Below are 474,246 nucleotides of genomic sequence, written 5' to 3'. Positions count from 1 at the left end.
CGACTATTGTACAAAACTTTGCACTGGACTAGCAATGAAACTTGGCATTACAGAAGTGTCCGATTTCATTACGTGGTATCACTCGCTAATCCCAGTACATATAAGGGACCTGAACTCTTAAAAGCCAAATAGGGAACTAGGGATACTAACTACTGCTTCCGAATATATTTATTCCTTAATGAAATTTGTCATTAAAAATATATCACTTTTTCAAACCAACAGCTCAATTCATGGAATCAATACCAGAAATAAGAATAATCTTCACAAGGATTTAAAGTCACTTACCCTTGTACAAAAAGGTATGCATTATTCAGGAACACACATTTTCAATAACTTGCCAGCAGCCATAAAAAGCTTAACAACCAATGAAATGCAGTTTAAGAGAAGCCTAAAGGATTTATTGCTGGACAACTCCTTCTACTCAATTGATAAATTTCTCAGTAGAACCAACTGATTTGTGAGTATATATATATATATATATATATATATATATATATATATATATATATATATATATATATATATATATATAAACTTCTGCACAATATCAGTCATGTGTTTATTGTAAATAAGTGTGTGTGTGTGTGTGTGTGTGTGTGTGTGTGTGTGTGTGTGTGTGTGTGTAATCTAACTTCTGCGCCATTTCAGTGCAGTAATGTGTTCATTGCAAACAAGTATTATAGTAGTTCTATTACATGTTTATTACCTTATAAAAAAACATTTTTATTTTAAATTCAGTGTAATAGTGCATGCAAAATGATTCTAACATATAGTATTTACTTTAAAAAAATGACGATCATTCCACTTGGGACCTGTGGAAGGTATATTAGCTTATTTGTTTCAGTAGTAAATATTTGTCATGTATTATTGGTTTTCTGACATGTTCTACATCCTGGGGGACCTCATCACTATGGATCAATTGGAATGAAAGCAAATCTAATCTAATCCAATCTAATACAAGATGCAAAGAAAATCTATAAATCTGACGGGAAAGGTACTGAGGAGATATGGCAATCGCACAAAAATTTGCACTGGACTAGCAACTGAACTTAATCTCTAACTAACCAGTTTTTCACGGGATGTGATGGCAGCAAGTAACACTGCATTCCTTTTAGTAACGATTGGTGTAATTTGATGTAACAAATGAAAAACCTAATGTTTCGACTTTCTAATATATAAAATGAAGATTCCTCTTCCTCAAGCTCCTTCTATTGTCGAATTCCATTTCGGTACCACGTAATGAGATTTTTCGGACCCATACTCTTTTTTTGGTTGTTTTGCATTTCTGACTTCCTTCTCTAATATACAAGCTATCGCTGCATCTCAAAACCATTTGACTCCAATAAATTTCATTTTCGTACAAATGAGGACACCAACATCCACACATATAAGCTGCGACACTGTATATGGGCAGTCTGTGTCTAGAAACAGTTGAAAATCACCTAGCGAAAATCGCAATTCCCGTGAAAAACAGCTGAGGGCAACCATGCAAGTTGAGATCACATGACTTTGACAATATGCACTGTGATGTGATGAACAGTGTGAATACACCTTGACATGATGGTGCCGTGACATGATGGTGCCTTGACGGCCAGTACGAATTGGCCTTTATATAGCCAGTCCTCCTGGAAAGTAAACCTCAACCCAAAAAAATGATGGTATAATTCAGAAGTTTTTGTCAAAGCAATGTCCTTAATTTCTTTTGTACCATATGCAGACAAAAACTGGGAGACTGTATACCACCCACAAACAGTTGATGAAAGATTTAAATTTTTTTAAACATTTTCTGTTAGTTTATCACTTGCCATTTCGCTTTAAAAATGAAACAGAAAAAAATATATGTAACAAAAGAGCATCGTCCAACTGGATCACAACAGGTATCATAACCTCAGCGAAGAAGAAGAGAGAGCATTTCTCCCTCAGCAAGATTAAATTTGGCTAAAGTGAACAATTTGACAAGTACTTCACTGCATACAATAGAAATATGGCGAATGCCACTAAAAAAAAACTACAAAGTGAAGCTCTTCTAAAGTCTTCATATAATAAAAACAAATGCATGTGGCAAATAATTAATGCAAAATAGGTAGGAATAGGAATAGTGTTTATAAAAGTAAACTTTAAGTAAATGCAATGTTCATTACTGACCAAGGGCAAGTAGCTCAGGAATATAATCCCTACCTTAGGGAAACTGACCATTTCAAAAGTTCTCAATAACTTCATCAATACGATTTTTTTTATCACCAACATAGGGAGCAGAGACAGAAAATATAATTCAGAAAAAATTAAGAAAAATCATATGCAGGGAAAGACATGAATCCTTTCTTCCTTCTCCACAGATGCAGCAAACTTATCAGTCAGCTGCTGTCTCTTGTAATAAATGTTTCATTTTTAGATGTAACATTACCAAGAAAACTTAAAATAGCAAAAATGGATCTAAAGAAGGTCCCAGCAACTACTGTCCAAGGGTAGTGTTGTCTGTATTTATCAAAATATTTGAATATTAAATGGCTGCCAGACTGAAATAAATTCTGAGAAAAAATAGCATTCTTTCTTCTGCTCAGTATGGTTTCTGAGAAAATAAAACCACTGCTGACGCAATATATATGAATTTCTCAATACTACTCTACATGTTGTCGACAAGAAAAGCCCAGCTATATGTGTATTTTTGAGCTCACAAAGGCTTTTGACATGGTACATCACAGCTTAGTTTTGCAAAAGTTGGATTCTTATGGGATAAGGAGAACTGCCCATGGCTGGCTCAGCAATTCTGCCAAAGACTGAGCACAGTACTTTCACATAAATAAAGTAAATCAATAAGGAATCTTCAGTGGGGTGCGCTTGTCTACACAAGTCGTTCAAACATTGTGTGCCACAGGGCTCAGTTTTAGGTCCCTTGTTTCTTCTACTTTATACACTAGTGGCCATTAAAATTGCTACACCACGAACATGACATGCTACAGACGCGAAATTTAACCAACAGGAAGAAGATGCTGTGATATGCAAATGATTAGCTTTTCAGAGCATTCACATAAGGTTGGCGCCAGTGGCGACACCTACAACATGCTGACACGAGGAAAATTTCCAATCGATTTCTCATACACAAACAGCAGTTGACCGGCATTTCCTGGTGAAACGTTGCTGTGATGCCTCGTGTAAGGAGGAGAAATGCGTACCATCACGTTTCCGACTTTGATAAAGGTCGGATTGTAGCCTATCGCGATTGCGGTTTATCGTATCGCAACATTGCTGCTCGCGTTGGTCGAGATCCAATGACTGTTAGCAGAATATGGAATCGGTGGGTTCAGGAGGGTAATACGGAACGCCGTGCTGGATCCCAACGGCCTCGTATCACTAGCAGTCGAGATCACAGGCATCTTATCCACATGGCTGTAACAAATCGTGCAGCCACGTCTCGATCCCTGAGTCAAAAGACGGGGACGTTTGCAAGACAACAACCATCTGCATGAACAGTTCGACGACATTTGCAGCAGCATGGACTAACAGCTCGGAGACCATGGCTGCGGTTACCTTTGACGCTGCATCACAGACAGGAGTGCCTGCGATGGTGTACTCAATGACGAGCCTGGGTGCACGAATGGCAAAACGTCATTTTTTTCGGATGAATCCTGGTTCTGTTTACAGCATCATGATTGTTGCATCCGTGTTTGGTGACATCATGGTGAACGCACATTGGAAGCGTGTATTTGTCATCGCCATACTGGCGTATAACCCAGCACGATGGTATGGGGTGCCATTGGTTACACGTCTCGGTCACCTCTTGTTCACATTGACGGCACTTTGAACAGTGGACGTTACATTTCAGATGTGTTACGACCCGTGGCTCTACCCTTCATTCGATCCCTGCGAAACCCTACATTAGAGCAGGATAATGCATGACCGCATGTTGCAGGTCCTGTACGGGGCTTTCTGGATACAGAAAATATTCGACTGCTGCCCTGGACAGCAGATTCTCCAGATCTCTCAGCAATTGAAAACACATGGTCAATGGTGGCCGAGCAACTGGCTCATCACAATACGCCAGCCACTATTCTTGATGAACTGTGGTATTGTGTTGAAACTACATGGGCATCTGTACCTGTACACGCCATCCAAGCTCTGTTTGACTCAACGCCCAGGCATATGAAGGCCATTATTTCGGCCAGAGGTGGTGGTTCTGGGTACTGATTTCTCAGGATCTATGCACCCAAATTGCGTGAAAATATAATCACATGTCAGTTCTAGTATAATATATTTGTCCAATGAATACCCGTTTATCATCTGCATTTCTTCTTGGTGTAGCAATTTTAATGGCCAGTAGTGTATAAATTGATCTCCCCTCCACCCTACCGACCAGCAAGACATTTCTCTTTGCAGATGGTACTAATGTCCTTATCTCAAATACAGACGAATCTCGTCTGTCAGCAATTAATAGAAATACAGTCTAACTAGACTCATGACTTGGATCAAACACACTTATCGTCAGCCAAAAAGCAATGTAGAAATTGTCCGTGAGGCAACATTCTTAGGGATTCATATCACTGACACATTCAAATGGAAAAACCACATCAACGTGATTAGTTCCAGGCTAAAGAAAGTTTCTTTTGTGTTCCACTCAGTGAGTATGTATTACGCTCTTTTCCATTCAGGACCATGCTATGATATTATTTTTTGGGTCATAGAACTGAATCAGTGAAATTATTTATACTACAAGAAAGCAGTTTGAATAATCCCTTACAAAAGTAAAGGGAAACATGCAAGCCCCTCTTTAAAAAATTAAACATTTGCCTCTCCCTAGTCAATACATATTTGAACTGCTCTTTTTCATTAAACAAAACATCAGCAGACTTAACAGGATCCATGATGGCGTCGAATGAACATTTTTCGTGTAGTGATGTCTCAGTTTCTTTAAAAAGTGATAGTGAGGTTTGTAAAATTTGCGTGAAGAAAGCCAAATGAGGTATCCTGTGTGTTGACTGCAAGTACTGGTACCATGATAAATGTTTCGAAGTCAATTTGAAATATATAAAAGACGAATATGTCTGGACATACCGACAGTGCTTTGTAAGTGCCGCGGAAAACGAAATAATGAACACGCTAAAGACAAAAGAAAAAATAATAAGCGTGTTAACAGATGATTTAATGTCAATCAATACAAAATATCAAGAACCTCTGAGGAAATATCAAAAGCTGGAAACGAAATATAAAGCAGTGGATCGGAATTGTCGCCTAACTCATGACAGGTTTAGATTAGATTAGATTTACTTTCATTCCAATTGATCCGTAGTGAGGAGGTCCTCCTGGATGTGGAACATGTCAGAAAAACAACAATACATGACAAATATTTACAACTAAAACAAATAAGCTAATGTACCATTCCACAGGTCCCAAGTGGAATGATCGTCATTTTTAATGAACACTAAGAGTCATTTTACAAATACTAATGCACTGAATTTAAAATAAAAAACGTTTTTTATTTATTTATAAGGTAATAAACATGTAATACAACTACTGTAATACTTATTTACAATGAACACATTACTGCACTGAAATGGTGCAGAAGTTAGATTATACTTACACACACACACAAATTTTCAGTGAACACATTACTGCACTGAAATTGTGCAGAAGTTATGTTGTACTTATATACAAATCAGTTGGTTTTACTAAGAAATTCATCAATTGAGTAGAAGGAGTTGGCCACCAATAAATCCTTTAGGCTTCTCTTAAACTGAATTTCATTGGTTGTTAAGCTTTTTATGGCTGCTGGCAAGTTATTGAAAATGTGTGTTCCTGAATAATGCACACCTTTTTGTACAAGACTAAGTGACTTTAAATTCTTGTGAAGATTATTCTTATTTCTAGTATTGATTCCATGAATTGAGCTGTTGGTTTGAAAAAGTGATATATTTTTAATGACAAATTTCATTAAGGAATAAATATACTGGGAAGCTGTAGTTCATATCCCTAGTTCCCTAAACAGGCTTCTGCAGGATGTTCTTGAGTTCACACCACATATAATTCTTACTGCACGTTTTTGTGCCCGGAAAACTTTAGCTTGGCTTGATGAATTACCCCAAAAAATAATCCCATATGACATTATGGAATGAAAGTAAGCATAGTATGCCAGCTTTTTCATTTTTATATCCCCTACGTCTGACAAAATTCGCATTGCAAACAGAGATTTGTTAAGACGCTTCAGCAGTTCTGTGGTGTGCTCCTCCCAATTGAATTTATTATCAAGCTGTAATCCCAAGAATTTAACACTGTCCACTTCTTCTATCTTCTTGTCATCATATGTTAGACATATACTCTTGGGACACCCCTTACAAGTTGTGAACTGCATGTAGTGTGTTTTTTCAAAGTTTAGTGACAAAGAATTGGCTAGGAACCAGTGATTAATGTCCACAAATATTTTATTGGCTGATCTTTCTAAGACTACACTTGATTTGCTATTTATTGCAATGTTTGTATCATCGGCAAACAAAACAAACTTGGCATCTGGTAATGTTACTGATGAAAGGTCATTGATATACACAAGAAAAAGTAAGGGGCCCAAAATGGAACCTTGTGGGACCCCACATGTAATTAGTTTCCAGTTGGATGATGCCTGATAGACATGTATCAAGCTCTTTCCTAATAACACCCTTTGTTTCCTGCCAGAGATATAAGATTTGAACCATTTTGCAGCATTTCCTGTTACACTATAATATTCTAGTTTACTTAAAAGGATATTGTGATTTACACAGTCAAATGCCTTTGATAGATCACAAAATATACCAGTTGCCTGCAATTTTTTGTCTAATGAATTAAGCACATTTTCACTGTAAGTGAAGATAGCCTTCTCAATATCAGAACCTTTTAGAAATCCAAACTGTGACTTTGACAGTATGTTATTTGAGATAAGATGGTTATAAAGACGACGGTACATTACTTTTTCGAAAATTTTTGAGAATGCTGGTAAGAGTGAAATTGGACGGAAATTTGATGCTATTTCTTTATCTCCCTTCTTAAACAGTGGCTTAACTTCAGCATATTTCAGCCATTCAGGAAATATTCCACTGATAAGCGACTGGTTACACAGATAGCTTAATATGTTACTTAGCTCAGAATCACATTCTTTAATTAACTTTGTTGATATTTCATCATACCCACTAGATGTTTTTGATTTTAAAGATTTTATGATGGACATTATTTCTGTTGGGGTAGTGAGGGTCAAATTCATATTATGGAAATTACTTGAAATGTCTGGTCTAAGGTAATCCATAGCAGCATCTACCGAACCTGACAACCCCATCTTTTCAGTAACAGTTATAATGTTTGTTAAAAAGTTCTGCAACACTATACACATCTGTCACCAATGTATCATTTACTCTTAATGCTATTTGTTCTTCTTCATGTCTGGTCCTACCGGTCTCCTCCTTCACTATATCCCATATTGTCTTTATTTTGTTATCTGATATGACTATCTTTTCCTTGTAATATATTTGCTTTGACATCCATATTACAGTCTTTAATATTTTGCAGTATTTCTTATAATGTGCTATAGCATCAACATTGGAAATGTTTCGGATTGACAGATACAGTTTTCTTTTTGTTTTACAAGATACCCTTATTCCTCGAGTAATCCATGGCTTCTTTGTAGATTTTCCTCTAACCTTGGTAAGTTTTGGGGGAAAGCAGTGTTCAAATAAGGTAAGCACTTTATTAGCAAAAATGTTATATTTTTCATTCATGCCATGAGCACTGTAAACATCAGTCCAGTGAATGTCTCTGAGGAGTGTCCTAAAATAATCAATTTTTGGCTTACTGATTACCCTCTTGAGCTCAGATTTAACAGATTTTATATCCTGTTCAGTACTAACATGTAACAGAAGGAACTGCATGTCATGGTCTGAGAGGCCATTGGCTATTGGTTTTGTAATATAATTTTGTTCATTGGTCTTTTCTATAAAGATATTATCAATGGCTGTTTGTGAGCAAGTGGCTATCCTAGTGGGGAACTTTACTGTGGGAATTAAGTTGAATGATAGTGTTACTAACTCAAATAAGTTCTTATTCGGAGAGTCTTTAAGGAAATCTACATTGAAATCACCAGCAACCACTATTTCTTTGTTTTTGGTTATTAAATGGGCCAGTACAGCTTCAAGGTGGTTTACAAACAGATTAAAGTTATCTGCAGGTGCTCGATATACACTTAATATTATGAAAGATTTTTTGTGAAAATCTAATTCTGTTGCACATGCTTCCATATGCTGTTCTAGGCAAAATTTATGAATGTCTATGTTCTTAAATTTATGACAGTTCCTGATGAATGTGGCAACTCCTCCTTTCTCCATTTCTGATCTACAAAAGTGAGATGCTAACCTAAACCCTGTAACACTTAAAAGTTCTATACCAGTGGTCACAGGGCCGTTGTTAAAGGTCATTCCGCGCGGAAAATATGGTGTGTGCCGAAAAAAACAAACATGCAAGAACTACATGCAAGTACAGCCCCAGTGATACCATTATCAAACAAATTCTCAGCACTAATATCGGACTGTGGTAACACAACAGACATAAACGAACCAGAAAGTAATCACAAAACTCCCACTAAAGAACCAAAAAAGAACGTGCCAACTTTAAGATGCACCAAAGGGCTCCTTCCGTATGCCGACAGTCATGGAAAAGATCTATCAAAAAGTTTTCGCGAAAGTGTGAGTTCAAAGCTTTCCGTTTTAGCGAAAATCAAGCCTGATGCAATGTTAAATGCAGTGGTGGAGAATATTACAACAGAAACAAGCCAGTTGAACAAAGACGGTCACATTGTGATTCTTGGTGGTGACAACGACGTATACAAAAACGAAAGCAAGACACCCTATCATGTTTCCGTAACATATTACCAAAACTATTTCAAACGAACATTGTCATCACAAACGTACCCGGGCGACATGATTTACCACTGTGGTCGTGGGTAAACAAAGATATTCGACACTACATGTACATCTGATAGACTTAAGTAAGATGAGTCATGATGAACACGCAAAACACGGATTCCACTTAAACAGGAAAGGGAAGGCCAAGCTAGTTTCCCACATAAGCAAACTATGCGAGAAAGACAGTGTGGACAAAGCTCCAATTGCTCTGGACTACAACCAAGAGACTTTTTTAGAATAAAGGATCATAGTAATAGTTTTCAGAGATGTATTTCGGATATAGCTGAGTCCCGTTCAAAAAAAGAAAAGCCAGGCTGTGAAATAAGTGATCAGTCATTGCAGGACAGTTCTAAAAAACCAGTGTATGCAAAATATCGTAAAAAGTGCAACTCAGATAATTTTGATTCGTGCAGGATGGCAAATAAACAAGAAGGGATAATACCTTAAAGCTAATGCACTTAAATGTGCAATATCTCGGAAACAAATTAGACATACTACAAATATTCATAAAGGAACACTTTCCACATGTATTAGTAATAACGGAACATGGGCTAAAATGCAGTAAAATAATATATTATGGATTAGAAGGTTACATACTAGCAAATAGTTATTGTAGGCAAAACCAAAAAGGTGGTGGTGTGGCAATTTATGTTAATAAGGATATAGAAGCTAAAAAGATTTCCTTTCTTGAACACCACACTGAAGAAGGATCAATTTAAATGACAGGTATTGTACTACACAGTAATGAACTAAGTTACCAAAACATAAAGTGATTGGAGTATATAGGCCACCAAATGCTGATGTAATGATGTTTATGGATAAACTTAGTAGTGTTGTTGGTCAGGCCGGTTCTGATGACCTTACTAAACTAGGTGACTTTAATATAGATGCAAACTCAAATAGTAAAGTAAACTTGAAACTCAGTGACGTGCTAACCTCATACAATCTTGTAAATGTAGTGAACTCTGACACCAGAGTAACAGACACATGTTCCACTAGAATAGATTATGCTATAATCAATAAAGATGTTATGGATAAGGTAAATTACAGTAACTTAGATTTTTTTATTGTGATCACTTCTGTCAGATTATAGAATCTATAAATTCAGTTGTGCCTAAAATAACAAAAATTGTGCTACAGAAACGAATGCTGAATACCTCAAATATTAATGCTCTTGAAGACAAACTAGCGAATGATAAATGGGATTCTGTGTGCCAGGTAAAAGGGTCGGATAAGAAATGGAATGAATACTACTCAACTCTACTGCATCATTAGGCCTATGAATAAGGTTGTCCAGTCAGAGAAATCCAGAAGGTAGTTAAACACTGTCAAAATGGAAGTAATCCTAGACTAAAACTCCCACAAAATCTGATAAGGTGCAGGCAGCAAGTACATGATCTAAACCAGCTTTATATCTACTACTATGCAGGTCTTCAAGGAAAAATACAATAGGGCCAAGCAAACTTTTAAAACTGAAACTGTTAACCTAAGGAAGCAGATTAACAGCAAAACAATAGAACAGTCTGACAACATAAGCAAAGCATCTTGGAAGTTGATTGATAAATACCGAAAAGGTCCCTGCAAGATGAACATGGAACCACACAGCGTAAGACATGCTGGTAATATTAGAAAAAAACCAGATACTGTATGTAATATTTTTAATAACCACTACATTTCTGGCGAACAATCAACCCATATTATAGATTCACAGGTAGAGACCCAATGCCATCTCACCCAGTGTACCGAATTTGAATTTGTGGAAGTGAATGAGCAGGGCGCTTGCAGGGCAATTTACATGCTAAAGACAAATTTTTCATCTGGATGAGATGGCGTATCCAGTGCTATTATTAAAGCGTGCTTAAAAGAAATATCTAAACCTCTTACTCACCTGATTAATTGCAGCATTAGAGCAAACACGTATCCAACAGTTCAAAAAATGAGTGTAGTGAAACCAGTGTATAAAAAGGGAAGTAAGGAAGATGTTTCCAACTATAGACCAACATCATTAATTCCCACTTTTAGTAAGATCAGGGTGTATACAACCCGGGACAACTGGGAGATTTGGGAAAAACCAGGGAAATTTTTCATCCGAGAGAAAACCGAGAAAAACCCGGCAATTTTTTAGAATTCCTGGAATTTTTCATTGTTTTAGTTTTCACTTAAATTTTTGTGATTTTTAAAGTTAAGAACCAATACTCTAACATAGGATATCACTGTATCCCGTTTCTGCATAATAATAATGCAGCAACAAAACGTGAACGACAGGAAAAAAAACGAAAATAAAACTTAAGTCGCAAAGGAAATACGCCATATACAACAATAAAACACAGTGCCCATACAAGCGTTTGCCAACAGCAAAGTGTGTCAAAGGCTTTGGAAAGACTATGCAATGCTTCCTAACAAGAAATTGCCTCCAATGAGCGTGACGTGACAGCTGTTTACACTACATTCATTTGAGCAGCTGCAGGGCGGCACTTGTGCATGCGCAGTTGAGTCGCGTATGAGTTGACTAGACTCTAGCGACAGCGAAACACGGGAAGGGACGTAGTTCACAGAAGTTACAACATCCAGTTGAAAGCGTTGCGAGTATTAACTTTGAAGATGAGATTTTTGGTAGGCGGAAAAATCTGTGTTTGTTTTTCGCGCCGTCAGAGCCTCAGAGGTGACACACCAAGTCGCTACAGCCGTTTAGCGACGCGTCAACTTTGCAGCGATATAAAACATACTTAGAATTCACTTAGAAGGGTGAATCTTGATTTGTTTCATTCAGAAAACTCCAAATAATTTTATAATGAAAAAAACGAAAAAACGTTAATTTTGTCATTTTCATCGTTCCGGCTCCTGTAGTGTAACGACTTAAGTTTTGTAAAAATGATTTCCTTTTGACGTATGACCATGTGCAGACTTCGTCACCTACGTCAGTTACAAAACACTTCAAAATTATTTAAATTCTTTTAAAGTGGTCTCTGAATGGTTCTTGAACGAAACTGTAATTAAAACATCATCATTTGAGTCGTATGCGCAGAATTACGTCACTCAGTCCAATTGGTTTGCGCAAACTTTTTCAATTTAGATGTCGTTTGTTTCTCCTCAGAAATTATATTAATGCAGGTTATCTGATTTAATAAATATTAGAACCACATTGAAAAAACTATCGAGATTCAAACTCGCGATGAACGTTGTCAAAAATTAATAATCTTGTCAAATAACACTTCTTCCTTAACATAATTCTTCATAAATAAATTCTCGGAACACGTATTTAAACTTTTGTAGTATACACTAGTTTATTATCTTCCTATGTACTACATATAGACGTGAACCTGAGCCTTGACAAGATAGGATTGAACATTTACAACATGATTAACTTTCTATGACGTCATTGTTGTACAAACATTACAAATTCTTATTTTTTTCCATTTTTTAGAAGCACGACGCAACAACTCGGTTTCAGGATCTTCTGTTGCTCTTTGGCTGTCGACCCGCGACGTATAGTGGCCAGCAATTTTCTCTCTGGTCCCGGCAGTGAAGATGCTGTCTCCGTTCGTTGCGCCGCCCTCTCCGTACATGAAACATAAAAAAATAAATACAAAAACTTTAGACAGTTCACAACCATTACAAATATTACAAAAATAATAAACAAAAACAAAATTAAACTTATATTCACCTGCAAACTGGGCTGACACTGGTGGATGGGTGACGCTTCAATTTCACATCCCACTACACTCCCCGTAAACAATCTGTGTGCACTTACACTCTAAACAAATATACGGTGTCGTAATTACCTTACTTTTTCCTACTTCGAATGAGTAGTAGGTTTCCCATTTGATCCCATACTGTTTTCTGTATTACAGAGAACAGCCGGATAATTTTTGCCAAGTTGGTGCAACAATTCGTTGCAGCACACCATCATATTTCAAAATTTTCACGCCCAAAACTCATTCTCTGACGAAACACAACTGCCCTACACCGTCATTAAGTCTATGCAAAGGATCATGGGAGCGTTTTCTGACTTCTGCTATGTTGCCATCTGTGAGCATCCCCTATCAAGAAATTTTAGTTACAAACTCAGCCGTTAGAGAGCAGAAACCTAAAATGATTTTGATTTGTATTTTGTAGTGTCATGGAAAAGAAATGTAAAAGAAACAGTAGCCAAGGCTATATTAAAAACATGTTTGTGTATTATTCTTCTTATTATTATTATTATCAAAGTTGCTATAAGTCTTAGCGTCTTTGCATTTGTTTCATACTCACTTCACCTGCCTGTTATGTATCGTATTTATATCGCTGAATGGAATTTTAATTAACCATGCTCTGCTACCAATTGTAGCTAATTTTTGGAAGGTTCGGGTCTTCAGTGATTCCGCGCCTTCGTAGTGCTATCAGAGTTACTTACATTTTAGAGCACTAGGTTGTTAAGCGATAGTGCGCGTCCCCAACACACTCGAATTCTGATGAAGACGGGGAAATGGCTCACATATGCAATGTTGGAATGCGGTGTAAATAGTTCATATCTATGAAAGAATAACATCTCTTACGTTTATTATGCCTTTGCGACCATAAGGAATAGGTGCTAAAAAGCGGGTTATCAAAAACCAGAGCCAATTCTTGGACGGCTCGGATCTTAAGTGATCTCGCGCAGTCATAACGTTGATTCTGTGTCTGCGATCTCTTGGAATCGCTGCAGACTTGGGGGTAATCGAAAATCAGGGCCAATTCTTGGAGTACTTGGATTTTAGGTGATCTCGCGCTGTCATAACGTAATCGAAATACGTGGAGGAAGTTTAAATGGGTGGTATATTTAATGTAGGAGTGTGTTGCAAAAAGTTCATATTTTATGAAATTTAGTATGTAGAACATTTGTTACATTGATTCCGTGTTTGCGATCTCTAGGAATCGGTGTTAACTTGGGGGTAATCGAAAATCAGATAAATTTTGGTACAGTGATCAGTTTTTTTTCCCTATAACATTTTCCTCTTACATCGCACGATAAATGGCACTTTGACATTTCTTCTAGAGCGTTAAAATTCCTGCAGTATGCATTGGTTGAACGTATTTCTCACCAACAGCTACTTTTTTTATGCTTTCTACAGGTGGTACACGTACAGTAGTTACTCAAAATATTCAGATTCGTTTTTAAGCATAGGTTATCAAAATTTTATTATTCACTGTGTAGTTTCTTGATCAGTGAAAAGATTAATATAATTATTTCATTGTATTGTCTTTAAAGAAATATTAGTGATCTTTCATAAGTAAAAATCATATGAAGGTGAAATTTTCAGTGAACAAATAGCTGTATTCTGATTTTTCTGAATTCATATAGTTCATCTGAAAGCCTTCATCCTTCTCTTTTCAACAAATGTTTTATTATTTTTTTTTACCAATAGCTCTTCATACTCCGATTTAAAAAAAAAAAGTGTTTCAAAATGTTCAAATTTGAATTTGTTATTATTTCCAAAATTCAGTGCATAGTTTCGTAGCCTAATTTTATCTAATTCCAAAAATACCCACTTTCATAAAAAGTACTTCGGGGTTACAGAAGAGTCTGATTCCACCCGTCTGCTTTGCCACTTGACGCCATCAATATGGCGGAAATGACCATTCTCAGCGCCTCCAATATGGCGCCTACTTAAACACGACAACAAACACGGAAACGGCGAAAAACAACACAGAATTCCCACATTCTGTTACACCCAAAAAAATCCACACGATACGGTCACTTCCCTTCACCTACATAGCTCAATGGCAAGTGTCGATACCACAAAAACCTACAACAAAAACAAATCGGACCGCAACGATCGATACCAAAACCTAAAACAACAAAAATTGGAATCAGACACTATATGGGTAAATCATAGCTGACGATATCAAAACACACACAGTTACAACTTCAATAAGTAAAACCAAACCCACAATACGTTAAAACCCCCACAAAACATCACAACTCGCGACCAACAGAGCCAAAAAAAAACGACTACTTACCACCAACAAATTCCGGCACTACACATTAGGTTGGCCACACCAATCTCTCTCTCACTCACTCACACACACACACACACACACACACACACACACACACACACACACACAAGAAAAACACAAACAAACAATAAACCCCGAAACCACCCACAACCTGAACACCTTCCCCCCGTCCCCCCCCCCCCCCCCCCCCCGGCCTCAATCTTCACCCGAAAACGAAAGACCTTAAACAAAACAAATAAAAATGACAAAATAAACTAAACTCAATCACACATTACAATTAAAAAACAACTGCAACAAGAAAGATTCTCTGCAACATAATCGTAAAACAACCCCCCCTTCAACCCACCCACCTATATCCACAACCATTACCCCCCCTCCCTTCCCCTCCCCCCCCCCACACACACACATACCAAAACCCTCAACTAACCATCCTCGGCCAGAACTTCTTACTCACCACCCTCAGAAAAACACAAAAAAATACAATAATGCCCAGGGACGCTCTTGCACCAGCAATACTCATCTAAATGAGATTGCAGGTTAGAAGAGAGTCTCTCCCCCTTCCCTATGACTGATGTAACCGCCCCCCCCCCTCCAAAAAAACCCTTCTATTGTGTTAGTTCATGCACCAGTTTCGTAATTTTTAAACCCTAGACTATGGTTTACAACTAGATGATTATAATCCCTCTTCCCCAAACCAGTGTATGACAAAAAGGCATCTGAAATGACAGTACTCTCCTCCTCAATATACTCTTCGATCAACCCCACCAATTCCCTCTTAGTACTCCTCTCCAAAATGCTGAAAACACAATCAGCCTACCCACCCTTCGAAATAACAGTCCCCCACACTTATAAACCTACCAGAGACTTACCTCTCCCATACTTTCTCTTCCCTAACTGTTGTTCACCTATCTCAACCACCACCCCTGGCCCACCCAACTTACCCCCTATACTTCACATACTCAGAACACACTTCCCTGCAAAAAGAAAACCAATCTAACACTGTCCTCTCACTCACTCCAGTCATATGCGCATAAAAATTAATAGAGGACCTATAACAAAAATAATAAGTCATCAAAATAATCTCTCTTGGCCAACCTAGATTTCTAGAACCAGGTACCACATCTAATGGAGTGCAAAAGTTGTCCTTTCAACACCGCCACATGTACCCATCCCTGGTCCGAAATGCTGGGCCTCTCACCAACCTCTTATTTTCTTGGCAGACACTACATCCGACAATTTCTACTATCAATCCAAACATCTGCAGAAACTTAATCAAGGACATCATGTCCTCCCCCATGTCTACCTGCAGCCTCGCACTATTGAACCTGACTGTCATATCCATACATAACAACAGAAGCCAGACAATAAATTAAACTCCTTACTGCACCACAAACAGCAAACCAATAACACCTATCAAAAATGCAAATCCATAGACAAAAAAAATTAATTGATAGCTCACTGAAAACAATTTCAATCCTTCAGTTACAGACTCTGCCAACACCAAAGCTCAACTGAACTCAATACAAAACACACACACACACACACACACACACACACCACCACCACCACCACCACCAGAGGGCACCATCAAACGCAACATGATGACATCTACAAACACAACCAACTCATAAACTAAACTCCGCACCGTAACACAACAAGATGACATCTACAAACACAACCAACTCATAAACTAAACTCTGCAAAGTAATGAGGTCACACACTACAACACCCCTACATCATGGGTCAAAGGAGACAGATAGAATCGGACTCCTCCGTTGACTCAGAAGTTGTTAGTTTGATAATTATTCGATTTGTAAAACTTAACCTTCTCAAAACATTTTGATGAGCTTTGGGAATATCCACATAAATTATCTTCATAAAATAGTACCTATAATTTTGTCATTTTCTAGTTACCCAGCTCATAGTTAAACTGACTTGTAACATTGCCTATTATATCTTTGTGTCCTCCAGTTTGTCTACCTTTTATTTTATTATTTTAAAGATAATAACAAATTTTGAGTTTCAATCTTACACATGCCTATAAGTACACATGTTGTACACAAACTTGTAACATTCCTGGTCTTGTTATCTGCCTTCAGTTTGTCCCATTTTTTATATTATTGAATCTTGGTCTTCGGCTTTCCGAGCGGGAAGGAACGCCTGGTCCCGGGCATGAATCCACCCGGCCGATTTGTGCCGAGGACCATTGAACCGGCCAGTCTATGGATGGTTTTTAGGCAGATTTCCATCTGCCTCGGCGAATGCGGGCTGGTTCCCCTTATTCCGCCTCAGTTACACAATGTCGGCGATTGCTGCGCAAACAAGTTCTCCATGTATGCGTACACCACCATTACTCGACCACACAAACATAGGGGTTATACTTGTCTGGTGTGAGACGTTCCCTGGGGGTTCCACCGGGGGTTAAACTGCACATAACCCTGGGTTCGGTGTGGGGCGGTGGAGGGGTGAAATGGACTGCAGTGGTTGTTGTGGGGTTGTGGACCATTGCGGCTGCGACGGGGATGGAGCCTCTCCGCCGTTTCTAGGTCCCCGGTTAACATAACATAACATCTTGGTCTTGCTATTAAATGAGTAGGGTGCCTTTTGTTAAAAAATATACACTACCTTGCAGCACACAGTTTTCAACATTTTTGGGCTATTGCAACACAATTCTATTTTGGGCCTTTATTGCATTGGGATGCCACAGCAGCTCTCTGGTCTGCCTCTATAAGATGACAGAGGAATTTCTTCTGCACTCAGTATCAAAATTAATGTAGAAGAACAAGTAGTTTTGAAAAACAGAATGCAGAAAAATGAGATGTTTTGGGGTACATCCCTTCATTATTGAACGTGCAATAAACATGTTATTTCACACACAGGACAAGGATTCAAGAAATTACAGTGTTAATTCTTCAGTATTGTGAAAATGTCAGTACATTCAATTGACAAGTTAGTGGGTACCTCCCAAGATGAATCAAAGAAAAATGACACTATTTTAAGGGAAATCATCTTGCCAGAAAAAAAATTTTGGTGACCTGTGTAATTAGTATTTATTTATTTAGCCATCTGCAGACATTTTAAAATGTATGGGTGTTGTCAGTTTGTGTACATTCTCATATTTACACAGTTTTTCGTACATGTAGTTAAACATTGTGAGACAAAAGTTACTTACAATCATTTTTACTAACAAATTAACTTACAGTGGAAAAATACTGTTCCTGCAAATACATTTTAAGACTTTTCTTAAAGCAGTGCAAGTTAATTGTTTCTTTTATTTTCTGTGGCAGTTTATTATACATTTCTTCACCCTCTTACAAGAAATTATTTTGAGTCTTATGTTTATTTTTCCTGTCTAGGTGAAGATAGTGACTTGTTCTTGTACTATAGTTATAAGAACTGCTATTTGTGCTTTAATTTTCTATATTTTTCTTGATATTCTCTATGGTTTGGAACGTAAATTCACAAGGAACAGTTAGTATTTCTAACATTTTGAAAAGTTCTCTGCAGTGGGTCCACTTATTGCTTTTTGTTATAATTCTTACTGCTCTCTTTTGAATTTTAAATATTGTTTGTAAATTCTGTGCACTATTTCCCCAGAAAATTATACCACAACTAATCACTGAATGTGTATAACTAATGTGTAATGTTCTCAGAAATTCATCATTGAATGCAGATGCAAGGAGTCTCAGTGCACAACATGTTGTGGATATCTTTTTTGAGTGTTTCGTAACACGTTCATTCTACTTCATTTGGCTGTCAGTGTGCAACCCTGTTGTTGTAGGGACATCATCTATGGAGATGTTATCTAGTTTTAAATTTAAGGGACTCTTTTTGCCATTCATTCTAAAGCATATTGTATTTGTTTTCTTTATGTTGAGGGTTGCTTTGTTTTCCTGCGACCATTTGTAGACATCCCTCAGCACTTCAGTGAAATTTTCTAGCATTTGTGCTGGTGCCTTACTGATGATTAATATGTTGCTGTCATCAGCAAATAATATCTTCTCTTCATGGCTGATATGTTGTGGGAAATCATTTATATATACCAGAAACACTACTGGGCCCAGTACACTTCCTTGAGGGATCTCAATGTTGATATATTGTCGAACCGATATATATTACAAGAAGTTTAAATGTGATTGTAATGTGGATTGGGGGGGGGGGGGGGGGGGGAATTGTTTGAACTGGTCTTCATTTATCCATTTGCTACTCTCACGAGCACAAAACCTTCACCTTCACCTTCTTCTTCTTCTTCTTCTTCTTCTCTCTCTCTCTCTCTCTCTCTCTCTCTCTCTCACTCTCGCTCTCTAATTTTTATTTTTTTTCATTTACTTTTCGTGGTTGGAATAGTCTTGAGATGAATTGACCCAAATTGCCAGTCTCACTTGAATCCAGCAGATAAAAGGGTCAGGTGTGAAAGCTATCCGTGTGGAATTTGAAGAGGTGAGTGGCATGTACTGCATGGCAGCTCTGCTGGCGTACTAGTGGGGGGCTGACAGTAAACCACCATGCATTCTACTGGCAGGCAGAATATCACAGTACCACTTCTGCAGGCAGAACTGCCACACTCAGTTAGATGACAGGTGCAGAGCTCCATTGTATCTCATACATTGTGTCACTGGCAGCAGAGCCACTGTGGCATTCTAGTGTAGCGTGGTCCTTTCTGACAGTCAGCTTTTTAACAGTCAGGAGTCTCAATATTCACACAAGATTGGTGCACTGCAATCTTCAACAAACAATCCCACACTTCCTTGGTGGCAGATTACATCACAGAGGCTGTACCAGTATCAAAATTTGAATGTATACAGTTTGTTAGTGAAATCTGTGGAAGCCTTGTTAGGTGTCATGAAACTATTGGCTCTCTTAAAATGTCACAATGTAAACTATACATTGAAAGATACATTTTCTTCCTCAGATGTAATGCCAGATGTTGTTTTACATATAGGAAATAACTTTAGGCTCTCTGATATTGTAGATATATATGATATTTCTATTAACAAAAAGTTGTATAGTATTTCCCATTACTTACTGTATTAACAAATTTTTAACTGAAGGTGTAGTTCCAGAGGTGTTAAAATTATCTAGAGTTGTGCCCATTTATAAGAAGGGAGAGGGAAACTGCCCCTGTAGTTATCACCCAGTATCTCTGACACCAGTTTTATTTAAAGTACCACAATCCATTATTTATTACCTGTTATGTTATTATTTGGAATGTAATAACAGTCTTTCTGCTGCACAGTTTGGCTTTAGGAAGGGCAAATCTGCTGTTCATGCTACTGAATCTTTGCCGAAAAAGATGTTTAGTGCTTATGAGGAGAAAAACTTCACTCAGGCTACTTTTTGCAACTGTAGCAAGACCTTCAACCATCTAGAGTGTGGTTTGGTTCTCAACAAATTGGTTTATTATGGAATCAAAAATAACAAAGTTGGTAAGAATTTTTAATTGTTTCTTAATAGCCATTAACAACTTGGGTGCAATGAAAAGGAGAGAGCCCAGACAGCTGAATTTAAGTGTGTTAAGTTCTGGGACATTTGTTATTTATCCTAATGATAAATGATTTGCCATTTTATATAAATATTCACCCCATTCTCGACACTGATGATATAACTTTTCTGAATGTCAGTTCAACCTTAAATAATCTTCAAACTATGGTTAAAGACACCCTATTGCAAGTGTCAGTCCAGTTTCAAACTTATCGATTTTTGCCCATTGAGAGTAAAACTCAACAAATTGTATTTTGTCTAAGAGATTTGCCAATAAAAGACTGTTTAGTTAGTGTTAAGCTTTTAGATATATTTAAAGATAGTAAATTGTCTTGAGATCCACACATTACATACCATAGTGAAAAGTTATTTTTATTTTGAAGCAATTGCATGCATGTTCATGACACAAAGTTATTAGGATTATTACAAACACACAAAAACTTGCCCACTGCACACCATTCTTTATTGATATGTATTTCTTCAGATGTACATTACTTACCGAAGTACACCACCATTCTCACCTCAGCTTCACTGGATGTAATTACCCCACTGGCCTCATTCAATAGCAGATTTCCTGGGCCATCACATCCAGTCCTGGTACTGCTGATCCCTCCAACAAACAGCTTCAGATCACACCACTGGTCACTCAGTATTATCTGGTCTGGAGTGTATTAATCAGCCTCTTCGACAAGGCCATGACTTCCTAAAATCATGCCCTGAAATGAGATCCATTCTGTATGAGATTTTGCTCACCACACCTAGATAGCTTTTTGCCACCCTCCTAATCTCTGCAATATTCTTGTCAGACCCTATGCTCGTTCTGCACCTATCTCGCTACCGTATGGCTCCTACCTCTGTGACCATCCCCACTGCAAGACTTGCCTTATGCAGACTCTTACCACAACCTATACCAGCCCTGTAAGTGGCGAAACATATACTATCAAAGAAAGAACCACCTGTGAGATGACACATCATATACCAGCTGTTACGTAAACACTGTTTGGCCTTTAACATCGGCATGACTACCACCAAATAATAAGTTAGGATGAATGGGGCATAGGCAGAGGGTGTATACAGGCAACATACAATGTCTCGTTGCAGAGCATGCACTACAATGTGACAATCATGATCTTGGTGCCTGTTTCACTGCATGCACCATCTGGATTCTCTCCCCAGACACTAGTATCTCAGAACCCTGCAGGTGGGAACTAGCACTACAACATGTCCTTGGTTCTCACCACCCACCTGGCCTTAATTTACATTAATTTTTTACATCTCAGCATTTCTTCACAGTAACTGCTCCTTTCTTCACTCCATTGTAGTTTTCTTCACCTTTCATTTTCTTACCTAACTACACACATCAAAAAAAGTTTTCCATCAACCCAGTTCCCAGAACTCCTGAAGATAGGCATTGACTGTGGATATTGTATCACAGACACAATCCCTTTGACTATTCAGAGATGTCACTAAGCCTGCCCAAAGATATGAACAACTATGCATGAGCAGTGCCTTCAAGACGGAGGGGGTCCAACAGCTGATCAGTTCCAGTCATTCTACCAGGAAGGAGGTACACGGCTCGTGTTGTCTGTATTTCAACCATGCCTAGATGGTCAGTACCACAATTTGATCATATCTGCATTGTTACTTCATGCCAGGAAGGGCTCTCAACAAGGGAAGTGTCCAAGCGTCTCGGAGTGAACCAAATCGATGTTGTTCAGACATGAAGGACATACTGAGAGACAGGAACTGTTGATGACATGCCTCGCTCAGGCCGCCCAAGAGTTACTACTACAGTGGATGACCACTACATATGGATTATGGCTTGGAGGAACCCTGACAGCAACGCCACCATGTTGAATAATGCTTTTAGTGCAGCCACAGGATGTCAAGTTAAGATTCAAAATGTGCACAATAGGCTGCATCATGCGCAACTTCACTCCCGACATCCATGGCGAGGTCCACCTTTGCAACCATGACACCATGCAGCACAGCACAGATGTGCCCAACAACATGCCAAATGGACCGCTCAGGATTGGCATCACATCCTCTTCACCTATGAGTGTAGCATATGCCTTCAACCAGACAATCATCGGAGACGTATTTGGAGGCAAGCCAGTCAGGCTGAATGCCTTTGATATACTGTCCAGTGAGTGCAGCAAGGTGGAGGTTCCCTGCTATTTTGAGGTGGCAATATGTGGGGCCAATGTACACCACTGGTGGTCATGGAAGGTGCCGTAACGGCAGTACGATACGCGGATGCCATCCTCTAACTGATAGTGCAACCATATTGGCAGCATATTGGAGAGGCATTCATCTTCATGGACAACAATTTGCACCCCTATCATGCACATCTTGTGAATGACTTCCTTCAGGATAATGACATCACTCAACTAAAGTGGCTAGCATGTTCTCCAGACATGAACCCTATCGAACATGCCTGGGATAGACTGAAAAGGGCTGTTTATGGACAATGTGACCCACCAACCACTCTGAGGGATGTACGCTGAATCGCCCTTGAGTAGTGGGACAATCTGGACCAACAGTGCCTTGATGAACTTGTGGATAGTATGCCATGATAAATACAGGCATGCATCAATGCAAGAGGATGTGCTACTGGGTGTTAGAGATACTGGTGTGTACAGCAATCTGGACCTCCAGATCTGAAGGTCTCACTGAATGTTGGTACAACATGCAAGTGTAGTTTTCATGAGAAATAAAAAGGGTGGAAATGATGTTTATGTTGATCTCTATTCTAACTTTCTGTACAGGTTCCAGAACTCTTGGAACCAAGGTGATGCAATACTTTTTTTGATGTGTGTATTTTTCGCTGCCCCCTCCCACCTCTGTTACATACAATGCCCTCAGAACTTTCCACTCTTATTAACTCATGCACAATGTTTAAGGAGTAATCTCTATCTTACATATTATCCTGTCTTTCACGTTTAAGCATACAGGTTTTCAAATATTGTCCAGTGCAGTCCCAGCAATCAGTCTTTTCTTCACATCCCGTCTGGTAAGCCTCTCCTGGCCCACGGTCCTGGGTGACTTTCCTGAAATCTACCCCTTCCCCTAGACCTCTCCAGTCCTTTTCCTTCATCCTTCTTCCTTTCTCTTCAACCCTTCTGCCTGAAGAAGAAGCTAATGGCTCCAAAAGCTTGTCTAATTATAACCTTCTTTATTGTATGTGTTCTGTCATCGCTTGGTGAGTGGAGTTTTTATCTATCCAATTATAAAAATATTGACTGTAATAATTTGTACATTTACACTGTTCTATTGTATACAAAGAATAACTTATCAAAAGGCCAGCTTAGAGAGGATTTACACTCTCATGGTACTAGAAAAATTACGTAGGCATATTGACATACATTACTCTAGACTGCTTAAAACAGTGGTAGTCAACCCAGCTCTTAACACCCACTAGTGAGTGTTTCAGCATTCCCGACGGGCAGTATGTGGTAGGGCTTTTAAAAATATTTTCATGAAATGTCATAAAATTTTGATGTAAAGTGTTTGGTAAATGATTATTACTATAAGCTTGTCTTGCTGTAACTCTGCTTCACAAATTTTGAGAAGTAAAGTTACTTTCCTGCTTTCTAAATCACAGTTACTGAAGAACCTATGGGCAGTAGAAAATTTTATTACTAGCAGAGATACAAAAGTGGGCAGTAAGTAAAAAAGATTGACTACCACTTATTTAAACCATTGAACAGTTATGAAGTGGTGGCTATGAAAAATGTTTGACAAACTGCCTCTAGATTGGGTAGAAGCTCCACTCCATTTATTAAAGTACACATTGCACAGTTGGTTATCTATTAATCCTTTTTTACTCAGGCAATGAATTTTATGAATCTGAAAATGTGACATCATAGTGGTTTTGTTTTGAGAGTGTTCAGTAAATTCTTTAACATTGTCAATGTACAGTGATTTATTCAAATTGTTTTAGCCTAAATATCATACTTTGTTGAAACTTTATTGTAATTTATTGCAACTTTAACTTTCATAAACTCATCTTTCTTGTGTACATACTTTTTATTTATACACATCCGTAACTTGATGTTGTCTATTGCTGTAATAGTTGAACAACAATAAAATTTTATTTATTCATCTATTTACACACATCAAAAAAGTTTTGAGTCACCCCAGTTCCCAGAACTCCTGAGGACAGATGTTGACTATGGATATTGTATCACAGACACCATCCCTTTGACTGTTCAGAGACATCACTAAACCTGCCCAAAGATGTAAACAACCATGCATGAGTTCAAATGGTTCAAAAGGCTCTAAACACTATGGGACTTAACATCTGAGGTCATCAGTCCACTAGACTTAGAACTACATAAACCTAACTAACCTAAGGACCTCACACACATCCAAGCCCAAGGCAGGATTTGAACCTGTGACTGTAGCAGCAGCGTGGTTCCATACTGAAGTGTCTAGAACCACTCGGCTACAGTGGCCGGTGTCCATGCATGAGCAGTGCCTATTAGATGGAGGGGGTCCGACAGCTGATCAGTTCCAGTCATCCCACCAGGAAGCAGACATACATGGCTCATGCTGTCTGTAGTTCAACCATGGCTAGATGGTCAACAGCGCAGTTTGATTGTGTCCGCATTGTTACTTTGTGCCAGGAAGGGCTCTCAACAAGGGAAGTGTCCAAGCGTCTCGGAGTGAACCAAATCGATGTTGTTCAGACATGAAGGACATACTGAGAGACAGGAACTGTTGATGACATGCCTCGCTCAGGCCGCCCAAGAGTTACTACTACAGTGGATGACCACTACTTATGGATTATGGCTTGGAGGAACCCTGACAGCAACGCCACCATGTTGAATAATGCTTTTAGTGCAGCCACAGGATGTCAAGTTATGATTCAAAATGTGCACAATAGGCTGCATCATGCGCAACTTCACTCCCGACATCCATGGCGAGGTCCATCTTTGCAATCATGACACCAAGCAGTGCAGTACAGATGGGTCCAACAACATGCCAATTGGAATGCTCAGGATTGGCATTACGTTTTCATCACTGATAAGTGTCACATATGCCGTCATCCAGACAATCGTCAGAGACATGTTTGGAGGCAATGCAGTCAAGTTGAACACCTTAGACATACTGTCCAGCGAGTGAAGCAAGGTGTAGGTTACCTCGTATTTTGGGGTGCCATTATGTGGGGCTGATGTACGATGCCAGTGGTCATGGAAGGTGCCATAACGGCTGTACAGTAGGTGAATGCCATCCTCCAACTGATAGTGCAACCATATCAGCAGCATGTTGGCGAGGCATTTGTCTTCATGGATGACAATTTGTGCCCCCATCATGCACATCTTGTGAATGACTTCCTTCAGGACAACAACATCACTTGACTACAATGGCCAGCATGTTCCCCAGATATGAACCCTATCAAATATGCCTGGGATAGATTGAAAAGGGCTGTTTAATGATGAGGTGCCCCATCAACCCCTCTGAGGGATCTACGCTGAATCGCCCTCGAGGAGTGGGACAATCTGGACCAACAGTGCCTTGTTGAACTTGTGGATAGTATGCCATGACAAATACAGGCATGCATCAATGCAAGAGGACATGCTTCTAGGTATTAGAGGTACCGGTGTTTACTGCAGTCTGGACCACCATCTCTGAAGGTCGCATTGTATGGTGGTACAACATGCAATGTGTGGTTTTCATGAGCAATAAAAAGAACAGAAATGAAGTTTATGTTGATCTCAATTCAAATTTTCTGTACAGGTTCCAGAACTCTTGGAACCGAGGTGATGCAATACTTCTTTTGATGTGTGTATTCTATTTAAGTGGTATGCTGCATTTAGGAAGTTCTCTTCTACATACTGAGTCATAAATATATCATGTGAACATAGTCCAACAATAAATGGTTCAGGGTGAAATACTGACAATATTGTGAAAAGGGTAAATTGCTACTCACTGTAAAGATGCCACGTTGAATTGCAGACAGGCATAATGAAAAGATTGCTACATATTGAGCTTTCAGCCAAAGCCTTCTTCAGAAAGGAAACACATACACATTCACACAAGCAAGCACACATCATCACTATTTCTGATTGCTCTGCCCAGAATACAATTGTCATGTTGAATGGAAGCAGAATTCAAGGTGGAAAGGGAAAGAGGGGGGCGGGGGGGGGGGGGGGGGGGGGGAGAGAGAGTTGTATAGCAGGGTGTGGGTGAGGAGGAGAGGTCAGCACTGTCTGCCAGAGTTTGCAGAGACTAGATAGCAGCAGGACAAGGATCCCAAGTGCAGCTTCAGGAGGCCTTATGGGGAGAGCGGTGGGGAGGGGGGAGAGATAGGGAGTTGAAAAGGAGTTGAACAGAGTGGGGCCAGAGAGCAGTGGGTGCCTTGGCAGAGAGCTGTGCACATTGATGGTGTGGGGGCATGAACTGTTTGTGGGTGGAGCGTGTGGGGTCAGTAGGTTACTGTAACTTGAGACCAGGATAATTTTGGGAATGGGGAATGTATTGTATGGCTAATCCCCATCTGCACAGTTCAGGAAAGCTGGTGGTGGATGGCAGGATCCATATGGACCAGGTTGTGAAGCAGGCATTGAAATCAACCACATTATATTCAGCTGCATATTGGCCACAGGGTGGTCCATTTTCCTCTTCGCCACAATTTGGTGGTTGCTATTCATCCTGGTGAACAGCTGGTTGGTTATCATGCAGATATGAAAAGCTGTGCATTGATGGGCAGAGCTGGTATATGACATGGTTGCTTTCATGGATGGATTGCCTTCTGATGGGGTAGGATAAGCCTGTGACACTCCTGGAGTAAGATGTACTGGGTGGGTGGATTGTGCAGGTCTGGTACCTATGTGTTCCATAGGGTTATCATCCACTTGGCAAGGGGTTGGGAGTGGGAGTATCATAATGATGGACTGGGATGTTGTGGATGTTGGATGGGTGACAGAGCACCACTTTAGGAGGGGTGGGAAGGATCTTGGGTAGGATGTCCCTTATTTCGGGGCATGATGATAGATAATCAAAGCCCTGATGAACGATGTGTTTCAGTTGTTCCAGTTCAGCATGGAATTGGGTGATGAAGGGAACAATCCTTTTTACCTGGTTTTTGGGAGCTCTGGGAGGACTGGGGATGTGTGGTGACATGACACAGGAAATCTGTTTGTGACCTAGGTCTGGGGGACAGTGCATGTCTATGTAGGCCTTCGTGAGAACTTCAGCAGACTGCACAAGGGAGTTCTTGCCACTGCAGATACACCATCCTCATGTGGCCAGGCTATATGGGAGAGATTTGTTATGTGAAAGATATGGCAGCTGTCAAAATGTGGGTTCTGTTGCTTGTTGGTGGGTTTAATGTAGACAGACAGTGAATGGAGTAATCAGAGAGGAGGAGATCAATGTTCATGAGGGTGGCACACTGGGTTGAGGAGGGCCAGGTGAAGCAGACGGGAGAGAATGTGTTAATGTTGTGAAGGAATGAAGATAAGATGTCTTGGCCCTAGTCCAGATCATGAACATATTATCAATGAACCTAATACAGGCCAGGGATTTGGGGTTTTGAGAGGCTAGGAATGATTCCATCAGATGGCCCATAAAGAAGTTGGCTTACTAACGTGCCATATGGGTGTCCATGACTGTGCTGCAGATTTGTTTGTATACCTCCCCTGCAAAGGAGAGGTAATTATGTACTAGGATAAAGTTAGCATGGTGTATGAGGAATCAGGTAAAGTGTTTGGAGTCTGAAGCACTTTGGGAGAGGTAGCTTTCAGTAGTAGCAAAACCTTGGCCATGAAGGATGTTGTTGCAAAGGGAAGTGGCATCAACAATGATGATAAAGGATCCAGAAGGTAAAGGGGTCTGGGTGGTTGAGAGTCAGTGAAGGAAGTGGTTGGTATCTTTGATGTAGGGAGCTAGATTTTGGGCAATTGCTTGGAGGTGTTCATCAAAGAGAGTGAAAATTCTTTCGGTGGGCGGCACAATTATCAGCTACAGTTGGATATCCAGGATTGTTAGGTTTGTAGATTTTGGGGAGCATATAGAAGGTGGGGGTGTGGGTTGTCATAGTGATGAAGAAGGAGATTGGTTCAGGGGAGAGGGTCTGGGATGGACGTAAGGCTCTAAACAAGGATTGGAGATTATGTTGGATTTTTAGTAGCAGGTAGGATGATTAGGTGAGGGTCCATTTCGAGGCTGTGTATAGCTGTCCTTTCTTCTGCTGAAAGACGGTGTTCTTAGGAAGGGTCCTGGGGAAGGATGGGGGGCCCAAGGTGGAGAAGAGGAATTCCCTGAAATGTAACCAGGGGGTGGTTAGGTGGGAAGGGGGTTGGGGAGGATCATGATTTGCTGGCAGTATGAACTGTGAGAGGCAAGGTTCAATGTTGTGCTTAAGGTGGCTTTGTTTGGAGGGATTGGTGGCAAAGAAGTGTCTATATTGCAGGGAATGGCAGAAAGAGAGACAAGTCCAACATGATTAAATTTGGGTTTAGAGCTGAAAATGAGGCCTTTGGATAGCACTGAAACTCCTGTGGAGCTAAGAATTTTGTTGAAAAGGTTAACAGCAGTGTTGGGGGATTGTTTTGGATTTGTATTAGTGGAGTGTTGGCAGGGAGTTTTGGGGTACGTGGCAAGTTGCAAAGGTCAGCTAGACAGGGTGCTATGAGGGGTTGATGAGGAGGAACAGTGAGGGCAGAAATGGATTGGATTGTGGTGCTCCAAGGTGGCAGTGGGATGTCAACTGGCTGGGTAACTTATGGATGTGGTGTCTGGAATGCTCTACTGGGTGCTGCAGAGCAAGTGAGTCAATTCCAGCGATGTGATACATGCAGTAGGGACTGAACAGTTGCAAGATCTTGTCCAGGGAGAAAAGTTGGAGATGCCTGTGCCATGGAGATGTGTTTTTGCATTACCAGGTTTGTGAGGGACAGGGACCGGCGGAATATGAAAATGTGAAGGTCATTGTGAAAGGAGGGGCAGGTTCATGTGAAAGGAATTTTTAAGTTAGGCCATTGGGGGTGCCAGAGCATGGGAGGAGGGAGGGGGATTACATGGTTTAGGCAGCATTTAAGGAACAATATATGTAACTGGGATTTGAAGTGATGTAAAATGATGGAGCATGGATCCATTGTCACAGGGATGGCATTAGGGAAACAGGAAGTTACAGAGGAAATGGGCAAATGAAGGCATTAAATGGTTGTAAAAATATGTGCAGACCTGCATAAATATGCACAAATATGTAAAAATACACGTAACAATATTATGAAAAGGAAAGTTGCTACTTACCACACAGCAGAGATGCTGAGTTGCAGATAGGCACAACAAAAAGATTGTTCCAAATAAAGCTTTTGGCTTGTGAGTCCTTCATAAAAATAGATCACACACACACATACACACACACACACACACACACACACACACACACACACACACACAAACACAACTCACACTCACATGACTGCAGACCGTGCAGGGTAGCCGTGCGGTCTGAGATACCTTGCCACAGTTCATGCAGCTCTCCCCATCGGAGGTTCTAGTCCTCCCTCGGGCATGGGTGTGTCTATTGTCCTTACTGTAAGTTAGATTAAGTAGTGCGTAAGCCTAGGGAACCATGATGTCAGCAGTTTTGTCCCACAGGAACTTACCACAAATTTCCATGAGTGCAGTCTACGGCAACTGTAGCCACACTACAGAGGTTACAGTTGCCTTAGACTGCAGTCATGTGTGTGTGTGTGTGTGTGTGTGTGTGTGTGTGTGTGTGTGTGTGTGTGTGTGTGTGTATTTTTGACGAAGGCTTTATTTGGAACAGTCTTATCGTTGCACCTAGCTGCAACTCAGCATCTCCACTACATGGTGAGTAGCAACTTTCCTTTTCATAATATTGTTATATTCCATGCTGGATTTTCCATTGTTTAAAAATACACATAAATACATGACAATGCATAAAATATATACAAACATGCAAAAAACATATAAAAACATGAGAGAAAAGCATTAAATGGATGAGTTGTGGGGGCATGCATATGTTGGGAAAAGGGAAGACAGAGAGGGGGAGGGGAGATTGGTCAATTCATGGTTCACAAGTTTATGTGACACATTGATCAATAGCAATAATTATTATCATCAGCATGAAGAATTTTGAGCATGAGATGCGGCACAGTTACATAGCTGTGTGCACTTCGATACGCTTCTAGCGCCGAGCTGTACACACATATAGAATGCACCAGCCGGCCACCACGTTCACACTGTATGGGCTGCGGCTATGTCAGTAGAAATGCACAGGGCATGTGCTGCAGTGACGGGGCTGTCTGAGCCTGAGGGAACCAGCCACATGAGCCGAACATCGTTGCTGCCGCCTGCCGTCGTGCCAGGGGCTGCGGCCGCGTACTGGCCAAAACACTGCCACCCACCACCAACCCATCTGCTGCCACCCAAGGGTCCAGTAGCCACCCGCCCGCATCTATGACGGCCGCCGCCGATCCTGCCGACCGCCGCTCCACCACACTGTCGCCATACCAACACATCGCACCAGCTCGACCTTCACGTAAGTCGCAACGTCACTTCAAACTTTAACATCACGATCCGTCTGTCACTGGATTAGGTTATTTTGTGACCTCTCTTTACGTAACATTCACTTTTGTGTCACTAGCGACCCCTGATTTTGTAAGCATGCTGATGGTAACTCGAGCAACAGAACGGGATATGCCCGAAGAGGCAGCTGCCTTGCAAGACCCGCTCGATGCTATTAATACTAGAATGAACCAATTGTTCATCCAAAATCGAGAGTTAATCGAGCAAAACCATGTCTTGAAACAGACGCTGGAAGCCAGTGTGCGAACTTCTGTACTTGTGGCTAGCTCTACACCTGTAACAAATGTACAACTCGTGACAACTAATACTAATTCTTTCACTAATACAACTGCCACGATCTCAGCTAACATGATAACTGTAAGTAATTTTCCTGTGGCTTCTTTCATTTCCACTTTTTCTGGAAATTCCCATTAAAATATGGCTATGTTCATACAGAATATTCATGATGTGGGTTGCAAATGTGTCTGGCTGGATGATCTATTGGTCAACATAGCCAGATTGAAGGTGACAGAGGAAGGCAAGAAAGAAAGCCGTATAACCACCTAGTGTGCAACCTAGGAATGCTCTAATGTCAAAATTTCCCTATGGGTTATGGTCCAGAGTCTAGGTCCAGCATGCCGTGTATTCAATTTGAAAATTCTTTAGTGAAGTAAGAAAATTAATTGATGGGAAACCACCGTCATTACTATGTATTCATTTAAGTTGTGCATGTTATTTGTAAGTACTCATAAGTGTTGGTAACCATTTGTAATAGAATTTAGGATGTCACATGCTAATGGAAGGGGTTGGAGTTTTTGTAATCATTCTGTCTTACATCATTTAATGTCTCCAGTAATGTTGTCGTAGCAGTAGAGAACTGGAAACACAAACACTCATTAGTAATGGAATTAAGGGGAAAAGTTGTCCTTATCAATGGAACAAGCAGAGTTAAGAATCAATTAATTTTTTGTATGTCGAATAGAATGACACTTCACCTGTTGATTTAGTGAACAGTGAACAGAAACAGCTGTTAAAGCTTTACCATGAAAATATGTTAGTAAAACGTATTTGTAGCTGCCATTAGCATAGAATCAGTGACAATATGCTGCCCTCTACCTACCATTTGAAATACACTACACTAAGTGTATGTTTACGCTAAACGTTCAAACACCAATAATAACACTGATACAAGGAAAAGAACAATTCAAACACTGGGCTAGAGAGACAGTAGTTTCAATTAACAAGAATACATATGCCTAAGCTAACCAGCCAAAATGTTACTTTGAAAGTAAAAGGAGTTCTCCGTAGGTGCTATTTTATTGTTTTCTTAATACGCCACTGGAGAGACAACAAGGTAAGTTTTCATGATACTATGTCATTCTGCACATTAAATGCAAAAGAGAAAGTCGCATGGTTAATGCCAGGCAAGACTGCCACCCACAGTTTGTTTACAAATCGCAAGCCACGCCCCTTCCTGCAGTCTGGTGACGCAACAACCCTCACGCCCCTCCCTTCTCCCTGTAGGCTTCTCCGCCAAGTGAGCAGCCATTAGAGTTCCACCTCCCGCCCCCCCCCCCCACCCCCACTGCCTTGTGATGCGTACCCAGCTCCCACCTCTGCCGCTGGCGGAAGCAGCATCTGCAACTCTCCCCACCACCGCGTCTTAGCTGCTCAGACCAACCTCTTGTCTTCCTCCTGCACAGAGACACTCCAGCCCCCACCTCCTTGCTTCCCCTCTTCCTCCCCGTGGACCACACAGCTCTGCTGTGTGACTCAAGCTCCCACGCTATGCTTTCACACATTCATACGTCTGCAGCATAACCATCAAATCCAAGAAGATAGTTATGAAAATAAATCCACCAGCCTAATATTGCCCCACAGATTGCACTAGTTTTACCCGGGGATAGAAATCTATTTGTGTAACCTATATAATTTCTCAGTAAGAAACAAGAAAGAGGAAAAAAGGAAGTTTTTTTTAAATAAACACTGCCTGGTCCACAAAGATAGGAGATGTTGGGATCTCAAATTTGTTTCCAACTATGTTGTATTGCCACCCTTGCAGTTAATAAACATATCTATATGGCGTGATATTTATTCTGTAAGTGACTGCTGTGTGGGAAACATGTCAGCCAAAAGGATCGAGTTTGAAATGCCGTCATAAAATAAAGTAGAGTAAAAAGCAACTTAATACCAGTCCAGAGTAACAGTTCTAACTGCATACCCCACTGTCAATATCAGAAGTTATTACCCCTGAGTTTCAAGTAAGTGATATTTGAGAGAGCCAAGTCGTCATCACAACTCATGCAGAAGTATAAAAATTTATAAATTACATTCATTTTAGAAGAACAGAGTATCTAAGTGAGTAAATGAATCATGATAGTTCCATGAACTTTAATGATTGAGTTACCTGAGTCCCTTGAAAAGAAAATCCTTCATGAATAATGTACTAATCAGGAGTTGTAAAGAAGGGAAAAATAAAAGCCGCAATTGAACACATGCAAGTAACCTTAAACAGAGTAATAGTCAGAGTAAAATATAGAACTATCATATACTTCAGTTTGGAAAGAGACAGCCCCTACTAGCATTGAACCCACGACCTGCAAAGAGTTAGTTGAGAAGTCATCTATGCCTCTATCTGTGACATTAGGTATATGAGTTACATTGACAGTCACCATTAGTACTATAAAATAATCACTGAACCCTCCTTTCTCAGAGAATTATTCTAGAGTTATTTAGCGCTCGGCACTCTGCCTGTAGGACAGATCCCGTGGTCACGGCTACCAGCACTGCTCTCGCACTGGTTAGAGCTGGTCATATCTGTAATGTCAGCACTCTGCAATCATATGAATGCGTCACCTGCTGCATCTCCAGTGCCCCAAGTAACACTGATTCTCAACACAGAACTCATAACCACTATACGACAAATATTTTGAATAACTTTATGCACAATTTCAACGCCAAGGGAATTACCTTCCTTCCTATACACTCTACACATGGCTAATGGACTCTAATTTTATTCAAAAACCAAAATGCTGACAGGTAAGTTTTGTCGATGTCATCGAGAGGCAACCAGTATCATCAAACCAGCATTAACAAGTATTAGGAAGCAGGTAGGTGAGAGAGTTAATAAAAGGAACAACAACAATAACTCAGCACAATTGGTTAGGAGGCTGCCAACAACCCACATTACATAGTTACAGGACAAGGAGTACAAAATAATGCAGGAAATATCATACAAAATGTTTAATAATATCAAGGAGGCTAATGGCAATTATTGGTCTGAAGACTAAAGGAGACATGAAACTACCTTAAACTGAAACCTTGCTAAAGGGAGTATTAGCGTGACACTGTACTATTACACCACATTACTCATAACATTGGCACAACTTAATGACAGCACACCTGCAGGTAGACATACCAAAGACATGTCAATCATATGGAGATACAAACAAGATCATAACAAGGATAACAGAGAATACTTACACTTATTTTGATACAAAAGGTAATTGGAGAATAAGGGAGTTTTGTGTAAGGGAAATGGTATTTTGTACTTTAGCTTGTATTACAGTTTTGCCACCGCTCGTGTCACTGCGATGGGTTGCCAGTTACTTATGTACTATTTTAATTATTCATTTTGTCTATGTTTTATTATCAATTATTTCAAGAGTTTTGTTAGAGTTCTGCCAGCACAAGTAATTTAGTATTTGTGTTGATGAACCTAGTGTATCCATGTGTTAATTTGTTGCTCATTATTTAAGTGTTTACTAATAATGTTCTAGTTAAGAAACTATTTTGGAAGGGTAACTTAAGATGTAATCATGCCTTATTTCATTTGTGTCTGAATGCTTATTTGGAGGGACATGCCACGTGCTTTCCCACTGTAGATAATGTAAACGGAGTGACTAACTATCACAGGGCAGGAGACTTTGGCCGTACGTCTTGTTTGTTAGGCAAACCAGAGCACAACCCGCAATCACGCGGATCCCTAACTGCCTATGTCGTTCCTTAACTTTTCAATTTCGCAGCATAGTCTGTCCTACCCACTTTCATCTTTCAACTTTCCATAGAACAACATCTTTTGGAGTTTATTATCTGGGCGTATTCTAACACAAAATTATTCAGTCCATGTGGACTAACACAGCTACACTTAATCTTTCATGCTGCAGAAGGGTCCAAGAGAACAGTGTTCTGTCCTCTCTGACAATAGCTGTTCGAGCACTATCGGACGTGAACTGCATCTAGCCTGCAGCTTAACCACCAGTAAGCGGAAATCTCAGTTCAAAATCTGTGCTTTCTTTGACATCGTTCTTCCACTGTATTTTCTGAAGGATCATCGACTACTGAAGCTGTAGTATTTAACTGTATGACGTGCCTCAGGACACCGCAATATACCTAAGGATAGATGTGAGTTTTAAGCAACTTTTCAATTTTGTGGCATAGTCCTACCCACTTTCATCTTTCAACATTCCATAGAACAACACCTTTTGGAGTTTATTATGTGGGTGTATTCTAACACAAAATTATTCAGTAGATATGGACTAACACAGCTAGACTTTAATCTTTCATGTCATAGAAGGGCCCAGAAGAACAGTGTTCCGTCCTCTCTGATATAGTTGTTCGAGCACTATCAGATGTGAATCATATCTAGCCCGCAGCTTAACCGCCAGTAAGTGGAAATCTCAGTTCAAAACCTGTGCTTTCTTTGACATTGTTCTTCCATTGTATTTTCGAAAGGATCATCTACTACTGAAGCAGTAGTATTTAACAGTATGACATGTCTCAGGACACTGTGATATACCCAAGGATAGACGTGAGTTTGAAGCAACTAGCTGGGGCCAATGAGGATGAAGACGGTGAATTTGGTCGCACAGCAAAGTTTTCTTTTGTGAGAGATGTCGACTTTTAAGAAGAAGTACATAGCAGCTATCTTGGAATCGCAATATTGTCATATAAACAGTTAAGTAGGTGATATTGTCATGTCAACAATATGCTGTACATTCTACCTTCATAAAGGACAAGCTCATCAGAAATTTATGTTCAACTTTTCTAACCCAATCCCTTACGCTTTCTGTTTCCACTGTGGAAGTTTCTAGATTCTCATCAAGTGTTGTTTTTCTCCTCTCGTTTTCAACAGTGTTGACATTCAATGACAGAATTTTTGTGTCCGAGAACAGGAACCCGAACCTAGCAGATGAACTTATCTATGCACTGGGTGCGTGAACCCATAATTACATGCCTTATAATTATTGATTTGTTGGCCATCATTGAATGAACCACATCGATTGTGCTCATCTATCCTTCTTATTCAGTAATATTATACCCCTTCTGTGACATTTATATTTGTCACTTCTCACTCTGAACCACATAAATACATTCATCAGGTGCAGGAGCCCAAAAACATGCGGAGTTTGTGTTCTGCAAGTAATCAAGAGTACAAAGTACAGTCATCCCAGTAAACAGCACCAGTATGCCTTATTGCCCTCTTGTTCTTAGATCTGCCACTTACTTCATGTGAAGTGCAGCAATGTAGCGCAAGAAGCGGCCTTGAAGTCATATGCCACGAGCCATTCTGATATAGCTGTCGCACTGACCCTGAAGTCATCTGCCGTGCACCGCTCTGACGTAGCTGCTGCACTGACCCCCGCCCGCATTATTAGTGCTACGAAAATATTAACACTTTGTTTCTATGAACACAATTTCTGGTCGCACACATATGAGATAGAAATCTCGAACAGTGGATTTTTAGAAACAGTTCCTATTGTGATGTTATTATGCCACTTGTAACTTTTCATGCCAGTATGGCTTACTCTATCAGTATCCGCACCCATTTACCTATGATTTTTCTACCTGAAAGTTCATTTGTGATTCCTTTGTCAACTGAATTACCTGCTTTATCTAATATACCAAATGATCATCTATTAACATCAATTGATGACCTCTTAAAACATGAGGAAGGACAAATTTCTTATGATTGCCTGTTAGCACACTTAAGTGAATGGCAGACAGCCACTAAACTACATACAACCTTTATACCCAGTGCCCCGGTAACCCCAGTCACTGCTATTGTTATTATTGTACTGATATGGATCTTGTATAAAAAGAGGTTTTCCAAACGGCTACAACCATCCCCTCCAATAGTCCCAGAACCTCAACTCCATGGTGAATATCGCCCATGATTTGAAAGAAAAAACTTATCAAGGCATGTGCTCTCCTTTAGTTTTAAGAGTTCAGCTGTGTTATCTACCAATGTGAAAACTTGTGCAGCATAGTGAAGTGCTCTCCCAGTGTTAACCCCTTTTTAAAACATGTTAACCTCCCCTCATACTCCACTGCACTGAGTTCCAGTGAACAGACCAGGCCACTGCCCTGCCCCCTTCCAGCCGGCAGCTTGTGCGCTGTTCACTGAGGATGACACAACACGCCGCATTGTGCCGCTCAGTCCTGCGTGTAGCTTTGGTGGTTATATGTAAACTCATTTAAAAACAAAGACACTTGGCGTGTATGCCTGATTCAAATTATTACTTTCTAAGATGTTTTATTCACACTAGTTAACTTATGTAATTTTGTTTTGATGTTTTATGCTATTTATTCCTTGTCCTTGTGAAAACATAATATTGTTCAAGTGTGTAAACCCCTTTGTGACCCCTAGAAGGTCTTCAAAGTCTCTACACTCATCCCTAGTTTAAGGCCCCTGCCATCTTCAGTGGGAACCCTTAAATTTAATGTCTACTTTGTTTTGCAAACTAAAATTGTCTACATTTAAATAACAATTACATTGAGCGAATTCACATACGTTCTCCGGTCCCACAGAAGGGGAAGGAGTGTAAGGTTGAGCCAGATAGCAGGGGATTCTATCATTAATTTATTTCAAAAGGTTAATTTCATTCTCTCGTTACAGTCCAGCATTAGCCGGCAGCTTCGGCTGTCTGTAATTTTCTCGTCCCACAGTCTGGCAACAGCAAGTCAGCACCAGAGTGGCTATCTTGATCACAGGCCTCCATTGTGTGCTGATGAGGTAACACCACCTAGGTGACGCTGACCAGGCCACACTTTGGAACTTTCCATGGCGCCCACGCAGGTTTCTCAGCTTCTGACCAATCAGGGCAAAGGAAGCTGCGTAGTCAAGCTGGATGTACCCTCCCACCCATCAGCGAGATGCTCTCTCTGCCGTGCACCCTGTAGCTGTGAACACCACATGCCTCTCCCGGTGCTGCGATGCCATGGACTTTGTATGTGTAGCCGCCATGCCAATTGGACTTGTCCGAATGGCAGACACCACTATTAATTAACTTCGCCCAGGTTTGATGCGAATTGTGCATCGCCTACCACTACGCTCTGGCTGACCCTCGCCTCCCTAGGCCTGACTCATGTTGCCCATTTTAATGCATTTTCTGCCAATAAATGGCCTTGTCACACAAAAATTGTCCAAATGATTTATTTCCGCCCACCACCTTAGCCGCTCCGGTGACCCTGAACAAAATTTTACTAGCAGCTATTTCTAAATTTTTACTTGACTTGCTACTTATAGCAATGTTTGTATCATCTGTAAACAAAACAAATTTAGCATCTGGCAATGTAACAGATGAACACACAAGAAAAAGCAATGGACCCAAGATAGAACCTTGAGGAATACCACATGTAATTAATTCCTAATCTGGTGAAGACTGACTGCTTACTGCACATGTATTTTGCAACAACACCCTTGGTTTCCTGTTAGATAGATAAGACTCAAACCATTTTGCAGCATTGCTGGTGACACAGTAATATACTAATTTACTTAAGAGAATGCTATGGTTCACACAGTCAAAGACATTTGACAGGTTACAGAAAATGACAGTAGCCTCTAATTTATTAACTAATGAATTAAGTACATTCTCAGTGTACGTGTAAATAGCTTTCTCTATATCAGAACCCTTAATAAAGCCAAACTGTGACTTGGACAAAATACTATTTGCAGTCAGATGCTTAAGGAGATGCTTGAACACAACCTCTGCAAATATTTTTGAGAAAGCTGGCAAAAGTGAAATTGGTCAATTGTCTGAGGGTATCTCTTTATCCCCTTCTTGTAAAGAGGCTTAATTTCAGCATATTTTAACCATTCTGGAAATGTTCTGCTTATAAGAGATTGATTACACAAATAACTTAAGATAGAACTCAAAGTGCATGAGCATGCTTTGATTAACTTTGTTGATATGTTATCATACCCACTGGAATACTTAGATTTTAAGGATTTTATGATGGATGCTACTTATGTGGGAGACATAAGTGTCATTTCCATTTTACTGAAGTTATTTTTAAAGACTGGTCTCAGATACTCCATTGCACTGTTCACCGAACGCGATAACCCCAAGTTGTCAGTAACAGAAATGAAGTACCGGTTTAAGAGGTTTGAAACACTACATGCATTTGTTACCAAAGTTTCATCTATTTTTAGAGCTATCTGTTCCTCTTCCTTTTTGGCTCCACCTGCCTCTTTCTTCACTATATCCCATAAAGTTTTTATTTTGTGGCCCGATGTAATTATCTTTTTCTCATAATAAAGCTGCTTTGATTTCTGGATTACATGCTTCAATATTTTGCAGTATTCTTTGTAATGCATTACAATACTAACATCAGAGTTGTTCCCAGATAGTAGATACAGTCTCCTTTTTGACCCACATAATATATTTATTCCTTATGTAACCTTTATTGGTTTTATATGTGAACAGGTCTCCTGCAAATCTAAATACAAATTATTTGTAAAACAGTGAGTAAAAGAGAGTGGTTGGACAATGTTATGGATCTTAGCTTGCAAGCTATTTAATTCTCCTGTCAGAAAGGAAGCACCATTGCAGATGTGGATCACCAGTTTGTTCAACGTATCATAATTCTCAAACATGCCACTCAGCACAGTAAATAAAGCTGCAGCAATTGTAGCTTGGTTAATGTTATGAAATCCAATAAAATGTTCTTGAATGTCACTGTTGCAGTCCAGCAGTTTCACAAGTGAGCATTGTGGCTTGTCTGAAACATCTGTTACTTTGTCCATAATGCAGGCACAAAATGTGGTTCTGTATTCATGAATCTCCTCATTTATACATTCAATTAGTTGGTTCTGTATAGTTTTTGAAAATTCCCAGAAACAGATCATTTTCTTCCAGGGCACTTTAAAATCTTCATTTCTGTTAAGCACAAGTTTAAAAATGGCTCTGAAATTTCTGGAATTCAGGAAATCCTCTGTCCTCTGAAAGATCCTGCTTACACAAAAGACTTGTTTGTGATTTCAATTAGTATCTTCATAATCAGTCTGTTAGTCCTCACTTCATTGCTGTGCCTGATTTTCATCTGTTTGTGAAGCTCATTAAGTAGCTCAAAAATACTAAGCACGTATTTAGATAGTTCCTTAAATGAAATAAAATTATTTAAAACAATCTTCAGAAGAAGCATGACACGCTAAAACTATAGACAGAAACCCTTATTGGACCATAAACTACTTCTTGTGCTTAAGAAGAAACTTGGCAAGCAGAATAATTTTCCTTGGGCTAACATATAACCACTTTTGATGCTCATACTATAAAGTTTGGAAGGTATGTGTTTTGAACTTAACTCCCTGAAGAAGGGTGTCCTCAAATTTTTCATGTCGTTCAGTTTCCCATCTGCTCGAACATGAAAACTCCTGCAAGAAAGTAATGACGTCCTCACTCAAAAACGTTACATCAGTACTTGTACCTGGTTGGGCTTCATTCATATTCGCTGTGCATGGGTCAACTAACATAAGAGGAATCTAGAGAGGCAGTGCCACAGTAACTAGCCTCCTGTAGAATGGTAGCAAATGGTAGCATGGTTAAGACAGTCTGTACTCCTCTTCTGTTTCCAACAGTGACATAATGGTACCATAGCAACCGACCATTTATAACTAGCCTGGCATGTGTGTGGCCTCCTGCCATATAGAGAATGGTTCACATCTCCATCTGATTTAGGTTAAGGCTAAGCTTTTGCACTTTTACTTGCACTCTAGAGGGCAGTTTAGAAAAAATAACACAAGCTAATATCCTTCATGCTCATTGACAAATTTTATTGTAAAAGTAATCACTGCTACTGCTACTACTACTACTACTACTACATCACTGTGAGGTGCATTCAAGTTCTAAGGCCTCCAATTTAGTCACAAAATATTTTTAAAAAAATTATTGTTTATTATTTTAAAATGGCAACCATATTTGTTCTAGGCTGCATGTGTTTTTTTCGTATTTGCAAGCATCTACAGTTTTTTTTACACTTGTTCGGTAGTGGATTGTCCTAAGCCTTTCAGATAAAATGCATTTAGTTTAACACACTCTGGGCTACAAATTCACATCATTATCACTTAGCTGAATGTATTCTTTATATATTTTTAATAGTTCAAAGTTATCAGCCACAATATAAAAAAACTCAATTTTTGAACAGTAGTTTTCCAAAGAAAGATTAACTTATCAGATTTAGTATTTTTTCTGCTATTACATTATATAGTATAGTTACTTTTTATAGAGTATCAGTGATGAGGAGCTTACACTGAAAAAAATACACTGTTTTAAAAAATGGGCTTTTTTAATTTTTTCATTTTGTGGCCAGCAATATCTTTGTTGGGGGACCAGATAAAAATCTGAAAATTTCACAGTTAATAGACCTTTATGATATCAAACTTCAGTATAAATTTCAACATTGAGATTCAATTTGAAGTTATGGAAAAAAATTACAAACACGAGTCAAAAATATGTCTTTTAACATCCACGATATCTAGGCTTATGGAATAAAATATATCAGTTAAAGTATATAATTTAATCATTTCTATGATTACTTACTTTTTTTATTGCAAATAAGCCTACTAATTACATTATATTGTTCTCTTGTTATCGGTTTTCGGTACATCGCTCATTGAACATTTGAGAAATTTATTCACTCTGTTTGGGTGTTAGATTATAAATTCACCAAGTCACAGTTGTAAATTCCATGGGAGACAGCTTCCTTAGTACATTTTAAGTGGCATCAAAACTTGATCCTTCTCAATTTTTTAAAAAGATGTCCTTGGTCCTGGAAGGTGATAAAATACAACACGTACATCTCGGTTTTGACAGTCAATATTATCAACTTCACCAATCCACCACTGTTCATCGTAAACACAAGCTACTATGTCTTTATTTTGAAGAACCAGTTGTACAAGTTTTCCACACTGATGAAGTTGACTCTCAGATGAAGTTGATGTGGTCTTACACTTCAGTAATTTGTGTGAATGGGGTACAAAACAATGAAAAGATCGAGTGCCTTTAATCTTCTGACAAGTGTTGTACCTTTCCTTCAAGACACTATCATAGATTTCTTGTATTTCCTCACATTGTACAAAAACATAGGTATTTCCTTTTCTATGTTTTTTACAGAATTCAAACATTTCTTGAGGTATTATGATATGATTGTCATCGGTCTGCTGCAGACTTGCTTTTGTGAAGCTCGCTTTGTTGTACCCCCGACACCATCACAAGCATTCTTCCCATGGCATTAAGTGAAAAAGTGCCATTCTACACCAAGCCAAAATCTTCTTTATGAAAGGAGAAAAGAGGGAAACATTCCACGTAGGAAATATATATCTATATATCTAAAAACAAAGATGATGTGACTTACCAAATGAAAGTGCTGGCAGGTCGACAGACACACAAACATACACACAAAATTCAAGCTTTCGCAACAAACTGTTGCCTCATCAGGAAAGAGGGAAGGAGAGGGAAAGACTAAAGGAAGTGGGTTTTAAGGGAGAGGGTAAGGAGTCATTCCAATCCCGGGAGCGGAAAGACTTACCTTAGGGGGAAAAAGGACGGATATACACTCGCACACACACACATATCCATCCACACATACAGACACAAGCAGACATAGTTCGGCAAGAACTAAGCATTCATCAGCTGCCAAGGTTTGCTTTTTGTCTTTCAAAAATTTACTTTGAGCTTTTGCAATAAAATGATGCATTTTCAGATTTTCAAGGTTAGCCACCAACACTTCAAAAAACTCTTCTCATTATTTTATGACTGTCACCATTTCAGTTCTGTCTTGTGTCACCCATTGTTTATATTTTATATTGTCAGGCATCAAATCGTTTTCTTCGGATTCTTCAAACATGTCAAGTAAGGCTTGTTTGCCTGGACAATCTTCACATTTTCCCTTGATCATACAATTGTAACTGTCAATATTGCATACCATAACTTCCAAAAGGTCTTTATAGTCAACTCTAATGGCCCCACCTATCATCAACTTTACATTCTAATGATACAAACAAACAAAAACATTATGGGTGCCAAATGCCCTTGCAACAATACACCATCTTGGTCTCAATTCGCAATTTTAATGTCAGGATTTTCTTTTTTAAATTCAGTGAATAGTTCATTTAAATTACACAAAGTTAACCTTTTTTGTATTTGAATCTTGGAACAATTTTCTTTCACAGAAACACAGTCTTTTTTGCCAGACATGAAATGGCTGTTTTGTCATCATCATAATATTTAATAAGTTTATTGATTGTGTTTACATCTACCAAATTATATGCAGTTTTCATTTGTAATGCTGGTAAATTTCCCTGTTCTTTTACTAATTGCCTTGTTAACTTAACAAGACGTTCTGACACATTAAAATCATCACTAGCTTTTGCTCGACTCCAAGAATTCAGCAGTAAACTGATAATCTTAATTTTATCCTCTTTGTTTGAAGTACTGCATTTAGTTTTTAGTTTTTCTATCAGATAATCATATTTGGTTGGTGAAGTTTTAGAACTTCCATCTGTTTTAGTACAAATTGTATTTTGAAATGAAACTTCAAAATTCTTTTTGACTGTAGCTGCCACTTTCTCAATTTTTGTATTCACGGCACTTGGTCTTTTATCTTGACTTAGTTTACTAATTTTACTTTCAAGCAATATACCCAGGATTTCACAAGCTGTATCTACCTTTTTAATGCTTGCTGATAAGTTACAAAATTCTGTATCCTTTCTCTTGTTAATTACAAATATCTTAGACACAATATCTTGGACACAATGAGTTTCCTGGTATGAGATTGACAAAAGGGCTTTTATTTTTAGAATAATGAACAAATGTTATTTCTCGCAGACCTTTAGCGTTTCTGAAGAAGAGAAATTTGTTAACATCGAGTATAGATTTAAGTGTCAGGAAGTTATTTCTGAAAGTATTTGTATGGAGTGTAGCCATGTATGGAAGTGAAACATGGACGGTAAATAGTTTGGACAAGAAGAGAATAGAAGCTTTCGAAATGTGGTGCTACAGAAGAATGCTGAAGATTAGATGGGTAGATCACATAACTAATGAGGAAGTATTGAATAGGATTGGGGAGAAGAGAAGTTTGTGGCACAACTTGACCAGAAGAAGGGATCGGTTGGTAGGACATGTTCTGAGGCATCAAGGGATCACCAATTTAGTATTGGAGGGCAGCGTGGAGGGTAAAAATCATAGGGGGAGACCAAGAGATGAATACACTAAGCAGATTCAGAAGGATATAGGTTGCAGTAGGTACTGGGAGATGAAGAAGCTTGCACAGGATAGAGTAGCATGGAGAGCTGCATCAAACCAGTCTCAGGACTGAAGACCACAACAACAACAACAACATGTAAATAGCTGTCAGTGGCACCAAAGTTAGTGCCCATTCCATAGTAAATGAGGCAGGAACTGACTTTATCAAATCAAAAGCTGAAATGCTTAATTCCATTTTCAAATGTTCCTTTACGAAGAAAAACCTAAAAGAATTGCTCCAATTTAATGCTCATGCCATTGAAAAGATGAATGAAATAAGTATTAGTGTCAGTGATGTTGAGAAACAGCTGAAATCGTTAAAATTGAACAAAGCTCCAAGGCCTGATGAAATCCCTTTCATATTTTATACTGAATTTGTGGTTAAGTTAGCCCCTCTTCTAACTATAATCTATCATAGATCCCTTGAACAAAACTTGTGCCCAGTTCTGGAAAAAAAAGCACAGGTCACATCAATCTACAAGAATAGTAGAAGCAAGCCACAAAACCATCATCCACTGCCCTTAACATAAATTTGTTGTTGAATCTTAGAACATATTCGGAGCTCAAACAAAATGAGGTATTTTGAACAGAATGGCCTCTTCAATGCTAACCAGCATGGATCCTGAAAACATCCTTCATCTGAAATCCAACCCGTACTTTTCTCACATGACATACTGAAAGCTATGGATCAAGGCAGTCAGGTAGATGTAGTATTTCTTCATTTCTGAAAAGCATTTGACTCAGAACCACACCTACACTTATTGTCAACAGTACGATCATATGGGGTATGAAATGAAATTTGTGACTGGACTGAAGACTTTTCTGATAGGGAGGACACACCATGTTTGTTATCCTGGATGGAGAGTCAGAAGTAACTTCAGCTGTGCCTCAGGGAAGTGTGTTGACACCCTTGTTGTTCATGTTGTTTATTAATGACCTTTCAGACAATGTTAATAGTAATCTCAGACTTCTTGCAGATGACACAGTTGTCTATAATGAAGCACTATCTGAAACAAGCTGCATAAATATTCAATCAGATCTTGATAAAATTTCAAAGTGGGTCAAAGACTGGGAACTTGCTTTAAATGTTCAGAAATGTAGAACTGTGCACATTACAAAATGAAAAAATGTAGTATCCTATGGCTATAACATCAATGGGTCAGCCAACGCACGCAAACTCCTGGGTGTAACACTGTGCAAGGATATGAAATGTAATGATCACATGGGCTCAGTAGTGGATAAAGCAGGTGGTATACATCAGTTTATTGGTATAATACTGGGGAAGTGCAATCAGTTTACAAAAGAAATTGCTGACAAATCACTCGTGCAACAACTTCTAGAACACTGCAAGTGTGTGGGACTGATACCAAATAGGACTAACATGAGATATTGCACATATACAGAAAAGGGCAGTGTGGACAGTCACAGGTTTGCTTAAACCATGGAAGAGTGTCACAGAGGTACTGAAGGAATTGAAGTGGAGGACTCTTGAAGTTAAATGTAAACTGTCATTGAGAAAGTCAATTAACAAAGTTTCATGAACCAGCTTTAAATGACAACTCTAGCAATAGAGTACAATCCCCTATGTATCATTCACATAGGAATTGTGAAGATGAGAGTAGAATAATTGCTGCATGCACAAAGGCATTCAAACAATCATTCTTCCTGTGTTCCATAAGTTAATGGAATGGGGAGAAACCCTAATAACTGGTACAATGGGGAGTACCCTCTGCCGTGCTCCTCACAGTGGTTTGCAGAGTGTAGATGTACATGTTTTAATTTATTACTGGTTTAATACTAACTGTATTTGCAACACATTTTGCAGAAAGTGTCCACATATATCACTGAACATACCTGCAACATTATATCATTGTACAACACACAGTTCAGGATATATAATGTCACAAACACTGAGATCCACGAAAAACTACCACATTGTGTATGATTTTTAACTTTATTATTACTAAACTGCTGAACTGATTTTGATGAAATTTGGTAAGGAGATTGAGGAAGAACATAGGCTACATTAGAAAGTGTGTAGTACAAGATACTTATTAATTTGAAGGATATTTCATGAATTTGTGCAAATGCTTGTATATGTTCATATCTGGTACACAATACAATTCAGAGTAACGAATACAATGCTTAGATAATCTTCAGTGTATTTAATCCATACCTGCACAATATTTGTTGCATAATTTCCACATCATGTAATGTATAGTTACTTCAGTAGCTGGATGCATAAATGCATGCTCCTGCTCATGCCTCTCTGTATGCACTGGTCAGCAGTGACACATCATGCATTGGGGCAGCTTGGGAAAGGGGAGAGTGGGGAGCACATCACTAGCTATGCTTACCCAAACAGGCAGACACAAGAGGGCAGCTGATATTATTGTAAGGACAGCAGATTACTTACTCACCATCACTCATCATAACAAAACTACTGACATACGAGTGCAGCTGCAGGTAGCAGCTCATCTAATCATAAATTCTTTCACTCTGTATAACATCTGCAGAGCTATAGTTGGAGTCACAAGTGATGAGTTTAGGCCTTTTCTATGCACCTATGTTATGAATTCTCTGACAGCCAGTAAGTGTTCAGTAGTGTTCTGAGCACTCTGCTCTGAATGCCATAGCTAATGTGAGCATTAAAAGTGATCACAGCAGATTGTGTAGTGATTTTTTATGCCTTTTTTTGCGAGTTGTCATCGTTAATGGTGGTGGTAAGTGATACATTCCGCTTAAGCTATGGAAAGACATAACTTGCAGGATACAGACTTTCTTCAAGCGCAAAGGATGCGCATGTGCGTACCACAACTGTCACTTGGAATCAACAACAATGCAATCCTTATCCGTGCCTCTACAAGCGCGAACTGCCATCCTTCATGGATTGGACTATAGTAGGCAAATAAACTTGTCCAACTGTGTTGGGTGTTGGTTTTGTGTGTCTGTCTTGGTTATGATGATGCCTGTCTGCCTCTGCAGCTGAGGGGTCAGCGCAGCTGACTGACGCACTGAGAATCTAAGTTCAATTCCCGGCTGGGTTGGGTATTTTATCCACTTGTGGACTGGATGTTGTGTTGTCCTCACCATCATTGATGCGCAGGTTGCTGAAGTCGCGTCAAATGAAAAGACACACTAGGTGGCCAAAAAGTCACAGATGGGTTCTCCCTGCTCATAATGCCAAATTATCATTTCATTCCATGAGAATGCAGTCACTATGCTCCCATAGTAACTCACCTGCTTTCCTACTTTCATACTCATAATTAGACCTAGTCTTGCATTACCCTATTTGATTGTGTGTTGATCATCCTGTTCAACTTAACATAAGACCTGTTCATCTAGTGACAGCACTTCACTGTTTCACACTGTATCTAGCTTAAACCGCTACATTTCTTTTTTTAAATTCTGTAACCTATCTGCCTGCTCAAGTGTCTAACATTCCACACATGGATCCATAGAATACCAGTATTTTTTTACCTAATAACAACGTCTTAGTATTTCCTGCCTGAACATCTGAATAGGCAACTATTTTACCTCTGGAATATTTTACCCAATGGGATGTCGTCATCATTAAACCATAATGTAGAGCCACATGTTGTTGGGAAATATAATGGCTAGAATTTGTGATGTAACTTTTCACGTATGGAAAAGTGATGTGTTATTGCCAGAATGACGATCACCTCAGTGAAAGTATTTGTTATTAGTTAATTTGTTTGGAATTGTAAACTATTGGGAAGTTGTGTTGTTCATGCATGTACATTGGCTCTGATGAACAAGTGCATCTCTAAGGCAGGACAACAATGGCAGTTCTGCTATGTATTCACGATACCTACTGGTAGGGCAGTTGCTCCATGCGACCACATTCCAGCTTGGAGAAGCCATGGAATGCCACACACCATGACAACAGAAGTGATGTCATGGAAGGGAGAGAAAGCTTATGGAACAATTCTACACAGAGCTGTAATATGTGAACACGTTACAGAATCAGTGTCAAATTAATGTACTGTTTGATATCTTACTGTAAATTACAGAGCAATATTAGTGTATTTATGAAGAAGTGCATTATATTCCTTAGTACAAACCTAAAATTTGAGAAAAGTTTAAAACTTACAGTATAGGAGAAGTTACAATGGTGAAGAAGTCTGTGTCAAAGAAGAACTACATGGTTTGTATGAATGTTGAGTTAAGAAACAACAGTTCAGAATTTCAAAGTTTCAGAATTTCACTTAACTTATGAAACAAAAACATTACAAGCTTCCCCTTGCTTTATCTGTGTGCAGCACCAAAACTGCAAAGCCATATTTCTTAATGTTGCAAGGCTGGGTCAGTTAATCATCTAAGACTGATGGCTCTGCAATTTCTGAAAAGGCTGTAGTACCAAGGAAGTGGCTACTTGTATCGTTAGGGCACACAAGCAACCCCACGACTGCTATGTCCACGGCTTGGAGGCAGGTGGGGGGTGTCTACTTCACTATGCATTCCACAAAATCATAAGTAAATCTGTTGATATTTAAATGCTATCAGCAGCGTCAAAGTTTCTGTTCACCCATGACACAAGAACTGAGATTGAGAATAGGCAGGGAAAAGCAACAATGCTGAAATTCTTTTTTGAATGTTCCTTTACAAGTGAGAATCCAGAAACACTACCAAAGTTTTAATTATTACAGGTGAGTGATACAGATACTGGTGTTAGTGGTGCAGACAAACAGCTGGAATCACTAAATCTGAACAAGGCCCCAAAGAATGAAAGAATCAATTTTGAATTTGTGACTAAATTAACCACTCTCTAATCATAATGTACAATAGATCCCTCAAACAAAAACCTGAACACAGCAGTTGGAAGAAAGTACAGGTCGCATTTGTCTATAAGAATGGTACCATAAGAGATCCACAATTCTGTTGCCCACTGTCCCTGATATCCACCGGTTGTATAATCTTATAACATATTCTGAGCTGATACATAATGAGGTATCTTGTCAATGACAACCAACATACTTTTTGAAATGTTGGTCATGTGAAATCCATCACATGCTTTCTTCACATAGCATCCTAATGCCCTGAAAACTATAGACAATGCAGATCAGGCAAATACAGTAGTTAGTTTCCTTGGTGTTTGGTAATCACTTTGATTTAGTAACACATCACTACTTATTAACTCAAGTATGGTCAGTAATGGGGGATGGAGGGGGAGGCTATCAAATCAAGTTTATGACGGGATGGGAGATTTCTTAGTAGTTACGATACAGCATGTTATGTTGGATGATGAGTCATCAACAGACATTCTGGTGTATACCAGGGAAGTGTGTTGGAACTCTTGCTTTTCACATCGTATGTTAATGACCTGGTAAACTGTATTAACAGTGCCCTCAGATGTTTTTCAGAACATGCTGTTATGTATAATAAAGCACTTCATGAAGAAAGCTGCATAAATATTCTCCCAGTTCTTTATAAGAGTTCAAAGTGGTCTAACTTTCATTCATTCATTCATTCACACATTATATTCCATGAACCCCAGCATGAATAAGAGCCTTCAGGAATGTGGAATGTCTTAAGTTATACATTACAGGCAGAAGCAACCACTGCTGGCTACCTCTGTAAAGTGTACTAATAACAACTTTTAACTAACAATGATCTTCTCAAACTGATAAAGAGGCAATTACTTCTAGAATAGTTTACCTGTGTGTATTAGGAGAAAGACAGCTATTTTTAAAAATGTCACTACTCCTCCTCCTTTACTACCTGGCTGCTGTTGTTATCTAATACCTCAAAGAAAACATTCTACACAGACCATTAGTAGCTGTCTACCTGCTGGCAAAATTATGCTATGCTTTATACAAATATTAGAGCTGGGCATAATTTACACTCCTTATACCAAGTATAGTGTCACATCACAACCACAATCAAGACAAAATCTTAAAGCAGGATCATCAGTAAAGTACAACATTCACCACTGAAAGTGTTTATGAACACCAACATACAGGCACAACAGAACTACAATGAAATTCTAGACAGTGTGTGCTGCTATTGATACAAACACAGAATTTTTTCAGAATACACAAACATTAAAAATGTAACAAATAGCGGCTGGTGGTCAGGTCTGAACTGGTAATCCGCAGTACGCTACCCAGTGATGCTGATAGCTACATCACTCTGCACGCAGCATAGCTAATGGATGTACTGTGAAATGAGTAGCTAATGAGTTATTATTACACTTCAGTGTTTAAATATTTGGGAATTTTCAATTTCCTGCCTTAAGTCCACTGCCAACAAGTTTTGTCCCAAAATATAATCTCCAGTCTAAATCCTAGAGGGAGAATCATAATCTATATGGAAATTATTGCCATCTCCAACATTGTGATTATGCTTTGCCGAATTCACCTTAAATTCAAAAAAACATACGCGTGCGCGCGCGCGCCCACACACCCGCGCCCACACACACGCGCGCACACACACACACACACACACACACACACACACACACACACACACTTACCATCAGAGAGCATACATAGTGCCACACAAGTGTAAGTGACCCTACATCCCCTTCATACAATACCCTCACGGCAAACTTCTGTAAAACAAACACTTTTTTATCCTTGTCTGAAATACCTCAAAAGTAAGCCATAGGACAGAACTGAGTGAAAGTTTGGCAACTATGCTGACAAACCTGTCTGCAGGTATAGATAAGAGAGATTTCAGAGCACAAAGCAGGCAGAACTGAGGCTACTGGTTAACTTATCCAGATGTTGATGCAATCCCAATTCATCATCAATTTGTATACCGGGAACTACATATATGAAGTTTTATCCAGTATATCCCCGATGATCTCCACTTCTGGTACCTTTTACTTGTCACTTTTACTTGTTTGAAAGTGCATAATACGTGTTCCTGACAAATCAAGGGTTAAAGCACCAGCCAAGGATCAGCTATAACCCTTCTCCTGGCCGTGCCCACCAGGTATGGTTTGGAACCTTCATCAATATGACTGTATCTTCAGCATCTTTCTTTAAATGTTCCAAAATGTAAAACAGAATGTTTCACAAACACAAATGGGATGATCTTATAGGCTCAATAATAGATAAAGCAGGTGATAAGCTTCAGTTCATTGGCAGCATACTAGTAAAATGTACTCTAGTGTCCAAAATTAAGGCAACAAACCACTATTTCCCCTTTTTGTATCTAATTCACAATATAATCATACGAACTGTCAAGTGATGTCTGTACGATCAGGGAAGATGGCATCTGGTCACCAGAAAACCACACCAGCAATGGCATCAGGGCACCTATCAAATGGGATAGTGTTTGCCAGGTAGTCCTACTTCCACAACTGCTGTGTAGACAGTCACAGATGGTGCAGTATGGCACAGAGAAAATGGCTACCAGGCTCTGTGTGGTGGATGGCCATCAGAAGAATGAAAGCAGGATAGTTGCAAACTGATGTGGCCCGATGGCTTAATGCGAACCATTTTGTTGCTTTAGGGATGTGGCGACAGTTTAGAGAGATCAAAACTATCCCAAAGACCAAGGTGGGGCTGACCACTTATAACATCCGAAAGAGAGAACTGTTATTTTGCTGTCAGGGCACGACGGTATCACCTTAGTACTGCATGGCAACTGTCAACTGACCTTGCAGCATCCAATGCACTTCTTGTAGTGAGGCAAATGGTTACAGAAAGCATCGGCACAGTGGCCTTTATTGTTGGAGACCTGCGGTATGTGTTTCTCCGATGCATCGTCACAGAAGGGTGTCTAAATTGCAGCTGTCAACATGCCACCTGGATGTCAAACAGTGGGCCAATGTTTGTTTCACAGATAAGTCCTGATTTGGTCTGGACAGTGATTCTGTGTGTGTGGCTCTGAGCACTATGGGACTCAACTGCTGAGGTCATTAGTCCCCTAGAACTTAGAACTAGTTAAACCTAACTAACCTAAGGACATCACAAACATCCATGCCCGAGGCAGGATTCGAACCTGCGACCGTAGCGGTCTTGCGGTTCCAGACTGCAGCGCCTTTAACCGCACGGCCACTTCGGCCGGCCAGTGATTCTCAACAGATTCACATCTGGAGGGAATGTGGAACAAAATTTAGGGACCCAATCACTGTGGAAAGAGACTGATGTCAAGGATGATCCCTAATGTTGTGAGCAGGGATTATGTTGGCCACTCGAACACCTCTTCATGAAACTGTACGGTTAAATCAGCAAGGTTTAACTGCTGTCAGGTATCATAACAATATCTTGGGACCTCATGTGCAGTTGTTGCGAGGTGCTATAGGCCCAGACTTCATATTGTTGTACGATAATACTCGAGCTCATAGAGCACGGGTGGTTGATGTTTTCCTGGAAATGGAAGAGATTGCATGCACGCCTTGGCCTGCTCACTCTCTCAATCTGAATCCCATAGAGGATGTTGAGGACGCACTAGGGACACTGGTTGCATCATGTCAGCATCCACCAACCACTCTCCAAGACTTGCGAGCAGCACTGCAGGAAGAATGGGTGTTATTACCTCAACATGAGATTGATGAGATCATTCACAGCATGCCCTGTCATTTGTCAGGCCTGTATTGCTGCTTGAGGTGATCACACCCCATACTGAGCTCACTAACCAGTTGTCGGAATGTGTGTGTAAATCCGTTAAGCTGGGAAAAACGAAGATCATTTTTGTTGCAGTTATTAATGTTGTATATTCTTTACTTTGTTTCTACTTTACTATCACCTGATTACACTTTTGTGGCAAAATAAACGCAACCTTGCAAAATTTCAGTTTGTTGCTTTAATTTTGGACACCAGTGTAGTTAAGTATTCCAAGGAGATTGCTCACAAAACAGTCAAATGACCCATCCTAGAATATTTCTCAAGTATGTGGCACCTGTGTCTCTAGAAATGATGAAAGGCTCAAAATGGAAAACACCTGAAGAAAGATGCCAACTATTCCTCAAAAGCCTACTTACAAAGTTCCATGAATGAACATTAAGTGAGGAATCTAGAAATATAATACTGTCCCCTACATATTGCACCTAATGGACTGTGAACACAAGACGAGAGTAATTACAGCATGTACAAAGTCATTTAGGCAGCCATTCCTCCCAGACTCCACAGCTGAATGGAATGAGAAGAAATCCGAATATGTGGTACAATGAGAGAACCCTCTGCAATTTACGTCACAGTGGTTTGCAGAGTATGGATGCACGTAGGTGTAGATATGATGTATAATCGTAAGTCATACATGGGGTGTCAATGACTGATATCAACTGACCTTATTCAGTACAAATACTAATTAATATGCACTGCCTTGATGTTAAGACAGGTTGGAACCTTGTGCGTTGATGAGCAAGTGATAATGACTATAATATTTAATAAACAAATTTACTAAAAAACATTTAAGTGGTGTAAAATGGGTAGAGACTGTGGTTAAGGAAAAGTTGAGGGGGCGAAAGAAAGGCTGGAGATGACACACAATATTACCCACTAGTAATAGTTCCGTGATCAGGTACTTTGTGCAGTCAATAGATCTTAGAGCACATTACAAAAATCTTACATATTTAGTAAACTATTGTTTTAATTGCCTTTGGTGGCTGTATTTCATACATGTGCAAGATGCATGAGGTTATGCACAATGGTCTGGCTGTGAATGCTATTCAAATTTAGTTGGTGTGCTAATGCATTAATGATCACAATGGTACACACTTTGTTGAAATCACAACTCTTCTTTCTAGGTTCAATTTTATATTTTTTTACATGACAGAAAGCTTCTTAATCTTGTTGCAGTGTGGAAGAACAGGTCTCTGCTCTGCTAGAGGAATCTGATATTGAAGATCTTGAAATGGCCAATTTGTTGGGTCTCTGCTTTGCCCCTCTGATGTCATTGACAACATGGAAAAAGACAGTGCAGATGAGGATTTAGGTGGCAACATCAATAATTTGAATTGCTGTCAACTGACAGCAGGATGTGAAGCAATTGTAACAAAGGCTACTTAGACCACCTCTGAAACTGTTTTCTTGAGTATGCTCTATGGGAGACAGAAAGCAGTGGAGCTGAAACTATGATACTCTACTTTGGACAGCATGACCTCGAGCAATTCATTAGGTACAAACCTATGCATTTTTTGATACAAAGTTTGGTGTCATAATTTCAGATTTGGTTATCTTCTAAATCTTGACATTCATCAAGGATTTAATGGACAAAAGTTCATTGAATCTCTGTCTAAGGGTAATTGTGATGACATTTTGCACCACCTTAGTTTGCAGACAACTACTTCATGTCTGTGAAAATAGTCAATAAATGTACTGAAATTGGTATTGGTAAAAGTGGAACTGTTAGAAGCAACAAAACTGAAAATTGCCCATTATAATGTATAGCTGCCATCAAGAAGGAACACAGAGGCTCTTACAAAATTATGTGTGATAAGAATTCACAGTTACTTGTGTGTCGCTGGAATGAAAACTGTGCATTCACGACAGTGTCAAACTGTGAATGTGTAAATCCCATTTGCAAAGTTCAAAGATATTCTGCCGCCATGAAAAATAAACTTATTGCTACTCAACTTCATCTAATCAAGTCTTTCAATGACAATATGAGTGTAACAGACAGTATGGACCAAAATGTGAGCTATTACAAGACAAATATCAGATCCAAGAAATGGTGGTGGCCAATTTTTTGTGGGGTTTAAATTAGCAATTTAGAATTTATGTCTATTGTACAGACATTCTGAGAATGAAGAAATCAATTTTCTCACATTTAAAAGAAGAGTCGTGAGCAATCTCTTACAAAAATATGGGAAACAAAAATGTAAGGAAGAGCAAAGTGTCACCCCACCTGCAGTTGCTAAGTGTGTCTGCGGCATTTTGTTTCAATAAAACAAGGCACTTTATTGTTCCTCAACAGAAGAATGAGATGTGCTCTCTGTAAGTCACACACAACTCACATGTGCACAAAATGTAATGTACCCTTACATGAAAAATGGCATGTGGCAATTATATGCATAGAGCTACTTCTAGTTCTAAATCGCATGGTGTTATTGCATCAGATAAAGATTAACAACTCTGAAAAACACAGTAGTCCTACACCTGATGCCAGTTACATGCAAAAAAAATTGCACTCATAAAACCAGTTCATTCTTAAGGAGTAAAGAAAACACAAAATTGACAAAGTTGATTAACACAATACTTCTGTGTACCTGCAAATTGCATCAGATGACTTAATCATCTTTCACACTGCAATATCCCTTTAAATACGTACTGGGAAAAGTTTTGTTTGAAATAAAGAAAAAATTACATGAGAGAAATTATTTTATTGTGTGTACATTACATTTTAAAATGCATTACAGTGTTTATTAGATAATTTCAGATCAAATAAGTTAAATTATAAGTGAATTCAGATAAATATTAATCATAACTGAGACCAATAACATTCAGCATTACATATTTTTTCACCTCCTCGTAAAAAATGATAAATGTACAATACTATTCGACATATACATTTTATACTGTGAAAGATTTGCTGTTTTGTCACACACATTACTTTCTGTCTTGGTAAAAACCATTGAGCAACATTGTCAAGTCATATCCTGACATGTTTGTCTCTAAACATCACACGTCAATCAAAACACATCTCGTACAATTGTATCAGTTCAGTAACATGAAGTATATAGAAATTTTTAGACTAGCATTATCAACAACAACATTGTTAATTTCTACTTCTACTGACACAGAAGAATGTAAACTGCTGTATAAAAAAAGAAGTACAGTTCATGCAGTCTGGGCAAAACTGTTCAGTCTCAAGAATCAACAATTATGCAGTGCAATACCTCCATAAAAATTTTGTCTAACAACAGGGAAGCAGTAGCTTTTGTCTTCAGTATACCAGTTCTTCTCTTGGGGAAGGAATGTAAAACATCATTGGACAGATAGAAATTCAACAAAGGACAATAATTTAACCTTGTTAAAGCTTCTTCTTACAAATCTATTCGTAGTATCTGACAGCAGAGTCAAGCTATAATCAACAGCAATATACAACAAATTTAGAATATAAAATCAGGAACAACATATTTTAATTTTAAAGTGTGCATTTTATTTTTCCATTCGGAATAAAGCTTTCCTGGTGAACATTAGCTCCTAGCTGCCAAAAAGAAGTCTAATTTTTTTTTAGTACCACATGTTCCAGCTCAATCACAGTATGTACATAAACAACATAGTCATTACTTCCAATGAAATCAGAAATTGAATTTCTGTTGCCCTGTCACGGCAGTGGAATTTCACTGAATGACTAGCAGGATCAAAGACAGCAGGAACATCTAACAGCATTCTATGACTTTGGAGTGTAATACTCTTGTTGGCTGCTCAACCTCCTCATTGGACAAAATCATCTTGAGATGCCTATTGTGGAGAACCTAAGTTCACTGTAGTTTTCTTTTTCCAGTTTTCTTGCTCCGAGGAAGAGTAGCAGAGCCCGATACTTGCTGTGGACAAAAGTAAACTGTTGTTATAAGCAGTGAAAGTGTTTTTGTACACTACAGTATGACAATATCTAAATCAGCTCACCCTAAAGTCTTTTAGTAGGGAAATATTAAAAAAATGAATTACTCATTAAATTCCTTAGAAGACAATTTCCCTGACACACAAGAATTAACTGCAGGTTATATTTTTAATGGACTGTGTAAAATAGGGTGTCCATTTCATTTCTTTAAAGAAAAGGACATTTTAAAAAGTTTATAAAAATATCTCCCCCCTTTCCCATGAACCTTGGAATTAATGGGGAGGCTTGCATGCCTGAGCAATACAGATACCGTAGGTGTAACCACAATGGAGGGGTATCTGTTGAGAGGCCAGTCAAACATGTGGCTCCTGAAGAGGGGCAGCAGCCTTTTCAGTAGTTGCAGGGGCAACAGTCTGGATGATTAACTGATCTGGCCTTGTAACATTAACCAAAACGGCCTTGCTGTCCTGGTATTGCAAATGGCTGAAAGCAAGGGGAAACTACAGCCATAATTTTTCCCAAGGGCATGCAGCCTTACTGTACGGTTAAATGATGATGGCGTCCTCTTGGTTAAAATATTCCAGAGGTAAATTAGCCCCCATTTGGATCTCTGGGCGGAGACTACTCAGAAGGACATCGTTATCAGGAGAAAGAAAACTGGCATTCTACGGATTGGAGTGGGGAATGTCAGATCCCTTAATCAGGCAGGTAGGTTAGAAAATTTAAAAATGGAAATGAGTAGTTTAAAGCTGGATATAGTGGGAATTAGTGAAGTTTGGTGGCAGGAGGACCAAGACTTCTAGGTCCGGTTAATACAGGGCTATAAATACAAAATCAAATAACGGTAAGGCAGGAGTAGGTTTAATAATGAATGAAAAAACAGGAGTGCAAGTATGCTACTACAAACAGCATAGAGAACATATTATTACAGCCAAGATAGACACGAAACCAATGCCTACCACAGTAGTACAAGTTTATGTGCCAACTAGCTCTGCAGGTGACGAAGAGATTGAAGAAATGTATAATGAGATAAAAGAAATTTTCAGATAGTGAAGGGAGATGAAAATTTAATAGTCATGGGTGACTGGAATTCGATAGTAGGAAAAGGAAGAGAAAGAAACATAGTAGGTCAATATGGAAGGGGGTAAGGAATGAGAGAGGAAGCCGTCTGGCAGAATTTTGCACAGAGCATAGCTAAAACTTGGATTAAGAATCATGCATGAAGGTTGTATATGTGGAAGAGACCTGGATACATTGGAAGGTTTCAGATAGATTATATAATCAGAAGACAGAGATTTAGGAACCAGGTTTTAAATTGTAAGACATTTTCATGGGTAGATGTGGACTCTGACCACTATCTATTGATTATGAACTGTAGATTAAAACTGAAGAAACTGCAAAAAGGTAGGAATTTAAGGAGATGGGACCTGGATAAACTGAAAGAACCAGAGATTGTACAGAGTTTCACAGAGAGCATTAGGAAACAATTGACAAGAACAGGGGAAAAAATCCAGTAGAAGAGGAATGGGTAGCTTTGAGAGAGAAATAGTGAAGGCAGTGGAGGATCGAGTAGGTAAAAAGACGAGGGCTAGTAGAAATCCTTGGGTAACAGAAGAGATACTGAATTTAATTGATGAAAGGAGAAAATATAAAAATGCAGCAAATGAAGCAGGCAAAAAGGAATACAAATGTCTCAAAAATGAGATCGATAGGAAGTGCAAAATGGATAAGCATGGACGGGTAGAGGACAAATGTAAGAATGCAGAGGCATATATCACAAGGGGTAAGATAGATACTGCCTACAGGAAAACTAAAGAGACCTTTGGAGAAAAAGAGAACCACTTGTATGAATATCAAGAGCTCAGATGGGAAAACCAGTTCCAAGCAAAGGGAAAGCAGAAAGGTGGATCTAACAAAACTCTACCATCTAGTGAGTAAGATGTATGAGACAAGCGAAACTCTCTCAGACTTCAAGAAGAAGAAGAATTCCAATCCCAAAGAAAGCAGGGGTTGACAGATGTGAAAATTACCGAACTATCATTTTAATAAGCCACGGCTGCAAAATACTAATGCGAATTCTTTACAGGCAAATGGAAAAACTGGTAGAAGCTGACCTCCGGGGAAGATCAGTTAGGGTTGGAACACATTAGGCAATATTGACCCTACGACTTGTCTTAGAAGATAGATTAATAAAAGGCAAACCTACGTTTCTAGAATTAGTAGACTTAGAGAAAGCTTTTGACAATGTTGACTGGAATACTCTCATTCACATTCTAAAGGTGGCAGGGGTAAAATACAGGGAGCGAAAGGCTATTTACAATTTGTACAGAAACCAGACTGCAGTTATAAGAGTTGAGGCGCATGAAAGGGAAGAAGTGATTGGGTAGGAGTGAGACAAGGTTGTACCCTATCCCCAATCTATATATTGAGCAAGCAGTAAAGTAAACACAAGAAAAATTTGGATTAGGAATTAAAATCCATGGTGAAGAAATTAAAACTTTGTTTGTCACTGACATTGTAATTCTGGCAGAGACTGCAAAGGACCTGGAAGAGCAGTTGAACAGAATGGACAGTGTCTTCCAAGAAGGATATAAGATGAACATCAACAAAAGCAAAATGAGGATAATGGAATGTAGACTAATTAAATCCGGTGGTGATGAGGGAATTAGGTTATGAAATGAGACACTTAAAGTGGAAGCTGAGTTCTGCTATTTGGGAAGCAAAATAACTGGTGATGCTCGAAGTAGAGAAGATATAAAATGTAGACTGGCAAAGGCAAGGAAAGCGTTTCTGAAGAAGAGAAATTTGTTGACATTGAGTATAGAGTTAAGCGTCAGGAAGTCTTTTTCTAAAAGTATTAATATGGAGTGTAACCATGTATGGACGTGAAACATGGATGATAAGTAGTTTAGACAAGAAGAGAAAAGAAGATTTTGAAATGTGGTGCTACAGAAGAATGCTGAAGATTAGATGGGTAGATCACATAACTAAGGAGGAAGTATTGAATAGAATTGGGGAGAAGAGCAGTTTGTGGCACAACTTGACTAGAAGAAGGGATCGGTTGGTAGGACATGTTCTGAGGCATCAATTCATCACCAATTTACTACTGGAGGGCAGAGTGGAGGGTAAAAATCATAGAGGGGGACCAAGAGATGAATACACTAAGCAGTTTCAGGAGGATGTAGGGTGCAGTAGTTACTTGTAGATGAAGAAGCCTACACAGGGTGCAGTAGCATGGCGAGCTGCATCAAACCAGTCTCTGCACATAAGACCACAACAACAACAACAACAACATAAAAAATCTACGACAATTGAAGAAAGATATAGGACAAAAATATTGTGTGGACAAAATTTAATGGACATAGAAGTTTACCTTTACATCATGGATTCAGATGATCCAGAATGATTTTTTAAAATTATTCTGCTTTGTGATTCACAATGTCAGACCTTCAATCATATCAATAGCAAATAACATACATATCACAGTGTTCCCGTCACCAGTGATAAACTCACTGTTGTGGCTCTTCCTAGCGTATACACTGGCATAATGCGCAGTAGTTAACTGTGTATCAAACATCTGGTAGCACAAAACACTTCTGCCATGGGAAATTAAAAAAAGTGGGACTCTGAGAATCACTGAAAAAACTTTCAGGACAGTGGATTTTTTCTTTTGTGTGTGTGTGTGTGTGTGTGTGTGTGGGGGGGGGGGGGGGGGGGCGCCTCAGGACTGTTATGGGAAACATGGGACAAATGGACACCCTCCTAGTGTAAACCTACATTAAACTTTACCAAATGGTGGTGACTGGCATTACAAACTTTCAAAATGCGGTTTTTCTAACATTAAGTAAGACAGTTGTTGTCTGCCACAAAAACCCCAAGGAGATGTCACAGATCCCTAATATTATATGGTATATGGTTTGGGAACTAATGGCATCAACCATCCACACATTTTCAGATCAAGGAACCACAAGTTTCACAATTGGAAAGAAAGGAGTGGCGGTTTCCAATTAGTATTCCTGTAGAATGTTTCGATACAATTTCATTCATCATATATTGTGTTTTTAAAAGCTAACATATCAAAATAAATTATTTCCCATTTTAATTATAACCCAACAAAATTTAGCTGAATTAATCCAGTTTGCTTTTTTGAATAAAGTTCAACAAAAATAAAATATGTAGTATTAACAGTGTGTCTGTTGTATAGAAAAGAAAATTATATAGCATAATTTCTTTGCTTTTGTACCAGCATTTTGCAGGAGGGTAAGGTCAAATTAAGTTGCGATTGATTACTAAAGTTCACCATCTTTACAGTGAACAAGTGTAGTACCATCACAGAAAGACTCAATGCAATATGTGCTATTAAGAAGTCACAACATGGTTTAAAAGAACTTACTTAAATCTACCACACATATAAAGCACTAGTTCCACATGACACAGGCCACATCTCTTTGCTTACATATCTTGTTCATAAGTGCACACAATGAAGCTAGAAAGAGAAAGAATGAGACATGTGGGCAACAACTAATCACACAGGTGCATGATATGAGAAACAGAGGAAGAATATCCCTACACTTTTCAATAAAGTTTCAAGCAACAGCAAAATGTTCTGAACAGAATGTGCCTAAACAATATTTCATTAAAACAGACTTTTTGCCACAATAATACTGTCTGTAATAGTTTTTCAGAAACAATTTGGAGGTTGAAATAGTAATTCACTCCTTTTTGTGTAGTCTTTTCATTTTTCTCAAATCTTTATCAGCAACATGAGTGATACTGCAGAATCCATACAATATTCAGTTTCTCATTCAGGCTCACATCAAAATGAGATAAACTGCACAGAAACCAAGCATAATATAAGCAATATACGGCATAAAACTGTAGCCAACTTTGTTGTTTACAGTTTCTCATGCAGAAATGTTTAGGCAGTTCAAAAACAGATTCAACACAAACTTAAAATATGCAATCAGCATCATAGTTTTATCAACAACATTAGAAAAGAAAGCAAAAACAATATTTTTAGTAGTCTTCAAATCACACAAACCAAGCAAATTAAAAACATTATGTTAATGTACTTGCTATCACATGCTTTGAGTATGAGTTTACTTTCATGAGACTGCTGCACATATGAATTTCACACCCAGCAAGATTCGATAGCAGAAAAGAAGCGGTTTGGAATATTACAAAATTACAAAAGATTACAACTCTGCACTGGAATTAGGACATCAAGTTTGTGAAAAGGAATAAATTCATATTGATTTTGTTTCTTACCACAGTAACAAGTGATGTTTGACCCAATATAGTGTACAGAAACATACAAACCTGGTCCAAACTCTAATACATATGCCTTCATTTACCAAAATTGTACATCAACTCATGGGTACTTCTTTTTAATTTCCTTACTTTGAAAAAGCTAATTATCTTTGTGAGCCAATTTGCAACTTTAATTACCAGATAAAATATGAATTTTAATGGTATTATAAAAACTACACATATATTTAGTGCAGCAGCATTTAGTAATAACAATGGAAAGAAAATCTGAAATCAGTTTGTTAGTTGTGGCATGGTACGTCAATAATTCGTATCTCTCATCAAATGTAGGTGTAGTCAGGTAGTGCATTGATAGTTTCTTCTCTCAGAAACAACAAATTTATTCAAAATGAGTTGCAGTTTTAATACACATATTTAAGAACATTGCTTCTTACTTTGATTGTCCAATGAATGTGTCTCATTCTTTTTAGTAATCTGAAAAGTAACAAACTTCAAGGTAAAATCAACTAGCAATAACATTTCTTCCTGTGTTATGTCTTTAAACGACATCTAAATGTTAGATAGCTAAGGACCCACACACAAACAAGAAATGTTGAAGTACATCCCTGTAAATGTGTCCACAGGTCGGCTTCTTCCATAACGAGGGAAAAAGATATAGGATAGGATAAGATGGGGCCAAGGTAGAGAACCAGTAATCTTCCTACATTGTCAAAAGCAGTGTTTCCTTGTGAGAGCCTCTCATCATCGGTGACGTGGAGAGATCTTTCTGCCAAAGCCCAAATCGTATATGGCCACTGATGTACCTCCCAAACTTAATTCCACACTACTCTTTCAATTCCCATCAATAGCAAAATTTTATCAAAGATATAAAGCAAAGTAGATACACATTCCTTCCACAAAACTGAAATACTTAACCTTTAGCATTGCACAATGTTTCCACAACAGTGCACTAAACATACTTTCAAGACATACTTTGTCTGTGGGAGATCACTAAGTTTCATTCTGTCAAAAACGTAAAATCTGTAAGAAACAATTCAAGCCCCTGGCCAGCTTTGTTCTAGGAGTGAGCAAGAAAACTATGTGCTGAACAGATTTAAATTTCTGTGGCTGCAAAATAAACATCAGTTTAAAAAAAGAAGCCTAACACTTTAAAGGATGTGATAAGAATATCTGTCTTGAGTTTCCATACTATATAACTTCAGAACCTACAAGACTGTGTATTATTGCTCAAATTTATTTCATTTCCCAATGGCAATATTTCCCCAAATCTATTCAATTATCCATGGCAGTGACGGAAAAATGCATGCACATAAGCACAGCAAATACTCTGAGTGAAAGACATAAGCAGTTGAAGCAGAGTAAACTCACCTCTACTGTTACCATTTCATTCCCACGTGGGGAGCTGCTTAAGAAAGTAAACAAAGTGTGTAACATTTACCTTTTTTGCTCTGCTTTGTATTGCATTAGTGCTCTGTTATGATTATCCAAAGCTCAAAAAATTATTAAAAACTCTAACAAAGTTGATCTGTTTCATGTCATTTGTCCAGTCTTTCTACAGAATACATGTTTTTTGAGTTTGTCACCAGATCAAATTGCATAAATTCTACAATATTTCTTCATTAATGTGATTAGATTAGTCTTTCTACAGAATACATGGCTCTCAGATCAGCCACTGGATAACATCATGTACATTCCACAATGTTTCTTTGAAGCAGTTGTTCAACATCAACATCAAGGGGTTTCCACTGGCAACTGCTGGCGAGTAGTGAGTGCCACAGCATCAAAGAGATCTTGTGGATGCAGCAGCAAATCCGAGTGCCACATATCCAATAGATGCATGGGAAAGCCTGGAGATTCACAGTCTTTTTACAGTTCTCAGAATGTGTCACACCTAATTGTTAATGACATTTCTGACAGTTGCATTCTTCTTCTAGTTTCAGAATAAAATGATACCAGCAAAAACTGTGATCCTATAGACATTGTAAAGAAGAGAGACACTAACATGTGCCAAATATAACTTACAGATTAAATCATAATTCTTTGTTGTCTGAACTGTTAAAATTCACCCCAAGTTATGTTCTCAGATTATATCCAACAAGATATTTTGTTGCAAACATATGATGTATTTGAAAGTGCCAGTGAGAGAGGTTCCACACTTGTTTTCCTCCCTTTTTTTACTTGACTATCTTAATAATATATCTTCATTTTATAATCAATAGTTAAATGATTTGATAAAAGAACACACACTTTCCCAGGAAACAGGACAACTCTTCAAAACTATTTTACATCAACTACTGAAACTATTCAAACAAAAATTATTTAACAAATTCATAGTTTCTGATTCATTATGGCATACTGTCAAGTCTCTTCCAACAATGCCCCTTGAGTTCAAATTGTGGCATCGATACTAATGACTTCTACTTCTCAGATTATTTACTGCGCCATGTGCAACATTTTGACTAATTGCCACAGTGTAGTAATACTATTGGTATGAACTTATGATTACTGGATCAAATAATTATATGATTGCATGAGTAAAGTATGAGAAACTTTTATGTCAGCTATCAGATGGTTGATGATCTATTATTTTCTTAAGGGACTCCCAGAGGAAGTTAAAATATAGACCACTATAATCTATAGAAAAATATGAAACAAAGATAAAAAATACAAAAAGCATATTTCAGACAGTGAGAACACAGAACCACAAATTAAGCCAACTGGGCACTTGACTCATAACCAGGAGAGTAGCACACTGAAGGAGATAACTTACGTATTTTGATAGAACCATCGATGTCAAAAACACACAACTGAGGATGAAATACAAGGTACATGGGATGTTAGATTGAGTCTATATTTTTAGATTTCCAGAAACTTTTGACAAAACTCCTCACAAGAAATTTCTAATCAAATTCTGTGCCTATAGAGTATCATCTCAGTTGTGCAACTGAATTTGCAAGTTCAAGTCATACGCCTCACAGTTCATAGTAATTGACAGAGAGCCATCGAGTAAAACAGAAGTAATATCTGGCATTCCCCAAGGAAACTTTATAGGCCCTCTGCTGTTCCTGATCTACATAAATGATTTAGGAGACAATCTGAACAACCCTCTTAGATTCTTTACAGATGATGCAATCACTTATCATCTTCTAAAGTCATCAGAAGATCAAAACTAATTGCAAAATTATTTAGAAAAGATATCTGTATGGTGCAAAAAGTGGAATTTCACTCTAAATAATCAAAAGTGTCAAGTCATCCACATTTCTGCATGGAAACTACAAAATGTAGGCTACACAAAATATCACACAAATCTAATGGCTACAAATTCAACTAAATACTTAAGGATTACAGTTAGAAATAACTTAAATTGGAATTATGACATAGATTTTGTTGTGGGGAAAGTAAACCAGACTGCAATTTATATGCAAAAAAACTTAAAAAATACAACAGGTCTACTAAAGTGACTGCTTACACGATGCTTGTCCACCCTCTTTTGGAGTACTGCTATGTGGTGTGGGATCCACACCAGATAGGATTGGCAGAGGACATCAAAAAAGTTCAGAGAAGGGCAGCTCGTACTGTATTATAATGAAACAGGTGAGAGAGTGCCATGGATATGATAAGTGGCCTGGGGTGGCAATCATTAACTCAAAGGCATTTCTAATTGTGGCAGGATCTTCTCATAAAATTTAATTTGACAACTGTCTCCTCAGAGTGTGAAAATATTGTGTTAGTGCTCACCTACATATGGAGAAATGACCATCGCAATAAAACATGAGAAATCAAAGCTTGCACAGAAAGGAAATTACTTGAAGGTGATTTGATGAACACTCTGGCAGGCTCCCAATTGTGAACTAACATGTATATTCTGTTCAGAATTTTGTAATGTTATCAATCATACTAGATGACTGACAAGAAAGATCTGCACCAAAAGCATGAGATGTCACTTTTTATGCATACTACAGAAAGCAACAGAAAGGACATTGAACTTTAACAGCCCCCGCCCCCTTCCCCAATCCTAACCTCTCGCAACTCTTAACCTCCCCCACCCCAATACAGACAAACTGTTTTTCTAGTTTCTCCATTCCATGCATCTTTCCACTACTTTTCTATTCAAATCCTGGATTGCTGCCTCTCAACCTCTATATCGATGTCCATATTCTCTTATGACATTATCTGTTTATTATTTTGTATATTTATTATTGCGACTATTATTATTATTATTATTATTATTATTATTATTATTTGCTTTTGCAGTGACCTTCCATATTTTTTTTACTTTACCAGCTTCATTAATCTTTAATTACCGCCTGCACCTTATCACCTCTAATGGCTCTCATCTTTAATGTATTGTTTACCAGATGCTCACTATCAGGATGGTCTGCAATTTTAACCTTAGATGTTAGCCCATTGTTACTCCTAAATAATTTTCTGCAACACATTTTTGCCTTGATTATGTGTGTAAAGCAACTTTACCTTCACATCAGTATCTATATATTTTACTCACTCTTTCTTTCCTCTCAAGGCAGATTAAAAAAGAGGGTTGGAGATTTAATGATTACGAAAAGTTTGGAGATCCCATGATGTGTTAGTTCACTGCATTTACTTTAGTGCTTTTATCATGACCTTGCATATTTATTTCGTGGAAAGTAGCTGTTGAAACATCTGTTTTCAGTAGTGTGATTTATTTTTGTTATAAAACAAGAGCAGGTCTTTAGTGCTACTTTAGTCATCCCAATGTTGTTAGTAGTCCTGACTGCCTCCCCCTCCTGTGTACTCCCCCTCTCCAGACACACAGTATGATCTGGATAGTGTGTCTGCTTGTTGTGTGCAGACAGACTTAACAAATATTGGGCACTCTCTGTAAACAACTGAAAGCTGGGTTGGCCATGGCTGACAGGCTTCAGGTCACAGCTAAAGGCTGCAACAATATTGAGGCACCAGACACAAGACTTGTGATACCTCTGGAGGATCTGGAATCCCCTAGTAACCCTGTTGTCACTGCACTGTCTGATACACAGCCTCTGACTGGTCTGTCTTCACTTAAGAGTGAGGGGTGGACAGTGGTGATTTCACATATCTTTGGGTAGAGGGAGACAGTGAGAGCTGGATGCACAGGCAGCTTCTTATGCCTAGCAACAGGTACAAGATGCTACCCAGTGTTGGGTCAGGAAGGGATGCCTCTCGCTTTGGGTCAGTGATTGATTTTTCTGCCCACTTTTGGACAAATGTAGAGTGTGGATGTGCTAGACATTGGGAGCACCAACATTAGGTGTCTTCTCAGGGAAATAGCAGGCGGGATGGGTAAGAATTCCAGTGTGTACTGGTATGCTTCCAGGGAGATCTCACTCAGACGTGAGACATGGAAGCAGCTATCCAACACACTGGGTGCAACCGGCTACAAATTGTGACCATCCTCAGTAATCTTTTGGCAGTTGGCTGCTTTGGTGGAGGCACCTAGCATCACATACAGGATGCAGACTAAATTCACTATTTGCAGCATCAATCCCAGAGTCAATCATAGTCCTCTGGTTTGGAGCTGAATGGAATGTCTAAACTAGAGGCTCAGATGATTCTGTGACAACATCAGATGTGAATTTCTCAATCTTCACCACTGAGTGGAGAACTGTAGGGTCTCCCTCAATATGTCAGGTATGTATTACATGCAGAAGGTGGCTACTGGGGTACTGGACTGCAAGAGAAGGGTACTTGCGAATTTTTCAGCTTAGAAGAACATCCCCCTGGGTACAGTGATAAACTGCCTGCTGATATTGAAGACAGATCAGCTGCATTGTTCTCAGAGAATATTTATCGTCACAGATTGGAAACAGAAGAGATTAATGTGATGTTAATAAAGTGCAAGAGCATCCATGATAAGGTCCCAGAATGGATAACAATAGAAACATTAAATTGGTTGCAATGATAAGTGAATAGCAACAAAATTGTAAATATAGATGGGAATATTTACCATAGGGATATATTAGATGCCAATATCAGTCGCATTTTTACTGTAGTAAATAATTCAATACTATCTAATGAAGTTGTTATTGATTCTAAAAGTGAGATAATCTGAGTGAAGTTAAGCATCAAATAGATCTTATAATTAAATATCTCCTTGAGACATTTAAGTCTCTTTTTAATTCATTTCATCTGCTTCGATCATGAAGCATCAAAGATAAGAAAAAAGGTGCATCAGGCACTTTTCTAGACCACTTGCATCAGGAGTGTAGTTGCAGAGCATTTCACAGACAATTTGCACCTGTAGAATGTGAGAGTCATGTGATCAAAACTGGTGCCAGAGACAGGGATTCATGTGACATTATTCTGAATGTCAACAATCTTATGGAAAGGATAGATTGCTACTCACCACAAAGGTGACATAATTAGTTGCAAATATGCACAATGGAAAGACTGTTACATATTGAGTTTTCAGCCAAAGCCTTCTTCAGAAAGGAAAATACACACACATTCATACAAGCAAGCTCACCTCTTGCACACAACAAGCCCCATCTCCAGAACACAACACAAACCTCTCTTTTTTAGCTTCCACAAATCAACAATGTGCACATCAGAGGTAAGAATCAGTTGAATACTTCATGCTATCAGACTTGAGATTGCAGTTTGTATTAACATGTAAAATAATTGCCTCCCCACTCGTTTCAAAACAATCACAATCAAAATAGTGGAAAAATACACATCACAGTGATAGAATGGGTGAGTGACAAATACAGTCAACACCAGCAAATAAGATGCTACACAGTTGGTGACAAATTTCTATAAAAACACTACAGCATGAAGTCTCCCAACCACTGCCAAGTACTACCAGTCAGAAGCAGGGAGTCCACGTCCCACATTACAGTTCTCACTTAGTAACGTGTTTGTGAAAATTGAGTCCAGCTAAACACAGGAAAACATACTGCTTCCCGAGTGGGTAGGAAGAATAGTTTTTGTTTCAATGTTTAAAGTTGGTGTACATGTTTGATACGTAATGCTACTTTAGCCATACCTTTTCAAGATGCATACTGAACGTCATTTTAAAACAATTCATGAAAACTTAGAATCAGAAGCAGCTGTTTGTAGTGAGGTGTGGAGGAAGAAACTTTCTAATCTTAACTGTAAATCACAATCATAGCAGTGGTTTTTTGTAAAACCTGTACAAAAAAGTCTTTCATGAAACACAGCATATTTTGTGTCTGGTAAGTACTGATGAAACATGCAAAACCATTTGATGACATCACATTTGTTGAGGAGTGCATTCTGACAGCTAGTGAGTCCTTGTCTTGCACATTTAAAAACAAATTAGAGATAATATCAGCTATCAGAGACATGCTTCTGTCAATGCCTACTATAACAAGAAAAGTGGAATTAATGGTGGAAAATATAAAAGGTCAGCTGATAACAGATTTGCAATCCTGCTTGTGTTTCTCATTACAGTTAAATGGGTTAGTTAGATGGGAGTTGATTTGTCTCAAGTTATGATTTTTGTAATATTGATATTTTTGGATTTCAGTGTAAAGGTACACTTGCTTACAGTTTTGATCTCAAGGAGAATATTTTTACAAAGCATTCAAATCTTTCACTTCTGAATATGATTTGCCAATTCAGAAACTTGTGTCTATTACTACTGATGGAGTGCCTTGCATGGTAGGCAAACACAAATAATTTGTTACCTCATGTGCGAATGACAAATCTTTCCCACTTCCATTAAGTGTCATTATATCATGCATCGGCATGTGCTCTGGACACATTTTCAAAATGACATGTTATAATACGTCACAAAAACTGCAAATTAAATTCACACACAATCACTACTGAGAAGAAAGTTTAGAGTGCAAGTTAGAAGAATTGGACAGCCAGTTTGGAGGCTTGCTGTTGCACATCAAAGTTTGATGTCTGAGTACACATATGTTTCTCAATGGATTTAGGGAACTTCCGCCAGTGATAAAATCTTATGTGTCTAAAAGAGAGGAAGATTACTCAGAACTGTAGGATTTGAGCTGGTGGTTGTATCTAGAATTTTTAACTGACATGACAGTTAAATTAAATGAGTGAAAGAACTTCAAGGAAAAATCCAAACTGTCATAACTCTTACGTCTTGCAGAAAGTGTTTAATGCAAAATTGATCTTTTGATAGCACAGTTCCAGAAATTAAATGTGAAATACTTTCCTCAAACACAGACAGAACTGTCAGATCCACAAGCTACAAAGTCAGCCTGACAACATTGAAGACAGACTTTGAAAACCAGTTTTCAGATTTCAAGGCACTGGAACCTGTTCTAGCTTTCACAGCTCAACATTTCCAAACAACGGATGTGAAAAGGAGTACTCTTTTATCTTGTGGTGAGACTGAACTTGAATAAGAAACAATTTGATCTGAAAATAATGTTTCTGTAAGTCAGAATATGAAGAAGATTACTTTTGGAAATTAGTGAGTGTAAAAACCTATCCTAATATTATAAAAGTGGCATGTTATGTTTTATCATTTCTTGGAACAACTTACCTACATGAGACAGCATGAACACCGTGAAATCAAAGTGTAAAAATATATTGATTGATCCTTTCAGACTGCATATGGTTGTCTCTAGCAAATTATTCACCAGATTATAGTAAACTTGTCAATGATACGCCAAGCCAAGTATGCCGCTAAACATTTTCAACATTTATGGTAGCATATATTTTAATTTTGTTCAAAATTGGGTGCCAGACCTACGACTTTGGCTGTAGAGAGAATTACCTTTGATATGTTTTAAGTAATTAAAATGGTTAATTTTGGCTATAGTGTTACTTTGTACTTAAATCTTTATGAATTTTTCAGTCAGTAGATCTCCAAATAAACTAAATAGCATGTAGTAGACCTCATGTCTAAAAAGGTTGAGCACCGTGTATGTAGAGGATGCTACAGCGACTGTAAGGCTGTGATAGCATCAGTGACTACGGGTTTGTTAGACCTGTTAAGAAAGTTAGATAATATTCTCACTTAGAAAGAATTAAAGGGCACAAACTTCAGAGTATGTGGAAACTCAACATCAAAAATTCAGTATTGAGACTGAACATGGGGAGCACAAATGGGTAAAATTCAAAAGTATTGCTCAATATGCTACAGACAATTATGTTCTGAGTAAGGTTAGTAGCCAAGTCAGAAAGTTGTTATGTAAACAAATAGTGCTCCCGCATAGATTTGTGAGAAGCCACAATCTAACTGACAAACAAAAGCTGAACAAAGTGAATATGAGAGTAAGGAGAGCAATGACAGAAGTATTCAGAGATTTGCAAAGTAAAATTTTGTCTACTTATCTGACTAATAACTCTAAGAAGTTTTGGTCTTACATAAGACCAGTAAGATCTAAATAATCTATTCACTCATTCAGTGACTGCGCTGGCACCAGAATGGAAGATGACAAAGAGAAGGCCAAAATACTGGCAGATATTGAGATAAATGAGAAACATGGATTCTGCAAATAAGAGATCTTGCGAAACTCAGCTCACTCTGTATGCCCATGAGATCCCCACCATTATGGACACTGGTGTCTAGGGTGACGCCATATCACTCTACTTCAGGGAGGCTTTTGATACAGTACTGCACTGTCCTTTAGTGAAAAACTACAAGCTTACCAGATTTGTGACTGGATTCAAGATTTCCTTGCAGATTAAACTCAACATGTCACTCTTAACAGAACAAAATCAATAGATGTATAACTAATTGCAGGAGTATCTCAAAGAAATGTGATAGGACCTTTACTGTATAAAATACATAATGTGTGCAAAACTTAAGTATGAAAGTAACTTTCGCATGATGTATCACTGCCAAGTAACATAACATGATAAAGCCTGGACCATACGTAGAAAAAACTGCTGCAGTATAGTGCAGAAGGTAGCTGAAAGAAACACACAATAAAACAAACAGAAATGACATTTTTATTCAAAGACAATAATTACACTGAGGTCACAATGTTCCCAGGTGCATAATGTGTTTCCACCTCTCGCCATACGAGTATACGCCTAGCACTGTCAAATACAATAATTTTGGTGGCCCAGGTGTTATTGTGCGAGGACACGCAAAGTTGCATGGGTACACTGACCTTCAACTCTTTGAAAACAGTACTCTCACTGGTCAACGTTATTGTGACACTATACTCCTTTCCCATAAGCATCTTTTCAGTGGTGCTTTTGGCCTTGACTTCATTTTTGTGGATGATAATGCAAGACCATGTGGGAATGCACAGATGGAGGAGCACTTGGAATGAGAGGATATTCAGGAAATGGAGGGACCTGGCCATACTCATGAGTTAAATCCCACACCATGCAATGCATTGGGAGACGTATTGCAGCATGTCCACATACACCATCAATCATCCAGCATTTGTCAACTGTGCGGGTGGAGGAATCGAATGCCCTACCACCAGATCTCCTTACCAACTTAATGGCCAGCATGGGAGTGCATAACAGAGTGTGTTCCCGCATCCATGGCGATCACGTTTTGTAATATTCAGCTCACCATCGTGAATCATGGTGACTTCAGTGTAATTATTATTGTTCAATAAAAGTGACATTTTTGTTCACCTAATTGGGTATTTCTTTCAGTTACCTTCTTTACTATACTGTAGCAGTTCTTTCTCTGTGTCGACCAAGTGTGATCGAGCTATGTTGCTTGGCAGTGACACATCAAGTGAAAGTTACTTTTGCCCTTAAGTTTTGCACACCAGTACTTATATTTAAATGATCTAGTGGATAATGGTGGAAACTCCACAGGCTGTCTGAACATGATGGAGCTGTCTATAAGAAAGTGGGAACTTCAGAAGACTTCAACCAACTTCAAGAAGATCTGATGAAGATTGATGAAAGGCGTAGGAACTGGCAATTGTCCCTAAATGTAAATAAAAATTGTGCATATACAGAACAAGAAATCCACTACTGTACACTAATACTATTGGTGACAAATTGCTGGAAATAATAATTACCATAAAATATCTAGGAGTAACAATCCACAGCAACTTTCAAACCTTTAGTGGAATACTCATTAAAACAAATAGTAGGGAAAGCAGATCTCAGACAGAGATTCATAGAAAGAACCTTAAGGAAATGCAATTCATCCTTGAAAGCAGTCGCTTACAAAACTATTGGTCAACCAATTCTTCAGTACTGCTCATCAGTCTGAGACCCTGACCAGGTTGGATTAGTAGAAGAGATGAACAAGATCCAACAAAGAGTGGCACGTTTCATAATGGAATTGTTTACGCACCTCATAGTCAGTGTGAGAGCATTACAGAGATGCTAAACAAACTCCAGTGGCAGGCAATACAAGAGAGGTGTTATGCATCACAGAGAGGTTTATTACCGAAATTTTGCGAGTGTACATTTCGGGAAGTGTCTGACAACAAATCACTTTCTCCCAAATATATCTCGTGATACAACCACAATGAGAAAATTTGAGAAACCAGAGGCAATATCGAGGTCTGACACTCATTCTTCACATGTGTTATTTAGAAGTGGAATAGGGAAAGGGGGGGAGGCTTCATATAGTGGTACCAGAAGTACCCTCCACCATACACCGTAAGATAGTTTGTGGAGTACGGATGTAGACATGGATGTTTCTGTAACCTGTATGTTTTAGTCAGAGAAGATTTTCAACATTCCTGTTTTTTTATAAAATATGCTGGATGTGGCTTCATTCATTGCTATTTTATGATATAATATGATGATTCCCTCTTTTCCTGTCATGTCCTATACTCTGGTTTTCCTTTTTACCCAGGGTCTGGGATTCTTTACTATTTAGGCCTTGAATAGTATTACTCCTTTCCCTCCACTCTATTTGCTGGGTGATGGAACATTTGGTTCTAAAGCTAGCATTTTTGTTTCATTATGATCATGTGTGTATCTGCAACACCTGTAAGTAGAAGCTGTAAATTAAATTTGGATATCATTAATTACGGGTACTAAAAATGACTTGATAGGTGATATTGTGAACTAATATTGTGTGTTGCTTAATGATGCTTTCTCGTGTAACTCAAATACAATAAAAGACAAAGCCCGTCTTATGTTTTCACAAGTAGTAATTTTATTTACACAGACTCAAACAAAATGTGGAATAGTGTTGTACATCTGCTATCACAAAATATGTCTCACTGATGGCTGGTGTTGTCCGGGTCTTCTATTTATATCATGGATTATATCATAATTTGTTAACAATCTGAAAAATAAATATTTAACCTGTTCAAATCTAACAAATTTTCAAAATTTAAACATGATGTCACATACACAGGCTTCCCTCAGGAGATATGATACAGAGAGGACACAGCATGAAGATGTGAAAACAAAAGTATTTGCAAATAGACAGAACATATAAGAAACAAGAGCATTTCTGCCTAAATATAAGAAACAAGAGCATTTCTGCCTAAAGCTAAGATTTCTGAATAAGATGTGATTAACAGAATTAACCAAAGTATCTTCTTAGCTTATTGAATGATGAGGGCATTAACTATGAATATAGCCAGTCAGTCCCTGGATGTAAGGTAATAATCATAACATTAACTATACTGATATTTTCAGCCACGAATTCACCACTGTCTTTTTTCTCTCTCTTTTAAGATGGTAACTGCCAAATTGGCAGGAGTGCGTTGCCAGCCTGAGGGACAGACTGTGAAATGGAAACAAACTGATAAAGCCCAGTTGTTTCATGAACCACTTTTCTGTCTCTGCACAGCAATTATTTTAGGAGTGCACTCGATTTAACATTCTTCTTGTTTCTCTAAATACATCATGTAAGTTCCACAGCTTTCCACTGAACATCTTTTTATGTTCTTGGTCATATGTTATTGAATACAAATTATACAGTGATTGAATTTATTTATAGTAAATACATACATTTTACTCAGGAAAGTCTCATAAAAAAGTATCAAAAATAGTTCACAATTAGCGTGTGTCCCATAAATAAAGTCAGTCCTGCTAGAGTTTTGGAAAAGTGATGTTTCTCTCAGTGAGCTTCACAGACAGGTGCTACACTGATTTATATTGCTTGCTATTTTGATTCATCTTCGGATGATCTCTCTGAACACAGTACAGGAGGATGAATACATGTTCAAAAAATAGAATTACCTCACCAAAATGTTTTAGTTTCAGTCACCATGATATCTTCACCTTCACTGTCAGAAGAAACTTTGAAGTCACTTTTATGAACATAGCAAGCATCTCCCCATCTCTACATCTCATTTTCTCATTATGAAAAGGATATCATGAACTGAGAGCAGTAACTTTACGAAAAACAATGTTCCACTCTCTCATATTCAACTGCACTCTTCCAGGTTATTCATACACTATAATGGTTATGTAATATTCCCAATCACCTTCAGTGTGCATGGAACATACATAGTATTAGACAATCACAACATATCAGCAGTTAAGGAAGAGTTTATCCCTTATCTCTGTTAGTATATCACAAGTCTGAATGGAGCTCCTGGCCTAAACAATTAGTTAATACATTAGGTGCAGTGAAAGGGTTCGTAGTAACTCATTAGTAGTTTCTTATAATACTGCACTTAGGAAACTGAGTAGACCAACATTATACTGTAGCTAAAGATGCCCAAATGCACAACTAATTCTTCCTCGTACCATAGACAAGACTCCTACAACAAAGTGGCAAGGCATGGCAAATGGGTAATACGTAACACAAAAATATAAAAAATAGGCTTCAGATGTCAATAATCCCCTAAATACAGTTCAGTTCCTAACTTTCTGAATGGGTCTATTATTGGGGTGCTTGACGACCAATACGTCGACTGGGCGAGCGTGACATCTCACGTATGCGAATGCCATCTTCTGCTGTACCAACTTCCTTTCCACGGGATCTTTTGCCACTATGCCAGAATGGAAGCATTGATGCAAGGTTTTCTATCTGTCCATGCAGCTTTGCAACTGGTGATTCTGCCATTTTTTTCGGTGAACGTGACCTGTGTTCTGATTTCTTTTCACTTTCCTCAGAAATAGAGCCTTTTGATGATGACCTTTTAGATCTTGGAGGTGGCTCTGGTGCTTGAAGTTTGTGATATCTTCCTGACCGAACATCTTTCTTTGGATCTTGGAGTGAGTTTGAATTTGTTGGAATTTGAGAGTCATAATTTAGTGGGGTCTGAGAATCAAAAATGCTGTCACTTTTGTTTGAAACTGTCTCTGCATCAACAATTTTTTCAGCGCTGTCAGTGTTTAGAGATGGATTGTCAGCTGAGGAAATTGTTGCATTCTGAGCATTATCAAGAGCAGCATACGGCGTAGCTTGCAGACTTGGCTGATTATGGTCAGAATTATCATGAGAAATGCTGTTTTCCGCTTTCAAGTCTTTGTCATCATCTGAATCAACTCTTAATGATGGCTTTTCAGCTATAGAAATTATGGCTTGCTGGGTATTATCAGGAACTCCATGTGATACACCTGGTAGACTCAGCTGCTTATTGTTAAGCATATCACTGAAGATACTGTTTTCTGTCTTCCTGCCTTCAATATCACTTGCATCTTGAAAATCATCACCCATGATCTCTTGATCCTCTTCTGCACCTACAACGTTACTTGGACAGTTCATTTCAGCCTTTGCACTTGATGAAATTTGCTCACAAGTATAGCTACCATCTTTTGTTTGAGAAAAAACATTACTTTCTTCTAAAGCCTTTCCATCATTACAAGCAGTTTTATCTGCATCTCCAGGACTCCGATTTGACTCAGAAATACAGTCATGGCATTTCTCTTCCCTCCGCAAGGAATTATTTATTTCCTCTAACTGTTTTAATGGCTCTGTTGAGTTCATAACTAACACTTTATCACTTGCATTACCTCCTTTAAGGGCTTCAGACATAGCGGGTGCAAAACTTTCTGCACACAACTGAGGATTTACATCCACTGGAAGCAAAGTAGTTTCAGTTTTCACATTTTCTTGAGGAATGGTTATCAAACTTTGCATGTCTTTGCTTTCATCAACATTTGAAGTTCCTACAGAATCAACCAGTGGATCATCAACATTATTTTCTGTACTAGTTTTACATTGCTCAGAGATGTTTGGAAGCATGTTGGAAGATGATGATAATGACGTGAATGTAGCTGCAGAACCATTGTCAATTATTTCTTGACCCAAACAAATATTTACCTTTTCTGGCTCATTCACCATTTCAGAATAAGAATCAATAAACTCTTCTTTTGAATCTTTAAACTGGCACTCATTTAGCACATTTGGGGGAGGTACAGAAACAGAATCATAAAAATCATCATCAGATTCTATTGCTGAATTAATATCCGACTGATTTGGATGGAAGGATTCACTCACTTTGATATCTGACATTTCCTTAGTTCCAGCCAATTCTAAAATGGAAGATGACTCAGTTCTGTGTATAGACTCCATTATTTCTCCTTCAGCTAAGTGAAAAGAATCTTCTGGTTTTTCATTTTGTTTTACCGCTTCTGAAACTTTAATCTCTGACAGTTTGCTCATGGAAACTTTCTGCTCAAGTTCAGCATTTAATGCTTGTAGGAGGGCGACTAACTCAGGTCGTAGGAGGTCAGCTGACATTGGCAGGGAATTGGAACGGGAACGAGAATGGGAAGGAGAAAGAGAACTCATTTCTAGGTCGTCGTTTTCTCCGAGGCTACATTCTTCACTGGCCTTTAAACAGAAATAACAAAATCTAAATGTGGATTCTCGACTGCTAAAATAAACAACAGTGAAATTATATGTAAATAAAACATAAGTTTGATACAGTTTCCAGAGATTAAATATGATAAGAGGCTTGAAAATTAATTACAAAATAAACAATACACTACATCTAAAAAAATAAAGAATAAAAATAAGAAAATAAGCAAGCACACTATTAAGAAGAGGTCTTCAATAACAATGAGCACGTATTCTTTGCTTCACCAAGCCAATGTTTGTGGCAGAAATGTTTCCACTGTACTTCACTTTGAGTGTTTCAAACGAGGTGGAAAAATCAGACACTTAGTTAGTTTGTTTTCTCCCCCCCCCCTCCCACTATGAGCTGCACAAAAATACACCTATCCAGTTAAAAAGCTATATCTAAGTAAACAAAAACAAAGATAGGAAACCATTATCTGTAGATGAAAGATGCTAGGCACGTAAACATACATTAACACACACAATTTCACTAGATTCACCCCCCCTCCCAACCACCCTATACACACACACACACACACACACACACACACACACACACACACACAGTTATACAAATGCAGGCAATATATCCTATTGTGTGGTAGCATTGTAGAGGGACAGGGGAAGGAATAGCACAATTATAGCAATACGGAGATGTAAAATGGATGGGACAGTAACGGAGAATGTGTGTGTGTGTGTGTGTGTGTGTGTGTGTGTGTGTGTGTGTGTGTGTGTGTGCGCGCGTGTGTGTGTGTGTGTGTGTGCGTGCGCGCATGCGGCGCATGCGCGTGCTGGGGGGTGGGGGGATGCAAGGAAAGGAAAGAAGATTAATGTCATTTACTATATGGGACTTGCGGAAATTGAGCAAACGTCTGAGAAACAGTTTGTTGTTACACACATATAGAAATCTTCACAGAATTGTAGCACAGTTGCCATACAATGTGGCTGCATTCACTAATGACCCTACATTCAGGTGGGTTTGCGTGTGTGTGTGTGTGTGTGTGTGTGTGTGTGTGTGTGTGTGTGTGTGAGTGAGTGAGTGAGAGTGAGAGTGAGAGAGAGTGAGAGAGAGAGAGAGAGAGAGAGAGAGAGAGAGAGAGAGAGAGAGAGAGAATAGCAAAAACAATGGCAGACCAGAAACTGTAATTCTCTATACTACTACATGTTTGTAAGTGCCACACACCAATCAGCTATAAATGTGTGGTTACTATCATTATTTTTTTCATGGTTCCCATTTTACAACTTTCACTATTGTAATATCTAAATAAAATTATTTTTGATAGAATGAAATTAAGCACCACACTCCTAATGTGCTACATCAGGCAGCCAATATTATATTAGACAAAGTTAAAAATATAGGTAATATACTATAAACAATTATTCCTTTTTATTTCAAGAAAAGTTCATAGTAGTCTATATCCAAATTGGCATCAGATGACCCAGATAACAACAGAGTCACCTTCACTTGAAAATGAACTTCATGAAAAAAACTGGATGATGATGACACAAAAAACATGATAGAGTGCAGAACATTTTCATGGTAGAAGCACTGGTTCACAAAAAAATTACTATCACTTTGCATCATGTAAGACTGTTGACATGGTAAGCATAATTTCAAATGCATATTATGAGTTGAAAGTGTAAAAAAAGAAGTACACTTAACAGCACAAAAATTGGCCAGTATGAATCAGGGCTAGAGTTCAGGTTCTGTACAGCACTGATACAAATAAAACACATTAAGCCTGTTTCAAACACTAGAAAGTTCAGGATGGAATAACAGCAGTATTAAGCAGAGGATAAATTGCTACTTACCGTATAGAGGAGATATCGAGTCACAGTCATGCACAATGAAAGACTGCTCTCTGTAATCCAAAGTCTCCTCTACATGGTGAGTAGCTATCTACCCTTTTCATAATATTTTTATTTATTTTTATTTACATGTCAAGTTTCGTAGATCCAAATTGAGGAGCAACTCTCCAAGGTCATGGAATGTGTCAGTACATGAAATTACAATATAAAAGTAATAACAGACAAAAATAAACGTTTATGAAACTGAAAAAGTCAGTCCATAAGTGTAAGTAAACACAATCAACAATACAATAAGAATCAGCTTAATTTTTCAAGGAACTCCTCGACAGACTAGGAGGAGTGACGCATGAGGAAACTCTTCAGTTTCGATTTGAGAGCACGTAGATTACTGCTAAGATTTTTGAATTGGAGTGGTAGCTTACTGAAAATGGATGCAGCAGTATACTGCACACCTTTTTGCACAAGAGTTAAGGAAGTCCAATCCAAATGCAGATTTGATTTCTGCCGAGTATTAACCAAGGGAAAGCTGCTTATTCTTAGGAATAAGCTAATATTATTAACAACAAATGACAGTAAGGAATATATATATATTGAGAGGCCAATGTCAAAATACCCAGACTTGTGAACAGGGATTGACAAGAGGTTCGTGAACTTACACCACATATTGGCCGAAGCACCCTTTCTGAGCCAAAAATATCATTTTAGAATGGGAAGAGTTACCACAAAATGTAATAGCATATGACATAAGTGAATGAAAATAAGCAAAGTAGACTAATTTTCATGTCAAACGATCACTCACTTCTGATACCGTTCAAATAGTAAAAATGGCAGTATTAAGTCTATGACCAAGATCCTGAATGTGGGCTTTCCACAACAGCTTACTATCTATCTGAACACCCAGAAATTGGTACTGTTCAGTTCCACTAATCATATGTCCATTCTGTGAAATTAAAATGTCAGGTTTTGTTGAATTGTGTGTTAGAAACTGTAAAAACTGAGTCTTACTGTGATTAAGCATTAGTTTATTTTCTACAAGCCATGAACTTAGGTCATGTACTGCACTATTTGAAACCGAGCCAATGTTGCACACAACATCCTTTACCACCAAGCTAGTGTCATCAGCAAAACAGAAATATTTAGAGTTACCCGTAATACTAGAGGGCACATCATTTATATAAATAAGGAACAGGAGCAGCCCCAACACTGATCCCTGGGGCATCCTCCACTTGACAGTACCCCACTCAGACCCCACATCACAGCCGTTATCAACATTATGAATAATGACCTTTTGCTCCCTCTTGCTAAAGTAAGAGGTGAACCAGTTGTGAGCTACTCCCTGCATTCCGTAACGGTCCAACTTCTGGAGCAATATTTTGTGATCAACACAATCAAAAAAATATGCCAGGCATTCGAAACCTTTTGTTTAGCCCATCCAGTACCTCACAGAGAAGAGAGAATATAGAATTTTCAATTGTTAAATGACTTCTAAAGCCAAACTGTACATTTGATAGCAAATCGTGTGACATAAAATGATCAATTATCCTTACATACACAGCCTTTTCAATAACTTTTGCAAACACTGAAGGCATAGAAATAGGTCTAAAATTATCTACATTATCCCTTTCTCCCTTTTTATAATGCGGCTTTGCTATTGAGTACTTAATCACTCAGGAAATTGACCATTCCTAAAGGAAAAATTACAAATATGACTAAATACAGGGCTAACATGTGCAGCATAGCACTTTAATATTCTGCTAGACACTCCATCATAACCATGGTAGTCCTTAGTCTTCAGTGAATTAATTATTGACTCAATGTCCCTCTTGTCTGTATGATAGAGGAGTATTTCAGACATCAATCTCGGAAAGGAGTTTGCCAAGGAAGTTATATGATTTCCTGTAGAAACTAAATTTTTATTTAATTCACCAGCAATGCTCAGAAAATGATTGTTAAATACTGTACATATATCTGATTTATCAGTAACAGAAATATTTTTACTGTGAACTGACTTTATATCGTCGACCTTGTACTGCTAACCAGACATTCCTTCACAACTGACCATATGGTTTTAATTTTATCCTGTGAATTAGCTATTCTATTTGCATACCACGTACTCTTTGCCTTCCTAATAACATTTTAAGCACCTTACAATACTGTTTGTAATGAACTACTGTAGCTCGATTATGACTACTTCTAACATTTTGATATAATTCCCGCTTTGTTCTACAAGATATCCTTATCCCACTAGCCAGCCACTCGGGCTGCCTATTAGTGCTAGTACCCCGTTTAGAACGTTGTAATAGAAAGCAACTTTCAAAGAGCATGAGAAATGTGTTAAGGAAAGCATTGTATTTATCATCTATGTTATCGGCACTATAAACATCCTGTCACTCTTGTTCCTTGACAAGGTTTAAAAAACTCTCTACTGCTGTTGGATTAATTTTCCTACATAGTTTGTAATTAAATATGACACTGGTTTGAGTACAAAAGCCTTTTAGTCTTAAAATTTGTGCATCATGGTCTGAAAGGCCATTCATGATTTTGCTAATAGAATGCCCATCTAGTAATGAAGAATGAATAAAAATATTGTTTATGGCTGTGCTACTGTTGCCCGGCACACTAGTTGGAAAAAACCAGTCTACATCAGATCATATGAATTTAGGAGATATACCAACATCATTTTTCTTGCACCATCATATAAAAAATTAATATTGAAGTCACCACATATAACTAATTTATGGTACTTCCTAGAAAGTGAATCAAGAACCCTCTCTAGCTTGAGCAGAAATTCTCTGAAGTTGGAGTTAGGGGACCTATAAACAGCAAAAATTAGATTTTTAGTTTCACTAAATTCAATTGCCCTTGCACAACATTCAAATATCTGTTCAGTGTAGTGTCGTGATACATCTATGGACTCAAATGGAATACTTTTTTTTTACATACATAGTCACTCCTCCAACCTGCAAGGATCTCCTTCAGAAACAGCCAGCTAATCTGTACCCTGGTAAAGGAAGCCTCTGAATTGTCAAATTATTTAAGTGGTGCTCTGATATACCAATAATTTCAGAGTCAACATCTTATATTTTGATGAAATATGCTAATTCCTTCTGTACTTGGAAACATTACATCCTCGGAAGGTGAGCCTTTAGTTAGAGGGACTTCCTTTAAGCAGGTATACCTATCAGCTGACTTCAATCTAAAAAAGGTGCAGCTCTAACACCAACTATTACAGGAATTTTTCCATGAGTGACCCCCCACCACCACCCACTACACTGTCACCTATAAGCTTAGCCAGCCTCCCCTTCCCATATTGTTGACATTATGTCCATTTTTCAGTCTATATTCAGCACTGCACAAAAAGAAGCATTTCTTGAAATTCTATATGAAAATGGCCCTGTCAGCATTCTAGATTTACGCAAAGAACTGAACATATTATCAAAAGATGAAATGCATAATTCCACTGGTTGTCTTTGTAGCTGGATGATCAGTGTCCTAACTCTCCCTACAGAGAATCAGGCTCAACTCCAGGATTTGTTAGTTGTTTAATTTTTGTCCCTCCCCCCCTCCTGTACAAGGGACTACTTCTGGCTCAGCAATTGGGTGAATATAATGCTCCCCACTATGCTTCAGAGGAAAACATTGCTCAGTTATAGTAACATGCAGTTAAATTCTCATATTAGAGGAAATATAGTGTTGGTCATAAGTCAAATAGCATTGCTTTCAGTTACATGCAGAATAAAACTGATGGCAACCTACAAATTCAGTCAGCAACTTCTGATGTCAGCACACATATATGAGAGGAACTGACCTTTGCAAAAAGTAATGATCCTAATAGACTAAAAAATTGGAAGACAGAACAGACAGTACTTACTCTCATTATTGTCAATAGGCGCACACAAAAATACACAACCCTATCCTAGCTTTTAGAACTAACAGTTCCTTCCTCAGGGAGGAGATATGGAGAGGTTGGGGAAGGTTACAAAGGGAGAACACGTCACTCAGGCCACAGGATTAAATGGAAGGGAATTAAATATTGCTCTAATGAACTAGAAAAATTGAATGAATTAGAGATAAAGAGAAAGGGTGGAAGGGAGAGAGGAGTAATGAATATAAAATTTAAAATCATAGAACAAGAAGGAAACAAAGAAAAAAAAGGAATACAAAGTATATAAAAGTATGATGAAAAGGTTGTTGTTGTTGTTGTTGTTGTTGTTGTTGCTGCTGCTGTGGTCTTCAATCCAAAGGCTTGTTTGATGCAGCTCTTTATGCTACTCTATCCTGTGCAAGCCTCCTCACCTTCAAGTAACTACTGCAACCTACACCCTTCTGAATCTGCTTAGTGTATTCACCTCTCGGTCTCCCTCTACGATTTTTACCCCACACCCTTCCTTCCACGACTAAATTGATGATACCCTGATGCCTCTGAATGTGTTCTACCAACTGATCTCTTCTACTGGTCAGGTTGTACCACAAATTTCTCTTTTCCCCAATGCTATTCAGTATCTTCTCATTAGTTACGTAATCTACCCTCTCATCTTCAGTATTCTTCTGTAGAACCACATCTCAGAAGTTTCTATTCTCTTCTTGTCTAAACTGTTTATCATCCGTGTGTTACTTCAATACATGGGACACTCCATACAAACACTTTCAGAAAGGACTTCCTGCACTCAAATCTATACTCTATGTTAGCAATTTTCTCGTCTTCAGAAATGCTTTCCTTGCCGTTGCCAGTCTACATTTTATGGCGTCCTTACTTTGACCTTCCCAAATAGCAAAACATATCTAGTACTTTGAGTGTCTCATTTTCTAATCTAATTTCCTCAGCATCACCTGATTTAATTCAATTACATTCCACTATTGTTGTTCTACTTATGTTGATGTTCACCTTTCATCCTCCTTTCAAGACACTGTACATTCCATTCAACTGCTCCTCCAAGTCCTTTGCTGTCTCTGACATATTTACAATGTCATCGGCAAACCTCAAGGTTTCTATTGTATTTCTTCTACATGGATTTTAATTCCTAATCCAAATTTTTCTTTTGTTTCCTTTACCGCTTGCTCAATATACAGATTGAATAACATTGGGGATAGGCTACAACCCTGTTTCACTCCCCTCTCAACCACTGCTTTCTGTTTGTGCCTGTTGACTCTCATAACTACCATCTGGTATCTGTAAAAATTGTAAATAGCCTTTCAATCCCTGTATTTACCCCTGCCACCTTTAGAATTTGAAAGAGAGTATTCTAGTCAACATTGTCAAAAGCTTTCTCTAAGTCTACAAATGTTATAAACGTAGGTTTATCTTTCATTAACACATCTTCTATGAGAAGTTGTAGGGTCCGTATTGACTTGCGTGATCCTACATTTCTCCAGAATTCAAACTGATCATCCCCGAGGTTTCCTTCTATCAGTTTTTCCAAAAAAGGATTCATGCTAATATTTTGCAACTGTGACTACTTAAATTGATAGTTCAATAATTTTCACATCTGTCAGCACCTGCTTTCTTAGGAATTGGAATTACTATATTGTTCTTGAAGTCTGCGGGTATTTCACCTGTCTCATGCATCTTGCTCAGCAGGTGGAAGAGTTTTGTTATGGCTGACTCTCCCAAAGCTATCAGTAGCTCTAACGGAATGTTGTCTACTCCCAGGGCCTTGTTTTGACTTAAGTCTTTCAGTGCTTTGTCATATTATTCACACAGTATCATATCCTCCTCCTCATTCCCCTCTACATTCTCTTCCATTTCCACAATATTGCCCTCAATACATCTCCCTTGTATAGACCCCCTATATACTGCTTCCACCTTTCTGCTTTCCCTTCATTACTTAGGACTGGTTTACCATCTGAGCGCTTGATATTAATATAGCTGCTTCTTTTAATAGCTTAGCCATTTTGCACTCTGTTGATATTATTTTTTAGACATTTGTATTCCTTTTGCCTGCATTTTTATATTTTCTCCTTTCATCGATTAAATTCAATATCTCTTGTGTTACCCAAGCATTTCTACTAGTCCTCATCTTTTTACCTAGATGGTTATCTGTTGCCTTCACTATTTAATCTCTCAAACTTCCCATTATCCGTCAACTGTATTCCTTTCACCTGTTCTTGTCAGTCATTCCCTAATGCTGCCTCTGTAACTCTCTACAACCTCTGGTTCTTTCAGATTATCCAGGTCCCATCTCCTTAAATTCCTACCTTTCTTCCTTGTCCCTCTAAAATAGAGAGAATAATAATAATAATAATAATAATAATAATAATAATAATAATAAAGAATAGGCCTCCGGTATATTCTGCCAGTCGTAAAAGGCGACGAAAAGAACAAACCACTAATAGGGCTAACCCCCCTTTTAGTGTGATTAGTTGGTTCAGGACAGAACTAAAGAAGCCTCGGACAAAGCGCCGTCATGGTCAGGGACGACGCTTGAACCCTATGCCCGCCCACAATGGTAACGACACTGCTAGCCAACTGGAAAATGATTCAGATCGAAATAGAGGTGTTTTGCAGGATATGCTTCCTGCAACCACCCTAGAAGGAAAACAGACAGAGGATGAGATGGTCAGATGAAGTTAATCGACACCTCATGTTCTGTTATTACCAAGCAACAAACCTAGGAACCAACACAACTGGATACAGATCACAAGTATACACAACATTTATTACCAGATACCCAGAATTAAAATTTTTAACAGAACAATGACTAGCTGATCAGATCCGTGTAATAATCAAAAATAACAGGATACCCCAGTCAGAATTAGAAAACATCAAACAACAAGTACAACAAATACTGGAACAAAATAATGTGCAATCAGAAGAAGAAGAAAATACAGTAATGGACTCAAACATCCCAGAGCAAACAAACAAAGAACAACACGCATCAATTAAACAGTCAGAGGAAAACAAAATCTAAAGACAGCCACCAGAACAAGCACAAATAGAACACGAAGTGACACACATGTTAGATATAGAAGAAAAATTTCAGCTGACATATATAGAATACAAAGACACAAATACAGACATTAGACCATTCTTGCATAGACCGCCAAATAACCCACAAGTCGAAACAACAATAAAAACAATAAAAACTATCAACACAATCATACACAACAAAATAAATGAAAACACAACTATGGATGAGTTACAACTACTGGTTTATATAGGAGCACTCACTACACTAAATATACACACTAGGCAGAGATCAGAACCAACCAACACACACAAGAAAACCACAAAACCAGCATGGCAACACAGGCTACAGATCAGAACAGAAAAACTGAGAAAAGACATCGGACAGCTAACACAATTTATAAGAAATGAAATATCTGACAAAAAACGAAAAAGGTTAGGCAAAATATCACAACAAGAAGCGATAGAGCAATTAGATGAAAAGAAGCAGAAATTACAAGCATTGGCCAAATGACTCAGAAGATTAAAAAAAAAAAAAAAAAAAAAAAAAAAGTGAAAGTAGAAGAAAACAAAATCAAACATTCAACACAAACCAAAAGAAATTTTATCAGACAATAGATAACACACACATTAAGATAGACAACCCACCAAACATAACAGACATGGAACACTTCTGGAGCACGGTGGATACAAGCAGAAACAGATATGTACAAGATGATACCACAAATGCCTGAAGTGATAATTTTGCAACACGAAGTCACCCAAGCAATTAATTCTACTCACAATTGGAAAGCCCCTGGAAAAGATAAAATAGCAAATTTCTGGCTAAAGAAATTCACCTCAACACATTCACATCCAACTAAATTATTTAAGTTACATTGCAGACCCATACACATTCCCTGATACACTTACACATGGAATAACTTATCTGAAACCTAAAGATCAAGCAGACACAGCAAACCCAGCTAAATATCGCTCCATAACATGCCTACCAACAATATACAAAATATTAACTTCAGTCGTTACACAGAAATTAATGACACATACAACACAGAACAAAATTATAAATGAAGAACAAAAAGGCTGTTGCAAAGGAGCACGAGGATGTAAAGAGCAACTGATAATAGATGCAGAGGTGACATATCAAGCTAAAACTAAACAAAGGTCGCTACACTATGCATACATTGATTACCAAAAAGCTTTTGATAGTGTACCCCACTCATGGTTACTACAAATATTGGAAATGTACAAAGTAGATCCTAAATTGATACAGTTCCTAAACATAGTAATGAAAAATTGGAAAACCACACTTAATATCCAAACAAATTCAAATAATATCACATCACAGCCAATACAGATTAAGTGTGGAATATACCAAGGAGACTCATTAAGTCCTTTCTGGTTCTGCCTTGCTCTGAACCCACTATCCAACATGCTAAATAATACAAATTATGGATATAATATTACTGGAACATACCAACACAAAATCACACATTTGCTGTACATGGATGATCTAAAACTACTGGCAGCAACAAATCAACAACTCAACCAATTACTAAAGATAACAGAAGTATTCAGCAATGATATAAATATGGCTTTTGGAACAGACAAATGTAAGAAAAATAGCATAGTCAAGGGAAAACAGACTAAACAAGAAGATTACATATTGGATAACCACAGCGACTGCATAGAAGCGATGGAGAAAACAGATGCCTATAAATATCTAGGATACAGACAAAAAATAGGAATAGATAATACAAATATACATATTGGATAACCACAGCGACTGCATAGAAGCGATGGAGAAAACAGATGCCTATAAATATCTAGGATACAGACAAAAAATAGGAATAGATAATACAAATATTAAAGAAGAACTAAAAGAAAAATATAGACAAAGACTAACAAAAATACTGAAAACAGAATTTACAGCAAGAAACAAGACAAAAGCTATAAATACTTATGCTATACCAATATTGACCCACTCATTTGGAGTAGTGAAATGGAGTAACACAGACCTAGAAGCACTCAATACACTTACACGATCACAATGCCACAAATATAGAATACATCACATACATTCAGCAACTGAAAGATTCACATTAAGCAGAAAGGAAGGAGGAAGGGGATTCATCGACATAAAAAACCTACATTATGGACAGGTAGACAATTTAAGAAAATTCTTTCTAGAACGAGCAGAAACTAGCAAAATACACAAAGCAATCACTCATATAAATACATCGGCTACACCACTGCAATTTCATAACCACTTCTACAACCCTTTAGATCACATAACATCAACAGATACGAAGAAAGTAAATTGGAAAAAGAAAACACTACATGGCAAGCACCCGTATCATCTAACACAGCCACCCATCGATCAAGACGCATCCAACACATGGCTAAGAAAAGGCAATATATACAGTGAGACGGAAGGATTCATGATTGCAATACAGGATCAAACAATAAACACCAGATATTACAGCAAGCATATTATTAAAGGCCCAAATACCACAACAGATAAATGCAGACTTTGCAAACAACAAATAGAAACAGTAGATCACATCACAAGTGGATGTACAATACTAGCAAATACAGAATACCCCAGAAGACATGACAATGTAGCAAAAATAATACATCAACAGCTTGCCTTACAACATAAACTTATAAAACGACATGTTCCCACATACAAGTATGCACCACAAAATGTACTGGAGAACGATGAATACAAATTATACTGGAACAGAACCATTATAACAGATAAAACAACACCACATAACAAACCTGACATCATACTCACCAATAAAAAGAAGAAATTAACACAACTAATCGAAATATCCATACCCAATACAACAAATATACAAAAGAAAACAGGAGAAAAAATTGAAAAATACATCCAACTGGCTGAGGAAGTCAAGGACAGGTGGCATCAGGATAAAGTTGACATTATACCAATTATACTATCAACTACAGGAGTCATACCACACAATATCCACCAGTACATCAATGCAATACAGCTACATCCAAACTTATATATACAACTACAGAAATCTGTAATTATTGACACTTGTTCAATTACCTGAAAGTTCCTAAATGCAATGTAACATATACCGTACAGTTAAAAGGAAGTCACGCTTGATCAAGGTCCGCGTCACCTTCCATTTTTAACCAGACATAATGTCTGAGACAAGAAAGAAATAACAATAATAATAATAAAAACAAACAATCATCATAAAGGAATTCAAGTTCAAACGCTCTCTTAAATGGGAGTAATCGAAAATAGTAACACTAAGAAGAAAAGGAAGAAGGTGAAAACAAAAAGTAAGTCTCTGAACAGATTCCGAAGTATCATCAATGACACAGATTTGGATTTCATCGATAAAGCAGGATCAAATACGAAAAAAATTACAGAACCAATTGAAAGATCTATTCGCATAATTTTTCTATGGTAGATAAGGTTATAAAAATGTGAAACACATAGAACTGTGAAATTTCTTATACCCACACTTTTTATTCCTTATCAGTGGACTTGATTTTCAGTTAGGATTTTTCAAAATGTGCAGTGTGATTGGTTACAGAGCACTGCCACTTTCTTTTCCCTGGGGTTCTATAAAAATTGACTCCCATCACAATTTTCGTATGCCTGTGACAGCCATGAAACCCTAACTCCATGTGGGTACACAGTAGTCAACTTTGTGTCAGCATTTAATTAATCTGAACTTTCAGAATAATTTTAATCATGATACCACATTACACATTGATGTTTCTCATGCTGCATTTTGCATAAGTGATTGTCACATCATTAACTATGTCATGTCGAAACATTAGCACTGCACAAGCTCTCACATCCTTTATGTACTGGAAAACTCCCAAAATAGGAAATCATTAATAAAATTTAGCAAAATACCTATTATATCATTTTCAGTCAGCTTAAAATTTCCACCAACCCAATCACAGATTGCAAAATACAACGTTGTCGTCATCATTGTCGTCGTCGTCGACGACGAAGTACCAAATTATGATTTGATTCAGCAAATACTTCTGGTGTACAGACTTAAGTTGGAAAAAACGAAACTGCAGAAAGAGTTGATTTCTTCATCTGTTGTACACTAAATGACTGGTGTGTAATGGAATAGGCTTCATAAGCAGCAGAGCATTTCCTTCCACTCTCAAACTATTGCAGCATACAGTGCTATTGCATCGTGTAGTTTGTCGAATTCAGAATCAGGCTAGCAGTCAAGTTTATTCTTGCATTAATACTTGGTTTGAACTTAAGTCACTGAGACAGATGGCTGGCAGCCAGTTGTATGTCAAAGATTGTACAACTGGAGACAAAATGGGTGATCTGACAAAATTCACCAACACCCTACGGTGATCTAAGGAACATCGCTCTTGCTGTCAGTGATGAAGTGGCAGGTAATGAACAATGTATGGTTCACAGGGTCCCTTTCTCACTGGATGTGATTGTCACTGAAGTCAAATAACTTTGGACAAGTTATAAAAAGTGAAAAAAATCCCATGTTGTGCCATTCTTAATAACTACTGTAGTCTTTTCACTCCCTTAATTTTGTTTCATCCAGAGATGCAATATATTAAAGCAGTAACAAAAATGTGATCCATGATTCAATATACTGCAATGTTTAGAAACATACAACCTTTTGATAGACCCATTGAACTACCTGCTTGTTAAACAAGTTTCCTGAACACAGAGGTCAGTCTTGCTACTGTTCAATCTGTTGCTGCAATTTTACCACACGGAATGCTTTTTCAGATTTATAATACAATATATTACATGTCACAGATTGTATTGTGTTTCTTTAGTGTGTGTCCCCTTATGCTAAGTGTCAACAAGTTATGATTTCTTCAGTTGTACTCACAATTACAAGTGTTCTGTTCTTTTTATTAGTATCACTGTACAGCTTGAACTGTGCCACATTGTGGGTAGCTTGAATGTTGTCTCCAGCCATTTTTGTGCTGCCAAGTGTAGACAGAAAGTTATGAAGAAACTATAATCAGAGTGGCATTATGTACTTGCCTCAGGAACCCCAGGTGAAGATCCCTTTTTTGTAACAGTTCCACCACCACCACGAGAAGATCGTGTGCGGGCAGACCGTGAAGATCCACCCACGGAAGCAGTCCGAACAAGTGGCTCACGACTACTCGCTAAGCTATCAGGACGACTTTCACCATGCTGCCCTCCACTGATGCTGCCGTGCTGGTACAGGGGTTCAGCAGATGAATAGCCTGAGCTAACATCCTCCGACGATCGGATATGGCTGCAAAGCAATAATACAAGTAGTCTTTGCATAATTACAAAAACAGAGACTTATATTCCGCCACATGGCTTACAGTAACCATTTACCACAGAATTTAGGTTTGAAAATTTAGATAGGAGATAGTATATAATTCTTAAAGAACTACCACCACATGGCTTACAGTAACCATTTACCACAGAATTTAGGCTTGAAAATTTAGATAGGAGATAGTACATAATTCTTAAAGAACAACCATTCCAAAACGAGCTTTAATGAAATTCAAATACAACCTACACTACCAAGGCCTATATGCTGTTTCTTGAAATATCGAAATATTTTTCGGTACTGAATGTCCGAAATTTTATATTGGCCAAACAGGAAGAGCCTTATTAACAAGGTACAAGGAGCATATTCCTACTAAAACTGGAGATTGCACATGTGGTTAAACATTTGCTGAACATTTAGTGCAATGGGCTCATGCACCCAACCCCTCCCACAATACTCAGCTCTTGCATAGTGAAGTAAAAGGTACAAGGTACAAGGTTAGACATTTTAGAGCAAATGCAAATATTTAAACATTTACTGCATAACAAAAACAAGCTTCTTAACGACCAACTGCAGCTGCAAAGGTTGAACAGCTAGGTATATTAGTTTGACACCATAAAAAAATTTTGGAGCCATCTATGAAGGTGTCTATTAGTTATATAGGAATATTCAGTTACCTAATTAATATTTCATTATTATATAGGGTATCATCGTAAATGGTTAATATTTGTCGTATTGAAAACCTTGAACACGCACACAGATGGTCAACCGATATTTGGTATGCACGTTCTAGAGTTAAGAACGGTTTCAACACTTGATTTAATTAATGGATAATAACTTCGTCGGTCAATAGCATGTACGTGTAGTAACCGGAATGACAATCACCAAGTCACTACCCCATTACAGAATATAGGTGCTACCACATAATCCTTCAATATGACCGATTGTTGTCAATACTATGTGCGTATGATAGCAGTGATGCCATCACCTAGTCATACACAACTTTTTATTAACATAATTAATGGCAGTCATATCCATATACATATCGCAGCGTTGCTCGCCAAATCACATCATAATTTAACCATTTTCCCATCATCCTCCCATAGTTTAGACTAATTCTTTAAGTACATATTGACCTATGTCAATCAATTATTTTAAATGTGTTGACCGGAGCAGTATTCGCCAAGTCACATTTTAGCTTCAAACATAATTCTGCTGTCATTCCTTAAGTTCAATGGCAGTGGTCACCAGGTCCGAATTATGATGGCAGTGTTCGACACACAGTTTTTAGAGTATGTGTGTGGATCACCTCCTTGAAGGCAAATTGAGTACCCCATTGCCGCCACATTATCCCCTACTTTAGTGTTTTCTGTAACTCATAAACATAACTTCGTCAAGAAGCTCAATCAGACACGTGCATTAGTTTTTGGCTTGATTCTAGACCATTTCAGGTCAAATATACTCATCTTGAATAATGACCATCTATTTTATATGGCCTGTATTGCCAGACGTTACAGATTCGTTATAGAATTGTTCATAAGTTCAATAACAACCATTTGTGTGCTAGGTCAATAGGATGATCATATGTTGTAACCATAGCTAAGCAAGTGCTTAACATTTACACCTAAAAAATTTCTAGACGTAGTCATAATGATGACAATGTTGGCGTTATATTATCCTTCCCACTCCTAAGTTCTTTTTAGGTGATTAAACTTCGTGCTTAAGCACAAAATTTTCCTAGGCAGGCCATACCTTGTAAGCACATGATGTCTTCCTCATATCATGACCAACGAATACTTCATAAATGTTAAGACAGTCGATCTAAGCACATTCTGCATAGGATAACATATATGCCCTTTTCCTCAGCTATACCTTTTATTTCACTTTACTAGTACATTCAAGGTCAGGAGTCAGGTTCGCGTCTTGTCCCAACAAGTAACTATCACACAATTTATGTGCAGGTGCAAGGTATTGTATCACTTTTGAATACATTATGGAAGTGACAGTGATCAATGTGTTACAAATATTTACTATTAAAAACAGTCTTGATGACGATTTATTTATTAAGGTCACTTAATAAATAAATTGTGATCAAGACTGTTTTTAATATTAAGGTCACCTTAATAAATAAAACGTGATCAAGACTGTTTTTAATAATAAATATTTGTAACACATTGATCACTGTCATGCCCATAATGTATTCAAAAGTAATACAATACCTTGATCACAATTTATTTATTAAGGTGACCGGTTTCAACCACAGTAGTGGTCATCTTAATAAATAAATCGTGATCAAGATGGTTTTTAATAGTAAATATTTGCAAGGTATTTTGTCCACCTAGGCGGGCCTCATGACGCTACAGTCAGTTCCAGTACAGCACTCGTGGCTGCCGCATCACAGTCGCAAAGTGGGGCCGAGGCAGTTTTAGATAAGCTTTAATTTATGGATTTGTAGTTTTAGCTTGACAATGTCCACTATGGACAAATGGTAGTTCTGAAAAAGGTTGGGTTATCCTAACTGAAACCAAGGTAAATTCCAGGCAAACGTTGCAACTGAGGCTGTTGGTTATAAAAATTTAAATTAACTTTCATGTGGACACCATACCATGGTGAAACTTGGCATTTTTCACATTAACATACTTTTAGCCACTAATCAGTAATTCTAAGTACACTGGTCAGCTCTACTTCTGTTAAATAACTGTTTTGTCTCTTTGTTCTGGTCAGCCTTAGATTTGCTTGTCACCTACTATAGCAGTACCAGAAGTAGCATACAAGTTGGAAACTCAAAGTTACCATCCAGTTAACCAAATCTGTTAACCAGGTGTAGTAAGTTGCTTCAGGTCACATTAACATCCAGTCAAGTTTGATAAACTCTTTTAAACTACAACAACAGTAAGAGTAAAGGTAATCCCTCAGAATATAATTGACGAACTGGATGGTAGACAAACTTGTGTTATTCTTTTTATTATTTGTCTATAGAGGTAGCGGCAGTAAATACTGCTGTGTATAAATGTAATTGAACTGCACCAAGCTTATTCAATAGGAGGCATATGTATTTGTAAGTCACCATGGAGAGAGCTCATCAAAATGGTTTGCAAATTTTTGGAACCAAATGCTATACACCTGTTTCAAAAGAGTGCTGCAAAATTTGGAATGCAAAGCAACAACTAACAGTTTTGTTAGTCCTGCTGAAAATGTTGATGGTTTATGCTCCAGCATGAAAACTGGGCATAAACTCGTTCACAGCAGCGGTATTGTGTCTAGCTAGAAGTTACTGAAAAAAATTTCACAATATTGCCACATGAGAGAAGTAACTCAGTATCAAAACTGATAAACTGCTTTTAATAATGCCCTTAAGTTGAGATGTGCCAAGAAATTAATATGATAAATGTGAATCAGCAGTTTCTTCAGTGGGAGGTACACCTGAAGCAGAAGGGTGTGGAAGAGCACAGGTTCGACTTGAAAACATGGAGCAAGTTCGACAATCAAAACCTTTGATCAAATGCACATTAGTGGAAGTGGGTGAGCCGAGGAAGTATTTTGAAACAATTGAGACCTGAGTGACTGCAAATCAAAAATGAAAGAAGAAATTTCATAACTGGATAATAATTCTATACAGACTTCAAATGAATTAATGTACGAGTACAAAATAAATGCCCAGTTTTTGGAAGTGGTAACATCCGTCAAGTATCTGGGTGTAACTATTTGAAATGATCTCAAATGGAACAATCAGATCACACAAGTAATGGGTAAGGTGAACTCTAGATTGCAGTTTATTGGTAGAATCCTGAAGCAATGCAATCCTTCAACAAAAGAAATTGCTTACAATACTTTAGTTCGTCCAGTCTTAAGAGTATTGTTCATCTGTATGGGACCCTTACCTGTTGGGTCTGATTCAAAAGATTGAGAAGGTCCAAAGACGAGTGGCATGATTCATGACTGGTACATTTAGCCATCGCAAGAGCATTACAAATCTCATAGAAAGTTTGAAGTGGGACACACTTGCAGATAGACGCCGCACTAAACGGAAGATGCTGCTGACAAAATTCCAAAATCCGATCTTCACCATGGATGTAAAGCATATATTATTATCACCAACTTTCAAATTGCACAATGATCACCATTCAAAGATAAGGGAAATTAGAGCTCGTACTGAGGTGTTCAGACAGTCATTTTTCCCTCGCAAGTTCCGCGAGTGGAACAGAGGGAGGGGAAATATGACTGGCGTGAATAGTGCCCTCTCCCACACACCGCTCGGTGGCTAGCGGCGTATATATATGTAGATGTAGAATTAGTAGTATGGCACACGGCTGACTCTAATCACCGAGTTTTTCATACATAACAGAACATCAATGGGAAAATCTCATCATCAGAAAGATGAACAGGTTTTTTTGGGGCTACAGTCAGTAGCAACACACTGAATATCATGAAATATTCAGTCCAAATGCTCAATACAACAAAATAATAGCAAACGCTCATGAATTTCATGATGGTACTAGAAAACTATACAAACTTTTTCTACATCTTTGTAACTTAAAACAATGTCTAAGACGCTGGAATGATCATGCATGTGCCATTCTATTTTCAGTTATTCGAAAGCAGTAGAAATCCACTGCCTGTGCTATCACATTTCTAGTGATAACAGACTCATATCCTGTTTTATACACCATTGGACTCTCTGTTGCAACCAACAAGAGCATTATCAATGACTTTCTAAACAAACTGCAGATGGAAATCACGACTACATTGGAAGCTTATGGACACTTCTGGAATTTTCAATCAAAAATTATGTCCACTATTCATTCTGGTCTGTCAGAAAGCTTCCATTAAAACACAGCAGAAGCTAAAACCACCTCTAAAGCAACTGAAAAAGAATTAACATATGTGATGATTAAAAACTTCCCACGAAGAAAAGATGGACTGTTTAATATATCTGTCAGCAGCGACACTTCTGACATTTGTTTACCTACTAAGTATCACATTTTTTAAGAGAAAATAAAGAAAAAAGTAGTAAGCTGGGCTATCAAACAAAAAGCCAATGTCTCAGTGTCAACAAAAGAAGCTGAGTTTTTGAAACTGCAAACGAAGACCTGTAATTGATTCGTCTCTTCAGTGACATTGCATAGGTTATACCCTCTACAAATGAACACTGCAATATCAGTCCAACTGACTGACCTATTTTCAAGATGGTTGATGAGCGAGGCAAGTAAGTATTTGTTGCACAAAGCTAGAAGTTATTCAAGAGTTTCTTGTTCTGGATGTGGATACATTCTGTAGCAAAAACATGCATTAATATATATCTATATATCTATTATTATTATTATTATTATTATTATTATTATAACACAAGTAAACTGTTTACAGTATGTTTTTAGGAAATATCTCTTGTTATTTTGAAACTCCAATATTCAATATCTACACCCAAATTTTCTAAGTGTTAAATTATATAAAAGCTAGTCAATAGTCTTAGATCTGACTATATTCCATAATGAATAGATACCTTAGTGCATACTATTGTCAGACAAATGAACAGTTCATATTTTACAGTGCATTTTGCAAAATATATCACGTTTACATTGAATTTCCAACACTTGCAACATTGGATTAATTTTCCAAGCAAAAAATTCAAAATAATCTTGTTAAAAATTGTACATCAAATCCCTTTTAATATAAGTAACTGCTAATTCATTCTACTGTCAACTAAATAAAACTTGCAAAGAAAAGGTGACAAGGGAATTTTTTATTTTATTATTTATTTGTTTGTTTAGCTGCTTGCTGAACTCACAAATGTTATACTCGCATATTTACATAATCTAGTGTATGCACCATTTCTCATTTCATTGATTTTTTTTGTTTCAAAATCTTTGACCATGAGTGGATCTGTCATAGGGTAGCGCAAAATGGGGTTTGTTGTGAATCTCGTGGCAAATGGTCTTGTGGGGAGGACCGCAGTTGGAGGTCACTGCAATTCTTGAATATATTCTCTGTTCGAACATAATAAATAAATTTCCTTGAGATGGAAAAGCTTCTGTCCACAAATGAGAATGATTATAGAAAGCATCACTCATGCAAAACTCAGCTTGCCTTTTTCTCACAAGATATCTTGAGAATAATGGATAAAGGTCAGCAAGCACATTCCATATTCCCAGATTTCCAAAAAATATTTGACACAGTACCCCAATGCAGACTGCTAATGAAGGTACAAGCATACAGAATAGGTTCCCAGATATGTGAGTAGCTTGAAGACTTATTAAGTTTTAGGTTGATGCGGAAGTTCATAGTGTTTTTGTTTAGCATGTTGATACTCCGGTTACTATGGGTTTATTTATTGACTGTAATTTTTTATTTGTAGTTCATTGTTGCTGTTTTAGTTTACATATTATCATTTTGTGTTTTGGAGATAGTGAGTGAACTGTGGACACTAGACAATGGAGTGGTAAGTGGAGAAATTGGAACATTTTCAACATACTTCTTCTGTTTTGAGTTCAACAGAGGGGTGATAACAATGGAGGCAGCCAGAAACATTTATGCTTTGTATGGGGATAAGGCCACTGAATAGAGCATGGCAAGGAAACGGTTTCCTCATTTTAAGGAGGATCATTTTGGTATTAGTGACTCTCCATATTCAGGAAAATCTTCAGGGTCTGATGAAAATCATTTAAATGAATTAATCCATAACGATACATGTCAGTGTACTCAAGAACTGTCAAATGTAATGAACTGTTATCATTCCACCATCATGCGACATTTGCATGCAATGGGGATGGTTCAAAAATCAAGTGTATGGGTACCACACACTCTAAGCCAAATTAAAAAATAATAAGCAAGTGACCATATGTGCATTTCTGCTTGTTCATCTTCAACAGTTCATGAACAACACCAACCCTTCCTGTCCTGTATTGTTACTGGTGAAGAGAAATAGTGTCTCTATTGCAACATTACGAAAACAAAGGAATGGCCAGCCTAAACAAAGCAGCAACTCCTTGTACAAAGACCTGCATGCATCCACCAAAGATGATGTTATACATGAGGTGGAACAGTAATTGTGTGGTGTGCTGTGAACTGCTTCCCCGAGGTGTAACCAACCACCACTGCTGACGTTTACTGTCAACAACTTAGATGTCTTGCAGAAACAGTTCAAGAACAACAACCAGGAAGACTGTGAAGTGAAACTACTTCATGATAATGTCTGTTGTTGTTGTTGTGGTCTTCAGTCCTGAGATTGGTTTGATGCAGCTCTCCATGCTACTCTATCCTGTGCAAGCTCCTTCATCTCCCAGTACTTACTGCAACCTACATCCTTCTGAATCTGCTTAGTGTATTCATCTCTTGGTCTCCCTCTACGATTTTTACCCTCCACGCTGCCCTCCAATGCTAAATTTGTGATTCCTTGATGCCTCAAAACATGTCCTACCAACCGATCCCTTCTTCTAGTCAAGTTGTGCCACAAACTTCTCTTCTCCCCAATCCTATTCAATACCTCCTCATTAGTTTCAATACCTCCTCATTAGTTACGTTAACTACCCACCTTATCTTCAGCATTCTTCTGTAGCACCACATTTCGAAAGCTTCTATTCTCTTCTTGTCCAAACTAGTTATCGTCCATGTTTCACTTCCATACATGGCTACACTCCATACAAATACTTTCAGAAACGACTTCCTGACACTTAAATCTATACTCGATGTTAACAAATTTTTCTTCTTCAGAAACGATTTCCTTGCCATTGCCAGTCTACATTTTATATCCTCTCTACTTCGACCATCATCAGTTATTTTACTCCCTAAATAGCAAAACTCCTTTACTACTTTAAGTGTCTCATTTCCTAATCTAATTCCCTCAGCATCAACCGATTTAATTTGACTACATTCCATTATCCTCGTTTTGCTTTTGTTGATGTTCATCTTATATCCTCCTTTCAATACACTGTCCATTCCGTTCAACAGCTCTTCCAAGTCCTTTGCTGTCTCTGACAGAATTACAATGTCACAGGCGAACCTCAAAGTTTTTACTTCTTCTCCATGAATTTTAATACCTACTCCAAATTTTTCTTTTGTTTCCTTTACTGCTTTCTCAATATACAGATTGAATAACATCGGGGAGAGGCTACAACCCTGTCTCACTCCCTTCCCAACCGCTGCTTCCCTTTCATGCCCCTTAACTCTTATAACTGCCATCTGGTTTCTGTACAAATTGTAAATAGCCTTTCGCTCCCTGTATTTTACCCCTGCCACCTTCAGAATTTGAAAGAGAGTATTCCAGTTAACATTGTCAAAAGCTTTCTCTAAGTCTACAAATTCTAGAAACGTAGATTTGCCTTTTCTTAATCTTTCTTCTAAGATAAGTCGTAAGGTTAGTATTGCCTCACGTGTTCCAACATTTCTATGGAATCCAAACTGATCTTCCCCGAGATCCGCTTCTACCAGTTTTTCCATTCGTCTGTAAAGAATTCGCGTTAGTATTTTGCAGCTGTGACATATTAAACTGATAGTTCGGTAATTTTCATATCTGTCAACACCTGCTTTCTTTGGGATTGGAATTATTATATTCTTCTTGAAGTCTGAGGGTATTTCGCCTGTCTCATACATCTTGCTCACCAGATGGTAGAGTTTTGACATGACTGGCTCTCCCAAGGCCATCAGTAGTTCTAATGGAATGTTGTCTATTCCCGGGGCCTTGTTTCAACTCAGGTCTTTCAGTGCTCTGTCAAACTCTTCACGCAGTATCTTATCTCCCATTTCGTCTTCATCTACATCCTCTTCCATTTCCATAATATTGTCCTCAAGTACACTGCCCTTGTATAAACCCTCTATATACTCTTTCCACCTTTCTGCCTTCCCTTCCTTGCTTAGAACTGGGTTGCCATCTGAGCTCTTGATATTCGTACAAGTGGTTCTCTTCTCTCCAAAGGTCTCTTTAATTTTCCTGTAGGCAGTATCTATCTTACCCATAGTGAGACAAGCCTCTACATCCTTACATTTGTCCTCTAGCCATCCCTGCTTAGCCTTTTTGCACTTCCTGTCGACCTCATTTTTGAGACGTTTGTATTCCTTTTTGCCTGCTTCATTTACTGCATTTTTATATTTTCTCCTTTCATCAATTAAATTCAATATTTCTTCTGTTACCCAAGGATTTCTACTAGCCCTCGTCTTTTTACCTACTTGATCGTCTGCTGTCTTCACTACTTCATCCCTCAGAGCTACCCATTCTTCTTCTACTGTATTTCTTTCCCCAATTCCTGTCAATTGTTCCCTTATGCTCTCCCTGAAACTCTCTACAACCTCTGGTACTTTCAGTTTATCCAGGTCCCATCCCCTTAAATTCCCACCTTTTTGCAGTTTCTTCAGTTTCAATCTGCAGTTCATAACCAATAGATTGTGGTCAGAATCCACATCTGCCCCTGGAAATGTCTTACAATTTAAAACCTGGTTCCTAAATCTCTGTCTTACCATTATATAATCTATCTGATACCTTTTAGTATCTCCAGGGTTCTTCCAGGTATACAACCTTCTTTTATGATTCTTGAACCAAGTGTTAGTTATGATTAAGTTATGCTCTGTGCAAAATTCTACAAGGCGGCTTCCTCTTTCATTTCTTCCCCCCCAGTCCATATTCACCTACTATGTTTCCTTCTCTCCCTTTTCCTACTGATGAATTCCAGTCACCCATGACTATTAAATTTTCGTCTCCCTTCACTACCTGAATAATTTCTTTTATCTCGTCATACATTTCATCTATTTATTCATCATCTGCTGATGTCTACCCACATCAAACAAACAAACAAACACTGCACAGGAGTTGGGTTGGAAAGTTGTTCCACATCCACCTTATTCACCTGGTCTTGCATCTTCAGTTTTTCACCTTTTCTGTTCTCTGGAATAAACTTCAAGAAACTTTCTTTCCAGTTGAAAATGCAATATGAACATAGCTCAACGAGTTCTTAACCTCAAAACCATATGATTGCTACATGTACAGAATCGAAAGTTATCCCAGCATTGGCAGACTAGTGTAAACAGTGAAGGAAAATATACTGTTGATGACTAAAGTCTCTGTTGTGTGTGTCTGTTGTGTTTATTAAACTTATGGAAAAATACTAAGGGCTTATGCACCAACCCAATAATACGATCCAATATGTTGTCCTCTATGGTGAGTGCTCATCTCATCAGAGATATGCGGGTATTGTCAAGAGTGTGATAGGACTACTATTATTCTCTATATACATAAATAATCTGATAGATAGAGTGAGCAGCAAACAGTGACCATTTACTGATGAAGCTGGGGTGTACAGGAAGATGTCATCATAGAATGACTGTAGGAGGATAAAAGAGGACTTAGATAAAATTTCTAGTTGGCGTGATGAATGGCAAACTAACTCTAAATGTAGAAAAATGTACACTAGTGCAGATGAGTAGGAAAAACAATCCCATAATGTTTGAATACAGCATTAGTAGTGTGCTGCTTGACACAGTCATGTTGATTAAATATTTAGGCATAACACTGCAAAGCAATTTGAAATGGAACGAGCATGTAAGGATTATAGTAGTGAAGGCAAATGGTCAACCTTGGTTTATTGGGAGAAGTTTTGGAAAGTGTGGTTCATGTGTAGAGGAGAACAGCAGTGCAGCCCATTCTTGAGTACAATTTGAGTGTTTGGTATCTACATTTGGTCAGATTAAAGGAAAGCATTGAAGCAATTCAGAGACAGGCTGCTAGATTTTTTATCAGTAGATTCAATAACCTTTCAAGTATTACAGACATTCTTTGGGAACTCAAAAGGGGAATCCTTGGAGAGAATGCAGCATTCTTTTTGAGGAACGCTACTGAGAAAATGTAGGGAACTAGAATTTGAAGCTGACTGCAGTACAATTCTACTGCTGCCAATATACATCTCACATAAGGACCGTGTAGACAAAATAAGAGAAATTATGGCTTGTACAGGGCCTTATTTTTCCCATCACTATTTGTGAGTGGAGCAAGAAAGGAAATTACTAGTAGTGGTACAAGGTACTCTCTACCATGCACCATAAGGTGCCTTGTGGACTATGTATGTAGAGGTAGATGTAGATGGAGACTGGGAATGCCAGAAGGCCCTCTCATGGAACTTCATGTAGTAGAAATAATTTGATTAAAAAACAGGTAGGAAAAATCTATGGCTTTCAGGCACAGTTGGAGACAGAGACGAAAGAATTGTTAAGGACATCAGAACACAGGGGGAAAGGTGGTTGGAAACTGACAGGTGGCCAAAAGGTGGAAAAGAAGAGGGCATTATCAGACTGTTTTGTTGTGCACACAACAATCAGTTTTAAACTGAACTATGAACAGTAATTTCCAGAAGTATCGTCGTCAATAACAAAGTTCAATATAAACAAGTGGATAACAGCCGGTATAAGAAAGTCCTCCCACACCATGAAATACCTCAGTTTCATAAGAAAAATCCATAGAGTGCCAGAGTTCCTAAGCTATAATCAAAGATACAAAGATATTTAAAGGAAGGTACTGCTTGCTACAAACAAACTCAGCAAATGACACAGCAATACTTAAAGCTGAAAATAAAAGCAAAGTAACTTGGAGACAGAAACAGGAGATCAGAAACAGAGTCATGGTAACTTGCAGATAAAAGATACATGCACCATCAGTAAATGATTTATAGAATGAGCAAAAGAATACTTTTCATGTAGAGCAGAGAAATTAAACCAAAAATGCCCCAAATGAAATGATGTTGCAGTAAAAAATTATGAGGCAAGTACAATGATGTTAACTGCCACAGAGTATGAAGTTAGGAAAACCATGCTAAAACCAAGAAATAAGATAGATATTCAAAGAATTCATAGGCAGTATAAAAGCCCTGTTAACTAAACTTAATATATGAGCTCTCAGTTCAGGTAACTTTCCAGAATATCTGAAACAAATGAAAATTTTGCCTCTACTAAAGAAAGGTGATGCAGAATAAGCATAGTACTGCACGAGATGTGGAAGTGATAGATGCACTCACTGACCTCACTCATTAACAGTATACTTCGTTTTGCAATCATAAGAATTGAGTAACAGGAAAAGAGCAAATGGTAAAAACTGCATAATGATCAGAATTATGGATCACAATAGATTTTGAATTTAATTAAGTACTGAAATCAAAATTTGTGGTAGCATGCAGAGGCCGAAGGCAAGCACTGTTGCAAAGTGAGGTGGCAGAGTGCCAGAGGATGCCAAGTACTCATAGCAGAATTTAGAGAGTAACATTGAGAAGTTTTTGTGAAGCTGGGATAAAAGTACGAAGAGCAAAAGGTGAAAGTCAGACGTGATTTGTGAGGACAAATACACCTTGGCAACAAGGTGGTAAACAACTCCAAACCTTGGATGGCTGGTAAAAAAAATAATCCATCCAAAAAACATATTTCATAAGAGTAAAAATTAAGTGAGAATTATTTCAGATAGTGTTCTGGAAAAGTTGTCACTGGAGAAACAGATGTGGGACACTACAATTTTGATAGAAAAATTATTAGTAAAGTGGCTTGGCTGATATCACAAAAGCCAAAAAAGTTTTAAGACGGGATGTCAGGATGTTGCGTAGAGGAGAACACGTTGATGCGCGGCTGATGTTGCACGTGTGTCAAATAGCGGTCCACCTTAATTGCATTACAAGCTTTGTATTGTTCATTTGATGTTGACTAAGTCACTGGAGGAAATGGTTGGCATCTTTTATATAGGAAGATAGGTTGCAGGTAATATGCTGAATGTGTTGGTCTACGAGAGCAGAGATTCTCTCAGTGGGAGCACAGTAACCGGCCTAAGGATTTGGCCCATCCCAGAACCTCTCCCCGAAGTCTATCTCTCTCCTCACCCCTACCACTCTCCACACTCCTACCTTCTACATCCTTCCTAAAGTCCATAAACCCAACCCCACAGGTCGCCCACTGTGACCAGTTACTGTGCCCCCACTGAGAGAATCTCTGCTCTTGTAGACCAGCATCTTCAGCCTATTACCCAAAACCTACCTTCCTACATAAAATATACCTACTATTTCCTCCAACAACTCTCCACAGTTCCTGTTCCTTTTTCGTATGGTGCCCTCCTCATCACTATTGATGCCAGCTTCCTGTACACTAAGGTACCTAATGCCCATTGCCTTGTCACTATTTAACACTATCTTTCCCAACAACTGACAGATTCCAAACCTACAACCTCCTTCCTGGTCTAAAGACCAACAATATCTGCACGCACAATTACTTCTCCTTTGAAGGTAGTGCCTACAAACAAATCTGGGGTATGGCAATGGGCACCTGCATGGCACCATCCTATGCCAATCTATTCATGAGGCACCCAGAAACCCAAACCCCTCACCTGGTTCACATTCACTGATGACATCTTCATGACCTGAATTGAGGGTGAGGACACCCTATCCACTTTCCTCCAGATCTCAACACCTGCTCCCTCATTTGCTTCACCTGGTTCTCCTTAACCCAACAAGCCACCTTCCTCAATGTTGACCTTCACCTAAAAGATGGCTACATCAGTACCTCCATCCATATCAAACCTACCAACTGCCAGCAATACCTCCACTTTAACAGCTGTCACCCATTCCATATTATACAGCCTATTCATCCATGGCTGTTGCATCCGTAGTGATAAGTAACCCCTCTCGAAATATATCCAGGGCCTCACTGAGGTTTCCATAGACCAAAATTACCCTCCCAACCTTGTACAGAAACAGTTATCCTGTACCTTCTCTCTTCAGTCACCAAATGCCTCCCAAAGCCCCACCATCAGGCCACAAAGGAGCATTCCCCTCGTGACTCAGAACAACCAAGGACTGGAGCAACTGAATCACATTCTCTGCCAGGGTTTCGACTTCCTCTCGTCATGCCCTGAAATGAGGAATGTCCCACCCTCTATCCTTTCCATCCCTCCCACAGTGGTGTTCTGCCACCCACATAAGCTACACAATACCCTTGTCCATCCCTACACAATCTCTGTTCCCAGCCCCTTGCCTCATGGCTCACATCCTTGTAACACACCTACATGTAAACTTGTCCCACACATCCTGCCGCTGCCACCTACTCCAGTCCTGTCACAAGCATTTCCTGTACCATCAAAGGTAGGGCTACCTGTGAAAACAGTCATGTGACCTACAAGCTCTGCTGTTACCACTGGGCTGCATTCTATGTGTGCATGACAATCAACAAGCTGTCTGTTCACATAAGCGGCCACCGAAAAACTGTGGCCAAGAAACAACTGGACCACCCAGCTGCTGAGCACACTGCCCAACACAATGTCCTTCATTTCAATGACTGCATCACAGCCTAGGCCATCTGGGTTCCTCCTACCAATACCTACGCACCTATCCCACTCCTTGTTCCCATTACAGCACTACATAGCTACACAGCCTTCTATTCCACCGACACTCCCACAGTCTTTTTACTTATCTCTTCTTCTTCTTCTTCTTCTTCTTCTTTTTTACCCCTCCCCCCCTCCCCCCAAATCCTGCCCTCTAGCTAACCTCCCAACTGCATCTAGCTGCCCTACTCTCTCTGCACCTCGTCCCTGTATGCTTGCAAACTGACCTGGGCTGCCAGAGACAGTGGCATGGCATGGCATGAATGTGAGTGTTGAATGTGAATGTTTGAGTGTGAGTGTGTGTTGTCTTAGTCAGAAGAAGACTTTTGGCTGAAAACTTATTTGTCTAGCAGTCTTTTTGTTGTGCTTATCTGCAACTCAATATTTCCACTATATGGAGAGTAGCAATCCATCCTTTCTTATAATACTGCCATTATTCATCCTGGATTTCTAATTAGTGTCAGCCAATAATAGATACAATCCAAAAACGGGAGGAATGCCTTTTTCTGACATATTCAGATTACAACAAACCGGAGTAGTGGCCCTATTCAATTACTTTTGGGAAAAATAAAACCAAGAATAACTGGTTCAGAGATTTCCTTGATAGTTTAGAAGCAATACAAGACATTGTAAACAGAAAAACATTATTCTGAGTAACAGACACATAAGACTTTAACAAAAACAGTACAATCTAACTGATGAAGAAAGAGCAGGTATGCTGGAAAGAACAAAAAAAAATTGGTAAGAGAAGATACTTTAGTGTACATAGACTGAATAAAGCATGCCAATGTGGGTGTAAACTGTATAAAAAAATTTTAACAGATATGAGTCCCACAGGGCATCATCTTAGGACCAATATTGATTTTGATACACCTCAGTGACTTTCCAGACAATGTTAGACAAGTGGAAAAATTATTTTTTTGTAATGGCAGTAACATTGTAACAATACCTAAAACACTGGAACTTCTAACAGAAAAGGCAAATTAACCCTAAAGGGTGAAATATCATAAGAAAATTACAATGAATGTAAGGAAAATAAACAGCAAGTATTCCTACTTAAAGAGGGAAAATAATTCTACAAAATTAAACATTAATGAAAATTTCACCTATTCCAAGGCAACATAAAAATTTTAGCAATTAATATTTACTGTCATTCATGGTGTGCTGAACATACAAATGTACTAGCAAAGAAGAGTCATCAGCATGCTATCCCCTTAGAGGCCTGTGATCAGTGTGTTAGCATAGTTACATACTATTTCTATATGCACTCTTCTTTACATATGGAATCATTCTTTGTGGGTCTCATGCAGATCCACAAAATATGAGCACAGTTTTCAAACTACAGAAATGGGCCATTAGAATAATAACTAAACAGAGTAACTGAGCTTCCTGTAAAGACCTGTTTAACTGTAGCACGTGATAATGTCTATCAATCTGTTATGTACACTGGGAACATCATCAGCAATGATCTCACAAACAGCAGTATTCATGACAATGGACAAGAGCCACACCAAACTCACGTTACATTTACCACAAATAAGCAAACAAAAGCTACTGAACAGAATTTTCTGAAAGGGAATAAAGCTATATAATAAATTGCCAAAGATCAAAAAACAACTAAAAGTCATATTCAATATGACTTTCTTGACATTTATTTATAACCCACGATTCACTTGTGTAGCTAAGCACTGGAACTGTCTTTGCCTTATAAAATTTCAATCTTGTTCCTTTCCTCATTGTATTTTTCAAAAATCTGTTTATTGTTCCACATATATTACCAAACATAGCTAATTTCTTCTCTGCATCTTCATCATACTCATATGTGAAGTCACAAGCTAAATAACTAAAATGTTTGAGCTGTTCTATTGTAGGCCAAAATTTTTGTTCATCCATGATAATTCCATTTGAAAGCCATACCTGTTAAATAATTCTTACTGCAAAGTCAAGGATTATTAGATAACACAGACCAAGGAATGATAAAAAAATTGATGTTATTTAACAATAAACATCTATCATTCTACAGTAAACTGCTACAGCAGAACAGAACAGAACAGAACAGAACAGGTTTCATAAATCTTACTGCAAAATACTATCTCCAGGACTTGTGATGACTCTCTCATACAAAGTGAAAGTTTCATTTTCTTGAGCTCAGCATTTTATTCATTGTGATGAGTCGTTAACTTGGCTTTTTCATAAAGGCCAAGGGAACAACACAAAAAAATTCATTAGAATGCGGAGAGTATTATCAAAGTCCTGATGCCAGCCAAAAGAACGTGTGTGTGTGTGTGTGTGTGTGTGTGTGTGTGTGTGTGTGTGTGCGCGCACGCCTGGATATTTGTAACTGTAAGCTGGTTTGCGAATACGTATGATAAAAAACACTGGACACAATGTATCAAAGTTATCAACACAACATGTTAATCTATACCTACACGAAATGATATTACAGGATGCATGAATTAGTTATTTTTTTTTTAAAAAAAAACTTGTCTTTACAGTTAAAATGATATCTCTGATATTATCCCATAAATGATCTGTGGAACTAGCTAACTAACTGTGAGTTTCACAAACACACAAAGCAAGCTGACGTCAACTTTCACTTTGTACGAGAGAGAGTTCTGGAAGGTAAAGTGCATAGTGAACATACACTAAGTGAATGTAAATGGCACACATTTTTACAAAGCTCAAACAATTAACTTACAAACTTCTGCATTATTTGTTTGGCATGAACTAAAAGTCATATTTTCATGGTGCCAGTAACAGAAAGTTTTTGGGCAAGATATAGAGAAAAATTTTGATTTATTTATTATTAATTAAATTTTCATATGTTTATTAAGTGGAGAAGTGTCATTTTTAATGAACCACTATGTTTGTGTCTACAGTGGGTCATGTAAATATTTTAACTCTGAACTGTGTACTCCTTGATTTTGGCAATGTCAGTAGGCTCTTCGAATTGTTGTTGGAAGTAAATGTGACCCTTGTTCTTTATTCTGCATGTCTAGTTTTGCTATCAGTTTGTGTGTTTTGTTGTATAAAAACTTTACAATGCTAATTAAAGCTTTTTAATCCTTCACAATGTCTCCACAAATCATTACTATTTAGTAATTACAAAATCAGATCTTGATATGGTGTTACCTCAGCGGCACACTTGGTTCTCTAACAGATGCTCCTCTCACATCAACATCCACTTCTGGAAAATACATTTCAACCCTTCCTGACCCAGATGCAGAACGTCGAGGGCTATGGCCTCTAGGTCGATGATGTCTACCATCTGAAAATATAAGAGTATCAAATTTCTTGGTGCAGTTATTTAGAAATTTGAGATCTAAAACAATATAGTTCTATGATCTTAATTTCTAGCTTAGTTAACTTTTCCTAAGTACTTGGAATTTTTTTTTTATTTTGTTTTTGTAAGTACTACAAATGCCTTTTCTAGAAGTCAAGCTTACAGTACAACTTTCAGCTGTTTAGTACATATTATGTCCTAATCCACACAAAACCATAAATGCTAGACAAAAATAGTGCCACAATTGCTGGAGATATATACTTTATTTGTGAAATGTCTGAATTTCCTTTTGAATCTGCCTATTGCTATCAAATACCAATAAACTGTTCCTCTTTCCTGAGGCTAACTTTTATTGACATGGTATTTTAAATTCTGGCTGTAGGATTACATTATTAAACTATTACATACGTATTTGAATTTTTTCAGTTAAACTTAGCCCACAAGTTTATGTTTCAGCAGCAGATGCGACTTATCGCAATGGATGTCATATTTAGTCGCAGATAGGCACAACAAAAAGATTGTTACAAATATAGCTTTCGGCCAGTACAGCCTTCATCAAGATTAGACCACACACACACACACACACACACACACACAGAGAGAGAGAGAGAGAGAGAGAGAGAGAGAGAGAGAGAGAGAGAGAGAGAGAGAGAGAGACAATTTGGGCCTCAACAGCCTGAGACTACACACGTGTGTGTGTGCAAGTTGCGTTTGCATTAGTATGTATGTGTGAGTTTGTCATCTAATTTTGATGAAGGCCATACTGGCCCAAAGCTATATTTGTGACAGTCTTTTTGTTGTGCCTATCTGCGACTCAGCATCTCCACTATATGGTGAGTAACAACGTTCCTTTCCACAACACTGTTACATCCCATCCTGGATTTTCCATTGTTTGAATGTCATATTCCATATTTTCAGATTTAGGGCACTACTTATACATCAAAATCTCTTTAAAAAGTATATTGTGAGTAAAAGTCCATAGTAATTAGTGATGTGTTTTAAAAAGAATTTTTTGTGGTGGTCACAAAATACACCCTCCTTTGTAATACATGTTATTGAAAGTTTCTTGGTATTTCTAAGAGTATACTCAAAGATATTTCCAAGTTCTAGGTGCTATTTACAAATCAGTACCTCTTTAAAAAAAGTCTGTTGTTAATATAAGCCAACAATAATCAATAAATTCTGTTTCTTTTTAATTTACTTTTTTGTGGGCATAAAATGACCCCTTGTTACATTACTGAAAATACATTGGTATTGCAAGGGTTAAGTAAGTTATACTGGAAATATTAGAGCAGGTCACTACAATAGTTAATAGTGGGCTCTTGTGCAGCAAAACCAGAGTAATGTTTTGCTACATGAAGCTATGAGTTAATTAATTAGACATGTTCAAATGGTCCATTTAATAACAGCAATGCCTACGGTTTCAATCCTGTATGGCGTATGGCAGTAGATACAGTACCTTTTATCTATATATGCTTCCTTGTGATGGAAGTAAGCAAAGACCATTGGTAGAATGACATTGGAGACAACAGGAATCACTGCATTAAGAAATTAAAAATATATTCATAGCCGACACGACATTGGGAGATCTTAACTGGTTTCTCCTTAACAAAAAATCGCTAGGCAAATGCTGCTTGCACAACTGGGTCTGTTGGATACTGAAGCTGTCACAAGAAAAGTATCAAAATGAATACCCTATAAATCACAATATGTAATAAAAATACAAGGTGCAATAAAAAAAACTAATGAGAATTCTGGAATTTTGAGGACTTCACACAACCAATATTCATTATTTTTTTAATCTTGTTAGTACGTATGTTCCTGATATATGTTTGGATTTTCAGCAGTTTTGAATATTTAGTTTATTGTTAACAGTCAAAAAGTTTATACGTGTTTCTGAGTGCTAAGCAAAAGAGATGGATCAAAGAATTTACATTAAATTTTGCTTAAAAAAATGAACTTCAGTGAAGCACCACATTCAAAAGGTTGAGTGTGGCTTTTAGCAAATCTGTTATGAGTAAAACAAGAGTTCCAAATAGTATAAATGTTGCAAGAGGGTCAAGAAGACACTGAAGACAATAGCCACCCTGGACACCCTAGCATATCAATTATGGACCACAAGTAGAGAAAATGATCATCGAATCACCATCAGAGAGGTTGCTTAAGATTCTAGCATATCCTTTGGCTGAGGCCAAGCAATTGTTTTGTATGTTTTGGGCATGAAATGTGTAGCAGTAAAGTTTATTCCAAAATTCTTGAATTTCAACCAAAAACGAAGTCACACAGGCATCACTCAGGAAATGCTGAGTGAAGCTGACAATGATCCAGAACATCTGAAAGAGGTTATAACAGCTGCCGAAACATGGATATGATGTCGAAACCATGGCCCAATCGTCCCAATGAACACTGCCTGAAAAAGGAAATAAACAGATTCGAACACATGTGAGGTTCTTTTCACACTTTTCTTTGATTAAAAGGGATAGGGTCCACGAGTTCCTGCCTCACGGTCATACGGTCAATAAGGAGTACTACCTGGGAGTTACACATCGGTTGCGTGAAGTGATCTGAAGAAAAGTACCAAAATTGTGGCGAAAGGACTCGTGGAAATTGCATCACGATAATGCTCCCATGTACACCCCAATGCCTGTTTGTGATTTTTGACAAACAACAAAACTGTTACTTTGCCTCAGCCACCGTATTCATAGGACATGACCCCAGTGACTTTTTTCTTTCCCCGAGGGTGAAGAGAATCACGAAAGGATATCATTTTCCCTCCACTGATGAGATAAAAACAGAATTGCTGAAGGAGCTGAACACCATAACAAAAATTAAGTTTCAGAAGTGTTTACTAGATTGGAAAAAGTGCTGGCATAAGTGCATTGTATCCGAGGGGGATTACTCTGAAGGGGACAAAGTTGAAGTTGATGATGGTGCTGATGAATAAATAAATAAATAAACAAACATCCTTTATGAAAAATAGGATTTCCCTCACTGTTTGACCACATCTCGTATTTGAATTCAGTCATCAAACAGGAAATTAAGATGAAAACTCGCTGACTAAGTTAAATTTGGAGGGAAAAGTCAAGTAAAATAGAAGAGCAAGGAGAGGTACAACATCCACAAAGGCTAACAACTGCTGCGTCTGAAATATGATTATCAGTTATTGGATCAATCTGAGGTGTCGTATTCTCTGCAGAGAACACATTGTGTTGAACATTTGTGATGAATTAAGAAAAACTGGTAGACTGGGACTCAAATCCATACATCTGCTTTTAATAGGAAGTGTTCTTCTAAGAGAACCAGCTTGCATGCCTCAGTTATTCTGATTCAGTTCTCAGTTCAGCATATAGTATCACCTTCTGACAAATGTTCAACACAGTTGTCATAATGGCAATACAAAGAATGATGCCACAACAATACCAGGAACAAACAATTGCTCTACATGTGCCTCAGATGATCCAAAAATCTTATTTTTGAGAAGCCAAAGTTCTGACATAATATAGTTTAAGGAAAAACAAATTTACATAAATACCGTAAGTGAAACGTGAGTAAGATTTTATGAATCACTGAGTTTTCAGCTAATACAGTACAAATTTTATTGTCATCATAAAGCAGAATTATAAGCTTGTAAGAATTATAATAAGTATTAACTACACTATTTCATAATCTTCCACAGATATAAAAATCAAGTTCTGGATTTTAGGTAGAGCTAGTGAAGTATTCAGGAAGAATAAACTGATCTCTTGAGAAATTACAAGTAAAATACTACTATTATAACTAAAAACAGGAGAGAGAAAGAGAGAATTAGCTATAGGAATGGAAAAGTAAAGCATGATAAATCTGTGACATTAAAATTTTATTCGGCAGATTTCTTTGATAAAAACCTATCAGTTGGTGAGCCACATCAGTTTTGTTACTGGCGCTGGTCTTTTGATGACTTACACCACCAGGACACGCTGATGATCCCTATACATGTAACGTATGGAAAGCTTCTAGAACGTTTTGGACTTGGACCTGGTAAAATTCAATGTTATTTTATCTATTATGGTTAGAGAACACCACAGCTGTTTTTGTAAATGACACTGTAGGAAATACTGCAACCAGCTACAAGTTTTTTTTAGAAATGATTTTATCGTATCATTACTAGTTTCAGGCCTGAGCCCATCGTCAGACAGTAGTGTTGATTTCTTGGCACATTATACATTTGTGTCCTAAAGTATAATAAAGTTTTTGTGATTACATAGTTCACAAAAGATTTTACAGTGTATGTAAGCTATATACATTGCACTTACTTCAAAAAATAATGCTATTTAGTTTAGCTCATGAATCAGTATGGATCAGAAAACAGAATCCAACCTCTCTCTTGTAACACATAAGGAGAGCATTTCATGAAATAACTACAATGTGTAGAGCTTGTACAGAATGTAAAACATTTTGTAAGCTACGTAATCACAAAAATTTTGTTATATTTTATGATGAAAATGTAAAATTTTCCAGGAAATCCACACTACCTTCTGACGATGGGCTCAGGTATAATAAAATCATTTCTAAAAAACTTGTGGCTTGTTGCAGTATTTCCTAACATGTCAAATTCAATATCTATGGACATTATTGGTTGGAAGACAGAGCCACATGCATCATCAGATCAACTGAATAGGAGTGATGGTGATGTGGGCACTGATCCCCATGCCGTCATGGCCATATCTGTGGCAATTGTTTATTTCCGGTCTGCCTGACCTTTCCATGCACACTGTCCGGTAACCACAGTCTCTGTTACAGTTGTTGCCACCAAGCTGATGTTTTCTGTACCTGACTGATGAATGCAACAAATTCCACGTAAAACACTGATAATTAAACTAGGTGCAACAACGCACATCTTTGAAATTTTTCACTAAATAAGGTTCCAAGAAACAAATATCCTGGCCCATAAAGCACCATACTGGGACTTCATTATGAAAGGTGCAGCAGAATTTCAACTTGGCAACAACAACTTTAAAACAAACTGTGGTTATTCTCTGGGTGCAGTGTGTACTGAACTTGAAGTGAGAAGTTACAATGGCCATAAACAGTGGTAACAAAAATGAACACAATGGCACTGGTTACAATGACCACATCACATTCACACATGCACTCACCCACTCCAGTATGACTAGTCCAATGGGGAGTGTTGCACGGTGGTCAGTATGTATCAAATTTTACCAAGCCAACCTCTGCAACATTCCAGGAGCTTCACATTTTCTATTTATATACACAGAATTTTGACACACACAGATTTTTACCACTGATGATGGGAGTCATCAAAAGCTCTAGATGCAGCTTAGCAACTGAGGAGTTTTCGCTGAAGATTAATATTGATTCTATAGTAGGATTATTAGAAAAACAGCACCACTTTAGTCAGAGGAGGATGCGACAAAGACTCACCCATGGTTTTGTCAGAATAAACTATCATAGCAATCTACATCTACATGTATACTCTGCAAACCACTGTAAAGTGCAGGGCAGAGTGTACTTAGTAGCACTTCTCATTCCAATCACAAAGTGGGCAGGAAGTGACTGATTGCTTAAATGCCTCTGTGCATGATGTAACTAATCTAGTCTTATCTTTTTGGTCCCCATGGGAGCATTACACAGGAGACTGAAGTACATTTCTAGATTTTTCACTTAATACTGGTTGTTAAAACTTTGGAAATAGGCTATCACAGGATAAATGGCACCTAACTTTGAGCATCGGCCCATTCAGGTTATCAACATTTCTGTGACACTCTCCCTTGAGCAAAACGAACCTTAGATCACTCAAACTGCCTTCTTTGAATATGTTACATATTCTGTGTTAGTCCTATTTGGTATGGCTCCCACACACTTCAGTAATTTTGTAAGATGAGCACTCAGAGCAATTCTGGATAACAGTGAAAAAAAAAAAAAAATTATTGAGACTGACTAAAATCAGGCAAAAATCAAACCTGAGGCTAGAGTCGTGTGTGTGTGCGTGTGTGTGTGTGTGTGTGTGTGTGTGTGTGTGTGTGTGTGTGTATTGTTCACAAAGGCCTTAATGGCCAAAAGCTATAATTGTGTGAATCTTTTTGTTGTGCCTATCTGCGACTCAGCATCTCCGCTATATAGTAAGCAGCAACTTTCCTTCTCTAATATTGAGACTGACTAAAATATATTTGAACTTAGCATTTTCCAGATATACTCCGACACTTAGCCAATGCCTCACCTTGCTTAGTAGAAGATGACTATGGTCCACTTCAAAAGAAGGTACTGTACATCTGCACAACTAACATGAAGTATCTATGACAGCCATTATTGTAACTAAATCACTCACATCAAACACGGCAGTCTGATGAACACCCTGAGAATTAGTAAAATGTGAGAGAAGCTAAAATCCAGATTACTGAATTCAGAAAATGTCATATGACTGGCCTGACTTTCCTAGCATTTAAACTGTAATCACACTGATAGGATACACAAACATTGAAGGCTGTCTGACATCTTAAGAACTGTCATGGATACTGTCAATATACGAAAACAAGTCTGAAACTAAAATAATGCACCTCCACCTGACGCAACCCTTTCTCGATCTCTGTTCCTATCCTGAGCCTCTGGTAGTGCCTTTCTTCCACTGTTGCTGTCACCATCAACATCTGAGCTCAGATCACCCAGACTGTAACTGCGTCTCAATTGCTGCACAAGACCACCGCCACCCTGCAAGATTAAAAATTGCAACACAGTTTCAGGTAGTGATATAATCAGCATACCTCAACAAAAATTTATACAACATATTGCTGCAACATTATGGCATATTCCTTGAAAACAGACACACACAAATACACACACAGAATGAGGCAATGAAAACAAGCCACCGAAAATATATCCAGAATGAGTAAATATATCAAGGAGTGGTTTTTAATACGTAGTTGTGAATAGTGTAATATGGTAAATCCTCTGACACATGCAAGTAATTTTTAGCATTTATAGCTTCTGAATTATGACACCACTGTTGTTTTTGTTTTTATGGAGCTATGTATTTTTTTCTGCGGCATAGGAAAGGTCCTTCCAGGAGAAATTTGGTGGCATAATGTGTGGAACTTGATCAGATAGTAACAAAATAACATAATTACAAACCACTGTGTTGCTGTCTGCACAGTTGTCTACTCTGCTGTACCAAATAAAAGCACAGATACAACCTATGTACAATTTGCGTGTTTATTCTACATCTATATCTAAAGCTACATTCACAGAAATGCTTCACAAGCCACTACACAGTGCTTGGCAGAGGTTAAATCATACCAGTGTCACGAGTTTTCTGTTTTATTCCATTCTAATATTGAGCAAAAGAAAATTGAGTGCCTGTACACCTCTGTAAGCACCCAAATCTCTCTTATCTTTTTCTCATGGTTCCTACAAAAGATATTCATTGGCCGCAGCATAATGGCTGCACAGAAAACTTTGGATATAGGTTCTCTAAATTTATCCAATAGGGTTTCATGAAAACTATGTAATCTTTCTTCCATGAAATTCCTGTTTACATTCTCCAAGTGTTATTATGACTATCATACCAAGCACTAAAAAAAGGTTGACCCAAAGCACACATATATACAATTCTGGACAGATACTACTTCACACTGAATTGTACCTGCATTTATCACAGCACAGGCCCATGTTATAAGGTATTTCACATCTTAATGACTTGTTAGTTTTCCTAGTTTACATTGTGTTTTAATTTTTCCTACAGTCAAGAGGTTTTCAGTCTCATGAGCATGCAGGCCACTTTATTTTTCCTGGCCAACTTATCCAACAATCTCCAAATGTTCTGTTAAGATACTTTGCAATTATCTGTGCAGGACGGGTAGGATTCCCAATATGTTGCTGCAACATAGAGAACTTTATGGCCAATGGGATGTCTTCCAATAGCCACAGCAGCATATCTGTTAGGAATTGTAGACACATTTGTAGCTATTTGGAACCCGATCAATAAAATATAGACGAATCGCGCAATTCTAGAAAAGCCTACACCACGCATTGACAGACCAAGGTAGTTTTTTATCCACTTCTCTCAGCTGACACGGATTTTGATATAACTAGTAGTGCATTTTGCAAAGAATGATATTTTGTATCTAACACTTCCAAACTCTTGTGTTTTTTTACACTTTCAAAGACAGGTCATAATGGTTTGGCATAATAAAACTGCACAAGTTCTCTCCAGAATCAGTGGTATGCCAATCAGGCAAAATCATCATGAGCACTGAGGCAATCATCCTACCAACATACCAGGATGAAAATACCCATTTGTAAAACACTGTGTCTGTAACTGCCTGCTGCATACCCTCATCCGGCAGGAATCATCAACCCTTCAAGGCATGTGATAATTCTGCAACAGTGGTTCTTCAACAGACATGCTGCCCTGCACACTCTCCATTCTCCGATGGATGTGTACTGGTTTTTGTCCTTTGGCAGCCATGAAAAGGATAACAGTACATTGGTCCTGTCTGGATGGATCTGATGATAATGTTGCCATAGTTCACATTTCCTCATTTATCATACACACGTTGGAAAGACATGAATGCCACACTAATGCCATGCCTAGATGTTGGTGCTTATACACTCGCATCAGAATTTTACTACATTGCTTATAAGCTGCTGCAACTCCCTCAGCTGGAAAGGTTTTGATCAACAACACTCACCATGAACTAAAACTACATCCACTTTTTCCAATGTCACATACATTGTGTAACTCTGAAGAACTTCATGAGCAACTTGTCCAACTGCTAAAACAGCAGAGCACAAGCCGATGGACATGAAGTACTGAGGTACACATACAAACAGTCCCTGAGTCATGTGTGTTTATTTTGGTACTGTAGGGCAGAGGTTTGTCACCTGATCAGGGACAGTGGTTTACCACACACTTATTTTGTTACTATTTGATAAAATTCTATAAGTTTACTTCAAAGGCTCTGTCCACCCAAAAGATAAAAGTATACAGTCCCATTTTAAACAAACTAAGCTGTTGTCATAATTCAGCAGTTATCAACATTAAAAATTACTTCCACAGGTCAGAAAATTCACCACACAATCCACCGTAACTTAGCAAAGCTACATCGCAACACATTTACTCGTTTTGGATGTAGTTGGGGTCTTAGCTGCTTCACCCTATACATATAACATTCCGTCTTGCAGACTTTTTTCCTAATTTATTTTTACCTGTAAACAATATATTTTGGCATCTCAGCACAGCCCTTAAAACTTATAATTTCCTATCAAGCATGACTCAGGGTGTGAGGCACAATTAACCAGTTTTTGAGTTTAATGGGGTGAAGCATTCTTGTACGAATGACTTTAAGACTAGGCCAATGAAAAAGTCATGTGGAAAGAAAAGACTCTCCTTGCTATGGAGCAGTCATGAGAGAAGTGTAGGCCAATTGCTACAGGAAAAGCCAGTCTTAGAATACCAGGCCACAAGCATCGTGAATTCTAGTGCGAAGCATAGCCAGATGGCAGACAACACAGGGGCCTTTATGGAGAGATTCTGATGCTGAGGATAAGGTACTTACAGTACAAGAACCAGGAAACAGCCTGGCTAGCAACACAGTAAAGGGTCTTGGAGGAAATAGGAGCAGCAATAGTTAACAACAGTGTGGGGTTTGTTGAGGTTTTGCAGTGATATGATCAGCCCTGGGTTAACACAGCTGTTAGCCACATGAACAAAGAGCTAAGTGAATTGCTTTTGACTGAAACAAAGTCTCATATCTGTGCTGGGGCTGTTGCTGCAATTGGGAGATCGGGTACACTAATCATGGCCTGCAACTGAATACAAGGGGGAAGCAAAGAGTAGCTGAGCACATTGCACAGAGACAAGATAACAACCCTGTGATTAATGGAATCAAAGGGCCACAGTTTTTTAGCTTAGAGTCAGGTTACAGACAGAGAGTAGCAAAAGAAATTTGGGGGGGGGGGGGGGGGGGGGGAGCAGTACAAGACAACAGTATATGTAACAGTTTCCAGAAAAATAAAATTAATTTGTTTCATCAGAACATCAGAGGGTTGAAAAACAAGATAGATGAGCTTATTGTATGCCTAAATGATGTGAAAAATTCTGAAGTAATAGATCTTCTGTGAATACCACGTAAGCACATGGACGGAGAAGTTACGTATCAGGGAGTATAGACTTGCACCATTTTTGTGTAGAGTTTAACATAGAAAAAGGAGTTGCAACATATGTAAAGGTTGGACGCAAAGTCAAAAGTATTGAAAGAAATAGTTTTTGTGTTGATCAGAACCTAGAAGCATGTGCTTCTGAGCTGTTACTGAAGAATACTTCTCTGATAATTGTAATAGTCTACATATCCCTCTAGGAAACTTTCAGCTATTTATGAGAAATCTAGATGCATTATCAAGCTACCTGTCAGACAAGAAGAAACAGTTAGAAGCTTGTGGAGATTTCAATGTAGAGTTCTTAAAAGATACTGACAGGAAAAATGAACTAAATTTATTATCTAGGTGTTTCAATCTAATTTCAGTAGTCAGTTTTCCAATTCATGTGCAGAAAAATAGTTGGACAATGACAGGTAACCTTTTTATAGACAGTGTTCATGTGGAAGCAATTTATGGGTACCCCGCTGCTACTGGACATCTGATCATGATGCACAATTAATTAAAGTAAATGTTATGGAAGCTTAAAAACCTAATGCTGGTTCACACAAAGCAGTTAGTATTATTAATGAGAACAGGATACAATGTTTTGAGAGTAAGTTAAAATGGGTGGTATGGGACAAGGTACATGTACAAAAAGATGCTAATGTCAAATTCAGTTTATTCCACAGTAAATTTGTGTCAATATTTCAAAGTCACATCCCTAAACAAATATCCAAAACATCCAACACGGGTGACTAAGGGAATTAAAATCTCTTGTAAGATGAAGAGGAAAATTTATGTAAAGCCCAGAGTAAGTCAAGATCTGACATTACTTGCAAACTACAAAAATTACTGTAGCATTTTAAGCAAAGTCATTGAAATGCCCAGGTGTATGCACGTCCTGAAAGAAATAAATAATGCTGATAATAAGATTAAAATTATGTGGGTCATTGTCAAATAGAAGACAGAAGAGCCAGTCAGTGTACAAGATTCTATAACAATTAAACTAAATGACAATGTTGTGACATAATTCGCAAGTTGGAAGTACTTTTAACAACCACCAACCAAACATAGCAGGAAATATGGGATTAAATGGTTAAGTTCAAGAAGTAAGAGAACATATTTAAAATGTCATTCCACAAAACTTTAAGCACGTAGAAGTAGCACCAACATAATTGAGTGAAATTAATACAATAATAAAAATTCTAGAAAACAAAAACTCATGTGATGTTGATGGACTTTCAAACAGACTTCTGAAAAGTTGACCCAGCTTAATAGGCAATGTCCTTAGCTATACATGCAATGCATCACTTGTGCAGGCAATTTTTTCAGACAGGTTAAAATATGCAATTATTAAACCACTTCATAAAAAAAAAGTGACAAGACAGACTTAAACAATTATCATCCAGTTTTCTTACTGACATCCTTCTTGAAAATATTCAAACAGGTAATGTAATTAAGAGTAGTCACACACTTAAGCGGAAACAATTTACGAAGCATACCACAGTTCAGATTCCAGAAGGGTTGCTCAACTGAGAGTGCCATTTATATATTCACTCATTAAATAGTTCAAGCCTTAAAGAATAAAATATTGCTAGCTGGTATTATTTATGATCTTTCCAAGGCATTTGATTGTGTAATCATGAAACTCTCTTGGAAAAACTCAAGTTTTATGTTATTGATTGCTTTACATACGAGGTGCATTCAAGTTCTAAGGCCTCCGATTTTCTTTCTCCGGACTGGAAAGAGATAGAAACATGCGCATTGATTTAAAATGAGGCCGCGTTCATTGTCAATACATCCCAGAGATGACAGCACCGTATGGCAGATGGAATTTTACCGCCAGCAGCGAGAATGAGAACTGTTTTAAATACTTAAAATGGCGACGTTTTCCTTACTTGAACAGCGTGCAATCATTCGTTTTCTGAATTTGCGTGGTGTGAAACCAATTGAAATTCATCGACAGTTGAAGGAGACATGTGGTGATGGAGTTATGGGTGTGTCGAAAGTGCGTTCGTGGGTGCGACTGTTTAATGAAGGCAGAACATCGTGTGACAACAAACCTAAACAAACTCAGGCTCGCACAAGCCGGTCTGACGACATGATCGAGAAGGTGGAGAGAATTGTTTTGGGGGATCGCCGAATGACTGTTGAACAGATCGCCTCCAGAGTTGGCATTTCTGTGGGTTCTGTGCACACAATCCTGCATGACGACCTGAAAATGCGAAAAGTGTCATCCAGGTGGGTGCCACAAATGCTGACGGACGACCACATGGCTGCCCGTGTGGCATGTTGCCAAGCAATGTTGACGCGCAACGATAGCATGAATGGGACTTTCTTTTCGTCGGTTGTGACAATGGACGAGATGTGGAAGCCATTTTTCAATCCAGAAACAAAGCGCCAGTCAGCTCAATGGAAGCACACAGATTCACCGCCACCAAAAAAATCTCGAGTAACCGCCAGTGCTGAAAAAATGATGGTGTCCATGTTCTGGGACAGCGAGGGAATAATCCTTACCCATTGCATTCCAAAGGGCACTACGGTAGCAGGTGCATCCTACGAAAATGTTTTGAAGAACAAATTCCTTCCTGCACTGCTACAAAAACGTCCGGGAAGGGCTGCGCATGTGCTGTTTCACCAAGACAACGCACCCGCACATCGAGCTAACGTTACGCAACAGTTTCTTCATGATAACAACTTTGAAGTGATTCCTCATGCTCCTTACTCACCTGACCTGGCTCCTAGTGACTTTTGGCTTTTTCCAACAATGAAAGACACTCTACGTGGCCGCACATTCACCAGCCGTGCTGCTATTGCCTCAGCGATTTTCCAGTGGTGAAAACAGACTCCTAAAGAAGCCTTCGCCGCTGCCATGGAATCATGGCGTCAGCGTTGTGAAAAATGTGTACGTCTGCAGGGCGATTACGTCGAGAAGTAACGCCAGTTTCATCGATTTCGGGTGAGTAGTTAATTAGAAAAAAAATCGGAGGCCTTAGAACTTGAATGCACCTCGTACAACTGTTTTGAATCATACTTAACAAACAGAATGCAAAAAGTTGGGCTGAATAATTCAGACACTTTGAGAAAGGTAGAATATTTTAGTGACTGGAAAAAACACAACTGGAATCCCACAATGTTCAATTTTGGGTCCATTCCTATTCCTTATTTATGTGAATGACCTTCCACTTATCATTCAACAAGCAAAATAGGTACTTCTTGCAGACGATATATTATGCTAAATCTATTTAGAAAGTAAGCAACAGAAAAGTTGGTAAATGATGTTTTCTAAAGAATTATTAAGTGGTTCTCATAAAAATTGATTCTCCCCAAACTTTGAAAAAATACATTATATTCAGTTCTGTACAACAAATAGAGTCATACAAACAATTGATGCAGCTCATGATCAGGAGTTAGTAAACAGTGTAGATTAAAACTCAATTGGGAAGAAGCATGTCACTGAGCTTGTCAAAAAATTAAGTTCAGCAATTTTGGCTCCTTGCATAATTACACTCAATAACATAGTACAGAATAATTTTTGGGGGTAATTCAACACTTAGAAAGAAAGTATTGATTCCAGAAAAGTGGGCAGTAAGAGTATTGTGCATGTTCACCCATGGACATCATGTAGATACCTCTCCAAGGAGCTAGGCATTTTAACTGTGCCATCACATTAAGTATATTCACTAACGAAATTCATCATAAATAATCCATCACAATTTGAGAACAGTGATGTACGTAGCTGCAACACTAGAGGGGAAAATAACCTTTATTGTTCATTGTTAAAGATGTCAGTGGCTCAGAAAGGCATTGAATATACAGCAACAAAAATTTTTGATCATTTGTCAAGTAACATAAAATTTCTGACAGTTAGCAAAGCAAGTTTTAAATCTAACTCAAAATCATTTCTCCTGGACAACTCCTGAATTTTTACTTAAAAACTAATTGTTAATTTAAAAAAAGGAAAGACAGAAAAAAAAACCTAATCATGAATATACATACTGCAAACTGACATGTTCCGCATCATTTCGATGAAAGAATCATTCATATAGCCTATGGAACATGTAACTAACTAAATGACTAACTAGGAGCAGTGGGGAAAAAACAGTTTGACACCGTACAGGACACATCGTTTGGTTCACTGATGGGTTGAAAATAGACCAAGGCATTGGGGCAGGGGTGTATGGGGTTCAGGCAAGACTGGAGGGCATCATCCCTCTAGGAAAACTGGCCTCTGTATTCCAAGCTGAAATTACTGCAATCAGGGCAAGTGTGGAGGAGAATATGCGTAGGTGCTACAAGTATTGTAGCATCTACATCTATTCAGAGAGCCAGGCAGCCCTGAAACATTGGCAACTCCTGCAACAAGGTCTAAGATAGTTGCAGAATGCCACAGGGCTCTGGTGGAGCTAGGGGGAAGCAATAGGGTAAACCTAGTGTGGGTCCCTGGCCGCTCAGGGCTCTGTGGCAATGAACAAGCCAAGCCAACAGATAGGCTAGTGCAGTAGCCACCAGAAAGATCGCGGGTGGCGCACATCGGCACGGCACGTCACGGACGGTAGTTGCCACAAGTAAAGTCCCGTCCACCAGAGGGCACACGAGAATTCGGCCGCACCCTCTGCCGGCGGAACAACAACAACTCAGGCAGCACGGGCTGTGCCCAGTCAGTTTTTACATCGGGCATGCCTAGCAGACAGTTCCCAGTCTACACTATGTGAAGTGCGACAGACAACATGAATCGTGTTAATACAGCTAGGATGCGGGAAACAACTCAATTTATTGGATCGTAACCTGTCCTGACAATCACCAAGGCTATGATCAAATTAGAGCTACGGAACTGACTTGGGAAACAGCACGTAGGATATTGGACCAAGGACCATAAACAAAAACATGGTAAGGTAATGATGCCCAAGCCATGTTTTAAAAGAAGCTCTATAATCCTGGGATTGAACAGGAAAGAGATCATGACTGGACTGATGACTGGCCATGGGAATTTAAAAAAAAAACTACACACAATGGGTATAACAGAAGAGGACCCTAAATGTAGGATCTGTGATGAGGGTGAAGAAACTGCATCACACCTAATCTTCGAATGCATGGCACTGGAGAGTAAAAGATACAGAATCTTCGGGACAACTAGACCTGAAGAAATTGTGCTTAACAAAAAACTGGTAGAGGGACTCCTTGCACTCTTTAAGGGCGTTGGTTGGCTTTACTAGATATACAGGGAGCAATACCGCACAATAAACTTAATTTCGGTGCGGGCAGTGGCGGGTTGGACCTAAGCTGTTTTAGCTTCCCTGTTAAAATCAAATCAAATCATCAAATCAACTGACTAATTAACTGATCGTAAGTGATAACAAACAACCCAACCTACAGTTTCAACAAACTTAGCACACTCCCAAGTCTGTTACATTTATTTATGTATGTATGTATTTATTTATTATTTTGCACACCTAGTTCCGTAGGACCGAACTGAGGGCAAATCTCCATGGTCATAGAATGTGTCAGTACATGAAGTTACAAGAGAAAAGTAATAGTAGATAAAATAAAGTGTTTATTAATCTTAAAAAGACAATATAACACAGGGATCAGCTTAATTTCTCAAGGAACTCCTCGACAGACAGACAAAAATCTGTCTCAAATAATAATCCTGAATTCAGTTATTTTCTGTTTGTTACTCTACTTTAACAAATGATGATAAAGAAAAAAAGAAAGAAAATATGAGCCTCTTATACAGGAAAAGGAAGGCTAGAGCTTTTTGTATCTTAATATAGCAGGTATATCAGTATAAAATTCTGACAGCCACATACTCATATCCCAACAAATCAGCATTGGTGACAAGAACCTCTTTAAACAGCGAGCTCCATTTCAGGTATTTTTCTCATTTTTATTGACAAATAATCTATAATACACCAACAGGCATTAATTTCAAAAATACAATGTTCAAGCAAATCACAAGTTCATGATTTCACCAAAACTAATAATTCTGATGATGTTTCTAGCAGTGTATTAAAATCTTGTTCTGACTTAATAGGACCATCATTCAGTTATCTTTGTAATCAGTCCATTACTTGGACCACATTTCTTGTCAGACTTTACTACCTGTAGTAACACACCTACCTAAAACTGGAGCTAAGCAAAGCACCTGTAATTACAGACCCACTTCACTCCTCTCAATCACTTTTGTAAAGGATCCTTCTGACAAAATAAATACAACACCTAAAAAATGCAATCCTGGCATAAATGAACAGGAAAAATTATCCTGGTGTTAGTGACCTTACTGTAATCTTTGACTGCGCAGACCATAAAAATTGTACGTGCAAATTGAAATGTTATGGAATTAATGCCATCCCTCTTACACAGTTGGCATCTTTCTTTCATAAAAAAAAGCAGAAGGTCTCAGACTGTGTCATAGGCATGAAAATAACCTCATAATGGGGGAAATAACAAGTGGAGCACTGCAAGGATCAATATTAGGCCTACTATTGTTCTTAACTTACATAAATTATTTTCAAATGACTTTAAAGAGCAAGTAAAAAACCGTAATGTTTCCTCATGACACGAGCACAATAACCAAGGGTCCAAACTGAGTGTTACCAGGCACAATCCAGATGATAGCCGAACACGCCTAGAAATAGTTCACAGCTAATAGTTACGTCTTAATTTCACAGAAACTCTTATTGTGAAATTTCAAGCCATCTAGCACTAGAGGTATACATTAACAGCCACATACTAAATGAAAATCTCTCTGTACAATTCCTTGGGAATAATAAGTTAAAATAAAGTTAATGTATAAACTAATTACAAAGTGCAGTTGTGTGTGTGTTATGTCATTAGAAGCAACTCTCATTGAGTTGACCTGACGAAAAGAGTGCAGGTCAACTTTGCAAATTCTCACTCCCCATTGTCGTACGGCATTATCTTCTGGGAAAATGCCCCTAGAATAAATAAAGTGTTTATTCAGGAGAAACAAACAGTGTGAATGTTGCCTAAAGTAGAAATCTGTACATCTCATACAACCCTTTTTAAGGACATTAGAATTCTACATTTACTCATTAATGGTTTTTGTAGCCAACAATAAAGGTCAGTTTCTGCCAAACAGTGATCTACTCAATCACAACAAAAGACACAAAGATAATCAGCAACTGGTCTTTGCTCCTAGTCTATAGTTCAATATGGAGTTAGATATTCTGGTGCAAACGTATTCAACAAGTAGCCAGCTGACATAAAGCAAGAAACAGGGAATCATAACCAATAGAAAATAAATTAAAATCATGCATTTTTGTTTATTCCTTTTACAAATTATGTGACTGCCTACATCCATTGCTTGTTCATTTCAAAGCTGCATGACAAGTAGTGCTGCACTGCAAACAGGCCTCTGTTGCTACAGAAGTAGTGATTGTTTTCTTAGAAAAATACCAGTTCAATCAAATAAACATTAAACTACCAATCACAGATAAGCAGTAGGTGCCTAATAAAGTGAGGAAGTAGTAACTTTCCTTCTATATTTATTAGCTACATTTCGCTGGCACAAGTATGAACAGCACTGCATAGTGACAGTTTGTTAGTACAGTGTAAGAATGCTCTAGGAATCGATTGTCTTTTGTTGATGTATGCCCAATGTTTTCCACATTCCTGCAGTTTCTTCATCATGATGGGACATACAGAATACAATGAAAGAATGAATGACTCAATGAATACTTTAAATATTGTAAGTTCATTCACTGGTGATTTGTTGCTTTATATATGATTTTATTATTGTTCCACAATGGTACTGCAATGAAGATTCAGTATTTTGTGAGGGTGTATATAACAGATATCGTAGGCACTTTCATACTGCATTATTGCAATCATTCAAGTGATCTGGGAATCTCTTGATCCAAAACCTGATCTTTTTGCTCTCAGCCCGGTCAACAAAGACCAAAAACAGAGAAATAGCACAAAAAATAATGTAGTTGCAAATATTTGAACAGCGGTCAGAGGGAGAGCCATGAAAAACATACTAAAAATGCCCACTGATGTGGTATGAACAGTGGGGTGGGAGGACGTTAATAGGCCACTTTTTTATTTTTTTCTTGGATACCTCAAAACCCACAGTTTCTACCAAAACTGTTTGCCAGTGCAAAATTAAACTATGTTACATTTTCTACACAAAAGTCCCATTCTTTTCACTTTAGGACTAATAGTTTCCAAATTGCAGGGGATGGAAAAATTGCAGATTATAAAGATAGTTTTTTAATGGTATAAAATTAATGTTTACTATTAAATGAAGTGGGTTAAGATCAAAGAGTAAATGTGTGTACAGTGTTTAAGTGCTACATAGCCACATTAAGAGAGAAACTGTGTTCTGGGAGTGTAAAAGGGTGGAGGGGGCAGGTCTGGGGGGGATAGAAATATGGAGGGAAGGTAGATCAACAGATTGTGGTTATGCAATTCCCTCCTTCATAGATCTGCAAATGGAAGAGCACGCACGTAATTCCCCATTCTGTCTATCCTATTACATCACAAGAAGACACTACAGTGTGCAGACATGCCCAGGGGTCTTTATTTCTCACAAAGTGCATTAACATTACATGGAATTCTGATAAGAGTTATTAATAGTACTAACACAAGCAACACATCAGGACTAAATCTTTGTAAATCTCCGCACGCTATTCTGCATTGGTAGAGGGAAATTTATTCTTATTCATCCTGCAGAACAGTGGCAGTATTCTTCTGAGAAAGGCAACTACCTCAATGTAAGTGTTGCTCCACTTCAGTTTACAGCCTACGCTTCCACGGCATTTCCTGTCCTATTCTCTTATGTGAGCAAAATATCTTCACTGAGTGAGTGTTTATGTAGTGGAGTTATTCTCAGTTTATTAAGTGAATAGTTATTTGCAGCTGTCAAGTGTGCTATTATGTGAAAAATTCAAAAGCTGGAGCTGTCAACTGTCTGGCTGCTGAAGAGCCCATCCCATGTGTAACACACTGTCAATACCGTATTTATTCGAATCTAAGCCGCACTTTTTTCCGGTTTTTGTAATCCAAAAAACCGCCTGCGGCTTAGAATCGAGTGCAAAGCAAGCGGAAATTCTGAAAAATGTTGGTAGGTGCCGCCACAACTAACTTCTACCGTTGAATATATGTAGCGCTACACAGGCATGCTTTGCAGGCAGAAAGATAAATACTGGCACCAAAACCTCTGCGTCAGTAAATAAATTTAAAAAAAAGGTGGAAGACGAGCTTTTTTTTCTCCGCCCCGAGTTTCGACCACTGCATTTTTATACATTATCCAACGAAGTAAATACAAATTCAGTATTGTTCATCTTCGAATGTAGCAGAATTTCAGTGTACTATGAAAATCCGACTGGCAAGACTGTTTGGGATGTTTGTCAATATGGCCAACTCTACGTTCTGAATTTTTTCCTACCTGTGAGAAGAGATGGTTGCTAATGGGAACCTGATGAAATGTGAATCACATGCAGTATTCTCTTCACCATACGAATAATACGAATATACACATTTTGCCATGTATTCTTTCGTGTTTACTGCTATCTCATTTAAACGCTGTCTGCCTAATTAACTATGAAATTAGAGTGAGACAACAGCAAACGCGGAAGAATATACATATTAATATGATGGAAGGAAACATTCCACGTGGGAAAAATTATATATAAAAACAAAGATGAGGTGACTTACCGAACAAAAGCGCTGGCAGGTCGATAGACACACAAACATACACACAAAATTCAAGCTTTCGCAACAAACTGTTGCCTCATATTCGTATTATTCTTATGCCTAATACTGATACAGTCAGAAATGAAGCACGGCAACTGACTATATTTTTAAATTTAAGATGACTCTAATTTCTGTGCAGAATTTGATGTACTAAAGAAGCGGCCGCAAAGATTTTCAAACGGAGAAAAATTTTCGCCTAACTCTCGTTCAGAACATATTCTATCATACACAGTGTATTATTTGGTTCTTGTTGATCATTATCAAAGAAAGCAGCAGTGTAAGTAACAACAAATAGTAGTCTCTTGCCATTGTTTCGCTAATGAGACGATTCCTCTCTTTTTTTTTAAAAAAAAAAAAATTGTAAGCGGCGGTAGCGCGCACAAAAGCAAGCCCTGCCGCGAGCATTTTCAGCTTAGAGTGTCGTAAACACCTATAACAAAGAAAATGGCAATTATCAGATCAAAGCAAAATAAGCAATCGATTCAAACCAGACGAAGCACGTGAAAAAGGAGGGGTACCCGTATAAATACGGACGGAGCGCCTCACGCATAGCAATGGCTACCAGCTACCTGGTAAAGCTTAACTGCTAAGCTTACGACTTGAACCAAACTACCGTAGCTGTATCGTCATTCATTCGACCTAAATTGTGTTTCATATTACAATGGACCAACTTTGTTTCGAATTGGAGGTGCGGCCTAAAACTTCTCTCTCCCCTTGAATTTCGAGTCTCAAATTTCACGTGCGGCTTAGATTCGGGATTTTTTTTTTTTTCCTTTATTTCGAGTCTCATTTTTCAGGTGCGGCTTAGATTCAAGTAAATACGGTATGTATTTGACAACATCAATTTCAATTTCATTGTCTCTAATATCACTGGCACGAATACTTTTCACTGAATGAGGACTATCAAATGCATCACCAACTCTTCCAAAATCTGAAGAGACACAGATGCTTAAATTTCCTCCATCTGCAACAGAAGTAGATCACCTAGGAGTTATGGAACTTCAGATATTTCAGTGTAAGTTACGAAATTCATTACAGCCAATTACTGTTCTAGACTTTAACATAATCAGTCCCATTCCACCTGATATATTCACAGCTGCCTTGGAAGGTATACTGCGAACGTGTAGTAAGTGGCTACCCTCAGTGCAGTCCACTCAACAAGCGCCAGCAATTCCTGAATGGAAGAGATTTATGCAATCTACAAGTAACAGAATTAACGGCGAGGGAAGCATAGTAACTGTCTGGTCATTCATTAAATGTTCACCAAGTGATTAAGCTATAATTACAAGGCTTTGTAATAAACTGTCAATGATAGACAGCAATAAGGTACTATGTTTACCAATGCAATCCCTTTCCCACCAACACTACATAGGTCACTCACAATATCACATTTACAAATTAAGCACTACGCAGCTACTGTTCATAGCGACATGTTTCATTTAATGAATGCAAAAAGTACTCATTTAATAAACAGAAAATAACTCCACTATATACACATGTACTCAATGAAGTTATTTTGTCTTGTCACACTGAGAACTGAACAGGAAATGCTGGGGAGTTATACTTTGCCAGTACACCGAAAAGCAAGTAGCGGTTGTGATGAGATAAGTTGTCTTTCCAAGAAGAAAGCTGCAGCCACTGTACAGGATGACTTTGACTCAATTTCCCCCTCTAACAATGTGCAGCAATTTTCATAGATTCTGTACTTGCATGTTTCTTGTATTAGTATTATTAGTAATTAATATCTGTATTCTATGTGGTATCAACAATATAATGAAAAAGATAGTTGCTACTGACCATACAGCAGAGATGATGAGTCGCAGAAAGGCACAACAAAAAGACTGTCGGAAAGTTAGTTTTCGGCCAACAAAGCCTCAAAAATCTAAATATCTCTCTCTCTCACACACACACACACACACACACACACACACACACACACACACACACACACACACAGACAGACACACACAGACAGACACTGTGGTCACGGATGTGTGAGTTGCATTTGCGTGACTGTGTGTATGTTGTCTATTTTCGATAACGGCCTTGTTGGCCAAAAGCTAACTTTCTGACAGTCTTTGTTGTGCCTTTCTGCGACTCAGCATCTCTGCTGTATGGTGAGTAGCAACTATCCTTTTCATTATATTGTTACAATCCGCCCTGGATTTTCCACTATGTGGTATTATCACACTTAGTGGAAATTAAACCCAAAAACCCCCTTCCAGTGTTCTGCAGGAGCTCCTTGTGATGTAGTGGGGTAGACAGAGTGGGGAATCACCACCTTGCTCTTCAGTTTGGAGACCTAAGAAGGAGGCACAAGCATGAACACAATCTTCTTTTCTACCCTTCCTTGTGCTTGTACCCATCACCCTCAGCCCTCCACACTGTTACATCTCCAGAACATAATTTCACGCTTAATCATGGTACACACATTTAACTCTGTTATTAACCCCATTTCATTTAACAGTAATCACTAATGTAATACCATTAAAACACTATTTTGAATAACCTACGATTTTGGCATCCCCTGTAATGTGGAAACTATTAGTTCTAGAGAAAAAATGAACAGGACCTTTTTGTAGGAAATGTAATGTAGTTAATTTTGTACTGGGGAACATTTTCACAAGAAACTGCAGTTTACGAGTTACTCAAGAAAAACATTAAAAAGTTATCTTTAAACCCCCCTCACACCGATGGGGTTTTTAGTATGTTGTTCATGACACTCCCTCGTACCACTGTACAAAACTTTGCAAATTCGTGATTACACAACTGTTTCTCCTAATTTTTCTTCACTGACTGAACACTCACTCTCTTTCTCACTCAATCTGTCTTTGTGCATGTGCCCCCATGAATGCCTATTTACAACTGCTTGATTACCAGGAACCTTTTTTATACATATACAAGTGGCTCATTCTTATCTATGACTATGATACAGTCTGATTGCCAAGAAAAATGTGTGATACAGTTTATAGGAAAGTGTGAGTAGTGGACTTTCCAATCCTACATAATGAAACTTTACAAAAATAAAATAATGTACACAGATGCAATGGCACATTCAGAAAAACAGACTGAGAATGAAGAATGCAGAAAGATAAAAAAAACTGCCTCACTCTGCAGTCAGTACTTAAGATTACTTTTATACACATTTGACCTGCCAAAGGCTTTAAACACTGCACCAAAAATGATGTTTGCTGATGAGATAAGTTGTTTTACAAAGATGTTGAGTCAACACTCCAAAGTAGAGATGAGTAAGCAGGTAAGCAAATAGTACACTTCTTAATTCCAAATCTAACAGTGGTTCTCAGAATCCATAAATCTATATAAATCTATTAGTATCTGGCAAATGCTAAACAAAACTTCATTAAGCAAATTTCTTTCTTTAATAGGGGGTAGCAGTCTTTGCATTCTTTTACCCTTTTGTCTGAAAGGAGTTCTGGGATACACACATCAGTAATCTGTACAGGGTCATGCACAACTTCCTTTTTACTAAGAAGTTTCCATATTAATAAAGTTTTACAGTTACCAGTTGCACGAGACCACCAAAGACATGTCAATAAAATTTAACGGCTACCAATTTCTAGTCAAGTGGCGATATGACATCCGTCATTTTCTCCTTAAATGATTATCATTGTCCTCACTCAGTGAAAAACCTTTGAACTTCAGAGTACTTCAACTTGGTGGTAAGGCTAATGTGAATGCTCACTATGTTTATGAGCATAGTAAAATGCAAACATATGATGCACATGTTTATCTATTGTTGTGTTACATCATAAATTTCATTTATTCATTCATTCATGGATGGATTTCATTATGAAATCTCCAGATATTGAACTGAAAAGACTTAAAACAAATTAAATGAATGTCAAAAACTACTGACGATCAATACTCTGCTAGATTGTACATTGCATGTGTGTTTAGATATAAGTAAATACATAAAACAGAGAAAAGGGATGACTTTAAAAAGAACTGCTGTTTCCCCAGTTGTACTGAACAGCTGCTATGTAACTGATCATGTAAGTGCACAGATAATTCTCATAGGATAACAGTTCGTCTATATCTACATAGATACTCTGCAAGCCACCATACAGTGCCTGGCAGAGGGTACCCTGTACCACTACTAGTCATTTCATTTCCTTTCCTGTTCCACTGACAAATGGAGTGAGGGAAAAATGACTGTCTACTTCCCTACATATGAGCCCTACTTTCTCGTATCTTATCTTACCAGCATCCTATATGCAGTCTCCTTTACAGGTGAACCACTCTTTCCTAAAATTCTCCAAATAAACCAATGTTGACTGGCCATCTTACCTACCACAGCTCTCACATGTTTGTTGCATTTCACATCGCTTTGCAAGGTTATGCAGGGAATTTAAATGACTTTACTGTGTTGAGCAAGACATTAGTAATACTGTATCTGAACATTAAAGGCTTGTACTTCTTACTCTTCTGCATTTATTTTCATTTTTCCACATTCAGAGCTAGCTGCTGCCGTTCATCATGCCAACTAAAAATTTTGTCTATGTTGACTTGTATCTTCTGACAGTCACTCAACTTCAACACCTTACCATACACCACAACATCATCAGAAAACATCCACAGATTGCTGCCCACACTGTCCATCAAATCATTTATGTATATAGAGAACAACACTCCTATCACACTTCCCTGGGGCACTCCTGATGACACCCTTATCTTTGTTGAACACCTGCCATCGAGGACAACATATTGGGTTCTATTACTTACGAAGTCTTCAAGTCACTCACATATGTGTGAACCTATTCCATATGCTTGTATCTTTAACAGCCTACAATGGGGCACTGTGTCAAATGCTTTCCAGAAATCAAGAAATATGGAATCTGTCTCGCTCTTCATCCATAGTTCGCAGTATATTATGTGAGAAAAGGGCAAGCTAAGTTTCATACGAGCGATACTTTCTAAACCCACGCAGATTCATGGACATAAGCTTCTCAGTCTCAAGAAAGTTTAGTGTATTTCAACTGAGAATATATTCAAGAATTCTTGCAGCAAACCAAAGTTAGGAATATTGGCATGTAATTTTGCAGATCCATTATTTTACCCTTCTCATATACTGGGTTCACCTGTGCTTTTTTGCAGTCACTTGGGACTTTGTGCTACGTGAGAGATTCACAATAAATGCAGGTTAGGTAAGGGGCCAATGTCATAAAGTACTCTTTGTAAAACTGAATTAGGATTCCATCCAGACCTGATGATTTATTTGCTTTCAAATGTTTCAGCTGTTTCTCTACATCATGGTTCCTTATTACTATGTCATCCTTACAGGAGACAGTCTGATGGTCAAATGACAGTATGTTTGTACAATTCTCATGTATGAACAGTTTCTTGAATGTGAAATTTAAAACATCGACTTTTGTTTTGCTACCTTCAACTGTCACACCAGACTGGGTCTGGATGGAAGCCCTAAACCCACTTAGCGATTTTACATAAGACCAGAATTTTCTTGGGTTCTCTGCCAGATCTTTTGCTAAGGAAGCTGTTGTATGCTCCATGCATAGATATTTTCACAGCTGCATGAATCCTTACTAACCTTCACTTGTCGTCGTTCGTGCATCCTCTTTTGAACTGAGAGTGCAACAGCTTCTGCTTCCTCAGCATTTTCCGAATTTCATTATCAAACCATGTTCGATCTTTTCCATCCTTTACCAACTTACTAGGCACATAACTCTCCAGAACTCTATTTACAATCTGCTTATACTTTGGCCATAATTAATGTACATCCACCTTACTGGAACTAAGTGACATCAATTCACTAAGTGAGATGCTAACAACTGCTTATCTGCTCTATCTAGCAGAAACACTCTCCTAGCCTACTTCACTGGTTTATTAACTTCCATAATTATAGTTGTTATAAAGATGTCATGATCACTAATCCCTGTTTCTAGACTGATGATGTCGATAAGGTCTGGCCTATTTGTAGTCACAAGGTCAAAGATATTTCCATTGCATGTGGACTGCTGAGCTAGTTAATCAAGACAGTTTTCAGAAAAACATGTTCAAAAGTATTTTGCAAGACTGCCAGTCTGTACCCCCTGTAATGAATCCATAGACAGCTCAGTCTGTACTTAGTAGGTTAAAGTCACCTCCAATTAGTATTGGGCAGTCTGGGTATCTACACACTACTGACAGGAGATTTTCTAGAACTGTCACCGCGGTATTGGGTGGCCTGAAAAAACATCCAACAATTAAGTTGATTTCACCCACACCTATTATACACAACCAGATAACTTCACTGTCACAATATTTTTGTCAACTGCAACAGTTGTCTACAGACTATGGGAATATTATATTTACAATGAGTTTTTTTACTTCTAATGCTATGAAACAGTGTTTTCCAATCATAAACTGATAGTCTGTCAGAGGCATGGTTAAAATGATTTTTTAAATTTTATTAACTGCCTGTATTCTCAACTACTTATGATTACACAGCTAAGATAACAGAAAAATTCACAAAGAGACAGATAGGCTTACCTTCAAGAGGGTAACACACAAAAAGATAAATAAATAAATGAAAGTTGCAATGATAAAAGGATATCTTTCAATGTTTATATAGTTCAAGAGATGAATCAGAAACAGATAATTAATAATGAAAATAACGACATTTCAAAAGTAATGTCAGATGAAATGAAAAGTGCCATTCAGTGTATGTAGGTCATTCAGAATGCGAGTCTTGACCTGTGTTTGCGTAATACAATATACTGTAAAATTCACCCATACAACTACAGTAGGAATTAAATTTAAAACCAGTGGATATGAACTAGAAGCTAACCTTACACAAACATCAATAAGAGAAAATAACTGCAAATGTCTTCAGAAATCTCAAAACAGATCAAAAACACTATCCGACGACAGATTATATTTTGTAATTTGAGCACTAGAGAAACTCTGCACTATCTTTTAGGGATATTTTTAAAAGTTATCTTACCATTCACTAATTAACTACAATTGAGATTCTGTTTAGCTAACTTGCAAGGAAGTACAAAGTCTTCCCAAGTTGGCATTATTACTGTAGGAGCCAGAGAATGTAGAATATTTTGAGATGGACCTAATCTGGACAGAAGTAGTGTGAGCAAAAAAGACCACGAAAGAAGGAAAAGTACTTACTGCATGAAGTAAGTGTGGAGATGGTGAGAGCAGCTGGCATTGTTGATGTGCAATGGCTCTATCAGTTCAGGAGAACAGCATGGAAAGCAAGCAAGGCACATGAAGACTGGAAAAAGGAAATCGTGCTAATTTTTAAGAAGGGGAGTTACATCGCTCTGTCATGCTGCCAAGGCATTTGAGAAGATCCTGGAAAAAAAGTGTGTGGAAGATGGTAAGAGGAAGACAGAGGAACAATATGGGTTTATTCCATGAAGTTTCGGATGACGTTTACTTCCTGCCACAACATTTTGGTTGACAACCATTCAGTCATCTTCGGGTGAGATTGAACACTGAAGGTTGCTAGTTCATGTCACTACCTTTATACCAAAACTAGGTGCGAAGACGCATGTGCAGAGACAGCCACTACACGAGTGACTTCTGTTGAGTTACACACACTCTTTGAATACCGCTCCATCTATGGCACGCACGTGTATGCGTGTTTGAGACACTACATGCTCTATAACTACATGGTGAAAGACCCCCAGGAAACTGTAAAGTGTTTTTTTTTTTTCTTTTTTTTTTCTTTTTCTTTTTTTTTTTTTTTAAAAAATCGAAACACTGATCAAACATAAGACTTAGCAAAGATGTTACTTATGAATGCGCAATAAGTTGCAGACAAATGAAAAAACATTTCTTCATTCAATTATTTGTACGGTTTTTTGTTTTAGACACACTCAGACTCACTTGTAGGTAGAAGGACGATGAAGATGCTAAGATCTTGGCCTTGGAGACATCCTTCTGGAACTAAATTATTAAGGAATCAATGAAAATGTGTTTAGTGCAAGATCTTATTAACCGTGACGGTGGCTTTCAACTGGCTAAGGCAGGGGGCATGGTGATACTTTTAATTTCTTCAGAAAGAAAATATTTTATGACCAATGACATATCTAGCGAAATTTAATTTTATTCATTTTGACATCCAAATTAAAACTCCACGAGTGTGCATTCCGACAGTGTGTTCAAAGAAGGCATGTAACTCGGTGGAGGCTGCTCATGTAGTGGCTGTCTCTGTGCATGTGTCTTCGGGCCAGTTTTTTGTATAAAGGTAGTGATGTGAACTAACAATGTCAGCTGAAATATCATGACAAGAAGTCGACGTTATGAGCTGCAATCCTGAAACTTCATGGAATACTGTTTATGCTGGGAAAATTTCAAGAATCACAGTACAGATTTAGACCATGAAGGTTGACAGAGGATCTAAGGCAGTTCCAATAGAGAGACTATGAATGTGATAAGGATTTAATAATAGTGTTGCTGAACATCGAGAAGGCATACCACAGTGTACATAGAAGCAAGATCTGTGAAGCACTCCAGAAAAAGGGAATTGGAAGGCTGATTAAGTGAAGAACAAATAAATGGATCAAGAAACTGTGAGTTGTGTACAAGTAGGAAGAGAGACTGGCTTAAAAAGAAAAATGGGCTGAAGTACAACAGTCCCTGTTATGAATGATATAGTCACCCAAGTCACTCTCTCTCTCTCTCACACACACACACACACACACACACACACACACACACACACACACACACACAATTATTAAGCAGAACAGTTAGAACATGGAACTGCCATTTCCAATATCCATCATGTACAGTGCAAAATAAGAAGACACTGAGATACACTGTTTCTGACTGCACACACGTGGAGTGATAAAAATGATGTGTAATTTGTTCCAATTCAAATTGCTTTTCACAGAATCTTACCATGTTTCCTGAGTTGTGGGAACTTCACAATTGGTATTAATATATTGAGGAAAGGGAAAGAATGAACAATCATTAAAATTAACAGCACCCAAGATGTCACTGTCAATAACAATTGAACGTTAGCTTCACTGAGCAAGGAGGTGGTGAGGCATTGTTTATAGAACCATCCCAGAATTAGCCTCAAATGATTTGAGGAAGACAAAAAAACAACAACAACAAAATCAAGATTACCAGGAAATGTTTCTCCTGACTATCAGATCCACTGCACCATCTTGTAGAGTCACAAAATATGTAGCATCATCAGCATAATACAAGGTATTAAAAGCCTTTACACATTACACTGATGGTCCTGTTCATTCATCCAATCATAAACCATGTTCTGTCAATCTCATAACGAAAGAGAGTCTTCAGGGATGTGGAATGTGTCAAGTTACCCATTAACAGGCAGAAACAGCCACTGCTTGCTACTTATGCAAGATAATGTTTATATATAGTAAGGGAAAAACAATTTTTACAAAGTCACTTCCCTTATATTTACTCCTTAATGGTTTTTGTTGCTGGCAATAAAAATTAGTTTCAGCTGAACCCTAATGTACACAATAACCACAAAATGAACAAAAATAATTTTCATGTACATTCTTCTTCACTGTATGGGCTTCACAGAGATTCAAAAGAAAGTCAAAATTGTAGCTCATAAGCCAATATAATCTACAAACTATCTGAATATTAACAAAGGATAAGCAAACAACCACCTAGCTCTGGTTTCCACTTTGATGACGACTCAGTTTTTCTTGATTAACCACTTAGTTGTCTTTTGCAGGTGCTGTTTCACAGTTTTGCATGTCATCCTTTGAATTATGGTCTTAGTGAACTTAATCTGTTGTCAAAATATTGTGTAGAAAAATGGAACTACCTTCCTAGATAGGCACATACAGGTGATAGCCATGTTGAGGACACCCTATAAATTTAAACTGCCATCCATTTTGCCAGAATTAGACATTGTATATATTTGTTATAAGAAGCTTAAGAAGCTGAAAGAAAAGATTTTAGCAGAATTTTCTTGCACAAGAAAAACTTGTAGTTTTTAGAAGCTACACTGAACCAATAATCAATTCATTAAATACACGATTAATTCTGGGGAAATAGAAAATGTTGGTGCAGTTCAGACAATAACCATCTAAACAAATTATGTCTGTATGTTCAAGCAAATTAGCTGATATAGCATTTGAAATATAAACATTCATGTAGCATGAACATTAAATATTTATTAATGAATACAGAACACAGAAGAAGGTATTTCCGTAAGAAGTTGAGATTAGTTAATTGCAAGAATAGTGCCAGTCAAGCTCGCTCTCTATTCACATAGAAGTTCTCACACTGTCGCTTTCAAGGAAAGTCATAAAAAATTAGAACAAATCACCTGCCAAACAAGAGTGCCTCTGGTGGCTGGTTCAAGAACTCTTTTGACAGCTGTTAAATGCAAACACAGTAGTTGACGATCTTGATTGCAACATCAGCCCACTGAGGAGAAGCAGAGCTGTGTCCAAAATTCTTGCAGGAGAACGAACACAACATCTGGAGGGGTTCTTCGTTTAGGTAGTGAGTCTGCTTCAAATGGCTGTATTTGCACTCAAGGCTGGGGCTGGTTTTGTGGCAAACTTATAGGCACCATTTTAGGAAACATGTATCCAGGTTTTTTGGTTCTGTCAATTGAGACCACAGTAGCTTTATCATTTAAGAGTATATCCATAGTACATCCTTCTCTTTCGACAACTCTGTGTGGGTCTGTGTATGGAGGTTTATATCAACAGTTTGGCACCATTCTACGTAACATCACATGTATGCATGTTTGCAAATACGATGTACATATGTAGTTATTATTCCATGTCTAGATGCTTAATGAAGCCAAATACATGCTCCTTATGTTCCATCAGGTGACAAATGAAGTCTGACTGGGTGTGATCAGATAGCTGTATGCAACTCTGATTGATGAATTCACCAGCAAGTCGAAGTGCTTCACTGTGTACAAGCTCAGCTGACAACGAATCCAAGTCCGGTTTGTAAGTTGTGTGAGGACCAACTAAGACCATGGCTAAAACAATTGTCCAACTTGTGTCACATACTCAATGCAGCCTTTAAAGAACAGTGCCAATATTCGGTCATGCCATTGCTCACTGGGTGGTAACTGGTTGTCCTGTGATGGAGTATGCCGCACAGTTTACCGAGTTAAGTAAATAACTCAGTCAGCTACAATCCATGGTGATGCGCAGTGGACAACCAAAATGTGAAAACCAGTGTGACAAAGGCAGCAGCTAGTGTTTCCACCGGTACAACATTGACTGGTATACGCTCTGGCCAATGGGTGACAATCAATTGCAGCCAATAGATAGCACCTGTCATGGAATGGTGGAACTGGTCCAACTCACCCCCTTGCACAGGTTCAAAGCATGTTGTCATGTCTCGAAAATCTCCGGCTGGTGCATGCACATGACTATATATCTTGCTGTGCTGACTTTGAAGGCATGCATGAGGCCACTTATGACAATCCTTTTGCATACTACACCAGATAAAAACATTTTGAAACTAGTTGAGTTGATGGTCTAACACCAGGGTGGCATAGGTTGTGGAGGCTGTCAAATGCACATCTGTGGAATGCAGGTGGCGCAAACAGGTGAGACCCTCACCTTGAATTGCACATCTGAACCAAGAATGTCAACAAGTTGTAACTGGAGTAGTTTCTGAAGTCTCTGATCAGACTTTTGTGCCTTTATAAGTTGGACAAAATTAATAACATTTGTTACACTGTTGACTATCACGACAGACAGTCTGTGACCACATTGCTAATACCTGCAATGTGGTGAATTTCTGTGCTGAACTGGGCAATGAATTCCAGATGGTTGTACTGTTGTGGTGAACAGTAGTAGTAGTTCTGCCTGAAGGCATAGACAAGCGCCTTGTGATTCATAAACACTGAACATTCTAGCTTCCAACTGTAGTCGAAGTATTTGATCAAGTCATAGACAGCAAGAAGTTTACAGTCATAAGTGATTCATTTCTTTTGTGAAAATGTGAGAAGAACGTGAGTGGTTACCAAGCACCATCGACTGGGTGCTACAATGCAGTACTTAAAGCCGTCTGGCTAGCATCAGTTACCAACACCAGAGGTTCATCCAATGCTGGGTGAGCCAGAAGTGAAGCATTTGCAATAGATTGGTGAATTTTCCTTTGTGCTGTGTCCAGTAAGTGCTGCAGTCAGTACTTCTTGCAACTAGGCTGAACGGAGCAGATGAAACTGGCAAAAAGTTCAGCATTCCCAGAAACGAAGTAGTTCTTTGATAATTTCTGGTTGTAGGATCTTCATGATGGCTTCTACTTTCTAAGGTATGGGCAACGACACTGCTGATGAAATTAGGAAGCCTAAGAAGGTAATCTGTGGTTTGCCGAAAACACACCTGGCAGTATTTAACACAACACCAAGTGGTTCTAAGCAATTTACAACTTCCACTGCATGTTGCTGGTGCCGTTCTGCAGGTGCCACACTTCTTAGGTACTAGATGAAGAAGCAATGACCACAGACTGCTACAAGGACAAATAATACCTTCTCTGAACACCAAGTCAAATTTTATCATTGTGATAGTGAGACAATCAGGAACTAAATGCCTAGGATACCATTAAACTGGTGGGCCATCGGTGGTTTTCATGTAATGCACAGTAAAGTGACACACCTCCTGTGTGTGCCTGGTAGTCACAGTATAGTTGGAAACTGGTCAAGTAACTCAGCACATTTGCTTTGTGCCACCTCCACGAGTTTGGCACTGTGTATTGCTGCAGGGCACTGGAATACATCAGTCGAAAGACCAGTGATTCATATCGACACATCTCACACAATATGTGGTTACTGATGAGTTATTTATGGCACAAAGACAGGATGAAGTTGGTGGCCAGCAATTGTACAGGAGAATCCAAGAGTATATGCAATAAATCTGAACCAGTACCCACATGAATTTTGCACACAGTCTTCCCAATACTAACATAAAGACACTGAGATACTGTCTGGCAACTGGATGCGCCTACACACGACTGCTGTTGGCTTTTGCGTTGGCGCAGGGCAAAACGAATTTACGCATCTGATCTCCAAATTTTCAGTGATACCAGCATACTGTAGGGGATTGCCCTGTTCCACTCAGGATCAACAAGTTTGTCACAGAATGATTACATTATCTTCTACAATAATATCCTTCCCCTTTAATTGCTGGAGTTGCAATGAGACAGCAGTTCACTTATCTGTCTAGCCAGTGAATCAGCCTCCTCTGACATGTCACTGGAGATGAAGGACTTTTGCATGGCATTGCTACTGCATCTATCATTGGTGGCATTATTACATCTTTAATCCTGTCAGCCAGATCTGCTATCGAATGTAATAGCATTTCCATATGAGGCGATAATATAGCTAGAACCTGGGCCGTAACACAACTACTTGAAAGCAAGTGTAAAATGTGTCGAATGTAGTTCCCTTGCCGACTTTACTTCATAAGTTTCTCAGGTACTGTGACAGCTGCTTCTCTCCCATGTCTTCCTATGTTGGAACATGATGCATGCACTCTTCTTGTGATGCTGAAACTTGGTGCATCAATTCTGTCTTGAGTTTCTCACAAGAAAGGAAATGCTGTAATTATGTCTTCAATTTCAGCAGAGTAATGGCAGTAGAGCTGACTGACTACTACAGCAAATTTGGTTGAATCGATAGTTACTCCAGCTGGATTGTGAATCCAGAATGGTGGCAACCTCACAGCAAGTCACGACACTGATGGATTTAAAATTACCAAATAAGCAGCAACCATTTGCAAAATCATAGCAAAAGTGGAGCCCACCATTCATTGATGGATTTCCTGCACCCACTGAGTACTGCACTTTTGCAGCTAGCAAAAAAAATACTTTGGTCAGTCCTGAGAGTTTGTACTGCTTTTTCTGGTCTCTGTAGCCTGATCACATTGGGGTCACTGATGTCAGCACAGTTAAGGAAATAATTATCAGAACAAGTTACAAGTGCATGTTCAAGGAAATCATCTGAAATGGCACACGAAATGTAAGCACTCACGCACCATGAACATTAAAATTTATTAAGAAATACAGAACACAGATGAAGATATTCTGTAAGAATCTGAGACTAGTTAGTGCCAGAACAGTGCTAGCTTTCACGCACAGTCACAAAAAACAAAGAGTAAAAACCAATCACCTATGCCAAACAAGAGCACCTCTGGCAGCTTGTGTGTGAACTCTTTGACAGCTGTGAAATATGAGTACAGTACCCCATTATCTTGATTGCTACTTAGAGTTACTACACTAGGCGAGCTGAACAGGTTAACGACAAAAAAGAATTGTAGGCTGATACAAATGACTTGCGCTTCAGTCACATCTTAAGTCTATACTCTGCGATATCCATCCATCCCATCATCTGTGTTCTGTATATCTTATAACAATCAGCGGCATCTATGAAGTGGATGAGTTGAGGTACATACAAAGAAGTAAAAATCATAAACCACTCCCAAAAACTGTTCTGCCTACAAATGACATTAATATTCATCTGTTTTATAGTATATGGGCTTGAAAAGTACATACAAGAGCATCTTTCACAAACAGCAAGTAAGTTATATGAATAAACCTGCTTTCTGTTAAGTTAATCAGCAGCTCTTTGTCTGCTGTTGGTTGTTGAACATGTCCACAAGAATAGTTACTTCTTGTTGTGATAGTACAAATTTCTGATCCCAAATTTACAAGCAAGTAAATTTACAGGGAAAGCTAAAAAGCTACACTTTTAATTTACTTTCAGATTTGTAGATATTTGCTATTTCTTGCCTTGTGTCTGCAGGTAATTCATGAATTGCTATTGTAATGGAACTTTGAACAGGGAGGCAAAGTCTGCAAGGAAACTACATTTGTGTCTTGGGTGTGATTGTGCATAAAAGTTCAGTGTAAGCCACAATAATCACTGAAGGGTAAATGGTCCGGATAATCCTGTGCTACACACAAAAATACTGAGAGATGCTTTCCTGTGGAAAATGAGATACAAAATGCAACGCAAGTTGAGTCACACAGTTACTCTTAAAAATAGCACTCATCTTCAAGACCTCAGATGGTTTTCAAGTGCCTGCACCAAACCAAAGAGGAATTTTACAAGCTATGGTTCTTCAGTATTTTATTACCTTCAAGAAAGTAAATCATTCAAATGGCTCTGAGCACTATGGGTCTTAACTTCTAAGGTCATCAGTCCCCTAGAACTTAGAACTACTTAAACCTAACTAACCTAAGGACATAACACACATCCATGCCCGAGGCAGGACTCGAACCTGCGACCGTAGCAGTCACGCGGTTCCAGAATGTAGCACCTAGAACTGCACGGCCACTGCGGCCGGCCTCAAGAAAGTAAATACTTCAGTCTACGCACAATGTAATCATGGTGTAACACTAAGGCAAACAATTATCCACACAACAGATACCATGCAGAAAGGACACACATGGCTCTCTGCCAGGTGCACATCCATGTGCGTGTTTTCCAGCAGCAATCACAATTTCAACAATCCTGCCAACCGAGATTTTGATGTGGAAGTACTCAGGAAAGGGGGAGGGGGGGGGGGGGGGGGGGGGGGGACACTGATAGCAGTGCAAGTGTGAGGATGGTGGTCATCCCCTGATCTGCAACTGCAGTCAAACACTTACCAAACATGGAAGTATGGTTCTGCCGAGTTGAAGCCTGCAGGGGCTTTATATTCTGGTCACATCACATTTGGTGGTATGTGATTAAATGTAAGTGCTGCATGGAACCATTGGTGTGTCTTGTACAAATTGTTAACAAAGAGAACTAGTTAACTGTAGTAGCAAAAGGTATGGGGGCAAATCCATGTGTTAATAGCAAATGTTCAAAGATTTTTTTTGTGGGTTTTCGTCATTTCAAACATGACTATTTCCATTATCACACACAAAAGTAGATTAATTGATCCAGAGACTGTAGCTATGAAAGCTCAGTTCATTTGCACTGTGATGCAGTTATTACAGAGTGATATTAACTTGTGCCTGGAAACCAACATATTGTAAGACTTGCAATGTTCCATGATGATACAAATGTAACTTTTTGTTCTGCCAGGGCTGTAACATACTTTGGTAAGAAGCGTGCATTGATTGGCCAAATTCAATGTATGATACTTAGTGACACATCAGCAAAATTTTCCAAACTTTTGTCCTCAACCCTTACTGTTCCAGTCTCGTGCAATCATCTGTTCAGACACACATTGTGCAGCTATTGCATGAACTGCTGCAGCAACATACACAAGATACATATCTACCATTCTGGGGTACATGAATATCTCTTGTGTTGAAAACTATACATCTGTACAGCTACACTGTGTATTCAAATGCTACAACGTAACTGTCAGACCGTACACACTGCTGCGCGCAAGCCGAAATGTAGCTTTGTTGTCATTTTGCATGTGCTCCCATAATTTTGCAAAACTATCTGCAATGCATAACACATTTCTTATGGTATCTACCAATGCAGTTTGTTAAACTCACACTGAATACATGAAACCCCTCTACCCCGAAATTAATCCAACTGCGTGTGTGTCCAAAGACCATCACACAAGACTCAAGAATTAGTCAAACAAGAATATGAAAGAGACCCATTTTGTGAAATGACACTTCCTTAGGATTGTTCAATAACTCTGAGATGGTATTTACTTTCAATGTGGTTAAATGCAAGTGGCCGTTCTACTTTAATAGCTCCTGGCACGTAGCCTGTAGTCAACTTGACTGATTGTTATGATCACCAATCGAACAGTCATTATATTGGACATGGGTAGAAGGATCAACTTCCTGGCCTATGTAGATGTAGTTTTAATAGTACAGAATGAGCAAGACCTGGTTCGGATGGCAAGAGTGTTAATGGAAGAAGCAATGAGAGCAGGCTTGAAGGGGAGTATTAATAAGACCAAACACCTTATAGTGAGTAGAGACAATGACGATAGACCTTTAAATGCAGACTGTACAACCTTTGAAGGGGTAACAGAATTCAAATATCTTGGTGCATTTCTCAGTAAAAGAAATAGGATGGACTAGGAAGTAATGGTAAGCATTCTAGCAGAAAACGGTCACAGTTTGCACTTGGAAAGTTGCTCAAGTCCCAACTTCCATCAAGATCCACAAAGATTAGGATTGCAGGATAGTAATACAACCTGTCATCCTAAATGGAGCAGAGACCTGAATACTGACACAAAACACAGAAAGAAAACTCTTGGGATCTGAGAATGCTGTTCTGAGACAGACTTTTGGACAAGTGAAGGGTGGAGACGACTGGAGAAAAAGGAAAACCTGAGTTGCAAGAGTTGTGCAAATTGCTGGATATGGTGGCTATGATTGAAGAGAGGACACAGAAGTGGCATGGGCACACCATGTGTCGAGAAGGCCAGATCACCAGGTAGGTGCTGGAAGAAAACATCACAGCCAACAGATCATGGGGAAGACCATGGTCGAGATGGACTGATGGGATCAGAGAGGATACGAGTACAACTAGACTAGCTGGAGAAGAATACATGGACTGAAGAAGATGGAGGAGGCTCATTGGCAAGGCCAAAGAAAGACTGCTTTTTGTGGCCAATGTAGGAAGGAATGTTAGTATATTTAAGGCATAAATATGATACACCTATTTTTGACGAGGGTTAGTTGTCAATACCTGGTTGTTCAAAATTATCTAGACACTTTCAAATGATTATAAAAGATGTTTGTACTGAGGTAGGGTATTATATGATTGTATGTATGGAAACAGCAACTCAAGGATGTTCCCCCCCCCTCCCCCCCTTCCAGTGATCTTGAGCAACGTGGCTGCTTGACCAACAAAGAAGGCATTTTACGTGATTCAGGCCACAACTGCAAGACGACAGTGATAATTTTAATTTTTTTTACAGGAATCTGCTCCACTGCACTTCCACAACAATACTAGTCACTTCTTGGATACTAAACTACGACGACGATGGATCGGTTGTGCATCAGGTGGCAATCTCCAGTTGCTTGTATGGCCCCGACATTCTCCAGAACTGACACCGTGTGATTTTCACCTGTGGTGTTACATCAAAAGCAATATTTCCACACCTTCACTTTCCCCACAACATCGCTGAATTATGAGGACATGTCAAGGCAGATGCGACTGACATCGATGCAGGCACTGGGACAAGTATGGGCCAAATTGGATGATAGGCTGGATATGTGCTGTGTGACTAATGGTTCACACACAGAACACTTGTGGACACAGCACAAAAAACTTTTTGAGTTGTTGTTCCCATACATATGATCATATAGTATCTAACCTACATACAAACCTTTTTCACAATCACTTGAAAATGTCAATCTTTTTGAATAACCCTGTATCTGATCTAGCACTGATCAAATACAAGTTTCTCATCATGTTGTAGTGATGTCACACCTCTGAACACAGCTGTGTCATCTAGATACAGCCTCTTACAACAACACATCACATGCCAAATCATTTATTTATATACGTACCACACTACCTCGAATTTCTTCACAGACTTTTCACTTCTGATGATGCCTACCCATAAGCAGCAACATACAGAGTTCTACTTTGAAATAAATCTTCACTCCAATCATGTGTCTATCTGAATATTCTGTATGTATTTTATTAACAAGACATTGATGTGGAACAACAATGAAATCAATAAACATGGTACCAACCCAAGCTCTGTTGCTTACAGCCATTTGAACATCAAAAACAAATAGAGCAAACTGGATTTCACACAATGGTTGCTTACAGAAATCTTGTTCATTCCTACATAGAACCTGCTCTGTTTCCACAAAAGTCATCATATATGAGCTCAAAATATGTTCCACGTTTGTTCAATATTTGTTCAATATGTAGACGTCAGTGAAATGAGTCTACAGTTTTGCACATCTGTTCAACAACACTAGTTATGTACTGGAACAACTAACAATTTTTCAAGTCAAATGGCAAGCTCTGTTGCTGCAGTAATTTACAACATTGTGTTGCTGGAAGAGGGAGCTAGTTATTCCATGATACAAAATCTCCTGGCCAATGCATGGGGTGCAGAGACCTTGCTTCAACCAAGCAACATTCACTTATTTCTATAGCTGTCATTTTTGCATGTGTGTGATGGTTGAAAGTACAAAACACATTGTGAGCTTGGTTGATACAACTTTGGTAGACAGAATTTAGTAATTCAGTCTTTATTTTATTGTCTTTCACCATAGTCTTATATGATTAAAGCCTCTCTGGAGAGACGACACGTCAATTGACCTATTTATCACTGAATGTTTATATGGTTTTAGAGCACCTTGACAGGAAAGAATTTTGTTTTGAAATCATGACACACTTGCATTAAAGCTGTCCTTGTGCTTGTTCTACTTCAGCAGCGAGTTCAGTGCTCTGCCTTCTTGCATTCTTTCCATTTGTTCTATTTCTTCATACAGATTAAATATGTTCAGTTCTTTCCTGATATTTTCATTTCCTCTTCTGTCTAGTGAGCAATGTATAATCTCTATCACAATGAGCAGCACAGCTGATACTAAAAATGTTAATGCAAACCACCTCAGTTGTGTTATTACACATGTATGTCCAGCCAGCTGCTGCTCTTGAAAATTTCATCTCTGCACTTCCTACCCATTGGCTCTCTCAAACATTCAAATTCACTCAATAATGTTGGAACTGCTACTGCTTAACGTAGTTTAAGCAATATATCTCTGCTCCTATTTTTAAAATTCCATTTGGTTGTCCCACATGGACACTAATTTCTGTAACATCCTAGCCACTTCACTTCATCATTCAGTGTGTAAACAATGTAACATGCACAGACTTTGTCAAGTCCTCAATTGTTTCGTTTGTGAATATTTTGGCCCTAACCAAATCACATCCTATACATACCATTACTTTTGTTTTCAATATTTTAAATTATAATCCTTTCGCAGATGGGTACAACCAAAATTGTAAACCATCTTTTGTTCCAGGAAAAATCACTTCGTCATGTGCAAAGCACTGCGTGTAAATAGCTATTATTTGAAAAATGAAATAATGTTTGCCTTATATTTATGACATTGTCAACATACTTTGTATTACACATACTAAATTCTGTGGAACACTCTTGCTCAACGAAACTCGAAATAATTTGGATCTGTTCACCTTCTCAAATGCTTTTTCACATTCAGCAGTAGCAATTAAGTAGGTATAAGACATTCTTGACATTTTTCTAGTAACACTGTTATAATGAAAAAAAAAACAATCTGTGCATAATCTACTTTGGCTGATATCCTTCTGTGCATCGTTTATAATTGCTTATGCTACTAAGTCAGCCACCTCTGCGGTACAATTATACCTTCCTCCATAAACTTTCTGAATTTCTAGGAAATCACTCTTGAATGAAGTTGGAGTTGGCCAACAGGAAGTTACTAGATCCACTCTTACTATCACCTTACCCAAAACATTTTTAATGCACTGTGACATGTTGTTGGAAATGAGTGTAAGTGCTTGACTGTTTGTACTAATGTTAAATACTAAGTCTGTGTAGAAGCTGTATTTGTCCTCATATAGTAAACAAGCATTCAAAGATAATCTTCATATTTTTCACTGCCCCGTCATATGACCATGTGTGTCCCATGGTACAAATTTGTATGAAGCTATTGCATTTCTGCTGAAAACTGCAACAGATTAACCAAAAATAACTTACAGTGGTGTTTTCTAGTTGTTAACCATAAGTGTGAACAACCATTTCTAATCTGACTGCTAACACTATGCCACTGTATATGCTGCTCACAACCCTTTAATTTTGGGGCCATGCAACTGGCTGCTACAATGCCAGAAACTGTCTGGTTGGTATCAGCTGAAAACAATTTCTGTCAGTTTCCACGAATTACAATTTAATACACTACACTGCTTTAAACTTCTCAATGATTACTCAGTACTTCCAGTATTTTGTTTCTAATGATTCACTGAACTTTCCCAGCTGTGTATCAGTCATGCTCTCTTGTCTCAATAATTCACAACTTACCTCACAGATGCCTACCATACAGGTACCATCTATGGTATTCTCGATCAAGCTTTTCAATTGGCACTCTTACAGTTTCTGTTGCTGTTCCACTGTGGTGTTGATTTTGCAATTTTCTAGGACTACTGTATTACAGATTTTACTGTTGCTACGTCCACAAAATTGTTTATTTTGTGTCAGAGGATCAATTGTGTGCCACCATAGTCTTCTGTGTTACGTACTGGTAGAATTCAGAGTCGAATACGTAATAGAAACTAGGTGACATTGGGGCCTTAATCTATAGTTCCAACGAGAGTCCCATAGACCCTACATCCTTAATAGTTGGAATCATGTCTCGCTTCCCTATGGCTAGCAAAAACAGTAGATATTTGTTGAGTTAATTTAGAATTTAATACAATAGCTGAAGTTTACATCCAATGCTGACACTGTTCAGATAAAAGTATTTAATAAATAAACACATATAGAGGCCCTGTCAGAAAATAGAAGATCTAACAGATTAGATGTATTTGAGGTCAAGGAAATGAAACAGCAGAAACAGCCAAAGATGACCAACACTACCTTTTATAGTAACACAGCTATCTGCACACTGTATATGGCCATGCACATCTCATTTGCTTGCACATAGGCTGCAAAGTTTTAGAGTGTGCACACTCGATGCAGTTCCATTAATCACCACTCCACCTCACACTACTTACAAGTAACACTACCCAAGTGCCACTAACCGATTCCGATACATTTCGATATGTTTTACTGTGGGTCAAAATGTGAGACATGGATTTTCTTACTCATTCCCAAATGGCCACTGAAGTGGTGAAAACCCCCCTGAAGAAAGTGCAGTTGTTATCTTTCTGAGCACACATCGTCAAAACGGTAGGACGTATAACAAAAATATTGAAACTAAATTTTCATAGTTACTACTGTACTTTACAATGGTGCAATCACATCTTTAAACATTTTGATGTATTTTGAAATCCTCCCTTCACCTCACAATTAAAATGGCTAAAAATTGTGTGTGTAGTTTAACAACTATATATGATAAGATACATCCCAAAGTCCCAGTAGTTGGGCATAAGTTGGAATTACCCCTAAATACTGCTATACATGCCCTCTGTCTACCTTATGACGCTCGTGATACATGGCGATAATGTTTGCGATTTCACAGTGCAGCCATAAACTTATAAATGTGAACCTCCTGTTAATTATTGCTTTAATAATTGTGATATTGTAATAATCAGAATGTGTATGTGTATTCAGCACTTCTTTGCAATGGATAATACAATGTCCCTTCATTATTGCACTGACTATCTAAGATAATGCAACACAACCTAACAACAAAAGTAGATGTCAAATGTAACATCCAAAACCAAACATCCAAATAAACAAAACAAAACAAAACAAAGACCGTGAAAAAGCAAAACAACAATAGCCACCTCCACATTTGTTATTCCGACTAGACAGAGAGTGATACCTCATTACTTCAGTTAAATCCTTCAGGAGTCCATCTTTTATGGTTGCACTGTGAAATTGCGAACAACACTATCACAGTGTATGACAAGCATCATATGGCAGACAGAGCGCACATATAGCAGTATATAAGGGTACTTCCAACTTATGTCCGACTACTGCGACTTCAGAATTTAACTTTATCATACATGGTTGAATTTGTTTTTAAATATACTATTAGATTTACTACACACAAATTTTTTAGCTGTTTTAAAAAACTGTGGGGTGAGGGGAAGATTTTGAACTCCATCAAAATGTTTAAAGTGTGACTCCACAGTAGTAAAGTACAGTAGCAACCATGGAAATTATGTTTCAACATTGTTGTTGTATCTCTTAGTGTTTTGACAATGTGTCTTCAAAAAGATAACAACCACGTTTTCCTTGGGAGGATTTTCACCACTTCAACAGCTGAATGGATATGTATAAAAAAATACGTCTCATATTTTGACCTAGACTAGAATATATTTAAAGTGTATTGGAATCAGCGAGTGTCACTTGGTACTGTTACTTGTTAGTGGCATAACTAGCCTCCATGTTTCCTTAGCCATGGGCAATGAGCATCTTCGATCACACATGCCGGGGGCCCATCTACATGGAGGCAAGTGAGGGACCCGAGTGTCACTCGACCAAGTCTGCCACTCAAATGTAGTGTTCTAATACATATTTGGATTCAGATCGTTTCCTATGTAAGATTAGAGTCAAATCTCTATCAGCTTCATAGGAAATTAAAAACACTATAGTTATTGCAGCTTCAATTTAGAACTAGCAACAATTTTGCTACAAATTTAAACAAGAAGTTGCATCAAAAATGACAACTACAAGAGACACAGTTCACCTGGTTGGGAAACACATTGTGGTCTGCAAGGATGGGGCCAAGCAAAAAGGATGGGGCCAAGCAAAAAGGATGGGGCCAAGCAAAAAGGATGGGGCCAAGCAAAAAGGATGGGGCCAAGCAAAAAGGATGGGGCCAAGCAAAAAGGATGGGGCCAAGCAAAAAGGATGGGGCCAAGCAAAAAGGATGGGGCCAAGCAAAAAGGATGGGGCCAAGCAAAAAGGATGGGGCCAAGCAAAAAGGATGGGGCCAAGCAAAAAGGATGGGGCCAAGCAAAAAGGATGGGGCCAAGCAAAAAGGATGGGGCCAAGCAAAAAGGATGGGGCCAAGCAAAAAGGATGGGGCCAAGCAAAAAGGATGGGGCCAAGCAAAAAGGATGGGGCCAAGCAAAAAGGATGGGGCCAAGCAAAAAGGATGGGGCCAAGCAAAAAGGATGGGGCCAAGCAAAAAGGATGGGGCCAAGCAAAGGATAGGACAAGCAAAGGATAGGACAAGCAAAGGATAGGACAAGCAAAGGATGTCAAAAGGCTTTACCCAAGGTAACAGGATTTCGGAGATATGATCCTCAGAACCCTAGGTTCCAAGTTATTTAGCACTGAATTTAGCCAATCAGGTCTTCACACACGCAAGTTTCAGTTAACCAAACAAAGCACTCATCGCCTGGCAACACTGTCCATGGCAGGCTGACTGAATATTAGCGTGCAACATGCAAAGCACCCAATTTCAATGCTAAATAATTCTGCAACGGCACAATGTATTTAATTTTTGGCTTAACATTTACGTCTTAGTACAACCTGCCCCACGACATTCTTACAATAGTTTCAGACATTTTGTGACTACCCTGTATAAAGCTACAGTAGTTGTGGTCATCTGAAAGGATAAAAACTGATACAAATAAGGTCATCTGTTACTAGCACTATGATTTTAAACTGAAAGAAGTGATTTATAAATTCCTCAATTCCTCTGTGGTACAAAAATGTTAGGGCTAACATTGTAATGGCACAATGCATGATGATTGCCACTATCAGGCTGCAGTACCATGCCCCAACAGCTAATTGTTTTCAATAGCATTTAATGGCCTCAGCATTTAGGTTGTCATAACAATAAATCTTAATTGACACAAATATGTTCGGACAACTGGAGATCAGTTCACATAATAATTTGGAGCTCTTGAAGTTATAGCAAGTGTAACAGTTATGTAAATTACTGTTGAATTTTGAAAATATTAAATATCATCGTTACTAAAGCATTTCCTTCAAACTACGTGTAGTGTCTTTAAAAAAATTTAGAAGAAGAAGAAGAAGAAGAAGAAGAAGAAGAAGAAGAAAGAGAGAGAGAGAGAGAGAGAGAGAGAGAGAGTTGATTGATGACTGTTCATCAGTCATCAGAGGCAAAGGTATTGTCAAAGTGTGCACTCAAGAAGTGTAATAGGACTGCTCTTTTTTTCTATACACGTAAACGATATGATGGATACAGTGACCAACAGTCTGTGACTGTTTGCTGATGACAATGTAGTGTATAGGAAAGTGTTATTGTGGAGTGACTGTAGCATTATACAAGACAGACAGAATTTCTGCTTGGTGTGAGGAACAGAAGGTTGCTCTAAATGTAGAAAAATGAAAGCTAATAGAGACGAGTTGGAAAGCAGTCCCATAATTTTCGAATACGGTATTAGTGACGATCTAAGAAGGGGAAAATAAGCCGAAGATGTGAATTGCAGTTTGTGTTAGGGAGGGAACTGGACTAGGGTAGTCCGCACAGCAATGTTGGCTATAGTGGTGTATTGGCTAGCATTTCTGCCTAGTAAGCAAAGAGAACTGGGTCCAAGTCCTAGCCATGGCACAAATTTTAATTCATTTTTTCAGCTTCCATCTTTATTGATTTACAGTATTAGTGGTATGTTGCTTTGACACACAGTCATGTCTATTAAATAGCAAGGCATAATGTTGCAAAATCACATGAAACAGAACAAGCTTCTAAGGTCAGTTGTAGAAAAGGTGAAGCCTTTATTCAGAGAATTCTAAGAAGCTGTAGTTCATCTATAAAGGAGGCAGTGCATAGATTACGTATCCAGTCCATTCTTGAATACTCCATACAGCTAAATTAAAGAAAGACTTTGATGCAATTCAGACACCGGATGCTGATTTGTCACAGGTAGATTCAATCGACCCATGAGTACATATGGTGAAATGCTCAATGAACTCTATTCAGAATCCTTAGGGAGAATACTATGTGGTTTCCATTAAACACTATTGAAAAAGTTTAGAGAACTGGTATTTGCAACTGAATGCACAACAGTATAAATATGGTAAGGAAAGTTCTGATAGAATGTAAATAATTTAGAAGTGAAGGAGAGCTCTCCTCCAACAGCAGAAGCATAACGAGAGATTAGAAAGAGGTAGTTGGCAGCTTGGAGGAACACAGCCAGTGTGCAGGATAGGAATGCAGGAGGGGGAGGGATCAGGTATAAGAGACAGGAGTGCAAAATACAGACTGTTGGGGGGGGTTGGGGGGGGGGGGACTATTGGGTAGAGAGTGTGGGTGCAGTGCGTTGGTGGAGACTGAGACCAGGAGGGTAGTGGAGCGAGCAACGCATTGCAATGATCACTCCCATCTGCTTAGTTCAGAAAAAAATGGCTTGGACAAAGGATCTAGACAGCATGGGTTGTGATTCCACAGGGATATGACCCACATGGCAAGCAGTTGGGAGTGGGAGTGGCTTATGGAAGGACCAGGATTTCATATAGGTTGGAAGGGCAGTGGATTATCAGTTTAGGAATGGTGGGAAGGATCACAGGTACAATGTCCCTCATTTCCAAGCATTGTGATTTATACTCAAAGCCCTGGCAAATGACATAGTTCTGTTGCTCCAGTGTGGTGTCATACTGGGTGATCAGAGAGAAGGGGGAAGGAGGAGGGGGAGGAGGAGGAGGAGGAGCATGAGTGGCATTCCTTTGCATCTGGTTTTTGTGAATACTGGGATGATTATATGGTTGTGTGAGAATACGGTGGGAGAAATCTGTTTGCAGATTACTTCTGAAAGATAGTGCCTGTCTGTAAAGGCCTTTGTGAGATCTTCAACATACTAGACGGAGGAATTCTCATTACTGCAGATATGCCACTCATAACACTCCCCACTCCTATGTGGTATTCCACTGCCCACTAAACGCACACCCACCCAGTATACCCTAATCCAATCCTGTCACAGGCTCATCATATCCCATTAGAGGCAGGGCCACTTGTGAAAGCAGCCATGTCATACCTGCTCTCATGCAATTTCTGCACAGTATTTTACACTGAAGTGCCAAAGAAACTGGTAAAGGCATGTGTATTCAAATACAAAGATATGTAAACAGGCACAATACGGCACTGCACTTTGCAATGTCTATATAAGACACAAGTGTCTGGCGCAGTTGTTAGACCGGTTACTGCTGCTACAATGGCAGTTTACCAAGATTTAAGTGAGTTTGAATGTGGTGTTATAGTTGGCGCATGAGCGATGGGACACAGCATCTACAAGGTAGTGGTGAAATGAGGATTTTCCCGTACGTCCATTACACGAGTGAACCCTGAATATCGGGAACCCAGTAAAACACCAAATCTCAGACATTGCTGCAGCTGGGAAAAAAACAGCAAGAACATAACCAGTGACGACTGAAGAGAATTGTTCGACATGACAGAAGTGCACCCCCTGCTGCAGATTTCAATGCTGGGCCATCAAAAAGTGTCAGCGTGCAAGCCATTCAAAGAAACATCATCGATATGGGCTTTTGGAGCTGAAGGCCCACTCGTGTACCCTTTATGAGTGCACGACAAAGATTTACACCTCGTCTAACATTGAATTGTTGATGACTGGAAAATTTGTTGCCTGGTCGGACGAGTCTCGTTTCAAATTGTATCAAGCAGATGGACATGTATGGGTATGGAAACAACCTCATGAATCCATGGGCCCTGCATGTCACCAGGGGACTGTTGAAGCTGGTGGAGGCTCTCTAATAGTGTGGGGCATGTGCACATGGAGTGATATGGGGGCCCTGATATGTCTAGATATGACTGACAGGTGACACATATGTACGCATCCTGTCTGATCACCTACATCTATTCAAGTCCACTGTGCATTCCAATGGACTTGGGCAATTCCTGCAGGACACGGTGATACCACACCCCACACAACCAGAATTGCTACAGAGTGGCTCCAGGAACACTCTTCTGAGTTTAAACTCTTCTGCTGGCCATCAAACTCTCCAGACATGGACATTATTGAGCATATCTGGGATGCCTTGCAATGTGCTGTTCACAAGAGATCTCCACCCCTTTCTTCTCTTACTGATTTATGGACAACTCTGAAGGGTTCATGGGTGTCAATTCCCTCCAGCATTACTTCAGAGATTAGTCGAGTCCATGTCACATCATGTAGCATTACTCTGCGTGTTCGCATGGGTCCCACTCAATATTAAGCATATGTACCAATTTCTCTTGCTCCTCAGGGTATATCAGCACAACCACCAGCAAGCTGTCCACCAGAATGAATGGCCACCAAAGTGTAGCCAGGAACTTTGCTTACTGTAGGGACCAGAAAACTTAGCATCTATTTCTGGGAAAACTTGCATCAACTTTTTGAAAAATTTGGATCTATTTCTGTAAAAATTCTCATCTATTTTCTTTCTTTGTAAATGATTACATGTACAAAAGGTTGTCATGCTACATGCGTGAAGACAAAAAAACATTAATTCTTTGAAACCGACTGTTAAAAAAGATGTTGATTGACAACTATTTGACTGGAAAGTGTGTTTCTGCAAAAACCTCTCTCCTCTGTAATGGCTTTTGTTTCCTTTGTTTGGCTGTATTTAAGCTTAAAAAATGATGGTTCTGTTGAGAACCAAAAGCAGCAGCAGCATTCTTCTGCCAGAAAACTGAATGTATCTCCAACACAAGGTGTTTATGGTCATTATTTGTCTTTTCCCACGCCATTTAAAGATTATAAAATCTGCAGACTAATTTCAAACTTTCGAGGGCATGCACACCCATATGACCCATGCTTGCCAATAGTACAGACAGAACTGACAAGGCACTTAGCGTAGAAGTAGAGCTGAATGTATGGCAACTCTATTTTAACGTCAGGGTGCAGTTGGAAACGTTGAAGATTTAGTATTCTAGTCACTATAATACTGGGTGCAAGCACTATAGGCTGTGGTGGCACATGGACGCAAGCATAGACAAACTAGAATTTTAACCAGCAGAGGGGAGAGGAATGGTGCAGGGAAACAAGTCCTCCTCCCCTTTCACTGGGCAGCAGCCTACAGCAGGACTGACATTTTCACAGGGGTCGCCAATCTCTTCTGGTGTTGTAAAGGTCATAATTGAAATCTGTGATGGACCGGAATTAGTCACTCCACTTATTTCAAAATAAGAAAAGACAATTGATCAACGCAAAACACAAAGTATTCGGGGGTGGCTACCCCACAATTTCTTGTTGAGTTTAGTAGGGACAACATAGTTTAGGCCCAAATTCTAGCGGTATTCAATGCAAACACAGTTCAAAACATCGGCCACCACTTAATTTACCATGTTAAAAGTGTCCGTATTATTTATAGTATAATTTGAGATTTAGCTAACAAACAAACTTACACATTTCTTCATTACAAAGTGCTAGATCTCACACCAAATTACTACATTGCATTATGCAGCATATATCTTAAGCAGACCATTCAACTGGCGTCAGCTGGAATCACACCAGATCATTGAGTGCATTGATATGTTGCTCCATTCATACACTTTATTTTGCAAACAGGCTCTTATGCACATTATCTCTCCAACTTGGGCTTCAACAGATAATGTAAAATACCAGTAACTGGTTACTTTTCAATATTTATATGCAGAAAATAAAGCTATTTCTCATTATCTCTGACAAAATAGCTCATCTGGATACATTCACTATAAAATAGCATCCATTAAGTAATTTCGTATTTTGAGACTGAATTAGCATCTATTTTTCATTCATTGCAAAATGTGAATTTTTCCAGTCCCTAGAGATTACCATCTAGTGGCAGAACATGCTACTGAGCTACTGAGCACAACACACTAGAGTTCAATGGCTGCTTCACAGTCTGTGCCATCTGGATTCTTCCTCTCAGCATCGGCTTTTCTGAACTACACAGATGCACATTACCCCTGCAATATATCCTTTGCTCCTGTAATCCTCCTGACTTCAATCTCCTCAAACCCACTGCACCTACACCCTCTACACGTCTCCCCCTAACCTGGCCTGTCACCCCTTCCCAATCCACAGCTGCACATCACCACCACTTGCTGGCTCCAGTGCCCGTGTATCACATTCATATCACACACACAATAGCTGACTCCATATGGGCTGCTAGCTACCCCTCTCCAACCACTCCTCTCGCTTCCTTCCCTAACACTAATTCAGTCCACCTGCTGAATTGCAAACCCAGCTCATTAAAGGATTTGTCTGAAAGCTAGTAATGTTTTTCCCTTTCCTTTGTGTCTGTCAACAACTCAATATTCTATTATTAAGTGAGTGTACTCCTTTACTCCTGAATTATTGAGTGCTGATTGATTCTACAGCCACCAACTTACATCTTGCGTAAGGTTTTCAAAGGCTAGATACAAGAAATTAGGGCTCGTATGGGAACAAAGAGACATGTGCTCTCCCCTTATTCCATTGGTGAGTGGAAGAGGAAAGGAAATGACTAGCAGTGGTACAACATATCCTCTGCCACGCAGCACACGGTGGCTTGCAGAATTTGTATGTACTCACAGATTTAGATGAAGGAATTTTATGTTTGTTATAGTAGTTTTCCTTGTAGAGAAGCTTTGTAACCTACAAAACAAATGGCATTTCATTTCTTTCTACAAAATGGTCTAAAATAATACGCCGGGTCATTTTAAATATGCAAGTTGCTATGCTAGTTAGTGTAGTTCATCCATAACTTAAATTATACATTAATTTTGCAGGTAGGAAAAGTACAAGTAGTGTATTTTCTAGTCATGGTGCATCTTTAAATAATACAGATGCAAAACATCACACAAAACATAATTATTACCATATGTAATAGTTGTCACTCAACAACTTAGGAAGAGAAGACCTTGGTTTTGTGAACATGCTACTTACAACTGCAATGATTTATCATCCTGTTTTATTTACTTCTCTTTGAAGAATTTCCACCAGCTGGAGTGGCCGTGCGGTTCTAGGCACTAGTCTGGAGCGGCGTGACTGCTAAGGTCGCAGGTTCGAATCCTGCCTCGGGCATGGATGTGTGTGATGTCCTTAGGTTAGTTAGGTTTAATTAGTTCCAAGTTCTAGGCGACTGATGACCTCAGAAGTTAAGTCGCATAGTGCTCAGAACCATTTTTTGCAGAATTTCCTTTAGAAATAACCTAGGCTTCTAATGCTATCACAAGTATCCATACATTAAAGCAATTAAAAATAAATCTCATTAACTGAATTCTTGCTCATTTCCTGGCATTTGGTTTTACATTTTTAAATATAATTTGGCTTCCATGCAGTACTTTAATAACATCGTAACTTCCTTAAAAACTGACTTTATCGTCACAAGATGATACAGACTCATTGGCAATTTCTTAGCTTTTTCAGATATGTCAATATATCCCACTAAATATACAGTATATGAACAAAAAATGTCAAATACCTTTGAAACATTATGTCAGATTCCGCAACGAAGCAAATTACCAGCAATCCTGTTAATATCTACCACTCTACTACTACTACTACTACTACTACTACTACTACTAATAATAATAATAATAATAATAATAATAATAATAACAAAAACAACAACTTTACAGGGAGTTTAAGTTGGAAGAGCACATTAGAAGATGGTTTGTTTTTGTATGAATTTTCTTGGAGACTAGTTAGTAAATTTGTTGTTATAATAACAGAACCATCACCACTGTCACCCACAACAGGGAAAAAAGTGTTTCATTCATTGTTATGAGAAAGTGCTTTACTGACAACAACGCTTTACTGGAAACAACGCACTAAGAGACAGTGGACAAAAATAAACCTAATGATTTTTATTAGGGTGTTTGTATCTATCCTGCTGATCACTTATGTATTTCAACATAGCCCTACTCTGTAAATGTATCACACAGATTTCTCCCACAGAAAAGGAAGAACAGATTTCAATTAATTATTGCAGACACAATATGAAAGATAGAAACACATTAAGCATGTCACTGTATAGGAGGAGGTTCAAAGTTTTGTGTTCACACAGATACTATATAATGCACTCAATATGAGCCCAATGTGTTGCTCAAGAAATGCAGAAACATTAGTCCATTTCATTTCATACATGAATCAACAGATCCCTGTTTATTGAATTAACAGCTTCAACAATTCGATTTCTCGGCTGCCATAGGTGCGACACTCCACAGAGAAAATATCTCAAGGTGTAAGGTCTGGTGACCTGGGATGCCACAAGCAATGAACAAGATCTTTTTGTCCAGCTCTTCAAATCCAACATAGTGGGATGGTGGTGTTAAGATAGTGCTGCACCTCAAGGTGAAAAGTGAGGTGGGGTGGGGTGCTGTCATGCATAAAGATGAAATCATTGTAATCTTTATGAAGTTGAGGAAACAAGCAACTTAACAGCATGTGAGGGTATGAGATTCCTGACACAGTTTCCTCTGCAAAAAATAAAGAACCATAAACTGTGAACAGAAACAGCACAACACACATACAATTTCGGTGATTCTGTTTCGTGTACGACGAAGATTCTAGGATTTTGTGACCCCAAATTCTTACATTATGGCTGCCTATTTTACCCGATAAATGAAATGTTAATTTGTTCAAAAAGGCGAGTCATTCAGAAAAACTTTCTTCTGCCATATCCTGCAGAATTGAAATGCAAAATTCGTACCTTCTGTTATGGTTGCAGGAATATAATTGCTGCAGTAACAAACTTGTAAGGCTTCATATGCAGGCATAGTTTCAGAACACGTCACACCTTTGTTTGAGGAAGATGAAGTTATTGGTCTGCCCATCTTGTGCGGACCCCATGTCAACGCATCTAAGATAAGCTTGACATTTTCATCAGGCTTGCATGGTTGACCAGTGCTGTCCCCCTGCACATGTAACCAACTTCCAAGAATTTTGTATGCCAGACGCAAATTGCCTGTAAAGTGGCTTCTTGCTGAATCAACAGCAGAATGCATATTGCACTTAAACAATGAATTGACTTCATGCAAATTCTGACACACAAAATGCTCTCTCATGATGTAGTCGACATGTTGCTAGAAACAAACAACTGTACAGCTGTGTCGGAACTTTGAACTTTCCTCTATCGAGTGACAAGCACAATGTGTATCTTTAATAGTTTTTCTGTGAAACAATTGAAATCCATTCCTTCATTTTGAATCACCCACTATAAAAAAAAACATAGAAACATTAGTATGAAAATATCTAAAAGCAAGATAAATGGCATTTAAAGGAAGCATCTACACTATCTGAAGCATGCCACTGCGAGTGAAGTTTCCTAACTACAGGGTCTAAGGGAGAAATTTATTGTAAACACTACATTTGACAAAATACCATCAAAAACAATAACACAAAAGCATTTACAATCAGAAGAAAATTAAGTGGGAAACATTAACTGCCATCCTGAACTGAATATCGCCCAAAGAATTTTCTTCTAGTAAGACTTCAGTATTTCAAACCGAGATTGGCATGAGATGTTTAGTGTGTACATCATATGACCTCTTGACTAACAGCTTTTAACATTGGAAGTAACTGATAATTTTTCTGGCATAGCAATCTACAGTTAAAAAGCATCAGATGCTGCAATGAAGCTGCTCTCTCAAATTTGTTTTCATAATATTAACAGAATCTTCCGTCGGTTCTTGGTAGAACAACATTATAATAATAAATGAAAAGCACCAGTTTGCTTTTGTTCTACAATATTATTTTTATTGCTAACCGGTTTTCGGCTTACAAGGCCATCTTCAGGCATTTACTGAGTATTATCACCAAAGAAGTTAAATGTTAGCAGACAACACTGGAAGAGAAGTAACACATCTAGAGTGAAGTAGAAACATACAGTGAGTAACATCTGTGCAATGAAATAGTAAAAACTGAACAGTACATAAATAACAATGGAGTTGACAGAAAAACATTTAGCACAATATAAGAATAACATGCCTACATAACGGTATCTATTGATAAACAAAACTATTGAAATAAGATAAACTTAGTACTAGGCAAGGCTGCATCAAGAGGTATGAAACATGGAGAGTGATACACAACCAATTAAAAAAAAGAAGAGACAGTTGTCAATGTAAATACAGAATACACGAAGAACTTAAGCTATATTCTGTATTCTGTATTTACATTGACAACTGCCTCTTCTTTTTTTAATTGGTTGTGTATCACTCTCCATGTTTCATACCTCTTGATGCAGCCTTGCCTAGTACTAAGTTTATCTTATTTCAATAGTTTTGTTTATCAATAGATACCGTTATGTAGGCATGTTATTCTTATATTGTGCTAAATGTTTTTCTGTCAACTCCATTGTTATTTATGTACTGTTCAGTTTTTACTATTTCATTGCAAAGATGTTACTCACTGTATGTTTCTACTTCACTCTAGATGTGTTACTTCTCTTCCAGTGTTGTCTGCTAACATTTAACTTCTTTGGTGATAATACTCAGTAAATGCCTGAAGATGGCCTTGTAAGCCGAAAACCGGTTAGCAATAAAAATAATATTGTAGAACAAAAGCAAACTGGTGCTTTTCATTTATTATTTGTTTTCATAACTGTTATTAAGCTCACCTGACACCACAATAGCTTGTTAATAAATGAGTGACATTTATTTCATTGTATTTCTGTAATGTGATGGTAACTATCTATTAGAATGAGTACTTGAAGCAATTTGGTGAATAAATTTTATTTTCAGTGGTAAGTCATTCTGTAGTTAAGTAATAGCAGCAAAATTCAGCAGTAAACAAAAAAAAAGGGGTCAGTAACGAAAGTGGTCAAGAAAATAAGTCATGCAGAATAATTATTCAAAACAATGTTTATTAAACAAACATATGATGAACATAAGCACAAAAACAAAATAATGAAGTACTGGAACTGTTTCAACACAGATTATGTCCTACAATAAACTGAAGAAATACATTTCAATATACTTAGTGCCACTTCTAAGCTTATAAAACACAACTAACATTTTAAACTGACAATAGCATCTTCAGTCCAGACAGAGACATATAACTAATCTGCAAGCATATTAAAAGAAAATTACAAAAAAATAATTTACAGTCTTAATTAGAATTTCAGTTCTGTCAATTGATTCACAACCTTCCAGACTCTTCACAGAAAGTCATTTTGAGCATTCAAACTAATCATAAAAGACATGCACAGGCAACAAATTACGGAAGACATCGTAATGAAATTAATAAAACACACAAAATTTGGACAGTAAAGATATTCACTTCCGCCTGCTCCTGGTGGTTGTACTCCGCTTACTGCGGCGTAGTTCTGGCATGTCTGTATTATCGTGTAGATCCTCCTTACACAAGAACTGCTCCAGCTCACTTTCATCTGACAAAGTATGAATATCATATTCTGTATCAGCAGTAAAATCTGAATGTGTAGTTTCCACGGAACAAGATCTTGACCGTCTCCGCAACTCCATCTGTCTCATATCATAGTCTACTGCGTCAGGTTCACAGGCAGATTGAGTGCGAGGACGAGGTTTTGAATCTGTCAATGCAGGACCTGGTATGGCCTGGTGACAAGGTCATCATGGCATGCAGACAAGATTATTACTTTACGCAAGCACCTACTGCAACTATATGGACTGTGTGAGATTTTGCAGAAGAAAGGTTAATTTTACAAATACTACACTATATCATACTTCCATATTCACACACATCAACTAATTACATTTATTTCATACTATATGCCATTATAAGAAAATTTTAATAGTAATTAATTCTCTACAGTGCCCCATAAACTTGCCCCTCCACCCTCCCATCCCACTGTCTCTGCCCATTTTCAGTAACAAGCTGATGGAAACAAATGTTTATCGTGCTTTTACACAGGATATTTCATGACCTAAATCAGTTATTTTATTACTATTGTAGAAAACTACCTTCGCTTACATAAAACACCAGTATACGACTTGTATAAAAACATGTTGCTCGCTATTCAGTTTATCGCTCAAATTGAGTCAAAAAACACATCAGTGTGTATCTTTGTACAATAGAATCAAAGATTATTCTACAAGGGTTGGAGAGAAGGAAATGGCTTTAGTAATGGATAAAAGCAATTTGAATATAAAAACAGGAAGAAAAATATAGAAGAACATAGTAAAACAAGCTTGTAGGAAGGGTTGATGCTTTAGGTCTTTTAGATGCGAATTGTGTACTCATATCTCCAAACTCTAAGGTCCTAAATAAACCTGCTAACAATTTTCATGAAGTAGCTATAGAAGAGTGCTTCTGTAGAAATAGTTTAATAAGGGTAACAGACCATTCTTAGTTAATTATTATATTTCATGCCAATACATCCAGCTTTAAAATGGAAATTGCATTTCAATTCAACATGCAGTCACTTATGACGAGCACTTAGGAACACTTATAAACACATGCAATTAAATAAAAACACATTACTTATGCTCATTACAGTACAATATAAATATAGAAAAACTGCACAGGAAGAAAGCTTTTATAAACAACTGCTTAGTATAAGGTATACTCAAATCAGTTCCACACACTGAAGTATCATTTAAGGACATCCATATAGCTTGTATCCTGTATGTAATACATATATAAACAAATAACTCCCTTTCACACAGACCAAATAACATGAGGAAAAACAGGGATCAGATGCAAGACAATAAATAGCAAGTTGTTCCAAATTCTTTCCAAAACATTCAGCTTCAGAGAGTTACTTCACAATATACAGATTGAAGTAGAATGCAAGATACAAAGTCATCTAGCATTAAATGAAATGGTATACTGCTCTCTGAAACTGTCGGAAGTATCAAGTGATACTTGTTAGACTGGTGATAACAGACAACTGCCTTCACCTTACTGTGAATAGGCTCATCCAGGCAGTTATGGATGGATCTAGAGTTTAATGATACTAAATCATAATCCAACTGGACATTTTCAAATAATGAACCATTTGAAACTTCCTCGCAGATTAAAACTGTGTGCCGGACCGAGACGCGAACTCGGGACTTTTGCCTTTTGCGGGCAAGTGCTCTACCAACTGAGCTACCCATGCACGACTCACGCCCCGTCCTCACAGCTTTACTTCCGCCAGTACCTCATCTCGTACCTTCCAAACTTTACAGAAGCTCTCCTGCAAACTTTGCAGAGTGCTAGTTCTGCAAGGTTCGTAGGAGAGCTTCTGTAAAGTTTGGAAGGTAGGAGACGAGGTACTGGCGGAAGTAAAGCTGTGAGGACGGGGCGTGAGTTGTGCTTGGGTAGCTCAGTTGGTAGAGCACTTGCCCGCGAAAGGCAAGAGTCCCAAGTTCGAGTCTCGGTCCAGCACACAGTTTTAATCTGCCAGGAAGTTTCATATCAGCGCACACTCCGCTGCAGAGTGAAAATCTCATTCTTCAATGAACTATTTGTCACATTTAAATTTTAAAAAGTGCTACACAAAACTGCAGAACAGGGATCTAAAATAAAAACTTTTGATTTGTCAACTGAGAATTATAATCACCATGCCATGCATCAAGAACCACATATTGCCAAATTTTTCAGGGAACAATGGAGATCGACATTCATTTTTAACGCGTCGAAGCAGTTATTGATAGATTCATTTTAGGATGAATGATGACGAAACAGCAAAATGCATGATGTCAACCTGACCAGTCTTGAGTCACAATGTCACTCCTGATGTTTCTCACCCTAAAATGTGATGAATGATGACAAAATTCAAAATCTGTAGGTTTGCATTCATACCTTTCACTTTTTTTTTTTTGCTATCAGTTAAAGTACCAAATCCATCTTCAGTAGCAAACTACAGTTCCTATGGAGTTCAAGAGTGACATAGAAGTGGTAAATGAGCCGCATGTTGCCTTAATTCTGTATGTTCTCATATAAACTACTGGTGCAGAGTAAACTTTGCATCAAAAACTGTGGCATATCCCCTCTTCATTACTTAACCTCTCAAAACACATCTGTTAGTCTACAAAATGAGTTTGTTTATTCATTATGTTGTCTCTGACATAGTTTTGAACAAAAGACCATCTCCGTGTGTGCGTACTCCTTCCCCATTTCCCATCCCCATATCCATATCCCCAGTGTAGATTACCAATCTAGTCAGCAATTGCCACTGAAAGACATTCTGATAAGCTTTGTGATGTATATCCTAATTTTTAGTGACCAACTAAATGCTAGCTGGAAGGCACCTGCCACTGGTCAAATTTCCACTTTCACGGGATCTTAACATGGAACTCAATTTGACAGAATTGAATGAGATTAACAATAATTAAAGAGTATTATTGGAAATATTCCAAAACAAATAAACAAAAAGTTCATGAAAGTTATTGACTTCTCAGGTATCTCCTTTGGATAATATCAGTGATAAAATCAATACCAAGTCTGTATTACAAATCTTTATCTAATTGGCAGGAGATTGAGCCCATGATCAATGTTCAGTATTCACAGCAAATTTCGCCTCCGCCATCATTTTTATGATAACTACCACTGAATAAATTAGTGACCAAACTTTGATTACATAAAGTCAACCAGGTATTCTTGCTCAACTAAATATCATTACAGAAAGGCCTTAACAAGTTTCATTAGTGAAAAGTCTAACACAAAGAAATAGTAGCATACATCACTGCTATCTTATCTTCCTGCAGCTTATTTCAGCTGCTGTGTGCACTGTCTAAAAAACTGTAGAAAAACATTCAGGAGATTGTAGTGACAAGAGCATTTTAAAAATCCCTGTGTTGCACATACTGAACTTTACAGGAGATAATATTTGTTCTTTATCAAAAGAATCATTCTGTGAAACGTCATCTGTATCCAACAGCAAAACTAAGATGTGAAAAGCAAATTTTGTCTGCTTTGTTTTTGTTGATATTGAAATTCTAACACAGATATGACAGTCACAGACAATCTTTAACAACATTAATAGCAAAGTGATATTCCACTAACTACAGTACACATTTTTTCAACTACTGGAGGATTGTGCGACACACAAATCAAGTAATTCGGTTAACTATCAACTTATGAATTACACATGTCAATGACGTAAACCTTCACAAAAAGAAGAAGTTATGTTAAATTGCAATAACAGTAACAAAACTTTTATAAGAAATACACTGTTATCAGCAAAGCTTACTGCCACCATCACACACACACACACACACACACACACACACACACACACACACACACACACACACCTCTTATCCATACGGCACAAAGTGACTGCATTATTTTTGACACCACCGTGTAAGTGTGGCACACAATTGTTGTATGTAATATATGTAATACAGAAGTTTGTCTAATCCATTCACCAGTATATGAAATCATAATATAATTCTCACACCACAGTCAGCAGTTATGGCTGTTTGGCACTAATCCTTTTCCTGCTTGCTCACCTTGATGGCAGTCTGCATTATGACTGTTGTAGCATAGTTGACACCCTTCGTCCCAAGATGAAGTACTGTATGGTATCCTTGTTCTTTTGCTTTGGCTATGTACTCATCTATGTCCTGTCAAAACACAGATGTAACTATTAAAAAATTAACGATTATGCTGTATCATTTTGTATGAGGAAAATTCAACTTTAGCATCTACAGTCCAGAACATGTAAGCTTCTAAAATCAACAAGCAAATATTCTTACTTTACTACTCATCAGTAGCCAATTAAAAGTACCATGGCTAATACTGTCTATTGTTAATACTGATGACTTTTATACAAGATATACTAAGTGTGACATTCGTCAATTGAAGACAGTATTTTAGGTTAGCTAAGAGAAGGAGGAGGAGGAGGAGGAGGAGTTAATGGTCTATGCACTGCGATTACTGGTCTCTGATTCAGGGGTTGGTCCATATGAAGTTAGCGAAATCTGACAGAAATATAATCAGACTGTAATGCAGGAGTGGTAGATCAATGCACTGAAAGCAATACAAGTACCCAGAGATGAAGAGTAATTTAAAGTGAGGTAAAAGTGTATGGTTTAGGCCAGGCTGCAGATGAGGGCAACCCCAGAGCTTATCTGCAGCAAGAGGTACATTTTCCACGACTGATCCCCCGTTAACCTCATGCAGGGGTATTATAGTAACGGAATAGCCAGTTGGAGAGATAAGTAATAATAAAAATGAATTAGCATCAGTAGGATCAACAACAGAAAAATAAAGATGAAAGAAACAATCAGCTCAGTAGGTAGGTTAGTTGGTTGGTTTAAAAGATGGGGGAAGGGGCCAAACGGCTAGGGCATCGATCCCTTGTTCCGAATAAAACAATGCCACAAGTGTGATACTAAAACAAGCAAGACTGACAACACAAAATGGAGAGAAAGGAAAAACCATAAGAACGACAGAAGGGCATCAAACACTTAAATAGAAAAAAGGCGAGAAGAAAACCACAGACACGCATGAAACAGGTAGAAGAGATTAAAACAGCAAAACAGATTACCGTGGCTGGCTGACCATGAGAATAAAGGAGAAGCCAGCCATTCTGCAACACATTAAAACCTCCACCCTAAAAGCACTAGCATGGAGGACACAGAGGGACAAATAACTTGTGCTAAAATTTAGATCAAATGATAAAACCCACCCTCACAAATAAAACATGAATCTAAATCAGCCGATGAGGCGTTGTCAGATAAAATTAGCAGCAATGAGTCCAGTAACCCAACATTTTGTCGCAGGGCAGTCAAAGTGAGACAGTGCACCAGAATATGGGCCTCTGTCAACCGGGCGCCGCATCGACACTGAGGTGGGTCTTCATGGCGCAGGAGGTAGCCATGGGTCGCACAAGCGTGGCCAATGCAGAGCCAGTTGAGAACTGCAGAGTCCCTGCGAGAGGCCCACATAGAGGCCTGCCACACATTCATAGTCTCCTTAATGGTATGCAATTTGTTGTGCATACAGAGACTATGCCATTCCATCTCCCAAAGCCAAAAAACCTGGTGACGTAAAAACGAATGCAGGTCAGTTATTGGAATGCCAATCTCCATAAGCGGTTTCCGTGTAGCCTGTTTGGCCAGCCTGTAGGCAAGTTTGTTGCCTGGGATTCCAATGTGTCCCGGGGTCCACACAAACACCACTGAATGACCAGACCGTTCCAGGGCATAGACAGACTCCTGGATGGTCACTACCAAAGGATGACGAGGGTTGCACTTGTTGATTGCTTGCAGGCGGCAGGCTGCTCAAGGAGTCAGCACACAGAAGAAACTGACTCCGCAGGGCATGAACGGATGTGCTCAGGAGCACAAAATATAGCCACCAGCTCTGCAGTGAAAACACTCCAGCCATTGGGCAAGGAATGCTGTTCAAAATGCACTCCATGGACATATGCGAAGCCGACGTGACCATCAGCCATGGAGCCATTGGTGTAAATCACTTCATGGCCTCAGCACATGTCAAGAATCGAGATGAAGTGACAGCAGAGAGCTGCAGGGTGAACTGAGTCCTTTGGGCCATGTGAAAGGTCCAGGCACAGCGACCTAGGTGTACACCATGGAGGTGTACGCGACTGGACCTCTAGTGTAGCAGGTGGTGAAGACAAGGACTCCAGTTCACACAGAATTGTAAGCTCTGACCCGGGCTGCCAATGCAGGAGATGAACTGCCGTGGGTGGGAAAAGGAGACGATAATTCAGATGCGCAGAACTACGAACGTGTGCAACATAACTGGCAAGCAGTTGTGCATGTCTGACCTGCAATGGAAGAACTCCAGCTTTCACAAAGGCACTGGCCACCAGACTTGTCCTGAAAGTTCCCGTCGCTAGTCGAACGCCACAGTGGTGCACTGGGTCGAGTAAACACAACACTGAGGGCACCGCTGAACCATAAACCTGACTCCCATAGTCAAGGCAGGAATTAACAAGGGCTCTGTATAGCTGCAGCAGCGTAGAGTGATCTGCACCCCAGTTGGTGTTGCTCAGGCAGCAGAGGGCATTGAGGTGCTGCCAGCACTTCCACTTAAGCTGACTAAGGTGAGGAAGCAGAGTCAATGGGCATCGAAAACAACTCCTAAAAATCGATACGTCTCCACTACAGTGAGGGGATTGTCAGTAAGGTAAAGTTCTTGTTCCGGATGAACGGCAAGATGCCGACAGAAGTGCATAACACACGACTTTGCGGCCAAAAACTGAAATCCATGGGCTACAGCCCATGACTGCACCTTGTGGATGGCTCCCAGAAGGCACTGCTCAGCAACACCAGTACAGGTAGAGCAGTATGAAATGCAGAAGTTGTCTGCATACAGAGAGGGTGAGACAGACGGCCATACAGATGCTGCTAGACCATTAATGGCCACTAAAAATAGAGATATACTCAATAAGGAGCCCTGTGGGACCCCACTCTCCTGGATAAGGGGCGGGGGATGGGGAGGGGGGAGGGGGGGACTATGGGAGGCACCAACTTGGACACGGGATGTAGGAAGCGACAGGACATTCTGGATAAAAATCGGGAGCAGGCCTCTGATACCCCACTCGTATAATGTGCCAAGGATATGTCGTCGCCAGGTGGTGTCATACGCTTTTCATACATCAAAACAGATGGCAACATGGTTTTGGCATCTGGGAAGGGCTGTTCGGATGGCAGACTCGAGGGGACAAGATTATCAGTGGCAGTGCAACCCAGGTGGAAACCGACCTGGCATGGAGCCAGTAGGCCACGTGACTCCAAGACCCAACCCAACCGCCGACACACCGTACGTTCCAGCAGCCTACAAAGAATGTTGGTGAGGCTAATGGGCTGATAGCTATCCACACCAAGCAGGTTTTTGCCAGGTTTGTGCATTGGTATGATGGTGCTCTCCCGCCAGTGCGACTGAAAGACGCCATCACACCAGATTCGGTTGAAGATCACGAGGAGATGCCGCTTGTAGTCTGATGAGGGATGTTTAATCATCTGACTGATGATCCGACCAGGCCCAGGAGCTCTGTCAGGGCAATGTGCAAGGGCACTGAGGAGCTCCCACTCTGTAAATGGGGCACTATAGGGTTCACTGTGACATGTAGTGAACGAGAGGACTGTCTCTTCCATCTGCCATTTACAGGGCGAAAGGCTGGAGGGTAATTCTCCAATGCAGAGGCACGAGCGTAGTGCTCAGCAGACTGCTCAGCAATCATGTTTGCGTCAGTAAATAACAAGCCAATTATGTTAACACCATGAACAGCTGTTTGGGTCTGGTACCCAAAAACTCGTTTGGTCCTTTGCCAAGACTTGGGAAGGTGACGTATGGCATCCAATGGTCAACACATACCTCTCTCAACACTCCTAAACCCACTTTTTGATAAGCTGATGAACATAGGCACAGAGCCGTTTAAAGGCTATGAGGTGCACCAGGGAAGGGTGCCGCTTATGTCGCTGTAGCGCTCGCTGACGCTCCTTAATTGCCTCAGTGACTTCCGGTGACCACCAAGGGACTATCTTTCACCGGGGGCACCCTAGAGAACAAGAGATTGCGTTTTCCGCCACAGAAACGATCATTGTAGTTACCTGCTCAACCACCACATTGATGTTACTGTATGGGGGAGATTCAACAGTGACAGCAGAGATGAAAGTTTCCCAGTCCGCTTGTTTAAAGCCCATCTGGGCAGGCATCCATGGGCCTGATGTCAGGAAGATGGGGAAATGGTCACTACAACACAGGTCGTCATGTGCTCTCCAGTGGATAGATGGGAGAAGCCCAGGACTGCAAACAGAGATCAATGACCGAATATGTGCCATGTGTCACACTGAAATTTGTGGTGGCCCCAGTATTTAAGAGGCAGAGGTCGAGTTGTGACAGTAAATTTTTCACATCTCTGCCTCAGCCAGTAAGAACTGTGCCACCCCACAAGAGGTGATGAGTTAAAATCTCCCAAAAGCAGGAAAGGTTTAGGGAGTTGGTCAATCAGTGCAGCCAATGTGTTCAAGGGTACTGCACCATCTGGAGGAAGATATATGTTACAGACAGTTATTTCCTGCGCCATCCTTATCCTGACAGCCCAAGTTTCAAGAGGGGTTTGAAGGGGCACAGGTTCACTGCATACACAGTTCAGGACGTAGACGCAAACTCCACCTGACGGTCTATTATAGGTGCTACAGTTCCTGTAATAACCCTTATAGCCACAGAAGGCAGGGGTCCGCATTGCTGGTAACAATGTTTTCTGGAGGGAAATGCAGAAAGCAGGTGTAAAGCTTAACAGTTGCCACTGGAGGATAATGTTATTGTGAGCCTGGGAAAGGATGAAGCGCGCAAGGAGGTAGGTTATGCCTCAGGGTCACCTGCTGCCTCCGATGGAGTATTTGTAGCCATTTCTATGGTGGATGAGGCATCAGTGAGCTCTAGGTCCACAGGGGACACTGAGATGTCCACTGCATCCTCAGATGCAGAACTGATAGGGGGTGGTGGTGTTGGGGCCACCAGAGAGTCCTGTTTCTTAGCAGACTAAATCTTAGTTTGCTTGCTCTCTCGCTTCTCTTTAGGGGCTTGCTGGGAAGATTTCTCCGAAGCAGCTTCAGGCATGGAGGAAGACCATGAAGCTCTTCGTCCAGCAGCTTTTGGCTCCTTGAGCCACTGGCAAGTGTCCGCCATGGCATTAGTGGAGACCTTGGAAGAGAGGGCCCCATGGGACCCCTTCTGCACGAGAGGAGCTGGAGGAGGCTGTTGTTTCTCCAGCAGGGGGGAGGGGACTGATGTCCTCCGCATTTGGGGGGGGGACCCTTCCTCCCAAAGAAAGTGCTTTGGGAACAAAGGAGGAAGATTTGCCCCCCTACTACCAAGGTGGCAGATGTATTCTGGTGGCCCAGAGGGCCCACTGTTTGTGGCACAGAGTGAGGAACCACTGGCACATGGGACAGCGATGGTGATGTAGCTGCAGCGTATGTCGACATCAACCAAATGGGGTTTAATCTTTCGAATTTACATTTAGCCTCTTTGTAAATCAACCGGTCCATGGTCATTTACTCCAAAAATTTCTGCTCCTTTTGAAGCACTGGGCAGTTAGCGAGCAGGGGCAGAGGTGCTCTCCGTAGTTGATGCAAGTGGGAGGTGGCACACATGGGTGCAGTGCAGTGGAAAAACATGTGCCCAAACTTCCAGCACTTAAAGCACTGTATAGGGGGAGGGATGTATGGTTTAACGTCACAGCACACCTTGACCTTTTCAGGCAATGAATCATCCTCAAAGGCCAAGATGAAGGCACCGGTAGCAACCCTGTTGTCTTTGGGTCCCCCTGTAAACGCGCTGGATGAAATGAACACCCCGCCGTTCTAAATTGGCACAGGGCTCGTCGTCAGACTGCAAGAGGTGGTCATGATGGAAAATAATCCCCTGGACCCTGTTGAGGCTTTTATGGGGAGTGACGGAAACAGGAATGTCACCCAGCTTGTTATAGGCAAGTAATGCTCGGGATTGGGCTGTGGATGCCGTCCGAATCAAGGTTGCGCCATTTCGCATCTTGGGCAGTGCTGTCAATTCTCCAAACTTATCCTCAAGGTGTTCAACGAAAAATTGGGGCTTCGCCAATAGAAAATAATCCCCATCAGTTCTGCTACAGACTAAAAACTGAGGTGAATATGGCTTTCTCCGTTCTGTAGCTCTACATTCCTCCCATGGTGTAGCGAGGGAGGGAAACAATTTAGGGTCATACCTGTTGGCATTGTATTCTATCCTGCCCTTCTTAGAAACTGCTGCTGCTGTAAAGTCACCAGCAAGAGATGACTTAGTCAACTTCATTGCGGGTCATCCGCCCTGATGCCACCGACTCCCCAAGGGTGCCACCCAGCCACAGCAAAGGCCAACTGGCGTGATGGCCATTGCTGGGAGTCCTGATGCCCCAGGAAGACAGGCATCTACCCCTTGGCATATGTGGGGAGTTTACAGCTCAGGCATCAGCAGTGCGATTCCTGTGTTGTCAGGGGGCTACCACCAAATGGGTACATGGCAGCCCCACCACAATAGACTGGCTACCGTGCTGGATTGTGGGTGCAGAGAAATCCAATATTGTCATGGGTGCAAAAGAGGACAGGAGACAACAGAAGAAGATGACATACACCGGAAATGCCCTCGCCCAAATAGTTGAATCGCAGGTGGAGATGCAAAGCCATGACAAGAGATTCAGGAGATCGAATCTAAGGGCACTCATGCACCATGTAAGGTGTCCTTCCACATATGGCCCGCACTTCTGTAGAATTTTGAAAGTGGCAGGTCAAACCATAGAATGGGACCTGAACTCATAGGGCTGGAAAGTGTTAGAGTCCTTTTGGTCGCCTCTTACAACAGGCAGAATACCTCAGGCCTATTCTAACCCCCAGACGCACAGGGGTTGCTCAGTAGGTGGTCACATTTGAGTGTTCGCACACTGGGTATTGTGTAATAATTTCGCTGTCCGAGTTCGGTATTGACAGTTTGTGCAATATAATGAACACTGCAGAGTTTTAAAAATATTGACACTGTCTTAATATATTGTACCATGTGAGGATGGTACTGTGCAATACATTTCAGTTTCTGCCGAGAGAAAGAGAGAGAGAGAGAGAGAGAGAGAGAGAGAGAGAGAGAGAGAGAGAGAAATGCCACATACCTTGTCCACAATAGCAGAATAAACTGAAGATTTTTGTGAGATGACAGTAAGCAGAAATGTTTATTTTACTCGTAACAGTTCTCAGCATTGAGAAGTAAGGTTAGGTCAGTTGTCCAGAGATCACACACATTTATTTCGTTTGTGACAGTTGTTACATTAGAGAAATACATATAAAACAGCACAGGTATGCTATAAACTACATTGTTCACTTGTTCAGTTCGTAATTAATCATCACTGTGGTTTACGAATCTAAGCTGCCATAAATAAGCTTCTGGTCCATTGAAATGATCACAGGAAGCTTTTCAGACTTAGCTATGTCCATTACACATAATTTCTCCTTTTCTTTTGCCAAACAAGAAACTCATTCACAATATATGAGAGTTCCCATATTGTTGAGCACAGACTTGTTCGCTGCAAAGGCAGAGTTCTGACGCTTCCCAGACATAAGTATTGTGTAATATTGTTGCAATGTTCTTGGCCTTAATTACCACAAAACATATTTACACAATATTATTGAGTTAATAGTACTGAACATGTAAGGGCCACTTGACAAAAAACATTAAAAGTTGGAATAGAACACATTCCCTCAAAGGCAGCATAGAAAACTGCTAAACTATTATTTTTTAGTCAGCTTAATTAATCGATAAGAAATACTTAACGTCTTCCCTTCATTGGCCTTCTATGTGAAGGGCACTTCTAAAATAGTAAAATGCAGTGCAGTGGAAAAAATGTCAACTCCATCTAAAAGTAATTAAAAATGGTGGATTCTTTCTGGGAGGAACGTTAAGAGCAGTGTCGTATAACGGTAGTCTGCTTGACAGTGTGCAGTTTATAAGATCATCCGATGATGCTCTGTCTTCAAGTTAAGTAGAGGTGTTACTGGCAATAGCAAATCCATACCTGGGATTGTCAAAGTGAATGTAAGGTGAGAAATCATTCCTCTAGCCAAATGGATGGCCAGATGGATGGCCCATTCCCTGGGATACCCACATGACTTGGGGCCCAGAGAAAGACAACGAAGCACATAGTATGACTAAGGGCAGAGAGAAAATAGTGAATATCATCTCTCAATATGGCAAGAGTAACATCAGTCAACAGCCTGGAGACTACTCACTGAGTCATGACAAATTAAAAGTACTGGGCTCCGTTAATGGATCAGCTTCACCATAAAAACATTACATGTTCCTGGCAACAAATGTTCTTCCCGCCCAGTGGGAGATGCTAAAGCATATTCTGTTCTACCCATCATTTTAGAGCTATCAGTTTAAATGATGGTACCACACTGATACACATGGAGAACAGAGAGGAGTAGATCAAAAGTAAACAGGGACAAAAAAACTTTAGTTCTTTGAAATCATAATTCATGGTCTGGGTACTAACCAAGACGAAGCACATAGGAATACACAGAAAGCACACAGCAATGGGGTTGGAATGGCTTTCCAGACCCTCTGTTGGGTCTTCTGCCCACCTGGGAGCCCCACCAGAGAGCAACTGTCAGAGGTCAACACCCTCAAAGTGTAAAAAGAATTTGGTAAGTCAGATTATGAAGTTATTTTATGGTGAGCAAGAGTTGTTGCAGTCTTAACTGAGGAAGTAAGATCTCTGCTTTGGCCATGAGACTGTCTATGGGTCAACTATGAAACGCACTAGAAGCCAGCCTTGCTCCATAATTATCAACTGGTCCAATTGGGACAGCAAGAGGGCCACATATGTACAGTGTAGGGAAGTGCAACCTGCACCTCAGGAGTTGTGGGTGAGGAATCAGGAAGTATTAAGCTTCTGCATGCACAGTCTGAAGTTGATCAACATAGGGCAAGCACGTCAGCTGTTTATCAAAGAGGATTTCCAAAATTCAGGACTGCACAGCAATTCCCGAACACTGGGTATCCAAGTAGACTCCTGATCAGAATAATCCACGATACAATGACAGAACTGCATTACTTGCAATTTTTTGGAAGAAAACTGGAGGCCATGGGAAAGAACACAACCGGAGGCACTTCAGATGGTTCCGTGGAGCTGGAATTCAGCCCAGGTTACAGATTGGGAGCTATACCATACACAACAAATGTCCACATACAGCACAGTGGAACCACTGGTCCAATGGAGATCACTAGCCCATTTAAGGCAATAAGAAGGAGTAACACTCAGACCATAGCACTGAGTGATGCTGTTCTCTTCATACCATGGGGAGCTGAGAAGCCCACCAACTTGAAACAATGGGAAAAAAGCCTGATGTACAAAAATCAATAGTAACCCTTATAGCCCCAATCATGGAAGGAAAGTGAATACGATGGTGCCAAGTGGTGTCTCATGTAAGTAATAAAAACTGCAATGAGATGGTATTTACAAAAAGCCTGCTGGATTGCTGTTTCAAACCTAACCAGATGGTGACCTGTGGATTGCCCTCCTGGAAACCACACTGATGAGGCCAGAAGGACCTGTGAACCTAGCATAATTGTTGGGCTACCTTCCTTTCAAGTAGTTTGCAGAACACATTGGTGAGGCTACTCGGTTGACAGCTATTAGCGGATTTTAAGTTTTTGCCTTGTTTAAAGATAGCAATGACAACATTGTCCCTCCATTATGAAGGGAAAGGATCTTCTAGCCAAAGAAGTTGAAGACCCTCAGTGGACGAGTTTGAGTTGCATTAGATGCCCAGTCATACGATTTTGAATTTAATAAGGGGGTGGGACAGTATAGTGTGTCGCAAAATGAGTTTAAAGCCTGACATAGTCTCCTATCATTGAAATGTTCATTACGTAGTTCAGGTATTGGAGGACGGGGGGAGTAAAGAATAGGGAGATGTCTCCAACTTGTCTTGTGTGTTCAAATGGAAAGGAAAGATGAGGATGTCAATGCTGCTGCAAAGATGAGCAGTAAAATGTTTAGCAAGAACTCACATGTTGGTACAAAAAGACCCCTACCCCAATCCTAAAAGAAGCAGCAGAATCTAGAACAGCTGTTAATCTTTAGCAGTCCTGCAGGTTATGGAATTTGGTCACACCTTGGATGAAGAAGCACATGTTCCTGAGGAAGAGATGTAGCACCCCTGCATTCCATCTTATTGAATTTAATTAGGTAGCAATCTTCTGCAAAAAATCACTTGAAAGTCTTGAGTGTGGTATGTGGAGGATGTTGTTTGAGACATTGCAGGGCTCTTCAATTGTCCTAAATAGCCATTTAGTATCTGGTCCACTATGATACTGACCACAGATGGAGGCAGCCTGTAAAAATGGGGATAGCAGCTCCAGAATGTCATGCGATTGTGTCACAAATGTCTCTGAGAACCTCGTCAATAAATCTGGCATAATGGGGGCAAAGACGACAGCATACATATACAGCTGTCCGTTGGCCCTTCCGAGACTAACACAGTAACAAGGAAAAGATCTACTGGAATGACTACTGTGTAGCAACCACTATTACGAATTGGAGGAATGGATCATAATATCACTTACTGAGAAGGTGCCATGGGTGACACTTTAGCATATTAGGTATCATCATTGAGGTGACACAGATCAAAATCAAAAATAAGTTGCTCAATCAGAAATTCCCTACCAGAGGATGTATACCCCAGAGGGTATGGTAAGCTTTGGAATTGCAAAGCAGAACTAAGGTGGGGGGCAGCTGTCTAATTAAAGTGGCCATCCCAAGGTACACAGGTGCCTGCCTGAGGATAAATAAACGTTACACATCAAATAGTGATTACCAAGACAGTTTGCACTCTCACTACTCTGCTTTCAAATGTGGTATACAGGGGAAACAATTCTATGACAACATTGTCAACCAATGTCACAGACCCTTCCAGATGCTGTTCAGGGTCATGTCAGTTCTGACAGAAGGTGTGGTACTCTCCAATAGTTGGGGAATGGTCATCTGCAAAATTTGTTTTCTTTGAGAGTATGAGTGGTCTAAGGTGCTGCAGTCCTGGACCGTGCAGCTGGTCCCGGCGGAGGTCCAAGTTCCCCCTCGGGCATGGGTGTGTGTGTGTTTGTTCTTAGGATAATTTAGATTAAGTAGTGTGTAAGCTTAGGGACTGATTACCTTAGCAGTTAAGTCCCATAAGATTTAACACACACACACACACACACACACACACACACACACACACACACACACACACACACACACACACACGTGAGAGTATGATAAATAGTGGAACAGGATGACATCAGTTGCTGTAGATCTGGCAGGTGACTGTAATATCCAAAGATTTCTTCATTTTCTCATTAACTACTTTACAGAGATAGGACTCTCGTGAAAACTTATCTGCCCTTCCACTATGGGGTTGGAGCTGAAGAGGAGTGGTCAGCACTGGAATTCTCACTCCATCATCCTTCAGATCCTGGCTGGTATCACATCAGTGGTCTGTGGATTTTCATGGAGAGGGTGCACTCAGTGAAGCCATGTGATACTTCTCCAGCTGGGTGCAAAAAATCAGGGTCCTCAAGATGGTATTGCACAAACCATTAAAGGAGATGACCTGTCTCTCCCACGGGTTAACTGACTCCCAGAACCATCAGGGGCCGACATTAAGGGAAAGGAGTGAGTAAATAATCTACGTACTGCTAATTTCCTGGCCACAGTGACGGCCAAAGTCAATGGCATTAGGCCAGGGTATAAACCTTTTATTTTTTCAAGCTTCAACATATGAGACACCACTGATGACCTTAAGTTCCTGGGATTTAAATTCCTTAATTAGGGGATCAGCACTTCAGGGATTGGGGAGGGCAACTGTCTCTGCAACCGACACAGAAGGATAATTACTCACACAGTGAGTTTTCATCAAGCAGCCGACCAGTCTCCACAAACTGGATTGTTCGCACAATGGGAAGATGTATGGCCCAAGGGTTGAAATTTAAAGCACCATATTGGGGATGGGAAATTTATCTGCACGTCAAAATGGTATCGCAAGAGTTTGACTTAGTAGGGAAGCAAAGTCTCCCTCAAAAATGAGGGAGAATATTCCGGTGTCAACCTTGTCATCTGGCAGGCCTGTATGTACACAACAGTGGACCCCACACTTATTCAGTTTTTCCAATTGATTCCTGATCACAGTGCAGTGCTAATCCCCAATGAAACACTAAGCCTTGTACCATTTCAAGCACTAATGGGGTGTTACGGTAACAGGTATGTCACACACACCTTTCTTTTTTTTAAATTAAGACCAAACCATTTCATAACTTACTCAGGGAAGAGATCTCTCAACATACATATTCAATATTCTGAACAAAGAACATGACTTAGTAGCCAAGAAGGACCCTCCATCAGTCCAGCTGCAAACCAGGAACTGATAAAGAGTAAGCGTATACAGTTTGCTTTCCATCCACGACAAACCTAAGGAAGGTAAGTTCTGTAATAATTTGCAATGAAGTATTCAGTTCTGTCTGAAGACACTGCTGGACTCTCATGGCAACTGACTGACAGCTAGGTCTTTTCAATGTGCAAGACACCCACCATGATGCCACCTAATCCAATCAAGGGCTCTCCCCACAGACACCACTTAGCCAGAGTAATGGCCACATGGTTTGATGACCACTGCCTGGAGTCCCAATGCCCCCTAACTCCTCATCGCACACGGGTACACAGAGGTAACAGACCAGGCATCAATAGTGAATTCCCTAAATAGTCAGGAAGGCTACAACCATATGGGTACCTGACTAGTCTCCACCACAGAATGGCTAAAATGCTGATGTTTCACAAACAAGTTAGGCTGTCAACGGGGAATCTGTTCTACAGACCAATTCTGAGTAAACAGAGTCAGAGAGTAGACTGCAGCACAGGAAATGAAATACTGTAGTTGTGTGGGATCCTGTTTTCACCACATACATACTCATAAAAGGGTTGTGAGCCCTCTAGGAGGGCAGAATGTTTTCTAATCTATGAAAAATAGTCGTTTCACTTCCCAAATGTTGATAAAGTTTTGAACTTAACACTTTTTTATTTTCTAAATTGCATTTCCACTGAAGATTAGGCTTGCGGTTACAGCAAAATACTGTTCTCTTTTGGGTGTGCAGTATGTTGTAATCCGGGGCCTCCCCTCAAACCTCTGTACAAACAAATTTGATACTTGTTAAGTTCTATTTGTGCACCATCATATCATCACTGTCGAGTTTATAACCACCTAGCTCCAATAGGAATGGCAATATGAGTAAAAACATTTTTAAGCTCCTGCTTTATAGGCTGCCTACATGACAGGGAGTAACATCAGCCTGGTTCACTGACCTGTTGTGCAGGGGCTACATTTGCAGATGGGCATGGCTGGAGGAAGATTCAGAAGGCCAGAGGAGATGATTGGTAGAGAGAAGGAGGCAGGAGGGAGAGGATGATATGAATTGGGATGGGGGTGGGGGGTAGGAAGATGTGGTCAGAGAGACAGGACTGAGGAGTTGAACGGGAGGGGGGGGGGGCGGGGGAGGTGAACAAAGAGATGAGGTGTGCACAACATATCTGAATGCATATGCAGCCAAAGTCATGGGGAGAAGGCTAGTACAAAATAAAACAATACAAAAGGCATTCACAACCAAGACTTACCTGCTCACGCCTGCTGAGCATTGGATGCACAAATTTGCGGTACAGTATACTGGATCCCTTAGTGGCAGGTGAGAGCAGCCACAGAACCAACAGGATCTTGATCTCATAATAAAATGGAAACCTGAGGAACAAAGAAGATATGTTTGCTCAAAAGTTAATTACTGTGACAACAATCACCACAATGGAATCATACGCTTACCAGAAACTCAGGAAGACGTCAGTGAAAGTTTCGGCACAGCTGAACAGGGCAAATACAATCCAGTACATCATCCACTTCACCTAGAGAAGTAGATGGAGATTATTAGCACGATTAAATGAGAACGTAAATAATCTAAACAACAAACAATGATAATAGTCAATGAAAAATGAAGACAAAATTCATAACAGATTAAGTCCACATAATATATTGCATTTCTCATTAAAATTAAATCTGTTTGTTTCATCAGAATATTAGATGGCTGAAAAAACAAGGCAGCTTCTTTTATGTGTAAGAGTTTTGAAAACAAAAATTTTCTTTGTACCACCAAGCATGGGGATAAAGACATTTAATATACATAAAATGAGGAACCACCATGTTAGTAAAAGCTGAAGACAAAACTGAAGCACTTTATTATGTATATCTGAACATAGGAGTACAAGAATGTGAGCAGTTATTGAAGAATAAATTTATTATAACCGTAACAGTGTACAGACTCAAATTTATGAGACATCTAAATTCATTTTTGACTTATGCTATGCCAGACAATACTAAAGAGTAACCAGTTTGTGGGCATTTCAAACAGGTACGCTAAAATATTATGACACAAAAAAGTTGGAAAAAATAACTCTGGTGCTACAATACCCTTCTCCACGGCAGCAGGTGGATTTAACGATACCATTTTTGTAGACAATGCCCATGGTGAAAAAATTTAGATTGTACTCAACTGCTAATACTATGCCTGGCTCCAGTGAACACTTTGCGAAAACGAAGCACACAAAAAACCACAAAAGTCTGAGAAATTCTCATGCAAAAAAAATAAAAAAGAGATTTTTGGATGGTGCTAAGAATCAAATACAAGGTATAGAACAGGAAAAGGCATGTAAGGAAACAGATGCTAGTGCATTTCTCAACAAATTTATCAATATTCCAAACAGCTTTCCTACACCAATGTTCTTAATTTCTGTATAAAAAGTAAAAGACTGGAAAGGTTAAAAATATATCATAAATGAGACAGGGAAATTTATAAAACTGCCATAAAGCAAATTCTAAATTTCTGGCATTCAACAATTATTGCAATATACCAAGGAAATCTGCCTGCCATGAAATAAATTAACAATTCTAATAAAATAATTGGAATAAACAGAGAGGACAACCAGAGCCACAAAAATGAATGATTCACAAATTTAATTTTTTTAACAGTCATTTTCCAAATGTAGCAGAAAAACTATGGTCTGATAGATGAAGAAGCAAGTGGTATATTTAAAAGTTATTCAACCAAAATTTAAGCTGCTAGGCATGGCACAGACATTATTTTCCAAAATTAACAGAAATGTTATAATTCTCAAAAGAAAAAGGTCACATGGTGTGATGGAATTTCAAAGCAAGTTCTGAAGAGATGCTCTGGCTTACTAAGTTAAGCACATACGTAATACTTCATTAGCACAGATGCCACTATTGAACATCGTGTCAGTGAGTGAACTGGATGATACTTATTGCAAAGTATACTGCCTCTTCCTCTGGATATTCGAGAAGTAATACCGTAAAGACTAGTATCACAAGTAAAAAGAAACTTTTGGCTAATACATTATACTGGGTTCCAGACGGGTAACTTATCTAGGTATACCATTTTATACATTTAATCATCAAATATTACTACTGTTTAACAACAAAGTATTATCAATCATTAATATTTGTGATCTATTCGAAGCACTGACAAGTTCTATCATGGTGGTCTTTCATAAATGACTAAATTTTGTGATGAACACATAACTGATCTGATCCATACTTTTGATGCTATCTCAGAAATTCTATGTATCTTCCCCCTTAGGTGGATGAGTGGGTGGTTGCAGTGTGCGGAGGGTGGGGTGGGGTGGGGGTGGGGGGGGGGGGGGGGAGACAGCAGTCTTCAGTTGCCACCAATGTCCGGGAAGACATATCTGCTCCATAATCAACCTGAGGACACACACTCGCACCCTTAATATGAGTCAGTCTCATGTATCTCGACACACTTGGAAGAGGACAAATCTTTTCGCACTGAATCACATCCTCATCAATGATGGAAAAGGCAGCAACCACACAAAGCACTTACACAAAAATCTCTGAAGTTTATTATATTTGTAAATAAAAATGCTAAAAAGTAATCCCTATATTTTATCTTAAGTGTTAGGAAACCTTTCTGCTTTATCTTAGTTACAATCACCAAAATTACATGCATTTTTATTTTATTTGCTGATCGCTGTGTGTAGAATATTGCAGAACAATGACTTATGTTGCAAAGGCAATACAACAAAATATCTCTCATGTTCGGTAATATCAGAGTAATCACTAGATAACAAAAAGTGGTACAATTTAAACAATGCAGTGGAGACAAAGGTTAATGCTTCGGAAAAATCATTACTCCAGTCCCACCATCTTATAGTTTTGGACCATCCATATTCATTGCTATATGAATAACTTTCCATTTAACAAACACCAGACATAGCTTGTACTTTTTATCAATAGGTGTTACAAAGCTGTCTTGAGCATCCACAACTTAGTATACATATCTATTAAAAAAGTAAAAAATCAAGTTTGCTAGAGCAAATAAGATCATACCTCTACTTGGACCTGTGAATAATGAAAACAAAGTTATGAAACTCACTGAAACATTACTAAAACTCATTTTTAGAAAACTCTTGACAGGTTACGTAACCTACCTCACCCTACCTCGACTAAATTAATATGGCTTAAATTCCATTGCTTGTAAAACATGCACACACGCACACGCACCTATGTTGCTTGATGGCAATTGTGGAAAATGCACTGCACAACTGCTTGTTCCTAATGATGCCAACTGTACAAATGTCTCACCGAAAGGACCTGCCATTAGGTGTCAAGCAGCACATTGTGAGCCTCAGTACAGACGCTGGAAATGAAAAGTTTAATAAATCTCTGTTGCCAGTCTTGACACACCTACAGGCAGTCGGAAACCAAGACAGCCAAATAAGAGGACTTCACAGATTTTTACACTATACAACTATCTGCAGACCATTCACTAGATAATAGCATAAACTGCAGCAGACGGGAGCAGTCAGTACTCCATCTCTACCTGTTTAATTACTTGAAAAATTTTGGTACTTTTAGGCATTGCTCATTCCAGACATTGGTGAAGTAGGCAATATAATCTCTCCTACACGGCAGGTTGTTTCAGGAGGAATGGTAAACATTGTAAGTAGTGGTGATACAGACTAATACGAATACAACATTGCACAGAAGGTACCACATTTTTATCAGTTATAGAGGTACAGTTGTTAGTGCAATGTCAACAAATGTTCACAGGCGGTGTTATGTGGAAGAAAATGGTTAAGTTCAAAGTTTATTTTCATAAATACCAACTCTGACTTCAGTGCATTTTCAAATTCTCTTGATAACACCATGTGTAGCTCTCCTGAGGTCATCTTTCTGTTCTTTAATCTCTTGGGTTTACATTTTCTTTGTAGAGTTCACCTTGAAACATTCCCACAGACAAGTATCTAAATAAGCAAGGTCCAGGGACATTTATGACCAAGAAATGTGACCATTTCTACAAATTTATATTCTGTGGAATGTTATATGAAGATGACCTGTCACATGACAGATGCTCCTGGATGCTAGAAAGACTGGGTAATGGGATCCTGTAGGACAAACAGTAATCCAACAGGCCGAATCAACCGACTGCCGGTCATACCACATCACGCAGTTACAGCAAAGTTTTCTTGAAACTGTGTGTCCACAAAGGCAAGAGCATTTCCATCGGATAACTGATGTGTTTTACAGGTTTAACTTATACCATAACAAGTGAAGCTGTCTTCTTTTGTAAACAATATTAGTAGGTTTACTTGACAATTTGCAAGTATCCACTAAATACCAATCATCTACCTTCCTCTCCTCCTTGAAGGTGTTGAACCCTCTATAAATGATAAGGATAGAGGTCTTGCGTATGTAATGTCAGTTACATTCTTGTATGTGGGAAACCAACACAGTGAAATTCAGTGCTTGCTTGTTGAAGGACTACATTGTATGATCTGAATTATGACTGACTTTATCCATACACTGTTCATTTGCACATTTAAGTGAAACATGAATGTTTGGCACTGCACCAGTCTCTCAGTCCAGTGAAAACATTAGTAAACACACTTTAATCTGATACTCAGTAGCTAGAAAATTGCCAACAACATCATCTGCAGGCAGCTGCAGCATTTCTATCACAAATCCCACACACAAATACCATGCTGACACACACACAGCATTTGTAAATATATGGGCATGATTAAAGAAATACAGCAAAACTGGTTAACAAATTGCAATCACAGTAGAAAAATTCAACTATGTAAACTCAAACAACTTCAAAACAAAAATAAGTCAGTAAACAATCTAAGAGTAACACATGGAATGAAAACTGCTCTCTGTAACCAGCTGTATCTCTGTAACCAATAAAAACTGGATAGGCCTACACATTATATGGGATGTTTTATCAATTATTTACTATTCATCCTGAAGCACCCTATAAAAATCTCTCGAACCTCTCTGAATCATGAATGGTGTCCCTCATTCTAAGGACAAAATCCCGTCTCACCAGTGCAGTCCTGCAGCATTCTACATGTCAACTGCAGCTGAGGAACAATGGATTGGATTAGATTGAACTGATGAGGTTAAAGCAGACTAACAATGAAGTCATCAGTCCCTTCCCATCCTATAAACGTTAAGTCAGGAAGAGTTCTCAGAAAGGAATGACAAGGATTGCAACTGAGAATCAATAAATCCAAGAGACAGAAGCAAGTAGAACTGAGAAAGAGGTAAGAGGGTTATAAGATGGGTGAGATGCTGTGCCCACAAAGCAACTTTAGGACCCGAAACATATTAGGTAATGGATGACACACCCTCTGCATTTGATCAGCATTTCCTTACCCTCATTACTGACCAGGTGATAAAAACTCAGGACAGAATGACGACATTGAGGCAGTGAACAGATGTGTAAAAGTTGGAAGGGCAGGAGGCAGGCCAAACCACCGGGCAAGGGCAGCCATGGGCCCCCTGGGTCGAAGCAGGTGACGAGACCAATGTGGCCTACCTCAGAGAGAGAAGCAGAGTCCACATTCAAAGGTACAACATAAAACCAGATTAGCCACTTACGCATAGCCTGTCAGGAAGGTTCTGCTGTAAGACAAACAAATTGGAGCAATCAAGTAAAATGTGAGCCACCATCAGATTGATGCCACCAAAATGAGGTGGATCTTCACATTACAGGATGTGGCTGTGGGTAAGCCAACTGTGGCAAAAGCAAAGCCAACAATGGTTGACTGCCTGTGAGTAGAAGGAATAGGAGAATGTCACAAGGCTGTGATACTCTTTATTACTCGCAGTTTGTTCACAGGAACCAGGGCACATCAATCCAGGCACATCAATCCATATTCCAAGCCAATAACTGACACAGGCAAACAAATGCCTGTTTCCAATACCCCCATCTCCAGAGTCGGCTTCCTGGTAGCCAACTTTGCCAACCGGTCAGTATGTACTTTCCCTGGGATTCCAACACGATCTGGAGTCCATTAACAGATTACCAACCATCCAGCTTGATGGAAGTCATAAAGAAGATCCTGGACAGTCAGAACAAATGGATGTCATGGGTAGAAATGATCAACAGCCTGAAGACTACTCAGAAAGTCACTGCTGATAAAGAATGTCTCACCGGTTCAAGAATGAACATGGCTCAGGGTTTGGAATGAAAGGGACTAAACTGCAAGGTCATCAGTCCCTTCACATATTAAATGTCAAACAGGACTAGCCGTCAAAAGGAGGCGGCAAAAGGCAAAGCCTACAAATAAAGGTTAAAGAGAACAAAAAGGTGGAAAGGTTAGAGGCCAGTTAAAGACCACCTAGCAAGGGCCTCCAAGGGATCCCAGGAGGGGCAGGGGGTGGGGCAGGTGGAGGGAGGGTGGTGGAGCTGGACAAGGGTGCCCCCACCAACCCCATAGACAGTCAATGACGCCAAAAAGCCCTACCTTACAGAGATGAATGGAAACAACCTTCACAGTCAAAACGTAACACCAGATCAGCCAAGTTGCCATTGTCTGCTAGCACCAGAGGTAGTGTGTCAGGAAGATTAAGATGCTGCCTCAAAGCAGCCAAATTAGGGCAGTCTAGGAGTAAGTGGGCCACTGGCATGCGGGCTCTACATTGGCAGTGAGGGTGATCATGTGTGAGAACCTGGCCATCATTCAGCGAAGTGTGGCTAATGTGGAGTCTACAGAGGACAGTGGATTTCCTGCAAGGAACATGCAAGGCAGACTGCCATGGGGTTGTGGTCTCCTTAATAGTCCATTTTTTTGGGGAGATCAGGGCAGATCAATCTGAGTACCACACTTCCAGGAATTGATGACGTACAAACAAGCAAATGTCCAATTATGGGACTGCCATTTCCAGACTCGGCATCCTGCTGGCCAGCCCATCAGCTCATTCATTTCCCAAAATTCTAACAAGACTGGGGTCCAAACGTAAACGATTGGCTGCCCAGCTTGATGAAGGTCAGAGACAAGGGCCTGGACAGCTGTAACCAGTGGATGAGGAAAGTAACACTGGTCTATAGCCTGAAGGCTGCTAAGGGAGTCACTACAGATTAGAATATTCCTGCCAGTGCAAGAACAAACATAGCTAAGGACTAATGTAATGGCCATCAATTCAGCAGTGAAGACATTGCAGCCATTTGGCAGAAAGTGGAGTTCACAGCATCATGCGTGTGTGTATGCAAAGCCTGTTCATCCATTAATTGTTGAGCGATCAGTGAATATCACTTCCAAACCCAGGTACTTCTCAGGAACAGCCAAGAATAGGTGGCAAAAAATTGTGGGATCAATGGAACCTCTGGGACCAAAGAATACTTCGAGACAAATCCAAGGTTGGGGTAGAACTCATGAGGGCCAGATGCAATGTCTCCCTCACCAGAGGCGACAGCAGGAAGTTGCAGTTCCGAACAGCGACACTGGAGGCAGGCAGCAGCTGCAAACCCAGTTCTGGGTCACTGCTGTGGAAGTTGCATCTCTCTTCCAGGGAAAATTACATGGTAGTTGGGATGTTCAGGGAAGCTAGGAAGATGTATAGCATAATTCAGAAGCTATTGTTAGTGCCTGATAGGTAATGGAGGGACTCCAGCCTAGGCTAGTAGGCTGTTAACACGGCTAGTTTGGAAGGCTCCTGTTACAAGTGAGACCCCAAAATGATTAATGGGGTCCAGTATCTGCAATGCTGTAGGTGATGCAGAACCATAGACAAGACTCCCCAGTTAAGAAAGCAATGAATCAGGGTTTTGTAGAGCCACAGAAGGCTAGAGTGATCTGTACCTCAAGTAATGTCACCAAGGCAGCGAAATGTATTGAGATGTCGCCAGCACATGATCCTCTAGGTAAAGCTCTGGGTGTGGGTGAGCAGTATGACAGCAACAGAAGTGCACGACACGGGTCTTCGCGGCTGAAACCTGAAAGCCATGAGTGAGAGCCCAATTGTGCCTTTCGTATGGCGCCCTGTAAGTGACGCTCAGTAACAACCAAACAGGAGGTGCAATAATAAAAGCACAAATGGTTGTCATATAAGAAGGGTGATATCGAAGATCCCGCAGCTGCCGCTAGACTGTTGATGGCCACCATAAAGAGGGGGACACCCAGTACAGACCGCTGCAGGACACCATTCTCTTGGACATGGGGGTATTTAGTAAACCACTCACCTGAAACTGGAACATACAGTGCGACAGGAAGTTCTTGACAAAAACTGAGAGTGGACTCCAGAGACCGCACTCACGTAATGTAGTAATGATGTGATGACACCATGTCGTGTCATGAGCCTCCTGTACATCGAAAAAGACAGTGATGAGGTGGTGACAACATACAAAGGCCATCCCGATGGTGAACTACAGGTGAACAAAATTGTAAGCAGCGCAGCGGCCTTTGTGAAAACCGCCCTGAGGTGCAACAAAAAGGGCCCTAGACTCAAGGAGCCAACACAGCCGCCTGCTCACCATCGAGCAATTTACAGAGAATGTTGGTAAGGCTGATTGGTCGATAACTGTTCATCTCAAGGGGGTTCTTTCCCAGTTTCCGTACTAGAAATAATGTACTTTCTCGCCAATGAGATGGGAACTCCCCCTCTTTCCAGATCCAATCAAAAAAGGCAAGGATGTGACACTGACAACCCATTGAGGGATTTTTCAGAATTTGATTGTGGATGTGGTCTGGCCCTGGGGCCCTATCAAGGCAATGGGCAAGGGCACTGGAGAGTTGCCATTCACTGAATGTAGCATTGCATGGCTTGCGGAGTATGGATGTAGATGTAGGTAAGTACATTCACTCCTCCCACTGTTTTATGAGCCGAAAGGCAGGGTGGTAGTTAAACAAAGATGTGCAAGCATAATGCTCAGCAAATGCTTGGTGACAGCTTCTGGATCAGTATAAATGGCACCATCTAAGGAAACACTTTATCACCTGCAGGGGACTGGAAGCCATAGAGTTGTCTGATCTTTGCCCATGCCTGTGATGGAGAGTTATGTGACCTAACAGTGGAAATGTACTGTTCTCAGGATTCTTGCTTTCATTTTTTTTTTTTTTTTTTAGGTAAGCAAACAGGGGCACAGAGCCCTTTAAAGTCAGTGAGATGCTCCAGTGAAGGGTGTGCCTTATGACATTGGAGACACCCCTTCAGATCTCTAATCGCTGCAGCGATCTCTGGAGTCCACCAGGTTACCATCTTCCAATGAGGAGGATCCTGAGGAAGAAGGGCTGACTTGGTTGGCTGCCAAAAGAATGGTTGCTACTGTATGCAGAACTGCCACATCGATACCGCCATTCGATGGGGAGCTAAGGACAACAGCAGAAGTGAACCCATCCCAGTCAGTGTTATGGAGAACCCTTCTGGGCGGGTGTCCAGGGAGCAACACTGAGGGAGGGACAAGAAGATCGGGAAGTAGTCATTACCACACGGGTCATCGTGGACCCTCCAGTGGATAGATGGCAGATGGCCAGGACTGCAAAAGGAGAGCTCAGTGGCTGAATAGGTTCATGGTGCCACATTGATGTGTGTGGGTGCACCAGAGTTCAATAGGCGAAGATAAAGCTGTGACAGTAAAGTTTTGATGTCTTTTCCATGGCCAGTGATCACTGAGGGGAGCTGAGAGAGCAATGCAGACAACAAACCCTGGGACACGACGTCATCAGGAAGGAGTTAAACATAACAGATGGTAAAATCCTAAGGTCCCATTCCTGAACAGCCACAGCCTCCAAAATCATATCAATAGGCAAAATATTACTCTAGATAGAGTCCATCATATACGTAAAAACTCCACCCAACACCCTTTCGTAGTCGGTATGACTATTAAAATAACCTTGGTAGCCACAAAGGGCTGGGGTTTGAATTGCTGGAAACCATGTTTCCTGTAGGGCAATACAAAATGCAAGGTATGTGCTTAAAAGCTACAGTAGCTTAGCCAGGCGATGAAAAAGAAATCTTTTATAATTCCACTGGAGGATACGATTGTCTGAATACTGTGGGGGCATGAAACTGTGGGGGGACAAGTTATGGCCGAGGGTCATGTACTGCCACCAGTTGAGACGTCAGGGCACTGACTGGCACAGGTTCTGTGGCACATTCCCTGGGGAGATATGGTGCCTCAGGGGCCACCAGGACCTCCACCTTGGGCACAGAAGGAGTAAATGTGTGGTGGTTTCCTTTGCTTTAGAGGATTTTTTTTGTCGTCCTCCTCCTCCTCCTCCTCCTCCTCCTCCTCCTCCTCAGAAGACAACAACTCAAAGTTTCCCTGAATTTGTTTCAGGGACAGAGAAAGAATGAGCAGTCCGACAGCCAGCAGCCTGTTGTTCCTTCAGCCACTTGCTGGTGTCTGGCTGTGAGCTAGTAGGAACCATGGAAGGAAGAATCCCAAGGGATCTCTTCCTAGCTAGAGAAGATGGAGGATGAGGGACCTGTGGCAGGGGGATAGGGATCAGTGCCCCAGCAGGTGCGGAGCCAATGCTCCCGAAGTGGGTGCAGTGGAAGCACTAGAGGGGCCCCCAACCCCCTGGGGACATGTATCAGTGGACGACTCCGAGGGCCCAATGCACAAGGCCCAACAGACGAAGGTATTGTGGACAGAGAAGGTGACGACATTGCAGCTGTAGGCTAAGATTTCATTAGTTGTCTGAGATTGAGATGCTCATATTTTTTCTGAACTCTTGATATGTGATCCAGGGTTTTATACTCATGGATTTTCTTCTCACGCTTAAAAAAGGAGCAATCTGGCGAGCAGGGATAGTGGAGCTAGCCACAGTTTACATGGATGGGTTGAGGGTCACAAGGAATATTCACAGGCAGTGGACATCCACAATCCCTGCAATCAGATGTAGCAGTGAAACAGGAAGACGTATGTCCGAACTTCATACAGCTGAAGCATCACACACGAGGAGGAACATATGGTTTCACGCCACACTGGTAGACCATCACCTTGACCTCAGGCAATGTATTGCACTCAAAAGCCAAGATGAAGACCCCAGTACCAATTCTGTTATCTCTTGGTCCCCACATACTGTCGCTGTAAGTTGGTCTGTAGTTCACCACCAGTTTGCAGAAGAACATCACGGTGACGGACTATTTTGAGAAACTTGTGGGGAGCGACAGTCACGGAATCTCACCCAACTTTTCGCATGACAGCAGCGCCTGTGACTAGGCAGAAGATGATATTTTAATGAGGAGGGTACTGCTCTTCATCTTAGAGATGACTGCAACTTGTCTGTATCTGTCCTCAATGTATTCCACAAAAAATAAAGGCTTTGTGGCCGAAAAGATATCCCCATCAGTCCTGGTATAGATGACGTATTGGGGGGAGGATTTTGCTCCTTGTCATTTTGTCATGCACTCCTCCCACATTGTGGCAAGGGGAGGGAATGTGATGGGATCGTACTTTGTTGCACCATATGAGACCTTGCCATTTGAAGATACTGTTGGGGCCGTGTGACCACTACATGCCTTGTTTCCCCCCCATTGTGAGTGGGGGCTCTCCCCATAGGCGCCACCCCGCCACGCCAATGGGTACCTGGCCAGTAAGCCACTGCTGGGAATCCCCATGCCCCAGTCATGACAAGCACACACTCCATGGCATACAGGGGGAGTGTGCAGCACAGGCACCAACAGCGCGATCCCTGCGTGGTCAAGGGGCTAACACTGTGCAGGTACTTGATGACCCCAGTCCCACAACAGGATGGGTACCATGCTGGGCTTTGGGTGTACTGTGACGACAAGAAGGAAGGGTGACAGGGTGAAAGGGCACAGAGGCAAAGCATACACCACAGTGGGTGACCTACCCTGCACGACACGCTCTTCTGTAAAATATGGAAAAGATGGCAGGCCAAACCCAATAATGGGGACCATATAATCGTTAATGGAAGGTGAAGTTGCACCAGGAATAAAACTAGAAATCAAGGCCGAAATCGTGAACCAAGCCCAAGCAGGGTCTGCAAAACCATGACCATCTGATAGAAAGTCAGAGAAGTGAAGAGATAACATAAGTGTACATTTGTAGCATAGAAAGAGGAAGCAATGCTGCAAAGGCTGGGGCCCCGTGGTAGCCAAATACGCACTCACCAACGAGTGGTGAGCCCCATGGTGGGCAAATACATTTGGCAATGGACTTATTCATGGAATCAAGAGCTACCCCAAGATGAAAATAGGCCGTAATTTTTTTAAATATTGTATAGACGATGGTATTCAGCACAATCTATGAATATGTGTACAGTGTCAACGTCAATGGGGCAGAAGTAACAATTTGAAAAAGGAATGAACTGTAACAAATGTCTCGTTTTACTGGTATTCGTATGATCTGCACTTAGTCGTAAGAGTAACAATCTCTCTTCTCGTGAGCGCCAAGCTGAGAAACCGAGGTTGGAGTGGAATTTGTTGCTGAATCGCCCAACACCATGTGCCTTTGATATTGCGGCCTATGTCCACTTACTTTGTCCATTACGTTTTTGCTTGTCTGGCGAGCCTACTAGAAAAACACGGTATGGTAGGGGTATGTGGGTGGGAAGTACATACTGCAACAGTTTTGTCAGTTTATCTGCACGTTCGTTGTCCCTTATTTCAGCATGTCCCAGTATCAACTGAAAGTGAATCTGTTGACATCTCCTTTGCTCGACTGAGCCTTCGCAGCATATCGTGTGCCAAAGGATTAAAGTTTCGTCTTCAGCTGCCCTCAAAGAGAATGTACGACATTCATCAAGTCAGTCAATACTAGGACCTTTACTTTTAAGTCGAGTATGTAAGGATAGCTTCATAAATGGCGTACTACTACGCAGTTAACATCGACGCTTCAGTAGGCAACAGGAAAGATTGTCCACTCTCCTGTTCCATCGTCAAAAATGAGGCTCGCTCAAAGACACACATTTTGGAACCATCCGTCTACAACGTGTACCAGTCATGTCAGTTATGATCGAACTTCGGCATTGTAGAAGCCCTCAGTTCACTCGGGTTTACGGATGTTTAAGTATATGACCATCATATACAGCACAGTGAATTCCTGACGAGACATCGTTTGCTTTACAGTGGTCTCAGCTTAATTTTTTTACCCTCTGTCGGGATAATATTTTAAAAACTAACCTTCGTATGGCTGACGAGGTAAGGCAGTCTCCTTACGTTTGCTGCAGAATATTAAGAGAGGAAATCCAAGGGCTGCTCTCATCCCGTTCATCCCACCTCCAGACATCCGTCGTGAATGTGTATCCAGACTGAAAAAGTCTAAGGCATTGATTGAATCTGAAGACCCACGCAATACACGGGTATCAGCCAGCAGTACCAAGGCTCAAGTCAAGGAAAAGCTTTCTCCATTCAACTGAAAGCCTCACTGAACCACCTTTGAACTTCAGAGTCAACTCATGACGTTCCAGATCCAGCCACCTTGCATGGTGGATGATCCCGACCGAAAGCCTCCCATCAGGTCACGAAGAAAGTCGGTCAATATGGAAGACCCTGAACAGCCTGCGTTCTGGAGTTGGAAGAACGAAGACCAACTTGAAAAAGTGGGGATTTGCATGCGATTCCACAGCATGTGAATGTGGTGAACAACAGACAACGAGGCATCATCTTGTCTGCAGTCTGTGCCCAACGTCATGCACGCCACAGGATGTCATCGATGCCACCAAGGAAGCATGCGAAGTTGCTGCATACTGGTCACGCCGCATTTAATTGTAATGCTTATAGTGCCATGTTTTGGAACATTTTGTATAACTTGTAAGCTAGAGTGTGTGTTTCTGACACGATTAAATAAAATTCTGTTCATCAGCACTATAACGACGCATTTCTTTGGTATGAAGATATCTGAATCTTTTCGGAGGCGTTTTAATAGAAGCTGTCCCTGTAATCGTTGCGGCGTATTGTCGTGTGAACAACTTTCTCCGTTAAATTTAAAGGCAGCGAATAAGCCGTGTCTCGAGTTGAGATGAACGCTCTCCCGATGGCGACGGTTGCAAGTAGCGACAAGACGTGGCCTTGGGGGCAATGAGGGTGGTTACAAGAGCCCGGAGGCGCTTCCTCTTTGCCATCGCCATAGTTCCAGGCAAATGCACGAATTCGCAGTACACGAGACCTTTATTTTAAATGCTACACTTCAAGTTGACTGCATAATCGTAGTGAATGTGTGTTTAACAATCTGCACTTTAAAAGTGCCCGCCTTGGTTGCTGTTAGGGATTGACTAAACTATTATTCTAACATGTGGCAGTCTCGTTTATATCGAAAAGCAACGAAATTTGGGGTTTAACGTCGCATCGATGATGTGGTCATCAGCGATACATGCATAATCTTTGAATAGGAAAAGGATTCGGGGCTCGGGCGTGTCCTTTTGAAAGAAACCATATCCCGTCATTCTTCTGACGTAATTTAAGGAAATTTCACAAAAAATCTAAATCTGATGGCTGGACGGGAGTCTAAACCGCTATCCTTCAGAATGCAAGTTTAGTGTCTTAGCATTGCGCCACCTCGCTCAGTCGCGTAAACCATCCGCGAAGTGTTTTATGCTCCGCGACCAGTGTTGGCTACAGATTACCAAAAGTGCAACACTGGTATCAGTAAGAAAGAGTCCTTTTCTCTAAATAGTTTTATAGGATACGAGCCTAGAAATACGTGATTTTATTGAAGGTGGAATCAGGCCACCAGGAGGAATCCTGCGGCTGAATTACTTCCGTGATTTTCAACATATAGTTAAAAAGTATTGTTATAAATGACAAAATTTAACAAAAAACTATCTGATGGCTGGACGGGAGTCTAAACCGCCATCCTCTCCGAGTAGGATGGGCATTCGCGAAGGAAGGACCGCGTGCGTGCGCCATGAAAGTTGCACCGAGATGATGATGATAACTAAAAACTATAAGAAATCGCCGACTGCAATTTCAATTTCACCTAGTTCCTAGTTTGTCTGTGATTCTTGAATGTCGTCGTCGTCATTCCGAAGCCTAGTTTGATGCACCTCTCCGCGCTAGTCTATTTTCTGCAAGCCTCTTCATCCCTGCATAACGACTGCAGCCAATGTTCATTTGAACCCGTTTAGTGTATTCGAGTTTTGGCCTCTCTCTCTCTCTCTCTCTCTCTCTCTCTCTCTCTCTCTCTCTCTCTCTCTCTCTACAATTTTTACCCCCTCCACACTTCCGTCCATAACGAAATTTACTGTTCCTTGATGCCTCATGCTCAATACCACCTTTTTAGACATGTTTTGCCACACATTTCTTTTTCCTGCAATTCGACTCCGTACCTCCTCATCAGTTATCCGTCTAACCGTCTGCAGTCTTCTATAGCACCGCATTTCAAAATCTATTCTACTGTCTTGAGTTCCTTATCGTCCACGTTTCACTTCAGTACTAGGCTACATGCCATACAAAAGCTTTCAAAAAAGACTTCCTAAGACTTAAATTTATATTCAATGTTAGCAAATTCCACTTTTTCAGAAATGCGGTTCTTGCTATTGCCAGTCTTCCCTTTATATTCTCTCTACATCAGCCACCGTCAGTTATTTTGCTACCCAAGTAGCAAAAATCAACTGCTTTTAGTATCTCATTTTCTAATCTAATACCATCACAATCACCTGGTTAAAATCGACTGAAGCCCATTACTCTTGCTTGACTCAGGGGATTAAAAGGGACTCAACAGCTAGGTCGTCAGTCCTCTCTTCCTTTAATAATCGACGCTTAAAGGATTTCATGACGAGGAAATAGACAGCTTTCAGCACAAAAATGTTATAAACTACCGTGGAGTTGGGGACGTGGACTGGCCAGAAGCAGCAAGCGGTCGCCGCCCGCGCCCACCCAACCACTCACCGGGCTATGTAGTCCTGCCGAGTGCAGCGCGATGTCAACTTTCACACCAGGTCGACAGTTTCCCCAGTCACAAAATGTTGAAAAGCAAAAACCATGACAAGAAGAACGAATATAAGAGCATGAAGAAGCTCAAAATGCCGTTTTCAACCTTATTTATCTTTCCAAAACACATGCAGTGTTCTTCCAGCAAAATCGTCATAATTGAAATGTTGTCCATCTGAACTAATTGTCAGATCACTGGTACAATGTTCACGCCACATAGTATACACAGCGCACGGTCGGGTAACCAAGAAAACGGGGTATTTGAGTTTTCGTAAGCGAAGTGGCAAAGCGTCTTTAAACCTGCGATCGCGTGACAGGAAACACAGCATGCAAATATATTATCAGACGAAGAGGTCCTCCTTACAGATTCAAAACGCTCCTGTGAAATTAAACAATGTCGCGGTACGCAAAGGCGTCCCCTTTATAAATTATTTTTTATATACTTGCTGCACAAAATGGTCATCACAAGCAACTAATACGAGGGGGCGTACAATAAGTAGTGCAACACTTTTTTTGGCCAATTTATGTTGAAAAATGCTGACTTTGTTGTGGCACATCGTGGATTATTCCCGCTTCAGCGCCTATAGTTTTATCAAATTCCGATTGGTGGCAGCGCTATACGTAGCCTTCAAAATACCGTCTATAACAGAGGAGCATTCCAGCCGGAGAGCTGTCATTGAGTTTCTTTTGGCGGAAAACCAAAGCATCGCAGATATTCATATGCGCTTGCAGAATGCCTACCAGTGAACAAAAGCGCGGTGAGTCGCTGGGCGAGGCGTGTCGTCTTCGCAACAAGGCCGCGCAAACCCGTCCGATCTCCCGCGTGCCAGCAGGCCGCACACAGCTGCGAAACTGAAAAAAAAACTGCACGGTGTTCGTCGCCACAAAAATGCAAACGCAAGGCCTCACAGAAGCCTGCGCATTCGAGAGAAGCTCAAAGAACTACACTGGACTGTTGTTCTTCATTCACCCTACAGCCCGGGATCTCGCTCCTTCCGACTGCCATCTGTTTGGTCCAATGAAGAATGCACTCCACGGGAAGCAATACGTGGATGACGAGGTTACTGATGCATTAAGACGTTGGCTCCGACGCCGACCAGTAGAGTGGTATCTTGCAGGTACACAGGCCCTCCCGGTAAGGTGGAGTAAGGCAGAGAACAGAGATTATGTTCAAAAATAGCGTTTTGTGGCCAAAAGAGTGGGCAATAATATGGTCTATTGGAATCCTGAATAAAATCAACCTGCTTTCAAGAAAAAAGTGTAGCATTACTTACTGAACGCCCCTCGTATATTCGCTCCACACAACAAATTCAGCGCCTCCTCTGAAAATGAGCTCTCAGCTCGAAATAATCCAGATGTAAGTCAAACATCTAAATAGCAAAGCAAATGTGCGGTAATGGTTTTCTTTAAAAGCCGAAAGTCGCTTGGGCACGAAAAAGGAACCCATTACAGAGACGGAAATTCGAGAATGTAACAAGTCACTTCTCAACAGCCGGATTCTAGAAGCAATAGATGTAAAACCTTGTTGGAAAATTTGGAAAACAGTCATAACAGTTGGTACACACGCTAACGCGTGGAAAATATCTACCCAATTGTATGCCTATCATTAACATGCATGGCGCTACGCTAGATCCCATGATTCCTACTTATATCGACGCTACCCAAGAATGGATCACTGACATCTATAAAAAACAAAAATCTGTGGATCGCGGCATAATTTTTATTTACAATAATATACTTGTGGGTTTTTGTTTTAGTGTGTATATGACTGCCTTCTATATTTAATATTATCACGAACCAGAATAATGGGAAAGGTTTGGAAGAGGTGATGACATAGCGACAGCCACAGTAGAGAAGAACACAAACAGGACTATGTGAGTCCGTCAACAAAAAATTGTTAACCAGACGGCAGAGAGCGGTGTGGACAGGTAGATGTGACAAGTATCGCACACCCAGCAACATGTCCACAAAAATTGTTCCAGTAATGAAACACGCTACAATCACTAATCCCGCTACACCATTAGAATTCTGTTATATTCTGCCGTAAAACTAACATCAATTTCAATAAAAATCAGGAATCTGAGCGACATGCGACACAACTGGGTTTTTCTGGAAGGAAGGTTATGGTAACATCAGTGAAGTTGAATTTAAAAGCTAAAATAATTGCCAAACAGCGGCTTCAGGCCTGCAAACGGTTTCCGTTATTAACCCTAGTAATATTAACGGGGAGTGGGAGGGGGGGGGGGGTGGCGTTTACTTTATGTCCACCATTGAAAATACTGTATTCTAGAATAAGTTACTTTTTTATTTTATTTTTAATATCAAAGAGAGCCCTGCCCCACCATCCGTTGTTAGTAAACGCTAGTTAAAATGCGTTGGTATTGCTACGATTAATTCCAAATAATTAAAATAATGACAAAGTTATGCAGGACTGTAAGCAGTACCTTAGTATACTGGAAATTAAGCTTCATAGCTAACTCTGGTTCTCTTGTTGCAAACTGACTTTACACTCCGTTTGCTGCTAGCCATGCAGCCGAAAACTGTCCTCCAGATAGCGGCTATATACCGATCTAAACAATTATTCCCTTAATGCTTTGTGTCGCGAATTCCAATAATACCAAAGCAATTCCAATAAGTAGATGGCTAACTGTTTCTGAGCGCCAGTGGATGTAGGTGCAGATTCTATATGAAGCCACTCACATGCGCTGTTCCGTGAATATTTTGGGTAACACACACACACACACACACACACACACACACACACACACACACACACACAGAGAGAGAGAGAGAGAGAGAGAGAGAGAGAGAGAGAGAGAGAGAGGGTAGTCAATGTTTGGACAATTACAGCTAGATACAGAGGTACGATCAGTTCTGAAAATTATTAACTTGTTCTGTAGTATTGCCAACGTGACGTAAATCACATTTCGATGTAATGAACTAGTTGCACGTAGAACTAATACTGTTTATGTAAAATACGCATTATTAGGCGTCAGAGTACTTTTCAGGACGCATGCACAGAGAGAAATCTAGGGAAGTAAATGCAAGTTTCCCCACTGATTTGAAGCACCAGAATACTACGGTGATCAAATGTTTTTATTTACGTATATAATTTACGACACTGCTTTCAACGATTACATTTTCCTTTTATTGCGATTTACACATTCTAGCGAATAAATACCGTAATACATTGAAGCTTTTATTAGCGATGGCTCCCCGAGGTGGGTTCATGCTACACGAGATGCAAATGGACTTTGTCTCTCGTCGGTGCTGATGCACGGAATGCAAGATTAGACGTCAAAAGCCTCCACCATACAAACATACACACCCACATTTGAAATTCGTGCCTAACATCGTCTCCTCGAAATTGCATGGACAGCACGAGAAATAAAGTTTTGCGCAATTAAACAAAAATACTGCGTTGTTAATAACAGTGAAAAACAGGAAAACTGATTACCTCCGCCGTGTAATTAGGAATTTTAACTATTAATTACCGAAATTGAGCAGTTAAGGGAAAACAGAAGCTCGATGGGGAAGAGGTTCTGTCTATTACGATATTGGACAGAGTAGGTATGAGGCATGTTGTAGCAAACATCGAGAAATAAATACGTACCAACGAGAGAAGAAAAAAAGACCATCATCAAATAGACCAAAAAGAGTTTCTATGTTACACGCTTAATCCATTTTCTATGGCCTTACTAGATGCAGTAACGTATCTAATTTTAAAATTTGTATTTATTATTTAGCCTGTACATAGATTTTAAAATTTTTGACAGTGACTCAGTAAGTGTTTGATAGCAAAACCAGGGCTGTGTGGTTCGATCCCCAGTCACACTTACAACTTTTTTCTGTCTATTCTCGCTCCTTTCATCGTTGGCTGTGTTTTATTAATGTAAAAACCGTCAGGATGCAGCGAGATTCGGAGTCCTCAATCTATAAGTCTTCCTATAACTGGCTACATCGGCTCCATTGTCTGAGGTGTAATGGCATAACACCTCCAATGGTGTCTTTGCTAGTGAAGCACTATGGTGTTCAAACTGACCGTGTTGCGGGCTATTTCACTTTAAGGACAATGTAAGCTATAAGCATTGAAAGGTAGCAGGCTTGGCAGCCGGTTGCCCGACAGTTTATATCCGCCAGGACTATTTCGATCAGTGGGTTTAGTAATTCAAACAGTGGTGGTTGGTTATCATGTGCGGATGTGCTACAACACATTGTAAACATCACATTAAAACTATGCTGTATCTCTTCGAATTCGAATCAGAAATCGCACTAAAATTATGCCACCACTATTCGAATATCTGCTGGTTGCAAATGAAAGAGATGAAAACGTGATCTGTAGTACTCTCTCCGCGAATCATGGAACCAGTGTCGAGTGCTGAAATGATTATCAGCCGCGCCACGATCAACTCAGAGAAGAGATGTAGCTCTGTGTTTTCGACTGTGCATGCTCTGATATAACGTCATCCCTTCTATCACTGAGTGCTATGTCGCTCACAGCAATATGTCAGTACTTTTCTTTGAAAGTATGTGTAATACTCGTATATTGTGCAAGTGTAGAGTATGAGACATTTCTGAGGAGCAGTTGACGGAACGGCGCCGTGGCCGAGTGGACATGCAGACATGCGCACTGATTGGCAATTCACAGTCTCGGGTTCGATTTCCACTACTACCGTAATTTTTTCCTTTTTATTTCATTTTCTTCCTTGCAACATTAAACGATTAACTGTAAATTTAAACAATTCAGTTTACATATCAAAAAATAACATATTGAATTTAATTACGATTGCTACCGTTGTAAGACAAATGGCGACAATGTAGCACATTGGTAAAATCTAACATGAGCAGCCACTGAAGTCAAGAACAGTTTGTAGTGTAAATCTCGCCTTACTTTTGATACCGTGATACAATTACTAACGTAAAACTTATTTTTCGTAGTATGGTTAATAAGTACTTCGAGTTTCGACAGTAGGAATCCATCTCTAAGACATAGGTGCTGGAACGCTTGCTAATTTATGATTGGCTTCCGCCTTTTGGAACCACAATGAACAGTGCAAATGATGAATGAGGGTGCAGTTCCTCTCAGATTTTGTCGGTAAACCGTGCGTGTAGCGCAGTTACCCGCGCCTACGGGTGCACACAGGGAAACACTTGTTCAAAATGGCTCTGAGCACTATGCGACTTAACTTCTGAGGCCATCAGTCGCCTAGAACTTTGAACTAATTAAACCTAACCAACCTAAGGACACTCACACATCCATGCCCGAGGCAGGATTCGAACCTGCGACCGTAGCGGGCGCTCGGCTCCAGACTGTAGCGCCTAGAACCGTACGGCCACTCTGGCCGGCGGAAACACTTGTTACCCGCTAGTCAAGGTGCACCAACCCCATTATTAGTGTGGAATCCCACCCACTCGTCTCTTATAGGGTGCCTAGAAAACTTTTCTCGGATAGCTAACATACAAGCAAATCATATTAATGGATTTTATTACAGTAATTGAACTGACAATATTTAACTTTGTATTTACAACGAGTTGTCGCAAGCAATTGGCGACATGCAAATAATCCATGTCCTTCGCTATATACAATGTCCATGCAAGTTAATCACACAAGTTCATATGGACACAAGTCACGGCTATCGTTAATATCACTGCGGATCTTCTAGTCCAGGTCCACCAGTGGCGCGTCTCCTGTTGTCCGGCCGCGGCTAGGCGGCGCGTCGGATTTATTCTCTTCGTGTAGATGCCGCTCCTGTCGTTAAGTGCTAGTCAGTGTGCTATTGGCTGACGTCTCTCAGTCCTCTCTGCTGTATCGTTCTTGATCTTCGTGCCGGCGCTTGTCGTTAAGCCGGAACAATTAGCTCTGAATTCTTTCTCACATGATACTACATAAACTACCGTGTAAAAAACTGATTTTCATGTTACTTGTGATTTACATGTCAGCTGCTAGGTCAAGTGCCCGTCATTTCGTTAATGGTCACAGTTATTGTGATACTTCGCACTTAAGTCACTAAGCGAAATTCGGAAAGATTGCAATGAAAAATAGCGACTTCTTTGATTTTGCGTTTAGTGTATATCATTTGTTGCTGCGTATGAAATTTGACTGCCATGTTGAATTTTTGTTTAGACTTTGGAGATCTCCATCTGTCACCAATCTCAAGAAAATTGATTTTATGTAGCACACTCATTTTCAGTCACGCTCACCGGCAATACAGCCAGAATGAAATATTCTTAACACCCTCATATCTCAATTGGTGTGTGATATCGAAACAAGATTTTGATGAGTGGCAGCACACAACAAGGAGTCTCTTGCTTCATGGTTAATACGAGAAACTTCATTATCTACCGCATTAAACTACAGATTTTTGCATTTAATTTTTAAGCACCACCGATAGCTGGTGAAGATATTACACTTATTTCTATACCGCGTAAGCGCCTTTTCACAAGCTGTTAACCTGACTTGTCATTTCCTCACTTAATAAACCACTGTCTCAGAATTCTGCCCCAACTGCATTTGCACTAGCATTTAGTGAGATGACATTGAGAACTCTGCCATGTTTTGGTAAAAGTAGCAAATTTTAACAGAACAAGAAAAATGTGTTACTTAAAATTCGTCAGTGATGTTATTCCTCTGAAAGTAAAAAAATGGGTAAGAGGTCTAAGGCAATGAAATCGCTCCTTCTGTTGATCTTCAGTGGAATCCTGTAACCCAGTGCGTTTTTAATAATTAAAAGCTGGCACGCAAACTTACCAAAGAACTAACTTTATACACCTCAATGTTGTGAGAAATATGAAAAAATTTTGTCTTATGAGTCAAGGACTAACGTTATTCGCCTCAAATATCTTTTCGTTCATCCAAGATACTAATACCAAATTTTTATCTTCAGGAATAATTGAGAGGAGTCCACAAGTCACCTGAGCGATCAAGTTTCAAAGCTATAAAATATATTGTCTGAACAAGAACTCCAAGACCAGAAAAGGCAACATTTCTATTCGTAAAAATGTAGTTATTTCTTTTCAAGAGTCACCTGCAACTGCTCATCAAGACGAAAAATTAAGGGGGAAAATTAAGTTGGTTCCCTCCCCAAGATTTCTGAAATGCCGAGAAAGGATGGAGACAGTGGCCGAAAAAAAACAGGGCAAGTGAGAGAGGGGCAGCGGTAGTGGGATATAGTGTAAATCAGTGGGAGAGAAACGACACAGTGAGCAGTGAGACAGACACACAGACAGTGGTTGTAAGAGGCAGGTGCTGAGCATGAAGGCTTTGCTACAATGGGAGACTGGATATCAAGACGTAGGATGTTTGTGTTAAAAGAGCGCAAATATGTTCGCATGCTAAATTTTTTGTGAGCAAGGCGAAATGAGGATTGAGACAGCTGGTTCCTCATTGTTCTGTCTGTCTTAGTCTTTTCAAGAGGAACATATTCACCATTTTGTGCTCAGACAAGGAGCATTTTTCCGCTGGTTCATACTATGGTAATATAGGTTACACGAGATACTGCTGCCGGAATTCGAGCGAATTAACTGTTGCTCCAGGTGCAATAGGTTGAATCAGAATGTCCGGTACTATACATGCGTGTACCACGAATCACTACCAACAGTACTAACTTCAGTTGCATATTCTTTGCAGTGTTATCTTGTACTACAGAACATTCAAGGAAGTTATACAGACCGTGACCTGTCATTGCGCTGTATTTAGAAAGCGGATGCCGCCGAAGAAATAACGCAGTGTTCCAACAAGAAGGAAGTCTGTATACAGCTGTATCAGAGCATCTGTTCCTAATTTCCGGATGTCGTAGAAGGTAATAATGTAAACATTAACGGTACTTATCAATAATACAGTGTCTGCAAATGCTTCGTTTTCTATACAAAAGCCAGAGCTCATCACTTACGTTTTACATGTCTTTGTTTCAGTTGTCATTCTTACTTATAATAAGAAACTAACTTCAGTAGTTTATTGCTAAGTCACAGTCTACCAGCTGTGAAATTAATTTATTTAGTTGCGGGCATTATAATATGCAACATTGTTTTTCTACTAAAGTGCGGAAAGACAAGCTTCTTAATAATAAAATTAACACAAAATTAAATTTCTTGCCTCAAATGCGTAATTTTTTTCCAAGCACATTTTCTACATTCACACTTCTGCTTTCCACACATTTTCAATCAGAATTAGAGTAGACTGCAGTAACAACAAATTTGAACAACATTTATAAATACATCTGTAATTTTCTATGTATTTAATTATAATAATGTCATGGAAAGGAAACAATTAGTAGCGCACCTGTGTGATTTTTTGCCCTTGCTAAGATCATTTCACATTTGTTTTGCAATTAAGTCTTTCAAGCGCTTTTGTTACAATATGTAACATACTTCATCCCAGTGCAAGTTCAAAACGACGGATAACTGGACACCGCTTTATTTAAAAAATGCTTAATTTCATGCCTTCTATTATTTCACAAAAGTAGAAAAAGCTATTATGATATAGCTTGTTTAGTGTTCTCTTACAGTTAAAATTATTTGGAACGTAGAAAAAAAATTAGACGTAAATCACGTCTCCAGTTTCCCACTGTGGGCTTCAAAGAAATAACACAACAGTCAGATGAATAACGAATGAGTATACAAAGTTTAAATATATAGAGAGAATGCTAGCGCAAGGACGCTTTCAGGGAGTAGGAAACTGAAAGAATTGAAATAAATTGGTTTCAAAAGTAGTGACGAAGACTTATCAGGCAGGAGCAGAAGACCAACACAAGTAGATAACTGGAAGATAGCTCAATCATGACGTACAAGTTCGCAAATTTTTGACACGTTGTTGATGCGAGACAATTTTACAGTCGCTGAAAGATCGTAAAAGCTGCGGAAACGAGCTTTAAATTTTAAGCTTATGCATCGTGCTCACGACTTCCGATGCTACCAAAGTAATATATTTTACATACGAATAGTTTACAAATATTTAATTTCGTTCTCTACGTCTGTCGTGACATCGTTATGATTGTTGTGGTCTTCAGTCCTGAGACTTTGATGCAGCTCTCCATGCTACTCTATCCTGTGCAAGCTTCATCTCCCAGTACCTACTGAAGTCTACATCCTTCTGAATCTGCGTAGTGTACTCATCTCTTAGTCTCCCTCTACGATTTTTACCCTCCACGCTGCCCTCCAGTACTAAATTGATGATCCCTTGATGCCTCAGAACATGTCCTACCAACCGAACCCTTCTTCTAGTCAAGTTGTGCCACAAACTTCTCCACGATCCTATTCAATACCTCCTCATTAGTTATGTGATCTACCCATCTAATCTACAGCATTCTTCTGTAGCACCACATTTCGAAAGCTTCTATTCTCTTCTTGTCCAAACTATTTATCGTCCATGTTTCACTTCCATACATGGCTACACTCCATACAAATACTTTCAGAAACGACTCCCTGACACTTAAATCTATACTCGATGTTAACAAATTTCTCTTCTTCAGAAACGCTTTCCTTGCCATTGCCAGTCTACATTTTATATCTCCTCTACTTCGACCATCATCAGTTATTTTGCTCCCCAAATAGCAAAACTCCTTTACTACTTTAAGTGTCTCATTTCCGAATCTAATTCCCTCAGCGTTACCCGACTTAATTCGACTACATTCCATTATCCTCGTTTTGCTTTTGTTGATGTTCATCTTATATCCTCCTTTCAAGACACTGTCCATTCCATTCAACTGCTCTTCCAAGTCCTTTGCTGTCTCTGACAGAATTACAATGTCATCGGCGAACCTCAAAGTTTTTATTTCTTCTCCATGGATTTTAATACCTACTCCAAATTTTTCTTTTGTTTCCTTTACTGCTTGCTCAACATACAGATTGAACAACATCGGGGAGAGGCTACAACCCTGTCTTACTCCCTTTCCAACCACTGCTTCCCTTTCATGTCCCTCGACTCTTATAACTGCCTTCTGGTTTCTGCACAAATTGTAAATAGCCTTTCGCTCCCTGTATTTTACCACTGCCACCTTCAGAATTTGAAAGAGTATTCCAGTCAACACTATCAAAAACTTTCTCTAAGTCTACAAATGCTAGAAACGTAGGTTTGCCATTCCTTAATCTATTTTCTAAGATAAGTCGTAGGGTCAGTATTGATGTTCCAACATTTCTACGGAATCCAAACTGATCTTCCCCGAGGTCAGCTTCTACCAGTTTTTTCATTCGTCTGTAAAGAATTCGCGTTAGTATTTTGCAGCCGTGGCTTATTAAACTGATAGTTCGGTAATTTTCACATCTGTCAACACCTGCTTTCTTTGGGATTGGAATTAATATATTCTTCTTGAAGTCTGAGGGAATTTCGCCTGTCTCATACATCATGGTAGAGTTTTGTCAGGACTGGCTCTCCCAAGGCTGTCAGTAGTTCTAATGGAATGTTGTCTATTCCCGGGGCCTTGTTTCGACATAGGTCTTTCAGTGCTCTGTCAAACTCTTCACGCAGTATCGTATCTCCCATTTCAACTTCATCTACATCCTCTTCCATTTCCATGATATTGTCCTCAAGTACATCGCCCTTGTATAGACCCTCTATATACTCCTTCCACTTTTCTGCTTTCTCTTTGCTTAGAACTGGGTTTCCATCTGAGCTCTTGATATTCATGCAAGTGGTCCTCTTTTCTCCAAAGGTCCCTTTAATTTTCCTGTAGACAGTATCTATCTTACCCCTAGTGAGATAAGCTTCTACATCCTTACATTTGTCCTCTACCCATCCCTGCTTAGCCATTTTGCACCTCCTGTCGATCTCATTTTTGAGACGTTTGTATTGTATCGTTATGATATTCATTGATAAATAACTTGCATACCTCAGCGACGTGATCGTCAGTCTTCTTTGAGTATTTCCATAAAACCCTAATGTTTCATCTAACATCGTGTCATATTGGGTTTATAAGTTAGACAACAAATTTCCAACAATGACATAAAATACACTTATCTCTAAAGAATGATCTGAATGTCACCTTAGTGCGCACCTCTGGAAAATCAAGGTTTAGTAATTGCACTGGCGACTATTTTACATCAGGAAGAATGGCGCCCCAATATTCGCGGAGATATTTTTAATTCATTTAATAAGTTCCCAGATTGTCCTACCCTAACATCAAATACAGTATTTCCAGCTTGTAGTAATTGCTACTGCAGTCAATTGGTACCAACAGCTTTGGCTAAATTGATGCCAAGATTAAAAACTTGAATGATTTCATATAACACAAAACACTGTCACATAGAACGTGTTTCACCCGACAAATTTAACTGCGAGCCTCCACAGCAATCGTAATCTCAATCCAAGTAAGCTGCAACTGGTACTGCAGCATCAACCCTAGCACTCCAATTGGTATTAGCCATGGAAAATAATAAACTTCCAACACACTGTTTCAGAATTTATCGTCGTTGTGGACTGCTATGACAGGTTGTAAGGAAGTTTAATCACTCCGAATAAAGTATCTGCTTCATGCCAACTCTCAGCTGGATAAACTCCACATAACGCTACGACATGCACACACAGAATATTTTGCAAGAGGATTTCACAGAATAAAATGTGTCTGAACTCCTCTGTAAGGTTCTCTAATATTACTTCCGTTACCATAATCTTGTCCACAGCAGTAACTGATAGGAACTGAGTGTTTCACACGTGTTGACTCTAGTTTTCTGGTTACAGTCTACGAATTAAAAAAACCGTTTATTTCATTCACGTTCATCAATTTCCTACTTGAAGTTAATGTAACGTAGGGTGAATATTGTTTGTTCATTATGATTTGAATCAGGAGTTTCATCATAAGTAATTGAATAAAACTTCTCATTTTGTCTCTGTTCCAAGGTGGCACCAGTACCATGATGAGCACAACTAGAAATAAATTCATTTTGATCATCATTTACAGATAATGAACTTTTAGCCGTTCTCGTCGGGCTCTGACCTTACTAATGTGCTTTACGATCAACACATCATAGCGACTTAAAATCTCTAATATTCCGCGAAATTTCCATTATTTGCATCTCCAATTTTCTGAGCCGAATCTCTGAAGGCCAAACCTCTCTGACCAAGAAATGTCACATCAAAAAACGTGAGAGTTCCCACGTAAGCAGGCTACTCTACGGAAGAACAAAAGAAGAAAGTTACCTCTTTACTTCGGAATATCAGCATGCCAATGAACCTCTCATGTCAATTCATTTATTCACTTTTACTGTTCTTCCAAAAGAACTAAATACAAACAGAAATCTTTTACTGTGTTTACTGTTGAATGCGAAATATTTTCTGTATACTAATTTTTGTGCAAAATCACCCTGAGACTGAAGTGCCTTACATTTAAAAGTTGTTGGCAAACCTACCAACTTAATAAAGACGTTTCACAGCTGTTACCATGTATATTTGTTGGGGAAATTTTTTAGGTAGGGTTTTCAAGAAGAAAGCGCATTTTCTACTTTACAAAGGTAGTTTTTGTGCATGATATCTAAAGAAAATCTAGTGCATTCAAGATTAAATACGAAATAGGATAGTACAATATGGTTTTAGTGCCCGATGTCTAAAGCAAATTTAGTGCATTCAACATTAAACACGAAATAGCATTGTATGCAGCTGGCCTGAATGACTCATAAAACTGAAGTGAAAAGGAGGAGATAGATTGGTTATGCTGGTGTTGGAGTAATATTTTTTTTATTTATCATATGATAAAGTTTATTTTACAATAGCAGTCTGCTACTTGCCAAATTTGCATCCTGGGTGATCCAGGCCCTTGAAGAGACTTGGGTCTCCCATGAGGCTTGGGCCCTGGGAATGTATTTTGCCCCCTGCCGGAAATCCCCCTCCCTCCCTCGTCGAGGCTGTATGGCCTTGGCCATGTTTCCGCACAAACTCATTAGACGGCAGGGCTGTGCTTAGCAACACACTGGATTCTCGGCGCATTAGTTACGGTGAAACAATGGACGCCGATTGTGATCGAAGAGTGAAGCTCAGGAAAACCGCTACTGAAACGTGGGAGATGGTTAAGCAAGCATATGCAGGCGAGGAACTTTCAAGAAGTCGTGTTTTCGAGTGGCCTAAAAGATTTCGTGAAGGCATGGATTCAGTGCAAGACGATCCCAGAGCTGGTAGCACGTCTACAGCACATACCGATGCAAACGTGGAACGTGTAAGGCAGTAGCTGCAACAACGCCCTCATTTAGCTGTACGTGCAATATCAGAAGATCTTACACCTTTCAGACCCCCCATCCAAACTTGAAATGAAAATTTTGAAATAAATGCATTTTTGTAACTAAAAAATATAGAATCGTGGACCAATTGCTTAGAAAATTTTATTTTTTAATTTTGATACAAATTTTGAACCCACACGATTGTATGGGCCGGGATTATCTTACATATTTATGTCGTTTCTTGCAGTGATATTCATGAAAGCAATTACTGTCTTTTGACAAACACAAATAAATATTACACTTCAGATATCTTGTTCTCGTCGTCTTGCAATTTTATTTTATTTTTTTTTTTTTTTTTGCCTGCAGCAACGAGCTGAAGGCAAATCATCAATAGTTGGCCAGTGATGATATCCGTCTAGCCGCTTCTCATCACATGGTGTGTTTGCTGGTTTGTACATTTTATTTGGTGGCTCTTCATCGGATTCACTTTCATGTTCCTGTCCTGAAGAAGAAAAAATTAGCGCTTCCCCAATCACTTGTCGGAATCCAAAAAGATCTAAAGTGTTTTTCTTTTGTACTTTATTGGCTTCGCATTCAACTTTGTATTGTAACCAGGAATTGACGCAAGCCAAATCAAGTAAATGACTCAAAACTTTTAAAGTCCACTTTTTTGTCTTCAAGAAAGTCCTGTATGTCTCCATCATTTGATCGCAGAGGTCCACTCCTCCCATACACAAGTTGTACTTCACTACGACTGCAGGACATGGCACTAAGATGTACTTTTCTGGTTTACTCCATCTCAACATTGCTTACAGGTTCACATCCCGTACAAGTAGAGGCAAGGGTCACAGCTTTTGAATCTTTCCACTGGACAATGACATCATCGTCCCTGCAGAATTCTTCCATATCTCCTCTTTTCAGTCGTTTTTCTTCTGTCAGGTGAACTGGTTTCACTCTGTTTTTCATTATTGTTTCTGTTCCTTCCAGCCCTAGGTCAAGTAACTGTTGCAATAATGGCAAAGCTGTAAAATATCTGTCAAAATATAGTCTTGCACCTTGAGGTAATGTTTGAGCAAGGCGAAGTATTACAGATGGCCCAAGACCAAGGGCAACATCTGGCAGGGGAGTTTATTTACCTTGATAAAATTCAAAATAAGACTAAACCTTTCGTTTTTGCCAAAACAATGTTTTTAATTCCCAAAGGGCGCGGTTTGCTTGGAACATACTGAGACAATGTGCAGCGTCCTGTAAATGGTACCATTTGCTCATCAATGGAATAATCATTTTCAGAGGGGTGTGAAAATCTCAAACACGCACTGCGTACAACATTAATTGCAGATTGTACTTTCCACAATCTATTAGTTTCTGATCCACGTGGAATGTTGTTAGTGTCCACAATATGCAGTGCTGTTCTGAGAAAGAAGAACCTGTCTCTAGGCATACAATCTGCAATAGTTGGCATACGCAATGACTTCTGCCAGTACATACGTGTACGAGGATATCTAATGCATCCCATAAGTACATGCATGCCATACAGCTTTTTTATCTCTTGAGGATTTGTATGAAGCAATTTCCCTTTCTTCGAAAAGTAGCAACTGTTAGTGCAGTCAGATGCTAACTGAAAAAAATCTTCTGGGTAGTACTCGCTGAAATAGCACATTGGAGTTTTAATTTCCTGTCCTACCTCAGTCTCTGAGTGCGCAAAAATTTTGGAGGTGAATGGTCTTTTTCTCCAAGTGGACAAACGACGATGTGTTTCCACTGTTTTTTTTTCTTTGAATTCTTTCTACTGTGTTGACTGGGAAAATCGTCCTGAACTTCAGGAGCAACTGGTAGTAATGTTGCAGAAGCATTGAATCTTTTGACGAGGAGGAAATTGTAACACAGTTTTCTCCAAGTCTAGGTTTGATTGTTGGAAGAGTCCAAGTTGTATCTAACAATTCGTCATCACTACTGAAGACTTCCACTTCAGAGTCATTTAATACGGCTAGAATTTCCTCGTCAGTAAGCCCTAAAACGAAACAAACGAACTGTGAAAATAATGCGTAAATAAAATAGTAAAATGACTTATCTATTCCGTAATCTGTTCCGAATCTTAACCACAAACATCGACCGAAAACGACCATATGCCGGTAAAATAGTCCCGACAAGCACAATTGTGCGTGTGGATGTTACAGTCATTGTAGCTATGAAAGTATTCAAATAATTGTGGTGGATATTTTTTTTACTTCTGTACACCATTCGGAATCTCAAACACATTTTTTCAAATGTCAAAACGCAATAAATAAAGCACAATAAACATTTACCTCGACAGACATGCTTCCGACCCGTCATATTGAAAATTATCAAAGATTAAGACACAATATCTCGCGTCTGTAACGAGATATCGATATAAATAGAGTTGTAAACGAAAAAGCGATTCGGGTGCACACTCGTGTGACGTGGGGCTCAACTGCATAGCGGAATAATATGATGCTGCAACGCAAATAAACCGCACCCACACAATTGTGCGTATCGGGTCTGAAACGGTTAATTTGAATAAGCTTAAGATTTTACGCAAAGATTTAGGGAAACGGAAATATAATGCAGAACTCGTCCCACACACACTAACAGACAAACAAAAAGAGGAAAGACGAAAAATTTCTGCTCAACTACTAGATAAGAGCCAGATGTGATTCCACATTTCTGTCCTGAATCACCGGTCTCGAAATAAATCAAACGACAACCTTCGAGCATGAAGAAATATCGATCGCACTCTCTGATAATAAAGGGTTAGTTCAGCATCAGTATGTTCCTCTAGGACAAACAGTAAACCAAACTCTTTATATCGAAGTCTTTAAAAGTCTGTTGCGAGCTATACTTGGTGGGGGTATGGTGTCAGCGGTAGCCTGGCCAGCTGCAGTAGTGATCTTAATCGTGCTGCAAGCAGACCGTTCTCAACAGTGCCTGACACAGCAGGTGCAACTTGTGCCCGGATTCAGTCCCCGTATTATGATCGGTCGACTAGCGCTGCTCGCATAACGCGTCCATCTCGACGTACGTCTGTACTACGCGGACGTCCAGAAGCTGGTCCACAATTGCGAATATGTTCCACATACCACTGCTCAAAGCAGCGACGCAGCACCGATACACGGTGGCAGACATGCGCAGCATTCCATCATTACGTCCACTCAGCTTCCCGGAGTTTCACAAAACGACCCCGTTCAAATGGCTGAAGCTGTTCAATAGGAGCACGTACTCGTCGGTGCGGCATGGATGTGGCCTAAAATGAATGTTGCAAACAATGTTCTCTAAACTCGGCACAGTTACAGCCTGTAGAGTCAAAATAATACAGTGACAAATCAGTAACACTACAAACCCTCTGTACGCATATATAATACCCTGGTGCCACTGTACACAATCCCTGAGGGTATCATATCTTTTCCAGCAGTATAGAACCAATAATTTGCTAAAGTTAATGAAGGTTACGAAAAGAACAGAATTAACAAGAAGCACTTGGGAATATGGAGCTGAACACACGTCGCAACAGAGGCGGCAGAGAGGGGCAATAGCCGTGACTGAAGAAGAGAAATGGATATTCACATTTCTTACATATACAGTTTAACAGCTCAACACACCTTAAGGTGTGGAGCATGAAATACAGAGTTAACCACCATCACTTCCTGGCGTTTCTGTTCCACTCGAAAATACTACACGCGAAGGAAGATTATCGGTACATTTCCGTATGAGCTTGAATTTTTCCGTTTTACAATCTTACTAAGTTCGTGAGATATGCTTGGACGAATGTGATATGTTGCTTGACGCTTCTTGGAACGTGCGCTTTCGTAACTTTTATATTAAATGATTCTGTTTAGTACAAAGCCTCTCATTTAACGTCTACCCTGAAGCTCTGATTATCTTATGGCACTCCTGCGCAGCTTTTCCTTTCGACTTTTTCTGTCTCTTCTATTAATTATGCCCGTGAAGTTCCCAGACCGAAGGGCAACTCTTACGAACGGGCCACCGGGAAATTAACTTATTCGTGGATGAATTAAATTTCCTGAGAATTATACCTAGTATCTCAGTCTGGTATTTGCCAGGTCTTTGTATCTGTGGCTACTATCATATCTGTGTCTTTTTAGGACATATGTAGTTATCTTCGACCTAGTCGCACATCTGGCCTGCTGGCCCGTGAGCTTAGAGTTTTTCACCAAGCAACAGATCGGAACATTATCGTACACCCCAGAAGTCAAGGGAGCCAGCGCGCTTTCTGATACACAAGTGCTGCTCGCATTTCTACTTAAACCACCTTCTACCCACGCCATTTGCGATCCCCAGAGATGTGATAATCCGAGAGCATAAACAAGTGTTAAAAGCCAGCGGTATATGCCTGTAGTTATGCGCGTGTCCCTAGATCTATACCATTTTGTTCTAATAGTTTGAGTAGCTTCGTTGTTACAGTAATCTGCGATGAACTGATACTATGACGTGAACAAATCCTTTCACATAACCTACGTGGAATCGGCGTTCCTCAGGTATGGCGTCATTGTCTCTACTGAGTGATTCACAAATCTCTGCAATGCTCGTTACAGCGTTCGTGTAACCATGAAAAGGACGAACACCGGTAGGAATCTTCTGCAGGGAACACCGTAAGATATGCGAAAACTTAATCAACAAAGTATCCCATCACGTACGACAATACGACGCTGCCATGCGCTGGAAGGGGAGAACGATTGGATAGCGGTCCCATCGACGTCAATTTGCGGATAAATGCCTGGATTTCGCTTAACCGTAACAATACCAATATATTTTCCATAACGTGCATTACCAAGCGGAAAGGAGAGTGGAGTATGAAACTTCCTGGCAGGTTAAAACTGTGTGCCGGACCGAGACTCGAACTCGGGACCTTTGCCTTTCGCGGGCAAGTGCTCTACCGACTGAGCTACCCAATCACGACTCACGCCCCGTCCTCACAGCTATACTTCTGTCAGTACCTCGTCTCCTACCTTTCAAACTTTACAGAAGCTCTCCTGCGAAACTTGCAGAACTAGCACTGCTGAAAGAAAGGATATTGCGGAGACATGGCTTAGCCACAGCCTGGGGCATGTTTCCAGAATGAGATTTTCACTCTGCAGCGGAGTCTCGGTCCGGCGCACAGTTTTAATCTGCCAGGAAGTTTCATATCAGCTCACACTCCGCTGCAGTGGAGTGGCAGTTAGGCTGGTCGTAGTATTAGTTGGTTTTCCTGTCATTTAGCCGGAAACTGCTAACACTTCGAAGCAAAGATGTTAGAATGAAAGTAAAGTATTAGCAGAGAAAAATACGTGTCGTTATCAGCATAAACTAACACACGACTAAAACGTGAATATACAATGATTACTATAACTGTACAATCGAGAGTACGAAACACTGACAGTGATCGATATAAATCACGTCATGCTTGGGACGAGATTCTAAGATTCAGTTATGAACTCCACAGCTGAACAATTTGAGAGTTGCAACATTTTATAGACGGTCTTCAGCTAACGTTAAAAATCATCTAAACTTCTAACAAAAGAAAATCGATATACAGATAAATTAGAAGATCTATTTGGTATTCAGCCAAGGAGATCCTCCTTCCGGAATCACTGTGACGCAGATAACTATTACCCGCAGACCATCGTCTGAGAGAAGCTCCTGTGCGACGGACAGGTGCTATTTAAAACACTAGCCACGCGCCAGCGCCACGCGCCAGCGCCTGGCTGCCGCCTCGAGCCACAGCGGTTTCCGCTACCGCCCCTGCTGTCGAATTTTGCTGTTTGCAATAGATTAGTCCTCCGTAAACAAGCGTCTAATTCTTCTGTTGCTGCTAAACTTCTTGCAGCTAATGCTAAAACAGGGTGAGTGCTATGCTGGTTTAGATGAGGAAACTGTTGACCGTCTTAACGAGCAAACCCCCCTACTTCAGTAATGAGCAAAATTGGAAACTTCAGAGAATCTATAAGTCTTGAATAATTGCTCCATGGAGTTCTTGCTGCGTCAAGTTTGTCAGTCTCGAGCTTTCGACGAATTACGCCCTCGTCATCTCAGGAGGTAAGATTTCAGTAGGCCATTGGGCATTTTTGTTGGTCGATTAATGTTGTGGAGACGTCACAAAGTCCGCGCATTCGATGCTGAAAGACAATAGACAAATCAATTGAGTCTTCCACCATCTAACGAGATCGGCATCACTACCAGAGTTCTTCTGTCAAAGACATCGGCATAATCGCCGGTAGCACATGGAAGTTCCGTGACTTCGTGACGGCGCCATGAAATAAATTAGCCAACTAAAGTACCTAACGACCTACTGAAATCTAATCTCCTGACGATAACGTCGGAGCTCGAGACTGACAAACCTAGCGCGGCAAGAGGTCCGTGAAGCATTTATTCAAGATAGCCACCTCGAGAAACTACGACCTCATAGTCCAGATATCTGTTCTCGAGAATCAAAATGAATGAAACGTATCGGAGAACCTAGATCTTCAGCCTAACTGATAGGGCCGCTGTACACTTCAGCCACGCAGCCATCAGTTTTCGGTATCTAGCATGCCTTTGTCCATTTTGTGAGACTTATTTTTAAGGAAAATAAATTTTTTTTCCTTGTTGATCAGAGGCTAATTAAAAATTACACAGCATTTTTCTAAAATATTTTATACCCTTGTCGTTTTACAACAATTCTTGAAAATTGATGAAAATTTTCAGTGAAATTCTATGTTAATGCATGATCCAAAATTTTCTTTAAATGCATAACCAATGCAACTTATGATTTATAAGTGTGCGCTCAGAACTGCCGTATAACAGGCAGCTGGAAACAAAAACTTTGATGTAACTGTTAATGGCGGTTTAGCTCTATGGCAGTGAACTGAATTACTCTAAGAAACACCCGAACAGGCCACTTGTGTACAGCTTTATTTATGCGAAGACGAGTATCGAGCTTTCACCCGTTTTCATTTGGTGTGTATCTTTGTCTAGCAGCAGCAGCAGCAGCTGCTGCTTCTTTCAAAATAGGTCGCCAGAAGGATTGTGTTGAAGTTATAAACATGCTACGCCGACTGAGGATTGGTGGAAGCCCGAAACGCGTCTTGGCATAAAGAAATACAAAAAGTGGCTGGTTGGTGTATATCTTCGAGCAATAAACACAGAAATATGTATCCGAGAACAGAGTACTTTCACGAGAACCAACAACTCGTTCTGGAGTCGAGTGCTGTCGACTCGAGACGATCAGCAATGTAAAACGGGAGGTCTTTTACTCCGATGTGGTATTCGAGTACTCTACGTCGGTTCTCGCGAAAACCGAACACGTTGGAATCGAGAAATTCTCCGTTCTCGAATTGTCCAATACAGAAATACGATCGTTTGTTGCAATAGGTAATGCATGCAGGGCACGATTGCTGTGACGATATTAATGCGACCCAGTAAACAGCGTAGACCTGCTAACTCTGTCAAAGCTAGTAATGAAGTAAAGGGTATACTCACATATTCCCTGACGTTCTTGGTGCGGACGGCTTTGTAGGATGCATAGGCCGGGTACAGCGTTCCGAAGACGAGTCTGAGGACAGAATAAAGGAGCCGCATGTCAGACAAGTGCAGACTGGAGAGCGCTGGCCGGCGCTGGACCTGGAGGCGGCTGGACCCCTGCCAGGGAGGGGCGGCTGCCAATCAGCGACTGCACAGCTCGGCTCAGCTCACGTGCAACACTGCTCACTACCCTTAACACCTCAGCAACTAGGCTCCAGAGATTTTGCAAGATCGTACCCACATGCAATAGTGTTGTAGTAGTAGTAGTAGTAGTAGTAGTAGTAGTAGTAGCAGCACAGTTATAAAGAGGACGGTTCAGTAATTTTCTATACAGGGTGAATCGCCTAAAACTTGCACCGCAAGTATTGCGGAAATGGAAAGTGCTATTGAAGTGCATTTTCCACAGAATGACTTTGTAGTCAGAGGTTAGTACTGTTAGCTAGTAAACAGAGAGTAATAATATTTAGAAAGTGTATTTTCTATGCAAACACAAACCTTTTCAAATGGAACAATGCCTATTGATACTAACAAATTAAAAGTAGTGTAAATTAGAATCCAGTGGTGCTTGTTGCAGGATTCTAGTTCGAGTCGTTTGCGAGATAGCTTATTTTGAAAAGTTTCCATACCAACAACACTCGCTTCTGCCATTCAATATGCGTAATTATTAGATGCGATAATGTTATGTTTGCTTACAGGGTGCTTTTGTGTTCCTTCAGTGCACTGTGTCCGCCCCGATAACTCAGTGAACAGAGCGACGGAGTTTCATGCCAAGGGGCCCAAGTTCAATTCCCAGCTGGGTCGGAGATTTTCTCCGTTCATGTCTCCACCACCACCACCACCACCACCACCACCACCACCACCACCACCACCACCACCACCACCACCACCACCACCACCACCACCACCACCACCTCATTCCCATCGACACCTGAGTCGCCGAAGTGGCGTTAACTCAAAAGGCTTGCACCAGGCGACAGGTCTACCCAACGAGAGGGCCCGAGCCACACGACATTTCCAGTACACTGTGACTTGCTAGTCAGTGTGTGACAGCCCAAGCAGTAGGTCGTGAGAAGACCAATGCAGAAAAAGCCGACATTCTCTGGGTGTATGGAGAAGTAGGAAGAATGCAGTTTGTTCTTGTACGGCGTACGCGGCAAGACATCCCAATAGACGTCAGCAATCCCGGCAATTATTTATTCCCTTCAGCCAGTTACGAGAAAGTGGTAGTCTAACACCCAGATAACGTAACAGAAGGAAGCAAGTGATGACGGAAGAAGCAGACTTTAATATTCTTGCTGCTGTTAGTTTATCCGCACGTTAGCTCCCGCGCAATTGGACGAGGAAGTCACGCGGGTCAGACAAGTGTCCTACGTATTCTCTATCGACATCGGCTCCATCCCCATCGCATCTCTCTGCATCAGTAACAGCATGGAAACGGTTATGCACATTAAGATAGGATACTACAGGGATACCTTTTATCTTGCTCAATGACGAAGCCACGTTTACCAATCAAGGCTAGGTAAACCGCCGAAACAAGCACTATTGGTCAGTTGACAATCCCCGTTGGCTTCTTCAGGAGGAACGTCGGCGTCCATGGAGTGTAAAGGTGTGCTGTGGGATAGTGAACCATCAGCTCATAGGGTCATGTTTCACAGACGGAATACTGCACGTGCATAATTGTAGCCTCCTAACAGACCATCTTCCGCGGATGCTAGAAGCCGTTCTTCTGCAGACTAGGAGGAACCTATGGCACCAACATTATGGCTGTCCGGCATGAAGTACTACAGCATTTCTACATGAGTTGTTCCCAAATCGTTGGATTGGCTGCAGAGGGCCTGTCCCTTGGTCAGCCCGTCCCCCGGATTTAACGCTTGTAGACTTTTTTTCTTTATGGGAAGCTGAAAGACGCTGTCTACAAGGACTTACCAACTACACCTGATATAGAACAACATATTATTGCAACCTGCTCGGACATCTCCACTGGAATGCTAGCACGCTTGCAGCAATTGTTCCATACAAGACTGGAAGCGTGTATTGCCGCTGCCGGTGGTTTTGAACACAAGCTGTGATGGTCAGTTGTCTCCTTACTGGTTAGAATCCGCATAACTTGTGCATGCACTTGTATTTTGAGAAGTTCCACACTAACACTTGTTTAATCCCTATGGTAGCATACTCTAAAGAACAACACGATATCAATTAAAAGACTAACCAGAATTCTGCAACAAATACCACTGCCATTTTAATTTACCCTACTTTTGGTTCGTTGATGTCAAATGCATTTTCTATTTAAAAATGGTATGTTTGCACAAAAAATGCACTTTTTAAGTATTATTACCTTCTATTGATTAACTAACAACACGAGCCCCTATGAAAACAGCAAACCAATAGTTTCCATTTTCGCAATATTTGCGGTGCAAGTTTTAAGTGATTCATCCTGTGTATAGGGCGATTCAGCTAAGCTGTTCATGTCAAATATTGCTGGAATCATTTAAGTAATCGTAATTCTGTTCTAACGCAGATGAATTGTGAGAAAGTCCTCACTAATTGACGTATAGTTACTTTTCATAGCTACATTAATTAGACACACATCTGTATCAACATTTTCAAATAGTACTACAGTAATTTCTGCAAGAAGTGTCGTAGTTCTGGAAGAGTAATTTAACGAAGTTTCATTCTTCAAAATCCGATTAATATAAGGTCCATTCAAAAAGAATGGAGCCAGGGGCTGTAAAGTAGAAACCGCTGACAGGATCGTCATGTCATTGGCGCAGCCCCCGTAAAAACACTGAGGTCCCAAACTTGGCGCTAGAGGAACACGCGCGCGAACACCCACGTTACGACAGAGCATTCACAAGGAGACCACAAGGCAACAAGATTTTTGCAATTTTTTATGTTTATGTTACGTGAAGTTTAGAACTGAAATATCAGTCTCTCAAAGCGGCTCGATGCAACCCTCCATAATTCTCGAGAGAATGGATTTGAAGTTTTCCGAGCTCTTAAGTAGTCTAAACTAGATCGATTTTTCGACTGGCACTGTAGCTCTGTGGTAGAGAATTTGTCTAACATGTGAGTGGTCAGCGTTCAATTCCTGGCCAACGCAAATTTTAAACAGAGGGGCATGTTGCATGTGCATTTCCGTGAAGCGTAAAGCGTGTAAAGACGGAAAAAATCGGTAGCACTCTAGACTGGTAATGGACGATCTCTGGTTCGAGTCTCGTTTCGCTCTTTTTTTCATCGTCTTTTGTTCAGTTCGAATACCTGCGTCACTTAACCATAAAATCCATTAAATATATGCTTATTAGCACATATCTACTTGTAACATCTATGAAAAATGCACATTTTTCTAATTACATATCTCACACAAAAATTCAATTTCCATTTCAAACATAGATTCTTAATTACTGGTATCAGTTTTTTTACAACAATTGCTAATAAAGATCATTGAAATTTTAAAAAACAAATTTTTCATCATTATGTATTTTAACCTTCACGAAAATTCTCGTAGAACTTGCACCTTTATTTAAAAATTTGTCAAAGTGGGGAGTTTAACCCAGACTGCCCGTAAGACGGGCAAGCACTTTACCGCAGAGCCACGCTCCCTGTCGTTAAATAGACATCGCTATAGGGCATCTAAAGATTTTAAACTCTATTTTCTCGAGAGCTGCATCGATCTGCTTTCGGGATTTTATTTCAGTTCTGAACATGCACCACACATACTAAATGTTGAAAAACTCCGATTTCCAGTTATGTCCTTGTCAGTCGTGCTGAAAACAATGAAATGGATAATTCAATAGAAGAACGAATGGGAGTATTGCTTTTCCTGACAGCGGAAGAAATTTGGGAAACGGAAACACCGAGGAAAAGCACAATTGTACTCCGAGCACTATATAGCGTTGCAACGGCCAAGTCGTGGCACGAGCGCTCAGGAAAGGATGTTAGCCAATGATGCACGGACGGGAACAACATACCATATTACCGATGCCATTGTCCAGCAGGTGGACGCCCTCATTATTCAAGACTCGTGAGTTACGGTAGCATCCACTGTCACAGAGGCTGGACTCAGCACCGGAAGTGTTCACATCATCATTAAGGACAGACTGAAATTTCGCAAAATGTGTTGCCTAATGGGTGCCTCACTGGCTTCAGCCAATAGCGAAGGCGTGTCGAATACTATTTGATGTTTAACATATAAAGCGCTAGGCCACGGATGGGGTGGGGGTATGAGTTCCTGTCCCGAGTGGCTGCTGGAGACGAGACATTGTGTTATCACTTCGAATCCGCGGCAAAACGACAAGGTCTCCAGTGTAAGCATGCAGGGTCGTCGCCACACGAAAAATCTAAAGCCGTCCACACAAGTGCGGAACAAGTTATTGCTCACTTTATTTTTTGATCAAAAGGGACCCTTTTTGTCGACTTCTTGCACCGCGGCAGCTCACCCTAACAGCACGAACACTTAATGAGCTCTTGCTAACATTCGAATGGGATGTCCAGTCACCCCGTGTCCCTGCGATCTCCCCATTTCTGGTGAACTAAAGAAGGTTTTGAGAGGCAAACGATTCATCGCTGACGACGATGTCAAGGAACCAGTTCGGAAATAGACCGCAACACAGTCCCAGTATTTTTACAAGAGCCAATCACCGCCTTGTGTCGCAGAGAAACAAGTTCCTCAATAGTGCTGCGTAGCAGTTTTGAAATAAAGGTAGAAATTTTTTGTTTATAGGCCTGTGACTCAGTGTTTTTTTTAAATACCTATCATACTTTCCGAATAATTACTATATCTAGAACTTAGGATTTAACTGTTTTGAACATGGAACCGACTGCTGTTTACACGGAAGTTCGTAGTTTCTTACCCCAGTAAGGAACTGCTATATGTCATGTCGGTTATGAAGTAAAAAGCATTGCACAATTGTGATACCGGCATAAAAGAAGCACAGAGGTAATGTGGGTTTCATTCTGCATGTATCGTCCACGTGTATTTTACAAATCAGGAAAACCTAGATATGTTATTTCTTAACGGAGAGTGCAGAAGGAACACTAAGAGAACGGTCCAGTTGTACGTTCAGAAGTATATCAACAGACTGTATCCAGACTTTTCCCCTTTCTCCTCCTCCTCCTCCTCCTCCTCCTCCAGGACTCTGGAAGATATGAAGGCAGAATTGTTACCGTAGTTAATTAAGGAATGATCCTTGGATGCCATGTTCTTTGCCTTACAGTTTGCGTGCCAGTCCAATCACGCGGAGAGAAGTGTGATTAGTATCAGTTTCAATTGATATGTTTTACACTGTTCAGCTTTTATAAGTATAGACTGCGTCAATATGGAGTGCTCCAGCAGCCTTAAGTGACAATTCCGTATAACAGTAACTGCCGCACAAGACAGCAGCAGATTTGACGCTCGAAATAGTTAAATCCTACGTTGTAAATGTTATAAATTCTCCGAAACTACAACTCTGATAATGAAGAGTGAAACGCCCTTGAATTTCCCTCTTTTAGAACTACAATATTAGCAGTTTAACTTCGCCTTTCAAATGGAAGTATAGTAATGTCAGTTTTGATAGCAATATACAGACCTGTTGACGAGACGACGTGCAGTGAGGCCTTTCTCACAATGCATGTGGGTGGAAACAATTTCGATACCTTACACGGTTCCGAGAAAAAACAAACAAACACACACACACACACACACACACACACACACACACACACACACACACACAATGTCTAGTGTATAGACTTCTCGTTTTCGGTAATGAGTTACTGTGTTTTTTTCTGATTTTTTGTCATAGTTTCTAAATACCAGTACACAAATTAGTTTTCTGGATTTCTTCAGTACAAGAGAAAATTATTAGATGCAAAATGACCCATCGAAAATAGGTTACGTGGGGACAAAAGATAATCAGGTCTTCGAGGCTACCAACTTCGACGATTAACACCCCATCAGGGAGAAGTGAAATCGCTTCAGAGCCTCTGAAACAAAATTTTTTTTCTGACCTATCACCATACAGCGGAGATGCTGAGTGGCAGATAGGCACAACGTGTTTCAGTTGCCTGAGACTGCAGTCGTGTGTGCGAGTTGCGTTTGTGCGCGCGCGCGCCTGTGTGTGTGTGTGTGTGTCGTTGACGAAGGCCTTACTGGCCGAAAGCTTTAATTGTGCGACTCTTTGTTGTACCTATCTGTGACTCAGCATCTCCGCTATGTGGCGAGTGACAACTTTCAATTTCATTATATTGTTACATTCCATCCCGGATTTTCCATTGTTTGATTTTTCTGGCCTGGTAACTTATGTCCGGAACGTCAAGAAAACTGGAATAACTGTTTACTTGTGGTGTTCGTCAGACATATAAGCTGCTTTACGGTGTCATTTGTCAAATCCGTGTCTTCTTATATTACTACAGGTGGCTGCATATCACCTTGCGAAGCTGACAATATGTACACGTCGCGCCATCTGAAAAGACATTGCAGTCGCCTGGATGACTGGTTCCGTGATTTTCGCTGGAACTGAAATTTTGCTTTTAGATAGAAAAATGTGTGACGAGATGAAAGCTATACTTTATTCTGTTTATTGTGAAATTTGCCGCAGGTAACATTTAGCTCTTGTTTCCACGTACTTCAACACAGCTAGGCACCCACATGAGGTTCGCTGACTACGACCAGCAGGTACGTCTACCGAAGAAATTACTGAAAAAGTCCACAAGATTGCCGCTCATCTTCGGACATGTCATAGGTGTGTCTATGGATGCGGCAATTAACATTTTACATCAGTCAGCGATCAAAGAAATGTTAGCTCGATGGTATCGCTTGGTTGATGAATGTGGACGACACATCGAAGCTGTGTCTGCAGCAATTCAGGTCACATCCGAAGCAATTTTGCATCAGTTTCTCACTGATAACACACAGATTCGAACCACGAAAGAATTAAAACCATGAATTTCTCATACTGTTTTAAAAATTATAAACAGTGTTTCCTTGCATTGGTAGTAAGACATTATAGTGACTACTAAAGTGTCAAATATACATAATAATTGGCTTCAAGCATTTGAGACATCCTTTGAGATGCAACTGAAAGTAATTTAAAAATGGACCAGAAACTAATTTTCAGTCAGATGCGATTTTTCGGTTTTTCACTGCTCATGTCCTCGACAAAACAGCTCTAGGGCGAACGGGTGGGACCTCCCTCCACCCAGCAGTGTATCTGTGATAACCACGTTGTCCGCCAAGATGATCCATCAGCTGTCATCTCTCAGGTTTTCTCGAGGCGATTTAATAGTGGGTTCCCGGATATTCAGCTGGGTTGTTTCGATTTTCTGCACAACAGTTTACAGTCAGTCTGGAGTACAAGCAAAGAGTACATACTCGCAGAACCTGAAAGAGACGACTAGGCCGGACGTCGAAATATTGTGCAGAAAATGTAAACAACAACTCGGCTGAACAAGTGCAAGCTCGCTGTTAATCGATCAGTTCTCCAGATAGTTAGCAACAGGGCTCTCTTTAGAGAAAAGTGTAACTTCTCAAGTTCAATGTTTATTTCAACCATTCGTCTCCCAAATATCACTATTAGTCCATTTGCTGTTCACTTGAACGTCCAGCTTCAGTGCCAGATCAGGTGCCTAAACTAAATCTCCACTCTGGAGGCCACAATAATAAAAGCCTGTTCAAAGAGAATCAAACAGAAAACAGAACTAAAATGAGAAATCTTAGAATTCTTAACAAATGTGCTATGACAATGGTTTAAACATACTCTTAGTTATATAAAGGCACGACGTGAAATATTTCAGACCAATTCATCTTATATTTTAAAAAGTCAGACTGCAATGACTAATCTGTAAACATATAATTGCACTATGTACATCCCCAAATACACTGAAGCACCGAAGAAACTGTTACAGGCATGCGTATTCAAATACAGAGATATGTGAACAGGCAGAACATGGCGCTGCGGTCGGCAAAGCCTATATAAGTGTGTGCCGCAGTTGTTAGATCGATTACTGCTGCTACAATGGCAGGTTATCAATATATGAGTGAGTTTGAACGTGGTGTTAACAGTCGGCGCACGAGCGATGGGACACACCATCTCCGAGATAGCTATGAAACGGGGATTTTCCCGTAGACCTTTTCACGAGTATATCGTGAATATCACCAAGAGCGGAACCAACGACAACTCAAGAGGATCATTTAACGTTACAGAAGTGCAACTCTTCAGCAAATTGCTGCAGATTGCAATGCTTGGGCATCAACAAGTGTCAGCGTTCCAACCATACAACGAAACATCATCGATATGGACTTTCGGAGCCGAAGACCCACTCATGTACCCTTAATGACTGCACGAAACAAAGCTTTACGCCTCGGCTGGGTCCGTCAACATCGCCATTGGACTGTCGATGACTGGAAATATGTTGTCTGGTCGGACAAGTCTCGTTTCGAATAATATCGAGCGGATGGACGTGTACATGTATGGAGACAACTTCATGAATCCATGGACCCTGCATGGGAGCTGTTCAAGCTGGTGGAGGCTATGTAATAGTGTGGGGCGTGTGCAGTTGGAGTAATATGGAATACCTGATAAGTCAAGTTATAACTCTGATAGGTGACACGTACGTAAGCATCCTGTCTGATTACCTGCATCTATTGTTGTCCATTGCACATTCTAACAGACTTGGGCAATTCCAGCAGGAGCATGCGACATGCCCCACGTCCAGAATTACTACAGAGTGGCTCCAGAAACACTCTTCTCAGTTAAAACACTTCCGCTGGTCACCAAAATCCCCAGACAAACATTATTGAGCATATTTGGGATGCCTTGCAACGTGCTGTTCAGAAGATGTTTCCATCCTCTCGTACTCTTACGGATATATGGGCATACCTGCAGGATTCATGGTGTCAATTTCCTCCAGCACTACTTCAGACATTAGTCGAGCCCATGCCACAACGTGTTGCGGCACTTGTGCGTGCTATCGGGGGTCCTACACGATATAAGGCAGGTGTACTAGTTTCTTTGGCTCTGCAGTGTATATGGATCAGGACATCCGAAAAAATGTGCATATACCTACATTTTTCCAGAGTCTAGATGTAAACGTAAATTGTGACGCCGTCTGCGTAGAAGACAGTGATGCGGACGTCTACCTTCACCTTCTGCGACATTGTCAACGTTCCTGCAGCACACACAACATAGGTGCGCACTATTAGAACGGAAGCCTGCGTACACCGTTAGCCGACTGCCGGCCAGACACCGCAAACGGACTTCCGGTTTAAACGTGTGTCGCCACAGCTGCATCTTAATCATTACTGAACCGGTAAACTACCTCACCGTTTGAATGTTCCGCGGAACTTTCAACAAGGGGGAAAAACTTGTTGCTGATGCCAATAAAATGTGAGTAGTGCTTATAAACAATAAAATTTTCTAGAATAACGTTGTGAAACGATAAGAGAGCCATAAACATACGAACGTTGTTGGATGTTAACAGAAGGCGAACACGAACCGTTTCGTGTTTATTTCGCAGGGTGGAGATGCGCTTGCACGTACCAAATTATTAAAAATTACACTGTTGTGACAATATCAGTGCTCTGTTCAATGTTGCAAGCCTAAATCACCACGATAATGTAATTAGGTTAGGTGTGAAAGTCTTCAACAGTTATTGGGCAGAGTATGTGAGGTTAATTTGGCTCAGTCCTCAGCACATAACTTTTGTTCCAAGTTTGAACCGTCGCGAGATTGCACTAAGTGATTTAAGGATCGTGATACATTCAGAAAGTGATACTGTATCAGTAAGACAGTTATGGAAATTTCAGACAAAATCTTCCTAGGAAGCTTCCTAGGTCGATGAACATATGACGGAAACTTTCACTCCCGCAAACTGTCAGAGATCTCTTGTCAACTGATAGAAATTTGAACTAGTCTCGGTCGAAAACTAAGTGTAAAACCAAGTGGGGTTATCATAAAAAATTCTTAGAATTACATACGACATGACAATCTAGCAGACAATATAATAACGAAAGGACAAAAAGTTTGGCTGTTTACACGCTCTCATAAAATACGGCCCAGTGGTCGTTATCTAATCTTAATTGTCACAAATTCCTTGTTCGTTTCGTGCTCTGAAGTTTGTAGAAATTGTAAGTTTGTCACATTATTATTTCATTGTTCGACAAAGGCTGCTTTGTGGTAGTATTTTATTTCGCTGGACTAGTTTCGGGTGTTAACCGTCATTAGGGGTAACTGTATTACATAAGGCACCCATCTCTTACGACTTACTTACAAATAGCCTATATTGTGTTTTATGAATATAAAAGGCAAGTCAAATTGCAATGAATTGAAAAATCACATGTGCATAAATCACTACAATATACACTGTTGTAAGAGATGTGTGTCCTGGGTAATACAGACGGGCAACACCCGAAACTAGACCGGCGAAATAATATTCTACCACAAAGCACCTTTTTCATACATTTAGTTAATAAAATGACATATTTACAATTTTTACAAACGTAAAGAAATTTGTGCCGAGTGTGAAAGCAAAAACGAGGACACAATTTTCAAACTGTAGTGTTCCGCAAGTAAAGAAACTCCAGTTTAGATGCCTCTCCTAAACAGCAGGCTTCAAATCAACAATTTTGTCCTCGTTCCGGGACGGTACAATACTTTATTCCGTGAAACGACAAGGGTTCAGTTCCTGAACTATACTAGCCCTGCGAAGTGAAGATGTTGCCAATTGCATTGAACTTGCAATCGGAATATCTTCTTAGCAACATGGAGCAAGAATCTTAAGATGAACCTACAAACGGAATCTGTAGGCCCAAGCAATACTTGCAGTGATTCGATGGAACACACATGCAGCTAACAACTAACAGGCGGCAGGTTCGCAAGGACGCACTCTTCTCAGTGACACATATTCCCTTGCCTTGGGTGGGGTTTCCTACTGCGACACGCACCAACATACTTTTCAGCCACACTTCCTCTATTACAGTGACAGAGATACAATAGGCGATAGATGACACATGAAACATTACGGACATAAAATAGCTCAGAACTAATGGCCGGATACTACAATTTCCACCGAGAACAATAGCAGAAGCCCAACAATGAACTAACTTTGCTAACAGATTTTAAGCAACCAACTCTTATTCACTGCAAGATTATTAAGTAAATGGCTTGTTGGCAATGCGACGCCCAGTAACGTGGGTACTAGACAACTGAATAGTTGTGATGATTAAGACAACAACTCAGTTCTTCCTGTGCTCAGTTGTTAGTCGACATAACGTCACCCCAATGAGAACTGCCATAGCCATCACCATCTGTCACGATCTTTTAGCGTGTCTCTGCGACAAAAAAAAAAAAAAAAACACCAACATTTGTGGAACACAATCTACGACCAGCTTAGAGACAGAAATGATGACCCTGCAGGACCTGACCATTTTGCAGCACAATGCTCAAGCACATACAGTGCAAGCTGTTACTTATTTGTTTGACTGATGGGGCTGCTAAGTGCTATACCACCTACTGCACTCCACTGACTTAATCCCTCGTGAGTCGAACTAAATTTCTAAACAGAGGGAAACATTTCACGGCATTCGATTCAGAACTGCTACAAATTCGTCGGGCAACATACCGCGCCGCTCGAACTGTCAACACAACTGGCACTGCTACGAGTATCCTACGACTTCCACATCGCTGGCAACGGGTTATACACAATGCTGGTGACTACTTTGAAGGTCAGTAAAACTTTGAAACAAGTATCTATTTTGTACGAACTGTAAATAAATAGTTGCCATTATTAAAGTTCCAACCCTCGTGGAAGTGACGCCTGTAATGCACTCATTGAAATTTTGCAGGTAACAGCGATAAAATACAGGGAGTGGAAGGTTACCTACTCTTTTTACAGGAACTAGACTACAGTGTGAAACTGTAAGGAGATGAAAGTGAAGCTGAGACGGGAGCGAGACAGGCTTGTAGACATTCATCCCTGTTAATCTGTGAACTGAGCTAGCAGCTAGAAGTAACCAAACGGAAATTTTCAAAGACAATTACAGTTCAGGAAGAAGCAATAAAATTGAGGTTTGTCAACAATATTTTAATTTTGTCACAGGCCGCAAAGAATTTGGAAGTACGACTGAATGGAACAGTTGGAGTCTTTAAGGGTAATAGTATGTAGTCTAACAGTGAGGTTGGCTGGTTGGTTGGTTGATTTATTTATTTATTTATTTATTTATTTTGGGCGAGGGGACCAAAGAGCGAGGTCATCGATCCGATCGGATTAGGAAAGGCCATTTTCAAAGGAACCATACCGGCATTTGCCTGAAGCGATTTAAGGAAATCACGGAAAACCTATATCAGGACGGCCGGACGCGGGTTTGAACAGTCAACCTCCCGAATGCGAGTCCAGTGTGCTAACTACTGGGCCACCTCGCTAGGTTAACAATAACGCTACACTAAGGAAATTATATGATCAAATAAGATATTGAAAGTAGATGGCAGCACTAGGAAGGTTGGCGTGATCAAAAGTGATGCCTGCTATTTTTTGTGAAAACTCAAAGCTTTTTAGATAAAGCATTATTAACATTCTACACCTTTATTCATCAGGAATGTATATTTGCAGCCCTCTCCCTTAGAGGGTTCCGAATTGTAACATGGCGGTGTGTGTCAGTGTGAGAAAAACAGGGTGTTGTAATCTAATTTCGAATTCCACGAGCTCGTCCACACACGGAGCACCCTCTCCTTCAGCCTGACAATGGCGGTCCACATACGAGCGCTGCGACATCTACAACAATCCGATGCCTTGGATTCACTGGCATCGATCATCCTTCACAGAGTCCCGACTTGGCCCTACCCGATTTTCATCTGTTTCCAAAACTTAAAGAACACCTATAATGATGAAGCGGTGCAAGCAGAGGTGATGGGCCTCCGTCAACCAAATCAAACATTCTACTGTGACGGTATCAACAAACTGGTCTCTCGATGGGAGAAATGTAGTGTTCGCTAGGGTGAATGTTGAGAAATAAATGTGTAGACATGAACAATAAGGACGTTGAATGTTAATAAAGTTCGTTTTATTTAAAACGATATAAGAATTTTCACATGAATTCGAAGGCATCACTTTTCAGCAAACCTTCGTAATTTGCAGAGTGGCATTAGCAAGACAAGCTTTCCTGTAAGGCGGAAACACGTCTAACAGACATGGTAGTAAAATGTGAGCGATGAACAGGAAACACAAGAGGATAACGAAAGCTTATGAAATGCTGAAAATTGGATGAGTAGGTTGAATAACCAATGAAGAGGTACTACATCAAACGGTGAAGGAGAAACATTTATGACACAACCAGAGTAAAAGACGCGATTTGATACATCCTGGGACAAGAAAGTAGTTAATTTCAGAATGGAGCTAACCGTGGGAGAAAGGGTTGGGTTAAAATTGTACAGGGGCACCAAGGCTTGGCTAGAGAAGGCATGCTCAAGTGGATGTTGGTTGCAGTTGGTACGCAGACATGGAAATACTTAAACGATATAAGACTAGCGTGCGCAGAGCTCTAGTTGTATTCCAGCTGTTGACTACTATAAATAACAAGTTAATGGGTTCATTGCGTGGTAAATATCGACGATAAGCAACGCAGACAGGAATCTTTAAAGTATGTCACCTATGTGATTCGCAGAAGCTTACGGCGGGGTCAGTTGTGGGGAGACGGTTAGGGGGAGGAGGGTAGCACGGGCAGATAGTGGATCCCGGCAGCGGCTGCGGCGCCAGAAGGCCGTGTGCGTGTGCCCAGGGGGCGACCCCCGCAGCTATTTTGAAAGGCGAGGCGCGGTGCGTGGCGGCGGCGCTGCCAGCTGCTGGTCCCTGGACGCACGCGGAGGCTGGCCGGCAGTCGCGATACGAGGCACAATAGGCGCGGCACTCACGGCGGACGGCACTATCGCAGCGCGGCTCGCGGCGGCACTGATCCCACAGGGGCGCGGCCGCGGACGCCTTGCCAACGGCAGAAATACACCATCCCCCCTACCACCCGAGTGCAATGCGTGCTATTGGCACCCGTCGCCAGCCTGGTGTTATGACAGCACGCCGTGTGCGTTTCTTCTCCAGAAATCTGCCTCGTCTGCCTCCCTGGATACATCACATCCATCGCATGCTACAAGTATACCGCTTCGAAATATTTCCGTTCACTCAATATATTTTTAAGATTCCATCACGAGCAAATCACATTTTCTCTCTCCACCTCATATGTTTGGTAATGTTACCCTAGCGCCTTAGGTGTCTCTTTCTTTTGCTGTAATATACGTGGAACTGGCTGAGAAAAGACAAAAACTGGGTATTGTTTTCATATTCATGTAACATATGCCTTAATAATTCATTTAATTGTGATGCACTTCGTAAAATGATTTCTTAACTAACATTCAGTTACATTTCTTCGCAAGCACTCGGATAGATCTACTACACGAACGATATCAGCATAGGAGTGATAACAGGAGAAGTAACAGGAGTAAGACGAACTGAAAATATAGTCAAAATGGCGCCGACACCAAAGCTTTCAGTTTAGGCCTAAATTTTCGCTCCATACTAAGAACAACACTTTCAAAAAATCATTGTTTGCAGAAGGCATGTGAATAAACTGAGTTATCGAGGCATATGTTATTGCTGAAAGAGTTGTGAATATTGATGAGCACACCTAAGATGTACTCACGTTCCACTCTCCGTTGTGTTTTGCAGTACAATAGAAAGAAACCCGCTGATGATGGTATATCATCGAAACATATGGGTAAAGAAGGAATGAAGTTTTAATGCCACGAGGAAGTCTCAAAATATAGTTTTCATTCGAGCAAACAACGACGCAAAAAGTTTGCTTTCCTAAGAAAATCCTTTAATTTCAACAGTGTGGCGCAATAATTCTGAAAGTTTTGCTAAGAGTGATACGACAGCTGCTTTCAGCACATTACACCGTATTCTACATACAAATAGCAATGAATTTTTGATGCTCATGTGATTACGGGAGCCGTCGTGAAATTTGCAGATCCCACTAGATTAACCTATCCCATGGGTTGTCTTCCATACTTTCCGCAACTTCACAAATATTTTGGAATCCACCGACATTTTCAGTACCGTATGTTCCGAAGCTCGTGTTTCACTAATGCGTAATAGTACAAAATCCAATTTTTAGGTTTGTATCACGTTCCGCTTGAACTTTATGCATTCGGCAAAACAGAGCAGCCATCATCTACTAACACTTATTTCACAGTGCCGTATGTTTCACTGAACCTCCAGTTTGTTCCGTTCTTAATGAAATACTGTACCTTTAAACAGTTTCTTGGTCTTCCTTGAGACTTCATTCCAATGGAGAGATAACATTTTTCTTGGTCTTCAACGCTTTTTCGTATTAACTTCTCCTCCGTTCAGCAAGACCAAGTCAATGAGTGTGTCTCGTATTCATACTGCAGCAATTCTTGATCCCTACTTATTGTTCAGTGACTTTCAATTAGCATCCAATAGAAACACCTCTGCGTTTAAACACGAAAACAGTTGTACCTACGAATAAATTTAAAAATTTTCATCGTTTGTGAATCACATTTTCTTAGTAAATCAACGTTCTTGTGTTTATTTGTATGTACATTATAAACTAAATTTTAATTATCGTATTGCGTCATTTGTAAATTCTGTAACATTTCTACTTCGCTCGTCCGCGCCACGGTATAATTCAGCAGTGGTTACCCTGTAGGTCATATTTGTACACTTTAAAGTGAATCGTACTGTGCCTCCACTTTTCTCGCTCAGGGTTTCCCATTAGTCTCAGCGTAGATCGTGTGTAATCACGTATGTGCGCTTGCATTAGACGGCACGTATCGTCACGGTATACAGACACCCCTTCTAGCAGCGGCGAGCTGAGCACAGTTCAAGGATTAACTTCTCGTCAACGAGTAAACTGACGAAGTAGTTTGTGTCAAATTGAAGCGGACGGCAGACGCCGTCTAACACTAATAGCGCCATAATCTCCAGCAATACGTTGTTGAATAACAACAGACTTTTGTAAAAATTGTAGGCTTTTTTCACAGGATGGTGAGCTGTAACACATATTCAAGTTTAACTATGCTCTGAACATCATTTAGCTGCATTATTATCTTTATCAGGATTATGAACTCGTAACTGCAACAGTTGGACAATTACACAGTGACAATTATTGAACTATGTGAAAAAAACGTAAATTAGTTACCAACTACGGCGTGAACATACCTTATTCATCATGTAAACGTCACTACAGATATTCGGATGTAAGTTATGATATGTTCGATATGCCTGCCATCGTTAGCGATGATATGGCGCAGACTAATAGCGAAATTCTGCGTGACCCGCTGAAATGTAGAAACATCTATGCTGTCTGTGACCTCACGAATGGCTGTTTTCTGCTTAGCAATGGTTTTGGGGTTATTGCTGTACACCTTGTCTTTAATACAACCCAACAAAAAGGAATCGCATGTGTTCAGATCAAAAGAATATGGCGGAGAATCGAGGCCCCAAAGCAAGAACGCGGTCCTCAGAGTGTTCTTCCAAGACATCGAACACACTCCTGCTTCGATGGGGTCGAGCTGCTCCTTGCATCAACCACATCTTGTCGAAATCAGGGTCAATTTGGATAATGAGGATGAAATCGTGTTCCAAAAGGACTCTCTCACTGATTATTCCGTGACTGGACATTTCACACCACAGTCACCCATTGAGGGTGACGAGACTCCTCGACCGCGAAATGCGGATACTCGGTCGCCTAAATGCGCCAATTTTGCTTACTGACGAACCCATCCAAATGCAAATGGGCTTCGTTGCTAATCCAAACCATACAGTGCATGCTAATTCTCATCGTGCCCTGAGGCCAACCGTGCAGTTTGAACGTAAACCGTTCAGGATTTATGACGATTTCATATATCTCAATAACTGTCATCCTGTAGTATTTGTTTAATACTGAACCAGTATAACGGATGATATTTCTTTCTTGTCTCAGACGTTATGTCTGGTTAAAAATGGAAGGTGACGCGGACCTTGTCAAGCGTGACTTCCTTTTAACTGTACGGTATATGTTACATTGCATTTAGGAACTTTCAGGTAATTGAACAAGTGTCAATAATTACAGATTTCTGTAGTTGCATATACAAGTTTGGATGTAGCTGTATTGCATTGATGTATTGGTGGATACTGTGTGGTATGACTCCTGTAGTTGATAGTATAATTGGTATAATGTCAACTTTATCCTGATGCCACATGTCCTTGACTTCCTCAGCCAGTTGGATGTATTTTTCAATTTTTTCTCCTGTTTTCTTTTGTATATTTGTTGTATTGGGTATGGATATTTCGATTAGTTGTGTTAATTTCTTCTTTTTTTGGTGAGTATGATGTCAGGTTTGTTATGTGGTGGTGTTTTATCTGTTATAATGGTTCTGTTCCAGTATAATTTGTATTCATCGTTCTCTAGTACATTTTGTGGTGCATACTTTTATGTGGGAACATGTTTTATAAGTTTATGTTGTAAGGCAAGCTGTTGATGTATTATTTTTGCTACATTGTCATGTCTTCTGGGGTATTCTGTATTTGCTAGTATTGTACATCCGCTTGTGATCCGTCTCACTGTATATATTGCCTTTTCTTAGCCATGTGTTGGATGCGTCTTGATCGATGTGTGGCTGTGTTAGATGATACGGGTGCTTGCCATGTAGTGTTTTCTTTTTCCAATTTACTTTCCTCGTATCTGTCGATGTTATGTGATCTAAAGGGTTGTAGAAGTGGTTATGAAATTGCAGTGGTGTAGCCGATGTATTTATATGAGTGATTGCTTTGTGTATTTTGCTAGTTTCTGCTCGTTCTAGAAAGAATTTTCTTAAATTGTCTGCCTGTCCATAATGTAGGTTTTTTATGTCGATGAATCCCCTTCCTCCTTCCTTTCTGCTTAATGTGAATCTTTCAGTTGCTGAATGTATGTGATGTATTCTATATTTGTGGCATTGTGATCGTGTAAGTGTATTGAGTGCTTCTAGGTCTGTGTTACTCCATTTCACTACAAATGAGTAGGTCAATATTGGTATAGCATAAGTATTTATAGCTTTTGTCTTGTTTCTTGCTGTCAATTCTGTTTTCAGTATTTTTGTTAGTCTTTGTCTATATTTTTCTTTTAGTTCTTCTTTAATATTTGTATTATCTATTCCTATTTTTTGTCTGTATCCTAGATATTTATAGGCATCTGTTTTCTCCATCGTTTCTATGCAGTCGCTGTGGTTGTCCAATATGTAATCATCTTGTTTAGTCTGTTTTCCCTTGACTATGCTATTTTTCTTACATTTGTCTGTTCCAAAAGCCATATTTATATCATTGCTGAATACTTCTGTTATCTTTAGTAATTGGTTGAGTTGTTGATTTGTTGCTGCCAGTAGTTTTAGATCATCCATGTATAGCAGATGTGTGATTTTGTGTGGGTATGTTCCAGTAATATTGTATCCATAATTTGTATTATTTAGCATGTTGGATAGTGGGTTCAGAGCAAGGCAGAACCAGAAAGGACTTAATGAGTCTCCTTGGTATATTCCACACTTAATCTGTATTGGCTGTGATGTGATATTTGAATTTGTTTGGATGTTAAGTGTGGTTTTCCAATTTTTCATTACTATGTTTAGGAACTGTATCAATTTAGGATCCACTTTGTATATTTCTAATATTTGTAGTAACCATGAGTGGGGTACACTATCAAAAGCTTTTTGGTAATCAATGTATGCATAGTGTAGCGACCTTTGTTTAGTTTTAGCTTGATATGTCACCTCTGCATCTATTATCAGTTGCTCTTTACATCATCGTGCTCCTTTGCAACAGCCTTTTTGTTCTTCATTTATAATTTTGTTCTGTGTTGTATGTGTCATTAATTTCTGTGTAACGACTGAAGTTAATATTTTGTATATTGTTGGTAGGCATGTTATGGGGCGATACTTAGCTGGGTTTGCTGTGTCTGCTTGATCTTTAGGTTTCAGGTAAGTTATTCCATGTGTAAGTGTATCAGGGAATGTGTATGGGTCTGCAATGTAACTTAAATAATTTAGTTAGATGTGAATGTGTTGAGGTGAATTTCTTTAACCAGAAATTTGCTGTTTTATCTTTTCCAGGGGCTTTCCAATTGTGAGTAGAATTAATTGCTTGGGTGACTCCATGTTGCAAAATTATCACCTCAGGCATTCGTGGTATCATCTTGTACGTATCTGTTTCTGCTTGTATCCACCGTGCATGCCTGTTATGTTGTACCGGGTTTGACCATATGTTGCTCCAGAAGTGTTCCATGTCTGTTATGTTTGGTGGGTTGTCTATCTTAATGTGTGTGTTATCTATTGTCTGATAAAATTTCTTTTGGTTTGTGTTGAATGTTTGGTTTTGTTTTCTTCTATTTTCACTTTTTTTTTAATCTTCTGAGTCATTTGGCCAATGCTTGTAATTTCTGCTTCTTTTCATCTAATTGCTCTATCGCTTCTTGTTGTGATATTTTGCCTAACCTTTTTCGTTTTTTGTCAGATATTTCATTTCTTATAAATTGTGTTAGCTGTCCGATGTCTTTTCTCAGTTTTTCTGTTCTGATCTGTAGCCTGGGTTGCCATGCTGGTTTTGTGGGTTTCTTGTGTGTGTTGGTTGGTTCTGATCTCTGCCTAGTGTGTATATTTAGTGTAGTGAGTGCTCCTATATAAACCAGTAGTTGTAACTCATCCATAGTTGTGTTTTCATTTATTTTGTTGTGTATGATTGTGTTGATAGTTTTTATTGTTGTTTCGACTTGTGGGTTATTTGGCGGTCTATGCAAGAATAGTCTAATGTCTGTATTTGTGTCTTTGTATTCTATATATGTCAGCTGAAATTTTTCTTCTATATCTAACATGTGTGTCACTTCGTGTTCTATTTGTGCTTGTTCTGGTGGCTGTCTTAAGATTTTGTTTTCCTCTGACTGTTTAATTGATGCGTGTTGTTCTTTGTTTGTTTGCTCTGGGATGTTTGAGTCCATTACTGTATTTTCTTCTTCTTCTTCTTCTGATTGCACATTATTTTGTTCCAGTATTTGTTGTACTTGTTGTTTGATGTTTTCTAATTCTGACTGGGGTATCCTGTTATTTTTGATTATTACACGGATCTGATCAGCTAGTCATTGTTCTGTTAAAAATTTTAATTCTGGGTATCTGGTAATAAATGTTGTGTATACTTGTGATCTGTATCCAGTTGTGTTGGTTCCTAGGTTTGTTGCTTGGTAATAACAGAACATGAGGTGTCGATTAACTTCATCTGACCATCTCATCCTCTGTCTGTTTTCCTTCTAGGGTGGTTGCAGGAAGCATATCCTGCAAAACACCTCTATTTCGATTTGAATCATTTTCCAGTTGGCTAGCAGTGTCGTTACCATTGTGAGCGGGCATAGGGTTCAAGCGTCGTCCCCTACCGTGACGGCGCTTGTCCGAGGCTTCTGTAGTTCTGTCCTGAACCAACTAATCAGACTAGAAGTGGGGTTAGCCCAATTAGTGGTTTGTTCTTTTCGTCGCCTTTTACGACTGGCAGAACATACCGGAGGCCTATTCTTTTCCCGGGCCTCCACGGGAATTATTATTATTATTATTATTATTATTCACAACAGAGAATTTTTATTTAATAATCTCTGAAGTTTAAACGACGTGTTTCGTAAAAGATGCCTATACAAGAGGCTTTGCGGTTAGGGCTATTTTAATACCTAAAAAATTTTTTAAAATTATTTTTCACTGATAAGCTTTTGCATTCTGGGTCTGTTTTCATTGTCTTCAGTTTGTCCTATTTCAGTGTTGAACCAGGGCTGCCTAACTGAATTTTAATGGTGCTGTTTTATTTGTCCAGTTAAGTAAAATGATTACATTCACGACATGTCTAAAGTATGCAAGCGAAGGGCAAACAATCGGTATTATATAACGTGAATCATCAAGTGCTGTTTTGTGGAAGTTCCAAATCAATTATTTTGTCTTAACACATCGAGGCAAACCATCTGAAGGCCGATTACTACTGACCCTCGCTGGTGTTGCCGATCTTATTGGTATCACGCGAGTCTCATTTGGGGCTTACGTAAGAAAGTCGCATTTATAGCCAAACGGTTTACAACGAACGTCATTTTGGAACAGCTTCACTAGGAACTAAATCCAGTAGCAGCATCTTCTCACGATACGTTCAACTGCACCTTTTGGAATTAAAATTTCTCCCTTTAAAAATAGCAAGGTGAGGTACAACTTAGTACTTTACATTCTTATGTTTTTTACCAATTCGGAAATATTTGCCTTAGAAATTTTTGACGCAGTGTACGATCGTTTGTCTTTTGTGAATATTTTAACGGTAGTTTTTTTGGCAGAACATTTTTCTAAAGCAGTGAGACAAAAATAATTCAGCGCTAATTATCAACGTCGCCGTCGTCGTCATCTCTCTCTCTCTCTCTCTCTCTCTCTCTCTCTCTCTCTCTCTCTCTCTCTCTCTCTCTCTCTCTTACCAGACAGTGCTTTAAATGACGTCAGGATTTCTTTTCTTTTCCCCTTTCCAATAGCATCTGGACGGAGTCATGTAACAACCCTCGCATCTACACATTATCACCGTTAATAGTAACTGCACTTTGAAAGACGTAGATAGGAGTAAACTATGACCGACAGTGCTATAAAAAGAAAAATCCGTTATATCGTAAACATACTAACAATCAAACAACATGCCTACACAGTCTACATATCATGAGCAAAGTATCTAAGAATCTTTTGAGTGTGTGAACCCACAGCATTTAATACGATTAATAACCCTTTTAATTAAAGATCACTCATAAAATTACATTAATATTGTTGAAAGAGGTTCGTCCGTATTAACCAATATTCGGAGGTAATTTTTTCTGTTCCACATTTTACTTAACGCACAATAATGAAATGATTGAGACCTGCTTCACTGAGCAAGTAGCTAATCGGAGTTTTCTTCGATCCAATTAAGTAAACGTTTAACCGCATGTACTTCATCGTTACGTAGCTTGTCTTTTCAGATAATGAAATTATTAAGGGAATTTTTTTTTACTGTAGCAGTAAGACAGAAAATTGAGATTCTACGGCTCGCAGGGTGGAATGTCAGATCCCTTAATCGGGCAGGTAGGTTAGAGAAATTAAAAATAGAAATCGATTGGCTAAAGTTAGATATAGGGGTAATTAGTGACGTTCGGTGGCAGGAGGAACAAGATATCTGGTCAGGTGAAGACAGGCTTGTAAGTACAAAATCAAATAGGGGTAACGCTGGTGTAGGTTTAATAATGAATAAAAATAGAACCACTGGTATGCTACTACGACCAGCATAGTGAACGCATTGTTGTAGCCAAGATAGATACGAAGCCCACACCTACCACAGCGGTACAAGTTTTTATGCCAACTAGTTCCGGCGATGAGATTATAGATACGATAAAAAATTATTCAGATAGTTAAGGGAGATGAAAATTTAATAGCCACGGGGGACTGGAATTCTATAGTAGGGAAAGGAAGAGAGGAAAAGTAGTAGGTGAATATGGACTGGGGATAAGGACTGGTAGAGGCAGCCGCGCTGTAGAATTTTGCGCAGAGCATAACTTAATCATAGCTAACACTTGGTTTAAAAATAAAGAAAGGAGATTATATACGTGGAAGAGGCCTGGAGACGGCGCGCGCCCGTGGGAGGACTCGAACCTCCGACGGTGAGGGCCACGCGAACCGTGGCAAGTCGCATCAGACCACACGGCTACTGCAGAAGATTAGAAGGGTAGATCACGTAACTAATGAGGCGACACTGAATAGGATTGGGGAGAAGACAAATCTGTGGAACAACCTGACTAAAGGAAGAGATCGGTTGGTAGGACACATTCTGAGGCATCAAGGGATCACCAATTTAGTGTTAGAGGGAAGCGTAGAGGGTAAAAATCGTAGAGGGAGACCAAGAGATGAATACACTAAGCAGATTCAGAAGGATGTAGGTTGCAGTAGGTACTGGAAGATGAAGCTCGCACAGGATAAAGTAGCACAGAGATGCATCAAATCTGTCTCAGGACAACAACAGCAGTTCATACTGCGATACTTCGTTTTACTGTTGACTTAGCAGGAAGTCTTAAGGTTTCACCTACGTTTATTGCCAGTTTCGATAAATCCTTAGTTTTTTCATTGTGAGATACCACTATACGTATTGGAAACGGCCATTTTTGTAACTACAGGGAGCGACTGCCCTTCTGTAATTTTGTACAGAAGCAGACGGAAGCTTCAAGAGTCGAAAGATATAGAAAGTAGTGGAGAAGGAGTGTGACAAGACTGTAGCCTATGCCCCACGTTACACTACTTGTTCATACTAACATGCAGTGAAAGAAACCATGGAGAAATCTGCGTAGGGAATTAAAGTTCAGGAAGAAGAAATGAAAAATTTTCGGTTTCCCCTATAATAATGCAATTATGTCAAACATCAGAGGACCAGCAAGACCGGATGAACGGTCTGGAAAGAATCTTGGAAACGGATTATGAAATTAAAATAAACGAAAGTAAAACAATAGTAACAGTATTATATTAAATCTGGCGATGTTGAGGAAATTAAGTAATGAGATGATTAGCAGAGTAAAAGACGATAGCAGGCACACTATAAATTTAAGTGTCTGAAATCATTTTCTGAAACTGCTTATCTGCTGTGTAGCCTTGACAGACAAGAAGCGATTATCAACCAATGAAGAGGTACAGACAGAATTGGTGCGATAAGAAATTTATAGCACAACTACAAAAAAAAAAGGACCGGTTAATAGGAGGCATTCAGAGGCACCTTTGAGCCCCGGTGATTTCTACCTGAAACCGTATTATTTTGAAGTACCAATGTCTCTGCTTGAAGCCACCAATCCTGTTGCTAGACAGAAACTTCTAGTGGTATATTATTGATGTCGTGCGTTGTATCAGTCACTTATAGCGTTCAAAACAATAGTCGGTGCGGAAGATTATGCTATGTGATGGAGATTCTGACTTTTTTTCTTTTTGTAGAGGCCATATTGAGTACACATAGTGAAAGTAGATATATCTCAGGTGTTGTCACGTAAATTTGCATTTGTACGACTGTTTTATGAGTAAAATCGACATGAAACCGATGGTACAGTACATAGTTGTGATTAAAAAAATTATTAAATTTTGAGCCGATGTTTTACTGTTATTTAGCACTATAATCTGTTTTAGACGTTACGACTTCATGGACCTTTCCAGATGTGGGATTTTGTCTAGAAAAAATGTGAAAGTACTCTGGGGAGCGACTTTTGAGCTAGCAGGCGTGGCGGCGGTTGAAAGAGCAGTGGGAACGGCTGCGGGCGCAGCTCCACAGGTAGCGCCGGCCGGGGCTCGGGTTACGGCAAGCGATACGAGCACACCTCCACGCGCCGCTGCCCGCCGAGGCTCCTGCCCCTACAGGGTGTGGTCCCCGTCCGCCGACCAGTTTGCGCTCCCACACACACCCCCAACGCAACAGCGGGAGGCTTTCTTGCTGACTAAGAGCGTCGCGTCGCTCTGGACGAATCTGGTCTCTCAGAAAAAATATTTCGCTATTACCACAAATGTATCCATAACAGAGTTCACATTTTTAAGCTATTTTAAGGTCTTCGGCGCCATGGGTACTATTAGTTATACAAGAACACGAGACGCACAGCATCACCACCTTAGTTTCCACATGAGAACAGCACATATGGCTCGGCTCAGCGGCACCTGGCTACTTTGTAAGTTAACATTTGAGTCGGCCACTGAAACGTTAAGAACGAACAATGGCCACTAACACTGTAGCGGAAGGAGGTTATCGATGTCTGCAACAAATTAGCAGTAACGCGAGATAAATCGCAAAGCAAATGTTTATTAACTATACTTAAGTGATAGGTAAAGTTATCAGCTGTTCATGCTTGCACTGCGAAACGGTCGTTTTCGAAAATATATCGTGTGGGGATTGTCACTGAAACTTCTGAGTGTGCACCGAGCTAGTACCAGCTAACAATCGCTGCTTATGTCGGTATTACACTATCACATTTCTTTGACAAAGATCTTTGCCGTGGCGCTAAAAAAGGGTATTACACTGTCATATTTTTCGTCAAATTTCAAGATGGTGGAAACAACTTTTTTCTTATGCGCTGCAGTTGCTAGTACCACAATTGCATTTTTTTAAAAGAAAAGCGGCAGAAAAAAGAGGAAACATACTTCGATGAAGCCGTAGGCATTAGATCGAAATGATAAAAGCATTCAGTGAAATTTGTTACGAGAGCTGCAAGTGGAGGACGTCAAGTCTCGTACATAAATTACTTACGAATGGATGAGAGTGTATTTCAGTATTTGCTCAGTAAAGTGGCTTCTCATATTACAAAACAAAATACTCTCTTGAGAAATGCTATACCTGCAGAAGACCGGCAAATTTTGACACTGTGATTTCTTCACGCAGGAGAGAGCTGCTCCAGTTTTCAACACAACACTCTAATATCACATTGCAAATTAACCAAAATAATTCCAGAAACGTGTGAAGCGATTAAAGCGACGAAGGGGAATATGTAATGGTAAATGAATGTTTAATACACGATATGGGCAATAAGACCTATTTTTATTTTTTATTAATTTAATTAACGGAATTAGTGTTCCTGCAACTACAAAACTAATAAAAAGCACAAAACAGATGAAGCGCTTTTTAACTTGTGATATCCAGAGTTCTATATGTCGCCTGCAGCATAACTGCCCATCAACGCACAATTAATAGCATGCACTGTACCCCCCCCCCCTCCCCCAATCCCACCATACTCCAAGCAAATTGAAACGAGAGAGAGAGAGAGAGAGAGTCGAAGGAACAACACTTTAGAAGCCATGTTTACAAATACAATGCGTCAAATAGCTATAGCGACACCAGCGCTCAAAGCGGCTACATTTCACATTTCAGTGAACAGAAGGCGTATGACTTATGATCAAATCTAAGGCGAGGTCCTATATTTCATCACATGTATTTGACGACAGTCGAGATTTGACAAAATCCCCTATTACACAATCAAGTTTCTTTGACATAAATATTTGACATATCAAGTTTGACAAAGAGATATGATGTGTAATACCGGCCTTAAGACGATCATGTCCGCGACAGGTTATTTGTTGTACAACGCTAAGTTCGTAGTCTTGCACTGGCCGAGGGTAAACCACGGAAAACCTAAGCATGGATGCCCTAACGGGGATTAAACCCTGTCCACTCGAAGGCAGCGGCTGGTATCTATCAGCTCTCGCCTCGTTTGTACGAGGGCAGTTCAATAAGTAATGCAACACATTTTTTTTCTCGGCCAATTTTGGTTGAAAAAACCGGAAATTTCTTGTGGAATATTTTCAAACATTCCCGCTTCGTCTCGTATAGTTTCATTGACTTCCGACAGGTGGCAGCGCTGTACGGAGCTGTTAAAATGGCGTCTGTAACGGATGTGCGTTGCAAACAACGGGCAGTGATCGAGTTTCTTTTGGCGGAAAACCAGGGCATCTCAGATATTCATAGGCGCTTGCAGAATGTCTACGGTGATCTGGCAGTGGACAAAAGCACGGTGAGTCGTTGGGCAAAGCGTGTGTCATCATCGCCGCAAGGTCAAGCAAGACTGTCTGATCTCCCGCGTGCGGGCCGGCCGTGCACAGCTGTGACTCCTCCAATGGTGGAGCGTGCGAACACACTCGTTCTAGATGATCGACGGATCACCATCAAACAACTCAGTGCTCAACTTGACATCTCTGTTGGTAGTGCTGTCACAATTGTTCACCAGTTGGGATATTCAAAGGTTTGTTCCCACTGTGTCCCTCGTTGTCTAACCGAACACCATAAAGAGCAAAGGAGAACCATCTGTGCGGAATTGCTTGCTCGTCACGTGGCTGAGGGTGACAATTTCTTGTCAAAGATTGTTACAGGCGATGAAACATGGGTTCATCACTTCGAACCTGAAACAAAACGGCAATCAATGGAGTGGCGCCACACCCACTCCCCTACCAAGAAAAAGTTTAAAGCCATACCCTCAGCCGGTAAAGTCATGGTTACAGTCTTCTGGGACGCTGAATGGGTTATTCTGTTCTATGTCCTTCCCCATGGTCAAACGATCAACTCTGAAGTGTATTGTGCTACTCTTCAGAAATTGAAGAAACGACTTCAGCGTGTTCGTAGGCACAAAAATCTGAACGAACTTCTCCTTCTTCATGACAACGCAAGACCTCACACAAGTCTTCGCACCCGAGAGGAGCCCACAAAACTTCAGTGGACTGTTCTTCCTCATGCACCCTACAGCCCCGATCTCGCACCGTCGGATTTCCATATGTTTGACCCAATGAAGGACGCAATCCGTGGGAGGCACTACGCGGATGATGAAGAAGTTATTGATGCAGTACGACGTTGGCTCCGACATCGACCAGTGGAATGGTACCGTGCAGGCATACAGGCCCTCATTTCAAGGTGGCGTAAGGCCGTAGCATTGAATGGAGATTACGTTGAAAAATAGTGTTGTGTAGCTAAAAGATTGGGGAATAACCTGGTGTATTTCAATGCTGAATAAAACAACCCCTGTTTCAGAAAAAAAAAAGTGTTGCATTACTTATTGAACTGCCCTCGTATTATGCGTCACCGTAAATTTGAACTATATTTCTTGCTAACCAACACAAGAACTTCACATCTATGATATTGGCTCTGATGTAATATGTCGTAAGTGAAGCAAGCGACTTCAACTTCATGTCATATAAATGTGACACGTTCTTGCATCAAATAATAACTAGTCAAAAATCCATCCTGACAACGAATGGAATATTTTCAGCCGACATCTTTAGATAAGAAATATCTTGGTCAGCAATGCCTTAAACTGTTGGAACATTAAAGTTGCCAGAAGAACTTTAAGACTCGCATACCACTGTCTTATTGAACCTAAGTCGATTGGGGCCCTGGCAGCACGAAGGGAATGAAGTCATGAAAATCAGTCATAATAGTGATGCCACCAAAATAATGTATGTGCGCCACCCGAGGTAAAGAGGATAAAATAACGATAAAAGCAAACTCTTATTTAGTACGGCTCTGGCAGTAGCTGTACAGCAGATTTTTGTTTTTGGCACATATGTTATCATAATAATAATAAGTCTTTATTCTTTTGTGATTAACCGATAAAAATTATGTTCCATAGCAGAAATTACGTGCATTTATTAGACTCCTCTTAAGTCTCTTGTTGTTATCCTTAATAGGTGACTAGCGAACATGTACTTCAGTCTACGAGAATTTTAAATGCTGTGGTGTCTGCTATCCGACGGTTTTCCGAAACGCGTGTACAATAAAGATTGTAGCTCTGTAATATAGCAATGATACAATCGCCGGGGATTAAGGAACAGCTAAAGCCGCAGTTATTCCTAAAAGCATTTATTCAAAGAGCTGACAGCGCCTACTCCAATACGATCACATTCCACAAATTCAGCCGTCTGGCAACGCGAAGCTCCGGTAGTGTTTCAAGCTTTTTTAAATATGGTATTCTGGGAGACAATGACAATATTGAAATGCACAGTATTTGGATTATTTGACATTAAATGCATGTTGCATAAGGTTGAGAGGTAGCTACCAATGAAAGAATAAAGTGTCATTTTTTATTTATTAATCGCTTTTGGGCAGGACGTATACAGCTTGCCTTAAAATTAACTCTTTAACATTTAATTTTGTGACAGTCTGAACCATTACACAATTATTCATTACTTCCATTTAACATGAAAATGTTCTACGAACCAACGTAAAATACATTTTAAAAAACTTTTACATACAGTGACGAAATATTAGTTTATTGAATTTCGTACAAAGGCGTCTCGACGTTTATTCCAAAGGTAAGCTAATAATCCTCATTACGAGCATAAGTCTCTTACGAAGGTATTTGCAAGAAAATGCATCTCCATATCTCCACAATGATTCCTAGTTGCTCGTAATTAGGAACAGCTGAAACCGCCGTGATTCCCAAAGGAAGCATTTGTCCAAAGAGCTGACAGCGTCTGCTCCAAGACAATGTTGTTGTTGTTGTGGTCTTCAGTCCTGAGACTGGTTTGATGCAGCTCTCCATGCTACTCTATCCCGTGCAAGCTTCTTCATCTCCCAGTACCTACTGCAACCTACATCCTTCTGAATCTGCTTAGTGTATTCATCTCTTGGTCTCCCTCTACGATTTTTACCCTCCACGCTGCCCTCCAATGCTAAATTTGTGATCCCTTGATGCCTCAAAACATGTCCTACCAACCGATCCCTTCTTCTAGTCAAGTTGTGCCACAAACTTCTCTTCTCCCCAATCCTATTCAATACCTCCTCATTAGTTACGTGATCTACCCACCTTATCTTCAGCATTCTTCTGTAGCACCACATTTCGAAAGCTTCTATTCTCTTCTTGTCCAAACTGGTTATCGTCCATGTTTCACTTCCATACAAATACTTTCAGAAACGGCTTCCTCACACTTAAATCTATACTTGATGTTAACAAATTCCTCTTCTTCAGAAACGATTTCCTTGCCATTGCCAGTATACATTTTATATCCTCTCTACTTCGACCATCATCAGTTATTTTACTCCCTAAATAGCAAAACTCCTTTACTACTTTAAGTGTCTCATTTCCTAATCTAATCCCCTCAGCATCACCCGATTTAATTTGACTACATTCCATTATCCTTGATTTGCTTTTGTTGATGTTCATCTCCCAAGACAATCAGATTCCATAAATTCAGCCAAAGGAGCAGATCAGGCATAGTAGAAAGGAGACTGTGGTTACAGTTTGCCGGTCGATGTTTTCCATGGGTACTTTGTTGTAAACAAACAACATGGTAGTGCTGCATTGTTTTGATAAACCGTAATGCCCAAGGCTGCTCGCAACGAGAATCTTCACACCAGAGATCTACAACGAATAATATTAACATACATTCTATGCTCTCAATATCCTACTCGTTACGACTACTTTTTTGGCAGGCCAACGGAAGGTTGTAGCGCAAAAAATGGAAACCCAACACCATCATGGTTCTAATGTCAGGTGACTGCTTACTGTGTGTAGTAATTGGTGTTGAATGAATGAAGACTATAGCACTTTTTTTTACATTACAAATAACTTCTTAGGAAGGATCTACAAACAACAGTTTTGTAAACTAAACATAAACAAAGCGAGGTTGCGCTGTTTTTAGCGGACGTCTTTTTATTCGGGAGAATGGACAAAAATCGCCACGCAGCCATCCTAACTTTAGTTTTTCCTTGGTCTCCCTAAATTACCTCAGCTAAATTCCTATCTGTCCCAACCATGTCAATATAGAATTGAACTGCTTTAAAGATGGGTAACCGCCTCAAAAATTGAAACTGCAGATTTTGTTGGTTTCGGTTTCTCGAGAGAGACGCATCGATTGGAATTAAAATGAGGGCGTCATTTCCTTCCCGTCTGTAGACAGCAGATTTAAATCTGCAAATATTTCTAATATGGAGCGACTATGGGAATTTTCACATTTTTAGAAAAACTCGGGGCAGGCCCGGAATTATGTTAACCACTCCATTATGTTAGCTGAAAAACCATTCCAATTAAAAAATTAAGGTAAACAGCTCAGACTTCCAAGTTTCAAATAATGGTGGGAAAAAATCGAGGAAAGAAAGCTAGATTAATTTTTAGATTTTAATTCTGAGATGCACAGCTTGAAAGCAGATTGAGGAGAGATTTTTATTGTTGTCAAGAGGGCCAAGGGAAGAAAGTCCTAGCGAAGTGGACAACTTTTTACATCATTACATTAAGTACTTTGTTCCAATAAGAGAGCTCCACTTTTCAACAATGCATGCATAGCCAAAATCGCATTGAAACAGTTATACGAATGTTATTGTTCATACTAGACACTTTCCCCATTGGATGGCACTATTATCTACCATCTGACCGCGACTCAAGTGTTGTGAGAAGGATGATACTAATGTGCGACTAAGTACTTATGCCAGATCAATATACATTATCACCGAATCTAGTCGCCTTGGTCGCTTTAAAATTTATGCAGCAAAAACAAGCTAAATAGCGAATTTTGAAGTATGATGGGCTCCTTTATACCAAAAGAATCATCTCAGTTGAAACAACGGTAAAGAGCACTATAAAACAGGACCAAGTATCGTTTTATCCTCATTAGTTTCTGTACTATGATATATTTAAGAAAAGGAAAAACAAGCATTTCGTAAGTCCTATACCGGCAGATTACATTGGTGAAAGAGAGGAATATTTACCCTACATGAACATCGGGCTTCCTTAAACAGAAGCCTATTATGGGAAACTTCCCGTAAACGGGAAGTAAGATGAGAAACTACTGAAGTATGCTACGGACACGAAGTATCAACCTTTTATAACCAGCTGAAGACGTACCCTATAACGTAAGAGGATTAATATGACTGAAAAATACTACATCCAATCGTTTCCGTAACAGGTTTCGTATTCTTTTTCGTACGAGCTTAATATAGTTTTGCGAACAAGTGGCCAATCATTTATAATATGTTTTGCATTCATTCATTTTTTATGAACATTGGGCTGTTTTCTAACGCAGTTATAAACATTTTCGGTGGTTTAGATTCAAAAGCGTTTAGAAAGAAATAAGTTAGTTGGTTATCATTTAAGTGTACTGCATATCATGATTATTTATGGTAATTTTTCTGTACAACAATACGCTCAGACAGACACATATACACTGATCAGCCGAAACACTATGACCACTGCCCACCGCGAGGTTGAATACCTGCTGGCGGTGTTGCGGGTACATGACAAAGTAAGGGAATGATGTAAGCGGAAGAGACGACCAGGTCTCATCAAAGAACGTAGATGTCGGAGGATCCCCCACTGTGTAATCCAGGATATGCAGCGACCTGTGCCAGATCTGACGATAGAATACAATGCTGGTGCGCGCACAAGTGTTTCGGAGCACACTGTTCAAAGGCTATTGTTGAACATGGAGCTCCACATCACACGCCCCGTAAGTGTTCCTACGCTGACCCAACGACATCGTCGGCTAACTGCGGTGTAGACAGCATCACTGAGTTTTCACCGAGTATCAATAGAAACGTGTCGCCTGTCGAATGAATCTCATTTCTTGTTATACCAGATCGATGGTTGGGTCCTTACACGCCATCATCCAGGCGAATGGTTGCACGTAACATGCAACGCGCCAAAGATGCAGGCCAGTGAGGCCAGAATTTTGAAATGGGCTTCCATAGGGTCTGTGGTAGTAGTAGAAGGCATCAACAGCAGTGAAGTACGTAAACATTATTGTAGACCACCTGCCCCGTTTCATGCTTTAAGTCTCCCCCTGCGATGATATATTCCAGCAGGAAGGTCAGAATCGTGCTTCAGAGGTTTGCGGGGATTTATAGTGAAATCACATTTATGTCTTGGCCAGCAAATGTGACTGATCTATAACCAGTGCAACACCAGATCCAGCTGTGCGTCCGTAATCCACCATCCCATAATTTGCGGAAATTGCTTGACCTGTGCATAGACACATGGTGACATACATTTCTGGAACCCTGTCAAGGACTTGCAGAAACCATGCAAAGCAGAATCTCTGTTGTGCTGTGTTTGAAAAATGGAACAGCATGGTATTAAAGAGGTGGTTATGTTGTTTTGGCTCGTTACTGTACATACTAGACACGACATCAGCTGCACACAAATTACTGTCATTCATTAAACATAAGTTTTCGGTTTCTTGTAAAGTAAACAGGGGACTTAAAATACACTCATGTTTGGAAAAAAATCTGATCAGCTTGAACGACTAGAGAGAGGACGTTCATATTAACACGGCATGTATATTATGTTCTGAAGAAATGCTTAGCATTTGACTCTTGTCGGCCCCGGGATCAAGGTCAATATGGATATCAGGACGCAACACCACCTACCGGTAAAATGTGCCTGCTGCTCTAGTTATCGCTATAAACCGAGGGTAATGGATCAGTGCAACTGGAGCAGACGTGCAGGATGCTTCTCATACATACGCACGAACCGTACCGTCAAAATTAGTGAGTCTGAAAGGGGGTGCATTATTGGCATTATAGAATGTGATACACCCATCCGAGAAACTGCTCCTCGTGTAGGACGAAGTATTTCGGCTGTGCAAAGGATGTGTGCACAATGGTTCACGGAAGGCCGTAGAACATGACGAGATGTGTAAGGTCGCACCACCAGACCGTTCCCCGAGAAGACAGACACTTCATACGAATGGCACTGCTGGGCAGATCTGCGTTGTCCTCGGTTTCGGCGGAACAGTGTAACACATCGTACACTGTCAAGGGTGATAGTCCGTCGCCGTCTATTATGGCATGGGTTACGTGCACGTCGTCCGCTTCTCCGCCTACCTTTGACGAATGTGGAAAAACGGCGACAGGAACGGCGTCAGACAGTGTTTTCGAATGAATCCAGGTTATGTTTGTTTGAAAATAATGGCTGCAATTTGGTTCGCCACAGACACGGGGGAGTGCCATCACAGTGACTGCATTCGCACAAGACATACAGCGCCAACTCGAGGCTTTATGATCTGGGGTGCTATTGGTTACAACCACAAATCACGGTGTTGTGTCTAGGGCATCGTAACAAGTGTTATCTACGTGAATGACATCTTGCGACCCATAGCCATACCCTTTCTGCACAACACCCCAGACGTCATTTTTCAGCAAGTCAATGCACGACCACATGTCGCTGCACAAACACATGCCTTCTTGGTGTCACAGGATGTCAGCCTCTTGCACTGCCCCGCCAGACCACCACGCTCACCGCCATTCGAAAATGTGTGTGAGATATGGTGAAACGACGGGTGTCCCAATGCCAACCACCACAGATAAACTTTTGATCCAGGTGACTGCAGCATGGACGGCTATACCACAGGACGCCATTTGCGCCTTACACGCGTCGACGCCAAGTCTCATGGAATAAGTTATCAAGAGTGCATGGCGGACGACGCGCCTACCAGGCAACAGGACACATGCTAAACTGAGGTGACTTAAATGCTAATCATTTCTCCTGAACATACTAGGGTACATGCCCTGTGAATATGAACGTCCTATCTCTAGTCGTTTTAAAGTGATCTAGTTTTTTCTGAACAAGAGCGTAGACTTGCTTCCCCATTTATTGCTATAAGGGCGATAAAAATCACCAAAGCAGCTAATTTTTTTTCAAATCAAGTAAAATTAACCTCACACATTTCAAAAAATCAATTTTTCAACACAGCAGAAAGAAATTCTGCCATTAAATTGTTTAACAAGACTGTGGAATTTTTTCCTTCCTCCTGAATAATTTACCAATTGTAACTAGTCGCCTTTCCCTTTCAGAAATAAGCGGTTCAACTGTAAGAACGCAGCTGCTTGTATATACAGGGTGTATCAAAAACAATCACCCGATTTGGAACGTCTATATTTCTGAAACTAATAAACATATACAATGAATTTTGTTTTTTGATGAAGGGAAACTCAAAACGTTTTTTTTTCATCTCTTCATAGTTGTTCAATATGTCCCCTTTGAGATGCACGGCATATGTCAATGAGGTACTCAAACTGTTCCCAAACTGCAGCGAGCAAGTCTTGAGTTACAGCGTCAACAGCTGCTGTTACACGACGTCTCAGTTCGTTCATTGTTGTTGCTAAAGAAGGCACATAAACAGAGTCTCTTATAAACCCCGACAAGAAACAATCACATACAGTCAGGTCCGGTGACCTTGGATGCCAGTAATGTAAGACTGTATCATTTGGTCCAGTGCGACTGATCCACCGTTCACTCTGATTTAAAAATTGCCGCACTTCCAGATGCCAGTGTGGCAGTGCCCAATCCTGTTGGTAAATAAAATCGTACGAATCAGTCTCCAACTGCGGGAAAAGGAAGTTCTCAAGCATGTCGAGATATATGCTTCCTGTAACAGTGTTCTCTGCAAAGAAAAATGGACCTTACACCTTTTCCCATGAAACTGCACAAAAAAAACATTAAATTTTGTAGAGTCCCTCATGTTGTACAACTTCATGTGGTTGTTCCGCACCCCATATTCCCACATTATGACGATTCACCTTTCCATTTAAACGAAATGTTACCTCGTACTAAACAATAGGCGTGGAAGAAAATTTCATCCTCCATCTTGCCAAGAACGAAATTAAAGAACTCCACACGTTGTTGTTTGTCGTCTTCACGAAGAGCTTGCAACAGCTGAATTTTGTATGGTTTCATATGTAAACGTCGACGTAACACGCCTGACGGCCATCGGGGGCATGTTGAGCTGTCAAGCTGCACGGCGAAAAGATTTCTGCGGACTCTTGAAACTATGGCGAATGCGTTCGACGTCTGTCTCACACTCGGGGACAACCCGGAGATTTGCCTTTACACAAAGAACCTCTTTCTCGGAATTGTTCATGCCATTACCTATTGGATGAGGGTCCACACCATACCTAGTACGAAACTCACACTGAGCAGTTATTACTGGCACGCATTGTGCAAAGCGTAGAACACCTTGTGCAAAGCGTACAACACCTTGTGCAAAGCGTACAACACCTTGTGCAAAGCGTACAACACATTGTGCAAAGCGTACAACACATTGTGCAAAGCGTACAACACATTGTGCAAAGCGTACAACACATTGTGCAAAGCGTACAACACATTGTGCAAAGCGTACAACACATTGTGCAAAGCGTACAACACATTGTGCAAAGCGTACAACACATTGTGCAAAGCGTACAACACATTGTGCAAAGCGTACAACACATTGTGCAAAGCGTACAACACATTGTGCAAAGCGTACAACACATTGTGCAAAGCGTACAACACATTGTGCAAAGCGTACAACACATTGTGCAAAGCGTACAACACATTGTGCAAAGCGTACAACACATTGTGCAAAGCGTACAACACATTGTGCAAAGCGTACAACACATTGTGCAAAGCGTACAACACATTGTGCAAAGCGTACAACACATTGTGCAAAGCGTACAACACATTGTGCAAAGCGTACAACACATTGTGCAAAGCGTACAACACATTGTGCAAAGCGTAGAACACATTGTGCAAAGCGTAGAACACATTGTGCAAAGCGTAGAACACATTGTGCAAAGCGTAGAACACATTGTGCAAAGCGTAGAACACATTGTGCAAAGCGTAGAACACATTGTGCAAAGCGTAGAGCACATTGTGCAAAGCGTAGAGCACATTGTGCAAAGCGTAGAGCACATTGTGCAAAGTGTAGAGCACATTGTGCAAAGTGTAGAGCACATTGTGCAAAGTGTAGAGCACATTGTGCAAAGTGTAGAACACATTGTGCAAAGTGTAGAACACATTGTGCAAAGTGTAGAACACATTGTGCAAAGTGTAGAACACATTGTGCAAAGTGTAGAACACATTGTGCAAAGTGTAGAACACATTGTGCAAAGTGTAGAACACATTGTGCAAAGTGTAGAACACATTGTGCAAAGTGTAGAACACATTGTGCAAAGTGTAGAACACATTGTGCAAAGTGTAGAACACATTGTGCAAAGTGTAGAACACATTGTGCAAAGTGTAGAACACATTGTGCAAAGTGTAGAACACATTGTGCAAAGTGTAGAACACATTGTGCAAAGTGTAGAACACATTGTGCAAAGTGTAGAACACATTGTGCAAAGTGTAGAACACATTGTGCAAAGTGTAGAACACATTGTGCAAAGTGTAGAACACATTGTGCAAAGTGTAGAACACATTGTGCAAAGTGTAGAACACATTGTGCAAAGTGTAGAACACATTGTGCAAAGTGTAGAACACATTGTGCAAAGTGTAGAACACATTGTGCAAAGTGTAGAACACATTGTGCAAAGTGTAGAACACATTGTGCAAAGTGTAGAACACATTGTGCAAAGTGTAGAACACATTGTGCAAAGTGTAGAACACATTGTGCAAAGTGTAGAACACATTGTGCAAAGTGTAGAACACATTGTGCAAAGTGTAGAACACATTGTGCAAAGTGTAGAACACATTGTGCAAAGTGTAGAACACATTGTGCAAAGTGTAGAACACATTGTGCAAAGTGTAGAACACATTGTGCAAAGTGTAGAACACATTGTGCAAAGTGTAGAACACATTGTGCAAAGTGTAGAACACGCAACGCTTTCTGTTGTCCCGACATTTTTACTAGAACTGAAGTGGACGCACACTGTTGCTACTAGCTCTTGTCAACAGTACGTTGTTCACTCACATCTCAAACAACGTAATAGTTACGATTTTTTAAGATCTGATTATTCTTTTTGACACACCGTGTATTCCTTTTTGTTCTTAATTTGTAATAGCACATGTCCCCTGTAAAAGTGGTCCGCGATTGGATTAAACTATTACAACTACTACTACGTAAATGGACTACGAATCAGAGTGCTGAGAGAACATATTGGTGCAGAACACACGAACATGTCATTAGCAGACGAAATGAGAAATAGTTCAAAGCATTTTTCTTATTCTCTGTTTTAATACTAGTCTGAAGTTAACTGAAGTAAAAAGGGCACAGTAGTGAGGAAAATATCTTAAGATACGGAGATTTTCTATCAGATTTCCAAAGTAAAAACTTGGCACTGTTTCAAATTTTTATTTATAATTGTCTCCGGTCAATAGGAAAGCCTTGCACTCCTAAATTGTTACAGACTTCCAAGAGCTGCACATTCGTTCAGTACAGCACGTTTAGTTAAATGTCAGCTTCAAAATGCTTATCTATTTTCTCCAGATTCTTACTGCTTTCCGACCACACTAATTATGCGTCATTCCCTCTCCTCGAGTCATTAATTTATTACTTTGCTTTATTATCTGCCTTTCTTGAGCTGTGTTGTTCACTAGCCAAGAAACTGACTATTCCATGCACTTCAAACATTTTCAGTATAAAACTACTTAGAATTAATTTTCTCCTTTTGGCACAGGAGCGTGCAAGCAACACTTTCTCAATACTGTGTTTGTTCGAAAATCTCTAACTCGTTTCAAAACCTGCCACTTACCACACTCTTTCTTAAATCTTTTCGAATAATATTAAATGAAGGTAGATATTTATCTATACTCAATATCTGATCTGACAGACGCAGGGCAATCGGAAAATGTGTAAATGAAAGCGGGAAAATTATACTTGTTCGTCTCAGCTTTGAAGCTGTGAAGTTTAAAAACACTCATTTTCCGTACAAACAACCTGTAGTCCCCTTCAGTATTTGTGCATTCCTTACTATTCATCACCGTTGCCAGTTTCATGGCGTTGTATTTAGTGAGTACGCTGACTGAATCGAAACGGTCAGATACGTTTATTCAATACTGCACCGCATGGGAACGGGGAGTGTTACGCTTGCCAACTACTGAACTAGAAATAGCTGTCACGGCTGACACTGCACGCAACAGATATAACATACGAGTAGTAATCCATGCACAAGAGGCACACTGTCCGTCATAAATTAGGAACAAATGTATATCAGAGATTACTGAATAATGACGAACTGAGCAGTACAGAAGGCTAACATACAGACTGAAAAAACTGTATGAAACGTTACGAGAAAACACACTTAACATCCGACAAAACTTCGATAACGCATCAAAAATTACTCTACATGTTGTTGCAAAGGGTTCTTCGTACGAATACTACGGCCCTATTCCATTCGTATGCTGATCGAGAGAAAATTAACTGCCTCTGCCTCTGTACGTATATGTTTGTCGTCAAGATCCCTACGCGGGATGGCGATAGCAGAACTGTCACAGTCATATTCTAACACCGGTTCTTACAAAGTTCCCCGAGATAGTTCCCGCAGTTTTTTATGGGTTGCACTGAACTTTTACAGTCCTGGATGTGCATTTTTAAATTCGTTCGTTGTCTACTCTGCGTATTTGATAAGACCTCCAAATGATGGATCAATACTTCACAAATGGTCATGCAAGCAATTGGTTTTGCAGATGCACGAAAGCTTCCCAGAACTCTTGTTTGCCTTCCCTGCTACAGACTCTACGTGCATCCGATTTCAAGCGTCTTAACCACTGTTGTTGCTCTCGTCTTCACATTCTACTGTAGCTGTGAAGAAGCAGCACACCAGTTGCGTTGAAAAACATTGGTCTTAGCGGGGGGGGGGGGGGGGGGGGGGGGGCGGAAACGGATGAGAGGGAAACTGTCGACGTAATCGGCGCCCGGCGCTACAAACTCACCACGCGTGAACATGCGTCGTTTTTCCTTCAATTCTTGCTTTAAAGGTATTAAGCAGGCTGCTAGCTTGTTGACGTAGAGAATATCTAATAATAAATCAACGCTTACATATATAGTTCTAAAACCGGCAGTATATTTACAATGTGCAGCCGATATTTTTATAGGGCGGTAGGTCGACACTTTGCCCGTCAGTATATCGATATCTTCCGATATATCGACGGCAGACAATGCGACATTGTCAAAAAAAGTTAAACACTAAGAGAAATTCAGGTGTAGGTTTCAATAATTACAAAATCGAGTCAAATTTGTAAGATGAAATTTGTAAGGTGTGTTCAAATGGAAAGGTAAGATAACGTCGTAACACCTACATCTGATGAAATTTATGCATGTCGATTTGGGAAAACGTAGGGAGACGTCCAGGGAGGCGAATCTAGTGTCACCTCTCCCTGAAAAATTCAAAGCTGTGCCCTCAGCAGGCAAGGTGATGCTCATCGTCCTGTCCGAGGTCCGATACTTATCGAATTCCTGGAGCACGGAAAACCATTAACAGTGACAGTCAATAAATTCTTGTCATCTGTAAAATTCCGACGTTTCGGCGACTGTTGCAAGGCGCCTTGTCAGGGTGTATTACTAACTAACAGGGCTTTGAACATCCTCCACATAATCAACTTGTCTGTATAAGCTCACTTATTAGTATCACGTTGCAATCCCTCTCCTCCCCCCCCCACCCCCCCACCCCCTCTGACCTGCATGCATGATGCACTGATTCGCTTGGGAAGGGTGTCATAAATCAACTGTTTCCTCTCCAGAGACAAGCTAGCCCACAGGTGTTTAAACTGGTCATTCATATCCTGGATGCTGACACTTTTCACGTCCGTTCTGGTCCCACGATTTTCCTACAAGAACAGATCTGTAATCTTGTTGACCACATAAGTACCTCAACATCATGCAGAGAGTTCATACACATATGCACCATGCATGGACAAACATTGTCCTTTCGCGAAGTGGACGCACGATACTATTGCATGAGTGAACACAAAGACTCAAGATGAACCTGACATACTGTTGTGACATCCTACTTTCCTCAATCACTACCAGCATTGAGCTGCAGTCATACACTATAGGTGCCCCACACCACGACACTAGGGGTAACACCGCTGCTCTCCTACGAAACTTTGGAATAGGAGGGCCTTCCCCAACTCGCCGCCATACTCCCCGGCGACGATCATCTGCGGTAGTACAAAACCACGATCATTATTGAACATCATGTGACGCCTTTCATCAGCCGTCCCTGCTTCCTAATAACGGCATCACTCCACACGCGGCCGTTTGTTTTGTTAACGGTAGCCTATGCATGGTGTGCGAAGTCCCCAGTCCGATTGCTGCTAGTCTTCGACCAACGGTATGGTATAACAAGAGTACATTGCATGAAGTCCATTAGTAGTTCTCTCATTGCGGGCATAGATATGAATGGATTACGATATGCTTTGTGTACAATATGGCGATCCTCCCTTGTGGCGCTCAGACGTTGTCGACCGGAACCTTGACGCGAGTATGCCTGCCCACACGTTCCTACAGTCCATCAGGCTACTATAACATCCGAATGTCCCACAAAATCTAGATAGTGCACGATTTGATCAGCTGGTCAAATGAGGAACCACAATGAGACACCTTTCAAACCTTGTCGGCTGCTGAGTACTGTCTCAAACGAGCAAGTGGAATCTCCGTATCATTCACAATGATCACTCATCTGATGCCGTTCACACCCTTATGTACTCTACCAACACCAAACGCGAACTGCACTTCACTTTTTTATTAGTCAGTGTACGTTCACAAAGGTTCCGGAATCCGATCTTTGGACAGGAATTTTTTTAAGGGGGGGGGGGGGCGTGAACAACTGAGATCATAAGCGCCCACCACCAATAAGTGAAAGAAGTGAAAAGCGAATATACGGTAAGCCCAATCGGCGGAAGAGAAGAAAGCAAGGACTTCCCCTTGGAGAAAGGTCCAAAAATACGCCATGGAAACAGCGGGGGTCCCGAACCAAAGATTAGATGTCCTTCGCCATATTGCTACGACGGATAAAAAGTACAATACAGTCGACAGCCTGCGCGCCGTCCGCTAAAACGGCCGATAACTAAGACGGCAAACACACATTGAAAAGTAAGCGGTTAAAACAAAGGGCAGTGGGTCAGTTGATGACGCTTGGTTTTGTGGGACGCTCAACTGCGCGGTCATCAGCGCCCGTACGAAGTCCCAATTTTTTACACGGTCCAATCGAGCCACTATCACGAATGATGGTGAAAAATGAGGACAGCAGAAACACCAAGTCCCCAGGCAGAGAAAACCCCCAACCCGACCGGGAATCGAACCCGTGACCCAGTGATCCAGAGGCAGCAACATTAGCCACTAGACCACGAGCTGCAGACTCAGTGGGTCAGGAAATGGCGAACCGTCAAAGGTTGATGACAATGAGCATGAAGTGGTTGGGGATCACCCCTTAACAAATTATGATGGCTAAAAAGTCAGTGCCCCGCACGCAACGCAGCGACGAGAGTGCCAAGAGGTTGTCGGCCAAGCCATTGGGAGAGATTTAATTCCTCACAGTTTGTTATCGTCAAGAGAAGACCAGTGGTGATGCCAAAAAGTCACTATATGCTGACAGATGGCAACACAGACTATCCAAAGGAACGGAAGGACTAGCAGGTCGAGATAGGAATGCAGCCTTAGCAGCAGCGTCAGCAGCTTCATTTCCAATCACACCAACGTGACCTATGAACATTATGGTGGCTCGCTCAAAACTAACGACTGGAAGCTTTCTTGGACCCGATGCACAAAGGGTTGGACTGTGCACAGCACACACCGACTCTGAAAGGCACTGAGAGGATCCGAGCATATGGCAATTAAAAAGCCTGTTTCGCTCCATGTACTGGGTAGTCTGATAGAGGGTGGAGAGCTCTGCTGTAAAAATCGAGCAGTGTTATGGAAGCCAATGCCGAAATGGTCAGTGCCAATGACGAAGGCACACCCAACCCCACAGTTCGTCTTAAAGCCATCAGTGTACATGAAGGTGCAATCGTTAAGTTGCGTGCGGAGGTCGAGAAACTTGCAGCGATAGATCGAATCCGGAGTGGTGTACTTGGGAAGCAAATGAAGTCCAAGATGAACATGAGCCGCGGCCAGACGAAGCCAAGGCAGTGAAGTGTTCACACCCATCAGGAACGTAGCAGGTAGCGTGAAGTTAAACAGTAGCTGAAAGCAAATTCCGGGAGATAACAGAAGAAGGGTCCGCCGCATACTGGTGGTGAAGGGAGTCATCGAAAAAGGGGGCATAAATGGATGGTCGGGCATGGAAGACAAACGGTATGTGTATCCGCTGAGAAGGACACCACACCCGTATGACAGTGGTAGTTCGGCAGCTTCTGCATAGTGACTCAATTGGGCCTGTGCAAAAGGCGCCAGTGGCCAAACGTATACGATGGTGGATTGTGTTAAGACGACATAAGCTGGACAGGCGTGCAGATGAATGAACGAAACACCCATAGTCTAGTTTCGAACGGACAAGGGATGGATGCAAACAGAGGAGTAGGGTGGCCCAGTCCACTCCTCAAGAAATACCGTTTAGGACACGTAGGACACTGACGGACCAGGTAAAGCGCGTGGCCAGGTAAGACACATGGGAGGATCAGAAGAATTTCCTGTCAGCCCCCAGGAAGAGCAACAAACCCAAGATGTAAAGAAGTTGGTAGAAATCAGTTACTTCGCCAGAAATTCATACGAACGCTTTTTTCAATGGAAAAGCGAAAGGCATTGTCGATACTCCACGAGCAAAGACAATCGAGTCATCACTGAAGACGCCACTCAAGGAGACATGTCCGTGAAAAACTGCAATAGATTGCGAAGTCGTCGATGAGAAGGGAGCAAGAGATGCCCGGCGGGAGACAGTCCGTAACAGCGTTAATGATTACAGCAAAGAGGACGACGCTCAGGACGGAGCCTTGAGGCATCCCGTTCTCCAGGATAAAGGTGTCCAACAAGGCTGAATCCACACATACATTGAAAACTCGGTCTCTTAGAAATTTCTGAAGGAAATGGGACAGGTAGCCCCGGAAACCCCACGTGTACAGACAATACTGGTCCTCTAGCAGGTGCCACAGGCTTCCTCCAAATCAAACACGGTCACAATATGATAGGCATATTTTCGCAGAAAACCGTTCATGACATGGGTTGGCAAAGTGACGAGACTTAAGTACCCACTCTAACCCAAAATAACTAGTGGCATAAAAACTGACGAATAAACATCATAAGGGGCCTCAAAAGAACCAGTCATGGCGGGTAAAAAAAGTTAAGCAATCAAGTAGTAAGCCTAACACACGTAAGAAAACTGCAATAAGATGTTGGCGTTCAGAAAAAGCCTGTTGGATTGCTGTTTCCAACCTAGGCAGATTATCAGCTGTGGATGGTCCATCCCAGAAACACTGATATGGGGACAAAAGACTCCGATATTCAAGAACCCTGCATAATCTGCGAGTGCCGGCCGGAGTGGCCGTGCGGTTCTAGGCGCTACAGTCTGGAGCCGAGCGACCGCTCCGGTCGCAGGTTCGAATCCTGTATCAGGCATGGATGTGTGTGATGGCCTTAGGTTGGTTAGGTTTAATTAGTTCTAGGCGACTGATGACCTCAGAAGTTAAGTCGCATAGTGCTCAGAGCCATTTGAACCATAATCTGCGAGCAACCATTCGTTCAGGCAGCTACAGTACGTTGATCAGGGTAAATGTCGCCAGATGGTGGGTTCTTGCCTAGCTTACAAATATGGGCTACTATGTTATCTCGCCGTTGTAAGTGGGAGGCACTTCTAAGCCAAATACAGCTGAAGACCCTGAGGAGATGTTACCTGTGGGAAACTTAGAGATATCTGATCATCTGATTGCGAATTCAATCAGGGCTTGGAGCTGTGTGGTGGGATGAGGAAATATCGTAAAGTACATTTACATCTACATGGTTACTCTGGAGTTCACAATCAAGTGCGTGGCAGAGGGTTCATCGAACCACTTTCAAGCTATTTCTGTACGGTTCCATTCTCGTAAGAGCGCGCGGAAAAGGAGCACTTAAATCATTCTGTGCGTGTTCTGATTTCTATTTTATCATGATGATCATTTCTCGCTAGGTAGGTGCGAGCCAACATAATATCTCCGCATTCGGAGGAGAAAGTTGGTGACTGAAATTTTACAAGAAGATTTTTCCACAACGAAACACGCATTTGTTTTAAAGACTGCCACCCTCATCGACGTTGCACTCTCCCCTCTATTTCGCGATAATACACTACGAGCTACCTTTCTTTGAACTTTTTCGGTTCCCACAACACACAGCAATACTCCAGAAGAGGGCGGACAAGCGTGGTGTACGCAGTCTCTTTAATCGATCTGTTGCATTTTCAAAGTGTTCTACCAATAAATCGCAGTCTTTGGTTTGCTCTACCCACAACATTATCTATGCGATCATTCCAGGTGAAGTTATTCATAACTGTAATCCCTAAGTACTTAGTTGAAGTTACAGCCTTTTGATTTGAGTGACTTATCGTGTAACCGAAATTTGGCGTATTTCTTTTAGTACTCAACTGGACAGCTTCACACTTTTCATTATTTAGAGTCAATTGCCACGTTTTTCACCAAACAGATATCTTGTCTAAATCATTTTGTAATTGAATTTGATTATCTGATGACTTCACAAGACGGTAAATGGCAGCAGCATCTGTAAACAATCTAAAGGGGCTGCTCAGGTTGTCTCCTATGTCGTTTATGAAGATTAGGAACAGCATTGGGCTTATTGCACTTCCTTGGGGAACGCCAGATATTACTTCTGGTTTACTCGATGACTTTCCGTCAATTACTACGAACTGTGACCTACCCGACAGCAACTCACGAATCCAGTCGCACGACTGAGACGATACTCCATAGGCACGCAATTTGATTAGACGACGTTTGTGAGGAATGTGTCGTACGTCTTCTGGAAATCAAAAAATACGGTATCAGTTTGGGAAACCCTGTCGATAGCACTTATGTCCTGAGAATAGTGACAGTTGTGTATCCAAGAAATGTTTTCCCTGAATTCGCGCCGTTTCTTCGAGATAATGAATTATGTTCGAACACAGAATATGTTCCAAAATCCTACTGCAAATAGACGTCAGTGATAAAGGTTCGTAACTTATCAGATTACTCTTGTTTCCTTTCTTGGGTACTGGCTGTGTTCCAGTCACTAGGTACAGATCTTTCGACGGGCAAGCGGTTGCACATCACTGTTAGATATGGAGCTATTGTATCAGCATACTCAAAGGAACTTGATTGGTATGCAATCTGGACCGGAAGCCTTGTCTTTATTAAGTGATTTATGTTGCTTCACTATAGCGAGTACATTAGTCAGTTCCCAGTCAGTAAAGGGATCATAAAAGATTCAGCTTGTAGGGAGTGAATCAAAAAGGGACGTCTTCAACTAGTTGCTTCTGCATTAGAAAGGCAGCCAGATAAGAAGAGGATGCCCATGCTGTCAAAGTGCGTCACAATGTGTTCCGCAAGAACCGAAGAATCGCTACTAAGACCACGCTATAGGACAAGACCTGGAACAGAGTTGATCGTTGGCGACCCATAACACAATGGAGTTCGGTCCACACCTCGGATGACAGGGCATACGACCTCAGGGAGGAGACATACCACTCCCAGCATTCCTTCTTACTGTGTCTCATTAGACAGCGAGCCTTAACATGAAGTGGCTCGAAAGTGATAAGGCTGGTCTGCAAAGGATGTTTAAATCGTTGCAGACCAGCCTTAACGATCCTGAATAGCTATTGCAATGTCTTTGGTCCACTGTAGCACCCACCGATGGTAGGGAGGACCTGTGAAAGGGGAATAGCAGTTCCAGCAACATGTATGACCGTGTCTGAGAGGCCTTGCACAGCCTCAATAAGCACAATCAGACAGAGGCGGTGAATGTAACAGCAGAGACATACAAAGGCCAGTTGCCACTGAAGCGCCCAACATAGTCGGTCCATCTGGCGGTAGCAAGGAAACGACAGGATGTTGGGAAAGTGGTCACTTTCACAAAGATCATCATGTAGTGACCAATGTAGCGTAACCACAAGATCAGAGAAAGACACTGTTAGATCGATATCTGAAAAAAGTGCCATGGGCAGCACTAAAGTGGGCAGGAGAACCATCACTGTGGAGGCACAGACCATGATTCTTGATAAGCTCGTCAATTAAATGCCCCTACCAAACAAAGTGGTACTATTCTACAGTGAGTGGTATGCACTGAAGTCCTCAAGTAGGAGAAAAGAGGGGAGGTGTAGCATTAATGTGGTCAATTCAACATATGCTAGTGCCCTGACCAGTCGTAAGTAAATGCTGCAAACAGTAATCATCTACAACACTATTGCCTGCAACGAGGTATGATGAGGACTCCTTTTACTGAAGACACCTGTACGAACCGAAGTGCAGACACCTCTCTGGACCAGCACAATTCCAACAGAACACGAGATAACCACATAGCGTTGGAGAGTGGTCGTCAGTGAAGTGCATTTATTGCAGAAAAATGCAAACTACAGTTCCCATTAAAATTCCATTGATCACACGACTGGTGGCCAGGTTAGGTGAGAAAATCCAGGTGGGCTGGTGTACCACAGGATCACTGGCTGTCACCAATAAGGATGGAACCACATCCACAAACATCGGCTCAGAATCCAACTGCAGGGGGGGGGGGGGGGGCAATCTCTTGCCTCTGGGGCCACTGGAGGAGACTTGTCCCAATTCTCCTCCTCATCCTCATCCTCCTCGTCCTCCTCCGTAACTATTGGTGAACAATGTCCATTGAAGGGGCTTTCTGCTTTGAGCACAGCTACAGACGAAGAGCTGACAGCCCTGGTTCCCACAGGTTGTGGCTCCTTCACCCATTTTTGGACATCAGGCCTCCAGTCCGGGGGTTACTGGGAAGAGAGATCACTGGAGGGCAGCCGTGTCATCATTAGATGCCAAGGAAGGAGAACTGTTCTCCGACTGGATGCAGGAACTGGTTTCCAAAGAAGGTACCGTGGGAACCAAAGCAGATGAGGGTAGTAGTTCTGGTATGGGGAAGGTCGAGAGGGGTGGCGATGGTCGTGATGTTAGCGTAACTGATCGTCATATCCGAAGTATGTAGGCGTCCCCTTTACTTCCATGCCTCAGTACATGACAGGCAGTCAATCTGATTTGTATTCCTGGATCTTCAAGTCTTTCTTGAAAACCAGCTAAGGGCTGCAGCTCTCAGGCACCTTATAACCTATTATCTAATATCACACAGAATCTAATATCAATACAGAATAAAGTATTTTTATACAATATAACAAGTGCTCAGTGTAATTGTGGAGTGGACCTAAGGAGAGGGCAGTACGTCCTCTTGTACCACACGCTCAAAACTTAAATGTAACGCTGGACTAGAGGTCTGCAAGTGAAGTGCGCACACATTTGCCCCAGGGACTCAACTTCCTCAAATCTGTCTTCAATGTCTTCGACAAGAATAATAGTTTCGTTGCAGTAAAAGTATCCCGATCAGTCCGAGTGCAGATCAAGTATTGGGCGAAGTATTTCGCTCTCAGGTGTCTAGCTTGTCTCTCTTCCCACAGTGTAGAAAGGGGGACTCTCTCTCTCTCTCTCTCTCTCTCTCTCTCTCTCTCTCCCTCTCTCTCTCCCTCTCTCTCTCCCTCTCTCTCTCCCTCTCTCTCTCCCTCTCTCTCTCCCTCTCTCTCTCCCTCTCTCCCCCCCTCCATTATAATATGCTATCCCATACAACGAGACTGCTGGATCCTTGAGGCCGCCAGTGGAAGTAAGTGTAATTCGCTTAATGTGCAAATCTTCCGCCATGGTACCACCCAATCCGAATTGGGGATGGGGGCTTTCCCCACAGGTGCCACTCAGCAACTTCGATGGAGCACTCGTGCCCCAACCATGATGGAGACATCTTCCTTGGCTTGTGGTAGGAGTTTCCAGATCAGGCACCAAGAGAGCGATCCCTGTGTTGTGAGGAAGCTATCACCGTACAGTTACTTTACAACACTCCCTCCTCCCTCCACAACGGAATGGCGTCCGTACTGTGTTTTAGGCGTAGTACCTATGCAAGAAAGGAAGAGTACAAAGAAAGAAAGGCACAAAGATTGGAATATGCGCTGCGCTAGACGACCTTCCATGCATGATCCGCATTTCTGTATAAGTTGGGAAAGAAGTACAAAGTCAAATCTAACAAGGGAACCATACAGTTAAGGATGAAACGTTATATAAAGCCTGAAGGGAAGGGAAGTAAAGAGGTGTCCGCAGTTGTCAACCAGATGCAAGCATAATCGGAAAAGAGCATTCAATAGAAAGGCAGGTAGGAAAAAAACAAGTAGGACAGACTTGCAGCACAGAAATGGAAATAGCACTGCAAGAGCTGGGGCTCTGTGGTGGCCAAGCATATACTAACAAAAAAGGCGAGAGTCACATGGGGGAGGGGGGGCTGAGGCCGTCATTAGGGTCGAGTACAAGCTCTGATGACGAAAGAATGGGGAAGTAAATCAACCATGCCCTTTACAAGGGAACCTTCCTGGCCCAGAGTGATTCAGGGAAATCGCGGAAAACTGGCATCTGGACGACCGGACGGAGATTGGAACCGTTGTCCTCTCGAATGTTGGTCCAATGCACCACCTTGCTCGTTATTGGTGAAGCTACAAATGACAGTTTCTGATTTCTTGATCATTTCGAAACTTAGTAGGCTGCCGGATTCTTCCTAAAGCAAATTCTCTTTATATTTCAGAAATAAACCTTTCCGTAAAACACACCGACTCTTGTATCACCTGCAACTGGAGTTCGTTAGCATCTTCGGAACGCTCTCGCGTCCTCTACGCTTCGCTGGATCTTCTCTCTTGTTAATCTTAATTGGTAATGGTCCCAAGACTAATGAACAATACTGAAGAATCGGTCGAAGAAGTGTTTTGTAAGGAATTTATTGCCACGATAAATCACATTTCCTCAAGATTCTCTAAATGAATCTGAGTCCGTCATCTACTTTTCCTAAAATTTATTTATGTGGTCTTCCAGTAAAGATTGCTACGGAAGGTTAACCCTAAATATTTCATAGTAGTTATTGTTTCCGGTGATTCGTTGACAATAGTGTTATCGAACAATAGTGTATTTCTTCGTCTGTTTATGCGCATACACTGTGTTTATTGACGTTTGAAATTAACTGCCAGTTCTTGCACCAATCGTCGGTCTTCCGCGTAGGTCTTCCTGCATTTCGCTACAGAGAGAAGCAGCATACTTCTACAATGTGTCACACATGCTGATCTGTTTCATAGATGTCACGAAATAGTTTGGCAAAAAAATGTTGGGTCAAGAAACCTGGCAACAACTCAACGAGGTTTTGCCGAGAAAGTATTTTTCATTTAGCTCTCAGTGACACCGAAAATATCTCTCACGACTAGCTGTAATAGCCTGCCCAAGACTAACACCGAAACTTTACAGTGCGAGTGCACTGCTACGTATGTTTCTGTAACAAATATCAATACAATGCGTTTTAATAGCATTTACTGTAAATGCGGGTTTACATGCCTTGGTAACATGATTATGTGGCTAGGGAAAAGAAACTCAAATCGCCAAAAATATGTAAGAAAAGTATACTACAGGAACTGCTGTGTTTCTAGCAAAAAAAAAAAGGTTACAGGGTGTTTCAAAAAGGACTTTACAATTTTGAAAATTCATATAAATTTATTCATAGTACCTACGGAGGCGATTCTAGTGTCAATTTGTAGGGAAATACATCAAGTTTTGCCTCGCGTAGTTCGCTAGTGCCGAATAGCACCGTATCTTTAAGGTAAAAAAAACTGTTTCCCTACAAAATAACACTAAACCCAGCTCTGTATCTTCTTTCAATAAATTTATGAGTTTTTGAAGTTGTAAAGCCCTTTTTGAAACATCCTGTATTTCCTGAAACCTCTGTCGGTGAAACCACTATTTTGTACCCTCGCTTTCATTTCTTAACTAGTTTCCTCCTCTTATTCGGCGTTTCCGCCTAGGATGATGATGATTTGGGTTGAGGGAGCGCTCGACATCATGATCATCAGCGCCTTGACGAAAAGTCAACACGCAAATCTCACGGTTGGGGATGAAGGCTGTTCCTACATGCGGAGCAGTTTATAACGTATTAAAATTTGCTGCCCGAGGTAGGATTCGAACCTGCGACCGTAGCGATCGCGCGGTTCCAGACTGAAGCGCCTAAAAACGCTCGGCCACCTCGCCCGGCCCCGTTTAGGGATCAGCCCTGACCGTTTAGGGATCAGCCCTGACCGTTTAGGGATCAGCCCTGACCGTTTAGGGATCAGCCCTGACCGTTTAGGGATCAGCCCTGACCGTTTAGGGATCAGCCCTGACCGTTTAGGGATCAGCCCTGACCGTTTAGGGATCAGCCCTGACCGTTTAGGGATCAGCCCTGACCGTTTAGGGATCAGCCCTGACCGTTTAGGGATCAGCCCTGACCGTTTAGGGATCAGCCCTGACCGTTTAGGGATCAGCCCTGACCGTTTAGGGATCAGCCCTGACCGTTTAGGGATCAGCCCTGACCGTTTAGGGATCAGCCCTGACTGTTCACAAATTTTCACCACTCTTGTAACCATGGTTTCGGTATCTGTGAGGATGGTGGGCAAATCTCCAGCGAGACCGAGGGCTGCCCTAATATAAGTATACACGACACACGTAGCCACAATATGCTGAACTGAACGCGGCACGCCACAAACTTCACAGAATGGTGGATCCTCCCGCCGAACGAGGAAGCCATGTGTGTAAGGGCCCGATGCGCAGTCTGGTAAGCAAAACCTCCTTTCAGCGGCGAGGCTGACAAGAAGTCCGCCAAGCCTTTGTGGTCGATTTGAGTGACCGCAGTTTACTGTGTCACCATCAACCACTCAGTCTCCCACTGACGCATGATGCATCTGTCAGAAAATGAGATGATGGAGTGCAACGGGATGGGACATTGATGGACAGCACCATCTCAACATGCTTCCTTGGCAGCTTTGTCAGCCATGTCGTTACCCTGTATCCCAACGTGGCCAGGTACCCAGCAAAAGATCACCTTCTTGCCACGGTGTTGGAGCCGCTTTAAGGTGTAATGGACGAGCTGAATCAGCATTTCCGCCTACGAGTTAGCCATTTCCGGCACCCACAGGCCTGTATCGTTCCAGTCGTCCTGTTCTAGATTTATTTCTTTCACTGCTTCCTGCCTGTATTTTCCCCATATTAGTACTGCCCTGCTCTTTCCGGGCGGCTCAAAGCTTAAAGTCTTCCTCGGCCACCTACATTCTCCAAAGTTTTCGTTGTACAGCACGCCATCTGCACTCGCCGCCCTATCTCCTCATTTCGCATCCCATCTCGTCTCAACAGCAGTCATCTCATATACTCCACTTCCACTGTTCTAACTACATTCTCCACCACATTGTGAAATATATTTACTGTCTATCAGAATCTTGTTATTACATATTATCATACAAAAAACTTCTGTGGCTCTCTTCTCCCCTGCCAGTCTAGAAGTAACACCGTTGTTACATACACCGGAATTATTCATTATTGTTCCCAAATATTTCTAGCTTTTGCAGGATTGTATCTCTTAAATTTGTCAATTTTCACCAAATATTGCCTATAACGAACACACTCCGCCTTGTCAAGATTTACTTTCTAACCCCATTTGCTATACTCCACTTTACGCTTTCTCAGCATGTATTCCATATCTATCTTGAGAGAATTTTACCTGGTCCTCGGTAAATAAAAGGGCCTGGAGAGTATCGTCAAAAATCTTTAATCTCTCGCCTGAGCATTTCCCGCACCAACCATCCAGCACTTGTTCCAAATGTTTAACAGACTAGGTGACATTCCACAACCTTGTTTTAGATCTCTTTAAAAGAAAATACTTCGCGTAATCATGTTATCCATCTTAATTATTTTTGCGGCCTTTTATAAATTCTTAACAAGAGAACAATCCACACTTTTGACTTCACTGTTGTCAAAATATTGCTTTCTGTTAAGTGTATACAGTGCAACGGCCGTGGATCGATTAGAGCTCACAGACAGGCTTGCGAGCTCGCTCTCTTTCCGTGAACCATTAACGACTGGAGCAGCAAAGAAAGGGAAATGGCAGTGATACACGAAGTACCATCCGCCACACACCATACAAGAACGAGTTGGTATTGGACTGGCATCCAGTTCTGAGTTAAGTTGAAAGTTTCAACTCCCTAGCTTCTCGGGAAGTTAGTATAAAATTAATTTAAGAATTTGTACCAAACGAACATATAATAAAGCGTCTTAATAAAAACACGTTAAAAATTAACTTTTCAGTCCGATTTGAAGAATTAAAGATTTTTATTAACGTTATTCCATTTGTTAATCTTTCCATTTGTTGACAAATATGCAATTTAAAAAAGTAAAAAATGTGGCATTGGCACGATTCGAACCCGCTACTAACGATTTCAATGCGATTACGCTACGCTCTGAGCTACCGAGAGAAATAATTTTTTGTCCTTAACGGTGCTCGGAAATAAATCTAATCCTCGAAGGCGACTTTTTAGATTTTATGAGAATTATGTCGTACTGCTTTAGAAAACTGATGTCCGGCCAGTGGCTAGAAATGTGAAGAAAATAGGAGGAGGCCACTTCGTAAGGATCCCCTGTCAGAAGTTCAAGGACGTTACCGCGGTGAATTCCGACTGCGGTACTCCTGTATCACGGCTAAAGACATAAAATAACAGTAGGTTTTTACCTTCACAATTCTCTAACGTCAGCAGGGCACGGCGCGACGACATGTGTACATTACCCACTGATTTCTAAGTAAGCAAACACACCCATATCTGTGCTCTTCCGAGATTCTCTCGATCCTCGCTTCTCTGTGAGATCAGAGCTCAGTCGTTCATATGTTACAATTTAACTAAGTCAAATTATTACTTTATTATAACCGTTTAAGACCACAATATGAAATCGGAGGCCAACGACTTAATCTCTTATCTACACAGTGGCACCATTTAGTCATGGATATCACTTACAATTACGGCAGCCTCTTAAATTGAATTACTGATCTAAGAATCTAGAGAAATGATATCTAAATTATTGAATTTAGGGCGAGGGGTCAAATGAAATATTTTTACAAGATTTTCCCAGTTTTTTCGCAACTTCATAATATGCATCCTTCTTCGCATGTTTCTGTGTGGCTGTTTACTGTCAGTACCGACTGTAATACACAGATTTTCCTGTGTAGGGACAAGGCTCTCCAGATGGTTGTTAGGCACTACAAATAATGTCTTGTGTCCACAGAGAACCGCCAGTAAATTTTTCCATTTATTTTTACTGTTAACATATTTGATACAAAGCAGTTCAATAATATTAATTTCCTCCAGAAAGTTGTTTCATTTAGTTGTGTAGTAGTAGTAGTAGTAGTAGTAGTAGTAGTAAACTAATAGCAGATTTCCAGTTCCGATCAACGCAGTCTTAGCTGCTTCTTGTTTTCGGGGAAGGAGACCAGACAGCGAGGTCATCGGTTTCGTCGGATTCGGGAAGGATGGGGAAGGAAGTCGGCCGTGCCCTTTCAGAGGAACCATCCTGGCATTTGCCTGGAGTGATTTAGGGAAATCACGGAAAACCTAAATCTGGATGGCCGGACGCGGGACTGAACCGTCGTCCTCCCGAACGCGAGTCCAAGTCTTAGCTTGGAGGTGAACGTAATACTGTTAGTGGCGCAAATTATGTTTTCCGTCATTTGGCATCCCATGGATGTTTCCTTGAGATAAGCCACATAGATAGCAACTGTTTTAAATAGTCGCACCGTCAGCGCTCGAAACGTAAACAACAGTTTATACATGGCCTGCCACAGACTACTTTGACTCCGACCACTTCATTATTATTTTCTTAAATGAAACTATATGGCTCCGGAAGCCTGTAAACTCCGACATCAATGATGTATATTGCAGACTGAAAGACGATTGAAAATTTGTGCCAAGGACAGCATTCTAACCCAGATCTCCTGCTCACCCAGCAGATGTTCTAACTACTACGCCACCTTGCCACAGTAGGTTTTCACAGCTGCTCTGACTACCCTAGCACTCCTCCCTCTATCCACATTTTCTTCAGTGCCTCAGCCCACTCTGTATTCCCCTAAATTCTAACCAGGAATGCAGAGCTCTCCAGCTGTGTTGGAACAGAACCCCAGCACCGAACGAAACTGGTGATCCTGCCCAAAACCCGAGCACAAGTGCTGCAATCAAATGATACTATACAATCTACATATATACATCACAGATGTCTCAACTCCTCTGGAACCATGTAGTTTGATTTGATTACAGTACTTACGCCTGGGCTTCAGGCAGTATTCTCCGCTTCGTTCGATGCTGAGGTGCTATTCCAGTACATCAGAGGACCTCTGCAATGCTGTTCAAGTTTAGCAGGAGCACCAAATGGGCCGAGGCATGAATGGGAATTTGGATTGAGGAAGGAGGCGTGCTAGGGTAGTCCGTGCAGCTGTGCAAAGCCACTGTGCAAAGGTGGCAAAGTGGTTAGCATACCTGCCTAACGAGCAGGGCACCCGGGTTCGAATGCCGACGCTTAGTAAGAGTCCTCTTAACGCCGTCCTCGTGTGTGAATGTTCAACATATACACTCACGCGCACGGTCTGGCTGGATTCTGTGTTATAAGCGCAATGTGATAATGTTTCTCGAGAAATATGATCAGAGTTTAAGTTACGACGTATTTCAGAACACATTGTCGAAAGTTAAGCGACGAAATATACAGGCGGAAGAGCTTCCCAAGTAGTTATACCAAGTTTAAGTAGAGGTGGTATATTCACACAAAACGCATTCCCCGACTGCAAACGTAGGAGGGAGAAAGGAAAGGAAAAAAATTAACACGTTATATGCTTCCGTAAGTACTCTAATTTGCTTGCTATTGTTTTCATCCGCGAAATATACAATGATGGCAGTGAAATGTTCTTTAGCTGTTTAAGAACTGCCAACATGAGTAACTTACAAGTAGATATCCAAAGTGTAACGAAGCAACTTAGATCACTTGATAAAGGCAAGGCCTCCTGTCCTGATTGTATACCAGTCGCGTTCCTCTCAGAGTATGCTGATACAATAGCTCCAAATTTTGCAATCATATATAACGGATCGCTCGTTGAAAGATCCGTACCTAATAAGTGGAAAGTTGCACAAGTCACAGCAATACCTGAGAAAGCAAATTGGAATAATCCGCTGAATTACAGGCCCATATCACTGATGCAGATTTGCAGTAGGATTTTGCAACAAATACTGTGTCCGAACACTATGAATTACCTTGCAGAAAACAAATAGCCAACAAGGACTCAGGAAATATCGTTCTTCTGAAACACAATTAGCTCTTCATTCTCACGAAGTAATGAGTTCGATCGACAGGATGTGTCAAACTGATTTCATATTTTGTTTCCAGAGTATTTTTGACACAGTACCTTACAAGCGACTTACAATCAAATTAATTGCCTCTGGACTATCGTCTCAGCTGTGCGAGTGGATTCGTGATTTCCTGTCACAGAAGTCACAGTTCCTAGTAACTGACGGAAGGTCATCGAATACAACGGAAGTAAAGAAAATGTTGTAGGCCCAGTGCAGTTCCTAACCTAAATAAACGATTTACGAGACAATCAGAGCAGCATTCTTAGACTGTTTGCCGATGATGCTGCCGCCATTTACTGTCTTATGTCATTAGATGACCAAAACAAATTACAAAACGATTTAGGCAAGATATCTGCGTGGTGCGAAAAGTCGCAACTGACTCTAAATAACGAAAGCGTGAAGTCATCCACATGAGTACCACAGGAATCAGCTAAATTTCGGCTACACGATAAATCATATCAACCGAAAGGCTATAAATTCAACTAAATATTTAGGGATTACAATTACGAATAACTTCAGTTGGAACGATCACATAGATATTGTGTGTGTAAAGCAAACCAAAGACTACGATTTATTGGCAGTAATCAGAGAAATGCAATAGGTCTACCAAAGAGACTGACTACACTACGCTTGTACGTCCTCTTCTGGGGTTTTGCTGCGCGTGCGGGATCGACGGAGAACAGGGAAAGTTCAAAAAAGGGCGGGTCGTTTTGTACGACCGTGAAATAGGGGAGAGACGGCCGGGTATGATAACGTGAATTAGGGTGGTAATCATTAAAACAAAGGCGCTTTTCGTTGTGGCAGTATCTTCTCACGAAATTTCAATCCTCAGAATATGAATTTATTTTTTGTTGGCGCCCACCTACATCGGAAGAAATGGTCATGATAATAAAATAAGAGAATCAGATTTCGCACAGAAAGATTTAAGTGTTCGTTTCGAGAGTGGAACGATAGAGAAATAGCTTGAAGGCGGTTCGATGAACCGTCTGTCAGCGCTTAATTCTGAATTGCTAAGTAATCATTTAAATGCAGATTAATACAGGTTCTTTAAATTTCAATACTTTCACGAAAAGAACACCTTTCTTCCAGAGATTTCTCAATAAAATCTCTGAAAAGTCCACTAACATTATGCTTCCGAATTACACTGTCGACGTGTCTTCTTGTAGAACGACTCATCGTCCTCAATAATGTACTGGGTTTCCTCAGTCACAAATTCTACGACCCAGGGGAGTGAGCGCCGCGGGTATGATACGACAAATGTAGGGTGACCAGACGTACTCTAAATAAAGTACAAGTACTCTTTTTCATCTTCTCTATGTACTCTATACTTTCCCTTAATTTACACATGCTGTACTCTTTCTGAACTCAGTTTCGCATAATCCAAAAGGCTATGGGTTCAAAGTTGGCAGCACTAATGTAGGTTCATGACATATCGCGGTACGGCGTGGCAAATGTGTGGTACGTCAATTCTCTTCGTGTACCCAGGATGAGACCATTCCGTTAATTTCAGGGAGAAGCTGTCTTATGTTAGAATGAAAATGCGTTTATTGAGCAGACGCCAACTTGCAATGCAGCCCCCACCACTGTCTAGCCGTCGGCGCACTTATCTGCAGAGTTATTGAGAGCACAATGTTGTACATGCGTATGTCAATGTAGGTCTTTGTTGAATCAGTTTTCAATTGCTACCTCACTGTGGACGGTGTATGAACAACTAGTGAACAGCTGCTCAACAAGAACAGTGGAAAAACTGAAATGGCACGTCGGAAACATAAATGTCAAGATCGTTTTGAGAGTGACTATCCTGACAAAAAGCGAATTAAAGACTACGACTGTGCAACGAAAAATGTGTCATCTGCAATGTCATTTTGTGAATTCAAAACCAAGGTAAGTACAATAGTTAACAGCATTTAAATACGCCACTACACACCTTTAAAGTAAAACAAAGTTCGGCTTCCAAAACTAGGTTAGAGATGCTCTTTCGACCAAAGTAACTATTAGGAGAAGCTGAAACTGCGTCACTTGGAACTCGTGTGGTCATATCATAATGTTGAACATAATCGCTTAGAAGCATGGACTGTACAACCACTTCTCAAAAAGTCATGCGATCAGCGAATTTCTGTTGCAAGAACTAAATCACGGGCTACTGTTACTAAAGTTCCATATAACTGGTTTGAAGAAAGATTAAAAGAAGAAACCAAGTCAACAAATTTCGTCATAGTGGCAAGCGATGTATCACATAGGAAAGACAAAAAGATGCTTCCTTTTCTGATTAGATTCTGCAAATTTTCCAGCGTGCCTAACAACATGAATATAAATGTAAAAGTGAAGCTCCTGCGAGTTTGAATTCTTCTAAACGAGACTGCTGAGACTTTTGCAGAACGTGTTCAATTTGTGTTAAGGTGTTATATGCTGAGAGAAAGAATTATTAGTTAAGTTGCAGATAATGCACCTGTCAATTTTTGCTCTCTGTCAAGTACAGGTCAAGGTAACAATGTACACTATGTACTGGAAAAGACATTTAAGAAGACACTGACAGTAGGGTGTACTGCACATAATATTCATTATGCACTGGAATCTGCAATGGCAAAAACGATACCTGTTGACATAAAAAGTATCTGTTACAAAATACAGCGTCACGTTGACATTTACACAGTACGTGTCAATAAGCTGAAAAAATTTGTGACTTCATTGGAATCCAGTATCAGAAACTGCTGCAGCATGGGAAGACTCGGTGGTTCTCTCTCTTTCCAGTGGCGGAGCGTATCCTAAAACCATTGAAGAGCTATATTTTTCAGTAATACGGTCTCCCCAATAACTTCAAAAAGTTCTTTGAACAGCACGATAGTGAACTGTGGTTTCTGTTTATTCATGCACAACTTAATTTGTTCAGTAACTTTCTTACAAGAATTTACAGGGAAGATATTACTGCAAATGAAGTAGCAGCTGAATATAACAATCTACTTCAGAAGTTAGAAGACAGGCAAGTGAATACATTAATTCCACTTACAGTAATGACACCGCAGAACACATTAACAGAGAATGGTGTTCTAAACAAAACTCAGTTTCAGAAAACTGTCAGGACATTTTACTACGAATGTACCCTATAATTACAAAATTGATCTAAACGATTTATTAAAGATGTGCTTGAACTAAGAAAGTTACGGTTAAATTCTGTTATAATTCCGTCAGAATTTAAATCGTGATTTGAACTGTACAAAAATGTAAGTGAATACCACGGTGACGAAAACATTGATATGTACTGCGCCATAAATCGAGTAACTGAAGAATACCTGGAATCCTGGAGAACCAATAACGTGTGTCTTCAGAAAAAATGGAATGCTGTGTGTAGGGTGGTTGTGATTTAAATGAAGAATTTAAAAGGTTCGTGGAGTGTATTTCTGCTATTCCAGGAACCAGTGCAGACTGTGAAAGGGTGTCCAGTGTTCTCAAACTATTGTTCGTCTGAAAAAAGTTGGCTTTCAGCTGAGGCAATGGAAAGTGTGATGAAAATAATAACTAAATCTCAACCTCAGAAAAATATAATAAGGGACAAAGCTGCAGCGCACATCAATCTTAAGTGTTCATATGTTATAATCAAAGAAGGCAATGTTAAATATACGTATTTTTAAATAAATAAATATTGCCTCTTCGGACAATTCAATTCATATGCACTCTTTTCCAGTTGGAAATATGTGGTCACCCTGGACAAATGGGGTGGCAATCATTAAAATAAAGGCGTTTTTCGTTGAGGCAGATCTCCTGAAATTTCAAATAACTTTCTCCTCCGAATAAGAAAACATTTTGTTGACACCCAGCTACATGGGGAGAAATGATCACAGTAATAAAATAAAGAGCTCGCACGAAGAGATTTAAGAGTTAATTTTTCCCGGGCGCTCTTCGAAAGTGGAACGGTAAAGAAATAGCCTGATCTTAGTGCGATGAACCCGCTGCCAGGCACTTGAGTTGCAGTCTAACAATGGGCTGACGATCTCGGCTGAGAAATCAGTGATCGCGCCTGTTTACAAATCGAACACTGCTCGCATAGCTGACCACGCGAAATGCGGGCAGTATACTTTCCAGAGAAATTCTCATGCTCCAGTAGTCGGAACGATATGTGACTCTCGGCTTAGCTGGGCACCTCACATACAATGCATTGTTAATAAATGCGAGAAAGGATTAAATGTATTTCGCTCTCACCGGTGTATGGTGGGGAGAGCATCAAAGTACTCTACTCACGATGTACCGGGCAATTACTTGATCTGGACTGGACTATCGTTGTACAGTGTATTACAATGCGCCTGAGATTTACATCTTCAGTTCAGTCTTTCGCACCTTCCTTTGAGCTACGCACTCGACGCCTACAAATGCTCTTTTGGTGGAGGCAGGACGCCCCTAAGCACTAGACGTCAGATTTTTCATTCAAGAAATGAATGGACTTCATGGAAGGTCCTGTCTGTAAGAATAGAGACTTCGTTCACCATTTACAGAATACCTCAAACAGAAGAACTGAAGATCCAGCCGTCTGCATAAGTCTGGTTCTTGGTATCCTGTCATACATCCTATAACATGTAGTTCACATTTGCCGTTATTTGAACATGATCTTTTCACATTCAGCTGCCAGATTCCAGTCTATTATTATAAAATGACAAGCTCTCCAAGTATTAACGTGAATTGCAGATTTAATTGTTTCACTGAAGCTCGGTGGCCTGGTTACTTATGTACATATACTGATGGATCCAAAATTCCGCAAGAGGAGTATACGGGATGTGCTTTTCTATACACTCAGATCCAAAACACTAAAGCCTATAAAGTGCCCAAAAGTGCTTCAATTTTTACGGCGGAGACCGAGGTAGTTTTGGAAGTAATTATGTTTATATCTTCCACTTCCTAACAGTTATATTTTTGATTGGAATTGGAATATATTCGCTGTGAACAGAGAGGGCACGCAGTCATTCTGTTCTGGGTGTAGTCCCACGCTGGCAACCGCTAAAAACGAGGAAGTTTACGTCTTAGCGAAACGGGCACTATCTACAAGAACGGGCCTCTAGTGAAATTACCGTATACGGATTACTTACGTGAAGTCAAGAGCCAGGGAAAACAGCAATGGCAAGAGATGTGGAATGTATCCCAAGAAAAGAATGTGGATATTATGCGACATTACAACCTCATTACTTCAAGGCCGTGGTTTACGTGGACGCATTTGTACCGATCTAGAATTTCCATCATTCGATTCCGTTTTAACGCGCCTCGTTTCCTGTCCATTTGTATAGAATTAACATATACTGATGGATTCAGAGTAAAAAGCTAACGTAAATCACATCTTGTTTCCGTGTTCCAAATTTGACAATGAACGATCGAAATTTCTGAAGACTACGATGAGTACAGGTTATCTTCTCACTCAATAAGCATCTCCTCTTTTGGTTTCCGATGACATTCGCCTGTATAAAATGATTGTCAGTTTTCTTAAAAGCAAAGGGAAAGATCTGTAGGATTAATATTTTATATATATCTCACTATTAAATTTAAAAAGTGGTGTTAATTGATAATATAAATATGTCTAGTTAAAATCACGCCACTCCATAACTATGGCGGTAGCACTAGTACAGCAATCTTGATGTAGCTTTAGATGCAGAAAACAGTCTTGGTTGCACAAGATAGGCTTATTAATCTTCGCATGTGACACGTTTCGCCCGCTCTAGGCATCATCAGACAAATTGGGGAAATTACAAACTAGTTTAAGCATAAATTGCTATTAAAAACATTAATGACTAAATTAAAAATAACAGAAGGGCGGCCATCTATTGGACTGTGGAGTACAGGGTCACATTTGTGTTTCAGGGGGTGGTGGGGGATATAAATTTCAACTCATAAAATATTGCACCATAAACGGGCTTACCAGTAAAAACATTTGCTAATCGTTTTTTCGTGTTGTTTCTAGGTGAAGAAATGAAGCATTATCAGCGACTATCTGGCTGTTTCCTCCCATTTCTTTGGAACTCTTACGCCACGTTTGACGCCTCACGAGTGGATAGTATTTTATCGATGATGGAATAAAGCATTGACTGGCTATCTGGCTGTTACCTCCCGCTTCTACGGTACTTTTAATTACGTTCAAAGCCTCGCTCTCGAGTAGCAAGAGTTTTATCGGCAAGCGCGGCTATAGTGCAATATTTGATGAGTTGAAATTTATACCGCTCATCACCCCCGAAACACAAATGTGGCACTGTGTTTCATAGTCCAATCGATGTACGTCTTCCTTACGTTATTTTTAATTTATTCATTTAGCATTTTTTAATAGTAATTTATACCAGTCCGCAATTTCTCCAGATTGTCTGATGATGCCTACAACAGGCGAAACGCGTCAAATGTGAAGTTTAATAAACCTGTCCTGTGCAGCCAAGACATTCTGCATCGAAGTGTATCTATAGTTTATCATTCTATTTGTTAAACAATTGTTGTGGAAAAAGTTAACGGACTGAGCTTTCAACTCTGTAAATACGCACTTTTATATTTTCTCTGTACAATTGTGTGTTCTATGCAAACATGTACTCTCAATGGCTAAATAGAATACAACTCTGGAAAGACACCACCTTCCGCCGAACCTTTCAATTCTTAATCTTATTAAAATGTAAGTATTCATATAAAATTAAAATTTGGTACCAAAACGCGGAATGCCTTGTTAACAAATAAGATTCTAATACGTATATTTATTTCTAATTTTCAGGAATACAGTAACGAGAGAGAAAAGGCCCACTGATGATGCTGAAACTTCAGCGAAACATGTTTGGGCAACAGAAGAAAAGGAAGCTTGCGTTTTGCTCAAGGCGGACCCAATGAAAAATAAATTTATTTACACGCAAACACGGGCAGAAGTGCTTCAACTTCAAGATGAATATGAAGTATCTTATATTCTATTTGATGTATCTCATTCATGTACTAAATTTTAAATCATTATGAGTTCTCACTTTTATGTTACTGATAATTTAAAAGAATTTACTTTCATCGTTCCGTGCACGACGGCTCACGGTACATATACGTTGAAGAAAGTCGTGCGTGAAAATGCAATTCTTCTTGGGGCTGTATCTTGGGTTCCATTGACTACAGAGGCATGTGTTTTGGGTAGCCCTTTATCAGTCATTTTATATCTATCGGAAGAACGGGCGTACTGAAGCTGTGCTGCAGTACTTGGTGCAATTTTAAACATTACACACTTCCTCCAGCCGAGGCAAATTGAGCAACTCGGTTAGTTCTTTTGCATTAGGCGTGGATGGAGAATTCAAGTAAAAGTTTAACGTGTGTGTAGCGAGGATCGAAGTAGCAACTCCGTAGTCACAAAACTAGAACGCTACAAGCGGTTCTATTAAGCAGAAGCTGAAAATGTGTAGGCTGTCGGGGCTCTGATCTTCAAATACTGTAAGTCGTTTCTGTCGATTACCTTTGTACTTCACACTGCTTAAGGAAACTGATGTCCTTGCGGTGACCATCAACCCTTAGACTGTAATTTTAATTGCTTCACCTAAGAGGGTTTACAGTTTGCTCGTGTCAGCAGCAGCCACAGCCGACAGTGAATTCAATCACCACTAACCCAAGACATGTAAAAACGTATGCAATGATTACCATTCCGAAGATTTTCCGTAGTGGTTTAGATTTTTTTCCGGGTGCTTCCCACTAATGCACTTTTCTTAGTAACGGAAATTTAAACGGTGATAGACATGTTCTTAACCGGAGGTTTTTTTTTTTTTTTTTTTTTGTGGTTTTCGGGCGCACAACGTCAATGGTCATTAGCGCCCTGACTACTCTAAGAATGCACCGCGAGGCACAAGTTGACAACAACAACTAAAAGGGAAAACACAATAAAAGACAGACTGACAGGCATAAGATTAAAACAACATCATCAAATGTCCTTAGCGAGGTTTGTCAAATTGATAAAACAAAGAACACGAGCAGCTGCTCGTGGGTCATCCGCTAAAATGGCATCTAAACTATTAGGCAGGTTAAGATCGAGGCGCAGTGTGGTAAGATCTGGACAGGACATTAAAATATGTCTAACCGTCAGCAAGTGCCCACATGGGCAGAACGGCGCCGGCGCAGCCGTCAGCAGATGGCGATGGCTGAACCGGCAGTGTCCAATTCTTAACCTTGCTAAAACGACCTCCTCCCGCCGAGAAGGGCGTGAGGAGGACGTCCAAGCCACGGGAAGAGGTTTTAAGGCCCGAAGCTTGTTGTCGGTAAGTGCAGCCCAATCGGCATGCCACAACGACACAACGCGCCGACAAATGACCCTGCTAAAATCGGACGAAGGGACACAACAAGAAGCTGTCCGAGGCTGGAGGACCGCAGCCTTGGCCGCGGCATCTGCAGCTTCGTTCCCAGGGATACCGACATGGCCAGGAACCCACATAAAGCTAACCGGCGTACCGACGTCCACCAGCTGCTGAAGAGAGCGTTGGATCCGGTGTACGAAAGGGTGAACCGGGTACGGATCACTGAGGCTCTGGATGGCGCTCAGGGAATCTGAGCAGATGACATAAGCAGAATGTCGGTGGCGGCAAATGTAAAGAACAGCCTGGTAGAGGGCAAAGAGCTCAGCTGTGAAGACCGAACAATGGCCATGGAGCCGGTATTGGAAACTTTGTGCCCCGACAATAAAGGAACACCCGACCCCGTCATTGGTCTTAGAGCCATCTGTATAAATGAAAGTCATGTTGTTGAACTTCGAACGAAGTTCCAAAAAACGGGAGTGGTAGACCGAACCGGGGGTGACCTCTTTTGGGAGCGAGCTGAGGTCGAGGTGAACGCGGACCTGAGCCTGGAGCCAAGGTGGCGTGCGGCTCTCGCCCACTCGAAAGGTTGCAGGGAGTGAAAAATGAAGGTGTTGAAGGAGGCGACGAAAGCGAACTCCAGGGGGTAGCAAGGCAGAGACATACAACCCGTATTGAAGGTCAAGAGAGTCGTCAAAAAAGGAACGATAAGATGGATGGTCGGGCATTGACAGTAGCCGACAGGCATACCGGCAAAGCAGTATATCGCGCCGGTAGGTGAGTGGCAATTCGCCAGCGTCAGCATGAAGACTCTCTACGGGACTGGTATAAAATGCTCCGATCGCAAGTCGTAAACCCCGATGTTGTATGGAGTTGAGGCGGCGTAAGATGGATGGCCGTGCAGAGGAGTATACGAAGCTCCCATAATCCAGCTTGGAGCGGACGATCGACCGATATAGACGAAGTAGGACGGTTCGATCCGCTCCCCACGACATACCACTGAGAACACGGAGGACATTTAAAGAACGGGTACAACGGGCGGCCAAATATGACACATGTGGAGACCAGCTAAGTTTCCTGTCAAAGGTAAGGCCTAAAAATTTGATTGTCTCCACGAGTGGGAGAGCAACGGGACCGAGTCGTAAGGACGGTGGGAGAAACTCTTTGTAGCGCCAGAAGTTAATACAGACCGTCTTCTCGGCAGAAAAACGGAAGCCATTGGCGACACTCCAGGAGTAAAGACGGTCAAGAGAACGCTGAAGACAGCGCTCCAGGACACGTGGACACTGCGCGCTGCAATAGATGGTAAAATCGTCCACGAAAAGGGAGCCTGATACATCAGCTGGGAAGCAATCCATTATTGGATTGATCGCGATGGCGAAGAGAGCGACGCTCAAAACTGAGCCCTGTGGCACCCCATTCTCCTGGCGAAAGGTGTCGGACAGGACAGAACCCACACGTACCCGAAACTGTCGATCCATTAAAAAGGAACGAATAAAAAGAGGGAGGCGACCGCGAAAGCCCCATGTATGCAGGGTGCGGAGAATGCCCGCCCTCCAACAGGTGTCGTAAGCCTTCTCCAAATCAAAGAACACAGCCGCGGTCGGGCGCTTCCGCAAGAAGTTATTCATAATGAAGGTCGACAAGGTAACCAGATGGTCAACAGCAGAGCGGCGCCTTCGAAATCCACATTGTACATTGGTAAGTAGGCGTCGAGACTCTAGCAGCCAAACCAATCGAGAGTTAACCATTCGCTCCATCACTTTACAGACACAGCTGGTAAGCGAGACAGGTCGATAACTGGAAGGCAAGTGCTTGTCCTTCCCCGGCTTAGGAATCGGGACAACAATAGACTCGCGCCAGCATGCGGGAACATGTCCCTCAATCCAGATGCGATTGTATGTACGAAGAAGAAAACCTTTACCCGCAGGAGAAAGGTTCTTCAGCATCTGAATATGAATAGAATCAGGCCCTGGAGCGGAGGACCGTGATCGGCCAAGTGCGGTTTCGAGTTCCCGCATGGTGAACGGGGCATTATAACTTTCACAATTCGAGGAGAGGAAGTCAGGTGGCCTAGCCTCCTCTGCCTGTTTGCGGGGGAGGAAGGCAGGGTGGTAATGAGCGGAGCTCGAAACCTCGGCGAAAAAGCGGCCGAAGGCATTGGAGACAGCCTCAGGGGCCACAAGGACTTCATTCGCGACCTTCAAGCCAGAAACTGGGGAGTGGACCTTAGTGCCAGATAGCCGGCGCAGGCTACCCCAGACAACAGAAGAAGGAGTAGAACTGTTGAAGGTGCTTGTGAAAGCAGCCCAGCTGGCTTTCTTGCTTTCTTTAATAATACGACGACACTGAGCACGTAATCGTTTATAATTAATACAATTCGCCACTGTAGGGTGGCGTTTAAAGGTGCGTAAAGCACGTCGACGAGCACGTAAAGCGTCTCTACATGCTGCGGTCCACCAGGGGACCGGTACGCGACGTGGAGAAGAAGTAGGGTGAGGGATGGAATATTCAGCAGCAGCGAGAATGAATTCCGTGAGGTGTGCGACCTGACGATCGCAGCTTGTGAAGGTTTGATCCTGAAAGGTCGCCCTGGAAGAGAAGAGCCCCCAGTCTGCCTTGGAGATGGTCCAACGAGAGGAGCACGGAGAAGGAGTATGCTGCAGGAGATGGATAACACACGGGAAGTGGTCGCTCGAATATGTATCAGCAAGTGCATACCACTCAAAGCGGCGTGCAAGTTGGGGAGTACATATAGAGAGGTCTAAATGGGAATAGGTATGAGATGTGTCCGAAAGAAAAGTAGGGGCGCCAGTATTGAGGCAGACAAGATTGAGCTGGTTGAAAAGGTCTGCTAACAAGGAGCCCCTCGGGCAGGATGCTGGAGAGCCCCAAAGAGGATGGTGGGCATTGAAGTCTCCAGTTAACAAAAATGGTGCAGGTAGCTGAGCAATAAGTTGCGTCATGTCTGCCCTGGTAACGGCAGATGACGATGGAGCGTAAACGGTACAAAAGGAAAACGTAAAAGTGGGGAGAGTAATGCGGATGGCAACTGCCTGCAGGCCGGTGTGCAACGTGATGGGATCGTAGTAAATATCATCCCGGACCAGCAACATAACCCCTCCATGAGCTGGGATACCTACCACAGGGGGTAGGTCAAAACGCACAGAGGTGTAGTGTGCCAAGGCAATTTGATCGCATGGGCGTAGCTTCGTTTCCTGGAGGGCTACGACGAGCGGACGATGCAAGCGGAGCAGCAACTTCAAGTCCTCTCGGTTGGAGCGAATGCTGCGAATATTCCAGTTAATAAGTGCCATCGTAAGAAAAGGAAGATGAGAGAAGGGGTCACCTCGAAGGCCGCTTAGGGCCTGGCTTCGAGCGAGCACTGCCGCCGCTAGCAGGAGGCGGACAGTCATCGTCCATGGGGTCTATAGGGTCATCGGCCATCTCGGGAGGATGGCCGGGAGGGGGAGCTTCCTCCGCCGGTGAACGGCCAGATGTTCGGCTACCAGCGGTGCGGCCAGGCGAAACGGATGACGGCCTGGGGCGGCAACCGCTGGGTGGCGCAGGAGAAGAAAGGCGCCGCGGCGGAGAAGGAGAACTGTGCTTCCTATGCGCCTTTTTAGAAGGACGTTTGGTGGAAGTACCGGTCGAAGGCTGGGAGGTCGAGGGACGGAGGAAGTCTGCACGGGATGGTTCCTTCTTGAAGGCCCGTGCATCTGACTTCGGGGTCTTCGACTGAGCAGAAGCTGAGGAAGTGGCTGGTGTCTGTGGGGTGATGGGAGGAAGAGGAGACGTCGACCGGGCGATCTTAGCACTGGCCGAACGGACGACCGTGGTGCTGAAGGTCAGATCGCATGTCTGGGTTGCTACCTCCCGGGTAGTCCGAGGAGAGGCGAGGACAGTGCTGTATTTCCCCGCTGGGAGCAGCGTGGGCTTCCTACTAGCCAATAGCTTGCGAGCAGCCGAGGTGGACACTTTCTCTTTGACTCGAATTTCCTGGATACAGCGTTCTTCCTTATAGACAGGACAGTCGCGGGAGGATGCGGCATGGTCACCCTGACAGTTCACACAACGAGGAGACGGAGGTGGACAGTCACCCTCATGGGCATCCCTGCCACAAGTGACACATTTAGCCGCATTGGAGCAAGACTGTCGAGTGTGATTGAAACGCTGACACTGGTAGCAGCGCGTAGGGGTCGGGACATAGGGGCGAACAGAAATAACCTCGTAGCCCGCCTTGATGCGCGATGGCAGCTTAACACTATCGAAGGTTAAGAAAAGTGTCCGGGTCGGTACAAGGTCATTGTTGACCTTTTTCAGGACCCGATGGACAGCCGTCACGCCCTGCTCAGCGAGGAAAGATTGAAGCTCCTCGTCAGTCAATCCGTCGAGAGAGCTACTATAGACTACACCACGAGACGAATTCAAAGTTCGGTGGGCCTCCACCCGGACAGGGAACGTGTACAGGAGTGTGGCCCGAAGCAGTTTTTGTGCCTGAAAGGCACTCTCAGTTTCTAGTAATAAGGTACCGTTACGCAACGTGGTACAAGATTTGACAGATCCGGCTATGGCATCTACGCCCTTCTGGATAACGAAAGGGTTGACAGAGGAAAAATCCTTTCCGTCCTCAGATCGAGAAACTACGAGGAACTGTGGGGCAGGCGGTAGTACTTTTGTCACTGTTGGCTGGTCACGTTTCCGTTTGTGGGTCAAAGTCGAAAGCGATGGAGTAGAATCCATTGCGGAGGAATCCCCCATGATTGCCAGCGTCTCCGATGGCGCGCTCCTTCCTTGTGGGGACCCTCTCAGAGGGCACTCCCGCCTTAGGTGAATGTTTACACCTCAGGTCACACCTCCCGAGAAACAGACGGAGGGACCAATCGGCATGGTCAGAAGGTATCAGCTCAGGCAATCACCCCTCCCCGGGCCTGGCCTTTACCAGGGGGTACGCGCGTGCCTTACATGTCTACCCAGGGCGGGGAATTACGCGTTACCCCGTCACCGGCTACGCGTGCGAACGCGTGGGTCGGCCTTCAGGCACGCACAGGGAGGAAGGAAGAAGAGGAAAAAGAAGAGAGAGAGGGAGAAAGAGGACAGACTGTCTCAAACGCCAAGGCGGAGACCAGAGAAGGCAAGGAGAAGAAGGCAATGAGAAGGCAAGGAGAAGAAGGCAATGAGAAGGCAAGGAGAAGAAGGCAATGAGAAGGCAAGGAAAAAAGGCAATGAGAAGGCAAGGAAAAAAGGCAATGAGAAGGCAAGGAAAAAAGGCAATGAGAAGGCAAGGAAAAAAAGGCAATGAGAAGGCAAGGAAAAAAAGGCAATGAGAAGGCAAGGAGAAGTCAAGGGAAAGAGTAAGGAAGACAGTGAAGTAGAGAAGAGCAAAGAAAGGAACCAACAAAAGGAAGGAAGAAACGAGAAGTGAAAAACCAAAAAGACCACGATTATAGGTCGTGAAACCGTCCGTCTCCGGACGCAGGCGCTAACTACCCCCGTGAGGGGGATGGACTCCTTTTAGTCGCCTCTTACGACAGGCAGGAATACCTCGGGCCTATTCTTACCCCGGACCCGCAGGGGTGTTAACCGGAGTGCTAACACATTCCCTGCCAATAGGTGTAACGGCCCAACTGTTTGTGGGTGCGCCCTTCGAGCTGCCTCAACACAAATACACATTACGATATTCAAGGAATGTGACAATGCAAGCAACTGTTAACCCCGTCCGTGACGAACTCCCGAGAAGACAGTTTTGTCGTTCTGAAGGGCAGTTCCGATAGAACAATAGTTCCGTTACATAAAAACATTCGCCAGGGTAGACACGATGGCGCAAAATTAACTCTGGAGAATACGGTATATAAATAGCACTATAATCCTAATAACAAACTTAGCCACAAATCAGGAATGCCAAAATTAAATACTACTGGTTGTGATGGTGATAATGGTAGGCTAAGAACTATTCCAGAGCTACACAAAATGGCTCTCGACCCTTAAGTGACCAAAACACGGTCAGGTCTTTCGTAGCTTAATTACGACAGTGCTCTAGTTCACAGCGCACAGCGACATCTCAATTGATACTTCTATGCAATTTTCTGAAATAAAAGCCTCACAATACGAAGAATAAAAGGTATCTCTTTGCATTTGTATAAAGTATTAGCAATCGGCAACTTGGTGTCAATGAGACACTATTAGACGTAGACACTTTATTGGCGTATCTTTTCCGAATCTGTTGTTTTGAAAGAATCCCCTTTTGGTTCTCCCAAATCTAATGGCTGGAAACTCTAACGCTACACTCGCAAACTCTTCGATTTCATACCGACACACACTTGAGACAGACAAGTGACTACTTTTAGAGTTAACGCAGGCACCACAGACTATATTTCATTTGTTTCGCACCCAATTAACTCGCACAGAAACTTTTGACTAAATTCTAATGTTATACAGCAACTCTCTCTTCTCTAGTTACTGGCTGAGACTTTGAAGCGAAAATATATCAGCACGTAAAAACCACATGGGTGGATAGTGTGTTTTCCAGGGAAATTCTGTCTAGCATTTTCTTACAGCTGCCTTCCTAGTTACTTGCACTCACTCCGGTTTCGTTTAATACTAGGCAATTAAAGACTTAACCACGATGTGCCAACATTTAGCTACCTTTCACAATTCATTTTATGCTTGGACTAATATCATCAGATTTTCTTCTGCTTCTCTGGGTAGTTCACCCATCCGCATTACCTATAGTTTATCTTTTCTGGAATTCACGGCTATCATTCTATAGCGATTTACGGTATCCTCCGTAGCGGTAAATTTAACGCAAACAATGCTAAATCAATTAGCTGCGCGCACAAACAGGGGAGTTTAGTGCTGGAAGCTGCTAAAGGCGGAAATGAGCCGGGTGCGGTCAGAAAGTTGATGGATCAATTAGGTACAGAATGGGGCTTAGGCAGCGCAGAAAGCTGCCTAAGATAATCTAATCTCAGAACCGAAGGAAGTGCTTATATAAAAGCAAACTGTACTGTTGAATCACTAATGATCGAATAATTACGTATAGTACTGAAAATTGTTTAATAAGCGTACAATCCAAGGTGCGGGTAAGCGCCAGATTAAAACAACCACAGGTCCCGCGTTCAATCACGATTTTTTTTGGTCACTTATTTGTTCTTGCACGTACACCAATGATTTTTTAACGCAAAAAAATATTAAACTGTACTGTGGTTCGGAGTCAACATTTAACAGTAGATCCTACATCTACATCTACACCCATACTCCGCAAGTCACCTGACGGTGTGTGGCGAAGGGTACCCTAAGTACCTCTATCGGTTCTCCTTTCTATTCCAGTCTCGTATTGTTCGTGGAAAGGATTGTCGGTATGCTTCTGTGTGGGCTCTACTCTCTCTGATTTTATCCTCATGGTCTCTTCGCGAGATATACGTAGGAGGGAGCAATATACTGCTTGACTCTTCGGTGAAGGTATGTTCTCGAAACTTTAACAAAAGCCCGTACCGAGCTACTGAGCGTCTCTCCTGCAGAGTCTTCCACTGGAGTTTATCATCTCCGTAACGCTTTCGCGATTACTAAATGATCCTGTAACGAAGCGCGCTGCTCTCCGTTGGATCTTCTCTATCTCTTCTATCAACCCTATCTGGTACGGATCCCACACTGCTGAGCAGTATTCAAGCAGTGGGCGAACAAGCGTACTGTAACCTACTTCCTTTGTTTTCAGATTGCATTTCCTTAGGATCCTTCCAATGAATCTCAGTCTGGCATCTGCTTTACCAACGATCAACTTTATATGATCATTCCATTTTAAATCACTCCTAATGCCTACTCCCAGATAATTTATGGAATTAACTGCTTCCAGTTGTTGACCTATTTTGTAGCTAAATAAGGGAACTATCTATGTATTCGCAGCACATTACACTTGTCTACATTGAGATTCAATTGCCATTGCCTGCACCATGCGTCAATTCGCTGCAGATCATCCTGCATTTAGTACTCAATTAGAAAACCGAAAAAAAAAGAAAGCATACTACCTCCAGTTGGACAGTGGTTAGGAGACCATTTCTATGCTCCAACCCATCTCGGGGTTGAGCACAACTGTGTGTTCCTCAACGGCGATGAAATGGTAAATAAAGAACTATAGGCTTCGGCTAATAACAAGAGGTGCAAGGAACTCAATAACACCGTATGTGACGCGCTAAAGTTACAGAACTGGTAGAGATGTTTAACATAAAACCACAGACTGTGTAGAAAATTTGAGGTTGGAGTATTATGTTGTTGTTGTTGTTGTTGTGTCTTCAGTCCAAAGACAGGTTTGATGCAGCTCTCCATGCTACTCTATTCTGTGCCTCTTCATCTCCGAGTAGTTACTGCAACCTACTTCCTTCTGAATCTGCTTAGTGTATTCATCTCTTGGTCTCCCTCTACGATTTTTACTCTACACACTTCCATCCAGTACTATATTGGTGATCATACCTTGAGGCCTTAGAACGTGTCCTACCAACCGATAGCTTCTAGTCAAGTTGTGCCACAAATTCCTCTTCGTCCCAATTTTATTCAGTATGGCATTAGTTACGTGATCTATCCATCTAATCTTCAGCATTCTCCTGTAGCAGAATGTTTAAAAGCTTCTATTCTCTTCTTGTATAAACTGTGTATCATACATGTTTCACATCCATACATGGCTACACTCCACACAAAACATGGCTACACTCCACACAAATACTTTCAGAAGAGACTTACTGACAAATCTATACTCAATGTTAACAAATTTCTCTTCTTCAGAAACACTTTCCTTGCCATTGCCAGTCTACATTTTATATCCTCTCTACTTCGACCATCATCAATTATTTTGCTCCCCAAATAGCAAAACTCCTTTACTACTTTAAGTGTCTCATTTCCTAATCTAACTCCCTCAGCATCACCCGATTTAATTCGACTACATTCCATGATCCTCCTTTTGCTTTTGTTGATGTTCATTTTATATCCTTCTTTCAAGACATTGTCCGTTCCGTTCAACTGTTCTTCCAAGTCCTTTGCTGTTCCTGACAGAACAATGTCATTGGCAAATCTCAAAGTTTTTATTTCTTCTCTCCGGATTTTAATTCCTACTCCAAATTTTTGTTTTCTTTACTGTTTGCTCAATAAACAGACTGAATAACATTGGGGACAGGCTACAACCTCGTCAACCTTCCTTCTCAACCATTGCTTTCCTTTCGTGCCCCTCGACTCTTGTGACTGCTATCTGGTTTCTGTACAAATTGTAAATAGCCTTTCGCACCCTGTATTTTACCCCTGCCACCTTCAGAATCTCAAAGAGTATTCCAGTCAACAGTGTCAAAAGCTTTCCCTAAGTCTACAAAAGCTAGAAACGTAGATTTGCCTTTACTTAATCTATTTTCCAAGATAAGTCGTAGGGTCAGTATTGCCTCACGTGTTCCAACATTTCTGCGGAATCCAAACTGATCTTCGCCGAGGTCAGCTACCAGTTTTTCCATTCGTCTGTAAGGAATTCGTGTTCGTATTTTGCAGCCGTGACTTATTAAACTGATAGTTCGGTAATTTTCACACCTGTCAACACCTGCTTTCTTTGGGATTGGAACTATTACATTCTTCTTGAAGTCAGCGTGTTTCGCCTGTGTCCTAGATCTTGCCCAACAGATGGAAGAGTTTGGTCTTGGCTGGCACTCCAAAGGTTGTCAGTAGTTTTAACGGAATGTTGTCCACTCCCGCGGCATTGTTTCTACTCAGGTCTTTCAGTGCTCTGTCAAATTCCTCACGCAGTATCATATCCACCATCTCATCTCCATCTACGTCCTCTTCCATTTCAACAATATTGCCGTCAAGCACATCGCCCTTGTATAGACCCTCTACATACTCCTTCCACCTTTCGGCTTTCCCTTCTTTACTTAGAACTGGTTTACCATCTGACCTTGATATTCATACAGATGGTTCTGTTTTCTCCAAAGGCCTCTCTAATTTTTCTGTAGGTGGCATGTGTGTTACCCCTAATATTATTTGCTTCTACATCCTTACATTTGTCTTCTAGCCATTACCGCTTAGCCGTTTCGCACTTCCTGTCGATATCATGTTTGGGATGTTTGTATTCCTTTTCGCCTGCTTTATTTACTGCATTTTTATATTTGCTCCTTTCATCAATTAAATTCAGTATATCCTCGCCTTTCTACCTACTTGATCCTACGCTGCCTTCACTATTTCATCTCTCAAAGCTACCCATTCTTCCTTTACTGTATTTCTTTCCCCTGTTCATGTGAATCGTCCCCTACTGCTCCTTCTGAAACACTGTACCACCTCTAGCTATTTCAGTTTATCCATGCCCTGTCTCCTTAAATTCCTACCGTTCTGCAGTTTTTTCAGTTGTAATTTGCATTTCATGACAAATTGTGGTCATGAGTTCTAATCTGCCCCTGGATATGTCTTAAATAACTCAAAACCTGGTTTCTAAATCTCTGTCTCACCATGGAGTTTAATAGTTCGGTCAAAATGTGGCCTCAACAAATTCAAGACAAGGCGGCTTGACCAATCCACAGCTGTACAGCACGCGCCACACACACACACACACACACACACACACACACACACACACACACACACACAAACCAGCTATAATTTCGATATCGGAAAGATTAGAATTTCAGTAATTATTTTCGGTCAAAAATTTGCATTCCAACAAGAAACAAGATCGCGTAGGGAATTTACAAGATTATTCAGCTGCCACTATCGCCGTCGTTTTATGCAACCAACAATTTTATATCTGGCCTTCAAAAACCAATCGCGAATTTTCATATTCTCTCGCTCGCTACTCGCTAACTGTTAGTCATACGGAAAGAATGGACAGAACCATTTCGTAGGAAACGTGATGTAGTAAATTTTGTAATGGATACGTTTTCGCTAAAGGCCGTAGTTTCGAATTGTTCAAGAAAACATACAAAAGTTGTCTTCAAACGCACCTCCACTCCCACAGTCAGGATTTCTATTATGGTGTTCGTGGCACTCCCTCCCTACGCCTGCACAAAAATTTGCGACCACACAATTTATTTCACTCATTAGACTTTTTGTAGTCTTCACTGACTGGTCTTTTAACTCCACCAACTTAGTCAAGCACTTACATTGTAAAATTAGCGTTTGTGCAAATTTTACCTAAAAACTTTGTGAATTTTAACAGCATAATATACACAATTACAATGTTGTATTCGTCAAACCTTCTCAATGCGGGAGTACAGTGCTTGTAAGGGTTAAGTTTGGATCGAATTGTCAACGTAGTTAGTTTTCGCGTAACGTTTACGAATGTTTTTATTTCATTGCCCTCACGGGTAATCCGACTATGCTGGTGGCGGAATAGGCCAAACAACAGAGATCACAAAAATCTAATTTCAGGCACAGTTCGTGTAATCGGAAATTTGTGTACAGTGGTAGGAGGGAATGTCACTACAAGCATACAATAAATTATGACTGGTGAGGGAGGAGTATGGGCGTGGAGGTGCAGTTCAAGGTCACTTTTGTACGTTTTTGTTGAGCAACTCTAAAACCGTGGCCTCCAGCGAAAACTGATCTCAGTACAAAATTTAATCAAATTAAATATCCTACAGAAAACTCATTTTCATTTTTTCTGTAGGACTAATAGTTTTCGCGTAGAAAGGGAGAAAATATTAAAATCTCGCGCGTGGTTTATGAAGGTCAGACAGCGTGTTGCATAAAACATCGGTAGGGGCAGTTGAATCACCGTGTATGTTGCCATCTGATGAATTTAGGCTTGAAAATAGTTGGCGTAAAATTAATCTCCCGTGCAGGAAAATTATGGATGGCTGCAGTGAGGCCTTTTTTTTGCGAAGGCAGCATGAACCGCTTTTCTCCCTCGGATAACATGTCGGATTACAATTGTTCGCCACAGACCAGCTGCCAACGGCAGTGGGGAGTGTGAATGGCCCCGGACCTCGCGCTATTTGCAGCATCCGGAGCGTTAACGCTGTCTTTGTCCTAGCTGCCAACTCCTCAGCACTCCTCGTGGCCAACCCAGCCAACACTCAGTGTACGGGCTACTTGCAGTGTCCCTTGGCTTGTTCGTAATCTGACTGTTCCTACCATAACACAATGCTTCCCCTCTAGAAACACTCAAATTCTAACATCCCAACCAGAGTGACTAGAGATTTATACACACACTTCAGGCTGAACATGTTACCAATAAAAGCAAAAAAACAAATGTATTGTGGCACAAAGGCCTAATGCAAGTCACTCGGACGCAACTGTGGCGACTTGCGTGTCCTGAAAACCAACAGCACCCGGTTTCCTCCACCGGTCACCCACCCAAGTACTAGCCGGGCCCAACGTTACGTTACTTTGGTGATCGGGCGGGAACCGGTGTTATCAATGCGAAGAACGAACTACGGAGTACTGTTCACAGAAACATCCTCTAGAGGAAAAACAGCAATTACGCACATACGAACAGAGGATTTACAGAGACGAAAAACGACATTTCAAATTACCCATAAAATTAATAAAGGAGTGAATTACTCAGTATCCACTTTCACTAACTTCTCCTGTTCAGCCTTTTATTTATGAAGAACAGGAAACTAATGGCTGACGCATTAGCAATAAGCCGCACAAAGTACTTTATGCAGCACATTTAAGGACGCACACAACGGCGTTTATCCATTCCAGCACAAGATTATTACACATATGCAGTTTTCAGGCACTCAAAAACTGCATCTTCATAGAAATGGAAGACTATTCACGAAGTAAATGTCGGCAGTACTGCGCCCGCAGACACGTTCGTTGACTAAGGCTTGGCAAGCTTCCAAGTCGTCCATTCAATACAATCTTATCAGACCACTAGAGACAGAGATTCGCGTGCATACAAAACGGTAGCGCTCAATATTCCGACACTGCCGGGTCCAAAAGAGCACCAGCACAGAAGAACTGAGAAACCCTGCAACTCTGATATGTCTCTAAACAAATAGCAGTAATGACATATCCCATAAAAACTCTTCTCCAAAGCGGTATAAATTGAGACATCCGTTACGTACCGTTTCAGAGGCGACAAACGGATCTCCTGTACTCTTTGAGATAACCAGTGCGTTCCGAAATGGTAAAATTAGGTAATTTATGCCAAACTACGAAATGAACTCTCAAACCTGCTTATCTCCACTTACGGGATTTCAAATCTCACATTATTGTAATTAAGCACAAAGCATTTTCAATAAAGTTTGAACAAAACTATGTTAAGTTGTAGGTACTTGCTGCATTATACTTTCAGGCACGACTGCGGATAATGTTGTCTGCAAACCCACAATGTGTTAAACGGACGGTAGCTTCTGTGAACAGTTCAAGTATATTAGTTGCCACCTCACATCATTCTTCTTTCCTAATTAAGTTTTAAAAATATCACAACCAGTTGGATTTACGATGAGGTACTTGCATGGTGTCAACTCTGACGTCGAAATTCTCATGGCTTTATAAAAAGACTTGCAAACTGATCATCCGGTCCAATTTTATTGACACATTGTCAATATACTCTTTATAGGATACGCCCCTCAGCAGATACCGATAAATCACTGCAACGCTATTGAATGGATTAGGTATCCGGCTCTAACTACGGTGGTAAAAAAGATATATTGAGTCCATAGTGCAGAGCAGCTACTAGTCGACATCAAAATCTTGAGAACTTCAGCGAGACGCAAAGCTAGGCTGGCACCTTTGATGTCTTGCAACGAGGCAATTATACTGCGATGGACTATTTGACAATTTACTTGTGACTTGAGCGTCACGGTGTACGTTGTCTTAGGTAATTTAACAATGGAAACTATGAAAGCAAGACGCTCCATAGTTGCTGTAAATGTAGAACGAACCAAACAAAATACTTCGTCTATATTTAGCGCTGTTTTAGCTTGCTGAACGCGTTACTAGCACAGTTTTGACAGTAGCGACAGACTATAGTTAGAGTACGCTTGCTCATCTTTAACACAAAGAAACTGTTCTGTGACTCACGTCTCCTGATTACAGGAACTCGCTGTCAGCCGGGCGGAACGCAGTGGTTGTGGTCAGCGTCTGACGGAAACAAAAGATAACTTCTGCATCAGTGACGCAAAACGAAAACCAAAGTCTCATTGTTCAGGATGGAAAGCAAACGAAAGCACACAAGTAAGAAACGGCTGCAACAAATTGCAAAACTGAAGGAAGCATGTTATGCAGGTTTGTGGTTCTTGGAATGAAAAATAACAGTCCTGCTCTTTGTAGTCTTTAGAACTTTAACAAGGTAATCTAAAAATTAGACTGCAGGTGTTGAAGAAACAAGACTGCAGTATATAGGACAGACGAAGGTATGTGTGCTTATATATGTGCTTTATTTTACATGAATCTATCAGTGCAATTGCAAAGAAGATTCTTCTAATGAAACACGTTTTCTTTTTTCCAGTGCAAAACACTATCAATGATCGTAATTGTTAGATAGTGCTACAGTACTGAAGATCGTAGTTTGTTCTTCCACTGAAGTTCGGAGTTTATCGTCTTTACTACTGAGTGTGTTCAAATACAATCCATCGTAGACATGTTGATTTTTTCGTTACTTGCATCCTCAGTTATTCTATTGTTTCATGTTTTTTCCCTTAGAACAATTAACTCGTTTTCCACAACAGTTCTCAGTATCATGTATCACCGTTTTAACGTTGGCAAAAATTGGAATTTTCGAGTTACTATGTAGATCCATTATAGTTCTACAGTCGTTCCCAACCTGGGGGTAATTACCTCTTAAGGCGTAAAATGAAATTTTCTGAAGGGTAAAAACATAAAGGTGCAATTAAGTTTCGGTCGAGACGCTAAATAATATTTAGGGACTATAACTATTATCAGTATTTCGTAAGACTGTAATACTGATTACACAAGTTACCAATAATAATTTATTTTAAAATACTAGCGTTGACATGGGATACAGTGTGAAGGAGGTTATGCCTTGTCAAACGAATTTATGAGCATCATTTTCCTCACATAGCCCACCCACTCAATACATACATTGTTCTTTGTACTGAACCTCACACATACAGAAATATCTCAAAGTGCGTTTTCAGAATAGACCAGAAATTGCTGCATTATGCACTTCGCCACAACAAAAAAACAGGCAGCACAAGAGTAACTGCACTGAAGTGTCAGTCATGGTATGATATGCACGTATACAAATGGCCGCGTACACAACAGATGTGACGGCAGTGAATTGGCGGAGCTGTCATCTGTAGTCAGGTGATTCATGTGAAAAGGTTTCCGACATGATTATGACCGCACAACGGGAATTGTCATACTTTGAACGTGGAATGGTAAGTAGTGCTAGACGGATGGGTCATTCTATTTCGGAAATCGTTGGAAATTCAATTTTCCGATACCTACATTTTCCGACAACGCAGTGGCCGACGGCCTCCACTTAACGACCGCGAGCAGAGACGTTTGCATAGAGTTGTCAGTGCTAAGAGACAAGAACCAGTGCGTAAAATAACCGCAGAAATCAATGTGGGACGTACGACGAGCTTATCCGTTAATTGCTGCGAAATTTGTCGTTAATGGGATGTGGCAGCAGACTACCGACGCGGGTACTTTTCCTGACAGCACGACATCGCCTGCAGCGCCTCTCTCGGATCGCGGCCGTAACGGTTGGACCATAATGACTGGAAAACAATGGTGTGGTCGGATGAGCCCCGATTTCAGTTGGTAAGAGCTGATGGTAGGGCTCGAGTGTGGCGCAGACCTCACGAAGCCATCGACCCAGTTGTCAACAACGCACCCTGCAAGTTGCTGGTAGCTCCATAATGATGTGGGCCTGCGTTTACATGGAATGGACTGGTTCCTTTGGTCCAACTGAACCGACCATTGAGTGGAAATGGTCAGGTTCGGCTACTTTGAGAGAATCTGCAGCCATTCATGGATTTCATATTCCCAAACAACGATAGAATTTTTATGGATGACAGTGTGCCATGTCACTGGGCCATAATTGTTCACCATTGGTTTGAAGAACATTCTTGACAATTCGAATGAATGATTTGGCCACCCAGATCGGCCGATGTGAATCCGATAAAACATTTATGGGACATATCGAGAGGTCGGTTCGTGCACAAAATCCTGCACCGACAACACTTTCGAAATTATGGACGACTGTGGAGGCAATATGGCTCAATATTTGTGCTGGGGGCTTCTGACTTGTGTCCATACCACGTCGAATTGCTGCATTAAGGCAAAAAGGTGATCCGACACGATATTAGTCCCGCAACCAAGCGATTTACAAACAAAAAATTTAGTACATAAATTTTAATTTGGTTGGTTTTCAATGAGTATGCGAGATGTGGACAAAGCAAGTGTCAGTAAGGAGAAAAGTGGTGCAGAGAAGTCATGTTTTGTACCAAATGTCTACCCTCAATGTGAATAGTTAGCTTCCTTTACGGAAAAGGAATTGTTAGTAGCACTTAGCATGAACTGAGAATTGCTTCATTAGAAATAAATTGTTCCGGTAGTCTCACTGATCAATAGTTCATGGTTAAAAAAAGCGGTAACAAAAACGAAATAGGGGCCGCCGCTTGCGCTGAGAAGTCAGTTCCGGCGAGATCGTGTACCAGCACTCTCACCTGAAGATTGCGGCCAGTTGGACCGCTGAAATATTGTGTCAAGATGACGTATGATCCGGCTGCACACACGAGAAGAATATTATCAAACGAAATATCATTTATCTTTCATCATTTCAAAAACGAAAATTGTTTAAAGAAATTGGTTTTTCATTCTAAACTTTATTTAAGCTTTATGTTTGTGATTGGGTTGAAGTGGGGGAGAGGAGAGGGTACTAGCTTATATCTGATTGAACTGAAGGGCAATGATCTCAGAAAGAATGGGAACCACTGGATTACGCTATAGGCGATGAGTCAGCGGAAACAATAACAACTATAAAATACCTAGGAGTGACCGTCCGGAATGATCTAAACAGAATTGATGGACAAATCACACGCCCAGCTGAAGTACATTCTATGAATCTCCAGTAAATTTAATTCGGCCACGAAAGAAGTGGTTTAAAACATTCAACCGCTTTTTCAGTATTGATCGTCGGTGTGGGACTTACCAGATTGGATAATAATCACAAGAAAATGAGGCTCCTAACCCAATTAATCTATTAAATTCTGTGGGCTGATGGACGCAAATCCTCCGTCAATAAGAACAACGAATACATAAAAGCTAAGCGTAGCATTGAGACACAAACTCATGACGTTTATTCTGGGCAGAATGTCATGCATTTAATTTTAACATCAATCCTCAGCGAATACTGAGTACAGTCGTTATCCTGAAAGAAGTGAGTAATTTTTTTTAAGTCTTGCTAACCAAACTGCTAAGTGGCGCACGTTCGAATCTAATTTCAGTGAAACTTCCCTAGGTCCATTTCTTTTTACCGCATACGACAAATGTACAGGTTTCGAGTGATGATTCTAGGTGCGAAGTGAATTACTAGAAATTCGCTTTGACGGTTATCAAACAACTGCAAGCTGCTCCACGTGGATTTGTTGGAATTGTGCGAGGAAAGTACCTGAGAGCTACCGAAGATGACGCCAATCATTCTTCTCACGAGCAGTTCGTGGATGGAACAGAATGAGGAAAACGTCAATGATACGACAAGCACCCTTCGCCATACAACATAAGGTGAGTTGAGCGTAGATGTGAATACAACTTTTAGAGTCCAAAGATGGGTTAGTGCAGTTTGAAGAGTTCAGCAAGATTAAGTTAAATATAGTAAGATCGTAGCAGTGCAGAAAAAGCAAGAGATATTTTATTACAAGGGAGCGCAGTAGGCAGAAGATTTAATTGTAAACTTCATTGCAAAGAAGAAAATTTAAAACAAAATTACAGATGTTGGAGGAAATTGTGGCACAAGAGATCGAACATTTACAGGAACTGGTAAGTGATAGCAGGTCCCATTTAATCGGGAAAGTAGGGCAAGAAATAAAGAGTGTTCTGCAGTGGGGAAATTTCAGATATGCGAGGAAGACGGAAATCATAATACGAGCGCTATCCACAAAGTACATTACGTTTTGGAATTAAAAATAAATAAAGTATTGGAAATTTTTTATTATATACAGATGAAAGCCACACTTAAATACTACTTTTCTACATAGTTGCCATTTAAATTAAGGCACTTATCGTAGCGATGGACGAACTTGGGAATTCCTTCGTCGTAAAATTCGGCCGCCTGCGCCTTCAACCACGTGGCGACTGTCTTTTGGGACAGAAAAGGTGTGATTTTTGTGGATTTCCTGGAAAGACGCACTACAATAAACTCTCAAAGGTATTGCCAAACTCTGCACAACCTCAGAAGAGCAATACAAAACAAGCGTAGGGGAAAGTTGGGCTCAAAGATCTTACTGATTGACAACGCCCGGGCCCACACGGCAAATGCCACTCGAAGTTCTCGAATCTTTTAAGTGGGAGTTGTTTCCTCATCCGCCGTATAGTCCCGACCTGGCACCGAGCGACTTCCACTTACTCCCGGCAATGAAGAAGTGGTTGACCATGCAGCGTTTTGATGACTACGCACAGCTTCAAGAAGAGGTAACCACGTGGTTGAAGGCGCAGGCGGCCGAATTTTACGACGAAGGAATTTCCAAGCTCGTCCATCGTTACAATAAATGCCTTAATTTAAATGGCAACTATGTAGAAAAGTAGTATTTAAGTGTGGCTTTCATCTGTATATAATAAAAAAATTTCCAATACTTTATTTTTAATCCCAAAACGTAATGTACTTTGTTGATAGCCCTCGTATTAGCATCATTTCATCAAATAATAAAGAAATTTTACAGGATGTAACGACCCTAAACCACTTTGAAATAGCAAACGATCATAGGCAGACGCAGAATAATTAGAAAGATGTAGGCTAATAAAGCAGCAAGATATTGAGGATTTGTTGAAGAATATGGCGCATGTCAGGTTGAAAGACAACACGTTCCGAATTTATGAAAACATTACATACCGCAATGAAAGGAGTAACTGGACACTTGTGCGAAAGGTACCGAAGGCATGAAGGAAGTAAACAACCTCAAATGGAAAAAATGTAACAAAAAGACGCATCTGAAAAATTCGGTTGTCTCAGAAAATGATACAAGCGTTAACAAACAAAATAACCTTTACTGGCCTTCAGAGTATTAATCAGCTCCAACACACTTCTGACATCGGTTGTAAAGTTGTTGAAAACTGAATAAAGCCTTCCTGTGATGCCTCTCGGAGCAGCGTTGTCACGCGTTGCTGGATATCCGCGTCATTACAGGAGGTGAGACCTGCTGCTTGATCCGGAGATCAAGCGACGGTCAATGACAAGGTTTTTGTCTTCCCCGCCTCCTAAAAAAATGTCTGCTGACAAAATGCAAAATTAAGGCTATGTCGATTGCCTTTCTCGACAACAAGGGCCGATCCACCATGAATTTTTACTCGAGGGAGGCTAGAGTGTCGCTTGGACTCCGGGTCGTATTGCTAGCACCAGGTGTCGTCTCTTGTAATGATGTGGATATACAACAAAGCGTGACTACGGAGCTTTGAGCGACTCTACGAGAAGCACTAGCTGACAGTTTCCAACAGCTTCACAACCAATGTCAGAAGTGTGTTGTGGTTGATAGTGATTGCTCTGAAGGCTGATAAAGGTAGTTCGTTTGTAACTTTTGTTACCTTTATTTTTTTAAGACCATTCATCGAACATTTCAGACACACTTTGCATTAAACAGTAGGGCAGAACTTTCGGCCAATTATAAAAGGAGCACTACAGAATATACGAAATTAGAACTACGAGGACATGTCAGAGGATTAAAGAACAGCTAACGCAATTTTTTCAGTAGATGACATTTGAGGGATGTTGCTGTTTTAAGGAGTGATACATCTTACAACTATCAACCATTAAACTTATAGCACTTTTACGACGTTTTATTCGTTCTTGCAATGACCAGTATCTAATATGTTGTTCGTGCCATGGCTATATCACATAGAACGAACTAATAAGCTGTTTAATAATTGGAGTGCTACAGTGCTCTTCAGTTTAAGACAATTTTACATCGAGAAATATTCCAAATGGAAATTAAAATAGAAAGTATAAAGGTTATATTTATAACAAAGGTGTTATTATTCGAGTAATGCGAAATATGGCGTTCGTACACTTTCATAATATTGCATCCTAAACTTCACACTGGGACACCATTTACACTCTAACGCTTAGTAGCCTCATGTTACTTTAACAACATGCGTTTTAATATGCACTGGTGGCACTCAAAGACGATACGATACTAAGATATAGATTTTTTAGATTAGGCGTCACGTCACACACACGAGTACGCTGACAGAGTGTTATCGTTATGTTGACAATTGCAAATACGTAAATCAATGAGCATCAGTAATTTATGAAACGTATTTGAAATATGTTACATTTTACCAGTATTTTCCGGCAAACTATAAATAATATGCTTCCTTCTGAACAGTGTAGCACTGATATTTGCACTGTGTATTAGAAACTGGGGCTGTGTGCACATAATTATTTCGTTTCTTTTTGATTACATATTAAACATAGTTCCAATTAGAGAATGTTATGAAATACAATAATGCTTAACATATTGGGTCTATACTCATATGTTAATAGATGTGACGCACATATTTTATGCAAGTATTAAAAAAACAGTGCTTTAAAACTGGTATCAATGTCACGTAAGAGAAGCTTTTGGAAGTTTTTGCGAAAGTTTGTTTTACTAATCGTTCCTAGCCCAATCTCTTGACAAATAATGGCATACTCTGATGACATGCTAACAACGCAAGGGAGAAGTCCTACACAAGTGCTCCGCGTTTAGGTCAGTGAGATTCACCTCACGAGTTTCCAGCTAACAACCAGTTACATACCAAATGTAATAATGCCTGCAGCATGGAAAGCTAAGCCTTTGTTCTTTCTTCCCGGTAACTAGCATAGGAAGAAGACACCAACAACCTTGGCGGTGGGTTGCGAAAAAGCTAGTAATGTACGGCTGTCCTTGGAATTGACCTTTTGATCTCGCGAGCGAGGTGGTGCAGTGGGTAACGAAACTGACAATTAGTCCGGGTCAAAATCGCATTACACACCCTGCAAAAAGTTCTCTATTTTTCCGTAAATTGATTCCGGGGTGGTTTTTCCGAACAGTTCGTAAATGATTCTCTGATCTCATTCTTGTCTTGCCCATGTGCTAAATCCACAGTTACGTCGACATGGTAAACCCTATATTTACTTCCTTAACACAATATGAAACAAAGGGCGGTGATTCTGAGACATCTTAACACTAAGACGTGTTATTTGTGTCGAGGATGAAAGTACTAGATTCATTTAAATGTTCTGGGAAGCGTACACAGTCCAAGGACGCATACCGGTGTAGCTGCGGAAATTACAAGAGGTTTTTTTTTTACACTAGGTGGTGCCATTTCTCGTACAAATAAATTAGCAAAATCGTTGTGCCAGCATTGAAAGCCCATTCTAGAGCAGCTGGGCTAGATTTATATCCTGTATTGAAACTTTGCTAAGGCACGCAATCACAGCAGAGGTATCTTTGTTAGGAGCCACAACACGGTAAAAAAATTGTAGCCCCATCATGATTTTGTGCGTGTGTGATTTAATAGCTGTGTCTGTATATGGACAGGACACACAAGTTGTCAAATCAAAGGAAGGAGGATACCATACAGTATTCCAGCTTTGCACTTAGGGTGTCAAATTATGCTACAACAGTCATAACGCTGACTGTCATAAAGGTGAGCAAGGATGGAAATGATTCAAGCTAAACAGCCATAACTGCTGACTGTAATGCTGAAACCATAAAACGGTTTCACAGGCTGGTTAATACGAAGTTCTGTGCTATATACAGTAATTGACGGCGATTTTAACATTAATTTTAGTCTTCCTCACAATCTTATTCCTCTCTACTGCAGATACAATCGTAGGATGAGAAATAAAAAATCCTTGGAATCCTGGACCTGAAGAAGTTTCTTAGATTCCACAGTTGTCCTAGCCACACACTTTGTAAACTTGGGATAAATAAGTCATACTGCTACTTTGTTGTATAATGCATTACCTCAAGAAGCTGCATGCTCTGTTCACAGTGACATGACTGGTTTGCCTAGCTCTATCTCCATTTGCGAGAGTACGAAGCGTTGAGAATTACACGCATTTTCGATATATACAAATCTCATGTTCATGAAGAGTTGAAATTTAGCCTGCTGGCGTCTCATGTGGAGTACGTGGTTGAACAAATGGAGTCCCTGGACCAAAATAAGGGAAGAACATATAAGAGGCAATCAAATGAAAACGAGACTTTGAGAAAAGAAATTCAATTGAATTATTTCGGAGGTAGCCGCCAAAACTGCAAATACATTTATCTCATTGTGATACAAGACGGTCAATGCCTTCATAGAAACATGTTTGCTGTTGTCTACGGTACCATGATTGTACCCAGGTGCGCATCTCTGCGTTTGAAGAGTTGACAACTTCTGCGGCGTAGTCTAAACAGCCTTAGCAGCACGTAGGCGGGCAGCAGAATGATGCCATCCAACATTTGAACTATGGTGCCAAAGCTCTGAAGAATTCCTTACGCATCATCCATAAAGCATCTCCCCCCCCCCCCACCCCTCCCCCATGCTGTTTTCATATTTCTGGAGCCCTGAAGAGGGTTATTCGTGGTGGTAGATTTGCTTCGGACGAAAAGGTGCACGCTTGGGTACAATCATGGTTCCTTAGACAACTGCAAGGAATTTACCGTCTTGTTTCATAAAGGGATAAATGTATTAACAGTTACGGCGATGAAGTGCTCATTAATGGGCTCTAAAGTGGGAGGACACAAACATTTCCACAGTATTAAGCGCACGGGCTCTTAGCGCTACTCACCGAGTGAAAGTGAAGGCTTAGGCATAACGCACGTGAGAGGATATATTTTAATGTTTTACCGGTAGTGTTCCAAGCGTGGAACTAAAGGACCTATGCCCGTTCGAATTTATTTCGCCGCAGCTTGGGTACTGCTTTGATATTCCGTATACTGCCGATTTATTGTTCTGTGCCTGGCACATGCCCATAAGTGTCATTGTTTCAGGGCCAAGCTGTGGCTGTGTCGAGCTAAAATGAATTACTGGAGCTGCAGCAGGCATAGACTGACGTCGTCCGCCGCATCGAAGTTCGGATCGCGCCGCTTTAACATGTGGCGTCGAAGCTTCTCAAAGCGCACGCTTTAACTGGCAGCCCTAGGCACGAAGCGAGTTTCCGCTCGTCCTTCATCCATGACTGATCCGTCCTTTTCGAAAAGAAAACACTATGCTTGCAATGAGGTAGCTCAAGCTCTCAGAGGTTATAGGAAGGTCAAAGGACAGATCAATTCAGATATAAGTTCGATGTCTTGACACGATAAATGAATAAATCTATTAGGTCCCAAGCGTGCTTGAGGGAAATCTGTTTAAGAAAATAAAGAACTGGTAACTTCGTTAACGTTTGCTAACTCGCTAGGATATAAAACACTGCTTCTTAGCAAATTGCATGAGACGGAAAATGTTGAAAACTGTTCACCGCAGGAAGTATAGATACGTAACAAAGATTTGAAGTTGTTGGATGCCTTACAGTCGATTCACTCACAAAAGTTGGTGATTTAAATTACATCAATGAGACTTCCGAGGCAACGTTCTGCCAGATCTGAATGTTTTCAACATCGTAACTGAAGACTGAATATATACCTAATACGAAACATTCGTCACGTGTCTGGGTTATACTGTATTATTCTCGTCTGATAAAAGTGAGAAGAGCAAATAACGTTTGCCTCAGAACTGTGTAAACTTTCCACGCTGCAAGTGGACTTAGTGGTATACAAACACACCAGTAAGCACAACAGTGCTACAGACGTATGTCGTAGCGCGCCTTCCTGACCATAAGTGGCCTGAAACCAAGATCTATTGGGGCTCGTTTCACTGTGAAAATTTGCCGCTCACAGGTTCTGTAACAACGTTCTGCAAAAGAACAGAAGCCAGTCATTAACGAAGCCACGTTACAACCCATGTTTATTCCCATACGATTTCTCTTTCCCGACACTGTAAGAACACGCCCGCGAGCATTATTTAAAATTCTAAATGGTGCTGTGTTTTCCAATGAAATATTTCTGGGCAAACTTAGTGATTTGAAAAGATGCACCATAGTAGACACCTTCAGTAACAATACACTCATGTGATGTTAGTTTTCCAGGGATAAATGGGGATTTTCATTACTTTACCAAAATATCCAGCGTCAGACTCTTATCACGCTACAGAGAAGCTTGTCCCACGTTCTTTGCTGAGGATGGGTGGCGACATTTCAGTGTAGTTTTTTTGAGAATCAAAGTACCGCAGTCATCAATAGTTGGCCTATTTCCTGTAAAGGGAATTCGACTGCATCTCCGTATGACTTTCAACAATCGCTGTCAATACAATATGACATGTTTCACAGTATGAACAATATAATCCATATTCTAGGTGTTACCCATATTCCAATCTCGTTCCGCTGCAGGCAAAGGTTTTTAAGAGGTCATTATTTTCGTCTGATTTAGAGCGCAGTAATTTGCCTCTTCCATGACTATTTTGTACTGTTTCCGTCGCAACTTTCATTAGACACGGTATGCTCGTCGGCAACTTTCGCTAAAATAATGTCAGATACAAGTATCAAACGTACCTATACGTTTTCATAGGTTTATATTTTTCATTGCATTCAGGAGCCGTATTCACATGAATTCTATACGAAGCCATGACAACGCACAGCCGCACTGTATGTCCAAAGGCTTTTTGCAACCGTTATTGCCGACGAACAAACTGGGGGAATACTGACGCCCTGTTCTTCGTGGAACTCTCAAGGTCCTATTTGACGATTGGCAAACAATAAGCCAGAATGGCCACATAGGCATGCGGACTGATAGAACACTTTCAGACGTGTTGCACACGAAGAAAAAAAACTTCAGTGTTACAGAGAAGTGAGGAAAACTGATTCAGGAATGAATTTTTTTATATCCAGGATGCTCCTATTATTTATCAAACTACAGTACGTTTGTTCTGATGGTTTCTCACGTACTTTAGGATTTAACAGGTTCAAGGAGTGTATCATCATTAGACATACGTCGTCGTAGAGCTCCTACTCAGGAAGCGATGACAGTGTTTAAGCTTAATATTACAATTTCGTTACGGCATTATTTTCTCAGTAAGCCACACAGTTTCTGCTGGTGCAATGATAATGCTAAAAGGCCCCTCTACCACGCGAATTTCTTCTCCCAATCTACTACTCGTGGCAAAATTCTAGTGCTGCGGGCACGGTATGTTAGTCTTTTAAGACTAGCTTGTCACAAGTAGTCAATTTTGTCTACAAGTCGCCGCCGGAACTGCTATTGCTGTGAGCGCTGTCTTCTGTGCAGTTTCGCACCAGACAGAGTGAAGTTTTGAGGGACAGTCCTTACAAATGGTCAGAATTTAGCAACAGTATTAAAGTAGTACTAATTACAACAGTTTATTCACGAGAAAAGAAAAATTCATAGTGGATTTTCTTGACAAAGCTTGTATGGTAAAATCTGCACATTGCTGAGAACGGAATAGGGACATTTAAAAACATCTACATTTACTTGCTATAGAAAATAAAAACATACAAGTACACAATATTAGTTACAATTCAATTAATAGTGTCTAGTTTCCTCTCTCAGAGCTATACCACACCCAAAACTATTTGTCCTTCAACAGCCCTAATTTATTTATTTATTTATTTTACTGCTACAACACGTGTTGCAAGTTTTCCCTCTGTTTGCGCTCTTATTAATACGTAGCGTAGGCTGCTTCTTCATCCAGAAATTTTGATACCTAATTATCTTGGATTTAAGGTATTTTCAAACAACCTTCGTTGTGTTTCACGAAAACAAGGCAAACAATGAAATATTAAGAAGACAGAATAGCCAAAATCCCTTAGTACAAAATGAGAGAGCTGCAAGGAGTGGTTAACTTCCGACGCCATCCTCCTCCAGAGTGCATGCGCAATCTTCAACATGCTCAGGATTTCACACTCGGCACAGTCAACTGATCACTGCAGTCATTGACCCACTCACGACGTAAGTGGAGGCTAAAGCCTGTTTACACGAGCGACTTACTGGTCAAAATCGGCTACTCAAAGTGCGTGCAAGTTTTGTGCTTGCGTATGGGTAAGCAACCAACCACGATGTGAGTATGTGTGTGTGTGTGTGTGTGTGTGTGTGTGTGTGTGTGTGTGTGTGTGTGTGTGTGTGTGTGTGACATCTATCATCTCTGGATTGTACCGAGTAGAGTCCTAAATTTCCGGTATGCTGCACGCTGCGCATGTGCAGAAACAAGGGGCTTTGGTGGCGTCTGCTAAAACGTAAAATTAATCTATTCCGTCCGAGCTCACTCCTATTAGAGAATTGGATTTTGTACTTTCGTGTTCCCTTAATCTTTATTGTGTTGTTTGCTGTTTTCGTGGCACTTTGAAAAGTTACACAAGGTCCTGATATTTTTACCTACTAGTGTTTTCTTACAAGATAGGCGAAATATCTGAAACCAAAAAGATATTTATGCGTTACAGAGAAAAAGTCTACACAACGCAGAAATAAGAACGTAAGTAGATAAAAGGTTTTAACGAAAATTATTTCACCAGAGGAAAGGCCAGCTATTTCACGAGAAAAATAATTTTCGATGTTATATGGCACTTTGCAAGAAAACAGGCTATATATAAAGGATAAAGCACACAGACGCTATTTACTGCGGTCTGGATATCGTTTGGTGTGTTTCCTCCGTGCACGTATATATTTTTTCGAGTACATAAACCTATGCCGGTATGTTCTGCAATGTTTGGATGACACTTTCCCTATTATTCTTTCAGTTTACAGGAGTGTAAAGACCTTACCACCCGATCTTTGACAAGGACTTACACTATCAATTCTGTTGTGGACATTGATAAATACTATTATTGATTGTTCCAATGTTTTGCTACTACATTTCTATTTTTTCGTATATAGGATCGTCCCTCATGACCTCACCTTCACCTTTAGGACACCAAACTGCACAGCATATAGTTCTACCAATAAGCAATTTTGGCGCTGAGGTGTGAACGAAGATGACCAATCGAAACAGATGAGACTCGCTTGTCTCGATTAGTCAACTGAAACAAGTTTATCGTATAAAAGGGGCGTAACTGACACGCAGGCACGTGACGCGTACCCAACACGGTAGTCTATTTAGTCAAGGAAGTAGCACATGTAAAACAGACTTTATAGTATGTACCACAAATGCAGACTGGGTGTCTTAGGCAATTATTGCGGGTGTTTAGTGTCAAACCGCAGGCCTTCTCCAGATCCGAAACTACAGCGGTCCGACAGCTTTGCTACTAAGAGATTAACAGCAGGCGTGCTGCAGACGCTGGCTAGTGAGGGGATACAGGAATAGCAGCGCCGCTTTGTCCCCCAGACCGGCCCAGGGAATACCTGCCGAGGCAGCCCACACATGTGGCAGCCGTTCAAAACCGGCACGCTGTTTCAATTCCGGGCACGTGCTCGCAGATCTCCGTCCTTCGGCGGTAATGGTACTCCGCCTCAACTCATATGGGAGAATGCACCCGACTGTCGCGAGCCGCTCCTAACGTAGCGACATCTCATCGTATCCATGAGCGCGCTCTGACTGTCCCGTAAAAACTTTATGTTCGTAGGTAGTTCATGCAGGCCGGAAATCGAGAATCTCGACATTGATACTGGCAAGATATCGGTCCAGGGAATTCCAAGACTTTCGATAATGTCTAATTTTAAGTTTGAAGACTGATAGATGACCTAAGAAATATTTTTCGTGTGATATAATTACAAATTATCAATTTTCAGATTCTTTCCTTTACCTACACCATGAAACATTGATTCGTGTCACTGTCAAGCTTCTAGGTAAACAGGAAGTGCCCTTATAGGTTTTGGTGAGTTGGTGAGTACCAAAATGTCACAAACGGCCGCACCTTTTGGCTGCATATACTTAGAAGCTTTAGTATTTTACACCGTCAAAGGACTGCAGACCTTATTGTGTGATATAAATTTCAACTTGATACGTCCACCCGTTCTTGGGTAAAACGAATCCTAACTGACGGGCAGACAGACATACACAGTAGAATAATTAAAGATAAAAATTTCGCGTGATAATTACAAATTCACAATTTTCCGACTTTTGTTTTAGTTGTACTGTGAAACCTTGCTTCTCGCCAAATTTCATGGTTACAGGTCAACGTGAAGTACCCTATAGGTTTTCATGAGTTTGCGAATATCAAAATTTCTTACAGAAGTGTCCTTATCTTTTGATTCCATTTACTTGGGCTAACGTGTATTACACCGTCAAAATACCACAGACCTTAGTATGTGACAAATTTCAGCTTGATATGTCTACCGTTCCCGAGAAAAGGGGCTTTTAATAACCGGGCAGACAGGCGGACGGATAACAGTGATACTATTAAGGATTCCGTTTTTACCGACTGAGGTACGAAACTCTAAAAATCAGGTACTCCGTTGGCCGTGCGTGTATCGACACTTGTTTTTGATCACGCTGTTTCAGTTACTAGCGTGATACTAAAGCAAACATCGAGTCGAAATATCCTGGGGTTTACATTCTGAAACATAATGGAAGAAAATCCAAGTGCATCAAAAGTAAATTGTTTTGAAAACCGGAAGCTTCACAATGGTAAACCTTGTGCATGGATTGAGAAAATACCGACAAAAAAATCACCTCACGTTCCTAACATCTTAAAGTCATTCTCTTTAATACAATCATGATTCAACATACTGTTAGCACTGAAATACTCCGTCACTTTCACAACTGAGTTCCACTCAGTGCTTCCCTTACACTGACCTTGTGCTATTTTCACTAAGTGAACACACTCAACGACAGAACAGTTAAATAAGGTGCACTCCTGGATCACAGTGACCCTTCAACAATTTCTGTCAAATTAACTAAACATCAGTGTCTCACAGCTTCTAACGTCTGTCCCATAGTAGATCTCACTCAATGCTGAGTTTACACTGGTGGCAGCGGGATGTGTATATGTGGGATGTGGAGCATGTAAATTAACAAAAAAGAAAACCTCCTGGGTCACAGTGACCTAGCGTGACAATCACATTTTCATGGCCCCTGCGGGGAAGCTATCTTGTGTCTTGCTCATTCGATATATTGCCCTGTCTATTATAGACTGTCCTATTTTCGGATGTTGTGACAGTGTATTTCATGTCTCTCGTGGGAGAGGCAGCTGTAAACAGCTGTAGTTCCTCGTTTTGAAAAGCTCTGGTTACAATGGTTCATACGACAAATTTGAGTATGGTACCGCGTTATAATGTAAACAACTATATTAAAGAAACCACAGTACAGAAGTATAAAAAAACTTCTGTGTCAACAGACTGGTAGTTATCTAAGCATTTATAGTGGTCCATATGTTTGCTAGAAGTAATAACCCTCACTGTTTTCTTCTGTAGCAGCAACACATTCCCGCAACCTGCCAAGATGCTCCACAGCAACAATTAATAACTGACGTTGCGGTGAAATAAGGCATCACTGTTAGCAGTTTCCTCAAAAGGCAAGAGACTCAACCGCTTGACACAGGTGACTAGTGTGTTCTTTCGAAGTTACTGTATTGTCGATGTAGAAAACCAATAGCTTAGCAGCTCCAACATTGTCACTGAGGAGGCAACATGTCATCCTCTGTGTTTTGCTTTCATTTATTTTGATCTTGTTTGAACTAAACTAATCCTTGACCTCATCGAGCAGAACACCTGCATCGTGTACGGCCTGCGCTTTACTCTTCCCACTGGCGAACAATGTTGTGACATCTACAAATTCTAAAATGTGAACAATTTGAGTTAAGATCGTTAACTACAGCGACTGTGCTATTCTTAATGATGTATTTTTTGGTTTGACCGCTGAAAATTTAGACTAGCAGCACGTTGCTATAGAGTATTTAAAAGGTTATTTTACGGTATTCCGGTAGACTTTTAGCACTGCAGGTGGCACTGCGGGTCCATAAGCCCGCACATCATTAACCTAAGCGTCATAGTAATAGCTGTCATAGGATCGTGTGGTCTGTAAAACAAATCAGAACGAGAAACTTACTAAGACACACACTGTTGATACCAGCGTTCATAAATTTAACACATGGAAATGTACTATCTCGCACATTTAAATGAAAAGGAAACAACGGAACCTACAAATGATGTTTCCAAAACATTGTCTCGAACGGGAGACTTACTTCATGAGCTAACGAGCATGGCAAAACTAATTCTACAAGCTATTTGAGTTTTATACTATAGACAATATCCTTCTTCCTACACAACTATGTAGCAACTTTGTAATAAATTACACTGTAGGCAATTATGCACGAGTATATTACGTAATACGTTGAATTTATTTGAATGGTTGATCTTGTTAGGGACGTACGCGTGCTACAAAGAAATAGACATACTTTTAAGTACCAGCTGTGATACGACAAACTTCACAAAATCTTAAATGAAACGATCACATTCTGTAGAATCTCTCGCTTGCCCACAGATGTCCCATGAATCACGACGGCACCGACTGCGATAGCGTTGTGTAACAACAGGACAAATGACACGTAACTGGGATACATGTGTACGACTAGAGCAGACTAACTCGGCAATTTTTAATGGGCACAAGAAGAGTACTGTGAAACTGTCAGTTACTCTCACACTCGCATTCGACAACTCTATGCGTAGGTAGCAGGACGGCCCGGCCATAGGTATCAGTCAACATGGATGGTGGTCCTGGTCTACACCGAACTCGTCAGTCCTTTGAACGGCAGCAACTCGCTACGTTATGTGCAGAATCATGAAGTGTTTAGATGTGTGGTTCAAGTTAGTCATCGAAGTAAAAAATATGGCATAAAGTCGCATTATGCAACCTATTTTTAGTGAGTGCGGTAGTATACATTTAACCTAAGGCGGTCTTACCGAAGAGCCCTAGGAACTTAAGGTGGATGGCGACGCAGTGGTAAAAATTCGCGGTGTTCTGTTAAATCATTTACAGTAGGCGACGAAAACTTGTTTTACATTTTAGAAGCCACTCATGATCACATACCAGTTTCGGAACGCCTTTTAAACAAGAGAAAGGCATCTAATTCTGTTAAAACAACAAGCGAAACTTTAGATGAAAGACCATTAAAGCTTATACGCAAAGAAGTAGTTGACAATCCGACAATCGTGAGCACATTAACGAGAAAGGCTGTACAGTATCTTCGCAACAGTGTCGCCCACGTTCGTTTGAAGAGTATGCTGAAACTACCAAAATCCGCAATGGAAATTCAGGTAGCCTTATCGCAGAACTACGAAAAGCGAAGCTTTTATCCATATTAATGATACGGAAAATTGTCATGTTCTTTCAACCAAATCCAATCTACAGCACCTATATCAGCAGGGAACTATACTGAAGGATGGTAACTTTTCAATATGCAACGAAAAACATTCTCCAGTTATTCATAATCCACATACCATTAGTTTTCATCTTTATAGACGACAGGAAGAAGGAAACATATTTGAAAATTATACGGCGTGTTCAAGATGAATGTAAGAAGAGGCATGTCTAAATCCAAAATCTGTGGTAACTGACTTCGAACTGTCCATCAATGACAGTATTGAGATTGACTTATCAATCATGTTTACTGGTTGTCTGTTTCACCTGGCTCAAAATTAGTTAAGTACAATTGTAATTATTTTAAGAAAACCGTATTACTGTTGAACGATAAAGGCTCATAATTAGTATAGAATATTATTTGCCCCCTTTTAAAGCTCAGTAGAATACGTTCATTCCTAAAATTACGTTATTCCTAAAATGAGTTAAACATCACAAGGGTTGTGTACCTCGCTTACATCGCAATCCTTAAACTTTTGCCTTTTAAATTTCCACAAACATTTGTTTCTATATGTTTCAGGCGAGAAACATACGAACAACTGAAGAATGAAAACTTCACCCTGCAGCTGAGTGTGTGCTGATTTGAAACTTCTGGCAGATTAAACTGTGTGCTCGACCGAACCACTAACCCGGGGATCTTTGCCTTTCGCGGGCAAGTGCTCTATAGACTGAGTTACCCATGCACGGCTCACCGTCAGTCCCCACAGCTTTTGCAATCACTTGGTTTGGCTTCGATGTACAAAGACCAGAACAGCGAAAAGGGCCATGGCTGCATTACATCTTTGGGCTTAGCTACTTAAAATTTCGAGATGGTTTTCGGTGATTTGATCAGCAACCACCCACAAAATCGAAAACTTCAGCAAATTTGCCGATTATGGAACTGAAAATTACACTGATGACGAAGAAGATGCGCTATCTCCTCCTGACGTTTTAGCAGCCGCGAACAGAACATTAAGTGCAGTTGTTTTCAAGATATATTTACGTATGTGAATTTTGTAATAAGATCTTCGCGTTTACGTGTAATTTGTTTTTTTTTTAATATTGTTTTCTATGGTTCAGTATTTACAATAGCATTTCAGAACGTTGTAAATAGTGGCTGAGATTGGGCATTTGCTCCGTTCAAGTTTCAAAGAGTTTAGAGTGTTTGTGCAGCTGGTCTGACACGAGCAGGTAGAAGTTGCCAAATTCGTGTGTCCCGCTCAGGAGGCACTTTGGGAAGAGTTGCCAAATTCGAGTATTTTGTTTACCACCAGCAGGTAGAAGTTGCCAAGGTCGGGAGAGCCGACTCGCTAACGTGGCACAGAACAACTATAAAACTCGTAAAAGTCTCACCCGTGTCTATGGACATAAGACGGAAAAAACGTCGAAAACATTCAATAAAAAAACCCCTGGTGTAGGGGAATGTGAGCGCGCGCGCGCGCGCGTGTGTGTGTGTGTGTGTGTGTGTGTGTGTGTGTGTGTGTGTGTGTGTGTGTGTGTGTGTGAGGCGGGGGGAGGGGGGGGGGAGGAGAGTAAAACATTCACAAAACCACCCAAACCAAGGCGCACTATCAGTTTATCACACCCTGTTCAAGAAATGTAATAAAGGAGTTAGTCAACACGCGTAGTTCTTGGAACACCGCAAAAAATCGATAGCATAATTATAAGCAACGAAGTATAGTAAACTGCTGTGAACTTCTGCGAGAGACTTCAAAAAATGAGTGTCCACAAGGAAATTTCAACATATATGTGACTTGTTTTTAACGTATGAAAAATTCAACGGAAAGCCTACTGCAAATTTAACCTGCAGAATGTCACCTTTCGGATGTGATAATTCATTATGGGATGTCCATTTATTTTTCAATAGGATTGGTAGTGTTAAAACTGCCAGACGTCTGAGCAACCGCCTTAAGGCTGCTTTCGTATACGAGTTCAGTGTTTGCCCGGATGAATCATCACGCCCGTCTCAAGGACAGCGTAACGGGAAGTAAACTCACTTGGCAAGACGAGAACTCCTACTGCTGTAGGAAGACAAAAGTTACTGCAAAGAGAAAAGAACATTTCAACGAGCGGAACAGCAGCTGTTCTTTTTCTGCAGTCCAAAGAAGGTACAATTCTGGCACTGAAACAAGCGTTTAACACTTGACGATTAGAATACTGAACAAACACGAAATAAAGAATAGTTGGTATAGCTAGCTTGTTTGGATGTTGACAGGCCTCTTGTAGTACTACGTGGTGATAATTTGTGGGCGCAGGCGGACGTGGCAGCTATATGAGCGTCGTCAGCGGATGGCTGCATACAAAGGAAACAAAGACGAAGCGCGGTCACTGCCGCACGCGCCGCTCTGCGAATCACTACGTCATTACCGCGATAAAACCTCATAGGCCTCTCTTGCTACACGTAAAGAGTTCAACAACATACCACAAACATGATCCAAAAATAAATTGTGCGTCTGCGCGCGCTGAATCATAATGGACCACCAATTTACCTAGTTATTGAAAAAGTATTCATATACCGTTGTTCATGCGAATGACTATTAGAACCGAAGATCGCAACCAGAGATGTTATTTGGTAAACTAACAATTTAGGGTGTCCTTCCTAATCTGTACATATAAAAGGATTAATTACATTAGCCGTCTACAAAAGCAGATAAAAATTCTGTGCCAGCTGGCTTTAGAAAGTGGAGAAGAAAGTATTCATACACTACTAGAAATGTAACATAGAAACACTAACGAACCGCTTGCAGCAAGGAACGCCTTCAGTCGCAAGCTGAATCTCGTCCACGTTGGTTCTGACATCGTGAATACCGCGCAACAGTAAAAAGGGACGCCAGGGGAAGGAAACAACTGTACAGAAAAGGCAAATACTTGTCTCCAAATATGAAAAGGGAAAATCATTTTCAGTAATACCTGATATTACTGGAAGAAGCCGGGCAACTGTGTAGTCCATAATATCGCAATTTAGAGAAAGAAATAGTCTCATTAACAGCGAAAGAAGAAGTCGACCTCAGAAGCTAACGCAAACAGAAATAAATAGGTTACTAAGGATGGTCAAAGAAGATCCTAAACTTGGCCGGCCGGGGTGGCCAAGCGGTTCTGGGCGCTAGTGTCTGGAGCCGCGCGACCGTTACGGTCGCAGGTTCGAATCCTGCCTCGGGCATGGATGTGTATGATGTCCTTAGGTTAGTTAGGTTTAAGTAGTTCTACGTTCTAGGGGACTGATGATCTCAGATGTTAAGTCGCATAGTGCTCAGAGCCATTTGAACCATTTTTGATCCTAAATTGACAGCTTCTGCATTGTCTTCGAATGTTAATGATCAGTTTGGGAATGAAACCATATTAAGGGCTGCTCGGTTTTAAGTAGTGCAGCTAGGCAACCACGAAGTAAACCACACATCAGCAAGATGAACAAGAAACAGATTCGAATTTGCTCAAGAGCAGATAAGCAAGAACACAAGTTTCTAGGACAAGGTACTGTTCACAGACGAAAGTAAATTTAACATATTTGTACAAGATGGCAGAATTTCAGCACGAAAACGTCAAAATACTTAGCTGGTTCCTACACACATTCAACACACAGTAAAGCACGCTGGTGGAGGAGTGTGTGGCTGTATCTGGTGTTTGGCAATTGTTTTGTTGAAGGTAACATGGATGGATTTCAGTATTGAAACATCTTAAAGGAAAATCTGCAAAAACGTGTTGATATCTTGTGTTTAGGCACAGATTACTACTTTCAACGAGACAATGATTCTAAGCATAAAGCGAAAATTGTTCGTCTGTGGTTATCATACCATACGCCCCATGGCCTCAGGTTTTCAACACAGTGCCGACCTGAATCCAGCTGAATATCTTTGGAGTACTATGCTTGAAAGAATTATTAAGAGACATGAAATACGAAGTGAGACTGCTCTGAAACCATGTCTGCAAAAAGAATGGCAAAATATTAATACAGAGACTATCACAAAACAGCTTCATTCCATGCAGAAGAGGCTAACAGAAGTGATACATATAAGAGGAATGCCAACAAAGTTAACATTGTCATATTTATGTACATTGTATTTTCCATTGTATGTATGAACATTTTTCCCCACTATGTAAAGCCAGCTGACATAGAATTGTTATTTAGTTTTTGCAGATAGCTAATTTAGTTAATCCTTTTATATGTATGGTTGGGGAAGGAAACCTCTTTCTGTTAGTTCACCAAATGACGTCCCTGGTTGTTATCTTTAGTTGTAATAAATGAAGCTAACGGTGTATGAATACTTTTTCATTACTGTACACCGACTGCAGCTTATTTCTGTCTGAGTACCCTGCGTGTTACTGCTAAGTGTTTTTAATGCAATCTTCTGTGTGCTGTAGGGGAGACTGCTAGCCTTCAGCTTCACGACTGTGACGGTACACCAGGGCAGGGCGCCAGCTTTGGACGATTTAGTGCTCGGTTTCCCTAAGTTATTGCTAGCTTCTCCACGGATATCAAATTTATGAAGGTTGGGCAGAGACGGGGCGGCGGCAGCGAAGATAAACTGATAAACTGTTTCTAACAATCAATTTGAGTTACGGAGAAAACGGCTGTCATCTAATCAATGCCGCAGGATGGAGCAGAGTGTACGTCATCTTGTCCAAGTAATTGCCATCGTCTTCTCCTGGATCTGAGGTGATATGTCTATTGTCAAAAATAAGTAAGAGTTTGTTGTACCTCTGGAGGTCAAACATTACGTTCTTTATTTGTGTAGGTCATGTGTGGTTAAAACAGATGTTGATCTCCCAACTGGTTACTAATACCTTATGCCACAATCATCAACTTCCTGTCTTTTTGAAGGGTTCTCTTCGTTTCTACCCCTCGATCGTGCTTTTTTCTTCCAGAGGACGTCCGTGTCATACGCTGCTGTGTGTAGGGAAAAATGTTTCCCTGAACTAAGTAACGCGGGAGCCCCATGAAAGAGATTTAACATCAAGGAGGATTACCAAATTACCAGTTCCCAGTTTGCTTTAATGCCCTGTTGGAACTCGGCAAACAAGTGACAAAAACACACATCCAAATCGCTAATCCACTTTTACATTACTGTTAAGCTTTGATCGCCAAAAGGCAAGTAAACACGGGAACCAAATCCATGTGAAGAATGCCCATTAACTTGAGAAATAGCACTTTTTCCATGTAAATACATATTTTTTGCGATATTGAATATAATATAAATACATATTTGCTGTCGATAATGTGCAGCGCAAGTGTCGAACAAAGAAAGTCTCTGCCCAACAAACTCTGAACGTAACTAGTCATGCTCTTTGGTTTATCTACGTTTTGAACAGCATGTGTAAGTTGTTCCCTGCGGCTAAGTTTGTGAACGGTTGTAAAATTAACGTCACTGGAAAGCATACGTTATGTTTTCCAGAATAATGTGTGCACCAAGAACAAACCAACAGATACTAATAACTAAGTGCCGGCCTGAGTGGCCGTGCGGTTCTAGGCGCTACAGTCTGGAACCGCGTGACCGCTATGGTCGCAGGTTCGAATCCTGCCTAGGGCATGGATGTGTGTGATGTCTTTAGGTTAGTTAGGTTTAAGTAGTTCTAAGTTCTAGGGGACTGATGACCACAGCAGTTAAGTCCCATAGTGCTCAGAGCCATTTGAACCATTTTTTAATAACTAAGTATGGAACTAAATCGAGCTCATAATGTGAATAATTCTCGCCACATTCAGTGCTTATATGTTTCGTTTTTACATCTTGCCACAGCTACACGGCCGACAATGCTGCAAACATGCATAAAATATATACTATTTGATGGTAATGGAAAATAAAAATTGAAGAATAGAACAACAGGCGACTTGTTGCAGTAAATTCTGGAAACACTTGAAGTCAACCAAAAACAACTATAAAGCCCCCACGAGAATGCTATATTGCCAAAATGGAGAGAACACAAAAAAACTCACCGTAGAAATTTCGTACATTTCTTGCAGATACCAGTGAAAAAATTCTTAATGACTGGTAGTGTAGTAGTAAACCCACCGCATAAAGAAGGGAATCCCCTTATTAGTAGTTGCAAGAATCTTCCGAATATGTTTTTAATCGAGTTATTTTCACTGTGATTAAATATAATTTTTTGTTTGCCTTTACACAATTACTGGATATGAATATTATTCTTCCCACACCAACATCATTTAAACCTGCTGCTGACATAGATGGCTTTGCAATTTGCAATCCCATTCTCAAATACCCACAAGAGTATGTTCAACGACGTCAAGATAGGTTCTGCTCTGTTTTCTGTCTATGTGTCGTTCACAGCATGTTCGTGTTCATTTGATAATTTGATTGGATACATCGAAATTGTTAACGGCATGAGAATATTTTAGTGAAGCAGGGGTATTAAATGTTCCTATCCAATCACAGAAACTGTCAGTAACTGAAGAATATTAGGAAAGGATCAGGAAACTCATTGTGCAGAACAGCTAATTATCAAGACACATTCATCAGTATACAACGATCATCTGACGACTATGAAGCATAACATAGCGCTTACATTATATGGCCTATTGGAAAACGTCAAAGTAGAAGAAGGCATGGAAATGTTACATTGGAGTTACATTATGTAGACGATGAAAACATCGGAGACACTTCGTACAGTGGCACCACTAAGAATTGGCACACATACAATTATGTATACTCTTACATTACCAATGAAGGTGATGCCAAGGCATTTCTATTTATTCAAATGTACAATAGCAATCACGAGGTTCTAGTGTAACTGCTTTCTCACAGCAAAAATATTAATCAAAACAGAAATCTACGCATCAAAAAGTATTGAAACACTTGTACAGAAATGAAGTTAAGAGTCTCTCTAATTCGCATAACTTAATTCTAGTAGACTGTGTGCATACTGTTAGCATTAATGAGATCTTTTAGACGTCTTGGCATGGAGTGAACCAAGTTGCGAGTATTATCCGCTGAGATCTTCGACCACTTCTCGAACAACACCGTCTGAAACTACCGCTTCCGTGTGGAATGACGGTTTCGAATTTTTGCATCCAAGTGCCTCAAAAGACGCTCTATCGCGTTAACATCAGGGCTCTGTGATTGACTGAAAACCCTAATTGAAGCATTATATAATAACCAACCCCCAGTTCTCAGGGCAGTACTATTAGGGTCGTTGTCTTGCTAAAAGACAAATACGCCATCAAGACCCAGTTTCTGTGCACTGCTACGTAAATGGCCTCGCAACACATCGATAAATTTACGAATATCCATGACACCTTCAATACTTGCCATGTCACCAACACCAGAAGCTGCCATGCATACCCAAACCATTATGCTTCCTCCCCCGTGTTCTACTGTAGACAGGTCGTGTTGTGATTGGAGCTGCGTATTTGGTTTAACCCACACTTTTCCCTTTCCGTCGAATACAAACAAGATAAACTTGGATTCCACGGAGAATAGCAAAGTATTCCAAAATTCAGTCTATTTATTTACATAATCTTTGGCCAAATACAAGTGTTTTCTTCTGTTAACTTCGAAGATAAAGGGCTTCTTTCTGGGGGATCTACCATGGAAATCGTCTGTGTCCAAAACATTCCTGTTTGTTGGACTTTGGTTGGATGTCCGATACCAACGACGCTGCTACTTTCAACGGTTCTTTTGTGCATGACGAACTACCTTTCCAGGGTCCCTAAATGTAAGAACTCCTGGTAGTCCGTATTCCGTTTACTGTCTGTTTCACCATTCTCTTTAAACTTCTTGATGATTGTCCGCACTCTTGTGTAATTAAAGCAAAGTTCTTTACCAATCTCACGGTAACATTTACCTTGCAAATGCAATAAAATCGCCTTGTTGCAGAACGACACGGAGTGCCGCTTCGCATACGAAGTCATCGGTACAAGTGAATGCACCTTACATTCGCCGTCCTAACTGGATCAACTCCGATCGCACAAATCTGGTACACGCGACGCTATCTGTCAAGCACCATCACAAACGTCGTTCGGTATGCCAATACTTTTTTGAGCAGAAGAAAACTCTCATATAATTGATTGCATGTGTTTCTGCTGTGTTCGGAAAATATTTTAATATAAAAATTATTTCCTTTATTGAATCTGAGTTAATGGTATACATATAACGTTCAAAGAGTTTTATACATTTTGTATTATATGAGAAACGTGTCTGTGTCACTACTTTTTGGTGTCACTGTAAGTGCCGACTGAAAGGGATAAGACATTAAACAGGTTGTTTCAGGCCTTAAGCTACTGAAACGGCAGAAAACAATGTAGATTCTGCGATAGGGTTTTGAAATCCGTTCCCTCCGAACACAAGTACGTGAACCACAAAATCCAACGAACAATTTTCAACGCAGTCTTCATTGCAGGGAATCTGGAGAAAAGCCAATCCATTAACTATGCCAATAATCTGAGAAACTGTAGTGCGCTTTGAGGTAGACGCGACGTTTTACGACCACATTATCAGAGTGGAAAATTTATCCTGGCCAAAGAAATTATCAACTCTCTCCTCTAAATTATAGTTAAGAAAACTGAGTTAACTAAAGCTGAGAGTGAACTTCAGGAAACTGGCGTCATACCAGAATTATAGGACAGTTATTACTATCACTAACCGTCAATTTCAAATAAGGGGAAAAAACCACTTCGAGAGATGAATTTTTTGGGAGAAGAATAAAGGAACTACATCAGCAATTAAGTTCACTCACACATGTCAGTTTGGTGTTTCTATGATACTGAAGTCATGAAAACTGCGAATCGACAGCAGTAACAATGTCACCGTGGAAAACAAGACCAAATATAATACACAGTAAGGCGTTCATCATCCATATCCCATCAGCATCCATTCCATGTCGTTCCATCTCATTCGATGTGTTGGCAAATGAGGCCTCTCCAATTGCAGTCCTGACTCACCTCCCTCTTCGATGCTGCCCAAGGTACGTCCTCTCTGCTAGATGCCAGATTTCAGCATATTCTTTTACCGTGTCTTGGTCTTCTTATTGGTCTTTTACCTCAGAGTTTTAAAACACACCTTACTATTGGTAGTCTGTTAGGATCCATGCGTCGCGTATGTCCATACTATTTCAGCTACTGCAAGATTGACCTGTACTAAATTCTTACAGCTTACGTCTGTTTTCAGATTTCCACATTTCGGATTCTCTCTCTCCGCGTCTTTCCGATCATGCTATGGACAAACACCTCAGCTGCCTGAATTCTGCTGATATATTTCTCATGGTCGGTGAATCACAACTATACCTCAAAATGCGAATGTAATAGGTTTCACAGATGACCCACATTATATCTATAATTCCTTGTTCCATATTAGGTGTCACTATTTGATTGTTTTTACCTGCTTGGGTGGTGTGAGTGATTTCTTAGTCTACAGAACCAGTGTTTGAGACAATAGTGCCGAGATATTTCAAATCAGTCATATGAAGCCCCACACTCCTTAGCAACTTCTGCCCAAGTGTTTATTGGACCTTTAAGGTCTTCCTTAGAGTCCCCTCATACATCAGCAAACAATATGAAATTCATTCTTTCTTTTCCGATTATTTGGTGTACTTCTCTCTGGATCTCGTTCCTTACAGTAATGAAAAGAAGCGACAGAAATTCCACCCTGCCTTAACCCAGATTTCATACCGAAGGTTTCAGTGATTCCTACAGGTGAGCTGGCCTTACTGCAGGCGACGTCGCATAAATTCTAGATCCTATGAACTCTGTAATCCTGTATTTCAGTTTTCTTCAGTGTTTCCCACACCACCTTCCCATCCACAGCATCAACGCTTTCTTTATGTGTGTCAAAGCTAATCACACATCTCCATTGTGTTCATAGTATTTTTTCCATTAATTGGCGGAAAGAAAAATTAAATCAGCTGTTCAATATGTAAAGCACTTTCTCAGGTTTTTCTTATTAATTTTCATTCCCTACCCCAAAAGATACAGCGAGCGGTGCGAGTAATGACCCACTGAAGAATCCGGGGCTTTTCGGCCGCATACCAGACGGGGAATAGGAAATAATCTGCGGCCAAGACAGCTTGGTATTTTTATTTCAGAATGGCCAGTTTCGACAGAATCTTTATCATCGGATCTACAATGTACCAAAAAAAATTTATCACTGCGTACAAACCCAGATCTCAGTGATAAGATCCACATAATCATCAGTTTACATGCATTCGGAATTTCTTATTAACATGTACACATGCCACTAACACAATGATAGCACTTTCCACTCATAGGAAACTACACGATGTTGGTTTGTCAAACACACAAAAAAGAACATATAAAATATCCATTGCACCAACTGGACGCACAGGAGTGGAGGTTAGCAAATAGAAAGGCAGTCTAGACTAAGTATATCAAAGGAAGAACTGAGCGGGCGCACAGCCTACGGCTGAGCGAGCCGTCACATGAACGGCCAACATGTGGCGTATGTGTGAACGTTTCGATATATAATATCTTACAGAAGTGCACAGGAGAATCATTACGCATTGGGGCCCAAAATATATGATGCACGAAGTATTTGAGATACACACAGATAACTTAAGAGCATATACTGCTAATTCTAGTGCAGATAGCTAATAGTCTGGGTTGTAACAACCTGCGTGCGGGGTACATTAAGTATTTGCCAATGCACATCACATTCATTAAGTTTACATTACAGTTTTCACAAGAAAATTATAGTACTGTTACAAAGCTTTTTTACAATACTGCAAGCTTTTTCAACAACAGTGACATTTCCCAAGTCTTTAAAACCATCAAAAATTTTGAAAACTTATTTAGAAATTGGATCGTGTAGATACATAAAAACTTTTTGTAAATATAATGTAGTAATAAACCTTAAATGGATAGACTTTCTTGAAGATGTATAGTACAGAATCAGTTTCTTCCTATTCAGATTGGTGTGTAGAATCCACTACTCCGGAAACATACTATCGGAAAAATATCGGCCACTCATTCCCGGCGATAGCAAGCCCAGAATGAGTACGAGAACTACCACACATCAGCTTAATGGTATATGTACCTCATTTGCTGACAACAATATACAGAAGAATGGAGAAGGAAACTGAGGATCCGTTTGATTACAATTAGTTTGACTTTCGGAAAGCTAAGGGCACTAAGAGGCAGTTCTGGCGTTGCGACCGATAACGGAATCAAGACTGCGAAACAATCAAGACACGTTCACAGGATCCGTCGGGAAAAAAAGCACTCGAAAATGTAAAACTGTGTGAGATGTTACGAATTCTGAAAAAGGAGTAAGGTATAGGGAAAGACGGATGATACAAGATGTAAACAACAACCAAGAGGGAACAATGAGAACGGAAAACCAAGAACGTTGTGCTCAAATTAAAAAGGATGTAAGACAGGGATGGCCCCTACCGCTCAGTTCAGGGTTAAAGTTATAAGTGACAAGATTCATTGATGACATTGCTATCCTCAGGGAAAGCAAATGGAGTGAACAGTGTAATGGGTACAGAATAAGGATTGAGAGTAAACCGAAGAGACGAAACTAATGAGTAGCACAAATGAAATTAGCGATAAACTCATCCAAACTGGAGACCACGAAATAGACGACGTTACGTAATTTTCCTGCCTTGGACGCAAGGACATCGTAATACATCAAAATCGGATTAGCACAGGAAAGAGCGTAAATCTTCCCAATACAAGTCTGCTAGTCAAACATCGGTCTTATTCGCAGGAAGAAGTCTGTAGTAATTGCGTTTGAAGCACGGAATTGTATGGTAGTTAATCATGGACTGTGGGAAAACCGGAAAAGGAGATAATCTAACATTTGAGACGTGGTGTCAAAGAAGGACGTTGCAAATAAGGTGGACTGGTAAGGAGTGAGGTGGTTCAGCGCGGAATCAGGGAAGAAAGTAACATACGGAAAACATTGACAAGGAGAAGATACAGGACGACAGTAAATTTTTAAGACATCGGGGAATAATTTCCATGTGACTAGAGGGAGCTATAGAGTACAAATTACAGAGGAAAACAGACTGGAATACGTGCAACAAATAAATGAAGACGTAGGGTGAAAGTGCTACTCTGAGATGAAGCTGGCGAAACGCATCGAACCTTCGATGAAGTCTACGACTTGCTCGACATGTGAAGTGTATGAGCGGGGGAATAATGAGATTAGTTTTTATGAAGATAGATATAGGCCAGAAATCCGTCTCCAGTTGATAGCGACGTGGCGAGGTTGTTACGCTACTAGGCTCGCATTCAGCAGTGGGGTTCAAATCGCAGAGCAGGCATCCAGATTATGTTTTCTGTGGTTTCGTCGCTTTAAGAAAGTCGTGTGCAATTACGCAGAAAAAGACAGGGCCAATTTCCTTTCCGTCCTCGTCCTCTGCTACATAATGCCTTTGCTGCCGAAGAGCCAAACCCTCTTTTTGTTTTATCCCCTGAAACAGAAATGCTTTTCCTCCCTCCAAAAAACCTAGGCCATTAGATATCTCCAGCTGGCAATGTGTAGTTCTGATAATTTTCTGGAATAGAGTGTTTACGTGGAACGAAACAAGATGCAATTGTCCCTCAGAGCCGAACAACACAGGGAAGTGCTTGCAGATCATATAGATCTGCGAGTAATTCTCATTTCGAAAACCATCCCAATGAACTTATATTCATTAAGACTATGTATCATCGCATAATCCCAGAACACTTCGTGAGCTCATACGAATACTTCTGGTCTATCCATCGATGTGACGTACTAATAAGTAAACGGACAATAATAAAGTATTATATGTCAGACTGCAATTTGCTAACCAGCATAAAAAAAGGAATAACACTACGCAAGAACAAATTAACAACCGCTTTAAAATCGAGTGATCGGCCAGATAAATCTTTCACTGTCACGCAGAAGATTATAGTAACGCATCCATTAAGTAAACGAATGAAATTATCTGGAACCAAAAACGGGATGTAACATTCTCTAAGAATGCCTACATTACTAGTTCGCATGTTCACCGAAAGCCTTCTCTTCGAAGACGATTCCAGAGACAAGCCATGCAGTATATATATAACGGTTGTATGTGTAGTGTGCTCTAGGCTCCAGAAAATTTCACCTAATTTGGTACAAATATGACTTAAGAAGTATCATGTGTTATTTGCCCTGGAGGTAAGGCACCCTTATAATTTCTATTTGTAGTGGTCGGAGTGGTTTTGTGAAAAGTAACTTCTGAACGCCTGGAGAAACTTCAACTGAACTTGGTGAATACATGAGTTACTATTTTGGAAAAATGTACTGTTGAGGTAAGACACCTCTTTTATCCTCAGGGGTGAGATGATAGGGACATGTTAAAATATTATGGGTTTCCATTTGGTCAGCTGGCCGAATTGTGCAATCCCAGATTTGTGAAGCGTTCGGGTGTGAATGGCCCGATGTCGGACTGAATGCAACGCAAGGGCAAGATAACTCATTGTCACTGTTGCCTTCGACCAGGTGTGTCTACATGGGAGGATCGATCTATTTTGCGCCAAGCGCATCGCAGCCCCTCCACGTCTCCACCTGCCACCCGAGAACAAATAATGGACTCCCTGTAACATTATGTCATCCCGGACCACTGGTTGGTGACCAGCAGCAGCCGTCTAGGCAATTACCACGCCAACCATAGGCTGCCGTTGACACAAATGGCTGCATTTGGTGTGGTCCCGTGTTCGGAAAGTATGGACTGCTGAATGACGCCGAATTGTCTACAGCAGTGAATCGTGGTTCTCCACTTCCCCCTATCACCGTCATCGGTGAATATAGCGAAGACCCGTGAAGAGGTCCCATTGTTCCTATGTTTTGTAGAGGTAAAGCGGTGTTACGTAATGATGTGGTGACCATTCGAGTATGGCTTCAGATCACAGCTGATAGTGACTGAGTGAAATGATGGCACACCAGTACGGTACCGTCACGTACATCCTCCTCCCTCACGTGTTACCTCTCATGCGACAGAATCGTGGTTTCATTTTTCATCCGGACAATTCTCATCCAAACACGCCACGTCCGTATAGTCATGTTGAGGCACTCCTATGACCGGCAAGGTCCCCAAATCTGTTACCGTTAGAACGGATATGAGACTAGATTAGACGTCAACTCCGTCCCGGTGCCAGTATCCAAGATATCAAGGACCAGTTACAACAGTGCAACCCCATGCTGGTCAGTGGGCTCACACTGCCAGGTTCTTTTTGTTGTAAATTTGACTATTTTGTAATCCCTGAAATAACGTCAGTCAAATTTCGTTTCCTGCTCCAATTCCGAGAACTTCAAGTGACAGTACAATTATAGCATTTAACCACTAAGGAGTGGTAACGGTAGCTATGGGTGTTACAGGAAGCAGAACTCTGGCACTTGGTATTCAGTTGGATTACTATCTAGGGAAAAATACTGTGAGGATATGACACTCCTAGCACTACTTGTGGGAGGGGTGGGGGGAGTAGATATGTACGTCCACTAGTGCATTGCTTAAGTCGCTCATCCCGATCCACTTCTACTTGCCCATTCTTACCCACTTGCCCAGCCCAACTCTCTCTCTGTGAGTGAGAGTGAGTGAGAGTGTGAGAGAGAGTGTGAGAGAGAGTGTGAGAGAGAGTGAGTGAGTGTGAGAGAGTGTGAGAGAGTGTGAGAGAGTGTGAGAGAGTGTGAGAGAGTGTGAGAGAGAGTGAGTGAGTGTGAGTGAGAGAGAGTGAGTGTGAGTGAGTGAGTGTGAGTGAGTGTGAGTGAGAGAGAGTGAGAGAGAGTGAGAGAGAGTGAGAGAGAGTGAGAGAGAGTGAGTGAGTGTGAGTGAGTGTGAGTGAGTGTGAGTGAGTGTGAGTGAGTGTGAGTGAGTGTGAGTGAGTGTGAGTGAGTGTGAGTGAGTGTGAGTGAGTGTGAGTGAGTGTGAGTGAGTGAGTGTGAGTGAGTGTGAGTGAGTGTGAGTGAGTGTGAGTGAGTGTGAGTGAGTGTGAGTGAGTGTGAGTGAGTGTGAGTGAGTGTGAGTGAGTGTGAGTGAGTGTGAGTGAGTGTGAGTGAGTGTGAGTGAGTGTGAGTGAGTGTGAGTGAGTGTGAGTGAGTGTGAGTGAGTGTGAGTGAGTGTGAGTGAGTGTGAGTGAGTGTGAGTGAGTGTGAGTGAGTGTGAGTGAGTGTGAGTGAGTGTGAGTGAGTGTGAGTGAGTGTGAGTGAGTGTGAGTGAGTGTGAGTGAGTGTGAGTGAGTGTGAGTGAGTGTGAGTGAGTGTGAGTGAGTGTGAGTGAGTGTGAGTGAGTGTGAGTGAGTGTGAGTGAGTGTGAGTGAGTGTGAGTGAGTGTGAGTGAGTGTGAGTGAGTGTGAGTGAGTGTGAGTGAGTGTGAGTGAGTGTGAGTGAGTGTGAGTGAGTGTGAGTGAGTGTGAGTGAGTGTGAGTGAGTGTGAGTGAGTGTGAGTGAGTGTGAGTGAGTGTGAGTGAGTGTGAGTGAGTGTGAGTGAGTGTGAGTGAGTGTGAGTGAGTGTGAGTGAGTGTGAGTGAGTGTGAGTGAGTGTGAGTGAGTGTGAGTGAGTGTGAGTGAGTGTGAGTGAGTGTGAGTGAGTGTGAGTGAGTGTGAGTGAGTGTGAGTGAGTGTGAGTGAGTGTGAGTGAGTGTGAGTGAGTGTGAGTGAGTGTGAGTGAGTGTGAGTGAGTGTGAGTGAGTGTGAGTGAGTGTGAGTGAGTGTGAGTGAGTGTGAGTGAGTGTGAGTGAGTGTGAGTGAGTGTGAGTGAGTGTGAGTGAGTGTGAGTGAGTGTGAGTGAGTGTGAGTGAGTGTGAGTGAGTGTGAGTGAGTGTGAGTGAGTGTGAGTGAGTGTGAGTGAGTGTGAGTGAGTGTGAGTGAGTGTGAGTGAGTGTGAGTGAGTGTGAGTGAGTGTGAGTGAGTGTGAGTGAGTGTGAGTGAGTGAGTGTGAGTGAGTGAGTGTGAGTGAGTGAGTGTGAGTGAGTGAGTGTGAGTGAGTGAGTGTGAGTGAGTGAGTGTGAGTGAGTGAGTGTGAGTGAGTGAGTGTGAGTGAGTGAGTGTGAGTGAGTGAGTGTGAGTGAGTGTGAGTGAGTGTGAGTGAGTGTGAGTGAGTGTGAGTGAGTGTGAGTGAGTGTGAGTGAGTGTGAGTGAGTGTGAGTGAGTGTGAGTGAGTGTGAGTGAGTGTGAGTGAGTGTGAGTGAGTGTGAGTGAGTGTGAGTGAGTGTGAGTGAGTGTGAGTGAGTGTGAGTGAGTGTGAGTGAGTGTGAGTGAGTGTGAGTGAGTGTGAGTGAGTGTGAGTGAGTGTGAGTGAGTGTGAGTGAGTGTGAGTGAGTGTGAGTGAGTGTGAGTGAGTGTGAGTGAGTGTGAGTGAGTGTGAGTGAGTGTGAGTGAGTGTGAGTGAGTGTGAGTGAGTGTGAGTGAGTGTGAGTGAGTGTGAGTGAGTGTGAGTGAGTGTGAGTGAGTGTGAGTGAGTGTGAGTGAGTGTGAGTGAGTGTGAGTGAGTGTGAGTGAGTGTGAGTGAGTGTGAGTGAGTGTGAGTGAGTGTGAGTGAGTGTGAGTGAGTGTGAGTGAGTGTGAGTGAGTGTGAGTGAGTGTGAGTGAGTGTGAGTGAGTGTGAGTGAGTGTGAGTGAGTGTGAGTGAGTGTGAGTGAGTGTGAGTGAGTGTGAGTGAGTGTGAGTGAGTGTGAGTGAGTGTGAGTGAGTGTGAGTGAGTGTGAGTGAGTGTGAGTGAGTGTGAGTGAGTGTGAGTGAGTGTGAGTGAGTGTGAGTGAGTGTGAGTGAGTGTGAGTGAGTGTGAGTGAGTGTGAGTGAGTGTGAGTGAGTGTGAGTGAGTGTGAGTGAGTGAGTGTGAGTGAGTGTGAGTGAGTGAGTGTGAGTGAGTGTGAGTGAGTGTGAGTGAGTGTGAGTGAGTGTGAGTGAGTGTGAGTGAGTGTGAGTGAGTGTGAGTGAGTGTGAGTGAGTGAGTGTGAGTGAGTGTGAGTGAGTGTGAGTGAGTGAGTGTGAGTGAGTGTGAGTGAGTGAGTGTGAGTGAGTGTGAGTGAGTGTGAGTGAGTGTGAGTGAGTGTGAGTGAGTGTGAGTGAGTGTGAGTGAGTGTGAGTGAGTGAGTGTGAGTGAGTGAGAGTGAGTGAGTGTGAGTGAGTGAGTGTGAGTGAGTGAGTGTGAGTGAGTGAGTGTGAGTGAGTGAGTGTGAGTGAGTGAGTGTGAGTGAGTGAGTGTGAGTGAGTGAGTGTGAGTGAGTGAGTGTGAGTGAGTGAGTGTGAGTGAGTGTGAGTGAGTGTGAGTGAGTGTGAGTGTGTTTTCTGCTTCACTGCCACAATCCTTTGTTCTATAAAGACTGGGAAGTTGCACAAGTCACACCAATACTCTAGAAAGGAAATATGAGTAATCCACTGAATTACAGGACCATATCACAACGTCGATTTGCAGTATGGGGTTTTGAAACATATATTGTGCTCGAATATTGTGGAACACCTATAAGAAAACTATTGAAAAATGGTCAATGAAGGAGCATAATATATTGTTCTTTTAAAACACAACTAGCTCTTTATTCTCGCAAAGTAATAAGTGCTACCGATAGGGGATGTCAAACTGATCCATATATTCGGATTTCCAGAAGGCTTTCCACATCGTTCGTTTCAAGCGACTTCTAATTAAATTGTGTGCCTATGGAGTATTGTCTTAGTTGCGTGGCTGTATTCGTGATATCCTGCAGTCAAAAGGTGTCCGTTCGTAATAACTGACGAAAAGAGAGTAAAACAGAAGTGATTTCTGCTGTTATCCGTGGAAGCGTTATAGGCCCCCTGTTGTTCCTGATCTACATAAATGATTTGCGAGACAATCTGAGCAGTCCTCAGATTGTTTACAGATGACTTTATCATTTACCGTTATGTAAAGTCATCAGACGATGAAAACGATTCAGACGAGGTATCTGTATGATGCAAGAAGTGGCAATTGAGTTTAAGTAAGAAAAGTTATAGTAATCCACACGAACACTAAAAAAAAAAAAAAAAAAATCAGCTGAATTTCATTTACACAATAAATCACAAATTCAAAGTCCGTGCACTAGAATACTTAGAGATTACAATTACGAACAACAGTGGAAAGAGTACATTGATAATATTGTGGGTACAGCAAACCGAAGACTGCGATTATTGCCAGAACACTTAGAAATTTTAATAGGTCTACTGAAGAGACTGCTTATACTATACTTGTCTGCCCTCTTCTGGAGTATTGCTCTGCGGCGTGGGATCCACATTAGATAGGATTAACTGGGGACATCGAAAAAGTACGCAGAAGGGCAACTCGCTTTGAATTATCGCGATAACAGGGCAAGAGTGCAACGGATATGGTGCATAAATTAGAGTGGCAGTCATTAATACAAAGGCGTTTTTCGTTGTGGCAGTATCATCTCGTGAAATTTCAATCACCAACTTTCTCCTCAGAGTGGGAAGACATTTTGTTGGTGCCTCTCTACGTAGAGAGAAGTAATCACAACAGAACTCAAGAGTTCGCACGGAAAGATTTAAGTGTCCGTTTTTCCACCGTGCTGTTCGAGAGTGAAAGGGCAGAGAAGTAGCTTCAAGGTGGTTCCATGTACCCTCGACCAAGCACTTAACTGTGAATTGCAAAGTGATCATATAGATGTAGACGTCCACGGTCCATCAGAGAATATGGAGGTCGGAGGTTTGCCCAATTTGTAAAGCAGGATAAGCTGTTATCTGTTGCCCATCCGACTACCGAGAACAGTGCTGGTGCGGGCAAAAGTGTTACTGAAGATATACCGTTCAACCTACATTTTTGAACACTGGGTTCCGCAGCAGATCATGCCACATGTTCCCATGCTAACTCAACGGCATCGTCAATTACGATTTCAGTGGGCATGAAATTATCGAAATTGGGCCTTGGATCGCTGGAAACGTGTCACCTGGTCGGATGAGACACGCATCTTGTTACACCATATTGATTGTTGAATCCGGATACGGTGTCATCAAGGCGAACTGCTGCTTTAAACATGCATTACGCCACGGATGCAGGGGAATGCTATGGGGGAGAATCTCCTGGGTTGGCATGGGACCTGCGGTTGTAATCTAGGTAAACATTCTAGCTGATACCTGCATTTCTTCATGCTTGATGTCTTCCCTGGCAAACGAATTTTTGTAAACGCAAAATTGTCCCTGTAAGGGTAAGAACCGTTCTGCTGTTCCACGTTCACATCTCGATCACCAAATTCCCCTTATCTGAAGCCGATCGAAGACATCTGGAGCACTATCATGCCCAAACCACGCACCTTCGAACCACCGGCCTGTAAATTACGGGAACTGCGTGACTTTGGTGTGAAAACAAACCTCCAAAGACCCACCTAGAGCTTGTCGCATCCATGCCACAAAGAATCCCTACTCTATTGCGTTTTAGAGATGCTCCAGGCGAGCAATGTGAGAATATTCGATTTAAAGATTGACACTAACTTGCACTTCCCTTTCCATGCAAATTCTAGAAATGGTCTTCAGTTATGGGGAAGTATAGGGTCAATTATTTTACAGTTTTCGGCGTTCAATATGTCGAATATCCGTTGTTCCTACTATAGTTTACAATAGACGTATTCCAAAGAGCCTGTAAAAAACTACTTGATGTACCCTTACACGTCTGGGGCCGAACCGCACAGTAACCCTGGGTTCGGTGTGGGGCGGCGGTTGGGTGGGTGGACTGCTGTGGCCTGTTGTGTTGCGAACCACAGCAGGGGCGAAACCTCTCCGTCGTTTCTAGGTCCAACAACATGAACCACAATTTGTGTGTTATACTTAGTTTTAACAGTAGAAGAAAATTTGCAGATCGTTCCTTTCCTATCTTTCTATTTCTTTTTCTAAATTACTAACATTTATTTTAAAACTCCGTTTCCTACATCTAATTTAATTCTGTTTGTCACTCATTGTTAATACCGTTGATTTCTTGCTCACACATTTGCTAATGTGTAACAATGTACTGTTACATGATAAATAGTATAATGCACGACCTGCTTCTTATTATATCAGGTAGCAGGTTTGATATGCAATAAATGAAATGTACCCTTTATTCTCGTTAATTTTTGGTAGCTGGAGTTCACATGCATGCAAAATTTGAAGGACACCTTGCTCGCTTTGACTGTAAGAACAATTTGGTCATAGAAATTTCCTATTCGGGTGTGTGGCAACTATCAAGTGGAGTATATAATACGAAAACTGAGCACCATTCCAAATTTTTAAAATATCTGGTATGTATTACGTCAACATTGAGTATGCAGGGGGAGTATTTAAGTGAAACTGCGTCTACATCAAGCGAGGACACTAAGTACATAAAAATTGCGTAAAAATTCACCCTTTCCATATTTTGAATACATAACATTGAACTACAGGATGAGATATAGTGCTTCACAGTTGAAAGAATCTTTGCAATTTATAAAGGGGAGAGTTGGTGAAAACTTCCTTTGATACACAATTTCTCACGGTTTTCTCATATTAAGGGATGGCACCTTACAACCACATTTATCACTAAGCTCGTAGCCGCTGCTTTTAAAAGAAAGAATTGTATGCATCCATCCACATACTACATTTGGTGATAGAAAATGCAGAGTTAAATCTCTCAAAGGCGTTAATGACAGCTGAAAGCGGACGAGGGCGGTGTTCTTCACGGTAGGCACGTTTGCTGTGTAACTCTGTGCTGTCCGGAAGTTCATAACCGGCCACGGCACGTCCGACTGGCTGCGGTTTACAACTCTGGGAACGGCGGGCGAAGACCCCAGGTCCTGCTTGCCCGATGTGTAGCCTCTACGTCAATGACTTAATATAACGAATCTTAGTATTTCCACATAATTATTGATAATGTTAAGCCACTATATGCCTATAATTTACAGCGCGATAAATGATGTCACTGCTGTTGCATGTGCACATACTCTTTCTCTATACGATGATGAGCCATACAAGAGGTTTCAGCAGCACTTATTAACCCTTTCTACGTCTGCGATTCCAAATGGCATCATTAAGTATTCCTGGCTTTTTTGAGATTCCCAATGCTTCAATGATACCGTTTGGCATCGCTTCACGTAGTTCCAAGTTTGGCCAACAGATTACACTGGCGTTTGCTTTCATGACTCGCCGTTTGTTTGAAGTGCAGAATAGAACTGTCCTGAGTCGTGCTACTGCATTTGTGAGTGAACAGTAACTGTTGGGTTTAGTTTTATTCTGTGTATACTGAAATTCTTGGTTAGGGAACCAACTTTATGCAGTTCAAGGGCAAGGGAAAGAAATACGGTAAGTTTACAATACAGTTGTGTATGCATTTTTTTGAGTAATTATTATGTAATTTCTAATGATGCTATTTGGAATCATTACTTATTTATTAACCAATAGCTTCAAAGAACTTTTTGCAATGGATATTGCATATGTGCAACATATACAGTAAATATTCATCACAAAAAAATTTCCCCAATTTTTTTCTAAATGTGACGCACAAAGGGTTAACCAGTTTTGAATACCACGATGACGTCGGGCGGACACTAGCTCTGTAAATGCAGATAAGGTCGTGGGACGGTCCACTAATCTCACTTGCCGATTTCCGCAACTTGTTCATCAGAAAGAAGAGTGCGTTAACACTCCTCGCGACTCTGTACCAAAAGCTGGCCAGAAAATCAAGGAGAGGCAAGTATTCATTGAGAATAAAATTGTGCTAAGGCAAAATGGTAAACGCACAGGCCGCACTTATTGAAGTATTTCCTAGAACTCTTTAAAAAATGGTTCAAATGGCTCTGAGCACTTCTGAGGTCATCAGTCCCCTAGAACTTAGAACTACTTAAACTTAACTAACCCAAGGATATCACACACATCCATGCCCGAGGCAGGATTCGAACCTGCGACCGTAGCGGTCGCGCGGTTCCAGACTGTAGCGCCTAGAACCGATCGGCCACCGAAGCCGGCCTAGAACTCTTAAATGTCATCGTTAGCTTAAAGTATCTCCTGAATGAAAGTACTTGTAATTGAAGCTCGTTAAAAGATTTTCTTTTCCTTAAATACTTGTTAGGGATCAGTGCCTCAGTAGGTGAAAACGGAATCCGTACAATATCGTTTTGTTGTTGTCCTGTGTCTGTCCGACTGTTTAAAACCTTTTTCTCGATAACGGGTAAACGTATCACGTTGAAATCTACGTCACATAGTGAGCCCTATGGACCCTTGGTGGTGTAAAAAGTTGAAGCTTCTAAATCCACGCAGTGAAAATATATGGTCACGTATGTAACTTATTCTGATACTCGCAAACTCGCTTATCAACACCTATAGGGTACTTCCCGTTGGACGAGGATCGCGAAATTTTGTAAGAAATTTTCACAGTACAACAAAATCCGAAAACAATACATTTGTAATTATATCACACAAAAAGAATTATCATTTGTTATCTGACTGTCCGGAGAGCCCCTTTTCTCAGGAACGGATAGAGGTATTAAGTTGAAATGTCACATACTAAGGTCTATGGCACCCTGGCAGTATTGTAAACGTTAGGTCGTAAGTCAATGCAATCAAATAGAACGGCCATTTATGTCATATATTTTAATACTTGCAAAGTCACTAATCAGAACCTATAAAGAACTTGGCATAGAATCACGATATTCGGCAAGACTCAAGGTTTCACACTGCAAATATAGAAAAAAAAAACAGGAAATTCCTTATTTGTAATTATATAACACGAAAAAATATTTCTTTTGTCATTAATTATACGAGGTCAAAATTGACATTAAAACAATCAGTAGTTCTCCATTTAGACTAAATGGGTCGCAACGGTAAAAGTCAAACGTCAGGCAAGGAGTGGCTATTGGTCATAAAACGCGTTTCGGAATTTATCAATCATCAGATATCCAGGAGCGATTACTGCACGTAACTATGGCGTTTTAAGTTGTATGTGAAACCAACATTCGCAGACTAGTCTGCAGTAATCGCTCCTGGGTATATGATGGATAAATCCAGAAACGCGCCAGATGAGCAATAAAGTCATCCCTAGCCTGATGTTTGACTTATCATTGCAGCCCAGGCAGTCTGGTGGAGATCTACTGATTATTACAATAACGGTCGCCCGCCACATGCATGACTCTCTCACATTTATATCATTGAAATTAAAACAATCTTGGAATGCCTGGGGCCCATGTCTTGCCAGTATCAGTACCGACAACAGACAAAAATGGTGGAGATTCTCGATTCCCGAAATGGATGAACCGTCTTATACATAATTAGGTTTGTATGGGACCCTCAGTGCACGAGTCCCCTTCACATCTAGTCATTTTCTTCGTCGTCATCCTGCTAGGGCGGTGGATGACAAACCGCGACTCACGAGCAACGTGCTGCTCTTTGACCCCTTGAGTGTGGCTCTTCCAGAAACTACTCCGTGCGTGCGTTGAACAATGCGATTGAAACTTCGTGCTCCATCTGTAGATGTCGGTTTTCGGTCTGGGCGAGCCTACTTTGAAGAAGTGGCGTTAGACGGCGCCGTAGGTGAAATTGCATTCTCTACTACGGCTCAGACCACGTGCACTCGGTGCCACCTGCACCACTTCTGCGGCTTGAACCAAACTCTTCGAAGGGGGGCGCGGATAATGCTTCGAAATTAGGCGTGTGAGAATTTTTAACGTTTCGCTTCCTTATTAACATAAATCCAAGCGTTTGTTCTTGAGAAGGACGTTCACTACCCACAACTAATGAACGACATGGTTCGGACACAGAGGACGAACGAAAGCAGGTAGACGAAACAAGTAGGCCTACCAAAGAAGACGAGTGAGGATGCGAGTTGGAAGAGGACGACCTCAAAAAACGTATCTCAATTACAATGAAGACGTATTTACCGAAGGTCAGCTTAGGAGTACCCAATTTAAATGAACAAACAACGAGCCTTCCTACACAGTTTAAGTTTAAAAGATCTGGCTCTCAAAAGAAAATTCAATCGTCGTAGTATTGCCATTTGGCTCTGTTGACTAATGAGTCTGTAGACCACTAAGCTAGGGCATTTGAGATGATAATTTACCTTCTTTGAAACAAGTTGTACCAAAAATTTTACCGTACTCTTTAGTTTATCGAAGTGGCCAAGATAAAATCACAGATCTGACGCTGGTTGTGGAGTTCGAGAACTGGCGGTAAGCGCAGTTTTGGGCAACTTGCAGAGTTCGTGTATTGAACACTTAAGAGTTTGTGCGTGCCGATAATGGCGCACCGCAGTAGCTTATTTCCACTGCTGTTTCTGGAAAATATCCATTAATGGGTTTCATAATATCCTTAGTTGTATCCTTACACGGTTATGAGTCGAAACCCTAGCACAGACTGTCGAGTAGGTGAAGGCAAGACAGGAATTCTCTTTGGACCCTGCGGTGTGCCGATCTTCGAGCGGCGGCGGAGCAACCGCCGCACACAATACGTATATGTATATGGCGCTTCTAGCGTCGCTAGCCGGTTTCTGGAAAGTGCAAGTAAGTCTGAGGCTGTCATTGGCGGTGACGTCAGCTTGCCAGGTGGTGGGGCACAGCTGGACAAGGCGCGGGGCGCTGTTCTGCGCTTTCAGATCGATGGACGCGTTCGTCTGGAACTATACCTGAAGCCCTGAGGGCGCCGTCGCCTTGCCACATAAGGGGCGCTTATACCAGCAAAAGCAAATTATTACAACTTGGTACTATATCTAACACAGTGTCTACTTACACACTAAGGGAAGTGTTGTAAGTCGTATAATTTCTGGCTTCCAACGCCAGCAATGAAAGATGGCAAGGCACCGGTTACACCAGGTTATAAACAGCTCTAGGTATTCACATGCTAAGTTCAACTACCACAAATTCGTAGAGCAGTTAAATTGTGTTAGTCTTTGACTATTATGATGTGCAAGCGTTAAATTTCCTGTCGGCAACGTGATCGTCAGAGACAGAGGGCACGATCGTGTTGGAGGAAACTGCCCGCGTCTGGAGCAACCAGCACGTCATTTGCAGTATGCTATATAGCGAAACCTAAATCCGGATCGCCGGAAAGGGATTCTAAAAGCAGCCTTCCCAGATGAGAGTCCAGTGTCTTGCGATGGTCGTCGCAAATTTTTTACACTTTAACTTGCTTTAACGATCTTTTGGGCAGTAAAGAACCACAGCTGATACAAGGAAACTGCGTGATGTGCGGGGAAAAGGAAAAGTGTAATCTCAGAAACTTGATCTCAATTTTTTCACGCATATTTCGTCTGTGTGCTCAGACGATTTGCATCCTTCATATATATACTTGTAGCACATAAACACAACCGTAGTAAATCAAATGAAAACAGTGTCAAACTGGAATCACGCTCTCAGTACTAATGCAGTTGCACTGGAGCAACATTAAACCAGTGTAATCACAGGCATTGCAGTGCGAGCCTTTCAGTATGAAAACGATGCTTCTTGAATAACTGGACTACAAATTGGTTCCCAAGGAACGTATTTTTCTTATCCGCAATTCCAAAGGGTTGAACATCTGAACTGAAAACATCGAATATATGGGCTGTCTCAAGTGGATCTGGCATGTTGATTGATCCGCTCTCAGCACATTCTGTACTTACTCTAAATGCACAATGAGAGCAACCAAGATTCGTATCCGACTAACGAATCACTGGCAGCGTCTCCCAGTCTCATTTTATAAGACGCTGCGAAATCGTCTGAAATTTAACTAAGTCTAGCAATCTGTAATTTTAAGCCATTACAACACACTCTCATAAAAACCATGTGATATCTTAATTTTTATAGCGACATCTCGTACCTGACAGTCGAGCGGCGGCAAGCGAGTGCGTCAGTTTTGTCAGCTAGAACCGTATATGTTAGATAGACCTTTGGTAAAATGTCTGAAAACCGAATTATGCAAAACCTTTTTCTGGGTAAAAATGTTTTGGAGGCCGCAAGGGAAAGGGCACGCTTCGCTGGAGACACCTTGAACGTTCGTACGCCCAAATGCACACTATCATCCAAGCATGACAGACACGATAGAAACAGATACTGAACGCACCAAGTGTACAAGGAAACTTAAACTCTTGCAGCAGTAGGATGGATCATAAAGCCAACCGACATTACAGAATTGTCTAAATATACAGTATGGTCCTTCATACATTTAGAAAAATCTTCCTTCTCGTTATCGAGAACAGTTTTTCGAAGTTAATGTTTGTTAATGTAATTCAAGACCTAGTCTTCCGGATGGGATATGTACCTCTTGTGAGCACTTTGACAGTTGGAAAATGCAGCAATTAGTTTCGCACGTGATAATGATATAATTCCTTGCTCTAAAATTAACAGACACGATAGTGCTTAAGTCGTGTAATTGATTCGCCCAGGAGAAGTGCTAAAGTTGGTATAAATATTCGATATACTACGCCTTCCTATTGGGAAGAAAGCGTTCTCATTAAGGAACACTATCCAGGCCTTTAACTGCACCCTATTACCGGAACTCTGAAATCTTGCTTACCAATCGTAATTTAACAATAAAAATACGACAAACTCAATAATGAGACTGATGCCCTAATAAAATAAGATGTGCCCCTTACGTTTAAATGGCAGGAAGTAAACACTACAATGCATATGCTCTTCTCGGTGTCCCTCTCTCCTAAATCACAACTGCTGAAAAGCGATGGATGGCAGAACCAAATTGATCTCTTTCATTCGTCTACTGTTCTTGTTGCTTTAAATTCAGATATCAGTTTGACTACCTTCTCGTTATCGACGAGGGCAATGTTAAAGAACAGATTTTCCGTTTGTGTAGAATAAGATGGAAACAACGCAGAAAAATCAATTCTTGCACAAGCAATTTCTATCCCATGATATTAAATGCAAAAGCAGTAGGACTACAGGCTTTCTTGGCTCATCTTTCACGAAACGAAGCTACCGGGCTTCTTTTCTCATCGAAGACAATGACCAACTTACAATGAGATAATAGTGTACAAAATCTCACTCGGTGGTAGGATCGACTTTTTGAAATCATCTATGCGGCGATGTATGTTCAAATCCTAGATATGACACCGTGCAGCCATTCACCCTGGTGGACCCTCGTTCGCGAGTAATCAACGACAAAAAATTTCGGAAATTTGTGCGACACTCAATAACGTTAAAAAGGTAGTGGTGTATTGGCTGTTTGTGTGGTGTAATGCCTAGGGTAAGGCCTTTACATGCAGAAGGTTGTGATGCTTTATTTTTAAATCTTTATCGAAATGAAGAAATATTACTTTTACTCAACTCGTTTAATGGTAATTTTTTTTTTATTTCTATTCCTTTGTCACATTTTAATCGCCATATGAACTTTTTGCCCTGTTCTCATATTTTTCTTTATCTCGTGTTCCACTCTGAATTCTTGTGCATGTGAATTTAATTATATTATCTGTTAAAATATTTAAATATTTGAAAATGCCAATCTATCGGTTACGAAACAAAAGACTAAATCTATACTGACTGTACAACAGTGTCAAAATGTATTTTTCGTTACAAGATATGCATTTTTGGATGGTAACCTTCATACTAACATTTAAAACACAACCTTAATTCATACTGCACTATGGAAAAAATAAAGCAGATGATTTAAACGAAAGAAGGAATTATAAGTAAAACGAAAGTCCAGCAAAATGAGGAATAGAAATAAGGAATGCAAGAACAGACGAAGAAACACGATTATAAAATAAAAAATTAAATGGTAATTAATACATGAATAAATATTTCAGTCAGAAAAAGAATGATAGGATGAAAAAATGATAGCAAATAAAGTTCCTATGATGATTAAATTGATGTGACAACGGAGTAGAAATAAAAAAATTAGGCCTACATTCAATCCAGATATGAAGAAAAATAATTATCACAACTACTTCAACAAAGATTTAGAAATGAACAGGACGTAACACACCTGATGATATTCGGACCCACGGCCTTCTGCATGTGAAGGCCTTGCCCTACCCATTACTGCACGCATCCAGCCCATACTGTACTTTTTTTTAACGCTTTTGAGCGTCAAGCAAAACCTCGATTTTTTCGTCAATTACTCGTAAAAAAAGGGTCCGCCAAGGTGACTGGCTACATAGTGTGGAACCTAACTGATTCCTTAAAAAAAATGCTAAGCAGAGTCAGCAGTATGAACTCTTCACTTTTAGCGACAATTACGCTATACCGACTGCGCCTACTGGTATTTCAATATTGCATCAAGACGTACAAAAATGAAAAGCACTTTTTTGTGGATCAACACTCCTAACAACTGGTTCATTACAAGAAACCTTGTCTCATGGAGGAATTGTAACACCGTGTTTGATATGTCAAAGATTCTCACAAAGCAAAGGGGTATGTGGTTCACAAGAACATGAATGTTACACACTGATCAGCACCCATCTTCTCACAAGCAGTATGCATTTCGAACTTTGTATTCGTTTCATAACTATTCACGCCCATGTAACTACGAGCTGTTTTCTCCACGGTGACATTTTACTGAAGTAGCCACAAATACCTAGAAAAGTAATGGCATGAGATCAAATGTCTTCGAAGGAGAGAGAGAGAGAGAGAGAGAGAGAGAGAGAGAGGGGGGGGGGCAGGCTTCGGATTTCTTTCATTCCATTAAGATCTGTCACCACCGCGAAACAAAATACTAAAAATGAAGTCTTCAACATTTGCGTCATTTATTTTTTTCCCCCAGACTACGAATGAACATTTGTAAATGGTGGGCAGCGACCCAGTTCTGTCGATTACTGTCGTGTCTCATACCACACTATTCGAATTGACAAAACACTCCTAGAACTAAATGATGGCCGCAACAACAATCTATAAATACGTTAGTATTGGGATTTTAACTGGAGACTCGTGCTTCCGCGGACACAGCCGAATTATGATATATACCAAGCGCACAACATACCTGTTTCAGTATGTTTTCACAATTATTCAAGACAGTTTTAACCTTTGTGACAACTGGCAACAAGTAATATGTACTGTGGACCTGAACGACATGAACAGCGCCATTGGAACCGAACGCCGCAAGGAACATTTTTTCCTTATCTTTTCTCAAAAAGGTTTCAGGAGCAGATTCCTATTCATACAGGCCTCAGATATAACATATTTTGATAAATACGTTAATTTCTCAGAATTAACCGCTGGGCCTTAAGCAGTGTTATTCCTCCACAAATGATTTCTTTTCAAAATAACGACCACCACCCTGGAAACCTCTTATCCATCTTCAAATTTAATGTCTACCCTCTAAGAAATGGCAAAGCAGTTCAGTTTCAAATTGTTGCTCCAAGAATTTCACACAGCATATGAAGCGACGATGCTGCTCCAAAATACCTGACCAGCACGTACCTGATTGCTTAATCATGGGCACGTTACGGCCTCGACACGCTAGCCAACATCGCAACGCCTGAGTGGACGGCTGTCCTTGCTCGTCAAACCTGCTCCCAGCCATCGCAAAACCATATGGCAACTCATCAAATGCTTTTTCGATGACCACAATGCAATGGAAGGGTTCTGGGCACATAATATTTGGCTACAGCGTTAAAAATTTGCTGAGATGTCAATTTCATCGAAATCGCACCCCTCTTAAAACGACATGCGGATAAGCATCATTTCACTCTACAATGGCAGTTAATTCCGGAAAGATTAAAAGATGAGTGCTTATAACTGTAGAATCATATAAAATAAACCCAGAACCAGTTTCTGGAAACTCGTGAGCCAGAAAAATGGGCAGTATGGATGGAACCAAAAAACATGTGGCACACTCTCGATTATAAAATCAGGGAATCTGTAGCTTAATTTGTACGATACTTACAAATTTGAGCTTATTCAGTAGTCGGACTGTACATATTCTGCCACTGAACCCGCAGCACTAATTTTTCAATATGGTTCCTTCAGCAAGACCGCAGGTGATCACCCCTGCCCTATCCTCAGAAAATCATACTTTCCTATTCTGTGTGTACAAACTTTCTGCTATTTTCATGGTATTGAGATGATGCATGACTGAACGAATGAATCCATCCATAAATCTGTCTCTAAGGTTTTTGAAGGAATTCTCTTGGCTACCATGTGGAACCAACTCCCTTTTCTCAACTACTAGCACGCTGGATTTGGTTAAGAAGAACTGAGTTCAACTGACTACTCTCCCACTTTTAAAAGGGGATAGAAGAATAAACTATTCTCGCCGACCTTGCTATTGTGGTTTAGTGAGTCCGATAAATTTCCTTGAAAGAATGGAACACGTTTTTTGTGCCTTCATGGTTGGTATGCTAGATTATTCCAAGGATCGATAAAGAATTTTGACAATGTTCAGCTTACAGTTCATTGTTGAGGGCCATCTGAATCGGTCAGTGTCGCCTGCGTTTGCAAATGGAGAAAACCGAACTTCGTGCTGTTATTAAACATTTTCATTTGAAGGGTTTGACGTTGTACAAACCAAAATAGCATCATCATTGAAGACCATTTACTTTTGAATTTATGAATTTCAACGTGGTCGGACAAGCACCGAAGACGAAGCGCGTTCCGGTCTCCGACACAGGTCACCACAAACGAAAACATTGACAAAATCCATGATGTGGCAATTAAAAGATGGCCGAACAAAAATTCGTATGATTGCTGTGACAGCAGATATACCAACTAAGCTACTGTATAATATCCTGCACGGAGAATTGGCTATGAAGAAGCTCTGTGAGAAGTGGAAGCCGCGATTGCTCTCACTTTAACGAAAGCACATCCGGCACAATGTCTGGTGACGTGTAATCGCAATCCGCAGGACTTCTTGCGCCGATCTGTGACTGCATTTCAAACCTGGATCCATCATTACACACACGAGTTAAAAAGGCAGAACAGTGGACAAAGGCTGGTGAAAGTGCACTGAGGAAGGCAAAGATAATTTTGTCAGCTGTTAAGGTGATGGCCACTGTTTCTTGGGATTCCCAAGGAATAATTCTCACAGATTACTTGGAAAAATCAGAACCATAACTGGACCCTACTATGCTTCATTGCTGGATCGTTTGACACTTCCCTTAGCTGAAAGAAAGTCTTAAACTTGACAACCAAAAAAGTTCTCTTTCATAACGATAATGCACCATCTTACACATTAGCGATAACAATGGCGAAAGTGCATGAATCGGGCTTTGAAATGGGTCCTCATCCATCCTTCTCACCACTTAGCGCAAAGTGACTTCTTGCTTTTCCGTAACTGTAAACTCTGGTTTGCTGGAAACACATTTTCATCGGATGAAGACGTGACAGCTGCACTCAGTGAGTATTTTGCAAAATTTGTCAAAACCTATTTCTCCAGTGGGATGAAAAAGCTGGAGGATCGCTGGACCAAGTGCATGCCCCTGAGAGGAGACTGTCGAGGAGTAAGGTGAGTTGTTTACATAACAAACACTTTTCCTTGCCGAACCAAATAAACCATACTCAGGTATTTTAGATATTATGCTTTCGGGGGTATGAACTTTTATTTTGTTGTTTGTTTTGTTCCAGTTACTTGCATGAACGTTAAATATTCTGTAGAGAGTTGTTCTACTGCAAACGAAATCCAAGTCGGAAAGTGAAATTAATTTCTATTTCAAAATATACAGACGAAGAAAAATCCAATAGCGCATATAAATAAGAACAAGTGGTCGGCTTGAATGTCCATTTTTTAATAGCGAAACAGTCAAGTACAGAAACGGAAACTCTTTAGCAATTTAGTAATCAAGAAACGAAAAATAAAGCAGATTCATGAGTATAACGTCTTCAAAATAATTTCACATTTGCACATATTTCCTCTTCGAAATAAATGCTTTCATTTACTAAAATATTTCAATGACACTTGTCCTACTCTTTCACTTCCTTGTAGTGTGTAGAATTTACCAAAGACCTGAGTGAACAACCTCATCAGTTTTGCTATTGGCATTAAATTCAGCTACTGTCGATGCTTCGAAAGGTTTCCGTGAATTACAAATACCTAATTTGATTAGTTATTTTACGTCCAGGTTGGAAATAGTGGTTTACGATACTCTGTTTTTCATGGTTCTCATTTCAATTATAAATGTAGAGTCAATGCCAAACCAGTGAAGAGCATTGTGAAGCAACTTTTACATCCATAGGTCTATGGATACGACGAAGTTAAGTTGCATAGTCCCGTTTTCGCTGAACAGACACTCGGATGGGGGACCACATTATCTTACCTTCGGTTAAAACAGTACACGAACATTATTCCATAAAACATAATGAAAAAGTGCAGATTTATTGAAGTTGTAACCTTTTTACCTGTAAGTCATTATGCCAATGTGCATCTTTAAATGCAAGATACTGTAACGACACATGACTAATATTCTTGGCAAATAGCTGGCACTACACGCTGTGGCACCGATATCTACATAAAATGATTGTGCAACTTATTTATTGTGAGCTGCACTAAATGACCATTTCAACACATGTACTTTATGAAAATTCTCTTCGATGGTTATGCAGCAACAATTTATAAAAACAAATATCCAACAGTCAAATTTAAGTTTTCGCTTCACAGTGATATGTGCAGCCTTGTCAGAATACTAATGCTATAGAAAGATCAAAAATCCCATTTTCGTACTTCAGTATTTGCAGTTCGATAACTTTAAGGAGCTGGTAGTTATACTCTTTCAAATTAGCAAAATAACTACAAGTTTTAGCAAGCAGATGCACGATAACTTGTGCTGTATACCTTCACAAAATCAAAATGTATACGTCCCACGGCAAGTTACGGGCAGATAACGGCGAACGAACTCTACCGTTTTTATGCATTTCTTCAAAACTGACAAGTTGTGTCTTTTTACGGTTCTGCCCGATTTAGCAACCAATCGGAATATCTGTAGAATCTCAATAGTAGACCCTATATACATAACCGGAAAAAGGGTACCCCCTCACTAATGAAATCACAGGTCTTAAAACTGGGTCAATACCATACATCGCAACTACACACGAGGTATATGTCCGACAACTCAACGTACGGGAGTGAACGCATTACGAGCTCAAAGTCTGGTTTATGTACTATTTTAATACTTGATACGCCAAAGTAAAATATATGAGCCAAAAATAAACTGGCCTGCTCTTCAAAGAATACAATACATTCAATACTTTTTAAATCAAGTTTAAAGCACGTCAAGGCACAGCTTTAATACTGAATCATTTATCTGATGCACCTTAGCATGAATTGACGCAAGTTAAAGGACCCCACTGAACTTCCGTATGAAACAACAGCATCTGGTGTGGATAGTAGTACTGCTCTCTGAAATCACGGTACTACTGAAAGATTTGCAGAGTAGCCCAATATTTAGCTGAAACGTAATAGTCAAGTTGTAAGATGGCAAAGATAACAAATGTGAATGCAAAATAAAGACTGAGGCAACATTGATCCACAGCGTAGCCCGACGTCTACTGCCTCGACAACATTTTTTAAAGAATACTCTAAAACATATTCCATTCCGATACGTAACGTACGGCTACATCGCAGTAAAAATGCAAAATGCGAGCGAAATCATGAAAATAAATAAGGGTATTAGTGAGAAGGCAAGATAGACCACTAAGAAATATTTTATAAAACAGAAGGCAGCTACGCATTTGACGATATTCAATGTGGGAATAAACGCACAGCTGATCCTAATTAAGCACAATATTTGTTAAGTTTTACACTTTGACTATCAAAATAACCTGTCTCTATAAGATCACAGAATAGGCTAACAAGATCACCGTGACCACTAAACATACCTGGAAACGGGAAATAAATGTTTTCTCGTAAACTACACCAACAACGCACAAGTGTAAACCTTTTCCGGTAGCCCTTCATTAAAAATGTGCTATATTTTACGTCATGCGCTTGCTTAAACAACATACATTTACCTATTCCTAGAACCACACATACTAATGACAGCACACTGACTTTCCACTTAAGAATTTAGATTACATGCACGTGCAGGTCACCACATTTATTTTCGTTAATGAGGGAAACAGTTCTTATATGATTTTCACGGGTGTTTGAGACTTTCCAGCGCCAAATGCAAATCAGTCCATTAAACTTTTATTACCAAAATAATTTATTCGAAGCAGCAGAACTTACGCACTGCGAAACGTGCCTCTTCGAAGTAACAAAACAGCCTTGAAAATCAATACAGATCAGCTGAGTAGTTCTTGCACCTTTATGCAGAAATTTCAGCATTTGTACGCACGCCATCTGCTTATTTTCAATGTTAAATGCCGAACAAAAGTTTCGTTTCGGACGAATTATTGACTCGAATGCTGCCGGGACGGTTAGACATTTTCATATTTCGCTCGCAATCTGCAGCCGCTGACACACGGTTTTCAGTACTCATTTCTGTAGGAAATAGATACAAAAGCTAGGAAATACTCACATGACTAAGCGTGACACTATTGAAGAGATCATTTTTTCTTTTTGGAGGGCACCTCCACGTTCTTGAAGCACGAACTATGCCGTTTAAACAGCACAATGAAACACACGGACCTCACCAGCCATCTGCCATGTTGGATACTGCCCGTGACGTAATAATGTTTTGGTCACGTGATGCAAGGAGCTTAGCAGAAACGTTGCTTCTTCTTCGCAAGTGGGAATTTTGGATTACTATTTTGCTGCGACATGAAGGCGTCTGTAAGAATGTACATCAATGTTGTAGAATTTCTTAGTTTTGCCTTAACTTCTGATAACGGATCTAATAAAGCAATCAATACTAACGCAAGAGCTAGCTTTTCCTAGTGTGACGAACTCACACTTGGAAATCAGGTTTTGAGAAACTGCAAATGTAATGGTTGTTAACTAAATACTTATAACAGTAATTATAACATAAATATGTCAAATATAAAGGCATTTTTAGTTCATTCAAATTATATTATCAACTGAAATTACCATTCAGTGTCTCCTCTGTATCAAGACACATTTTACCAACACCGGCTCTGTGTCATGAAAGGTTGCAACACATGCGCTATAGCTCTATAGTTTGGTATACCTAGCTGTTAGCATGACATTTCAATCGACGTCTCCGTTCATTTTTTGGTTATAGACATGAAAAACTACTCCGGTGGCTACCACGATTATGCCTTGGTTACTACAGAAAGTGAGCTCTTAGACAACTTAATAATATCACAATGGTCTTACGGGCACTTATAAAACGGCCTGTAGGCGGTCAACAATACTGACAATATTTCGCAGATGCTAAAAAATACTGATCGTCTAGGAGTGAGACTGAGTGGTTGCGTAATAATATTGAGAAAATCAAAAACTGCGGAAATGTATTGCACTGCCTGAAATATGGTGCCGTCTGTTATGTTAGTGTAGGTTTGTTGTCGTGCGGAAAGTGAGTTTAAAACACGATTAAATAACATAATTATTGGAGCGCATCTAAATATATAAATCATAGCCAGCATTGTGGAATGTTAGGGCAGATGAGTATACAAAAAGAGAAGTGTTAAGAACGATGAATCATACGCTAAGTTGACCAGAAAATACAGGGAAGGATAGCGAGGGCACATGTTTAAAAAATTAATTAATGCAACGTTATGAACCAAAGTATATACTTACCTGAATATAATCCTTTAGAGAAAGTATTTTTGCATGACACGTTTTTATAACTATGTCTCAAATACTGCACTAAAGTAAAACAGCACTTGTAAATTTCAAGTCTTCGAAAGAATTGCCAGCAGCAAGCTACTGCAGCGAAACAGATAAGCGCTGATTTGGTGGAACTGCGTCTCTCATTGTATTATTTTGTTTTTTGAAGATGGGGATATGGGCGTTTGCAGAAATTTATCTTTTGGGGTGGGAGGGGGGAGGGGGGCGGGAAGTTGCAGGTGTCTATATATGGGAAGAACTATATCCTGTAATGTATCATATGTCGCTCCATCAGTACACAAATAGTTATGAATACCGTAATTTTGGTTTTATTTTCATTCACCTTTAATTTTCTCAACAAGTTTTCGAGAGTGATTTTTAACGCCCCTTGTGGCAATTTTTCATCCACATTTTTTGCTTATTGCAACAAGTTAGAGGAATTATCACAGCAGACTAGTCTTTATCGTCTTAACATTCCAAACCACAGCATTATTGCACGATATTACCGTGCGATATTGTGGACATTAATATTGTGCAATATTATTGACCGTCTAGGGACCACTTAAGGTCACATATTAACTTCTCGTTTAGTATGGTATTTAAAAGATGTTCTAGCAGCAGATGTGTCACCTTGGTGTCGGAGATTTAAGGTTCGTCTCGGATACAAGCGCAGGTAAAATATTACATATAGCTGCCTACTAATTTTTCACCACTATCCGAGAATAAACAGTACAGAAGCAGAAAGATAGCATAAAATATGTGTGTGAAAAAATAACATATTTCCATACATTTTTGTATGATGATGTATACACTGATAGACAGAAGCATAATTTTAAAATGGCATCACAAACAATACTGGGTTGAAATTAATCGTCCCGAATTAATCCGATTGCATGCGGATGTAAAAATAGTTGCAGAGAAATTATGTCGCTTCGTCTAGCCAACAAAAAAACATAACGTTTGAATGTGAAAAGTACGAACCAAAGCGTCTTGTCACGGTTCGCGCGGCTCCTCCCATCGGAGGTTGGAGTTCTCCCTCTGGCATGGGTGTGGATGTTGTCCTTAGCGTCAGTTACTGTAAGTTAGTTTAATTAGTATGTAGGCTTAGGGTCCGATGACCTCAGCAGTTTGGTCCCATAGTCCTTACCACAAATTTCCAAGTACGAACCGTTTTTCCTTTTTCAAAAATCAGTGGCCGTACCGGTAAGATTTTGATACTTGATATATGTAAACCATAAATGAAGGCGAGCGAACGACGCGTTAATGGGCGGAGAAAATGTAATTTAGCTCTCTGTTAATAGCTAGCAAATGATATTTAGAGAGCTGAGCTATTTTTTTCCGTTCTCAACCGAAGGAAGCTTATCGAAGAGGTTGGGGAGTGTCTCCCGACAGTACGCACTTGGCTGTTTTGACGTTTGGCTGCCGGAAGTCACGTGACTTGGCTGCGAGGAGGGTTTTCATGCAGTTGCAACCGTGAAGACAGAAGGAATTAGTTAAGCTTGAAGTAATTTCTATCTTATGTTTTAGTCCTTCATGTTCAATAAACAGAATAGTATAAAAGTTCCGCAGTAGGCCCATATTGAAATTTACGTAATTGATATATGTGCGTACAGATACGCCGAAATATTCAGTCGATGAGTGTCGGTTTTTTTTTTCTGTGGATCTCAGTTGTTATAACGAAATGTGTGTTAAATATGGAAAATAAATGTGGTTAAAAACTTAACACAAGGCTATACTGCTCGTAAGTTTGCTACCTCGGTTTATTTCGCATTCACATGTAGGGGGACCAAACTGGGGAATATGAAGTATTTTTAATATTTTGGACGACGAAAAGCGGCTTTTAAGTAGCCATAGTATAGTTCCAGCCCTGTTGAGAACCTGCATAAGGAATGCTGTATGGTGAAAAAAGATCATGGTTACACCTGAACAGTCATTAGCTTCCAGCAAAACAAAAAAAAAAACTTCCGTAAACATTACAACTTGACAGCTGAAAAGCTTGAAAGTGTTTACTCTGAGCTTAGATATAACGTAATGGATAATGCTACATGGCCCAAAAATACTGTGATCTATCGTTCTATCGTTTTTTTATTCCAGTGAAATAATCTTTTCTGTGACAAACAGAAAGAAGAATTAAGTGTAAACGGATCACATACTGCTCAGAAAGTTACTCCCATAATCGCAAGCAGTGCCTGTGTCTTAGAACTAAGTGTGATATCATTCTTTATAGAAGTGAAGCCAATTTTACTGTGTCTGTGTAAACATTGGTTATCAGCACACTAAACATCAACATGAATGGCGTCTTCGAACAGGATGCCTCGTCACGTGAGACCAACTTCCGGTCAGTAAACGTCAAAACAGCCAAGTGCGTACTGTCGGGAGACACTCCCGAAGAGGTTGTAGTTCCCGTTCTTGTAAGTAGCGCGCGCCATCGCGCAACACAAGCTGCGCACCTTCTAGTTCCTTGCGGACCCTATCAGATGTCAGCACCAGCTTATGTGCCTCCGCACAAAGCAAACAAAGGAAAAATGTGATCAGCACAGGAACACAACAGCACACAATACTGAAAATAACACTTGTTCATTTGATTTATTCGAGTAGTTGTTGTGTCTCTAAAATCTGACAATACTCTTGACAAAGAGCGAAAATTCGTAAGCGAAACAGGAACATAAACTAATTTTGTTGAATGCTTTAAAAAGATGAGCATCATGGTGGTTCCTTTTGGAAAAGTGCTTAATCCAATTTTTGTAATTTTTTAACTACATTATTCACAATAAAATGATTACATTTATTTTTTCAATTAAATTTATATCTACATACACACTCCACTGCGTAATGCATGGCAGAAGGTACTTCCCACTTAGGGTTTCTTCCCGTTTCAATATCGTATGTAACACGGGAAGAGCAACTGCGTAAACGCTTCTGTGGGCACTGTATTTAGTCTGATTTTGCTTCACGTTGGCTATGGGAGCAATATGTAGAGAGCTGAAGAAAATATCTAGATTCTTCACTTAATAGTGGTTCCTGAAACATTGTAAATAGGCTTTCGTGGGATAATTTGCGACTAACTTCAAGAGTCTGCCAGTTCAGATTCTTCATTTCCGTGACGCTCTCCCGTGAGTCTGACAAACCTGTGACCATTCGTGCCGCCTTTCTCTGTGCACGTTGAATATCCCTTGTTTGTCCTGTTTGGTACAGGTTTCACACACTTGAGCAGCATTCAAAGATGGAACGCACACTTGATTTGTAAACTATCTACTTTGTAGGCTGACTGCATTTTCTCGTTATCCTACCAATGAGCCGAAGCTGGGGTATGAAGCAAAATTTGTTACTGGATTGAGGATTTTTGATAGGGAGGAAGCAGCATATTATCTTGGATGGATGTTGTGTTGGCGTGACAGTCATCGTCAGATGTAGACGTAACTTCGGGTGAGCCCCCAGAGAAATTTGTAGGGAGTTCTGCTGTCCGCGTTGTATATTAATGACATTGCGCACAATATGAATAATGACCTAAAACGTTTTGCAGATGGCCGGCCGATGTGACCGTGCGCGTTCTAGGCGCTTCAGTCTGCAACCGCGCTTCTGCTACGGCGCTGGTTCGAGTCCTGCCTCGGGCATGGATGTGTGTGATGTTCTTAGGTTAGTTAGATTTACGTAGTTCTAAGTCCCATAGTGCTCAGAGCCACTTGATTTTTTTTTTCAGATAACGCATTTATATAAAGTGAAGTACTTTCTGACAGAAATTGCATAAATGTTCAGTCAGATTATGATAAGATTTCAAAGTAGTGCAAAGACTGGTAAATTCCTTTAACTGGTCAGAAATGTAAAATTGTGTACTACACAAAACGAAAACACGTGACTTCCTATGACTATGATATCAATGAGTTACGGATGGAATCGGCCAACTCCTAGAAATGTCTAGGTGTAACATTCTGAAGGGATATGAAATGGAATGATCACATAGGCTCAGTTGTGGGTGAACCAGGTGGAATACTTCGGTTTATTGGTAGAATACTGGGGAAGTGCAGTCAGCTTACAAAGGAGATTGCTTACCTGGAATATTTCTCTAGTATAGGGGTAGACAACCTTTCTTACCCACCGTCCAGTTTTGTATCTCTGTCATACTAAAATTTTCTAGTCGCCCACCAGTTTCACAATAATGATGATTTCTAAAGTAGGGAAGTATTTTTACGTTATAAAGTTTATAAACTAGAGTTGCAGGAACTTATAGTATACAATAATAATTACGTACCAAATACTTTGTGTGAAAATTTTATGAAAACCCTCGGCCGCATGAAAACTGGTGATCAGAGGGGAGACAATGGAGTGACTGGAATCTGGTATGCGGAGAGCACAGGAGTTGGGGAGGCGTTCGATGTGGGTGAGGAGGGGTGGGAATTTGATGATACGGTAGAGGATCAATCTGGGAGACGATAAACGGATGCGGAAAGCGAGACACAGTGCATGGTGTTCCAGGAATTGAAGGGACTTAACGTAACTTCGGATGGGCGGAGACCCATGCAAAATATGCATAGCAGAGGATGGTTTTTGTAGGTGTGGAGAATAGTGGAGAGGTATAATCCCCAAGTTCGGCCTGTTAGTAGTTTCAGTAGTTTTAGTCCTAAGAGATCATTTCATTTCATATCTTTATAAATTGTTACAGCGAGATATTTGTATGAGTTAGCTTGGTTCTAATTGTGAATCACTGATATTGTTACCATGTTGTTGTTGTTGTGATCTTCAGTCCTGAGACTGGTTTGATGCAGCTCTCCATGCTACTCTATCCTGTGCAAGCTTCTTCATCTCCCAGTACCTACTGCAGCCTACATCCTTCTGAATCTGCTTAGTGTATTCATCTCTTGGTCTCCCTCTTCGATTTTTACCCTCCACGCTGCCCTCCAATACTAAATTGGTGATCCCTCCATGTCTCAGAACATGTCCTACCAACCGATCCCTTCTTCTAGTCAAGTTGTGCCACAAACTCCTCTTCTCCCCAATTCTATCCAATACTTCCTCATTAGTTATATGATCTACCCATCTAATCTTCAGCATTCTTCTGTAGCACCACATTTCGAAAGCTTCTCTTCTTGTCTAAACTATTTATCGTCCACGTTTCACTTCCATACATGGCTACACTCCATACAAATACTTTCAGAAACAACTTCCCGACACTTAAATCTATACTCGATGTTAACAAACTTTTCTTCTTCAGAAACGCTTTCATTGCCATTGCCAGTCTACATTTTATATCCTCTCGACTTCGACTATCATCTGTTATTTTGCTCCCCAAACAGCAAAACTCCTTTACTTCTTTAAGTGTCTCATTTCCTAATCTAATTCCCTCAGCATCACCCGACTTAATTCGACTACATTCCATTATCCTCGTTTTGCTTTTGTTGATGTTCGTCTTATATCCTCCTTTCAAGACACTGTCCATTCCATTCAACTGCTCTTCCAAGTCCTTTGCTGTCTCTGACAGAATTACAATGTCATCGGCGAACCTCAAAGTTTTTATTTCTTCTCCATGGATTTTAATGCCTACTCCGAACTTTTCTTTTGTTTCCTTTATTGCTTGCTCAATATACAGATTGAATAACATCGGGGATAGGCTACAACCCTGTCTCACTCCCTTCCCAACCACTGATTCCCTTTCATACCCCTCGACTCTTATAACTGCCATCTGCTTTCTGTACAAATTGCAAATAGCCTTTCGCTCCCTGTATTTTACCCCTGCCACCTTCAGAATTTGAAACAGAGTTTTCCAATCAACATTGTCAAAAGCTTTCTCTAAGTCTACAAATGCTAGAAACGTAGGTTTGCCTTTCCTTAATCTTTCTTCTAAGATAAGTCGTAGGGTCAGTATTGCCTCACGTGTTCCAACATTTCTACGGAATCCAAACTAATCTTCCCCGAGGTTGGCTTCTATCAGTTTTTCCATTCGTCTGTAAAGAATTCGCGTTAGTATTTTGCAGCTGTGACTTATTAAACTGATAGTTCGGTAATTTTCACGTCTGTCAACACCTGCTTTCTTTCGGATTAGAATTATTATATTCTTCTTGAAGTCTGAGGGTATTTCGCCTGTCTCAGACATTTTGCTCACCAGATGGTAGAGTTTTGTCAGAACTAGCTCTCCCAAGGCTGTCAGTAGTTCTAATGGAATGTTGTCTACTCCCTGGTCCTTGTTTCGACTCAGTCTTTGAGTGCTCTGTCAAACTCTTCACGCAGTATCAAATCTCCAACTTCATCTTCATCCTCTTCCATTTCCATAATATTGTCCTCAAGTACATCGCCCTTGTATAACCCTCTATATACTCCTTCCACCTTTCTGCTTTCCCTTCTTTGCTTAGAACTGGGTTTCCATCGAAGCTCTTGATATTCATGCAAGTGGTTCTCCTTTCTCTAAAGGTGTCTTTAATTTTCCTGTAGGCAGTATCTATCTTACCCCTAGTGAGATAAGCCTCTACATCCTGACATTTGTCCTCTAGCCAACCCTGCTTAGCCATTTTGCACTTCCTGTTGATCTCATTTTTGAGTCGTTTGTATTCCTTTTTGCCTGCTTATATTTCCTCCTTTAATCAATTACCATAGGGTAATATATTTTTTGATACGTAAAGTGCATAAGTTTACATTTCTGTACATTGAAGCAAGTTGCCTGTCTTTGAACCACTTAAAAGGAACCCGTTGAGTTGGGAGGTCGCAATATGTCGATGATGTTTACGGCGTTCGACGCCCCACATATTGTCTACCATGCAGCCACAATATTGGCTGCTAATGGTAACAGGAGGCGGGGCTGGAGGTGTCCAATGTTGAGCATTGCATGAGGCTACGGAATGTAGTTGGACTGTTTGGTCAACGAGTAACTCACAACAGTGCTACAGTGCTAGTGGTTCTGATACAATGATAAAAAGACAAACATTGCACCTACAGTAGTTTCCGAAGTTGACATTTCGTCAGAAAGGAACACAATGTATTTCGCAGAAGGATAAAGAAGTGGCACATGAGATATTAGCGTTTCTGGAAGATGAGTCAGCTGAATGTGTGGTGTTGTACATGCTCGACTGTGTGGACAATGTACGTGATGAGATCAATGATAATGATTCGTATTTAAAAGGTGAAGGTTATTGAAACAGGTGTCGAGCCATGTAGTTCATCATCCTACAAGTTCCGTCTCCAGTGACACGTAGTAAAGGACAATTGTTGTCCAAGAAGCGGGTACTAAACATAATTGCGTACATGGAAGATCATCCGCAGCATAGTAAAAAATCAGTTATGAAGTTTTCGAATAAGTCCACAGCAATATGACTGCGTAGTGCATAAGAAAAACTACGAATATTCACGAGAGGACAAGGTGCACTTGTTACAAAAACGTGTTTGGGCGTTTCAAAGATGTTAGATACAATTTACAGGACGTACATGATAGTGACCTACTAGTTGTGCACGCCAGATTACGTGCGACATAGATTACAGTGATTTCAAGGGAACCAGTGGATGGTTCCATAACTTCAAACAGTGCTAGAGAATTGGAACACGTCGGGTAACGAAGTTTCGAAGCAAGCGTGAACTTGATTTCGCACAGCAAACTGTGGAATCGGCCTGAAAGGTTGTAGATGAGATAAACAAACTTAACCCATCGTTCAGTTGGGAATTTGCTTTCAACATCGACAAATCGGTATTTGAAGAGGAAATGCATATGAAAGGAACCCTGGAAATTAGAGGTACCAAGAGAGGTGTATCAACATCAACTAACATCAATGCCTTAATGCATCTGTTTACAATTATGCCGAATGTAAATCTGGATGATAATTTGGCTGGAAAGTTATTTATTGTGCTGCGAGAAGTTGGAGATGCTCTGCCCCCTACGTATCCTTCGTGTATGCGTGACCTTACATGGGCAGTAGGGAATATTTACGTCATAGCAAGCAAGAGTGTGGAAATGCGCGTAAGAGAACTACAACTATGGCAGGAACACTGCTTCTGCCCAATAGCTGTTTGTTTCCTGGTCTGCGCATTAAAACTATACTCCTTTAGAGCAAACTGACCCTCCTGAAAAGTGTGTGACATTTCAGTTCATACCTTCTGGAACCACAGGACAAATTGAGCCTCTGGATGTTGTTTTTTCCGTGCCTACAAAACATATTATCGCACTATCTACAGCTACGCCTTAAAGGATAGCCAGTTTCACAATAAGCTCCAAGACAGACTGTTTCGCATTCGGTTGCATGCCATCACATTCGGTCAGTTCTCATCACCCCCCCTTACACCAATCTGATCCTACACGCATTCTTTAAGAGCAGATACCTAGCTGAACGTCCTGCACGGCTTGTAACTCCGAACAATTTCGCTTTCGATCCTGATGATGCGAACCTTTGTGATCTTTGTGGCGCTCCATTTTTCAATAGGTGTTCATGAAGATAATTAATGGTTTGTTTTGAACATTTCTTAAATGTCGACGATGTCCATTTTGTAACGTGTAACACGTGCATCCCAATAGAAGGTTGAACTCAGCACCTCCTGGACACACACTTCCCGTCGCCCTGCTGGTGCACATGGTCAGTCATTAGAAGGTAACATTTTTCCTGTCGTAATCGCTAACACAACATTTTCAGATGAGCCTTACTAAAGACTGAAGTTGCGACTTCGCACTCAAGGAGTTCCTTGCTAGAAATCTTATTCAGATCTGATTGTACTTTTAATCAGACAGTACTTCATTATAGATAACTGCATCATTTGCGAAGAGTCTCGGGTTCTATCAAAATTATCTACCAAGTCGTTGATCCATCATGAAAAACAGGGTTCCCAATACACTTCCCTGGGCACTGCTGTAGTTACTTCTCCTCCTGCTGGTGACTTGCTGTGTTCTCCCTGCCAAAAAATCCAAGATTTAGTCGCACATTTGATTTGACACCCCGTAAAGCCATTCTTTCGTTTATAAGCATTGGTGCTACTACTAAGTCAAATGCTTTTCGCAAACCAAGAAATACGATATCCACCTGACGGCATTTGAGCCATATCACCAGCCACATTCTTTTCTTTGAGATAACTCGGCTGCGAATTCTGTAATTATTCTGCCATGGATTTCATCGGGTCCTTGAGCCTTAATCAGTCTTGGCGACTTTAGTTGCCTCTCGAACCACTAACCCCCCCCCCCCCCATATCTGTATCACTTACCCTTGCATTCGGGAGAGAAGTAAACTGTGGCAGTACTTCTGTATCTTCCATAGTAAAGAAACATTTGAAAAAAGTAATTCAGCTTTTCTGCTTTTGTTTCGCTCTCCTCAGTTTCAGTTTCAGTATCATCCATGAGAGTCTGGACACTATGTTTGGTGCCTCTGACTATAATTTTCTTGGTGTGTTGAGAGAACATTTCAAAACCATTCTCCTGTGGCAGGAGCTTCTACTCAAAGCACCAAAAATCAAAGGTATGCAACACAGAAGAACTCTTCAAAGCTTGTATATCATTTTGATTTTAGATGATAAATAGCATTCTTGTTTTTCATCGATTACATTTTCCAAAGGAAACAGCTGCTTTGAGCCACGAAGTATTCCCCGAAACACATGCTCTATTACCATACACAAGTTACCGTCATTTCACCAACTGCGACATAATCCCGTGTACAGTGATCCAATACTGTAAAGTGATTTTTTATTCCAGTCTCTGATCACAAATGAATTCTTTAGACGATAACCGGTTTCAGTCTGTAATGACCATCTTCAGACCTAAAATATATAAGTATATATATCTAGTGAGCAGTGTGTCTTTTAACCTAAAACAGCAATATGTATCACAATATACTGTCAAACACCAGGGAAATATACAGACAAAATATGGTATAACGTACCATTTTTACACCATGTCCTAAAGTGATACGGCCATAATGGCATCGTCAAAACATATAAATATAATCAGCATATGTTTTGACGATGCCATTATGGCCGTATCACTTTAGGACATGGTGTAAAAAAGGTACGTTATACCATATTTTATCTGTACATTTCCCTGGTGTATGACAGTATATTGTGATACATATTGCTGTTTTATGTTAAAGGACACACTGCTCACTAGATGTATATATTTATATATTTTAGATCTGAAGATGGTCATTACAGACTGAAACCGGTCATCGTCTAAAGCAGAGGTTCCTAAACTGGGGGGCGCGGCCCCCCGGGGGGGGGGGGGGGGGTGATGTTGCAAGGGGGGCATGGGTGGAGTTAGCGGTATAAACCTAATATTTCTTTTTAATATCGATATTTTAATAAAAATGAATGTGCAGGTATTAATGATAGATTATGGTGCTAAATGCAATCGTTTGGCGTCCCACTTCCCGCAATCCTATCTCAATAACCTATCCTAGAACTTACAGCTTTTGAAGATCACGTTTAGAATGTCACGTTTAGAATGTCACACACAGAAATTCTCAAAATTACGAAGGCAATATGCGTTAATTCTAATATATCAGATTTGTAAACAACTTACTTCTGACAATTGGAAAACAGAAAAGTCAGGTATTAACTATTCTGTACATTTGTACACATGAACTGAACGTAATCATGTTATAACTTTTAGCCGTAGTAGGCTATGTTCATCAGAGTAATAATCACTTATACTGCGTAACCGCAAAAATGCCGTTTTATTACCCTGTCAGCCCACGGATACCCATGTGATGCAATTACAGTGACTTTAATAGACTGTATACGCTTCAAATGAACTGGCGGGTTCGTAATTTGGACGTCAGGGTTATGCCCTTTGTCACCAGAAAAATGTGCACGACGTGAATGTGAAAGTAGTATAAGTGTTCGTTCTGAGCAGAGTACTTCATACAGAAGTACGCTGGCTCTCAAAAGGAAATATGCTGGGAAGATTATTTGAACTTCGAGATGAAGTGATGCAGTTTTTGGAAAACAGCAAACAAACTGAACTGTATGTGGAATTTAGAAAGCCCAGTGCTCATGTTGCATTGGCTTATCTGTCAGATATTTTCGAATCTTTAAGGGGAGCCGGAGGTGCCTATGATGGCCATGTTAAAATCACTAAGTTTGAGGAACATCTATGAATAAACTACCAAATAGAAAAATTTGAATTTTTTTACATATAGAGTGGTTTAGTATTGCAGTTATGACAGAGGGATTTTGGAGCATATTTTCTAGTTTCCTTCCAATTATTTTTTTTATTAATGACCCAATTTTTTTTACAAATAATTGCTTTATAATTAAACTGAAATGAAACTACTGAACATGTTGCCAAATGGCTGTGTTACAATGTAAGTTTGACCACTAGGAGTGCTGTATAAAAATTTCATCTCTCTAGCATTAGTGGATTTTGAGAAAATGTTCCTTATATTCGAAAAATTCTAATTTACGGGAAATGGCTATCAAAGTTTCTCAATACATTCCTGCACTATAGGATGGATTATCAGGCTCTTCTTCTTCATCCTCCAAAAGCTTCCTCTTCTGTCTTCTTTTCTGGCCTGTTGTTACATCATACTTCATATGCCTTTCTCTTCTTTCTGCTCCTCTTATCCTTTCTCTGTCAATATTTCTTAGTGCTCGTACAGTGTTCACCCCAGCTGTAAATCCTAATGCCTTCATAACTTCACACTGTTCCCTTGGTTGTAGGTTGCTATTGCATCATAAATGCCAAAGTGCAGTGTTTTTATGCTCACAAACACCCTTTTACGAATCACTTTCCAAATAAAATTGTTTACCCTCTCATTAGGATTCTGCGTCTTTCCGTGTAGACATTTGTGTAACAATTCTGGCTGTGCTAAGTCATGGAAAATTGGTTTTATTGCATTTATCACAGCTGCTGGTAAACCATGTTTGTGATCATAGTCCTTTTTTGAATTATATTTGCACCAGGAATCTTTTGGGCACAGGCTGTGTTGAGGGTATTCAGTGGAAGAGGTAGTATGAAGGAACAATGCCCACACTGCTTTTCGCATTTCACTAACATTACTAGTATTTTGCCTTATAGCATACCCATAGTATCTCTGTAGACGTTCAATCACCTCATCAGTAAGCCTGCCTCTCCCTCCTATTGTCTTTCCATCACTGAGCTTACTTGAACCCAAAGTTTGTTTGAGCCTTCGAAGCCGTGCACCCATACGCTTTTGCACATGTCCAATGCATTCCAACTTTTCAACTACAAATTCATTTCCATATGGTTTCAGTTCCTCTATAGTCTTGAAACCTTTGGAGTCACCATCCCCAAGGTAGTATTTGTACCTCATGTTGTATCTGGGAACTGAATGTTCAAAAATTTGTTTCACTCCATCCACTTCCATTGCTCCACTTGATCCACTAAAATTTGCCTCACTGGTTCCACTGTGCTCTCCTTTGATTTTATTTTTGCACCTACAATGTTTTGATAATATTGCAACATCTATCACTTTTGCACTATCACCACAAGTAGCAGTTACAACTCCATTCAGGGATTTATGACCCCTCTTTTGCCAGGAACCATCTAATGCCACTACCAAATCCCTAGAACCAACGTTCATTTCTACAGATTCCTCCACTGCTTCCTTCATGGTTTTCAAAGCCACATCTTCAACAGAGGATCCTACCAGTTCACAGTAGTACCCAAATTTGCTTGGAGGCGATGGCAAGTTCATAATACCACAAAACAGTTTACCATCAGCAGACCCTTTTCCAATGGATCGAAGACCATACACAAGTCGAACATTCACATCAAACACTCTAGATCGTCCATTTTCACCAAAGACTCTGGCATGTGAATTGTAGAAAGTCACTTGATACTTGCAACATGCACAGATTATCTTCATCTCACAAGCTAAACCAAAGTGCTTTGTTATCTCTAGTCCCACTCCTACACTTGAACACATTTTGCACAGAACACTTTCTTTCAGCACAGAAGATAATAATCCAATATTCAGTACTTCTTTGATATCATCACTGTCACTAACATATTCACGAAATCTGTCACTTCCACCAGTCTGCTTCTTGCTAGAAGATGTCAGAGGGCTGTGGCTGGCCATGTGTTGCTTAGCAGAAGAACGCACTGTTTCAGTAATTGTAGTATCGCAACTTGGTATTAGTGTTAATTTTCTTTTCCCTACGTTCTTCCTCTTCTTATATATATGGTTACTAAAACGTGGCATCGTAACCAGAACAACGCTTTACACAAGAAGTAAAATACTACCAACAACAGGCGCAACGCTGAACTAATTCTAAACGGTAAACAGCAAAGAGACGATGTTCCGCGCTCTTAGCGATTCATTTGTCACAGAAAACAATGTAGCCAACCCTTGCACACTCGCTGTATGCGTAACATAAGGCGCTGTGTGCGTAACAGGCCGAGAAAATCCCAAGCAGTTCGCCAGGAAGTCACGAGAGGGTGTTAGATGCATTCAGCGGCCGCCCATTTCCTCTGCAGGCGTGGGGGAAAATGGTAATAACTCCACTTCTAGGGCGAGTAGAACAATGATTCAAAGTTTACATTAAAGAGGAATGTTCCAATTAATTTTCGATAGCAAAAAAAAATCGTAATTTTTTGGATTTGACCACCTCCGGCTCCCCTTAAACACATTAAATTTGAAATTACAAGGTGGAGAGTCAAACATAATTTTTCATCGGGATGCCATCAAAGCGTTTACTGATAAGTTGCAACTATGGAAACGTAAAATTTTAGCCTGCAATTATTCCTGCTTTCCCAGATTGCTTGGAATCCTGGTAGAAGCCCGATTTCAAAACGATTTTAAGGATACTGATACTAAGAGTAAAATATCAAACCATTTGCAGCACCTCACTGATGAATTCGAACGATACTTCCCTAACAGTTGTGATGATAAAATTTATTATAGGTTAGCGACGGATCCATTTCACGTTGACGTGGATGTGTTGCCAGACAGACTACAAGGGGAAGTCTTAGAAATTAAAAATGATTCTGCAGCGAAGTATGACTTTGAGAAGATGGATAAGCCTTTATTTTGGGTGAAATATCTCATGGTGTATCCCAGCACAGCAGAACAAGCACTGAAACTGTATTTACCATTTTCAATCACTTATTTGTGCGAAAGAGCATTTTCAGCGGTAGTGGCGATAAAAAATAAGCTTAGAAGCAAACTCAGTATTGCCAATGATTTACGTTGCGCAGTTTCTACTATTCAGGCAAGAATTCAAAATCTTGTAAAAAATATGCAAGCTCATCCTTCACATTGATTTATTTGTTTGTTTCTTGCCATATGTGTGTGGAAATAATATTTTTATAATAAATACATCACATAAGAGAACTTGTTATTTTCCTCCTAACTATCCTTACACGTAGGTAATATTGTAAAATTATAAAAAATTATTTCGAAGAAACAATATAAAATAAACATAGTGAATCTGATTTAAATATAAATACTGCGTGTGATCCTTATGGATTCTGATGTTACGTGTGGTATGTTATTTCAACTAATAATAGTATTTCTTCTGCATGAAGACACAGCGAAAGTTTATCCCAGATATACCAAGCGAAGAGTAGTCCTAAATCGTATACGGATGAAGAAATGGTGTGCATCAAGGGAATGTAATCAAGGTAAGGAAGTTGTTTTATTCATATTTTTTAAAGTTCTGTGTAGTCTGCAAAATTATTTCGTAAAACTTTTTTTTTCTTGTCTGGTTCTGGGAACTGGGCCTTTGTCGCCGTTCGGTTGCTGTCGTCGTTGACATAAATGTCAACCTATGCGCAATGACAATGGGGAGCGCTATAGGCGTACAAATCAGTGATATTCGTTAACATCCGTGACTGAGTGACTATTTTTGATAATGAGTGAAAGTAATAAGCTACACTCAACTTAAAATAGTAGCCCGCATCCACTAATCTGCAAACGTCGCAAATATTTTTCCTTGTTTACCAAGGACTTTCTTTGCTTTCGGAGTGGCTTATAATCACAAGACAAGACTGATGACGTAATAACTGCGACTCGATACATTAACAGCCCACCAGGTTACATGACGTCACCATCACAAATTTTTCAATAGTTTCTTGATAATTAATAAAAATCTCTATATTTTTTTAGGGGGGGGGGGCACGGAAGTTTTCTTTTCGGCAGAAGGGGGGCGTGACAAACAAAAGTTTGGGAACCTCTGGTCTAAAGAATTCATTTGTGATCAGAGAGTGGAATAAAAAAGCATTTTACCGTCATTTGCTTCTAAACTAATGTAGAGGGCTCATTTGTTCTGGGGTGTAAAAAAAAGGATGATTTATAAAATATTAATAAGTGGTATCTCGAAGTAAGTGTCCGACTTACCTATGGGTTACCACAAAGATTACAAAATATCTGAGCCGAAAATGAAATGAAATGAGCGTATGGCATCGTTGGCTGGGAGGCCCCAATTGGGGTAGTTCCGCCGCCAAGTGCGAGTCTTATTTCAATTGACTCCACATTAGGAGACTTGCGCGCCGGTGATGAGGGGGAAATAATGATGAGGACAACGTAACGCCCAATCCCCGAGTAGAGAAAAACTCCAACCCGGCCGGGAATCGAACCCGGGCTCGCTTGCATGGGAGGTGAGCACGTTACCACCCAGGTAAGCAGGCGGACATCTGAACCCAAAATTTAAAAAAAAATCAACCTATTGCTCCCAGCTCTTTGATACACCCCGTCGTACTACAAAAGCAACATACATTTATTAATTAGTTGTGCCATCTGCCGTTTATTTTAATAACATTTGATGACATTTGATTTGCGAACTACATTGTTTTGTCATCCAAATATATCAAACTTTTGATAGTGATTTGCCTCTAAATTTGTTGGTCTCAAAACCAAATTTGTTCGTGATGCCTCAGAACGAAGAGGCATGTGGTTAAACCTCAATCTTCCTGCGGTCGATGGCGCCTTCTCGTAGCTGAAGTCTGCACTTCCGTTTCGAATAGCCTCCTCTGTTGTCTTCATGAGACTGGGAGCACGCTGTGCCAGTTCTCCCGGCACCTAATACTCCTAACCAGTATCTGCAATCAAACTCCGGTCCCCTCCGCCAAAGTCAAACATACTGATCACTTATCTAAAAAGACGAGCGTGGAACCTCAGCTAGGCAGATGCTGAGGTGGAGTCTCATCTTGGCATTGGAGGCATAACATATAAAAATTTAAATCTCGAAAATACACAGTAAGAGACCCTCAGCTGCACGTCTTTTAGTGCGCCATAACTGGTTTCAAACTTAAAAGTTCATTCTTCAAGTGGTACCTGAAGAAAATACATGAGTGAAAGACAACATTTCGCAGAACATTAGGAAGTGTTTCCTACTTCATATTAAGTGAAAACATAATTTTAGGAGCAGAAAACTAGCTTGGAGCGAATACTAGTGGGATAAGGAGTCGATTGTTACATACAGTAACAGAATCAATGCGATATTCGCCAAAAGTGACAGTGAAACATCACAAAACCTAAATCAGCATGTGTGGGCAGGTTTGTGAACATTGTTCTTCACTGAATTTGGCAGACAGGGTCAGGAGCACTATCAGACTGGTTGTCGTCGGTGAAATATTCATGGGGATTGCAATGTCGTTGAACGATAAAAGGAAATGCAGGAAGGCATGGATAAAAGTGCCATTTTGCGTACTGGTGGCAGCTCTCTTTACATACAGGTAAATCCTACATAATGCCTATAACAAAGAGGACGTACTAGATAGCATCCTATTACAAGAGTAGAAGATCCATGAGCACGTCAAATCCTGCAAATACTGAGGAGCGATACTAAAAAAGACATTTATTTATTTTACGTGCCCAGGACATAAAATTATTTCAATACTCGTGGAGCACTAACATACACAAACAGATGAATTAAATACTAAGAATAAATTACAGAGGAAATTCAATAAAATACAGACAGAAAGTAATAACAATAAAAATACAGGGATTAATATGTACAACAAGAATTTGTAAAATACAAATGCAGACAGAAATACAATACAGACAGAAAGTAATAACAATAAAAAATGCAGGGATTAATACGTACAACAATAATTTGTAAAATACAAAATATAAAAAACAAAACAACGAACAAGCAGTCAGCAAGATAACTTCATATTCAGTGGAGAGCCCGTTATTTGACGGTTTTGACTCGTTAGCCGCAAAAATTGCACTGGTTGAGCATGTATCCGGCGGGTTCCTCTACACTAGCAGTTGTTGTTGGTCATGTAAGTCACCATACAGACAAATTTCATCATCACTGCTGAGACCTCATTTCCTGAGCTTGACTTCGCATTGTGGCACTCCAGTTCCCAGTCTGTTCAGCGTGATCCCTTTCTCATAAGACAGGTATAGACTCCAGCTGGTTCCTCTTTGATATTCGTTCGGCGTAACTCCGGCAAAAAATCTCACCAAGTTCCATTCTGTGAATTTCGGGACATGGAGGAATTGCTGTAGTGGTCTGCATGCCGCTGTTTCTTGATGTGATGATTCATGGTCGTTGAAGCTCGTGACCAAAGAAGGGATGTCTGGGACGAGTTTCCTGTTTTTTCTTCTCCACTTATGAAGTTGCTTTCCTGCGAATACTTGGTAGAGCTGTACCTACAATTTGGGACAGCTTACTGATAGTCCGTCGTGGACAACCTGTCACAATGCGTCCTGTCTCATTCAAAGCTGTAACAACCGGTGTGGCATGTACAGAATTTTGCCAGACTGGTACGGAATTCGAGTATTCTGCTGCAGAGAAACGTAGTGCAACGGCAGATGTTGGATGAGCGCCTCGGGTGGTTCGTATAAGTTCACAGATGATGTTGTTCCGTGCAGATACTTTGTTCTTTTTTCTTCTCAGTGGGCTTTGAATGTGAGAGAATGGTCCATCCGTACTCCAAGCATTTGAGAGTGTAGCAGTGGAATAGTTGTTCTCCTGCCCACGTCTCCCTGTAGATCGTGCATGGGATACTGTTCTCAACAAGGAAAATGAGATTTCAGACGATCAGGCATACCCTGGTCAACGTTACGAGGAATCCTAGCGGCAGATCCTTCCATCACCAGGGTTCAAAAGGACAACCGCTTTTTTTAAAGCCAGAATAGTATCAGCTAATATTGGAGATATTTCATCTGATAAAGAAGAAAGCACATAAAATGAGTTGAACTCGAAAAATCGGTATTACGGTAAGCGAATGGAAGGTTTAAAGGTGTTGGAAGGGTTCTGGGAAAGTGCAGTGTGACCGTAAAGGAAACTGCATTCCAATCACTAGTGCGACTAATTCTAGAGTATTGCTTCAGCGTTTGGAGTCCTTGTCAAATAGGTATGACATTAGACATCGAACTAATTCTGACATGCGCTTCTTGGATTCCATCAGGTAGGCACAGCCGATGGGGAAGTTGGACAGAGATCTGCGGGGAACTTAAATTGTTGTGTTTGGGAGAAAGACGACGTTTCTATCGCGAAGCCAGTTGGATAAATTTCAAGAACCGGTATACGAGAGAGACAGCGCGACTGTTTTGCTGTCATCTTCGTACTTGTCTCGTGTGAGCCTTGAGAATAAGGTAAGAGAGATCGTGGCACGAACATTTGCCCCCGGTTCTGCACGCGAATGAAAGATGACAGAAAATAGCTAATACTGATGCGAGCTTGCCTTCGCCACACACTGTGCAGTGACATGTTGAGTATATACACATGGGTGCAAAACTTAAAGATGAAACTAACTTTCGCATGCTATGTCGTTGTTAACTGACGTAGCTCTATGAAACCTGGACCATCCTTACAAGGGGGTGCAACCGGCTCTTTGCAATCACCTATGTGGTGGTGTAGGTTGAGAACCCAGGTATCACACCTTGAAGCCATTCACCCTGGTGGACCCTCGTTTACGAGTAGATGCCGAAGAACAATTTGGCCTGTTCCACAAGAGTATTAAATTAATATCGGGTTTTCGACTGCCACCTTGGTGTAATGGATAGCGTAACACAATGGAAAAGTAAAGGCGGCAGCTTCGAATCTTGTACCGTTCTTACAATTTCACATTTTTTAAAATTTCATTTTTCTTCAGTTATTTACTTCAATTGTAATGTTTTTGAATTTTCTAACGCCTGGATATTAGCAAAGGCGAGAAGCGCTTCTTAATAGGGTGTCTTATCACCACGGACAGCAATGCACGCTCCACAACATGCTCCCAGGCTGTTCCCGCACGCATTACGCGTTCCCACCTCTCCCCACACGAAGATATCTGCAACTGCCTAGTGATTATCGACCAATTAGCATACTGCCTGCTGTTACCAAAGCACTTGAATATATTGTTCATGATCAAATCGCTGACCACTTGCATGAATTCAGCCTATATGACAAATTTCAATCCGGTTTCCGTAAACGCCACAGCATAAACACTACTCTAATTAAAGTAACTGATGACCTAAAATATGCTATCGACTAGACTTCAGCAAAGCTTTTGACACTGTTAACTTTGACATATTGCTCAGAAAAATGCAACAGCTTAATTTCTCAGTTAGTGCAATGACATGGTTTGAAAGCTGCTTAAAAGACAGACAGCAATGCGTTGTCTGTGTAAGTGAAAAATCTTCCTGGAAACATATCTCCACCGAGCGAGGTGGCGCAGTGCGCAGTGGTTAAACACTGGACTCGCATTCGAGAGGACGACGGTTCAATCCCGCGTCCGGCCATCCTAATTTACGTTTTCCGTGATTTCCCTAAACCGCTCTAGGCAAATGCCAGGATGGTTCCTTTCAAAGGGCACGGCCGACTTCCTTCCCCGTCCTTTCCTAATCCGATGAGACCGATGACCTCGCTGTCTGGTCTCCTTCCCTCCCCCCCCCCCCCCCCCAAAAAAAACAACTAATATCTCCTCGGGAGTGCCACAAGGATCAGTCTTAGGACCATTTTTGTTTTCTTTATATGTCAATGATATTTCGTCGGTTCTGTCTTCCTGTAAATATCCTTTCTATGCCGACGACCTCTAGCTCTACCTAAGCGTCAGACCTGAAGATATAAACACTGCAATAGCTCACATGAATGATGATCCGTCTTCAGTAGTGACGTGGGCGAAAAACCTGGGGCTTAAACTAAATGCAAAAGAGACCCAAGTAATCTTAATAGCCCATCAGAAATTAATAAGTTCAGATTTTCGCGAACGGCTGCCTCCTTTTCTGCTCGACGGTATTCCAATACCATATCAGAAAACAATTAAGAACTTGTGTGTAACTTTGGATGAGCATCTCAACTGGGCAGAGAAAACGTATTTCCACAGGACGTGAAACGCCAGCTCGTGCAAGCACTCGTTCTACCGAACCTCCACTATTGTGATGTAATTCAACAAGGCATGAGTACTGAAAACAAAAGACGGTTAGAACTAACTATGAATGCCTGTGTGCGTTACACCAGCAACATTCTCCGATATGATCATGTTAGTGCTTCATACTCCCAGCTAGGGTGGCTGCGGCCGGACAAATTGCGTGACTACCACACTCTATGTCTACTTCACCGACTCCCCGTCGCGCAAGCACCCCAGTACCTCGCTTCAGAGATTAAACACCTTTAATGCAATCATAATCGAAACACGAGGTCACTGTTATTTGGTATCCTAACTGTGCCCACTCACAAAACAAAAACTTTTGCAAACTCCTTCTCAGTTCTCTGGAACAAACTGCACCTTACCTTGCGCAAAATTCAATCCCCTGCTGCTTTTAAGAAGACGTTGAAGCATTTCCTACTATCATCCTCATAACGTCTTCCACAAAATTAATGTACAACGCCAATCCTCTTCTCTGTCAAATAGCAAAGCTACAGTCTCCTATCTTGCTCCTTTCTCTTCTTCCTCTTCATCTATCTCTATTAGCCACGCAATCTTCTTTTCATCATGTCTATATTCTTCTCCTCCCTTCACCATCAGTCTCCCTCATTCTCCCTCCTGCTAGCACTCCTACCTAAAATCTGTCTCTTTCATAATGTCTAATTATAGCAGTACTTATCATCTACGAATATAAAATGTATATGTATGTATTTTTCCAAGTGTGCCTTTGTAATTGCTTATTTCACTTTTGTACTGGATGCAGTTTAACATGCCTGCTAAAACATATGAAAGTAAAATAAGTAGAATGTCTGGTTACATGTAAGAGGGGGCATGATGGCCCTAATATTGCCAGGTTAAATAAATCAATAAATAAAATAAATAAATAAATAAAAAATAAGCTACGTGCAGCATTGTCAAACATGATCGATCTAGTGGTTCAGATGTTATGGTGTTGGGAGGCCTAATTCTGCATAAGTGTATGACTTCCAGATCTTTGAACACGGTACACTTACAGGTTCACGTTATTGTGACACTGTACTCGTTCCCCATGTGCGTCTTTTCAGGGGTACGTTCGGCCCTGACTTCATTTTTATGGGTAACAGTGCAGCTGGTGCTCTTGGAACGAGAGGATACTCGGCGAATGGTCTAGCCTGCCCATTCCCCCGACTTAAACCCACTGAGGACGTGTGGGATGCTTTGGGGAGACGTTTTGCAGCATGTCCACATGCACCAACGAGCATCAAGCAGCTGTCAACCGTGCTGTTGGAGGAATGGAACACCCTACCACAAGAACTTACCAAACTCGTGTCCAGCATGGGAAAACGCAGCAGAGCATGCATTGCTTGCCGTCCGTAGTGATCATACGCTATGTCCCGCCTTCTGTAGTGTCCAAGGGACTACCAAGAACTGTAGTGACTGCAGTATAATCATTGTCCTTGAATAAAAGTATCATTTATGTTCCTCTCGTTTCGTACTTGTTTCGGTTACTTTCTGTACGGCATTGTAGCAGTTCTTTCTACGTATGGTCCAAGTTTCATCGAGCTGTGTTACTTGCCAGTGCTCGATGAAACTTGGACCATACGTCCTCATCATCGTTTCATCATCAACATCGGCGCGCAAGTCGCCCGTCGTGGCGTCGACTGAAGTAAGACTCGCACTTGGCGGCTGAACTTTCCCGGATGGGGCCTCCCGGCCAACGATGCCATACGCTCATTTCATTTCACTTGGCAGTGGCACATTATGCGGAAGTTTCTTTCGCCCATAAGTTTTGTACACTGGTGTACGTAAATGTGTAATGTTTTAGGGGGTGAATCGCACGTAGCACAGTTGGCACGCACGCATATTGACGGCGTATCTGACATGCGCGGTGAGGCTGCCAATGTTGCTCTGCAAGTCTGCAGCGGTAGTGTGTTTTACATAAAGCTAGGACGGCACTGACCAACTCTGACGGCTGCCGCCACGCAGCAACGCTGCTCAGTCGGAGGAACGATGATTCGAAGCAAAAAATCTAGTAAAATAGGCTTACAGCAACGAGCACTTGTTCGGTAGAAAAGATTTTCACCCTGCAGTGGAGTGTGCGCTGATATGAAACTTCCTGGCAGATTAAAACTGTGTGCCGTACCGAGACTCGAACTCAGGACCTTTGTCTTTCGCGGGCTAGTGCTCTACCATCTGAGCTGCCCAACCACGATTCACACACCCCGTCCTCACAGCTTTACTTCAGCCAGTACCTCGTCTCCTACCTTCCAAACTTTACCGAAGCTCTCCTGCGAACCTTGCAGAACTAGCGCTCCTGAAAGAAAGGATATTGCGGAGACATGGCACACACTTTTAATCTGCCAGGAAGTTTCAGGAAAGATGTATTTTACACATAGCTCTTAAGGTATGCGCTTTAGAGCCATTCTTTGAACATAGTGTTCTTTTTTTTGTTTTTTGTCCATATGCTGCCTCCTCCAAAAATATGGAATGCAAAGAACTTGCAGTAGAAGAGATACGTTTCAGGAATTGAAAGTGAAACGCTCATAGCTCTTAAAGTACGCGTTTTACAACACATGTCTAGTAGAGTTTGTTGCTTTGAAAGATGCTTCCTGTAATATCCCTGATTATTGACCATTCCTCCTGGGAAACTACGGGCGAGTAACGTAAGCGCTCCTTCAATAAGATAATGTCAGTCTTTTCTCAAAAATGTTCAAATGTGTGTGAATTCCTAAGGAACCAAACTGTTGAGCTCATCGGTCCCTAGACTTCCACACTACTTAAACTAACTTAAACTCGGAGGAAACTGAGAATAGCCTGGAGAGATCAACAGCTAACCCACTGTGACTCCCCGAAATATCTCGGAGTGAAGTTGCACCGTTCCCTCACCTTCAGGGACCACTGCACAGATACAAAGACGAAAGTCTCTGCTAGGAATAACATAATGAGGAAACTGATCGGCAACAACTGGGGAGCACATCCTCATATCCTCCGCACATCTGCCCTTTCTTTGTGCTTCCCCGCTCCTGAATATGCAGCACCTGTACGGCAAAACTCCAGCCATGCCGAACAGGTAGATATTGCCCTAAATTAAACAGGACGAATTGTAACCGGCTGCTTGCGGGCAACCCCTGTTAATAAAATCTACTACCTCAAAGGCGTAGAACCTCCAAAGGAGAACAGCAGCTGAAATAGAAAGAAAGAAGCACGAGACGGACCAAAGACACCCCCTGTTTGGATCAGAACATCAATCACCAAGACTCAAATCGAGAAAAAGTTTCCTCCAGACAACGCAACCAATCCAGACAATACCTACAAACCATAGGATACAACTCTGGTATAGCTCATCATCAGAGAAATATTGGGACAACCCTACAGAAGAACTTGCTCAAGGCCATCACCTCCCATACGTGACATGGAAGATCCTCAGTAGGCTGAGAACTGGAGTATCTTGGTGTAAGATGAAGAAGAGGAAATGGCGATACATCTCAGGGGACGAACTGTGTGAGTGCGGCGAACCTCAAGACCACCAGCACCTACTCAGCTGCAGGAAACTATCAGAACTTGTTTCCATGGATGATCTGGTTGTCGCCAATGATAAAAGCAGACCGTGCAGCGGAATTCTGGGCAGTACATGCAATATAAATATGCACGTATATTTTGTAATGATTGTATATATATATATATATATATATATATATATATATATATATATATATATATATATCGTGGGCTTACTGCAAAAACCCGTTAACTCCAATTTTTGACATTTTTGAGCTATGTACACAGACGGTATCAGAAATCGAATATCTTTCTTCTGGAGAAACCAGTTAAGAGCATTTATCACTCTAAGGAGTTAGAGAGATATCCCAAGATTCCACTAAGTACATAAGGAATGATTTTTCCAGCACCTTTCAATGTTGTTGTTGTTGTTGTTGTGGTCTTCAGTCCTGAGACTGGTTTGATGCAGCTCTCCATGCTACTCTATCCTGTGCAAGCTTCTTCATCTCCCAGTACCTACTGCAACCTACATCCTTCTGAATCTGCTTAGTGTATTGATCTCTTGGTCTCCCTCTACGATTTTTACCCTCCACGCTGCCCTCCAATGCTAAATTTGTGATCCCTTGATGCCTCAAAACATGTCCTACCAACCGATCCCTTCTTCTAGTCAAGTTGTGCCACAAACTTCTCTTCTCCCCAATCCTATTCAACACCTCCTCATTAGTTATGTGATCTACCCATCTAATCTTCAGCATTCTTCTGTAGCACCACATTTCGAAAGCTTCTATTCTCTTCTTGTCTAAATTATTTATCGTCCATATTTCACTTCCATACATGGCTACACTCCATACAAATACTTTCAGAAACGACTTCCTGACACTTAAACCAATACTCGATGTTAACAAATTTCTCTTCTTCAGAACGCTTTCTTTCCCATTGCCAGTCTACATTTTATATCCTCTCTACTTCGACCATCATCAGTTATTTTGCTCCCCAAACAGCAAAACTCCTTTACTACTTTAAGTGTCTCATTTCCTAATCTAATACCCTCAACATCACCCGACTTAATTCGACTACATTCCATTATCCTCGTTTTGCTTTTGTTGATGTTCATCTTATATCCTCCCTTCAAGACACTATCCATTCCGATGAAATAATTTGAACAACAAGAATCCTTCAAGTTTACTTAATGGATTTCAGCAGAAAAAGAAACCACAACTTACTGGATTTAAATTTTATAAGTCGACTGATGCAAGCTTGTGTTTCTTACTTCAGCTTCGTTTATCAGACTGTGGTAAATCTGTGTATCGTATTTCCAACAGCCAACAACAATGCGCGTGATTCCACATAGGCCGTAATAATATCATTATACTACAATACGTGAACAATGCAAGAACAGCATTATTGTCGATTATTTCAGTTTTTCGATTATTTCAGTTTGCTTGAATAAGAGCCTATTGTCGCAGTAGCTGCTGTTAGTTCAGTGAGTGCGGTAGCATTTTGCTGTTTGCGTAGAGTGTGTTTAATTCTAAAATGTATTCAGGAAGTACCCCGACTGTATCATTGACCAAGAAAACGACACTCTCAGCAGATGGAGGTAAACAATAGAATAATACAATACTGTTAACATTAACTGCACTGTTACAGTATACTGACATTTTAAAATTAATAAAATAATTTTATTTCATATTTTTGTGTGTGAACTGGAAGCAGAGTTCATGATGCACGCAGAGTATTCAATGAAGTCCTCATAGAGTCAATTGGGGAAGATTAACCGAAGCAGGAACTGTATCAGGTGAGTTCACAGGGGAATCACTTAAGTGAAAGTGTCAATCAAAGTGCAGAGGCGGTTGATTTTGACTCAGATTGCTCCATCAAGGATCCTTACTACGAACCAGATTCGAGTGATACAGATAGTACGGGTCTCCTGAGCAAAGAAATCAGTGCTGTAAAGGAAACTACTAGTGATAAACTATCAAGATGGAAGAAAAGTGATCCCAAAAATTGGAAGAAGAATGTAATTAAGAAGTGTAAAATTGAAAACAAAAAGCCAAAGCCAGTTAACTGTGAAAGATGTAGATATAAGTGCAACAAAAATTTCTCTTATGAAATTAGGTACTCTATTTGTAGAAGATTCTGGGACTGTGATTATACAAGGCAAAAGGATTTTAATCTTTGCAACACACTGAGTTTAACTCCAGCACGGAGACGAAGTATTGCTCAGCCACTGAAAATACGTAAAGATTCTAAGGTATACTACCTGAACAAAGACAGTAGAAAAGTCAGAGTATGTAAGAAATTCTAATGTAATAGGCATTGCATATAAGGGAAAAGGCGAGAGTGGACTGTTCGTAGGAAGTGATAAGAGAGGCAAAGGAATTCCTCATAATAAAACTAAACCTACTGAAGTGCAGAAAGTTAAAGACGACATAGAAAAGTTTCCTACAATGGAATATCGCTACTCAAGGAAATCCACAAAACGACTGTATTGAGACTCCAAACTAAGTATATCCAAAATGTATAGTCTATACAAAGAAGAATGTAAGGATTCCGAGCCAGTCAGTGAAATAACGTATAGATGACTATTTTGTCAGGACTATAAACCGGCCTCCTATAAGCCAAAAAAAGATCAGTGTCGAAAATGTGTGAGTTATGAGAAATCAAAAAGTAATGAAGAAAAGAAAGCGTTAGAAGCAGAGTATAATGAGAGTATTGCAAGGAAAAGTTAATGCAACCAAGCAAAAGCCGCCGATAGAGAAAAATGTAATGTAGAAAAGACATTTATGTGTTCCACGTTTGATTTGCAATCTGTTTTGCATATACCTGCAAGTGACGTCAGCCCGATGTACTACAGCTTGAAAATCTGTACATACAATTTAACTGTCTACGAACTATCTGAGACAAATGATGCATTCTGGTACGCTTGGACTGAGCTAAACGGAAAGAGAGGTAGCTCCGAAATTGGTTCCTGCATCACGAAGTATATTAAGTAGCTTCGACCAGGTATAAAGCACATTTCGTTTTTCTCGTTAAAATAGGAATCAAAACGTAGCTGCATTGCTCCTGTACTTGGTTCAGACAACAAATTTAGACATTATTGAACACAAATTTCTTGAATCTGACCACACCTTCATGGAAGTGGATAGCATGCACAGTGCAATTGAATCTGCGAAAAAATATGTACCTGTTTATACTATTCCGCATTGGCTTAATATATTCAGACTTGCAAGATCTAAAAGAGTTAGAAACAAGAAAAGTTCTCCATATGCACTACATGAAATGAAAAATGAAGAATTCAAGGATTTATCTAAACTTTCAGCATCTATCATTAAAAACAGAAGTACTGACATTCACGGAAATAAAGTTAACTGGCTAAAAGTGAAATGTTTTCGCTACCAGAAAACCCAATCCAGGAGTGATCGAATACAGATATGACCACACATCGGATTATAAAGAAATACATACGGTTGGAAAAGGACGTCCTTTAAATATGGCAAATATTCACTTAGAAGATCTTTACCCCAACATTCTGCCAATAAGCAAAAAGAAAAAGAACTGCCTAATACAGTTATGCAAAAATGCTGTCATTCCTGAAGAATTTCACTCTTGGTATAAATCTCTTCCTAGATCAGTTGCAGCCATTGATAAAGTTCCTGTGCCAGGTGTAGAAGACAGCGACAGCAGCGAAGCAGGTGTATAGAGTGGAGAAGAAAAGAACCTTCCACAGTGTGTCTCAATTGTTAAGTGATATTATAAAATGACTCATTATTGTGATTCAAATTATTCAGTAATGTGTTTTTTTATGTAACTTTGCTCAAGTTGATAAATAATTACTATGTTGGCTACCAATGTGATGCAATATTTGTATTTCATGATAATTAATAAAAAGCTATGAAGCATTAACAAGCTCTTTATGCATTAACCTTTACTAGATATCACCATTAGTTAGTTATTGCATTGCAACAATTCATTTGTTGATTTAATTATATATGGCTCACTAAGGAATATAAAAATCCATTTTTCTCGAAACTAGCTAAAACGGAGTTAGTGGGTTTTGCAGTAAGCCCACTATATATATATATATATATATATATATATATATATATATATATATATAACTCCGCCACTGCCAGTCCCAAGCCCGGGGCCTCATCTCGCAAAAGATGAGGAAGGAGGAGGGGGAGGAGTAACACCTCGTAAAAAAAAAACCTGGATCCATCTGGCTCCGGATGGAAGCACCCTGTGGGGGCCCCTGCATAGGGTTACATGCGAAGCCCCAAAATCCAGACACATCTGCGTGGCAGCCACCGGTACTCTGGTCAGCGTCTGTTGGCTCTGTGAGCTCGGCTGTAAGTTAATCTTCTGGAACTCAAAACTCCAGTCGAAATTATGTGAGATCCTTCGTGATTTCACCACCAATACCTCAACACAAACCAATAATCATGACAGAATAACGGGAAAGAAACCACTACCCTGGGCCCCAGTCAGTAAGACTGGGTAATAGACCTGATCATCGGATTCCAGGGGATCAGGCATGTCATGAAGAGAAGAATCGGAGCCTCTCAAAAACCCTCAAGATGAAGAAAGTATTTTACATGGGGACACTCAACACCAACACACTACTGAGGCCAGGTAAACTGAAACAATTAACAAACGCCATGGATAAATACATCAAAGTTATGGCAATACAGGAAACACGATTTGCAGATGAGAACCACTTTGATTCTGAAAATTACAGGATATATAAGGGGAAACCAGCCATAACCATCCCAGGAAGGAATCTCAAACTCTTCGGAACTGGTTTTGTAGTACATAAATCGATACTGGACTCCGTAATAGATTTCACCTCAAAATCAGAAAAAATGTCGACACTCACGATAAGATCTGGAAACAAAGCCTATACATTAATCAATGGACATGCCCCCACAAACAATTATAACAAGAAGAACCCAGAGATGATTGAGGAATTCTGGGAAGATCTGGAAGAAACTACCAGCAAAATCCCCAAGAATCACATAAAAGTGTTACTAGGAGACTTCAATGCCCAGTTAGGCAAGGAAAGAAAATTCCGAGACACGACAGGGAAACACACGGCCCACATGAGAACAAACAAAAATGGAGAGAACTTGATAAACTTCTGCAGAAATTTTGATCTGAAAATCATGTCAACGCAATTCCAGAAACCACACAGAAAACTTGTAACTTGGAAATCCCCCAACCATGCTCTAGGAGAATTTCAGATAGACCACGTAGCAATATCCACAAAAAACACCAGAAAAATAATGAACGTAAGAACAAGGAAAGGAGTTTTCGAATCTGATCACCACCTTCTCCAAATTAAAGTAAAATTTATACCCAATAGACAAATCAAGAGAACCAACAGATCTTTCAGAACAGATCCAGAGTACCTACAAATTAACAAGAAAGAAATAATAGAAGAAATTACGAAAATCAACAGCAACAACTGGACAGAACTGTCAGAAAAAATAAAAGAACTGATAAAATTGGGGCAGCCACCGAGAAAAAGGAAACACTGATGGTGGAACATGACATGCGACAGGGCCATAGAAGACAGAATACAAGCCTGGAAAAAATTTAACAGCCATAAAACACAAGAAAAATGGGAAGACTTCAACAGGATACAGAAAAACACTTCAAAAATAATCCGAAGAGAAAAAAGAGGTTACGAAAACAGCAGGTTGAAGGAGATAGAAGAAGACTTCACCAGAAACAACACACGAAATTTTTACAGAGTATTCCGAGAAAATATGACAGGATATCAGCCACCAAGCTTATGCTTCAAAAGACAAGATGAAACACTGGAGACAAATCCGAAGAAAAACTGTGAAATATTAGCCAGATACTTTGACACGTTACTTAACTGTGGTAAACCAAAACAGAGATTACAGTTTACAAAACCAGAACCCAACCGGGACTCCGAACCCCCAACATATGAAGAAATCGTGAAAATAATAAAATCCTTGAAAAATAATAGAGCACCAGAAGAAGATGGACTGATTGCAGAAATCTGGAAATTAGACCATGAAAACATTACACCCAAAATTCATAGTATAATCAAAAATATCTGGGAAACAGAAAAGATACCAGAAGAATGGAAGTCAGCCCTAATACACCTCCTCCATAAGAAAGGAGACAAAACAGATCCTAATAACTATAGAGGAATTTCGTTACTGCCGGTGACATACAAAATTCTATCAAAAGCTCTGTTAAATCGCCTAGAACCTCAGATAGATCCACCGATCGGAGAATACCAAGGAGGGTTCAGGAAGGGAAGATCATGCAGTGAGCAGATCTGGTGTCTGAGAACATTATTAACAACGAGAAAGTCCAGAAACACCACAGTAACATTTGTTGATTTCAAGAAGGCTTACGATTCCATAGACAGAGAAACACTTTTTAATACACTAGAAGAAATGAAGGTAGACAATAAGACCAGAAAACTAATTCAGGAAACATTAACAAATACAAAGTCAAAAGTAAAGTTCATGGGCGAGATCTCAGAATCTTTCGAAATCAAGACAGGAGTGAGACAGGGAGATGGCCTGTCACCCATTTTATTTAACGCTGTTTTAGAGAAAATAATCAGGACGTGGGACAAAGGAGTTAATGGGGTAAAGATGGGGAGAGAGAAAAATAGAACCGTCAACATAAAATGTCTGGCCTTTGCCGACGATATAGCCATCATTACAAATGACAGAAAAGAAGCCAGAGAAGCCCTAGAGATATTGCATGAAATCGCAGCCAGAACAGGACTACAAATATCATATGGAAAAACCCAGTACGTGGACACAAAATCTACAGACAGAAGCCCATTGATAACAAAGTACGGAAAGATAACACAAGTAGAAAGTTTCAAATACCTGGGAAAGATTATACAGAAAACAGGACTGAATTCAACAGCCAATGAAGAAAGGGTTACAAAACTACAAAAAGCATACAGACTTACATGGAACCATTACAATAAAAGAAATATTTCTGTCAATGCCAAATTAAGATATTACAAAACAGTAGTCTTACCTGAGGCCTTGTATGCCTCAGAAACAACAGTAATCAGAGGAAGAACTAAAATCAAGGAAATGGAAAAGCAAGAGAGGAAAATTCTGAGAAAGATCTATGGGCCAGTTCAAAGACAGGGGATCTGGATAAAGAGACCAACAAAGGAATTGTACAAACAGGCAGAGACAATTACAGACAATATCAGAAAAAGAAGGGCAAAATTCTATGGGCACATTCATAGGATGAATGAAAATAGACTGACCAAGAAGATTTTTAACATAGTGGTGACGAATAAGATGAAAACTAACTGGGTAAAGGAAACCATGGAAGGCCTCAGAAATCTAAACATCTCCACAGAAGAAATATCAAACAGAGGAAAATACAGAGAAAAAATCAACAAACAGAAATTCGAAGATACACCAAAAGAGAAGAAACCAGGAAAGAAGTGGACAGAAGAGAGGAAGAAGAAACACAGTGAATTTATGAAAGGTTTTTGGGAAGAGAAAAGAAAGAGACAGAAAAAAGTGCCATGAATTTGAAATGTACCAATTTATGTACCATATTGTCATTGTGAATACTGATTGTGTTTTAACGCTCTCCTTAATGGGGAATTAACGATAATATAACATGTTCTGTTTATGCTAAGAACAACACACAACACACACACACACACACACACACACACACACACACACACACACATGCCCGAGGGATGACTCGAACCTCCGGTAGGAGGGCCGCGCAATCCGTGACATGGCGCCTCTAACCGCGAGGCCACTCCGTTCGGCTGTCTTTCTCCCATAGGCCAGACCAAACGTAGCTAATGATATCGACTCGACGCCTAGGTCATTGATTTCCAGACTGCATTCCATCAGTCCCGCCCTGCTGCCAAATGAACAGAAAACGAGCGTGCAGGGCACTCATATCACTGAAGTGAAGAGTTCCTAATGAAAAGAACACAGCATGTCTTTTCTAACGCAGAGAAATCTTCAGACGTAAAAGTAACTTGAGGCGCACCTTAAGGAAGTGTTACACAACCATTATTTTTCGCAGTACACATATAAAGGATTTAGTAGATAATGTCGGAAGTTGCGTGGGGCTTATGCAAATGATGCTGTTGTGCACAGCTGCTTGAAAATTGTATTAAAATAGATGTAACACTGCAGACGATTACGACAGAGACTGGTGGTTGCTCCTCATCATAAAGGATAGTCAGCGGAAGCAACACCTACAAAATATATACAAGCAGGCGTGCTGAGCGACTTAAAGTGGAACGACCACACAAAACTAATCGCAGGTAATGCAGATGTCAGAATGAGATTCATTGGAAAAAAGTGTTATCCATTCACAAAGAAGATAGCTCGCCAAACTCTAGTTCGACCAACACTTGAATATTGCTCGCCAGTGTGGGTTCCGTACTGGAAATGGTAGATTCAGGATAGAGAGAAGATCCAAAGAGGAACACAACATTATGTTATAGGTTCCTTTAGTAAGACCGAAACTGTCGCGGATGTGATCAGCCAACTTCAGAGGCACAAGTTGCAAGATAAGCGCTCTGCATAATGCTGTGGTTTAGAGTTAAAATTCCGATGGGTATATGCGTAGAAGAGTCAACCAATATACTGCATCCTCCTACAAATATATCGCGGAAAGACAATGCAGACAAATTTAGAGAGATTCGAACTCACACGGAGGCTTACCAACAATCACTCTTTTTGCCGACTATTCGCTACTGGAACAGGAAAGGTGGGAGGGGGGGGGGGGGGCGGAGGGGCTAGTAGGAAAGTTACATTGGCACTACACGAAGTACCCTCCGCGGCACACCAAAAGATAGCATGCGAAGTATAGCTGTAGATGCAAACCGTTGAACACGAGCCCCTTCCCTGTAAGTACCAACAGAATTCCGACGGGTAAATGTCATACTAAATGTAAAGGTTCGGGTTTCGATTTCCAGTGGATCCGAAGGTTTTATTTTTCTCTGACCCTTCTCTCACTTTTGGCAATGGTTTGTCACTGTGAAAGATGCCTAGCTGCTGTGTGCTACGTAGTCCACTCAAATTTAATTCCCCCTATAGGTGGCTGGATAAATCGGTTCAAAGGTCGATAGAAGGCTAGGGTACTCCACCTCCAATAGGACCAGGCCTAGTGAAGGGCTGCGGTTTCGAAACCACCATTCGGGTTGATGACACCTTTACCTTTTCAAATATCGCCTCCTAACGTGCTGGCCCTTTGACCAGACTTGTGCAAAACACAGCGCAACAAATTAAAGGGTCACATTTTGGAAACTCCGTAATTATGTCCCATTCCGAAGAATAAGTTTGAAATTTGGCTCAAAGATTCCTTCAGCGTTCATCTTGAATGGTGGAAAAGCATGGCGCCTGCGACTTCACACTCGAGCTCGGCGACGCTTCAAACAGCGAGATGTCAACACATGTGAACTGTAAGCGGGGTTAATGATGTCACATTGGCACAAAATTTCACTACAATTCCGTCCCACCACACCAGGGACGTGTCACACGATTGGGAGGTCGTCACACTTCCTCTTACCCACATTTCGTCCCTTCTTTTTACGCCACTACGATGGAGGCCAGAACAGCGACACCCAGATTTGAAATTGTGCGGTTTTTTGATGGGTGACCCAGGAACATCTCAGGCACACCGCCGCTCAGAGTCGACACGAAAAGGCTCAGGGGGAGCATAAAGTGAGTCAATGAAATCACCGATTCACTTGGAGCGTTGATTCCCACATATTTCGCGATCGAAAAAGACAGTCCGCAGTGCCATAAGCAACAGGACGACGTTATTCACAACGTTCAACACGGCCGCCGTACCCTGGGCGTTTGAACCCTACTCTAAGGGCATCGTGGGGCTGCAACCCCACTGAACCGTATCTGTCCCCTGTGAAGTGTAGCTCGACCGCAATTTTTGTTCTGCTATACAACTTGGAATAACGAGGGATTGTTAAAACCAATCGACGAAATCCGAACGTGCTATACAACTTGGAATCACGAGGGATTGTTAAAACCAATCGACGAAATCTGAACGTGATCCGAAACAGCAAAGGATTCATATGCTTTTTCATCCCTCTTTTCTCGCGCCCTCCTATGGCGTGATCATGGGAGGTAGGGAGTAGGAGGGGTGTAACATTAAGATGTGCGTGAATAAAACAGCAGAGGGTCCATCTAAGACCCTCAGATCAGCAACATCCTCGGTGTCTCCCGCACCTTAGCTGCGCGTGTTACAGATTTACCTGTGAGAAACTTCACATTCTGCCTTACACTGCTCTAGCGCCTAAAGGCAGGCAAACACCACCTGAGGGTGTCGACAGTGTTGCCTACCTCCGGGCGCTAGGGCAGCCACGAGGCTGCATGTGTGTCGAAGTTTCCGACAGGTACATCTGTAACGTGCTCAAACAAGGTGTGTGGATGGCACAGAGAGTATTGCCGAATTGGGAAGTCTTACAGGGACCCTTTTCTGTTTTATTTACGCACATCTTGTTGTTGCACACACCCCTCCCACTACCCCGCCCCCCCCCCCCTCTTTATCACGACATAGGAGGGAGTGAAAAAGATGGGACGAAAAAGCACATGAACCCTTCGCTGCTTCAGATCACTTTCAGATTTCTTCCGATGGTTTTTAACAATCTGTAGTGATTGCAAACTGTAGAGCAGAGGAAAAACTGCGGTCGCGCTACGCTCCACAGGGGTCAGATAACGTTCAATGGAGTTGCAGCCTCACGACGCAATTAGAGTAGGGTCCAAACGCGCAGGAGGAGGCACCAGTGTCGAACGCTGTGAAAACGTCGTCCTGTTGCTTTATCGGACTGCGGACTGTTGTTTTCGAAGCCTTTCCGATCGATTCTGAGTGGCGAAGTGTCTTAAATGTTTTCGTCGGCCACACACAAGAAAACGCGTGATATCAACGCTGTGTATCACGGTTATGACCTCCATCGCGAAAGCGTCTTAAGGAGAGTTGAAATGTGGGTAAGAGGGCGTTTAACGATCTTCGCATTGTGCAATACTTCCATGGTGGTGAAATTTGGTGCCAATGTGACATATTAACTCACCTTATAGCTTACACGAACTTCTGAGCTATTGCCTTTTTTTGCATGTGTCAACTCTTTGCTGTTTGAAGCGTCGCAGAGTCCGAGCGTGACGTCGCAGGGCGCCAACATTTTGTGCCATTATAGAGGAGGGTTGTCAGCATCTTTTGAGCCCAATTTCAGACTTATGCGACGGATTGGGAGACAGTGATCCTTTAATTTTGTTGCACGTTGTACAGTGTTTGCACCTCTGCAGATATTCCGTGTTGACACAGAGTCAGGGATTTACACTGATTTCCCCGCAATGGCTATGTACTTTTTCGCAGAGGGGGGGACAGTTCTTTATTATCATAAGAGCTACTCATTCGCTGTCAAAGGTGTTATCTCCACAGGTGATCTCAGCTCTGTAATATATCTTATATTGATTTAGCCAAAAGGTGTATGTCATTTAATAAGTATCGGAACACTGTGCGGAGCAAAGATGCAATATAAACAGGCCCGCGCCGAAAAGAGAGATGTACGAAAAGAAAGACGAACATTTATCTCTATTCTAATGCTTCCTTAAGCCGCCATCAAATTTTTCACTCTTCAACAATCTGTCTCTTCCCATCCGTGAGCACGGGTGGGCGTATTGCGTGTTTGTCTGACAAAAAAATATATTTGTGTAAAGGTTTTTGCAATATATCTTCAAGAAATGGAGGCAGTTTCTTTCATTTCTAAATTGCTTCATTCTGAAAATGATTCCTGGATACACCGTAGCCTGCAAACTTCGGAAAACAAAGCGACATTACTCATGATTGTATTATGCTGCATCACGAAGATGGATGGTGCATCCTTTCCTTCAAGAAAGAATAGCTAAATATCACTCTGTTCAAAGACAGTTAATATATCAATTAATTTAGACTGTTACAGTGGTAATCATAGCGAGAGATTGTGGAGGTGTGAACTTCGACGCGTGAACTGCTGCTGCTGAAAAGTATCCTCCAGCCACACACCTCTAAATAACCCACATTATCTGCACCTCCTTACGGCACCAGTACTTAAACACCAGTATGGCTTACAGGAGCAAACAAAGGAGGAAAACCTTCGCCAAATCTCTACGCCGTGTATCAGTACTTCCTGCTCTGAGAGAGAACATAATTGCGATATTGGATTCTCATTTAATCGCTTCCGTGGTTAGTTTATGTAGTGATAAAGTTGTGCATATTGAACTTTATTTATCCACCAAAACTGTAAATTAACCGTTTCGGCAGACTGCTCCCAACATATTCAAGTAGAAAGAAATAACGGTGCTCACATGCTTAAAGTTGACGATATTTTCTAAACTGATGACTGAAGTCTGCCGAAAAACGTAATTTACAATTGATGTGGATAAATAAAGTGAGATCGTAACAGTTCTTTCACTTTATATACCACCACGATCACCGACATACGCGTATTTCAAGACACTTCGTCTTTTACGCAGAAGAGCCAAAGAAACTGGTACACCTGCCTTATATCGTGTAGGGCCCCCGCGAGCACGCGGAAGTGCCGCAACACGACGTGGCATCGACTCGACTAATGTCTGAAGCAGTGTTGGACGGAACTGACACCATGAATCCTGCAGGGCTGTCCATATATCCGTAAGAGTACGAAGGAGTGGAAATCTCTCTCGAAAAACACGTTGAAAGACATCCTAGATAAGCTCAATAATGTTCATCTCTGGGGAGTTTTGTGGCCAGCGGAAGTGTTTAAACTCAGAAAAGTGTTCCTGGAGCCACTCTGTAGCAATGCTGGACGTGTGGGGTGTCTTGCATTGTCCTGCTGAAATTGCCCAAGTCCGTCGGAAGGCACAATGACCATGAAACGATGCAGGTGATCAGACAGGATGCTTACGTACGTGTCGCCTGTCAGAGTCGTATCTAGACGTATCAGGGTCCCATATCACTCCAGCTGCACACGCCCCACACCACCACAGACCCTCAACCAGTTTGGACAGTCCCCTGTTGACATGCAGGGTCCATGGATTCATGAGGTTGCCTCCATGCCCGTACACGTTCATCAGCTCGATACAATTCGAAACGAGACTCGTTCGACCAGGCAACATGTTTCCAGTCATCAACAGTCCAATGTCGGTGCTGACGGGCCCAAGTGAGGTGTAAAGCTTTGTGTCGTGCAATCATCAAGGGTACACGAGTGGACCTTCGGCTCCGAAAGCCCATATCGATGATGTTTCGTTGAATGGTTCGCACGCTGACAATTGTTGATAGCCCAGCATTGAAATCTGCAGCAATTTGCAAAAGAGTTGCACTTCTGTCACGGTGAACGATTCTCTTCAGTCGTCGTTGGTCCTGTTCGTGCAGGATCTTTCTCCAGCCGCAGTGATGTAAGATTTGATGTTTTACCACATTCCTGATATTCACGGTACGCTCGTGAAATGGTCGTACGGGAAAATCCCCGTTTCATAGCTACCTCGGAGATGCTGTGTCCCATCACTCGTGCGCCGATTATAATACCAGGTTCAAATTCACTTAAATCTTGATAATCAGCCATTGTAGCAGCTGTAACAGATCTATTAACTGCGCCAGGGTGTTGAAGAACGCAGCGCCCTATTCTGCCTGTTTGAATATGCATGTCTATACCACTTTGTCTTCCGCGCTTCAGTGAATAATTAAGGGTTAGATCCGTGTATCATTCTCCAGGTACTGTGTTTTATTCCAAGTATTGAACTGTCATTCTCTTACTTTTATACGTTGTAGACTGAAAATTTCTTCGAAAGTGTTTTGAGGGAATGAAGGATTCCAACTCTCGCTTCCAACATCAGTATCCCATTTTCTTTAGGGATGTCGTGGAGTACGAATAGAAAATAATTTAAGATTAATGTGCACGACACTTGTGTTACTGGAGCCAAAATTGCATTTAACACGATCAGAATGTAATAAAATGTAATACGAATAGTAAAATACACTTGGTACCACTTTTTATCATTTTTTATTAATTGATGTTTTTCAATTGTTCATAGTTATTTTTCACACCAGTTTCAAGCGCGATAACAGTTTTCTTCTGTGTGGCATAAAGACTATGAACTTCGAAACTTTCAAGTGTTGTTCCGTGGTTTATTGTTCGCTCTACTAAGGAAATTCAACCGATACAGTATCGCATTATTAGTACTATTTTTCACTTTATCTGACTTGTAATATTCTGTAGTCATCATTTGAAGGTAAATTACATTGAATACAATCCACTAAATACAACAAAATCTGAATGTTATACATCTGGTTTCATGCAGTACTTTCCTTTAACTGTGATTTGGGAGACCGAGACAGGGTCACAGTAAAATAAATGTCTCTATTATGTTTCTACAGACAGAATTATGAACGCCTCAGATATAAATGACGCCGTAAACAAGACTGGTGCTCTATTTTACGTGTATGGCTGCTATGCCTACGTTAGAAAAGGTGAACATGCTGTGTGGAGTGTGTCTGTGAAGCTGTTTCAAATTCTCGTTTGCGAGCAAGCAGAGAAATCCATTATTTCATTTCATCATACTCCAATGAACCATGAACCATGGACCTTGCCGTTGGTGGGGAGGCTTGCGTGCCTCAGCGATACAGATAGCCGTACCGTAGGTGCAACCACAACGGAGGGGTATCTGTTGAGAGGCCAGACAAACGTGTGGTTCCTGAAGAGGGGCAGCAGCCTTTTCAGTAGTTGCAAGGGCAACAGTCTGGATGATTGACTGATGTGGCCTTGTAACAATAACCAAAACGGCCTTGCTGTGCTGGTACTGCGAACGGCTGAAAGCAAGGGGAAACTACAGCCGTAATTTTTCCCGAGGGCATGCAGCTTTACTGTATGATTACATGATGATGGCGTCCTCTTGGGTAAAATATTCCGGAGGTAAAATAGTCCCCCATTCGGATCTCCGGGCGGGGACTACTCAAGAGGATGTCGTTATCAGGAGAAAGAAAACTGGTGTTCTACGGATCGGAGCGTGGAATGTCAGATCCCTTAATCGGACAGGTAGGTTAGAAAATTTAAAAAGGGAAATGGATAGGCTGAAGTTAGATATAGTGGGAATTAGTGAAGTTCGGTGGCAGGAGGAACAAGACTTCTGGTCAGGTGACTACAGGGTTATAAACACAAAATCAAATAGGGGTAATGCAGGAGTAGGTTTAATAATGAATAGGAAAATAGGAATGCGGGTAAGCTACTACAAACAGCATAGTGAACGCATTATTGTGGCCAAGATAGATACGAAGCCCACACCTACTACAGTAGTACAAGTTTATATGCCAACTAGCTCTGCAGATGACGAAGAAATTGAAGAAATGTATGATGAAATAAAAGAAATTATTCAGATTGTGAAGGGAGACGAAAATTTAATAGTCATGGGTGACTGGAATTCGAGTGTAGGAAAAGGGAGAGAAGGAAACATGTAGGTGAATATGGATTGGGGGGAAGAAATGAAAGAGGAAGCCGCCTGGTAGAATTTTGCACAGAGCACAACATAATCATAACTAACACTTGGTTTAAGAATCATGAAAGAAGGTTGTATACATGGAAGAACCCTGGAGATACTAAAAGGTATCAGATAGATTATATAATGGTAAGACAGAGATTTAGGAACCAGGTTTTAAATTGTAAGACATTTCCAGGGGCAGATGTGGACTCAGACCACAATCTATTGGTTATGTATGACCTGTAGATTAAAACTGAAGAAACTGCAAAAAGGTGGGAATTTAAGGAGATGGGACCTGGATAAACTAAAAGAACCAGAGGTTGTACAGAGATTCAGGGAGTGCATACGGGAGCAATTGACAGGAATGGGGGAAATAAATACAGTAGAAGAAGAATGGGTAGCTTTGAGGGATGAAGTAGTGAAGGCAGCAGAGGATCAAGTAGGTAAAAAGACGAGGGCTAGTAGAAATCCTTGGGTAACATAAGAAATATTGAATTTAATTGATGAAAGGAGAAAATATAAAAATGCAGTAAGTGAAACAGGCAAAAAGGAATACAAACGTCTCAAAAATGAGATCGACAGGAAGTGCAAAATGGCTAAGCAGGGATGGCTAGAGGACAAATGTAAGGATGTAGAGGCCTATCTCATTAGGGGTAAGATAGATACCGCCTACAGGAAAATTAAAGAGACCTTTGGAGATAAGAGAACGACTTGTATGAATATCAAGAGCTCAGATGGAAACCCAGTTCTAAGCAAAGAAGGGAAAGCAGAAAGGTGGAAGGAGTATATAGAGGGTCTATACAAGGGCGATGTACTTGAGGACAATATTATGGAAATGGAAGAGGATGTAGATGAAGATGAAATGGGAGATATGATACTGCGTGAAGAGTTTGACAGAGCACTGAAAGACCTGAGTCGAAACAAGGCCCCCGGAGTAGACAATAATCCATTGGAACTACTGACGGCAGTGGGAGAGCCAGTCCTGACAAAACTCTACCATCTGGTGAGCAAGATGTATGAAACAGGCGAAATACCCTCAGACTTCAAGAAGAATATAATAATTCCAATCCGAAAGAAAGCAGGTGTTGACAGATGTGAAAATTACCGGACTGTCAGCTTGATAAGTCACAGCTGCAAAATACTAACACGAATTCTTTACAGACGAATGGAAAAACTAGTAGAAGCCAACCTCGGGGAAGATCAGTTTGGATTCCGTAGAAACACTGGAACACGTGAGGCAATACTGACCTTACGACTTATCTTAGAAGAAAGATTAAGGAAAGGCAAACCTACGTTTCTAGCATTTGTAGACTTAGAGAAAGCTTTTGACAATGTTGACTGGAATACTCTCTTTCAAATTCTAAAAGTGGCAGGGGTAAAATACAGGGAGCGAAAGGCTATTTACAATTTGTACAGAAACCAGATGGCAGTTATAAGAGTCGAGGGACATGAAAGGGAAGCAGTGGTTGGGAAGGGAGTAAGACAGGGTTGTAGCCTCTCCCCGATGTTGTTCAATCTGTATATTGAGCAAGCAGTAAAGGAAACAAAAGAAAAATTCGGAGTAGGTATTAAAATAAAAACTTTGAGGTTCGCCGATGACATTGTAATTCTGTCAGAGACAGCAAAGGACTTGGAAGAGCAGTTGAATGGAATGGACAGTGTCTTGAAAGGAGGAAATAAGATGAACATCAACAAAAGCAAAACAAGGATAATGGAATGTAGTCTAATTAAGTCGGGTGATGCTGAGGGAATTAGATTAGAAAATGAGGCACTTAAAGTAGTAAAGGAGTTTTGCTATTTGGGGAGCAAAATAACTGATGATGGTCGAAGTAGAGAGGATATAAAATGTAGGCTGGCAATGGCAAGGAAAGCGTTTCTGAAGAAGAGAAATTTGTTAACATCCAGTATTGATTTAAGTATCAGGAAGTCATTTCTAAAAGTATTCGTATGGAGTGTAGCCATGTTTGGAAGTGAAACATGGACGATAAATAGTTTGGACAAGAAGAGAATAGAAGCTTTCGAAATGTGGTGCTACAGAAGAATGCTGAAGATTAGATGGGTAGATCACATAACTAATAAGGAAGTATTGAATAGGATTGGGGAGAAGAGAAGTTTGTGGCACAACTTGACCAGAAGAAGGGAGCGGTTGGTAGGACATGTTCTGAGGCATCAAGGGATCACCAATTTAGTATTGGAGGGCAGCGTGGAGGGTAAAAATCGTAGAGGGAGACCAAGAGATGAATACACTAAGCAGATTCAGAAGGATGTAGGTTGCAGTAGGTACTGGGAGATGAAAAAGCTTGCACAGGATAGAGTAGCATGGAGAGCTGCATCAAACCAGTCTCAGGACTGAAGACCACAACAACAACAACTCCAATTAGCTTTATAAATCTCATATGGCATTGCTTAGGGAATTTCATTGTTTTCCGTATATCATTATTTTCTTCATTATCTGTGTTTTCAGTCATCTCTTGAACTTTACCAACATTAAAGCAGACTTCGTGTGGTTATACTATTTTCTCTCTTTTGCTACTGCACTGTATGTCAGCTTAACGGATGACATGTGATGCCTATGAATTTCCATTATGTACAGCATCGTTGTTTTAAAATTGTTCCTCTTATCATTATTTCGCCTATCTTCTCACATCCTCTTGGAGACATTTTCGAATAGTTGTTGTTTCATCCTGCTTACTGTATAATTTTCCTGTAATTGCTTGCCTGAAATTCTCGCATTCTCTTAATAGCTGCCAAGTTCCACTAACGATTTTGTTTTCTTTTGCTTTGTTCGTGCCTGTACAATCATCGCTGTTTGCCCACATACCTTAGTTAAATAATGAACCCTTAACGTCTGTGCACATTTTGTAATAAGCTTCTAAGTCAATGCAGTCAATGTAGCCAATGCAGTCAAACGATACGGCCATTTATGTCACATATTTTGATACTCGTGAACCCATAGGGCGCTTCCCATTGACCTTCAATCATGGAATTTGGCAAGAAGTGAGTTCTCATAACACAAAAACAAAAAATCCGATAGTTCTTGGATTTTAATTATATCACACGAAAATATTTTTTTTTTCGTCATTCTTGGAAGTATTGGAATTCTCGCTACCGATATCTTGCGAGTATCGATATCGGTAACAGGCTAGATTATTGAGTCCTGGGATGGAGGAACTGTATATACGTAATTTGTGCGGAACTCTCGGTGCGCGAGCCCTGTCGCACTTACCCGAGTTTTTTCGACAAATGTCGCTAGTAAATGGCCTCTGTCATTTGTAGTATCATACCAATAGTGACCCGTAGAGCAATGAAAACGTTTCGCCTGTAGGATGAACCACGCCTGTTGCCACACGATGGTCGTGTCTGGACACGCCGTCATCCAACCAATGGCTGCTCCAAACACACACCTCGCCAGGGACGTAGACTTTTGGGGGACATTCACCTGGGCTTCCATGGAACTTGTAGTGGTAATCGAACGCACTACGATAGATGTGGACTGCGTGATCATTTTGCAGACTGCCTTTGTCCCTTCATGTTAGATGTCCTTCCCGACGCCCATGGCACATTCCAGCACGATAACGGTAAGTATCAGGTCAGAATCGTGCTACAGCGATTTGAGAAAGATGAGAGTGAACTCACGTTGATGTCTTGACCGTCAAATTCACATAATCTGGAACCAGTGGAAAACATCTAGGACGCTATCGGGCACCCTTAAACTACCGGTCCGGTAATTTACGGAAACTGCGTGACCAGTGCGTAGATGTTAGGTGACACATACCTTCGGAAACCTACCAAGAACTTGTCGAATCCATCCTAATGCCACGCAGATTCACTGTTGTACAGTACTGCGATCCAAAGGTGAACCAACAGGCTATTAAGGGTCCACTCTTCTCAGTCAGCATTTAATAAAAGCGATTATTACGATTTTTTTTGTAAAACCTAATGAAGCAATCAATATAAATCTTTTTGCACATTATTTCTTGATTCTTGGACAATATTTTCCGATTCTCCAAAGAAATTCAGTCATTGTTACGCACTCCCCATCCCGCTTTATTCAAAATGAGGTGTGCCCATGACCGAAGAAATTCAGCAAATCTTACCTGAACTGAAAAAAAGCAATCTTCTTAATCTATAGGATATTGCACACGGAGTAATAGCACAGTTTTTTGAAATTAGTGAGGTCACGTATTTTTCAATAACTAATGAATAAATTAAAATAAAAAATAGCCAATTACTCCTTGTGAACATGTCAGAGGAGTAATTCAAAGGAATATCTGAAAGTTTAGTGTACCTGCAATTCATTCTGTCCGCTTGAGATACAGTGTAACGATGATATCTCTCTGAAATTGTGGTGAATTACTCCTCAGCGTTGTCTGCAAAATAACGTGAGCAAAAACACAATACAAAGCAACATCTTTGTTTCAAACGTCCGCCAGTTTATTACTTTGTCAAATTTGAAAAAAAAAACTGAGCTATTATTCCAAGCGCAGTATCTTATTGATTAAAAAAATTGTTTTTTTTTTTTATTTCCGACAAGACTTCCATCATGGCCACACCTCATTTTGAACAGAGCAACTTTAACTCCTCAGCTGGGAAGCTTAATGATGATTGAATTCCGTTATAAAAATCAGAAAATGTTGTTCAAGAATGAATAAATAATGTGCAAAAAGATTTCTGTTGATTGCTTTATTAGTATTTCCAAAAAATCGTAAAAATCGCTTATTTTAAGATAAGGAGCCCTAATATCGTCCCCGCTCCTAATTACGTCCCCCTAAGAATTTTCGGTTTCCGCAGTTGGTAACAAATGTAATGCTGCGCGAACTTTGTACAGTGTATTGTTGACGGAGTTTCTTGGGTGGAGCACGTGTAGCTTGCGTGTACGAAAGAATTAATTTTTTATGCTGAGGTGTGTTGGTGTGACACTTAAATTAACAGTGCAATTCCTAGTGTGAGCACTGACCCGTGTTCAAATACTGGGCTGTATTTCAGTCGTCTGTTGTAGTTCCTGGTGTGTAATCGTTAATAGTCAAGGGTTTGGCGTATATTAGTGTAGTGGCCAATATAATAAATCTGACGATGTTCGTAATTTCGTCTCCCTGCAGTTTCTATTTTCGTCCTGGGGACGAAATTTAGAACTGTCATTAAACACGGTTTTATTTGATACTTATAATGATTACTTTACTGTTTTGATATGGGAAAACACAGGGGGAGAAATGGATTCGTCTGCACGAAGTGCTCAGTTTATCGCGAAAGATGCTGTTTATCTAGATAGACATACAAATTCATATGGCACACATCTTTGGAAAGCTGAAAAAACTTGAAAGGAATGTTCATACGTGATACTGAAATGATTAATAGTAGTGAAATTGCTTGGCAATGTTAGAAAGGAAAAATACGTTTAAATCAATTGTACTTCAGAGAATTTTTGTGGGAATGGAATTACGAACACTCTTTTTTTCTGTTTTTGCAGTGTTAACGCTTATGTCAAATACTGGCTTTAGTATGTTACAACAATTTAATTGTGACTTGCCTTCAAGTGGAGCACGAGTTATGGAAAATATATAAAAAACTGTCGCCTTTTCCGTTACTTTTCAGGACTTATACAGGTCCTAACGTACTAAGTTGACGAACTTGGGCCTTCTACCGTACAGGCTGGCTGAGGGGCGTGGACCCTTAAGCAGGTCTCATAATGTTGCGGCTCATTAGCGTCTACGATTTTTATTGTTATTTGTGTTGGTGTATGTAATAGAAAATAATAATAATAATAAACGTCGCTCATGCAATGTGCACTAATGCAGTTTTTGGGTGCAGCTGTTTGCCGTCCTTGCTGTGTAATCTTGAGGTATCCTCATATTCAGAGCTGTAGCTGTATCTGACACATTTTCCACTTATTACTGCGAGCGTACCGTCCCTAATGATCTCAGCATCCCGTAATTCAAAAGTTGAAAAGGACCGTCCCTCTTCCGTGTCCAATCTTCTGTCGCCTCTTAACAAGTGCTTCTCTTTCTGCAAGTCCTTAGGTTTTTGTTTCAATTAGTAAGCATCTCTGCATGAGCTTAGGCTGCATGCAGCTCTGCACCCGTTACTAGTTCTGCCTTTAATGAGGCCGGCAGGAAAGAATTAAGAGTGACGACGGGGGAGGCGCTCTTTAAAGTCAGCTCTTCCCGGCACCTCACTGAGAACCGACAAAATTCTCTTCATTCGAAGTACAAACATGGCACGTAGAGGGAAGATAACCGAACAATGCAAATCTCGGTTTTTTGTGTGAAATGTCAACGACCTGCCGTGATGTAACATCGATCTTGCGGGGCATTAACACTTCACGAGATAATGTTTACCATAAAAAATGTTCCATGTGTCCACTGAGAACTACAGCTAAATGGCATTTAGTCGATTTCCCCTGTGTACGAGACCCAAAAGGTTTACACTACGGACATCATAGTGTACGGCTGTACGATACCACACGATAGGTCCATAACGGTACAGTAACAATGGATCGAGAAATTCCTTGTTCATTCGCTTGCAGAAAGATTTACCGAAAGCTAAAATTTACCTGTAACCGAGTACACCGAGGGAATATCTGACTTTCACTGGATTTATACTCTAAACTTTGCTGCCATCTGAATAGACGTAACGCAGTCTGTAGAATGTTTAGCGTGAACTAGCATCAGATCAAATAACAAAAATTATCTGAGGCTGAATTTTTTTTAAATAGATGATAAATACCGTTATAATTAAGAGCTTCGCTGTACGCAATTTCCAGGGAACAAGATCAACAGCTCTTCCCCACAAGGACCTGCTCGGTTAGTCAGAATTCAGCTGTAATTCTGTGAACTGTTTTCAGTGTAAAAGGAAAAAACCGAAGTGTGCTGACGATGGGTCTGAGCGTAGCTTTGAACCTATTACGTGTTGCCGTCCAGACAACAAATATCTCAAGCTGCTCTCGTCTTAAAAGCGAAACTAGTTCAAATGGTTCAAATGGCTCTGAGCACTATGCGACTTAACTGCTGAGGTCACCAGTCGCCTAGAATTTAGATCTAATTAAACTTAACTAAGCTAAGGACATCACACACATCCATGCCCGAGGCAGGATTCGAACCTGCGATCGTAGCGATCGCTCGGTTCTACAACGTAGCGCCTAGAACCGCACGGCCACTCCGTCCGGCGAAATTAGTAATAAATCAATTAATAAGCCATCTATCGTGGTTTATCTGTACATTAATCATAAGATTAATATCAGTCCGGCTTTCATGAACATCACATCACGAACACTGCACCATGCGAAGTTGTCAGAGATTTCCACAGTATCGAAACAATGGTTCAAGTGGTTCAAATGGTCCTGAGCACTATGGGACTTAACATCTGAGGTCGTCAGTCTCCTAGAACTTAGAACTACTTAAAACAAACTAACCTAAGGACATCACACACATCCATGTCCGAGGCAGGATTCGAACCCGCGACCGTAGCGGTCGCGCGGTTCCAGACTGAAGCGCCTAGAACCGCTCGGTCACAACGGCCGGCTCGAAACAGTGGATAAACGTTATAAAAGCTGTATGTGCGTAAACGTTGTATGTTCCCTGCTAGTCATATAAATTAAACTCTGTTCAGCGAAACCGCTATCATCCATAATTTTGCACAGCTTTTAAACAGACCGCCATTATCTGTTTCGAGCCATCACGCCCATCTTGAGATGCCTTCAACTACACTGGCGGAAAAAAATTGCAGCACCAAAAAAATAATTAATGTATGGTAATGAAATATGCGTTTGTCTGGACAACGTATTTAGGTGATTAAATAATTGCAAGATCACAGGTTAATGTAAGCGCGAGATAAGCCATTGCAATTGTGACATGCTTGTACGGGTGTAACTGCCAGAATGTTGAATGCAAGCACGCAAATGTTCATGCAACGTGTTGCATAGTTGCCAGATGTCAGTTTGTAGCATGGAGTTCCATGCCTGTTCTACTTGGTCGGTCTGCTCAAGGATGGCTAATGCTGGTTGTGGTTGACGCTGGAGTTGTGTCCCATAGGTGCTCGACTGGAGACAGATCTGGAGATCGAACAGACCATGGCAACATGTCCACACTCTGTAGAGCATGCTGTGTTACAACAGCGGTGTGTGGGCGAGAGTTATCCTTTTGGAAAGTATACCCCCTCTCCCCCTCCCGGAATGCTGTTCATGAGTGGCAGCGCAACAGATTGAATCAGTAGATTGATGTACAAATTTGCAGTCAGGATGTGTGGGATAATCACGTGAGTGCTCTTGCTGTCATACAAAACCGCACCCCAGACCAGTTCAGTTTGCCACGGAGACAGAACCAGCTCTCATCGGAAAGCACAACCGACGTCCTACCCTTCCAGAGCTCTCGCTTCACACAAATGAAGTCGCAAGTGGGCTTGGAGCTGTCTTTGAAATAACCGATTTGTAACAGTTTTTTGTATCACTGTGGTGCCAACTGCTGTTCAAATTGCTGCTGCAGTTGCAGTATGATGCGCCAGAGCCATACGCCGAATACGATGGTCTTCCCTCTCTGTAGTGCCACGTGGCCATCTGGAGACCGGTCTTTCTGCGGTCGTAGATTCTCGTGATTCCGTAGAAATATTGAAACACGTGAGGCAATACTGACCCTACGACTTATCTTAGAAGCTAGATTAAGAAAAGGCAAACCTACATTTCTAGCATTTGTAGACTTAGAGAAAGCTTTTGACAATGTTGACTGGAATACTCTCTTTCAAATTCTGAAGGTGGCAGGGATAAAATATAGGGGGCGAAAGGCTATTTACAATTTGTATAGAAACCGAATGGCAGTTATAAGAGTTGAGGGGCATGAAAGGGAAGCAGTGGTTGGGAAGGGAGTGAAACAGGGTTGTACCCTCTCCCCGATGTTATTCAATCTGTATATTGAGCAAGCAATGAAGAAAACAAAAAAAAAATTCGGAGTAGGTATTAAAATCCATGGAGAAGAAATAAAAACCTTGAGATTCGCCGATGACATTGTAATTCTGTTAGAGACAGCAAAGGACTTGGAAGAGCAGTTGGCTGGCTCGGAGCACTATGGGACTTAACATCTGTGGTCATCAGTCCCCTAGAACTTAGAACTACTTAAACCTAACTAACCTAAGGACATCACACACATCCATGCCCGAGGCAGGATTCGAACCTGCGACCGTAGCAGTCGCGCGGTTCCGGACTGAGCGCCTGAACCGCTAGACCACCGCGAAGAGCAGTTGAGCGGAATGGATAGTGTCTTGAAAGGAGGATATAAGATGAACATCAACGAAAGCAAAACGAGGATAATGGAATGTAGTCGAATTAAGTCGGATGATGCTGAGGGTATTAGATTAGGAAATGAGGCACTTAAAGTGGTAAAGGAGTTTTGCTATTTGGGGAGCAAAATAACTGATGATGGTCGAAGTAGAGAGGATATAAAATGTAGACTGGCAATGGCAAGGAAAGCGTTTCTGAAGAAGAGAAATTTGTTAACATCGAGTATAGATTTAAGTGTCAGGGAGTCGTTTCTGAAAGTATTTGTATGGAGTGTAGCCATGTATGGAAGTGAAACGTGGACGATAAATAGTTTAGACAAAAAGAGAATAGAAGCTTTCGAAATGTGGTGCTACAGAAGAATGCTGAAGATTAGATGGGTAGATCATATAACTAATGAGGAGGTATTGAATAAGATTGGGGAGAAGAGAAGTTTGTGGCACAACTTGACAAGAAGAAGGGATCAGTTGGTAGGACATGCTCTGAGGCATCAAGGGATCAACAGTTTAGTATTGGAGGGCAGCGTGGAGGGTAAAAATCGTAGAGGGAGACCAAGAGATGAATACACTAAGTAGATTCAGAAGGATGTAGGCTGCAGTAAGCTTGCACAGGATAGAGTAGCAAGGAGAGCTGCATCAAACCAGTTCAGGACTGAAGACCACAACAACAACAACAACATTCTCGTGACCACCGTTACCAGTAGTACCGCTGCCGGCAATCATGTACAGTGGCTACATTTGTGCCAAGTCTTTCTGCAACATCGCAGAACGAACATCCAGCTTCTTGTAGTCCTATTACACGACCTCGTTCAAACTCGTTAAGGTGCTGGTAATGGCATCTTTGTTGGCTTAGAGTCATTCTTGACTGACATTAACTCACCACGTTCAGTCTCAAAGGTAGCTAACGCTCATGACCGTTACAGGCGTTTATTTAAAGCCAGCCTGATTTGCATCCTCGAAGTGGCGCTACTAGCGCCAATCGTATGGGACGGATGCGAAATTTGAACACACATCATCTTTTAGATATAGAAACACGCCTAACAACTCCTTTGGTGTTGCGATTTTTCTTTCCGTCAGTGTATTTTGTTACACGGCCAGTCAGTGTATTTTGTTACACGGCCAGTGTCTTCAGCAACACCGTAATTTGCATTTAAAAATCTGTCCGTGAGTTGTTATCATAAAGATTTAACTAACACTTAGAAAAAATGAAGTTACATTAATTAATATACAATGGCCTCAGGTCTCCTATGCCATCTTGTGGCTCAAGGTAAACTAAAGTTTCAATTTATAAGTATCAATTTATAATGTAATTCGTTCAACATCTGATTTAATTCGACTACATTCGATTTTACTTTTTGTTATGGCCATCTTGTTAACCTCTTTTTAAGATACTACTCATTCCGTTCAACTCATCTTGCAAATCCTGCGCTGTCTCTAACAAAATTACAATGTCATCGGCAATTTCTTTTCCAAATTTTTCCTTGGTTTCCTCAGTGCTTGTTTAATGTACAAACTTAACATTGTAAATAGGCTACAACCCTGTCTCACTCGTTTCTCAACCACTGTTTGCTTTTATGTCCTTCGGGTCTTTATAAGTGCAGTCTGATTTCTGTAGAAGCTGTAAGCAATCTTCCGTCGTACATTTTTCTCAAAGAGTATATTCAAGACAATATTGTCAAAAGCCTTCTGTAAAAACGTAAATTCTGTAAATGTCTTCTAAGATACGACGCAGAATCACTATTACCTCGCGTATCCCCACAGTTCTCTGGATCTCAAATGGATCTTCCCCGAGCTCGGCTTCTACCAGTTTCTTCATTCTCCTGTAAACAATTCGTTCAGTATTTTGCAACCATGGATTAATAAGTAATTGTTCGATAGTATTCACACCTGCCTTCTTTGGAAATGGAATTATTACATTGTTCCTGAAGTCTAAGCCTGTCTCATACATTTTGTGCACCAGACGGAATAATCCTGCACGGCTGGCTCGCTCTCGCAAGGATCTCAATAATTCTATATATATATATATATATATATATATATATATATATATATATATATATATATACTGAATCATGCATGCTTTTACAGCCTTTTATTCATCCTCTAACGACCGCACTTAGCCATTTTGCATTTTCTGTCAATGTAATTTTTTAGACGTCTATATTCCCTTTCATTTGCTTCATTTGCCGCCTTTTTACATTTTCTCAGTGCAATAATTGCCGTTTGGAGTGCTACGTAGCGAGACTGAGGCGGTCAGAGCCGTGCATGGGCGCCGTGGCAACGGCAATGAGCGGCGCCGGCTCCAGTCGGCAGGGTCTAATGAGTTGGGTTGGGTTGTTTTGGGGGAGGAGACCAGACAGCGAGGTCATCAGTCTCATCGGATTAGGGAAGAACGGGGAAGGAAGTCGGCCGTGCCCTTTCAAAGGAACCATCCCGGCATTTGCCTGGAGCGATTTAGGGAAATCGCGGAAAACCTAAATCAGGATGGCCGGATGCGGGATTGAACCGTCGTCCTCCCGAATGCGAGCCCAGTGTGCTAGCCACCGCGCCACGTCGCTCGGTGGCTCTAATGGGACGCCGTGTGGCCCGGACTCGCGCTGCCAGTTGGCTGCGCTAATTAATGCAGCCGCCGGGAAGGTCAAGGGCCGGGTGGGCGGCGGAAGTGCCGACGTCACCTCGCTGCTGCAAGGCCGCGCCGGTCCGCCTAACACAGGCCACACCAACTTTTTGACACAATGGCTACCGATGGGGCGCCGTCGGGTGTATATCCGTGTCGTCGATTCCATGTTACGCACAGTATTTCGACGACCGATCCACTAGTCTTCTTCAGATCCTGGCTGCTGTGTTGTTATGAGTACTCGCTGCTCGGATTCCAAGCAGACTGCTAACAACGGGAGCGTTCGAACTTCCCCTTACCGGTTTTATTCATATTGACAGGCTATGCAGGGCACGACTTGGACTTAAACATATGCAAACATCAAGGCGCAGCTCTCAATCGTTTTCGAGAAAAAAAAAGAGTTTGATCATTTTATGCGTGCTTACATACTTTGTGTGTTCTCTCTTAGTCAAGGATTCCGCAGCCAAGTGAGTAAGCGCTTAGTTTCATAAGCACGAGGTTTGCGGATCGAATTTTGCTTCCGGTGCCCTTTTTTTATTTCGTTCCCACCTAATTCTAACAACAGATAACCGTGGCGCGCCGCGAAACCGTGTGGTGACCGAGCACCGCTTACGAATATAATCCAAGTTTGTTTTCCAATAGACACAGTGAAAAAACCATGCATATGCAAAGATTCGGTGTTCGTTACAAGTGCTGTACGTCGCAGTAATTATTGTTTCCCATGTTTCTATTATTAGTATTATCCTGGTTCGTACAGTGCTCCACAGGTTACGCATTATAGTTGCCACACGTGTAGATAAAATGACTATACTGATTTGATTGGTCTATTTTTCTCAGTCTCATTACGAAATTTTTTTCTTCTTTTTTCAGGATAAAGACTACGAAAATAATAAACGAACCATCGATAATGACAGTTTTCACAGTCACAATAATTACGTGGGAAGAAAAAATGGAGAAGTGCAGGCACAGATATTCGAACCATGGACCTTGCGCTCGTGGGACTAACCACTTAAAAAGCTTGGCTGTGGACCTCTTCAGTGGTAACGACCATATAAAATATATAAATAAGAGCAAAATGATGAAACTCAATTTTCTCGAAAAGAGTTGAGAGTTGCCTCTTCCTGTTTACGTATTTTGAAGTCGTAGTCGTGCCCTACACATCCTGTCTGTATGAGTCAAATCGGTGAGGGGAATTTCATAAGGTTCCCTTGTAAGTACCATGCCCGTATACAAGAGGGGGGAGGGGGGGCAAAACACGTTTGAATTGGAGCATTTATATTTTTATATATACTGTCTGAGAAAAAGAAAGGAAGCACCCAGATGGCATGATCAGAACTTCAAACGCGTACACACTATAGTGTAAATAATTAGAGTTGCAATCCTCTGTGACAGATAGAATAGCCACCAGAGTGCATTAGGGCTGTTCGTGTTCACTGTTGCTACCAGGCCTCGTACGGTATACAGGGGACGCGAAAGGTGTCAGATGCTCAGTGATCGTTCTGAAGGGCAAGGAATAAAGGTACAGTACAAACAATCAAATTGTAACGATATTATTACTTACAGCGTGATACAAAAGTTGCCAGACATTTCCTTGAAATCGCTAACCAATATCTCTTATTTTTTGCAGATACTCATGAAGAATGCTCGCAATTGCAGAAAGAATAGCAAGAGGTCCAAAAGGATTTCCTGAGGAAATTTAGAAAGCCAGATCCATCAAGGCAAGTTATCAGGAATTTAGTGAATAAGTTCAAAAGAACGGAAAGTGTTGCTGATGGAGTACGTTCTGGGAGGCCAGTAACATCACCAGAGAACACAGATGCCATACAGAATGCTGTTAACCATAGGCCACCCGCCTCGAGGACCCAATAGGGAGCTAAACGTCCTGCAAACGACAATTTGGCTGACACTATGTTGTTCAGGATTGGGAATGTGACACCCCTATGGTCAATGTGTGGATGGGAGTGACCAAAACAAGAATACTGTATACGGACCTTTCATGTTATGCCGAAAAGACAATTACAGGAACAATTTATCTAGACGTGCTTCAACACTATCTGGAACCACAACTGTAACAGGATAGGATAAACAAGAAGGCGCACCTCCGCACTTTGCAATCATCGTTCGGGATAACTTGGAATAAACATTTTTTGGTATATGGATTGCGCGCATCAGCACCTGTACTATGGGCTGCCGGCTCTCCTGACCTGACGCCCTTGGACTTTTCTGTATAGGGTTTCATGAAGTCAAAGGTGTACCAGGTAAAGATTAATACACTAGACCAGTTGATACTGCGAATAACCAAGGCAGCAGGAGCAACAACACAAGACATGTTGGCGACCGTGTTCCGTGCCACGCAACAGAGATGGGAGTTGTGCCTAGATTTGCAAGGTCACCACATTGAAAAGCATTGATGTGTGTCTCCCATGTGGTGTGTAATGAATCTGTAACTTGCACTTTGTGAATGAACATCTCTTTCCCAAAAATGTCAAGGGACTTTTGAATCACCCTGCATTAACCATTAACTCACGAGGTGACTTTTCTGTAACGTATACTACGACGTGGAGCCTCTCGTCCCCTATGATGAAACCGAGATTTATTTATTTATTTATTTATGTAACCTGGCAAGACTATGGCCATCAGGCCCTCTCTTACATCTAACCAGACATTCTACTTATTTTGCTTTCATATGTTTTAGTAAGCATGTTAAACTACATCTACTAAAGAAAGTGAAATAAACATTTACGAAGGTACACTTGGAAAAATACATACACATACAGTTTATATTCGTAGATGATAAGTACTGCTACAATTAGACATTAAGATAAAGACAGATTTTGGATAGGAGTGCTAGCAGCAGGGAGTATGAGGGAGACTGATGGTGAAGAGAGGAGAAGAATAGGGACATGATGAAACACAGTTCAGGAAGTATAAAGGAAAAGAAGATTGCGTACGTAGCTAATGGAGATAGAAGAAGAGAAAGGAGCAAGATAGGAGACACTAGCTTTGCTGTTTGACAGAGGGGAGGATTGGCCTTATACATTAATTTTGTGGAAAACGTTATGAGGATGATAGTAGGAAACGCTTCAACTTCTTCTTAAAAGCAGCAGGGGATTGAATTTTGCGCTAGGTCAGGGGCAGTTTGTTCCAGAGGCGGACAGCATCAACAGAGAAGGAATCCGCAAATGTTTTTGTTCTGTGAGTGGGCACAGTTAGGATACCAAATAACAATGACCTCATGTTTAGATTATTATGGCATGAAAAGTGTTTAATCTCTGAAGCAAGGTTTGGGGTGCCTGAGCGACGAGTAACCGGTGAAGTAGACATTGAGTGTGGTAGTCACGCAATTTGTCCGGCCGCAGCCACCTAGCTGGGAGTAAGAAGGACTAACGTGATCATGTCGGAGAATGTTGCTGGTGTAGCGCACACAGGCATTCATAGTTAGTTCTAACCGTCTTTTGTTTTCAGTACTCATGCCTTGTTGAATTACATCACAATAGTGGAGGTTCGGTAGAACGAGTGCTTGCACGAGCTGGCGTTTCACGTCCTGTGGAAATACTTTCCGAAACTTTTCGAGAGCATAGAGACAAGCGGACGTCTTGCGGCACACTGCGACTGTATTCTCCGCCCAGTTGAGATGCTCATCCAAAGTTACACACAAGTTCTTAATTGTTTTCTGATATGGTATTGGAATACCGTCGAGCAGAAAAGGAGGCAGCCGTTCGCGAAATTCTGAACTTATTAATTTCTGATCGGCTATTAAGATTACTTGTGTCTTTTTTGCATTTAGTTTAAGCACCAGGTTTTTCGCCCACGTCACTACTGAAGCCAGATCATCATTCATCTGAGCGATAGCAGTGTTTATATCTTCAGGTCTAACGCTTAGGTAGAGCTGGAGGTCGTCGGCATAGAAATGATATTTACAGGACGACAGAATCGACGAAATATCGTTGACACATAAAGAAAACAAAAGTGGTCCTAAGATCCTTGTGGCACTCCGGTGGAGATATGTTTCCAGGAAGATTTTTCATTTACACAGGCAACACATTGCTGTCTGTCTTTTAAGTAGTTTTCAAACCATCTCATTGCAGTATCTGAGAAATTAAGCTGCCGCATTTTTCTGAGCAATATGCGTAAGTTAACATTGTCAAAAGCTTTGCTGAAGACTAATAGCGTTAAAATCGTGGTCTTTTGGCTGTCGACGACATATTTCAGGTCGTTACTTTAATTAGAACAGTGTTTGTGCTGTGGTGTTTACGGAAACCGGATTGAAATTTGTCATATAGGTTGCATTCATGCAGGTGTTCAGTGATTTGATCGTGAACAATACATTCAAGTGCTTTGGAAACAGTAGGCACTGTGCTAATTGGTCGCTAATCACTAAGCAGTTGCGGGTTTTCGATCTTAGGGATGGGTCGAATTTTGCTTCTTTTCCATGCAGTGGTGTATATTCCGTTCACGAGGGAAATTTTAAATATGTCAGTTAAGACAGGTGCTAAGATATCGGCAACATTCTTAATCATGGTTATACTGATACTGTCATTGCCTATCGCACCGGAAGAGATTCTCATTACTGCTTTTCTTGCCGTGTTTTAGATGGAAGGTATCGTGGTTAGTTATCTAGTTAGGGGATTCTTGTGGCTGGTAATTATCAGGCGTATGGGTATTCAGACTTGAAGAGATGAATTCATTTAATTCGTTAGCTGAGATATGAAAAGCAGTTTCCGATTTTGCCTTTCCGACCCCCAAGCTACGGAGATTCTTCCACTAAGTCGTGGGTGTCAGATCGTTGCATACAAGGGATCGATCATGCCTGATTTTAGCATTGCGAATGCATTGTTTCACTCTGTTCCGTAGCTTTCCATATTCTTCGAAACGCTCGGGTTTCGGATCTGCCTTGAAACGGCTGTCGGCAGCATCGCTATTATTCATAATGTGACGAATTTCAGTTGTCAGCCATGGAACAGGAGATTTTCTTACACGGATTGTGCGTACAGGTGCATGTTTGTCATAGAGGGCAGTGAGTTTATCACCAAGTTCATTAATTATGCCATCGATTCTAGGTTCTCTGATTATTTGATGCCATGAGATTTCTGAGCAATCGGCTGTTAGAGCGTCAAGATCATTACGTTTCAAGTTCCTACAAGTTATGTAACGTGATTTGATCTATTGGGGCTGCACAGAGTAGGCCATGAATATTACATCATGCGCTGAGAGGCCTGGGACCAAGGTTTGATCATCTCTTACTTTGTCAGTCTTTTTCGTTGCGATTACGTCTATAAGAATATGTATGTCGTATGATGTGTAGGTTTTAATGGAAGAATGTTGGTTTTATTGCAACTTCTTAGGTTTATTGCGGAGAGAGTGTCTCTTAGCAGGCCTATGTTCATGTCTCCCATTACGAAGACATTTTCGTGTTGACACTGAAGTGAATGTAATTCCGACTGAAAGGATTCAAACCACAAATCATTTGAATATTTTAATTTATTTACATAACATTTATTTTATAGTTATTTAAGTGTTATTTAAACGCCCTTTGTTTATTTTATTGCACTAAATAAATCCTGCAGAATTATGCTATTTATCACACAAAACCACATATTTTTGTGTTGTTTTTTTTTTCAAATAGCACACATAAACAGACCGTTAGAGCAGAATTTCACATTCTGAAAAATTATACTCGTATTATCTCTATAGTAAGTAAATTTCTACATAAAGCTACATTCCTGGATTTAAATTTGCACATGAAAATTCCACTCGATGGATACAAAAAGAAAGTCTGCGAAATTGACATTCGGTGCTGCAATCTACATTTTTCTTATCACCACTCAGAACGCATTTGATTTTAACCAAACCCTTTAAGTATTTTATTGCAGAAACAGGCAGGCCCCCATCACAATTGTCCTGATGTTCTTCCTCTGAATGATGCTCTTGTTCGATAACAGAACCATGATCACTGGATACTGTAAAATCGTCGTCTTTTTCGTCTGTTTCGTGATCTGTATTATTGACACCTTGCTCATCCACCGACTTAAAAGTTTCATCAAACTCGAGATAGTTAAAACGGACACGCACAGGGGATAGGCAAAATAATGCGAACAGTGGTAGTAATGGGATGGTTGTGTTTGACGGTCAACGGCGCAGGTAAGCACGTGTCGCGCTGGACTGTGCGCGTTCAGTACGGACTAAGCATCAGTGCAGGTTGTTTACGCGTAGTGCACACTTCATATTTGCATTCAGAGGACGAAGTCGACGTGCGATGAAAGACCTAACAGAGCTCCAAAGAGGGCAGGTTGTGGGGGCCTGAATAGCTGGAGCATCAATAACCAAGACACCCAACTTAATGAATGTTTCAAGAGCAACTGTTTCAACAGTCATGACAGCATACACAAAACATGGAAAGACATCGTGTAAACGTAATAGTGCGCGTAAATCAAAACTAATGACAGAGATCGTCGTACGCTAACACGAACTGTATCAAAACAACATAAAACTACGGAGGCTAAAGTGACTGCAGAACTCAATAGCTATCTTCGAGACCCCGTATCTATCGACACTGTCCTCCGAAAACTCCATAAAGTGAATATTCATGGACGGGCTGCTATACCGAAACCATTAGCGAAGACAACCAACGCAAAGAAGCGTAATACATGTTGTCAGGAGCATAAATCCCGGACGTCTGATCAGTGCAACACGTCACATGGTCCGACGAGTCAACTTTTTCGTTATTTCCAACATCGGACCGCGTTTACGTCTGAAGAACGCCAAAAGAAGCCTAGAATCCTGATTGCTTGATTCCAAGGGTTAAGCGTGGAGTGGAAGTGTGATGGGCAGCCGTATCATGGCATTCTGCTGGTCCCATCGTTACCCTCAACAGCCAACGATTATGTGAACATTTTAGGTGATCAGATGCACCCCATGATTAAAATTTTGTTCCCTAAGAATGATGCCATATTTCAGGATGATAATGCACCCATCACACAGCCAGAACAATACAATTGTGGTATGAGGAGCATGCAAATGAACTGCAGCGTCTTCCCTGGCCAGCACAGTCCCCGGATTTGAACATTAGCGAATCCTTGTGGGAGGTATTGGAGTGCAGACTTTGGAGTAGATTTCCGCCTCCGTCATCACTTCAGAAGTTAGAAGAGGTTCTAATCGAAGAGTGGCATAAAATTCCACTGGAGACTATCAATCATTATATGCCAGTATTACAAGAAGAATCGCAGCTGTATTAGGGGCAAATGGAGGTCCAGCCCCTTATTAATAAACCATTTCCAAGTAAGTACAGGTGTTCACATGATTTTGCCTACCCCCTGTAGCTGTGAACACAATTTGTACTTTGCCGTGCTGAAGAAAACAGGTACGTAGTTCTCGAGGCGCGGTCTATGAGACCCTGACACCTGTCAATAACACGTGTCAACAAAAAACACAGAAGGCGATAATGCAACCGACAGCGAAACATTGTAGGGTGGCAATTTAAGTAGGTTAAGGGGTGTGTAGAAGCATTCTGCCACAACTCACCTTGGAGAGCGAGTTCGAGAATTATCTTACTGTTTGAAAGACCACACCTCATAAGTTAAGGGTTAAACATTCTATACACTTTATTGTTATTATTATTAAAATTGCGGTACGTTAAAAGCGTGAGTGACTGCAAGAAAACTCACTAATCGGAGCGAGTTCCAATCAGAATTACTGAAAGCTGAATCATAGAAATGGTTTCTAAAATAGATATCTGGAGCTATAATTGGGATTACAGCAAACAGTGTATGTAATGGTTAAATAATAACTCGATGGACTGTTTTTCCTATTGACCTTTCAACATCTGCGACGTCTCCACTTAACTTTCCCCAAATACTTTTCTGTCAGAGACTATGTGTTAATTGCAGAACTGTACAGCCATTCAGTACTAGCCCTGAAACCTTCTTGACCTAATTTATCTGCAAATCTTCCCGCTGTAGTTTTCAGTTGGACTCCTCTTACAGAAACTCCGACGTAGCATTATTGTTTGCACCAAGTGCAAATAGAATCATCAGTGGTGTTAAGGTTTGGTCCAGTTGCCCGTTTTCGGATATCTGCTTGTTTTAGCACGATGTCTGAAATTTTACTGCGATTTTACTTAATGTCATGCAAAGTCGAACTTAATCATATTACTGTGGGCAGAAGTATCAGCTTGAAATTATCTGATAATAGAACACACCTGTATTGTATTGTACGACACTTCAATAGTCTTTAACCCTTCTGTTGTCTTTGGGTCAATATGACCCAGAAAGGAGTTAACTCTTCCACAAGATTTTTATATTTAAATGCTTGCGGTCGAAACTTAATGACTTTGTTTCTCTATACATTCTACGCAGCTTACGGTTCAAAATAAAAAGATTTTCCGCCTCGTTATATACTCGCACCTTAATTATGTACCTTGGACCTATATGACCCAGGCGTTCAAAAATTCACAAAGTGTACAAATATCGGTAGTAAAAATTTATGTCTACGAGTCTGAGATACTGCCATAATGTTATTTTACTACAAGACTTGCTTAGTGTTGGAATTTTGTCTTCATCAACACAGTGCACAAAGATAAGGAAATAGGCACAGAGAAGACAATAAACCAAAAATGATACTGGAAAACCGTGCAAATGAGGTAGACCAATCAAACAAAGAAAACGTAGGCGATAAAAATTGTGTAGTTGCAAATTTTTGTACAGTGGTATAAGGGAGAATCATGAGGAACATACTAAAAATTCTGACCGGTGGGGCGTGACTTAAATAGCTCGAAAAATGTTTTTCAGTACAAAAAGGCCCTCCTCATTTTTTCTCTAGGTGTAATATTTTCTCCGCTGCATGGGATGGAAATACCGGAGATTATTAAAACTTGTGTTTTAATAATGTCAAATTAACGTTTATTGTCAAATGAAGTGAGTTAAGAACAAGTATTAAATTGAGTGCCACATCTAAGGGGAGAAGAACCGTATTAAGCAATAAACTGTGTTCTGCGGGTGTAAAGTGCTTCAGGGGATTTCGCTGGTGGAGGGGGAGTGAGTTGGAGGGTAGATGAATGAGGGAAAGCAGAAGGCAGGACGCCGGATTGTGGTCACGCACTTCACAGGTCTGCAAACAGAAGCAGGCGAGTCTCCACTCTCTCTACCCCACTACATCACGAGACGCAAGTACAGCATGTTTCACAATGTGATAACGACCCTTCCGCATCCCACCTCGTGAATCACTGGCGACGCAATGTGCAGACACGCCTAGAGTGTGTCCATAAAGTGCACGTGGAATACAGATATGAGCTACTCGTACTAATTATGCGACTGCAAGAAAGGCGTTTGAACAAATTCTGTGTAAGTCTTTGCACAATGTTCTACACTGCTATAGGGTAAATCGATTACTAGTCGCCCTGTGTGGCAGTTGTAGCATTCTTGGGGAAAAGGCAACATCCCTCACAGTGAGCGCTGCTCGTTTTTCATTTTACAAAGGCTAATACCTCCCCAACATTTCCTGTCCAGTTCTATTATGGTAGTAGACAAAATAACTTCACTTCATGTAATAGAGTTATTGTCAGTTAATTAAGCGTGTATTTATTTGCAATTGTTAACTCAACTATTACCAAAAAAGCTCGACAGCTGGAGCTACCAACTGTCTGTCACATTGTAGAGCCTGCAACAACTGTAAAATGCTGTCAGTATTTATTCATTGTCACCACACTGAGTGGCTGGAATACTTTTCACATGAGGGGTATCAAACGCGTCACCCCGGCATCAGCTCTGTCAACTTCTGAAGAGACCCAGAGTCTTAAACTGGCTCCCCCTGCGACAGAAGTAGGTCATCTAGATGTTATGGATCTCCAGATTTTCATCATAAATCAGGCAATGCATTACAGCAGACTGCTGTTCTAGACTTGAACATGATCAATCCCAACCCATCAGACATATTCGCACCCACGTTGGAAGATTTACTATGGATGTGTGGATGTGTGTTAAGCGGCCCCATTCAGTACAGCCCAGTCTACAAGTGCCAGCAGTTTCTGAATGGAAAAGTTTTATGGAGTCTACTGGAGTTAACACAATTAATGGTGCAGTAACTTGCTGGACATTCATCAACTCACAGCCAAGTGACTACAACATGGTTACATGAGCTTACAATACGCTGTCAATGGTAGACACGACAAGACTACATAATTACCAGTCCAATCCCTTTCCCACCAAGCTACATAGACCATCGGCAGCATCACACTTACAAATTAAACCCTTCACAGCCGCTGTTAATAGGAACGCCTTTTACGTTAAAGCTCACTTAACAACTGTAAGTACGTACACACTTAATAAACTGAAAAATAACTTAACTATATAAACACAAGCTCAGTGAAGTTTTTTTGTCCACTCATATAAGAGAACTGGACAGTATATGCTAGGGAGGTAAAGTCTGTCTGTCAACTGAAAATAGGGCAGTGCTTGCGGTGGGAAAGTTACCTTTTCCTAAAGAACGCTACAACTGCCATACAGGACGACTAGGAATCAGTTTCCCCTCTAACAGTGTAGAACACTGTGCAAAGATTTATGTAGAAGCTGTCCATATCCATTTCTTGCATTAGCCTTATTAAGAACTAATACGTATCTGCGTCCCATGTAGTGTTCATGCACTTTGTGGAAAATCAACATTCCCTCCCTTTCCCATAGGTATCTGCACATTGGTCGCCAGGTATTCATGAACCAGACCCCCCTTTCCACCCCTTCCGGCCTGTCACGCCCACTGAACACAATTTATCATTTATCACAATTTATCACTTTATCTATTGCACGTGGATGTAGTATCACATCTAATACTTGTTCTTAACCTCTTTATTTAACAGTAATAATTAATTTGATATTATTAAAGCACTATTTTTAATAACCTGCTCTATTTCCATTCCTTGCGACGCAGGAGCTACTAATCCTAGGGAAAAAAAGGAGGAGGGCATTTTTTGTAGGAAATTTAATTTAGTTTAACTTTGTAACGGGAAATATTTTCGCTAGAAAATACGATTTTCGAATTATTTAAGAAAAACATAAAAAATAACTTTTAAATCCTACCGCCCCCGACCCAGTCTCCACGCTCACACACCACAGCGTTACTTGGTTAGCATGTTTTGGTATTAATTTGATGCTGTTTTATTCCATATTGTTGTAAGTGCACTGCGTTGGGTTTATTAGGATAGGATTACTTATTGCAGGAGTTTAAGTTGTAGCGTGTTCGTTATCGTATTGGGACGAGCGATTTATTAAGCCGTAATTTCTTACGATTTGTTGCATCTCTGAGCCTGGGTTGGGGTTTTGACTTACGCCTTCGGGCCCTCGTGTGTCTTTCTTATTTAGTAGACTCTAACGTTTCGTTTTATGCTCCAGGTACATCCATCAACATTTGCCTGTTTTGAAGTCAATACTGTTTAAGGGAGTATATGTGAGACAAGGTCGGTCTGGGACTTGTATACCTCGCACTATTCGTCGGGCCGACAGTTGGTGGTCGAGCGGGACAACCGGCTGTTGTCCACATTGTCTGTTGTGTACGACGTTCGTGTCCGTACCTAGTTGGCGCCTGGAGCTCAGATATATTTGTAAGATAAGTGTCGTCTACTGGTTCGAGGTTCGCAAACTTAGAAATTTCTGTATATATAATTATTGCCTGTTTTTTCAGGCGTTAGCTAAGTTGTGTTTCAGATGGAAGACTTCAGTTACGAATGCATTTGTCAAGTGTGTCATTTATTGTATGAAAGTCAATATTGTCACTTTTTAGTTTGCCTTCGGTCTAGTCCTCCAAATGCTTAAAACGAAAGCATTTTATTGTAATCGGTTTACTATAATCCCATTAAATTTGCACTAACGTAAATTGGCTGCCGCCGTTTGATCTGTAACGATTGATTCCGTGTTTTGCATATTTTGAATATAATGAAGTGTTATGTTAGTTGCTGTATCCTAGCATTTTCAGTCCCATCCCATGGAGATTTAAAAATGGCAACAGAGAACTACCAAAACAAGTCATGTATACATAAATTAGTTTGGCGATCTTGGTAGTTGAATTTATTCAGTAGAACTAATATTCTTAAAAACTTCGAACACTGACGAGTATCTGCCAGAAGAGAAACAAACGTGTGCTGAAATATCATGTATGACTGACGCCCACAGACAAGACCACACCCTTAATGTACGAATGAAAATCCCAGACAGTAGGAAATACAATAATATTTTTAGACCTGCACCAGCTGGTGTGCATAGTGCACGTGGAGAGATTGACATTCACCATAAAAGAATGAACAATCTGTCTCTCTAGTACATATACTGTGATGACGCCAACGAAATAATAGAATGGCTGTGACTGTTCACAGCATCAGCTGCCGCAGGGAGTACAGTTCACATGAATGAAATTATATCAGTCATTTCAGAGCTTTGAGAAAGATGCATTATTGAATAACAATTATAGAGATGGTGGTCTGAGAACTCAACCAAGGCACAAAACATTCCCACATGGATGTTTCATGATACAAGGTTTGGATGATTTATGGCAGACTGCTCTCATACATATGAGACAATATTCATGCGTGAATAAAGGTTTCGAAGACATTTTAATGGTTCTAAATAATTATTCCAAATTCGTCAGGGCCCTATCTGTGAAAAGGCTGGGAAGGAAGTTGCACAGGTTTTTGAATAATTGCTGCAGATGGGGATGAGTTGGTATCCTGACATCCAACAACCAGTCCATAAACGAGAATTTCACATTACGTATTTCAAGTCACTAACGGAACAAAACACTACTCAGCTTTCTCCCACATGAAAGCAAGTATTGTGGAGCATTTGCACAGAATGATGAAACACAAGCTGCGACATTGTCGTGAATAAAACAGTGACCCGAATATGGAACAAAATTTCCTTTGCTTTACGTCTATGGTCATAGGCGTAAAGTAAAGGAAATTTATTAGAGTGATGAAAAACCATATGTGGATGTAATTTGACCTTCGAGAATCGTACAAATAGTAAGACATTTTCCAACATATTATTGGGAAGTATAATCGACTTAAACATCGTATGATTGCATTGACACTTATTGATGTTCATGATAAAGGGCTTCTAATTAGAGTATAAAATCGTATTAAGATAGTGGATCTATACAAGCAGGAATTCAATGTAATTGATTTAGTGTGTATTTCAAGATACAAAGCTGCATTTGTGAGAAGTCTTATCTGCTGAACTGCTCAACGGAGATATTTACAGTTTCGAAAGCGCAATGGACAAACCTGAGAACTTAGATCTTAAAGAACAGTGGAGGTTAAGATACCGCCAGTAGTTTTTATATGGAGGAACTACAGAAGAGCTTTGAATTGTAAATGTTTCTCACAGACTGTATCATATATCATCAAGGGAACAAGGCTTTAGTTAAATTGCTTTGCTTCCCATCATCATGAAACGTCCGCCCCAGTAGCTGAGTGGTCAGCGTGACGGATTGCCGTCCTCTGGGCCCGGGTTCGATTCCCGGCTGGGTCGGAGATTTTCTCCGCTCAGGGACTGGGTGTTGTGTTGTGTTCATCATCATTTCATCCCCATCCGGCGTGCAGGTCGCCCAATGTGGCGCCGAATGTAGTAAGACCTGCGCTATGGCGGCCGGACCTGCCCCGCGAGGGGCCTCCCGGCCAATGACGCCAAACGCTCATTTCCATTTCCATCATGAAACAACTGGATGAAAGCTCTTGACAGGTACAGAATAGGGTGCGTGACTTCAAACAGTGCAGTAGCATAACATGAGTGCTACAAAGTGCTTCGGAGGTGGTGGTAGTATTCTCAGTAAGTTACCACTGAACTGCACATCATTGTACGTCATTACAGTGGACCTGGAACAAAGCTGAAAAAGTGTCTAGATCATGGTGAAAGGGGTTTATCTACTAGATGAGGCCTGAAAGGAGTATGATTTAGTATATGATGCAAATCAAGACTTGGTAGAACATCACACTGCTGATCGAATTTTTAATTGATAGGGCCAAGCAAATACATCAAAGAAGAGATATAAGCGCAGGGCAATATATTGCAGTGTTCAAGTTAATAAAGCAAAGTGTGCCAAACGTAAATTGTGTGCTGGGATACATTTCCGACAAGTTATGAATGGAGTATGTCATACATTGAAGAATCAGAAGAAAAAAAACTGTGGGACTTTTAAAAACTTGCAGCCAATTATGGGCGGCAACGGTTAAAAGGGCACTGAAGCAGAAAGGGGTAAAAAAAAGATGTGTTAACTCACCTAGGATTCTGCCAGTACCTAAGACATCTGATGGAATGATTCAGTTCTTAAGTCTAGGACTTGGGCCTTCAACTAAGGGCTCTTTAGTGGGTGGGGCGTTGGTCATAGCCTGAACATTGACTCGTACAGTGATTTATGGCTACCTGAAGAATTTTACTGTTACTTTACCAACAACACCGTGTTCTACAATTTTTGACGCTGTCAAGGCTTTGATTCTATCTCTGTGGGCGTTTCTGCCTAATGTTCCTCCTAACGATTGCTTAAAAACAAGCAATATGCAAATCACAGCATCAGTTGAGGTTTAGATGTTATTTTGTACACTCTAACATTAAAAGAACATCGTCAGTTTTAAATATAGCAATAGAATGGAGTATTGGATTGACTGGCCTTGAAGCATACAACAGCATTCCTCATATCACCGAAGTGAACAATAAACTCTACATCTAGGAGTGGCAAAGTTGTGGAAATACCCACTGGCTCATACGATATTAACAATTTAAATGCATTTATAAAACAATCTGTAAAAGAATTTGAATTATGTTCAAATGTTAATACATTTAAAACAGAGATAAAATTGCTAAAACAGATAATGAACTTTAGCCAGGAAGGTTCAGTAGGACCTCTACTGGCTTTCTCAAGGAGAGAAATCCGGAGAACAATACTGAAAAAACTTACGAGTCAGATCAGCCAATGCAAATTTACCAGTCAGCACAATCCATATCGAGTGTAATACCACAACGAATTCGTATCTGAATGACAGATTAATTCATACAATATGTGGATTCTTCCAAACAGTTGGGCTAGTATATAGATTCGCTAAGGTGTCATGCAACCCGACATACCTCCCAGTGAATGTTCAGATCTAAAACCATCTCGAGTGGAACACTGTGGATCAAGGCGAGAATGTAATTGATTTTAGAGGGGAGGAAATCGTGGTACTTTTTCACCTGAAGCAGCATCATGGTTGTAAGGTATAAAACTTACACACACAACCATCAGTACACAGTATACCACTTCGCAGCAGAAGCACAACTTGATAACACGAGAGATTTACAAGTGACAACACTCAACATATCGACTCCAGTTCCATATAACGAGCGAAGCATTCGCCAGGAATATTTATCCCAGAAACCTTTTGCTTCAGAGTCGTTTAATAATAATGCGGTGATTGTGGCTGGTTGCTGTCTCAACACCATCAACATCTGTTTTCAAATAACAGCCACGGTCTCCAACCATGTCATCATATGACCAAATTACAATGAGATAATTGTTTTCATTCAACACCAATATGATTTAACATTTCAGAGTAACTGTTTCTCATACTTGGGAGGTACGATTGTAAAAAAGGATCAAAGACCTAAAGCAGCTGCATTATGACTTACACCACTCCGCCTTTCTGTTTCAGGAAATAAGATATGAGCTGAATGGTGTTGATGTCGAACACACAAAAAATTTTGAAATCACATTGACGCTCAAAACATAAATTTCCGAATCAACTGCAGACTTGAATGGTCTACACCATGCAGGAGGACTCATAGACGTATCAATACATAATTGTTTTAGTGTGTATATCCCACTCACTACGGTTATGGGGTTCTCTGAGATTATAGATGCATCATAATGAACGCTAAACAAGAACTGATTGTGGATCAAAATGCAATGGACAGTAACTCATACATTCAAGGAGAGCAAGTAGGGAATACAATTGTGTTGGAGAAATTGATATGATGATGCCCCATATTTCTGTAACAGATGAGAAGCGTCTGAAATTTTTAAGTGTACTGAATTCAGGTATTCAACTGCCATTAAGTTTCTGTTTACAGGAACTGTTTGAATGTCCAATTCTACTGACATGAGTCATTGATTCATTATTCTGGAGCTGACAAGAGGGAAAATGTGTATTCTGCAATTGTAAACTAACTATGCAAGGTATTACTTGAGTTCTGTATTTTACCGATACGATAATCTACAGCTTGACTGGGATGCTAGCAACACTACACGACGTGTATGCGAGGTTTCATTTGTTACTATGAGAGTAATGAATTGGGATGCATAATCAGTCCACAGCAATTTAAAAAACTAGCAACAGTTGCTTGAAGCAAAATGAAAGCATAAAATTGGGACAAGTAGTCAGTCATATTAAATTTAAATTACCAGACAATTTTTACTCAAGCACAGCTGCATAAGTATTACTGTTACATGATCAGGTGATAAATTACTCACCTGTCAAAGAGATTGTACAGCGACTTGTATATATGTGGTGGTACGACTTTACATCCGAGATATTTCACGATGGCACCCCAGAGTGAGAACATTACAGTGCACACACAGGGCTTTTATGACGAGTGTGGACAATTTTTGTTGAAGGCTATTGCCTTCGCTGCATTCACCAACACTGGAAATGTAATAGAGACGTTCTCCACAATCGTCACTTCGCCCAAACTGTTTAGAACAGTAACGTGTGCCAAGAATCGAAAAACGATGGCATGGCTAACATGTTTTCATCATGGAAAATGCTGGGATGAAGTTCGAATGGCTTACAAAGATGTGGTAACATTTCTCCAAACATTTGACCGCACGACAGAATCGCTTATGGCAAAGGCCGTGGAAGATGTCTTGGATTCGTGAGATTTTCAAGAACACGTCCATTTGTAATCTGGAATCATCTATTTGACATCGCGAGCAAATGTATGGCGAAGAAAAAAATTATTTTATGCGTACTTCAGAAAATTTACAAACGCTTTTAAGTTGTGTTACAAATAAGTGATATTTCTTTAAAATACTTTACATTTATTCAACTATTTCTCCTCCTCGACTGGTTTCAGGTAACTATTTATCACACATTGCCTATGGACTCCATGGAGGTTGGGAGGTATAATTTTAGATGTGTCTTTTACGTGACGCTGGAATCGGCAATGATTCATTGCTACCTTTTGCCAAGGATCTATCTGGACGACATTGTATTCAAAATCTGGGTCAGTTAAAGTGTGAAATGAGATACATACCTCATCTGGAAAGTTCACGTTCTTCAAGTTCTCGATGAATCACCTCTCTCCCAGTCTTTTTGTACTAACAGGGGCATGTGTGCTTTTGATGAACTGGATGGCACATGCCGCTCTCTGCAGAGCACACTGGCCATAGCTGCTTCGGTGTGAGAACACCTACATACAGTAGGCCATGATAAGTCCAGAGCTCACTGCCCAATGTGCCAAAGCATGCTGGCACGGGACCTATGCATTGCCAATTATAATATAGTGTCCTTTGACCAGTGCCAACAGTAGCAGAAGTGCAGCCTGATAACAGCATTCCGTCGCTTATGTGGCTAGAGCGCACAGATATTATGGCTTCGTGGTATTGCAGTGGTTGCATCATGTGTCGCTGCCAGAGGTACTTTTCCCTGGAAATTCCAACCTGACGACAGATAATCCCGCATGATCTTGGGGCGGAAGCAACTGTTAGATAGTGGCCTGACACGATCCAGCCTGCCATTAACAAATCTGGATTTACCGGTTTTTTGTTGACACAGAAAAATGCAATTTGCCGCGAGATATCATTTGAGTTCTAGTCTGAGCCAAGATAAAATCTACAGTATTAGTCTTATAGCAGAGATGCGACACCGTTTCGTAAATGAGTGGGATGCTGCTGCAGCAGGGGCTGGAAAGCGTCCTTGATTTCAAGCAGATGGACGCACATCGTCACTCCTAATGCAAGACAGCACATTAGATGATTTAATGGGGTTAATTGGTACTCCAGAGGGTGGCTGTTGGCTTCGCATTGGCGATCCAGAACCATTAACAGGCGAATTTTGTGATCGTAAGTATACGTTTTTTTCTCTCTACGTACATGTGAATAATAATAATATAGTTATCTACATAATGCTTATTCTATCTCTCGTAAAATTTTTCAATGAGAAAGTGCAGTGGAAATGGACAAAGTCCAGTCCAACTCCTATGACTGTGCACTCCCAAAGTATATCCACTCCAAAACCTATGAGTGACACAAAGATCAGTCGAGTTGCAGCTGCACATCAAGGTGGGTAAAAAAATTAGATGTATAGTACCCCTCTCATACTCAGTGTGCATGTTACTTACATGGTATCATTTCTCATGTTCTTTATTTACAGAAATACCAAGGGTTGATGAGATCCCCAGTGTAAGCTCTCACGACTTGACTCGGCCTATAGACACTCTAGAACGTAAATGGTATTTGTAATTCATGGAGGAGTGTTGTATACTTACGCATAAATACGATTCTTATGAAATGTTGTTGTTTTGTTCTAACAGAAGAGGAAATTATTATATAGATGTGTTGTAGGATAGATGCCGCTAACATGACACAAATTTCTGAGATTTACCCAATGCCTTTTTGTGGTATGAATTCACAGGGATTGGTCCCTGCTATTAACGAACACGTACATACATAATAATTTATATTTCTTCTTATGCTTCTACAATATTAATTCACGTTTATTCGCAGCCAGACGATCTTGTTTCTTTCTAGGTGCTGACAATACCGATATGGAAAATGGTAATGAGCGTTTGGCGTCATTGACCGGGAGGCCCCTGCGTGGCAGGTCCGGCCGCCTTGGTGCAGGTCTTGTTACATTCGACGCCACATTGGGCGACCTGCGCGCCGGATGGGGATGAAATATGATGAAGACAAACAACACCCAGTCCCTGAGCGGAGAAAATCTCCGACCCAGCCGGGAATCGAACCCAGGCGGTTGGGCATGACATTCCGTCACGCTGACCACTCAGCTATCGGGGCGGACGTCAATAACGATATAACTATGGGGAACTGAGTCAACCCTCAAGCTGCGTGGACACGGTCGAATGACCAAATGGCTTTCTCCAGCGCGAGCTCGTGGGAACAATGGCAGTCGTCGAGGGGCGGAAACGTTAAGTAGCAGTAGTGCTCATTTTCTCTTCTACAATAATAACAACAATAATAATAATTTTTTACAAATGTGCATGCACTGCTTATGAGATATTTTTGTGAGTAGATGCACTAGAAGATACTATTGTAAAGGATGATTATGATCTGAAAACACTGCTAAGAGGCAGTAATCCAACTGATGACAAGATGACAACCATGTTTTTCAACAATATGGACGCCGACGAACTGCTACGTAAGTACTAGAATTTATTACTATCGACATCTACATATGTCTCTTTGGTATCGTTACACACATGAACCATGGACCTTGCCGTTGGTGGGGAGGCTTACGTGCCTCAACGATACAGATAGCCGTACCGTAGGTGCAACCACAACGGAGGGGTATCTGTTGAGAGGCCAGACAAACATGTGGTTCCTGAAGAGGGGCAGCAGCCTTTTCAGTAGTTGCAGGGGCAACAGTCTGGATGATTGACTGATCTGGCCTTGTAACACTAACCAAAATGGCCTTGCTGTTCTGGAACTGCGAACGGCTGAAAGCAAGGGGAAACTACAGCCGTAATTTTTCCCGAGGGCATGCAGCTTTACTGTATGATTAAATGATGATGGCATCTTCTTGGGTAAAATATTCCGGAGGTAAAATAGTCCCCCATTCGGATCTCCGGGCGGGGACTACTCAAGAGGACGTTGTTATCAGGAAAAAGAAAACTAGCGTTCTACGGATCGGACCGTGGAATGTCAGATCCCTTAATCGGGCAGGTAGGTTAGAAAATTTAAAAAGGGAAATGGATAGGTTAAAGTTAGATATAGTGGGAATTAGTGAAGTTCGGTGGCAGGAGGAACAAGACTTCTGGTGAGGTGAATAGAGGGTTATAAATACAAAATCAAATAGGGGTAATGCAGGAGTAGGTTTAATAATGAATAAAAAAATGGGTGTACGGGTAAGCTACTACAAACAGCATAGTGAACGCATTATTGTGGCCAAGATAGACACGAAACCCACGCCTACTACAGTAGTACAAGTTTATATGCCAACTAGCTCTGCAGATGGCGAAGAAATTGATGAAATGTATGATGAGATAAAAGAAATTATTCAGGTAGTGAAGGGAGACGAAAATTTAATAGTCATGGGTGACTGGAATTCGTCAGTAGGAAAAGGGAGAGAATGAAACATAGTAAGTGAATATGGATTGGGGCTAAGAAAGAGGAAGCTGCCTGGTAGAATTTTGCGCAGAGCATAACTTAATCATAGCTAATACTTGGTTTAAGAATCATGAAAGAAGGTTGTATACATGGGAGAATCCTGGAGATACTAAAAGGTATCAGATAGATTATATAATGGTAAGACAGAGATTTAGGAACCAGGTTTTAAATTCTAAGACATTTCAAGGGGCAGATGTGGACTCTGACCACAATCTATTGGTTATGAACTGTAGATTAAAACTGAAGAAACTGCAAAAAGGTGGGAATTTAAGGAGATGGGACCTGGATAAACTGAAAGAACCAGAGATTGTACAGAGTTTCAGGGAGAGCATAAGGGAGCAATTGACAGGAATGGAAGAAAGAAATGCAGTAGAAGAAGACTGGGTAGCTTTGAGGGATGAAATAGTGAAGGCAGCAGAGGATCAAATAGGTAAAAAGACGAGGGCTAGTAGAAACCCTTGGGTAACAGAAGAAATATCGAATTTAATTGATGAAAGGAGAAAATATAAAAATGCAGTAAATGAAGCAGGCAAAAAGGAATACAAACGTCTCAAAAATGATATCGACAGGAAGCGCAAAATGTCTAAGCAGGCATGGCTAGAGGACAAATGTAAGGATGTAGAGGCTTACTTCACTATTACCGAACTATTGGTTTAATAAGTCACAGCCGCAAAATACTATCGCGAATTCTTTACAGACGAATGGAAAAACATAGAAGCCGACCTCGGGGAAGATCAGTTTGGATTCCGTAGAAATGTTGGAACACGTGAGGCAATACTGACCCTACGACTTATCTTAGAAGAAAGATTAAGGAAAGGCAATCCTACGTTTCTAGCATTTGTAGACTTAGAGAAAGCTTTTGACAATGTTGATTGGCATACTCTCTTTCAAATTCTGAAGGTGGCAGGGGTAAAATACAGAGAGCGAAAGGCTATTTACAATTTGTACAGAAACCAGATGGCCGTTATAAGAGTCGAGGGGTATGAAAGTGAAGCAGTGGTTGGGAAGGGAGTGAGACAGGGTTGTAGCCTATCCCCGGTGCTATTCAATCTGTATATTGAGCAAGCAATAAAGGAAACAAAAGAAAAGTTCGGAGTAGGTATTAAAATCCACGGAGAAGAAATAAAAATTTGAGGTTCGCCGATGACGTTGTAATTCTGTCAGAGACAGCAAAGGACTTGGAAGAGCAGTTGAACGGAATGGGCAGTGTCTTAAAAGGAGGGTATAAGGTGAAAATCAACAAAAGCAAAACGAGGATAATGGAATGTAGTCGAATTAAGTCGGATGATGCTGAGGTAATTAGATTAGGAAATGAGACACTTAAAGTAGTAAAGGAGTTTTTCTATTTGGGGAGCAAAATATCTGATGATGGTCGAAGTAGAGAAGATATAAAATGTAGACTGGCAATGGCAAGGAAAGCGTTTCTGAAGAAGAAAAATTTGTTAACGTCGAGTATAGATTTAAATGTCAGGAAGTCGTTTCTGAAAGTATTTGTATGGAGTGTAGCCATGTATGGAAGTGAAACGTGGACGATAAATAGCTTAGACAAGAAGAGAATAGAAGCTATCGAAATGTGGTGCTACATAAGAATGCTGAAGATTAGATGGGTTGATCACGTAACTAATGAGGAGGTATTGAATAGAATTGGGGAGAAGAGGAGCTTGTGGCACAACTTGACTAGAAGCAGGGATCGGTTGGTAGGACATGTTCTGAGACATCGAGGGATCACCAATTTAGTATTGGAGGGCAGCGTGGAGGGTAAAAATCGTAGAGGGAGACCAAGAGATGAATACACTAAGCAGATTCAGAAGGATGTAGGCTGCAGTAGGTACTGGGAGATGAGGAAACTTGCACAGGATAGAGTAGCATGGAGAGCTACATCAAACCAGTCTCATGAGTGAAGACCACAACAACAACAACAACATGATACTTATCAATATCATTTCATTTTCTTATTTTTCAGAAGTAGTGCAACCACCTGGAGGCAGGCTGGTGCCAACAACATGACTCACTGATGCGTTCATCTCAGCCTGGGAGCCTGGAAGCATTCGCAGTGCCCATCAGTACTGAGTTCTTATCAGCCTGACCCTATGATGAGGCATTCACTGTGCCCGGCAGCGCCTCAGCATCGGCCATGACGTTGACATCACCCTAGAATCAGCAGCAGTCCTCTGCCCCATTCTGTTAATAAGCACCAGATTAGACTCATGTCTACTTCGAACAACTTTGTAGCTGCTTGCACTTTTGGGAACTGGATCTCCCAAGCATGCATAGACAAGTCTACTACAGGCTACCACGACTCTGTCACTTTCCTTAACGCATGTCAACCTGTTTTGGAAAAAGGAGCTCCCCAGAATCGTCGATGCCTCTTGGTTTCCTGCCATTAAGTGCTGTGAGCTCACACACCCACTGAAAGAGGGTAGCAACGGTGTTGATGAAAAGATCATTGTCTACAGTTTTTGGTATACTAGCAACAGCCTTTTCAGTAGTTGCAAGGGCAACAGTCTGGATGATTGACTGATATGGCCTTGTAACAATAACCAAAACGGCCTTGCTGTGCTGGTACTGCGAACGGCTGAAAGCAAGGGGAAACTACAGCCGTAATTTTTCCCGAGGGCATGCAGCTTTACTGTATGATTACATGATGATGGCGTCCTCTTGGGTAAAATATTCCGGAGGTAAAATAGTCCCCCATTCGGATCTCCGGGCGGGGACTACTCAAGAGGATGTCGTTATCAGGAGAAAGAAAACTGGCGTTCTACGGATCGGAGCGTGGAATGTCAGATCCCTTAATCGGGCAGGTAGGTTAGAAAATTTAAAAAGGGAAATGGATAGGTTGAAGTTAGATATAGTGGGAATTAGTGAAGTTCGGTGGCAGGAGGTACAAGACTTCTGGTCAGGTGACTACAGGGTTATAAACACAAAATCAAATAGGGGTAATGCAGGAGTAGGTTTAATAATGAATAGGAAAATAGGAATGCGGGTAAGCTACTACAAACAGCATAGTGAACGCATTATTGTGGCCAAGATAGATACGAAGCCCACACCTACTACAGTAGTACAAGTTTATATGCCAACTAGCTCTGCAGATGACGAAGAAATTGAAGAAATGTATGATGAAATAAAAGAAATTATTCAGATTGTGAAGGGAGACGAAAATTTAATAGTCATGGGTGACTGGAATTCGAGTGTAGGAAAAGGGAGAGAAGGAAACATAGTAGGTGAATATGGATTGGGGGACAGAAATGAAAGAGGAAGCCGCCTGGTAGAATTTTGCACAGAGCACAACATAATCATAACTAACACTTGGTTTAAGAATCATGAAAGAAGGTTGTATACATGGAAGAACCCTGGAGATACTAAAAGGTATCAGATAGATTATATAATGGTAAGACAGAGATTTAGGAACCAGGTTTTAAATTGTAAGACATTTCCAGGGGCAGATGTGGACTCTGACCACAATCTATTGGTTATGACCTGTAGATTAAAACTGAAGAAACTGCAAAAAGGTGGGAATTTAAGGAGATGGGACCTGGATAAACTAAAAGAACCAGAGGTTGTACAGAGATTCAGGGAGAGCATAAGGGAGCAATTGACAGGAATGGGGGAAATAAATACAGTAGAAGAAGAATGGGTAGCTTTGAGGGATGAAGTAGTGAAGGCAGCAGAGGATCAAGTAGGTAAAAAGACGAGGGCTAGTAGAAATCCTTGGGTAACATAAGAAATATTGAATTTAATTGATGAAAGGAGAAAATATAAAAATGCAGTAAGTGAAACAGGAAAAAAGGAATACAAACGTCTCAAAAATGAGATCGACAGGAAGTGCAAAATGGCTAAGCAGGGATGGCTAGAGGACAAATGTAAGGATGTAGAGGCGTATCTCACTAGGGGTAAGATAGATACTGCCTACAGGAAAATTAAAGACACCTTTAGAGAAAGGAGAACCACTTGCATGAATATCAAGAGCTTCGATGGAAACCCAGTTCTAAGCAAAGAAGGGAAAGCAGAAAGGTGGAAGGAGTATATAGAGGGTCTATACAAGGGCGATGTACTTGAGGACAATATTATGGAAATGGAAGAGGATGTAGATGAAGATGAAATGGGAGATACGATACTGCGTGAAGAGTTTGACAGAGCACTGAAAGACCTGAGTCGAAACAAGGCCCCCGGAGTAGACAATATTCCATTGGAACTACTGACGGCCGTGGGAGAGGCAGTCCTGACAAAACTCTACCAGCTGGTGAGCAAGATGTATGAAACAGGCGAAATACCCTCAGACTTCAAGAAGAATATAATAATTCCAATCCCAAAGAAAGCAGGTGTTGACAGATGTGAAAATTACCGAACTATCAGCTTAATAAGTCACAGCTGCAAAATACTAACACGAATTCTTTACAGACGAATGGAAAAACTAGTAGAAGCCAACCTCGGGGAAGATCAGTTTGGATTCCGTAGAAACACTGGAACACGTGAGGCAATACTGACCTTACGACTTATCTTAGAAGAAAGATTAAGGAAAGGCAAACCTACGTTTCTAGCATTTGTAGACTTAGAGAAAGCTTTTGACAATGTTGACTGGAATACTCTCTTTCAAATTCTAAAGGTGGCAGGGGTAAAATACAGGGAGCGAAAGGCTATTTACAATTTGTACAGAAACCAGATGGCAGTTATAAGAGTCGAGGGACATGAAAGGGAAGCAGTGGTTGGGAAGGGAGTAAGACAGGGTTGTAGCCTCTCCCCGATGTTGTTCAATCTGTATATTGAGCAAGCAGTAAAGGAAACAAAAGAAAAATTCGGAGTAGGTATTAATATTCATGGAGAAGAAATAAAAACTTTGAGGTTCGCCGATGACATTGTAATTCTGTCAGAGACAGCAAAGGACTTGGAAGAGCAGTTGAATGGAATGGACAGTGTCTTGAAAGGAGGATATAAGATGAACATCAACAAAAGCAAAACAAGGATAATGGAATGTAGTCTAATTAAGTCGGGTGATGCTGAGGGAATTAGATTAGGAAATGAGGCACTTAAAGTAGTTAAGGAGTTTTGCTATTTGGGGAGCAAAATAACTGATGATGGTCGAAGTAGAGAGGATATAAAATGTAGGCTGGCAATGGCAAGGAAAGCGTTCCTGAAGAAGAGAAATTTGTTAACATCCAGTATTGATTTAAGTGTCAGGAAGTCATTTCTGAAAGTATTCGTATGGAGTGTAGCCATGTATGGAAGTGAAACATGGACGATAAATAGTTTGGACAAGAAGGGAATAGAAGCTTTCGAAATGTGGTGCTATAGAAGAATGCTGAAGATTAGATGGGTAGATCACATAACTAATGAGGAAGTATTGAATAGGATTGGGGAGAAGAGAAGTTTGTGGCACAACTTGACCAGAAGAAGGGATCGTTTGGTAGGACATGTTCTGAAGCATCAAGGGATCACCAATTTAGTATTGGAGGGCAGCGTGGAGGGTAAAAATCGTAGAGGGAGACCAAGAGATGAATACACTAAGCAGATTCAGAAGGATGTAGGTTGCAGTAGGTACTGGGAGATGAAAAAGCTTGCACAGGATAGAGTAGCATGGAGAGCTGCATCAAACCAGTCTCAGGACTGAAGACCACAACAACAACAACAACAACAGTGTGATATTGCGGAGTGACTCGATTGTAGATTGGTTCAGAACTCTTCCCATGAGCTTCATACTAGACTTTATTTCTGAAATGCAGGAAAGAGGGTTTGATAAGGCAATCAGTCTTGTAGTCCACCCCGACGCACGTTCGTTTCTTTATGCCCCAGTAATTGGGAGGGGGGGGGGGGGAGGTCCAGTTTCATCCACCTTGCGAGGGCTATTGCCACCTGTATTAATGCCCAGAATCTATACGAGGACGATGAATTTTGCTTTACATGGTCACTTCTGGCTTGTGATGGAAATTAATTGAACTATGTAGTGTACGAGAACATACAATACATCTAATGTTTGTGAACATTAGAACTCCAAAGGCATCTCATTCCCCATTAAACTTCATGACCTACTACAGACTGAAAGGCAGAATCTGGATTATTCAGTTCATGTACAGCCTAGCAGTAGATGAATGCAAGGCAGAAGAACGGAGAGAGCACACCGCGCAGAACAAAAGAAAAAAGGCAAAGCATAAATTAGTCAACCCCTCTGTTTTTCCGTAGCAGACGGCCAGCACTCCTAAATGTAGAATTGTTGTTATTCTCTGAGGGTGAGCCGCCACTCTATGTCTGGATCAAAATCATGTCCAGCCCACTATACTCCTAATTGTCAAAACATAATGGTGTAAGGCATTTTTGTCACTGACGCCTCAACGTCTTTACAAAGAGTGAGTACCTAGGACGACATCTAATTGATTGCTCTAGGCAGGAACTGGTACGTGTGGAAAGGCCTACTGTGGCAAACAGGTTCTTAAAGTTTAAGAGCACCCACCACCATGTGCCGCTTTCAAGTGCCTCCTAGCTAATTTGGGGCATTGTGGAGGTGACCCATTCACAGAGCGGCACATACCATATGTGGCAGCGTATCAAGTTGTATACTCATATAGCTCGAGTCATAGTCATTTGTTTCCATTGGTCAGGGATAATCCTTCGAGATGGTTTCTCACTGAGTTCGCTAAGCTTGTGGCATATTGATGCAATTTATCGCCAACAACATTCTGACAACTGAATCGTAGGTAAACGATGCCTTATACAAGAAGACAGTTGACTGTCATATTTGTGGACTGCCACTGGATAGAAAGCGGAATCTCGAAGTGGAGACTACTGTCGTATACAAGAGAAATTCTGCGGCACAGCACACAATACAGGCAACTTGAAATACCAACTGCCATGATACATATGCGTTTTTCTCCATAATTTGAAAGAGCGTGATGCCGACTTTCTCGTTCAGCTCTTGGGTGACTGCAGCTTGAGAGATGATACAGTCCGTATCATACCTGAAACTGTACAAATATAAATTTCATTTTACAAGCGAATAATGCTAAAAATGGCGCTCTGATTCCTGGATTCATTACTTTTTTTTTGCATGTGTTCCTTCAGAAATTTGTTGAGACAATGTATCACGAAGACATGCATGTCACTAGAGCTGACTATCACACTGCTGCAATGTTTCAACTAACGACAAAGAAAGGAGACTTCCTTACAAATACCTGCAATCGAAGGAAAGACTCAATGAAACCGCATTGCCTGACACAGCCACAGTCACCAGTCAACTTACGGGCACTGCCTTAATGGATGTGCGGTATGGGCATACAGTGAATGTTTGGGAGGAGTTACACATCGCCGGCCGAAGAGACCGTGCGGTTAAAGGCGCTGCAGTCTGGAACCGCAAGACCGCTACGGTCGCAGGTTCGAATCCTGCCTCGGGCATGGATGTTTGTGATGTCCTTAGGTTAGTTAGGTTTAACTAGTTCTAAGTTCTAGGGGACTAATGACCTCAGCAGTTGAGTCCCATAGTGCTCAGAGCCATTTGAACCATTTTTAGTTACACATCCTAGGCTATACATAAACATACATGTATGTCTGCTCGCAGATATTTCTGAGAAATTACAGTGTATACATGGACACATACACTGTGAATCCGGCCTTTTATTGCACCGTGCCAGGGCTTTGGTGGGATGCAGTGTAAAAAAGAACACGTGTCAGCATCGAACTATTGACCAATGTTGACATTCTCCTTTTCTTCGAACGCAGGATTCGCGAGGAACTTACCAGTATGTGCAAGAATGAGTGAGGAGGGGAATAGGCATCAGACCAGTTCAGATACATCCTATACGAGTTGTGGTGTGATAAGTCTGGTGAATAACCGAGAAAGAATGTAATATTCCTGTTGCGCCTTCATGGTTGGTAAGCTTGATTATTCCAAGGATAGTATAAAGAATTTCAACATTGTACAGTGTACAGTTCATTATTGACAGCCATCTGAATTGGTCAGTGTGTTAAATGCAACTGAAAATGGAGAAAACCAAGTATAATGCTGTTATTAAACATTTTAAATTGAATGGTTGTACTGTCATACAAATCAAAACAAAACTGGACGAAGTTCACACGGACACAGCACCATCATTCAAGACCATTTACTTTTGAATTTACGTATTTAAGCATGGTCAGACAAGTACTGAAGACGAATCACGCTCTGGCCGTGCAGTTGAGGCCACCACAAGGGAAACCATTGACGAAATCCATGATATGGTAATCCAAGGCCGCTGAATAAAAATTAGTGAGATTTCGGGGCTGTAGGCATCTCAACTGAGCTGTTGCATAACAGCCTGTATGGAGAATTGGATTTGAAGAACCTATGTGCGAGGTGGGTATCGGGATTGCTCACAGTCGAGCAGAAGTGCATCTAGCAAAACGTTTCAACATAATATCTAGCTATGTTTAATCGCAATCCGTAAGACTTTTTGCGCCGATTTGTGACTGATGATAAAACATGGATCCATCATTACACACCAGAGTCAAAATAATGGACAAAAGCTGGTGAAAGTGTACTGAAGAAGAAAGATACCATTTTGTTAACTGGGAAGGTGATGGCTACTGTTTTTTGGTTTAGTTTAGTTTTGTTTTCGTCTTGCTTTAGGGCGCAAAAGACAACTGGGGTCATATGCGCCCAAGTCAAAACTGTTTTTTGAGATTCCCAAGTAGTAATCCTCATAGAGCACTTGGAAAAAGACGGAACCATAAGTGGATCATATTATGCTTCAGTGTTGGATCATCCGAAACTTGCGTTGGCTGAAAACAGACTAAGGCTGGCACCCAAAGAAGTTACCTTTCACCAGGATAATGCACCTTCCCACACATCAACTATAACAATGGCGAAAGTGCATGAAATGGTCTTTAAATTGGTTCCTCGTACACCCTGTTTACCAGACTTATTCCCAAGTGACTGCCTCCTGTTCTCTAACTTGAAACTTTGGCTTGATGAGAAGAAATGTTCATCAAATGAGGAAGTGATAGTTCCAGTCAACGAGTATTTTGCAGAACTGGACAGAAGCTATTTTTACGATGGGATGAAAAAGCTTAAGGTTCGCTGGGCCAACTGTATATCCCACAAAGGAGACTATGTCGAGAAGTAAGGTGAATTGTTTACGAGACAAACATTTTTTCTTGCTTTTCTACCAGATTTATCAAACCACCTTTATACTTAGATATAAACAACTTATACTGACAGACCGTGCAACAATCTCTGTCATAAGGTCACCGTGAGACACGTTACAAGATGTGGCTGCGGATTCTGGTGTAGGATGTGTCCTGAGGACAGACCTGGCATAGCCTACTAATTTGCATGACAGCACAGCAACTTGCTGCTGCGTCCGGTGTGTCTAGTCCTGCGTAATGGTTCCATCCCCAAGCTGCTGATGAGAGGCAGAAGTTCAACATCCCTAATTCAGGGGAATGTGCTAGAATATATATGGACACAAACACTGTGGAAAATAGACAGAGACACATTATACACTACAGTAACCTCAAGCAGTGTGTCAGTTTGGGGATGAAACTTATTGGAGTCACCCATGCCACCACCTTGAACCAGTGACACTGGCTGAAGGAGCATATACATGTCAGTACCGAAAAGAGAGCTCTCACGATGTGTGATTTCGAAAAAGACTTTTTTCAATTAATGAATAACTCAGTTTTCAAAACAAAAACACGGACGTTTTAAGAAACCATGGGGAAATTCAGTTAGATACTGCTGGGAGGGATGTAATGGCGTACAGGATTATATGACCAGGCCTAATTGTGAGTCATAATCTTCAGTCAAGGGTTAGTCTCTGTGATTATGGCTAAGATTTCGTAACAATTCACAAAATCTGTCCATGTTGGTATTTGGATACTGGGCCTTTCCATGCTCCACATGTACTGATTTCACTATGAGTTTATGAAACATAAACTTCGCTGATGCACAGTTACACACGCGCAATTTCATCTACTGGATGAAAAGCTGTGATCCATATGAAGTAGTGAGGTGTTCTTGGACGCATTCAACACGTCTGGATATGTTCCCGATAATCCTTATGGCACAACACCTCAAAACAAGAAGGTTATCAGCCCGATCAAAGATGAAACTGTATTGACGCAGGTGGCATGCAAAGACAGGCTAAGGGTGCGCGTCATGCAGCCTCGAGGCTCTCACGACTGATGAAAACAAGGAGTGCCTGCTCGACAGTCTCATCCTCTTTTAATATTTTTGTGGGATCAAAAATTTAAAAAACCTCTCTCACACCGGCCTGATTTAGCTTCACTGATCAGGATAGTAAAAACATGCGTATATTAAGGGAATTTTCATTCACAAAGCAGGCTTATCACATTCACACAGTTCAATACTGTTCTGTCCTGATTAAATTGAGCTTAACTTAAATTCCATAAGGCAGTGAAGCAATTTCGAAGTCTCGGTGCGACGAAAATCGTCAGTCGATCTCCTGAAAACATTTGTAATAATTATTAACTTTCGGTGATCACATGGGGAAGACCGGAGATCTTCTGGTAAGACCGTGTTAACCTATTTATTTGAAGTAATACACTGGATATCTTAGCTTACAAAACGGCAGGTTCATCCAGTGTAAATCAGACGTTCCCCACTGATCCCGTGCAACACAGCGTAGTAAGCAGACACTGTCAATAATAATCAGTTAAATAATACGCGAACACACTTACTTTAGTTTAGTTCATGTATTAAATTCCTTCTCATAGAGAATCTCATCAAGATGGCGACTAGCTCAACAATACATACATCTACATCCTCCTTCTTTCACGGCTAATCGGCAAGATCTCCTCCATTCTTTTCCATAAGAGAAAACATAGATAGCAGATAAGCTATTCCATGGAGTAAATGGACGCTCCAAGGAATAATAGGGCTTGAAACCACTTTGCATTGATAATCATCGTATATTAAAGTTTAGGAATCGGTAAGATAAGAAGAGATATTTCGAGATATGTACTGAGTTATATAATTTATAAAATTTCTGAAAATATCGTGGAGAGACCGCTGCAAGAGACATTACACTCTGCATATGGTGAACTAAGTAGTCATTTGATTGAGTGGCCGCTTGGTACACTCTGTATTGAAGCTGAAAGTTCTTCTGTCATACCGAGATGAACGGTTTATGTATGAGGATGGGATTAGAACCCTCCTTTTCCCACACTATTCACTTTTGTGCTTGAGAATGGATGGGAATTTTCTTGTAAATAGTGTAAATCTATGAAAGTGTATGCAGAATAGTTGTAAGGACCGTCTCTAACAGATGTGTGTATACATATGCATGCATTGTTGATTGACTGCACACTATGTGTACATGTGAATTGTATACATTTTGTCGAAGAGAAAATGTGTACTTATGTACATGTTTGTGTGTGTGGTCTTCTTAACGAGCTGCTAGTCGTACCATTTAGTTTAATTTGCGATCTGTTGTATATATTGTAATATACAACGAAGATGGTATAGAAAAACTGATTTTGCAAAAATGGGTTAAATGATATAGAAAAGTATGTAAAAGCCAGTCAGAAAAAGTAACGATTCAGTGGGAAATGGAGTATATATATTCTTTCTATACTATTGTTAGTGTAAGTTAATATCTGTTTCTGTATATAACAAGTACCTCTGTACCAACTAATATTAGTTTAAAAATGTATAAATGTCTATAAGTCATGTTTAAAGTAAAAAAATAATAATTTATTGCAAGCTAACTTTGAAAATTATTGTTAATAAACCATAAATTTAAGAAAACGGATTTTTTAAAAAAACTTTGAAAAATCATTGTTGATAATCCATAAATTGATTTGTTATATCAGTGTTATTATTTACAAAACAATACAAACAAACCCAATCCTTTCAATATGGTGTACATATGACTACGCTTATGAATTGGTTCTAGAGGGAAAAGGGAGATAGGAGGAGTTAAAAATTATTGTTAATAATCCAAAAATTAATTTGTTATTATTATTTATAAAAGAGGTATCCTTGTTCTGGTCCCAAACAAAAGTGATCCTCTTGCTATGGTGAACAGGCCTCAAATGACAACCCTCACTCACCCGATTGCCCTAGTAATAAATTGGCGGTAGGAGGGGGGGGGGGGTAGGGGACGCTTGTTTCTTACTGGCCTGGAGAGAGCAGAGGGGAATGGGAGAGGTTTCACGCCATCCTATTGACCCGGAGGCATGGGTGGACGTGGGTGACTGCAGCATGTACTAGCTTCATTTTACCATCAACTTTTAGTTGCACGCTTGCCCCAGAGGCATGGGCAAATAAGGGTGATCTCTACACATACCTTTATTGTCTAAGGAGCAGGGAATACAGGCAGGGATGAGGTTGGGGTGGGGATTGGTTCAAATGGCTCTGAGCACTATGGGACTTAACATCTATGGTCATCAGTCCCCTAGAACTTAGAACTACTTAAACCTAACTAACCTAAGGACATCACACAACACCCAGCCATCACGAGGCAGAGAAAATCTCTGACCCCGCCGGGAATCGAACCCGGGAACCCGGGCGTGGGAAGCGAGAACGCTACCGCACGACCACGAGATGCGGGCGGGTGGGGATTTCTGTGACCTTGAAGATAACGAGCCCAATCGCCTTAGGTGTAATCTGACACCGAAAGTGACCTTGAGATAAGATCATTATGTTGAGTAGAATTCTCACTGCTATCCTACCACAGTGGTCTCGTCATAAAATAAATTTGTTGATTATATATGAGGCAGTATTTGGAGATAATTCATTTTCTTTCTTGGTTGTTTCAGATGGGTGTGTCACTGATTCTCCGTGCACCTCTTCTTGATTATTATAAAAGTCTGCCACATATCCCCCCCTAAGATATACCACATTCACAAGGACAGTGGTACACATTCAACTTTTGGAGACCTAGACAGTCTTTAATGTTATAAAGAAGAGTTTTTATCTTTGTTGATGGGAGAAAAATACACTGGAAGCAATGATTCTGTAGAGGTCTACTGATCTTTCCAGATACTGGGCCAGTGTAAGGCAGATAAGTGATTCTCGGCTTCTGCTTTTCTTTCTCAGGCTCAGTCCCTTCTTCAAGCATTCTTCATTTTGACTGCAACGCCCATTCATTTTCAGAATCTGAGTACCCAGCAATACTTCACAACCTGGCTGGAGTCCAGGCAGCGAGTACATGTAACAAAACAGCTTGCAGCACCCCAAGAAGATGACTGGTTCGGTCAGCAAAACAATGTGCATGAAATGGAATTAACAGATTGGTGGTACACCCAAAAGCACTAAATTAATTAATCATGCCGAGAAAACCTGACAGATCACAAAATGCCATCAGTCACAACAAATAAATGGCTTAGCTTCATAAATCTCCTATGTCTTCTCTTCAATTAATAGAGTCAAATCAAACATCTTCAGCCGTCTAATTTCCAAACTATTATTTTATTTGGCTACCAATTTCGGCGATTTACTACGCCATCTTCAGGTCCCCTGACCGACGTGTAGAAGACTCGAACCTCGGTTCCAGTCAAAGAAGGGACCAGCATTCAAATACTGGTAGCTGTAGATTTCTGCCTCATACAGCGATCACTTCAACCACCGTCTGGCGACTGGTTGGATGCGCTGTATAAAGAAGAAATCTACAGATACGAATGCCGGCCCCTACTTCGACGGAGGTTGGAATCTTCCTACAGGTCGGTCAGGGATCCTGAAGATGGTGTATGAAACTGGTAGTCAAACAAAATAACGGTTTGGAAATTATACAGCTGAAAAGTGTTTGATTTGACATCCTGTGCTGAATAGTCGAGCCCGCAACCATCTCTGAAACGATGGACATACAGAGAATTAATAGAGTTTTCCTGTCCAATTACTGTCTCACACGAACTATGAATGAGCTAGATGCCTTATATGGTGTATACAGGGCGTCGAACGTAATTCCGACACCTGTAATGTCGAAAGTCGTGTATTATCTTTCCCAACTTCCATATATTCGGTTTCTTACATGTCAACTACTCACAAGTAATTTTTGCTGTTATCTCTGAACTCACTGGTCGACCTCTATCCGTCTGCTGTGGAATCTGCTATGGTAGTTTTCTCTGCCGACATTCTTTGATGCGAATGCGGCCTCAGACAATGAGGAGTCACGGTACTCCGATATTAGCATGGTTTGCAAGCTTCCATCGAGGACAAAGGCATTCTTGTTCGTTCTTCACTGTTCGAGGATGTGCTGGAGTGAATGTGTATTTTTCTTAGGGTGTGTTGTAATGTACAATTAAAAGTGGTTGCATTTACGTATGCCGAGAAGGGGAGAGAGAGGGAGCTACGTATAAAAGCAGCAATGGTTTTGTGTTAAGGAAATGCAACATAAAAATATAGAGCTCCTCTCATGCAACTGTTCTGGATCAAACGGTAATATTTTTGTACAACTAAGTGTTTGTCAAGCCTTACTGGATTGAATTACAGTAGTTCAAAAGAAAAACGCCTTTTGCACGCTGCACGTTAAGTTTCTTTTATTTAACCTTGTGCACCCAGATGCATTTCGCATTAATTACAAGGAATCTTCAGTGGATGTCAGATCAGCATCTAATTCATTATCTTTAAGCCAAACAGTTTTCTTTCAGGTAGTAAATTGATTGAAAGTTTGCACTTTTCCTTGTGGTCACTGTTTTTAACACATAGCAATTTCACCGCCATTTCAAGATTGTGATGAGGATTTTTAACCAAATGGATATGTGTGACTACCTATTATTGAACCGTAACTTCTGGTTGCAAGAAGAAGACTACCAGGTAAACAGTAATGTAATTGTAAACAAAGATAAGATTGGCCACCCAATTGTAGAGTAAAAATACTAGGGCTGGAAAAAATATGGAAACACTACAAACATAGCACATTGCCATGCTTAACATGGTGTACGAAACACATTAGTAGTGTGGTCATGCACACATTCGCATTTAAAACAGCTTCCAGTCGTCTCGGAATGGATAAATACAGGTCCTGTATTATTTTCGCAGGAAACTTACATCATTCTTCTTGCAAAATACTAGCAAGTTCAGGTAACAATGATGGAGGTGGATAGCGATCACTCACACTTCTCTCCAAAGTACATCCCAAAGGCTCCATAATATTGAGATCTTTGCTGTAACGGTCAGTTGAAATCCGGCAATTCATCTTTGTGCTCACAAAACCAATTCTGGACGATCCGAGCTGTGTGAACAGGGGTCCTGTTGTTTGGATCACAGTGCCACCATTGGGGAACAGGTATTGTAACATGGGATGGACCTGATGAGCCAAAATTGTCACATGATCCTTGGCCGTAATGCAATCTTGCAGAATAACCACGGTGTATATCGAATACTACGATACTATCACCAAACGCCTGCCTTGTTTCACTCTTGGGACGAAACTCGGCCAGAGGTTGGAAACTGTGAAACAAAATTCATCCGACCAAATGACTTTTCTTCCATTTCACCACAGTCAAGGTTTTATATCTTCTGTATCACGTTTTCCTGTTACGTGCATGTGCACCACTGATGAGTCGTTTTGATAGTCTAGCTCGCCCTGCAGTTCTCTGCTTATGGAGCTCTCTTCGTGTCGTTTTGGAGCTGAATAGGTTTACTTAACGCATGATGTTTTTTTCGCTTTCCCTGTATGCGGAATAAATCTTCAATATTATGTCTCTTGAAACACCAAACACTTCGGTTCAAAAATGGTTCAAATGGCTCTGAGCACTATGGGACTTAACTTCTAAGGTCATCAGTCCCCTAGGACTTAGAACAACTTAAACCTAACTAACCTACGGACATCACACACGCGGTTCCAGACTGTAGCGTTTAGAACCGCTCGACCACCTTGGCCGGCAAACACTTCGGCTCCCTTGGATACAGAAGGACCCTCGATGCGCGCACCAACAATTTTCTGACGTTCAGTTCACCTCATACGGCCGGGAGAGCGATGTGCTGACCACATGCCTCTCCATATCCGCATCCAGTGACGCCTATGGGCTGAGGATGGCACGGCGGCCGGACGGTACCGTTGGGCCTTCATGGCTTGTTCGGGAGGAGTTTAGTACTTTGAATTCACTTAGTTCCGACATATTGCACCCACAACTACACAGAACCTTGTTCTGACCACGACTGACACAAAGTATTAAGAACACTGCACAGGTACCGTTCACGGTCAAACAGAACAGCGCAACATGCATACTTGGCTAGCATCTGGATTTGTGTTGAAGCATGCACTTGTCACCATGTTTCCAATATCTGTTGGCTGGCTCTGAGCACTATGCGACTTAACTTATGAGGTCATTAGTCACCTAGAACTTAGAACTAATTAAACCTAACTAACCTAAGGACATCACCCACATCCATGCCCGAGGCAGGATTCGAACCTGCGACCGTAGCGGTCGCTCGGCTCCAGACTGTAGCGCCCAGAACCGCACGGCCACTCCGGCCGGCCCAATATGTGTTCAAGACCTGTAAACAAATTATATGTTAGATCTCAAACCCAGGGGTGAACAAAGTTACTGGTAACCGTTTTAAAATGGGGCCTGATACATGTGCAGTAGCAACCTTTACATCTTCCTCGGCTAATGAATATGGTTTTAAATTACAGTTTATTCATTATGTTATCAAAAGTATCCAGACATCCCCTAAAACATACGTTTTTCATATTAGGTGAATTGTGCTGCCACCTACTGCCAGGTACTCCATATCAGCGACATCAGTAGTCATTAAACATCGTGAGAGAGCAGAATGAGGTGCTCCGTGGATATCACGGACTTCGGACATGGTCAGGTGATTGGGTGTCACTTGGGTCATACGTCTGTACGCGAGATTTCCGTACTTAAACATCCCTAGGTCCACTGTTTCCGATGTGATAGTGAAGTGAAAACGTGAAGGGACACGTACAGGCCGACCTTGTCTGTTGACTGACAGAAACCACCAACAGTTGAAGAGGGTCGTAATGCGTAATAGGCAGACATCTATCCAGACCATGAAACAGGAATTCCAGACTGCAGCACTATCCACTGCAAGTACTATGACATTTAGGCAGGAGGTGAGAAAACGTGGATTTCGCCGTCGAGCGGCTGCTCATAGGCCACACATCACACCGGTAAATGCCAAACGACGCCTCGCTTGGTGTACGGAGCGTAAACGTTGGACGATTGAGCAGTGTAAAAAACGTTGTGTGGAGTGACGAAACACAGTACACAATTTGGCGACCCGATGGCAGGGTGTGGGTATGGCGAATGCCCGGTGAACGTAATTTGCCAGCGACTGTAGTGCCAATAGTAAAATTCGAATGCGGTGGTGTTATGGTGTGGTCGTGTTTTCATGGAAGGGGGCTTGCACCACTTGTTGTTTTGCGTGGCACTATTACAGCACAGGCCTACATTGATGTTTTAAGCACCTTCTTGCTTCCCACTGTTGAAGCGCAATTCGGGGGTGGCGTTGCATATTTCAACGCGATCGAACACCTGTTCATAATGCACGACATATGGCGGAGTGGTGACACGGCAATAACATCCCTGTAATGGACTGGTCTGCACAGATTCCAGACCTGAATCCTATAGAACACCTTTGGAATGTTCTGGAACGCCGACTTCGTGCCAGGCCTCACCGACCGACATCGATACCTCTCCTCAGTGCAGCACTACGTGAAGAATGGGCTGCCACTCCCCAAGAAACCTTCCAGCACCTGATTGAACGTATGCCTGCGAGAGTGGAAGTTGTCTTCAAGGCTAAGGGTGGGCCAACACCATACTGAATTCCAGCATTACCGATGGAGGGTGCCAAGAATTTGTAAGTCATTTTCAGCCAGGTGTCCGGATACTTGTGATCACATAGTGTAGCTATCGAACGGATTTTTCACGCTTTGACTCTCTAGAGGATCGTCTAAATGTATTAAATTCTACCGAATATTATAGAAGGAGAAGCATTTTGTCGCCACAATACCGTCAAATATAGAGATTATCGAATTAGGACAGGTTCATACGAACAATATTACTCCACAGGTCTTAAGAAAAGAGCCAATGTATCGAACAGACTTAATACAGTCCCAATTAGAGATTTAGAGTATAAAACGTATATGTAGCATTGCTGTCATAACTTAATTATTCTGCAGCAGTAGAGGGATACACATGGCTCATTTATTGACGCCACATTAGTACTGGTGTTGGCGCGCGCATACAATAGTAAGGATAATGTATGCAGTCTCTCTTTAGCATATTTCCCACAACTTATTCCAAGCGTTCCGGTACTAAAATGCGGCAGTACTATGGCATGTGGGAATACACACTAGCCCACTGATGCCTCGGACGTGAGAGACATACAGAGAGATTTACGATTAGGTAGACATCTTATAAAAGTACCCTGATACACAACTTTCTGCCTAAAGAGCATGGTATTAACCTCTGCTAAGTCACATCTATTCCCAAGGAAAAATAATAATATGTGTGATGGAATTAAACACATACTGCAACTTCTGATAAATGTACAAAGTTTCATCTCGTATATATAAAAAATGCTCTGACACAGCGACAAGCCTATCCACATATTGCATCTTAAAACATAGTCATTCTTTTTTTATTCCACATCATCTGCAATCGCTGTGTGGCAATAATTTACGAAGTTTACACAGTTACTAACTCGACATCATCGTCATGAACTTCACATTCCAATAGACACTTTACAGTATTGTCGAAAAAAACCCTCATGTGTTCACAACAGACATTTCTTTAGAAATACATACTCCAATGAGCTGGGCTGTTAATTTTCAGGTAGCACCTCCACACACGTTGACTAGCTACTGATACATTGACAGTGCTGCTGCTGTTCTTCCTGTCAAAGACATGAATGTTGAGATGGAATAGGCTCTAACTGATTGTCAACATATCCTGAATATATGCCAGATAGCTTTACAGTTACTCCCACTCTATTTGAACGAGCCTCACCTTCATACTTCGCTTTACATTTTCTACATATAGTATAACTTCGAACTCACCATCTAATGCTACCCTGACATTAGCACATTTAAACATGTTGGTGATCAAATGATATGTATTGGCAACAGCAACATTATTATGGCAGCTATCTTGATGGATGGACTGGTGGGTTATATACCCCCACCAGTTGCTATATGCCAAATATGTTTGAGGAGCTGGAAGGGAGGGGTGACCAACCAGTTGGTCCAGGGTGGGCAAGTTGGATGGATGGAGTGGGGGGGGGGGGGAGGGTACTAATTCGAATTTCGTAGATGTACGTTGTGCTGCAGGAAAAAAAGTAGATCATAGGCTAGAAATTGAATTAAAGGTAGTTCATGAACTGCTTTTGTAAGAAAGGGAAAGCAGGCAGAATAGCACTGATATGTAAATAATAGAATGGTTGTGGTTTACTTCGTTTTTTATAAGGGACGGCCATTCTGCAGTATACATTCTGTATCGTCATATGCAAAGGCTGGTTACAGGAGGTTCAGTTGTCTATAAGAAGAAGATAACAGTGCCAGTAGACTGAAACGAATTGCAGAGGATCGGTGACTGGTACAGAGAGATTCAGAGTTGCTACTGGATATAGCATACTCTGCATTCACAGGGGAAGAAATCCAATGCTGTTCTACTACACTCTTGCTGGAAACAGTGGCTACCGTGAAAGACATCTGTGAGTAATCGATCTAAAATGGACTGGGTACATAAGGCAGAAGTAGATACTAGGATAGGAGAAATCTTAAAGAAATGCAATAGCAGTATAGGGAGAGGTATTACTGCATAATTGTACTGGAAAATTTGGGAAAAACAGTAGTACGCAGCAATACTTCGCCACTTTCAGTTGTAATACAGGCTATCTGTTTGCCACTGCTTCTTCTTCTTGTTCTTCTTCTTTTAAGAGTTTAGCAATCTCTGGTTCACTCCTCGCGATCTATATTCTGTTGTATGGGACGATCACGATATTTTGTTGGAGCTGTTGGATATTACGCTAAAATACCTCGAAACAAAATGATGTAGAATGCATTGCAAAACCCATTTTTTGCCCTAAACATATGGGCTGCTTTGGAAAGCAGATTCATTGTCTGTTGTGCAGAGCATCCTCTACACCATTGGCCTGGAAAACACGTTTTTGTCCATATTTCTGCAGGGCAGTGCAGAGGTCATGCACACTTATACAGGAGATCAGGGAATATATTTTTTGTTAGTTTTAAATAAAGTGCATGCTTATACTATTACAATCCTATCCCCAGTGGTGGTAGTAGCAGCACAGCTGTGGGTCTGCCGCGCGCTGCTGCCAAGCCGGGTGTACTCAGCCCTTAGTGAGGCAAAATGAGGAGCTACTTGATTGAGAAGTAGCGGCTCTGGTCTGTTAAACTGACATATGGCTGGGAGAGCGGTGTGCTAACCACATGCCCCTCCATATCCGCATCCAGTGACACCTGTGGCCTGAAGATGACACTGTGGCCGGTCGGTACCGTTGTGCCTTCACAGCCTGTTCAGACGAAGTTAAGTTTTTTTGCGTTCTTTACTGTCAAAAAGTAGCAAGAGTGTATCTGTTGCACAGCACTGATCGTTAGAAGCGAAACTATCAGCATATTAGTGCGTGTCTTCTTGAAAAGTGGGTATTTATGGAATACTGGGAGAAAATTGAGAAAGTGGTAACGAATTGCCCCAAAACAGTAAGTAGTGGTGGAAAATGTGTGCCTTTGGAATACTGGGAGAAAATCGGCAAAATTTTAACGAATTGCCCCAAAACTGTAAATAGTGATGGGCGTTGTGCGCCTGGGGAATACTAGAAGAAAATTGACAAAATTGTAACGAATAGCCCCAAAACAGTAAATAGCAATCATAAATGGTGATACATTGCAGATAATGTTATTGGACACAACACTCCACTGCAAATTGCAAAAACGAAATTGCAGATATCACACAACTTCCATGGACTGCTGCGTTGATTCTGGTGTGACGTAGGCCACCGATGTTTCATCGCCCGTAACAATCTGGCTTAAGAAATCATCACCGTCGTTGTGGTATCGCTCAAGGAAAGTCAATGCACTGTCTAAACGTTTGGTTTTGTGCAGATCCGTCAACATTTTCGCTACCCAACGTGCGCACAATTTTCGGTAATTCAAGTGCTCAGTCACAATGCCATACAAAACACTACGAGAAACATTAGGAAAGTGATCCCCCAAGGAGGAAATCGTAAAGCGTCTGTTTTCTCTCACCTTATTGTCCACTTCCTGCACCAAACTTTCATTAACGACCAAAGGACGCCCACTCCGTTGTTCATTATGCACATTTGTGCGGCCGACTTTAAATGCTCTCACCCACTTTCTCACCATTCCATCACTCATAATGTTTTCTCCATAAACTGCACAGATCTCACGATGAATATCGATAGCTTTTAGGCCTTTAGCACTAAGAAATCTTATAACAGCCCGGACTTCACCGTCGGCGGGACTCACGATTAGCGGAGGCATGTTAAACACTCAGTACACAACCTAAACAAGGAAGAATCAAACTGTAATGGCGTCAGTGCGCAGATTAAGGTACACGCTTTCATGTAAAAATAAAATTATTGAGATATCTTAACACGTCTTTTTTTAATTTCAAAACGGTACTTACTTACAAAACACGCCTCGTATAATTATACCAAGTGCTTTCAATAGTGATCATCTGAAATGGAGACATGAATAGACTAACAACTGATTTTGAGCATCGTCCCGACCAACCTGCGCTACTAAGAAGTCAGAAAATGCTTATAGCACGATGGAGCGTTACAGACTGCCTTAAAACAGCAACCATCGTTGGTTGGGAATTATTGTCGATCGTATGGCCTAACTCTCGAGGATCAATACGAGAACATAAAACAGGAGGCGAGTGTACGTAACGACAGCAGCTGCAACCGGCTGTCGTTCCAACGGAAATATCCTGCTTATATCCGCTCTTTGCTCGTGCTAGTATCCTGCAGAATGCTCATGCCCGGTGTGGCACAATTCTTCCTGAGTCACACCTGTAGTACAACTACGGAGGCTACGATCAACACCTCTAGACAAACTCCATATTCTTTGCTACATAGCGACCCCAAAAATTCTACAGGTATTTTCCAGGCAGTAAGAACGAAAACACATATAGTAACATAGCATTACCCACGTATAATTATATGTAACCGAGAAATGGCATAAGTTCACGAAGAGATAATGTAACAGTTGGTTACATGTTTCGCTGATCATTTCCACGATTTTTATCTAAACTGAAATGTTTTGCAACGAATCACTTTACAGGAACCATATACGATTTGTCTGTGAGTCTCATTCATGCTGGCCATTTACATTTTAGTGAACAGCACACTTGCTTAAATTCGACGAGAATGAACATGTTAGTCTCTAATACTACTCACGCAACCTGCATTTCTTTACTTTTTATACCTAGTTATGCTACGAGCTTTTAACTAAAAATTCGTCTGTGGAACAGAAAGAGTTCCAAACAGAAATAATTTTAGCCTACATTTAAATTTTTTCTCTTACATGTTAGACGTTTTATGTTATTGGGCAAATGGTCACTGAATTTTGTGGGTGCATATTGAACACTTTTTTGAGCCGCTGCAGTTGAAGTAATCAGTAAAAAGGTCAGTTCTTTTTCTAATGTTGTAGCTGTTGACATCAGGACTCTTGTCAAATTGTGATGAATACTTTGCGATGCATTCATGATACACAAGTGGAATACCACTGACAACCCAACGTGTGACAGTGAAACTGCTGAACAAACGTTGCTACGTATTGTATACGACTCCAGTTGCATGGATTCCCTGGAAAGTGGAGGGATTTTATCGAGGCCAGCTGCTATTGAGTGGCTGTCCCGTTTGGATTTAACTTTATGATCGATTATAGCTGCCCTTCTAACATAGCTAAGCTCTCATATGAACATTAAATATACTGGCGTTTGTTATATTTATATTAGTATTTGTACTGCATCTGTGTCATATTCGACTACATCGTGTACTTTTTTTCACATAACCTACCTATTTTAATCATCTAAATGTTTGTATTTGCCCTTGTAAAGCCATACTATGAATAAATAAAAAATAAAATTTTGCGGTAAATGTAATGAGCAAATACACATGTTGTGGATGAACGGTTAAAATGCCTGACTCCATCAAGAAGCGGTTACAGGATGATAGTGGGCATACATCAGATACTATTCTCACTGCTCGCCTTTGCACAATCAGTACTTTCGAAGTGATTAGTTATCCCAGAAAATTATACCAGAAGACATTAACCTATGGAAATATGTTGGATGTTGTTTTATTTGTACTCAAAGCTAGCAACTAACGGCAAAGAAAAGTTAATAAACGTCCTTCCCTATTTGCTGACCCCGGTTCATGTGCGACGTTGATTATTTCTATAATTCTATTTGCTATCGAGAAATGGATCAGCTGTGCTTCTCAAAATTAAAGGAGAGTCCCTTTTCAGAGCAATACTTAATATGTCTTTGAGACACACTGTTGAGAATTTTTTCTGTGGCTTTCTCTTTAAGAGGTCTGATTATAGCGCTTATGACGTCTGCAAATAGTGCTAACTAACTAATGCATGTGACACGATGATGCAGTAAGGAAAGTATATAAGTGGGTCAAAGACGGATGCGAAATCATTCTGGCGAGGACACAGGTCGCAAACGGGGAAATCTACTGACATAAGCGACTTTTAAATACGTAATATTACTATTGCCCTGAGCCTGTGAACGAGTATCTTGAAAACGGTGAAGCTGGTCAAATGTTCGGGTGCTACTGTAGTGAGCATCTATGGACAGCGATAGAACCACAGCGTAGCTATTACTGGGCTATAAGTGGTTGGACATTCAGAGCACAATCCTGGTGCACGCACAAGTGCTTCGGAGCACACCGTTCATCGTACACTGCTGAAAATGGGGCTCCGCAGCAAATGCCCCCTACGAGTTCAAATGTTGACCGAACGACATCGTCAATTATGGTTGCAGTGGGCATGAGGTCATTGGGATTCGATCGTCGATTAATGGAAACGTGTCGCCTCGTCGGATGCATCATGTTTTTGCTTTCCAGCTCGATGGTCGTCTCCACAAACGCCGTCATCCACGCGTACGGTGGTTAGAAACGTGCACCGCGCCAATGCCTCTGGCTGGTGGGAGCAGTATTATGCTTTGGGAGACATTCTGCTGCGCTGGCTTGGGACCTATGGTAGTAATCGAAGACACGCTAACAAGTGTGGACCACCTCCACTTCTTCATGCTTGATGTCTTCCCCACCGGCGATGTCATCTTCCAGCAGGATAACTGTCCGTGTCTCAAAGCCAAAACCGTGCTACAGTGGTTTGAGGAGTATGATAGTGTATTCACGTTGATATCTTGGCCACGAAATTCATTTGATGTTAATCCAACTGACCCATTTGGGTTGTTATCAGGCGCCATCACCTTGAGAGGTGGCATACCTTTAGATGCACACAGTGACTTGCCCCCTCTCATATTTATATCTTCGTCTGAGTAATTCGATTTGGGGAAGTATGACCGAGTATTGTCATTACATGGCTAGTATTGAGAACTCTATTTTCCTCTGTAATTGCATGTGGTGAAAAGTTGCTATTGCTTCACATGCGGACTTCCCACGCAGCGTCTCTCGTCACCCGGGTGGTCCAGTGACAGGCGGGTTCTACTGATCTAGAAAATGTTAAGACAACGGGTGTGAGGGAGTCGAGTGGATGCTTTCCAGACGCCGACATTGTCATAAGAGCGGGGGCGACACGCCCACAGGGGCCTGAAGGAGCGGCTGGGGCTAAGGACTCCGTTAATTCGCAGAAACTTAGTGAAAACACTTTCTGGCGGGCTACCAGCGAGGGGTGGCAATGACTTGTGTTCCCAGGCAGTCTTGACGGACAAATTCCCGCGTTTTCTGCAAAAATCATAACTGTGATTGGCTTGCTCAGGGGATAGCTCCGTGACGTAGTAAAATCGGCGCAGAAATTGGCGCCAGGTGTCCATTGGTGGAATAGTAGTGCTTCAGCAATAGAGTGGAATTTTCCGCCGGTTTTCGAGTTGCTGATTGGAACGTTTAACCACGGCCACTGTCGTGGGGGCGGGAATGTTCTGTGTTCGGCTTGTACGGGTGCTCTTGAGAGAGTCGGCTCTCGCCTTTCGGTCGGGGTAGGTTACAAGACAGAGCTCTCGCTGCTCTGGACAGCCTGCCTTCCGTTGGCTGTCTAATATACTTTCATTTAATTGTAACTGTTTTACGAAGTTGCTGAAGTTTCGACTTCAATGTAACTTTCCGAGTACAGTTGGAAATTGAGTGTTCTGTGTACAAGCGGCCTATGTTGACCGTCTTGAGCAGTTTTGGCAAAAGTTAACTGTATCGAAGTTACTGTGTGACTTCGCTTGTTAAAATCACTCACTGTACCGTCAGTGATTGTGTAGCGAGCCTCCTTCGTCTCCCCAGAGGCGTATTTGTGTTGCTAGGAAGTCTTTAGTCCGGAACAACCAGACCAGGAGAATTTGTTTCGGGCTATACTCGCGACATTATCATCATCACGACGGAACGTCGAAGCAACCAGCCATCGCCTCCGGTATGCCAGACCATGTCCTTGCAGTTAAGAAGACAGCTTGGTAATGTATGTCCGCAGCACCGGCAAATCAGGGAATTTTGCTATGTGACAGTCAGTGCTCAGCACAGCGCACCTGTTCCCGTCTTTTCTAACATGGTCCTGTCTTGGGTGTTTACTGTCTGAGTTCTCACTACTGTAGCAGCAATTAATGTTGGGTTGGCTCTTAAGATCTGAGTTGCAAGGAATTGGCTCCACATACCACTTGGTCATAAACGTCACAATCTAATTTATGGACAACTTCACCTTCACAGTATTTATTTGAGTATCCAGTTTGACGTATTGTAAATGTTTCATGTGTTTTGTTTATTATTTTGAGTTTAGTCATAATAAATCAAATTGTTATTTTGGACAGAACTTTCATTTTGTTAATCAGTAGAGCAACCCTTTCATTTCTCACTACGTTAATGAAACTTTCCTTTATCAAATTAATTTCTATCCAATTAAATTATTGCAGGTGCCAAACTCTTTTCTACTCCACTTGCAGGGTCGATTACAGTCCGTTCGCGTTTCTTCTTAATCCATGTGCAACAGCAAAAGTCGGAATTAGAAAAGGGGGGGGGGGTTTAGAGCATCATTTCCATATGAAGATTCTAGAAAAATTTGGTGTTAAATACACTGCTAGCCCCGGCACCTCGCAACCGCATACATAAATCAGCGGCCCACTGTTTAAGGAATCGACTTGTGCGTGGAGAGAATCCACGATACGCAGAGTCGGTTACGTTTTGCATTTCAAATATAGAACACTAAGTTATTAAGCAGATGGTCATAATGTTTTGGCTCGTCAGTGTGTATTAGCAATGGGAGCAATAAAACTATGCAATTCCCGTCGTGAATACTATCGCCAAAAATTCTCTTCTTCCAGTATTAATTGAATCTTTCAGCACAAATTTTTCCATTGTTTTGTTAAGTATGATTCGAACTTGGTGTCCGTACACTCATCAGATTCATATAACTTACGCTTCTCTTACGAAAGTGTCACGATACACAAAATCAAACCGCATGACATAGAAAAAAGGATGTCACCTGACAATTTCGTTATTTAAGGCGTGTAATATTTGCTGAGTAAATTTATAAACAGCTTTCTCATTCGAGCAACCCTTTTCGAATCCAAACTGTGAGGTACTCAATAAAAAGTGGCCGTAGTTCCACAGGTACGTACAGAAATGCAGCATGTAGTAATGCAGTGAAATAAAAGTCACTCAGGAATGATTTATTACTCTTGCAGAGACAATATCTGATGTATTCTGATCGTTGTAGCTAATCCAAAGCAATTTATCTCACTGGGAAGTACAAGAGATGATCCTCGGAGTTTATGTTGCCGAGGAATATACGTCCTATTTGCTGCATTTCTCCGAGTGTTCTGCCTTTGCCACACAAGATAGTTTCCTCGCCATCCGAAAGAAACAGAGCTCGTCATTGAAACATGTTCAGGGTGTCCCAGGAGGGATGGTCAGTATTCAGGGATATGACAGGAACGATAATTCTAAGCAAAAAGGTCCAGTAAACAGGGGCTCTAAAAGCGCACCTTAAGAGATCTGATCACCGCTTAATCTTTGTTACTGTGAAACAAAGCTCTTCTCTTGTACGCTCTTTGCTTTCCATATTTTGAGAGCTGGTGGTGTTGACAAAAACAAGTGCACAACTTAAGAGCTATGAGCACTTGTTCATCTTCGCTACTGTGAAACGGATCTCTTCTATTGTGTCTTAGAGCCCACAAGAATAATTAATTTTATATCTCGTCAAAAATTTCATTTAAATAAAGAATTTAGTTGATTCTTCTCTGCCTCAAAGTCTAAACACGCTGGGTACATGCGTTTGTTTTTATTTCTATATCTCAGAGTATTTTCGTAATTTCTGTTAGCGGGCCTAAAATAAAATGAACAATCAAGTTTTCCGTCTGCTGCGTAAACGGTTCTGTGCAATGAGCATTTGGTTAGTGAATTCTTAGAACATAGAGCCGCTACAAGTACTACCGCATACTAAAGGCTGGCAAGACATTGTGACGCGCAGCACCTGTCTCTTTCCTCCTACGCTGCTTCCACGAACGACTCCAGCTGAAACCGCTGCCTCTTTTGAATAATGAGATGCTATTCCGGGGCACGTAGCTGGTTGACCTTCCGTGGTAAATTTAAGTCTCTCTGCACGTCCCTGACCTCCACCTCTCCTCACCATGAGCTCAATGAATCCCTCCCAAAGGGAAATCTGTCTACTCGAGTCTCACCAAAAAGCTGGCTCCAAAGGCAACGGGAAAACGTCCGGGGGTTTGGGAAGGATGGTGGGGCGGGGAGGGGGAAAGTGGACCCACGTCGGAGTAAGATGGCGTGAGCTACCGTCGTCATAGCAACGAGAGTACTTGGTGGGGACAGGAGGCGTGGCCTGCTAATACAATGATGGCGGCCGCCGGAAGGCGGCCGCGTGCTGCCATCGGGCGGCGATTGACGGAACTACATTGGCAGCTCCGCGTGCCGCTGCCAGTTAAGTCCTCCGCGTTTGTTTACATTCCGAAAGAACAATATCAGCACTGACAAACGCTCGAGGGCGTACGCCGGTGAATACAAAGGGACATTTTTACATAAGCGCGACATGTGTCTCTTATTAAACAGAGCGAAAATGACCGACTGATGAGATGAGAGCTCTATGCAATGCTAAACAGGCGTTCAGGATAACACCGAATAGCGCATACTACTCTCCGTTAATAGGCTATTGCAAGCATTTATCCCAGGCTGTACTGTCTGTACAAACCTAAACGGACTTTGTGAATGCCACGATAACACTACAGTAGTACCCCTTGTGTTTCGGTAGTGGAACTCTGTTCTGCATGACGCTGTTCGCCTTTTGGTTGGTACAGTACATCAGTTTCAATTTGTCACCTGACACATATTGGAATAATAAAATTTAGCAATACCTTCGTGTCATCAAGCGAAACAGTGGTAAGACTCTGCATAATGATTCGAAGGGACCGAGCTTCCTTCATTTGTTTATTTAAAATGACTTCGCACAAAGAGACATACATGAAACGAAATTAAATTATTGTTACTTTATACATGGGAGATAAAAATAGTTAAACTTTTAAAATGAAACTTAAGCGTAAACATAAAAATACATGGTTCAAATGACTCTGAGCACTATGGGACGTAACATCTATGGTCATCAGTCCCCTAGAACTTAGAACTACTTAAACCTAACATAAACTAAGGACATCACACAACACCCAGTCATCAGGAGGCAGAGAAAATCCTTGACGCCGCCGGGAATCGAACCCGGGAACCCGGGCGTGGGAAGCGAGAACGCTACCGCACGACCACGAGCTGCGGACAAAAATACTTGACGTTACGCTTTTCCATCAACTGATCAAATCAAAGAACCAACAAGATAATACAGTGACATTAACAATGTCATTTTTACAAGGTCTAATGAATTTACGGGCGGGGTTGCAGCCTGTCCCCGCTGTTATAACTTTACATCGTGCAAACTGTGAAGGGAACTATGGAGAAATCTGGAAAAGGAATTAACGATCAGTGAGAACAAATAAAATTTTTGGGTTAGTTTCTGACAGTGTAATTTTGTCTGAGACGGCGAAGTTGCTGCATAAATTCGTAGTCTTTGCTTAGCTTGTTGGTATTCCGGTTGCTATGAGTTTATTTACCGATTGTCATTTTTTATTCGTAGTTCACTATTACTATTTCAGTTCACATAATGTTATTTTGTCATTTGGAGATAGTGAGTGGATATGTGGACACTAGAAAATGAAGTGTCAAGTGGAGAAATCGGAACATTTCCGACATAGTCTTCTGTTTGGGTTCACACAGCAGCTGAGGCAGCCAGGAACATTTGCGTCGTGTGTGAGGATAACGCCACTGTAGACAACATGGGAAGAAAATAGTTTTATCGTTTCAAGAAGGATCGTTCTGACATTAATGATTCTCCACGTTCAGGAAGATCTTAGGGGTTCGCTGAGGATCGTTTAAAGCGCATTAGTCCACAACTATACGAGTCACTGTACTCGATAACTGCCACATGCGACGAACTTTGATCATTCTACCATTATGCGTTATTTGCAAGCGATTGGAAAGGTTAAAAAAAATCGGGTGTATGGGTACCGCATGCCGTAAACCAAAATCATTAAATTCAGCGGGCGGCCAAATGTTGTGCATCTCCGCTTGCACGTCGTCAATTGTCTCGTGAACAACACCGACTATTCCTATCCTGTATCGTTATTGGCGGCGAGAAATGGTATCTTTATGCTAACATAGGTAAAAGAAAGAAATGGTTGAGCACAAATAAAGCAGCAACTTCCCGTACAAAGTCCAGAGCGCATCCACAACAGATAATGTTATGCATCTGGTCGAACAGCGGCGGTGTGGTGTACTACTAATTGCTTCGCGAGGTGTAACCATCACTGCTGACATTTATTGTCAACAACTGAGACGTCTTGCAGACGCACTCCAAGAACAACAAACAAGAGGACTCCGTGAAGTGACGCTACTCCGTAATAACGACCGCTCTCATTCCGCTAGACTGACAAAAAACACTACACTGGAGTTGCGTTTGGAAGTCAACCAGAAGGGTCATTGATTACCAAACACGTGGCACGAAATCGACACGCCAAGACAAAAGCAATTTCCACAAAATATAAGATTAAAAATCATTTAAAAAAATAATTCGCTTCACACGCTTCAGATAAGCTAAAGTTCTTAAATATTTCACCAGTTAAACATAACGAAGTCCTAACTCAACCTGATTGCTATCACCTGAAACCCCCCTTAAGAGCTACGATTCGTACTCACCAAGCGTTCACCGACGAGTGCCCCTTTCCCTTTCCAGATTACCTAGCTCCTCGTGCAGCGGAAGCTTCTGGTTCACCAAGGCACCGCAATAGGCTTTATTTTAACAGTTTGCTTGTTTAATGAGCTACAATTTCTGCAAGAATATTTGTTCTTTCGTGCGCTTTCTACAAAGCAGCACAACAGTTTGAGTCAAAATGCACCACGTGCTCTAGTTCGGCCGTTTGCAAGCAGCAGACGCAGTTAGTATGTTAAATGATTATCGCACAGCTTTGTGTATTGGTTAAACCTCTGTCCAGAATAGAGCGTGCGTAGAATCGTAATGCAAATCTCACTTAGATATTTTTATAGTATTAATGTCTTCTGTGTTTCTTCTTGCTGTAGTTAAATTGTGCTCTGTTTCATTCTCACCCTTCGTCACCAACCTCACACACAAAAACAGCCTTCGACACAGCCCTCCACTAAGATGGGTAAACCTCTCTGTTCAGGTATTGGAAACCTAAGTTGGTCATCCTGTGCTCTCCTTTGAACGAGAGGCAACATCGTCTGCTCCCAGTAGACGATGACCAATTCAGCGATTCCCACTAAACAAAATCGAAACCCACATTAAAAAACACATATAATAATCAATAGGCCTTACTTGAGTGCACAGTCTTTTTGGAAGAGTTCATGAATTGAGTTAAAATCGGGTAGTAAAATGAATAGGTTCTACCGAATTCGACAAGCGTCTTATGAAACGACTTCAACGACGTTCAAATTTCATAGAACTGTTTCTGATGGTCCCTAGTGGTTCCAACCTGAACACGACAGCAAAAACAGCGGTCGTGCTGCGATGACGGTCGATGAGGGCGCAGCCCCACGAATGTCATTAGAGAAGGACTGAAGGGCCCGAGGATGTCAGCAGTGTCAAAAGTTGTGAAGAACGTCTTCCTATTGCTCATCGCGCTGCGAACCGGCATTCAAGCCAATGTGACGTGCGATTTCAACATCATTCCAAATAAGGACTTTTATGACGGTTTCAGATCGTTGTATGAAAGTTCTGCGCGTTGCACTGAACTGGGAGGAGAGATTATGTAGAGCACCTGAAGCATTAAAACAACCACCTTCACCTTTCTCTGGTCTGTATTAATCCAGTCTCCAAACGTTTTAGGCTGACGAGGTATATCCAATCCAGTTCTTTCCTACTTTTTATTACATTCAGTAATTGCTCTCCCTCTTTTCTCAGCACCTCCTCATTTTCACTCTATCTATCAAACTTATTTTCTCCACGCTCCGCCATGTCGACAACTCAAAAGCCTGCAGTCTTGCTCTCACTTTCTTTCTCATTGTACACCTTTCAGCACCACACAGGAGAACACACCATACAAAACATTTTATTAGTCTTAACTGTCCTTTTCTTACAAAATGCCACTCACGCCATTACTATCCTAGTTTAAGTTTCTGTTCTGCTCCTTTAGTCGCTTTCTACCCTACTTCCTAGGTATTTAAAACCTTGAACGTGTTCATAACGGTCTGCTCACATTAAAATGTCCACTGCATATGTTCGACGTCGACGTGCAATAACCACTCACCGACGACGGGTGGCAGCGGGTTAGGGAGGGGGGAAGGATGCGGACAAGAGCACATTCATTATCGTCACGCACAGACACAACTATTTATCTGATGATCTTTGCCCTTCGGGCCAACTGTGGAAGCATTTCCGAAATGGCTAACTTTGTAAACTATACACTTGTTGCTGTGGTTAAAGTATACAGTGCATGGCAAAATGGTGCTAGCCAAAACGGACCCCGATGCAGCTGTGGTGCACCACGGGCTGACAGCCCATATGAAAGAAGGGACTACCAACCTCAACGACCGTTTAGCGCACGTTGCTGCGTATGGACCTCCGCAGCAAGCAGCGGGCCATGTATCCGTGTTTAACTGGTCTTCATCGGCGAAAGGGTCTGGAATTTGTACACCAGTACAGTAACTGGACATCATCTGAGTGGCGACAAGTGGCCTTTTCAGTTTAATCAGGTTTTACGCTCTGTCAAACAGACGGCCGTTGGCGTGTACCGCGTGAAACGTCTAAAAGCAAACACCCTGCATGGATTACGATCTGGGGAATGTGGAATTCCCTGGCTGATCTAGTCATTCTCGATCAACACAAGCATGGCCACACCTACATTCAGTTTGTTTTTCCTCGCCAAGATGGCATCTACCAGCAGGACAATGCAACGTGTCACAAAGGTCGCAATGTACGTGTCTGGTTCGAAGAACAGCAGGATGAGTTTACAGTTTTCCTCTGGCCACCACTCTCCGGATTTAAAACTAGTCGAGAATGTGGGACCCCCTCGATCGAGCCGTTCACTTCATGGATACTCAGCCGTGAAACCTAGCGTAACTGGCCACGGCGCTGGAGTCAGTATGGCTCCATATCCCTATCGGTAGCTTCCAGAACCTCATTCGCCCCCTTCCTGCACATCTCGCAGCGGTCTTCGCTTCAAAATGTGGTTATCTAGGCTCTTGCGAGGTGGTGACATTAATATGGCTGGACTGTGTAGTACAGTTACACGTAAGTATTTTACGGCACTTACTGTTTCGAATGATCTGTCGCCGACCTGGAAGTTGCAATCACAATATGGCGATGCAGACTGAAATTTCAATTAATAATGCAGGGCAATACTTTGCGTTCCAAATCAGGATTCGCACGCTATCGGTGGCATGTTCCTTAAATACTCAGAAGAGCCGTACCGACAAGCGACGCAGCTATTTATACTCCGGCAGTAACGTTGCTGCAGAAGGGCAGATGAACTTGGAAAGGTATCGTAAACTGAGGGATAACACCGGCTCACACGCGGCGCCCGTCCTGGCCGGCGGGCACAGGGAAAGCTTTATGTGCTTTACGAGAGCGAGCCGCAGTTAACACGTGCAGCCGGCAGACCCCGCTGCAGTGCAGCTGCCTGCAGCCCGAGCGCGCGCGCACACCGGCCATTCACGCGAGCGGCGCGCCGCGCGGCGTAATTAACGCGAGCGCATACACGCGGGGTCGCCGTATCGATTCCCGGAGGCGGACTAGGAAATTGCCTCTTCAAACAGGACGCGCGCCCACGGCCCTCGCAAACACCGTCCGGGCCCCCTGCGCGGCGCGGAACGCCGACACTTCCTCTCGCGCGCCGGCTGGCTGGCACTGCCGCCCCCCCCCCCCCCCCCCCCCTTGCCAACACCACCCACAACAGGCAGGCGGCGCGTGGAGGTGGCTAGCGCCGCTCGGAGCTGCGATCGCGGGGGGCAGTTCCGGAGCCGGGAGGGCCGCGGTGTGACTGCGCCTGGCGCTGGTCAGCCGCTCACGCCGCTCCGCAATGAATAATTCAGCGTGCGGCCTTTACACGAGCGTCCAGCGGGGGAAAAGGCGGCACTGCCATCCGGTGCTGCAATCTCGTCTGCCGTGCTGGTAGTCGGCGTGGCCTTCAGGTGGTACCGCATTCGTATTCCGGAGGAGAGCACTTCATATCCACGCCCAACCGCGCTGTTGCGTTTTTAAATGAGACGAAAGACCAGTTACCGATTATTGTACTGTCGCATCCAGCAGGCGTTATACATGTACTCACTTTAATATCCAGAAGGATTTGCATGTCCAGATTCTCCGTCTAGTGGACCAGCGCTGATACGGCTCACTACTAATGTCCAGGACTTGGAAAGCAGCGGGTTCGTACCTCGCTGTTGGATATTAGACTGAAATGATAATGATATTACTGAGAACAGTTAGTTAATGAAGGCATTTTACACTGAGGAAATGTAAGTCATGGGATACCTCCTAAAATAGCGTCGGACCTCTTTTCGTCCGCTGTAGTGCAGCAACTCGACGAGGCATGGACTCAACAAGTCGTTGGAAGTACCTTGCAAAATATTAAGCCATGCTGCCTTTAAAGCCGCCATAATTGTGAATGTGTTGGCGCTGCAGGATTTTGTGCACGAACTGACCTCTAGGTTATGTTGTATAAATGTTCAATAGGATTCGTGTCGGGCAATCAGGGTGACCAAGTCATTCGTTCGAATTGTCCAGAATGTTCTTCAAACCAGTGGTGAACAATTGTGGCCCAGTGACATGACATGTTTGTTTGTGAACAAGAAGTCCATGCATGGCTGAAAATGGTCTCCTTATAGCCGAACATAACCATTTCCAGTCAATGATCGTTTTAGTTGGACCAGGGCACCTAATTCATTCCATGTAAAACAGCCCACACCATTATGGAGCCACCACCAGCTTGCACAGTGCCTTGTCCAAAACTTGGGTCCGCGGCTTCGTGGTGTCTACGCCACACTCGAACCTTATCATCAGCTCTTTGCAACTTACATCTGGGTTCATCTGACCAGGCCACGGTTTTCCAGTCGTCTAGGTTCCAACCGATACGGTCACGAGCCCAGAAATGCGCTGCAGGCGATGTCGTCCTGTTAGCAAAGGCATTCGTGTCGGTCGTCTGCTGCCATAGCCTATTAACGCCAGATTTCGCCGCAATGTCGCATATCCCACATTCTGCGGTTATTTCATGTAGAGTTGCTTGTCTGTTACCACTGACAAGTCTACGCAAGCACCACTGTTCTAGGTCGTTAACTGAAGGCCGTCGGCCTCTACGTTGCCCTTTGTGAGAGGTACTGCCGACATTTGGTATTCTCGACGCACCCCTGACACTGTGGTTCTATTGAATTCCCAAACGATTTCCGAAATGGAATGTCCCATGCATATAGCCCCAACTAATATTCCGTGTTCAAAGTCTGCTAATTCCGGTCGTGCGACCGTAATCACGTCGGAAAGCCTTTCATACAAATCACATGAATATAAATGACAGCTTCACCAATGCACTGCCCTTTTATCTCATTCCTTGTGTACGCGATACTTCCTCCACGCCGGCCAGAGTGGCCGAGCGGTTCTAGGCGCGTCAGTCTGGAACCGCGCGACCGCTACGTCGCAGGTTCGAATCCTGTCTCGGGCATGGATGTGTCTGGTGTCCTTAGGTTGGTTAGGTTTAAGTAGTTCTAAGTTCTAGGGGACTGATGACCTCATGTTAAGTCCCATAGTGCTCAGAGCCATTTGAACCATTTGAACTTCCTCCACCTGTGCCGCGCGGGATTAGCCGAGCGGTCTGAGGCGCTATAGTCATGGACTTTGCGGCTGGTCCCGGCGGAGGTTCGAGTCCTCCCTCGGGCATGGGTGTGTGTGTTTGTCCTTAGGATAATTTAGGTTAAGTAGTTTGTAAGCTTAGGGACTGATGACATTAGCAGTTAAGCCCCATAAGTTTTCACACATTCCTTCCTCCACCTGTATTTTGCCAATCGCTGTCCCATGTCTTTCGTCACCTCAGTGTACTCGTATGTATTTCCTATATACGACAACAATTTACCTATATCAGGCTGTATGTTTACCGAACAATCACTGTAAACAGTTATGCATGCCTGGAAAAGAGCGCCGGTCACTACTGTTTGTAAAAAGAGTAAAAGAAAGCTGAAGATATGATGGGTAGAGAGAAAAACGAATGTGCATATATTGATTCGAATTATGGGATAAAACTTATGGAACTATCTGATAAAAAAAGGAGAGATTGATTGGATACATGTTGAGCCTCAAGGAATCGTTAATTTGAAAATGGATGAAAGTGAGGAGTAAAAGTTGTGGACGGATAGCAACGCCTGAATACAGTGAGCAGGTTCAAATGAATGTAGGTTGCAGCGGTTATTCGAAGGTTAAGAAGAAAGGACAATGAGGATTTAATGACCCGTAGACAATGAGATCATTGCAGATGGAGCATAACCTCGGATTGCTTCAAGAATGGGGAAGAAAACTGGTTGTGCCCTTTGAAAGGAACCGTTCTGGCATTTGCCAGGAGAGATTCAAAGAAATCACGGAAAAACTAAATCTGGATGGCCAGAGGGGGATTTGAACTGTTGTCCTGCTGAATGCGAGTCCAGTGTGCTAACCACTGTGCCACCTGGCTCGGTCAGTGACGAAGAGGCTTGCACAGGATAAACTAGTACAGCTGCATGGAAGGAGTCTTCAGACTGAAGATCACAATAACAACAACAAAAACATTGTTTATATGCTCACTATAACTTGTGGTCAGTTATCTTTGTATTGGGATTCATATATTCCAGCTAAGATAATTTAGGCCCCTTATACTATCTGTCCCTTACAATATATCAACTTTCTTTTGCTACACCGAGCGAGGTGGCGCAATGGTTAGCACAGAGAACTCGCATTCGGGAGGCATTCCTGCGTCCGGCCATCCTGATTTAGGTTTTCCGTGATTTTCCTAAATTGCTTCAGGCAAATGCCGGGATGGTTCCTTTGAAAGTGTACGGCCGACTTCCTTCCCAATCCTTCCGTAATCCGATAAGAGAGATGACCTCGCAGTTTGGTCTCCTCCCCAAATCAAGCCCTCTTTATGCTACATTGAAACAACATGTGTACATTAAAACAGTGTGCATTCGTTTTGCACTGTTTTGGTGCCATTCATTCTATTAACTATAATTTAATACTGTTGCATACTCACACTGCTATTATGTAACACATCAAGCCCTTCGGTTAGCATCTTTTTACTTTTGTTCACCTTTAATTATACAAATGGAGGCGAGCTGAATTAGTTTAACAGGAGTCACGATATCACAGTGATTGTACGAGCTGATTTCACTTCGTCTTCTTAATCTCTTATATTTCAGCATGGTTCTTCGTACATTCATTTGCTTCATGGGCTAACTTTGGAAGTAAGGAGTGCTGTGAATATGAGACAGGTTGCTAGGCCCAGCGGAATGAGCCATGGGGGCAATAGGTGCGTCAGCCTTCGCAGAAACAGAGGGGGAAAAAATAGCAGGTAGGATACCCACCTCCTTGCCAGGGGACGGAAGTCGCTTTTCCACACGGAGAGCAGATGGACAGGCTATTGCCCATTTATAAGCAGGCAGCCAAGATAAAACGCTTTCACTCCAGAAGACGGAACTCTGTCAGAGGGTGGTAGGGGTTGAAAGGTTGTTAAGTGATATGCCTGGGCAGATAAATATCTCCTGGCTTTCCTAACAACTCAAAAAACAAAACTGACCTACTTAACGGACGGACGCTAGAGCAGCTTTTTATCATTTCACAGGGCCTGTAACGCGAGGCTAGCTGGTAGCTGAATGAGCACCTACTGGAGTGTCACAAGTGACGTTATGAGGACGTAACATGAGGCGGGATGCATTCTAGAAAAGAGGGGAAGAATTTGAGTCATTGGTTTGTTGACTTTTTGGTGCAAAATGTAGTTAAAGAAACAACTTTTAAGAGCATTGGTGGTCGCGTTTTGTTGGTGGTAAGACACAGGCAAGCTGCCGGGGGGAGACTTGAAAAATAGGAGATGCGTGCAGTCAGTCACAGAGAGTGAAGGGACACGTGGAAGTTGAGGAGTTCCGGCGCGGAAGTCATGGACAGGTGATGGAGGCTAAATTGAAGCAGCAGAGCTGATGTGTGTCCACTCTGCTCACAGAACACTGGAGAGTATGGTAAGCATCGCTTACAGCTACGGTATATTAGGGCAAGCGATGCAACTGTAGTTCATTTGCAAGATAGCTATCACTGGCTCTTATTCCTCAGGGCTTCCTCTGATCTTTAAGGTTCTTGGGTGTTGCTTCCAGGCAAACAGTCACTCTGATCGTCATAGTCAAGTTACTGTACCTAGTTCTCAGAATTAGATCAGAAATTTTATGCAACTCCATCTCTTTCAGTTACTTTGCCAACTCAGTGGTTTAGTTTGAAGTTCTCATAGTAATGTATATCTTGGTAAAGTTCTTGTCCTCATAACTGAGTTTTGTTGCATTATTATTCATGTGTCTTTTATAAGAAATCATAGTGCTACTTCACTCTTGAGGTTATTTTCACAACTATTTCCTTTAGATGATGAATATTATGTCGATTTCCCACCTTCAGATTCACTGCCAGGACCAATAAATTAAAGCATTAGTAATTCCGTTTTGTACATTAAATTCAGCATTGGATCTCAAGGGTGTGTGTGATTCTTGATTATTTTCAGATTCAATTAGATTTCACATTTTCACACACACAGGGTTTTACGTGTAGGTGACCACAATCATGTCCAATTCACAGTTGTGCTAACAAACCACTGACATGAATGACGAGTCTCTACGCGATATTCCATTTCCTCTCATGTCCGGGCTAGCACATCCTCACTGACGTGCGTAATTGCTGCTCTGCTTCGAGCTCGTGGTTGCTGCAGTTCCAGCACCAGGGACTGGTAGGCTGCATCCTTCACAAAACCCAAAGGTAAAATATGTAATGAGGTTGTGTCTCAAGACCTTGGGGGTCGAGGAAATTTTAGTTATTTATTTATTCACTTAACCTGATCTCTTTAGGGCCATCAGGCCTTCTCTTACATCGGACCACATACAATACCTTTTTTTTCTTTTTATATCAACACAAACACTACATTTTTTTACGTAATCCTGTGCCAATCTAGTGACCTTGAAATGTGTCGTCCAAAGCTTTCCTAACGGTCGAGCCCAAGGCGTTCACTGATACTTCTCCGAATTGGGCATACGAGGGTAGGCATAAAAGTTCATTTACGACCTCAAAAAAAAAAAAATCGAACTGATAAGTAACGCCTCCGAACTCTTTATTCTGAATCAGCATCGGCTGATGTATGTCATGCATGTTACTCGGTCGTTGCAAGTCACTATCCTCTGCCGTTAGAGGAGTCCGAATTCTAGCGCGTCAGGTGGCGGTGTGTAACGTAACTATGTCGGTGCGTGAGAAACAGCGTGCTGAAATCGAATTTCTGAGAGCACGAATTCGAGGAGTCCATCCACACATGGAGCATGTATTCCTTCAGCGCGCCAATGCCAGATCACACACGAGCACTGCGATATCTGCAACAAACCGACGCTTCGGGTCATTGTCATCGATCATCCTCCATACAGTTCCGACTTAGCCCCATCCGATTTTCATCTGTCTCCAAACCTTAATGAACACCTTCCAGGACTTCAGTTTGATAATGATGAAGAGGTGCAAGCAGAGGTGAGGTTGTGGCTCCGTCAACAAAATCGAACATTCTACACTGATGGTGTCACCAAACTGGTCTCTCGTTGGGAGAAATTTGTTCGTCTGCAGGGTGACTACGTTGAGAAATCAATATGAAGACATGAAGGGTAATGATGTAGAATTTTAATAAAGTTTGTTTTATTTAGAAAAGCTTTCAGTACGCTCACGTAATATGCGTTGGATTTACACAGCCCCAACATTTCTCTTTCTTTAGAAAACGACGAAAAAGCAATATTTTTGAGGGTAGAAAATGTACTCTGGTACTGTGACTTATTTTAATCTCCTTCCTTAATGTTATAATTTAGTCTTTATTTTATTTTATTTTATTTGGCTTCAGGCAGAGCCCATTTCACAATGTTATAATTTTAATGATGTGGTAAGGCTTTGCATCAACATGTGTACAACTTTATAGTTCACTAGGTGTTTGTTGTCTTCATATAAATATTTTAGAAGTGCCTATATATGCAGCATATATAAGTTTCAAGAGCGTGTAATCAAAATGGAGAATAAAATTTCGTCAGAGCCTTTCAGAATTTCAAAAAGATTAAAACAGTGATGCTGGTTATCTCCTAAATTGTTAGAAAATACATCAAGAGAGCCTTAGAACTGTGAAGTACAAAATGTGCAAGAATGGGCATTCAGATCGCAAAGCATCATTGTCTGTATACTTTGTATTTCGCAGGTTATTAAGTAGTGGCTAGCAAAGAAGATCATATTTGCTGTGTGCCAAGAAAATTATTAGAAAAATGTGATAAGTGGGGAATGAAAGTAAATTTTCCAAAGACTGGATACCTATACGTGGAGAAAATGTAGGAAACTTGATAGTAGACGGCCATAACATCAAGGCATCTAAAAAAATTAAATATTGTGGATAGCATCCTAACGGAGGACGCAGTAAGTAATTGGGAAATATAGCAACGAGTAGCCCAAGAGGAAGCAGCAGTAGCTGAACCCCGTGTTTTGGTATTCTGAAGGAGTAAAATGTAAAGTATAGAAGATGAGATGCTGTGAAGACGTACTGTGCGTGTGGAATATTTTGGGAGGGAATCCCAATTCGGGGAGTTCAGTCACCTGGTGCAAGTCATATATATATATTATTCGAAGCCATTTCGCAACTTGCGTATCGATGATGATGAAAAGTTGATGAGGACAACAACACAACACCCAGTCCCGGTTCGGCCGAGAATCGAACTCGAGCCCCTCGCATGGCATTCAGCCACTCGAACCACTCGGATAAGGAGTCAGACAGCGTAAAACGAGCTGTGGATCTGAGCACTTGGAGCTTATTGGAAAAAATGAAAACGAACTGAGAGCATGTGGAATATCTCGGCGAGACAACGTAAGAAATACTACAATTACGGAAATGTCAAGAGACTCAAGAAAGCGTCACAGATATAAGAACGGCAGCTCGTTTGGTGTGGACATAGAATGTGAATGACAGATGACAGGTGGCCAAATAAGATCTTTATGTACTATCCTCCGGCAAGGAGAAGAAGAGGAAGAAGGAATGTTGCCTGGTAAGATGGGATAAGGGAGTCCATGAGAAAAATAGAAGTAGAAGAAGAGGAAGCATGGGAAGATAGAAACCGATGGCGACAGATATGCGGGATGCGGCGACAGCTGTAGGAAAATCACAGGAGAGAGAGAAAAGGTCTCGGTTATGGGGAAACCAGTGAATGATAATGGTGTGACACCGCTTTGCCAGAGAGGTAAACACACATAAGAGGGGGAAGACAGCACCGAATTCGAACACCAGTCTTCACCTCCCGAGAGCGTCAATTTCGTGCCTCAACTTGCATAGCAGGACGACGCTAACTACGAGGGACAATCAATTACTAATACAATGCATTTTTTCACCTGAAAGCTGGTTGGTGATGTTAAGGATTCCAATATACCATTCTATTCTCTACTCTTTTGGCTACAAGACTCTATTTTTCAACATAATCTCCGTTCAAAGCGACGGCCTTACGCCACCTAACTGGGAGAACTTGTATGCCCGCATGGTACCGCTTTACTAGTCTACATCCGGCCCAACTTCTTGCAACATCAATAACTTCCCCATCATCCACGTACTGCTTCCCGCACCGCAAAGTGCATCCTTCATTGGATCAAATAGATGGAAGTCGGGAGATCCGGACTGTAGGATGGATGAAGAAGAACAGTCCAATGAGGTTTTGTGGATGCTCTCAGGAGCGCAGATTTGTGTGGGGCTTGCACTGTCACGGAGAAGAATTCCTTCTGCATATTCGCAGCGACGAACCCGCTGAAACCGTTCCTTCAATTTCCTGAGGGTAGCACAGTGCACTTCATAGTTGATCGTTGCACCACGAGGGAGGACATCAAACAGAATAACCCCTTCAAGTCCCAGAAGAATGATACCATAACTTTACCGAACTTTTTGTTCGGAGGAGAGGTGAAGCCGCGCAACTCCGTGGACTGCCGTTTTGTTTCCGGTTCGAAGTAATAAACCCATGTTTCATCGCCTATGATAATGTTCGACAAGAAACTAACTCGATCATCCTCGTAACGTGCAAGCAGTTGCACACAGATGGTCCTTTGTTGCTCTTTATTGTCTTCTGTTAGGCGGCAAGGAATTCAGCGGACACAGATTCCTTGGAGTGCCCCAAGTGATGGACGAGTGCATCAGCGCTACCAACAAATATGTCTAGTTGAGCAGCGTGGTGTTCGATTCTGATCCGTGTAGATCATCTCGAATCAGAGTGTCCGCACGTTTCGACATAGGAGGTGTCATAGCAGTGTGCGGCCGGCTGGCACGTGAGAGACCGGACAGTTTTGCTCGACCTCGTTGCGATGATAACAGACGCCTCACCCAACGACCCACCGTGCTTGTCTTCACTGCCAGGTCTTTGTAGAAATTCTGCAAGCGTCTATGAATATCTGCGATGCTGTGGTTTTCCGCCAAAAGAAACTCAATGATAGCTTCCTGCTTAGAAAGCACCTGCGTTACAGACGCCATTATGAAGGCTACAGGGCCACCACCTATCGGAAGTTCGTGAACCTAATAGCTGAAGTCGGAATATTCGATGATGTTCCACAGCATATTCCGCATTTTATAAACCCAAACTGGCTGAGAAAAAAATGTGTTGCATTACTCACAGAACGCTTCTCGTACAACCACTACGGGCAGGTCCTTATGACTCGTCACTACCTTAGTCAGTAACTATGGAACAAGGGAGACTTGTTCGATTTGCATCCTTTGAGAAAGGGCCCAGTTGTTTTTCTTATTAAACAACCTGTTAACTCGACTACGTGTCGAATGTGGACAATGCAGAAACATTTCCATTATTGCAGACACAAGACTACGCAGCCTCTGCCACACGTGTAAGTGTGAATAATAGCGTGAGAGGTGGCATGAGCCCCCTCTCATATTTCTATCTTACTCTGAGTAATTCGATTTTCCTCTGTAATTACATGGGGTGAAAAGTTGCGATTCCTTCACACGCGGACTTCCCACGCAGCATCTCTCGTCACCCACCTCGTCCAGTGACAGGCGGGTACTACTGATCTAGAAAGGGTTAAGACAACGGGTGTGAGGGAGTCGAGTGGATGCTTTCCAGACGCCGACATTGTCATAAGAGCGGGGGCGACACGCCCACAGGGGCTTGAAGGAGCGGCTGGGGCTAAGGACTCCGTTAATTTGCAGAAACTTAGTGAAAACACTTTCTGGCGGGCTACCAGCGAGGCGTGGCAATGATTTGTGTTCCCAGGCAGTCTTGGCGGACAAATTCCCGCGTTTTCTGCAAAATCGTAACTGTGATTGGCTTGCTCAGGGGATAGCTCCGTGACGTAGCAAAATCGGCGCAGAAATTGGCGCCAAGTATCTCCATTGGTGGAATAGTAATGCGTCGGCAATAGAGTGGAATTTTCCGCCGGTTTTCGAGTTGCTGATTGGAACGTTTAACCACGGCCACTGTCGTGGGGGCGGGAATGTTCTGTGTTCGGCTTGTACGGGTGCTCTTGAGAGAGTCGGCTCTCGCCTTTCGGTCGGGGTAGGTTACAAGACAGAGCTCTCGCTGCTCTGGACAGCCTGCCTTCCGTTGGCTGTCTAATATACTTTCATTTAATTGTAACTGTTTTACGAAGTTGCTGAAGTTTCGACTTCAATGTAACTTTCCGAGTACAGTTGGAAATTGAGTGTTCTGTGTACAAGCGGCCTATGTTGACCGTCTTGAGCAGTTTTGGCAAAAGTTAACTGTATCGAAGTTACTGTGTGACTTCGCTTGTTAAAATCACTCACTGTACCGTCAGTGATTGTGTAGCGAGCCTCCTTCGTCTCCCCAGAGGCGTATTTGTGTTGCTAGGAAGTCTTCAGTCTGGAACAACCAGACCAGGAGAATTTGTTTCGGGCTATACTCGCGACATTATCATCATCACGACACAACGTCGAAGCAACCAGCCATCGCCTCCGGTACGCCAGATCGTGTCCTTGCAGTTAAGAAGACAGCTTGGTAATGTATGTCCGCAGCACCGGCAAAACAGGGAATTTTGCTATGTGACAATCAGAGCTCAGCAGAGCGCTCCTGTTCCCGTCTTTCTAATGTGGTTCTGTCTTGGGTGTTCATTGTCTGAGTTCTCACTACTGTAACAGCAATTAATGTTGGGTTAGCTGGGTGTTTCTCTTAAGATTTGAGTTGCAAGGAATTGACTCCACATACCACTTGGTCATAAATGTCACAATCTTGTTTATGGACAACTTCACTTTCAAAGCATTTATCTGAGTATCCAATTTGACATATTGTAAATATTTCATGTGTTTTGTTTATCATTTTGAGTTTAGTCGTTGTTGTTGTTGTTGTGGTGGTGGTCTTCAGTCATGAGACTGGTTTGATGCAGCTCTCCGTAATACTCTATCCTGTGCAAGCTTCTTCATCTCCCAGTACTTACTGCAGCCTACATCTTTCTGAATATGGTTAGTGTATTCATCTCTTGGTCTCCCTCTACGATTTTTACCGTCCACGCTGCCCTCCAGTATTAAATTGGTGATCCCTTGATGCCTCAGAACATGTCCTACCAACCGATCCCTTCTTCTAGTCAAGTTGTACCACAAACTGCTCTTCTCCCCATTCTATTCAATACCTCATCATTAGTTATGTTATCTACCCATCTAATCTTCAGCATTCTTCTGTAACATCACATTTCGAAAGCTTCTATTCTCTTCTTGTCTAAACTATTTATTGTCCACGTTTCACTTCCATACATGGCTACACTCCATACAAATACTTTCAGAAACGACTTCCTGGCACTTAAATCAATACTCAATGTTAACAAATTTCTCTTCTTCAGAAACGCTTTCCTTGCCATTGCCAGTCTACATTTTATATCCTCTCTACTTCGACCATCATCAGTTTTTTGCTTCCCAAATAGCAAAACTCAGTTACTGCTTTAAGAGTCTCATTCCCTAATCTAACTCCCTCAGCATCACCTGACTTAATTCGACTACATTCCATTATCCTCGTTTTGCTTTCGTTGATGTTCATCTTATATCCTCCTTTCAAGACACTGTCCATTCCGTTCAACTGCTCCTCCAAGTCCTTTGCTGTCTCTGACAGAATTAGAATGTCATCGGCAAACCTCAAAGTTTTTATTTCTTCTCCATGGATTTTAATACCTACTCCGAACTTTTCTTTTGTTTTCGTAATAAATCAAATTGTTATTTAGGACAGAACTTTCATCCTGTTAATCGGTAGAGCAACCCTTTCATTTCTCACTACGATAATGAAATTTTCCTTTACATAATTAATTTCTATGCAATTAAATTATTGCAGGTGCCAAACTCTTTTCTACTCCACTTGCAAGGTCTATTACAGTCAGTTCGCGTTTCTTCTTAAACGATGTGCAACACCAAAAGTCGGAGTTAGAAAAAGGGGGGGGCCTTAGATCATCATTTACATATGAACATTCTACAAGAATTTAGTGTTAAATGCACTGCTAGCCCCGGCACCTCGCAAGCGTAATCGTAAATCTAGATTATAGCTTTATCGCAATGTGTGTGTGGTAATGCCTCAAATCAAAAACCCAAAACAAAAATAAAGAGCGAGACTGGCACGTGCCTCTGGCCGCAGGCGACGGCGGCATAGGTCAGGTCAGCCGCGGGTCTGGCGCCCCGGGCCGGGCCGCACTACGGCGCTGGCTGCCTACAGCCAGAGCGTTCACCCTCCCCGGTCCCCGCCCGCCTATTGATCGCCGCGCTGCCCGGGCAGACAGCTCGCTCGACAGGTGGGGGCAGCCGCCACCGCCGCCGACGCAGCCACACGGGCTCGCCACCCTTCCACCCTCCCCGCCAGCCACGCAGTCCGTGCCCGCATGCCGCTCAGCTGTTTCATTTGCTGCAGGCGTAAAACGCGAACCTAGACGGCAAAAAAATCGGCCGCCAACTGCTGTCAAAGAAATTCCGCGCACTCGAAGGAACGACGGTCGACGAGGGGCAGGTCAAAGACTGCGCGAAATGAGAGAGAGGGGAGAGGGGAGAGGGCCGACTACAGACGCGTCGGCGCCGGCATTCAGCACACCTCTGCCGCACTGGTTCAGTCCAATAGGAAGGGGAGGGGTCGGCACGGCTCCAGCACTGCGAGCTGGAACTACCCAACTTCTCCAGCACTCTTTGTCCCAATTCGGGATCGACCAGCTCGGTCCGCGCCCGCTGTTTACTCTGCGACCAGATGGCCCCAGTCTTGCGAGATCTTTGTAGAGTTTGACCGATATAGTTCCGTCGAATTTATCGTCCTTAAAGGCACATTTTACACAGCCATAAAAACTGCATAGTGCCCATAATAATACCGACAATGTTGTCAAGAAGCATCATTGCGGACACACGAATTGCAGCCGTATGTACCACAACATTACCGGCCACTACTGCCCGGCAATGTTTGTGCAATACAACTCCGGGCCAGAAGTGTTTGCAAGCGGCAGGACAATTGCCACAAAATCGATGAACACGAGTTAGCGGAAGTGAATTTAGCTCTATTACTTTTACATCACACAAAGAATCAGGCTGGAAAAAAAGAGAAAAATGAGACTTTGTGGAAGTGTTCTTTTTTAAGTAAGCGGAATGCTTCAGAACATGTGACTAGTAAACTGATGCTGGTTACATAACCGTTCTTGAACTTTTCCAGACTGTCGGAAAAGCATTTACTGTATCTCGTACAAGATCAAATATAAGAGTGTAATACCAGGTGCAACCCGACTGGTGATAACCCTTCAGCTTTTAGCTACTGATGATTCGTACAGAAGTTTAATGTACTTCTTTAAAGTTCACTATATATCAATAAATCTCATGGTATGAGACGTACGCAATGCTTTGGATGAAGAATTGAAATATATCATTAACGGAAGTTTGAAACACGAATTATATATTACACTATTAGTTCCTGCTTCAGGTATGTCACGAGACAATATGAACCTATGGCATCAAATGCCAACCACGTCCATAAAGAGCTACCTGTGTTTCCACTCTTCCTATTCAATTCTTTTACCTCGCAATTGTCACAGGTTCAGACATTTCGGAATTTTTGTATGCTTCATGAAACGTGATGAAAAATGTAAGTTAATTCAGACGAAAACAAACCTGTAATGTTCAGATACAGTACTAATATCGCGCTGCTTGACACAGTCACATCTTTTGAATATCTGGGCATAACGCTGCAAAGCGATGTGAAGTGGAACAATAATGTGAGGATCGTGGCAGGGAACGCGTATCGTCGACGTCGGTTTATTACGAGAGTTTTGGGAAAGTGTGTTTCATCTGTAAAGCAGACCGCATACAGGACGCTAACGCGACCTGTCCTTGAGTAATGCTCGAGTGTTTGGGATCCGTGCCAGGTCGCATTAGGAAGACATGGAAGCAATTCCGAGGCGGGCTGGTAGATTTGTTACCGGTAAGTAGTGTTATGGAGGTGCTTCGAGAACTCAAATGGGAATCCCTGAAGGGAATGCGACGTTCTTTTCGAGAAACACTATTGAGAAAATTTATCTACTGCTGCCAACATACATTTTGCTTAAGCATCACGAAGATGCCTGGGCATAACATACATTTTGCTTAAGGACCACGAAGATAAGATATGAGAAATTAGGGCTCATTCGGAGGCATGAGCATAGACATTTTTCCTCGCTGTATCCGCGAGTGGAACAGGAAAGGAAATGAATAATGGTGATACAGGGTACCCTCCGCCATGCGCCGTACAGTAGCTTGTATGCATGTAGATGTATTTCCAGTTCATCCGCAACAGCTTACTTCATTTTCATATTTGGGTCCCTGTATGCACTAATTTCGACGTCCCCTAATTCTTGTCGTAGATGAGTTGCATTTATAAAATTCATAGTTCTCGCGTTTGTCCACTTCGCCACTGCTATACGAAACGAACTCTCGACAATGAACAACAACAAAACATATGGCAATATGTATGCGAGAAACCTTTCGAACAGAAGCAAAACGATATTATTGTTTTTGCTCAGGCACGTGACTGCAGCGCTGTCGGTGAGAGAAGTAGGAAACAAAGGTGACAGCGAGACGGGAAGCATTTACAGCGAGATAGATATTACCCTACAATACGAAATATTTTCCGCCCTTGGTAGGCAATACAAGCAACCCTCGGCAATACGTCGGCAACTACCTGCAACAGGCTGCTACACCAGCAATATTACCCAGCCATACCACAAAACCCCCTTCTATTGCAGCAATGTCGATCGCCTTAAAATATGGCCCTTTTAAACGCACCTTGAGAGTGGAAGATCGACAGTAAGCATTTAATCAGCATGTGATCGACTGGTTCACACTATAATTTTCACTATTAAAAGCTAATTATCAGGCAACGTAACGTGCACGTTCGGACACAACGTTAAACTGCTTGAAATTGTCTATTTTCATACTAATCATTTTACTAGTACTTACTCAGTGTTCACCACATGACTCTCCTTTTTCCGATTTCCTTTTCAGACATTATGCCTAACGTTGTCAACATTCATCGAAAGTGACAACTACCTTTTATTCGTAGTCAAGCATCTGATTTTACGAGGGATATAATGATAGTGGTAAGAACTCTTTTCTGAATGTTTTTCTCTCGATTGTTGCCTTGTACAGATGTGAAACGTTAACAATAAAAAGTCTAGACAAAAAGAGACTAGAAGCTTTTCAGATGTGGCACAACAGAATGCTGAAGATTATATAGGCGTATAAAATAAATAATAAAAGGAAAATTCGAGAGTAATGAAATTTATGGCACAAATTGATTAAAAGAAGTGAATAGTTGATAGCACACATCCAGACACATCAAGGAATAATTTACCCCTTAAGTGACAAATGAATTGTAATTGTAGGAAGTCATTACAGTAGCTGCTTGTATTTAGAGACTTCTGCACAACAAGCTTGCCTGTTTCGGCTTGCAGCGCCATTTGCTAGTGCACCTTTGGGTGCTGTGAATAGTGAGTCTTATTTACAACTTGGTTATGACCAATAACGTTATTTTTATAAATTACTTCTTTACTTAAGTCTAGGTAAAATTCACGATCATGAGGCATCAAGGGCCAAGTGTGGCTGTCTGTTATGAAATAATGTTATTATGAAATAATGTTATTATAATCATGTGGTTTTTAAAATACGAAATTTTCGTTCGGGAAATTTTTCGTGTGTGTGTGTGTGTGTGTGTGTGTGTGTGTGTGTGTGTTTATCTAATTCTTTCAAAATATACATAGTACTCCTTTAGAACTCAATGAACAAACTGACCTAAAACACAATCTCAACTTAGAAAATTTTATTGAAATTTTTGACAACGCGAAAGGAGAAACAGATAACACACATACAAAAAAATTTCAACCATATAATAACTATGCTACAAACACACCATCCTTGACTCCCAAAGATGAAAAATCTGTGAACATGCAACATCTAACAATAATCATGAAAAATTTCATATTATAAAAACTACATAATAATAATAGTATTATTTCATAACACACAGCTCACAATTGACCCCTTGATGACTTATGATCGTCAACCCCACCTACACGCAAGTAAAAATGTAATTTACAAAAATAACGTTATGAATTGTACGTAAGAAGTAAATAAGATCCACTATTCACAACACCCACAGATGTACTTGAAAATGGCATTGTGAACCGAAACAGGAAAGCTTTTTTGCAGAAATCTGCAGATAGAAGCAAATAATGATTATATTGCTCCTACTGGAATTGTCTTCTTATAAAACGTCGTTTTGCGATTTAGTTCATGCTGCAATACTTACTGACAAAAAAGATATTAACTAACAAGGAACAACTTGTGTGCGAAGTCGCAAAAGGCGAATGATGGTTCAAAGGCTCTGAGCACTATGGGACTCAACATCTGAGGCCATCAGTCCCCTAGAATTTAGAACTACTTAAACCTAACTAACTTAAGGGCATCACACACATCCATGCCCGAGGCAGGATTCGAACCTGCGACCGAAGCGCCTAGAACCGCTCGTCCACACCGGCCGGCAAAAGGCGAATGACGTTTACGGCATTCGACGCCCCACATATTGTCTACCATGCAACAGCAATATTGGCTGTTCGTTGTAATAGGGGGCGGGACATGAGGTATTCAACGGTGAGCACAGCATGAGGTTGCGTAGCTTATTTGAACTGCGTGATCTACAAGTAACTCACAACAGTGGTATTGTGCCGTAGTGGTGTTGATGCAAAGCAAAGCAATGACAACGGTAAACAAAGCAAATATTGCATTATATCTACAACAATAGTTGCCGATACTATTTCGTCAGCAAGGAACCCAAGGAATGTCGCAGAGTGAGAAAGGAATGGCAGATGAAATATTAAATTTTCTGCCAGATGAGTCAGTGAAACGCGTGGTGTCGTACATGCTCAACTGTGCGAACAGTGTATATATGAGGAAAACAAAGACAATACGTGCTTAACAAGTGAAACAGTTGTCGAGCCATGTAGTTCATCTTTGTCGGACAGGAAGCCACAAATCCCGTCTCCAGCGAAACGAAGTAAAGGACAACCTCTTTCCAAGGAGCGGGTACTAAACATAATTACGTACATGGAAGATCATCCGTAGCATAGCAAAAATCAATTATGAACAGATTGCGAATAAGTCTGCAGCAATACGCGCATGTAGCGCATAAGAAAAACTACGGATATTCACGGGAGGACAAAAACTGTTTGCGCGTTTCAAGGATGTCAGATACAATTTACAGGATGTGCATAATAGTGATCTACCACGTTATGAACATCACTTTGCACGCGACATAGGTTACGGTGATTTCAAGGGGAGCAGTGGGCTGTTGCATAACATCAAACAGTGCTACACAACTGAAAGACGTAAAATAACGAAAGGGTCAACTTGACGATGCACAGAAAACTGCGGAATCGACCGGAAAATTTGTAGATGTGATAAACAAACCCATACCATCGATCAGTAGAGAATTTGCTTTCAACTCCGATCTGAAGAGGAAGTGCATATGAAAGGAACCCTCGAAACTGGAGTTACCGAGAGAGTTGTGTCAAGATCAACTAACAACAATGCCTTAATGCATTTGTATACAATTATGCCCACTGTTAATCTGGGTGGTAAATTGGCTGGAAAGTTATTTATTGTGCTGCGAGAAGTTGGAGGCGCTCTGCTCCCTACTATTCTTTCTCGAGTGGGTAATCTTGCAAGGGCAATAGGAAATATTTACCTCACTGCAACAAGAGTGTGAAAATGGGCGTAAGAGAACGACAATTATGGTATGAGCACTGCTTTTGGCCAATGTCTGATTAAAATAACTTACTTTTTCTCGATTCCTGGTCTATGCATAACAATCATACTCCTTAAAACAAATTATCTCTCCTGAAAAGTGTACAACATTGCATTTCATACCGCCTGGAACCACTGGATAATTTCAGCCTTTGGATGTTTGTTTTTTTCCCTGCCTATAAAACATATTATCGTACTATCTGAAGCTACGCCCTAAAGGATAGTCAATTCCACAATAAGCTCCACGACAGACTGTTTCACATTCGGTTGTATGCCACCACATTCTATCAATACTCATCACCCTGTTACACCAATATGATTCTATATGCATTCTGTAAGAGTGGATATCTAGCTGAAGGCCCTGCACGGGTTCTAACTCCCAAGAAGTTCGGCTTCGATCTTGACGGTACGAACGTTTGCGGTCACTGTGACACGTCATTTTTTCATTCGGTGTCCATAGAGCAAGTTAATGTTTTGTTTTGAACATTCCTTGGGGGTCGCCGACGTTCATTTTGTGGTGTGTAATACATCCATGCAATAGAACGTTGATCTCTGCTCATCCCCGACACTCATTTTCTGTCACCCTCCTCTTATAGTTGTTAACACAACACTTTCAAATAAGCCTTACTAAAATTGAAATTGCGACCTCGCACTTAAGGGGTACGTTGTAATTCCACCAAGAGGTATTGGGTGATAAATATTCGTACCAATGAACCAGGAGAAATGAACTATATTTTTAAGAAACATGGTGGTTCCAGTGATATACCGGTATATATTTACCAGTCACTTAAACGGTTAATTTGATTATGGAGATAAGTGTGAGGGGTAAAGGGAGACCAAGGCTTGACTACAAGAAGCAAGTTCAAATAACTGCAGTTCGCAGGAGCAATTTTGGAAGCATTTTTATGGAAAATAAAACAGCGGTCTTAATGGAATATTTTACAATTAAAATTAAGACAGTCTTGACCTCAATAGAACATTTATTAAACAGTGGCAGGCGGTTTCGATCAAATGACGACATTTTCAGACCTTATACACTGAAATGTAAGTACAATATAGAATTAGGGAGAGAATCTAATAATAAAAATTAATGTAAGATAGATAAAATATGACAAAAATTAAAAAAACTTATACCTACGGTGGTAGAAGGTGGCGGTGGACGGAGCACGTATTGTCAATGCACGAACGTCAACTGCTGGTTAGTTTACTGTAGTCATGCAGAAATGAATAGTCTGCATAGAATAGACTTGCGTACCAAGATGTACCGAACCAGTATTCTGCCTATAGACCACAACCACTTCCGTGAGTTAATTCCAGCAAGCCTGATATACACAAATACTACTCCACTTGTTTCTTTCACACTTTTGAAGCAGCCTTTTGATACAATCGAGCTACCTCAGTAGATGCATAAGATCAAACTGCCTCGTTTCAGACATCTGGTTTATCACATAAAGCGGTATTTGAATTAATTAGAACACAAATAACATTTTTTTCTTTATGCCTCAGACACATAAAACAAATATCGATAAAAATAATAATTCATGGGTCTGTTGTCGCTGTCTGTTATTTGAATGAAATATTTATTCGTGACTGTTGGTCAGTTTCAGTCAAGTGTCATTATCAAGCCTTCTGACATGGACAGTTATCCTGCTGAAAGACGTCATCGCCTCGAGGGAAACATCAAGCATGAAGCGCTGCAGTTGGTGCGCAATAACTTTCACGTAGTCGACAGCTGTCATGGTGCCTTCGATTACTATCAGAGGCCTCTTGGGAGCCCAGATGAATATTCCACATAGCATAATGGTGCCCCAACCGGACTCCACCATGACGCAGTGGAAGTTTTGCCACCATGACGACGTATCCAGACACCACAACTGACCTGTTGTAACGAGAAATGTGATTCATTCGAACATGTGACACATTTCCATCAATCCATGTCTAACCTCGATGATCCTGTGACGGTTACAATAGTAACTGACAGAGTAGTTGGATCAACATGGGAACACACAACGATCGTTTACTGCGGAGTCCAATGTACAAAAATGTGTGCTGAACAGTGTTTCCTGCTTTATAGGGCAGACAAGCCTCCGACCTCCACGCACTGTGACGAGGCGTGGAGGTCCAACACCTTGTCGCCTACCCATGGTTTCACTCTCCTTCAACCACTTTCCAAAGGTGCTCACAATAGTAGCATACGAATAGTCGACGAGCGTCACCGTTTCCGAGATGGTCGTTCCCAGTTGCAGGGCCATAAGAATCTACTCTTTATCAAAGTCGCTTATGTCAGCGGATTCTTCCATTTGCGGCCCGTTTAGTCGCTAGTTCGATTCCAGATTCGTCTGTGCTCCACATTTACGAGGTGTATGAGAAAAGTAATGAGGCTGACAACGCTGCGAGCGATCTGACAACGCTGTGTCGTTATACTTACGTAGACCGATTGAAACGTCCCCTTTGAACAATTATACATGACTGTGCTTAAACTGACACACAATATTTTGTTAGCGCAACGCAATCTGACTTTCAAAATTCCCTACAAAAGAATGGCCCTGACTAACATTAAACTATACGTTTCACAAATCACTTACCTCACAAAAACCTTCGCTGCTCAAGCTACTGCAATACAGCGAGCGCCACTACTGCCAGCTAAATAAAAGATTCAAACTACTGAAGGCACTAACCACTGATAGGGATAGTTAGCAAATGAAAGATATTAATAGAGAACAAACAATGTATTTACCTTGATATCATCATATATAAATATAGCAGTTTATGACAAATTTCAAAACTCCGCCATCTCTCTCCCCACATCCACCACTGCTGGCGGCT

General features: G+C 40.9%; 1 protein-coding gene across 6 annotated transcripts; it reads right to left on the bottom strand.

The window, feature by feature from the left end:
* Positions 1–55,760: 55,760 nt before the first annotated feature.
* Positions 55,761–347,768, bottom strand: LOC124803112 (receptor expression-enhancing protein 1). Of its 6 annotated transcripts, XM_047264272.1 has the most exons (11): positions 231,994–232,025; positions 227,156–227,257; positions 218,069–218,141; positions 182,063–182,142; positions 181,864–181,984; positions 168,191–168,304; positions 116,011–116,161; positions 109,306–109,441; positions 91,580–91,820; positions 77,490–77,825; positions 55,762–56,903 (listed from the first exon to the last, which is right to left on the bottom strand). In XM_047264272.1, exons 4-11 carry the CDS (start codon positions 182,131–182,133, stop codon positions 56,841–56,843), a joined length of 1,233 nt encoding a protein of 410 aa, XP_047120228.1. In that variant the 5' UTR covers positions 182,134–182,142; positions 218,069–218,141; positions 227,156–227,257; positions 231,994–232,025; the 3' UTR covers positions 55,762–56,840. The 6 variants fall into 6 exon arrangements, with proteins under 6 accessions (XP_047120226.1, XP_047120228.1, XP_047120225.1 ...); XM_047264270.1 differs by lacking the exons at positions 227,156–227,257; positions 231,994–232,025 and adding an exon at positions 347,632–347,768 and having other exon boundaries at positions 55,761–56,903; positions 116,017–116,161; XM_047264269.1 differs by lacking the exons at positions 227,156–227,257; positions 231,994–232,025 and adding an exon at positions 347,632–347,768 and having other exon boundaries at positions 55,763–56,903.
* Positions 347,769–474,246: the final 126,478 nt, after the last annotated feature.

Source organism: Schistocerca piceifrons, chromosome 6 (genome assembly GCF_021461385.2).
Source record: "Schistocerca piceifrons isolate TAMUIC-IGC-003096 chromosome 6, iqSchPice1.1, whole genome shotgun sequence".
In the NCBI taxonomy this organism is placed as follows: domain Eukaryota; kingdom Metazoa; phylum Arthropoda; class Insecta; order Orthoptera; family Acrididae; genus Schistocerca; species Schistocerca piceifrons.
The sequence above is the reverse complement of the archived record's forward strand: the minus strand, read 5'-3'. Positions and strand labels throughout refer to the sequence as shown.

Coding starts and splice junctions, on each gene's coding strand:
- LOC124803112 (XM_047264269.1), bottom strand. CDS start 347,663: ATGATCTCTTCAATAGTGTCACGCTTAGTCAT. Junction 218,142..347,631: donor ATAGTGTCACGCTTAGTCAT/GTGAGTATTTCC, acceptor TTCTGTCCTCAG/ACTCGTCTTCGGAACGCTGT. Junction 116,162..168,190: donor TAATGCAGACTGCCATCAAG/GTGAGCAAGCAG, acceptor TTAATCTTGCAG/GGTGGCGGTGGTCTTGTGCA.